At 53.3% G+C, this 437788-nt stretch overlaps 155 protein-coding genes and 1 non-coding gene across 156 annotated transcripts; 76 read left to right on the forward strand and 80 right to left on the reverse strand.

Moving 5' to 3' along the window:
* Positions 1-1934: 1934 nt before the first annotated feature.
* J4E90_006358 (uncharacterized protein) lies at positions 1935-4192 on the forward strand (the record flags this gene model as incomplete). The annotated part of the gene is made up of 2 exons (XM_051435904.1): positions 1935-3053; positions 3101-4192. 2 exons carry the CDS (start codon positions 1935-1937, stop codon positions 4190-4192), a joined length of 2211 nt encoding a protein of 736 aa, XP_051289698.1.
* A 3412-nt stretch (positions 4193-7604) lies between these two features.
* Positions 7605-9681, reverse strand: J4E90_006359 (uncharacterized protein; the record flags this gene model as incomplete). The annotated part of the gene is made up of 5 exons (XM_051435905.1): positions 7605-8442; positions 8496-9006; positions 9072-9384; positions 9442-9570; positions 9625-9681. 5 exons carry the CDS (start codon positions 9679-9681, stop codon positions 7605-7607), a joined length of 1848 nt encoding a protein of 615 aa, XP_051289699.1.
* A 539-nt stretch (positions 9682-10220) lies between these two features.
* On the forward strand, positions 10221-12283 carry J4E90_006360 (uncharacterized protein; the record flags this gene model as incomplete). The annotated part of the gene is made up of 2 exons (XM_051435906.1): positions 10221-11631; positions 11712-12283. 2 exons carry the CDS (start codon positions 10221-10223, stop codon positions 12281-12283), a joined length of 1983 nt encoding a protein of 660 aa, XP_051289700.1.
* A 2581-nt stretch (positions 12284-14864) lies between these two features.
* Positions 14865-15785, reverse strand: J4E90_006361 (uncharacterized protein; the record flags this gene model as incomplete). Its single annotated transcript, XM_051435907.1, has 5 exons — positions 14865-15141; positions 15333-15399; positions 15571-15656; positions 15703-15718; positions 15767-15785. The coding sequence occupies 5 exons, from the start codon at positions 15783-15785 to the stop codon at positions 14865-14867; spliced, it is 465 nt and encodes a 154-aa protein (XP_051289701.1).
* A 1469-nt stretch (positions 15786-17254) lies between these two features.
* Positions 17255-21221, forward strand: J4E90_006362 (uncharacterized protein; the record flags this gene model as incomplete). Its single annotated transcript, XM_051435908.1, has 4 exons — positions 17255-18230; positions 18275-18346; positions 18393-18611; positions 18658-21221. 4 exons carry the CDS (start codon positions 17255-17257, stop codon positions 21219-21221), a joined length of 3831 nt encoding a protein of 1276 aa, XP_051289702.1.
* A 1613-nt stretch (positions 21222-22834) lies between these two features.
* TIF32 (eukaryotic translation initiation factor 3 subunit A) lies at positions 22835-26267 on the reverse strand (the record flags this gene model as incomplete). The annotated part of the gene is made up of 4 exons (XM_051435909.1): positions 22835-23474; positions 23523-25894; positions 25946-26174; positions 26230-26267. 4 exons carry the CDS (start codon positions 26265-26267, stop codon positions 22835-22837), a joined length of 3279 nt encoding a protein of 1092 aa, XP_051289703.1.
* Positions 26268-27016: 749 nt separating this feature from the next.
* Positions 27017-27412, forward strand: GNG1 (Guanine nucleotide-binding protein subunit gamma; the record flags this gene model as incomplete). Its single annotated transcript, XM_051435910.1, has 3 exons — positions 27017-27177; positions 27238-27298; positions 27350-27412. 3 exons carry the CDS (start codon positions 27017-27019, stop codon positions 27410-27412), a joined length of 285 nt encoding a protein of 94 aa, XP_051289704.1.
* Positions 27413-28783: 1371 nt separating this feature from the next.
* On the forward strand, positions 28784-30895 carry J4E90_006365 (uncharacterized protein; the record flags this gene model as incomplete). Its single annotated transcript, XM_051435911.1, has 3 exons — positions 28784-29302; positions 29350-30349; positions 30399-30895. The coding sequence occupies 3 exons, from the start codon at positions 28784-28786 to the stop codon at positions 30893-30895; spliced, it is 2016 nt and encodes a 671-aa protein (XP_051289705.1).
* An 824-nt stretch (positions 30896-31719) lies between these two features.
* Positions 31720-36515, reverse strand: J4E90_006366 (uncharacterized protein; the record flags this gene model as incomplete). The annotated part of the gene is made up of 3 exons (XM_051435912.1): positions 31720-34252; positions 34299-34597; positions 34647-36515. The coding sequence occupies 3 exons, from the start codon at positions 36513-36515 to the stop codon at positions 31720-31722; spliced, it is 4701 nt and encodes a 1566-aa protein (XP_051289706.1).
* Positions 36516-36983: 468 nt separating this feature from the next.
* On the forward strand, positions 36984-38796 carry J4E90_006367 (uncharacterized protein; the record flags this gene model as incomplete). The annotated part of the gene is made up of 9 exons (XM_051435913.1): positions 36984-37002; positions 37100-37182; positions 37234-37250; positions 37309-37320; positions 37368-37465; positions 37516-37532; positions 37969-38161; positions 38217-38294; positions 38435-38796. 9 exons carry the CDS (start codon positions 36984-36986, stop codon positions 38794-38796), a joined length of 879 nt encoding a protein of 292 aa, XP_051289707.1.
* A 383-nt stretch (positions 38797-39179) lies between these two features.
* J4E90_006368 (uncharacterized protein) lies at positions 39180-40213 on the reverse strand (the record flags this gene model as incomplete). Its single annotated transcript, XM_051435914.1, has 3 exons — positions 39180-39753; positions 39819-39950; positions 40074-40213. 3 exons carry the CDS (start codon positions 40211-40213, stop codon positions 39180-39182), a joined length of 846 nt encoding a protein of 281 aa, XP_051289708.1.
* A 725-nt stretch (positions 40214-40938) lies between these two features.
* J4E90_006369 (uncharacterized protein) lies at positions 40939-42139 on the reverse strand (the record flags this gene model as incomplete). The annotated part of the gene is made up of 2 exons (XM_051435915.1): positions 40939-41902; positions 41955-42139. The coding sequence occupies 2 exons, from the start codon at positions 42137-42139 to the stop codon at positions 40939-40941; spliced, it is 1149 nt and encodes a 382-aa protein (XP_051289709.1).
* A 300-nt stretch (positions 42140-42439) lies between these two features.
* Positions 42440-43292, forward strand: J4E90_006370 (uncharacterized protein; the record flags this gene model as incomplete). Its single annotated transcript, XM_051435916.1, has 2 exons — positions 42440-42518; positions 42568-43292. The coding sequence occupies 2 exons, from the start codon at positions 42440-42442 to the stop codon at positions 43290-43292; spliced, it is 804 nt and encodes a 267-aa protein (XP_051289710.1).
* An 875-nt stretch (positions 43293-44167) lies between these two features.
* J4E90_006371 (uncharacterized protein) lies at positions 44168-46237 on the forward strand (the record flags this gene model as incomplete). The annotated part of the gene is made up of 4 exons (XM_051435917.1): positions 44168-44911; positions 44964-45328; positions 45386-45806; positions 45866-46237. The coding sequence occupies 4 exons, from the start codon at positions 44168-44170 to the stop codon at positions 46235-46237; spliced, it is 1902 nt and encodes a 633-aa protein (XP_051289711.1).
* Positions 46238-46416: 179 nt separating this feature from the next.
* On the reverse strand, positions 46417-47047 carry J4E90_006372 (uncharacterized protein; the record flags this gene model as incomplete). Its single annotated transcript, XM_051435918.1, has 3 exons — positions 46417-46464; positions 46515-46683; positions 46845-47047. The coding sequence occupies 3 exons, from the start codon at positions 47045-47047 to the stop codon at positions 46417-46419; spliced, it is 420 nt and encodes a 139-aa protein (XP_051289712.1).
* A 299-nt stretch (positions 47048-47346) lies between these two features.
* J4E90_006373 (uncharacterized protein) lies at positions 47347-49297 on the forward strand (the record flags this gene model as incomplete). Its single annotated transcript, XM_051435919.1, has 2 exons — positions 47347-47563; positions 47619-49297. 2 exons carry the CDS (start codon positions 47347-47349, stop codon positions 49295-49297), a joined length of 1896 nt encoding a protein of 631 aa, XP_051289713.1.
* A 2272-nt stretch (positions 49298-51569) lies between these two features.
* On the reverse strand, positions 51570-52658 carry J4E90_006374 (uncharacterized protein; the record flags this gene model as incomplete). Its single annotated transcript, XM_051435920.1, has 2 exons — positions 51570-52117; positions 52172-52658. 2 exons carry the CDS (start codon positions 52656-52658, stop codon positions 51570-51572), a joined length of 1035 nt encoding a protein of 344 aa, XP_051289714.1.
* Positions 52659-53278: 620 nt separating this feature from the next.
* On the reverse strand, positions 53279-54218 carry J4E90_006375 (uncharacterized protein; the record flags this gene model as incomplete). The annotated part of the gene is made up of 2 exons (XM_051435921.1): positions 53279-53938; positions 54165-54218. The coding sequence occupies 2 exons, from the start codon at positions 54216-54218 to the stop codon at positions 53279-53281; spliced, it is 714 nt and encodes a 237-aa protein (XP_051289715.1).
* A 247-nt stretch (positions 54219-54465) lies between these two features.
* On the forward strand, positions 54466-56691 carry J4E90_006376 (uncharacterized protein; the record flags this gene model as incomplete). Its single annotated transcript, XM_051435922.1, has 5 exons — positions 54466-54717; positions 54774-55383; positions 55431-56174; positions 56223-56532; positions 56580-56691. 5 exons carry the CDS (start codon positions 54466-54468, stop codon positions 56689-56691), a joined length of 2028 nt encoding a protein of 675 aa, XP_051289716.1.
* Positions 56692-57422: 731 nt separating this feature from the next.
* Positions 57423-58553, forward strand: J4E90_006377 (uncharacterized protein; the record flags this gene model as incomplete). Its single annotated transcript, XM_051435923.1, has 3 exons — positions 57423-57648; positions 57707-58006; positions 58069-58553. 3 exons carry the CDS (start codon positions 57423-57425, stop codon positions 58551-58553), a joined length of 1011 nt encoding a protein of 336 aa, XP_051289717.1.
* Positions 58554-59014: 461 nt separating this feature from the next.
* On the forward strand, positions 59015-59226 carry J4E90_006378 (uncharacterized protein; the record flags this gene model as incomplete). Its single annotated transcript, XM_051435924.1, has 2 exons — positions 59015-59154; positions 59202-59226. 2 exons carry the CDS (start codon positions 59015-59017, stop codon positions 59224-59226), a joined length of 165 nt encoding a protein of 54 aa, XP_051289718.1.
* A 1646-nt stretch (positions 59227-60872) lies between these two features.
* On the forward strand, positions 60873-62524 carry J4E90_006379 (uncharacterized protein; the record flags this gene model as incomplete). The annotated part of the gene is made up of 2 exons (XM_051435925.1): positions 60873-61213; positions 61291-62524. 2 exons carry the CDS (start codon positions 60873-60875, stop codon positions 62522-62524), a joined length of 1575 nt encoding a protein of 524 aa, XP_051289719.1.
* Positions 62525-62705: 181 nt separating this feature from the next.
* J4E90_006380 (uncharacterized protein) lies at positions 62706-64377 on the forward strand (the record flags this gene model as incomplete). The annotated part of the gene is made up of 3 exons (XM_051435926.1): positions 62706-62931; positions 62979-63517; positions 63565-64377. 3 exons carry the CDS (start codon positions 62706-62708, stop codon positions 64375-64377), a joined length of 1578 nt encoding a protein of 525 aa, XP_051289720.1.
* A 485-nt stretch (positions 64378-64862) lies between these two features.
* J4E90_006381 (uncharacterized protein) lies at positions 64863-65467 on the reverse strand (the record flags this gene model as incomplete). Its single annotated transcript, XM_051435927.1, has 4 exons — positions 64863-64907; positions 64959-65140; positions 65204-65255; positions 65312-65467. 4 exons carry the CDS (start codon positions 65465-65467, stop codon positions 64863-64865), a joined length of 435 nt encoding a protein of 144 aa, XP_051289721.1.
* A 2481-nt stretch (positions 65468-67948) lies between these two features.
* J4E90_006382 (uncharacterized protein) lies at positions 67949-70929 on the forward strand (the record flags this gene model as incomplete). The annotated part of the gene is made up of 5 exons (XM_051435928.1): positions 67949-67954; positions 68487-69468; positions 69697-69887; positions 69936-70135; positions 70185-70929. 5 exons carry the CDS (start codon positions 67949-67951, stop codon positions 70927-70929), a joined length of 2124 nt encoding a protein of 707 aa, XP_051289722.1.
* Positions 70930-73555: 2626 nt separating this feature from the next.
* J4E90_006383 (uncharacterized protein) lies at positions 73556-74477 on the forward strand (the record flags this gene model as incomplete). Its single annotated transcript, XM_051435929.1, has 2 exons — positions 73556-73635; positions 73688-74477. The coding sequence occupies 2 exons, from the start codon at positions 73556-73558 to the stop codon at positions 74475-74477; spliced, it is 870 nt and encodes a 289-aa protein (XP_051289723.1).
* A 142-nt stretch (positions 74478-74619) lies between these two features.
* On the reverse strand, positions 74620-75588 carry J4E90_006384 (uncharacterized protein; the record flags this gene model as incomplete). The annotated part of the gene is made up of 2 exons (XM_051435930.1): positions 74620-75417; positions 75475-75588. The coding sequence occupies 2 exons, from the start codon at positions 75586-75588 to the stop codon at positions 74620-74622; spliced, it is 912 nt and encodes a 303-aa protein (XP_051289724.1).
* A 5900-nt stretch (positions 75589-81488) lies between these two features.
* On the forward strand, positions 81489-82350 carry J4E90_006385 (uncharacterized protein; the record flags this gene model as incomplete). Its single annotated transcript, XM_051435931.1, has 2 exons — positions 81489-81495; positions 81536-82350. 2 exons carry the CDS (start codon positions 81489-81491, stop codon positions 82348-82350), a joined length of 822 nt encoding a protein of 273 aa, XP_051289725.1.
* Positions 82351-82835: 485 nt separating this feature from the next.
* Positions 82836-84300, reverse strand: J4E90_006386 (uncharacterized protein; the record flags this gene model as incomplete). The annotated part of the gene is made up of 2 exons (XM_051435932.1): positions 82836-84016; positions 84072-84300. 2 exons carry the CDS (start codon positions 84298-84300, stop codon positions 82836-82838), a joined length of 1410 nt encoding a protein of 469 aa, XP_051289726.1.
* A 532-nt stretch (positions 84301-84832) lies between these two features.
* On the forward strand, positions 84833-87880 carry J4E90_006387 (uncharacterized protein; the record flags this gene model as incomplete). Its single annotated transcript, XM_051435933.1, has 1 exon — positions 84833-87880. The coding sequence occupies one exon, from the start codon at positions 84833-84835 to the stop codon at positions 87878-87880; it is 3048 nt and encodes a 1015-aa protein (XP_051289727.1).
* A 172-nt stretch (positions 87881-88052) lies between these two features.
* Positions 88053-89165, reverse strand: J4E90_006388 (uncharacterized protein; the record flags this gene model as incomplete). The annotated part of the gene is made up of 3 exons (XM_051435934.1): positions 88053-88812; positions 88865-88933; positions 88984-89165. The coding sequence occupies 3 exons, from the start codon at positions 89163-89165 to the stop codon at positions 88053-88055; spliced, it is 1011 nt and encodes a 336-aa protein (XP_051289728.1).
* Positions 89166-89703: 538 nt separating this feature from the next.
* On the forward strand, positions 89704-90873 carry J4E90_006389 (uncharacterized protein; the record flags this gene model as incomplete). Its single annotated transcript, XM_051435935.1, has 3 exons — positions 89704-89962; positions 90016-90264; positions 90854-90873. 3 exons carry the CDS (start codon positions 89704-89706, stop codon positions 90871-90873), a joined length of 528 nt encoding a protein of 175 aa, XP_051289729.1.
* A 574-nt stretch (positions 90874-91447) lies between these two features.
* J4E90_006390 lies at positions 91448-91537 on the forward strand. The gene has a single exon. It is a non-coding gene; the product is annotated as a tRNA-Val (tRNA).
* A 1413-nt stretch (positions 91538-92950) lies between these two features.
* On the forward strand, positions 92951-93664 carry J4E90_006391 (uncharacterized protein; the record flags this gene model as incomplete). Its single annotated transcript, XM_051435936.1, has 1 exon — positions 92951-93664. The coding sequence occupies one exon, from the start codon at positions 92951-92953 to the stop codon at positions 93662-93664; it is 714 nt and encodes a 237-aa protein (XP_051289730.1).
* Positions 93665-93886: 222 nt separating this feature from the next.
* On the reverse strand, positions 93887-95530 carry J4E90_006392 (uncharacterized protein; the record flags this gene model as incomplete). The annotated part of the gene is made up of 1 exon (XM_051435937.1): positions 93887-95530. The coding sequence occupies one exon, from the start codon at positions 95528-95530 to the stop codon at positions 93887-93889; it is 1644 nt and encodes a 547-aa protein (XP_051289731.1).
* Positions 95531-98755: 3225 nt separating this feature from the next.
* J4E90_006393 (uncharacterized protein) lies at positions 98756-99782 on the forward strand (the record flags this gene model as incomplete). The annotated part of the gene is made up of 4 exons (XM_051435938.1): positions 98756-98758; positions 98812-99176; positions 99226-99621; positions 99674-99782. The coding sequence occupies 4 exons, from the start codon at positions 98756-98758 to the stop codon at positions 99780-99782; spliced, it is 873 nt and encodes a 290-aa protein (XP_051289732.1).
* An 832-nt stretch (positions 99783-100614) lies between these two features.
* On the reverse strand, positions 100615-102429 carry J4E90_006394 (uncharacterized protein; the record flags this gene model as incomplete). The annotated part of the gene is made up of 2 exons (XM_051435939.1): positions 100615-102143; positions 102207-102429. 2 exons carry the CDS (start codon positions 102427-102429, stop codon positions 100615-100617), a joined length of 1752 nt encoding a protein of 583 aa, XP_051289733.1.
* A 579-nt stretch (positions 102430-103008) lies between these two features.
* Positions 103009-103461, forward strand: J4E90_006395 (uncharacterized protein; the record flags this gene model as incomplete). Its single annotated transcript, XM_051435940.1, has 3 exons — positions 103009-103053; positions 103120-103226; positions 103284-103461. 3 exons carry the CDS (start codon positions 103009-103011, stop codon positions 103459-103461), a joined length of 330 nt encoding a protein of 109 aa, XP_051289734.1.
* A 1392-nt stretch (positions 103462-104853) lies between these two features.
* Positions 104854-105846, reverse strand: J4E90_006396 (uncharacterized protein; the record flags this gene model as incomplete). The annotated part of the gene is made up of 1 exon (XM_051435941.1): positions 104854-105846. The coding sequence occupies one exon, from the start codon at positions 105844-105846 to the stop codon at positions 104854-104856; it is 993 nt and encodes a 330-aa protein (XP_051289735.1).
* A 4099-nt stretch (positions 105847-109945) lies between these two features.
* J4E90_006397 (uncharacterized protein) lies at positions 109946-110734 on the reverse strand (the record flags this gene model as incomplete). Its single annotated transcript, XM_051435942.1, has 1 exon — positions 109946-110734. One exon carries the CDS (start codon positions 110732-110734, stop codon positions 109946-109948), a length of 789 nt encoding a protein of 262 aa, XP_051289736.1.
* Positions 110735-113662: 2928 nt separating this feature from the next.
* On the forward strand, positions 113663-114118 carry J4E90_006398 (uncharacterized protein; the record flags this gene model as incomplete). The annotated part of the gene is made up of 1 exon (XM_051435943.1): positions 113663-114118. The coding sequence occupies one exon, from the start codon at positions 113663-113665 to the stop codon at positions 114116-114118; it is 456 nt and encodes a 151-aa protein (XP_051289737.1).
* A 3663-nt stretch (positions 114119-117781) lies between these two features.
* J4E90_006399 (uncharacterized protein) lies at positions 117782-120141 on the reverse strand (the record flags this gene model as incomplete). Its single annotated transcript, XM_051435944.1, has 2 exons — positions 117782-119692; positions 119743-120141. 2 exons carry the CDS (start codon positions 120139-120141, stop codon positions 117782-117784), a joined length of 2310 nt encoding a protein of 769 aa, XP_051289738.1.
* A 2715-nt stretch (positions 120142-122856) lies between these two features.
* J4E90_006400 (uncharacterized protein) lies at positions 122857-124402 on the forward strand (the record flags this gene model as incomplete). The annotated part of the gene is made up of 2 exons (XM_051435945.1): positions 122857-123047; positions 123619-124402. 2 exons carry the CDS (start codon positions 122857-122859, stop codon positions 124400-124402), a joined length of 975 nt encoding a protein of 324 aa, XP_051289739.1.
* Positions 124403-124901: 499 nt separating this feature from the next.
* On the reverse strand, positions 124902-127376 carry J4E90_006401 (uncharacterized protein; the record flags this gene model as incomplete). The annotated part of the gene is made up of 1 exon (XM_051435946.1): positions 124902-127376. One exon carries the CDS (start codon positions 127374-127376, stop codon positions 124902-124904), a length of 2475 nt encoding a protein of 824 aa, XP_051289740.1.
* Positions 127377-128795: 1419 nt separating this feature from the next.
* J4E90_006402 (uncharacterized protein) lies at positions 128796-135158 on the forward strand (the record flags this gene model as incomplete). Its single annotated transcript, XM_051435947.1, has 12 exons — positions 128796-128872; positions 128934-129012; positions 129068-129261; positions 129312-129808; positions 129855-129994; positions 130043-130353; positions 130400-130487; positions 131759-131824; positions 131880-131938; positions 131994-132235; positions 132288-132304; positions 132363-135158. The coding sequence occupies 12 exons, from the start codon at positions 128796-128798 to the stop codon at positions 135156-135158; spliced, it is 4566 nt and encodes a 1521-aa protein (XP_051289741.1).
* Positions 135159-135936: 778 nt separating this feature from the next.
* On the forward strand, positions 135937-137399 carry J4E90_006403 (uncharacterized protein; the record flags this gene model as incomplete). Its single annotated transcript, XM_051435948.1, has 4 exons — positions 135937-135961; positions 136020-136178; positions 136249-136860; positions 136915-137399. 4 exons carry the CDS (start codon positions 135937-135939, stop codon positions 137397-137399), a joined length of 1281 nt encoding a protein of 426 aa, XP_051289742.1.
* A 462-nt stretch (positions 137400-137861) lies between these two features.
* J4E90_006404 (uncharacterized protein) lies at positions 137862-138887 on the reverse strand (the record flags this gene model as incomplete). The annotated part of the gene is made up of 1 exon (XM_051435949.1): positions 137862-138887. One exon carries the CDS (start codon positions 138885-138887, stop codon positions 137862-137864), a length of 1026 nt encoding a protein of 341 aa, XP_051289743.1.
* A 408-nt stretch (positions 138888-139295) lies between these two features.
* On the forward strand, positions 139296-140691 carry J4E90_006405 (uncharacterized protein; the record flags this gene model as incomplete). The annotated part of the gene is made up of 2 exons (XM_051435950.1): positions 139296-139468; positions 139515-140691. The coding sequence occupies 2 exons, from the start codon at positions 139296-139298 to the stop codon at positions 140689-140691; spliced, it is 1350 nt and encodes a 449-aa protein (XP_051289744.1).
* Positions 140692-141532: 841 nt separating this feature from the next.
* J4E90_006406 (uncharacterized protein) lies at positions 141533-142405 on the forward strand (the record flags this gene model as incomplete). The annotated part of the gene is made up of 1 exon (XM_051435951.1): positions 141533-142405. One exon carries the CDS (start codon positions 141533-141535, stop codon positions 142403-142405), a length of 873 nt encoding a protein of 290 aa, XP_051289745.1.
* Positions 142406-142483: 78 nt separating this feature from the next.
* J4E90_006407 (uncharacterized protein) lies at positions 142484-143397 on the reverse strand (the record flags this gene model as incomplete). The annotated part of the gene is made up of 2 exons (XM_051435952.1): positions 142484-143215; positions 143347-143397. 2 exons carry the CDS (start codon positions 143395-143397, stop codon positions 142484-142486), a joined length of 783 nt encoding a protein of 260 aa, XP_051289746.1.
* A 1246-nt stretch (positions 143398-144643) lies between these two features.
* On the reverse strand, positions 144644-145603 carry J4E90_006408 (uncharacterized protein; the record flags this gene model as incomplete). The annotated part of the gene is made up of 1 exon (XM_051435953.1): positions 144644-145603. The coding sequence occupies one exon, from the start codon at positions 145601-145603 to the stop codon at positions 144644-144646; it is 960 nt and encodes a 319-aa protein (XP_051289747.1).
* A 501-nt stretch (positions 145604-146104) lies between these two features.
* On the reverse strand, positions 146105-147073 carry J4E90_006409 (uncharacterized protein; the record flags this gene model as incomplete). The annotated part of the gene is made up of 1 exon (XM_051435954.1): positions 146105-147073. One exon carries the CDS (start codon positions 147071-147073, stop codon positions 146105-146107), a length of 969 nt encoding a protein of 322 aa, XP_051289748.1.
* A 654-nt stretch (positions 147074-147727) lies between these two features.
* J4E90_006410 (uncharacterized protein) lies at positions 147728-149245 on the forward strand (the record flags this gene model as incomplete). The annotated part of the gene is made up of 1 exon (XM_051435955.1): positions 147728-149245. The coding sequence occupies one exon, from the start codon at positions 147728-147730 to the stop codon at positions 149243-149245; it is 1518 nt and encodes a 505-aa protein (XP_051289749.1).
* Positions 149246-149376: 131 nt separating this feature from the next.
* J4E90_006411 (uncharacterized protein) lies at positions 149377-150416 on the reverse strand (the record flags this gene model as incomplete). The annotated part of the gene is made up of 2 exons (XM_051435956.1): positions 149377-150313; positions 150412-150416. The coding sequence occupies 2 exons, from the start codon at positions 150414-150416 to the stop codon at positions 149377-149379; spliced, it is 942 nt and encodes a 313-aa protein (XP_051289750.1).
* Positions 150417-150736: 320 nt separating this feature from the next.
* SFC1 (Mitochondrial succinate-fumarate transporter) lies at positions 150737-152036 on the reverse strand (the record flags this gene model as incomplete). Its single annotated transcript, XM_051435957.1, has 6 exons — positions 150737-150902; positions 150953-151391; positions 151477-151672; positions 151747-151796; positions 151855-151902; positions 151970-152036. 6 exons carry the CDS (start codon positions 152034-152036, stop codon positions 150737-150739), a joined length of 966 nt encoding a protein of 321 aa, XP_051289751.1.
* A 968-nt stretch (positions 152037-153004) lies between these two features.
* J4E90_006413 (uncharacterized protein) lies at positions 153005-155836 on the reverse strand (the record flags this gene model as incomplete). Its single annotated transcript, XM_051435958.1, has 5 exons — positions 153005-154631; positions 154679-154918; positions 154965-155656; positions 155706-155810; positions 155834-155836. 5 exons carry the CDS (start codon positions 155834-155836, stop codon positions 153005-153007), a joined length of 2667 nt encoding a protein of 888 aa, XP_051289752.1.
* A 321-nt stretch (positions 155837-156157) lies between these two features.
* On the reverse strand, positions 156158-157417 carry J4E90_006414 (uncharacterized protein; the record flags this gene model as incomplete). The annotated part of the gene is made up of 1 exon (XM_051435959.1): positions 156158-157417. One exon carries the CDS (start codon positions 157415-157417, stop codon positions 156158-156160), a length of 1260 nt encoding a protein of 419 aa, XP_051289753.1.
* A 637-nt stretch (positions 157418-158054) lies between these two features.
* On the reverse strand, positions 158055-159605 carry J4E90_006415 (uncharacterized protein; the record flags this gene model as incomplete). The annotated part of the gene is made up of 2 exons (XM_051435960.1): positions 158055-158372; positions 158643-159605. 2 exons carry the CDS (start codon positions 159603-159605, stop codon positions 158055-158057), a joined length of 1281 nt encoding a protein of 426 aa, XP_051289754.1.
* A 959-nt stretch (positions 159606-160564) lies between these two features.
* Positions 160565-161775, reverse strand: J4E90_006416 (uncharacterized protein; the record flags this gene model as incomplete). The annotated part of the gene is made up of 2 exons (XM_051435961.1): positions 160565-161597; positions 161768-161775. The coding sequence occupies 2 exons, from the start codon at positions 161773-161775 to the stop codon at positions 160565-160567; spliced, it is 1041 nt and encodes a 346-aa protein (XP_051289755.1).
* Positions 161776-163809: 2034 nt separating this feature from the next.
* On the reverse strand, positions 163810-165586 carry CCT8 (T-complex protein 1 subunit theta; the record flags this gene model as incomplete). Its single annotated transcript, XM_051435962.1, has 3 exons — positions 163810-165047; positions 165098-165468; positions 165528-165586. The coding sequence occupies 3 exons, from the start codon at positions 165584-165586 to the stop codon at positions 163810-163812; spliced, it is 1668 nt and encodes a 555-aa protein (XP_051289756.1).
* A 670-nt stretch (positions 165587-166256) lies between these two features.
* Positions 166257-167457, forward strand: J4E90_006418 (uncharacterized protein; the record flags this gene model as incomplete). The annotated part of the gene is made up of 2 exons (XM_051435963.1): positions 166257-167108; positions 167161-167457. The coding sequence occupies 2 exons, from the start codon at positions 166257-166259 to the stop codon at positions 167455-167457; spliced, it is 1149 nt and encodes a 382-aa protein (XP_051289757.1).
* A 300-nt stretch (positions 167458-167757) lies between these two features.
* J4E90_006419 (uncharacterized protein) lies at positions 167758-168553 on the reverse strand (the record flags this gene model as incomplete). The annotated part of the gene is made up of 2 exons (XM_051435964.1): positions 167758-168024; positions 168086-168553. The coding sequence occupies 2 exons, from the start codon at positions 168551-168553 to the stop codon at positions 167758-167760; spliced, it is 735 nt and encodes a 244-aa protein (XP_051289758.1).
* Positions 168554-172799: 4246 nt separating this feature from the next.
* On the reverse strand, positions 172800-176409 carry J4E90_006420 (uncharacterized protein; the record flags this gene model as incomplete). Its single annotated transcript, XM_051435965.1, has 4 exons — positions 172800-173330; positions 173406-173510; positions 173562-173743; positions 174372-176409. 4 exons carry the CDS (start codon positions 176407-176409, stop codon positions 172800-172802), a joined length of 2856 nt encoding a protein of 951 aa, XP_051289759.1.
* A 1374-nt stretch (positions 176410-177783) lies between these two features.
* Positions 177784-178900, forward strand: J4E90_006421 (uncharacterized protein; the record flags this gene model as incomplete). Its single annotated transcript, XM_051435966.1, has 3 exons — positions 177784-177907; positions 177962-178303; positions 178365-178900. The coding sequence occupies 3 exons, from the start codon at positions 177784-177786 to the stop codon at positions 178898-178900; spliced, it is 1002 nt and encodes a 333-aa protein (XP_051289760.1).
* Positions 178901-179990: 1090 nt separating this feature from the next.
* J4E90_006422 (uncharacterized protein) lies at positions 179991-181405 on the forward strand (the record flags this gene model as incomplete). The annotated part of the gene is made up of 2 exons (XM_051435967.1): positions 179991-180777; positions 180831-181405. 2 exons carry the CDS (start codon positions 179991-179993, stop codon positions 181403-181405), a joined length of 1362 nt encoding a protein of 453 aa, XP_051289761.1.
* Positions 181406-181638: 233 nt separating this feature from the next.
* On the reverse strand, positions 181639-183230 carry J4E90_006423 (uncharacterized protein; the record flags this gene model as incomplete). The annotated part of the gene is made up of 5 exons (XM_051435968.1): positions 181639-182030; positions 182085-182241; positions 182300-182603; positions 182659-183074; positions 183153-183230. The coding sequence occupies 5 exons, from the start codon at positions 183228-183230 to the stop codon at positions 181639-181641; spliced, it is 1347 nt and encodes a 448-aa protein (XP_051289762.1).
* Positions 183231-184155: 925 nt separating this feature from the next.
* Positions 184156-185238, reverse strand: J4E90_006424 (uncharacterized protein; the record flags this gene model as incomplete). Its single annotated transcript, XM_051435969.1, has 1 exon — positions 184156-185238. The coding sequence occupies one exon, from the start codon at positions 185236-185238 to the stop codon at positions 184156-184158; it is 1083 nt and encodes a 360-aa protein (XP_051289763.1).
* Positions 185239-185602: 364 nt separating this feature from the next.
* On the forward strand, positions 185603-186892 carry J4E90_006425 (uncharacterized protein; the record flags this gene model as incomplete). The annotated part of the gene is made up of 4 exons (XM_051435970.1): positions 185603-185801; positions 185858-185876; positions 185941-186045; positions 186094-186892. The coding sequence occupies 4 exons, from the start codon at positions 185603-185605 to the stop codon at positions 186890-186892; spliced, it is 1122 nt and encodes a 373-aa protein (XP_051289764.1).
* Positions 186893-187502: 610 nt separating this feature from the next.
* On the forward strand, positions 187503-188038 carry J4E90_006426 (uncharacterized protein; the record flags this gene model as incomplete). The annotated part of the gene is made up of 2 exons (XM_051435971.1): positions 187503-187728; positions 187779-188038. 2 exons carry the CDS (start codon positions 187503-187505, stop codon positions 188036-188038), a joined length of 486 nt encoding a protein of 161 aa, XP_051289765.1.
* A 725-nt stretch (positions 188039-188763) lies between these two features.
* J4E90_006427 (uncharacterized protein) lies at positions 188764-190173 on the forward strand (the record flags this gene model as incomplete). The annotated part of the gene is made up of 2 exons (XM_051435972.1): positions 188764-188955; positions 189007-190173. 2 exons carry the CDS (start codon positions 188764-188766, stop codon positions 190171-190173), a joined length of 1359 nt encoding a protein of 452 aa, XP_051289766.1.
* A 1265-nt stretch (positions 190174-191438) lies between these two features.
* J4E90_006428 (uncharacterized protein) lies at positions 191439-194067 on the reverse strand (the record flags this gene model as incomplete). Its single annotated transcript, XM_051435973.1, has 3 exons — positions 191439-193554; positions 193602-193997; positions 194045-194067. The coding sequence occupies 3 exons, from the start codon at positions 194065-194067 to the stop codon at positions 191439-191441; spliced, it is 2535 nt and encodes an 844-aa protein (XP_051289767.1).
* A 236-nt stretch (positions 194068-194303) lies between these two features.
* J4E90_006429 (uncharacterized protein) lies at positions 194304-195569 on the forward strand (the record flags this gene model as incomplete). The annotated part of the gene is made up of 1 exon (XM_051435974.1): positions 194304-195569. The coding sequence occupies one exon, from the start codon at positions 194304-194306 to the stop codon at positions 195567-195569; it is 1266 nt and encodes a 421-aa protein (XP_051289768.1).
* An 865-nt stretch (positions 195570-196434) lies between these two features.
* J4E90_006430 (uncharacterized protein) lies at positions 196435-197667 on the reverse strand (the record flags this gene model as incomplete). Its single annotated transcript, XM_051435975.1, has 1 exon — positions 196435-197667. One exon carries the CDS (start codon positions 197665-197667, stop codon positions 196435-196437), a length of 1233 nt encoding a protein of 410 aa, XP_051289769.1.
* Positions 197668-197880: 213 nt separating this feature from the next.
* On the forward strand, positions 197881-198936 carry J4E90_006431 (uncharacterized protein; the record flags this gene model as incomplete). The annotated part of the gene is made up of 1 exon (XM_051435976.1): positions 197881-198936. The coding sequence occupies one exon, from the start codon at positions 197881-197883 to the stop codon at positions 198934-198936; it is 1056 nt and encodes a 351-aa protein (XP_051289770.1).
* Positions 198937-200000: 1064 nt separating this feature from the next.
* J4E90_006432 (uncharacterized protein) lies at positions 200001-200751 on the forward strand (the record flags this gene model as incomplete). Its single annotated transcript, XM_051435977.1, has 2 exons — positions 200001-200269; positions 200322-200751. 2 exons carry the CDS (start codon positions 200001-200003, stop codon positions 200749-200751), a joined length of 699 nt encoding a protein of 232 aa, XP_051289771.1.
* A 3528-nt stretch (positions 200752-204279) lies between these two features.
* J4E90_006433 (uncharacterized protein) lies at positions 204280-204977 on the reverse strand (the record flags this gene model as incomplete). The annotated part of the gene is made up of 2 exons (XM_051435978.1): positions 204280-204444; positions 204687-204977. The coding sequence occupies 2 exons, from the start codon at positions 204975-204977 to the stop codon at positions 204280-204282; spliced, it is 456 nt and encodes a 151-aa protein (XP_051289772.1).
* A 10473-nt stretch (positions 204978-215450) lies between these two features.
* Positions 215451-217704, forward strand: J4E90_006434 (uncharacterized protein; the record flags this gene model as incomplete). The annotated part of the gene is made up of 2 exons (XM_051435979.1): positions 215451-217292; positions 217360-217704. 2 exons carry the CDS (start codon positions 215451-215453, stop codon positions 217702-217704), a joined length of 2187 nt encoding a protein of 728 aa, XP_051289773.1.
* Positions 217705-218685: 981 nt separating this feature from the next.
* J4E90_006435 (uncharacterized protein) lies at positions 218686-220092 on the forward strand (the record flags this gene model as incomplete). The annotated part of the gene is made up of 3 exons (XM_051435980.1): positions 218686-219292; positions 219466-219535; positions 219951-220092. 3 exons carry the CDS (start codon positions 218686-218688, stop codon positions 220090-220092), a joined length of 819 nt encoding a protein of 272 aa, XP_051289774.1.
* Positions 220093-221096: 1004 nt separating this feature from the next.
* Positions 221097-221803, reverse strand: J4E90_006436 (uncharacterized protein; the record flags this gene model as incomplete). The annotated part of the gene is made up of 2 exons (XM_051435981.1): positions 221097-221622; positions 221679-221803. The coding sequence occupies 2 exons, from the start codon at positions 221801-221803 to the stop codon at positions 221097-221099; spliced, it is 651 nt and encodes a 216-aa protein (XP_051289775.1).
* A 310-nt stretch (positions 221804-222113) lies between these two features.
* J4E90_006437 (uncharacterized protein) lies at positions 222114-223732 on the reverse strand (the record flags this gene model as incomplete). Its single annotated transcript, XM_051435982.1, has 2 exons — positions 222114-223636; positions 223711-223732. The coding sequence occupies 2 exons, from the start codon at positions 223730-223732 to the stop codon at positions 222114-222116; spliced, it is 1545 nt and encodes a 514-aa protein (XP_051289776.1).
* A 434-nt stretch (positions 223733-224166) lies between these two features.
* J4E90_006438 (uncharacterized protein) lies at positions 224167-225629 on the forward strand (the record flags this gene model as incomplete). Its single annotated transcript, XM_051435983.1, has 3 exons — positions 224167-224219; positions 224270-225385; positions 225437-225629. 3 exons carry the CDS (start codon positions 224167-224169, stop codon positions 225627-225629), a joined length of 1362 nt encoding a protein of 453 aa, XP_051289777.1.
* A 935-nt stretch (positions 225630-226564) lies between these two features.
* J4E90_006439 (uncharacterized protein) lies at positions 226565-227035 on the reverse strand (the record flags this gene model as incomplete). The annotated part of the gene is made up of 1 exon (XM_051435984.1): positions 226565-227035. One exon carries the CDS (start codon positions 227033-227035, stop codon positions 226565-226567), a length of 471 nt encoding a protein of 156 aa, XP_051289778.1.
* A 269-nt stretch (positions 227036-227304) lies between these two features.
* Positions 227305-228090, reverse strand: J4E90_006440 (uncharacterized protein; the record flags this gene model as incomplete). The annotated part of the gene is made up of 1 exon (XM_051435985.1): positions 227305-228090. One exon carries the CDS (start codon positions 228088-228090, stop codon positions 227305-227307), a length of 786 nt encoding a protein of 261 aa, XP_051289779.1.
* A 377-nt stretch (positions 228091-228467) lies between these two features.
* On the reverse strand, positions 228468-230474 carry J4E90_006441 (uncharacterized protein; the record flags this gene model as incomplete). Its single annotated transcript, XM_051435986.1, has 2 exons — positions 228468-230386; positions 230432-230474. The coding sequence occupies 2 exons, from the start codon at positions 230472-230474 to the stop codon at positions 228468-228470; spliced, it is 1962 nt and encodes a 653-aa protein (XP_051289780.1).
* Positions 230475-236772: 6298 nt separating this feature from the next.
* On the reverse strand, positions 236773-238912 carry J4E90_006442 (uncharacterized protein; the record flags this gene model as incomplete). The annotated part of the gene is made up of 4 exons (XM_051435987.1): positions 236773-237009; positions 237059-238301; positions 238440-238714; positions 238766-238912. The coding sequence occupies 4 exons, from the start codon at positions 238910-238912 to the stop codon at positions 236773-236775; spliced, it is 1902 nt and encodes a 633-aa protein (XP_051289781.1).
* An 813-nt stretch (positions 238913-239725) lies between these two features.
* J4E90_006443 (uncharacterized protein) lies at positions 239726-241032 on the forward strand (the record flags this gene model as incomplete). Its single annotated transcript, XM_051435988.1, has 4 exons — positions 239726-239949; positions 240008-240296; positions 240354-240608; positions 240658-241032. The coding sequence occupies 4 exons, from the start codon at positions 239726-239728 to the stop codon at positions 241030-241032; spliced, it is 1143 nt and encodes a 380-aa protein (XP_051289782.1).
* Positions 241033-242016: 984 nt separating this feature from the next.
* Positions 242017-243965, reverse strand: J4E90_006444 (uncharacterized protein; the record flags this gene model as incomplete). Its single annotated transcript, XM_051435989.1, has 2 exons — positions 242017-242618; positions 242666-243965. 2 exons carry the CDS (start codon positions 243963-243965, stop codon positions 242017-242019), a joined length of 1902 nt encoding a protein of 633 aa, XP_051289783.1.
* Positions 243966-244540: 575 nt separating this feature from the next.
* Positions 244541-246398, forward strand: J4E90_006445 (uncharacterized protein; the record flags this gene model as incomplete). The annotated part of the gene is made up of 2 exons (XM_051435990.1): positions 244541-244611; positions 244664-246398. 2 exons carry the CDS (start codon positions 244541-244543, stop codon positions 246396-246398), a joined length of 1806 nt encoding a protein of 601 aa, XP_051289784.1.
* Positions 246399-248985: 2587 nt separating this feature from the next.
* On the forward strand, positions 248986-250413 carry J4E90_006446 (uncharacterized protein; the record flags this gene model as incomplete). Its single annotated transcript, XM_051435991.1, has 2 exons — positions 248986-250191; positions 250250-250413. Coding segments are annotated over 2 exons (1370 nt in total), but the record flags the coding sequence as incomplete, so codon positions are not given.
* Positions 250414-253272: 2859 nt separating this feature from the next.
* On the reverse strand, positions 253273-261083 carry J4E90_006447 (uncharacterized protein; the record flags this gene model as incomplete). Its single annotated transcript, XM_051435992.1, has 8 exons — positions 253273-254889; positions 254942-255590; positions 255637-256407; positions 256517-257183; positions 257238-257391; positions 257441-257602; positions 257649-260512; positions 260564-261083. The coding sequence occupies 8 exons, from the start codon at positions 261081-261083 to the stop codon at positions 253273-253275; spliced, it is 7404 nt and encodes a 2467-aa protein (XP_051289786.1).
* Positions 261084-261662: 579 nt separating this feature from the next.
* J4E90_006448 (uncharacterized protein) lies at positions 261663-262582 on the forward strand (the record flags this gene model as incomplete). The annotated part of the gene is made up of 3 exons (XM_051435993.1): positions 261663-261745; positions 261793-261843; positions 261940-262582. 3 exons carry the CDS (start codon positions 261663-261665, stop codon positions 262580-262582), a joined length of 777 nt encoding a protein of 258 aa, XP_051289787.1.
* Positions 262583-262739: 157 nt separating this feature from the next.
* Positions 262740-264372, reverse strand: J4E90_006449 (uncharacterized protein; the record flags this gene model as incomplete). The annotated part of the gene is made up of 2 exons (XM_051435994.1): positions 262740-263464; positions 263517-264372. 2 exons carry the CDS (start codon positions 264370-264372, stop codon positions 262740-262742), a joined length of 1581 nt encoding a protein of 526 aa, XP_051289788.1.
* Positions 264373-265903: 1531 nt separating this feature from the next.
* J4E90_006450 (uncharacterized protein) lies at positions 265904-268170 on the forward strand (the record flags this gene model as incomplete). Its single annotated transcript, XM_051435995.1, has 5 exons — positions 265904-266416; positions 266470-267122; positions 267174-267536; positions 267588-267936; positions 267988-268170. The coding sequence occupies 5 exons, from the start codon at positions 265904-265906 to the stop codon at positions 268168-268170; spliced, it is 2061 nt and encodes a 686-aa protein (XP_051289789.1).
* A 738-nt stretch (positions 268171-268908) lies between these two features.
* Positions 268909-269785, reverse strand: J4E90_006451 (uncharacterized protein; the record flags this gene model as incomplete). The annotated part of the gene is made up of 3 exons (XM_051435996.1): positions 268909-269122; positions 269173-269592; positions 269652-269785. 3 exons carry the CDS (start codon positions 269783-269785, stop codon positions 268909-268911), a joined length of 768 nt encoding a protein of 255 aa, XP_051289790.1.
* A 532-nt stretch (positions 269786-270317) lies between these two features.
* Positions 270318-274322, forward strand: J4E90_006452 (uncharacterized protein; the record flags this gene model as incomplete). Its single annotated transcript, XM_051435997.1, has 5 exons — positions 270318-270374; positions 270445-270892; positions 270954-271643; positions 271743-274120; positions 274170-274322. The coding sequence occupies 5 exons, from the start codon at positions 270318-270320 to the stop codon at positions 274320-274322; spliced, it is 3726 nt and encodes a 1241-aa protein (XP_051289791.1).
* Positions 274323-274456: 134 nt separating this feature from the next.
* On the reverse strand, positions 274457-275584 carry J4E90_006453 (uncharacterized protein; the record flags this gene model as incomplete). The annotated part of the gene is made up of 1 exon (XM_051435998.1): positions 274457-275584. The coding sequence occupies one exon, from the start codon at positions 275582-275584 to the stop codon at positions 274457-274459; it is 1128 nt and encodes a 375-aa protein (XP_051289792.1).
* A 1486-nt stretch (positions 275585-277070) lies between these two features.
* Positions 277071-279055, reverse strand: J4E90_006454 (uncharacterized protein; the record flags this gene model as incomplete). Its single annotated transcript, XM_051435999.1, has 7 exons — positions 277071-277184; positions 277265-277529; positions 277582-277805; positions 277858-278719; positions 278767-278835; positions 278884-278951; positions 279002-279055. 7 exons carry the CDS (start codon positions 279053-279055, stop codon positions 277071-277073), a joined length of 1656 nt encoding a protein of 551 aa, XP_051289793.1.
* Positions 279056-279817: 762 nt separating this feature from the next.
* On the forward strand, positions 279818-281494 carry J4E90_006455 (uncharacterized protein; the record flags this gene model as incomplete). The annotated part of the gene is made up of 1 exon (XM_051436000.1): positions 279818-281494. One exon carries the CDS (start codon positions 279818-279820, stop codon positions 281492-281494), a length of 1677 nt encoding a protein of 558 aa, XP_051289794.1.
* An 810-nt stretch (positions 281495-282304) lies between these two features.
* On the reverse strand, positions 282305-283465 carry J4E90_006456 (uncharacterized protein; the record flags this gene model as incomplete). Its single annotated transcript, XM_051436001.1, has 3 exons — positions 282305-282973; positions 283031-283351; positions 283430-283465. 3 exons carry the CDS (start codon positions 283463-283465, stop codon positions 282305-282307), a joined length of 1026 nt encoding a protein of 341 aa, XP_051289795.1.
* Positions 283466-283997: 532 nt separating this feature from the next.
* J4E90_006457 (uncharacterized protein) lies at positions 283998-285152 on the forward strand (the record flags this gene model as incomplete). The annotated part of the gene is made up of 4 exons (XM_051436002.1): positions 283998-284042; positions 284178-284540; positions 284597-284915; positions 284980-285152. 4 exons carry the CDS (start codon positions 283998-284000, stop codon positions 285150-285152), a joined length of 900 nt encoding a protein of 299 aa, XP_051289796.1.
* Positions 285153-285801: 649 nt separating this feature from the next.
* On the reverse strand, positions 285802-286257 carry J4E90_006458 (uncharacterized protein; the record flags this gene model as incomplete). The annotated part of the gene is made up of 1 exon (XM_051436003.1): positions 285802-286257. One exon carries the CDS (start codon positions 286255-286257, stop codon positions 285802-285804), a length of 456 nt encoding a protein of 151 aa, XP_051289797.1.
* A 3464-nt stretch (positions 286258-289721) lies between these two features.
* On the reverse strand, positions 289722-290224 carry J4E90_006459 (uncharacterized protein; the record flags this gene model as incomplete). The annotated part of the gene is made up of 2 exons (XM_051436004.1): positions 289722-289842; positions 289896-290224. The coding sequence occupies 2 exons, from the start codon at positions 290222-290224 to the stop codon at positions 289722-289724; spliced, it is 450 nt and encodes a 149-aa protein (XP_051289798.1).
* A 352-nt stretch (positions 290225-290576) lies between these two features.
* On the forward strand, positions 290577-292783 carry J4E90_006460 (uncharacterized protein; the record flags this gene model as incomplete). Its single annotated transcript, XM_051436005.1, has 3 exons — positions 290577-290650; positions 290699-291377; positions 291431-292783. 3 exons carry the CDS (start codon positions 290577-290579, stop codon positions 292781-292783), a joined length of 2106 nt encoding a protein of 701 aa, XP_051289799.1.
* Positions 292784-293350: 567 nt separating this feature from the next.
* Positions 293351-293759, forward strand: J4E90_006461 (uncharacterized protein; the record flags this gene model as incomplete). The annotated part of the gene is made up of 2 exons (XM_051436006.1): positions 293351-293357; positions 293434-293759. The coding sequence occupies 2 exons, from the start codon at positions 293351-293353 to the stop codon at positions 293757-293759; spliced, it is 333 nt and encodes a 110-aa protein (XP_051289800.1).
* Positions 293760-294353: 594 nt separating this feature from the next.
* On the reverse strand, positions 294354-295337 carry J4E90_006462 (uncharacterized protein; the record flags this gene model as incomplete). The annotated part of the gene is made up of 1 exon (XM_051436007.1): positions 294354-295337. The coding sequence occupies one exon, from the start codon at positions 295335-295337 to the stop codon at positions 294354-294356; it is 984 nt and encodes a 327-aa protein (XP_051289801.1).
* A 1892-nt stretch (positions 295338-297229) lies between these two features.
* J4E90_006463 (uncharacterized protein) lies at positions 297230-301342 on the reverse strand (the record flags this gene model as incomplete). The annotated part of the gene is made up of 3 exons (XM_051436008.1): positions 297230-297897; positions 297944-300564; positions 300897-301342. The coding sequence occupies 3 exons, from the start codon at positions 301340-301342 to the stop codon at positions 297230-297232; spliced, it is 3735 nt and encodes a 1244-aa protein (XP_051289802.1).
* A 490-nt stretch (positions 301343-301832) lies between these two features.
* J4E90_006464 (uncharacterized protein) lies at positions 301833-303627 on the forward strand (the record flags this gene model as incomplete). Its single annotated transcript, XM_051436009.1, has 2 exons — positions 301833-301982; positions 302029-303627. The coding sequence occupies 2 exons, from the start codon at positions 301833-301835 to the stop codon at positions 303625-303627; spliced, it is 1749 nt and encodes a 582-aa protein (XP_051289803.1).
* Positions 303628-303941: 314 nt separating this feature from the next.
* CPA1 (Multifunctional pyrimidine synthesis protein CAD) lies at positions 303942-305455 on the reverse strand (the record flags this gene model as incomplete). The annotated part of the gene is made up of 2 exons (XM_051436010.1): positions 303942-305219; positions 305270-305455. 2 exons carry the CDS (start codon positions 305453-305455, stop codon positions 303942-303944), a joined length of 1464 nt encoding a protein of 487 aa, XP_051289804.1.
* Positions 305456-306737: 1282 nt separating this feature from the next.
* CEL3A (glycoside hydrolase 3) lies at positions 306738-309524 on the reverse strand (the record flags this gene model as incomplete). The annotated part of the gene is made up of 6 exons (XM_051436011.1): positions 306738-307394; positions 307447-308213; positions 308266-308799; positions 309004-309204; positions 309257-309332; positions 309516-309524. The coding sequence occupies 6 exons, from the start codon at positions 309522-309524 to the stop codon at positions 306738-306740; spliced, it is 2244 nt and encodes a 747-aa protein (XP_051289805.1).
* Positions 309525-310248: 724 nt separating this feature from the next.
* J4E90_006467 (uncharacterized protein) lies at positions 310249-311671 on the reverse strand (the record flags this gene model as incomplete). The annotated part of the gene is made up of 5 exons (XM_051436012.1): positions 310249-310819; positions 310877-311076; positions 311154-311247; positions 311294-311535; positions 311588-311671. The coding sequence occupies 5 exons, from the start codon at positions 311669-311671 to the stop codon at positions 310249-310251; spliced, it is 1191 nt and encodes a 396-aa protein (XP_051289806.1).
* A 1347-nt stretch (positions 311672-313018) lies between these two features.
* Positions 313019-313844, forward strand: CDC42 (Rho GTPase; the record flags this gene model as incomplete). The annotated part of the gene is made up of 4 exons (XM_051436013.1): positions 313019-313038; positions 313108-313227; positions 313332-313710; positions 313761-313844. 4 exons carry the CDS (start codon positions 313019-313021, stop codon positions 313842-313844), a joined length of 603 nt encoding a protein of 200 aa, XP_051289807.1.
* Positions 313845-314528: 684 nt separating this feature from the next.
* On the forward strand, positions 314529-317455 carry J4E90_006469 (uncharacterized protein; the record flags this gene model as incomplete). The annotated part of the gene is made up of 3 exons (XM_051436014.1): positions 314529-314970; positions 315017-316017; positions 316178-317455. The coding sequence occupies 3 exons, from the start codon at positions 314529-314531 to the stop codon at positions 317453-317455; spliced, it is 2721 nt and encodes a 906-aa protein (XP_051289808.1).
* A 1301-nt stretch (positions 317456-318756) lies between these two features.
* RPL37 (60S ribosomal protein L37) lies at positions 318757-319229 on the forward strand (the record flags this gene model as incomplete). Its single annotated transcript, XM_051436015.1, has 4 exons — positions 318757-318760; positions 318820-318882; positions 318960-319031; positions 319084-319229. The coding sequence occupies 4 exons, from the start codon at positions 318757-318759 to the stop codon at positions 319227-319229; spliced, it is 285 nt and encodes a 94-aa protein (XP_051289809.1).
* A 661-nt stretch (positions 319230-319890) lies between these two features.
* J4E90_006471 (uncharacterized protein) lies at positions 319891-322498 on the reverse strand (the record flags this gene model as incomplete). Its single annotated transcript, XM_051436016.1, has 3 exons — positions 319891-322021; positions 322066-322322; positions 322448-322498. 3 exons carry the CDS (start codon positions 322496-322498, stop codon positions 319891-319893), a joined length of 2439 nt encoding a protein of 812 aa, XP_051289810.1.
* Positions 322499-322825: 327 nt separating this feature from the next.
* Positions 322826-323311, reverse strand: J4E90_006472 (uncharacterized protein; the record flags this gene model as incomplete). The annotated part of the gene is made up of 1 exon (XM_051436017.1): positions 322826-323311. The coding sequence occupies one exon, from the start codon at positions 323309-323311 to the stop codon at positions 322826-322828; it is 486 nt and encodes a 161-aa protein (XP_051289811.1).
* A 3910-nt stretch (positions 323312-327221) lies between these two features.
* Positions 327222-329070, forward strand: J4E90_006473 (uncharacterized protein; the record flags this gene model as incomplete). The annotated part of the gene is made up of 3 exons (XM_051436018.1): positions 327222-327486; positions 327537-328320; positions 328374-329070. 3 exons carry the CDS (start codon positions 327222-327224, stop codon positions 329068-329070), a joined length of 1746 nt encoding a protein of 581 aa, XP_051289812.1.
* A 669-nt stretch (positions 329071-329739) lies between these two features.
* Positions 329740-331569, forward strand: J4E90_006474 (uncharacterized protein; the record flags this gene model as incomplete). Its single annotated transcript, XM_051436019.1, has 2 exons — positions 329740-330104; positions 330162-331569. The coding sequence occupies 2 exons, from the start codon at positions 329740-329742 to the stop codon at positions 331567-331569; spliced, it is 1773 nt and encodes a 590-aa protein (XP_051289813.1).
* A 549-nt stretch (positions 331570-332118) lies between these two features.
* J4E90_006475 (uncharacterized protein) lies at positions 332119-335765 on the reverse strand (the record flags this gene model as incomplete). The annotated part of the gene is made up of 2 exons (XM_051436020.1): positions 332119-335499; positions 335562-335765. The coding sequence occupies 2 exons, from the start codon at positions 335763-335765 to the stop codon at positions 332119-332121; spliced, it is 3585 nt and encodes a 1194-aa protein (XP_051289814.1).
* A 593-nt stretch (positions 335766-336358) lies between these two features.
* Positions 336359-343522, forward strand: J4E90_006476 (uncharacterized protein; the record flags this gene model as incomplete). The annotated part of the gene is made up of 1 exon (XM_051436021.1): positions 336359-343522. The coding sequence occupies one exon, from the start codon at positions 336359-336361 to the stop codon at positions 343520-343522; it is 7164 nt and encodes a 2387-aa protein (XP_051289815.1).
* Positions 343523-343682: 160 nt separating this feature from the next.
* On the reverse strand, positions 343683-344651 carry J4E90_006477 (uncharacterized protein; the record flags this gene model as incomplete). Its single annotated transcript, XM_051436022.1, has 1 exon — positions 343683-344651. One exon carries the CDS (start codon positions 344649-344651, stop codon positions 343683-343685), a length of 969 nt encoding a protein of 322 aa, XP_051289816.1.
* Positions 344652-344982: 331 nt separating this feature from the next.
* Positions 344983-345915, reverse strand: J4E90_006478 (uncharacterized protein; the record flags this gene model as incomplete). The annotated part of the gene is made up of 3 exons (XM_051436023.1): positions 344983-345222; positions 345283-345783; positions 345832-345915. The coding sequence occupies 3 exons, from the start codon at positions 345913-345915 to the stop codon at positions 344983-344985; spliced, it is 825 nt and encodes a 274-aa protein (XP_051289817.1).
* A 3218-nt stretch (positions 345916-349133) lies between these two features.
* Positions 349134-350406, reverse strand: J4E90_006479 (uncharacterized protein; the record flags this gene model as incomplete). The annotated part of the gene is made up of 2 exons (XM_051436024.1): positions 349134-349844; positions 349897-350406. 2 exons carry the CDS (start codon positions 350404-350406, stop codon positions 349134-349136), a joined length of 1221 nt encoding a protein of 406 aa, XP_051289818.1.
* Positions 350407-351018: 612 nt separating this feature from the next.
* Positions 351019-352774, reverse strand: J4E90_006480 (uncharacterized protein; the record flags this gene model as incomplete). Its single annotated transcript, XM_051436025.1, has 2 exons — positions 351019-352455; positions 352511-352774. 2 exons carry the CDS (start codon positions 352772-352774, stop codon positions 351019-351021), a joined length of 1701 nt encoding a protein of 566 aa, XP_051289819.1.
* Positions 352775-353958: 1184 nt separating this feature from the next.
* On the forward strand, positions 353959-355016 carry J4E90_006481 (uncharacterized protein; the record flags this gene model as incomplete). Its single annotated transcript, XM_051436026.1, has 4 exons — positions 353959-354100; positions 354148-354239; positions 354289-354653; positions 354701-355016. 4 exons carry the CDS (start codon positions 353959-353961, stop codon positions 355014-355016), a joined length of 915 nt encoding a protein of 304 aa, XP_051289820.1.
* Positions 355017-356292: 1276 nt separating this feature from the next.
* On the forward strand, positions 356293-357175 carry J4E90_006482 (uncharacterized protein; the record flags this gene model as incomplete). Its single annotated transcript, XM_051436027.1, has 2 exons — positions 356293-356297; positions 356827-357175. 2 exons carry the CDS (start codon positions 356293-356295, stop codon positions 357173-357175), a joined length of 354 nt encoding a protein of 117 aa, XP_051289821.1.
* A 1104-nt stretch (positions 357176-358279) lies between these two features.
* On the forward strand, positions 358280-360133 carry J4E90_006483 (uncharacterized protein; the record flags this gene model as incomplete). The annotated part of the gene is made up of 4 exons (XM_051436028.1): positions 358280-358284; positions 358342-358543; positions 358719-359521; positions 359575-360133. The coding sequence occupies 4 exons, from the start codon at positions 358280-358282 to the stop codon at positions 360131-360133; spliced, it is 1569 nt and encodes a 522-aa protein (XP_051289822.1).
* A 411-nt stretch (positions 360134-360544) lies between these two features.
* On the reverse strand, positions 360545-360835 carry J4E90_006484 (uncharacterized protein; the record flags this gene model as incomplete). Its single annotated transcript, XM_051436029.1, has 2 exons — positions 360545-360699; positions 360757-360835. 2 exons carry the CDS (start codon positions 360833-360835, stop codon positions 360545-360547), a joined length of 234 nt encoding a protein of 77 aa, XP_051289823.1.
* A 1526-nt stretch (positions 360836-362361) lies between these two features.
* On the reverse strand, positions 362362-363729 carry J4E90_006485 (uncharacterized protein; the record flags this gene model as incomplete). Its single annotated transcript, XM_051436030.1, has 1 exon — positions 362362-363729. One exon carries the CDS (start codon positions 363727-363729, stop codon positions 362362-362364), a length of 1368 nt encoding a protein of 455 aa, XP_051289824.1.
* Positions 363730-364233: 504 nt separating this feature from the next.
* ERV14 (COPII-coated vesicle protein) lies at positions 364234-364845 on the reverse strand (the record flags this gene model as incomplete). The annotated part of the gene is made up of 4 exons (XM_051436031.1): positions 364234-364326; positions 364377-364443; positions 364499-364654; positions 364745-364845. 4 exons carry the CDS (start codon positions 364843-364845, stop codon positions 364234-364236), a joined length of 417 nt encoding a protein of 138 aa, XP_051289825.1.
* A 650-nt stretch (positions 364846-365495) lies between these two features.
* On the reverse strand, positions 365496-366868 carry J4E90_006487 (uncharacterized protein; the record flags this gene model as incomplete). Its single annotated transcript, XM_051436032.1, has 4 exons — positions 365496-365629; positions 365681-366227; positions 366277-366678; positions 366734-366868. The coding sequence occupies 4 exons, from the start codon at positions 366866-366868 to the stop codon at positions 365496-365498; spliced, it is 1218 nt and encodes a 405-aa protein (XP_051289826.1).
* A 500-nt stretch (positions 366869-367368) lies between these two features.
* On the forward strand, positions 367369-368923 carry BNA4 (kynurenine 3-monooxygenase, mitochondrial precursor; the record flags this gene model as incomplete). The annotated part of the gene is made up of 3 exons (XM_051436033.1): positions 367369-367474; positions 367532-367746; positions 367796-368923. 3 exons carry the CDS (start codon positions 367369-367371, stop codon positions 368921-368923), a joined length of 1449 nt encoding a protein of 482 aa, XP_051289827.1.
* Positions 368924-370177: 1254 nt separating this feature from the next.
* On the forward strand, positions 370178-370987 carry J4E90_006489 (uncharacterized protein; the record flags this gene model as incomplete). The annotated part of the gene is made up of 3 exons (XM_051436034.1): positions 370178-370217; positions 370268-370574; positions 370627-370987. The coding sequence occupies 3 exons, from the start codon at positions 370178-370180 to the stop codon at positions 370985-370987; spliced, it is 708 nt and encodes a 235-aa protein (XP_051289828.1).
* A 549-nt stretch (positions 370988-371536) lies between these two features.
* Positions 371537-372831, reverse strand: J4E90_006490 (uncharacterized protein; the record flags this gene model as incomplete). Its single annotated transcript, XM_051436035.1, has 5 exons — positions 371537-371580; positions 371640-371818; positions 371890-372398; positions 372457-372475; positions 372536-372831. 5 exons carry the CDS (start codon positions 372829-372831, stop codon positions 371537-371539), a joined length of 1047 nt encoding a protein of 348 aa, XP_051289829.1.
* Positions 372832-374833: 2002 nt separating this feature from the next.
* Positions 374834-378485, reverse strand: J4E90_006491 (uncharacterized protein; the record flags this gene model as incomplete). The annotated part of the gene is made up of 8 exons (XM_051436036.1): positions 374834-375134; positions 375186-375514; positions 375566-377001; positions 377064-377146; positions 377227-377497; positions 377549-378088; positions 378142-378225; positions 378290-378485. 8 exons carry the CDS (start codon positions 378483-378485, stop codon positions 374834-374836), a joined length of 3240 nt encoding a protein of 1079 aa, XP_051289830.1.
* Positions 378486-379608: 1123 nt separating this feature from the next.
* On the forward strand, positions 379609-380394 carry J4E90_006492 (uncharacterized protein; the record flags this gene model as incomplete). Its single annotated transcript, XM_051436037.1, has 1 exon — positions 379609-380394. The coding sequence occupies one exon, from the start codon at positions 379609-379611 to the stop codon at positions 380392-380394; it is 786 nt and encodes a 261-aa protein (XP_051289831.1).
* A 289-nt stretch (positions 380395-380683) lies between these two features.
* Positions 380684-381953, reverse strand: J4E90_006493 (uncharacterized protein; the record flags this gene model as incomplete). Its single annotated transcript, XM_051436038.1, has 3 exons — positions 380684-380710; positions 380830-381126; positions 381237-381953. 3 exons carry the CDS (start codon positions 381951-381953, stop codon positions 380684-380686), a joined length of 1041 nt encoding a protein of 346 aa, XP_051289832.1.
* A 1817-nt stretch (positions 381954-383770) lies between these two features.
* On the reverse strand, positions 383771-385609 carry J4E90_006494 (uncharacterized protein; the record flags this gene model as incomplete). The annotated part of the gene is made up of 1 exon (XM_051436039.1): positions 383771-385609. One exon carries the CDS (start codon positions 385607-385609, stop codon positions 383771-383773), a length of 1839 nt encoding a protein of 612 aa, XP_051289833.1.
* A 1327-nt stretch (positions 385610-386936) lies between these two features.
* J4E90_006495 (uncharacterized protein) lies at positions 386937-388850 on the forward strand (the record flags this gene model as incomplete). The annotated part of the gene is made up of 5 exons (XM_051436040.1): positions 386937-387116; positions 387167-387262; positions 387314-387748; positions 387798-387890; positions 388611-388850. The coding sequence occupies 5 exons, from the start codon at positions 386937-386939 to the stop codon at positions 388848-388850; spliced, it is 1044 nt and encodes a 347-aa protein (XP_051289834.1).
* Positions 388851-390724: 1874 nt separating this feature from the next.
* On the forward strand, positions 390725-391568 carry J4E90_006496 (uncharacterized protein; the record flags this gene model as incomplete). The annotated part of the gene is made up of 2 exons (XM_051436041.1): positions 390725-391102; positions 391155-391568. 2 exons carry the CDS (start codon positions 390725-390727, stop codon positions 391566-391568), a joined length of 792 nt encoding a protein of 263 aa, XP_051289835.1.
* A 769-nt stretch (positions 391569-392337) lies between these two features.
* J4E90_006497 (uncharacterized protein) lies at positions 392338-393147 on the forward strand (the record flags this gene model as incomplete). The annotated part of the gene is made up of 1 exon (XM_051436042.1): positions 392338-393147. One exon carries the CDS (start codon positions 392338-392340, stop codon positions 393145-393147), a length of 810 nt encoding a protein of 269 aa, XP_051289836.1.
* Positions 393148-394244: 1097 nt separating this feature from the next.
* On the forward strand, positions 394245-395678 carry J4E90_006498 (uncharacterized protein; the record flags this gene model as incomplete). Its single annotated transcript, XM_051436043.1, has 2 exons — positions 394245-394311; positions 394357-395678. 2 exons carry the CDS (start codon positions 394245-394247, stop codon positions 395676-395678), a joined length of 1389 nt encoding a protein of 462 aa, XP_051289837.1.
* Positions 395679-397577: 1899 nt separating this feature from the next.
* On the forward strand, positions 397578-399404 carry J4E90_006499 (uncharacterized protein; the record flags this gene model as incomplete). Its single annotated transcript, XM_051436044.1, has 1 exon — positions 397578-399404. The coding sequence occupies one exon, from the start codon at positions 397578-397580 to the stop codon at positions 399402-399404; it is 1827 nt and encodes a 608-aa protein (XP_051289838.1).
* A 161-nt stretch (positions 399405-399565) lies between these two features.
* On the reverse strand, positions 399566-400721 carry J4E90_006500 (uncharacterized protein; the record flags this gene model as incomplete). Its single annotated transcript, XM_051436045.1, has 5 exons — positions 399566-399691; positions 399766-399894; positions 399992-400241; positions 400348-400564; positions 400682-400721. The coding sequence occupies 5 exons, from the start codon at positions 400719-400721 to the stop codon at positions 399566-399568; spliced, it is 762 nt and encodes a 253-aa protein (XP_051289839.1).
* Positions 400722-401553: 832 nt separating this feature from the next.
* J4E90_006501 (uncharacterized protein) lies at positions 401554-404919 on the reverse strand (the record flags this gene model as incomplete). Its single annotated transcript, XM_051436046.1, has 2 exons — positions 401554-404641; positions 404726-404919. 2 exons carry the CDS (start codon positions 404917-404919, stop codon positions 401554-401556), a joined length of 3282 nt encoding a protein of 1093 aa, XP_051289840.1.
* A 1179-nt stretch (positions 404920-406098) lies between these two features.
* Positions 406099-406701, forward strand: J4E90_006502 (uncharacterized protein; the record flags this gene model as incomplete). Its single annotated transcript, XM_051436047.1, has 1 exon — positions 406099-406701. One exon carries the CDS (start codon positions 406099-406101, stop codon positions 406699-406701), a length of 603 nt encoding a protein of 200 aa, XP_051289841.1.
* Positions 406702-407140: 439 nt separating this feature from the next.
* J4E90_006503 (uncharacterized protein) lies at positions 407141-408108 on the forward strand (the record flags this gene model as incomplete). Its single annotated transcript, XM_051436048.1, has 3 exons — positions 407141-407217; positions 407276-407576; positions 407758-408108. The coding sequence occupies 3 exons, from the start codon at positions 407141-407143 to the stop codon at positions 408106-408108; spliced, it is 729 nt and encodes a 242-aa protein (XP_051289842.1).
* A 179-nt stretch (positions 408109-408287) lies between these two features.
* Positions 408288-409264, reverse strand: J4E90_006504 (uncharacterized protein; the record flags this gene model as incomplete). The annotated part of the gene is made up of 2 exons (XM_051436049.1): positions 408288-409040; positions 409112-409264. The coding sequence occupies 2 exons, from the start codon at positions 409262-409264 to the stop codon at positions 408288-408290; spliced, it is 906 nt and encodes a 301-aa protein (XP_051289843.1).
* Positions 409265-410156: 892 nt separating this feature from the next.
* J4E90_006505 (uncharacterized protein) lies at positions 410157-412741 on the forward strand (the record flags this gene model as incomplete). Its single annotated transcript, XM_051436050.1, has 5 exons — positions 410157-410211; positions 410257-410334; positions 410641-411123; positions 411174-411185; positions 411456-412741. The coding sequence occupies 5 exons, from the start codon at positions 410157-410159 to the stop codon at positions 412739-412741; spliced, it is 1914 nt and encodes a 637-aa protein (XP_051289844.1).
* A 284-nt stretch (positions 412742-413025) lies between these two features.
* J4E90_006506 (uncharacterized protein) lies at positions 413026-413881 on the reverse strand (the record flags this gene model as incomplete). The annotated part of the gene is made up of 3 exons (XM_051436051.1): positions 413026-413281; positions 413333-413813; positions 413869-413881. The coding sequence occupies 3 exons, from the start codon at positions 413879-413881 to the stop codon at positions 413026-413028; spliced, it is 750 nt and encodes a 249-aa protein (XP_051289845.1).
* A 548-nt stretch (positions 413882-414429) lies between these two features.
* Positions 414430-415444, forward strand: J4E90_006507 (uncharacterized protein; the record flags this gene model as incomplete). The annotated part of the gene is made up of 3 exons (XM_051436052.1): positions 414430-414681; positions 414729-415031; positions 415079-415444. The coding sequence occupies 3 exons, from the start codon at positions 414430-414432 to the stop codon at positions 415442-415444; spliced, it is 921 nt and encodes a 306-aa protein (XP_051289846.1).
* A 257-nt stretch (positions 415445-415701) lies between these two features.
* Positions 415702-417377, forward strand: J4E90_006508 (uncharacterized protein; the record flags this gene model as incomplete). Its single annotated transcript, XM_051436053.1, has 2 exons — positions 415702-415999; positions 416047-417377. 2 exons carry the CDS (start codon positions 415702-415704, stop codon positions 417375-417377), a joined length of 1629 nt encoding a protein of 542 aa, XP_051289847.1.
* A 449-nt stretch (positions 417378-417826) lies between these two features.
* Positions 417827-420593, reverse strand: J4E90_006509 (uncharacterized protein; the record flags this gene model as incomplete). Its single annotated transcript, XM_051436054.1, has 2 exons — positions 417827-420549; positions 420590-420593. The coding sequence occupies 2 exons, from the start codon at positions 420591-420593 to the stop codon at positions 417827-417829; spliced, it is 2727 nt and encodes a 908-aa protein (XP_051289848.1).
* Positions 420594-422793: 2200 nt separating this feature from the next.
* J4E90_006510 (uncharacterized protein) lies at positions 422794-423491 on the forward strand (the record flags this gene model as incomplete). The annotated part of the gene is made up of 2 exons (XM_051436055.1): positions 422794-423085; positions 423136-423491. The coding sequence occupies 2 exons, from the start codon at positions 422794-422796 to the stop codon at positions 423489-423491; spliced, it is 648 nt and encodes a 215-aa protein (XP_051289849.1).
* A 2674-nt stretch (positions 423492-426165) lies between these two features.
* Positions 426166-427628, reverse strand: J4E90_006511 (uncharacterized protein; the record flags this gene model as incomplete). Its single annotated transcript, XM_051436056.1, has 4 exons — positions 426166-426803; positions 426857-427030; positions 427090-427414; positions 427473-427628. The coding sequence occupies 4 exons, from the start codon at positions 427626-427628 to the stop codon at positions 426166-426168; spliced, it is 1293 nt and encodes a 430-aa protein (XP_051289850.1).
* A 995-nt stretch (positions 427629-428623) lies between these two features.
* On the reverse strand, positions 428624-431776 carry J4E90_006512 (uncharacterized protein; the record flags this gene model as incomplete). Its single annotated transcript, XM_051436057.1, has 6 exons — positions 428624-429108; positions 429163-429970; positions 430023-430615; positions 430665-430831; positions 430877-431528; positions 431578-431776. The coding sequence occupies 6 exons, from the start codon at positions 431774-431776 to the stop codon at positions 428624-428626; spliced, it is 2904 nt and encodes a 967-aa protein (XP_051289851.1).
* A 2587-nt stretch (positions 431777-434363) lies between these two features.
* On the reverse strand, positions 434364-435641 carry J4E90_006513 (uncharacterized protein; the record flags this gene model as incomplete). The annotated part of the gene is made up of 1 exon (XM_051436058.1): positions 434364-435641. The coding sequence occupies one exon, from the start codon at positions 435639-435641 to the stop codon at positions 434364-434366; it is 1278 nt and encodes a 425-aa protein (XP_051289852.1).
* Positions 435642-437788: the final 2147 nt, after the last annotated feature.

The raw sequence follows: 437788 nt of genomic DNA on the forward strand, positions 1-437788 counted from the left end.
TTCTTACACTACTCACTATCTCCCAAACTACGTGCATATTGCCCATCCCGAGACCACGGTCACCCATCTACCAAGGCCCGGCGGGGGGGGGGGGGGGGGGGGGGGGGGGGGGGGGGAAATGATTTCCACAATAGAAACAACGGGTGACAGATACGAATGGGGAAAAGGTCAGACTACAGTAGCCCAAGGGTGCGTGACCAGGAGTAAAAAAGTGAAGGTGAAGGGAAAGACGGCGACTACAGGCGATCAATGACGTTCGTCTTCGCCAGCTCAATTCCGTGTGCCTCTATTGAGGCTGCTCTGCTGCCTATTATACATTCGCAAGTCTTGAAAGTAGTTGCTGCACACCACTCATGTACAATGCTAGACCGATCCAGGTTCTCGCCGCTGACGACCTGCCCACTGGTCAAGACGTCAAATTTTCTCAGTTTGAGCAGCGCGGGGGTATTGGTATTTTCTTGGGAGGATCATGGGTCTTCGGTGAGCGCTGGCGAAAGCTTGTGTAGCGATGGGGGAGCTGTCCGTCCGGATGGTGGTGCCAATGGCCATGAAGAAGCTGCACGAAATGTCAGAACATAACAGCGTGAGCAGCTGGAGTAAACTATGCATACCCAAAGGTCGCAGCAGATCCCATCATATATTGGCCTAGTGTGCGCAGCATTCCGTTGGGTCCAGGGCCGAAGCGGACGATGTTGGTGAAGCCTACAAGAGTCAGCGAAGAGCATGCAAAGGCGTGAGACGAGGCGAACCGAAGATGAAGCCAATGATCAAGCCGACGGCTGTCAAGAGGTCAGCGCATGCATTTCCTGGTCTGTATGTTCGCCGTACATCCACCCATCATGCCACCCATCTTCACTATGCGCTGTTAGCTATGGCCAGGCACAGGCAAACTCAGAGCCTTACGCTTGTCTAATGTTGAAGGGCCATGTGCCCCTTGAGGCATTGAACCGACTGGTACTGGCATCTTGTAGCTCTGCAGCGTCGGATGGTGAGAGAAGGCAGGAGGGGAGTTTGAGTGTCCCACTTGAAGCTGCAGTCTCGCCCGCCGCGGCTCATCAACGCCAAGACGAAACCACCGAAATCCGGGGAAAACGCAGCCATGGATGCACGAGGAAGCTACTGCTGGGCATGTCGACACGACGTCAGCAGATGCAGTGGCACGCAAGAGGTACAGCGCGTTCAGCCCCTACATGAGGCTTTGGTGGTTTCCACAGACTCCCTTGACCTGACACGACGGCGCTGCGCACGTGACCTCTGCAACGGCTGCCCAGGTGGCCCCTTCAGTCCAGGGCTGGCGGGAATGAGGCGAAATAGTTTCAACCACGGCTTGACATCTCCACCGCGCGCGTGTTGGACGTAGCCGCAGCATCTGCCTCGTTGCGTCGTGATTCTGCTCGTGCTGCCCCCTACTCGACGTCGCCATTGCGCCTGAGCCGTCGTGTCGCCCAGCTGGCCAGTAAGCGTTGCAGCGTCCCCAAGGCCCGAACAGGACCTCCTGCTCGTCGAAACACGCTCCCCCATCTATACTGCCCACCACAACCATCACGCAGCCCGTCCCGTGGCCTCAGCTGCTACTCACCCATCCCAGAGACGCTGCTGCTGCATCCTCCGCCTGTCTGCAGCGCCTTGCATCGCTGCGACGTCGCACGGGCTCTCCCCGGCCAGCACACGAACGACAGAAGACGACGACGACGACGGCGGCAAACCCCCAAGCCCACCCGCGACGCCCATCCCGGACACCGGCATCGAGCGCGACGCATGCGTGCATAGCCGACGTCGCGAGGCCTCTTTGTTGTTGTCGCTTGCTCTCGGCGTCGTCACGCTGGTGTCGCGCCGCTAAATTCGGACAAGACGGGAATCGTGCAGGAGAGGAAAAGTGACGCCGGACCCCAAACACGCCCACCTCCTTCCCTCCGCCGCACACGACCTCGCCAATGACGGCAGTTGCGCCCCCCGTCAACTACCAGAACATCAATCGGCAGGCATGGAGCGCTGAGGGCGTGTCCAACGGTGGTGGCATGTTCATGCCTCGGAAGAGCGCCCAGCGGTCCAACTCGTCGTCGAGCCTCTCTTCACAGGCCTCGGGCACCTCGACTCTCTCTGCCTCGTCCTCTGCCTCGCAGCCAAACGGCACCCCCCAGCAGCCCGCCGGCACCGACTGGGCGGCCACCCGCAAAGCAAAAGCCCCCAAGGGACTATGGCCCGCGACCAAGACTGAGCCCATCGCCGGAATCACTGCCGCACGCCCCCAGCCCATCGCCTCTGCCGGCCCCGCCTCATCAGCCGCTTCGGCCATGAGTGCCCTGCAAGCCCCTTCCGCCATGGTTCCCTCACAGCACAATGGCCAGGTCCCGGCCCAGCAACAGCCCAACGGCGCCCAACGCGCATCGCCCCAGGAGAGCACCGCCGTACTGCACCTGGTCCCCATGAACGGCACCTTTGAGCGCAAGACCATCACCGTCCCCTTCTTCCCCGACGTCCTCCGCATTGGCCGCCAGACCAACAACAAGACAATTCCCACGCCACTCAATGGATACTTCGACTCCAAAGTTCTCTCGAGACAACACGCCGAGGTATGGGCCGACCGCCAGGGCAAGATCTGGATCCGAGACGTCAAGTCGTCGAACGGCACCTTTGTCAACGGCTCCCGTCTGTCGCAGGAGAACAGAGACTCTGACCCCCACGAGCTACGCGAGCAGGACATGCTGGAACTCGGAATCGACATTGTCAGCGAAGACCAGAAGACCATCGTTCACCACAAAGTCGCCGCGCGCGTTGAACATGCGGGCATTTATGCACGATCCAGTAGCGACATGATCGACCTCAACTTCGGCGAGCTCGAAGGACCCCAGCTCTCTAATATGATGAGCCCCAACGGCCAACAGCAAATGGCGAATATGCGTGGTCGCACGCCCAGCCAAGGCTCTGTCAACGGTCAACGACTCCCGGGCCCGGGCGCCATGGCCAACTACCCAAACGGCATGCAGCAACCCCGACACCCCAATTTCTGGCTACAACCCATCACAATGGAGCAGGTTGTGAAGAAGCTCAATGTAAGTGCGACCTAGCTACTCGTGGTACCCCTCTCTAACAGCCTTAGACCGAAATCAAGGCAGCAAAGCAGCAGTCGCAGGACCTCCAGCAGACTCACCACTACATCAATGCTATCCTCTCCGCAGACACCAAGAAGGAACCCGCGAAGGCCTCGCCAATCAACCAGGCCAGAATATCGCCGATCAAAGACGGCAGCATCAAGGCGAGATTTTCAGATCCGCCTGCGCCCCCACCACAACAGCCTTTACCCGAAAAGCCCGACGTTGCATCGTCCCTTAGGAGGTCCGACACCGAACGTCCAAAGACAGCGTCACCGGTGCGCTCTGACGCACAGCTGTCTACACTCACAGAGGCCTTGACTAGTGCGAAGAAAGAGATCGAAACGCAGGGCATGCGGCTGCGTGACTTGGAGACCTTGTTGAACGAAGAGCGTCGCGCAAGGGAAGACGCAGAAGAGCGAGCAGCCCGCCTCGAGCGGGAGACAACCAAGGACCAAGGAGACACAGAGACTATCCTTGGCGAAGATGAGACGCCCGAAACCGAGGCAGCCGATACACAGCGCGAAGAGCTCACTGATTCAGATAACGGGCCCACATCTCCCGCCAGCGCCGAGGACGCCACTGCTCGCTTACAGCAACGCCTGGAGCTCATGATGTCCGAGATGAATGAGATGAAGCAGCAAATGGAGCGGTACCGGGAAAGAGCCGAGACAGCAGAGGCCGATCGCAAAACCTTGGCAGAGATGATCGAAAACATCAGAGAAGACAATGCAAAGACTGCTGGCAAGGAAGCTCAACGGCGGAGCAGAAGCAACAGTGCATCCGCAAGAGCGAGCAGTAAGACTGGCGTTGAGGGCTCAGACGATGAGGCCGAGCAAGGTGAAATCACCATCATCAAAGAGAAGGACCTCGACGAAGACGGCCCAGAAGTATCACTTCCCAATACGAGGGAACAAAACGGACATTCTGTTGAGCCAAACGGTTCAAAGCAGTCAGGGAAGGCGAATTCCTTGGTTGCCCATCGGCCTGATCGAGCTGCCATGTACTATGGCGGTCCGGTTGGGGCCATGGTAACAGTCGTTGCAATAGGTGTCGCGGTCATGGCCATGCTCAACCAGTATCCCAAGGCCGAACGTTGAAGAGACAAATGCCAAAGTCTTTTATCACTATGCTAGGAAAGACTGGCTTTGTGAGGCGCCACCTCAGCGATCGGGCCCAGGAAGAGCATACTGAGCGTCAACGCTTGAGATGTTCTGCCGCGGAATTCTGGGTTATACGCCGATGCCAGACTACTGTCATTCTCATCAAGGCCATTCGCTGCGTTACACTACGATGCCCACTTATGGATGGCTCGCAGCAACATCATTGTTAGGCTGTTCGCGACGCAATGTTGCACGATGGTAGCACCTCCACGATGTCGTGACTAATCGCAAATGTTCCGCAACAGAACCACCCACACAACTACCCAAACTATCCATGTCACCGCACTTGTCTCAGATGAGACAACTGCGGCTGGAGAAATACCGTTATACCGAATCACCACAGCAGACTTTCTTTCCTTTCGGCGTAGTTAACGGGTAATGCATCTGTATCTTTCGTTCTACTGGCGTTCAGGACTCACAGTGTCAGCCTCTGACCTCCCAGGCGTTTATCTCTTTCGGAAGGGTGGGAAGCATTGAAGGATTCTTTCGAGGCCAAACAGTCATTCACTGCGGTCAGCGAGCCATGAACCTTTTCTTTTGTAAACACGACTATCTTTTCCTTTGCGTCTCCTTTTTTTACTGGCTTGGGACTTGGGGGATCCGTGATGAATAGGTGGGCAGAGAGATTGGGATTAGGAGAGCAATCGGAGAACACATACACTTCAACGACACAAACATGACTCGCGAACTATGTTGTAAATTGCCTGGGTATCTACTTTACACTAATGAACCAAGACTGTCGTGACGCGTGAGAACTACATTACTAAGCCGATAGTAACAGTGACAGAACTCAAAATGCGTATCCTCGTCTCCGGCACATCATCTGCATCCTCCGCTACTTGGCCCATCTCCTCTTCCCTACCCTCGTCTTCTGCCATCCGATCCCCGGCCTCAACATCATCAATCGCACTCACATTCCCCATCTCAATCTTGACCCAACAATCCTCTTCGCCCTGAAAATGCAATCCTATCTCCAACGCCCTCGGTATCGCCCGCCCTGTCGCTTTAACATGGACGTTTTCTCGCTTCCCATCTCGAGTCCCACTTCCACCCACACCATCTGCACAGCCCTTATTCCTACCACGACCGTCACTACCCTCTCTACCCATCGCGCCTGCGATCTCAGCCTCCACATCCCTCGCTTCTAACCGTCCATTTGCTTGCGCATATCGTCCCCCGCCTTTCCCTTCTCCTCCTCTTCCCGCCTTATTCAAGGACGCGGCAGATTGCTTCTCGCGCTTGGTTATCTGCGTGAGTAGTTTCCGGATCCGTTTCAGGGCGGGTACGTACGGTGACGTGGCGGTTATGTATAGGGCTTTTGGGGAAGCGGATGAGGAAAAAGGAGTTGGTAAAGGTGCGTGGAGAAGTGGCCGGGTGCTTATTGTTGTGTCTAGGGATTTTGTTAGATTTGGTCTATCTGTGAAACGGGGTCTACGTACTTTTGGGCAGTCTGGCGAGCTTTTGGTGGGGTTGATGGGTTGCGGAGCGAGGCTTGGAAGGTTGCTTTGCTGGCGCAGACTTTGAGGGAGAGTCCTTTGCGTGAGACGCTCGTTTTGGTGGGTTCGTCTGCTTTTCTGTAGCGGTGGCGGACGAGGTGATGTTGCTGGAGGGTGCTTGCGGCTGTCCACATGGTGGTGTCGCATCTGTCATGGCTACATCCTCCGGCTGTTGAGGCTGGTTATGGGGTTTGACTTGTCCGTTGATTGATCGCTTGATCCCTGCCATGATAGTGCAATGAACAGAGCGGGGACTCGTGGTTGTGCGTAAGATGCAGTCGATGTCCTCGCAGTCGCAAAGTCAAGTCGCGTCGCGTTACAAAACCTTATCGATAAGTCGATACCAAGGTCCCAGACCCCAGACACTCATCTCGGAAGACTTGCGACGACAGTAATGGCAAGCTCTATCCCGCAGAAGCTGCACCATATCCACCTACGAGGCCTTGTTTCCTACGCAACAGCAGCTCGCCTTCAAGAATCTCTCGTATCGCGCTTTCTCGCCTCGAAACCGCCACTCAATGCGTCCCCACCACCACCACCACACATCATAACCACTGAATTCACACCCGTCTACACATGCGGTCGACGAGAAATTGGCAATGTCTCCCCAGACCAACAAACCTATCTGCGCGCCAATAACCGCGCCTCCTTTATCGAAGCCCTGCGCGGCGGCCAAACCACCTTCCACGGCCCCGGTCAACTAGTCGCGTATCCCATCATCGACCTGCGTACCCATAGACTCACACCTAGAAACTACGTCTGCTTATTAGAAAAGAGCCTGATAGCTACCTGTGCGAAATACAGTATCAAAGCCATGACAACAGAGCATACAGGTGTCTGGACGAGTCCAGAGGATAAGATTGCCGCCATTGGTGTGCATATGCGGAGGAATATCACGAGTCATGGGGTGGGGCTGAACGTGAATACGGATTTGTGGTGGTTTGACAGAATTGTGGCGTGTGGGTTAGAGGGGAAGAGGACGACTAGTTTTGAGAGGCAGGGTGTCGAGGGACAGAGCGTTGAGGGGGTTGGGGGGAGCTTCGTGGACGAGGTGGGCGGGAGGTTGATGGGTGTGGAGGGCGTGCGGAGGCTGGGTCAAGAGGAGGTTGAGGCGTTATTGGAGAGTTCAAGAGGCGCATGAGCATGTTCGACAGTCTTGACATCACGCATGTGGGCTTTATGCTACCCGCCGACTGACACTTGTGTATGATGGTGCTCCCTTCGAGGTGAAGGCCTGATTAGTGTAAGTGGACCGAACCTTCAAATGTTGATGTCAGAGTCGCATTGCAGGAAAGAGCAAGTGAGGTGCGTCCTTTGCCAGACCGGAATTACGAGCTACGTCACCGTCACCATCACCATCACCATCACTGTGGTTGCAGCACGTGTCAGCGGCACGGCAGCTATGCGAGCGACTCAAATCGACATTACAACACATTCAGAGTTCTAGATTGAAAGCGCTCCTAAGTAAACATCAAGAGAAGACGCCTCGTAAGAAGAGAAGAGGCGCACCACGAGAAACACTAGGGAAATAAGCACAAAGTGGAATGTGATCTTTTATATCGAATGAAGTCGTGCTAGCCTATCTAGCCTTACTTTGTAACGCGGATGCATACCATTTTGGACGCGAGATCTACAGATACGTTGCTGAGAAGTGGGTTGGTGACCAGAACTCATGTCAATCGTCTGAAGGGTATCTAGTTAGCAAGGAACTGACATGGAAACGGACATGAATTGGAGAAACTATGCGGGTATCGCTCGTTAGGCATATCTGTTCTACAGGTATCCGATGCAGCCCATATCATCGTAATTTTGAAGAGAGAAAAAAAAAGACGAGGTTCTATCCAGCAAGACAATCAAACAGCATGAGGATGAATCTCCTTCTGTCTGTGTCTCCACCACTTCTTTTCCGTGTCCCCCTCCCTCAATCCCCCTTCACTATCCCGGTCCACACTCCTCGCACTCGCACTTCCGCTTCCCCTCGCAAAAACTACCGAATTGTTCCCTAATGCACCTTTCACGTTCACAGTCCCTCTACTCACAACACCACCACGATTTCGCCACTGGCCAGCCTGCAACTCATACACGTCCTCTTTTTCGCCAGCCAGTTCCTCCAGTCTTGCTCTCTTCGACTCTGGAACAAGAAAACTGGTAAGCATACCCAGGAACATGAAGAGCGCGAAAATCTGCATTACACCGTGGATCCAGGGTGTAGGATTGTCATGCGTAGCCCCCCTCTTGATCATGGGTGCAAAGAAAATCTGTGCGAACACGGCGCCTAACTTGCCCATTCCTGCGCTGATTCCATGGCCTGTACATCGTACCCTAGTCGGAAAGATCTCGGCTGGCGCTATAAAAGTCGTGGCATTGGGCCCGAAGTTGAAGAAGAATTGTGCTAAGACGTATAGTACTAGTAAGTGGGTTTTTGTGAGGCCTTGCCAGGCGAAGCCAAGAACACAGAAGATGATGGTCAGGATTCCGAACCCGGCGATTTGAATGGGTTTGCGGCCTATGGTGTCGACGGTGAAGACGGTGAGCCAGTAGCCAGGAAGGGCACCGGCGCAGATGAGCACAATTTGCCCTGTGGCCATGTTACGTAGGTAGAGGTAGAGGTTTGCGCGTTGGTCGAAGCCCATAGTCGACATCAGTGATGCAGAGGAGAAGCCAAGACCATAGAAGGCCATGTCTAAAAATCTGTGTGAATGTCAGCTTGTTCTATAGCTAAAGTAGTAAATTGCTGCACATACAACCAGGACATAGAGGTGCCGAATAGGCGAATAGCTTGGCGCTTCTGTGAGTAAAACCGCAGTACTTCCATCAACGTAGGCCGCGGCGTCTTGTACTTGTTCATCTCGTTACGCGTCTTCGCCTGTGTGACTGGATTGACCACGTTACCCTGCTTACCATAGCGGTATTTTCGCGCATCAACTGAGGCCTTTTCAACATCGTATAGCACATCAAACGTGTATCGTGGCGTTTCCGGTACTGTGAGTCTGTAGTACAGCGCGAACCAGGCGGGAATGCCACCGAAGGCGATGATAATGCGCCACATCTTGTCAACATGCATGGAGCATTGCCCGACGCATTGTCCAACGTTAGCTACCACGATCAAGTGGTCTTTGTAGACTATGACTACGATGAGAGTTACTAAGGCGGCTGCAAGTTGGCCGAGGCCTTGCATGGCGAAAACGGCGGCGATGATGCCTCCCCGGTATCTGGTACTGGCAAATTCTGCCGTAATAACTGCACTAAGCGGGTCTGATGTATGATTAGCGTATCATCGACAAGAGGATATGGAACTGTTGCATGGAACGTGTACGTACAGTCACCACCTACGCCGATTCCCATTACAACTCTGTAAAAGATGAGCACACCCACGATGGAAAGGGTCGCTGATTCACCGCAAAGCGATTGTGCGAGTGTTGTGCAGATAATAATCATCAGCTCTACTCCGTACATCTTCTTCCTTCCTAGAACATCGCCCAAGTACCCAAAGATACATTGGCCGAAGATGGCGCCGGCGGACGTAGCGACTTTGATGGCTGTATCGGCATCATGGGGCATGACGCCTTGGTGTTCCGTATCTTGCCAGTACACAATTCCTAGCAGGATGACAGCTAGGTTTATGGCGAACAGCTGAAGATATCATTAGTCAGCTTTCAGCATTGTCGTTCATGTTACTGTCAGACTCACAGAGTACGCATCGGTGAAGAAACCAATGCCTGTCACGACTGCTAGTCGTATATGATACCAGCCGAAGGGCGCCTTGTCTACCTCGGCGAGGGCCATCCGCCGGCGCTCATTGGGGTCGGCAATATGTGTCTGACAGACTTGTCAGATACAAGAGAAGATGGTAGGGTCCGAGCCACCACGTACATAGACTCCGGGTACATCGCGATACGCCGCATTTCCGACTCGTCCAAACGAAAGCATAGGTGGCAGCGGAGATGGACACTCTGGAGGGGAACGGCCGCCGCGGTCCAACGACGTCCATAAGAGAGGATGCAATGAAAGGATATGTCAGCGAACAGCCGCAGGATGTGCGAAAGGTAAGTAAGGCAACGCCAGGCCCATGCCGAGTTCCCAACATGGGGATGGCGAGAGGCTCGATATCATGCCGCTTGGAGTCAATTGGTAGACACTCGCGATCGGACTCAGCATGACATGCCGTGTGAGGGCGCGAGTTCACGTTGTCGGAGGCTCGCTTGCGATTGGCTGGCTGGCTCGGAAGCCCAAAACGGCCCCATGTCGCTTTGGTGACTGACGGCACGCCTCGAGGTCGAAGTCGGCAGTGGCTTCGCGGGAGGACTTTTTGAGAGTCAGGGAGTCGGTGCCGTGGACCAGTGTGCTGGGATGGGACCGACGCTGGGACGAGAGGCGCTAACGGTAGCGGAGGCGCACGTGCATGGAGGTCCACGGGTGGCATTGCCCGCAGACAGACTACTGGACCTTGGCCGCCGTGACACAACACCATGGAGGACCCAGAGCCATCCTCTCCGGGTCTCGCGTCCTCCAGCCCTGCACTCCCACGGGCGCCTGCCCGCGCCGACACGACGCAGAAGACGCAGGCGACGCCAGACACTGCCCGCCAGACATCGACGCTGACGACGGCGGACCTCGCGCCCGGCACGGCAGCCACGGATCCCTCGCTGCCCAGATATCACGTCCGCGCCCCGTCGACGGCGCTGAAGCTCGACACGGACCTCGCCATCGCCTCGAACCCCAACTCGGCACGCTCCCTCGACCCCGCCAATCTGGAGCCCAGCGGGAGCGACGCGCTGCGGCAGTCGGCCACGGCGCCGATTGCCATCCAGGACAGCGGCTATCTGAGGACCGCCTGGTCGACTGCCAGTCTCGGCTCGCTGTCGCCCTCGTCCGCCATCTCGTCGCCAGCGCTGGCTGCGCTGGGCGACATCACCCCGCTTCCCTCGCCCCTGGTCATGGGCGACTCGCCCGGCCCATGGCAGCGCGCCGACCATCGTCCTCGCTCGCGCGGCATCTCGGCCGCCTCGCGCGACGACGCCTTCGCCATCTTCGCCAAGGGTACCCTGTCGCCCTCGCCCTCGCTCAAGAAGAAGGGCTACTCGGGCCTGAAGGCCGCTGCCATGGAGGCGGCCGCCGCAAACTCGCAGCAGAGGAACGAGGCTGCTCGCGAGCGCAACAGGAGCATCAGCGAGTACACCCCGGACTCAATGCACAACACCCGTCCTCGGCACGTCTCGGTCGTCGACACGGACCCCGCCATGCAGCAGCGCATGAACCGCGAGACATATCTGGCGACGCAGCGAGGCCTCGTCCCCGCCAATGTGCCAGCCGGCCTTCCCACCCCGCCCGCGAGCAACGCAAGCAACCGCAGTGTTACCGACACCGAGGAAGACGACGTGACCGAAGATGACAAGACTCAATATATAGTGGTGCGGTGTGGCCCTCAAAAGACGAAGAAGCTCTGGCGCCCTGTCCGCCAACTGGGGCAGGGCACCTTCAGTAAAGTCTACCTCGCAACCTGTGAGAAGACCAAAGCAAAGGACCCTCTCGATGAGAACGTTTTGGATCCACGGAAACTGGTCGCCATCAAGGTCGTCGAGCATGGCCCTGCCGGGGGTGCCGACGAAGAGCGCGTAGAACTAAGCCTCAAGCGAGAGGTCGAAATGCTCCGATCAGTATCGCACCCCTCTCTTGTCCATCTCCAAGCCTTCGATCACGATGACGCCCAAGCTCTTATTGTCCTTACCTACTGTCCCGGTGGTGATCTGTTTGATGTAGCCAGTGACCATCGCGACAAGCTGACTCTCGACATCGTCCATCGCGTCTTCGCCGAAATGGTCAGCGCTGTGCGTTATTTGCATACCCAACTTATTGTGCATCGCGACATCAAGCTAGAAAGTACTGCTTCCATTCTCTTTACCTTGCCACACTTCATCTGGTACGTTTCTTCGCTTCTACTCTGTACTAATGACATCCAGACGTCCTTCTCAATATTCCTGTGTCTACCGTGCCTCTACTCAAGAACCCACAGTGCCATCCGCATGCCATAGCGACACTCACGGATCTCGGCCTCTCACGACGCATCCCTACTCCTCCCGAGTCGCCTCTTTTGACAACACGATGCGGTAGTGAAGATTATGCTGCTCCGGAGATTCTCCTCGGTCAGCCATATGACGGCCGTTCAACTGATGCCTGGGCGCTCGGCGTCCTACTCTATGCTCTCATGGAAGGACGTTTGCCCTTTGATCCACCGCCAGGCAAGGCCGCGTCTCGTAGTAGAGCCGCTCACCGTATCGCCAGATGCGATTGGTCTTGGGTCAAATTCGGTGACGAAGACGGCGAGTGGGATGCGGAAAAGGGCAACGAGTGGGCTGGCGCTCGCGAGTGCGTCGAGGGTCTGCTGAAGAAGGCCTCACGTGGTCGCAAGAGCCTGGAGGACATTGAGAAGCTGGACTGGGTTCAGCAAGGCATTCAGGTCAAAGGCGGCTTGAGAATGAGACCGGAAGATGAGGTTGCTGAGATCGCTGCAGCTCAGATCTCGTCGAGGTGATCGCTAGTGAAGAGCGGAGATGCATGGGCTGCTGAACTCGAATGATAGGACGTCTACGTTTCGGGATATAGCCGAGCGACTTTTCAGCATCTCGTTTGCTAACTCTGTCCTTCCAAAGATCAATGAGCATAGAAGCTCCGCCAAGAAAGATCCATCATCAAATTTCAGCGTCTCTGTGGCAAGCCTCCATGCGCAGCTCGCCCCGGGGCTATTACCTTTCCTTTCTTACGACTATTCACTCTTACATTCGTTGTTCTACTGATATCCCATACCTGGTTCGCTTCTTCGTCTGGTTACACTTTGCTTCATCGTCGTTCAATCGGCTATTCCCTTTGCCGGCGTGGCTCCGCCTCTGTATGTTATGCCCAAGTTGGGTTGAATCTCTTTTTCCAACTTCTTCCATTAAATGGCATTTGAAAATACAATCCGAAACTGACTTAAGATAGCGCTAGCAAGCATGCCTTTTCTGACTGTTTTGTCGAATATTGGATTGAGCTGGCTTGGATAGAAGATCAATATAGCGGTTCTTCGCCCTTGCCATGTGGTTCTGTCGTGACTAGTGTAGCTGGAAGTATTGGATGACTATACGCGCATCGAATCTCACACTGACATACTTTCTCCATCACGCATAGTTCACTCTCACATTGATGAGTTAATATCGCGACCTACACACAAATACTAACCAATGCATGGGAAAGAGGAGTAACTATATGATGTTGATTGGTATTGAAAATGAAAATGCGACGATCCCGGGGTGAGGGAACAGATTTTGAACGTAGTACTAGCGACGGACTTTAACCTGTCTAGATATTAATTACGTCATCTTCGGCAGCAAATGCGCTTCCCCTTTCAATGCTATTCAAGGGCGCATCTAAACAGCGGATCTCGATTTAGCATTTTGCTAGACTCATTTCAAAATACTTGTGTATGCATCTTGGTTAGCGGTGGTACCCTTTGAGGAGGTGTTCCAAGGTTCGTACGTGGCTACACCTGGCCACCTCACGATAGGACCTTCGGAAATTCAAACAGCGCGTCACAATCGGACAAGGCAAAATGGAAATGGATATTAAGATTAAAGCAGTATGGCGTCCGCTATCCGCCGGTGACATTGCCAGCCTCGTCCAAGTAGCTGATAAGATCCATCCCGACCTCCCTGAAAGCGACGAAGTCTTCGCAGAACGCGCCAGGTTATTCCCGCAAGGCTGCCAAGGTCTCTTTGACGAAAACGGTGAAATTTGCGGATATATCGTCTCGCATCCCATTCGCAAATGCGAGCCCCCAGCTCTCAACCAGCTTCTCGGCGAAATCAGGCCGGATGCGGATCAGTACTACATCCATGACTTGGCTATTCTGCCCGCATTCCGTAGATATGGGCTCGCGCATCAATGTCTTCACGAGATCTTGGAGATTGTTGCTAAGGGATATGCAACTACTGGTCTTGTTTCCGTCTATGGTACAGGAGACTTTTGGGGTCGATATGGTTTCAAGGCACCAGTAATCGATGAGGTATTGGAGGGGAAGGTTCAAGGTTATGGGAATGATGCGGTGTATCTTGAACGCAAGAACGAGTCGTAGACATTCGAGTGAAGAATGCATAGAGCGAGCTGTTTCAATCGGGATAGGAAGCAGCGTCTTTCAAAGCCGACAGAGAAAAATTCACACTATATTGCAACGGAATTCTTCAACTTGTATGCATCACCCTCTCCAGGCGACTAAGTTGCGTGTGCTGGCACGGATTTTGGCAGACGCCAGAACTCCACAACGCCGATACATTATTCTCGTGGATAGGGAATGGCATATCACCACGAAAGTGTTCTTTTCCAGTGGCTTAAATAACTCGATAACCTTATTCCTCGACTTGAAATGCTATCACAGACACTGCAGATCGACAGTGTTCAATCTCGCTCGTCCGTGCCAAGACCAGTTCGTAAAGTCTACCTGCAACTGTGTAATCTACATACGAGGTAATCAATGTGGTCTAATGTGGGGTATATTCTGGGGTATTTGTATTGAGTCAAAACGCGTGTCAGAACCCAGCGTTACTTTGCATGGGGGCACATGGAGGGTCAGTGTAGGTTGCTCCAGTTGTGCCCCCACGGAGGACGCTGAGGAGACTTGCCATAGGTCTGGAAGGGAGGGGAATCGCGAAACAGGCCGGCAAGCCATCAGGGACTGGAATTGTTAAGACGAGGGAGATCAAGAATGTGGCCTTGCCAATGCTCCCAGTCAATGGCCGAGAGCTGTAGGAAGATGGGCCGTGGAAATGAAGGTGGGATGTTTCGAGCCGCGAAACTGGAGAGACTCCAATTGCATGGAGAAATATGCGAGTGCTACGCATCAGGTGGTTGGGACGGGCTTGCTTTATTCATGGACATGGATCTGTAAAATAGCTACTGGAAGTGGTACTGATATGATAACGATGCGATATTCGGTAATGATCATCTCAGATTTTACAAAGCGTCTGCATTGCCTCTTTTGTGCTTTGCGACGTCTCTTTGACCACCTTGATGATGTCTTTGAATCTATTTATTGTTAGCCCACCTAGTCCATAATAGATGACCCTTCGACACTGCAATTCCACTTACTCGGGTGTACTAGCGTCCCCAACGTATTCGTACATGAAGCTCTCACTAGTGGTCACCACGGCACCTTCATGGCGTAGCCTTGCCAAAGCGATCGGCACCTCTTCTTTATTACACGAGCTTACGCCATCAGCAATGACATAGACCTGGTGTCCGGCCCGGAGGAGATCGAGTGTGGTCTGAGTGACACAGATGTGGCTCTCGATGCCGACAATGATGCAGGAGAGTGGGCCAGAGGCGTTGAGCGAGTCTAGTGCTTGCTTGACTTCTGGTGTTCTACCATGAGTCAGCAAGTAGTATTGACGCACAGATCCCTTGTGCTGTGGCTTACACCATCGAAAACAATGTCTTGTCAAGATGACAGACTGTATTGATGCCATCAGGCTGATCCAGCTTCAGCTCCGGACATGTCTCGCCCAATCGCGCTACGGAGGCGGAAGGACTACGTCAGTACATGTCTCACATACGGTTCGTACAGCCGTAACCTACCTTTGTTCTGGGTAGTCGCGAAGACTGGAATGTTCAGTAATTTGCCTGAAAGGGTTGGTCAGCAGTAAGCACGCGGGGCGGAAAGTATAATGAAAGGTTTTGGTGAGCCTGCCTGAGAGCTTCAGGCTGACGCTCAGCGGGTGGCAAGCCTAGAGGGTGGTGTTGGTGTCTTATTGGAGTTGGGACACGGTGTTGGACAAAAAATGTGGAGCATACTCGCTTTCAGCAACTTTTGTGCCGTGGAGACGACTTTGGGAAATTCATAAATGGCTGGACGAAACTTCTCTTGAAGATCGCAGATGCTGTAATGATATTAGAAGGGAATTGTCACGGCTGTGGTCTGCATACAAGAGGGCGGGGTTCGCTATGGTCCATCAGCTATTGTCGCACAAGATGTCGCTAAGCAGCCTACCAATGCGTCGCTGAGCCATGGCTGAAGAAAACGATCGAAGAGAAGGTCCACGAGCGGCGAACAATACAGATGGTCGTGGGCGGAGAAATGCCATAGTCGATGCGCCTCATGCGGAGATGCCTCGGCTGGAGGGAATGATATAGTCGCTTCCCCATCGGTGCAACGCGCCTGCCGTAGCCAAAAGGCCCCTTGCGCTTGCGCCTGCGTACCTAGGTAGCCGTGGACATGATGGGCACGGCCGTCACGTGATGAGCCGAAAGTCGGCATCTGAAACAGAGTCCGCCCGTAGCCAGTTGGGTGCGTATTTTGGAGCCCCAATTTACCGCGTCGAAACAAGTCGACAAACGCGAGAATGCCCGTCTTCTGACATCAAGACTCTGGCGGGTGGCTATACTTGGAACCGGAGGCGCGGGTACCTTGGTCATTACGAAATGCCGCCGTTGGTGCTGTCCCTGCGTCTGCTCCGGCGGTGATATACCGGTCAGATGCAGATGGGACAAGACCAGAAATACACGGTGACACAGGGTTGGTGAACAATGTCCGAGGCAGAGGACATAGCGGGCGGTCTGACTGCGATGCAGCAAGCCCCTACAATCTCACGAGTAGGCGTCATGTCCTATGACACGGGCTGCACGAGACAGGAGACGCCCATGCTGCGGCTTAACAGGAGTTCTACAGGAAGCTGTCATGCAGCGTAGAAGCACGGCGGAGTGGCCCGTTGAACACTACCGTCTCCGCACGGCCAGCCAGCACGGCCAGGGCTGATGACGGCTGACGGTGTGGCGTGGATTGTGCTTTTTCCCTTTTTCCCTTGTCCAGTGCTCTGGGCGCGGGGAAGGCCAGCGCCGCGGTGGTGATGGCGGTGGTGGTGGGAGTGCAAGGTGGTGTAGGCCAGAAAGACATCGGGCAGCCCCCCGCCATGGAGCAGCAGAGGATAGATTACATGGCGTGTTGTATGTGTATGGGCCATGGAGAAGGCGCCCCTGTCGCCGTCACACGTCCCAAAGCGCATTAGAGGCAGCCCTGTGCGTTCATCCCTCGTTAGGACCTAGGTGTGGCCCAAATGCCCATGCACATGCCTATGCCTATGCCCATGCATGCCGCTGCACTGCACACAACCTCACAGACTGTCGACCTCGTCCTCTGCACCGCTCCGCCCGCCGTCTGCAGTGCCTCGATTCCCGTCTGCGTCTGCATCCCGCCATTGTTTAGCGCTGACCGGCGGAACCACAGTCGACGCCGGATCCCTAGCACCTTCGCAGCGACGAGTGCGGACCAGGCTCTCACGGCAGGGGTTCACGCACCACCCTCTCACGACGCCGAATTCCGAGTACGCCCTCACCGCGGGCTCCTTCGCTCCAGCCCTCTGCCTTCACTTGCTCTGGAAGCATCTCTCTCTGCTCCCGCCCACGGCCCTAGCCCCCGAGCCGCCGCAGCCCCTCCGCGAGCACCGCCATTGCCATAGCCAGTGAGCGCCCACTAAAGTTTATGAGCGACCGCCGCCACAACAACCCACAATATCTCTACCTCCAACATCCCCAGCTCATTCATTCCGACCCTCGCCGGACCAAACCCTCCTCGCCCGCCCTCGCTGCCCCCGCCTACTCCCCCCTACCGCTCCCTCGACACCCACTGCACCCGCACATCCACTACGCCCACGTGCCGCCCCAGCTGCTGCTGCACCCCTTCCTGCAGCTCGCGCGTATCGACGAAGTGTATCCATCCGCCTCGCACACGCCCTTCCCCGCCGTAATTGTGTCTCCCCACTCGCTGAGCCCGCCGCCCCAGCGGGACTCAGGCCGCACCCTCTCCAAGAAGCCTCCCGTCAAGACGGCCCAGGCGCACAACAATACCACAGATGGGAATAAGGCTACACAGCGTAGCGTGCCCACCAGCGCGCCCACGATGACATCAAACCGTCTGCCAAATATGTCGAGCAAACGGGAAGAGGCGGGCGCCCAGACGCGCGCCCAGCGCCCGTCCATCGTCTCGCAGCACTCCAACTCCGTCCCCTCGACGCCCCTGCAGGTCGCCCGCAAATACACAACGCGCTCACGCTCCCCGTCGCCAAACGGCGGACTGGGCAGCCATTCGCCACGCTCCGTCTCGTCCGAAGCAAACGGCACCATGCCCACGCTGAGACCCGCGCGCCCATTCAAGTGCAGATTCGAGACCAACGTCGGTATGCTGGGCCGGAGACGCATGCCCTACCAATCAGACGAGATACTCGAAAGAACCAAAGAGGAGCCCAAGAAGAGTCTGGATCCCCACGAGGATGACAAGTTGAGCGGAGACATGCGAGAGCTATACGACCGGTTAGAGCCGAAACAGGAAGACACCCACATCCGAGAACGCTTCATAAAGAAGATGCAGGGCATACTCGAAACCGAGTTCCCAGGCACCAAGATCATGGTCCACGTCTTTGGCTCCTCTGGCAACATGTTGTGGACTTCCGAAAGCGATGGTATGTTCCAACCCGCATCAAAAGGCCCGCACTAACATGGACAGTCGACATTTGCATTCAAACGCCCATGAAAAGGCTCGAAGAAATGCACCCCCTGGCTGAGGCCTTGGACAAACGTACGTTGCCACCATGATTCAGCTTGACTTAGACTAATCTCCCTAGACGGCATGGAACGTGTGGTATGCATACCAGCAGCCAAAGTGCGGATTGTAAAAGTTTGGGACCCTGAGCTGCAAATCTCCTGCGACATCAATGTGAACAACGTCGCCGCAATCGAGAATACGCGCATGATCAAGACATACATCCAGCTGGACGATCGTGTTCGGCCGCTCGCTATGATAATCAAGCACTGGACAAAGCGCCGGATCCTCAACGATGCTGGTCAGTCTGCCGCATACCCGTCTCCTCCTAATCTAACATCGCTCAGGCATTGGTGGCACAATTAGCTCGTATACATGGATATGCTTGATCCTCAATTTCCTCCAGACCCGGGACCCACCGGTCCTCCCTACCCTGCATGACCTTCCCGATCGAGCGTTAGACGAGACAACCGGCCAGCCTTCATTATCGAGTTTCGCCGACGACGTCGACAGATTGAGAGGCTACGGAGATGACAATAAGGAAAGCTTGGGCCAGTTGCTATTCCATTTCTTCCGTCTCTATGGTCACGAAATCGACTATGAGAAAGAAACGATATCAGTACGTCAAGGCAAACGGATACCGAGAGAGGAGAAGGGGTGGCATCCTGGCGGTGGCCAGAAGGAAGGTGTCAATCGCCTCTGTGTAGAGGAGCCTTTCAATACCGATCGAAACCTTGGAAATTCCGCGGACGATTATGCATGGCGGGGCATACACCTGGAGCTCCGCCGCGCTTTCGACCTCCTTGCAGATGGCCAGCAGCTTGACAAAGCTTGCGAGCAATTTGAGTATCCGCCAGAAGAGAAGTCTAACGCGATCTTCAAGAAGCCGCAATCCCAGAAAGCCATCATTACCTCCAGCGTTCCGAACCGGAACGGACGAGGTGGCCCGAATTCGAGAGGAGGTAGAGGCGGCTTCAATCTAAAAGGCCAGCATGGAGGCAGTAGACGATCTTCCGGCAGCTCCAACTACGGTCAGGGCCGACCACCGTTTCTGCATAGTCCACCTATTCCAGCGAGCGCTGGTCCAGAATACTTCAGCTTTCCCCGAGGAATTCATGACCAGCTACATGACCAGCTGTATCAACAGTACCAGATGTTGGAAATGCAATCGAACTCTCTACGTGCTCAGCTTGCTGCTCAGCAACACGCTCAGCAAGCACATCAAGTGCGAGCCGCGCAGATGCACGCTCACGCCGTTGCCCAAGCACAAGCGCAGGGCAGAGCGTCTAACAGCACAAACGGATCGCCGCAGAAGTCGCCCTATGTGAATGGTCGACAAAGTCCTCGTTTGGCTGAGCGTGGGATACCGCCAAGCGCTCTTCCTCAGGGCTTCCTATACCATTATCCTGGCTTTTTTACTGCTCCCCAATCGGATCCCACTGGCTCCCAAGATGGGTCTCGAACCAATCCTTCTTCGCCATCTTTGAGCAACAGCATACCTGGTGCACACCGAGGAGTGCATCGCGCTTCGAATGCGAGCGAAACAAGTTCCCTTCGTTCGCATTCGCAGCCTCCTCGCAGTGCGGGACAACAGCCTATCATCGTGGGATATCCACCCGTACCCCAACTCGTTGATTCTGGAAGCTTTGCTGGCTATCCTATCGCACGATCTTCGCAGGATCTCTTGAGGCCGCAGATGACGTCGGATATTCCCACAAAACCAAATCTATCACAGCCGGAGTCGATTCCATCTTCCGATACCAGTTCGCCTAAGGAATATGTTGGCTATTATGTTGAGCCACAAGTACGCCCGCGACAAGAGTATTCTGTCCCATTGATTCCGTCATTTAGCGAACTGGCTCAGCGTCGCCGACGCGTATCGCCAGAGATCACGCAGCCGCTCCTGAACACTGCGTTACGTCGAGTGACACGGTCTCCTTCTCCGCTCGGACATATGCGAAGCTACTCTACTGGCGTGAGTCAGCCGAATGAGGTGACCACTCCTGAGCCGCGGAAATCACGTATCGACTCCGTCCGTCCACCTGTCGACAACGGTCCAGTCATCGTCAATGGCTCATTTCCAAGCCAGCCTCGTCACAGGAGCGACACGGTCGAAACTGTACCACCGGATATGCCATCTCAAGCTTCACTTGGGCTCTACGCGAATGACCAGGCCATACATCAGATCCAGCAACTCCAAGCACGTCAGCAACTGGTTCTCCAAGAGATGGAGAGACAAAAAGCAGTGCAAAACATGGGGCCTCCCATTGTTAATGGCTCCATGAATGGCAACCCACCGATGGAGACAAATGGCTTGACCCTCCCTGGCGAAGGTCAGCCATCATTTCCCCCGTTTAGTGAAGGCTGGATGAATTATGAGACCACAAATGGCCATCAAAGCGACCGTAGCGATGACATCTCACCAACTCGCACTGTTCCTCATCAGTGGGGTACCCCGACTTACACTAACGGTCTGCCTCCCCTGGAAACTTCAAACGCGCAGCGAGCACACCCTCAAGAGATCAAATCTGCAACCATACCACTGCTGTCTCCCGTATTTGAGACGCGTACGCCTTCCCCTACCGCCAATAGGTCGCCTGAGTCGAGCAAGCTTGTCAATGGTAACAACGGTCACAAGTCGCAGGCGAAGTCAAACAATCAGCAACATCGGCGTGCGTCGCTCACAGGTGCACCAAATGGTAACACCAAGGAGAACCGCAACGGGCAGCAGCAGAAGAGCATTTCAAGCAACGAGAGGATGAACAAGTCGAACGCAGCGGGGAACAGTCCCAACTCTTGGCAACAACAGCAACCCCGTAAGAAGGGAAAGAACAAGAAGCCAAGGGCGTCGGACCAGAAGGCATCGGGGGAGCCACTGCCCGTCAATGCTGCGGATCGCAAGGGTGGCTAGATGTTTGCATTTGCCATTGATGCGGAATTACCCATATTGCTATCCGATGGCTACCCACCATGTGCTTTTGGATAGTTGGAATACATCACAAAATTGTGCTTGAATATCGAGCAACGCAGGATCCGCTTGTAAGCCATATTGTGGGTTGGCAGAGCAGGCCAAGCTTTACGATGCCACCACGAGCATGCAAAAGGCGAGACGCCATAGGAACAAAAAGGAAAAAAAACGCAGGAAAACACCCGTCGGTCGTTTTACTCACCGAAAACATGTCGCTGACTTTCCTGTCATAATCAGCGGCACGAACCACGCGCTCGCGCAAAGCGCTCTGTGCTTCTTCCCATTTGCTCGGCGTTATTGCTCTTGCTACGCGCGACACATGCATGTTATCGCATCACCTTGGAGTTCTGTTTTCTTTGTACCTGTTTTCTTTGTTCCTTCAACGGCGCGGCGGTGTTCTCGGTTCAAACGGAATATCTCGGTACGCCACCAAAGCGTTGTTTTGTTCCCCTCTTTTCGGTCTCCTCTTGGCTCGCCAGTGTGCGGAACTCGAACCATGGGCTGGCTCATTTGCGATGTTTGTTACTGGTTAAGCAAATGGACATTGAAAGGAATTGAGTTATGTATAGATAAAAGATGAGCGGATTTGACCCTATTGGCTTGGCTTGTACAAGGCTGGGGCTCTCTGGGATGAGGTAGCGAAATGATAAGTTTACAAAGTCAATTCTTGATATCATGTGAGTCGTCTTGTGGCGTGTGGGGTTGGAGGAGGGATAATATAGAGGGCAAGATGGCTTCGATGTTGACTTTGCGGCCTATAACGATGGTTGGTGATGGTCTAGTACTACGTTTTCGCCCCACCCCAAACATTACAACTGTCTCTGCGCGTTCGCTGCGAGAGTTATGATGCTCTCAGCCCTCATACAGATGACAGTATACATACACATCCAAATTCGCATCTCGGCGGGCGCTAGCTGTAGGAACAGGCATTGATATTGTTCACCGTTTGTATTCACTTCTGGGTTCCTCAGTCCATGTCGTTACACATCCTCGACGGAATATTCTGCCGCTCCATGGTAGAAGCAAGCACGAATATTGAACACATCAATATCAAATAAAGTTATGTATCCTTGCGCAATCGAGGACATTTTACAGGTCGGGGAAGTGTATATTATGTTCTGTGGATGGCGTGAATATGCTGCATGTCTGTCGTGTGTGTAGGGTCGTTCTTGAGATGGAATTGATCAATGCCAGGTGTAGAGATGATTGCAGATGGACATATGTGGATGAGTAGTGTCGTTGCTGAGGTTGATACGCAGGATCCAAGCCAACGTTTAGAGGGTGGCCTCTCGAATAGGAACATACCTTGCTGATGGCATAACCACTCAACACACATGTCATGAGCAAACAAGACGCGGACCCAAACTCTGGAACAATCGGAAATGCATTTATGAAGAAGACTACATACCGTAGGCGCAGGTTCCTTACCGCCCAGCTCTAAGAAGAAGCACAAACTCCCCTACGCTATCATGTCCTTCCTATACCCGCAGTTGATCATGTCGTCAATCGTAGGAAGCGTAGAGAGGAAACGAACGCCTTGCTTTTAATGTCGTACTCTACTGCCTGTCCCTCAAATGACGAGGGACGTACTTCCCACCAGCCGGTGCTTGCGCAGGAGGCCTAGACTCACGCTCGCCGTCACCCTCACGGGCTGGTGCACTGCTGCGGACACCAGGGGCGACATAGCCACCGGCGTTGGCAGGCGATGCCTTCCTGTCCGAACCCCATCGGTCTCCTCCGCGAGCAGCCTCGAATCGGCCACCAGTAACAGGAGACTCGGTGCGCTCAGGACGCTCGGCACGGGCAGGAGGCGCGCGACCGCTGCCGCTAGCCTCACGCTCGCGCCATCCACCCCCAGGAGCGCTTCCCTGGCGGAGTGCTGGTGGGACGTACCCGCTCCTCTTGGGGGCTTCGGTCTCAGGAGCTGGTGAAGCAGCTGCCGGTGCGGGCGCTGGAGATGAGCTGGCAGGGGGAGGAGTCTGTCCCGCGGCCTTCATGGCCTCACGCTCTCGCCAGCTGGGCTTGCCGCCAGGAAGGGCGATCTTTGGTGGGCCAGAAGCCGAAGAAGACTCCGCAGCTGGCTCGCGAGAGAACGTTCGGTCCGGAACAGCACGGGCGGCACCGGTACCAGCTTTCCGCTTGGCCATGGCCTCTTCCTCGCGCTGAGCTTGAAGACGCGCTTGCTCCATAGCGGCACTGCAAATTGTTAGTGTATGGTTGTGGAGATCCACGGGTACTACTGACGCTCGCTCTTCCTCCCTCTGTGCCTTAATCTCCGCCAATCTCGCACGCTTCTCCTCATCAGCTTTGGCCTTGGCCTCCGCTTCCTCCCGCTCGCGCTCTTCCTCCTCTCGCTGGCGACGTTCGGCCTCCTCGCGTTCCTTCTTCTCCCTAGCGATACGCTCCTTGACCTCCTTGACACGTGCGGCCTTCTTGCTCTCGAGCTCCTTCTGTGCAATCTTCTGTCGCTTCTCAAACTCAGCCTTGCGTTGTTCCTTGACGGTCTTGACGAAGGTCTGGTATGGGGAAACCAGCCTTGACAGACGATGCTTGAGTTCGACGTCTGCCTTGTGCCTCTCTTCTGACTCTTTCAGTTCCTCAGCCTTGGCCTTCTCATATGCTGCGAGATCTTCTTCCTGCTGCTTCTCGTAGTCAGTCTTGAGATGCTTAATCTCTTCCTTGCGGTAGGCTCGCTCCAAATGATCGATACGCTTGCCGGCAATGCGGAGTTGCTCGCCGAGCTGGCTCTTCTCCCTCTCAAGAGCTTGAAGCTTCAAGAAGCGGATTCTCTGGGAATCGAGATCATCAAGATCCTCAGGAAGCTCAATGTCGACCTTGGTAGTCGCCTTGAGCTCTTTGATTTGCTTCTCCATCTCCTCACGTTGGATGCGCTTCTGTTCAGCTTTGATGCGCTGTTCAGCACGTTGCTTCTGCTCTTCGGCCAGGCGTCGAGCTTCCTCATCCTTGATCTGTTGTTGGCGAATGAGCCTCTTGGTCTGCTCTTCATTCTCCTTGGCCTGTTGAGCCTTGAGCGCAGCCTCCTTCTTTTGGGAGATGATGTCGCGGCGGGTGAGTATCTCTTGATGCTCCTTCTCGGCGCCTTCCTTGGCTCGTGCAAGAGCGGCCTCCTTATTGCGCTGCCGTTCCGAGTTGAACGAAGGATCGACGTATTGGCAAGTGACAAAGAGTGATTTAGCGAGACGAGTGAGCTGAGATCGGACAATCTCAGCTGGGGTGCTCTGCAGACGCTGAACAGAGCGAGACTCAGTTTCGGCTGATCCGGCACCTGAACCGGGGTGCATAGCTTTAGCCGAGGAGAAGACGTCAGAATCGAAGGTGAGCACACCAGTGGCATGGTCGGTGCGGATGGCAAGGTCTCCCTTCTTGCATCCGTTCATGATAAACTTCTCAATAGTACCGGCGCTGACGTGGAACGGCTCAGGGAACTGGGCGAGGCCAAGCACAAACTTGATCTCAACAGAATCGTAGACTTGAGACAGTTGCTGGAACAGGCGGGTAAGGATGACCTGCTGGAGCGGGCCAACGTACTTTTCCATCCCCTCATCAGCACCAATCTGAGACAAGATTGGGGAGATCTTCTTGCAAATAGAGAGGGGATGGAAATCGACCTCGAGGATATTGTAAAGATCGCGAATTTCAGGGCGGGCACGCTTGAGCAGACCCTTGCTGAGAGCGTCCTTGAAGAGAATGGCACGGGTGGGGGCCTGGGACATGCCGAGTAAGTTGGTGAGGCGTGAATTCTTGTTCTTCCTTGCCTCGTCAACGTCAACGAGAGCACCGCGGGAGCGGGAAGTGCTGATGACAGGGATGGCGAGAGCAGAGAGGAGTACAAACGAAGCAGCCTTGGTCATGTCGGCTTCCGTGACAGCAGGGTTGTCCTTCTTGGGACTCTGGCCAGATGCAACGGCTGCAGCGGACTGGCGCAGGAGGTTGTAGTATCGACTGTAAGCGGCAGCGTGGAAGAGGTAGTTCTCGCTGACCAAGAAGATGCGGGTGAGCTTCTCGAAGTAGTTGGCCATCATGATGTTCTTGGCTGGGCGCTTGCTCAAGCTGAGCAGTGTGTGGATGTCCTCGACGCTGCGGAAGGCCTCCTGCCACAGCTCAAGCTCAACGGCCACGTTCAGCTGCTGGAAGCGGGTGTCTAGGTGACGCTGTAGGGTGTCTGGATCAGACAGGTTGATGGCGTGCATCTGAGAGGAGAACTTGGCGGCATTCTGCAAATGGTTGCGGAGCAGCTCACAGAGACGACGGAACTCGGTCTTGCGGGCGTACTTGGAGCAGAACTGGAAGGCCTGATGGGCGGTCGACTGGTACATGAGCTCGAGGCGGGCGTTGTTTTTGAAGATGTCCAGGACGGTTCGGTAGGTCTCCCACAGGAACTTGAGCCATGGTGTTACAATGGCACGGTCGGTGCGGTCGCGCGATTGCTCTCCAGAGACGGTGGAGAGGAGGATCGACTCGGGCGTCTCGGTGGCCTCTAGATCGTCGACGTTCTTGTCGTCAGAGGGCTCGAGCGAAGACTGAACCTCGTCTGCCTTGGCCTGGGCCTCGGTGACCTTTTGCTCGGCGAGTTCGATGAAGCGCTTGAAGACAGTCTATGGCGGGTTAGTGCCAGCCGACGAGAACTCCTCGGGCGGGTGTCCTACCTCGATGGTACCAACGTTGGTGTTCTGGGCGGTGTTCTTGTACTGGTAGAGACCGTCCTTGGCCAGCTTGCCCTTGCGTAGGTCGACACAGAGCTCGACAAAGAGGATCATGACAGGCTCGAGCGAGGCGATGGGGCTGTTGCGGGTGCGCTTCGAGGTAACATGTTCGTGGAGTAGCTGGAGGGCAGCCTGCTGCTGCTCGACTCCGATGAGTTCTTGGGCACGTTTCCTGGAGCGTGTCAGTGGTGGTGCGGCCTAGAGGGCTTGTTCGAGGCGGGGCGCACAGTGTGTTCTCCGGCTTGGAGTGCGGTGGAGGCGCCATGCTGGGCAAGTTGAGGTCGCGGATCCAACTGCACGAGTCGGATGGGCTTTATAGCAGGCAGGCGACGCAGCGGAGGGCTTGGGGTTGAGATATGGGTGGGCGGGTCTCACACGGCGACGGAGTCAGGTCTGCAAAATGGTTGTGGTAGGCCTTAGTAAGCGAGCGGGCGAGGTATTCCCAGGCGCCGGCAGGTTCGCGCCCGACTCCCCGCAGATGCACGCGGCTGCAAGACGTCGGAGGCGCGCTGGGGTGTCTGAGTGAATGACGGCTACGGTGCGGTCGCAGGCAGTCACTCTGTCGCATGCAACGCGCACCTCGAGTCACGGGATTCCTCTTGCGTCGACGACACGATGGCGAGAGATTGGCTGTGGCGGCGGGCGAGGACAAAGCGCTCGTTAAACCCAATATGGCGCTATACCGCAAGCGTTGGGGCCCGACGAACAGACCCATCAAGGGGAGGGCCCTCATCTTCCAACCACCTCTCCTGGCTCCCGTGCTTCACCTGTCGCCCATCTCAGCAACTCGTCGTCAACGCCCTCGCAGCAGCCTTGCTCTCGCGCTGATACTCGGCGGCAGGCTCACCCGGCTGGCCGTCCTTCGCTCCTTACTCTCCCTTCACCAGCTCACCCTGTCCGCGCCGCACGCCCGACACGCCCAAGTCACGTCGCACCACGACGCACCCCCCATAATACCATCAACCCCAACGCCCCTCGCACCCCCATAATACTCACACGCGCCCCATGCCCGTCATGATGGCTCAAGCACCCTACGAGATACGGACGGGCGGCGACGGCAAGAGCAAGAAGCAGAGCATGGCCGAGCTCAAGCTGCGACGTCTGACCGAACTCAACCAGCGCCTGCGCGAGGACCTCGAGCGCCGCAGGATACCCGTATCGGAAGCCGCGTTAGAGTACGTTTAGGACCAAGTCGCCGTGCCCCGACGAACAAGACGGCTAACAGGCACCCGCAGTCTCATTGCATTCACGGATAAAGAACCCAAAGATTGGATGGTACCGTCACGATGGGGAACGGTCAGTACTCGCGCGCAAGCTGTTCCGCTCACTCGACTAACGCACGCCCAGATTGACAAGCGCGACGACCCCTACGCGCCACAACAGAGCAACGGCTGCTGCATCGTAATGTAAACGACGAAGAAGATGCAGGTGGTCATGTCCTTTACCGGCGTTCTGCGGGGCCCTTTTACGGCAGAGCCTGTTTTCTTTTACCCTTTAGGAGGAAGTTGATTAATACCCAAGGACCCGGAGTGGCCCAGTCTCGCGCAGTCGTCCTGGGAGCGAGGCCACCAGACGGGCCATGTACTTTTCAGCAATGTGTAAATTACTCGGATGCGGAGCTCGCTGCAGTTGATGTTTGCAGCGCAGCGGGGATTTCTGCATTTTCTTTTGGTCGGTCACGGCGGCTTTTTAGGTTCTACAATCACGAGACAAAAGCACTCTCATAATTCACTGTCGTCGTCTTTGACATTTCCACATGTGACCAGTGCTTGTCATAGCCAGCCTCGACATGTCGCCGTAGAAACGAGGCCATCTGGACAGGCGGGAACTTGCTGGAAGGGGTAGGTGGCTACATGCTAGGGCAAACGAGATTAACAAGGCGCATCGACATGGCGCGCTCCACCGGCAAACAACCGTAGTCAGTCGCGCTACAGCCCAATCAGCCTGCCGTATAACAAACATGGCTTCGCCCAACCAGACGCCTTCACGTGCAGCTGCAGGACGAGGCAGCCCGAATCTGCCGTTCGCTCGACCAGCTGGCTGGCGCAGCCATGTCCAATGTACCATGCACTGGCATGGGACGCAAGTCAACAAGGAACGAATGCAAAGGGCAGCTGTCCTCGCCTACGCCTCCCCCGGTGGAGTGCGGGACCGGCACTATTGGCCGACTAGTCTTGTATGCAATCCATGGCTGCAGCTTCGCAGACCCTGAAGCGCGGCCCAGCAGTCGAATCAAGTGAATGACGAGGGCATTGCGCAGTAGCTGTTCTCTTGTCTATGTATGTGTGTGGTATGCATCCCACGCGCGCGAGTCAAGTCATCTGTGAGCCGCTGGTCAACACCATGCATCCAACTCGACGACCGGGCGAGGGCTGAATGTCATGTGGGCTAGTTGCTGGGTGCTGGCACGGCACCTGATAATAGGCTGAGGACGCGAGGCCAGGTTTTGCAAGCCGCAGTGGGCTATAGCCCGCGCTGCATTCGACGTGCGCGGGCGAACTGCCCCCCAGCCCAGTCTTATCAAATCACCGTGGGGGCCTACCACCCGGCCTCTTCTCGTGCAGTGCCTCGTCCTGACCCCGACGACACTCTCTTCAGTATCCACTGGAGAGAGCGACGCCCGAGTCGCAGCCCGCTGCACCCTCGCCAGACGCGAATCTGAGCCGACGCACATGCGAAGCAGACGCAGCAGCCCGGTCCCAATCCCGCGCAGCCCCACCCGCCCATCTTCGCAACGCCAATTTTCTCTCTCCCCTCCGCCCAGGGTCCCGCGCCGACGATATGAACAGCTCGACTGCGCAGTCGTGGAGTGCTGCCGAGCACTTCCAAATGGACCCGCCCGCTGAAGACTTTGCCGGCGCTGAATTCATCGACTTCGACAATCTTGACCTGCACTTCAGCATCGATGGGTACAATCACGAAGGACCCGCCTCTAATGGGAACCAACTCGCCGATCTGACCGAGTCGCTCAATGTCCACCATCTCCAGGGCCAGTTTCCCCCGCAACTTCCCCAGGACCACCATCATGGCCCCAACGCCAGACAGCACGCCCAGAATCTGCCTGGCCATGGCTTGTCCCAGTCAGCCAACACTTTCTTCGACTATGGCATGGCCCAGTACAGCCAGGCTGGCACCCCGTCTTTCACCCAGGCCCAGGACCAGATTTACCGCCCACACCAGGGTGTTCCGCCCACGCCAAATAGCATAGAAATGCATGGCGACCCCCATCGCTATCTCCAACAATCAGATCACCACCAGTCGCTGTTCGACCAGAGATACCATATGCGCAAGGACGATGCGGTATGTTGGACTCGGACACTACCACAGAATCCCACTGACCCGTATAGACTTTCACCCCACTAGTTTCGCCTGCCGTGACGCCCCACGATGCGCGCTTCCAGATTCCCGACTTCACAATGCCCGGAGCCTACTTCAGCCCTCTTACATCCCCTGCCTTGAATGCCCAGAGCCAACAGCATGTGCACCACCAGTCGCAGCACACAACGTCCGGGAGCTCGACAGGCCACTCGCCCATCGATGTGGATATGGACATGCTAGGGGAACCTGCCCTGGTGCCACAGGAACAAGGACGCAGGAGTCTACGGAGTATCAACAAAAGGAATGTGCCGCGCACAAACGGCAACGGCCGTGTACGACAGTCCCCTATCGTTAAACCTAACAGGCGGAAAGCAACTGTGTCCTCTCTCATTCCACCCAAGGAGGTGACCGAACTCATGCAGGATGCGCGACTGACACGCCCGTCTGCCAACGGTCTGGATGTGCCAAGGACTCGTGAAAGCTCAGAAACCGATTCTATATCTCCTGAGCCTATGCTGTCGGAGATGCGACCGCCGCCGAAGCCTACTTCTTCAACAGCTTCCCCTGCCATGATGGCCCAGCGCAGCAGCCAGAACGGCACTCCGGCCACTCCTGCATCTCTCATGCGGATACAACCTTCGCCCGATGTCAGTGGCTCCCAAGAAGCACCACCAATGCTGGAGGATCTGACCCTACCAGAGGCATCACTAGACAGACCAGGGCTATCAAGAATCGATACAGCTATCCGGAATGGTGATGGTGACGCCTCTCGTATGTCTGCGCGGAAGACACCCAAGTTGAATCCTCTGAGCACGCCAGGCGCCTCCATGTCAGCCAGACCTAGTCCGATGCTGGACGCCATGTCTACCCCAACGAGTCCAGCCTTCTCTATAACTAATGGCAAGAAGGACCCAAAACTGGCGCGCAACCCCAAGAAGAGGAACAGCGTTAGCTCGAGTCTTGTCAGCCCTGCATTGAGGCCCAAGATCTCACCAAGCATAAAGCCTTTACTACCCGACGGCGGAAGTGGTAAGTACCCCTCAGTATCTGACTTGCTGTCTAATCTAATTTGCAACAGGGGTAACTGACAACACCCACGCCCTTCTCCTAGCATCCAAGTCAAACTACCAGAACATACTTGATGGCACCACCGTCCCCGGAGTCGTCTACCCCACATCACTTTCCACTAACCTCACTTCAAAACGCACATCTCACAAGATCGCCGAGCAAGGCCGCCGAAATCGCATAAATATGGCCCTCCAAGAAATGCAGGCTCTTCTCCCTTCACCGCAGCTTGGTGCTATTCCAGACGCCAAAAGCCCCGATACAAACGCCCAAAACTCCAACAACTCCAAAGCGGCGAAGGTTGAAAGCGCCATCGAATACATCAAGCAGCTGAAACAGGAGGTATCGGAGCGGGACGACTTGATCAGCCGAAAGGACCAAGAGATGGATGCACTGAAAAAAGAGCTCGCTGCGCTGAAGGGGAAAGGATCAGAGGTTTTGACTCCCGAGGCAGCAGCCCAGCTCAAGGCTGAGCCCTCTTCCAGCCCCAACACTGAGAACGAGACTTGACGAGGCACAGTGATGATATGAGTTATCCATCTACCTGATATTGCTCGGCTGAGCATTTGGTAACATCTGCACGCTACGTACGCATCCTGCTTTCTGCACTGCATCAGAAACGACGTAGTCGCCACATGGCAACGTCAGTTCGACGTTTCCATACTGTCGTGACCGTGTTCAGCAACACTCGAGACGGGGCCCATGTTCCACCTTACCGTACATGCTACATTAATTTGGTGGTTATCGGATTCGCGTTGAACTCAAGGGAAAACGTCTAGTCTGGACAAGACGACGTTTGTGACTTGTTCACATGTTAATACCCAAGATCCATACCTTGTGTGTGTTACAATGGCATGCAAATGTTTGTCTGGAAGCAGACAGGATTGTTAGCATACCAATTCATGTGAAAGCATCATGTACTGGTACAACCAGATGTATCGAATATTTGAACCCAATCAATATGTGTGGTGCATCTTAGAAAAACAAAAAACATCAATGCTTCAAGTCTTTCCAACCTCAACGCCCTACTGTATGGCTGCCACAGCAATGCAAATGGCCAAAAAAAATACCCTATATAGTCCCTTAACGCTATATGCAGATGAAAACCGTCCCGCAAAAAACTCCGGTGTAATGCAATGTCATGAGCAGATCATAGCAGTAACCCGGGAAAACGCCTCGCTTCATGCTCTAGAACTGAAAGGTGACGGTAGTGTGAAGTCCAACAACATAAGAGACAAAAAGCGAACGTGAGAAAACGACATGAACGAAACGAAGGTGTTCTATCCCACGAGAGAACTTGAACATAGAACAAAAGTGGCATGATACTTGTGTACTTACACCTTCCGCGCACCAAAGAGACTTAAGTTGATTGCAGTCTCATTTCCATTCGGGTTACCAGAAGATTCGGCTAGAATTTCCCACCTAGGCTGTACAAAAGGATAGTGCCGTATCTCCCGGTCTTGCCTCATTTGCAGCTTGCCCGGCGCCTGCGCAATCATCTGGCTCTGGCTACTAGATTGGCCTTGACCCGCTGCAGGAGTAGGACGCTGCGAGTAGACGGGCGATGGTTGCATGGCGCGCTGTTGCATTTGCTGCATCTGTTGCATTTGCGACATTTGCTGCAGTGGAGAGGGTGAGGCCTGGCCTGACGGGGTTCTTTGGAGTTGTGCGGGCAGCATCTTGTTCTGCGGGTGCTGGTGGTACTGCTGCTGCGCACGTATCTGTTGAGCCTGTTGAGCCGCTTGCATTTGCTGTTGTCTTTGTTGTTGCTGTTGGAAATAGCGTTGTTGCGGTGTTGCAGAGCCACTCGCAGGTACCTGCGGGCTCTGGTACGGTGATGGCTGATTCTGAAGGGGCGCTGGTGTCGGTGGTTGAGACGATGCCTGGACCAGAGGGGTGTTGACGGGCTTGGCCAGGACAAGCCAGCCGTCGACGGGAGCCGTTACTCCCAGGATGAAGACACAACGCGCATCGCTTGCAAGCCTTGCTCCTTCCAACCGAGTAACGTGGAACCGAACATCATCCGTTATGTAATCGGCCAAGAACACAGTGACATCAAAGACATGTTCGGTAATCGTAGGATATAGTTCCAAAGACGGATGCATGAGCAAGGCAGCCATGGCACTCATCAAAGCGGTCTGATGTGGATGTGTAGCCTCGGCCAACATGTCCGGTGCATGAAATACTACCAGACGAAGTAGGGCGTTCAACCAAACATAAATCTCTAGAACAGAGAGTCTGTTGTCTTCAAGAGCTTGACTTATGCCTTTGAACCTCTCGACCAAGGCTTGGAGAAGCGCAATCTGTTCCGTAGATGTCGCGCGCTTGTTGGAAGTCAGATCGATGACAGTGAGATATTTTTGTACTACTGCGGGCGAGACCTTCTCTGGTTCCTCTACTTTGACGGTGGATGTCATACACAAAAAGCTAGAGGCATTCAAGATCTCGCGTTCAGCGTGCTGTCGTATTTGGTCGGTGAGAGCAGCGTCCAAGCTCGCAAGTAGCCCTAGTCCTGAAGGTTGATCCTCTTCCACTGCTGTCTTGATGGCACTCAAGAGAGAAGCAGAAAGTACCTCACCGGAGCCTCCCAGCGCGGTTGCACTAGATGAGAACAGCTGCTCGATAGTCGCTTGGCAGATTGGTAAAGACAACTCGCTAGTAAGTGCAAAAACTGCAAGTACCTGCTGTTCAGGGCTCTTGTCGGGCAACCGTAAGTGACCTTTGGGGTCAAGTAGGCTGTCCAACGACGGCTTGAGCAAATGACTCGAGGCATCCCTGTTCAACTTTGACAAGCATCCTGGATCGCCGGCAATGCGATGTTTCAGAACATGCAGCATGGGCTTACTGCGTAGGAACTCTGAGACTTGTCCCTGAGCCTTCTGAGAAGTAATGGTTGAAGCAAGCCCAATCACCTCACTAACACATTGCGTAAAGCACCCTTCGGTTTCCAAGCAGAGCTTTCGTTGCTCCAAGCGGTATCGATATGCATCTTGCGGCGAACAAGACTGAACTAGAGCGTCAGACGGCAGAGTGATCATCATGCCTTTGAGAGCAGTTTGGAGGCCACCTTCAGAAGGATTGGTCTTGAATTTTGCGATGCAAGTTCTGAGTGAATCAAGGAAGGACGCCAAAGGAATACAGCCTGAACCAACAAGTGTAGGCAAGGCTACCCGTAGGGTATCAGTCCTTTGAGCCATCAAGCTCAGAAGCAGCCATTCATTCACGACCATGTCGAAGGTCGGCTCATCGAAGCAGCGCAGCCGATGGAACCATGCATGGTGATTGTTCAAGTGGAAAGAGCCCTTGGCTAGATGTTCCTCTAGGTTGCTGACGATCTTCCTCAGTACTCGGCCCATCATCTGTTGATCCATGCTGGTACCACTCGAAAGTATGCGTTCAATCTCGTCATTGGAAGACGATCCTGTTTGCATGACCTCACCCATGTTGTCGGAGGCTGGTGAACAGGCTACAAGAGAGTTTCTTTGGTTCAGTTGGCTCAAATCATAGTTGAGGAGCTGGGGGAGTTGGCCATCAGCTTGTGCTGTACGAGCTAGACTGGCAAGACTAAGCAGTAATTCGCGATCCGGGAGTCGGACAGTTCGTAGAGCGGCATATCTTGTGGCAATTCTAGCAAACAGTGGGTCAAAGGCACCTATTGCACGAAAGGTTCTGGCGTGGTAGTTGATCGTGTCCGCAGCAGAAGCAAGAACACTGGAGTCCAAGGATGTAGTTGCGACGCCGACAATGTCCGCAAGGATAGCAAGGTCTCCGAATCGCTCAAGGTACGATCTTACAGTGTGAAAGTCCCAGGGCGTTAGAAGAGAGACCGCGGCGGTTTCTTCGACTGAGGAGTCCTTCGTGGGTATGCTGTGTAATGTAAGCGAAGTCACGGTTAATTTACGAGAATACTTACTGCGCGCTAACCTCGGCATACTGAGCGACGTGTTGACGCAACCAAATGCCCAGTTCGAGCTTGATCGTCGAACTGAGCTTGTCTAGCTCGTCGTTGTTGAGCTTATTTGTGGTACTGTAGATGCCAAACAAGGTAGGTAAGGTCTGAGATATCATGTGCTCAGCGTAGCCAAGAGCTCGTTGTTCCAACTCGGCGGAGTGTAAGGTTCCACGAAGGAGTGTGCTCCGCAATGTACGGATTTGGTCCGGTAGCCCACTGAGGGGTATCTCGGTGATCAAACGCAACGGCCAGGACTGCGGCTATCGAATAGTTAGAACCAACAGATGGAACTTGTGGGGCATGACTTACTGAAGACAGATCTGTGTTGTGACCTGTAGATCCCGTAGCAATAAGCCACTGAAGGTAGCGCCCAGTAGCGAAAGTCTTTGAACGGACCAGTTCAGCAACGATTTTGAAGAGTATATTTGAATCGCCGGTAGCAACCCACGTCATGTCGCGGAGGTGTGAAACTATGCCGTCATATACGTCCGCGCCGAGATGGTTCCATCGACGAAGTAATCGCGTCGCCAGATAGATCCTGTGTGCTCCTGCTCGGTGATAAGTACATGCCCACTGGAGGAGAACACCGATCAAGCGTGGAGCGTCGGCGATTATCTCCATGCAGTCACAGGACAAGTCCTCAATACGCACTGGCTTGCTGTAGTCTACCGAGTCCAGTACCCGATAGACGCGGCCAGCCGGTGTCTGTGAGGCCGAAGGAACTTTCTTCGGCGATCGCAGGAGCCTAGCGTTCCTCAGCTCGAGCCTCCGGATCGCTTGCATGACATGTGCATGATTCTTCCTTTCAGCGAGATTCCGCAAGAGGGGACAATATCTGGCCCACGCAGTTGGAAGCAGCAGGCAAGCAGGTCGTGTGGCGAGCAAGCGGACAATGGTGTTTTCAAGGTATTGCAAAACGGCGATATAAGGTCGCAGATCCTCAAGTCGATAGATTTTGTCGAGCTGGGTGAGCAATGACTCGGCGAGACGTTTGCCGCGGCGTCGACAGCAGGTTACAGCGGTCCAGTAGTGTGATATGGAAACGACCAGCAGCCAGATAAATAGGCGTTCCGAGGGACAGGTATCCAAGCCATTGACTATCCAGTCGAGAAAGTGGTCGTCGTCGAGCAGATGCTCTTTGTAGAGATGGGTCGCAAGCTGGAGGGCGTAGGTGATGCGGGGTTTCCAATCACCCTGGCCAATGGTACTGATGACGCCGTCTATGAATTGCTCGACCGAACTGGTCCAGCCTCTGCCCCATGTCACGGTACCGGCCTGGCCCTTTCTTTTATGCGCACGCAGCTCGTTGATACCTACGCATTTGGCCAGCCACAGGGCTCTCGGCAGAGGAATGTGCTTGTTCAGACATTGTTCGAGCAGCACTTTGCCAGTGAGGCCGTGCGGTATGGTGCGGCTGAGACGGCGAAGGCCAATGGTTGGGTTGGCCAAGTCGTGCAGCCACTGCTCGCGGGTCGAGTCTCGCAGGGTCAATCGCGGTGGGGGCTTGAAGGTGTTTGGGGTTTGGAGGCGGCCCGTCTGCTGTCGCTTCTCCAGCACGGCGACGAACAGGGTCGACAGGGTGCTGAGGCCCGACTTGTTCTTGAGGTTGTTGATGAGCGAGGGGCGTGCGGTGTTGGACTCGTTCATGATCTGGGGCTTGTTGCTGACGCCTGCCTTGACTAGCGCCTCGGACAGGTTGTCCTCGGGGTTGTTGCCGGTCCATGGAAACAGATCGGCAGCCTTCCCACCGGGAAAATGGACGGGTGGAACGACGACTTCGGGCCCACCGGGTTTGGGCGCGTCCTTGACTCCGGTGCCGCCGGGCAGTATGCGACGCTGGTGCGAAGCGTCTCTCAGGTGCAGGGAGCCCGGGCGTGGGGGCTGGGGCAGGTTGGCGGCCGGCTGGTAGGGAAAGGAGTGCAGGGGCAGCTCGGTGCCGTGGGTCGGGATGGTGGTGTAGAAGAGCGGCGGGCGTCCTCGCGGGGGCGGCCTCGCGGCATCGTGGAGGGCAGCGTGTGCCGGTGGACGGTCGTCTTCTAGGGCCGGGTCGATGCAGTCCGGCTGAAGGAGGGTGTGGGCGGGCTTCGAGGGCCGGCGCTGCACCTGGGACCGAGGAGGCAGGGCGCTGCCACGAGTCTGTAGAGATTCGTGAATCCCCGGGCCAGGTCGAGAAGTCATCGCACACACAGCGGCTTCATCGTTGTATCAGGCGCATGCAGTGGGTGGGCCAAGGGAGCGAGCGACGAGGGCTGCGAGGTCAGGAGCCGCGTCGATGGGGCGGCGGCATGTGCGAGCCTCACACGCTGGCAGCAAAGGAGGGACGGCGGTGCGGCTCGGATGGGGCTGATGGGCAGAGCGAGGCGTGTCGAGGGAGCGACGGTTGACGTGATGTCTGAGGTTATCTTGGATTGCGAACAGCGGAGTCGATCACCCGGTAATACGATAGAGCGAGCAGGGATCCACACTACGACGCACTACGACGGGGGCCAGCGCCATGCCGGCCCAGCAAGACACACAGCCGCCGCTCACGCCGCCCAGTCCGAGTGCTGCACCCTATCCTCCACCACCCATCTCCACCCGCCCACACACCTGCCTACACCTGCCCGACACCTGCCCGCCAGCTCCACGATGGCCTCCAGAAAAGACATGCGGCGCGCCGACCTGAGTACGTGATGCCGCACCGCGCCCTCATAGGGGTTCCACGGCTCGACCCGTCCATCCCAACGCCATTGATCACGTGTCTAACGCACCTCCTCCTGCAGTCGTGCCCTATGCCGAGCCAGAGAAGGCCAAGGACGACAACGACATGTCGAGCACGCTCTCGAGCACACTGCCCATGGCTGCTGTAAGTGCTGCTCTCCCAATCCCATGTTGCACGGCTGATATCGTGTCCCAGATCTTCACGCGGAACAAGTAGGCAACACCCAGATGCGCGCAAAGCTCCATGACTGACATCACGCGTGCTGCACAGGATGATCGGCTGGTAGGCTTCCCCATCTTGTGCCACGTTCCCTAATTGACTCGACGCAGGGTTGCTGTAGTATTCGCTATCCAGTCGTGGCTTGCTGAGACCCCCGAGCAGAAGAAGACGTCGACTACACCCGCCTACTTCCAGGTTGGCATGTCTGGTATGTGCCGATTCCCGTTGTGCTTGCTCAGACAGCTAACCAGATCACAGCCATGTCGCTCCTCGTTGTAAGTTCGGCCCTGGCTCCGACAGATCTCGTGTTGATGCTGTACCACAGACCTACTCGTCAATATTCCTCCCCCCACCACCTATCAGGCCGGGCCAAGCATCTGGCACGGAGGCGTTTGCTGCTGCGCCGCCGTCGTAGGCCGCCGTAGGAGAGGTTGGTGCGTAGCCGGTACTCAGGTAGCAACGGTACCGTGTAATTGTATAATTCGACGTCCTCGCCGAGCAAGCGACAATACATGTCAGCTCGCTCGTAATACCCATATCACTTGCACGCCCCATGTGTCCCATGCCACCCTCGTCTTGTCTCATTCGCACCTCCAGCCTCGCATCCGGTACCGATCAGCCCTGAACGGCAAGCATCACCCTTTTGGCGCGCACAGACCACGGCGGGGCTCGCCTTCCTCTCCCGCCGCATTCCCCACCTCTTTCTCTCAGCCTGCTCGACGCTACAAACCTTGGAACCCTCACTTGCACCCTCCCGACTTGTCACCACCCCAAAACCACCCCAACTCCACTCCCAGCCCACCCAAGAAATCGCCGCTACCCAAAGCATCCATACCCAACTACCCCCCACCTACACGCGCGCTCACCGACTGTCGTATGTCCATCGAGAACCTCAAGACCTTCGGTAAGTCGTGACCCTCGAGGCGCATACCAGGCAGCTACTGACACGATATTCATAGACCCGTTCGCGGAAGCGGATGAAGATACCGGCCAGGTCAAGCAGACTCAGCAGGACTACATTCATATTCGTATCCAACGTAGGTCCCTCACCGCCCTTGCCCACTGATGCAAAAACCTTACCACGCACCCAACCCATTCACACACCTCGCTCCTGCCCACAACGGCCCGCATCTGCCATACGCTATTCTTTAGCCGCACCAGGCTAACACGACATTAGAGCGCAATGGCCGCAAGACCTTGACGACTGTCCAAGGTCTCCCCAAGAAATTTGACCAGAAGAAGATCCTCAAGGTGATTAAAAAGAAGTTTGCCTGCAATGGCACCATTGTAAGCGACGCCGAGATGGGCGAAGTCGTCCAACTCCAGGGCGATCAGCGCAAAGACGTCCAGGACTTCTTGACCGACAAGAAGGAGGGACTTGGTCTTGATGCGAAGACGATCAAGGTGAGTCACAGCCCGGCACGATTTAGCATCGAGTCACAGTCTAATCAGAAATCAGGTCCACGGTTTCTAGTCGTCCATGACTACTACCTTGTGCCTCCTCGATATGCCAGCTGCCCTCGTCCGTGGCACGGCTAAAGCGGCACAGCTTTTTGTAAGCTTGCGTCATACGCCTCTATACCAGGATGAAGAGAGGGGCGGAGTACGAGGCTGGTTCGAGCATATGCGCGGCAGTGGAATGCTGGGCGCCGAATGAATGCGTGTACCTGGATTATCGTTATTGCTACTGGCAAGAGCTCAAATGATATGACCACCTTCCTCTACACAGTGGACTTTTTTCATGTAGCATGCTCCACGTGATGTCCGGTTCAGAGTGGAGCGCATATCTGCAGCTTCAGAGCTGGGTTTCCAGATCATACATGGCTACATCTGAAGTTTCTAGGGCACAATTACATGCCCTCATGATGTCCATCACATGTACAAATATTGTTACAACGTGTCTATCCCCAGAGCTACCAACACTATACAGCACCACCAGCCTGTACGTTCAGCATCTGCGACCAATACAGCTCTTCTCTCGCAAGCACACTCGGCGTGGACGCCTCGGTGAAGCCCCAGACCTTCCAGTCCTCCTCCGTACCCTTGATGACTCTCTTTTGCAACACCAGATACTCGACTACAGTCTTCTTAACTCCATTATCGATAAACGCCTCGTCGCTCTTGGCGACCGGCTTCTCCGTCTCCCCTTCATCCTCGAATTTTTGCCTCTGTTGACGTGCCTTTTCCGCTCGTTGGCGCGCAGCATCTGGAACCCAGGGTAGCCGAGCAGCAGATATGGGAGACTTGGAAATTTTGGGCGATGTCGGCGTAGACCGTTCGACGGATTGAACGGATACGAGGCGTACAACGACTTGTCTGTACGCTGTGTCTGGTGTCTGCTCGCCCAAGGGCGACGCGCGGTGGCTCATTACGCGCGCGGATTTGAATTCGTGCAGGTTCCATTTCAGGGTCGTCTTGCCGCGGGCGGCGATTCGTTGCTTGAGTTTCTTTACGAGGGGTGGTAGGCATACTTGCTTGAGGGGCGTTACGTTGCCTCTGTTGGTTGGTTTGTGTTAGTGTGTTTGCAAAGTATGTCATATGAATTTTCGGGAGAGACGTACGAGGCGAAGCTTCTGTAGATGTGCTGGTAGTATCTCTTGGCTAGGACTTTGTATTGTGTGTTATGGAAGAGGTCGACGGGTAGATATTTTGTCCAGCCGGACTTCTGGATGCAATCGCGGTAGTAGTATCGTCTAAGGGTTTATGTTAGTCCTATACGCTTTCAACTTTAATCTCGGATGTGTTGTCCTTCTTCTTCTTCTGCTTCTCCCCTCATGTCGCAGGCCCGGTCCCAACCCGAAGAAAGTCCAACTTACGAGTAGAGACCTGTTGCCTTTTGCTTGACAATCTCCCAGTAATATCTCAGGACCCCTCCGAGGCCGGGCGATTCATTGTACACGTCCAAGAATGGCGCCCTCACGATAGTATTTTGCAGCAGACCAATGTCCTCCGCCATGGCATCTGTGTTGGTTTGCGCTTGCTCAAAGTTGACATTTGGTGAGGGCGAAATTTGGGATCGGGCTGCAGCTATGGCTTGCGCTTTATCTTGTCCGAGTTGTCTGTGCTTTGCTGGGTGTGACGGGGTGCTGGAGAAGGCGCGGCGGGAGGATGGGTGGGTTATGGTGGGTTGGGCGGCGTGCAGGAGGGTTTGGTGGCGGAGGAAGAGACATTGTCGTTGCAGCGCCGGTATCCGTATGCTCCGGAGTGGCATTTGTGAGGACATTGCGGGGGGCTGGCTTATGCTCGGGGCGAACGTTGGGCGTTCGCGATGAGGATGCTTAATATGTCAAAGTCGATCAATGTTCGGGCGCGAAGTTCGCGCTAGTGAGGTACATGTACGATTGGTCGCACCGTGCCCTGCTGAACTTGCACATTCACAACCTTGGAAGCTAGTTACAAACTACAAGGACCAATGGAGAGAGTACCGGATGCTTTTCTGGTCAGGAATACTGTTCAAGTGCACTTGGTCAGGTGAAAGCCGATTTCCGTTCTTTATGCGCAAATCTCATGTCGTCATATATTCTTCCACCTTTCTAACATAATACAAGTACATGCTCGGCAGGAGCAGAGTGGTGATACAAGACGCCGTGTATGCGTCGCAAAATCCCAACTTTTCATAACGCCGTTTGTATGCATCCAGTCCTATACATGTTTACACCACCTCTATACCGGCGTTGGTAATCACATGTTACTGCTCTCTCCGAGGAACTTGAGCACACCTTCATATGTTCCAAACATGATGGCGGCACTAGGTACCACACGGAACATGTGAGGAACCAAACCGCCGTAGAGTGCTGCCATACCCTCTTCCTTCCATATTAGTCGAAAACACTGAATGAGGCCAGTGTACTTCTGTCGGCCATCTTCCATTGGTGCTTGCCGCAGACGCGTTCGCACAACCTCATGGGGATATGTGATGAGCGCTGCGACAAATTTGGCAGATCCAGCGGCAGTCAGCTTGCCAGTCCATGCTACAGTCTGGTCCCACACGGTTGGCGGTCTGCCACTAGCAATGACGCGCTCTTCTCTCCGTGCCAATGACAGCTTCATTTGCTCGTAAAGCATCCACTGTAATGTGCTCTCGGTAACGCCCAAGTAGCTTGCAGTCAATCCGCGATATAAGCCACGGACACCCTCCTTCCGTATGGTCTGCATGGTGCAGTCGAATGCGTTCTTGTATTGCCGCCCGCGGCCATCCGAGTGTGTGTTTTTGTCCAGTTGCAGTCGTGTCTTGACCAGCCAGATGGGATTCGTAGCGGTCCCAGTCACGATACCAGCCGCTGCTGCACTACACAGATGTACCCATGCAGCCTCTTGACCATTGTTGAAATGTGTGCTGATCAGACGCTTGCCGTTTCCGTATGCAAAGAAGTTGATTGCGCGTGCGGGGACTACTCCGATGAGATTTGGTCCCAGTCCTTTGAAGAGAGCTCGCCACCCCTCTGCCTTTGGAACCTGCCATAATATCTCTCCAGTTTCCCGTATGTGCAGTAGCGAGCTGCGGCCGAAGGACATGGTCTCGATGGGGGGCAGGCCGCGGGCGGTGCGCATTGCGGCGAGATGCTGCTGGTAGAAGGTGGATTGCAGTCGAGTCTTGAGGACATCGAGCGGGGCTGTCAAGGTTGCTGAGGCCATGCCACCCAGGCTGTGACAGTGTTAGTCCTCAAGGCGTGGTCCAGAGTGAACTGTAGTCTTACCCTCCGGCGACAAAATGCGCCCACGACTTTCCAGACTTGACATCTTGTTTAGCTACCGGTGTCCCATCTGGCTGTTTTGGAGGGGTGACTTCTCCCAGCTCTCGCGACGAAGGGGGCAGTGGTTGCAGCGGCTGGGTTGTGGCGTCTCGGAGGCCTCGAGGTCTGGGTGCTTCTTGCAGTGGCATCGAGGCAGGGGAGGCGCGTGGCGATTGGTGGCGGCGTGGGTTGAGGAAGGCGCACGCAAAGTCAAGGGTCGGAGGTTCGGGGCGTCGGCTGCTGTGGTATCATGAGGGGAAGTCGTCGCGCCGGGCAGTGGAGGGTGGTGGCATGTGTTTGCACATGCAGCGGTCCCCAGATTTTTGGAATGGCCATCCAAAGCGGCTAGCGGCTGGCGAGACTACCGCGGCGTCATTCACACCCCAGTGCCATGGATTGCGCTGTGAGCTCATCGAGGCCCCTGGGAAGAGCACACACCTCACGCAGCCATGCGACCAACATCGGCGTGCCTCGCGCCTGGCTTCGTCAAGCGGAGTCTGGACGAGTTCAAGCGCCTCTCCAACTTCGGTGAGCTCTGCAGCTGCATGTGTGCATGCGCCGCCACTGACACGCGCAGCACTCAAGCTCGAGGGCCTGCGCTCCCCGTCCAAGCCCTTTCCGCTTATGCACTTCGACCACGCTGAGGATCTGGAACGATGCAAGCGCATGAGCGACAAAGACATCGGCGGCTTCTCCACCGTCAACTTCGACCACCATCCTGTCTCCCAGACGGAACCCCCCCACGTCCGCTTCCATGGCACCATATCCACACAACTGCCACACAACCAGCCACACATCCAAAGAACAGGCTATGCCGGATGGAGGACACTTGATCGAGGCTCCACCATCTTTGGCAAGTCCCTGTGGGACGTGAGCATGTACAACTTCCTCGCAATCCAGTTCAAGTCGGACGGCCGCAAGTACTTTGTCAACGTGCAGACCGAGTCGATTGTTCCTACAGACATCCACCAGCACCTGCTGCACTCCAAGACACCGGGCGAGTGGGAAACCATTCTAATCAGGTGGAACGAGTTCGTGCGGACGAACCATGGGCAGGTCGTAGAGCCACAGAGGGAAATGTTGACACAGAAGGTGAGGACGGTGGGCATATCCTTGATAGACCGCATACCGGGGCCCTACGATCTGAGCATTAGCAAGATTTGGGCAACAAATGCGACAAACGAGGACGAATTTCTGAACAGCGCTCCTGTGCCGCGTTTGCAGTCAAGTGCAAACGATCTCAAGAAGGTCGCGAGGAAAGACTCAGGATTTGGCCATGCGTCACGGGAAACAGTTGCATAGATGTAGACGTTCATATCCATATCAAACTATGAAATCTTGTTTACAGTCGTGAAATGAAGTCTGTACCGCCAGATCGCCGGCAAATTGATGGCTTGGTAACCTAGGCACCAATCGCGTAGTGATTGGGGCACCTGGGCAGTTTTTCGGGCGCATGACTTCGCGACAAGTATTGTACGCGCTGCGCGCCGCCTCGGTTGTTCATTCCCTCCCACGACCTCCAGCAAACACCACATCCTGGACGTCGCAGCCTTGCCTGACAATCAGCAATCGCCTTACCTGGATACAATGCACATATTGCGCGAAATCACACGACAAAGGTTTTTCTGTTGGCGATAATCGCCAACGCTGACACCGTCAACGCCCAGCGCTGTGTTCTGCTACAAGCATTAAACCGCCAAACAAACATGGCCACACCGCGCTACCTCACGGCGCAAAAGATCAGCCTTCTTGTCTTGACCCGTCTCTATTGCACTTCAAGTCTTCCTTATTCCGCTACGATACCCGTACTTTCCTTCATCTTGTCAAACAATCTTCCTTCGGCACCGTCCAGCGCTCGGCCACAGCGCTCCAACATCTCCAGTCAACAAGACACGTGTTTCTCAATCGATGCCTTTGAAGATGTACTTCAAGAACACCCCTCCAACATGCCTGGCCGAACTCTTCTCGATCTCTTTCTCAAACACATGTGGGAAATGAACTCTTTCGATGCGCTGCACGCTCTCTTCGACAGTATCCTAGATCTGGTTACACCTCCGCCACACGGTACACAAGATCAAGAATCACCAGATCGGATCCATCTTTCCAAGACATCACCACTTGGAGCATTTGTTCGTAGAGCGCACCTGGAATTCACGAGGCTGCAGTTCGACGATTCAATGAAACTATGGTCTTCATTTATCAGGTACAGAGCCCCAACAGCTCAATGGACAAAGAGATTGGCTGGCTTGGCATCAAGTGGTGTAGACATGGTTGTATCCGAGATGGGTCTGAGAGCTGGCGACGACATGTACGAGATCGCGTACGGGAATCTACAAGAAGATCAAGAGGAAGGAGCGGGCATGAGTTTGAACGATCTGGATCGAATCCTGGACTTCCAACTCGATAGGCTTCAGAGGTTCGGAGACCGTGTTCCTGGCGATATGAAGAGTCAACTTCGCAATATGGTCAAGTCGTCCGGCATTGTACATCGGCAAGCGCATCTCGTACAATTCTTCGATGCCTGGAAAGCCGGAGACTACACATCTGCTTTTGACAATCTACATCGCTACTACGATTACGCTATGCAGACTCGCGAGAAGATCCATTACCAGTATGCTTTACTGCATATGGCTATCCTTCAGGCCGACTTCGGCTGCTTTGGCGAAGCGATAGCTGCTATCAACGAGACAATTGCCACAGCCCGGGAGAACCAGGACATGACTTGTCTGAGCTTCAGTCTCAGCTGGCTGAATCATATGGCGAAAGCCTACCCCAAGCAGATGAGGGGTGCCGGTTACATGAGCATGCTCGGAACTGAGAGGGATGCGTTGGCCTTTTTGAAAGCGAAAGCCAAGGAGACCAAGATGTACAACCTGCTCTGCGCAAGTTTACTCAACGAGGCAAAGCTTTCTCTGGCGACGGCACGTAGTTCATGATCGCGTTGACAGACTACCAGGACTAACTCACATATAGGGCGACTCTATTCCCCGGGCATTAGAACATATTTATCAGTCTTCACATCTCAACATCAAAGAAAACGTCAACAGTTACGGTAGTCAAATGCTTCTCACAGGGACATTCTATCAGCGACTTGGCATCCCACATCTAGCCAACATTCATTACGAGCTTCTCCTCGATTGCTATTCACATTCCTGTCCGATTGAAGAACGTCTCCGTGCGATCGCTCGCAGAGCTTTCGTTACAAGCCAGAGCGGCCGCTACGGCGAGGCTATCATGATGCTAGAAGCTGTGGATTCTTCGGTGTACAAATCGCTCAAGTTTTACCAATTCTTGATACTTTGCATTGGCCTCATCAAGCTCAGGAGAGCTATTCGAAGGTACCATTTTACCCGCACCTGCCTAGATTCAAGTCATTCATGCTGACACCAGTGTAGATCCGACTGGTCAACGTCAACTCATTTGCTCGAAACCCTTAAACCGACAGCCTCGCCCTCTACCCCAACTCTCGATCCGGAACTCTCTTTCCTTCAACACGACACGTACATTGAGTACCTCATCTCCACATCGCAGTTTCCTCTAGCCTATCAATGCATTTCATTACTGGCACAATCTCTCAAAGAAGACAATGCAGACATCCAGCAGCGTGTTTCAGTGCTGCTAATGCAGGCAGAGTTATGGAGAAAAGCAGGTAAACCGGAGAGGGGCTTCAGCGTTGCGCTGCGGGCGGCAAGTGTGAGTTTCAGGGCGCGGCTTGCAAGTTCGCTATGGTCTGCAGTGGGCTGCCTGGGTGCGATACTGAATACTCTGGGGGAATGTCGAGAAGCGAGGAGGTTGGTCGAGACCGTGTTGCCGCAGGTACGTTGCCTTTTTATCCTTACTCGCTACGGAGTTGCATATGCTGATGTCTGGAGCAGGCTCTAGAAGGCGCAGATACCATGCTTACAGGCACTCTGTACTCGCACCTAGCAGACTCGTATATGGGTCTCGCCAATCCCACCGCCTTGACAGTCTCGACGTCGAACGCTGGTTCCCACCCCCCCTCAACACCGAGAGCAGGCGAGCTGACATCAAACCGTTCCCGTGTCGCAAACATCGCCAAAGCGGAATTCTACGTCGACCGGGCGAGGGAATGCTTCCAAAAAGCAGCGTATCTGGATGGAGAGTGCGAGCAGCTGATGAAGAAGGCGATTATAGCGAAATTGAGAGGTGATGAAAAGGTTGCAGAAGAATGGGCTATGAGACATAACAGTGTTTGGGATGAGGGTTATGGATCACAAGATGTGTAAGGCTGCTACCAGAATGTCACATATCACAGGGCAAGGTGCAGACGCAAAGGAAATGTATTGCTGGCTGCCCCAGCTTGCTTTCGCTCGTCGTACTATATACACATTGAACCCCACACTTGACCCAAATACTGGCCCGCATGATTCTTGAATCAATGCTTGGGAGCGTACTGTGCAATAGCTTACTCATCCTTCTTGTGGTAGTTGACTTTATCGTTCCAGAAGAGGGTCTATCGTCAAGTCAGAACACTAGCCCATCACGTTGTCGTCGAAGTCTTACCTTGTCACCATCTCCCCAGAAGTAGTTCTTGGTACGGATGTTCTGGTATGCGTACTCGGGCCTCTCGGAGCGGGGGTTCTCGTGTTCCTCGTGGGCTACGTGCTCCCAATGAGCATCCCACCTGACCTTGGCGTTGACACTGGCGACGATGATGCAGGGGACGGCAACGCTATCATAGCATTAGCAGATTCTCTTGCTTTATCAACAACCCTCTTAATATGATGATCCGATACCACCATCCTCTCGCATGTGCCCTGGCTGCACGCCCTTCCCTCTGCCCCGTTTAACCCCCTCCACCTCCGGAACGGCCCCAAGTATCTAGGTACTTACTAGAGCGACAGCTTGCGCCAGAACTCGCCAGACTCAGCGGCGTGCTGAGCAATGTGGGCACGCTCGCGGTTGAACTCGTTGTCCTCGGTTCCGGCAAATTGCTTGGGGCTCTCGGAGCTGTAGTTGCGGCGGCCGGCGCGGGCAGGGGCGCGGGCGAGTGCCTGACGAGGCGCGGCGCGGGCGAAGGAGCGGGCGGCGAACATGGCGACGTTTGTTCGGCGTGATAGAGTGGAGGGAGGATGCAATTGGCGTTGGCGTGAGACGTGACGACGGGAGCTCGAATTGACGAAGCAGAGGCTTGGCGGATGGGCTGATGCGGAGTTTCCCGCTTGCTCTTAGCGTGGCCGCGCTCGGCTGCCGGTAATGTGACGTCGTGTCTGGCGCGTGAAGTCGCGTGTGACCGTGTCTTACATGTTCCTGTAAAATACAGAACAAATGAGATGACGACGTGATGATGTTCTTGGTTCGCGCTCACTGTCGCTCTATATAACCGATCAACGCCATGGTCCGCATCACCACCTGGAATGTCAACGGCATTCGCAACCCGTTTGGCTACAAGCCATGGAGCAACACGAGGACCTTCAATGCCATGTTCGACATCCTCGAGGCGGACATTGTCATCATGCAAGAGCTGAAGATTCAGCGCAAGGATCTGACGGATGACATGGTCCTTGTACCTGGCTGGGACTGCTACTTCAGTTTACCAAAACACAAGAAAGGCACTTTCCACGTTACACAGTCCTTGTTCAGCGGCCTTGCACTAACACAGTCCAGGCTACTCAGGCGTTGGTATCTACACTCGCCAATCCATATGCGCCCCCATTCGCGCCGAAGAAGGTGTCCTAGGCGCTCTCTGCCCTCCCGGCTCGACCACATCGTACCGCAACCTTCCTGAATCTGCCAGCATTGGCGGTTACCTCAGCGCCGCGCAAATGGCCCATCTCCCCCCCGATCTCGACGCTGACAGCCTCGACTCAGAAGGACGGTGTCTGGTGCTTGAATTCCCAGCCTTTGTCCTCTTCGGCGTCTACAGCCCAGCGAACAGCAATGGCCTACGAGACGGTTTCCGAATCGGCTTTCTCACAGCGCTGGAAACACGAATACGGAACTTGACGAAGATGGGCAAGCATGTGATACTCACGGGTGATCTCAACGTCTCGAGAGATACCATCGACACGGCCAGGGCGGAGGAGAATATGCTGTCGCAAGGCATGACGCATGCCGAGTATCTGAGCACTCCGAACAGGCGAATCTTCAACCAGCTCTTGTTCAATGGAATGGTTCCGGGTCAACGAGACGAGGGGAGAGAAGAGCCGGTCCTATACGATCTGTGTAGGGAGTTCCATCCTGACCGCGAAGGAATGTTCACACACTGGGAGCAGAAAATCAACGCTAGGCCGGGCAACTTTGGATCACGGATCGACTTCATACTGTGCAGCATCGCGATCAAGGACTGGTTCAAGGAGGCCAACATTCAGGAGGGACTGATGGGGTCGGATCATTGTCCAGTGTACGCTGTGACGAAGGATGTGGTGCCCATGTCACAGATATCAGCGACCGGTGAGCACGGTGCTGAAGATCAGGTGCACGTGTTGGACTTGATGAATCCAGCGGGCATGTTCAAAGACGGCATGCGGCAGCGAGAGTATGACATAGTCAAAGATGTCCCAGCACTCAGCGGAAAGCTCCTAGCCGAATTTACGAAGAGGAGGAGTATCCGAGACATGTTCACCAATAAGCCCACCCTACCAAAGTCTGCACCAGCGCCTACGCCACCGATTGCCGACGAAGAAATGCAGACAAAGGTAGATGACATGTCTACTCCCAATACGACCATGGACGACTCCGACAGAGACCTTAAACTGGCCATCGCGGCTTCCATGGCGGAAATGCCTTCAGCAGTTGATAGTCACCTTGCATTCACCCAGAGCCCGCTCAAGTCGGTCGAGAAGCGACGCGCTTCGGCATCAGCATCGCCCAACAAGCCAGTCAAGCGGGGAAAACCTAATACCACAACCACGTCCAAAGCTCCCAAGGGCCAGCAGTCGCTCAAAGGCTTCTTCCAAAGCCGAACCAAACCCGCTGATGCAGAGCCCCTCAAAGATGCAGCACCGCCTGCCTCGCCGTCTACGAACAACGATGCTCCCAGCCATTCCACCATAGACATGCCTCGTCCGCTGTCGCCCATAACCTCCGAATCTTTCGACTCCGATCCGCGCGCCTCCCAGGAAGCGTCAAAAGAAGGCTGGACAAAGCTCTTCTCCAAAAAACCAGTACCGCGGTGCGAACACGGCGAGCCTTGCATCTCGTTCACGACCAAGAAACCAGGCATGAACTGCGGAAGACAATTTTGGATGTGCCCTAGACCGATTGGACCGACGGGGCAGAAGGAAGTGGGCACGCAGTGGCGGTGTGGGACGTTCATCTGGTGTAGTGATTGGAAGGGTAGTTGAGAGAAGGGACATAATATATGGATACTGATAGATGGTTCTGCTAGGCTATGAATACGCTTCCCTGCGGCTCGCATTGGTTCTGCTTACGATGACGATGCTAAAATCCTCAGGGCAGTTGTGGAGACTGAAGCTCGCCGCAGAAATAGCAGGCAGGTCAAAAGTGTCTGCATAGTTACAGTATCACCTATCAGGCTCGGCAATGAGATTAATAGTCACGCCGGGGCGGGTAGAAGGAATTTGAAAGTTACAGGGCCGTCCATGTCAGACCATATCAATATGTCATGTTCAATGGTGCAAATAAGACCACAGTCTCGACAACTAATATACTAAGTGCTCTACAAAACCGTTAACGTCGATCCTAGAAGCTACAACGCTATATGCATATACGTAGTACGTCGTAATGCTACTGTAATATCTCTGCTCGACTTAACACTAAAATAATATGTGTGTGTTAAGATGTTGCATTAGTCGTCTCTATAATAGCACTGCATTCGGCTATAACTCTACTAGTATACATTAGACCTTGAAGACTGCTCTTAATACACTTTCAGTACTTGTTATGAAGCTGTAAAGATCTCAGGGAGTTCTAGTAAGTGTGTTGGGGTCACTATCTTGCTTTTTGTCAGCCCGTAGGCCTGCCTCGCAGACAGGCATATACCTCTATATAGCTGTACTAAAGCACTACCGATAAGTTTAAGAAACATTTGAAATAGTAAAAAGACAATTTAACAGGCGCTCTGTACAGGCTGAAAGGTCTATGGGCTTTTCAGTCATAAAGGGATAGGTATCCCTTTACCCCGGTCGTGACTCCTCGCAGCCAGAGCCCCGTCGTCACCACTCGTACGTCGGTCACGCCCAAAGCTATCAGAGATGCATTGAGTTTTATACAAATATTTCATTCCATGCTTACTAGGATTGATGTAGAAATGCATTGTACATAGATGCTACCTCTTGGACTGGGTTATAATAAGCTATCTGTTGACTTGACAGTACGACCACTGTGTGTAAGGTCACAAAAAATTTGCTTAACTCATCTTTATATATTTAAGAGTCTTTCATGAAGTGCTTGCCAGGCTAGACATGAGCTTGCGTTGGCGATACTCCTGCCAGTCAGCCATCCTCGATTTCAACATCCAACCTTGGAACCCGACACCGAACGAAGATGTCGTACCTATATGTCCCATCCACTTATTAGAGAACCCAGATGTTGATTCAAACCCTATGAGTCACCTCCGCTTACGCCTAGGCACATCAGAGTCCTTCGGCACATGGGCGCGCTCGGGCGAGAGGCGAGACAGTTTCGGCCATTATGACACCTGGGCACCAATACACCAATACACCACCACCCCTCCAAAACCGCAGCGGCAGAGATATTAATACACGACTCATAAGTGGTCTGATAAGTCCGCCAGCTTCACTGGGAATACTATATAACGACCTCAGTGTCGGGACTGACACACCACCATTTTGCAAGCCCGTCACATCCTTCCATGCAGCCACCAACATTACAATCACATACTTGCATACATCTCCTTACATGTCAGCTTGAATTCACGTCGGTCAAGCAAGTCAGCAAGCAGATCACTGCATATTGTTTTCAAATCACGCTGGGGAGAGAGGAGAGTTCTTTTTGTGTGCATTTTTGGTATCTTTTATCTATCTTTTTTTGTGGTTGATATGTTCGTCTGATGCTGCGCATGCGCGTACGACCGATGATGTGTATGCTACACCGTGTAAGACATAGGGTCTGGACGGGGTATCTGAAGTGGTGACCACGAACCATATATCGTTGAAGGCAACTTGGTTGTGATCGAGAGAAAAAACACACGCTTCACCCATGTTCCCATCATCAAGACTCAGAAGTCTCTTTTATGGGATCGTGCATCCTGTATGCACATTGCGTCAGCTATCGTGGGTTGTGGTCGTAATCGTAATCTAATCGTAATCGTAATCGTAATCCGGGAAAAGAGTGGAAGGTGTGCCTGACTGGGCGCTTCATGAGAAGGTGGCAAGCTGGTGACAAGCGAAAGACTTTTGGGGGCTCTAAGAGCAAGGGATGTTGCTAAAGCAAGGGGAATGCCTAATCGAGACGTAGAGACAGGCCGGTTGTATTGCCAAAGGAACGCAAATTGTATGCGGAGCAGATCGACAGAAATCGGGTGACGGTATGTGGGAGTCGCCGGTCTTACAAGAAGCGCGAATCCTTGGTCAGTGACGTGCAGACCTCTGGCACATGTACTTTCCAGATGAGGGTTGGATGCTTGAGGCGTTCCTAGTAGGTGTCATGGGCCAAGGCGGGTAGTATAGCATCATCGTCTGCGCCGTCGCGAAAGGCGAAGAGGTCGTCATCAGCCAGCGCAAAGGTTGCGTCCATGTTGAAGTTGAAGCCGAACTCGTTGTCAAGGCGAGCATGACGAAAAGATTCTGAGTCGTAGGTGATGCTGGCAGACACTGGATCTTGAGGAAACATGTCGAGCATGTCGGCCACATCGAAGAACGGAGCGAAGTCGTTGATAAAGGGATTACCAATATCAGGAGTGATGTCGTTGACGGGAAGCGCATTCTCATAGGTCGAGCTAGGCGATGATATCGCAATGTTGGGGGCGACTTGAAAGTTGACAACCTCAGGAACAGTCGAAATCGCTGATGCGCGCTTAGCCTTGCGTGACTGGCGCTTCTTCTTCTCGCCTGGCTTCCTAGGACTATACTTGTAGTCCGGATGCTGGCGCAAGTGCTCTTCCTTGGCCGACTGTGCGGCAGCCTGCCAGGGCGCCTTGCCAGTTGGTCCGAGGTCCTTCCACATGTCGGAGCAGAATGAAGCTAGGACATTGTAAGCATGTTGTATTAGAGATGGAGAGTGCTGTGTGCACTTACATAACTCTTGAACAGTGAGCTGTGGGAACTCGATCTTCAGATCCTTAGCCATCGCATCTCGGAAGATGATCCAACAATTCATTGGTCGGGGAGCCTTCTTGATGACGTTGACAGAAAGGGCGTCCAAGCCGACAGCAGAATCGCTTGAAGTCTTCACCAACTGATAGTTGGGTTGGGCCTGAGGTGAAGCTGCGGTGTTCTTTGGCATCTTGACGATAGTGTGTGAGGTTTTGGTGGTCTCCATAGGAATGAGATCAATGAGCTTGATCGGCAATCCTGTCTTTTCGGCCAAGGCCTTCTTGAAGAGCTCTGCTACGCCATTTCCGAGCAGAACGGGGAGGTTGTCCGGGATGATTACCATGGTGTCGCCGCGTTCGAAACCCTCGGCGCAAACGCGAAGAGCGTTTTCTAAACGGCTCAGTGCGTCCAGGGCGAGCTGAGACACTTCGCCAATGTCAGCGAGAGTGCGGTGGATCTCAGCGTTCATTGTGGTGAGACGATGATGTATGGGCTGGACAACGTTGTTGTTGCAGAGAAAGTATGGAGCAATTGCGAAATGAAAAAGGGTTTGAGTAGTGGAAGTTGGTGGTATTTCGACGAGATGGTGAGAGCAGAGACTTTGTTTGTGGCCGCGCCAAGGCTGAGCAGGCCAGGCAACGAGTCTGCGCGTTTGCAATGGTCAGTGCATACGTCAACAGCAGTATTTCCTCGCTCACCTGATGAGACAGTCTCAGTCTCCTTCACTTCGCGAACAGTCCCGGATGGTCTCCTCTATAGCGCTGTTAAGAGGGATGTTCTTGCATACTGAGCCTTCTCACAAATGCTATTGGTTGTGACATACACCGTGATGTAACTTGGGGATGAAAACGAGATGAAATTGGAGAAGCCCTCAACTTTTGTCGGCGAAGTGGTATTTTGAGACAAAGGAAATAGCATCAAGCCACGCACGAGGCAGCGCTAAAACACGTGTAGCTGATTTGACGAAAGGTATGTCACTAACCAGATGCTGCGCAAATACGGCAACCCCTTGCATACACGACGCAAGCCGTAGAATTCCGAACATGCCGGTCGTTTCCAAAAAAAAAAAAAAAAGACTCCTGGTGTTTCTCATGACGACATTCCGTTTGGCTTGATTTCTTGTGCGTTTTCTGAAAGGCTCCAATCTCTGACTTGGCCTTTCCAGTCTGCGATGCGCCCGTCACGAACCCTGACTACGACAACTCTGACCTCTGCTCCCTCGACGTAACACTTGGTGCCCCCGTCACCTTCTCTTAGTGATTCATCAGCGTTTTCTCGTGAACCTATGCCCCCACCGCCCCACAGTCCTTCGCCAGCGGGAGGAGCCGAGTGTGTGTCCTCGCCACCAGGACTAAAGGTGTTGTTAGCCAGGTGTTGGGCTTTGTACCATGTCTCTTCCTCGGAGCCAGAAGGCACGAGTTCAGCAACGCCATTGATGGTGGCGCTGATGCGACTCAGGGACGCGGTGTTCATGCCAAGGAGAAGTTCGGCCAAGGATCCCGAACGTGGTGCTGGACCTGACGGCGAAGGCGAGCGACCCGGCTGGCTCAAGGTTGGAGGGCGGTGAGAAATCCAGTCATGCACCAGGAGAGATACTCGAGTGTTGGCCTCGAGATTCTGTGTTTTGCGGGAACTTGAAGGTGTTGTCATGATGATAGTGGGAGTTGGAGAATACGGAGTGTTAGGTAAGTAGGTGTAGTTCATCAACGAGACGTGAGGAATGTTTTCCGAGCATGTTGCAAGATGGAGCTGTTTGAACTTGTTAGCACATAAGCATACGAGAGCTCGGGGGTGTTGGCAATGCACGTGTTTATGAGGCGGGTATGAATCACGACACTTGGTAGGAAGGGTTTGGGGGGAAATGAACTGCTCGAAACAAGCGAGGAGGGGTCATGTAAGCATGCGACGTGTGTTTGAATGTGATCCCGATGGAAGAATGAGATGAGACAAGATAAACGTGTTTGGAGGGACTCACAAAGCGGGCATTCTGGAGGCAGGTCACCACCTCATCCGGTAAGCCGCTAGACATGGCGAGACGGATCAAGAGGGGGGTGAAGACGTGAGTCAAGAGAGGCAGGCTGCGAAAGGTGGACGGTGCTGCCGTGCTTGATCAGGCGCGTGAGGACGGTTGGCAGAACTTGACGGCGGGAAGGATGACGTTGCGTGGAGCTTGTCCGTGCAGCATCTCCGCCTCCGCCGAAGCGCGCGGCATTGCGCATTCCGACGGCGACCCGGCGACGCAGCCATTCCCTCCTGCCACAACAGCCGCGTCTGCGATGGCTGCCCCGAATGCAATCCCGCCTATGGAGGGCACTGACAGCGTCCATGCCGACCCGAACAGCGTATCGTCGCCCACGCATGATGGTGCCCTCGCCTCGCCCATGGATGAAGCGACTCCCACATCGCCTGACCAAGGGAGCGCACCCCCCAACGCGCAGACGCAGCAGCGCGTGCAAGACATGTTGCACTCAGACGTGGGCGTCTCCACCCTGCTGAACCGCCTCAAGGCCAGCATTGCGAGCGCCAGAGTCAGTGGCCACGAAGCCGGGCTCTTGTGCATTCCGACGGCTAACACGCTGGGCAGGACTTTGCCAGCTTCCTCAAACGCCGGGGAGCTCTCGAGGAAGAGCACGCCGGCAGCCTCAAGAAACTAAGCCGTCTGACGCTCGACGGCGTGCGGAAGCCTGACACGCGGCACGAGAGCTACCAGACGCAGTTCGAGCAGGTCCTCCACGCAAACGAGCGCATCGCCGACAATGGCACCCAGTTCGGCCTTGCCCTACACGCCATGCACGAGAACCTGCTACAGCTGGCCAACAAGATGGATACAAGCCGCAAAACTTGGAAGCAGCAGGGGCTCTCCGCAGAGAACAAGGTTCAAGACGCCGAACGGCTGGCCGAGAAGGCCAAGGCCAAGTACGACCAGCTCGCCGAAGACCTTGACCGGGTCAAGACAGGCGACACAGGTGCGGGCAGGAAGTTTGGCTTGAAAGGGCCCAAGTCAGCCGCCCAGCACGAGGAGGACCTCCAGCGCAAGACCCAGGCGGCAGATCAGGACTATGCCAGCAAAGTCCAGACGGCACAGGTCTCCCGCAAAGAGCTCGTCGCGACTCTGCGGCCCCAGGCTGTCTCTGCGCTGCTGGATCTCATCAAGGAAACCGACGCTGCTCTGACTATGGAAATGCAGAAATACGGTAAGTCCACCTGCTGCCCGCGTCAGCTTCGACTGACGCTGTCATAGCCTCGTTCAACGAGAAACTTGTCGTCAACAATGGCCAGGTCGTCAGTCCACAGCCACCCAAGGGCGCGACTACTCAGGCCCCGTCCAGCATCAACCAGCTCATCTACCAGATCAACAATGAGCGCGACTTTGACGAATATATTTTGAGCCATGCCTCTAAAGCACCCATTACCAAATCAGAGCTACAGTACCTGAAGCATCCGACACAGGCGCAGACGCGGTCACATCCAACACCACCTGCTGCTGCGAGTAGTAACCGACGTACCTCCATGCAGCTGCAGAGTCAGCCGCCGCCCTCTTTCCCCATGCCGCAGCCAGATGCCAACCCTCTATCGCCTCAAGGCCCTTCCAGTCTCGAGCCCTCGTTTGGGGGTCCCGCACAGCTGCCACCTTCGTCGTTGCAATCGCAACCACAGCCTTCCCAAGCGCCGCAGTTCAGCAACTCGCCCTACTCACCCGTGGGGCCCACGCCTTACCCACAGTCAGACTATCCTCGTGGACCTGTCGGTCAGGCTACGGCACAGCAGACTAGCGGAATTCTTTACAACAACGCCCAACCCCCGGTCAATCCCGTCTTTGGCGTCACTCTGGAAGACCTGTTCCACCGAGATGGCTCACCCGTACCCATGGTAGTCTATCAGTGTATCCAGGCTGTGGATCTATACGGACTGGAAGTAGAGGGCATCTACCGGATCCCTGGAACCTCGTCGCATATCCAGCAAATGAAAGCTCTCTTTGACAGTGGTAGGTGATTATGAGAATTGGTCAATGCGGGCGACTAACGATATACAGACGCTTCCCAAGTAGATTTTCGCAACCCAGAGTCGTTTCAGCACGACGTCAACAGTGTGGCTGGTTTGCTGAAACAATTCTTCCGCGAGCTTCCGGATCCACTGCTCACCCGCGAATTCTACGGCAAGTATATCGATGCTGCACGCATCGATGACGAGACCATGCGACGTGATTCCATGCACGCGCTAATCAATGCTTTGCCCGATCCGAATTATGCGACACTTCGTGCCCTTGTTTTGCATCTGCATCGTGTGCAGCAATCCTCCGAGGTTAACCGCATGAGCACCGCAAATCTGGGTATCTGTTGGGCGTAAGTCATCACTCGACCGAATCTATGTGTCGACTAACCTCGTATAGGCCGTCCATAATGGGTCCTCATAAAGGCAACAATATGGCCGATGCCGGTCTGCAAGCCCGCGTAATCATTACCATTCTTGACAACGTGCTCCAGATATTTGACGAGGACTGAACACCTATCTTGCCTGGGCAGGGGCTCATGTCTGTCATGTTCCTGCAATCTCAAATCACGTTTCCTATTACACTCTAGGTGTTCAATGTCTAATCCAATGTGGGCTCCGCTTGTGCGGGACGGCTACCGCATTCGTGAACAGTACTTTGTGTATGATTATGGTAGAGTACGAGGAAAGCAGGGACTAAGCTACATCATAAGAAGGCATGGTCGCTGCTCGCTGCTTGCTAAGGGGTATGAATAGCCACACGCAGGGATGGAGCAGTCAGGAACAGCGAAGTTCGAGGTCGAGGTTTGGAAGTGAATTGATCCAAATGGTCTCATTCTAGTCTCGTGGTACATCTTGGGCCTCTACGATCATGTCAACAGATTAGATGCAAAGAATACGACCATGGATCTGGATGTTGGCCTGAAGACGCGATGAAAGTGTTCTGCGCGACATTGAAATGTAAACAGCGTTGCAACGCTTCCAGTAGAGCAATGTAGACGCGTGACGGAGGTTGGTGAGGTTTGCAGTGGGGCGCGCTTACCCCAGTGCCCCGGGCGGATACCTAGGCAGCGGGACGCTAGTGAGCTTGACAGGGAGAGCTGCAGTAGGCTGATTGAGGGGAAGCTGTGCTGTAGCCCGCCCAAACCGACACAAACACCACCACTACTCCACTTCATACACGCTGTCGGCGTTGGTGTGCAACTTGACATTACCCTCCAGCTCCGGTCCTGACAGTACCATCATGCTCACACGCCGTGTTTGTGCCAGTGTGCGCGGCATCCTCTCCCCGCCGTGTGCCACCGCCGTCCGCTCTCAGGCCTTCAGTGCTGGCGCTCCAACACAAAGCCCGGCTAGAGCTCCTACCCTCGCCGACATCACACCCGATAGTGCTGCCAGCTTCAACGAGAAGCAGAAGAGCTTCCGCGACGGTCTGGTAGCTGCTCAGAAGCGAAAGGAACAGGAAGAGAGTCCGTTGCACGTCGCCCAACCTGAATTACCCAAGAGCGCTAACGTGAGTAACTACAGAAGATGCCCGCGCCCGTGAGCAAGAAAACGGCAAGAAGAAGGGCGGTGCGCTATCATCTCTCATCTACGGCACGCCTGAGGGCCGCGAACTCGACAAGGACATTGAGCGCAGCTTTTCTCAGGTCTTAGCTCGCGGCAAATACGTCCACTCCATTGTATTCCACGAGGTACTGCAAGACAAGGTCGAAGAGTACACCGAGTTGGTTGGAAGCTGGTACCCAAAGATGGCGTCCATTCCCGAGAACAAGGTCCATCTTGTAGGTAGCTGGAGGACTGAAGTGGGAGATTGCAACACCTTTGGTAAGTCTGCAACTCGCTCCAACGCTCGCATCTCTCTCAACGATGCTGACTATGCACCAAAGTACATATCTGGGAGTACCAACGCTACGAGGGTTACCACGAATCGCTACACAACATCCAATCCCATCCAGAGTTCCCTGCGTTCGATGCCAAACTCAAGACCTTGATCAAATCCAAGCACAACTCCCTAATGCAAGAGTTCTCCTTCTGGCCTACGACACCCCCACGCCAGCTCGGTGGCTTGTTCGAATTGCGCTCGTACACACTACATCCTGGCAATTTGCTCGAGTGGGAGACACATTGGCGACGTGGCTTGAAGGCCAGGCGGGAAGTCATGGAGGGTGTGGGTGCTTGGTTCGTCCAGATCGGTGATCTGAACACAGTACACCATCTGTGGCAATTCGCCAACCTGGAGGAACGCAAGGTCCGTCGTGAACAGAGCTGGAGTGTGGAAGGCTGGGGCGAGACAGTGCACAAGACCGTGCCGCTCATCCAGACCATGAGGAGCAGGATCTTGATTCCTTGCTCCTGGAGCACTGTTGCATAAGCTTCGATTGCACCGATCAAGCCACTCATCTGGTGTACGACCAAGTAAATGGCACTGTGCGCTGCTTACAGTGAGAGGGTGTCATGTCTGCTGAATCATGTATATGAGCAAGATCGATCACAATGTTCCAGAATGAGGCAAGTATCGCTAGTGGAGTCATCAAGCCTCCAGCGTCTAAGTGGTGCGAAGTTGCGAGGGGCTGCATCAATCTCAGATACACATTCGTAGAATATGATGATTCATCTCATTCGTTGTGCACACCGAGGTAGCGATCGTACCTGACATACCGTTTCCACGCTAAGATGTTGCCAAAACCGGCGGGCGGACGGGTAGCTACGTCATAAGTTTTTGCGCTTGGCACACCACCACATAGCAACAACAAGTGCCGCCGAAATCACTTTCGCTGCCAGAACCCCACAACAACTCGCCAACAGTTGCTAGTACTAAGCGAATAACACACCATGGTGTACATACGACAGGATAAGCTACCAAAGCTTAGGGAGTACAAGTACTCTGGCGTGGATCACAGCTTGCTTTCACAATATGTCCTCAAGCCTTTCTACTCTCATGTGGTCATCAAATGCTTTCCTATGTGGATGGCGTGAGTATTTCCAACATCTCATACAAAGCAATACTAACATGTCTTAGACCCAACCTTGTAAGTTTGGCATAAAAAAAGATTTTATATGTCGAACCCCGCCGCAAGAGCTTCGTCCTTACTTACATGATGCTGTAGATAACACTCTCTGGGTTCGGGTTCATCATAGTCAACTTCCTCACCTTACTCTGGTATACACCGACCCTTGATCAAGATTGTCCGCCTTGGGTGTACGCCAGCTGGGCCATCGGACTGTTCCTCTACCAAACATTTGATGCTGTGGATGGGAGTCAGGCCCGCAGGACTCGCCAGAGCGGTCCTCTAGGCGAGCTGTTCGATCATGGAGTCGATGCGATCAATACGACACTGGAAGTATTGTTGTTCTCTGCGACAATGAATCTTGGCCAAGGCTGGAAGACAATCCTCACGCTCTTTGCATGTAAGCCAGCACCTTGACATTACTTGCTTTGCATCTTATCTTGCTAACTACTGCAGCATCTCTGACATTCTACGTGCAGACCTGGGATGAGTATCATACCCATACACTGACTCTTGGTGTTATCTCTGGGCCAGTCGAGGGTATCATAACCTTGTGCATAGTGTATGCCTCAACGGCCTACCTTGGTGGAGGTAGCTTTTGGCAACGCTCCATGATCCAAAGTCTCGGAGTGAAAGAGCAAGGATTCATTCCAGAAGTGCTGTACAATTTGGCATGGAACGAATGGTATATGGTCTATGGAGGAGTTGTGCTCGTGTTTAACACTGTTTCGAGGTATGAACACATGCCATTATACGAGACAGTAGGCTGACAATGACACAGCGCGCAAAATGTAATGAAGGCGCGTCGTGCTCGTGGTCAAAAGGCGCGAGTCGCTCTCCTGGGTCTTCTTACCTTCGGGGCGGCTTGGGTCCTCATCACGGCGTACTTGTACCTGCAACCTATGATCTTGCATCACCATCTGGTTCCGTTCATCTTCTACGCTGGTCTCATCAACGCGTACTCGGTGGGTCGCATGATCATCTCTCACCTTACGAAATCCCGATTTCCTCGAGGCAACGTACTGATGTACCCTCTCATCTACGGAGTGATCGATTCGCTCGGGCCATGGCTACAGGAGCACATTGGTGTCGGCTGGCCAAGTGCCTTGGGCAACGATGTTTATCAGGTTGCCTTTGTGTTCATGTGTCTAGGTCTTGCTGTCGGTGTGCATGGAAGCTTCATCGTGGATGTTATTTGGACGATCTGCGATTATTTAGACATCTGGTGTCTCACGATCAAGTACCCCTACCAGCCAGTAGAAGAAAACATCGAACGGAAGGGACAATGACGATCAGGCTACTGGGTCTCAACCACAAGGGGAGATGGAAAGGGTTGATGGGATTAATCCCACTATAAATTCCTTTGTTTGGGGATCTTTGCGTACGCCCGCAGGAACTCATCATCATATCTAGATGTTAGAGCTGTTGGCTGAGTAGCTTTACGAGGAGCACGACATCACGTAACTATAGTGCAGTGAAATACACCACACATTATCAACCTCAACTTCAGATACTCAAATATGTACCTTCCGCATTTCAAGATTCCTGAGATTGATTGTGCCGGCCCGCATACATGTGTGGTGCCAGCGTGAGCCACGCTAGACCGATGTAGGTCACCCCCGAGCGCGTCTCCGCAATCACTCATCAACCGGAGCCAGGACTCTACAACCTCCAACGCAAACATGTCAACCGTGGGGGTAAATTTGGCCGTTACTAAAGACGGTGAGAGCTACAACAAACTACAACGGCCCGATGGTTACCTTATGTCGACGCAGCCGCCCTCCATATCCTCGACAGCGTCCCCGACCGCCTACGGCAGCAAAAGAAAGTGCGCACAAGAAGAGGCCGCTGGTATTAAGCGCGCGAGGATCGCGCGCATCACAGCGCACCCAAAAAACCGGCCGCGCGCTGTAGATTCGTACCAGGAGTATGGGACACGGACGGTGCTACCAGGACTCGACGGTGAAGAGCAGTCATCCGACGAGACCACAAGCGAAGCGTTGGCCTACCTTCACGGTGTCCGGTGAGTGCTTACTTCATCTTTTGCACTCCCCTCACATGAGAGCATTATCAAGTGCATCGCTTATACATGAGGCCTAGGTCTGAAGCATCGGCGATTCCCACTCTACTCGTAGCCCCAAACAACGTCAACGCTGGCAAACTCGACTCAGACCATGACGAATCGCAACACAAAAGCCCGATGGATACTCAACGCGTCATATACAGGGAAGGAACCTGGATCGCCGTGGATTGGGAGTACAACGCTACCAAGTGGGAAACAGACTCGTTCGCCCTTGATCCACAGGAAGCTTGCACCAATGCTCTCCTCCAGCGCTTTCGAAACCTTCGCAAGAAACTCGCCGAAATGCGGAGGTATGGACGACTACCAGACACAGCAGCGAGCCGCGCAAAAGTAGAGAAGTTTGGAAAGCAGAAATGGTCGGAAACTATAGAGAAGGACTTACCCATTCTCCAAGAAATCATGCACATTGACGAGTCGACGCTGTATATGGCTCTACAAGGCTGCACGTTAGCCTTGGGTCGATCAGCTAAGATATCCCGGGAGAAGAGCAGCTGGATATGGACCTTGTTGGCCCTAGTTGGAGATTTCGGTACTTTGGATCATGAGCGTGTGAGCAGGATCCGAGACTTGGGGCTCAGCGCAGGCCGGCTAGTGGGCCGACTCTACGCAGACAACAGAACATTGACGTGTGATGCACAAGAGGGCGAGTGCACTAGTCCCGAGGTCCCAGAGACCGATCCTGGAGAACAGACACATGGAGCTCACGACACGAGACATCTTGCGCCGAAAGTCACACAAACTCTGCGCGATGTTTCGAATGAGAAAGACAATGGATTAGACACGACGTCCTTCAGAAATGACGATGCCGTGCTCAGCCAAAACACAGTCATTGAAGAGACGGATGATTCTGACGCAGAGATGATCATGTCTGAGGATGAAGTTGAATCAGAAAGCATTCCGGAAGATGGAGGTCTTGAGGAAGCTCGAGCGCGTCTTCTTGCGCAACTCGGAGACCGCTTGGTACATTCACAAGTGCCTCTGCCTCATATGCCCCCAATGCAAGTCCATCATCACCTTTCAAGGGTCGAGGCTGAGAGGCAGCGACAAGAAATACGCCGAGGAGAGCTGCAGCAAACTGCGAGTGCCACCAAATTGGCGCCAGTTTTCGAGCCGACGCAGGCCAAACCGCAGTCCATTACCCCATTGTCCGAGAGTGACTGGAACACGAAGGCAGCCATCGACATGATTCTGACAGTTGTAGCCGAGTGCTATGGACAAAGAGATCTGCTGAAATTTCGACTGCTCTGGTAGTTGCCCACAGCGCGATGACTAGAAACCCATGCATCAATTTATTCGTTGTAATCCTGTGACTACATTTTGGCTACCGCCCGCTGTGACGTCGGTGTGAAGATGCACGGGCCAAGTCGCGGAGTAGAACGATTCTTTGCACATGCGCGCTTGCTCTTGGGCGATTGAGTCACTTTCCAGGTCCATGCAGCGCATTTCACCCCACTTTGTCTGCCCCGCGCTCTTCCAAGACGCCCTCCGATATACCTTCGCATACCGTAAAGTCAGCCGAACATCTATCCGAACCTACATTCTTGCACCCCGCCGCCGCTTCTCTACGCAAACTTCGCCCTTGGGCTTCGACGACGACATGGGCAAAGAAGACAAGAACAAATCGTTCAACCTGAAGGTGCCAAAGGGCACACGCGACTGTACATTTTGCCCACATTGCGCCCAAACGACTCGCTAACTATGTCAGGGACTGGCGAGGATGCCGCACTTCGCGACAACCTGTTCCAAACAGTAACGGAAGTTTTCAAGCGCCACGGCGCTACGACACTCGACACGCCCGTCTTCGAACTCAAAGAGATCCTCAGCGGTAAATATGGAGAAGACTCAAAGTTGATATACGATCTGCAGGATCAAGGCGGCGAGCTCTGCTCACTGCGCTACGATCTCACCGTCCCACTTGCACGATGGCTCGCCATGAACCCTAGCGTCCAGAGTTTCAAGAGATACCAAATCGCTAAGGTGTACCGCCGCGACCAACCAGCCATGACCAAGGGTCGCATGCGAGAGTTTTACCAATGCGACTTCGATATCGCGGGTTCCTACGACGCCATGATTCCAGATGCCGAGGTACTCAAGATTGCGACCGACGTCTTCGATGCGCTCAAGTGGGACTCGTACACGATCAAGATAAATCACAGGAAGATTCTAGACGGCATGTTCAAGGCTGCTGGCGTCAAGGCAGAACTGATAAGGCCGATCAGCTCTGCTGTGGACAAACTAGACAAGGTGAGCTGAACATCTCCATGTCTCTGCCAATTACTAACATGCTGCAGCTACCATGGTCAGAGGTCAAGCAAGAAATGGAGACCAAGGGACTGCCAGCAGACATCGCGGATAAGATTGGTGAATGGGTGCAGCGCAAAGGCGGCGACGACATCATCGACTATCTCAAGACAAACGAGACCCTTTCTCAATCGGAAGATGTCAGCCAGGGTGTTCGGGAGATGGAACAGCTCTTCTCATACCTCGATGCTTTTGGTGCCCGCAAGAGGATCTCTTTCGACCTCTCACTCGCCAGAGGTCTAGACTACTACACTGGGCTCATCTACGAGGTAATTACAGAAGGCTCAGCACCGCGCGTAAAAGGTCAGCAGCAAGAAATCGGCGTAGGAAGTGTCGCCGCCGGTGGTCGTTACGACGGGCTCGTGGGCATGTTCAGTGGCAAGCCTATTCCCTGCGTTGGCATATCTTTCGGCATCGACCGAATCATTAGCATCATGAAAGCCCGCGGCCAGTCGACACAGCGTGCCAAAGATGTCGATGCCTTCGTCGCAGCCTTTGGTGGTAAAGGCTTCACCGGCCTGTTGACAGAACGTATGCAAGTCGCTCAAGAGCTATGGGCTGCAGGCATCAAGGCTGAGTTCTCGTACAAACTGAAGCCGAAACTTCCTCAGCAATTCAAACAAGCTGAGGTGGCTGGTGTCCCGCTCCTCGTCATCCTTGGTGAGGATGAGCTCAAAGACGGCAAGGTCAAGATTAAGGTCCTGGGAATCAAAGACGACAACGACCCCGAGAAAGACGGTGTACTGGTGAACAGGACTGATATGATTGCCGAGATTCGGAAGCGACTACCAAGCGCAGCTTGATTGCAGTTGGCGGGCGGACTTCCAGACTGACAGTGCACTTATAGATACCCATAGACTACATTCTACAAGCTCCCCTACCCGGGGTTCACAGTGCCATTCGCAAGGACTAAATTTGGAGAGAGGCTAGAAGAACAAAAGCATGTATACCTCGACCTAGGACGGACACGACGTTGATCTTTCCAGTCGGATGAATAGCGGTTTCCCTAGCATTACTTGAGTCGGACGTGTATGTATACAAAAAGTCTACCGGAAATCACCATGGTGCTTGAGGGGTTTCTTATCATTCAAGTCCGCATTGATATTGCTGTCGCGTTGTTAGGCAGACCAGAACTGTGCGGCACCAATCTGTGTGAAGACATTGTAGAGAACTTGTTTGATCTGCGCACTAGGTCTTATGTACAGACGCATAACTGAAGGAAAAATCGCGCACTCTGCTGCCATGAGGTTTTGATTGGAAATTGGGTAGTTGATGTCAGTTTGCGTGTCTAGTAGCCGTCCTTGCCCCACTTGTTGTATGTGTCATGGAGTTCCTACGCTCGTCAATACAGTCTGATTGCTGGTAATCAAGGGCGTCAGCTTACCTTGGGGAGAGTGACGTTGGGAATGACGACCACGTTAAGCGCAGAAGGCGCATCCTTCTTGACGCTGGTGTCACCTCCGGGGTGGTACTGGTATGGGCCTACACCACCATCCTGCTTCCAAGGCTCACTGCCTGCGGCCTTGGCGACGGCTCGTTCCGAAGAGGCACTGGTAGGAGAGCGGGCTTGCAATTGTCAGCATGTGAAGACGGGCGCACGAGGCAGAATCAATGTATCCGGGAACATACAGAAGTGCCATCCTGCCAGACCGAAAACACCGCTCATGATAGCGAACAGAACCTGTAGACGAATCAGCTATGCGCCCTGTATTGTCCAATTGACGTGTCGCAGCGTACATAGAGCTCAGGGTCGCGCTTCGCTCCGGTCTTGAGGGCGTCCTTGCCGGCCTGTCTCTCGCCCTCAGCGGCGGCGCTGGCCCATCGTCGAAGAGCAGGCGTAGGACGGACACGTGGGGCGGCGCGGAAGGCGGAGCGGGCAATGATGGAGGACATGATGGGGGGTGAGTGGCGTGGACGGGATGCGAGCTATGGGATGCGTGCAGCGCGGAGCAGTGGTTCGATGTTGAATCTCGCGGACGCCAAGCTTGGCGGCTGCGTCACAGCGACGGCCATGCCGGAAACAGTCAGGCGGACCTTGCAGTGCGCCGGGCAACGTCGAAGGGTCGAGCATCAACTTTATGCGCCCCTTTCAGCGCAATCACACGTCTTGTCCATCGTTCCATTAGCCTTTCGGCGCCGCAGCCCTTCCATTCACTCACTTCCAGTCGCTCCTTCCCCTGCCGGTCGCCATCCTCGCCCATCCGCGCTCCCCGTATTCGTCGCGACCACGCGCTGCACAAGCCGTGACTTCCCTCCAGCCACACCCTCAGCTCTTTGATGTCATGCTGCGTGCCGAGAGTGTAATCGCGCCCGCAACCACATCACCATGGCCATGACGCCGTCCGAACAGAAGCGCAGCTCGACTGGCAGTCGCGTGTTGGGCATGACGGGCCCAGCAGGCGAGCCCGGCCTGCCACCCTCGCGACCGTCGTCGATTGCGACTGCCAATTCGGGCAGCCAGAACAGATGGTCCCAGGCCAGCCCTGCACGACGAGGAGGCGGCATGAGCGTCGCCGGCAGTCTAGGACACAGCCGCCCAACGACGTCTGCCAGTAGAACCCATGTTCCGCTGGCAGCCCACGGCTTCTTTCGCCCCATGAGCTCGCAGCGTCTTCAACAACAACGCAACCAGCGCCCCAATTCCCTCCTCGGCCACGGCTCGCTCTATTCCGACGCTACACACGAAACGGGCAGCAATCCGTACCGCCAGAGTACAGGCTCTACGCAAACAATTCGGCACGGCGCCCCAACCCTGGGCCTCCATCACGAGCTGGACCCGCAGCCTCCGCCGTCGCGCGGCACCGACATCACCGATAGAGACATGCCCGACCGCACCACAGCCAACACCACGCCCACGGGCGCAGAAACAGTGCGCAGTCGAGGCGAGAGCATCACTCCCCTGCAGCGACCCAGGCCTCAGCACCTGGATCTCTCTAATGTTCATGGCCACGATTCCGGCAAGCTCCCAACGCCCAGCAAATCGCCCCGCTCTTTCGGTTCCAGCTTCATGTTGTCCAGTCGCGACGGACGCTCAGCCCAAATACGACCCCATCAAGGACACGAGAAACTCACCTCTGCCGAGTCGTCACCCAGAATAGCCCGCAAAGAAGCTACTAAGGAGGCAGTCAAGCGGGAGCTCGGCAGGAACTACCAGTACTTCTCTGGCAATACCGCGTTTTGCTGGGGCGGTAGATTGCAAAATACCCGCGACCGTCCAGTCAACGTCGCCACGGCAATCCTCATCATCTTACCTGCTGGCCTTTTTTTCGGCTTCTCGTTCGTGGACTCCCCTCCACTGCTATTGTTCCTCACGCTAACTATTACTATAGGGCCCCTTGGCTATGGACCAACGTTTCTCCATCGATACCCATCCTCTTTGCATATTTGCTTCTCGTCTCCATCTCCTCTTTCCTTCATGCTTCAGCTTCAGATCCGGGCGTATGTCATGCACCTCCTTTGTCATGAACACTACTAACGCCGTATAGATACTTCCCCGAAATCTACATCCATTCCCCCCTCCTAATCCTAATGACGATCCCCTCAGTCTCGGTCCGCCCACCACTGAGTGGACCATGGTGGTCTCCGCAACCGGTACGAATGCAGCTATGGAGGTGCCGACGAAATATTGCAAGAGTTGCAACATCTGGCGACCTCCACGTGCTCACCATTGCCGTGTATGTGACAATTGCATCGAGACGCAAGATCACCATTGCGTCTGGCTCAACAATTGCGTGGGACGCCGCAACTACCGTTACTTCTTTGTCTTCGTGTGCGCCACCACGTTGCTAGGTCTTTTCCTCCTGGGCGCTAGTCTGGCACAAATACTAGTCTGGCGGGCGCAAACTGGAGCATCCTTTGGCGAGGCCATCGATCGATGGCGTGTACCCTTTGCCATGTGTATATACGGACTCCTCGGGTGGTCATATCCCTTCAGTCTTGGCATATACCATCTGTTCCTGGTTGGTAGGGGCGAAACGACGCGTGAATATTTGAACTCACACAAGTTCCTCAAAAAGGATCGGCATAGGCCCTTCACGCAGGGCTCCGCGTTGAAAAACTGGGTTGCTGTATTACAGCGACCACGCCCACCGACCTATCTCCATTTCAAGAGAAAGTACGAGGAGGGCGACCAAAGGTTTGGCTCGCGCAAAGACAAACGGACTGCGCCTCTAGTGCCAGAGCAACAGGGCGGCGGGGTGGAGATGCAGGATGTTAGTGGGTCTGGGGCATTCCAGGGCCCAGCCAGTAGGTCAGGACGTGACGCTGCAGACGCGACTGTGGCATGAGACGCTGTTTCTGATCAGCGTGATCATGTGGTTAGCCCATCTTAAGTAATAGCTTCTTCACAATACACGAGTGCAGGCACGGCACCATATGACCGTTTGCATGCACTGATGAGTGACTTCCTTGATTATGTGTACATTCCATGATAACATTGCAGCGGGCTCGGTTTCGAAGACCCGGCCCGTACGTGCCGGTAATAAGACGGAATGCGAGGAGTGGTGGTGCTGGTAACATTGGATATACAGGGCACGACGGCCTAATCGGCTGACTGACTAGCTGCATGTGTTTACCTCCCCAAATCGTCCATCCGTCCATCTATCTCCCAACCCTGGCTCGATGCGCCTCCCAATGCATGCCCACACACTCTCCTAAACCGGACCGACAATTGTACACGTTTCTTCGCTTGCTCTTTGCCTATCGCGCGCAGACTTTGGCAGTGTTGCTTCGTGAGCGCCGTTGACCCGCCCAAAGCGTCCACCTCCTTCGCGCGTCAGTGCCTCACCCCTCAAGACCACGACCACGACGCGTGCTCCTGCCTTGCCCGTCCGCTGTCATGGCCGAGCGCGATCTATCCCCAACTTCAACATCCTCTACGCTCTCGAACATCACGGTGCGAACTGACAAGCAGGGCGATGCTCGCGCCACGTCCAGCGCGTCGCCTTCCATCTCGACGCCACCTACCAGCCTCGGCGACGAAGCCAGCGTCATGTCCGAGATGACGAAGATCGAACAAGCTGTCGAAGTGTACGAGGAGGCTCCGGGCCTCCAAATGCTCGGCGAGACCTCAGCGTCCGCGCAAACCACCACGCCCGACGCCGTCAACAACGAGGCCCGCCGCCCTGCTAGGAGCTCGCGCAAGTCCGTCACCACGTACAACGTGCAGATTCTCGCCGGAACTGCGATTCATACGCCGACCAAATACCTTGAGAAGCACCACAAGAATGTCGTGCACGGCTCTCTTGAGGAGCTCGCGAGGAAGGAGAAAGCCACACCCATGCGAAAGAAGATGCTGAAGCGGAAGTCTGACATGACTGATGCCAGCGATCAGGTCGAGGATCAGCTGGCTGCCGAAGCCGCCCAGGCAGCACGACGTCGCACCTCCTCTCGCGTGACGGACCTTCGCAAGGAGGTCCTCCGCAAAAGCGGTGTCGGCGATACCGTCGCAAGCATGTACTCAGGGGGAAAGGCTTTCGTTAAAAGCACTTTACGGCGCAGTACTTCGGAGCCATCCTTCAAATCCGGCCAATCAGCTTCCCCCGCGGCTTCTCTCAAGCGGTCTCGCGATGCCCTTGAGGATGGAGACGCAGATAGCCAAGACCAGGAAGGAAAGATCTTCTCGCAGCCCAAGTCGAAAGTCTGGCTTAAGCAAGGTTTGTATGTTGGCCAGGATCGCGACTTTGATCCTCGTCTCTCCGAAAGCCAGAACCGCGCAAAGAAGAGGGCCAAGAAACCATGGCAGGCCACAATCTTGCCCCTCCCGATTTTTGCCTGCGAACGTCTATTGAACGAGGACCCCAAACATGTATTCCGGGATTTCAAATTGCCATTCGATACTTACAGCCCTCTACCCAGAAAGGTTAAGGTCGACGGCTGGGTCAAACTCAACAAAAGTAAGCTTACTATGATCCCACTCAGTCAACAATGCTAACGACTTGCAGACAGGTTCATCGGCGACGCATCTGCGCTGTGGAAACGCGACAAGCAAGACTCCTCCCAATGCTATTGCGATGAAGAAGATGGCTGTGGAGAGTCCTGTCACAATCGGATCATGGCGTATGAATGTGACAAAACCAACTGTCCACTGCCTCCGGAACTATGTAACAATCGGCCATTCGCAGAGCTCAAGAAGCGTGCAAAAGGCAACCGTTATGACTATGGTGTGGAAGTTCTCGATACAAAAGACCGAGGGTTCGGTGTTCGTGCTATGCGAACGTTCGAGCCACACCAGATCATCGTAGAATATGCTGGAGAGATCATTACCCAGTCTGAATGCGAGCGACGCATGAAACAGGTCTACAAGAAAGACAAGGTACGTTGTCAAGGTCTTGCCATACAGATTTCTGCTAATCCTCTGCAGTGCTATTATCTCATGAGCTTCGACAACAAAATGATCATTGATGCGACTCGTGGGACTATTGCTCGATTCGTTAATCACTCGTGTGAACCCAACTGCGAGATGATCAAGTGGACTGTGGGTGGAGAGCCTCGGATGGCGCTGTTCGCCGGTCCCCGCGGCATCATGACTGGCGATGAGCTGACCTACGATTACAATTTTGAGTAAGTCATGTCCCATAACATATATGTTGAACCGTTCTGACTTCGTTAGTCCGTTTTCCCAAAAGAACATTCAGGAATGCCGCTGTGGTACTGAATCATGCCGTGGGGTCCTCGGTCCCAAGCCAAAGAAACCCATTGAAGAGAAGTCAATAGCCTCAGTGCTCATCACAGGCACGAAACGCAAGCTGCAGGATTTGCTCGGTCCTCGAAGGCATGGTTCTGAAAGCACCCAAAGCTCCCCCAAGAAGCGCAGGATGCTTGCAGGCAACTCAGCTAGCGCCAAGGCGAAAAATGCTGTCGCTCGATTGGAGTCTGCTCGTGAGCGAGTCGAGAGGGAAGCAGATGCGCTGTCGCGTCAGAATGCATCCCGCGAAAACCGCGCTTTAAAGCGATCAAGTTCCGGAACTCTTGATAAACGTACGAGATCAGCTAATCTCCGGACGGCAAAGCCATTTACCGTCAAATCTACCCGACACACAACCGTCAGCTTTCAAAGGAAGGTTACTAGGCCTGGTGCACTGAAGAAGGTCAAGAAGCCTACTCGACCACTGTCAAGCAGAAAGGCACTTCGCTCCCAACGACCGAGCACGCCAAATCGAGAAACGAGCACTGAGGTACTGGATTCAGAGGATAATGCTTCACCAAACATAACCCCTGCATCTTTACGCAGCGCTTCTAAGAAATCGCCTTACACCAGCCCTGTCTCACGAGAGCCTCTTGCAAAGGGCGCCACGACTGCAGTGAAAGACCATGTTTCACACAAACCTTCGGTACGGAGCCTACGAGGAAGGTGATGAACGTGTCATTAAACTCTGTTGTATCGTAGCTTTGTTTCAACCCACATCATGCGGCAGATTTTCGCGAAGGGCTATCTGACTTGAACAGGCTTGTTGGGCTGTTTCCCAGTGACTTCAGATGTGTATGTACAGGTAGTCCTCTCCGGTTTTTAACGTGAACAATAGAACGATGGTTCCATGCGAATAGTAACTATTGCGGCGTGATGTGTCAATGCTTTGTTCACATTTTCGCCGCTACCCAGTGGTCGTGTTGTAAAGCTCCTCCTGTTGGTAATATCTAAATCAGTGGAGAGATGTCCATATCTGTGATACACAAACGCCTCTCCATCGCCATGTCGGTGAGATTATATCATACCGTTCGAAAGCAAACACAGCGGTAAAGATCACGCTGACACATTGAGACACGCAGTTGTCGCAAGTGCTTACAGATAGAAGATGTATAAGGCGAACGAGTATGTACATATCATTAAGCTCCCTCTGAACGATCGCTGCCCTCAATACAAAGACCAAAGTCAGAAACCATCCCCCAAGAACTCAACCTGGCGTACGCATTAGATACTAGATACATAATTTATAAGGAAAGAAGATGCCACGCCGTAAGCAGAACAAGACTCCAATCCCATCGCCGCATATGTTGTTGTGGTCGATCGGCCATGTCGGAAGATTCTCGCATGTTTTTTTATCGGCATTATAGCAAGGCTTTGAGGCGAGTTGTATCCGCGTACTTGTCGATTGGCGTAAGTACTTAGACAAATCCTCTTGTTATCGTGTAAAAAGGGATGATCGAAGTGAAAGCGGTGATGAGCTGAAACGGCATCAATCTGTAGTCGTTGGGTGTGATGCAAGTACAGGCAGTGTCTCTCTGTCGAGTCTCTGTCGAGAGAGAGGGAGGAAGAGAGGAGAGTGATCTATTGGACGGTACAGCCGCCACTGACGCCGCCAAGTTGGACGGTGCAGCCGTTGACGCCGCCTTTGGCATTGCGTTGGATGGTGCAGCCGCCTTTGGTGCCGCCTTTGGCAATGCGTTGGACGGTGCAGCCGCCTTTGACGCCACGATGAAGGGCCATGCTGACAGTTGAGTTGGCTTGGGTGGGTTGAGGTAATTGAAGGATATGTAGAGAGCTTGAAATTGTAGGTAGATAGTGTTCTGTTGGCTGGAAGAACAATAAATTTAGGGACCATGAGCACCGTTTTATACAACGGAAAAGAGTATATGGGAAAGGACGAAGCTTCCTTTGTGGCTGTTGTTGTCAAAAGGTCCAGAGCATGGTCCCGACAAGGGTAAGGCCCTCGATGTTAGCTTGCTATTGTTCTCGGACATGGTATGTCATACCACGTGACTTTGCTTACTATTGTTCCAAAGCCATTGCACCTGTAAAGAATGAGAACAAAGGAGATTCAAGCGGCAGAGAAAAGTCTCGACAAGGTTCTGTGCCGAATTCTAAGCAAGGGGTGATCTGAGTCGCCGACTATTGTGTCCAGTAGAGTGGGCCCGATTTACGACCTCAACAGCTAGTCGGTCGATCTAAACATCACATTGGTTGGTATGGCAATGTACATTTTCCTCAGTAGGAAAGTCCCTGCATGTTGCAAGTCATGTCAGTTGGGAAGGAGCAAGTGAGTTTCCACGTGGGAAATATTCACTGCTGAAGGTTCGCCCGTTGCCATGAATGAGCGAACACAGGCATACCGTCAAAAATGTTCTCTCGGTCAAGGAGCTAATGGGTATCTAAGGTCTTCAAAGAGAAGCAGCGTGATGAGGTGGCTAATAAACGTGATTTAGAGACTCAATGAGCTATGCAAAGGTACCGGTGTACGAGCACTCAAGGTCATATGTCTCCGGTGCTTCCGGACGGCAAGCGGAATCCTTACATATGCATGACTTCCGAATCGAGAAGATTGGCGGTAACATTGTCGATCGAGCGAATGGTAGAGTGATGGTTTGCTCCGAGTTGTATACGCTGCCATTCAGTAGACGTCAGCGTGCCTGCGCGCAGAGGAGTCGGCTATGAGGATCGGGCAAGCTGCCACTGAGTTCCGAACCAACTATTTGGTACTTGGTATCCAAATTATAGAATATATGCGAAGCTCAGGGCTCATGTGTAGTATCATGATGGTATTGAGATCGTTGTGACGCAACGGTGGGTAACGCGATGATGACTAATAATTTCCCGACGGGCATGCTGCTGCAGGGTAGGTAACCTTCCAAGACATCACATTATCACGAGCAATCCGCAGTCCACCAATGGCGATGTACGCGAGAAGGCTACTTGCTCGCTGCGCTTACGGCCTGCCTTTACGCCGCGCATTCCAGACGGCCGCTGCTCCCTCGGTCCGTGCCCCGGAGTTTGCTTTCGCTTTCGAGTAAGGCCTGCGCACCATCAGCTTCTCAACACAGCAGCTGACGGCTGTCAGTATCGATGGAGTGCTCCTAAGAAGTTCAGATCCGCTGCCGCGAGCTCAAAAGGCCCTCTCTTACCTGCAGTCACAGGGCATTCCCTTCATACTTCTTACCAATGGCGGCGGCAAACATGAATCCGACCGCGTGGCCGAGTTGAGCAGTAAACTGGACGTGTCTATCGATGCATCCATGTTCGTTCAAAGCCATACCCCCTTCGCCGACATGGACGACCTCAAGGACAAGACGGTCATGGTGGTGGGTGGTGTGGAGGATAATTGCAGGAAGGTCGCTGAGGCATACGGGTATGACGGAACGACATTACATGGGGCTGCAGCATTCTAACAGATTGCATAGTTTCAAGAATGTAGTTATACCTGGCGATATCATGGTTGCTCACCCGGATGTATGGCCATTCTCGCAGCAACTACTGTCCTACTACAAGACCTTTACTCGACCGCTACCCGTCCCTATCGACGTTGACTCGCCATCTAGATCGCTCCGCATCGATGCAGTCTTTGTATACAACGATCCTCGAGACTGGGGGTTGGACGCGCAGATCATCAAGGATGTCTTGTTATCAGAGCATGGCATCGTTGGAACTTTGTCACAGAAGAACGGCAATCCAGCTCTGGAGAATCGTGGCTACCAACAAGATGGACAGCCCCCACTATACTTCTCAAACCCAGACCTGCTATGGGCGGCAAAATATCACCTGCCACGTCTCGGTCAGGGCGGCTTTCGCGAAGCTTTCGAGGGTATCTGGGCTGCGATAACTGGCGGACAGACACAAGGTGTTAAGCTGCAGAAAGTCGTAATGGGCAAACCACACCGACCTACGTACGAGTTCGCTGAGAAGCGTCTGATAGCGCATCGGCATCATTTGATGCAAAACTATGGTAGTCCGCTGGGTCATCTGAAGCGCGTGTACATGGTCGGTGACAATCCCGCCAGTGACATTGCTGGCGGTAACAACTACCAGAGTCCGCATGGTACAGATTGGGCTAGTGTGTTAGTGGAAACAGGTGTCTACAAGAAGGGTACAACACCGTCGCCTGAGCCGCGCAAGGTCGTGAGCGATGTTTGGGACGCTGTAGCGTGGGCTGTCGCGCAGGAAAAGTGGGCATCTTCAGCAGATGCTCCGTGATATTGAATTATGTACATGTATTGTCATTGCAGATACGATGATGCTCTTGGAGTGTCTCATAATAAGACATCATTCCAACCTTCTGGGATACATCATCAGAACCGTGCGCATGAGTCGTCTGTTAATAGACTTCACACATAACCTACTGCTGCTCCAACCACTGCACAAACATCAAACCGCCGGACCCAAGGACCTCAGCCGTAGCCACCGGTTTGCTGTCTTCGATCCTTCCCGTTTCTAGATTTCGGCTATAGACAGCAACGTTCTTGCTAAATTGGTTCGCAATCGCAATCATGGATCCGTCCTTATTCATGTTGAAGTGGCGAGGGTAGTATCCGCCTGATTTGGCGAGTTGGACAAACGACAACCTTCCGTCCGCTGTCGGCTTGAATGTTGCAAGTGAGTCACTTGGAACCTGGGTGCTGTTCTTTGGGTCGGGATTTTCTACTCCGAACACCGTGCCGTTACGATTCGCCGCAACGAGGAACTTGTTGTCGGGTGACAATATCATCTCCGAGGCATATGACACTGGCGGGAGCGTAGTGTTGCCATATGTGCTGACCTCGTCGACCTCGGTGAATTCCAGGCCGCCGCACTCAGGGTAGTCTACTTTGTAGCTGATGATCTTGTTGCTTTTCTCGTGGACGACAAAGAGGTATGTGGTCTTAGAATCGGGGCTTGTCCAGAAAACTGCATGCCGAGGACCGTATTCCGGCTTTGATTTGAGTGGCTCGTGTTCGGTGAGCTGGTGGCTTGCGGGATCGATACAATATACGTGGACTAGATTGGCACCGAGACTAGGGAAGATCATGAATTGGCCTGTGGGGTCGAGGACAGCCTGGTGGATCTGTTCAGGCTTCTCGAAGGTGAAGTTCTGTAGGGATGAGAACTTGTTGCTTCCGTCGATGGTGAAGAGTGAGATTGCTGCCTGGGGGCCATACTATTTGGATTGTTAGTACATGTTCATCAAGGATTAGAAAGAGAGGGTTGTACGTACATGGGCAAGGGCAAGCGCCGTTCCGTTGTTGTAGGATATCGAAGACACCGCTCCTCCCAAAACCGGGCTGCTCGAAATCTTGCTGAGGCTGCCATCAGCACCAACGCTCAACATTGTAAGGTTGGCACCAATTTCTACTTCGTCTAGACACACTATCCTTTCACGACCAAGGGAAGCATCGAGCCATGTGGGTAACTTCCCACACTCATAGCTCTCATGAGTAACCTTCATCGTTTGGCTAGTGTTTTCATTTGTGCTAGGTGGTAGTTCGAGAGTCTGGATAGCGCCAGGAGAAGTGTCATTTCCATATGATGCGACGAGGAGCCGACCCGCGGCTACTTGTCCTATAGTCGCTAACGCGATGAGTAAAGTGTTCATTGCTGCTGATAATGAAGGTATGGAGTTGTGTAGTAATACAGAGGGACCAAGACTTGTGTGGTTGTAAGAAGAAGGAAGGGCGTTGTAACGTAGGGATTATATTTTGTATCAAAGATCTATGAAACTGTGAAATGCAAAGAGAGACAGAGTAAGGAATGTGAAATGGGTCCTTGTGAATAGATGCGGGGAATCACAACCTTTGTTCTCATCGCGTGTGTATATAGTGATGCGTGTCGCATGTTTCACATTAACCGCCATGGGTCCTGTCAATAGGGATTTAGGTTTTAGTAGGACCGACAGATCCTAGGCACCGAGTTCAGCGCTAAGGGGCGGGTGTTTCCGTAAACGCGTGTGTGAGGGTCTTGATTGGTGAGTGCGGGGTTAAGCGTGAGCTGTGTCTCGGTGTTACTCGGTGATAGCCCAAAACACCAGTCGCGCTAGTGCGTCATGTCGCCATCTCTGCGCGCACGCGCTTGTGTGATGACCTCTTCACGAGTCCAAATGCATGTACGCATGCTCACATGCAGCCACACTAATCATGTCTACTTCCTCTTCCAGTTATGCCAACTATCTCCCGAACGAACTGCTGCTTGAGATCTTGGCGTACTTTGCATCGTGGGGCGAGACCGAGAGGCAAACCGCGCTTGCACGCTTTTCCGCTGTCAATAGGTAATGTGTCGCATTGAGGATCCTGGTCACATGAGCTTACGTCAGTAGACAGTGGTATGATGTATGTGAATGCCATGCTACGGGCCATCAAACGTATTGTGACTAATTTGGCTGTTCGATGCATAGATAGCAGTTCAACCACTATACGAATCACCATATCTATCAGGAAGTGCGTACGATCTCTTTGTACGAACGATATGTCCTTCTGTGCTAGCCCGCATCAAGGTAAGGATATTCCGAGTAGTTGGTGATACATGCTAACCTATCACAAGCCCACAGCATTGTCAAGTCTAGTAAAGTCGCTGGACTTATCCCACATCGTACATCAAGGCGCCAAATCGACAACAGCTAGATTGCTAGGCCGAACGAGATTATCTCTTGAAGTCTTCGTAGCACCTCAAGCTAGCTTTGCAATCAACTGCTGGGCTAGCCTGAGCAAATGCACCCGGCTACGCGTTCTCGACCTGAGCCTGTTGGTAAACCCCAGACACACGATCTTTGTTCGAATCGTAAACTGACATGCTCTTCTAAAACCAGGGTATCCGAATGCATCAGTTTCCAAAGCTTGAACCAAACGATACGGCAACTTGGGGATCTACGCGAGCTTTACTTACCTCGCTGTTCATCTAGATATGAACCCTCCGCCACACCCGGTGGTCCCAGTATTCGCTGGCCACCTAACCTGGAACACCTCGCTCTATCTGGATCGGTCTCTGGTCAATTCCTATGGGATATGCTACGACAACCGGCCAACTTCCCTCCGACTTTCTCTTCGCTGAGTATTCACCATAGTCCAGGTCTAGATCAGTACGTCAAGACTCTATTGCAACGAGTTCACCGTACGACTACCACTGGAGGATTGGATGCTAACATAAAGACCACAGGCAAGGTATCAGACCCCTACTTGACAGCTTATCTGCATCGCTTACGGTCGTCGAACTCCGCGATCTACCAGCCGTCAAACAAGGCCGATTGAACAGTGTACTAGACTGGCTACCAAACCTCGTCTCTCTAACCATAGCACTAGACTACATCGACAGTCGATTCGGAAACATGCCACCAGATTTCTCACCAGCCCGATGGCAAGAAGCCAAGCCACTATACAGACTGACTCTCCTCGCTTGTGGACGGACGGGTGATCCCTCACGTAGTTTCACGATGACTGATCTCTTCACCTTAATAGACGAACGGTATCTAGGCCGTTTGCGCTATCTAAACATAGGACATAGCACGGAGTGGCAAATTGAGGATGAAGAGCTGGGCGCACTTGAGTCCAGTGTATATGAGCAGGACAAGGAGAGTTGGTTGGGCCGCAGATGGCACTACGAAGACGTGGATTTCACGGATACGAGGGGTTTGGAATACGAGCAATGGATCACAGACATGGCGATTGGGAGGGAAATGAGACCTCGGTTTCGGCTTTTGAGGAATCGATAGTTGAACTGCTTGATGATACTCAGCACTTGCTCACGTTCTCATTCTAATGTATAGTTCAACGCATTACTCATTGAGCTGATAATTGAATATAAGTTAGCACTCCTAGCCACATGTGCTACTCAGAAAAGAAAACCCCGAAGACAGTGTATCGCGAAGCCTAAAGTATACCCAAACCATCTAAGACTGACAATAATGAAAAGGATGTAACACTCAGAAATACATTTTGGTTCGATCGCCTCCTTGTGTCCCCAGATGCTCTTCCTAGTCGTCACCCAAGATAATCCTTCTTCTCCTCCAGCCACTCAACGGCCTGACGCTCTCCCTCTCCACCTCTCTCCCGCCAACCCTATGATAGCTTCTCCACTTCTCCTGCTCGGTCTCCTTCTCCTTCTCCTCGAAAGGGGAGTCGCCCCAGAAGCTATCTCGTCGTGTACGGGTCCTTTCCCGTGAGGTAGACCGCTCACGAGACTCCCAACGCTCATCCACCCACCACTTCTCACTACGATGGAAAGGATCGTATGAGGGTGAGAGAAGCGAGAAAGTATGGTGATGGTGCGACGAGTGTGGACGGCTGAACTTAGCGTTGATGCTGAGGCGGAAAGCTTGGTCGTCTGGCTCGGAAGAAGCGGCGCGGTCTGAGGAGTATTCGTACGTACGTCGTGTGTCGTAGCTACGGCGTCTGTTCTCGTCTTCCGTATCGTTTTGGGGGCGCCGAGTGTCAGTCCAGACGTTGAAGCGCTCGAGTTGAGAGGGCTGATCCCGTACTGTTAGGGAGCGGGATGACCTGACTGGCTTATGGTTGGACGAGTAGGGGTAGTCGTCATGGCCATCTTCGTCATCGAGATCTGAGAGTGTGATGCTCCGACGGTGTTTGCTGGAGTCGTGATGAACGAGAGGAAGTGAGTAGTAAGGTTCGTACTCTGGAGTGCGCTCGCGGGTGCGAGTACGCGTTAGGTGCAGGTAAGACATGGTCGGCTGCCTGGTGCGGCTGATTAGTCAGACCTTGAGATGATGACTGTGATTTGGTAGGTATAGAATGATTGTAATGACAATGCTCAAGAGAAAGTTATGCGTTTTGCAGTGTCAATGGATTGCAAGCACTTATATTCGTACAGGTGAGGACCGGAGAAGCAAGCCCACTGTCCTCCAGAACCCTCTTATATTATCCGACGAAATGTTTCAACTGCCTAGACGACTTAGAAATCACCTTGTTTGGCTAGCATGAGCTCCATGAATTTCAACGTGCACCGCCTCTTTTTCTGCGGCTCGATTGTGGCTTGTGCAGATCGCTCCAGGATTTGATTGGCTGCGCCCACTGTCGGCGTGCTCCGCGTGAACGATTATTTACCGATGAGTTCCTGACCGCCAGAACATTGAGGCTTGAATGGAGTCTTCAGAGTTGCCTAAGTATATGATACTAGGGGCCCCTGCAGTGTGTATCGTGGAAGGGTCATGGCAGCTGAATGTGCGGTCGCCACTACGAGGCTGTGACAATGTGGAGGTGTGGGGGCCGAAAACACGACGGTGAACGTTGGGTTTGTGTAATCAAGGTGCGAAAACGTAGCGGGTAATCTCCGATGTTGACCTGGATGCCTACAGCAAAACTCCATGTTGTCCCGATGTCTATGCTGATGTCTCTGGTTATTCGCTCTCGTGGGTACCTCGCCGGTTGGAGCTTACGACGCTCAAAGGGTCATGCGCTTTGGATGAATCATTGTTTGGGTCAGGGGCTCCTTTTTCAGCCTTCTCGTTAGTAAGGTTTGGTCAAGAACAGCGAGTATTGGTATGACGATGTCGCAATTGAGAGATGGGCAGTGAAGAGCATGACCAAAATTATGATCCATGTAGGCGATGTCCTTCGTCGCAGTGGCAGTGACTCATCGGTTGCGCACTTGCACGTCGTAGTCATTCGGATATTGATGTCTCCTAATCCAGGAGGCCTGCAATAAAGACTGACCAGGCGGTTGACGCACACTGATTGAAGAGCATGGAGAACCTTCCCCATGTGACCCTGACGACTAAGTGTGCTGCCTGGGAGGTGCCATTGTTGGCCAGCTACACAGATAACGTCACCCAAAACCTTCACCCTGTTTCTCACTGATCTTCGCTGCCTTCTCGTTCGGCATATCGCCTCGTCGACTGCCTACGCAACTCTTGTACCTTTCTCTCTCCAGCTATTCCTGTTGCTTCTCTTAGCGCTCCTCACGAAATAGCCTTGTCTGCAGGTTCAGATTTTAGCGTAGTAGTTAAATTGATTAGATTGATTAAATGTAGACAGTACCGTGGCTCATAAACGTCAGATTAGAAGCCATGCGGTTGGCCTTACATAGGTATACAAGATAAAATCCGAACAGGTCTACAGACTACATAAAGATAGAAACTTGCAAAGCAGGTTACTTAGCGTTAATGTAGGCTCTAGGGTGTTAGACTTTCATTAGGTTAGTGAAGGCATAAACGAACTGACAGCACGATCGGGACGGCTGTTAGTTGCTACGTCTGCGTGTGTAAAGAGACGGAGGCAGCGCTTGAGTATGCATGCGCTATACCAGCCTGGTTACAGGATCACACAGGGCACGAGATACGAAATCAATCGTGATTCATGGGTCGCAATCAACAATTAGATGTCTGTCGTGGAGGTATACAATACGGTACCTAGGTATGTTCGAGAATGTGTGGGTGTGAGCCATTGCGTATGCTTCTAGAGCGTAGTGTATCCGGGCGTGCTGAAAAAAGAATGGACGTCTTCGCGTTCCCTTGAATTCGATCCTTCTCGTTGGTGGTATAATTGCATCTAGACGCTTGTGCATTGGAGAGGCGGAGGGACTCAGATGCCAGTCAGCTGCAACGCGTTCTGTGTACCGCCACTGCCGCGATAGTGCATGCACAACACCTGGAAGCGTCGCCATATAAGGCAGGTATGGGTCCTAGTGCTGATGTGAATCTTGGAGGATCGCTGAACCGTCGCTGTCGTTGGTCGTAAAGTTGCAGCGTGGTGCATGAGACTTCGGAGATTGTGACAACGCCCGGCAGCGCTTGGCGTGCTCGTCGACGTTCGGCTAGCCACGATGAGGCTTGCCCTGCGGCACAGCGCGCGAACTTACTCACTTCGAGAACATGGCGGGACGCAAGGGGCCTGAGTGTCTGAGGGCGCTGGAGGCTCTCGCTGTCTCCTTACCAATGCCAGATTGACGGCATGAGGGAGCGCCGCACCGACATGTACCTTCCGCCAGAGCTCTTGACGCTATTATTTCTAGCGAACGCCGCAGCAGCTGTCCCTCGTGCGCAACCAACATCGTACCAACTTGAGGGCATACACGCTAATTGCAAACAGAGACCTCTTTCTTACCCAACGTCACCGAGATTGCTCCCACCCAACAGTCGACAGTATCGATCGCGGCGCAGATAACAGAACCGTCCGATGCCACTGCTACCGAGAGTTCTGTAGATCGGGTCGACGTGAAGGTCGAAGTGTGTACTCTCGACGCCAGCAGCTGTTGTTCTATCGATCCGGGTAGTTGTGGTGGCTTGCAATGGATTGTTCTTCCGTCTGCCACAGGTTGGGGACTGACGGGTCCAGCTACCGATCGCCTCGTGACACTTACTCCGACCGCCACGACTGTCACGACGACTCGGCCGACCATCCTCAACCTCGAGACCAACGTCCTCGTATGGGGGACCGAACAAGAAAGCGAGGGCAGTGCTGGACAGCCGGGCCTCATCATAGGACCGAGCACAGTTAGGGCTTCGAACACGATGGGAGAAGGACCCGGTGCTACAGGATCGGCGCAACAACAGATAGAGCAGCACAGTCTCCTACTGCAGATAGTCTCTCAGATTGGGCGCGCACCATCGAATGTGCAGCCAGCTCAACCCGCATCTCCTGCGACAGAAAACCCTGGTCAAACTGTAGCGCCCATCGATAACCATAATGGAGGTGATAGTGCGCTTGCCCAGCCAGCAACCACTCCCGACTCTGGCATGGCGAGCAATACGGACATGATATCTCCACCACAAACAGCGCCAGCAGTAGCCATTGGCGAATTTGTATATGGAACACAGACGTTAACGCTTACGGCTGGTCTTAGCACCAACATCGGCAGCAACTTCTTCCCTACCTTTGTAGGATTAACGACTGACGCCGAAGGTAACACTTTGGTCTCGGTCTTTTCGGACGGGACTGCTGTCATTGCCACTGTGCGTGTTGCGCCTACTACAATGGTTGTACCAAGATCTGGCTTCGAAGCAAGTACCACTGATGCTGCAAATCCTGGTGAGCAAACTGGCGGTTTGGCTACTACCTCCAGCAAGGAGGCTGGAGCCGGGAGGAGGCGTAAACTGGAGTGGTGGATGGGTGCCGTTTTGGGCGCACTTAGCTTCGGAGCGATGTTCTAGTAACAGGTAACATGAGCATTCGATTCATGCCGCCTTAACATAATGATGTTCTAATGAACAATAAGTCGCGATCATGCGCGCAATCACCTGTCAAACTGCACACTCATAGATTCCCGAGCCTCCACCTTAGACAAGCAAGAAGCTAAACAGGTCTGCAGCCTACATGAAGATCATGATGTATAAAGTAGGTAACCTTACGTTAACGTAGGCTCTAAGGTGTTTAGTTTTTTTCCTTAGATAAGGTGCCTCTGCCGTGCCCTACTACTTGTTCCACCGAAGCCGGCTCCGCTCTCTGTTGTCTCTTGCTCGCGCTCCTGGCTGAATCCAGCATGTGAGAACCAAGAATCGAGGCTGGAGAAAAGGTGACCAATTCAATTGTGTGTGGAGGCGGGAAGGACGGTAGTTCATGTCAGATACTGGTTGTTTTCAATGCGTCTTTCGATAGTAATATTGTTTATGCACTTTCTGTCAGTAGATACGGATAACTAATGAATCTTGGTCGTGTTCATCGCTTGCACCCATGGTTTCCAGAATTCCTCAATACCGCGCTCGTAATTCCAACCAGTCCAGTTGTAGTTTGTCATACCCCACGTATCTGGGAAACCCTGAACACCCGATCTGATTCTGTACGAACCAGCGATAGACCACATCATCCAGCTGATGTCGTTATCGATGGTGTACTCCTTCAAGCAGTTTTGTAGTGTGTTGTTGAAGAGTGTCTCGTCTTGCGCACTACCGAACTCGCTCAGGATGACTGGTGTCTCGCGCACAGCCTTCGGGCAGTCACCCGTAATGTTGCAGGCGGCTGGCGCATCGATGCCCAGAGCATTGAAGCCGTTGCGGTAGAAGTTTGCCTTGACGATGTCGCAGGTGCCCGTGTCGATGTCCTCACTCATGCTGTAGAGATGGAGTTCCCAGACAAGCTTATCAGCCCAGGGGTGATCGTCGAGATTGAAGTACACTGGCTCCCTCCTCGCGGCGTCGCGAATCGCCGTGCACTTGTAGCATGGAGCGGTGAGAATGTTCTTGCCGCTAGTGAGTGCTGACAGATCTTGCCCGTACTGCATACCTCCCCAGAGGATAAGAAGATCAGGGTTGGCCTCGTGGATTGCGTCAGCGCCAGCGGTCATATTGCCGACGAGGGTGTCCCAGTTGTAATAGAGATCCGTGACGTTCCAAGATTCGCGCAGCTCGTTGCGAAGAGACATACTAACTACGTTTGGGTGATCCTTTGCCCAATTGGCAACATAGGAAAGACCGCGGCGCCAGTGCGTTGCGTTGAACTCAAGGTCGTCGAACCATGCGGTACCGTCGATGTGTGAGCAGCACCACTGCGCTTTGCCTGTGTGCACATCTGGGCTGATGAAAATGCCTTTGGTAGCAGCGATGCGTGCGATGTCGCTCCAGATCTCGAATCGAGTGGTCTGAGCTGTCCAACCGGGGTTCTTCTCGATGATCTCGTTGGCTACTTTGGTGCCGTTCACATAGCCCAGGGCGTTGATGAGGCCAACCTCGAGTGGCACGTCAACGCCGTTTCGATCGTAGACTTGGTCAATCATCTCAATGGCGTAGCCCATGCGGATGTAGTTGAAGCCAACACCTGCAATGTCATCAAGAATCTCTTCCGCTGACGCCCACTCAAGTCCTTCAGGAACCATAGTCTCGCCTACAGAGGATCTCAGTTTGTTGCAGTGGGGCATGAGTCTGAACTTGATACATACCACTCATTGGCCAGTTAACACCAGCCCAAGTCGCCTTTTCGCCATTGCTATCAACAATATCTCGGCCTCTGGTACTGTACGGACCGTTGAAAGATGGAGACGTGCTGTTCGTTGCCTGTCGACGCGCATTGTACCGGAAAGCAGTGTGACTCGAAACTTCGGGCAAGTATCCTGCCGAAACGACAGCGCCAGCAAATGCTGTGCCAAGTAAAACGCGCAGTCCCAGCATGGTCAGTGAATTGAGTGATGCCTTGCGGGGTGTGGCATAGACACTGGGTACATTCGGACCTTTATACTTCTCGGTACAGCCATCGTGAACAGCTAACTGGGAAGAGCCTCAATGCCCGTCGGTAGGCTTGCTCAATGTAAGCCAAAATCCGATGATCATCGTCACTTCTCGCCGGGTTGTCGGATAAAAGCTGTCCGAGTAAGGGTACATCCTCCGCATTTGCGGGGAAACATACGAGAAATTAGTACTTGGCAGACTGACGCTCTCACCACGGAGCTTCCGCCGGCGCAGAGCCCAGCGGAAGTGTTACGCTTTTCGAACTAACAGGTTTAGCTCGGTTTTTGGTCTTAGGCACTCAAGACTCAGTTTGAGCGTTGCTGTGAGCCATGAAGGGTGCCGTTCTTCAGCTATACCTAGGGAGTGGCTTATCTTATCGACACGTGCAGCGTGTTCCTAGCGCGTTTCTGAGTCCCTTCACGCCACACGACTTGAGCCCGCCCTCAATGAGACGTCATCTTTCGCACAAACCGTCATGGACGCATTGTTGGAAGGGCTTAACGACGCGCAGAAGAGCGCGGTGACGAGTCCCGCCAATGTTGTTCAAGTGCTCGCGCCGCCGGGGTCAGGCAAGACCAAAACACTTACAGCACGCGTCGCGTACCACATCAATCACGAGCGACTACAACCATGGAACATCATCATATGCACGTTCACCATCAAGGCCGCACGGGAGATGAAGGAGAGAATCAAGGGTTTTGTTGGAGAGAAACTTGAGGCGAAACTGATTCTGGGTACCTTTCATTCGGTCGCGCGTCGCTTCCTGTCTCGGTACGGTCAAGAGATTGGGATTGATAAGAACTTTGGCATCGCGGATACTAGCGACAGCACAGCAATATTGAAGCGTATCGTTACGCGCCATCAGTACACAGTAGAGCCCGGCCATGCTCGCTCCAGGATCTCCAAGTTGAAAGCCAAGGGCGTCACGGCCGACGACTTTCGCAGGACAGCTAAGAATGTCAACGATAACGAGTTTGCCATGGTATATTCGTCCTACCAAGAACACTTAGCCGCCTCAAATCTCCTCGACTATGACGACCTCCTCGTCCGCTGTGTGGATCTGTTAAGAAAATCACCATCTTGTGTCTCGACGATACAGGCTGTACTCATTGACGAGTATCAGGATACCAACAACATCCAGTATGAGTTGATGAGATTGTTATCTCAGAAAACAAGACGTATTACCATCGTCGGTGATCCGGACCAGAGCATATACAGCTTCCGATCAGCCGAGATCAAGAATTTGCTGCGGATGCGCACTGATTACCCAGAATCAGTTGTGATCAATTTGGAGAACAACTATCGATCTTCGGGATGCATCCTAAGCTCCGCTATGGCTGTCATAGAACAGGATGAGAGTCGGCCACAGAAGTCGCTGATTGCTACCCACGGTGTCGGCGAGCAACCCACTCTTCGCCATCTTATATCGGCGAATGTGGAGGCAAAATGGATCGTTGAAGAGATACATCGGACCAAAACGCTTACAGCCGGGCTGTTGAGCTACAATGACTACGCTATACTTGTGCGATCGTCTCCACTCACACTACAGATTGAGAGAGCGCTCGGACAAGCTGGAATTCCGTATCGCATGGTCGCTGGCACGAAATTCTTCGACCGTGCGGAAATCAAAATCATCTTGGACTACCTCCGTGTGATAAGCCAGCCTGAACACAACGATGCGGTAGCGCGTGTCATCAACGTACCTTCTCGGAAGGTCGGCGATACTACTGTCAAGGCCCTTCTCGAAGAAGCAGAGATCAGGAAAGTGACCTTGTGGAAGTTAGTGCTTGACGTGGCTCAAGGCAGGAGAAAGCCGGAAAGCAAAGTGTCCGCCCAGGCGCAGAAGGGTATTGAGCAGTTCGTCAATGTTATCATCACCTCTCGTGAGAAACTTCTTCCTGCTAAAGGCGAAGACTGCAACCTGCTAGGTCTTATATCGCACGTTACAACCAAGATTTCTTTCCAGTCCTATCTCAAGCAGGCGCACAAGGAGAACTGGCAAGATCGATGGGCCAACGTGGAGGAGCTGGTGAATCAGGCGACACAAATGGCTACAGCAGTCGCCAATGGAGAAGAGATCTCTGACGACGCCTTGCCAGCAGTAGAAGGCATCGAACAGCGGCACGACACTGCAGCTGATATCTTGTCCAAGTTTCTAGCCAATGTCACCCTCTCGAGCGCGGCAGACCAGGAGGGCAGTGAACTAGACCAGGTCACCATCTCCACCATTCACGCAGCAAAGGGTCTTGAATGGCCTGTGGTCTTCATGCCTGCTGTTTACGACGGATCCATACCCCATTCCCGAGCGGACGATCACGACGAAGAACGGCGCTTGCTATATGTTGGCATGACTCGAGCACAAGGCTTACTGTACTTAAGTTGCCCAGTCAAACAGTCGGGCCAGGAGCAGACGACACTTTCGAGATTCATATCGGATCGGAAAATCCAAAAGCTGTTCAGTAATAGAGGGCCAGATCTTGCATTTAAGAGGAGTACCGTACCAGAGTTAGCCCGCATCCTTCGCAGAGAATGCCCATCATCTGAAGATATGAAGACAGCTCTCTGCTTGTTGGAACGTCCAGAGGATGACCAGTACCCAACGACTCGGGAGGAGATTGACGGAGATGACCCAACATGGGCCGCATACGGTGGCAAAAACAACGGTGCTGGGCTAGACCAATCTTTCAAGCGGCGTAAGTTGGAATCGTCAAGCTCTCTGTCTAAAGACTCAGTAGCATCTACGATGAACCGAACGTCTGCTTTCTCGACAGCGACAACCACGATGCAGAGTGTAAAAGCCGGGTTCACTAGCGCACGAGATCTTGGAGACCTACAAGCAATGCAAAGAGAAGCAGAGCGGATTCGTACTCTAGCCAGTGCTCAATACGTCGAGGCTGGTAGAGAAGTCTACAAGGATGCGAAGAAGGCAGAAGCAAAGCCTGCGCGCGCAAAAGTTGTCAAGCCACGTGCAACTGGTCAAGGTTCCATTACGAGTTTCTTCAAGCGATCAAACAGCACGCTGTCTGAGGAAACCGAACCATCGCCATCTTTCGACGCGCCGTCTTTACAACGCTCGCAGTCTTCCTTTGCAACCAATACTCCACTCTACGATATCTCCAACACTCAGTCCGCTGTCTCACGTCCACCACGTCCATTCCAGCCCCTTTCGATACCCAGTCACAAAGTTACAACCCGACCTATCCTCACCAAGCCAAAACGTGCGGAGCCAGAACCTGGGATGGAGAACACGCGATACGTTCTTTTGTCCAGCTCACCGCCTAAACCTGAGGCGGAGAATACATACCAAGCAGAGAAAGAGCTCAGAGAACCGGCAAGTCCAATGAAGCAAGCCTCTTCGTCTTTCACTTCGGCAGCTGGTTTCCGTCCGGCGTCGACGTTTCATACAACATCGATGAGTCAGGTACAAAACCAGTCGGCACAGAGGAAGACACTGGGCGCGAGGAGAAGCATGCAGCCGTGGAGTGTAAAGCACAGTGCTATGCCGAAGCCACGGCCACCTTGATGTACGTTTTGAGGGGGCCTTTTCGGTTTTTGCGATGCGATAGATTTGGTTGCATGGATCGGCGTTACAGCGCTCAGTCACGTTGTTCAGTGGCATCGTAGTCGTTGGTTGTTGTCCGTATTACTATCTTTCACTATGAAAGGCCCATCATACTGTACAAATGAACTGCCCCCTACAGCACTGCGAAAGCGCTGCAGTACGATACACTGCTATGCTGCACACCCTCCACCAGACTGCTCCTGTCATATCGCAGGAACTTGAACGTGCCCTTTCCTTCGCCTAATTCGCGTAGCTCACCTGCCTTCTCTACCGCGGCCATGAACAGGCCGATCGGATGTCTTCCGCACACGGTGTTGCCCGTCTTCTTGAGCTGGTCTAAGAATTGTTTATGTGACCTACTCTCTACAGCGTCGATACTCTCGTGATCGACAGCGGCAATGCTTTCGTGTATGGGGTAGTCGCTCGGCACAGCAGAGCTTGACTTCAGGTGGGTTGCCGCTGAACCGTCGGGCGGCTGGTAGTACGTGTACCGGAATCGGGACCCCCAGTGACAGAAGTCAGATGAGATGACGAAGACATTGTGGGGATCGAAGAGGTAGGGAGCGAGCATAGAACCATAGTACACTTCGAGGGCTGCCTCGGTATTGCCGACCATGATGGGAACCAGAGGAACAGATTTCGAGTCGTTCTGGAAGCTCGTGTTCTTGAGCGACAACATCTTGTAAATGTAGGGCAGGTGCATCTCTAAGCTGTGTTCGTCCTCGTCAGTTCCCTTTGACATGATTTCCAGATCCCAGTCTTGCTGTATCTCCTCCACCAGGTCTCTGTCTATCGTGAGGTCGCCGAGCGGTGTACGGTACTTGTCGCAGCCTGTTGTCGCAGCGCCAGTGAGATAGTAGTGGTGGGAGGGACCGAGGAGGAAAACACGTTTGCTATAAGCCGTCAGTATAGCACTAAACTCTCGCTTCATAGTCGTGCACTCACGCATTCGCCCAGTCAGCGCTCTTGTAGGCCCATGCAGCAGCAGGCCCTGAGTACGAGTATCCGGCATGCCTGCATGTCCATGAGCCTCATGTTCTCTATAGCTTCTTCAGGGAGCCTACGGGGCGATGATAGCTCGCGCATCCGGCGTCGGTATTGAGACTTGGCCCTGCTGTGAGGAAACGGAGCCGATAGGCGTGGTGGTAGCGGGAACGTCTGCGAGCCAGCCGTCGAGTTGCTGCGATAGGAGCTGTTTATTGTCCGTATACCAGGAGCCGGCGTGGGTGGCTTTGCGGGTGACCATGTTGGGTTTCAGGTATTGAGCGACGGAGCGGGATGCGCTGCTAGAGATCTTGGGAGCTGATATCGTGGCGTTGTATCGAGTGGTTGGTGTTGGGAGCGTGAGGGGCAGTGGGGTAAGCTGAGCGCGACCTTCGTACAGCCGACGTAATGCCTTTGCCTGCCATCATCGCCTGCTGGGAATGTGCAAGGGACATCTCTAGACGCCAGATGCACAAGCCCACCAAGCCATGCTCCATGACGCCTGCTGCAACGAGTGCACAGAAGGTCACGTGTGGGTGTTCGGTGATGTTGCCCAGGTGCCCGGTCGGAGGGTAGTGATGCAATTGCGATCCCGACACGCCATCACGCGACGCGCTCGCGCCGACAATTCGCGTCTCCCAGGCCAGCCACTTAGCATCATCACTCCCCGTTTCATCCCATCTCGCTATCCCTTTCGCATATCGCTCTACGAACCCGTAAACATTCACTTGCTGCCTTGCACACACCACGAATAACACCCCATCATTTATCGCAACCCGTCAACACTTCAATCCGCAGCCATGGGCCTCAAGCGCAAGCACTCCTCCGACGACTCGCCGCTCTCCATGTCCAGCTTCGGCGCCGTCTCCACACCGGATGCACAATCGCCCATGTCTTTCATTAAGGGCTATGACAAGATGATGGATACACATGCACATGCGACCTCGAGATCCAATGGCTGGGACTTCATAAGCGCGAGTCGAGTCAAGAGCAACGATTGGGGCAACCGCACACAGAAGCGGGTTCGCGACAACAGACCCGACGAGCAAGCGATACACAGTAAGCCATAATGACTCGGTGATTCGAGCTTCTAGTTGCTAATCATATCCCAGAAAACACGCTGAACATGCTCTTCGCCGCGCAACGTGAACATCCAGAGGCCGCGCCCATCCCGTCCGACGCTCTTCCAACACACCAGCCATCAACTTTGGCCTCGTCGAAACCACAAAAGTCTACGCTGCATTCTTTCTGGAAACAGCTACCCGCGCCGCCTGTTCAACCCATCTTCTCAATGCCTGTACAGCAGGACCAAGCTTCCTCACAAGTGCCCCGATGCGAAGACTGCGATACACCATTACATGGTGAGCGAGACGAGATGGATGTAGACATGGATATGGACATGGGTGGAGCTGTGGCGCATAGTCCTTTTGCATGCAGCGACTGTGGGCGAAATGTATGTGGGACTTGTGCGATTGTGTCATCGACGAGGCATTGCCTGCAGTGCGCGACCAGTGGAAGGAATTTGAGGCGGTGGTGGTAAGAGTGGAGTGTGAAGATAGTTGGATGGTGCATAGCACGGTCATTGTGGGCAGCATAGGTTCCTTAGCATTGTTGTATAGCGAGGCGTACAGGTGTCAGCAATGGGATCACGCGCTGGCCAGATAACGGTAGTATACCCCTTTCATATTCGTCATTAATTCTAGCCAAACATATGATACAAATTCTACACGATCTATCTCTGCACATGTGCAGAAATCTTTCAGACTTGACCGAATTTCAAGTAAAGCATAATACAAGATACACGACAGTTCATCACCGTCTCTATTGTTCTACATAAAGCTTCCCAGGCTCAAGACAATAAGTACCTCCGCGGTCTGGTTTGAGTTTTGTGGAAAGCGGCAATAAGTGCCGCGGCATTAATGCAGGCGGTGTGAGAACAACAAGCTCTAGCTCTAGAGAACGAGAAGTAGTGTGAGTAACACATGTTCACAAAGTGAGAGCGTGGTACCTAGGTAGCATGTACTTGGACATACCTTATACAAGGAAGAAATTGAATAGCTGCTTTACTGTCTACATTGTCTTAGGGGATGTACAAACTTTAACTAAATAGCTACTCTGCTGTTTACATTGCCTTAGGGGATATACAACTCCTAACTAAATAGCTACTCTGCTGTCTACATCACTCTAGAGAGTATGTACACTTTAACTAATTAGATATTCTGCTATCTACATTGCCTTTGGGCATATGTAAACTTTGACTAAATAGATATTCTACTGTCTATATTGCTATAAAGGTTTAAGTTCATATATTCCCTAAGGTAATGTAGAAAGTAGAGTAGCTGTTCAGGTTCTTCCATGTATAAGGATAGTATGACGAATTGCAAAGAAGCGAATTTGACACTGACCCCACCAACCCCGCTGTCGCCATTCCTCAGTCACGCGCATGGGCTGCGTTCGCCTGATGACTCAGTCAGCAGCTTCAGAAATTCAATTTAGTGTATATTTATGTATTGAATTGAAGTTTTTCCATCAATCGCCTCTCAAGCGAGCGTAGTCTAGTGGTTATGATGTCTGCTTTACATTCTAAATGTAAAGTTACGCAGAAGGTCGGGAGTTCGATCCTCCCCGCTCGTATGAGCTATTGCATCATTCTTTTTGTCTTTTTAGAATGCTTCTACAGCTGTCCTAGACGTGTGGTTGTGGACTCCCCTTTTTTGCAAGTTTGCTATCACCAACAAATCGAACAACCCCTCTTGCTTTGGGTCAATTCTGCCCTCGCTTCAATCCGATGATTACGCGCATACACTGCATATTTTGTACTTTGTCTATATCCTATACGTCGTCCCTGGCGTTCTGGACAGTCGTGAGAAGTTTGCCGAAATCGGTGACTTGGACCCATCTTTTTTACTTTTGCGAACATGATGCCCCACCACTTTGTGGGCTTGCTCAAGTCTAGGCGTCATGCTTCTTGACGGGGCAGCTGCTCATTTAGAAATGATACAAATGACAACGTCGGATTCTTCGAGTGCAGCGTGAGTAGCACGGTGATTGCTTTATAAATGATGTAACAGGAAAACTTGTCATATTGCACCATTTGAAGCATCCATAGGTTGTGTAGTGTACGTTGATCCACTATCGTAACATCATGGAGTATGCGCTCATTCGATTCTAGGTAGTGGTTATCACTTCAGATTTTGACTTCACCAATATTCTGATAACCCCGGTTCGGTAAGACATTTCCTCTGCTGTGACCTCGAGACTTGTTCCTAACGTTGAGAAGAACCCGGGCACGACCTTCAATACTTCTTTTTTGCTCATCGTTGGGTCCTTTTGTTTCTTGTATACCCGGGTACAGTGAATATAATTATGGGCAGGCTGTGTCATATATTTTAGAGATGCCAACTGTATTAGGTCTTGTGCTCGTCAAAGCAGAATGCTGTGCATCTAGCTCCAGGATGCGACCTCGGGATACTCCTGCGTACTTGGTAACAACAAGCTCCCTCGTGCTATCATCCTGGGTTTTATCGTAGATTAGTGCCATGTGCGGTCTAGGAACCTGGTCTCTTGGAGGTATTCATAGATATATTGTGTCATGGGAGTGAGAGCATGCTTCGCGGTGCAATTCGCGATGACCATTCCAAGGTTACTGTAGAGGAAGCGACCACACCTGCTATATCTTCTACGTAACATGGGAACCTCTTCTCTACCTAGGTACACCTACTCCAATGCTTTTGGTCTCTACGTGCAGATACTACCTACCTAGGTCTGTAGTTCCATACCACATCGTAGCCATGTAACATCTCTCGGCTTTATAGGGTGTTATTTGTATTTGCAGTCGACGAACGCATTATACTAGACACTAGTAAATCTGATAGTAATGTAAATGTCTGGGTCTTATTATATTGCTAAGCAACCCGAGGTACCTATGGATGGTTAGTAAAAGAATGGTGTTGCGTGGTACCGTCATGTCCGCATGACAGGCTTAACTCCGGTGAACCTCAGGCTCACCACAGCCCCATCTCACCAACCCACCATCCACCACCCACAATGTCGCACACGCTCTTCACCAAAGCTCCTTCGCTGCGCAATGTAGCCCAACGCTCCGTCCCGCGCCAATTTCGCGCCTCATACCACAGACAGTCCTCCCCGAAGATGGCATCCGGCGCCGCGCCCATCCGCACTCTCCTCCGCCAGACGACGCTCCGTGCAAGCGCAATAGCAGCGCAACGGACGTCCTACCCGGCCACGCAACAATTCTCCTACCAAACCTACACACAACAGCGCTCACGGTCGCCGTCCCCACCTCCACCATACCAAGCACGGAACACATCCATCCTAGCAGCGCCAAACCAATGGACGCGCTTCACCACACCCTACAACACCCTCTCCGCCGTCCGCACATTCACTTCAACGCCACGCGCTAAGTTCGCATCCGCCACGTCCTCAGCCCCATCCTCGCTATCTCCAGAAGCTCAACAAGCGGTTGAGCAAGCGATCGAGGAGATACAAGAACTCTACGGCACGGCCAAAGACGAGTTTGAGATCGCGTCTGAGGAGAGCGAGAAGAACACAACGTATGCGCCTGACGACCGGGCTGCAGCGAGGGAAGAGCTAGATAGGTTGCTCGAGTACTACAAAGGGGTTGTTGAAGGTGAGGATAGGCCGGTCGCAGATGAAGTGAAGAGGAGGGTGGGGCAGAGGATTAGGGAGCTAGAGAATGCCGTGCTGGCTATGGAGGAGGCTGCTACCCATGGCGATTAGATTTTCGTTGCACTGTTACCAATCAGAGAGGCAATTGTACCTCACGGTAGAGAACATGGAAGTACACCAAAGGGGCATTGCTCAAGGTTGTTGTTGTAACATATAGTCCCAGTCAACTCTATGAATCGCTAATTCTTTGTGGATATTTCATGATAGGCTAAAAGCTAGCTACTGTCACGCCAAAACGCCTTACTGCCCTGTGTAATACCGACTAAGCGGTCGCTACTCAGACCTAGTCTGACTGGCTAGGTACTCGAATTCTGGGTGCGGATGTTTGGGACGTCTCTCTTCACCTCCATGCAGAATGGCGTCCAACTCATCTCTGAACTCAGTCGGGTTTGGTCGAAGAGTCGCTGCCTTTGACCGACTAGGCAGTTCCCAATCACCCTTGCGGTTCTTCTCATCCATCTCCTCGCGCAGAATCTTGACCTGCTTCTTCATCTCTTGCCACAGCTCTAGCTTGTCAAGATCAGAGTCTGGCTCCGAAGCAGGGTCGTATATGTCGCCAAAGGGCAGTCTCCGTGCGAAATTGGTATGCAGAGTGCCGGTGGTCGATTTCATCGGATCCTGGGGGCCTGCCCACCTCTCTGCATCGCGGTCGGCGTCCTCGACGCTCTTACCACCCCGCGCGGCAATAGCAAGGAGCGACGCAACGAAAGCCTCCTGCATGTAGGCAAAAGAGAACTTGGGCGTAATCTCGGCAATCTTTCCACAGAGCTCGTCGGGGAAGTCGAGATCCTTGTTGTCTTTGAGCTTTCCCTGCCAGAACTTTGCGTATTGCATGCGCTGATCATAGTCAGGGTTTGGGAAGTAGTACTTGCGATCGAAGCGGCTAGGCCTCTTTGCAATTCCTGGGTCCAACCTGTCTAGGTGATTTGTGGAACCGACCATCAATATGCCGTCATTGGACTTTAGACCATCTACCTCATTGAGGAAGTATGATCGTACATGGTCGCTGACGATTGAATCCAAATCTTCAAAGACAAGGTAGCAGGGCGCCTGCTCGCGAGCTTTGCCAAAGATCTGCGCTAAGGAGTACTCAGGTCCACCGAAAGAGGTCAGGGTGCGGACGTAGAGAGTGGGGACGGCGAGTCTGGAGTCGCCTTCCTTGCCGCGCTGGTAAAGGCTGTGCATCATCGCCTTGATGCTGATGGTCTTGCCGTTTCCGGGGGGTCCGTAGTAAATGACACCGCGCTTCCATGGCACCTTCAGGTCTTCGTATGTCTGTCTGCCATCGAAGAAGTTCTCCACATCTGCGATGAGCGCCTTCTTCATGTCCTCGTCGAGGATGACGGAGTCCCATGTACTCTTCTGTACGGAACGGTACAGCTCCGCGCTCTTCTGCCAGTAGCCACCGTCAAAGACCCAGACCTCGTTGTGCAATTCGCTACCCCACTTTGTCGCGTCCTTGATCAACTCATCCACCTTGTGCGACGCGTTGGAGAGGACATAGTGCAGCGTCGGGCTTGGGTAATACGACCCTCCGTCGCGACCTTCGGCAATGTATAGGATAGCCTCCTGGTCTTTCCACTTGTACATGTACTTGCCAAAGATGACACGTTCGACCATGTAGCCAGGACTGGGGTCGAGCCTGTGGCTTGGGGGAGCATAGGAGCGCCACTTGACTCCAGGGCCGTAGACGGGGTCCGTGACCGAGTCTTCGAGGGGCGTGACTTTTGCGAAGCCAGCGGATGCGTATGCGAGGAGGTTCAGTCGTCCCTGGGGCGCGACGGTGAGGTCGAGGTTGGGGTATTGCGATCGGATTGCCTCGATGAGAACGACATCGGTGTTGATGCGCTTGCCCGACGAGTGGTCGAAGTAGGAGAGGGCGGCCATGTCCTCCTGGGACGTCGTGTTGTCGGACATGATGGACAGGACAGACTGTGTGTGGTGTGAATAATTTGGGGTGTTCGGGTTATAACTCCCTCACGCGTTCAAATGAGCGTGTCTGCCTAAACCCCGAGTACACCTGGGCAGGCAGCTTGGAGCTTGGAGCTTCCCCGCGCTACCTATCGATCGCCAACCCATTACGTAGCCAGCTTTCTGCCCGGAGACGCGCCTCACCACCTGGGCACCAAACCAAACATCGCGCACCAGCTTCAAGGCGCGACTTGATGTTGCCGACAACGCGCTCGGTAACTTTGACACCGTATTCGGCCCTCCTTTACTTGCCGGTGTCTGTGTTGGTAGCGAGATGCGCCAAGCAGGTGACAAGCCGGCAGAGAGGGACAAGAAACGCCACCTCTCTGCCCATGTCCTCTTTGTTGCGACGTCCTCTCGCCCTTTCCACCTCAGAGGCCATGCTTCGAGGCGCAAAATTTGCCTCGCAATCACAAGAACGTTATAGGTAAGTTGGCATAGTCCAGACAGCTTGAAGTGTATGACCATGGTCAGCCTTGGAGCCTCCAAGGCTCGCTGCTGCTTTAGCCAAACCTCAGCAACAAGTTGAAACAACGACAAACAACATTGGACTTATGTACCTCCTCACACATACGCTTGTCAAGTTACCTGATGGCTACTGGGAATGGATACTGAGACTCGTCAGTTCTCGGCGAAAAGACACCCGCGACTCCCGGCCGGTGTATGGATAGCAGCGTGCCGGAGGACTGCGGAAACCACTTGGCCCCTCGGTAACTGGCGGGTAACCAGACTGTCTTTCCGCTTTCCCAGACTCTCCTGACCCCTGGCACGCTCTTACGCAGGGTCGAAGTGGAGTCCCCAGATCTTGTCTCTCCACAATCTGGGTGGACCCTTCTTCCTCGTCTCCGAAACCTTCTGGCATTGCGGCGGAGCCGTAGCCGATCACCTCAAGCAAACATAGAGACGACATAACAGCACTCATTAACTTTCTGTCGCGTAGATGCGGCTCTATGGAAAGACCGACCTGTCTCTTGTCTCGTGCAATACACGAGGAGCTTGCTTGTTTCATGCAGGTACCACAACGCGCATCGACGGCGGTATACCTAGATCAATATTGTCGCGAAGCTCGGAACACCCAACATAAATTACAAGCAATAGAACGCACTCTATGTATTAGGCAAAATGATTACTATTCTAGAGAGCTCGTACAACATGTATGTGTGTAATACATGCGGGTTTCGCAATGACAGCAGAGCCTGATCATTACTGGGGCATTTTGTTGACAAAAGCATCCTGAATAACAGACAAACTCTGACACCATTTCCTCAGTACCGCCCACAGCCTCCTGCGCAATCCGCAGAACTTGTCTCGTCTTTGAGCGCCGTGGTAGGCACGAAGCACTCCAAGCAATGCCACCACAAACATTACAGATGCACCTTTACAGTGCTTCATTAGCCTAAAGTGCCACGCAATTGCGCCATCTCACTGTCTCACGCAATTGACATGGATGCCTGGAGTGACCCGTTGTCGTGGAAGGCCTTACACATCGATGTTGGTTGCTTTGTTTCATCCTCTCGCGCGACCTCAGCTATCTTTGACAACGAAGGCACTGCAAGGACAATTCATCTGTACCTTCCCGGAACAGCAAAAGACTCTGAGACGGCATTAACCGCCATGGCTGGCATAGACACCACTCCTGTCGCGGATACAGCAGACACGGAACGGCAGGGTGCAGGTGCAAATGACTTGACATGTGTTCCCGCTGGACCGAGGACGTGCAACAGCCAACCTGCGTCTCAACCGCACCTCTAGGATGGGTGGTGAGCTGCTGCTCCACTAGGGGGCCCCACGCAGCCCCGGACGGCCAGGACATGGCGGCAGCACGCTACGCTAGCACTATCGATCCCACAATTGATGGACAGACTTTTTGTGTTCGTCGTTTCTCCAGAACGCACTTCCAATTCAAATATTCGGCGACTGCGCGAGCCGTTGCGACGGCGCATTTTCGCAGTCTCTGCTAGAGTTTCGTTATGTCATGATATTGGAAGATGCCGGTGGCTTATGCCGAGGCTCTTGGACAAAGCTTAGCCGCCTTACCTCATGCACAAGGCCATCATCCCGTTTCCTCCGCGGCCTTTGACGATCTTGAATTTCAAAGCACGCCCCAGTAAATTGCTTCTACAGCAACAGGACGCCGTGGGCCTGTTTGCAGTGCAATGCCAACTGAGGCATCATCCAACAACCACGCAAAGGCCAAAAGAAGAGCTGCGTTCATATATCGTGTCACCATATCGCACCCGCGATATCCGGCATCCCAGTCCAACGGGCAGAATGCACCTGGGAGGCTCGCGTACATGTCAGAACGCCCGACCTCGCGTTTTAACTACTCCGAGCAAATTGAGCGTTGGCGCACTGACTGGAGCTCCACTCCCACACACGTTTCTCGCAGGGGGCCCTCCTCAAGGGTAAACATGCAGTCAGACCGCTAACATGCAGAGATCGATAGCGGTCTGTGTGCTATACGAAGTTTCGAAATCCCAGGCTCCTTCTGCCGTGTTCGCGATCAAAACACTCGAAGGAAGCTGATGTGTCATGGTCACAAGAGACGATGATGTAATGCTTGGGACTTGGTCGGCGATCTGTACTTGGGAATTCGAGCAGCGCATCTTATTTCTCCGCGTCATCGCGGCAGCTGAGCCCGTCTGAGCAAGACAGAACACTGCTGGATCGGTTGGCGCACCACCTGCCATCCTCATTGTCGGTGTCCATCCGGCCTCGCTAAGGCAGCTTTGGCGCCGATCACACGGCGCATGGTGGCTTGGGGTCGACTGATTGTCGTTCGTCCGTCCACCGTGCCCTCAGTTGATTGATTCGCAGTGGAGACGCATGCTGTCCTTTTACCCGGCATGGAGAGGCGTCTATGGGGAACTGCCATGAGTGGTCCGCTTTAGCACCTGTTTGGAATTCTAATTACCTAGCCTTAGTTGCGGGACTAGCACCAGTATGGGACGACGGCTCATGGCACACGTAGATGGACCATGCTTCCCCTGCGAGGTCTGATCTGTTCTGGACATATATCAGTCTCTCCGCTCCCCCAGAATCGGCTTGACTTCTCCTTCCCCAGACTCTCCCCCCGTTGAACCCGTCTTGAGTTAGTCTGGACCAGAACACGTCAAGCACCTGCCATTCATAGTAGACATCATGGCGACCGCTCGTGAGCACAACGACACCATGGTATGTTTCTCGAATGCGCCAAACATATGTACCAAATCTAACTGTCTTGATAGCGTGGCCCGAGTTTCGAGAAGAACACCAACGGCACCAGCGCGACCGATCACGCGGCAGTCAACGGTGCAGGAATGCCCAAGCAAAGGGTACCATACGACTATGGCGGCAACCCTCTCGCCCACGTTGCTACCAACGACCCAGATCTCCGTCTCGCAGCTTTTGGTGGTGAATTCCAGCCTGGTCTATACAGGCCGCCGAACCGCAAGTTCGCCAACCCAGCCCCTCTGGGTCTGTCGGCTTTCGCCCTCACCACCTTTGTTCTGTCTTTGATCAACGTCAAGACCCGAGGCATTGGTCACCCAAACATTGTCGTGGCTGCTGCGTACGGTTATGGAGGTCTCGTGCAGCTGTTGGCTGGCATGTGGTATGTATTATCAGTCAATTTGTCCATACGCGTCCTAACAGAAGACTAGGGAAATGGCTGTCGGAAACACATTTGGTGCGACCGCGCTTTCATCCTACGGAGGTTTCTGGATCTCCTTCGCCATCATCCTTACACCAGGTGGATTCGCGATTGAGGAGACGCTTCTGGAATCGGGCGATTTCTACAACTCTTTCGGTCTCTTCCTCATGGGCTGGTTCATCTTTACCTTCCTCTTGTTGATCTGCACCCTCCGATCCACCATAGCCTTCTTCTCGCTCTTCTTCACTCTCGACATGGCGTTCCTCCTCCTCGGAATTGGTTACCTCAACGCTGATGCTGCGGGCCCACAAAGTGACTGCATCGTCGCTGGTGGTGCTTTTGGTCTCATGGCTGCTTTCATCGCCTGGTACAACGCCCTGGCTGGTATCGCGGACAGCTCAAACAGGTTAGTACTCAATGCCATTATTATCGTCCCAATCCGTACTAATCTTCTATAGCTTCTTCGTTATTCCCGTTGCTCACTTCCCCTGGTCTGAGAAGGGCCGCGAGCGTCGCAACAAGGTCGACAACTCGGCTGCCCGTGCCGATGCTGGCCACACCGCATAAGGCAGTGCATAGAATGCACTGTCATACCCACGAGTCGATATTTGATGCATGAGGATAACACGGGATACGTTATCATGGATCAGCATTGAATGCGCCGAAGTTGATGACCACCGCATGGGATCAGATACGCGTAAATCACGTGTATCGCCCGTGACGAACATGTATTCTTTTTAATACCATTTCGAATACCCATTCTTGAATAGCTTGAATGCAATGTCGCGATGCGATGCATTGCCGTCTGATTCATACTCGCGTGTCCCCTTTCCCAATCATCCTTCCCCGTACCCCAATTCCCTCCAACATGACAACCTGCACTCTTCGCACAGCCGGAGTCTACCTCACAATCATCTCCCGCATTGCAGATCTTCCAATAAACCTAGTTGCCTTGAGCCATCGGTCGATTCCTCCGCTGCAGGCGCCAACGGCTTGCTACTAGGAGGCATGGCACACGTCACGGCATGGCAGTTGTGGCTTGCCTTGGCGTGGCGTGAGGCCACGATGTACAAGCATCTCCACCCCAAGCCTCCTTTCTGGGCTGAGGTCAGAGGCGCTGTCGGGATCCTTTGACGCTGCGCTCATGCAAGTTACGATGATTGCTTTCCGGTAGGCGGGGAAAGGGTATATGCATACCCGGGGAATGAAGCGTTTACAGTATGACGGGTGTGGCTTTGCAATCTTGGCGTTGTTATGCTCATCTTGCGGAGTATAGTGATCAAGGTGAGGGGTTTCTAAGGCTGTCAAAGTCGTCTAATATATGGAACATGGCCCTTTTCTTGTCGAAACAATATTTGCTGATGATTGGAGATGTTACACTATTACTATCTACACATTACTAGACACTTCCACTGGGTACCTGTATAGCACCATTCTCCTTGGTCCCCTCCAATGCTTCGCCCCAGATTTGCTTGACAAGCTGCTTCTTGTTGATCTTACCCATTGCGTTCCTTGGGATAGTATCCACGACCTTCATCTCTTGAGGGATCTTGTAGTTTGCGAGCATCTCCTTGAGCGCCCTCCTCATGTCCAGCGCAGACCATGCTTTGCCTCCCTTACCTGCTGTCTTCCCCTGTTCGGACAGTACCACTACGGCAGCGACCTTTTGACCCCAGGCTTCTGATGGTAGACCGACAACGGCAACTTCGTCGACTTGAGGGAGGGAAAGCATCTCGCGTTCGATCTCGAGGGCAGAAACCTTCTCGCCACCGGTCTTTATGATATCGGCTGATTTGCGCCCGTGGATGAAGTAGAGAGGTCCCTTGGCCCATGCTTGGTCGCTCTCGCCTGCTCCCTTGACATTCCTTCGAACAGCGACATCGCCTGTCTTGAACCACTTCCCTTGTCCATCCGCGTCTTCTGTAAACTCTTTCGAGGTGGCTTCGGGGTTCTTCCAGTATTCTCTAAAGATTGTAGGACCGCGCAGTTGGATTTCGCCCTGGCGTTCACGTTGTGTCTCGTGATCAATTTCTTTGCCCTCTTCTATGATTTCCCCGGTCTCGATGTCTGCTAAACGCGCCTGTACTGATGGAAGCGGCCAGCCTACCGAGCCATCTACGCGGTCTGCGAAATCCAATCCGCAGGAAAGTGCCATACCCACCTCAGTCATGCCATATCGCTCGAGCAGCACGTTGCCCCCGCTGAGCTCCGTCCACGATGACTTCACCGGTGTAGGAAGGGCAGCGGACCCTGAGATGTTGAGGCGCATATTCGATGGGTGAAGCGCGGTCTTGGTCGCGGCTTGAAGTTCGGACGAGAGGGTAGGATGCGATGCGAGTAGGCGCGTGTATATGGTTGGGACGACGGTAAGGAAGGTAATGGGCTTCTTGGCTGGATCGGGGCTCGGTAGGAAGGGAGCTGCCAGTCGGTCCCATACAGCGGCAGCATTGAAGGGGAACTGGAACTCGATGGTGCTGCCGGCGAAGAGAGGCGTAAGCAATGCGTTGACGGTGCCGTGGATGTGGTGTAAAGGCAGAACGTGTAATAACACATCGTCTTTACTGTAGTTCCACGCCTCCAGCAGCGATCGCGACTGTGCCGTTAGCACGTCTTGAGGCAACAAAACACCCTTGGGTCGGTTTGTAGTGCCCGATGTATACAGCATCATGCCTCCCTTGTCGCTGGTGGGCTCCTCCAGCGTGACGTAGTCGTCCGTCTTGCCCATCATAATCTTGTCCTGTTTGTAGTTGATGGGCTGCGTCTCTATTCCCTCCTTCAGCACATCGTCGGCTTGACTCTGGAACTTCTCCGACGAGAGAAGCATCAGCGACTCGCTCTGGTCGATGATGTATCGCAGCTCGTGTGCCGGGAAGGTCGGCGATAGCGGTACAGCGATTGCATGTGCGGCGAGGATGGACAAGAGGGTCACTGTGCATGCGTGAGATTCAGCTGTTCTTCGCTATTGTAAACGAGGCGTAGAGGAACGCGCACCTACATAGTCGTATCCGTTTTCTACCAGAAAGGATATCCGTTGGCCCTCTGCGCTCTGTCCGCCGCAGTTCCGTTGCAGCTTGTCCTTGGCAGCAGCGACATCGTTTACAAGCTCGCCGTACGTGAAGGACCGCCCGGAAAGAGAGTGGACGACGGCCGTGCTTTGCGCATCGTGCTTCTTGATGGCTTCGAAGACGGGGAGGCGGGGCAGCGTGGATGCCATTCTCACGGTATAGAAGGGAGCGTGTGCGACGGGTGGGCAGCAATGGCTGTTGTATGCCGGCAGAGATATTTTGTGTCGTGTCAGGGTGCGAGCGAAAAGATTACGCGCCCACATGGCGGCAGGGAGATGTCCCGGATCAGCGCAATTGATGCAGGTTTCGAGGCTTCGGAGTACGGCAGATCGGTGCGAGATATGCTGTGTTTAGAGCCGCGTCGCAGTGATCGTGTTTCTGCAGTCTCCAAACAGCAGCGCAAAAGTTGTCATTTAATTGTAAGAGTACGGTAATCAAGACGCTATTCTACATATCATAATCATCTTCCAAAGGGTGCTCTGGCAGGTCCATGGCCTCAATGGCTCGTCTGACTGCGCTTCAAACTTTCGGAACCATGACGCGACGCCTTCCGATTTCGTCTTGGCGCTTGCCTCGGCACGAATTCTAGGGCCGACGCAACCCAATACTTCCACCACTGCGATCCAGTATTCTCATTGGTCCTACTTGACACCCTACCCGACTAGGAAACACTGTTGTGAATGTTCTTTCCAACTGTCGCGCTCGCTGGAAAGCGTTTCATGTCAGCCATGGCTCAGTCCATGACACCAATGGAAGATGCTCTGAGGACCAAGGTATTTATGCACTTTAGTTGACATACCTCAACTGTGTACCCAGGATCGCATCTAAAGTTTCCGTAGATCACAGAAGCCCTAAAGCCGACTTCTCTCGAGATCTTCAACGACTCGAATAAGCATGCCCACCACAAAGCTATGCAAGGAGTCACCAGCAGAGAGACACACTTCCGGTATTCATCGACCTGCAAGCTTCTCAACTATGTGACTTATATTCCTGACACTCACAGTGTTTTCATCACATCGCCAGCCTTCCAAGGCAAGATGCAGCTCGCACGGCATCGCATGATCAACTCCTTGATGAAGGACGAGTTAGCTCAAGAAGGCGGTATACACGCGCTGCAACTCATCACTCGAACGCCTGAAGAGGACGAAGCCCGGAAACAGAAGGAAGCCACCCAGGGATAAGTGCGGATGATTACCGATACCCACGAAGAACGACGATGGAACTGTTTGGCGAGAAGCGGCGGATAAAGCTCTGCTGGTAGATGGTATGCATATGGGGGTCTGTGTCCGGTAGCCATCGCAGACTGAAGCAGGGGTGGATTTAAAATAGTCGTGTAGTATGATTCAACAGTCGCAACGCTTCGAACGCCTCTAGTATAGAGTCACTTTCCTTCCATAGGCGCTTCATAAAGTGATCATAACGTAAAGCTTAGCAATCCAACGCCATGTCTTAGCATCTCGCAGAAACAGGAACTCAGACACGAGATCGCCGACTTGATGGAGCTGGAACCCCCGCTCTAGCCCCCGTCTTTCCACATTAAAGCCACCTCACACACGGAAGAAACTAACCAGGTGTGAGGACTACATCAAGACAAAAACCTGCAAAGTAGGTAACCTAACCTCAACGTAGGCTCTAGGGTTTTCAGTCTTTTCCTAGGTTGGCTTGCAGCCACCAGTCAACACCACTAGCCTTCTATCGTGGAAGACACGGCCGAACACTGTGATAGGAAGATTCCTATAATCTATTACACGTTCGACTAGCCATCGAAGTCAATGCGTTCGATTCAGAACAAGCAAAGGCATTATGAAGCGGTGGTGATGATCGTCAGCACTCAATACGGGCTTCCACATGATTACGAGACCCAACCACCCCTTGAATCTTGGCCCTGTAAGAGTGCAAGCAACGGGCTAGAGCATCTAACAGTCAGCATCTCGGCCTCCTTTACGCTCCTCGCCAACTCAGCAGGCATACCGCCGTCCAAACCCGCCAAGCATATGCACCAAGGGCGATGGCGAGGCAACGAAGCAATGCGTGGCGTACCGCTGGCTTACGGAGTTGAGTATGTTACACAGTAACTATTTGAGCATCTCTAGGTGTAAGCGAAGACTACCTAGATAGAATGGGCAATAAAGCTTAGTAAAGATGGGGTGATGTTAGATACAGCTGAAGTGTTGTCCAGTTATCGGTCAGCGGAACGTCGCTAGAGAAACACCACAAAATCACGGTGCGTTCGTTACATCATCCACCGTTACGTATCGCTGAGAAACCCAGAGGAAGTAGGTGTAACTGAGGCAAATGAAGGTGTATGTTCTTCTCACACATAACAGTGTACGGCAATCAGCACCTTTCTAATCTTCCATTGCGCTTGAGACATGTACTTCTACAGGAGCGTCCACATTTCAGTCTACATAGAACACTATGACAGGGTATAGATAGCAGAGTAACATGAAAACCTTGTGATCCGTCCCTTAAGCCTAATTTCCTTCCAATACGAGACCCAAACAATAGTGCGAAGCTGTTGGCGAATAAACTTTTGTGGGGAGAGTGATTTGTGCTGCGCAATTTGTATTGTATCATCTTTGACCACCTTCTACTCCGATTGAAGTCTCGTCCATCTTCCCACTGGACTCCAGTATCTGCCTTGCTGCTTCCTGGATAGAGAGACTTTCGCGCCGCATAGTTTGCACAGCCGCTTCAAGTCTCTGGGTTCTCGCGCGAAGACGACTGATCTCAGCACGGAGGACGATAATAGTCTCTCTCTGGGAAGAGACCGAAATGTTGGTATTGTGTGTAAAGTCGACGGGCGATGGATCCGGAGTGATGCCAGGTTGTTGTTCCGTGTCTGATATCGACACCGACGTCTCAGTTCCAACCACCATAGCTTCTTCCAGTAAACGTATGCGTTGCTCGAGCTCGGCTTTCTCAGCTTCCCATGCCCTCTTTTCTTCAGTGCTTTGTGCCTGGAGCCGGTTGGCCATGTCCATGATTTGCATATATTGTGCGCCATTAGCGATGAGCTGCTGCCGAGCCTCATCCCTACTCTGCTGTAGCTCTTCCATTTGACCTTCCATTGTCGAAACTTGTGCTGACAGCCTGTCCTTCTCATCCATAAGATGGATGACCTCTGCGTCGTTGATTTCGAGCTTTCTTTCGAGCGTGGCGCATGTCGTCTTTTGTCTTTCGAGGCTCTGGAGCAGAGTACCGTATTCGCGCTGTAGGGTACGCAATTCCGAAGTTTTGAGGCTGATTTGCTGTTGGAGGTCGTGTAAGCTCGGACTTGGTCCTAATGTTTGCGACATCGCTGGTGGTGATATTGAAGGCAGGCTTTGGGAGATGTGGAAGTTGAAGGAAGAAGGCGAAGGTAGGATTATCGAGTGTGGACGTTGTTGAGCCCGTATTGGGGCGTTCATCGAGTCGAAAGCTGGCGTAATGTCCGGTGAAGGGTTACCTGCGAACGATGCGGATTTGGGACGACTGAAGCTGCCAGAAACACCGGGATTTGACTCCTGTCTCTGTGGAGGCGTCCGATCCTCGCCGTCATCGGAGTAGTCTTGAGCTCTTCTCATCTTGGAAGTTTTGAGAAATGGCGACGAGGACCTTGGGCGACGCGACGAGCCTTGCTTCATGTGCCCTTGCAACCAGAAATCATGCTCGTGCAGCGAACGAAGCACCCATTACAATAGCTCTTCACTGCTGGCAATATTGTGTACAGGCGGCTATTTCAGCGTATGAGAGTTGTTCCCAAGCATGGTAAGGCCAGATGCTAATCGAGCGGCAATAGGGGAAGTTAGAGCAACTCACTGTATTGACTAGATCGTGCTTTGTACGCGTCAACCTTCTGTCTCTATTGGTCAAAACTTCCAAGCCCGTGGCAACTTTGCGCATTGATACATGCAAGCTGCAGAATACTTGGCCCTGGCAGCTCGGCAAGCATAAGTAACCATCCCTACTGCGTGCGCCAGCTCAGGCCCATGACCCTGATGGATGACCAAGCTGCTCTGCAGGAGACAAGCCCAGCTAGTACTACGGTAACATATTGGCGGATCTTGTGTAATAGAGTCAGCTATGGTAGCCTTTTTGGAAGGTGCAAATTGGCACACCAATAAGATGAAAGCCTCATGCGCCGGCTACATGTCGGTCAACACGCTCCCGCTAAACGCGCTGGTATACACACACACATGGCCAGGCTTCCACATCTGCACCACACGATAGAGCTACCGCATGATATACACACTGATAGATACAGAAGAGGAACGGGGACTTGAGACTTTGTAGGTACTTAGAGTTATGCCACTGTTTGCAAGCACGGCAGCTGTAGAATTCGAAACTTTGGCCCTACTGAAATGATTTGGAATGAATCAGGGCACAGTAGAAACCTTTGTTGATCCGGGATGTAACCGCCGTGAGTATAGTAGCCGGCTCGTGGCGGGAACGATAATAATGACGCTGATTGATGGAGGCTGTGACAGTCGGGCCGGGGCGCTTGGACCGCACTTCAAAGGTGTTGGTATCTTCCTGTGGTCGTTCCATGTCCGTACGACACTGCACAGGTGGGACTTGAACCTAGAAACCGGACACAGAAGTTGGCCTCCGCCATCAGAACAGGTATAATGCCTTAGGAACAGTGTCGATATAAAATCTTTCGAAATATATGTTCAACTGTAAGATAGTCGATATCATGGCATGCAAGAGCTGGAGTGTAAGAGCGCCATCGGTGCCGCATGTGAGTGCCGTGCAGTCGGAGTCTTGCTTAAAGGTCGGAGCTCGTGTTCGGTGGCATGGCTCCTAATATGGGAACATTCAGACAACCAGGCGTAATGCATCCGGTGGGTCATTCATAGGGGCCGTTACAGAGAGGCCGAAGTTCCGCATTGTAGTATGCAATTACGTGCGTATCGCTCCCTCGGTGGTACCAGAGTCAGTCAGCGCCATTGCTGCACCGAAGCATACCTGCACTCAGTAGCCTGGACAAGTGAGAGCCAAGTCGTAGGCCAAGATGCCCGTGAAAGAGCTATTGCCAACGCCATAGGCACGAGAGGCGCGATTCGATGCACTACTGTGAGGAGACCTCACCGGGGTCGACATGCCGGTTCGCGCGAACAAAGTATCAGGGAATTTCGACGAAGTGCTTGCCGGATGCACCCATAGCCAACGATAGGAGGAGCTTGTGGAAGGATGACGGCTGAGTAAGACGGAAAGATCGTTATCGGTAATGATGAGCGGGAAATCATCCGAAACTAGCGTCGTCAGTCAGCACGGGATCTTTGAAGCTCTCTGTTACGACATCTGCCGAATCTAGACTGAAGACATGACTTGTGGCCTGACCGGCATGCGCTTGCGGTAACACGAAACACCGTATTGAGATGCAAGTAATAGAATTGGGGCAAGGTGATCTCAACCTTCCCGAATGCGGAACTCGTCGCACATGTGCTACAAGCGCCCTGGAAGGAACGCTTCTGTATTACCACGATATTTTCCTAATCTCTTCCCATCCTGTTACCACCAACACCGTACCTCTGAGTCTTTTCATCAGCTTTTACGTTTTCACATGCGCCAAGCTGCACTCTGCCCGTCAGTATCCACAAAGTGTGTCCCGACATCCCGGGCAATCAGTCGAAGACGATCCTCAACCCAGTCTTTCTCGCGTGACACCACTTCAGTCTCAATCTTCTGCATCGTCTGCAACTCATCCAAGATGCCGTGTAGAATGGCTTTACATGCTTCGACGATACATGCAATGCTTGATCCGGGTGTTGGCAAAGCCAGCCTGTCCAGGTCGCGTGCAAATGCTGTTAACTTCCTGATCAACGCAGCATTTTCGGCCTTCCATGAATCCCCAAGGCCTTCAATTGTCCCAAGAGCCGCCTTGGCTCCATGCGGACCTTGGCGGGCGGACCGAATCTCCTGGACCCAGGACGACCAATGCTCAAATTCTTTCACCAGACGCTGTAGTCGACCACCCGATTCGACCAGCGACGGCAGTTCGTGGAGGGGCTCCGAAAGGACCTGGATGTACTCAACCAGGCCCGCAGATGAGCCGCTAGCACTCCACTCCAGCAGGGACTGCAAGTTCTTCTGTTCTTGTGCTGTGCGTTCGCTGTCTAACATGACTTGGTAAAGGCTAGCAACCTCTTCGAACTTCGTGCGCATCTTACGCTTCGCACTGATTTCCCAGCATCTATATGTCTCCGCCGACGATTGATGCAGAAGATGAAGTTGAAGCAGTTCAGATTGCAAACTGATCGCCTCTGGAGAAAGCGATTGCAACACTGTTTGAGGTGCAGGGTTGATAAATGTGGCAGTGGGAGCTTTCCCAACCTTACGTGGTGTGAAGTGCTGTTGAAGCGTGCTGAAAGCTGGTCGATTAGCCTTCTTCGGCTCTTCTGACACGACGTCTTTACGTTTTGACTGAGTGCCAACGGGCTCTTCGGCCCTGCGCACCGTACCAGTGCTCGGCAGGCCGCTGGATGCTTCTGGCCTGGCTTTCGTACTAGCAGAGCGGCTGAGCCCTGCATTCCGTAGCGACGTCCGCGTTGGACCAGATAAGGTATCGCCAGATGTGTTGTTAGTCCTCGAGGTACGCGTTGGTGCCAATAATAGAGACTTTGGCCGCTCGGAGATCGTGTTTGATCTAGCAACATCACGTCTAGGGGCTGATATGGTACTGGTCGACTGGGTCCTGGCATGACCAGGAGGGCCTGATGCCTGAGCTGATTGCGACGTAGCACCCGGTTTCCGTAAAGACTGCGATCGGGCAAGCCCTCGTACTTGCGGCTCTGCAGGCTTGCTGACTGAAGTTGGAGGCAGCATCGTCCTGGGAGCACTTGTCTTTTCAGCACTTTCCGTGCGCTGAGATGATGGGGTGCCCGTCTGATATGTGGATTTTGGTCGAAGTCGCCCTGGTACTGCACCCGGAAGCTGAACGTGTTGCGTTGGTGACGCTGTGCCTGGCTGATCTTGCATCCCGTTCAAGTCATCCCCCGCATCTTCCGATCCAGCGTCTCTGTCAGATACTTCAGGTAATATACTTGACCGGGTATTGTATCTATGCTGGCCGGGCTGGGGACTAGATAGGAGGAAGATTAGTCTTAGCCAGATCCCTCACACGCTCAGGTTCTACCCACAGTAAGCTGCGACGATTCTCCGGATCGCCCTGAACTGACGGCAATCTACTAGAGGCAGGGCGCGCAATGCCACTTGTGCCATGTCTTGCTATTTCCTTGTCGTCACCGGTCGGCGCGACTGGTGCAGCGTTCTGGAACCTGTTAGGCATTGTCTGCTGTAGGACGGGGCATGGCTTACCCGAGCCCGTGGGGGCGCATGGCCGATTCTGCCTATCTGTGAGCGCGGCTTGGAGTTCATCTTCGATACAGGTCGCGGCGCTATCGTGAACGTGTTGATAGCTCGGTCTGATGTTGCCGGGTATGCACAAACACACGAAACATCGGTTGTTGACATCCAATGAGCGCGGGCCACAGCGCTAGCACCACATATGGCTAGAACCCTAGCTATGGCAAGAGCATGTCCAGTAGCAAAGAATGGAATGGGAATATCGTCAGAGTTCGTTATCTATTGTATCTAAGCCGAGTGAGCGACCAATGCATACTTCGTGAAATGGCGCGTACGTCCATCCCTACGAAAGCACAGCTATTCCGTTCCCTGTTCTCACAGGCTACCACGGCGCGCTGGGAAAGAAACACCCTCGATAGCAGCGTAGTCAACAAACCAGCTAACGCGGTCTCCGCCCTTGTGGTTCACCAAACCACAAGGCAGCTGCTGACCCTCGTCCGAATCGAAGATTTGGCGCATGATGTCCTTCTTTCCTCCGCCAGTCGCGACGAAGGCGATCTTGAGTCCATGTTGTGCGACGGGAAGGGAGATGGTGATGCGCTTCGGGGGAGGCTTGGGAGAGTCGGAGATGGAGAGTACCCATGCTTCGGTTTCGCGCAATAGCTCAGAACCGGGGAACAAACTGCAGGTGTGTCCGTCCGGTCCACAGCCAAGCAGAAGCAGGTCGAAGAGTGGCAACTTTACGCTGTCGCGTGCTGCAAACACACTCACGAGCGTCTTCTCGTACTGGTCGGCCAGTTCTTGTACGTCATCGAGGTACTTGACGTCGATGGGGTAGACCTTGGGTGTGCCCAACTCAGACGGTATCTTGTCGAGAAGCTCCTCCTTGACGAGTCGATGGTTGCTGTCTTCGTGATCGAGAGGCACCGCGCGCTCGTCGGCATAGAATATTTCCCACTTGTCGAATTGCACCTTTCCTTCGCCATTGGTCTCCTTGAGAAGCGCTTGCGCAAGCGTCTTGGGCAGGGAGCCGCCAGACACGGCGACGCGGAAAACTTGGTGGCGCTCGAGCGCAGCGTTCTGGGCGTCGAGCACGTAGGTGCGCAGGCTCGGGGCGAGCTCAGCAGCGCTCTGGAAAGCGTATAGGTTCGGAGGCTTGCCCATGGTGTTGATGTGTGTGTTGGGTTGGTGAGTTGAAGTTTGTCGGCGCGCGATGGAGGGGTTCGGACAGGTGGGGCACCTAGCGATGTGCCGTTGTTTCGTTCGACGGCGGCGGGCCGGTGACGATTGCCACGATAGTGACGTGGGCAGCGTTTGGGCAACGGTACGACGATCGTGAAGAAAAGATAGTATAACAAGGCGAAAAAATGGCGGCAACGGCTGCCTATGGTGTCACCCCATGGACGATCGGGCCTCGATACCGACGTGCATTTTGAGCCAATCGTGCAGCTATCATTTCGCTCGGCCTGGGTCGTTTTGCGTCGTGATTGAAAGGCAGACAACAGGACATGGTAACAGGGAATTTGACTAGAAGAAGGAACAATATCCACAAGAGTTATGTATTCTCGCAATCTGCACATGACCGTCGCCGTCGGACTGGCCAATGACGCGCCGTCTGGACCATCAGGAAAACATCACAAGCTAGCCCGCATTGGGCTCTATCACGTGCATGTGTCCCTTGCAGCGCTGGATCAGTTCCAAGATTACCCCACGATGTTGACGATATATCTACCCCCCATCTAAACTAGTTGAGGATGCAAGATCGAATGCTCTAGCATTGGTTATCAGATCCCTCTTTCTTACGCTCTAGACTCACGGCTGGTTCAGGCTGGAAGGACCTATGGATCAGAGACACTGGATTTCTTGACATGTGTCTAGGTACATTCCTGAAGACCTCCACAAGATCTCGTATCAAGATACTAGTGTGTACCCATACGCTTCTTCTTAGGCATGGTGCACACAAAACCGAGCTTGCTTGCATGGAGACTATTTCCCGGTATCAACATGTCCGAAGCCACCACAAGGTGCTGGCGCTGCACCCGATTTCTCGCATGGATATAGTTCGGTATCAAACGTGGGCGATACGTACTGAGCCGATTCAGAGTACTAGGTCCTATTCGAAGTCGCAGCGCAACCACTGATGATGAGCGGAACCACGGCCACATGTAACTTTCTCTGCTCGAACCTGTAGATCGCCCACAGTTTTGTATTCAGAGAAGCTTGATTTGTGCGTCTTCAAGGGGCAATCATCATTTGTCACAGTAGAGCAGAACAAGGCAAGCCGAATTGGGAGTCTAGAAGCTGTCGTGCACCGCCGCGCGAACAGGACTCGAAAGGTCATATTGCTTTGTTTGCCAGGCTTTGTGCATGCCATCTCTTCACTGGAGGTGTTGAACTGCACTCGTTCCAGACGTGGCCCTGCTTGATTTGGTACACGTCGCGAACTCCGTTGGGTTTCGAGCCGTACTATGGTGACTGGAAGCTCCGGAAGGATCCTCAGCTGACTATGTTGACGGTCGAGCTCCGGGTCGTATAACTGGCTGCTGGGGCCATGCAGAGCCACGGTACTGCAGGGCTAGACAAAGCTCAGAGAGACCACGTTGCTTTTGGAGGATCAGGCTTCACCAAGTTTGGCAGTCTCGATCTTGCAGAAGAAACGACTCCATTTGCCCCTCCACCTCTTTGGCCTGCGATCGCAGTGGCGACTATCCAGTCATGGGGTGCAACGAGGCCTAGGCGTCGATTGTTCGGGCGCCGTTCAGCTAGGGCCAGAGGGTCTAGACCGTTGCCCACCAAGACTTTGTCTGCAACAAGGCAATGCAGGGCTGGTACCTCTGTGGAATGTAGTGGAATAATCCGCGCAGCTGTTTTGTCTACCAGGGGCTATTGTTACCTGGGTCGATGATCGTGCCACAAGTGCTGTATGCAGGTGCACATTTGCATTCTGGGGTGGTGGAGATTTCCGAGTGCAACGTAAGCGCTTGTGGACGGAGCCAACGGCGCAGCAGCGTGATTGTAGGGCGTTGAAACAGAGGGCGTATATGTCTGGCGACTATTCATCTGTTGAGCATGTTATTCGTGTGAAGATTGGCAGCTGTGGAGGTTGTGGCAGGGAGGAAGTGGTATAGGCGAGACAGGTATAGTAGAGTTTGCAACAGCAACGTTTCAGTGTCGGCGACGCAGGGCTCTGAAAGCATGTATTAGGTTGCGTGGTTCCCTCAGGCCCAAGGAGGGTTCATGGCCATGATCTAGACCGCCAGCCAACGGTACGGCCCGCTTTGACATCGACGATGGGCAGCAACAGGCTGCGAGGGTTGCGGTCGCAATGTCCGCAGTCAAGAGCTACTTTCGACGGGTTATTGGCGAAACTGCCGCATTGGGGCGGTTGTAGATGAGGAGATGGGGCTGGCGTGGTGATGGTACCTCGATGCTCGATGGGCGGTAGAGGACGGGTAGTTTCGGCGCCCGGAAGCGGACAGCGAACTGCGGACTGCGGAGGAACCGGAGGCTCTGGGAACCACGGACGCGGTGGTATGTGTATGTACAGCTCAGCAGCACAGCCTCAGGTAGGCACCAACACAGTCAGCACCGGCGCGAGGCCGACGCGACGCGTACTCCTACGCAACACGGGTGGTGCGAGTGATCTCATCCAGAGGCAAGTGCGAGCGGGCCAAAAACACCATGTCGCAGCGACGCAGCCGCATCGAGCGATGGGCGTCGTGGGCGATGGAATTGCAGCGTGATCGCGATGCACAAACGTCGCTATGCTGTGGGCGGGCAGGATTGGCCGTGTGCGGGGGGCTTCAGCAGCCACGATCGAGACCGAGTCGGGCGATCGGCGCGGGCGCGTCTCAGCCTGGTGGTGGCCTAGCAAAGACTTCGGACCCAGCGTCTTGGATGGTTGCCAGACGTGTTCCACAGCCCAGCCACGCGCCAATCAGTCGGCCGCACCGCCCGCCCAGCACGCGGCCTGCGACTGGCCGATCTGCCATCGCTCGATGGCTGTACGAGCATATAGGCGACCGCGATCCCACGTACGCTGTGTGATTCACACCCGCCGTCGTCCTACTCCAGACACATACAAGCCAGACCATGACCGCTGATCACCTCACTCCCGACCTGTTCCCCACTGCTCCCTCCTGCTACTTCAGCATCGTGCCTGCCGTCCACTTCTCCCAGGAAACTCCCTCGCACAGCCCCGTCTCCGACTACCAGCCCTACACACCCTCAGACCCGACCAACCCGCTGCTGGCCTTCCGCCCGGCACCACCTCTCTACATGACGAGCCCCTCGGATGCCTCGCGCCTGCTGCAGCTACAAACACAAGCTGCCCACCGCCCGGCCCCTGAGCCCATCCAGCAACAGCGCACCTCAAGCACCTCCTCTAGCAGCTCCAACAGCTCCACGTCGAGCATGGGCATGGGTTCGCCGTCCACACTGTCCTGCTGCCGCTGCCGCCGCGAGTGCCTCGCGAACATGTACCAGATCGGCACCAACCGCTACTACTGCAGCCACTGCGCACGGATGACTGGCTACAGCGCTGGCTGAAACCCACCCGAGCCTTCAACACGCTCTACACCCTACCGCCTAGTCAACATCTCGACTACCGGCTACCATTATCGCCTCATCACTACTGCACCCATACACAGACATCCGCTGTCAACTCACGCCACGTGAGCCGTTTTGCTTTCCAGCCCCGGCCGTGGAGCTCTGCACGAGCGAGGAACAGGCACCGCACATTGGCCTCTGAGCCAGTCGGTAGCGCACTTTGGCCCTCTCCGGATTTGCTCATATCCTGAGGACATTGCGCAGTTGTTGGTGTGGTCAGGCACACCACGAGTTGGAAGTCATGGAGCTGGCCTTCACGTTATTACGCTGCAACAGCTGCAGGAGCATTTGACCATGTGATACCCATTTTGTACAATACACCAGTCGCGCACTGCGCCGACCCACAAATTTGATTTTTTCAACCATGACATTTCCCATATTGCATCGTGATTGTCTATTTGCCGCTTCAATATTGCCCGCCCCTATTCCATTTGCAGTGCAGTGCCATATCGGCCAAAGTCCATCAATACACAGGAAAACGCGATCCGACGATCTTCGGAAAGCACAAAACCCCCGTGTGCACAGAATCCGTTCCCCGCTAGTCCCGCAACTACCATAGCGCGAACTGCCAATCTGAACTTCGCCTGTCGGGCACCAGAAGTGCCCTGTGACTGCTGTCTCGCAAAACCAACATCCGACGCGGATCACGTTAACCACGTCGAACGCACATCTTCGCGCGTGGGAGCATCACCCAAACAACGTCTCAGGTCAAACGTAGCTTGGGGAACGTTTCCCCGGTCACCTCTGTCCTCCGCGGGCACGCTTCCCCCCGCTGTCATCCAGTCGTATGGATTACTTACTCGTGCATGGGATTTTACATTTCCACAGCATGCTCAGAGGATCTGCTGTTCTCCTCTTTTTCCGCGTCAGCGCTATTCTGTTTCAAGTAGGGGAGTCGAAGGGGGCGGGATGACATCGCTCGATGGCGTGCGCCAGGCACGATGCAGGGCACGCTGATCTCGACGGCTTTAATTGTGGGTATCGGCTTGTTGGAAATGCGATGCTTGGTCGATGCCACGCCAGACGCGTGATGCGCGGACAGTTTGCAATCAACCGTGTACAGTGTTTGGCTTTTTCTCAACTGCTCGCCTTGATGGTGTCGTTGCAGATTAATCAGGAAAAGAGAATACATTGGGGGTCACGGAGTCATAGTTTGGGGATCGAAGATGGTGAACGCGCAAGCAAAAGCACCGTTGGAACGCGTGAAACGGATCAAAGGCCGATGTCTACTGTTGGCTGAGATGGCTCTGAAGTTTACTGAACCAACCTGGGAAGGTTGCTGGGCTGTTTGACATGTGCGTGGCTGGGTGATCACTTAGATCCGGTGATAAGGTTCCTTATCCGTATCAGCTTATCGCCAATTGCGAACGCGGAGAGCTTCCATCATCATCCGCGCATTTCCCACGACGCGTATCATCATAGTAAACACATCGTGTGCTCCACAAAACGCCGTTTCGCTTTGCCAATCCCGCTACACTCGCCCAGGGAGTAACTATCTATCCCCAAGGAACAACCATTAGGTCACACTCCCCGTATTTCCGTCTCCAGCGCCACCCCGGCCTTGCTCCTGGTAGCGCCTGTCTTGGCTTGACACAACGCCTCCCACATCGACGATGTCAAGCCCACATCGAAGATCTCCCGTGCGCAATGGGCTTTTGAAGCTTTCTCCCGTACACCGTGCACGCTCCTCCCAGGCCCTTGGTCGTTAAACGTGCGACCCGCGTGCATGATGATGGCCTGTCAGTTTTTCTGTGGAACCGCAATCGGATCGGCATGACATGAGCGATGGTCAACGTAAACATTTGAGTAGATCATATGCGCGGGCAGATTACCCGCATGTCCTTTGCTGGGACATCGACGATGACGTGCAAATCATCATGGTCCGCGGCCCCGCGCGAAAGGGCATCGAACGATGCAAAGGCCAACCGCCAGGATGGACCTACCCGACACATGCCAAAATGCACACGGAGAAAAACTGTCTCCGCTATAACCGTTGCGCGATGAAACCTTGCAGACAACCTGCTTTTTGGCCTAATCGCTCCGTCTAGACCCTTCCTACCCCGGTTGCCGAAAAGACGTAAGCCCCTCCATGCTGCGCTATATAGCAGGCTACTCATGCGTTGTTGCGTGCGATCGGTTTGACACCTGAGGATCACCTTATTTGGCTGACAATACTGACCACGTTGTTACGGAGAGACAGAGTAAACACCGGAGAAACGGCAGAGTGTTCGCATCGGCTCGATGTCGTGCCGCGAGTCGCGATATCGGGAAGCCTATGTGTAATAGGGGAGAAAAGCCCCTACCACACCTCGCCGACACCCAGACCCGGCCCCCGAGAAAAACACACGATGTCACTTTGTGGTGTAGGAGTAGTTGGATCGATCGATGGCGTCAACGTGGCTTGCAATGCCGACATCCAGTACCCCACGCTAACGGTTTTCTCCTTCTGCCGCTTCTCTGTAACACCGGAAGTAAAAGCACACGTGCGTTCCCTCTGCTGCATCGGAGAAAATCGCTGGAGATCGTACTACGCAGAACTTCGGGTGTGCTTTCTTCTCCATCTGTCCCATGCGCTGATAACAGAAGCAACGGCAAAAGCAAGACTAGCAGCGTGACTTGCGCAGGCACCATATTCTAAACATAGCGAAGGGGTAGCCATGACGACCGACGAACTGTAGGGCCATCGTTCCCAAAAGGAGTATGCGCCTATCGACGGCAGCTTAGTTGTTCTTGCGGATGGCTATTTTCCCGACGCATGAGCCTCAACGCTCCGCTTTCGGAGAGGTCAATTATTGGACCCGGCGTTGAGGCACCGCGGAGGCCCTCAGAACTTCTGTATATTCTGCGCCGATGTATCTCTTTGGGGGAATCGATACGTTACTATCCAGAGACAGCTATCGTCTTGGTAGTTGCCCCGTCCAGTTGGAAGGTATCGAACCAGTCCGCATCTCCCTTCACGCTCTTGAGGTCATCTTCAGCGAGGTTGTGGACGGGAATGTGTATTCAGACGACACCACAACTGACTGTCCTCGTGGATCATTAGATAGTCAAACGATTGGTTTCAAAGGTAACCTTCCAAACGATGAAAGTTGGCCTTTATCCAGCTTCGTAGCAACTATTGGACGGTAGGTCAGAATCTATACCAACACTACAACCGTCCTATTCGTAGGACTAGAGGCGTCACTCAATACATCCAACCCAAATCGACCAAGAATGGACTCTTCATGACAAGCGTGTGACGCCGCTGAATGGAACCATCTCTTGTCTGGGTGAAAGTCTGGCGCGCCAGCTTGGAAGCAGGATGTAGTTCCCTGTGCCGTCACCTTTCTGATCGATGCCCGTCCCAGTTCTTTCACCATCGCGAGGTGCCATTCAAATTAGCGTACCCTTGGTAGTTTTAGCACATTCACACTGAAATATTCAAGTGAAACGAGTTCCGCATTCTTCGGCTCAAGCGAGATAATTGATTTCGACGCACAGGTAGCATTGCATGCGCTCTTACAACATGTTGCAGATCCAAGATTTGGTGGATCAAGATCACGATATTCATTTCGCATCTAGATGCATGAATACCCTCATTCTATCATGTCGATAACCCGTAATTTACGGCCACATCATGCCATTGCCATCGAAGTTCATGCCGGTCAGATCAGTCCTGACATCAAGCGGGTAGTCAGCCGCCTTGAGGTCCCTTCTCCAAGACTGCATCCTCTTGCTGTGCGCCCTCTCGGAAACGCTCAGCTCACGCTTCGCCATGCGGGATGCTTTGTAACCACCAAGGTCTCCGGCAATGCAGTGGCTGACACCGCCCCAGGTTGAATCAGCAACAGCCTTCCAGATAGCAGTCACATCAACAGTCATGGCCTTGGTGTACAGAATACGGCAGTCTGAAGGCTCGTAGACGAACTGGAGAGGAGTGTCGGTCTCGTCTCCATCGCGAATACCATCGCGGAAGTTGACGTTAACCGCGTTGTTGGAAGAGCGGATAAAGGGTGTGTCATCGTAGTAGTCACCTAGTTCCGTCTTGTTGAGCTGAGCGCCTTCTTCAGGCGTAGATAGGTTACCGATGGTGAACTGAGCCACAAATTGAATGTAGTCCCACGGATAGTTGTTCGTTCCCTTCACACCGCCCACGGCTTGTGTGATGCCATCACGAGGGCGGCCTCCCAGTGAGATGTACTTGACACCGGCACGCTGACGCATGAGCTCAGAAAAGATGGTGCATGTTGACGCGCAGTATCCATCTGTGACGACGACGATGTCCTCAGCGGCGAAAGGAGCCTGGGTGTAGTTTGAAAGTGGGCCATATCCGTGGATGTAGATACCACCGGAGTTGAGCGGAGTCAGTGTGTCACTGAGGTTCCAGCGGAAGAGGTTGGTGAAGTTGTCCCCCTTTTGCTCGAGGCCAGGGCCAAACTTGTCCTGCCAGCTCTCGAAGTTTTCGCTGTTGACATCAAGATCAGATCGGTAGTTGAAGACGGAGGACACAACATTGCCAACCAGATCCTCCAGTGTTTCGTTCTTGGTTTCAGCCACACGTGGGACACCCGCGGCGGCTTCAGAGAACTTTCGGTTCAAGATCTCAGTGGTTTCGAAGGCGCGGTAGCGGTCGGCAGCCGCGTGGTCAATCTCTTGCGGGAATAGCAGCTTGTACAGATCGTAGCCGAGCAAGATAGTACCTCCGCCGTTGGCTGAAACGTCAATGACGAGCTTCTTCTTTCCGGCGGACTTGGCCTGGGCAAGGAATTTGGCAGCAGTATCTTGGAACGCTTCCTGTGCGTCAATTCCGACGAAGGATGGCACGGAAAGTACAGCGACATCTGAGTAGTCACCCTCGAGGAAGTAGCCACCGATCAAGTTGTGTGCTTCACGAAGGACTGGAGGCGGGTATCCTGGCGCGGGGATGGTGGGAAGAGGCGTAGCGGAGGTAGTGGCTGTGGGTGTAGGTGTAGCCGAGGTGGAGTTGGACGCTTCGGTCTCGCTTCCAGGCTGGTTGCCAGTGAACCAGAGCTTGTAGAGGCTCTCTCCGTCGGTAATACCATCGAAGGGGATCAGCACCTTGGCGAAGTTGTCGTATGTTCGGCTGGTACCGTTTTCAAAAGTAAGCTCGGTAGTAGCACCGGGGTAAATCCAGCGACCGCGGCCCGATCCCGCAAAGGTTCCAATACCAGATCCAACTGGGCCGAGAGACACAGTCGCGAGCTCGTAGAAGACGTTGTTGTACAATGCGTCTCGGTCCTGGAGGGAACCGTACTGAGCCCAGTGCTCCAGGAAGTCCTTGGCGTCCTCGCCATCGATGTGGGTAATGGGCGAAGGCGTGAATGTAGCATTGCCGAAAGACTCGGCCAAGACATCGGCATAGACGTAAGGCCGGGGAAGCTCCTTTCCGTCGCTCGAAACGGAAACCAGTGGTACAGGACGGGCGAAGTTGAAAACCGTGCCGACTACATCGGGGACGTACACAAAGTGACCATCATGGGTGCTTTGCAAGAGGGTGTAGAGCTCGAAACCGAACTGTTCTGAATCAGTTCATACTCTTCATAATGAGCAGAGAGACATCTTACTTCGTACTCGTTCTTGTACTCTCCTCCATTGACCTTTTCCCTGATCTCCTCGAGTCCGCCCCAGATATCAACCGCTGGCTGCACCTTCTCGGCGTATTCAGCTGGAGGGTCTTTCAACCAGACGGTATTACTTTGCCATTTGAAGTATGGGACGACACCGTCTACCAGGGCAAGAGCAGCGCTCTGGTTGAATGGGACGGAGTTGATGCAGTCCCATGCGAGTTCGGCAGGTACAGTTGCGGTACCTGCGGTGACGTTCTTGCCTACAATCGCAGTGCCGACTTGTGCACAGGGACTTGTCGCGTTGTAGTGCCGCGTATGAATGTGAGGTGCAACAGGCGACGATAGCGCAACCGAGGCTAGCGAGAGACCCGCGATGGCATTGAAGAGGGAAGCCATGCTTTCAACCCAGACAACACGACAAGAACTGGAGGCAAAGATCTCAGGTTCGCCGTGCCCTCGCTGCAGTTGCACGAACTCTACCACTTTATAGCTGCACAGCTTGAACCGCGGACCAGGTAGCGAACTTGCGCGTTCCCGAGAAAGAAGACATCATAGCTGCAGGCGCTACCCTGTACTTGTCATTGCTAGACCCATGTAGACCAAGGCAAACGACGGTCGGGCGAATAGGCGAGGCGGATATGATAGGGAACTAGATTAAGAGCATGCATGCACGAATGCTCGAAGAGGAAGGCCGTGGTGTGCTTGGTACTCTGAGCGATTGACGATCGTATCCCGCACGGCATTGGGGGTTCAGGGCAATACAGGTACCCAAGGACCCAGGGTCGCTTTGATGGTAGAGTGCCCACAAATATGGATGCATCTCGGTGCAATGGTAATGAAGCGCTTGTTTCTTACACAACCAGGTAAGAGATTGGACAGTCGGCCGCTGTAACACTGCGCGAAGCTTCGTGGAGTTGTCGAAGCTTCACAAGCCTTGGGCGCTAGCCCGCCTTTCTACGCTAGATTAGGCAGGCGCAAAGTGCGCGGTGCCGATGCGTCCTATCGAGCGTTCGAGCATTCGTCCCCGCTCTTGCGATATCAGCTTCCGAAAGCGCATTGGGTCTACGGGAATCATGACGTACGACGGAGCTGCAGTGCTTTTGTGTGGCTAGTGCTATGCAGTGCCAGTCTTCAGTACGAAGTACATGGGTAGGCACATTTGAGGCTGAATCGGGGGACTGGTAATTACTCCGCAAGATACAACAGGAACACGAGATTGCTGACAGGATCATCCCGCTAAATTTCCGAACACTGACAGCTGTAACATGTAAGACCATACAGCCTTATAGAATGTCTAACTAATCACCATATAGTCCGAAAGCTTACATGCCAGTCGATATAGCTTGCACCGATGCACTTAGCAGACGGCTTGCGCGTTGATTTCGAGATGTGTTGAAGTAGACACGGGCTGAAAAACACCGCAACCCGCCTTTCACACGTTGATGCATGCACGGATGAGTAATCTGATCGAGGCATAATGAAACACGAGATTCCGTCGGACGCGTTCAAGCCATACTCCAACATCCATCTCCTATCGCCAAGGCCAGTTCATGTGATCAAAGGGCAATCACAGACAGAGTATCATGGAACATCAACTCCTGCCAATTCACTGCAGCATTCAAAGCATGCCATGAAAGGACTCAACAGCGAATTGTAGAAAGATGCCAATCTTAAACCAGCATTCTCGCTACTACGAGCATTCTTGGGTCAATGAATGGAGGATGACCAGAGCGATGAACCGAAATGGATCGTAAGATGCCAATCATTAGTTCAAGAAAACCATCCATGGCATTGCCCAACATATCAAGACCTTAAGCTATCTATGGCATTAACAAGGCGGTGCACCAGTTGTTCAACAGGCAAGCTGCTTGACATTCACCCTATGTTTGGTGGAAGACCTTTGTCCAGAACAAAGCCTGAGAAGAGAGTGTGAGGGTAACTTCCTTGGCAGAATCATTACCTGAATGCATATATACTGCTATTGTGTCTCTACCTGAGCATTGGCGCCCAGTAGAAGCCACGAAGAAGACTATACTCGATGACAGACTTTCAATCTTCACTCTCAACGCCCGGTATTGTCTTATATATACCTTCGCATTACCTGCGCCCGAACATGTGAAATAGCGGTTTACGTGGTGAACCACATCCTGGTGAACCACATCCCACACGATGGTGTGAAATACGCGCAGTCACACTGTGTGCGAGCGGTGTCCCTTCGTCCACAAAAGGCCGGAAAATCCGTCAATACATTGGATCATTCCTCGCCATACATCGTTGTACAACGCAGTTGAACAGTACCGCACTGTGAGCCAGACCTCCGTCAATATGAACCACCCTCCAGCACGGTCGCGCGAGCAGTACTTTTTAAGCCACGTCAAGCCGTCGCCCCCTTCAGACGATCCGGCATGTCCCATCTGCAGAGATCCCTGGAGTCCCGATACGTATACCATCATTCGGACGATATGCGGCCATGTCTTCCATCGGTCGTGTCTAGATCGATGGCTAAATGAGGAAGACGGTCGGAACACATGTCCAACCTGTCGTGCAGTTTGTTTTCTCCAGCCCCCAGCACAGGAGACCGTGGTTCAAACCGCAGGCCCTAATGTCGACCACGGATTCGATCCAGGGCTTGGGGTTGACTCAGATTATTTGACCAACACTGTCTTTGGTCTCATGGCTACAACGATCCAAGATATGCTTGGGCCGATTACAAGAACCGAAGATATCCGCAGGCAGTTTGATATTGATCTCGAAGGCCCCAATGATCCCCTGCGGTTTCTTCAAGCCATGAAAAACGTCGTCCATGCAGGTGTACTACAGGGTCGATTTCCGCTAAATCTTCAGGAAGGCTGGATGCCCGAACTAAGGCTCAGACTCGGAGACTGGCAGACTATCAAGTTCCTGATAGCGTCACTTTTCATCTCTGCGCATTGGCGACTGATGACCCCATGGCAGTGGGCCGGCGTACTGGCCGAACGAAATCGGATTGGGCGTGCTGCATCTGACTCGGCGGACTTTGGACCTGACAGGGACTCTTGGATAGAGTACATTAACAACCGTTACAATGCGGAGTATGTGATCTCGATTGACGCCTACTTCCCAGGCGCCGGCATGACACGCTGGAAGGAGACTGATACGACGGGCCAAATAGTCAACGAAGATGAGCTGGACTTGGCCATGATCGACACCACTTTGGCGACCAACATCAACGTTCCGGGTACAGATTTCAGTCCGGGCCCTCTGCTGTACTTCCAGGGTAACTCACTCTGGATTTCGGAACGAGTGATGGGCAACATTGTAGAGTTGAGCATCGACAGGACCTCGCGTACTGTATATATGCGTAGCTCCGCAAATCGCGAGTTCAGGGTAGAGTTCCTTCCCCATGGGATACAGGAAGACGGTTGTTTGCCACCAGCTACCTAGGTACGACAAACATGATAAGGCGCGGTGGAGGGGTTTTCCGTTTCGGGTTCTGTTGACAAACTTGTGGAAACAAGAGGGGCGGATTCAGGATATGTTGTCACGCGTGGTAAGAGAAAGAGCTCCAGGGCTGTTGTCGCCGACGCGCTAAAAGCTGCCCCACCCGCGTGAGAGCTTCCCAGGTTGCGTCGCGTCGCTCATCGCATCTTCACTTCAGGATTTGGCACTCTTGGTTACGCGCAGGGCTATGTGCGCTCTTTCTTGTAGATTTCCTGCCTTTCGCTCATAGAGTCTACACAAACATGCGATAGTCTAAACCCGACGAATCCACCCATTTCTACTTGACGTATAGCGGACCTATCTCTGACACACTGCAACATAGACAAGATGAAATATAGCGGGTAATCCTTCACCTTCCACACACCTGATGTTCGCCCAGAATTAATACTGTAGGCTATATTTCGTCTCCAACCCCTCCACCAACATCGACGCCTCGCTCGCTATCGTCAACACCCTCATCCAAGGCATCGAGACCAGCTTCCCAAACACCACACGACAGCAAACACCATGGTCACTATCATACCGCGCATTTCGCGACACCATACCTCCGGGTTACCAGCCACCTGCGGGTGCAGACGGTAAACAAGAGCCATACGTACATTCATACCAGCACCTCCTCCACCTTTCGAGCCTCTCGCCGAACCGCACATATGTCTTTGCACAACCGCGAGCGCAACAGGAAACTATGACGTCGATACCGCTGCGACAACAAGACGCACATGCCTCAGTATTGCGATACCAATCTTCCGCTCTGTGGACGCCGAGACACATACTCGCGGTGCGAGAGGGGGCATCATATAGCGGGGGCCTCTGTTCGATACAAATCGGCGAACTACGAGCGACTCGCGAAGGTCCGCAGTCAGGCGCTATCTCATCACCCGGCGTCGTGGTCTGCATTAGCACAACGTTGGGCGCTGAGGACACTGATGGCAACCTGGATTCAGGCTATGGCACAATGGAGAATGGTACAGCGATGGAAGTGGACGAAGAGGAAGTCGACATTGAGTATGCGCAGGCTGTGGTGCGCGACTGCTGGAGTAGGATCAAAGATGGTCGCGATCTGGGCCGGTCAGAGATCAGGGAAGTGATGATGGCTTCGACCACAACGAATAAAAAGGGCCAGGAGCAGGAGACGACGGTGCGCATGTGGTGCGATGCTCTGCGCATGCGCGGATGAGCCAGTATTTGCACGACATCATTTATCATCAGATACCCAATATGAGAGCTTAAGATGGACATTTGACAACTGTGACGGTACATGCACTCATATAGCGTAGCACGCAAGTGAATCATGGATAGTTTTACAGTTTGATTGACTATATGCCAGGCCTACCCTGCCTAGACACTCATACGACCGTCTAGTCTCATTGCCTCCTACCGAATCCCTAGGTATCCCTACAGGTATCTAAACTACAACAACGTAAAGGGCAAAGAAGGAAAAAAGAAAGCGAAGGTGGTAAGGTCAAGTATTAAGGCAACATCTTGCGCACATTCAGATTACAACACATAGTTGAAGATCGATCCCCAAAGCTTGATCAGCTCGCGCCATAACCCTAGACCGGACATATGCAAAAGGAAATTTCTTGGAAGGCGAAAGAAGGAAGTAGTAATAACCAGCCAGTAGATGAAGGATAAGTATCGCACAATGAAGAAGATACACGACATCCAGGTAAAGCTTACTGCGCACCAACCTCTTCTTCTGCCCAGCCAGGAAGACCACCGTCACCCTGGATGGCAAGACCGTAACCGCCGTTGCCGCTGCCGAAACCACCGATGCCGGAGCTTAGGCTACCGAAAGAGCCCTGCTGAGGTGCTTGGGTTTGCTGCATGGAGTGGTTGAAGGGGCCCTGAGTGAAAGCGGGCAGGCTCACAGCGCGAGAGTGTTGACCACGCGAGTTGAGGTTCGAAGGTGCGAGGAGGCCACCAACAGTAGTAGCACCTGAGCCACCAGCTGACGTACCGTTAATCAGACTGAAGCTCGATGTGCTTTGATGGGAGCTATGAGAGTGATGTGGCTGAGGAGTGTTCAGGTCGGCACTGTAGAAAGCAGCTTGCGGCGACTGGAAAGATTGCTGCTGATTCTGCTGCTGCTGTTGCTGCTGCTGTTGTTGTTGCATGCTGGCCTCGACCTGTTGCTGTTGTTGCTGCTGTTGCTGAGCTTGTAGGTACATCATGAGGGGGTTGTTGTTGCCGGAGTTCATGATGTTACCTGAAGCAGGTGCTTGAACGGAAGGGAACTGGCCGTTGGTGCTTTGGCCAGAGCCTGGTGCGCCAGAGCCAGTCGGCGAGACTGAAGCACCAGCACGGTTGGGATGCAGTCCGTTAATAGGCGATGGTGACTGGAGACCATCGCTACCGGCTTGTTGAGCCTGGGCCTGCTGGCTGTTCATCTGGCGAGGAGGGTTACCGCATCGGTCCTTTCCGAAGTTGACCTTGAATCGCTTGTATTCGTCACGGCCACGGATCGCTTCAATTGCCTTAATGGCATTGGCAATGTTGGTGAAGTTGACGAATGCACAGCTCTTCTCGCGCAGGGTGTTGACCAGCTCGATCTCGCCGTACTCCGAGAAATCCTGCCTTAAGCGGTCTTCGGTCCAGGACTCATCTAGGTTGCCAATGTAGACGTTACGTGAGGCACCACCACTGACAGCAAGAGCAATCGCAGGCGGGAGAGCACCGGAGTGCTTACCCCATCCGATCTTCAAGCGACGGTTGTGGATCATAAGTCCCTGAAGATTGCTAAGAGCGTAGAAGGACGCAGCCGACGTCGGGTCGATGAAAGTAACGAAGCAAATGTGCTTATCCGGGATATACCTGATGTGGTGAAGAAGACCACCGCGCACAACATTGCAGATCTCCTCGATGGTGGTTTCGGGATGAATGTTACCTAGGTAAACTGTTCGGTTGCCCAAGTTGTTCACACCACCAGCAGAGGTCGCGACCGCCGCGGCAGCGACAGATTGCTGAGCAAGAGCATTGGAGATCATGTCGCGGTCAGCACCGTTCAGAACATGAGCGTAGCCAGGCGCGATACCCAGGTACTGCGCGGCGTTCTGCTGCTGGGTCTTGGAAACGTAAGCGCATCGATCCTTGCCGTAGTATACGCGCCTAGGCGCTTGCCACTTTGGCTCCTGGGGAAGTTGAGACACAGCCTTGATGGCATTTCCAATGGACAAGAAGTGAACAAACCCAATAGCCTTTTCCCGGACGATCTTGACGGTATCAATGGGACCAAATTTGCTGAGGTCTTCGCGGAGTTCGTCCTCAGAAACATCCTCGGACAAGTTACCTAGGTAGACGTTGCGAGAGGCACCCGATTGCTGCACAGCCAAGGCCACAGATGTGGGGACCTGGGACGGCTTTCCCCATCCAATCTTGATGTCCTGACCCCTGATTGACAGCTTCTTCAGAATGGCGTCAGAGTGGAAGTGAGTGGCGGAGCTGCTATCCAGGAAGGAGATGAATGCGCAGTTCTTGTCTGGGAGAAGCCTGACGGACTCGATTTGACCACTGCGTACATGGCCGAGGATCTCCTCTGCAGAAGTCTCAGGGGGGATGTTGCCCAGGTATACAGTCCTGCTAGTTCCAGATACAAGACCGGGAGCAATCGGCATTGAGGAGCCGAGTCCACCGAGACCCTGCGCGCCGTAACCAGGGAAACCTCCAGTAGGTGACTGGGGTCCACCAAAAAAGCCACTAGTGGGAGAAACCATGTTCTGGTACAGCTGCGGTGAAAGAGGCTGTTGCAAGGGGCTTCCCATCTGGTTGTTCTGGTGGTTCTGTTGCTGAGACTGATTCTGGCCAGCGAACTGTGCGAAGTTCTGAAACTGCGGGGAAGCGAAAGCCGAGGGCGAGCCTGGCTGGAAGGGGCTACCGAGGAGCAACTGCGAAGGGAGCAGAGGGGTGAAGTTCATGTCGAAACCAGTTCCTGGAGTCTGCAAATCGTTGCCGTTCTGGTTGCCAGGGTTGAGTCTGCCGGTATTGATGGACATGTTGTTCGCCCTCTCCGGGTGTCGGTCGCCATAGCCGGGCTGGTTAGTAGCGAAGGCGCCGTGCGAGAAGCCGTGGTGACCGCCGTTCATCTGCCTGTGGAAGCTCGACTGGAGACGAGGACCGCTGGGGGCGTTCGGGGCGCCGTCGTGTTGCTGCATACCGAGGAGGTGCGGAGGCAGACTGAAGCTGTCCCGCGCGTTTTGAGATAGAACCGCCGTGGTGAAGGTGTATTACTGCGTCCGGGACTCGTTGGACCGGACGGCGAAATATGTATGGCAGAAGGTGAAGTTGCAACCGGTTGCAGAGAGGTCGCCGGGCTTGCGAAGATGCTGCTGTATTACAAGATGTAGAGCGTTCTAGAGGGCATTAGTTTGAGCGCAGTGGAGACGCATTGGACAAGACGTACTTCCAAAAGCACAATGGCAACGAGTCGTTTGCAGGTCTAACAATACAAGACACGCTCACAACGCAGGCAATCGGGGCCTAAAGGATGCAGGCACAGAGGTCCAGAAGGGTACTGTCGCAGGCTTGCACGGTGGACGCAGTGGAGGCGCAATTAAATGCCGTGGGCCAGAGCTGCCGAAGAACAAACTCGCGTGGCTTGTTTGAGGATGCGTGCACCAAAAGAGCGAACAATAAGAATGAAGTGCAAAGAAGCAAGCTTTGCCGGGAGCCTCGATGCGGGGAGAAGAGGACAGAATGAACGAAGGGGATCGAAGAAGAGGGATGCGACCTGAAGTCGGAGCGGAGGAGAGAAGAAAGAGGTCGGTGAGAAATGCTAACTAGCAGGGCACATTAGGAGGCAGCCGCAAATGAGGCAGCCCAAAGCGGACAACTAGCGCACCGCCCATTTTAAACGCGCAGGCCACGTCTGAATCGTGCAAACCACCGTCGCCACGAACCGCTGCCCTGCAGTTCTCTGGCCCCGTAGACGCCTGTGCTAGGCGGCGTGGTATTTCGTGCAGCGACGCGCCCCCGTGCCTGGCGTAGACGGCCTTGTGCTACCAACGGCGCAGCTCGGTATCCTCCAGCGACGCGGCCAACGGGTAATTGCAGATATGCACACTTTCCGTCCCTGACTAGACGAGCCGCCTGATAGTGCTGCTCTTAAGACGGGTCCCTTTTTTCCTTTGTCACGCGAACACGAAAGGGTCCAGATCGTATTGCGGCGGCTCCAGTTCCAGGCGTAAGGATAGCCCTTAGTGCCAGCCTGCCCATCGCCGCGTCTCAGCAAGCCGTACTGAGCGTTTCCGTCTGGTCTGGCTCCGGGGTATACTACTGCGAGCGTTCGCCAGGTGTGGAACAAACACGGAGCGCTCCGTCTTCGGGGTATCAGATGTCAAACGCCATTATGCGAAACCTCCACGTGTGTCATGCTTACCCCTGGGGGTTTGCTGACTTCTAGAATGACGTTTGCGTATTCTGCTGTTTCCAAGGTTGACGTGTTCTGTACATACGCGACCACGGATGCTGGATGACAGGGATTATCCATAAGCGAGCACGTGACGCCCAACTACGAGCGACTGGTCAATCTGTGCTTTCCGGCGATCGTGCATCAACCCGCTGTCAATTCTCCCATGGCACAGCTGTCTCCGTCCATTGCGCAGTGCGCCGTCGTGGCCACGGCGCTCAAAGTGCTGCTTTTCCCTGCTTAGTATGTCTTGCTGCACAATTCTGAAGTTTAGTTCCTCGTCCTTGCTGACCATCTCCGGCAGTAAGTCGACCGACTTCGAGGTTCATCGTAACTGGCTTGCTCTAACGCATTCCCTACCCATCAAGGAATGGTATTACGAAGTCAGACAACCATGCCGTCAACGCCACGCAATTGTTCCAATCTAACACACTCCAGAAAACGTCTGAATGGACCTTGGACTATCCGCCGTTCTTCGCTTACTTTGAATGGCTAATGTCTCAAGCTGCACCCTATGTTGATCCTGGCCTGCTCAATGTAAAAGATCTTGGATACAACAGCTGGCAGACCGTATACTTCCAGCGTACTACAGTCGTTTTGACCGAGCTCGTCTTGGTCTACGCTTTGCACCTGTACTTACACACCACCCTACTTGATCTGTCCGTTACTAAATGCTCGCCAGCTATGTGAAGACCTCAAAGTCCAAAGTCACTGCTCACGCCGCTGCACTATCTGTCCTATTGTCACCAGGACTGCTGATAATCGATCACATCCATTTCCAGTACAATGGCTTCCTCTATGGCCTCTTGGTCCTCTCCATGGTCTTGGCCCGCAACAATTCGACCCTCCTATTGTCCGGTCTGCTCTTTGCAGCGCTCTTGTGTCTCAAGCACATCTATCTGTACCTCGCGCCTGCGTACTTTGTCTACCTTCTGCGCGCTTACTGCTTGGGGCAGCGGTCGTCGTTCCCGTATTTCACTATACGATTCTTCAATTGCATCAAGTTGGGCGTGGGCATCGTATCTGTCTTCGCAGCCGCTTTTGGTCCCTTCGCAATGTGGGGACAGATAGGGCAGGTGTTCAGTCGCCTGTTCCCGTTCTCGCGAGGTCTGTGTCATGCCTACTGGGCGCCGAACGTCTGGGCGATATACTCGTTCTCTGATCGAGTCTTGATTTACCGTATGCAGCTTCCCACTACCACTTTGTATCAAGCTAACACTGCCAGTGGCCCCGCGCCTTGGGCTCCATGTTGATCAAGAGGCAGTGAATAGCGTCACTCGAGGGCTTGTGGGAGACACGTCTTTCGCAGTACTTCCGGACATAGACCCATTGATATGCTTCCTTCTTACTCTTGGAACACAGATAGTACGTGTATCGATATCCTGGGTGATAGATTGAACTAACGTCATCCAGCCTGTCCTCCTCCGCCTTTTGTACAAACCCACTTGGGAGGCCTTCATTGGTGCTGTAACGCTGTGTGGCTACGCATCTTTCTTGTTCGGCTGGCATGTCCACGAGAAGGCAATCTTGCTCGTGATAATTCCATTCAGCTTGATAGCGCTCCAAGATCGTCGATATTTTGGCGCTTTCCGACCCTTGGCTGTTGCTGGTCATGTGTCCCTCTTTCCTCTCCTCTACACGGCCGCCGAGTTCCCTGTGAAGACAGTCTATACTATCTTCTGGCTCGTACTGTTCCTTATCGCCTTCGATAGGCTAGCTCCTGCGTAGGTAACCTGACCTTTCTTTCGGGTCTCTGCTAACATACAATAGTTCACCCAAACCTAGGATATTTTTACTTGATCGCTTCTCCCTGCTTTACATCGCTCTTTCGATACCTCTGATCGCATACTGCTCACTGGTCCACGGCCTAGTGTTTGGTTCTCGGTATGAATTCCTGCCGCTCATGTTCACGAGTTCGTATTCAGCCGTCGGAGTGGTAGGCAGCTGGGTCGGCTTTCTGGTAGTTTACTTTGATTTGTAGATGCATGAGTGTCCAATAAGTCTACAAGATAGATATTGTTAATTACACGACCTGGGAAGTAAGCTCTTCTGGATGTGGCAAACTTGTCGTCCCGATATCTTCTTGAGCAGCACTCGTCTAAAGCGCAATCGCATGCTGTCCAGTGGTAGCCTTCAAAGAGGAGCTCTTTCTGCTGGGCCACTTTGGAGAGTCTCGCGGATGTTTGGAATACTCTAAGGGTATGGCACGCTTGCTACCAGTGCTGCAAATAGGAGATATGGCAGCAGCAGTGCGAGCATGGTAGTGAACAAACTCTCCTGAGTAAACTTGATACTGTGAAGATATCGGGGATGATGTTTGTTATGATATACAATACCATGCCTTCCAACGGGCGGCTGAATGTTGGGGCAGAGTTGTTCGTGTTGGTGTGATTGAGCAAGTGGGTCAGGCTGCCCCCAAGGGTTTGCTCGGGGTGGCTCGAGGCATGAGCTTTTCATGACCGATTATCACAGAACTTGATAATGCACAAGGTTTGCCGAAGTTGAAATAAATGATGCATGCATATCGCAGCATGATAGAGCTCATTGCTACGATTCGAAAGAGTCCAAATATGTTGATATTTTGATGGTAGTGGGGTGTGTAGCTTTGACGCGTGGGTGGTAGGGTGCGAAGGCAGTCCTTGCCAAATCAAGTATGGTAACTAGTGCCAAGGGACTACGGGCCTCTTCCACTACCCTCCGCTCGCTTTTCTCCCCCATTGACTACTCTCCGACTAATCCTCTCCACCCTACCTCACAACTTCCCGACTATCACGCTCTTACCACTCGCGAACTCACCCACACGTCACCTAGACGCGCTCTCGGAACTGATCGACGCGTCTCGGAACGCTACTCGGACCACCGAAGACTGCGACGACGATTTCGAAACACCTTTCCTGGCGCGTAGAGACGGACAATCGATCAACTGCCTACAGAGGGGCCATTGCCCCCACCTCTCACCGCAAATTACCTCGAGCAGAGGTAATCGGCGCGCTTCGATTGTCGCGACACTTCCGAAGTTTGCGACGCGGCACCGTGGACGTCGAACAGGCTACATGAGCTAGGGATCAGGCCAACATGGTATAGTTTGGGTCGCGTTATAGACAGGAGCGTGTGCTGATTGTTTTCCAGGTTCTCTACAAGCGTAAACCCGTCAAGTTCGAACCACTGCCGAAGAACCTCGACGACAGCACTGAGGTACGCTACATACCCTGTTGGACCATAGAACATATATGCTAAAGTCGCTGGATAGGTGTGGCATATCGAACAGACTGGAGAGGTCTTCACAGACTATGAGCGGTTCCTTGAGAGGTAAGAAAATATATGGAATGACGTCAGGTAGGTACATGTCGCTCATGAGGTGTAGATTCGACTTCTATCAACAGCGGAGCTTCACATGCCAGGCGACTGGTCATTCAGGCTATACCTATTTCGAGGCCCAGGAGAGCGAGGTAGGCTCCACGTCAATACTCGTCAAGGCCGACGAAGAGGTAACATCCGTGCAGACGGAAGCTTCCAAAGAGATCAACAGCATCTTTCCGGATGGCTTAAGGTCTCCTGTCCTTCACTATGTCCAGTTTCAAGACCACCATCGGATGGATGACCTAGGTGAGTCAGTCTTGCTTGCTTAGCCCAGGAGTGCTGCTGACATACTACACAGTGAATGATGTCTACGATGTATGTCCACGAAGCGAAACCAATACCCACAAGGAAGCCCATGCTGACCTGTTCGCAGCATTTCAAGGAACACTTTATGCTGAATGATCGGGTTTCCGTCGAAGGCGACCACTCGCGCCGCTTCGGCAAGATCACCGAGATTACGGACAGCAGTCGACTGCACAGCATGTTCAGTGGTCAGTCCATGGACGACAACATTCGGACATACACCTACGTCATCACTATGGAAGACAGCGGTGAAACCGTCACCAAATACAAAGCCTCAGAACTCCAGCGCGATCGAAAGACCTATTCCAAGCTCATCCTGAAAGCTTTCCTTCGCAATGCCCTGAAGCGTGAGTCATGGATTGGTGCGCCATGGATGGTCAAAGACAGCTTGGCAAAGAGATACGACATACCCACCAAGCTTCCTGACAAGAAGACCCGGGAGGCTATTTTGGCTGCTAAGAGGGCTACCACTGGCGTACCCAACGGTGTGACCGAACCTGTTCAACAACAATACCCACAGCAGATGCCCAACGGTCATGGTCCTCATGTCAATGGTCATAGACCGCTTTTACCACCTGGACAAGCGCAGCCTACCTTTGTTAATTTCTCCGCAAGCGGCCCTCCGCCCTACGCACAACAAGGTGTGATGCCTCCATGGGCAGCTGGAAACCCTCATCGGCCAGCGTATTTTGCCAACGGCCCGCCGATCAACTACTCTGGACCTCCGCAGATAGTGACTGGTCCACCACCCAATTTCCTGGCTCAGGTGCCGCCTGCCCTTGCTGCGCAATTAATGCAGATGCATGCGCCTGGTCATGGCCCGCCCATCAATTTCCCATTCCAAACCAGCTTCAACCACCAGCAAGGTCCCCGGCCATCAAACCTTCCACAGCCTCAACAAGCGCCCCCACCGCCCCGTACTATTGAGTATGTCAAATACCCATGCGAGGACCTAGAGATCAAGCAACCTCGTCTACAGGTCAACCGACCACCATTGAAGTTCCTCTCCGACGACGTTCCTGAAGGAGTCGAGCCGCCGGCTGACGAGAAAAAGACCGGCATCTTGATGAAGAGTATTGGCCCGTTGCTCTGTATCTGGGAGACTCTCAACGTTCACGATACCATCTACATGCTAGACTCTTTCACCTTCGATGACTTTGTCGACGCGATGCGGTTCTCGCATGAGACAGTCGAGTGTGAATTGTTTGTAGAGATGCACTGTGCAATCCTGAAGCAGATTGTCAACGACTCCGGCAAGATCCAGACGTCCCTACCTAACATGGCCGACGGCGAGGATTCATCAGACGAAGATTCGAGCGAAGAGTCAACGCCCACACCTGAGCCGGAGCCGCCTGTTCGAACTACTCGTAGCAGTTTGAGGAAGTCGGGTGCAGCCCAACTTGTTGCTAAACCACGCACACCCACGCCTGAGCCTCCGAAAGAACTCCACAAGGCCGAGGAATTCGATAACGAATTCGACTGGGTCGAGCAGTGCAAGACTCGCAACTTTGCGGACGGTGGATGGCAGGCAGTCATGGTCGCACTCCTCTACCGCCTTTCCTTTGATCCCGCGCGGAAGGAAGCGTGTGACGAAATCCTTGCTGAGCTTGTCCCTCCTGATGAAGAACCTACCATGACCACCATCGCCACCAACTACGCGAAGCTCGATGTCAACCTCCGCATCTCTGCGCTCGAGATGATTCTGAATCTTACTGTTGTCACTGAGAATTTCCGCGATCAGCTGGTCGCTGCCGCCCAGGAAATGACTCGCTTGCGCAAGGAAAAGATTGAGTACCAGCGCAAACGCAAAGAGCTGGCTGATGAACTTTTCAAGCTGGATTTGGAGCGTAAGATCCACCTTCCTGCCAACACGCCGGCGTCGCCTACGGATGCCAAGATGAATGACGACGTGGATGCATCCATGACGAGCGTTAACGATGGGTCTAAGGAACCTGCCGAAGCCGAAGCGGACGGTGGCAACGATGCACCTACTTCCAAGGGCAGGACCCGTCCGGCGAACAAGAACAAGCGCAAGGCGGCTGCTGAAGAAGCTCGTAAGGAGAAGGCGAAGAAGGCCAAGGCAGATGCTGAGAAGACCAAGAAGCAGAAGGAATGGGAGAAACTACTACAAGCAATTGAGAAGAAGAAAGACGAGCTCAAGGAGTGCGAGGACAACATCAACGAGCTTGACGATGATCTGCGCGAAACTCTTGTGCATCGTAGCAAGATTCTTGGCAAGGATCGATTCTTGAACAAGTACTACTGGTTCGAGCACAATGGTATGCCATTCGGCGGTGTCCCCAATAGCTCTACCGCCGAGTACGGGTACGCAAACGGACGAATCTGGGTACAGGGACCGAGCGAGTATGAACTTGGCCCAAACTTGGAGGAACCTGCCCTGTCTCAAGACATGCAGCGCTTTGGCTACACTATCCCGCAGCGTAAAGAGCGAGAAGAAGGCCCGACGCACCTGTCCAACTCGAACCAGTGGGCGTTTTACGACGACCCGGAGGACATTGACAAGCTACTTGCGTGGCTCGATGAGCGCGGCCATCGAGAACGTGTTCTGCGCAAAGAGCTACAAGCGTTCCGTGACCGTATCGCCGAATACATGGTCAAGATGCGGAAGCATCTGGAGGACTCCAACAAGCCCCAAGAAGAGGACGATGATGACAACAAGACAAGAGTGTCGACGCGAAACAAGACCTATGTCGACAAGGACACCCCCAAGGATCGCTGCTTGCTCTGGACCAACAGCATCATGCGTGAGGAGTTTGGCCACAACCACGTCGAAGAATACGAACCGCCAAAGAAGGGCAAGGCGAAGCCTGTCAAGGCATCCAAGGCTAAGGGCCGAGGCCGTTAATGCAGTCTCTTGGTGCCACAAGCCCACGCAAGAGGCGAAGCAAAGTGGAAACGACCACAGGCTTGCTCTAAACCAAGGCCACAAGATGTATATCAGCCTACTGGGCAGCAACGTATTCGAGGATAACGAGCTCCACAGAGCTAGTGAGGACTTTGGCAACACCGCAGTACATTTACGAATGACGACACAGCATACTTTGGCGATCTACGGCGTTTTGATACCATGAGCCTTGGTGCTCAAAGTACATGTTGAGCATTTTAGGGAGTTCGGAAGGATGCAGAGCTGACTGCCATTGCGATGGCCAGTCTTGCCAGCAGACTTGGTTCATGGTTTTAACGGATATCTATCTATGGCGGGTTCTTCGGTGGTGTGCTCAGTCGACATTCTGTCGATCTTGACGTGCATGGCGTTTAGCATTTGTCAAGAGCGCACATTGTCAGTATAGCTAGAAATACCAAAACGAGATTGAATTAGTTTCCGTGTGTCATGTGAAGTATCAGTTCCAGCGCTGCATTCCACGTTCGGCATGAATTCTTGAACTGTTCATGTTCGGTTGGTACCTAACACCTGACTAGCTGGCCATTTCGGGTTAGTACGCGATGCGCGGCTGCTTGACGCGACCGGAGGCCGCCATCAGCAGCGCATGCAACCAGACCTGTCGCCTTCCATCAGCAAGAGACATTTTAACATCGGATACGTCTCCACTACACTTGGAAAGATCCCTCGGAGTGATTAGAGGTCCACCGAAGCACTCCGCAGGCGTCGTAGAGCCGCCAACATGGCTACGAATGGCACACGAAAGGGTGAGCTGAACTCCGCACCCCTCCCCGGCGCCGCTACGATGGAACTAATGTACCGCAGCACCTTCAGCCACAGAATCTGGAGGCAACTCTAGCCTACTGGACACAAGCGCAGTGAAAGACATAGTCAAATCGGAGAAAGCCAGGATCAAGTTGAAGATCAAGAAGCCGGTACCGAAGCCGTCGATATCTGGGAACTGGAAGGAAAGCGACGCGACCAGTACGTCACCCACAGCGCGCTGTATCTGTACATGCACGTGAGTCTACACAGCGGTCTAACATGTTATTAGACGTCGAGACCAAAGCCCCCGCTCCGTCGACCACCTCGCCTGTGATCAATCCTCTGGACGAGAAAACGATTGCCGGCTTCCCCAGCGGCCGACCCCTAGACGATAAAGTGGACACAGTACAATGTAAACACTGTCGCCGACCCGTACTTCGCGCATCGTCTGCGGCGCATATTCGTGAATGCTTGAACAAGAAGCAGGAGAAGCTAAAGAAGAAGAAGGAGGCCAAGGAAGCCAAAGATGCAGCTCTGCGGAAAGAGAAGGGCGAAGATGACGAGGGCGGCAAGTCGCGCAAGTTAGCCATCAAGGGTGCCTCGATAGACGGCGATGGCGCAAAGAAGGGCAAAAAGCGGAAACTCGACGGAGACGCGGAGAAGGCGCCGAACGCCAAAAAGAAGAAGAAGGATGAACCCAAGCAGAAGGGAGCAAAGCCCAAAGGCCCAGTCGATGTTGAGAGGCAGTGCGGTGTCTCTCTACCGAACGGCGGATACTGCGCAAGAAGTCTGACTTGCAAGAGCCATAGCATGGGTCTGAAGAGGGCCGTTCCAGGACGAAGTCTACCATATGACATGTTGCTGGCGCAATATCAGAAGAAGAACCAGGCTAAGATTCAACGTATGTATCCCACAATCACCCAGCTAGAGACATTGTGTACTGACATATTCTTAGGATCTCTCATTGATGCCAACGCGCCCCTCCCCGAAGATCTCGAGCCCTCGGGCGCTGTTGATTCCGACGAAGAGAAAGACTCTATAATGGCTGCCCTCTCTCGACATCGGCCACGGCCCATGGCAACATACACGCATACCTCGCAACGCTCGAAATACCAATACATCCGCATGAAAGGCATGATCCGCTCAGCACTTGGCGCGCCCCCAGGCGGAGGCGGGTCCATGTTCTCGGGTGGTGATAATATGAGCACTGGACGGGGGATGGCACTCGGTATGATGGGCGCGCCACTGAGTGCCACCAATGAGCACTTTCCGCAGAGCGTTGGATTCGGCGCCCCGCTGAGCGCTGGTCTGGATGGTGGAGCAGGGAGCAGGAGGCCAAGTGCTATCGGTACAGGCGGACCCCGACAGATACTCCCTGGACAACTACCCGGACCTGGCCAACAGCGGAAGGGCAGTATAGCGAGTGTTAGCGCCATCTAGGAGGAGGCTCTTCTTCCTAAAAAAGCCATGTTGGAGGAGCCATCCTATGCTACGGGTAAAGACAATGACGAGGAAAAGGTTACGAAGACGAACGTTGACAATCCATGGGAGGGTATGGGAATCGAAGCGTACAGAGATGCAGTGGCGTTCACGGATGGGACATGACTTTCACATGATGGCTTTACATGGGGTGGCACGCTTCGGCAGGGCTATGGAATGTACCCTTGGGTTTGGTTCATGTATTATTTGGGGTCGGGAGTTTGACATGATACCCTCTCAGTTTTTTATGATTACCAGGAGTATTAGACGTTGATATTCAATGGCATTCCTTTGATCTTTGCAGAGGCCTGATCTCTAGTCTAATGCTGACGAGATACTGGGAATGCTTCTAGGGAAAGACGTTCAAAAAATAACATGGCTGATGTGCGGCGAAAGCGGACAGTATCTTAGTAGACGACCATGTTATGACTCCCCTTGCATACCCCAATATCCCACTCTCTGTGCTTTGGGTACCGTCATCTTGAAATGCAGATCATCCTCATCCTCGCCGCTTCCCAATGCATTATCGTCGTCGTCTCCAATATTGTATTCTTCATCGTCACTTCCATGGCGGTATTTGGACTGGTACAAATTCCGATCAAACTCGTCGTCGTCACTCATCTCGTCCTCTGGATAGTCGTTGGCGTAGTAATCCTCTGCATTTTCGTCTTCGTCATCCGTGTCGAACTCTCGGTCGCTGTTCTCGTCATTGTCCCACCAGTCTGCGTCCTCTTCGCTGATAACTAGAAGACCGACCGTGCCTGTTGGAGCGGGGGCGTCTGGTAGAACGGGTTCCCGGACGTAGTGATCGTATACGTATTCGCTGTCAATATCCATGGCGTCGCCATCTGCCATTGTGCCATCTTGGGCTGCGAGGGCTGCAGCCTTGTCCGGGTGCCGTTCTGCAAAGCGTTTCGCTGGCACTCTGGGCTTGTGTTTCGAAGGCGAGGGGAGGGGTATTTCGAGATTGTCTACCTTCTCCACCTCTTTTGACAGGGCTTCCAGGTTGCGCACATCGTTTTCTGAGGGCTCGGTGACGGGTGGTTTCCGGTGTATCGAGGGTTTGGCTGAGTGGTGTAGTGCGCTGCCGGCGCCTGGCCGCTTTCGTGGTCGCGGTGTAGAGTCTGGTGTAGGTTCTGGTATTGGCGCTTGCACTTGCCCGCCTGTTGAGATGTTTTCCTTGGTGACCTCTTGTTCCTCTACGAAATGCCGTTTTGCACCAATCCTGGATACGGGATCGAGGCGAAAACGGCGGGCGAGAGTCGGCGTGGGTGGTGTTGATTCCTGTTGGACATCGTCGCCCGGCTTGGTGAGACGCTTGTATGCAAAGTCGCTGCTTCTTTGTCGCTTGATGTCCTTTTCGGCGTGTTCGATCCTAAGAGAGTCGACAGGCGCATCGGTGCGCTTCCGCTTGATGGAGATTGTATTGGGCGGGAGTTGGTATGACATATTCGTGGCAACGAGAGAAGATGTAGTTCTAGAATACGTCTGGTCTATTCGACGCTCGCAGCTAAGTATTTGGTGGTGAAATGGTGCAGCGAATCGGAGGGGCAGCGCGGGGAGGTGACATCAAAGCATTCCACATGCCGCGCAGGCAGAGCCCCAGTCCACTAGCGCGATCTACACCCGCGTGTCACCCGTCGACTCTCGAGCGCTCCCACGCGATATGATCATGAGTCTTACTAGCGCCGACACGGCTTGAACATGTCCACCTGTATTCATTTATACATTGTTCGTCTTCCTTTTCAAGACGTCTCTTCTCCGTAGAAGTGTATCGGCATCTCCGCAACTCCGCAGTACATCCCCGAGAACACCTCGAACGCCTGGAACGCCTCGAACGCGACGACACTTCCCATCATGGATCGCATCCGGCAGATATTCGATCGCGAGAACACTTCGGCATCGTATGAGCCACTAGAAGGAGGATCTGAGCGGCCAGATGGCGAGCGTATCGAACGCGAGGATCAGGCATTCTCGTGGACGGACTATGCTGTCTTCACCCTGTTGGGTGTCTCCATGCTATGGGCTTGGTAGGTACCTCAGACACCACTGCAGCCATGATACTGACTGTACTAGGAACATGTTCTTAGCAGCAGCCCCGTACTTCCAGCGACGCTTCGAGTCCAGCGATAACCTCCTCCGCAACTTCCAGTCCTCCATCCTCTGTGTCTCCACCGTAGGCAACCTCGGCTCCATGATCGTCTTGACCAAGCTCCAGGCTCGTGCCAACTACCCCAAACGCATCGTCGCATCGCTCGCCCTGAACGCTGTCGTCTTCACCCTTCTCGCCATATCCACAAAGTTCTTCCTGAACATATCCGTCGGTGTCTACTTCGCTTTCCTCATGGTCATGGTGTTAAGCGCCAGCCTTGCCACAGGCCTGTGCCAGAACGGCGTCTTTGCATATGTATCGGGCTTTGGAAGAGAGGAATATACCCAAGGAATCATGTCTGGTCAAGGCATTGCCGGTGTCTTGCCTTCCATCACCCAGATCATATCGGTTCTGTCTGTGCCTAAGAAGCAGCATACCGACGGAGCGCCGCAAGAGTCTAGCACCTCTGCTTTCATCTACTTCTTGACCGCCACGGCTGTCTCCGCTGCAACATTGGTAGCCTTCTTTTACCTCCTCTCCAGGGCTAGCTCGAAGCAGCGCATGTCGCTAGCATCGTACGACCAAGGACCCGAATACGGTCCAACTCACAACGAGCGCAAGAGTGTGCCACTGACAAGGATGCTGAAGAAGCTCTTCTGGCTCGCCGGCGCCGTCTTTATCACCTTCGCAATTACCATGTTCTTCCCTGTCTTCACGCCACAAGTACTAAGCGTACGCGATCCAGCAACGGCTCCTCGCCTTTTCCAACCAGCAACTTTCATCCCTCTAGGCTTCTTTTTCTGGAACCTTGGTGACCTCATGGGTCGAGTGGGACCCGCTCTACCTGCCCTTCGTCTTACGCATCGTCCACGCCTCTTGTTCTTTCTGTCCATCGCGCGTGTACTCTTTATACCCTTGTACTTCCTCTGCAACATTGGTGGGAAAGGCGCCGCCGTCAACTCCGATTTCTTCTATCTCTTCATTGTACAGCTGCTCTTCGGCATAACAAATGGCTACTTGGGTAGCAGTTGCATGATGGGTTTCGCCGGGCGGGTCGAACCAGAAGAACTTGAGGCAGCAGGAAGCTTCATGTCGCTATCTTTAGTTGGCGGCCTTACTACGGGAAGCTTCCTCAGTTTCTTCGCAGCACAGTCCTCGTGATCTGGGTGCTTCTGATAGCATGATCTTTCCACGCGACTAGCATCAGCGGTCTCGTTAGTAGCCAGGGATGTGTATAAAAGAATTCATGATCAATACAGAATCCCTCTATCCATCGCCCCCAAGACAATGGCTACAGAAATTATCTACATAGTTCTCAGATTCCAGTTCCACCTCCGTACTGCTCAGCAGACTAGGGAGGGTGGGAAACGTACGAGACCCCGATTCAGCTGGGCGGAGAAGATCCGGGATAACCAGGATTTCCCCCAGCCTGAAGACCCAGACAACACATACGATGAAGTGGATGTGAAAGCTTCAGACGGTGGACGGTGGAAGACGAAGTTAATCCATAGCAAATCTTGCGAGGAAGACGTGCGAATCTCTGGTCATAACTCCATTGAGGAGGTCGCTCAGCAGGACCTGGTCGATGAAGCGAAGAAGCATATAGACGGGTTCAGGGCAACTGGTATCAAAGTGATAGGAGCTCCAAAGTCACTTTGGGAAGTTTCGAAGCTAAATGATCACATGATGGATAGCGCTTTTTACGTTGTTCATCAGCCGACAACGCTTGATGATGGGACTACGAGTGTCATGACTAGGTACTGGTGGCAAGTTTTTGCTGTTGATTTTGGGAACTAGGATAAACTAGGGACATATATGGATCAAACCTAGGTGGTCGCGGGTAGTAGCAAAAATTGAGGCATGCTTTCACACAACCGTGCTAGTTTGTTAGCAAAAAGGGTCTCTCTACACAAAGCTTGTCCATCGCGAGGCCTAAGTTATATTACGAGTACATTCATCTCCTATTCCCAGCCTTCTTGTAAGAAGTTGCACAATACCCAAGATGTCTGTCAACTCCGTCTACCTGGTCATCCATTCCCACTCACGTTCCGAAGACAAACCCTCATTCCGCGTCGCCTCCGCCGAACTACCCAAGATTCCTTCTCAGTGGACCGGCCACGATCGCATCCAATATGCATACACTAGTATTGGCGTCACCATGTCCCGTACCACGCTCGCAGAAAAATGGTACATCGAACTAGAATACCCCAATAATTCGGAGCAATATCTCGAGATTGTTGCGTGGTTCAATGATTTAGAAGCGGCGGACAAGAAGCTTGCTGATTGTGTGTTGCAAGGCTGTAATCCCAACGCAGACACGGACGAGGAAGATAAGACGGGGAGGAAGAAGGTGAACGCGACATGGACAGATTCCTTGGACGGCAACACAGCGGCATTCTACCGCATCGATTCAAGGCAGGAAAACCTCGACGGGACATTCTCACAAGCCATGCGATCTCACTGGTGGGAAGTAATACGCGTCGATCTCGAACAGCCAGACGTGTACAGCGCGAAATGGAATGAGAAAGACCGGTCATCCTACCTGGAGACTTCGGAAAGGATCAACTCGCTTCTGACTTTGAAAAGGGCTCAGGGGCTGAACGAGCAGGAGTTGGAGGAGTTGGACAGGCTACAGAAAGGATTGGGTTGGGTGGGTGTCAAGAGGGTTAAGTCGCACGATTATATTGGTGGGTATGTCAAGCGGAGCGAGGAGGACAGCGATGGAGTTAAGGAGTATCTCAAAAACGAGAACGTGCAATACAGTAGTGAGGATGAGGAGGATCTGAGGGTGAGGAAGATGGAACCAGGCTACTGGAAGCTGGACGTGGAGGATCGTGAGGTCATGGGGGACAATGTATGGGGCGACAAGTTGTAGTCGCACGAACGCTGCGAGGATCTGTCCGTTTTTGTTGCATTTCAGTCTTTTTGGAATATTCATACATAGGCATGCTCTTTACAAAGCACCCAGTTCCTTCAACTTGCTAATCATGCCATCCACATCGTCAACCTTGACACCACCCTTCCGTGGTGGTGGCTCGGTGACCTTTACTGTCTTCAATCTGATCTCCGTGTCTAGCCCATAGTCGCTCAGACTCTTCTTGTCCAGCTTCTTCTTCTTCGCCTTCATGATGTTGGGTAAACTAGCGTATCGGGGTTCGTTGAGGCGCAGATCCGTGGTGATGACCATGGGAAGTTTGGCTTTGATTGTTTGCACACCACCGTCGACTTCTTGGACTACTTCGACGGTTTGATCGTTGATTGTGACTTTGGAGGCTTGTGTTGCTTGCGGCCAGTTGAGGAGCCCTGCGAGCATTTGTCCTGTTTGGCCGGCGTCGTCGTCGATGGCTTGTTTGCCTAGGATTACAAGATTGCTCTTTTGTTCGTCTACTACTTTCCGTAGAAGCTTCGCGACGCCCAGTGGTTCTAGAGCGTCCTTCTCTTCTACGACTACGTGTATGCCTCGGTCTGCGCCCATGGCCATGGCTGTGCGGAGGATGTCTTGGGATTTGGGGACGCCGGCGGAGAAGGCGACGATCTCTTCTACGTTGGGGGCATTCGCGTGGTGGCCCTTCTTTTCGCGCATGCGGACGGCTTCTTCGATGGAGAGTTCGTCGAAGGGATTCATCGAGTGCTTGACGTTTGCGGTTTCTACGGCGGTTTGGGCGCGGTTCACGCGGGGTTTGACCTGATCGTGGTGTCAGTGCCATTCGCTGTTGAGACAGGCGTCTTGAGTGCCATCATCCTCGGAGCCATTCTTTCAAGCCTCCAAGTCGAACATGCATGCGCCATGTTCATGTATTAGTGTAATGGACGTACCGCATAGTCAATGACCCGCTTGACGGGCACTAATATCCTCAGTCCTGACATTGTGTGTATGTTTCCTCCTCAGCACCGGGCAGCGTAATGTTTCGGGGGTATCACCGGTAATGATGTGAGGAACCAGGGTGGGGGATAGCATCGGAGCTGCTTCTTACGTTCGCGGTGCTTAGCCGAGGCTTTTTCCGATGTCCGCGGCGGCCTTGGCGGGGCGATATCGTCTGATCAGGAAGCGCCACTCCTGCGCACTTGAACTGTGTAATTTAATACATGATTTTTCAGTATACTTCGCAGAGCTGGTGGAACTTACTTTCGTGGACATCTCCCATGTCTTCATATTTGCGGAAGAATAAGCCCATCAGACATGCTGGCAGCTTACTTCCCTGCTTGATTGTTCACGATGCCGGATCATGTGTGGCTTGCCCCTTCGTTTGATGAGCTGAGGATTGCTCAGCGCATCTTTATGTTATTATAAAAAGACTCCGTCTACTGCTCTCGAATTCTTCAGTTCCAGACCCATCCTTTTCGTTCACAGTCAAAACCACATTGGCAAGGGCTTCGCACATCATGCTCAATATTCTTGTTATCACACTAGCAGGAGATCTATCCACGCCTTTCGGTATATCAGATAAGATTGCGCCTCGCCTGATACAACGAGCAGCGGTCCACGAGTCGCGAACGGTAGAAGACGCTATCGAATGCCTCAGTACAGACTGGCCAAATGCCATTATAGTCCAGAGCAATCTCATCCTGGATAACGAAGAACCGAGCACCACGCTACGTAATCGTTTGATCGAACGAACGAGAAACGGCTGTACCACAATATTCACAGGATACTTCCATTGGCCAATGTACAGAGTGGAAGCCTTCGAGGCTCTCTTCAAGGACCGTTTCGGGCTTCAGTGGGAGTTAGTAACAAGTGAGAACGTAATTACTGATCTTGTACAAAACGATCCTGGTTTGCTGCGTACCACGGTCCTCTCCCCAATAATGCAGAATCAAGACCTCTTGCTCCGAGGCGTATCTAGAGAACAGGCCGTATACCGTGCTCGACAACAACCGGAACGTCTCGCTTCAGTGGCCTTTGCAGCAGTAGGCTCAGGAAGGGTGGGTTTTATAGGATGTGGAGGTGACGAAGTGGACAGACTGGTCTTGGCTATGTGTGGATTAGACCGTCCCACAGATGCTCCTGGGAACTCTTTGAAGAGTCACCACGGAGACCATTGACTTTACAGGTGTACTCACCATCCTTTTACGTCGGTTTCTGGATTCGAATGAAGATACATAGATTACATATTCAAGAGTTACCCAAACCCTCGGCAAACTGTTGACAGCTGGCGCAAAACCCGAAGGTTCTAGCAGCGTTATACTCCCAACACTGCTGCGCATAGTCTGGTGTGGTCGTCCCACAGCCATCACCTAACAGAACACAGTCGTACCCATTGCTAAATGCATCAGTCAGGGTTCCACCCACGCACTGGTCGGTATTCACTCCTGTGAAGAACAACGTCCTAATACCCTCTTTATCCAGAAACTCTTTGAGGGGTGTCGTAGCACCCCACATCCCGCTCATCCTGTTCTTATGGATCCAGACGTCAGGCCTACTCTCCAACTTGCTGCCTTCGACATACATGGCATCAAGTGGAGGGTAGAGCGCTGCATTCCAAGAATCGCGCATGAGTAGTTTACCCCCCTCTACGGTTTTCCCGTCTGGAAACTTGAGCATCCCGCAGTCAGCACCGATACCACGGTAGAAAGACTGGTTTTCTTTGCCATGTCGATCCATGCTCACGCTTCCTTCCTGGTGTCCAAAAGCGTCGTCGGATTTAAAATCGGCATCTTCCGGAATGGAGAAGAAACCAAATGCGCGTTTCACAGCTGGCGGCATCTCTTTGGCTTCTTCCTTCGTAAGCCCCCAATTTACCCATACGATTCTGATTCCAGCCTTGCGTGCAGCTGGGATAGCGTACTTGACTAACTGTTCGCAGGCAATGTGACCAGGACCTTTTTGACCGCGGCCGAAAGCTTCGGAGAGAAAGAAGTTTTGCATGTCAATGATGACAAGGGCGGATTTCGAAGGATCGATTGTGATGGCATCAGCTCGTGTCTGGATGGTGTGTGTGGGCCCGGTAGTTGGTGACGAGTGCGTAGAGGGATGAGTGAGGTCAAAGCCATTCTTGGTAGAGTGCGACCAGAAGTTTGAAGGTGATCCTATCAAGGCTTTTCGATGACTGTTGAGAGGGATAATAGACGACATGATTGTGAGAACAGATGTTATGCTAGATTGAAGTGATCAAAGATCGATTTTTGATGGTAGATTGTGCTTAATGTCTTCATGAAGATGCAGGATGGTATGTGTTAAGTAGATAGATGATCATACTGGCGATGAATATAAGTCTTCAAGCAGTCATCGGATGCTGTGGCCACTATCAGAGTGCCAGATAAGGAAGGCCAGTAGCTCACCTGCCGAGGTGGGGTAGGCCGGGGTAGATCCGGAGATAGTCGTTTTGTCGAGGATATGACCAAGATGTCTTTCAACACACATATGTATGTCTAATGCGTAGTACGAGATCGATCTGGAGTGGAGATCGTTTGCGCAGAATCATCGAACAGTTGCGTAATTGTCTGATGGACACTTCAGATGAATGTAGCTTCTGAAACGATACCAGGCTGCGCGTATGAGCGCGGCGAACACGCATGATACACTGGAAAAGAATGGAGTATGCAGGACATGGTCTCCTACTGGTTGTATTGGCTGTTACCGGGTTCCCGCAAGCCGCAACCTCGCAACTTGCACAAGCTGTGGTGCCTCTTCTTTGTAAAGGGCCGCGCTGTCAGAGTCGACTATCAGACGCAAATAGTCCCTGTATTCTTCTTCATGACCAATAGACTTGTGATACTCCGCAAGTTGTAACATGGAAGGTTTGTGTCCAACGACAGACGCCACATGTAACCACTCTCGCGCAAGCTTCGCGGCGCTTCCGCGTCTCCAGGTCAGTAACCAGTTGAGCGCATGTCGTATGCTACCGTTTTCTAAAACAGACGAGTTCGATGCTGCCACTTCTTGATAGAAGCCAGTGAGGTCCAGTATGGCTTGTCTGTGACCGGATGCTGCTGCTTTGCTCGTATACCGCAACCACTTTTCGCTTGTTTTCGGCTCATAGGCTGCGAGTTCGTAGTATGAAAGCGGATCATCACCTTCGAGAGCGCCTTTCTGGAAATATGACTGGGCTTCTGCCTGTACTTTCGGATCTTTGTCTGCCTTGAGTAGATAACCGAGCGCATTCCAGGGTGCTATAAGAGGAAATTGCATCGCATGCGTTAATGGCCTTCCAGTTTGATCATTGAGAGTTGAAGGCTTGATGGCTTCTTGGTATGCTTTTATGGCCTCTTGCTTCTGTCCTGCTTGCTCAAGGAAGAGTCCTCTTAGAGTCAAAACTTCAACTACTAGAGTTGGAGTCTTTTCCAAGGTCTGCAAGTCAATCGTGTCGAGCAGCTGGCGGTATTGGGCGATATCTTTCTGTGGAAAGAGCCTTGCAATCTCTTGAGCGGGCTGGTTGCCCAAACTGCCAAGGTAGACGGCAGTCAGGATGTGTACGATCGCGAGAGGATCCCCAGCGTGCGCACATCCTTGCAGAAGCATACCAGCGACTTCTTTGTGCTGACTAGGAGGCAGTCGAGCTCTTATCTCTGGATTGCTGAGATCGGGTACTTTGAATGTGGCCATCGCAAGAGATGTAATATCAATTAATCGGGCGTTGTATTCTGCTCATGTCAGTGCCACTATAGAGGGGAGTATGGGCCGCGAACCTACTCTCGACTATCCGCAAAACGTTGTCGCTATGGGAAGTTGTTTTCGTTTTCGCAACGAAGTCATTGTAGATGCTCAGAGCCGTACGCGGCTCGATATTGAGTACGCTTTGTTGCTTGCATATGGTGTAGAAGCCCAGTCGAGCGCGAGTATCAACTTCAACACGTGCTTTTGGATCCAATTTTCGGTTGATGGAATAATTCTGGGTTCGCATGCCTGTTGCAAGCCAATGCGAGGCCATCGGATATCTCGTAGCATTGTAGCGGATGGCTAGAGTTGTTTGACGCGATCGGCACGACAAACATGGCTCTAGACGCGCGACTGCGCTTGCTGAGCGTAATACTGCGCGAGGAGTCGACATAGTTACGAGATGACTGCTCGACAGTTGGTGAACGGCGATGCGGTAATCCTTGGAATTCACCAGGCCCGCTAGTCTCGGGGGTCCGCAATGGCCGCGAAATCTTGGCACGCCAGAATCTTTTCCACATCGCGCGATCCACCAACGCAGCAGCGACAAGAACAGCCGCGGTTCGTACACGACGCGTATCAACCCACCGTAACGAAGACGCAATGGTCACTACACGAGGCGGAACAGAGACGCCAGGCGCACCGACACCGACGCCGCGCAGCTCGACAAGGAAAGCCGCAGGAAAGCGAGAACTCGAGTCGCTAGAGACGCCGACACAAACCAAAAGGCAGAGGAAGTCTGCGCCCACGTCGTCCTCCAAGAAGAGATCTGCCAAGCAGACCACCGATTCGGATGCGCCTTCACAAGGACTTTCGCAAGAGTCCGTAGAGGATGTCTCAGACACAATCGCTGTCGCCGACGCGCCTGCGACCGAAGACCCTCAGACGCCGACACAGGATGAATTTCTGCCACTCCGACGCCGATCGAGCCCCCACGTTGTAGTCAGCAGGAAGTCGCCGGATGATTCGACGGCCACGGACAGCTTCGGTGAAGGCAGGGAAGAGGCGCCAGCAACTTCACAAAATCCGTCCTTTTACACACCAGCGCAGCAGCCTGGTTCAGGTTCAGGATCAGTATACGCGACGCCCGCCACGACATTCAAGCAACCTGAGGGATCACCTACACCCAAGGCTAAGACGGGAGATGGCCAGACGCTAGCACCAGGCTCAGCGAAGAGAGGCAGAGGCCGCCCGAAGAAGGTTGTAGAGACGCCGTCCAAGTTCCCTGACGAGATTCCGACGTCCTCGTACGAGAGCAGCACAGCTCCTATACCCTCGCAAGGCGACGCGCCTCCTTCAGCACAAGCTGAAAAGACGCATAGACGCTTTGGTAGCGAGGAGCCTGCCGAGTCGCAAGATTCGCCCGTTGCGATCAAGCAAGGCCACAAGCGATATGAAGCTTCTCAGCCCATCGAGTCACTACCCCCAACGCAAACAAGCCAAGTCGAACAGGACGAAGCAAGCGATTCGGACGACGAGGCCCCCGAGGTAGTCACCACAGCTGCTGCAAGTTCGAAAGCACGAGCTACGCAAGCCGAAGCCGACCGCGCGCAGAAAGCTCAACAAGCAAAGGAACAGGCCAAGCGACAAGCGCGCGAAGAACTCGTTGCCGCCCAACAAGCTGCAAAGCGCGAGCGTGAGGAGAAGATGGCAAAGAAATTGGCAAAGAAAGCTGCCAAGGAAGCAAAGGCTGCCGCCGGTCCCCTCGACAAAGAGCCAGAAGTTGCGTCGCACATGGACATTGACGTATCCAACGGTCTCCTACCCGCTTCCCTCCTCGAGACCATCGACGACCAGCGCCCTCCCACACCACCGCCCCAGCGGCGCGGAAAGACAGAGGCGGAACTTAGGAAGGAGAAGCTCAACCACCACATAAAGTTCCTCGAGAGCGTTGACAAGCCAGCGAAGGATGTGAAGAAGGGCAAGCTCAGCGTAGCGGTATTGGCACAGCAGAACCGGGTGCTGCCGCCCAAAGTCAACAGGAATACGAAGAACGTACGTGAACACTGGTTGAAGGGGCGTGAAATGGACAAGAAGGGAGGAAAACCCGGCGTTAGATTCGGGAAAAAGATGGAGAGGAGGCCGCATGGTAACAGGGGTTTCTTGAGAAACGGAGAGTAGATAATAGCACAGGGCCAGTCGAACTTGTGCAGTATGATTCGAATGATATCCATTGTCATCTTGATATTTATGCTTTTGATGATAGGTTTTGCCGCCCATCGTGTTGTCCACTTTCATACCTGCTATGCCACCTACCGCCGTCCAGGCCTCTTCGGCTTCGCAAATCCCTTGCTCTCCTCCTTCTTCCCCACCTTAAACTCATCCAGGATAACCTGCTCAGTAATCTCATCCGGATCCGTCGCCTCAATCTTCTTGTCCACCTTGAGCCCACCATCGTTCTGCGCCAGACTGACCACATTGCCCCTACTCGCTGCATACAGCATCCTCTCCCTAATCTTCGCTCCGCTCGGACACGTCGAGATGAACACGATACTCGCAGCAGCGTCATCATGACGATAGAACGAGTACCGCGGCTCCTTGGCATCGATAGCCCGTGAGAGAGTCGAAGGCGTCGCTGACGAAGAAGACACAAGCTGAAGCGTCTCGGACGCGCCGTCCATGCGCAGTTGCACGAGGTTATCCGTTCCACCCTGTCCCAACTTCTTCAACGCCCCGCCAATCTCATCATCAGCCCGAATAGCGATTCTGCCTCCTTGGGCCAGACCCTGGCCGCGTGTGCCTCTGCTCTCCAGGGCCTCGGCAGCCTTGATGTCCTGCAGCGACTGTTCCTCCGCTGTCAGCGGATTATCAGACGCTGTATGCGCAATGTGTTTCTCCCAGCCCTCCGGCGTGAGCTCTGATGCTTCGGTCGTGAAGACACTCTCGCTGAAATGCTCTCCGCCTAGTTCACGCACGAGAGTGAGGCGCGTGGATGCGAAGAGCATTTTCTGGCGTACTGGCGCGGCATTGGGTACGTATGTTACGGCTACGAGAGATTTGTCGGGCGAGGAGAGCGAGTCGGCGCGGCGGAGGAGAATGTAGAGTGCGGCATTGGGCTGGATGCGGGACTGGAGATTGGAGAGGTCGGCGAGGAAGGTCGATGCTGACGAGGATATGGTGTCGCTGGGGATGATGGTTTCGTTTTGGATTGTGGCTAAGATTCCACGTTGCGAGCTTGAGGTTATGAGGCTGCCGACGGCGGATTTGAGCTCCTGGGAAGCTATGGGGGTTGTTAGTGGGGTGCGAGGTTGGAACGCGCCGGAAGATCGTTACCGGAGATACCAGACTGCATCTTGGCAAGGTTCTACTGCAGTAACTTCTGTGGTTGTCGGAACACTCAAAGAGAAGGCTGCGATGTTGTTGAATGCACTGATTTCAACGTGTACACTGACGTCGAACCAGCGGTGATGCTGTACTATAGTGGGGCAGGTGGGCTGGACGGCCGATGCACCTTGGCAGCCCTGCTTCTATCATGCAGTCTGGTTCCTGAGGTGGCGTCTAGAATGCATATATTGTGGTATGTCACATAAATTACGTGCTGTAATATGCTTGGAAAATAGCCTATGCTCATCGACAGGCGCTCTCCAACAGACTGGAGAACGCAATGATAGCTCACTCCTCGTATGCCCCACCAGGGAGCATCTCTCTTCCTTTCTCCAACACACCCTTCAGATATTCGTACACGGTAAATGTGACAGCTTGGCCGGGGGCTACCCGCATCACACGCGGCGTGATACCTTTGTAGAAACTGCGGATACCTTCCTGTTTCCACATGTCGCTGTGAATTGTCAGCTAACACTCGAAAGTTGGATGCGCCCGAAGACTTACTTTCCGATATTTACTATCCTCTGGATAGCAGTTTGACCTGCCTCCGCAGGCGTCTTCTGCAACCTCGTCTTGATGGTGTCAATCGGCGCGTTCGTAAACGGACCAACAGCACCACTGATCAGACCAATCAAACTAGTCTCGTAGCCCGGCAAATCTGTTGTGCCATGGTACTTCTGTAACTGTGCCCTGAGTTCCGAATATGCAGTGAAGTTTGCCGCTTGGTTTGTTCCCTGGCGCAAGGCTGTGAGCGACACACCACGCCATAATGCGCCTGCACCTTCTTCCTTGATGACAGTATACATGGCATGCGCGGCGTTTCGGTACTTGGGTATATCGAGCGGATCGGCCATCGAGTGGTGCTGCGCTTGAAGACGGATCTTGACGACCTCCATAGGTGTAACGACGAGAACGGCCTCCGTGACACCAGCGGCAAGACCAGCTGTAAAGTGTTAGTATTCGGTCATTCTTGAGTAGACTCTGTTCCGAAAAGATGCGCCTTGCGATTCCGCGAGCTTCAAACTTACCCATAAACGTAGACTTTGACGCGACATTGCCCTCTTTGTCCGCTAACATCTGCTTATACCACTCATAACTCGTGAAGCGTATGGCCATCTTCGGGACGATGCCTGTGAGAACGGCGCCTAATCCCTTATATAGGCCTAATGCTGTCTCCCTCTTCACGATTTCAGTTCCGGTCGTGATAAATCCGCGCTTCTTTGCCTGCAATGTATACCAATCAGTGACATTCTGGATAGTGTATGCCGACCGCTTCGAAATTATAATTTGGGACGTACTCCTGGAGCGCGAGCTCGTCTTGACAGTTGCATGCGGACTTTGATCGTATCTGATATCCAATTAGACTTAACGCGCAGATAGTGTAGGCTTGGGGAGTTGTAACTCACCGAGAGGATGACACGCGAGTGCCTCCATCATTCCAGCTCCACCACCGGCTTCATGTCGCGTCAGTATCCTGCCAGTGCGGTCGCATACCGTCCAAGTTCAAAACTTGAGGCTTACCGATCAAGTTTGTGGCCGCCGACGCGGGCTTCTTGCCGCCAGGCCCTTGTACTGATTTCGCAGACATGTTGTGTAGAGTTGGAGCGCAAGGGTTCAGGAAGGTGTTTGCTGCGAGGATCTGGGACCAAAGGCCGTCCAAGGCACGAGCACGTGGGGTTACACGAGATTGTGACACTGAAGGAGCGATCCTGAGCTGTAGCCCAACTTTCTGAACGAGAGCTGTAATGCGCTTTGGAAACCTCGGCTTCTAGAGATGACGACAGAGGGGGAGCAAGCAAGCTGATCAATAGCAACAGCCATGCAACGGGTATCAAGGAGGAGACTCGAAATGAGGTTTAGGAAAGCGAGGAAAGGCACGAGCGCAAGGAAACGCATTCAGTCATATTCCATACATTGCTGATCAGAAGCCTGCCTTGACTACCCGCGGGTGTGAGGACAAACACCCATTTGCTCCGCCAGCCTCGGCCCTTGCGTGAGCCCAGACCGCGTGTCTTAGTGTCGACTGGCACGCGTTTGTCTGGCAGCTGGCAAACAATGGGGTACCTTGGCAAACCCCGGATTTCGCCTTGGGTGGGCGAGCGGAAGTTAAGATGCGCTGATGTCGTTCGGCCGGCGATCGGCTCGAGGAATTACGTTGCCGAGCCACAGTTGCCCAGCTGCCCAAGCCATTGGCCGTTCATCATGGCCTGCTTGGGATGATAGCACATGCAATCCTGGTGTTATGCCTGAATTCGAGTCTCGCGTGTTTCCGGGTTCGCGCTTTCACAAGCTCGTGTAGGCGAGCGTCTGATGATGGATGAGGGGTGGAATGATCGACATGTGAAAGTGTGGAAGATGACGTTGGAGGGGCTGTCGGAAACTCTCCGCTGCAGAGCCCATCCCGAAAGCGGCCGACGTGCACGTGCGCGAAGATGCCTCGGAAGATGCCTAGGCAAACTTGACTGTGCTACAATGTGTTCCTCGGGATGTATTGAAGGAGAGATAAAAATGGGTATATTCTTACTACATCAAACGCTTCCCTCGGCAAACCTACGATCAGATGAATCTGACCTCATTGAACAGACTTGACCTGACCTGCATCAACGCAACCAGCTCCAACACAAAGTTCTGCAGTATGACCACGTTTGTAATGATGTGTAGCAAGCTCGCCTCTCGAATATCATCGTCTTCTGCATCCTCAGCACCTGTCGCCGCGTCATCAGAAGGTTCCTTCGGTGGTGGTTGGAACTTCGATAGCATGACCTCTACCTCCTTTGATCCAGCCGGCCGGCGGAAGCGAATACGCCTCTTGCCGAACTGACTCATCCTGATCTGTGATATGCTAGCGTCGACGTCGGACATCAAAGAAGGCTGCTGTACGGCGTATGTTCCTGACATAGGGGACGATGCTCGGGCAGGTGAACCAACGAGTGTCTGGCCTCCATATCTTGATGGTGCGGGTGATGTAGTGGGGGTGTTCCTTGCTTCAGAAAGGGTTTCCTTCCTGCCTCTCGGAGATTGCGCTCTGGAGGGCGTCGTCGGTTGGTTACGTACATGCTGTGGTATTTGCGGCGTCCAAGATCCAGCTGGAGGTTCTGAGGGAGGTCGCGCGGGCTTTGACTGAGGCGTCGACATTTTTGACTCCTCTACGAGATCCTGATGGAAGCGGAAGGCATGCTTGCGGTTCGCAACGTGCTCATCCCAGTCCTTGATATCGCTGCGCAGGGCATCGACTTGCGCCTGGAGACGTTGCAGGCATGCAAAAAGTTGAGGAGTAGCAGAGGATTCCCATTTCGGAAACCTTTCTGCCAGGAACATGGCGCGCAAGTTGTCATTCGTGAACGACTCGACTTCAGGGTTGTCGCTTTCGAAGTGATAGTCGGCAGGATCCACGGATAACCATCCTTCCAGACGCAGTTGTGAGCAGGTGCCGAGCGTAATCAATGCCTCAGTAAGCGCCAGGTTTGTCTCGACATCGTTTGTGAGGAACCTCAGAAGTAGATCCATGAGAGATTGGAAGAGCGGGTCTTCTGGAAGTAACTGATGTGGATCTACCTCCCTAGCTGAAGCTTCAGTCGAGTCGAAGTATCCTGGACTCTTCGAAGACGTCGCGGGTAAAGCGATGGTCTTCAAAGAGCAGGGATGTGACTCCAACAAACTCAGAGTATCTTTTAGATAGTTCTCGTACGCTTCATCAACACCTTCCAAGCCGGCGAGATCGATGGCGAGGTTGAGGTACAGCTCAAGCTCCTTGTTCAGGGATCCAACAGTTCTATTGTGTTCTTTATGATGCAAGTTCATCACCTTGACGAGAGATCCGAGAGCGTATCCATGGCTTTTGCTCAATATCACAGTCGTCAGCTTCAATGATGCAATGACCGTCTGTGGATTGCGCGATGCGGTACTTCCCAAGACCAAGTCGACCAGATTAAACAAGGATGGGTTCAATTTGTCTTCATCCTTATCCGATGCAGTAAGCAGCATAAGTGACTGACGGCGCTTGACAGCTGCGGGAGACCGTGGTGTCGCGGTAGACGCGTAGTCCAGGAGTGCGAGTAGATACTGAAGCATCATGTGCACGAGCTCGGGGTGGTCAAGCGCATCTAGTATATGGCGAAGGTACGTAAGTACTGCGACGGATGAACCGCCATCGGCGTCGGACGACTCAAGTAGTGAAGGGTATCTGCACGGAGTCAGCTATGATACTGAAGACATATGAGAGTAACACACAATAGCTGCTGGAGGAACAAAGCTTGAAAGTGGTCAATCAATGTTACTCTAACATCCAGAGATCTGCAATGCTCGAGCACATCTTGCCAGAAGGCAAGGTAAGACAAGAAGGTGAGAAGATGGCTCTGGAAGTCGGGTGTGAAGAAGTTCTCTGCTTGTGGATTGGGCTGCATCTCGGTATAGTCGGAGAGTAGTAAGACAGGAGGCAGGTCGTGCGCGGGGTGGAGTATCGACAGCTTTCTGGACAATGTTAGCTTCATTGTCTCGGGTTCGGTGCGCTTCATACCTGCTCATCTGGCTGTATAGTGCTCCCAAGCCGGTCGCCATGAGCGTAGGCAGATCACTGTTGACAATCCACTGCTCCAGATCCATGGACCTGGACGCAGACTCGAATATGTACAGCAATCCGGTGCGCGCAAAATCCCCGATACGGCCTTCGTGGTGGACATGGTCGATGAGCTGATAGCACAACGGGAAGTCCTCTTTCTGTGTGACGCCGGCGAAATCGGTTTTGGGATTCAACACTCGTCCCTCGCTGTTTGCGGATGTGGTCGTGAACCAGACATGCAGAATCTCTGGCTGTAGCCTAATCTTGGCTGCGATGCCGAAGAGCAGCTCCACGATGTCGGCCTCGATGTCCTCTCCTATGCCCATGCTGCCAGACCCGACTGTGCGGTCGATGAAGTTCATAAGCGACGCGGCGAAGACGTCGTTCTCGAGGAAGTCCTCTTCCTCGCTGTCGATGAGGGCATTGTAGAAGGCCACGGCGTCCCTAACGGTACCCTCATCGTGTGCCGTCGCCGCGATCTTGGAGACGGCCGTGTATATCTGCTGGGCGGCGGCGAACTGGAGGCACATGTGCGGCGCGGGGGATCGTGACTCGTCGCTGAGGATGGCTGTGAGGGCCTGGAAGCCGCGCCGGATGTTGCCCAGGGCTTCGCGGTCGTGGGCGAGGTTGGTCGACTTCTGCCATGTTTGCTGCCATGTGTCAGACTCGCGGCATTTCGAGTTACTCAGCCAGGCGTACCAGTATCTGATTGTAGCGCTGGCGGAAGCGTGCCAGCCGCTGTTGCGGGTTGTTCGGGGCGGCCTGCTTCTTCTTCTGGGACGAGCCGCCGAGTAGCCTCACCCACTTGCTGTCGTCAGTGCGCGAACCATAGCTGCAGCAGGGCGAAGACGTACGAAATCCATTTGATGTCCTACTCACCCCGCATTTGCGCCGTGTACGTGGGGTCCAAGGGTGGAAAGGAGTGATGTCGACGCGGAGCGCGCCGTCGTGGAGCGAGCTCGAAACCAATCGCGTTGCATCCTTCTCCGCACGCAGTCACCATTCACAACACACAACCTTGGAAAGAGTCTTGGGAAAGCACATTTGACACCAAGTATTATTAACATTACCAAGATTCTACAACTGCAAAGAACACACGGAAACATCGCAAGCTATGAAAATAGGAAAATTCGCTATGCACACAGTCAAACTCAGATCGCAGCCTCCTCCTTCGTCCACTTGACCTCCTTCTTGACCTTGTCCCCATTCAGCGTCGGCAGCCCACTCATACCCAACATGTAATCCCTCCCCTTCAGAATCCACACGAAGAATGAAGGTACCTTCCATCCAAATACGGCACCAACGCCGCCTCCGCTACCGATGGGGACAACCATAGACTCCGTCGTGTTAGCCGTGTACACTCTGTCCTTGCCCTTGGGTTTCGCCTCTGGAAGCATGGGGTTGTAAGAGAACAGGTCGCGCTTGATGTTGGTGACTAGGGTAGGTAGAGCCAGGTTAATATCCCAGTAGTTGTTGCGCGAATATGATGCGATGTCGCCGAAGCCGTAGACGCGGGGGCCTGCGATGTCGACGCGAAGGGTGGAATCGTTCGTTACGAGGTAGCCCTTCTCATTGAGCAATTGATCTGGCAGCCACGACGAGTTTGGTTGAACGCCGTAAGCGGGAACGTAGAGGTCTGCCTCAAGCTTGTCACCGTCCTTGAGGGTCAGCGTCGTGCGACCATCTTTTGTCTGCGTTGAATCGACCACTCGCGTGTTGTAGACGATCTCCACCCCGAGCGCTTTGAGTTTCTGCTCTGCAACTTTGGCGATTGCAGGCCGGAGACCGGGGAGAAGCTGCTTGTCCGATGTGATCAGGGTAACGTCAACTTTTGGCTGCACCTTGCTGAACCATCCTGGCTTGCCGTTGCGATGCTCAGCAACTTCGCCCGCAAATTCTACGCCTGTCGCGCCTCCACCAACGATAACAATCTTCTTCGCCGATGCGATTTGCTCATTTGCCGAGCTAATCGCGTTCAGGGTACTTTGAGCATCGGCGCTCATCGAGAAAGCTTGGAAATAAGTCTTGCTTCCAGTTGCCACGACGAGTGCATGATACGTCAATGATTCGTCTTCTTGTCCCTTGTTGCTGCAAAATAGGAGGCGCCGCGATGATGGCTCTAGACCCGTAGCAGAGGCTTCGATGAAAGTAAAGTCGTCTTTGGAGTATTGCTTGAAGCCCTCATGCAGATCGAAGAGGACCTTGTCGGTCGACATGCGCTCGGTAGAAGCTGCCACTCGTGGAGAGGCAACCCTGAAGTACCACTGTGAAGATGGCGAGATGTTGTAGACATGATACTTGGCGTCATTCTTTGCCTTGAGAGCTGGTAGAATGTGCTTCAGGATGTAATGGGTTGCCTGTATGCCCGCGCCCGATGCGCCAACAATGACAATGTTGCGTTGTTCTGACATCGTGTAATTGGTCGTGCAGGAAGCCAGAAAGTAACCTAGAAGTAAGGATAAAAGATGATGTGTGATATGTTCAATATGTTTGGAAATGGGATGTTGAGATGCAATGTGTTGAATGATCTGAAAGCCGAAGATGTCTTGCTCTACATATACTCACCTCTTCAACCGCGTATGCACCGAGCGCCTGTCATCACCTGAACGACGGACCAATTTTTCGGGAAACTTGTAATCAAGCACTGAATCCCAGTCACATCGATGTAAGATCCTACGGACACTTCCTCGCTGTGTCGGCCGTTAACGCGTCGCGATAGCACACAGGCGAGGTTTGTAATGAGGGAAGGGCAGCCGCCGGTCGGATGCCCACAGATCCGTGAGACCGACAGTTCGTAAGCACATCGCCAAGACATCGGCAGCTCTCATTGGCTCTGATGCTCAAGGACGCTGCATTTCCGCTTGCTGATCCAAGGATTCATCAATCATGACTGTCTTTTCCATCCACAAGCTTTATTTGTTTCGCGTTTATGGAACTTAGTCACATTGAATGAAGAATGCGATATCACACCTGGTCCCTAATGGACCATGAACACCTCCAGATCCCAGCCACAAGGCACACAAGAGGTTTCTCGATCAGAGCATGCGCTCAAATCAAGTCTGCGAAATCGTTTTCATCCTCCCAATCATCACTCCCCGACTCGCTGATTTCGTCATCCGATCCTTCCACCAGCCCATTTCCTCCATGCGCGTCGTTCATGTGCTGGTACACTGCCTCCATTTCATAGAAGACCTTGAGACACACCCAGCATATGTGTCCATGACAACCGTTGCACTCGACGTAGTTGCATCCGTCGACTTTCTCGATAAGTGTGGCGCATTTTAGGCATTCTTTTGTACCAGCGGCCGCTTTGTACTCGTCCAGAAGCTGCTCGTTAAGCTCATTCTTGAGGACACGCGATTCATACTGGGCGCAAGTCCAGCCGACATGGGGCTCTGCATGGCATAGAGTGCATGTCTGGGTCAGACATGTACGGCATGTGAAGATCCCATGAGATCCGCCGCGCCGATACACTGCTTTGCAGTCAGGCGCTCGACAGTTGCGATAGATAGCTGGAGAGGATCGGATATAGTAATTTAACGATGCCTTGAGCAACGCATCGATCATTGTGCCGGTAGCGTGTTTATGTAGGTCTGCGATGGCTATTGGTTGTTTGCAGTCTTCGTGCCAACATACTAGCGGAAAGTGATCGTTGCTTAGGTCGGATGAAGCCACCTGCAGTTGAAGATCGAAGCATTCCTTGCAGGCATAGTGGCCGCAGTTGGAGAGCTTAACGTCGTTTGTCGCATCGCCACAGAGGGGACATGTGTGGTGTGGTAGTGGTAAATTTAGCTCAGATATAACCAGCCAGGCGGTCTGCTGAGTGCAATGAAGGACCAGTGCTTTCTTTAGCACATCAAGGCTGACTTTTGACTCACCCAACTTGACCTGAGCACGGGCAACCTTGTCCGACGTAAGAAGCTCTTGGAAGTCTTTCAAAGTGAGTTGGATAGTGGTCGTTTCTTCCAATGTGCTCTGGATGATGGCTTTCTCTGCAAGGGTGTGCTCAACAAGCCCCATTCGTGCATCATCCTGTTCAGGATCATGAACGCGCAGACGCTGTTGAAACTTATCACTTATGATTATCACACCGTTTTCTTGTGCTAGGTCTTGTAGCCACCCAGCTCCAGATGCAGTTGCGAAGAAGTCGTGCCAGATCTCGTATCGCGCAGCATCGCCATCTAGTCCCGTGGTCGCTATTCTTCCTGAAAGCTTGGCCTCCAGTATCCTCTTCATGTCGACAACCTCGTCTTGATTCTTTCCCGACAAGCGCAATGTGACCATGTCCTCTCGAGGCTTCCCCCAGACTGCGCTCGCTTCTGCGACTTGCAACATGCAGTTGGTGTCTTCAACATTAACCATGACAGCGTCGGAGAGCTCTTTGGGTGTAGTGAAGTACACAGTATACATCAAATGCGCGTCCAATTCTGCGTTGCCGCTGAGATGCTTCAAGGCTGCAAGCGCATGTTCTGGTAGGTAAAAGCCGGCGATATGGCTCGTGGGTAAGCGTCCACGCACGCTAGAGTGGAGTGTGTTGTTGATGTCCACTCTATAGTAGAACTTGAGCGAACCAGCAACCGATTCAAGATCGGCCTTCATGACTGACGACCCAAAGTCACTGCTTGGACGCCATGATATTAGTATCGTGTTCGCATGCGCCCTCATCGAAAGTTTGTTGGTAATTCGAATGCTAGGGCTCAGACTGAACCCCGATAAAACACAGCCCGCAATGAATTCCGCGTTCCCCCCCTGTATGTGCCTGTGGGTACTTGATGTTGTCATGTTTGAGTTGAGAATGTCCTTTACTGAGGATAACGGTGGTAATTGGGTCGCAGTCTCTCGCAGTTCCAACGTGACGATGTTATAGACGAGGAAGGGTTCTAGACATGTCGGGGCAAATTCGATCCAAACGGCTGGAGTCGGTGTTGAGTTCTGCAGTTGCCTGGTGGGTATGTTTGTTGTTATGAATGGCGTGCCATGGCAAACGTGACGTGCAAACACGCAATGAAGGGCCACGATAACAATGCGAGAATGAGTGGGTCGTGGGAGTACGTTCGATCCATCGTTGATCCGTAGAAGAGTATGGAATGAGGATCAGCCCATGATCATGAGTTGGTACCGAAGGCTGGGTGCAATCGGTCCACGCTAGCGACATGAGCAGGCGCGGTGGTGGCGGGCCACTTTCCTCCCTACATGGCCATTGCAACGGCATGAAAACAATGGCCCACTGCAACCGACGTGAAGAAGATACCACCAGTGTCTCACGTCTTAGGTAATCGTTGTTCGGTTTCTTTTGTGTGGTCAGGTGCTTTCGAACAACCAGTCATTAGGGCCCATCAAACACAAGCAGAGATCAACAAACATTACGCATATCACGGTTTACAGGCACCGGAAGCAATTTGCTTGTCATGTTTGCCATTCAGGACGCCCCTTTCGACTCCCGTAACAAGATAGATACAATATGAACCCTCCATGCGCCCGTCCACGTACAAACGCCGATAAACATGTTGACGATGCAAATGATCTCACAAGCATCAGAATCATGCGGAATGCAGTGCCTACAGATCGAAAGAGATACCTTCGTCGATGCTGGGATCGTATTTGTGCTCCAAGTTCTCTATATCGAGATAATCGTTCGCGTTGTCGAGACATGAACTTGGAAGCGATAGGGATGTGTGTACGGGACTGTGCGCTTCGAAGCTGGGGTGGACTGGATATAGCGATTCCGAAGTTTCATGCAAACTAAATCCCGAGTTCAAAACGGGATCTGAAAGGTATGGTGTACGTTGAGCGGGGTTCCTTGTTTCAACACGAGGGTAAGAAGTGGTGTCGTGGTCGCCGAGAGAGTAGCTGTACGTCGGAGACGAACTGGCATTCGCATTCGATGGAGCGTACCCGTGATAAGCGCTACCAGCGTGTGGCTGAAGGATCGGGGCGGGTGGTAGACTAGAGCACGCAACGTCCTCCAGCGACGTGACTCCATCTGTAGAAATAGCCGACAAAGGCTGTGATCTGATGTTCCATTCCTGGTTGTTGTTGGTTGAAAATGGGTCCGCGTTGAAGACTTGTTCGAATGACCAGGGGTCTGCAGCCGCTGGCGCGTACGCATCGAGATTTGTGCTGGTTTTGTTGGCAAGCCTAGGGCTTTGACCGCAGTAGCCCTCGTCATCCGTGGTCGTTTGGAAGGAATTCTCGTGAGACACGGGCGGTGATAGGGGGGTGTGCATGGTCGCGCTCGAAGGGTTCGTCATGAAATCCACTGCCGAATCGACTGAATTCGATCTTGCAGATTGACGTTCGTGTACCCACGTGCGCGCAAAATCGAGGACCCCTTCTTGAAAGGCTTTTTCTTCCATTGCTCGGCGACCCACAACGCTCACAAGCCCGGAGATAAGTCCATCAAACTGGCCACGATATTCATTGGCCGAAGGTAAAGGTATGGAATCTTCGGCCTCTTTGGGAAATAGGCGGCGGTAAACCAATCTCCACTTCTCCTCTAGTGTCCCGAGACTAATGTAGTCTTTTGTCTTGAAGTTGAAATCGGCATTGAGGCGTTCCAGCGACAAACCGTGTGCTTGTTTCGAATGATCTCTGCTGTGTGTTAGAACCCAAGCAGGTGAAGAGTGCTGATTTTGAACGCAGACATACTTCAACTTGGCAAGCTCAAGATAGCCCTTCCCTTTGCACGATGATAACTGGTGCGCCTTCGGATCATGCTTGTGAAATGGGCAACCCACACGGACTTCCCCCTCTATACCTACCTCGCCATGGTCGCTAGCGCCATCGTCCTCTTGCATGGAGAAGTTGAATTTATCGAGAGCACGATCCACCGGGAACCTGGGGTGGGTTCTGGTTGAAGCGGACCTTTTCCCACTCTTTCGAACCCCACTGCCGTTGCGAATGGGGGTGACCGAATTCATTGCCTTCCTTCTAGTCGCCGGAAGTCTGATTGAACCCTTAGGACCAAGGTCCGCATTTTGCTGCGGAAGGGAATATCGCATGGTGATCTCTGTGGATGCGTAAGAGGGAGCTTCTATGGAAAATTAGCTTTAAGCGCATAAAAGATATTAGAGATTGCATACCAGGCAATCTATATCGGTCAGTCGGTTTCTCTATACGCTTGAAGGCGTTCAAGAGTGCTGACTTTGTTTGCCAGAGATGATAGTGTCTCGCTGCCGGTCAACAAGCGAGATACTACCACCTCGTGACGAGCAGATGATAATATTCAAAAAGAATACTATCAAATGATATGTAACATTGATGTGGCGACGACGTGATAACGATGTATCGACGAGGTCATTGAGAGATCTTTGAAAGATCAAATAACATTGAGTGAACGACGAGTTCAGCAGAAGACACGACTGGTACTCCTCATCTCAAGTTCCAATCAATGCATTATGCATGCAGATCGATAAACACAGAGACGACTGGACCCATCGTAGTGGCTGCTGAACGTCCCAGACTGACAGATCGACAAGTATGCCGTTCGCATCGCGATCCTCAAAAGAGGTTCAAGCGGTATAATGTCCAAGTCTAGATAATCTTGAGATTATAGTCGTTCCAATGGAGTAACAATAAGTGACACAAATAATTTTCAACACCAAAGGACCTGCACCGTGAGGCGTAGGGGTTGAGACCGGCTTTGGGGAGATGTGGTGATGTGGAGATGGGGGTATGTGGATATGTGGATATGTGGATATGTGGTGATGGGGGATGGGTGTAGGTAGGGGACTCACAGCGAGATACTGTAGGGCGATGAATGGGATATTGGTGCTCGGTAAGACAGCGTTGATGATGTTCTCGACTATCGAACAGTTAGTCAAAAAGGGCTAACTAGATTTGAAAACCATACCACAGTTTACGACCTGCGCATTGAGCAATGTGCTCAGTAGATGTGTTCGGTATTGACGCGTGTACGTTGATCGAGCGAAGAGCGATATGTGGGAAATCACGAGAAATGTGGCGTACAGGTAGACCAAGGCGAAAGGGTCGGCTTTTTATACTTCGCCAGACGCCAAGCGATTTGGCACTTCCGTGGAAATTATGCTTACAGAGGAATACTTGAAGAACAAAAAGGAAAGCGATCTGTCGCGTTCACCCAACATCCTGCTGCATCATTGTCGCGGATCATGCCTCTGTCGGCCAAAGCGCGAAACACGGACCGCGTGATCTATGGAAGCAGCGGGAGTGGGAGCTGGGTGCCGATGCATCATGCATCTCGGGTAGCAACGTCTGCTGTTCATGCCAACCAGGCCCTGGACAAGTCTGCAGTAAGGGTTGACATAGCTGTAATGCTAGAGCAAGAATCGATAAACTCTGCATGCTCTTGGCCGAAGGATTGCGTTCAGAATCAACGAGGGGTAGATAAGGCCGCTTCCGCGGCGAGGATTGATTGGACTGCTGCTGCAAGTTTCCAGCTAGACCAGGATCAAAGTAAGACCACACAAGGACCGTATGTGAGCTCAGGACTGAGCTGAAGAAGAAAAACAAACCTCATGTTCGTAATCCAATGAAAGCCAACGGACCAACACCCTGGTACGAGCTCTGGGTTTTGGTAGCTTGGGTCGAAGAGACATCATGTTAAGAACAACCCCACGAGTGCCCGAGAAGCCGGACAAATGATCACATCAGCTCCAATGTTGGTCGGGTTCGCTCAGAAGCATTCGGTACTTCCATACCTGATATACGTGACACGTGAACAGCCGAAACCCGGTGAGGTAGAACGAAGATATCATTCGTCTGGTGCTTCAATAGCGTCTAGTCGATGGTCATTATACACTACCCCTCATACCGGCAACGGAGTTTAATCATCTTGGTCCCAGTTGCCCGGCTGCGCCTTTCCAGGCATCTTGGGTCCACCAGCTTGCCTTGCGACAATGATCTGGTCGACACTGAGAACCGTCCTCGCAGCCTCGGTAGCGAGCTTAATGGCCCACATCTTGCTGACCCAGAGATCGAGAATGCCCTCTTCCTTGGCATCGAGTGTACCGGTGTTGTCGTCGTTCTCAATATCGACACCGACAGTCCACTCGTCGTCTTTCCTGCCTTTCTGTGCAGCGTGTGCGACGTACAGCTTGGCGAGAACTTCAGTTGCGTCCAAACCGGCTGACTCTGCGAGAGTTCGTGGAATGACCTCGAAAGCTTCAGCGTACTTGCGGATAGAGTATTGCGCCAGACCGGATGTCTTGTCCGCAATAGCCTTGATCTTCTCAACAAGCTGCATCTCTGTTGCTCCAGCACCTGGGACCAGTCGAGGATCACGGGTGATGGCCTTGACCACGTTGACACCGTCGTCAATCGCCCGCTCAACGTCGTCAAGGTGGTTCTGAGTAGCGCCGCGTAGAACCAGAGTCGCGGTCCGTGTCTGCTCATTCTCCTGTCTGAATACTGTGACGCGGTCACCGCCAATTTCCAGTGTCTCGACGACGTCGATAATACCCATCTCATCTGGCATAGGTGCACCGAGACGAGCGAGCGGCGTAGCACCGACTACCCTGCATAACCGTCGAAGCTCGAATTTGGAGAGAACCTTGATGACGAGGATGTTGTAGCGGTTGAGGTAGTGGAGGGCCAGCTCTCCGATGGTCGAGCCAGCAACAACGACCCTCATACCGGAGTCGTGGAGCTCCTTGATGATCTGCTCCACCTGCTGCTCCTCGCCCTTTGTGAAGTCCATCATCTCCTTTGCGTTGTGCAACAGTACCGTGCCTTTGGTCTCGGTCTGTGAAATGTCGATGGGACATGAGAAGACTCCGACCTTGGCCTTTGTCGCCTTTGTGACGGTACCGTCTGGCTGTCTTGCGAAAACCATGCCCTTGACGACCTTGCTCTGCTCCAGGGCACCGCCCATGATCTTTACTACGCGGACGTTGTCGACATTGAAGTTGACGGGGTTCTTGGGGAGGACGGCGAGAACGGCTTCGGCGACGAGGTCAGCGAGGAAGTCTTCGCTGCCCGACTGTTTGGCTGCGACTACGGTGCGGATGGCTTTGCTGAGTTCTTGCTGCGAGCGGATGTCTTCGACTTTGTCGCATACCAGTTCTGCGATAGGTTAGCCCCGATTTAGCTGCCAGTTTGCGTGAGTGACATACCCTCCAGTGTCTGCAGAGCCGCAAGCTGTGCCTTCTCGTAACCCAAGACTATGTCACTTGTCTTCAGGCCCATCCGTATTAACTCCTCCGCCTTCTTCAGCAGCTCGCCGGCCAGGACGATGACCAGATTTGTCGCATCACCCATCTCTGCCTCTTGCTGCTGGCTGGCCATGACGAGAAGCTTCGCCGCAGGGTGTACAACCTCGAGTTCTCGCAGTATCGTCGCCGCGTCTGAGGTAAGGATCATTTTCTGAAGGTGGTTTATGACGATCTTGTTACGTCCATAGGGCCCGAGAGAGGTCTGAACGGTCTGGGCAATCGTCCGGCAGGCGTCGATGTTGCGAATAACAGCGCCATCTTCGGCGTCGTAGCTGTTGCGGGGTGGTTAGCTGGTTATTTACTGTGATTGCGGGGTCGCAAAGGGCCATACTTCTGGTAACCCTGCTTGAATAAGCCGGCGTTAGGAGCGTTGGGTATCGTGAGAGACATGTTGGCGGCGTGTGAGGGGTATCAGGGTTGTGGTGGTGTGCCTGCGTCTAAGCTCTGCGCGGCGAGAACGCGTCCAGTCCCAAATTTCGATGCCAAGACTTGGAGATCGGGGGAAGGAAACACCGATAATGCACCTTCAACTGTCCCGGGAGTAAGGTATCAGATGTGATATATTGAGATGATGTGTACAACTACACTACGTCACTTGAATCTTTAATCGTGCGCCTTCTCGGGAGTTGGAATGGGGCAAAGGCGCGTGAAGTTATCAGCCGCCAACGTGATTCTAGCGATAAATAGGTACGGTAGACCTAAGGCCAGCTCCGCTTGAAAGCATACATAGTCGCACGCAACTCATGAGCCAGCGGATAAGCTGACTGTAGTGCCATTTTAAACATAACATCATCACATAGATCAGCATGCAAGCGTATAAGGTCCTTGAGCGCGTAAGAATGTGAGCAAAATCTATCTAGCCGTACACCTTAGGATTTGTGAAGGTACCGCTAGCGAAAAAGACTGCTCGACTCCCTCTAGGCACCGTTAAATGACCAGGATCTCATGACAGTGCGAGTATGCTGGGGATAAGGATAGGTGCCGTAGAGAAGAAGAGATGGTGTTCGCGCCGAAGAAAAGTTAACTCGGAATATCTGCTTAGGTAATGCCGCTAGACCCAATGCACCTCCGCTCCCCGAACTTTTCTGAGATCTCGAGATGGCAGCGGCTGCATCGAGATACCGCGGAGGGCACTGGGAGAAATGAACGCCGGACAGCAGACAACGAGACGATTGGCCTCACGAGCCGGTATGGAATGCAATTGGGGCTAGAGGCAACTGGAGCGCTGACGAACGAAGGTCAATCAATATGTCGCTCATGTAGAGACACCGTCGCCCGCACATATGCATCCGCTGCCGCCGCCGCCGTCCAAACCGAGGACCAAGTCGCCCAACACATTCCTCCCGTTGCCCAGATATCGCCGTCAACATCCTACGCCGTCAACGCTGGTGTCGTTCTGTCCCGCCCCCCGCAAATAACACGCGACCTCCACCCTTTCGAAGCTGCCTTTTTCCTATACCAACGACGATTGAACGAACGACTTGCGCTACCCTTTACAAGATACTTCTACGTAAAGAAGCGAACACCTGCAGATCTAGAATGGAAACGGAAAATGAAGCAACGGCTGACCCCCGCCCGCGACATCGGACGATACCAAGGTTACGGAGACGAAGCATGGAATGACGAGCTCCTCGTAGGAGCACAAGAGAGCGACTTTGAACACCAGGTTGGCAAGCTTATCGAGGACGCTGAGCAATCTGGCCTGGAGGACGCATCGGACACCACTGGCGCAAAGAAGATGGAGCGCGAACCCGTAGAGAAACCAATGCCGAGGATAACAGAAGCGGATCAGAAAAACGACACAAAGAGCTTGAACCGCGCGCTTCAGAGAACGCTATATCTGCTTGTTAAGAATAAAGAGGGGCAATGGCAGTTCCCACAGGATCGCTTGAAGGAGGAGAATCTGCACGGCGTACGCAATACCACATCCTACGGATATCTACTGAGATGCTAACAACTACCAGGCAGCGAGCCGTATCATCACACACACCGGTGGCATCAACATGAACACTTGGCTGGTCGGCCACGTGCCAGTTGGTCATCACCAAGTGGACTACCGCGAACCCAAGCCCACAGGCGATCTCAAGGAGTACGGCTCCAAGACCTTCTTCCTGAAGGCGCGCATCATGGCCGGCCAGGTCAACCTCAAGGAGAACAAGCTTGGTCTTCAAGACTTCAAGTGGCTAGCCAAGGACGAATTGCAGAAGGAGGTAGATGGCAGCTACTGGCGGCAGATCAAGAACATGTTGGCAGAGCGATGATTGATATGTACGACCAATGTATTCTAGCGCTGTATACTGAACGCGTGTAACTCATGATATTCCCGGTAACACCATGCGAAGTAATCATGATGGATGCTGCGCCAAGATCGCTGGTCAACGATGAAAACTCACTGTGAGAGTGAACTCCACATTAGCAAGTTTGCAAACAGGAAGGATACTGAAAATACAACTGGTATTCCTTGGACGCATCGATCTTCCATAACGCGAATAACTTTTCCCCTGCGGCCATTGTAAATCTTGCCCCTCTCATCTCCAAGCATAGCTCTCATCCTGTAACCCTTATGTGCACTTCTCCCAATCATAACTGAACCCCTGCTGCGCGCCATAGTACTGGTCACCAAGCGCCTCGCTGTAGGAATGCTCACTATCTACAACACCCTTCTGACCTTCCTTGCCTTGTACCCACATCTCCGTGCGGAAAGTGAACGTACCGCTTCCGCAATTAGGCTGAGGAATGAGCTCGGGTGGGTAACTGATGTTGGAGTAGTGTTCTTGAGCATACGGTCCAGATGAAGCAGGACCAGTCAAGTCGATGGTATCGGCGACCTGTTGGAAGAGTCAGTACATGGTTTGATTGTTGGAGAGTTCAGCATCATGGAAAACGTACCTCCGTTCTTCCGATCCCTTCGCCCACGTAGTAAGCAAAGTCCCAGTAGACTTGCACTCCCTCATCAAGCTCGTACGTCATGATTCCCTTTGTACCGTTCTTGTGCAGCCTCAGCTTATAGTCTTCTGCCTCAGCAGTCTTATCGAAATCCTTGTACTCCTTGTATACCAGCGTCGTCTCGCACCACGTATGGCGGGGGCCGGCCTCGAGGTCGACACGCATCCATGGATATGCGATGTACCAGTAGTAGATCTCGCTGCCATCGACGGTGTTAGAGCCGAAGGTCGGGCGCGTGAGGCGCGAGACGGTGCTGTTTTTGCCGGAGTCTGGACAGCCTGGGCCGCGGATGGAGGATATGGTGAACGACCAGTTGGGCGGGAGGACACGAAGGGGGTCGGCGGAGGGCGAAGGGTGCGCGAAGGTGGTCGCGAGGCTAAGGAGAGTGGCGGCAGTGGTTGTATACCTCATCGTGGATGAAGCAAGCAGAGCTCAGGTAGATGACTAGTTGAGATTGAATCTGTTGTTTCGTGAGGAGATGCTCGTTCTCTCGAGTCCTTCAGGTAGACTTTATATGTGTCAGTATAGTCTTTCGCGTCTGTATAAGGACGTGTAGTCTGGGTAAAGCTATCATCACGGCATACAAAGAACAACTTCGGTAATCACCCGCAGGTCCAATTGGCACGTAACCCCACATCGTCATGGGAATGAATTTAGATTGCTATAGAAGCAGAATCAGCGGTATGCCATGCCAGTATAGCGATCGCAATATCGAGGCGAAGTCTGGTGGTGTTGCTCGACGTTTATGAAGGCTGGAAGAGTATAAGTGAGGGGAGATGAAGTCAGGCGGCAGTCGCCCAAAGTGTAATTGACTGCTCCCTGTTCGCGGCTGCATGCTGCGCTGAGCGGATATCCGGGGTGTACAAGGCCGATGTCCTTTGATCGCGCATATGCAGAGTTAATCGCGTTCATATGAGGTTGTTCCGTCAATATAAGGTTAAACGGAGTCGTGTGGGGAAACCTGGAAAGGGAGGGTATGCAGCCGCTTGTTAAGGTGCTGACGCTGTGCAGCACCGGCCGTGTCCGTCAGCAACATGAAACACAACGAATGAATGGACGTCCATAAGGTGACGGTTCCCATATCCGTAAACTGATACGTCAGTCTTTAGCCTATAGTGATTGTTGTACGTGAGGAAATACGAATGTGTTGAGTGCGTGTCACCATGGCTGATTGCTCCGGAAAGATGTGACAGCATTTCGGAGAGTTGTTGTTATCCGGAATTCGTCCAGAAATCTGATCCTTCTTATGTATGAGCGCCTGGCGAAAGGTGAGAAATTGTGAAGCGAGAGCTTCGACGAAAATGGGTTAAGAGTGCGCTATCGATGACAAGTATTGTTGCTACTAGCGAAAGGATACCAATTACAGAAAGATACTGATCAAATCTTGGGATTGGGTTACTTCTCAGTCACTGAAAAGTCAGGGGCAACCCCGATGCAGTGTTGAGATCCGATAGTGAAGACCCGTGAACCCAATTCCACCATATCTGCATCGCTTGACCTGTTTCTCAAACATCGGGGTGATAGGAGAAGGTCAGCGTTTCGGACGATTAATTGCTATCATGCTCGGCAAGCTCTTGCCAAAGCGATATGGAGACGGGAATGCTGATGTAGCGTTCTCATCGGTTTGCTGCGTGAACCCTAGTGATGATAAGAGGCTTGCGGCCCTTGGCTTGGGAAAATCGCAATACGACCACAGCAAGTGATCCTACCGTTTTGATGTGATGCGGCCTAGAACTCGATTCGAGCCTTTCTGCGTAAGGTGGTGATGGTCACCACCAAAAACGGCCCGAAAAGGCAGTACGATGCGCTAGCGTAGTCGATGCAGGCCAGAGCCAAACCCGATTGGCGCTCGATGCGAGACCATCAGGTCTGCCGACTCTCCATATAGCTTCGTCGGCAAGGCCCCAGAGTTATGCGTCATGTTCCAAAAATCAGAGTGACATCTGAAGCGCGACAAGGGTTCCGCATATGTGCTGCTCTAATTGTAGCTGTGTCTCTCTGGTACAGCATGGGATAAGTCGTCTAGCGAGAAGCCCTCGAACGATTGCATGGATAATCGTTTAGCATTGTGAAGACATCCAACCAGTATCATCAATGTGACTTCCCACCCCAGACATTGACCAATTCATCTAGTATCGAGACCGACGGAAACTTGCTTATGCTCAAGACGGATCTGAGAATCTCCAGTATCTCCGCTTGTCGATCTGGTGTCTCCATACAGAGTGCCGCTGATGTCAAGTCAGTAATCTGTACATATACGAAGAGCTGGTATAAATACCTGCATAGATAGCCTGGAAGCTGACAAAAGCCGAAGGGGAGTTTTGCGATTGCTGCGCCAAAGCAATACCACATATCGTCGACGTGCTTTCGCGAAGGAGCTTGAAGCGAGTTTGATACGTGTTGAGACCTCCTGTCGTTGGCTGATTGAGAATCATGATTATTCGCGCAAAGTGGTAGGTTTGGATAGCAGCAGCATGTGCAGGAGGGTGTATCCAGATCGGCGTCGGCTTCGCTTCGAGGGTCGAACTTGGAGATGATGCGGTGGGTCCAGTCTCCACAGGTATGGGCTCGAAGCTTGATGGAAGGAGACTTTTCCAAGCATCTAGCATTCGTAGCAGTGTTTCTCCTGCTTCAATGTAGCCAGCTATGTCCCCTTGCTTCGGCGCTGCCGCGAACTGGACACATTTTGCGGCGATATATATGATGCGTGTCGCCAGTCCTTCCGACGTGAGTTCCACCATCGGTACCTTGGGCTGATGAATTGTCAGTGCTGGTCGTCCAGTACGAAAAGCTGCCCAGATGTCTTGCCGCAGCCAAGCCCACCAAACTGCACGTTGCAGACTATCGGGAGACTCGCCGCTTGCGCCTGCGTTCTTTTGTATCCAGAAAGCTCCTCTCAGATGACGGTCCCAATTACTGTGATCGGGATTACCAGCCGTACCAAACATTTCTACGAGTTGGTACATGTGATTAGTACCTTTCGCACACGCTATTCACATAGAGACATTGCTTACCATATGTCGAGATCATTGTAGCAGTGACCAATATTTCGCGGGAATTGGTATATGACTGATGCCATATATTCTGCGACAGATACTGCAGTGTCTCATAGTACAGTTGTTCGGCAGCCCTTCGTGGAGTGGACGATGCGCTAGAAGACGAAGCGGGCGTACCGGGTTGAACCTGAGAAGCAGCCTCATTGCTGACATCCTGATCCTGAGATAGGGCCATATGACAAGCACCGACTGCCAACAAGGACTTGAGCAGACCTACGTTATGCAAGGCGAGGTGGGGAACAACATTCGCAAAGTGTTTCGCAGGGTCGAAAAGATCCAAGATCGGTGCTACATCACTGACATAATGTTCAAAGTACGTCAGCTCTTGCCGCTTCAACTCAATCCTTGTTTCCGTATTCCATGGTTGCTCGGCTATTGCGACTGTGTGAACGTTGACGCTACCAAAAGGGTCATCATCGCCTGCCAGAGCGACGGATTGCCGAGGGGACTGTCTTCTTGATAAACTTGCAATATCGAAATTCCAGCGATTGCTATTCGTTTGCCCTTGCATACTGTTGATCGCGTCTTCCGCCAGTAGATCATACCTATCAGGTCTTAGTCAATGTCAATCTCAATAAGCGGGTCGATGTTACCATTCGACAGGTCCAAAATTAGGCGCCAAGCTTTCCCCGAAGGTGAAAAGACTGTCGTCAAGGAAGAAATCATCGTTTGGTAGTATACTTTCAGTGAGCCCCGGCGGTTCTGCGGGGAATGAGGGCCACGACTGTAACGGCTCCACAGGCTCTGAACCTAGCGTTGGAATGCTTACAGACCCAGGCTCGGTCTCATTGTTTGATGGCGCTGAGTCCCCAATAGCTGCGGTCACGTCGACGTCACGCGCGCTTAGTGCTCGCGGGCGTCGGGGTGTTGGGGTCCTCTCAGCATATACACATTCTCGTTGGACTCTTTCGCAGTTTCTGCAACTTGGATGGCTTTCGTCGCATTTGACCTTACGCTTGCGGCATGTCAGGCTGTCCAATTATTAGCATTGCGCTTACGATGCTGTGCATGGAGAGGTTCGAGCTTCTGCTTTCACAGTAATTGATGCATGCTTGATCTGCGTGAACTTACCACCCTGTCGAGGTCCTCAGTCCACGTGATTTAGACGGCATGTTGTGCTGTGCTCAGGCTGAGAGCGAGCGTGCGAAGCGATCGCATCGAGGAACGGAACGCGCTCGATGCGGGCAGGCCGACTCAAATACCAGACACGCGGAAGCTAGCCGCAGTCGCGTGCAGACGTTAGCAGCGACGCTAACTGTCTCACGGGCACCAGAAGGATTTGCTGTGGGGAACCTGGACATATTGGGGATTTACGGGATTGCGAAGTCTGAGGGACGAGAGCCGTAGCTGTAGTGCTGGTGAAGATCGTCCCGAGCTTCATTGGTGTTATGTAAGCGCTACGCCGCCCGTCGGCGACCTAACGCCTTTATAATTCCAAAGCTTCACAACATTGCAAAGGTCTGTAATAAGAAGTAAATTTTCTCAATATTCCTGTTTTAAATTGATATTCAGACACAAATTTGACTATTCCTATTCTTCATACTTGGTGTAGCCTTTCAATCTTTCCTGGACGCCTCCTTCTTTTCAAGTCCACGAGTCTATCAATCTGTTTTGCGATCCTTCTCTTTGCACCTCCAACTGTTCTTCGATCCGTCGTGTAGTGGCTCTGACTGCGTGCCGCCTCGAGTCCTGGGACCAGGAATTTTGCAATCGGACTTGTAGGCTACGCTCTCGTTCCGAAAGTGAATGCCATGGAATAGCCAACGGAAGCCGCGAGCAGCCGCGCAGCAATAATCCCAAGGATTCAATACCTCCACCAAAGCTTCATTGGGTCCACACTCGTACCTTTGTTGAGGGAACTTCGGAAGCCGATCGATCTTGTAGGGCCTCCATGGGAACGCCCAGTAATGCAGGACAGCAAAGACCAAAGTCTCGGTGCATGTAAGCAGACAGGTAATTCCGACATGAAGATCCAGTTCAGCAATGAAGCGCGTAGGTCGCAGTGCTCTGTATTGAATGAGCAGCGAGATGAGCCATGTTTGCCAGTAAGTAAAGAAGACGATGAGCTTGACACAAACCATCTTGAAGACGGGTCTGTTGGGTGCGAGATCTTCTTTGAGCTGCTCGTAGATCTGATGTAGGCAATACATCGCGACAAGAACAGAGAGTGCATCAAAGATGGCCGTCCATAGCGAAGCGTAGCGTACGTTATGACTTCCTTTGCAGAATTGACCGAGGGATGACGTGATGACGGCTACGGTTGTTACGATGGTACGAAGAACGACGTATTGGAATATCCCGATGTAATTGATCTGCGGATGATCAGTAACCTCTCAAAGAATACAGGCTAGGCCATCACTTACATTGAACCAGGTAATGCCGCTCCTCGGCCTCCTCAGCAACCCTTTGTGCTCGCCGCCGGTCAGCTTCTGGAACCAATTCAACGGCCAACCCCAATTCTTCGGTTCGACGTGGCGAAAGTAGTCTTTCTGCTCATGGAGATCAGGTGCAATATAATGACACATGAGCGTGAAGAAGCTCGCGACTGCATAAGCGGAGTAGCATTCGCGGACAAGCTCACAGTAGACAGCCCTTCTGTAGAACACATAAGAGAGCAATGTGGTCCACGCGTAGACCGGAATGACGAAGAGAATACGTATAACGTGTTTTTGTTCGTGTGGGTGTCGGTAGTGCAGTGTGTGTTGCATAATGTGGAAGACGGAAACCCCAATCGCCAATGACGCCAAAGTGCAGCAGACATTTAGAGTCAGCAGGTGGAAGGTAATGTCTTTATGGCCAAAGGGCAAAGCCAGTTCGGCGATGAGGTCGCTCGTGAGCTGATCGCCTGGACACCGGGCGGCCATTGTCGTCACTTGTGCGAATTGAGTGAGGAAATCAGTATGCGAATGCATAGGGAAACCCCCTACCATGCGTAGGAAGGTCGGTGCCGGAGGAGCGATGGAATGAAGAGGCTACAGCAAACCGTAGCCGTCGTTCTTGCCTGCTGCAACCTCGAGCAGCGGCCTGACATAGGGAAGGAGGACCTGGCCAAGAACATTTGTTGCAGAGCACCTGGCACGGTTCTTCGACTTTCGATATTTCTTACACAAAGATCACATCCCTTCGGGTAACTCATCCTCTCCAAACATCTGCCCCTCTCCCTCTATATCCACCCCTCCCCCGCCCTCTGTAGCCACTACCGCCTCTGCCACCTCTGTAGTCAGGGCGCTCTTCACCAACTTCGACAACCCTGTCATCGTCGTCAAAACTGTATTTGTACTTCATCTCTGTCTTGATGCCCCGCCCCTTCCTCGTCTGGCCAGGTGCCCAGTCTCTGCTTGTCTCGGCGTCCAGTTCCTTTAGCCTCAGATCGGAAATAGCATCCGAAACGGGGAGATAGAAGAGTTGGGGCTTCGCTTCTGTGGAGCTGAACAGATCGTGGAGTGTTTTGAATGAAGCTTCAGTATTTTGTCGGGGATCTTTCGATGAGGCTGTTGGGAGCGATGGTGCTGGTGCTTGTTGTATAAATGGCATTCGTGCGTCTGCGCTTGCGCGTGGGCCTCGTGGTGCGTTTGCAGGAGCGCCTGAACCGACTTCCTGGAATACAGCTACAACAGAGCCATCACTGGACTCTGGATATACGACTTCAAACCTTTTGGGGTTGTGTGAGCGTTTGTTTGCACGAGCGTCCTTCTCGGCAGCTGCAGCGTCCTCTTCCTCTTTGATCCAATCCTTCACGTGCTCATCCGGGACGAAGTCGACCCAGAGCTCTTTCCTGTTACCTTCTGGTGGCCAGATGGAGCCGTGTAAAGATGCTCGCACTCGTGATGCAGCAGTCTTAGTGCTAAACAGTACAAGCGCATGCGACTTGAGTACGTCCAGGAAAAGGGTTTCCACAATTGTGGGGTCCGGTGAGGTGGATGGCGGCGAGGCAAGAGAGATTAGGTGTGCTCGTAGTGGCTCCAGACGCAGAGGGCGCATGAAATTGCGGATGTACAATGCAGATGTCACAGGGTGGAGCGCGGGTACCGTGGGTCTGTCATCAGTCAAGGCTTCCTGGGGTGTGTCGTCTGCGTTGGATTTCATGAGGTCTTTGTACCGAGAGGCCTTTTCCTTTTTCTCGCGTCTTGTGTCGGTCTCCACAACTAGCGGATCCTCCCCGGCTGGTATAGAGCGAGTGTCGTTTGTTTCGTTCGGATTGCCATTTGCTAAAGGTGCGGTCTCTTCCTCCGATCTTCTTTGCTCCATAACGGTGTCCTCGTCTTCCTGCAGGTGAACGCCAGGCGCCGGTTCCTGGCTGGGCCTGTGCTTCTTTGCCTTGATTTCCTGGTCCGCCATCTCGGGGGTGTCACTCCTCCTCTTTCTCTTCTTCGAGTCTGTTTCTACTTCTTCCGTGTTGAGCCTCGATGTTTCCGTCGTCGAGGGCTCTGGAACGGTAAGCAATTCCGGCTTCTCAACGGATTGTTGCTCATTGGACACAGGTGAAGCTGTCTTCGCGTCCATGCTCGTGTCTTGCAAATCTTCGGGGAGTCCAGACGTTGGCTGCGCCAACCGCAGAGCTTCAGCAGCCGGTCCTGGAGCATCTGGCAGCTCGCCCTCTGCGACTTCGACTTTCTTTACGTCTCCAACTTCCGCATCTGTAGGCTCCGTCACGGTTGGGCCAACCACATCGTCGGGATCTGCGGGCGGTGCATTGAAGACTCCCGCCGGTTGTATTGAGCCGGGCTCCTCCGCGTTGGTGGTGTTCTCGGCAGGCCGCTCTATTGCTTTAATCTCGTCTGGTGGAGGAATCTCGCTGTCAATGTGCGAAATTGTCTCGGGGAGGGAATCGGTAGTCGCTGCGGGTACGGGTAGAGGCTCTGGCTCGGCTTCGCGTGTAGGCTGCTCTGCTTCTAGACTCGGGTCAGCATCTAGCGGCGGCGATGTACTCATAGTGCGCATACCTCCAGCCTCAGAGAGCGCTGGTCCAGGGACATGCTCTTTGGTGGCAGTGTCGTCGCCAACTTCGGTATTCACCTGCTCTACCGCATCCGGCGGCGCGTCTGCGCTTTCGGTACCCTCATCTGGCGCACTGGGAGTCTCGGCAGCGAGGTCGGCCTCCTGAAGCTTCTCGATAATTTGCGCCTTTCGTGTCAAGCCGGTGCTGGGTATACTCCGGTCCTTCAACACCTGCCGCAGTTGCGCGACTGTCTGTTTGCTGTAATCTGTCATGGCCGGGTGCTGTGCTCAATTGTAATAAAAATAACGGAAATAGAATCGCATAGATTTGCTGAACATATGCGCCTGTACAAGCGGCCAAAAGAATGATAAGTAAGGGAGAATGAGAAGGTGCGACAAGGCTGAGGAACCGCAAACGTCACGCCTCGAGGAGGTTCGCGCGCGTTGGAGGCGTGTGCTAGTGGCTTGGCAGATACACGTCCCGCAAGCCACCTGGGCGCGTGTGGGGAGGGCTGCATTAACCGAGCGATCATGGCATTCTGTCCCTTCCTTCGAACGCTCCGTCTACGTAGACATCGCATTCGAGGTGGTGAGCGCGCTGACTATCTACCCAGGTATCCGAAATGCTGACTGCCAAGTCTTTTCGTGTCATCACCATGAAAGGGTGGTTAACCTTTGAAGAGTTGAATACTGCTTCAGGGAAAATACGATGCGGTAAAGCATGCAAACATGTGCACGGTCAGCTTCGAGGGTCATGAGGCTGATAATTTGGTTTGCGCATGTTCGTCATGAAGCCGTGCAAAATCAAAACACATGATACCAGTTGGAAGACGTTTATCGGAAGATAAAGCTTAGCGCCATCCGCATCACTTCATGTTCTTTCAAGTTTCCTGTTCCTGAATGGGAAAACTCTAAACTGCTTCACATCGTCATCTACCATAGCGTACCATAAGCGCTAGAGTGTACTCATTTGAGTAAGCTCTCACGCATACCTGAAAGTGGCCGCATGGGTTTGTGGTTACATCGTAATAGGGGTATTTCAAATCCGAAAATATCAAGTCTCGAGTGATAGTGATCACACAAGTATCATCCCATTTTATAGCATCATTGTGTACGGTTGTATAACAAAACGCTCAGACAGATGAGTTGAGTCAAGTAGCCCGCATCGCACAGGTTCCGGTATTCGGGAGCTTCGTAGCCGCGCGATGTAAGAGTTCTTCTGGAAGGGATTGGAGCGGACCGGAAGCGCTGGTGCCGACGATCGTTGATGTTCTTGTGCCGAGCGATTACTTGTAGCTAGCCTGATTACAAGTGGGTTCATTAAAAACCGAAACGGGGCGAACGGAAACCTAATTGATGGCTAGCGCAGAGAACAGGAGTGGTGATGTACATCTCACCGAATGAGCATGGGAATGCTAGCAGTCGATCTCAATGTCCAGAGCGCCCAATCGCTCCGGATGCTACGGTCAGGCTCGGAAGCAAGGCGCTGACAGAGCTATGAGTTATTGTTGTGATGCAAAGCACCATGTTAGTCTACCTGGGTATGACGACGATCCCAAACCAAGAGCGCATCTTTGTATATAACGGGCCTATGCCACCGTAAGACCACTCCCTACTCAACCATCCACCTAAACCATCAGCTACACCATGGCACGCTTCTTCTTCCAAATACTGCTTGCTGCCGCGAGCCTCGTCGCTGGCCAAAGCACAACGTGCCCAAATGAGGTTGCCATCTACAACCAGCAAGATCGCACTATGAGTGCGACCAGCAGTAAGTGTGAAGTCTCTGAACAGTAAGGAAATATTGTACTGACACATGCTGCAGACTGGTTCCTTGTTCCGGTGCCCAAGGATGCTGTCATGAAGGCCCTCAAGGAGTCGTTCTCGAGCTTGGTCAACCTAGGCGGACTAAATCTGCTATCTCTTCCCGAAGAGCTGAAATTTCCAGAGGGCATGCACCCGGTCATCGTCAACGCCGGAGCCAACACCGATATCCGCCAGGGCGGCCTCCAGCTTGCTACAGGATTGATGGTCGCCAGCTCTATGATCCCCTATGTCGGCGTCGGTAGCTCCAAGACACCACTCAATGCGCCCCTCGTGTCGTACCTTGCCGGTGTGGACGAAGTAACCCAGGGTTACGTTGCCGGCCTTGTTCCATCTCTAGTTGGTAAGTAACTGACGCAAACTCAGTCCAGCCTGTGGGTTGTAGCTAACGCGCAATCCTTTAGCTACTATAGGCGGTATTCAAACCAGAATCGGCGCATTTCTACCACTCAATGCACCATTCCAATCATACAGGGATGGATCTTTCGGCATCAACTCGAAGTGGGCACAGGCACCCAACCCTGTCAGCGGTCCTGGCCTATACTCCGAGGCGTTCGATCTCAAGTTCGTCAGCGAACCCAACCAAGCAGCACCCAAATACTCCCTCGACATGTGGAAAAGCATGGTCAACCAGCCCTTCTTGCTCGGCAGCGTGGGAAGCCTCCTTTCACCCAAGTGCCAGCGCAACGTCTACTTCTTTAACAACGCCACCGCCCAGCCAACTTACCGCTCGGGCAACGTAACTCTTGGTCCTTCGGCAGGTGCCGATGTCTTCTCTGCTACCTTGCAAAAGGCCAGTCCAGACGGTTCCGGATTCTACCAGGGAGTTTATGGCTTCACTGGCTGTGGGCAGGCTGTTGGATATGGCGCTGTTGTTCCGCTAGGCGAGGACTGCGAGGCTGCTGCTCAGGCCATTAAGAACACCCCTGGAGCTTTGTAAGAATACTTAACGATCTAGTTGGATAGGTAGATGATAACTACGTGTCGAGTAATACCCGTAATGTCAGCAATGTACACAGAATTTCTCAATTCCAGGTTTTATGTTTCTTACGTGCTATAGATGTAATGAAGAGCTGGCGGAAGGACGCTGCACGTCTTTGCTGCAAGTCGTTACGTCATTGTTGTCGCGTCACCGAAAATGGGGCGTTCACGGTGCGCACGCGTCTTTCCTCGACTGTTACACATTGTCTTCGTGCGAGCGATACTTGTTGAAAATCTGTCAGCCGGAGATTTATCCGAACTGAGGTCTGGGAATAACACCTCGAGAAGGCCGAGCAATGAATGTACCCGTGGACTATACCGTTCGAGGTTAGCGCAGCTCATTAGTACGCAAAATCTACGTCATATCGACCGGAGATACCCAGCGATAGTAGATTTTTGTGGCATCTGTCATTGCTTAGTGTTACTGATGTTCTATCAGTTCCTCGCTCTATTGTTGCTGACGGCTTTAGCATCATAAAGGCGTCCGGCACTTGCCACGTTTCCGGCAATCTTTCTCATTCTTCGAGCCACGGAGCTGCACCTAGAATAGGGATCGTAGTTTATATTTAAGCATCCCAGAATAAACCGTTGAGAAAGGCGACAAGATATGAACTACTGGAATCATGGATTCTAAAGACGAACGATCATCAGACACGAATCCCACTTCGACATCAAACACCGACGTAGATCTTGAGAGTGGAAGGCGATCAAGACCAAGACAGCGGAGCGAGTCAACATCCGATTCATCGTCGGAGTATGAGGAAGAGAAGGATGCCGACCATGACGGCCACCGTCCATCCGGAAGAGAACTTCAAGAAAGCATTTCGCGATCACGCAGCAGACGCAGTCTACCAAGAGACAGAAGAGCGACAGCCACGGCAAGTGGTATGAATCAGCCTTTGAGCCGGACAATATCTAGACGCGACACCGCACTTTCACGAATACGTACACGACCGAATGTTGCGCCATTTTCCCATCCTCTGGCGCACCAGCAGACCACTGCAGATGTGCTAGTAGATTTTGAGGGCGACGACGATCCTTATCGCCCGATGAACTGGCCCACAAAGAAGAAGATCACAACGACCATGATGTATGGCCTCACGACTATGAGCGCGACATGGGCTTCTTCTGCATATTCTGCAGGTACGCGACAGATAGCAGCCGAGTTCGACGTAGGAAACCAGGTCGCGGTGTTGGGCACTACGCTCTTCCTGTTCGGATTTGGACTTGGTCCGCTTCTCTGGGCTCCCCTCTCCGAAGTCTACGGGAGACGTTTGGCAGTTTTAACGCCCATGTTCATTGCAATCTGCTTTAGCTTCGGTAGTGCCGTAGCAAAGGACTTCCAGACACTGATGATCACAAGGTTTTTCGGTGCCTTCTTTGCTAGCGCACCAGTCACGAATACCGGTGGTGTGTTGGGCGATCTGTATAGTCCGGCATGGAGGGCCTTAGCCATGGCAGGTTACGCTATGGCGGTCGTTGGCGGCCCTTGTCTAGGGCCAATTGTCTCCGCAGCTTTTGTCGCCAATCCATCACTTGGCTGGCGGTGGACCGAATACTTCACTGGTATACTTCAGGCTACCATCCTGTTCATCGACATAATTTTCATCGACGAATGCTACCCACCGAAACTCCTCGTCTACAAAGCACGTCGCCTGCGACACGAAACCGGCAACTGGGCCCTTCACACCAAGTTCGAGGAGTGGGATGTCAGCATCAAAGAATTGTCTAAGAAGTTCCTGCTCCGGCCGTTGCAGCTTCTGATGACACCTATCTGTTTTCTTGTCGCACTCTACGCTAGCTTCTGCTACGGAATTCTATACATGATGCTGGGAGGTAAGAGATATCGCTATACGAAGTGCATGTGAGACACGTACTGACACGTTCAGGCATTCCCATAATTTTTGGCGAAATGAGGGGATGGCCAGCAGTAAGCGCAACGCTGCCTTTCCTGGGTATCTTGGTTGGCGCAATCATCGGCTGCAGCATTAACGCCTACAACCAACTTCTTTACAACAAAGTCTACCGTGCAGCTGGAAATCGTGCCGTTCCTGAAGCACGTCTGCCACCAATGATGCTCGGCTCTGTACTCTTCTCCGCCGGTCAGTTCATCATGGGCTGGACAGCGGACCCTCAATACCATTGGATTGCTCCCGTCATTGGGCTGGTGTTGCTGGGAACTGGTTTCTTCACGATATTCCAAGCTGCCCTGAACTACCTGGTCGACACATTCACGTTGTATGCTGCGAGTGCAGTCGCAGCAAACACTTTTCTTCGAAGCGCCTTTGCGGGCGCTTTCCCATTGGTGGTGACGCCGCTGTATCACAACGTTGGAGTAGGTCCCGCGAGTAGTATCACTGGTGGATTCGCGGCACTGCTAATTCCAGTGCCTTTCGTGTTCTACATATACGGCAAGAGGATCAGGAGGGCAAGCAAGTGGAGTCGCGGGAGTGTTTTTGATTGAATCACCTTATACAAGAAAAAAATTGAACATGTCTGCAGACTACATTGACCCATAACCTTGCAAAGTAGGTGACCTAACGTCAACGTAGGCTCCAGGCTGTTCGGTTTTTCCCGAGGTTGGCGTGGAATAGTCAATGGATAGTTACAGTAACACCGTTGTGAGTTTTAGCTCATCCCGCAATTGATGAAAGCCGGTTTCCGTGCTTCATGTGTCTGATCGACTCAATACCCGACTCAAGCTGTCATCACGTTTCTGATCTCCGGAAACACATCCGCGAACCGAGCCGAGAAAGACTCGACGTACGCACCCCAAGACTCCTTGCAGCCGTCGCATAGCTTTATTCCACCAAACGAGAAAGAAGTATGTCCACCATGTGTCTCACGGTACTGACAGCCCTTACAAGTATCGTCGTTGCTCGCGTCGAGGAACTCGCGTAGGCCGTCGAACATGAGCTCATCACTTCTCGCCATTAAGTGGTTGTAGCGCTCGACGTCCTTGGCATCGCCATCCTGCATGTCGACGCGGTTCCAGAGCTTGAACTGTTGGCGTGCTTGTGTAATGACGGTGGTAGTCTCAGGCCGGCCGATCATCATTCCATCTTCGATGAACCGGTAGCGACGCATCACTAAAGAACTTTGTTAGTAACGGTACGTTACGGGGAATGGAAATATCAGCCTACTCATGTGTATAGGACCACCGAAAAATCTTAAGAAATTGATTATAACCATGTGTTCTCGCTTGCCCGCCCAAGCAACATCGAGAGCCCAGAGCAACTCACGGGACTGGTGGAAAGCCTTGATACGGATGTTGGTAGGTGCGTATGCGAACGTGGAGTTCTAAAAGTCTCAGGTCAGTCCGTGTCCATCGCATCACGTTTGATCAGATATCACTCACTGTCTCGCCCTCGGACCGGTGTTTGTAGAAGGCTACACTGTCGTAGAGAGTGGCGCCGAGTTCATCCAAAGCCTCGAACTGTTCTTCGGTATAGTGTACGTCATCGAGATCGTTACAGACCAGAGCTGCGCCCATGGTAAAGCGGATCAGAGCATCTGTGTCGCGCATGCGGAACCATTGTCGAGGCGACTTGGCAAGGGCGGTAACGTAACGTCTGAACAACAGGCCTTCACGGCGTTTGCTTGCTTTGTCTGCTGTAATGAGAAGGAAGCAGCGGAACTCGCGAGCCATGGCCGCACTGCATCTAGACAGGATGACATCAGTGTCAGTCTGTGAGATTCGAGAACGGGTCAGCTTACTGTTCAGTTGTGCCCTGAAAGAGTTCGTCGAGAAGAGCAGTGAGGTTGTAGCCCAGAAGATTGTCGCCAAGTGACACCTGTACCAAGTCGCCTTTGCACTCTGCGACGATACCGATGACAATGACACGCATGAAGGCCACATAGCGATTCCAATTGGTGTATTGAGGAATCACGCAGCGTGCGTACTCCCATGCGCATGCATATACTTCTTCCTTGATGCGCCGTGGATGGTCGAAGTCCTTGAGATCGTTGGCGATATCGGCGGGATAGTCTACGGATTGGAGGATGAGTACGCGTCTTGCATACTGGACATGAGGAGGGGAGATCTTACACCAGTTCTCTCGGATCGGCGGTACAGACTGCTCATTCGGCACAGCGAAGGATGGTTTGAAGAACGGCCTAATGAGTTTGAAGCCCTGATAAGATGTGAGTATAGTTGACATTGAATGTCGAGTGTCGAGCGGCGTTGAGTCAACCGTGCGGAAAAAACATACCGACAGAGTTTCGCGGTACTGCTTGCAAAGCCCCTCGAAGTAAGCATACAGCGTACTGAACAACACGATTTTGAACATGCTGTTCGGAACGCAGGGTAGAGAATCGCGTGCGAAGAGATTGATTCCGGCTGTGATTCCGGCTGTCGCAGAGAGTTCAAATACAAAACCCGTGGTGAGCAAGTTTAAAAACTTTCTTAGCGGCGCAAACGAAAGATTCTCCGGAAACCTTTCACTCATTTCACACCCGCACGGCGCGCGTTCAGCTCGTAGGATCCCTCGTTCCTGATAGGGGACAGTCGGCTCATCCTGCACATCGACCCTGACTGTATTGGCAATCACGCTAGAGTGGGGCTTGTGAGTGGGTGATGAGCTCTTTCCCGCATACGGTGAAACGGCGCAAACATACCTACACACCAGCAGCAGCGCATCATTGGCGAGACTGCCTGACAACATATCGATCGCGTTTGAAACAATAATGCCCAGAGTTGGGAGATGCAAGGAAATTACCGATAATGGAGACCCAGCACAGCGGCGTGGCTTTCTCGCCCTTGCACAATTGGGTAATTTCCTACCAGTCTTCCAACTACCTAAGTATACTAAGCCCTGTTCATATAATGGCAGCGAGATGGAAACACGCTGCACTTAGCCAGTGTGTGGACTCCGAATTTCCGTATTGGGTGTGATGAACATGTAACTCTTCGCCCGGGCGATGGCTATCGCGTTCGAGAACGGTGACTGTTGAGTACATGACGCCAGACCGAAATCCAATACGGTTCCGTCTTCCAAGCTCTTACTGCAGACTTTGGTAATCCCGCCGCCGTCTAAAAAAAACTTCGAATAAAATTGTGGAGTGTGTGATCGCCATTGTCCAGCAAGGAGCCTCACAAAGCAGATATATCGGAAGTATATGTACACCGTGAGGTCTACCATTCAAGCACTAGCAGTCTATGCTGGCTGGCCTTTCGTCATCGCGCCCGTAGTTCGGCCGATCAGAAAAGACTTGTTATACTTGAAATGCCACTCCTTCTCTCTTGACCATCGCCTTTCCACCACTTGCAAACCCGGTACCTTCACTCCTTATCTCCACAAGACCAGGCTTGGGCGCCTTTTCTTTCTCGCTGTCCTTTTTCTTCTTCTTGCCTTCCTTGGCGTCTGGAGCTGTCGTAAGATCCGCATCGCATACATAACAATGCACAGTCTCGGGCTCCGGTCCTTGATCATGTGCATCTCGCTGATGGCGATGTTCTGGCCGGAGAAACTTATCAACGCATGGTTTGCATAGGACGTGACCACAAGGTATAGCGAGCATGGCTTTCGTACTGTTTGAGAGCGCTTTTTGACAGCTGGGACACGTGCGAGCCGATTTCCCCGTCTCGGACGACTTTTCTTCGTGGAAGTTGACGCTCGTTAAGCTCTTCAGCGACAGGCTGTGCAGTTGGTCTGGGTGGCTTGACGGGCATACAGGCGTTTGCTTCGCCTTCTCTACGCTTTTGTGGTGTTGGTCGGGTGTCTCGCCGGGAACCCAAAAACTGGGGAGATGACCCTTGGCTGCTTTGCGCTCGGCGTCGAACGTGCGTTTTGCTTTGCTCTGCTCTTCTTGTGCGATGCGCTTGAGTTCCTCTTGGTCAATTTCGAACTTGCGTTTCGTGCCTCTGGCCTGTCCAGCCTTGGCATCCTGCTCTTCTTCGACCATGATCTTGCTGCCTTGCCTTCCAACGACTCGTGCTGATGCACCTGCTTTGACCGAAAGCCCCATCTGAACAGCTTCGAATTCCTCGACTGCCAGCAGCCGCGCTTCCTCCTCTTCTCGCAGCTTTTGGTCCTCGTCCTCCAACTTCTGGCGCTCGTTCAGCTTCTCTAGTCGCTTCATTTCCTTTCGTTGCGCCAGAAGATTGGTCATGGCGCACTCGCGACAGAACAGATCGCCTTGTGAACAGCACACTGGGTCTACTGAAGGAAGGAGACATAGTTGGCAGGAGCCAAAAGGTAGAAATGAGTCACGGGTCAGACGCGTAGCCTGTGAGCCCCATCGATCTTTGAGGGCATTCCGCTCGTATGACGTGAATATGGTCTTTGGAGGCGGCATGTTGCTAGGTTCAGCATTCAAGATTCGCAAATCGGGACGCGACTTTTCGTGATGGACTCAGCAGGTAGGTCAATCCGAGCAACAGTGCCAGGCGCAGCTATGGGATCCCGTGTCCAAGCTCTGAGGATGATGCACAAGACTCGCAAGTCCAAGCTTAGTCTTGTAAAGTGTCGAGCTCTTGCTGTGGTGATGGAAGAAGGCGTGTTGAAGCGGAAGAGCCATCCACTTGGCGCACGTGCAGGCCGCAATCGCGCTAGCAGTGTCGCCAAAATGCCGGTCCCTGGCAGTGACGTTGGTGGGCCGCGGCATCCAGCTATTGAGCGCGAAATCTTCACATGTCGCCCTCAACCCCACGCCTACACCAATGCGACCAGAGGAGCAGCCGGAGGCCCCCAGCGGGCCATGGCGCGCCGCGTCGGCCTTCACCATGGGCGCTGTCGGGCTCTTGTGCAAAGGATTCCTGAATGGACTAAGCAAGGTTGAGACGCATGGAATGGAGGGCTTCCTGAAGCTGTTGGATGAAAGAGAGGATCCAGCGAGTAGGCAACGAGGCCTCATAACTGGTAAGTGCTTGTACTATCAAAAACCCAGGAAATGCTCAGTACTGACGAGCGTGCAGTCTCGAACCACATCTCTGTGTACGTACGTTTGCCATAATCTCCGAATCGTCATGGATGGACTGCGCTTACACAATCTTTACAGAATGGATGATCCCATACTATGGGGCATACTACCACTCGCCTACATATTCACCCCAGACAATCTGCGCTGGGGATTAGGCAGTTATGATCTATGCTTCACCAACAAGTATGTCACCTCTGAAATGCACAGAAAGCTCGGCTGACGCCCAAGCAGAGGACTGTCGACATTCTTTACCTTTGGACAAGTTCTACCCACACATCGTTCGGCGCATTCCCAATTCGGCGGCCTATTCCAACCCACCGTAACGCAAGCGATCCGTCTTCTTTCACACGGCCCGTTCCACGATCAAGAACCACCAGAAAAGCCTACCACATCGCTCAAGAGCCCAGACCTCATCGATCCTTTTACCGACGGCCACCTCACATTCTCTACAAACGGACAGGATACATTTCCTGCGCCCTCGGCATACCTTAATCGGCGGCACGCGTGGGTGCACATCTTCCCTGAAGGCATGATACACCAGACGGAAGACAGGATCATGCGCTACTTCAAGTGGGGAGTGTCACGATTGGTACTTGAGAGTGAGCCGATGCCAGACATTGTTCCAATCTTCATTGAAGGCTTCGACAACATCATGCACGAGACACGCACCTTCCCGCGCTTTATACCACGGCCGTTCCAGAACGTCAGGGTGACATTTGGCGAGAAGCTGGATGCTGAGGAGGTGTTCGGCGACTTGCGCGCACGCTGGAAACAGATGCGTGCAAACGAGGAGAGGAAGGGAGGAAAGCTGCAAGTCGGTGTTCTCAATGATGCGCTGAAATATTCCGACGAGGCCGTCAGCATACGCAAAGAGTGCACGCGGCGGATACGACAGGCGGTTCTGGACGTTAGGCGGCAGCGAGGCTACCCTGAAGACGACCCGAAGAACGGCCTCGCAGAGACATGGCTGAGAGAAGGCCCGGGCAGAGAGGGGCACAAAAGGGATGGCAGCATCACAAAAGACACATGAGGCGTGTGAGGTGTATGGTATGTGTATTGTGTATATGCGACGCCCAGCATCGGCGTGCGAAGCCAGGGGACGCGACAGACCAGCCGAAGCGTGGTCAGGTCAAGACGCCTCGTCAACAAAGAAGCGCGGCAGAGTGTCAGATTAGATCAAGTAATTACACCATCAGCGACTCTGCGCCGGCGCGCCGATCAACCACGGCCTCAGGCGACTGGGGTCGGGTTTCGTCGTTGCGAACCGGAGCAGGCACCACGATGCTGTTTGTACAAGGCGGAGAGGTCTCTGGCGTGCTCGTGTCGTCATCCACTGCTGGCGACGCGCATCCACCGGCCCTGGAACGGAACGATGGACGTGACGAGGCTGGAGAGAGAAGCTTGGAACAGACGTGTGGTTTTGTCGCAGAGGCGCCATGAGCACGGGCCCCACGCCGGCCAATGGACGGCAGGTGGGCTCCACCGTTGCCAGATTTATCTTGCTCGTACTACGCCGAGCAGCCTACAGCGACTCACCCCCAGCATCCAGGACACCGCGGCCCCCTCGACAACGTTGCGCCGCCCTCCCACCGCCCACGACCGATCCGCCGCTGCAGAGCGACCCTGCGCCACCGCCTCGTATGCCTCGCGGCGTCAAGAAGGAGGAGAGCATGCAGGATGCAGACTACTTGCCCGACGCGTCAGTGCCCGCCATGCCAGACGCGAGCAATGGCGTAGGCGGGGCAGACACGCCCAACACGGACAACATCACCATCAAGAACCACTTCCCCGTCGCCCGCATAAAGCGCATCATGCAGGCCGACGACGATGTCGGCAAGGTCGCCCAGGTCACGCCCGTCGTCGTTTGTACGTACTGCCCGCGCGCCACTTTCTCCACCATGGCTGACTCTCCACAGCGAAAGCGCTCGAGCTCTTCATGATCTCCCTCGTCACCAAAGCCGCCGCCGAAGCCAAAGCGCGCAACTCCAAGCGCGTCGGCTCCATCCACCTCAAGCAAGCCATCACCAAGACCGACCGCTTCGACTTCCTCAACGAGATCGTGTCCAAGGTCGCCGACGCGCCCGAGAAGAGTGAGGGCGACATGGACGTGGATGGCAAGAAGAAGAAGACGACAAGCCGGAAAAAGAAGAAGGCAGAGAGCGATGACGACTTCTGAGTCTGAGCGCGCCGGTAGTGACGGACCTCGACGTCTTCTCGATATTAGGGGGAGCTCATGTCGCCAGGTTTCCACCTTCTGGCACCCACCTAGCCATGATCAGATACACGGTTGCCGTCTCACATGGACGGGCGCCACAGTTTTCTTTCTGCAGTCGCACGTCTGGCTGACTCCATTTCACAGCCGGGTACGACATATCAAGACGACCCTTCAGGTTGTCAGGCGTTAACTATCTCCCGGGCATTGCATGGGCGGCGTTACTTTGTTGTTGCATGGACCACGATACCAATGAATACGGATGCATGATTCTTCCCACTCGCTTCTTCTTCCCCCATTCCTGTCGCTAACGGAACAATTGTGCCCGCGGCCCGAATAGCGCGCAGTAACGTCACGATTGCAGTTTACGCGGTTCTGCAGCCGATGGGTAAAAGGCGAAGCAGGAAATGCGCCCACCAACCAGGTTTCCTCCACCCGCGCAATTTACCCGACCATCTCCGCAAATCCCCACATGCTAACGGCACCCCAGATACTCTTTCAGGACAGCCTGTAGATCGGTTCCTGCGCCATACCAGATCTATGTTCGTGTTCCTGCTTAGCCTCTCTTCTTTCCCTACCTCCGTAATTTGGGGCCCGTACACGATGTAGTATTAATCATGCATGAGCCCCAGCGCTTTTCCTCTGCAGGATTGTCATTCTCTGAACCTTCGATTGAGCATTGAACCAGCATGATCTTCACCAGGTTAGCAGTGCTCCTTGTGGGCGTTGCAGTGTCCGTTCAGGGCCATGCCATTGAGGTTGAGAAGAGGGTTTCCGACAAGCACACCACTCGACCTAACCCTTCCAATGGCCACTGGGTCGATGCATGGGCATCAATGCCACAGCTCACCGAGCCTGCGAACCTGCCTCCAGCTCCATTCGTACGTCCACCCATCAAGTCTTCACTGATTCTGTACTAACACATCATATAGAACCAGACAGGCGCAGTCTTCGTGAACTCGACAGTTCGACAGACTCTGTACATGACCACTTCGGCCAAGCAAATCCGTCTCAAATTCTCCAACGTGTTTGGCGGCTCCAATCTTCCCATCACCGCTGTGACAGTCGCGCTTCCGTTGAACCAGACCGCCGGCATCCACCAGATTCAACCCAAGACCGTCCAGAAAGTAACATTCGGAGGCAAGGATGGTATTAGCGTGCCAAATGGCGCACTCGCAGTGTCCGACCCCATCAACTTCGAAATCAAGGCGCAGCAGATCATCACTGTCACTATGTACCTTGCAAACGGACAAACCACCAACAGCATCACCAGTCACCCCGGTTCCAGAACAACCAGTTGGTTCCAGTTTGGCAACGCAGTCTCTTCGGCTAGTCTAGACATTAGCAACTCTACTACACAATCCGTGGCGCATTGGTACTTCCTCTCCTCCATCGAAGCTTGGGTACAGCCACGCGTCGGCTCCCTTCTCATTGTCGGCGACTCGATCACCGACGGCCGTGGATCTACAACCAACCAGAACAACAGATGGCCCGACCTCCTCCTTGCACGTCTCCAGAAGAACCCCTCCACCAAGTACATCTCAGCCGGTAACTTGGCCGCAGGCGGAAACCGCATCCTAGCCGACGGTCTCGGTCCCAACGCTTTCGGTCGCATCGACCGCGACGTCCTCGCCCATCCGGGTGTCAAATACGCCATGATTTTCGAAGGAGTAAACGATATTGGAACCGCAGCGACAACGCCTGGAGCACAAGAACAAGTCTACCAAGGTCTGACTCAAGCATACGAACAAATGGTGACCCTCATCCACGCCCACGGCATCCCCGTCTTCGGCGCCACCATCACACCGTTCAGCGCGCCAGCCAATTTCACCCAGCAACCCTACTCCGATCCCGAGCGCGAGAAGACACGTCAGCGCATCAACACATTCATTCGCACGTCGGGTGTTTTCGACGCCGTTGTGGATTTCGACCAGTTCCTTGCCGACCCCAATATCCCCAGTCAGCTCAACCCGTTGTACGACTCGGGTGATTATCTTCATCCTGGCCCGGCTGGATACCAATACATTGCGGATAAGTTCCCTATTCAGATCTTTGGTATGTGGGCGAATGGTGCGGATGAGTTTAGTTGGGGTATGTAGGGCACTGGGGAAGGCCATGTCGTAGAAGTTGAACCTTTTGGAAATGTATATAATGAAATAGACAGTCCGATATGTCACTCTTGACGCTACTGTTTTGTGAAGACATGATTTCCGGCCATGTGTGTTTTAGTATACAAGAGACAATATGTGCGAGCATAGAAGGGACGGATGATTGCAGGGCTAAACTTTGATACCCATTGTCGGTTGCACGGGATCATGGAGGGGCTCATCGTTTTCAAGCCTTTTCCAATTTCGAACTCTCACAAAAAGTGCGTACATGCTCTGTGAGATGAAATCCGAGTCTTACGAAGCAAGTTCAAGCGTGCAGACATAAGACAGGCCTCGTATTATTTTCGTTCTGAGGATCTCGAACAGACATCGTGCAGTCCGTGGACTCTTTTGAACGATCCCCACGGTGTTTTTGATTTTTGGAGTAACTTGTTGGAAGACAAGCAATGTGGATGAAGAGGTTTTATATCCTGTCACTCCCATCGTTTGTCTCATCTCGCGCACGCACGCGACGTGTTCTATGGTACTTTCAAACCAACAGTACTGCATCTCATGAGCCACACGTTCTTGGCGCATCGGGGCCATTACTGTAAAGAGATGCCATGTTATGATCTTCCAAAACGGGTCTCAATCCCGCCATGTAGTGGTGTACGCCTTGTCGGCTTGCTATGAAGCTTCCTGTTCGACTCTTCGCTTGCCATCTACAAAATCCAATTTCGATGTAAAACCAGGGAAGCTACAAAGATTGCCGGTCTCCTCTCAGATTTCAAAACTCAAAGTGCGCGTGGTTATGCTTGGGAGGCTTTATCGCCATTCAATACCACCCTCATGTTTCGTGTGGCGATTATTTTGCTGGAACGTAGAACGACCTATTGGTTTTCAAGTTATCCTTCCTCGGAAGTTCAGAAAGACATGTAAATGGGAATTTTGACCCTAACAACGACGGGATGACCCAAATGCCCGTCTCACCAATTTGAGACTCGAACGTGAGGCATACTCTTAAGCATAGTTTTAGGAACATCGCCAGATCTGCCGTGAACGAGAGGTTGACTTTATATATACATCAGCAGGATATCTATGTATTTGAGGTATCTTCCCTTGAGCAGACCAAAGTTGCAATCGCAAATCAAACGCCATTTTAAAACCACCCACGCTTGAAAATCGATATCGGCGAGAACACCATCGCATCCATCCCAAATTTGATATCAAGAAGACAAAAGCTATGCATATCGTAGTCCAGCTGTACGGCATCATAATCATACGATGCCTTGCGAGAATCTCTCAACACCGTTCTTGATCTCCCTGACAATCTCCACTGCCTCATTGGTACTCTGAGCTTCAAAGTCATATCGCTTCGTCTCGCGCTCCTTGAAGACGATGACCCGGAACATCTTGGGATGCTTCTTGCTGACCTTGCTACCGACTACACTGCTGAAATGCACAGTGGTCGTTTTGCCCTGGCCTTCAACACCAAAGCCACCTCGTGCTCCTGTCTTGGACTCTCCGGGCATGATATGGATGTACTCATTATCGAGAGCAATGATGCGAGATGTAGAAGAGGCAAAGGACATGGGCTGTTTGCGAAGGACGGCATAGCGGCGGTAATAGTTGGTTGCTGTGAGAGCCAAAGCACCAGAGTCGCCGTTCCTGGCGAGTGGATGGATGAGACCTTGGCCAGAGACAGCGGCGTTGGTTCGGTCGCCCTTCTTTGTCTTCTTTGGCGCACCACCGGTACTGATGATGAGTGGTGCGTTGGGTGATGACGACCCTGGCGACCCCGAAAGCCCGTAGACACCGTCACCCACGAAACGGCGACGCACAAGATCCAGATCCATCCGTGTGTCTAGAGCCTCTACAGTGCGGTCAGGTGGCGCTACCGTAGTGCTGCCGCTGACTTTGAGGATATACAAAGCTTTCTCTAAGCGCAAGTCGTGGCATACTTGATCGAAGATGTCAGCAATGTAAGTGTCAGTGGTGCAGGGTATGTTGAAGTGTTTTGTGTTGAAATTCTCGTCGGTGAAGTGGACATTGACTGTCTTGGGGGCTCCCGTGCGGCTAGCAGCATGTGTTTGTGGGACTTTTGGTACGTCGGCAAGGTTACTGGTATCTTTGCGCGTCGCAGTGGGCGCAAACGAAGGGCCGGTAATGGGATTCCTGAAGCTTTTCGCGCGACTTGGAAGAGGCTTGAGGGGCTTCTTCTCTTCCTTCTCGTCGGGGCCATCGGTTTGCGACGCGACTGCACTTGCTGCCTCTTGACTGTAAATCGGGGTGAGCTTCTCGTTCTCGCCAAACTCTCGTTGAGATGCCTCAACAAGTGCGAACTCGTCCCATGGCTTATCTCGTGCTCGAGGTCGCATACCACGGGCGTTGTTCGAAGCGAAGTCTTTCAATGGCTTATTCCTGGTCAAAGGTGGGAACTCGTCGTCAACCTCGCCGTCATCGTACATGCGCATGACCCAGCGGTTGACATTCATCTGTTCGGGCGATAGCGGCGGTTCCAGCTTCTCTTCCTGATATCGATGTAGTGCATACCCGATTGCTTCCGCGACAGTAGGACCCTCACCTTTGTCACTGAACTTCCGGATCAGCAGCTCGACAGGCTTTGAAGGTTTCGAAGAGAATGGACAGTAAAGTTTGATGTATAAAGGATTCTGCTGAGCTTCACTAGCAGCGTTCCACATGGCAAAGCGCTGTAGCGGATTCGATGGCTTCTGCTCCTTGGCTCGTAGTGCTTGGGTCAACGCGCTCACTGGTAGTACGAAACTGATGGGTCGCGGCGGTGGCAGTGCTTGTAATGTTGGTGCGATTGGCTCCTTCTTCTTCTTCGGTGACATGTTTTGGAAAGGCGTCAAGCCCGGCATGGTGGGAAGGTCGCCACCTGCGGGAGAGGAGTCCAGCGGATCACCTCCTGCACCGATGAGAGACGCGCTATCGTCGGAGCCAGAGAATTCGGATGTGAGGGAGTCATCTGATTCATCTCCTTCGTCCAGAGCTTCCAGGCGTGCGCGTGCGCGTGCGCCGCCAGCCTCCCCAGAGTCTTCTTCGATGCGCTTGGAAAGCATTTGGCTCGCACCTGCGGCCTTGCGCGGGTTGACTCTTCTCTTTCTGAATGACGAATTGTCAAACTCGTTCTCCGAAGACATCTCACTGCTAGTTATGGTGTCCCTTCTTGGCCGGGTTTTGCCCACCTCTACGGTGCCCAATGATCCTCTTCGCAATACGTCGTCCGGCGGCCGTGATGGAGACGTGATCATGAGTGAAGGGCCTTCTCCAGCTTCTGCCAGCTCATTGCGTAGGGCTGATCCAGGCATGGGCGATGATCCTGAGCGCGTCCGTAGCGGCATCTTGGTGAACTTGATCTGGTTGGCTGGTCTAGCAATCCGTCAGTTCAGTCCATGGAGCGCGTGATGATCAGCTACCTCTGCGCATCGTCATCGTCATCGCTCTCGTCGCTCAAGTCACTGCTATCATCTTCTTCCAGCTGTTCCTTCCTCCGCCTCCGTTTCGCATTGAGCGTAGGCCCGACCGTGTCGTTGCTTGCCCCTCCAGTGACCATGCCACCCTCGTCGTCATCTTCGCCAAAGCCCTCTGGCGACTTCAGGCCAGCTGACCGCGGGGCCTGGAAGTATTCCGAAGTGATCGCGGTGGGTATGGGTGGGGAGTAGGTGCGCTTGATGTCGGCGGCATTGGGAACCCAGCCTGCGGCGCGGAATGCGGGGTTGTTCAGGACGCTCGAGTCTACATTGATCAATCGTTCGCCTACGCCGTCTTTGATCGAGGAGAGGTACGCGGTTCGAAGCTGATATAGCACAAAGCTGCCCAAGTTAGCTGCGGCGTGCGCCACGGGGGCAGGTGGGCTTACTCTTCGTTCTGAAGGAGCGACATGGTGGGAAGGTCAAGGTATCATAGTCTCGTAACAGAAGGGTATGCTCAGACCAGCTGAAAGGGTATCATGAAGCCATGCAGCGAGGCCGCAGTGACGCATGTGGGGATGTGAATGCGTGCCCTGGACCCTGGCTTGGCATCGGCCCTTGTCCAGGCGCGCGTGCAGTGAGATCATTGTCAACTTTGCGACTTCTTGCGCCCAACACAAACCTCTTGACGACCGCGACCCAACTACAATGAACCTACTCGCCGGCTATTCCGATTCAGAATCTGATGGTGAAGCGCCCCCCGCGCCGAGAATAGTCGCGAAACCCACTGCGAAACCCGCCTTCCAAAAAGTCGTCGATCGCTCCAACCCAGGACGGATCAAGGTCAACCTCCCAGGCGCGTCGCAGTCGCGATCGGAGAAAGACGATATCCAAGATGATGCGCCACCGTCGAAGAAGCCGCGCCTGGGCGGGGGCTCGTCATTTGGTGGCTTCAACGCAATGCTACCCGCGCCAAAGAAACCAAATGTAAACGCCATCACAGCATCCGAGGGTTCAAAGGCGGGAAGCAGAGGACTGGGGAAAGGACTCGCATCTGGAATAAATCTAAAGACTGGCGCGGAGCCTGCTTTCAAGAGGGAGTCAAAAGTGGAGGCTGAGGAGTATGACGAGACTGGCAACCCGATAAAGAAGGAACCTATGAAGAGGGAAGACTTTCGCGCAATGCTCAACTTGCCAACACCCAAATCCGAGACAAAGACAGAAACCAAGCCTCAGATAACGGAACATGAGATGAAGGTGGAACCTGAGCCACAGCAGGTATTTAAGCCAGCGACACCACGTTTTGTACCTATGTCTGTCGGCAAAGGAAAGAAGAAGAAACCCACAGCACCTCGACCAGCATCCACAACGAACGAGACGAGCACCGCGACGAACACAAGAACATCTACGCCGCAATCGCAACAACCACCTCCTGAAACCAAGCCGCGCAAACCCAAGGTCTCTCTCTTCAGCGTCTCCAATGAAGCAGAAAGCATTCCTAAAGAGACGTCAGATGTGAACTATCAGCCACTACTCTACGGTGTGGAAGAAGGAGGGGAAGTCGCCCCGACAGAGGGCGTCTATGACATGCCCCCAGCAAATCAGTATTCACAATACCCTCCTCCCTCAACAGGTGGACAGGATCCGAATAACCTCACCAATATTGCTTCCGAGTTGAACTTGTCAGAAGCAGAGCGCCGACAACTTTTCGGCAAGAAAGGACGCGGTGGTCCAGACTTCTCTGGTGCCAAAATCCAGGATTTCAACACAGATATGGAGTACGCGCATAATGAGAAGCTACGACAACAGGGCGAATCAGTACAGCATAACCCGCTCAAATCTATATCTGGAACTGGAAAGAATAGTCTTCGCAGCCTGGTCAACGTCGCGACGACTCAGAAAGATGCACTGGAGGACCACTTTGCTGCCGGTGCTCGCAACAAGAGAGAAGCAGGGAATCGATACGGCTGGTAATATTGGGGGGCATATCTATCTTTCTTGAGGAACAAGGCATGAGCATAATATGATTTATTTGGCTTCTCAGAGCCGATGGCGCAGTCATACAGTCCTAGGTACAACATTTTCTTCTGCTACTGTATCTGGTGAGCCGAATGATGAAGTATTCGCACTTCGTCCATGACGTCCTCTATACACCTTCTTTTCGTGCTCATCTCGATCTCGTTACATAACCCCACGCTGTAGTTTTGGAGTATACCATAGTATTAGTGGTCCTCGCCGATCGCCGCAGTCCTACCGTTACTCTCGGTCACATGTGCTAAACGCAAGACTAGACGCGTCAGCGAACAATGGTACCTTGCCTTCATCTTGGAGATTAAGCAAGCGACATCCCCGTTGTGGACGATACCCTCACGGGATTCGCCAACACTTCCTGCATTGAGCATGGCAGCTTCACCGCCATTATGATGGCTCTTCGCATGTTTGAAGCCGTCGAAAGACTGGCACTTTCCTTTTCCATCGACTGCAGGATGGCCGAATGATGTGAAGCTCTAAGCTGGTCGAACCCATCGAACCGTTTTCTGGTGCAATTCGCCGAGAGCCGCGTGCTATCGAACGGACATAGAGGCTCACGGGATGATAGAGGCTTGTGAATTAGAGCCAATGGGATTTGATTTTTTTAGTGCCATAGTGGAGATGCATGAGATGGATGATGGGGTGCGGAGTGATTCAGTGTTGCTTTGGTATTCAATGCATTGTATGGTGCGTTCCCGGCCTCCTTGCTACTGCGTGGTACTGGTGTAGGGTTTCAGGAGGGTGTGATGACTTCAGACCACTTGTTTAGAATCACATAAGAATGTATATTGGGTATCACAACGCTACTTCACTTCCCAGCCGCAGCTTTAGCAGCAGCATCCTTCTCTCTCTTCCTCTGCAGATACCTCTCCTTGGCACTACTGATGTCCTTCTCTGTCTTCTGACTCTTGCGTGTATGCTCCAGTTTCGCTTGTTCCTCAGCTTCTTCATCTGCTTTCCGCTTGTTCGCCGCTTCAATCTGCTCGGCTACCATCTGGGTCTGGCGTTCGCGTTGTGCATTCTTGCCGGGTTTGGGTTTCGTCCATGCTGATTGCGTTTGGTTTGCAGCAGTGGTGGAGGCAGAGGCAGATGAAGCGGGCTTGGGTTTCGCAATGATGTTGAGGCCTGCTGAGAGGAGCTGGCGTTTGTCCGCGATCTGCCCATCCTCGTTGAGAATGACGTTCTTGCCCTGTTTACGTAGCTCTTCGACAATTTCAGCGTCTGTCTTTTCCTTCTCTCCCTCCTCAACAACGGGCTTCACACCATCCTTCAGTGCTTGCGCCGCTGCTTCCATAGCCTCCTGATGCCGTCGTTCCTGTTCCGCGAGCATCTGTTTGTGGAAGCCCTGCATACCAAACTTCTTCTTTTTCTCTTCCTCCGCCTCTTGCCGCTTCTTCTCTTCTTCTTCGGCCTTTCGCGTCTCTTCTTGTTGGGCTTTGTATGCGCCGGTCACAAACTTCTCCTTGTCCGCAAACTCGTCGCCTTCGGCTTCACGTTCGCGCTGGAGTAATTTGTCGCGTGCCCGTAGTTGGTCCTTCTTACGTTGTTCGGCGGATTCGAAGAGCGCATCCATGTACTTGGGTTTCCGTTCCGCGGCGCTGTCGCGTTCAGCAGCTTTTTTGGCGGCGCTGACCGCGTGGAGCGCGTCGTATGCAGCATCATAGTCGTATATGGTGGCGTCGGCTTCTAAAGCTTCCTGTGCGCGTTTCTCGGCTTCTGCAGCGCTGGCGGAGTACGCGATGGCGGTGGGATCGTCTTCTTTCGGCTTAGGTTTCTTGGACGGAGGAGCGGGAGGCTGGCCTTTCTTTGGTTTTGAGGGCGCTGGTTTCGAGGGTTCTGATGAGATAGCGGCCAGAGTGTCTTCGAAGTTCAGCTCGCCGATTTCCTGGGCGCCGTCCGTCGCTTTGGATTTGCCTTTCGCATCTTCCTCCTCTTCGTCGAACAGCGGCTTCTTCTTCTTCCCCAGAGAAGGCTTGGCGGCCGATTTCGCGAGTGGATCCGCGCCCTTGTTCTTCACATTGAGTCCGAATTTGAATGACATGTTGATGTTGAGTTGGGATGGTGTCAGAGTCGCGACCGCGAATTGGGCTGTCGCATGCCAAGGCGCGCGCGACCAGTGAAATCATCGACACCTCCGCGCCTTCTCCGCAATCCACGTCCCTTGGTTCGCAATGACTGCAGACACGTCAAACCGCACACCTTGTACAAATATCACTCATGCATGAATGTCGATTAAACCACCATAGTCCTCATCATGGAGGAGCAGGCTAGCGATCCACCGGCGGAGAGCCTCTACACCACGGCCAAAGCGTCACGATTTCACTTCAAGTCTGGGCCCAAACATCGCTCAAAGCGTCACAAAAGCGAAAGCAAGGACGAAGATACCGATGACCATACTTCCAAGAGATACAGGTCGGATCGGACCAGCGAAGAACGGCGCAGCCACCGCGACTCGAGGCGCAAACACAAGCACAAGCATCGCTCTTCCGACCAAGATCGTCACCCGACATCCACACGAGACGGCGCCTACTACGACCCTGATTACCGTCACCGCGAATCATTATACGACAACTTAGAGGATCTAGGTACAGGCTCTCCAGGCCCAGCTCCCGATGACGCTTTCCGCGAGTCGCTGTTCGATGCGCTTGCCGACGATGAAGGTGCGGCGTACTGGGAAGGTGTATATGGCCAGCCCGTACACATATATCCCGACACAAAATCCGGCCCCGATGGAAAGCTGGAGCGTATGACGGAAGAGGAGTATGCGGACTTTGTGCGTACGAAGATGTGGGAGAAGAGCCACCAGCACATTGTGGAAGAACGCGAGGCAAAAGAGCGGGCGCGTCAAAAACGAAAAGCGCAACGCAGCCAGCTTGATGAGGAACTCGAGCGGGAGGAAGCAGAACGAGAGAGCATGCGACGCCGCATGGAAGAGAGCCTGCGTCGGGGCGAGGAGCGGAAGAAAGCGAAGGAGGCAGAGGCTGCATGGGAAAGTTACACGGCCAGATGGGACAGCCTGAAGAATGCCCAAGGTCTGGATAAGGAGACAGATGCGAAGGTCCGAGAGATGATCCCATGGCCCGTAGTGTCTGGCAGAGCAAATCACGTCTCCAAGGAGGAAATAGAGCGCTTTTTCCGGACTACAAAGACGTGGAAGGAGGACCCTGCGTCACTACTGAAGGCGGAGCGCGTGCGCTGGCATCCCGACAAGATGCAGCAGCGATTTGGACAGCATATTGACTCCGAGACTATGAAGTTGATCACGGCGGTTTTCCAGGTTATCGATCGACTGTGGAACGACCGACGTTGATCTGGATGCGGACCTCAATAGCCGGCATCTTCCTTCGTCATACTTTCTTCATTTCGAGATACCCAAGGGAGCACATTGTGTAGTCCCATCTGTCAACCGGCATACCCATCAATGAATATCGGTCCCGGCACCAGATTAATATCAATCGTACTACATCGTTGCCTCACTTCTTGGCATCATGTCACCGTACTTTCAAAATGTTAATCTCCGGCTTCCAAGAATCTTGGAAAGATCTTGGCGCAATGTATCCATGACGAAGCAACCGGGCTGAGACAGTTAAGCACGACGATCTTCGCTACAAATGCGCTGACAATGCTAAGTGACCGGCTAAATGCTTGGTCCCAGACCAAATGCTTTTGCCAACACCATCGGTGAATATATCACCTATGGTCATCTGAGCATGTCGCATGCCCAGCTGGATAAAATGCAAATAATTTGATGATGCGGAAATAAAGTGGCTTGACTGCATGCATCGTGGGTTGGCGCGGTGCTTGACTGAGCTTAATCAGGATGCAAAAGCTTGTGCAAATCAACATGCACACTTTCAGGTACAGCAATGCGACGATAAGATGGTTTTCGAAGATACGGAGGATCAATCCAGAACGCAGCGGGTCAGCATGTTTCTCGACTGGCCAAGACGTTTTCCGCTCCACTCTTGTCGCACCACAGTACATCGGGCCTATAGCATGACAGGTCCACACAGAACGCATCTCCAGCGGAAATGAATGTTTCGAGTTTCAAAACTACGCCTCTACAGCTGTCCAACCATTACGTTCAGACCCTGAATACCCGGTGGTTCGATCTTGTTTTTAGGACACGGCTCCACACACGGCGACGGGACGTAGACATGCTCCCATGCACTCCACAGTTACTACGGCTGGTATACGCCAGGTGCGCCTGCCCGGCAGGTGCCCTCCAATTTGTAAGGCTCCCTCGATCCGCAGCCGCAGTTCACTGGCGGTCCCTGGTAATGATCAGCACGGTACAACGCATCCACTGGTATATAAGAGTCCCAACTGTCCTCGAAAGAAGGACACCAAGCATCTCCAACTTGAATCAACACAATGGTTGCCTTCTCTTCTATCATTCTCGCTCTCGGTAGCGCCACTGCGGCTCTCGCCTCGCCCCTCGGCCTCATCCTCGATGCTCGTGCTCAGGAAGAGTCTGCCAACTTGACTGCTCGCGCCACCCAGCCAGGCGAAGGCACCAACAACGGCTACTTCTACTCATTCTGGACCGACAACCAAGGCCAGGTCACCTACAACAACGGCGCTGCCGGAAAGTACGATGTCCAGTGGTCCAACGTTGGTAACTTCGTTGCTGGCAAGGGATGGTAAGGCACCCTCAGAACCCACGCTCTCCACTCTACTAACTCTCTTCGTTAGGAACCCCGGCTCGCCTGACAAGGTGGTCAAGTACTCTGGTACCTGGAACGCTGCCAACGTAAACTCCTACGTCTCTCTTTACGGATGGACTCGCAACCCGCTCGTCGAGTACTACATCGTCGAGACCTACGGCTCTTACAACCCCTCTTCTGCTGCTCAGAAGAAGGGTTCCGTCACCTCTGACGGTGGCACATACGACATCCTCCAGACCACCCGCACCAACCAGCCTTCCATTGACGGCACTGCTACTTTCCAGCAGTACTGGTCTGTCAGGACTAGCAAGCGCGTCGGTGGTACCATCACTGTCAAGAACCACTTCGATGCCTGGGCCAAGTACGGACAGAAGCTTGGTACGCACTACTACATGATCCTCGCTACTGAGGGCTACCAGAGCTCTGGATCTGCTAGCATCACCGTTGAGAGCGCTTGAAGGATTGCGCTTGCAAAGTAGGGGGGTCAAAAAGCCTGATGGCTTGAATTCTTGTAGATATATACACACGCTTTATCGTCATTAAAAATGCCATTACATTGCGCAGTACACTTGGATAGCAGCATGAGTCAGTGATTATTACGTCTGGAGGAATGCAGTTGTGATGAGTCGGGGGAATCAGGGGCCAAGTAAGCCCGACGAACCGGTTCGCGGAGCACGCCCAGCGCGCGCTGCCGAACGCGCTAAGAACGTGTCACCACTCCATCTACATCAGCCTTGCAGCATTACAGCCCTGGAGCGCTTTCCGGCGTCGGCTGGCTCATCACGCGATGTCCCTTTGATATTGACACATAAATGGGATTCGGTCAGATCGTTCCCCTGTTATTGCTTGCCCTACTGTCTCCTGCTGCTGCCTAGATTCATCACGGTAAGTTCAAGCAGTTTCCGTGCGGCTCCAGCGATTGACAGATGCCTGGAATATAGGTCGCCCTCCTTGTTCGATTCGAACTCGTCGACATTCAACACTACGATGGCCTACGATCCTTGCTTGATCAAGTTGGAAGGGATGAACGCGAACACGAGGAGAAAATGGGCAATGTTCAAAAGCATTTCTACAAGAAACGCTCCTTTGGTGCTCAAGCCCTATGCTTAAGAGCTGGACCAAACTATTCAAGATATTCAAGAGAAATAGTTCATTGTTGAAAGCTACATCCATAGGTTGATAGGTAGTGAGCCAGTGCTGTGCGCAAAAGGTAGCACTCCCAGGTATTGAGACTTCGTTCTTGTCTAACATATAGTACGTAAATAGGCAGTTTATCTCGATCTAGGCACGATAAGACCAGACTAATAACAATTGGCTAGTTAGAAAAAAGAGCAAAAAAGTCAAAAACATGCATGCGCCGGCCGCCCCACATGCAAAAAAAGATCCCTCAAAACTTCAAAAACATACAACAGCGGGGATTCCCCGGTGGTCACCCACCCGAGTACTAATCCGCCGGTATCTTGCTTAAATATGGCTGAGCGAACGGGAAGCCTTGCTCTCAAGATCCTGTGGTCGTATGTGCAAGATCTTGAAGTTGAAAAGAACATATTGTCAATGTTTCAGCGGATCGTACGCGCGGGGAACACCAGATCAGTACGAACACTACGGCCATTTTTTTACGTCTTACATTACGAATTTATGAGCACTCCTCTGTATTCAATATCGGTTTCTCAATCACTATGTCCTCCATTGATGTGTTGACCGCAATGCCGACTCCACAACCAGACAACCAGGTCTACGCCACATCTGGCCTAGCGTATTGTCCTGGACAGGAACGAGATCCTATACATGGCTCGGCATAAGCGCTAGTCCCTGTATGCACTCCGATTGACGCTCTTGTTGACGTTGATGCGGCGTGGTAGTACATGTGGCGTGGTACCTAGGTAGCTTCACAGCAATCTCTACCGCGCAAAGCTTTCCACTGATGTAGTGTTGTCGTACTTTACTTTAAGACATTGACTTCTTTGCCTTCCTTGCACCACCCTTATTTGCTTCCTATTCCTATTACTGAGCTGGGCAACTGGGTGATATCCCTTGACTTCTAAGGCCCCTCACCGCTACCACGCAAGAATGCCGTTCCCAATGGAACAAGTGTCGACTGATGTCTTCGCATGTATAACGGAACACCTCTGTAGTAGAGACCTGTGTGCAATGGTCCGCGTCTCCAAAGCCTACCACTCTGCTGTACAACCCCTTCTCTGGACCATCATTGAGATGCACCGCCCGGGCTTTCATACGCAAACCGCACATAACGCACTCCGAATCGAAGAAGCTACAAGTCGCGTGACACCACCTTATGATACCGGTCCTCAAATCAAATCACTATACCAGCCAGCTCAGAAGGCGCTCATCCAAGGCGAGAAGTTTCTCAATGTATTCTCGAGTGGTGAAACACCAGGGAAAAGGCTGGTCGAAGAGAGGAAGAAAGAACTAGGCGCGTTGGTGCGGTGGCTCTGTTTGCCGACGCATTTCGCCGCATCCAATAGCATGGCCCGAAGCTTTGCACATTTTGTGAATTTGGAGCATCTAGAGATCTCGTGTTATTGGAAACCAAATTCAGGCTTGGATGAATCCAAGGTACAGCTGCCGGGATTGCAAAATTTGAAGACGCTCAAATTGCGAGGTTATTTCCCCGAGGAATTTGTCAGATGGCTTCTCACGGAACCTGATCGGATCGAGGAACTTCATTTGGCCGTCTTGGACCGTCCAATAGGCTGGTCGGATTCCGAGAATGCTGTACCAGAGGATCAGATATTTGATTATCTAGAAGAGATGACGGAAGAAGGGCGTACGAAAGTCGTAGAGGTGGACTTGGAGGGTCAAGAATACGTTACCGCTCGTGCTCTTGCATGCCTGGTTCCTGAAAGCATATCGAGACTGGCAAGTCTCAAGACACTACATCTTTGCAAGCCTGGAGTTGGTACCGAGTACGAGCAAAGGATGATGTACTATTCTACGCCCTCCGACGAACGAATTCTTAGGGAGTGGAGCGCTCTGTTTAGAGCAACACGAAAGACGCTGCAACACCTTATCCTCGATCAACGACCCGTCGCAGAAGAGAACACGGGGGATAGCAACAGTAACAAGGTCAGTTTGTGACGTATTGACGCATGTGAAACATACACTGATTTCATACATCTACCTCCGCAGTCGTATATGAGAGAATGTGCGAATGGCCCTTCTTACGATCGTTTTATCAAAATAATGCTTCCTGAGTTACTCGACTCTGAGGCTTGCCCGGATTTGAGAACCATCCGGCTGTTTGGATTTGAGAGACATGATGAAGGGGTCGATGCGAGTAATAATCGTGTGAACTACCCCGATCGCAGTGTCGATGTACCAGGCCAACTTAGAGCGAGATTTCCTGACGCTGAGGTGTCAGACTACGCTGGTTGCCGGTTGGTTATGTGCAATTGGTCGGGAGAGATCGAGACTTGTAAGTTCATGGACGGGCGCTACCGCGTACCACTAATCTAGCCAATATTCTGATCTTTGAGCAGATGGAGACGTATTAGAGATCAGCAACAGCTATGATACCGACGACGATGAATAGTTTCCAGGAAAAAGAGGACAGTGCGTATGGTTTTCAGGCTTTCATTGTACTTGGTATCTAGGTTCAATCAGAGTCGAAGGTTATTGGCGCTTTTGTCTGATATCATGACCTACAACAAGAGCTTAGGAGCTACGGCATTTTCCGCTGCCATGTCTGCCTTCGCTGAACCCCTAGCTCGACAAGCTTGGCTACTCCCTCGTTGATTTTAGCTTTTGGTGTTCAAAATCGTAATTGAACGTGCCCTCGGTTCCCAAAGTAGTCGTTTACTTCGGCCTGGATCGCAGCATGCGAAGCAAGGCAGCTGCGATAGACTATCAAGTGACTAACGAGTCACAACCAAGGCGTCCGACACAATGTTCATGAAGCTCTGTCTCATAACTATCAACTATACATTAGTCGTACAGCATATATACAATTCGTATTCGAGCCGCGATCAAGCAGCCTTCGTCCTAAGCTGTACACCATGCCAGCTCTTGATTTCGTCTTTCAGCACTTCATTGACCATCTTGTGTTGCTTGATGACCGTCAAGCCTTTGAACTTGGGGGACTCGATCTGGATGGCATACATGGACCCGCAGCCGCCGCTGATATCTTGTACCTGTGCCCTACATGTCAGCAATCGTTCAAACACTAACTGAAGCACACTCATATTCTGCAGACGTGTTGCTAATGCTTCGACATCTAATGTGCATCCAGACTTGCAATATACCCCGCAATACTGATATGACGTGCATGCTCGCGGTGCAGTAGTCGGTCGTGCGATCGGTGTGGTCAACGCATAGCACTCCTGACTCCGCACATACGCATCTCCAAGCGAGAAAGCGGGGAAGCATTACATACCTCCAGCTTCACGGGCTCCAATTCCGCTTTGATCTTGTTGAAGACGTGTAATTCTGCCTCGTTGAGGTAATCCGGTGCTTCAGGCGCCGCGCTGGCTGACTGCGAATATGATCGCGTGCATAGCGTGGGCAAATGTGACTGTCGTGATAGGCTCGATCGCAAGACTGACGACTGTTGTGTTCTACATAGTGCAGAGGTAGATGTTGTGAGGAGACGCGAAGTCGGTCGTAAGCATGGCGCTGTGGCTGCGGAGGCTATGCGGCGAAGAAGAATAGCCCTGGATGGTGCCATTGTTGCGGTATGAGGGGCTATGAAACGAATGTCAGCTATTGCCTCTGATGTGTCGCATTATTTGTGTGCTACGGGAGTAACATGCTTACAAGATCTTGTGCAATGGTTGACGCGACGACCTGACCGACGTTTGGCAGTTCGTGAAGTTCGGCATCGCGAACTTCGTCATAGGCCCGAGCGTCTGCCGCCAAATCACATGCCTCGATTACTAAGTTGCACTCAGATGCTGATGCTGCTGTGCCCACGATTGCACAACCTTCAATTTCACTGACTGATTTGCAAAACATCCAGTCAGCTTCGTGTTGTCCACCGCTGAATTTTCTCGATCTCAACACCAAGTGGCAATATATGTCATCAGAGGCTAACCCGCGCGTAGCCTGTGTTGCACAAGATGCCCAGGTGTGCTGGGGCAGGCTGGCGTGAGGGATGCCGACCCACCTAGTATCTCGAAGTACCTCAATGTACCTCTTGTATCGCCAATCTTTGGTTCGCACCGATAACAAATTCTATTAGCAAAGCGCAACGTTCAAGGTTTGCAAATTCGCACATCACTCCACCAGGCATATTCACAACATTGAACGGTGGATGTGTCTCCACAGTTCGTCTCCGCTCCATGCTGATGGCGGAGTGCATATCACGGCACCTCAGCACACCAGGCCACACTTCACAAGCTTACATGGGTTTTAGGGAAATAACAATCCAAACGACGGACCTGGACCCCTCATTTCCAAGACACAAGCGGCCGAGACCGTTCGGACCCTGATCAGCGAAGTGCAGCTTGCGACGCATGCTTCCACATGTTGAGGACAGGGTGGGAGCACCAACACTCCATCAGGACGTCCTAAACGGGTCGTCGCACGCCAGGAGGCTGCTTCGAGCCAAGCTTTGCATGAGGTGTACGCCACATACATGGGCTGAGCCTTCCCGCTTGTCAAAGGATTCGTTCAACCGATTCAAGGAACGGCCTCGTCTTTCGTCATATCAAATCCTTGGGCGCTTCTGAGGCATGAGAAGAGATCGTACTGCAGCCACATGACGCGTTATGGATTCTTCGGGTCTTCCCACTACGACGTCAAGTATTGACGATCACCTTGATAAGGCGGCTGCATATCCGTGGAGGTCCTATGGTCGGAATTTCTGGTAGAGGGTGTGCCGTCCAACGTCCATGTTCGGTTTTGGCTGCCACGAATCCTCCAATTTAGGCCATTTATCCCGATGTAAGGGTATATCGAGTTCAGATTAAGACGCATAGAAGGAGCCAATCAGCCGCGCGGCCTTCGGCACTTCACAATCACGGTAAAGTAGCCACACCATGGAATACGCGCTGGTAAATACAGACGCAGATTTTGCTGCTATGTATAACTTCACAGCGTACGCGACTGCAGATTTTGTCGCAAGTTGATGGCAGAAGACTTGATCTGAGCAATAGCATACCACTGCGAAGCGAACCTTGACAATCGCAATCTAAAGAGCATCGTAAAACAATGTGGTTCTGAGAGGCACCGTGGAGCGATGACGGTTACATAGAATGAAGAGGCTCAATGATACAACCAAGACTTCACAGCCTTGCCATTCATCAGTCACTTCTGCAATTGACCAGGACTAGCAACAAGTTACCAGAATGCGCACCTTCGTCTTGCTCAGTGCTCTGGCAGCGCTGGTGCTAGCAGTTCCATATCCTCAAGCTACAGACATATCGATCCCTCCAGGAGCAACTCTCATTTCACTCTCAGCAATCCTACCGACATCCACTATTGCCATGCCGGATTCCACTTCGCTGAACATCCCAGTCACAGCTTTCCCGACGAGTGACCCCAGTTCAGACGACGACGACGATGAAGACCCAGAGTTGAGTTCGTCGAAAAGGCCACCTCATTGGGAGCCAATCCCAATCTTTACGAAGAAATGCCAGTGTCAATTAGCGACAGCTAGGTACCCATGCTGGGCAACTGATGCACTACAGGTAGGTTGACGTACATGAGACGATGGATTCAGCAGATTATGGTTGATCTAACACAAGCCCCAGAGCTGCCATTTCGAAGAGAACTTCTCGTACGGCTGTTACATGCAAGCCGTGGGTGGATGTCCAACACCAACACGCATCGTAAGTGACTCACGTTCTCCCTGAAATGAAGGCGCTATACTAACACCTCGCAGTGCAGCAACCTCTACCAACCTACGCCTCGTCCTGGACCTCATCCATGTGAATTGGGACCCAATCCACCAGTCGTAACAAGCTTTCCTACCCTCACCGGTTCGCCAATTGCCAACTTTACTCTAACAGTCACACCAACTGCGAACGTGACACTGCCTACGGTCTCTTTGTTGAGGAAGGAGAATGAATTTGCGTAGGACGAGGCGGGAAGACCTTACACGCTGGGAGAGAAGCTTTGGCAAGATTGTGCGCTTAGAAATGATACTCTCCCGATACAGAAATACGTACCATCCAAATGCAACATGTTCCGCTTACCTCTAGAGTCTTCTAGGATCCCAACGTGCAAATTGCTCCTCTCCCATGTCCCACTGTTACTCATCGCTAGTATACTGTATTCAACAGCTGCGACACGATCTTCACCACCGTGAAACCTCCCGACCAATATCCACCCGTTGCATCGCGCCCATCGCGCCTCTACAACTATCATCTCCGTCCCGCAAGCATCGGAAGCCTTCCTCACGCAGCCTTAGCTTCCGCCGAGTGACTCCCCATCCATCGTCTCCACAGCGCCCACCTATTTTGCGTCCGACGTCGAACTGAATGAATCATCGGCCATAACTATAGCCGGGGGGTCAATGTGATTTTCCGCGGGGCTGAGCGAGGCGCTTCACTGCGTCGCGCTACACATCCGCCATTTATTGGTGCACAAGCGAGAAGTCGGATCAGGAAATATGGAACACTCAACGCGTGGCTTGTAAGAGAAGAGAGATGGCGGGATAGGGTAAGTAAGGGGTGGACGTGATGGGATGGAAGACCCACTCTCAACAGTTCGAGTTTGCAGCAATTGTGCTAAAGACCTAGTCCACGGCCCAATGCGGGGCTCGCTCACCCACGCAGGAAAATGAGTTTCGTCGGCTTTCTCGCTACAAGTGTGGAGACTGGAGTGCAGAGCCCAACTGTCAACTGAATGTCCTGTGCTCAACGCAGTTGTCGTGTGGAGAGCCACGGTGGAGAATGGAGTAAGTCATACGGTAGTGCGTGTAGTGGGCCAACGATCAAGGGTTTGATGTCATGGCCGGAAACGTCCGATGGACTTCACATGTCTTCGTCTCGGGTATTTGAGTATGCGGGAGGTCGAGTGGGTGAGAAGTTTGCATATGTCAAAGCCTAGGTGTTGATCGGACCCTGGGGTTCCAAGGACGGGGATTGGACCCTTGATTTTTTCGGATAGAGTTGAGCCGCAGGGTCAGTAATGCTGTAATACACGAGGAACCGTGGTACGGACGTATGATGGCGGCCTTCGGACTTTCGAGATGTTTTCGGACCGCGGAGAACGCGAGGCTGGCTTGGAATACGGTCGAGGTTGCTGTTCATCGCCCATCAATTAAGGATCCGCAAGCATCTTACTCCGTGCTCTTGACGATCAACGCCCATAGCCAACGTCGAATGGTCGAAGCCATCGTTGTGTACCATGGATCCTTCACCGCTCGCTCCCCGCAATCGACAATCTCCGCATCTCTTGCCCCAGGCGCACAGATTCTCGCCAGAGCTGCATGTGACGCCCACCGTTCACACCATCCTCCAACCTTTGCTCCACGGAGAATCGATCCCAACCCTCCTCTCCCCACATGAGCTCCTACAGTAGCATCCCAACGGTCCGCAGAATAAGCTCATCCGTCATCTAGCATCGCGTAGCACGCAATCCCTCAACACACCATATCGCTCTTGCCTCGACCCCATTCAGAACGCCACAAGACCCGGAGTATACTCCATAAAACACCTAGACCCTGCTTTCAAGGCGACAGGGTAAAGGGAGGCTCCGTGGACCCTGCCCAGATTACCTACAGCCGCCCATGCTACTGACCAACGTTAATTTTGCTGCTAGACGCTCGTTCTGACCGGATGGTGGCCAACGTGGTGCGTATGCTCATAGATGTGACAACGGTGGTGGGTAGATAAGCGCAGTGGTGTGTCTGTTGGGAATTTGCCGCACCGAAGATGTCGTAGCCAAGACAAGGATGCGACGATGATAGGGCAAGCCACAAGCACACCGTTGCGGCTCAACAACGGTGAGATTCTCATTCGACTGATATCGTACAGATCTGATGTGTCAGCTTTCGTTCTTCTTCCGACGTCGGAGGTGATTGATAATACTGATAGCACTGCAGCATGTGGTTGCAGTGTATCATCGTAGGTTTTGATGATGCCAATTGATGATGGAAAAAGGATTCATGCGAGTTGCTAAGAATATCGCAGCCTTGCGCGCTAGCATCCTTATGCCTTAGCCTCGTCATCTCTTGACTCAAAAACTCTGCCCCTCATGCTCGCTTGGAGACTGACAAGGATGTCGTCAGCCACAGCCAACTTTGCTGATCGCTACGGCGCAGCATTGAACTTTGTTCTCCACACAGCTATACGGCTGGTATGGCAAAGGTCACAACACTATATCGTCCCATTCAGTCTTGGACTGCTTCTGAGGTTGCGAAGATTTCAAGAATGATATCACACATTGCAGGCCTTACGCCACGCTCAGATAAGTCGTAAGCGCCTACGCATTCCTTGTTCGTTGAGCGAATCCTTCCCGCTGCATTCGCCACAGTTCGCAGGCCGCTCGTATCCAGTGGTGTGGCACGAACTGGGTCATAAAAAGTGCTCTAAAATGCCGAGCAGCCTGTATTGACAGGGCTTGCCGATGCGACAGCGTCTAGAATCGTTTATATCATGATAGACATGTGACTTACCTTCCGGATCAAACAGCACTGTGGCTGACCGACTACATGTACACATGATGATTGCGCCTGCACACTCGAGATTGCATGTTCGCGGGAGTTGGACAAAGATGCTCACAGCACTCGACGACCTTCGCTAGAACGGTCAGGGCAGCTCACTCGTCATGTCGGTCCCAAAGTGTACCCACAAGCCGCATTGCTGCGTTATCTAGCACCACAGAGGTCGAATACAGAAAGTGCGACCCCGCATTACGCTCTACCGTTCGGCCTATCGCCGACCATCCTCACACCCTCACACAATACATGAGACAGAAGAGGTGGCCCCGTAGAAGCGCCTCTTTCCCAGCCATTACGCTGTTTGTGTAGTTTTGGTCAGATGAGGCAACCCGCTGTATAGTACACACATGCCTCGAATGTATGGAGGACAGCCGACTGGGGCGGGGTGCTTTTGTTGGGAGTGAGGGGAAGGCATGCATAGATCATGCAGGTGTAACATCTAGGCGCGTTGTGTTCATGCAAGAGGTGACAGGCAACGGGCGAAACTGCCCTACGCCTATGGGTTTGGCCTTGGAAGCGTTATCAGCAATCACATGTCTGCGTACGGCAGGTGAGGAGACGGGGCGGTGGAGATGAGGTCGCGTACAGGAACGTGTCAGGTGAGCTCGGAGACAGGTAGTGGCGCATCTTGTCGGGGGTGTGAATACAGAGGTGGAGGCTGCACTGATAGGATAATCTGTGCAATGTCAGATGAGGACGGCTAGAACAATCTTACATGCTTCGCGTAATGTAACGATGCCGAGATAACCGTTATCGAAAGATGAGGACACCGGCGAGTCCGTTTTCAAGTTTTCGCATCAGCTCGGACGCCCTAATTAGGACAGTTCATGCTTGGGTAGGACCACTTGGGTATCGTTTCAACATGCGTCTAAGGTTTGCCTTATGATCTGAAGCTCTGATGGAGTTGGTTCCATCGCAGAGGTGTCGCGCAATGCGCTGCGGCCTACTTTATCTGCTCGCAAACGCACCTCCCAGATAGATATGGTTACACAGCATAAGCCATCCGGACGTCGGAATGTATGCCTAAGCCGACTTATCCATTGGCGGACTCTCAAGGTCATCGTCCCGAAATTCAGATGATATAATCTGATGTTGTTGTACTATTAGTGGAACGATGATGTGAGCATGCTTAAGATCTTCAAGCTTGTAGTATGAGAGGGGGAGACTACGGTACGTCCTGCACAAATGATGTCGCCTTTTTGCCCTGCGTCTTCGGATCCTGGATCTTTAAAATGGCAACGCGACCGATCGAGACGCTTGCTCTGCAGATACAGCGTGTTAATGATGCGACAATTCTGTGGTGATGTTCGGTACAAGACATAGCTCCCACTACCATAATCGTTCAGGTGCCTAGGTATCCTCCGGCCACGTGCACGACGTTCGCAGCTCTAGCACAAGGCAGTTGACAGCGCACTAGGACCTGAGGCTAGCACTACAGTCATCGGCGAATTTCTCACTTGTCAAACTGTTGAATGCGATCATGCCCTCCATCTCTCGATTTGCTACGCCAGCTTGACTCGGCATCAGCATTAGTATGGAGTCCCTGCGAAGTACGAACAAAGTTGACGATCACGATCATCATCGGGCCTTTGCTGGCAGTTTTGTCGGAGGACAGCTTTGTCTTTCGGCCCGTGAGTTAAGAGATCGTGGGGTGGGGCACGGACGGGGAGACGTCTCCCACTTCCCACTGCACGGATGCGACGGCTCTCTCCCTGGCTCGACTTCAAGTCATCAGACTATGATTGTGTCCGTATCTGGAACAATACCCAGTAATGAGCGGATTTTGAGTGGATGTAAAAGACGAATTGATGAAAATAGAGGGAGAAGTAGCGGTGAAGGTCTTGCAAGAACAAGCGCTGACAAGCATCGGGGTTCTAGGCTGTATCGAAAGGCAGGGTGATCCTGCGCGCAGTATGCGGAAGGAGTGGGAAGCCCATTTTTTCGCTTCACGAGAGTCATCGGAGGGTCGATGTTGACGTCACGCATCGTGATCTTGCTTAAGAGTTAGAAGTGGGAGCAAAATGCCGTCCGAGTGGGGATGCAATTGTTAGTCTTTGCAGTCCGTGACATGCCAGGTGGTACGTGGCATTACTCCTGAATGGCTGCCGTCGTGAGTGACACATTGACAAGTGGGCACTGGAACTCAATCGCATCACTGTATCCGGCTTTGGGTAGCGGTGATGAAAGTTGGCAACATCGCAGTCTGGCGTTACGCGCCCAACGCAGGCAGCCCCGTTTTCGCACAGAGTGTTTGCTAGTGAATCTTCGCGATAGAAGCTCCTCTATCGAGTACGTAGTAAAGTATCGGGGAATTCCACTCGGGTTCTTTGTGGACATCTGTCGCGTACCACGGTTAAGATCCCATCAAGGTGGTCCTGCGATAGATTGACGTCTCGCTTGATATGCCAGCGAAACCGGCCAAACTTGGGACCCGCCTGGGTCAGCGTGACGGTGACAGTGCATTTTCCAGTAGTTGGTAGACCAGTGTGCGGCTTGCGGGACTGCATCCATCCGACGCTGCGCGGGGCAGACTAGACATCATCTTGACGGGCGAGACGAAAGCAAGAGCAACGAGCCGCGTATCCTTTGCTGGGCCGCTCGCGTTTAATACCTTGATACTTGCTGGACATGATACAGGCACAGCCGTGCCCAGCCATGCGATGCTCAAACTCCGTCGCATTGTCGCGATTGCTGTGTCGCGGAGGGCAGCGGAAAGCGGGTTAGTTCGAGGCGGAACTGGTCCAAGCCCCGCTCGATGAGCGTGCGGAGATCGACAAACTGGAGGAAATCGATGATAACATGGCGGGGGCCCTGTCGGGCGGTGACAGAAGGTGGCTCCTCCGCGGGCTTTGAGTGGCAGCGATGACTGCATTCTGCCACATTCTGACATGACTCCATGTGGGTCACTGCAGGCGACCAGTGGGCATGGGGGCTAGCGTGCCCAGTGGGCCTCGGTCTGGCCAGCTTCGCGACGTCGCGACCTCCCGAAAGCAACGTTTCAAGCTGGGCAGGATGGAAATTATCGAAATAAGCTCGCGAGCAGCATCGAAATCCTGATCTCCGACAAAGGGCCTGGCGAAAGCCTGATTTAGTACTACACATGTGCGTGATTGTGCCGCGATCCGTGTTCCGCCTTGCCCACGTCCATTTGCAGCCAAGGTTTAGCCAGTGTTAGCTTTCAATAGACAGCAATCTCCAGCAAGATAAGAACCGTGGTTCAAATTGTAAGAGAGGCCGTGGGGCGAGGCTCAATGGGTCTGCTCATCTGAGGGCTGCAAAAACAAATTAGGCGCTCAGCCACTGGTCTGCAGCGCCGAGTTTGAGACGAGGCCGCCTGTACTCAGCCCATGAGCGCTGTAGAGGTCCAACGGCGACGCGTAGGCGCGCCAGATCAGGGAACCCTTTGCGCGGAACAATGCTCCAGGAGATCAGCTCATCCACGACACGTACATGCTTTTGCGAATGGCTTAGCTGCATACGAGGCTCGTCTGGGCTGGTGGTGATAATGCGGGGAAGCTGTGAAGCCGGTGTTCTCCATGGCCAATGGAATGCGTTTCGAAATGGCGGCCATGCTGGACAGATCTGTCAGCGACACCGCAGCGACGTGGTTTCAGTTTGTCGCGCGACAAGTGCAAGACGTGCGCGCAGGCCCCGCCATTCTCACGTTGACGAACTTGGGGTACAGTAGTCCCGCGGGCTGCAGCAGAGCACGGTCAGACGGCGAAGCAGTAATCACAACAATAACTGCGAAGATGTCGTGAGAGGTCGCCGCGAGCAGCCACTCGCCGCAGGGGCCAGAGAACTGCGACCGGGATGGCCATTAGGCTTCCCCTTCTCCTACGAAATGTGATTGGCATTGGCCCGACCGCCCTTTCTCAAACGGCAAGCGGCACCGGCGATCTCGCTGAGTTGAGCATCGCGGAGGGGAAATTTTCATGGGAGGGCGGGCGGATTGCAAAGCCGTACCCTTATCGCTCCGATCGCTCAGGTACCGCACAACTTCACGCGCCGCAGTTTGGAGCATCGCCATGTTGCGACGTGTAGATGGGGTGGGAAACACGGCCGTTCGCACGCAAACAGTCCATGGGTTCGTTGCGATAGCAATGACATCAGCCCGGCCTCGCTTGAACATGGCACGTGCCCGAGCACGTCGCTGAGAGCCCTGTTCGCGTGGCTTGAGCGTTGCTTGCTTGCTTCTGAGACCAGCAACTGCCTGGCAACGGCTGGCAAATTGCGAACCATCCGAGCCGACGTCGTCTGGCCTCAGATCGAGTGATGGGGGTAGATATGGCAGGTGCTGGATACGACGCGCCCCCCACGGCTGCTTGCTCGGTCTTGTTGGTGTCAGGCCATGTCTGTTGAGCTGGCTGGATAGCAGAGAGCGCGCGGCGTGCGTCTCCGAGCGAACAGCGGCTGTGTGCGATATAGCTGCGACAGACAGTGTGCAATAGAGCCGGCTGCTGGTCCACCGTTTCGACCTGTGGCCGTGCCAGGCAAGGCCGTGTTCGCTTGGTGTCGGTCGGGAGATAACGCAGAGAAAGCATCAGCTAATCCCGCCCAGCGCCACCACGATAGTGTAGCTCTGGGTGGCAGCTTGTAGCCCCAAGTACCTCGTTCGCCTCGCCGCCGTCGGCCACGCAGCAACGGCGTGTCTTCGCCCCTCAGCAGCTCTCAGCGCTGGCCTCCGCTCCCGTTGGCCTCTCGCCGCAGTAGTCAGAACCGGTTGCTGCCGCTTGGCTGCGTGTGAAAATCCTTGGTGGTGCCCCGGTCTGTTGGGGTGGAGCTAAAAGGCCTTGACCCACCTGTGCATTGGTGGTGCAGCTCCCTGTCGCATCCCTGCGGGCGTCCGAGCGCCAGGCCTCGATTTCGCTTGCATCCTGGTTCAACGATTCCCCAATAGTCGCGGCCCTGCACGTCTTCAGCGCTACCGCCCTCAACACTCTTCTCCATCCCTCCTCCTCAGCACTTCCGGGCCCATCGCAGCTACGAGACCCTTTTAATAGGACTGCTGCAGCCAACAGGTGCTTCTTGGTTTGACACACGGCCCTACCGTCTCCTCACTCCACCGCCGCCTCGCCCACGGTCCCTTCCCCAGCGCTGCATCGTACGAGCGCCGCTGCTGCTTATACGGAAGCCCCGGCCTCGCATCATACTGCATCCTTTCGGTCCTTCGAAAGCCTCGCACTTCTCGAGAGCCTCCCCAGATCGAGCATCTCTGCCAATTCGACGTCATTGCAGCTTTTGCTAGCTGTCAACGCCCGCGTCGCACCCTTCCCTACCCGCTTCCGCCCAGAGCGAGCTTTGCAAGCCGTTCTTTCACCTATATCTGTAAGTCGGCCCACTCGACAGCCTCTCGTGGCCCCCATCACCCGGTGCCTCACGAGATCGTCGCTCCGCCTCGTGGCCGTACACTCGCTGACGCCTCCGGTGCAGACTGCCCGCTATATAATTCTTTTAATGCTCCCGACACTGTGAACGGCCCTCCACCACCACCCGTTCGACCCGCCGCCTCAACCCCACGGAGCCGACCGAATGCCTTACACACCTCCCTCCCAGCGGTCGCCGGCCTCATCAAAGACTAACAGTCCCACCTTGAGCCGGAACCACTCCTATGTCGACCAGCCTCCCCGCTCGCCAGCAACATCGCAACGGCCGTCGCTGCCCCGCTCCGTTTCATCCACCTCCTACCTGGCCAAGTCCCGCCGCTCCCCGTCAACGGTAACGGACGACAACACCGCTGCCAATGGCCAACAAGGAAACGGAAGCGTAGACATCAAGTCTGACGCCAGCCGCCAGGGCCCTTCAGCTAACGGTAGCCTCCGCCCGTCTCCTCCTCCTGTGAACGATCTTCTGATTCCCTCAGGTGCGATCACGACTCCTCCTGATTCCTCGGACGATGAAGACCGCGGCCGCAGCATCGGAGACCTCCGCGAACTCCAACAGGCACTGCAACACATCGACCAGAAGCGGATACCTTCGCCTACTCGCGAGACAACCGAGAACGTAAAGCAGCAACGGCCGCAGCCTCCCGTCACCCTGGCGCGCACGCTGTCCGCGGAAGCACGCAAGATTGCCCACTCGCGATCCTCCAGTGAGATCATGTTGTCCCAGCACATGATCCACCCCATCAACACAGACACAATCGTCAGCTCATCAGATGGCAGCGATGCCGAGGACGAGGAGCTGCGGATAAAACCGCCGCTACTTCGCAAGAAGTCTGGCGAGCTGGTCAAGCCTGCCCTTCGCCCCCCGTCCCGTCGTCGCCCCTCGAGCATGCCTGGTACTCCCACTTACTCTAAAGCCGTCCACTTCAACGAGGACATAGAGCAAGTCAGGCACTTCCTTCAGGTCGATCGTCCCATCGCTGTCAGCGCTGGCTCTTCGCCTGTCGAGACCTACGACAGTGAGAGCGAGTACCCCTTCGGAGAGGACTCGCGGTCCAAGACACCGGAGTGGGACATCAAGCTGATGAACTTCCCTTCGCAAGAGACACACGAGAGGCAAACAGCACCTGTTCGCGTGGAGCGAATCTTCCTGGCGTCTGACCACCAAACCTTGGTGGGCAACATCGCCGTGGCTAACCTGTCTTTCCACAAGTTCGTTGTGGCTCGATTCACACTCGACTACTGGAAGACAACGTCTGAAGTGGTTGCAGAGTTCAATCAGGATGTTCGCAAGAAGCAAAAGGAGGATGGCTACGACCGATTCAACTTCAACATCAAGTTGGCTGATCAGGCGAATCTCGAGTCCAAGACTCTGCTGCTGTGTGTTCGGTACCAGGTTAACGGCCAGGAGTACTGGGACAACAACAACTCAATGAACTACCAGGTCGACTTCTCCAAGAAGGTCAAGCAGCGCGAGAGCAAGCGCCCGACTGCCAGTCTAGGCGCTGTGCCTCGCAGCCGTCATTCACCATTGGCACCTCGCCCACGGTCTATGCCTGCTGCCTCCTTCGACGACGACTTTGGCCACGACAACGAGATCAGGTTCCAGTTTGGCAGCGGTCGTGCCATCATTGCCGAATCCCCAAACTCCTCCATCAAGCTCAAGCCCAGGAGCAAGCGTGTCAGCCTGCACACCGCGCAGGCCTCCACCCGGCCGCAAGTTGCCCAGGCTTTCGCATCTCGCTACGACTTCGGTGCCTCATTGACGGCTGCTCTTTCCACCGCCCAAACGGCGCTCGGTGATCGCAGCGGACTCAAGGTGAACACCCAGGGCAAGATGAACAATGGTTACTTCGACCGCCCGGCTCCTACCATCCAGGCGCCTGCCACTACTGCTCCGGTTCCCGGTACTCGACCTGACTCTTTGACACTGGAGAAGCCCGATCTTCAGTCTGCCGAGTACAACGAGTTGATCCAGAAATTCTGCTTTGTACGTTCTCAACCTCCACCTCAGCACCCTGGTAGCATGGCCTAGACGGAAACTGACTCGCATCCAGTTTGGCACTCCCACTGGCAAAACTTCTCCGAATGTCACAACGCCTTCTACGAAGACTGCCCATGGAGACGGAGCTCTGGATTACGTGCTCAACCAAACTACTGGAAGTAATCAGTCTTCGGCAACAAGTAGTCCTCCCTCGCCTGCCATGCCGCTTATGGTCGATGGTGCGAACGACCTTGTCCCTTCTCGAAGATCATCACCCTTCATCTCTCATCAAACCTCGCCCGGTCCCCTTACCGGATACTCACCCGAGGATCAATACACCCCTCAGTATCAGTATGGCTACGGCATGCCAAGTGGTGCCTTCAACGAGCGCAGCCAAACTCCTCAGGCTTGCGTTTAAGGTGCCATTACGCTACCTGAACTTGCGGGGCTTTTGCTTTTCCGCGTAACGAATCTCTTTGGACACGAATCACGCTTACGACCTGATTGATCGGACGAGTGGAGCGGACGTTCCTGGTCCGCCGGTTACTGAGCGCTCACGAATCTTCTTCACTACGGTACGAAACGTTGTTGTGGGCCAGCGATTGGCGTTCCTCACGATATCTTGTTAGAGACGATCGTCGTATTCAGCATAATCCGGACGGCTCCTTTGCAGCATCTTCCTGTCGGCTCTCTTGCATGTCTTTTATACCGGCGCACATTGGGTCTCACTATGGAGTTCCTCGGACATCTTTATCCTTTCCTCATCCTTTCTCATACCATAGATTGGTTGTAATGCTCTATGAGCGTCCCCACTCTGGTTTCGGCGTTTGTTGACGGTCGCTCCTGATCTGTGGGTTCGCAAAAGCTTGTGTTTGTTTTGCATTTTGGAGCGCTTTTTCCAGTATCATTAGGACTCGTTGATCCGATCCTCGTATATAGGCGGTAGGGGAGGCAGAGAATGCGAAAACGTCGTTGTCTAAATTGTGTCGACTGTACCATCACTTGTGCGTTGTAATTCGTTCGTATGCGGCGCTTGGGAATCTGGTCGTTTTTTCTTGGTTGGGAAGTCGCGGGTTGGAGGCTGTCGGAAGCTGTGGGCCAGCCAGCCTATATACCAGTAAATGCAAAAACATGGCATAAAACACTTACCGCGATTTCACGATGTATCCACCTTGATGTACCCCGTGAGCATGGTCCGTACCGCCGAATTGTGAAGCTATTGGTTCTGGATCGTGACTTCCCCAGCCATGTGACCTTGGTCTAAGCTCGCTAGCGTTGCTGGAATCCCGAATTATCTTCCACAACGGCAGCCGAGCGCGTATTCATCCACGACACAACTAAGTTGTGCCCTAACCGAGCCACGTCGTGGTCCCGTGTCCTTCGCCTTTTACGTGGCACAATGTCTTTCTTCGGTAGCAGAAAGGTGCCTCCGCCGCCTCCCGTTGTACCTCCGCCTGTCCCGCGCTCCGGTCCCGAAATCGATGCGACGACGGTGATATCGCTCTTGGCTGTACTCGCTCTCCTCGGTGGCGCTTACGGTGCATCGATAAAAGTCCTACCAAAGACTACCGTCCTCAAAACACGCGTACTTTTCATCTGGCATCTCTTCGATGCTCTGATCCACTTCGTCTTTGAAGGCTCCTTTCTTTACAACTGCTTCTTCGTCACATATTCGTTGCCCACCTCTTTTTCCGCTGCATCACGCAATCACCCTCATATCACTCTCTTTACTCCTCCGGATGTGTATTGGCTGGGCAGGCAGGATCTTCTGTACGGGGCGAACTACGGGACCGGTCCATTCAGTCGACTGTGGCAGGAGTATGCGAAGGCGGATAAGCGATGGGGTGGTACGGATCTAACGGTCGTGGCTCTCGAGATTCTGACTGTGTTCGTGGCTGGGCCTTTGGCATGCTGGATATGCTATCTCCTCACAAAAGACGAGAAGAAGGGTGCGTTGAGGAAGTGGTTTTGGATGATAGTCCTGGCCACAGGGGAGATATACGGAGGTGAGTCACAACACTTTCATTACCACGTTCCTGTGGATACAGAGCATGTGCAAATTGTAAAAGCCATCATAATTGGTGAGGCGAGATGTGGGCCCGGCCCGAGGATTGTTGAGACGAAACAACACTGCGTTGTTGCGAGTATGTGGCTGACACGTGGTTCACCGCTACATTAGGCTGGATGACTTTCGCGCCTGAGTGGCTGACCGGAAGCCCCAATCTCGACACCAGCAACTGGATGTACCTGTAAGTGATGTTTCAGATTCATGTTGCGTTTCTCAGTCTACCCGACTATGTTTTCTTCGACAGTTGGATGAGGCCTGGCTCGCGTGTCTGGTCCGCTACATGGCTGCGAACGTCCACTTCATCTTCCTTGTGTAACCCTTCTGCGACTCTGCACACAAAGTATGGGCTTTCACATGCGTTCACGTCTTGTTCCTGGCGTACGGAGGTGATGTGCTGGTCCTGCATATGCGCTGTCGGGCGGATGCGCCGTCTCCCGCGGACCCACTTCTCATCGCTCGACCACAACGCGATATCCGCACGAACCACGCCACCAGTATGCCTCAACAAGCCGGCTATATTATCTTTCTTCCGTTCATTCAGGTTCTCCCCTACGTTCAGTGTCGAGCAGAACTGAGCCTTGACTAACACGCATCAGCTGGCTTTACCTCGCTTTCTTCAACGGCCTGTGGGTCGTCTTTCCGCTCTGGATCTTATACGAGGCATACAAAGCTATGAGCTCAGCCATGTCGCAGGCCGAAATGGTTGACCTGGTCAACTACCTCAAAAAGGATGATTAAACCTGACTTGCATACCGTAGCAACCCGATATGCATGCATTGAGAGCACATTGACAAGGTCTTACGGCGTGCACATCATGCTTCTAGCGATCGAGCAGTATGCCACGAAATCTACTTGTGGACGTTCTGTTACACATCGTTGTTATTTCATACGATCTAGATCTGTAGAATGGACGTTATCTCTACGGACGAATACTACATCTGCTCTTACCCTCGTGCGCTCCACTCTACCGCTCTGACACTGATCGTCAAACTCTCTTTCGCCCTACCGTCAATTGTATCATCCATCGCCAATCCTTCCAAAGTCAAGATACACATCCACATCGCCAACCTAGGATAGGAAGGAAGAAGTCTTAGGTACAAGTAAGAGGTATGGTTTGGGTTCATCTGAGGAGTACAGCGGTAGTGGGGTTCATACGTACAGGAACTAGGGTCAAAATACAGCAAGGTCGTAATCATGTCTGCTTCACGGTCGCTGACCATCTATGCTACATTTTTTCGGTTACTTGCCTTGCGCATGACCTCACGTCGGAGGTCAGAGAGGCTACCTTTTGCTGTATGCGATGATGGACGTGAAGGAAGTTGAAGAAAGCAGGATAGCGATTTCTAGAAACAGCTTGGAAAAGAATAGACTTTGTGTGGTCTAGCTGGACTACAAAAAACATCTGTCTCTTTGTCAACAAACCCGTTCTTGCTGCTCTTGTGCTGAGATTAGCCATGGGCTAACGAGCTTCCGTGATGTTCTAATTTGACTACTTGAGATAACGGTATGATTCTTGCAATACCATTGGAAAGGCAGTGGCTCTTTGCTGTATTTGCATCATGTCCCCTGTCGCGTTGGTAAAGCATCACGACGATGCTTCAAGTGATGTTGGCAAGCCACCTACGCGACAGTCGCCACGAGACGTGCCAAAAACATACAAAAATGCATTTACATCATTCATTCTGGGTATCATATCATCCTATCTCTCCTCCCCCCTACCCACCGTCTCTTTCCGCCCCCCCTCACTTCTTACCCAACCCCTCAAGCACCCTTCTAGCCCCCTCAACAATCAACCCATGCTCAACCGCATGAATCCTCTCCTCCAACGCATCCAGACTCTCTCCTTCCCTCAACTCCACCTCCTGAGTAACAATCGCATCCCCAGCATCCACCTCGGCAATAACCTCATGTATCATAACGCCCGTCCGCTTTAGCCCTTCCTCTTGACCCGCCTTCCACGCGCGATCAATCGCGTGCGCGCCCGCAAACTCGCCAGGTAAAGCGGGGTGCAGGTTTATTATCTTGATGCCGGCGGCCGCGATGGGCGAGAGGAAGGAGGGCGTGACGATGTGCATCCAGCCGGCGCAGACGATGAGATCGGGACGGGGGTGTTGGCCCTCGAGGATGATTTTCGCTAGTTCCGCATCGTATTCTTGGCGGGCGGTGTCGAGCGCGTTGGGATGCTTGTCTTTGTAGGACTTGAGGTTGTGGTAGGTTGTTGGGATTGAGGCTTTGGCGGCGCGTTCGAGACCGTAGGCTTTTATGCGGCTGGTGTGAATTGTTAGTTTGATTGTACAACAAGGTAGATTTCGAGGCGGAAGTACTTGGATATAACGTGGGTTATGCGCGTGTTGGGCAGAGCGCCGGATGCGCATGCGTCGATGAGGGCTTGAAGGTTTGACCCGTTGCCTGAAATCAGGACGGTGAGGTTGTATTGGCGGTCTGGCATCCTGTATTTGGGCTAATCGAAGACGAAATGTGAAGATCCAATACGAGTATCACTGCGCTGCGTCGAGGCGATTCAGCGCAAGGTTCGCGTTCCAAAATTTGGACGTGGGGTAGCTCTGCCCCGCGCGGAGATTAGGTTGCAATCGCCGGTCTAGTGAGAATGGACGTGCTATTGGGTATACTACCTAAACTATCATCATGACCCAGACCTTTGGACAGGCTTCAGGGCAGCCTACAATGGAGACACGCTAATCGTCCCCGATCTCTCCTGCGCTTACTCAAACACCCTACCACGAAAAGAGCTATCCCCTTTACGACCGCATTCTCTTTGAGCTGGCCACTGATACTTCATCCATGTCTTCCCACTCGTCATCCTCGTCATCATCAACGACAGTCGCCCTCTTCCGCTTGCTTCTCGCGCCGACTGCGGGCATGGACGCTTCATCGGCCACGATACTCTGGCGCTTCTCCAGCTCTTCAAGACGCTCTTCAAACTCCTCCTGCTGTGAGTCGACTGCCGACTCCAGCTTCTCTACACGTTCAGCGACATCTTCCATCTGATCCAGCGCATCCGCGTTCTGGCAGTATATACGGTGCTTCAGCGCCAATCGCCAGAAGTAGTATCTCCGATCGTTTTCGTTGCTAGACTTTGCTTTCCTTGTGATTCGCGCCCGGTTTCGATTGTTTGGTGGAATGGTCGACAACAAGTGGAGCTCGATCATCCTGTAAAATTGTCTGCTCACAATCTTGGTTTCCACCCGAAGTGCTTCAAGGTCTTTACCGTTGCCAAGGATCTGGTCCCGCGGAATTGGTGAGTCCTTCCTTAGGGATTCAGGAGACAGATTGGAAGCAATTGACAGTTCCTGGAAGGCGGGCAATGTACGAAGATAGGTGATGTCGCTGTAATCCCGCATGGCATCGAAAGCTTCGCTCGGATCTTCAACTGGTATCTCGAAGATGAAGGGCTTGCTCGCTAACTCCTGGAAGATGGTGTCGTACAAGCGGCTTCCGAGCGATTGACCTTGGTATGGGGGGATAATGAGAAACTGGGAGATGCGCTCCCTTGATGGCGTCTCGAGGAGGTCCAGCTTATTGGTGAAGAGGAACGTCTTGGGGTCTTGCGTCAAACGAGGTGGCGTATATTTGCCGGCAGTGCCGTCATTGCTGTCGGCTGGTGATGGCAGTTGCTTTGTGGCACGAGCGATCTCGAAAGTAGGAAAGACCCAGGCGCGATATGACGTGGAGAAGCCGGCGAATGTGTAAGGAGAAAGTTGTGAATCTGACAAGGGCGTCACGTCGTATAGAAGGTATAGCGTCCATCGGTCGAGCGTCTCTTCGTCATCCAAACCGTCTATTGTCGCGCCCTCGATGAACAGCAGTGTCAGGATTCTCATATTCAACCAGATGCGCCTAGCATCGGGATCCGTCATGGAGGCCTTCCATATCTCGTACTGTTTGCCGTATAGGCTGAAGGTCTTCATACATTCACCCGGTGGTTTCCAGTCTGAAGACGCAGCACCGGCAGCATCGTCGATCGACTCGGGGAGGAACTCGCGAAACAGCTCTGGTGATAGATCGATCTGATTCAGGTCTGGGGAGATTTTCTTGAGGTCGAGTTCCTGGTCGAATGAGATCTTCAGATTCGGCTTAAGGTCGTTTGCGCGGAAGTCCAGCTCGATGCTGGGGTTCTTGTACCCCGCGATGGTCTCGTTCTCTTCGATGACGGTGTATGTGTAGCTGGGGTGAAAGGAGTCGTCGTAGATGCGTTGGGGGCCGTCGGCGTTGGAGGTGCGGTAGAGGTTGATGTGGAAGCACTCATTTGAGTTGGTGACCCCTACACGATGTTAGCAAAGTTACGCCGACGCTGCTCTTGCTACACCTTCGCGCAGCTCCCATGGCGCAACTTACAATCATCCAGATCGAGCTCCATGACGACGGCGTTTGTGCAATACCGTGTAATATGGAATGTGCGCTTGACTGACGCGGAGTATCTTCGCGACGTGGGTGGGTGGGGCGGTGGCAGTCGCGTGTAGCAATTAGATGATGGACGAGCAGCGCGCAAAGTGAAGGGAGCAGCTAGCGCGACGGGAGACGCGTTTTAGCGCAGCCCTACGTCGTCGCTCCCGCCCCTGCTCCCAAGCCTCAAGAAAGTTGCGCTATACGACCAACTTGTCCACATCAGCCTCACAACGCGCCAGCCCTCACCGCCAACACCACCACCACCCCAACTACCCTGCGACGGCCGACTCCTCGCGGCATGGATAGCGTCGATTGAACGTCTTACCACCCTTTTCCCTTTTCTGTGTACCGGGCGCATCTTTTCTTCGTAAATCCGCTTAGGGGACGACTCTACACGCTGCAATCATGTGGGACGGCCTGTTTATGCTGCTCGCCTTGAGCACGGTTATGGGTATTGCGTGCGTCTCTGGTCTCTACAATGTACAGGAGCGAATTCTAACATGCACAGCTCCTTCCTGGCCGGCATCCTGCCGCTCTCCTTTAACCTCTCCACCCGCCAATTGCGCATCATCACTCTCCTCGGCACTGGAGTGCTAGTAGGCACCTCTCTGATTGTTATCATACCCGAAGGCATCGAGACCATGTACAGCGCTGGAAGCAAGGCGCATGCGCACAGTGCGCGGAGTGTTCAACCTACCATCCCCTCGGTCGTGAGCCTGCAAAAAGAGATACCTCACCCACCCAAGTTCCCGACTTGGAAGAGAGCAGATGATGTCGCCACGAACTCGCTCACTGGAGGAGCGGTCAAGGCGCCGGGCGCCGTCGACATGACTAGCGACAAAGCTGCCATCGATATGCAGTTGAAGAAGATCAAGGACAGCAAGGAGAAGGAGAAGCCTGCGGAGGACGCCCACCCGCAAAAAGGTGGAGACGACGACTCGACAGAAGGCCACAAAGAGGGACACACTCGCGTGCACGCACCGGAAGACGACGAACCAGCCCATGGGCATGCTGAAGCTGGCCACGAAGACGGGCCCAGCCCACATGCATACATCGGCGTTGCACTGATACTAGGTTACATTCTCATGTTCCTGGTCGAACATCTGCCAGAAGCCCTGGCTTCCGCGAAACCAAAGTACCAGCCAATGCACATTTCCTTATCGAACCTGGCACGCGGACCGCACAACTCATCTTCATTGAGTCTCAACGGCATGGGCATGCAGAGCGCTGCAGTGACGCCTCTCGCAACGCCTGGTCTGCCTCCTCCACCCACAAAGAAGACACCAGCAGCCACAATCGGTCTCATCGTGCACGCATGCGCCGACGGAATCGCGCTAGGTGCCTCCTCTACAGCCGAATCCACATCTCTGTCGCTCGTCATCTTCTTCGCGATCATGCTGCACAAGGCCCCTGCAGCATTTGGTCTCACTTCTGTTCTTCTCAAACAAGGACTCTCAAAACGAAAGGCGCGGACACATCTCGCTTTCTTCAGTTTAGCAGCGCCAGCAGGCGCTTTGGCTACTTGGACCATCGTACACATGTTCGGACGCAACCACCTGGGTGGTGATGAAGGCTTAACATGGGCGACTGGCTGGGTATTGTGCTTCTCTGGTGGAACATTTTTGTAAGTCCACAGATCCGCCCTACCGCTTTCCGATTTACTAATCTGACGCAGGTATGTCGCGATGCACTCCATGTCTGAAGCCACAGCCTCTCAACACCCGCACGAAGACCCCACCGCGAACGGTTACATGGACGCATATCCCGGTAACAGCAACATGTCCAAGGGCGACATAAGTATCGTCATGATTGGCATGCTACTCCCGCTTATCACGCAAATAGGACACGCACACTCACACGGCCATTAGAAGGAGAAGGATATGGGTTGCATATTGTGGCGTTCCACACAGGCTGGTTTCGCACCAAGCTATCTTACTTGTTTTAGAGCGATGTTGTCGAATTAGTTTTATGTACCGTTCTGGAATGATACCAAATCTTGATCACACCACATCCTATGCACTTGATAGTCGGGTTCTAGTCTGGCATGCGCTTGATTTAAAATGCTCATGTAGTCTCCATATCACCATCGCCATGCTCCTGCACCCGCTGCCCCGCCTTTGCACCAACCACCCTGTTCTTGACCCTCTCAGGCTCGTCGGCCCCACCCCGCCTCATTCCATACATCCACCTCGCCCTCCTGTAATTCACAAGTGGCCGTCTCGAGACTTTACAAGCAAGTGTTTCTCTTGTTCAATTTAGTCTTGACACACTGCTCCCCTTTTCACCCAGCTTCTGCTATGACGAATCGTTCAGCCGTAGCAAGCAAGTTCGAGAAGGTGCTGTATGAGATGGACGTGGTTACACCAAGGACGCAATCGTTTCGAGGGCGAAGATGTATGCGTTGGATGTAGAAGCGTTGGAAATGCTGTATTTGGCCGTCATCTGTGAGGATCCTGCGCCGCTATAGCGCGATGGGTGAGTTGTGCTAGCGATATTCATGATGCGGGTCAAGGTCTATGGAGGCTCGAAAGGAGCCCGGGACGCAGGATCTATTGTAGCGAGGGCGTCGATACTGATGATGAAGCGAGCTCGTGGTATCCTTGGTAGCGAAATCAGAGACGTAGGAAATCGGAAAGTGTTATTTGGGCGAGAGGTCGGAGTCGTTGTCAGGACCCGGGGCGTTGAGAAACCTCGTGCTTAGGCCTGACAATCCAAGGCCAATGCCCTGCGCTCTCTTTCTTGTCTTTACTTTCGCAAGTCCGTCACAACCCCCTCCCTTCTCGCACAAAGTCAATCATCTTCCTCACCAAGGCATAGCCTCCGCTCCGAAATCCACCCTTTGCGCCGCATATCTCCTATCCTGCCACGTCTCTTCCTCCTCATCCTCCAATTCCTGTCCTACACCCCACCTCTTCTTAACCTTCTTAACAGCAAACCTCCCAATGCCCCAAACCGTCGCCGCGAAAATCGTGCCCGCAATGCCCGTCGGCGCCAACACGAACCCCGCCCCACTAACCACTGTGCCGAAAGCTCCAGCACCTATCGTCGCGACCAGTGACCCGATCGCAACGTATTTCGCATATCGGACGAGTTTCCAGAACGCGAATATGACGCCGGAACGTAGGACGCGGAGGAGTGCGCGCGTGCGGCGTGAGGATACGGCGTTGGGCGCGGTCTTGGGGTCGTACAGGTAGCGTAGATTGCGCCGTGTTGAGGCGAGTGCGGAGCGGGATCGCGCGTCTATTTCTTGTTCGTGGACGTCTGTGGAAGACATCTTGGGGCGGGTTGCGATTGGTGGTGGCAGCTGTTGAGGTACGAGATGGAGTTTGGGAAGGAGGTTTGCAAAGAGCGATGACGTCATTGGGCATTAAGATCGAAGCCATAGATCTTAGGACTTGGTGATTCGGACAACAATGTAATTTTGTAAAACTTATACATGTAGGCTACTTGGCTCTTGCATGAGCATCCTACGGTCTGAGACCACTCGCTCATAGACTTCGATCTCGATACCATCCCATCATGTCTTCCTCTCGCGCCCGTCACCTACTCCCGTTTCTCCATCTTGACTTCCTTCATCTTCGCTTCCATCTTCACTTTCTCAGCTTTGACCCTCGGTTCCGTCTTTATGTGCACCTCCTCTTCCTTCAGCCCCATGTTTACCTCGACCAAGTCCAACCCGCCATGAAGCTCCAGTCTCTCCCTCTTGCCTTCCTCCACACGCCCAAACTCCTCCTCCTCCACGTCTTGTAGCCTCTCTCTCTTCAGCTCCTGTTCTTCCTGCAGAGTGCGCCTACCCACCGGGTAAGCGCTGTGGTTAGACGTATTCAACTCCAGTAAAGACCAAGCGAACCTCCGTCCAGTCACTGGATCTAGGATTGCTGCACGGAAGGCCACACCGGTCATCTCGTGTACCAGGCGCGGCTTTTGGCCGTCTGATTTGTGTATTTCCGTGTCAACAAAGTAGTCGATGTCCTCTTGCACAAGCTTTTCGGCCAGGTGTTTGTGCTCGTCGGCTGCGATGATATTTAGTCGTATATCTGAGTCGGGGTCGTCCCAGCAGCGTACGGTGATCTTTATATGGCGAGTGTAGGGAGCTAGCGCGAAAAGAGCAGAGGCGTAGATCCATTTATGTCTTTGTATTTCGTTGCCGTTTTGGTCAAAGAGCAGTCCGGGCTGGATGTCATCTTCTCGTTCCCACCCTGATGGCTCGTCGGCGTAGGTGATAGCGCATAGATTGATTACAGGCTGATAAGCCGCATCGGTTATAACGCGTATGGCTAGGTAGAGGGGCGTTGGTACGCCAGGAAGGGCTTGAGCGCTGGTTGACATAATAAAGAATGGGCGATGGGTACAGGTGCAGGTGTTGTTACAGCTACCGAAGAACTACACATATCAAGACTGAAATAGTCCATGGGCCCTGATAGCGTCATGTGTTCGGGCCATGAGTCTCTCGTTTCCCTTCACTACTGCTCATGATATCATTTGCCCCCTTCTGTCCCTCCGCACGGTCCGCTGTTCCCAAGCTATTCATTAAAATACCCTTGTTGAACGTCTGCCTTCTTCCTCGCTCTCACATGTGAGGTGTCCTTGTCGCATTGCTGAAGGCCTTTGGACGCTTTCTACGCGTGGTCTCCCCCAGTCAAACGCTACTTTCCTCGTGCTGACATCGAATGGCATAAGATCAGGTGATATTGTTGGAAGCGATCTCAACGTTGCATCCGCTTCAGTCTTTCTTCAGCAGCCCTAGCACGCCGTTCTCTCTCCATCCTAGCTCTTGCTTCTGGCGTTAGCCCCCTCATCTCTTCCTCTCTCAAGTCTGCTCCAGTCTTGACAGGTAGTGCACCCAACGACTTGCCCTTGCCCAACCTCTGCTCCTTTTTCCTGATTTCCTCGGCCTCACTCTCTTTCCGCACACGTTCGGTCTCAGCCTTCCGTCGATCAGCTTCAGCCTTACTCTCAGCAGCCTTCTCGGTCTTCTCTTGAGCGTCTCGCTTGTCGGCCTCGGCTTTGGTGATGGCTGCAGGTATACCGGCCTTCTCCCAGTCCCAGGCAGACTCTCCGAGCTCCGAGCGTGCGACGCGAAATGCGTCACGAGCTGCACGGTCACCAGTCAGCGTGAAAGGAGTTCGCGCTTCATCATTCATCACAGTCGGATCGGCACCGGCCTTCGTTAGGAGCGCGAGGATGATAGGAGCAGAATTTAGGGATGCAGCAAGATGTAGTGGTGTCGGTGTGTGATGGTTGGTCGGGAGGAACTGGAAGTTTGGTGAAACTTCATTCGTCTTGAGGTAGTTGAGAAGCGCAGGAACTTTCGAACGCTTGATTATCGGTATAACCTGGGACGTGTGTAATGTCGCAGCCTCTTCTTCCTTCGTCAACCTCTTGGGCTTGGGTTTCGCTGGAGCGGGTGCGGTGGCCGCAGCTTCCTTCTGAGAATTATTAAGAGCAGCAAGCGCTGCTTCATCAATGGTACTCTGTTTTACTCGAGTAAGCTCAACAAATGCACGCATCAGCTCTTTCTGAGTCGCTCGCCGTGTACTGAAGGGAAAGCCTCGGTTGCGTGGGTCATTGTGACGCAGGACCTGTCCTTCATACGGACCAAACAGAGTCCTTCGGTTCGTCGCGCCGGTCGCGCGGACAAATACCAATTCTGCAGTATCGATCATGCTTTTCCAGCTAGAGAGTAGCTCGCGGACTTCGGCGATGAGTGCGGTCTCGTTATAGCGACGAATGGATGAACCGGCCGAGTGTGCGTTGCCCTTTGCGTTATCGTTCGCTGATTGCGAACCTCCCTGTTTCCGTCGTGTAGTGTATCTGTGGAAGGTCTTATGCGCAATTACAGTTGCCGAACGCTCGTCGAATCCAGTGTGATTCTTCCCTGTCTTCGGTGCCAGCGCCACTATCATTGCAGCGAAATGGCCACCGCCTATCATACAGAGAAAATAATGCGGCCCAATGTCTGTGCCTGGTAGTGGGACACCACCCTCATTCGCCTTGATCTTGAGAGGTTGATTCGGGGATAGCTGCTTTGCGCGTATAGTGTCTAGGATATGTGACTCGTCCTCCTGCTCCGCATTCGAGAAGATCGCGCGATAGACGCCCAGCGACATATTTTCGGGTATTGAGGGTGACGAGAACCATATTAGCGGAGGCTTGCCGGAACCTCTCTGCTTCTTCCTTGAGGCAAATTCCTCGAACTCCGGATCCGAAATCTTGGCCTGCTTCTTCAAGAGTACGCTTAATGTCGAGTCCTTTGTCTTCGCCCCTTCTTCATCTTCATCGTCGTCGGATTCCGATGACTCAGACCCTGATATGCTCTCATCCAGATCTCCGATGAGCTTCTCGAACTCGGCCTCGCTTACAGGCTTTGCACCTTTTATCTTTTGCTTCAGGTTGTACCCATGAAGGTCGGATCGGACGTGGGCGCGCTGGTCTGCAAGGGATGCGAAGCTGAGCCCACAGAGGTTGCACGATGTGGCCTTTGCCGGGCTGCTGCTCTCGTCTTCGGCGGTATCGGGAGAGTCGCTCGCCGCCACAGGTGTTGGAATCTGTATCTCTTCTAATGGCTGCTCAGGCTGGTCCTTGAGAGTGAGTGTGGCCAATAGCTCTTCGGGAAGATCAAACACTGCGAATGTTAGTTCCGTGTGGAATGGGGGAGCAGGTATCTTACCATAGAGAGGGCGCTGCAATAGATAGTCTCCTTTTTGGGCCATTGTAAATTGTCGAGAGTGTTGGTCAAGTGTGGTAGGTGGTATGCGATCGTGAGCAGAAGATTCGGAGGGGCGCGTTGTAGGTTGAACATGACGTACACCGGCCTTACACGCGAGTCATCGGGCGCCCAACACGCTAATCCCTCACCAGCGCGTTCAGCCCTTCACCACCCACCAACCCTGCAAACGGATTTCACGCGTCAATCACCAGAAACCACGACCAGGACATGAAGGTTAAGCTAAAGCGCCTTTGTTTTCGCGGCGTTCCGCACACAAATTAGATTACGCGTACTCCGCATCAGCCACCTGCACAAACACCCACCCTGGCTCTACGTAGTCCAGCAACTGCAGAGGATCCGGCCCCTCAATATGAGCGGGAATTGATACGAAGTCTATGCTGCGCTCGGCAAAGCACTGGTGTAGCTTTGCAAAATCTGGCGGAAAGTGACCCAAGAAAGGTGGCCAGTCTACTACAGCAACTCTCTTCAGAGACAGCTTCGGAGAAGCCATCTCAGCGAGATGGCGCAGCATCTCTGTCGGGCCCTCCCACCCCTTTGAACCCCAGTGTTCTTGCCAGTCAATCTCAAAGCTCACCTCTTCCAGTGATGGTGGAAGATGATGAACTAGTTTCGCAACGAAATCGGAAGTACAATTAATCGGCTCGTCGTCGTGTGTGATCAAGCCCATATCCAACGAGCGAAGATTTGTCATATTCGAAGCCAGGCGTGCTATCTGCAGCACGTGCCCCTGACAAAGCATTTGTTTGTCGCCCCGGATGGAGAGACGCTCAATCGTTGCGCGGTTGTGTATGAACGCTCCCGCAAGCTCGCTAAACTTGGTCAAGAGGCTTGGAGAGTATATGCCGCGTTGATCTGCCAAGGAGAAGATGCGAAGTCAGCGTATGCCTTATATTGAGTTCGTACAGTCCTGTTATTACCATTATTGATGTCTTGTTCGTAGGAGAAACTCTTCAAATTCCTGCAAGCTTCGGTGAAGTACCTCAGCGTCGGCACCTCCACAACGGATCGTTTCAGCGTGATTTCCTGGACTTGAGAAGATGCGGGATCTAGCACAGTCTGAATCGGAATGTCTTGGTCCCAAGCCGGGCGTTTGTTGTTCTGATCGAGGAGCACTAGGTCCGAAGCGGTGAAACCGTGGAGTGAAGGAAGGAGGAAAATGTATGCTATGGCTTCCAAAGACAGCGGACCGTGTATGTTGATGCTCTTCAGGTGTATGAAACGATCTGAATGGTTCGCTATAGTCGTGAACCAGTATTTGTCGTCTGGCCAGAAGGCTTTGTCTGCGACGACAAGTGTATCAACATTCGGGGTGAACATTAGAAGTATCTCGAGAAACTCGTCATCGCGTCGTGTGCCAGTAGCATTAGACATCAATCTGTCCTTTTCTGGTAGCTCCAGAATCCTAATGCATATGAGGAAGACTGCTTGATTCTCCTCAGTATCGTCATGATCGTCGAAATTGTGTTTCCACGTGAGGTTTCGGACTCGATTCCCAAGCTCTGGATTTGCACATAGCGTACGTAACAGTGGCCAAGGACGTCGTACGAAAAGGTTTCTGTACAAATGATCGAGCGAAAGGGTGTACATCCGACGGCTGGTCAGACTAAGGTGACATATGTCCTTAGCGTTCTCATTGGGAATGCGCTCGATGATACTCATAACCAACTCGTTGGGCAGAGCATCGAAGGGACACGAAGATGGTACAGTGATCGACATGGTGGCTCGAAGGTAGCATGCGCAAACGACACTGCCGCAGATGGGTCATACAAGCGGCTTAGACTTGAGATGCATCATGCAAGAGGTATTTCACTCAAATTTAAAAGTAAGGTGGTCTTTAGATATGGTGGCATAGCACACGAGCTTCCCCGCGTTGGGACGCTAATCCTTAGCGGCAGTTAGACCGGTCAAGCACGTGTTGACAATAATGGCGAATCATCTGCTAACATTACACCGATATACAAGCGACTCAAACCCCACAAAGCTCTTAGAAGTATCCTAGCCGCCTGCAGCAGTCGTACAAGAATGCAATTTTGCCCAGCTTCATGCGGTTGTGGGTTGGACTTCCTAAAGGCAATGACCCGCAAAAGCCCCCGTTTTGTGTATCCAGAGCCAACCAGACTCTACGTCTTCTTTGATAGCCAGTGGCTCCTCACCCTCAATATCTTCGTAGACTACATCGAATTGCATTCCTGAACGTTCATATACCCGCTTCAGATGCTTAACCTCGTCCGGGAGGGGAAACCAGCCTGCCAGTGCAGGCCAGGCGATATAGATCTGTTTCAATCTGGACGTCGAAGAAGTAGCGGCTTCGACCAAACGTGATAAGATGCCGATGAGGAATTGTAGCTTGGGTTCTTGGCCTAGCCCATAAGTCCACTGAAGCCGCAGAGATTCAAGAGTGTCTGGAAAGGTCTTGACAATCTTTCTCGCTATAGGATGTAGGTCTTCAAAGCGTGGGGACTCCGATTGATTGAATGTCTCAATATTGCAAGGACCAATATCCAGAGTACGGAGTCTCGGGAGTGTAGGTCCGGTAACATGATGACATAGTGATGACAGCTCCATTTCCGTCACCACCGAGTCTACTCGTAGACGTAGGTTCTCGAGAGAGCTATTTGGACCCCATCCATGATGCCCGACCCATGTGAGAATACCTGGCGACAATCCAGAACGCCATTTCAGATCATGAGAGACGTGTTCGTAGTCAAAAGTCTTGAGTTTGTCGAGCTCTTCGAGAACGATCATTGCCGAATGGATGTGTAGGTCTGATTCTCTTATAACCAAGCGTTCGAGAGATGAGCCGTTAGCCAGCCACCGATCAACGTGGGCATCGCCGTCATCGTCCCAGGGGAAAGTCCTGCCAGGCTCTCGACGCATATCGACGGCCTGAGTAAGCTCCAAGGTTTGTATAGAGGGCAAAGTCAGAAGCGGTACAATACTTTCTAAGCGTAGAGGACCTAGCAGAGTGATTGATCGAATATTTCTGAAGTGAGCTGGATTGGCAGCCAAAGTCTTGAACCAGTAACAGTGGTCATCCCACTGCCATACATCGTGTACGGTGATCTTTTCAACTTTAGGCGTGAAGAACAAAAAGAACTCCAGGTACCACCAATGTACTTCGTGATCAGAAGAGAAGCCTATGAAGCGGGTTGGTAGGTCGGTAGAGATATCCGTGGTGTCCAAGATGGCCCCAGAGCTTCTGAGTTTGTTGGCAACGGCATGCCTGTCGCCTAAAGGCAGACAGCGGCGTCTGCATGGTCGGCTCCAATAATCCTGATACCACACCACCTCTTTGACATAGTTTGTGAGTTCATGACAGTGGGCTGAATGAGACAGCGTTATGGTACGCAGGAATTGCTCCGGGGCGCAACCTGGAAATCTTCGATATAGCCGGTCTAGTGTGAGGCGATGAAATCGCCAACTCGTCGCATTCAGAGCACGTAATGTCAAGTAATCATCTGCATCCAGCTCATCTAGGATGAGAAGGATCAATTCGTCGGGAAGTGCAGGTGCGCCCAAATTCAGGCGCGGTGCTAGTGCAGGAAGGTCCATCGTTGCGATGTTGTGGCAGATCCGTTGGGCGAAGGTCTAGACAGGTTTGCATGTTACCGCCAGCGTAGTATGCATGCGAAATCGCTGCTAAGACGATGGGAGGTACCTAGGTAGATGACAGCGGGATGGTGGCGCTGAGATGGCGCGCACGAGCCGCCTCCTCCGGTTCCGCGGACAGCGGCTCGATCTGCAGGGGCCCCGATGTCACGCTACCTAGGCATTTAAAGCTTCAATGCTCCTTCACAACGCACTGGTAAGCAGCTGGCCGCCTCCTGGCGAGCTCTTCAAAAGCACTGGGAACATACACGCACACGTAGATGGTGGTCAGCTTCGACATCACCAGGGCGACCTCGGGACCCTTCATTTCCCGGAGACGCGCCACATGGCGACTTTACGCATCGATCTCAGTGCCAAGCAAGGCGTACATACGCCCAAGTCGTACAAACTATTACCTTTGCAGCATCTTACCGTACCTAGGTAAGCTCTCAATGCCTGAGCCCGATGCACTTCATTGCCCGGATCTTTGGATGAACAACATTTATCACCCGCCCATACAGACTCTTTCATCGGCAGGATCCTCCAGACGGGCAGAACCTCACGAAATTTTTGCTCTCAAGTACAGCCCGTTTGGCACCATCTTCGTCTCAACGCATTTGTTATACAGTTCCCGCACCTTCCTATAACGTGTGGTCCTTCGCCACCCTCAGATGCATGTATACGCAAGCTGGAAGCCTCTGGCATGCAAACTACTTATCAAATGCTGGTCCGAACAACCCTGATAGAATCTGGATATGCGATATTAATGATGAAAGCCTGTGGCTGCAAGCGTGTTCTACACTAACTATGCGCCCGCATGAACAAGTGCAGTTATGCCGGGCTCGCATGCTTTGGTGTAACCGCATCTCAAGTATAAAGAGTCATGGCATCTCGCAATTGTCGTCTACGAGGCACTGACTTCATCCCAAAAAAGCTTCTGCCTCGCCATGAGGGTTATTTTTGCATTTCTGCTCTTGGTTGGAAGCACCGTAGCACAAGCTCCGAAAACCGATGCGTTAGCCAAACACGGGCTTGATCAACTATGGCTTGATGTGGCCAAACACCCCGATAGCTACACCAGGAACTGTACCTCAAATACAGTCGCTCGGCGCCGTGATTGGTATGTTCATGCAAACCTCAAGGAGGATGCTACTCACACCCCACAGGTCTAAGCTAAAGCGTTCGGAGAAGCTGAACTACATCGAAGCTGTTCACTGTATGGGAAAGACTAAGGCGAGAACTCCAGCTGCAGTTGCCTCTGGAGCGATAAGTCGTTACGATGACTTTGTAGTCACCCATATCCTGCTGACACAGTTCACGCATGGAAACGTATTCTTTATCAACCCGTAATACGCCTTATCAGAATGACTAACATTGACAAGGGCAACTTTTTGTCGTGGCACCGCTACTTTATGTGGGCATGGGAGCAGACTCTGCGTAACGAGTGCGGGTATAAGGGCTATCTTCCATATTACAACTGGGCGTTGTGGGCTGATCACCCCGCCGCATCCCCTCTCCTCGATGGGAGCGACACGAGTATCTCTGGAGATGGGGTGTATATTGCCGGTCGTAATGCTAGCTGTGTACCTAACCCAAACCGATGCTTTGTGGAAGTTCCACCCGGCAATGGAGGTGGTTGTGTTGCCTCTGGGCCCTTCAAAGAGTTAGTAGTCATTCTCAAATGCCTTTATCAGGTCCAGAATATTGACGGCAGTCCAGCTGGAAGATGCACATCGGACCAGTATCCTCTCTCGACACCACCGTACCGCCAAACCCATCCCCCGACGGTCTGGGCTACAACCCCAGATGCATCAGACGCGACATCAATACACGCTCATCATCAGAAACCACCGACGCTGATGTCGCCGAACTAATCACAGCCAGCGCCAACATCTCCGCTTTCCAGGACACGCTCCAAAACCCTTCTCCTGGAAAACTTCGCGTTCACCTTGGTGGCCACCAGACAATCGCTGGTGACGCGGGCTCAGACTTCTACAACTCCCCGTCCGACCCATACTTTTGGCATCATCACGCCCAGATTGACCGAACTTGGTGGATCTGGCAGAACCAGAATTTGGAAGATAGGCGGTTTACTATTGCTGGAACGCTTACGTTTCTGAATACCCCGCCGACGAGGAATGCGACGTTGGATGATGTTATGACATTCGGCGATTATTTGGGGTTTCCGAATATGACGATAAGAGAGGCTTCTAGTACGCTTGCTGGGCCTTTTTGCTATATCTATGAGTAGAGAGGTGATAGAGCCGGAACCGTCAGTTCAGTACATGTATTCATCTAGATAGCTTGCCTAACCTCTTCGACATCCCCGTCAAACCTTCGCATCTCTTTTTCGCCCAGGTCGACCTGTTTTAAATCTGATCGGTGACCGCAATGCCCATAATATCGATGTCTCACCGGCATATAGTACGAATGATGTGTCGTAATCTCGCCACGCAGAATGCTTGTGGCACCGTAAGCGTTCGCCCCGCATAAGCCTACCATGCCTGAAGATGTAATCTGCTGCATCGTCAATCATAAGTCAACTGGCAATGCGTCCAATCGCGCCAGTACGATTAGCGTTTTATTGAAATAAGATCGACACTTGGCATAGTCGAGATACGGGTCGTAGATTGAGTGATAGGCTAAGTGGAGAGCAGGAGATCGAAAATATATGTACAACGCCATTCACATGTCTACCACGTCTCTTGGCGATATCTACCACTCTTTTCCATACTCACGAGATAATTCTCTGCGTCCTCCCTGTCCATATTCCCATGTTCTTGAAAAGCTTCGATGAGCGCTTCGCGCACTGCCTGGGGCATCTTGCCCGATGACCCACAAATGTATAGGATGCCGGATTTATGGAAGAGGTGAGAGAAAACGAGGGAGGATTGCTGCCGAATGACATCTTGGACGTAAACCTTTTGACGCTGTCATATCGTTAGCGTAGACTTGAACAGGGTGGAGCTGGGCACTGACCTGGTCTCGGGAGAACGCCGCGAAAACTTCTAGGGGCACACCAGAGGATTGAAGCTGCGCCCACTCGTCCTTGAAGAAGTAGTCTGATTCAGCGTTACGACAACCGAAAAAGAGAAGATCCTTTACACTTCCGTCATCTTGCTGCGCGTGGCCGTTTTGTAGCTTCTTATGCTCCTCGCGCCATAGTATACGTTGGTATATCAGAGAACGCATGGGAGCTACACCTGTGCCTGGTCCAATCATCACGACCGGTCTATTAAGTTCCTCTCTTCCTACACCCAGTCCGCCTCGCGAAAGAGTGACTGTGATCTCTTGTCCTGGAGTGAGTGAAGCAATATATCGCGTAGCAACACCCTGCCTAATTCTTTTAATGACAGTCTTGTACTTTACAATCGCGATCAAGAGCTCAATCTTTGTCCTATTCTCCGCCTCTGCGTCAGGATTCATTGCGCTTGCGATGCTGAACTGGCGACCACGCAATGCAGGGATGATGCTGCATACGCGCTGCCAGGGTATTTTGACAGACTCAAACTCCTGTAATACCTCTAATATGCTGCGGCGCGGGCGTGTAGTGTAGTCGTAGAGTTCGTCAAGGTACTGGGGGTCGGTAAACTCAAGTAGTCTTGCTTTGTGAAACTCGTCGTTCGTGTAGTGCGCGAGCTGGGCGAAAAATGACCTCCGTGGTATGGCGATGATGTCGAGATGGTTAGTCAGCAGCTGCCGTAGGGTAATTAGACTACCTGGCTCCAGAGTCCGGACCGGCAAGGTGGTGTCAGTGGGCGTTGAAGGCGACGAAGGTACGAAGCGAAGTGGTATATCAGCCTCGGAAGTCCAGCCCATACACTCAATGAACTGCGATACATCCGACGGGAAGTTCTTGGGGTATATTGTGAGTACATCGCCTGGACCGTAGGGATGTGTCTCTGGTATTTCGAACTTGATATGCCGTACATCCTGCCAATGATTTGTTGGAGTGACTCTCTCATTGCTTGTAATCTTCGCAACCAGTCCAACACTTATGTTCAGGAGATCTGGTGGGGGAACATCCGTCGCATCGCCATTCAATGCAGGTACAGCATTGGTGTTCGATGAAGATGTTGTATCATCGACGGCAGGCGCAAGCAACCATTTCGGGTCTAGCAGAACATCGTCCGGTATCGGCTCGACACCATCAGCGAGAGGGTAAGAGTCAAGGAGATGTTGGCGCAGTTTCGTCGACCATGGTAGGAAAGATCCGTCGATACTTTGGAATAGTCAGATATGCGCCGTAATTGCAATGATGGCACAAGTTTTGCTGCATACGCAGTTTGACAGGCAACATGAGACGATGCATCAGGAAATGGAAAGAAAATCTGCAGACGCGATAATCGTGTTGACATACCCCTCTGGATGTTGCTCGTCCGACTCTCCGCGATCGCAGACTGGCTGCGCTCCTAGCTGTACGAGGCGATTGTAGAGCTTGCGATGCGCCCAGTTGTACTTTGGATAGGACGTATCACCAAGACCAAAGGATGCAAATTTCATCTGACTCAAGCACCCTGGTCGCAGCCGAGCACTTCGGATGGCTTTCCAAAACTTCTGGCTATTGGGTGGCAGGTCACCCTGGCCCGTAGTGGAAACGGCGATGAGAACGACATCGTGTTGCAGCAGTTGTCTCTACCGACAGTCAACCATCGCTCCTTGCACGCGACACCGCCACTGACATACAAGAGTGATGGCGTTGAGCTCAGCGACTTCCGTGTGGAATCTCAGTCGCTCAGCAACCCTTCCCATCTCCTCAGCCACATCCTGCGCGTTCCCTGTTTCCGAGCCGTAGACAACCAGTGCGCGGCGCGCTTGCAGTGCACCTGCCATGGCGGTAAATCAGCAATCAGATTGCGGTGAGGCAGGCTAGCCTGGACAGGACTCGAGGAATGGGAAAATTGAATGGCAGGGCCCCCGGATCCAGTGCATGAAGAAGCGGTGCACTAGCGGACACGTCAACGGCAGGCGGGTCTTTTTCATGCTTCTAGCGGCAGTGGGCGGTGGGGCGGAGGTGAAGCTGGAGCGCCATGCAGCCAAGCTCGAGGTCTACTGTGGCGCTAGGGCGAGCTGTGGCGTCGCGCTTAGCTAAGCAGTGGTGGGCGTCGCGTGCAGGCACTGCAGTCGCACCAGAGCATGCACATATGTGCGTGCAATGGGTGAGAGAGAGTGACTGTCCTCGCTGCTTGTGCTGCGGCGAACCCGTCCATGCGCTCAGCGGCCGCCTAGTCGCCGTTTCCCCTATCCATGCACTCCTGGTCGCTGCTCTCAGGCAAGTGGGCCCTCGACTGTGCGCAGGGGCCGCTTCCGTTACCAGATGCGGCCAAGCCCCATGGCTGCGCTCTTCAAAATAATCTGCCTGGTCGAGGCCTGCCCTCTCTCTCCCCCATCAAGTCAACAACAGAGACCAACCACGCACCCCATCAACCCAATCCTCTCTCAACCTTCCCCGGGCTCGTAGCTACCCACTCCACACCCCCCTCGTCAACAGTTCCACCAGCAGGCGGTTCGGCAATCCCATCACCCACCAACCACCACTACTGTTCAAGGTTACCTTTACCGGTCTACTAGGACTCCAAGTTTCGTCAACCTCTTACACGCCCGGTCTATCACTCGTGTTCGTCAACCACCCAAACTTCAGCAATCATGTCCGCACCTGTCGACAGTGTCACCGCCCAGATGGCCACCACCTCCCTCAACGACAACAACGCTCCCACCACCACGGAGAGCACTGGCGCTCAACAGCCCACCGCAGCCGAGGACGAGGCTGTGCGTGCGAGCGCCGCTGAGGGCAGGCGACTTTACATTGGAAACCTCGCGTACGCGACCACCGAGGGGGAGTTGAAGGAATTCTTCAAGGACTACCTGGTGTAGGTGGACCCTGTTTCTCCGCATGACGCAACTCGTCCAAGCTAACACGTGGTGCAGCGAGTCCACGACCATCCCCACCAACCCACGCACCTCGCGCCCCGTCGGCTACGCCTTCGTTGCCCTCTCGACCCCGTCCGAGGCTGAGCGTGCCATCGCCGAGCTCAACGGCAAGGCCATCCTCGACCGCAAGGTCTCCATCCAGCTCGCCCGCACTCCCGAGGCCCACGCTGAGGGCGCCGGCAGCGGAGCCGAGGGCAACACTGGCGAGGCCCGCCGCCGTACTTCCACCCGTGGACGCGGTCGCGGTCGTGGCCGTGGCGGCCGTGCTGGACGCGGCGGACGCGCTGTAAGTACCTCCGCACCCCACCGCCTGTCTTCACAAGCTAATCAAGTTCTGCACCAGGCCGATGCTGAAGGCGCCGAGCAGGTCGAGCTCTCCAACGAGGCTCCTGCCGACTCCACCCCTACAAATGTACCCGGCCAAGTTGCTCCCCTGACCGAAACTACGAACGAAGCGCTTACCGCAAAGAAGGGCGCCGACAAGTCTGCTCCCCAGGGGCCCCGTGAACGCAAGCAGCGCGGTCCTCCCGAGGACGGTGTTCCCTCCAAGACAAAGGTCATGGTTGCGAACCTGCCGTACGACCTGAAGGAGGACAGGGTGAGTTTGCACATCCCCTTCTCACAGCACGTGCTAACTGGTGAATTAGCTTCTTGAGATCTTCAAGGACTACTCCCCCACCCAGGCCAAGATCGCCCTCCGCCCCATCCCCCGTTTCATGGTCAAGAAGCTCCAGGCCCGCGGTGAGCCCCGCAAGGGCCGTGGTTTCGGTTTCGTTACCCTCGGCTCTGAGGAGCTCCAGCAAAAGGCTTGCTCCGAGATGAACGGCAAGGAAATCGAGGGTCGTGAGATCGCAGTTAAGGTCGCGATCGACTCCCCCGGTAAGGAGGACGACGCTCCCGACGCGGCCGCCGATGGCGAGGCTCCCCTCACCGAGACCACTGCCGCCAACGAGACCGACAAGGTCGTTGAGAACCCTCCCGCCACCTCTACCCCCGCTGCCACCTCTACTCCCGCCGCCTAGGTAGCGGCTGCTGCTTAGACGCGCGTCATCCTCGGCAAGTCGCGTCAGACATGGCATTGCGCTGTGGATTTGTGTATCGAAGTTTCTGGCCCATCGACATCTACCATTTACCTTGATAGAAAGATATGGGCAAGCGCCTTCAACATCTTAGTCGTTTTAGGTTATCGGGTTATCCGCAAAAGTGCGAATTCGGAGTCTGTCAGGTGTAATATGGTGGACTATCTCGGGTTCTTTACGGTTACGGAAAACTTATGTTAGCTGGCACGAGAGATGAGATATCACATGAATGAACAAACAAACAAACCTGCCGTCAATACGACGGTTGATGAATGACTTTTCTACTCTGAGAGTCTCGTGTTTCTTCCCCTGTGATTGCGAGCTGCACCCTCGCAAGACACCCAGGGTTGTCCCGAAGGCGATGGCAAGGACAATCGTGATGCGACTTTCCATGTCTTGATTCAATCAACGATGTACTAATGTGCGCCGTGTAACAAGAATTGATGGGCGGTGCATTCGACGTATTACTATTGTATCCTAAGCTCTTAAAGACATAGGAATGAAGTACATTGGGAATTATATAATATCTTGCATACCCATTATATCAGCTTTGAACAATGTTTCGCGATGTATGACAAAGAAAAACGACCTTAGTGGTGGAATACATTCTTAATCTTGTTTCCAGTTTTCTTGACCCAAGAACCGATTTTCGCCCAAAAGGAGTTCCAGCCACGTCGCGTAAGTAACACCTCATCTCTACCTTCGATGCCCATCTTGTCTTCTACTCGAGCCGTTGGCGTAGGCCAATTGAACTCTGAGAGAGTTGCGCCGGATGGGCCTGAGGGTAGGCTGACTGAAGTGATGGAACGGGTAGGAGTCGGCAAAGGCGGTACTGATTCTGTAATTGAAGCAGATACTGAGGTTAATGCTGTGGTATCTGTCGTGGATGATACTACAGATCGACGCCGGCGACGTTCGTATCCTGATTTAACTGCTGAAGCTATAGATGTCGTCAGAGGGAGTCAAAATGTCAACCTGGTCAAGTGACTTACTGGGTGATGGAGTACCAAAAGTAGCTGGTGCATTGATGCTTGAGAGCAAGGAGAACTCCACTGTCAAAGAAGTGGGCACCAGAGACACCTTCGCCGGCTCAGACTTCTTGGAACCGCCAATCAACGTAGCTGTCGCAGACAGTCCACTATACATGGGCGGAACAGTACACTCGCCGTCTGCTCCAACGGGCCCGGCATCGACGGGAACAGGACGACCGTTGTTATCAATATCAGCCATGACAACGCACCAGCCTGTCCCACTGGATATCGCTGATGGGCCCGCTTCTTCTCCTGCTGCTGCGTACGGGTATCCTTGGAAAGTCGGAGGGGAGACGCATTCCCCGCCTGATCCTGCAGGCCCACCTGCGACGGGTATAGGTGTTCCATCTCGGTTTATGTCCGCAACTGTGACGCACCAGTTGACGTCGGCGGATATGTTGTTCAGAGCAGCAATCGCTGTGGTTTTGGCAAAGACAACAGTTGTTGCTGTGGTCTTCACGGTGACGGTGCTGCGGCCTGTTGCTGGCTGGTCTTGTGCTGGGAAAATTTAGCTTTGGTAGGACTTGCGTTGGATTAAGACATACCCAGGAAGCTCACGGCATCATTTTGGGCTGTTGATCGGCTCACGCTTGCTATTGTAGTCATTGAAGGCTGTGCTGTCACTGTGGTGATGCTCGTCAAGGTAACTATTACAGTCACGAGAGATGGCCCACCGGGAGCTACTACCGATGGTGTGATAGGCTGCGGAGTTACAGAAGTCGTGCCGGTCACCGTTACGTGTACTGTGTTTGATGCGATCGCCGAAGACACAGAAGGTGGTGATATAGGCGTGGCACTCGGGATGCTTGGCGACCCAGAGCTGAGCGTATCCGGCGGTATTGTTGCAATAGACTTGGATGATGCTTGTGAGCTAATTGGAGCTTCAGCGGGTGGTTTTGGCTGAGGGTTTCCGCAGCTCATATTCTTGATCCTTGACTTTCGAGAGCTTGGATCAATGACACTCCAATCGGCCTTCTGATCCGATGTAGTGTCTTTGAGTAACTCGAACCAGAAAGTAGTGTACTTCCCAAATACAGTACAGCCAACCTCACTCCAGAACTTCTGTAGTTCGTCTATACCGGCAACTGCAGCGCCGTGTTGCTCGGAATCGGTAAAAGGCCAGCCCATTTCTGCAATCCAAACCGGTCTGTTGCCTGCGCGCTGCTTGACTCCCTCGAGAGAGCCTTGGAAGCTTGTACTTGCTGTTCTGATACTGTCTTTGTTCCAGTACGGGTATGCAGTCATGCCGATGAAGTCCGCATTATCCACCACTGCATATTGCGCGGTATCAACGTGGCCGATTGGTTTGTCCTTCATGTACTGGGCGAACGATGAGGAAGCGATGCTATTCTTCACCTGAGCTATGGTCTGCGCAACGACCGCTGCGGTAACACCAACTTCTTGAGTCGCCTCGGCACGGTATACATCCTCGTTGCCTACAGAGAGTCCAATAATAAGATCGGAAAGAGCTTGGCCGTGCTTCTTAAATCCTTTCTCGAGTGCGGCCATCTCATTTTTGACGTTCTCATCAGGCGAACCGCCCTTCTGCGCTGGCGTTATCCAGAACCCCAGTAGTAGGTTGGTTTTGGAGGCAACAGCGGCATTGAAAGCTTCGGTCGGCTCGTCGAGGGTTTTCGCTGCTCTGCAAGTAAACAGGCGAGCACTGTCGAAGGGTATGTCGGTAGTCAGGTTCTTGGCCAGGTTGAAACCATCGAGGAAGTCTGCTTTCGGTTTGGCATTTTCTTCCTGACCCCAGAAAGCACCGTAGTTGAAGCCTGTATAGACTTGATTCGCGGCCTGCGCAAGGTAAGGAATTGAGAGACAGTAAAGAAGGAAAAGCCTCATTTCGTGATGCAAGTCTTCTCAAAGCGGATTCGGACAGTATATTGCATAGAAACAGAGGAGGAAAGTAACAGAGGAAATCCATCTAGTAAGTACGACTGAGACTTGAATGTCCATGATGTTAGCTTGAGCGATGTGATGGACTGCAGAGTGTGACAATAGGACGTCGTTGAACAATACGTATTCAGCATTATTCACACGGGTGATCGGGCTTCTACACATAGAGACGAGTAAATAGATACCAGAGTTCTGACGAGTGAATGAGTACGCGTAAATAATTTATCGTCGCTGACCTAAGTGCACCTTCGACTGCAAGTTCAGATAGACTAGATCGGGGACGATCGTCTCGCCTTGCAAGGCCAAGAGCTAAGAAGGCTTAAATGGAGTCATTGGTAGAAATCACAATGGCGGGGAAGAAGAGATGGCTGCTGTTGTGGGGATAAGACAGTAACCAATGAGGAGCGAGATGATGCAACGCCCTGGTGTCGGAGAAGCGTCCGTCCCCGCGGCTCCGAGCTCGCATCGATAAATTATCAGGAACAGCCAGCCGCCACGGAAGGAGCAGCCAGCCCGCCACCATGTCTCTCGCACGCTTTGGAGGTGCTCTCGCGCGCGCAAGGTGCTCCCCGCGGCCGCAATGGCACGCAGCGTATGTCCCCAAGTCCACCACACGTCCGACTCGCCCGTCTAATTGCTTGCAGACGTGCGCTTTCCAGCTCCGCCATCCGCACCGCCAAAGCCGACAATGAGCTCAATTCGGTCAGCAAGCACATCACCCAGCCCAAGTCGCAGGGCGCCTCGCAGGCTATGCTCTACGCCACCGGCATGAGCGAGACGGACATGAACAAGGCCCAGGTCGGCATCTCGTCCGTCTGGTACTCGGGCAACCCGTGCAACATGCACCTGATGGACCTGAACCACAAGGTCAAGGAGGGCGTTGAGCGGGCCGGACTGCTGGGCATGCAGTTCAACACCATCGGTGTTAGCGACGGCATCTCCATGGGCACAAAAGGCATGCGCTACTCGCTGCAGTCGCGCGAGATCATCGCAGACTCCATCGAGACAGTCATGGGCGGCCAGTGGTACGATGCGAACATCTCCATCCCCGGCTGCGACAAGAACATGCCCGGTGTCATCATGGCTATGGGGCGTGTGAACAGGCCTTCCCTCATGGTTTACGGCGGTACCATCCAGCCCGGTTGCGCGAAGACCCTCGAGAACCAACAGATCGATATCGTTTCCGCTTTCCAAGCATACGGCCAATTCATCACGGGCGAAATCACCGAAGACCAGCGATTCGACATCATTAGGCACGCTTGCAACGGACAGGGTGCTTGCGGAGGAATGTACACAGCAAACACAATGGCTACGGCAATCGAGACAATGGGCATGTCGCTACCTGGCTCTTCGTCGAACCCGGCGAACTCCAAGGCGAAGATGTTGGAGTGCCTTGCAGCGGGTGGTGCCATCAAGAAATTGCTCAAGGAGGACATCCGCCCGAGCGACATTCTTACTCGCGAAGCATTTGAGAACGCCATGGTCGTCATCAGCATCACCGGTGGCTCAACCAACGCTGTTCTTCACTTGATCGCGATCGCTGACTCTGTTGGTCTCAAGCTTACTATTGACGACTTCCAGAGCGTGAGCGACCGCATTCCATTGTTGGCGGATTTGAAGCCTTCCGGAAAGTACGTCATGGCCGACGTTCACGATATCGGTGGTACTCCATCGCTTCTCAAATTCCTGCTTAAGGAAGGTCTTCTTGATGGTAGCCAATTGACTGTGACTGGTAAGACACTCAAGGAGAACTTGGAGAACGTTAGAGATTTCCCCGCCGAGCAGAAGATCATCCGACCGCTCAGCGAACCTCTGAAGTCCTCTGGTCACTTGCAAATCCTGAGAGGATCCCTTGCCCCCGGAGGCTCCGTAGGCAAGATTACTGGCAAGGAGGGCACCCAGTTTACCGGCAAGGCCAAGTGCTACGATGCTGAGGATGACTTCATCACTGCTCTCGAGCGTGGTGAGATCAAGAAGGGCGAGAAGACCGTCGTTGTCATCCGCTACGAAGGTCCCAAGGGCGGCCCCGGTATGCCTGAAATGCTGAAGCCTAGCTCCGCCATCATGGGCGCTGGTCTCGGCAAGGACGTTGCACTCATCACAGACGGCCGCTTCAGTGGTGGTAGCCACGGCTTCTTGATCGGTCACATTGTGCCTGAGGCACAGGAAGGTGGCCCCATTGGCCTGGTTCAGGATGGCGATGAGATCACCATTGACTCCGAGTCCAACGAGCTGAACATCGGCGTCAGCGAGCAAGAACTAGCAGAGAGGCGGAAGAAGTGGACCGCGCCCGCCTTGAAGTACCAGAAGGGTACGCTTTTCAAGTACGCGCGATTTGTCAAGGACGCTAGCCAAGGCTGCGTTACCGACTCTGAGTAATCTTCACGTTTGAACGTCTCTCATGTTTTCATCTGTATGTATATTCTGATGGCTACAGCTGGGGTAAAAGTCACATCCGGAGTTCGGGCGGGCGATATCTGTATATTCGACACAATGCTGTCGATTTAGCTACTCGATCTTCGGCATCCTCGTCATTCATTCTGCTTCGTCCAAGCTGTCGTCACCATATGTCTCGAGCTTGATTTTGCGTCGGCGGTTCAACCTCTTGATCAGCGCTCTGTCCCCCAAGACCTGACAACACTCTTCCACGCGACTCCTTCATCATGGCCCAGAGCAAGCTCTTCAAATCCCTAATAGCATCCCACGTGGCTTTGTCTAAGCCTGTCCCGAACCCTCTGTAGGAACTCCTCACCCAATGCATCAACACCGGTAACGGGTTCAGTGTCACCATGCTCAGAAAAAGAATCCTCCTCAAACTTCAGCCTACACAACTATGCCGGGTGTTGTAAAAGCAACTGCACTGCAAGGTTCGTCATCTTTAAGATATGTCAACATGGCAATGAGTGCTCGAATGTTCCGAGTAGTAGAGGTCGCTGGCAAGCAGCAACAGGTGCAGCGTCTCCTTGATCAGCTCACAATGCCAGCCCTTACTGACCAAAAGCCCCAGTGAAAGCTGACCGCGGTCGTGGAGAGGCTGGATCTAGGGCGATATCGAAGAGCAATAGACGTGATCTTTCTCTACACGAGCTTGGATGCTATGAGAGGGCAATTGCTGTGCAAAGTGGTGAAAAATGTTGTAATGCGTCAAAACATAGAGAAGATACGGAACAAATTGAGGGAGAAGGGAAGGCCATCTAAAGACAAGGGCTGTATAATGAGCTGTTATCTGAGTTTGACAAGGCTGTTGACATCCTGGTACATTTGGTCCCTGATCAGTGATTAAAAGCAAAAACAGACACGGCATAAAGTTCCGATACGAAAAACAATAGAATTTGCGGGATCCTCTCCCGTAAAGTTGCGGCAACTTTAATCCCTGATCCATTCCTTGCCATGTTGTTCTGTGAAGATTGAGTTTCTCTTCCTCATGCCGGTGAGTGTCAAGAGTTTCGGAGAAAGGTGCGGACAGGTAGGCACGTGAACGCATTGACCGCCCTGCGTCGAGAACCACGCCTGGATCGTTTCATCGCACACTTACACCTGCAGCCTCAGCTTCATCATGGCAAACTCCGCAACTTTAATGATTTGTTAAGGGGTCGCGGTGACCCAAGGAAAGGTCCAAGGAAAGGTAATGCAGGGCGAGCAGTGTGACCTGGTTGCGCAGCTCCCGGGAGCATGGATTCCGCGCAAGATAGCTCATTTCTCCCCTGACCCGGTGTTTTGGAGTGTTTGTTGATGATCAGGTGTTCATGTTGGACAGTCAGGTACCTGCGCTGGCCGAGCTTGGATAGCTGACGATCATCGACGAAGACATGGGAGACCGGCGCAAAGCGGCAAGATTGTGCCAACAACGAGGCGAGACCGCGACTGTTCGTTACCGCTATCTTGGTCTGACATGGAAATGCGCTCGCATCGATGACCGGAAAGCTGCAAAGTGGGATATCGGCGAGCTGTGTTGCCGGCCATCGAGATACCTGCCGTTACAGCTCGAACGACAATCAAGAGTGGAGCTGATCTCCCTCGTTCCGTTAGCCGTGTCGATCATCGCGTCCGCTTTGGGCTGCCCTCGACGCGCTAGACAGAACTTGCCGATGACGCTGAACCATATGTTCCGAAAACGCAAGATCGACGTCTTGGTATGTAAGTCCTCGGAAGTGCAGATCGTCAGGGGAGCCAGCCATACATGCAAGCCTAGGGTCACAGAAGACTCGGTGGGTCAAGACAGATGTATCGTGAGCCTCACCACCTCGCAGATGGCCAGCAAGACGAGGCGAGTCCCTAACGAGACAGCAATCTGAGCACAATCACCGCGGACTTCCGCAGTGTCTGACCGCCTACAGATTCTCGCCCCAATTTCGAGTCCCCCACGAAAACTAAGACGTGTCTTTGACATCTGTTGCGCAACCTAACTTACTCAAGCCCATGAGTAGCGTTCCGGAAGCTTGAAGGCCGGGATCTACCTCGAGATACGCGCTAAGGATGAGGGTCTAGTCTCATTATCCCTTAGCATGCGTGGGCCATACCCCAGAGGATCAAATCTTACTCCTCAGCTAGGCTAACAAGCTTCAGAGCGGTCTACGTGCAAGAGGCTCATCGGCAACGGCAGTATCGGCGATGCTTTCATGAAGATCGCCAATGCGTGCGCCATGACTAGGCAAGCTGTAGCTCTAGTCTTCTCATCATGGTATGGCTTGGTGTAGGATCTCTCCACCCCGGTGACGATTGCGGCTTGTCTTGGGCCTGAGCGTCTAGGAGAGTATCGATTGACTAGACGTGCTGACTCGGTGTATCAGAAAGTACCTGGGTGCTTTGAGGGCATATAAACCATACTGCAGTCCACCTACAATCATCATCCAGCTCACCTACCACACTCTTTCAGTTCTTTGCCAATCGCTCAGTTCGCTTTAGACTAATAATACTTATCCCTCTTAATATCCACCAACCCACCAACAAAACTCCAACCGCCAACATGCGTTCCTCCATCGCCGTTAGCATCATTGCTCTCTCCACCTCGGTCCTCGCAGCCCCTACTCCTCAGGTTGCTGGCGTCTCCAACCTTCTTGGTTCCGTCACCAGCACCCTCGGCTCTGTCACCAACCCCGGTGCCGGCAACGACAACCTCATCCAGGGCAACGGCAACAGCAACGGCCAGAACAACGGCAACGGAAACACTGCTGGCAATGGCAATGGCAACAACAACGAGGCTGGTAACGGCAACTCTGCTGCCAGCGGCAACAGCTTCAACCTCAAGCCCCTCGGCAGCAGCATCCTGAACAACGGAAAGCGTGCTCTTCTTGACAACCTCAATGGCGTCCCGGTTGCTGGAACCATCGTCAGTGGCGTCACTGACGGCAAGGGTGGTCTCCTTAACGGTGTCACTGTTGGCCCTACCACCGATGGCCTGACCAACGGCATTCCTGTTGTCAATGGCCTCGTTGGCCGTGGTGTTACCGACAACCTTGACATCAGCCAGCTGAGCCAGACCCAGCTCATCTCCCTCCTCAGCCAGGTCACTGGCGCCCTCCAGGGTACTGGCAACACTGCCACTGGCACTCTCAAGCCGGTCACCGACGCCACCGCCCCTGTGACCGATGCTGTCAAGCCTGTCGCAGGCGCTACTGGCGATGTCTTGAAGCGTCAGTTGAACCTTGGTGGTGTTACTGGCACTGCCGGCGGCCTTGTTGGCGGCGTCACTGGCGTCACTGGCTCCGCTACTGGTGCTCTCAAGCCCGTTACTGGCCAGCTTCAGCCTGTCACTGGTGCTCTTAAGCCCGTCACCGGTGCCACCGGAGGCCTCACTGGAGATCTTCTCAAGCGTCAGTTGAACCTTGGTGGTGTCACCGGCACTGTTAACGGCCTCGTTGGTGGTGTTACTGGCTCCACTGGCTCTGTCACTGGTACCCTCAAGCCCGTCACTGGCCAGCTTAAGCCCGTCACTGGTGCTCTCAAGCCCGTCACCGGTACCCTCCAGCCTGTCACCGGTACCGTCACTGGCGCTACTGGAGGCCTCACTGGCGATGTCCTCAAGCGCCAGGTCGACCTCAACAGCGTTACTGGCACCGTCAGCGGCCTTGTCGGTGGCATCACCACCACTGCTGGCTCTGTCACCGGCGCCTCTGCAGGCAGCGGAAACTCGCTCCTCAACAACGGCAACAACAACGGCCAAGGCAATGGCGTAAGTCTCCTTCCAACACCCCCCTATCTCGAGTGTCAGCTAACATCACCCTTCACAGAACAACAACCAAGCCGGTAACGGTAACGGCAACGGAAACAGCGCTGGAAACGGCAACCAAGCCGCCAGCGGCAACGACTTCAACGTAAGTCCCGAAACCGAGCTTCCTGAGATCAACGGCCCGCTCGTCGAGCTGCCTGACCTCAACATCGCTCCCACGATCAAGTCAGTCTAGTCTAGATCATTGGGTAGTAGCTAGAGTTTCACAACATGTGCTAACGGTCTCTTACAGCTTTAAGTGAAGGCGACTATGAATTGAGTGCGATATACTCGGGACGATTTTCCTTTCTACAATGACGATGGCATACCCTGGTTTGCTGGATCTCTATACATATTTAGTAGTAGTACCAATGTACTGTTTTGGCCACCGAAAAGCCTGCATTTCTTCTAATCGTTCCATGCGTGATGGCTCAGTAATAGAAGTTCCCAACAGCTTTACACACCTTCAGTCAACAACAGAGGCCACAGTCCTACGATTCGCCATCTTCATGCTTACACCTCCATCCCCATGTCTACTTCCGTGTCGCGTACCTGAAGCTGTCCTGTCTATTCGCTATTAGCAATGTGTTGAATAACTGTTATCACGAGATCTACAAATAATGAAAGCTTTGTTTGGCCAACTTGTATCAGCATTGACAGCAGCAGTAACATCACGCCAGTCGTGCATGGGCACACTTATCGAAAGCAATGTCCTGTATAGCCCTTCACACAGGGTAGGAATTGATGAAGATAATTAACGTCATTAGGTAGTACTTGCTCCTCTCGTGCTCCCAAAACACCGTACGCATAAGAATTATTTTGCGACGTCATTAATGACCACCAGTAGTGGGTAGCTAAAAGGCAATTAGCACAAAGTCGTTGTACGTGTCGAGCTGAACAACTTACGCCGAGGTAGACCTTGAAGGAATCGTAGATGAGCCATTGGAACGCAGTCAAAGTACCAATCATGAATATACGAACAGGCAGTCCGTTCCAAAGGCCGCCAAAACCGATCTTGCCGTATATCCTGCCGATAGCCTGACCAGCGCCCTCGCCAGCCTTTCGGTCGCTGTTGAGCTTTGAGACCATCACGTCTACTATATGTTAGCTCATTTCCGCGATTCGAGAGTTTTTACGCAATGTTCTCAACGTACCTGCGGGATGAGAGACGACTGCACATCCGACACCAGCAATATATCCACCGAGAAAGCTTACACCGGTTTGCTGCAAGGCCCCGTATGACTCCTTTGGCTTACCCAAGAAGCCGTAGATTTGCTTGACTGTCTCTTCGAATGTCGCGAACTTGACCATGGTGTACGGGATTTGACGCGCCCACAGTGGGTACAAGCCCTTGTACAGGCCACCAACACCCTCCTCCTTGATCACCTTCGACCAGCCTTCTCTCAGTGTGTTCGCGAACGGTGGCATGGTAGTCTGCATGCGGACCTTGATTGCTTCCATAGGACATAGCGCGATGTCGGCGAGGAACTCGGCGGAAGCGGAGGCAGCTAGGTATACGACTGTTTGCGGCGCGCCGGGTGCCAGCTTTTCGCCGTAGAGGTATTTGAATACCTCGTAGAATCCGTACTTTCCAGCACCTTGCATGGAGTAGCCGATAAAGGTTGGTGTCCAGCCGAAGAATACGCCCCGTAGACCTTCTTTGGAGTAAATCATTTTCCAGGCTTGTGAGTTGGACTTGTAGAGGTTGGAATCGACTTGACGGCGGCATTTCACCTGGAAAACATTAATTAGCAACCGGAAGCTTAATTGACAGCCTGTCAAGTCCCCAAGCCATCATTCGTTCTCTGCAAAAGTATGCGACTTACCAGATCTAGCGGCGTGACCATAGTGTGTGTAGGTCCACAAGCGATAATACCACCCATCGTACACGCCGCAAAGTACGAGCCTGAGAAGAGCTCGATCTTCCTTTGTGGCTTCATCGCGTCCAATTTGTTGGCCATTGTGAGTGATTACCGAATTCCAATCGCTTCAATCGCGTTTATGGCTTTGATTTCGCGTGCGGTATGGTAGCTATCGTCGTGTCGGCGCCGGTTGACTGGTATAATCGTTGTCGCGTGCTGCTTCCCAGGATGCTGTCGCAAGCGAAGCAGAGATTGAGGATTTGTACAAAGGATAGACGAACGCTGATTAGAAGAGAGAACGGGAGATCGGATTAGACTACAAAAGCCGACCGGGGCGCCTTGTTATGACCGCACAGCTCCAGGGCTTGGATAGTTGGAAAGCTTGTCCGCAGCTTCCGCAATTACCTCGCTATGACGTCGCTGTTGCAGGTGGGACGCGCGACCACCGCGCTGACGAAGCTTAGCGTGATGCTTATCGATACATGAACCCCCGACCCTCCGCGAACTGTCGGATCTCGCTACCAACAGCGCAATGAAAAGTCCCGTTCTGCTATGTTGGATGTCAATTAGCTTTGCGACAAATGCGGGGGGAGAGAAAATATTCCAAATTTCTTCACGTTGACTTCGTACGAAGTAAGGTCCGCGACTTACTCGACTGCTCGGGCAGCTTCACGCTGGAGAAACAAGATGCTATTATATGCGTGATAATCATTATTATTTGCTGTGTCGTGAAGAGGCTGAAGGTCGTCAAGCGTGATCGTCATACCTGGTCTTTAATATACAGACTCCCCCCGTCTAAGTACGCCAAAGCACCACGCTATGCCGCCCAAGCATAAACAATAAAGCAAAGAATGATGAAGAACCGAAGCCAAAACGCCAATGCCAGGGTGCATCACCTGCAGTCCACATGAAGCATCAATCCCTATCAATGACTCCGTCGAAGACCCGGAATCTGCAGGGCTCAAAAACCGTCTGCATATGCTCTCATGCTCTCATGAAACCCATGATTCAATCCCCACCACCCTGAAATCTCGTTGAAATCGTGATTCGCTCATCTGGTAACAATGCGAGCCTCAACTCTTCGCTGAAGGGCCGCTGCTGGCGCCGCCATACCACAAAGAAGCGAAGATAATGAGCGGATGGAGCTGGGTAAAATGCGGGCGAACGGAAGGCCACCCAACAATTACATGTTGTTATCGTGTATGTTGTCAGTCTCTGAATCACTACCAAAGTCGGAATGATCATAGAGATCTTCCGCTGATAGGCCATCGTCCTGTGGCCATGTCTCTAGCCTTGGCTCTATCTCTCCAGTCCAGTGTGCAATTCGAGAGCTGTCGTTGGTGTCGTCTCTGTATGGATCCAATTCGGGATCCTCGCTATGGATCAGATCGTAGAGCTGCTGAACGAAAAATCGGCAAGTTTCGATGAGAGGAGATAGATAAGGTTTGAGCATGCCGTGATCCTTCTCGTACAGAATGCGCTCCATCATCTCGGTGGCCATCTCGCGGAGTACTCTCCACCTCATTTGCACCAGATCTAGAGGCCATCCTTCGTAGCTCTTGTATAGCTCGCAGACCAGCATATGTGCACCTTTTCGCACACTGTCTTGTGCGTGTAGCAGCAAAGGAGTGGCCCATATGCGGCTTTTCGCGATGATCCATGTAAAAAATATGTGTCGGTGCTTTTGTTGAAAGATGGCCGCATTCTTTGTTTGCAGAAGACCGCCAACAAAATCCAGAACCGCCAAGCCTCCTGGTACATGGTCATCGTCCATTCTACTGGCTGACGCGACCGCCTTCGAAACCGTTGTCACGATCTTGTAAACGTTGTCCACCATCGGAGAGCTCTCGCAATACGAGAGTGCCGCTTTCACGTAAGAATCGCAGAAAGGGGCTTCGAGGGAGACACCCTCGTAGATGCTCTTCAAAAGATTAGTCTGGACTTGTGGGTCCTGCCAATTGAGCATCGATTTGACAATATCGCCCGGGTGGAAGTGTTCCAACTTTGTCTCATCGAACATTTCCAAGGCCTTGTCTAGAACCGCGATCGCCTTCAGGTCGCTGTCCCAGTGGTACAGAACTTGTCGTTCATGGAATGTTAGTGGAAACCTCGAGGTCTCCCGATCCAGCGTAGACAGACGATCGTGCTCGTGGCGAAGAGGTTGCAGACTCGTGTTCATGCGTGAGAGCAACGCTGATACGAATCCAATGAATCTGTTGTAGATACCCGACTTCTTGCTTATGATTCTCCAGAGATCGGGTTGGTCGTCCTGGAATCTAGCGTACGAGTGCATGCAGAGTAGCCTCAAGCAGAATACCAGGAAGCCATGGTCCAATAGAAGACCGGTTTCCAGATGGCCCATCTCGGCAAGTTGAGTCAGCGTGAGATAGAAATCATCCCAGCCCCGTACGGCCATGTAAGATTCGTCTGCAATGGCACGTAACCTAGCGGTAATCTCTGAAAGTATACCGTTTGTCGGAGTGGAAGATTCCAGATCCATCTCGTTGTCAGCGCCCTCTAGACCGTACAGAGCGGGCTCTTTCTCTCGCAAGACTTTGAGACAGTCAATGAAAAAGCTGCGCATCTGGGACCGCACTTTAGCATGCATGCAGCGAAGAAGCATGTTGAGAAGGGCAATATCGTCGGTAGCGAGTATCTTGAGAACGATATTGCAGCAGGTTGAGCATGGAAGGACCGACCGCCGCAGCTGCAGTATCGTCTCGGAGAAGATATCGGCATTTGTATGACGCCAGACGATGTGCCCTAGATGCGCAAGTACTATCTGCAAGGAGTGCTTTTCCTGTAGGAAGTTAGCGTCTCGGACTTAGTAGGTTGAAGATAACATGGCGTACCTGCGTGTGGCCTTCGGAGCAAGAACCGTGGTTAAGTGTACGTGACATAGCATGCAGCTGCCGCACGAACCTTGTATGATTGGGGTCGAAGCGGGAATATTCTCGGATAAACAGCTCGTTGGCAGAATCAACTTCCTTCTGGAGAGTTGGCGGCATGGGAACCTTGAGCGTTTTCCCGTCTGCAGAAGTGACCCACTCACGCTGGTCATCATCCACAGCGGTGCGGCGTTGATAGAAGAGCATATATGCCGAGTATTGTTTTGGTATGCGGTTGTATGAATCGTCCGTGAAGCCTCCGAAAGCTTTGTAAGCAATGTCTGCTGGGTCGAAAGACCCAACACTGCTATCATCAAATTCCACCCAGGTTTGTGCCGTGGTTCCTGTGGGACAAGGTCGCTCACGAATGTAAGAATAGTAATGACCGTGCTCGCAGGTGCCCGTGTGTACGAGCACACCAACAAGATCGAACATATCGGCTTCTTTTGGCTTGCTTGGGTCACTGAGATGGTCGACATGGTATGCGCTAATGTCAATGGTCGGTGGGAACTCGAAATAATCGTAGACCTTCCTACGGCTAAAATCGGCCAGGTCGAATTCGAAGCGCTTTAGATGGAAGATGAGGTTGTCGGGCACCTCCTTGAAACAGGTCCTGATTTTGTCAGCTTCTTGCTTTACCAAATATACATGCGACTCACCGTTTGACTGCGTCGACGTATTTGCCATCGCACTTCTCGCACTTGTACTTGTTGTCGCCTTCCATGACATCGCCTCTAACAAAAGCCTGGAGACTCTCCTGTAGCGTTGCTTTGCCCAAAACATCGCATTGTATTGCAAAGAAAGGCTCTGATCGTTCCGAGACATGCTCACATTCCTTGGATTTGATCTGATTCAAGGTTTGCCCTCCGTAGAATGAGCGAAATTGCTGCTTGTGCTCGTCCTTGATGAGCTGTCGTTCCCACTGATCGAAGAGGGAATTGTAGAATTCATCTGCGTCCATCTGAACGCTGATGTCTATTGGCATGAGTTCTGAGTTCCTTACGCAAGCTGCAAAGCTCCGGGGATCCGCGGATTTGCGGAAGGAATGCTGCATGTTCGTGAACAGTCTCTGGGTCTCAAGAAGAAGTTTTTGAGAGCCACTGGCTTCCTGAAGCTCCAAACCGAGAATAAACTTGCGGAAATTGAGGTTCATGAAGAGCTGCGTGAGAAGCGAGTTCGCGTAACAGATGGCACGAGGGTTGTACAAACCCACATAGCCTGTGCTAGAGCGTATTTCCAAGGAGCGATCGACTGCAAGCGTTGGTATTGCTGGCTCATTCTCCTCGGTCTCTACGTCTGCTGCAAGTTTGACCAGGCTATTGTACGTGCTGCTATCCTCAGCTAGTGCAAGCATGAGATCGTACATCTCATGCCTTGTGTGAGACTCCAGTATGGGAGCAGTGGCTGCGCTGACCACTGCAGTAGAGGAGCTGGGCCATGTCAGTATGTCACTTGACTAAAAGAAGAGAGAGTAAGATGCAAAACTGAGGTGAGGTCAATGCGAACAAGCGAAACATGGAAATGATGTGCGTGACTTACCTCTTCGTAAAGATGTACTTCCTGAAGATCTTTTCCATCAAGTCGCCTGCACCAAGAGGCTTCTTAAAAGACTTGAGTGACAGTATGCAGCACAGTATGAGTTTCGTAAGCCCAAAAACGACGCGGTCGATGTCGTCCCGGCCGACAAATTCCTGATGTTGGTGATCCAAGAGCAGGTCGCTCCAAGATGTTAGGTAAAGTCGGAGTGAAGGTTCGTCCCGTTTGTACTCGTCCTTCGCCCGGAAGACTTGCTCGGCAATGCTGAACAGTTGCTGTGATTGAGCGGGAACGCACAATGAGCCCGGAATGAGCTCGGAAATGACTGCCCAGAATTGTGTGGCAATCTCGCCTTTAGTGATCGGACATGTGGATGGAAGGTCGCCGCCGCAGACGGATGTGATCTTCTGAGCGACATGCTCTCGCACAGACTGCCTGGGGTCGCTCAACAGTAGAACCCGGTGGAGTCGCGGAGTTTGAGGATGCTCAACGAACGCTTCCCAGATAACTCGAGAGTGGAGTGAGGCCTCTAGGATAGTGCCGTAGCAATCCTGGATTACGGTAGCATCTTCATTTGTTTCCAGTGCCATGCATAGGATCGTCACAAGGCGGTTTCCGAGCCGTGCGCCATCTGAGAAGTAAGCAGCCGAAGCGGCGGGAGAAGGGCGTTCTGCTTAACATGAGCCATGAACCGTGATATAAGACGCGCCAGTGTGAAACTTACCTCTAAGGAACTCCAACAGAGCATGCACGAGTACCGCTGCAAGCTGCAGCTCTTGGAAGCTCGAGATGTTGTCGCTGATGAGCCGAGGATTGAGAAGAGCCTCGTTCAACTGGCGTATGGCATGGCCCAGGAACTTCTCGTCCAGATTAGACTTCTAGCTCGTTAGTACAACTGTATCAATAAGTATTGTCGGACCAACGTACATGACGGATTTGCTCTGCCAGCCTCGCCTCGAGAGCCAAAGCGGCGTATCTCGCCTGATAGAACTTTCCTGGAGGGAAGAGCTCCTCTGATAACGCCGCACCGGTCACGACGCTCTCTGCAAAAGCATACCGCGCCGGAAAGAAGCTCAAGTAATCGAATAGCTGCTTGTGTTAGTGAAATGCATCTTGATCTCGAACGGGTACCTACCATCTGACTGATGTTGTCATCAGAGTCCATTAAGGAGAACAGTTCGTCGAAATGCTTGAGTACGGTAGATTCGAACACCGAAGACCCCGTACCCTGTCCGGGCATCGGGCGAGTGACTTCCGCGTCTGGTGCCCTTTGTACTAATAGCTGTCCCCCAAAGTCGACGCCATTAAGCTTCTCGTTCGACATCTCAGTGATGTTGAGCCGCCGACCCTTTGCGAAAAGGTTGATTTTGGTGTATCCCGATACGTGACATAATCTTTGGTAGAGGTCCTTTACTGTAAGATCCGCACCCATCATCACGACTTGCCTGTCGTTGCCGCACTGAAACCGGATCGCGATCGCGTCACCGTAAGGTATGTCTGTTTCGTCGACTTTGGAATCTGCTCTCCGACTTCGGTTGAACTCTGGTTTGTGGCGTATCTTCTCCAGCAGTAGTTTCTGAAAGTTAATGATCCTGCGATAACGCTCTTCATTCTCAAGAACCATCTTCTCAGTTGCAGTGACATCCATATTCGATAAGTCTCCATTGGAGGATTGAGCGCGTATGAGCCTGCATGCCGAATGCATCTCCTGCATACATCTTTCCACTAGAACGACATGAGCGGCTTCCACATCTGCTAGCATAACGCCATCGGCTTCGTTGATCTGTACGTAGCGACTGGCAAGAAGACGGGCGGCGCGATCCTCAATAGTGCCTTCCGGTGAGGATAAAACCATGGACCACAGCACGTCTGCACCGGGGATCTGTAACACACCCTTTTCTCCTTGATCAGTCCCCACGAGCTGCCGCTTCATCGGGAAATTATAGTTGGCAACAAATTCGAACATGCCATTCGTGTAAATGCCGGTGTTCATGTGTACCATATGGGAAGAGACAAGTTGTCTGCAGTAGTTGTTGTCCGGGGCGAATTTGAGCGTCTGGGATAATTGCGCCCATGCCAAATCCCTGGTAGTGTTCGATAGCGCACGCGTACCGATTGTGTAGTCCCACAGCTGCTCATACATCTCAACGGGTATGGCTGACCCAGCGCAACAGATCATAAGTGCTAGAAGCTCCAATCTGCAACATAGAGCTGTTTGTTGACGTAGGGATGATTCGGCATTCCTCTCAGTCTCAACAAACCATGCGATCTCATCCAGAATCTTGCGTGTGACATCCTGATTCTTTTGGAAAAAATTCTCGTCTTCAGAAGGGATTGGTGCGGCGAGCGCGTAGATGACTTTTGCGCTTCCAGTCGCTTTCGTCGAATGACTGTAAATGTGATCCGCACAATCTCTGTAGATGGAATGGCGCTCTTCAACAGAGACATTAGGAGCCAGAGCTGACAGGTAATTAGCAGCCTCGTGATGCAGGTCTAACATGTCTTTGTCCGTATCCGCCTGGCACATTGTGTCGCGGATGATGCGGGTGCAAACATTCCATGGCCTAGCAGTATCTTCTCTCGCGGCATAATCTTCCGGTGATGCTTTCTCCAGGATCTTTGGGCCCAGCTCCCGCAGGAATCGAGTAATATCCACGGTGTAGCTCCTGATAGGCAATTCATAAAGTTTCGTACAAAAGTACAAGTGATCTGCAGGCCTCATCATGTGCATGATTGCTCTGAGCATGGCCAGTGTCGCGGTAACGACACGAGGGTCAGGACTATTGGCAACGGTGTTCCAGATAGCATCCGCTTGGTCATCTGTCCAACGTCTAGTTACGACAAGAAAACCAACGATGTTACCGCTGCGCGCGATCAGTTGCGGGTGTGAGTCGACGCTGACAATGTAGTCAACGACGTTCCCATAAAGCAGAAAGTCGGCTAGATATCGCATGACGGGGTGTTCGCCTGTCGAATCGGGGTTGTTGTACTGTCTCCAGATCTCTACCAAGGAAACATCCATCATAGCTATACTCATGACGCGTAGATCCATCTTACCTTTGGTGAGGTATCGGCGCAGAAGCTTGAACTTCCAAGCGTTGGCGACTAAAGCTGGAAAGTACTGAGGCTCATCGCGATACTGGTGTTCGGGTCCAGTACGATCGACTTCAGTCGGAGAAGAAGTAGTCGGCGAATCTACGCTCCTGAAGTCGAGGAACTTGTCCACCAGATCCGATTCGATATCCTTATCCCAGAGACAGAGCTCAAATAATAGCGCGTGAAAGTACTGAATCAAGTCTCGAGCGGAGACAGCATCGGTGGTTCTACTCAAGTCGAAGAGGTCGTCCATGTATTTCTCCAAGAATTGCAATATTCCGCGACAGAACTCGGAGCGATTGGGGTCAGTCGCAGGGCTAGGATCCTGGAACATCGAGCCGCCCAATGAAGTCAGGACCGGGGCGGCAACCAACGCAATCTGGGTTTGCACGTTCAATGGCACGCGGTGGAAGGCCTCGCTGGATAGCCGTAAGATATTTTGGGCACCGTTGGCAGCCATAAAATCCTTTTGTAACAATCCGATCATTTTGCGAACATCGACAGAATATTCTTTGCTCACCATAGCGAATGCAGGTGCCTTGTCCGGGCGAAGAATGGTATACCAGTTTCGCATATGCTTCTGACTAAGAAGAGGCAAAGAATATATCTCACCGGGACGAGGTTGGGAGAGTAGCCATACGTCGGCGAGGAGGAGGAGGGAGCATGCCCTGATGTAGGCACTGAGGAAAGCGTAGAACATGTCGCCCGCACGACGATCATCCAAATGGTGGCTAAACGTGGCCCTGCGTGAGAGCAAATTGTGCACCAGTCGAGCGAGGTCGTCCCAAAACATGGCCTTGCTCGTATAGAAACCGTGTAAGTCTACCTGGGGGCCAGGCTCGGGTAGATCGGTCAGCCATTGCGAAATGCTGGGAAAGAAGTGGGGATCGATGTCGTTGTCAACTGAAACATTTTAGTATCGCAGGCGTTTAGTGGATGTGAGACATGACTTACCTCCTTGAACGTGGTTGGCCAGGTCGCGAACAACCGTAGAGTAACTCCCGTGGTGTGCGTAGGGGAACCGGCGAAAATAATCTTCTGCGTCCACCTGCACGGAGAAGGCGTCTGCTTCATCGTCGTCGTCTATTATCATGATGGGCGGACTCCCGCGCTCGTCCTCGGAACTAGTAATGAGTATTGGAGACTGGCCCGGGGTAGGAGAAGCAGCCTCGAGGAAGTTGTCAGGATTGGTGTAGTCCTCATCTCCACCGTGTACCGGAGAAGAGGGCGGGTGTGAGCGTATTGTCATTTCTACCTGCTTTTCCGAGGGCGACATGGCGGTGTTGACGGGAGTTTGTGGGTCGGTAGGCATAGCGCATAGACTGTTGCTCCCGCTGTGTAGGCGGGGGCGTTTGCGGGTGAAGCTTGCGTCGGCGTCTTCAATTGAGTCGCGGCGCGGCGGCGAGGCAGAGGCGGTGGTTGGCGGCTCGTCTGCAGCGACAGGCTGCACTGTGTCGTTGTCCGGCGCGGTCATGACGGTAGAGGGCAGGCGGTGCTGTTTGCGAAAGGACTAGGCGTGGCCGGCGACTGTTAACACGCGTGCAGGCAGGTGAGGCCAGGCAGAGGCAAGCAGTTCCCCAGTACAGGCAACAGCAGCAGCTCCCAGCCTTAGTGACCGATAGCCCCGCGCGGCGGCAGGGAAAACGCGGGGGGATTGGGTCTCATTAGCGTCAGCGACTGCAACACAGTGAATTGAGGGTATGCGCTCCGAAGGAAACGGTTCCAGTTGGTAGGCAGAGCTTCAGATATTCGGACGCGTAGCTGAGAAACCCCACTATCGTCATCCTGGTTCGTTCCCGCTGTGGAGCTAGCGCGCCGCTAGTGAGGGAGCGCTAAGCTTTATCCGTCCAAGAGCGAGAAATCCTCCTTCTAATGCAAGGCACGCCGGTCTACTCCACCTTACAAGTCTCACTTATCTAGACTGAGTACTGACAAGACTTCGGGCGCACTTCGGTCAGCTTGAAAACTACTTTTGCTGTTTCGACGTTGACGACGTGACCATCACCACGGTCAGTGGTACGAGGAAGAAGGGTCAGAAAGCACACAATTCGTCATGGCCCCTGCGACGAAACAAACCGCGAAGGCCAATGCAAAACCTGTGTTCAAGACATCATCGACATTTTCTGAGACGCAGTGGTGGGTGGTACTATGCCTCAACCCACGAGCTATGCTGATTTGTACAGGCCCGAGATCACACGCGAGGACGAAGAAGTCATATTAGAATTGCTATCCAAGTAGGTACGCAGAGAGGAGCTTCATGAACCCGCGCTCGCCGATTTCTGACAGTTGCATCACAAGTTCTCCCAATTCGGTCATTAACAATTCCATAGTCTTATTACGCCTTTAGGTGACCATCGCAGAACCTATATCCACCCATCCAAAGGCAAGAAGCGCAAACGTAACACCAAGGCAAACGAGGATGGCCCCGAGAACACACCCCCATCACCGGAAATTGGCAATCACTTGCTCGTTGGCATCAACAGTGTCACTCGGCATCTAGAGGCCTTGGCCGCAGAAAACGCTCCGACTACAGCACCTGTTTCGTATCCCGAGTCTGCTCTAGAGGGCACCAAAGAAAAACCCCCGACGACAGACTGTTCCAAAGAATCTCTCAGACCTTTAAGCATGGTCATACTAACACACCCCAAGCCCTCATTATCACCCGCACATGCCCACTTCCCAACGTTGGTCCACTTGTCGGCTCTCTCCCCATCATCTCCTGCTTCGGCCACATCCGAGACAGCTACACGACTCATTCCATTGCAGACAACAGCGGATACCCGGCTCGCGTCTAGCTTACACGTTCCCCGCGTAGGTGCCTTGGGAATTTACACAGGTGCGCCGGGAGCGAAAACATTGGAGCTATACGTCCGCGAGCACATTGGGCTGACAGAGTGCAAGTGGGTCGGCGAGGCTATGAGCGCAGAGTGGAAGGGATTGAATGTCAATAGCGAGATCCCTGGCTCAAAGTAGGTGACAATATAAGGGCAAAAATAATATTGGGTTCTTTGGTATAGATATATTTCGACGCTCGTGAGGGATCAACAAAACGCCTGCAATGCACATTCTTCAAGTTCAATAGCTGCTCCTGGTAGATCAGTGATTGTTCGAAGAAAAAAGAGTACTGCGCTCATCCCAGGAAGTTCTGGACAGCACCTCCGACGTTCTGAAGATCTAGCAAGAACGTGTCATGGCCGAATAAGCTCTTCTCCTCTCCAAGCTCGATGTGCGTGACGTTCTTGTTGCCAGTGCGCTTGAGTGTCGTTGCAATTTCCTTTTGCTGCCAAGCAGGGAAAAGAATATCACTGGCGACACCTAGAACAAGAGTTGGAGTATTCGCGAGTGGCTTCAGACCTGCCACGAGGTCGGCCGGTGGTTCGTTTCCGTCAGTCTGAGCTACAGCATCGATGTCGGCGGGCTGCTCCTTCTCCTCATAGGGCTGATCAGGCAAAGTCAGACTGCAGACGGAGCTGCTGGTGTCGGATGTGATATCATGGCCGTCCAAGTATGCCTGCATTTTACCGCTGTTCGCCTTGCGCACCTCGTTGATGCGGTTACGGTGCTCTTGTCCCAGATCGAATAGATCCATAGCCTTCGAAACGTAGAGCAAGCTGTTTGGATCGTACTCCAGACACCATTTTTCTCCCGCATGATCGAGGTATGTTTCAATGAGGAAGTCGGGGCAGAGAGCAGGTGGCCGCGAAGGATCGGCACGCCGGCGGCCAAATCGCTGCTCCCATTCGGGACCACTCCGATACGTGACTGTAGCGATTTCTCGGGCAAGCTTCATACCGCCGTGTGGAGGAATGCCGTCATAGTAAAAACCGCGAGCCCAGTTGGGGTCCATCATGAGTACTAGTTGCACGTCAACGATTGCGCATGGCTGACCTAGAGTGTTTGTACTGACCTTGCCGCTGAGTGTGTCTCATGGCGATACTGTATGGGTGGCTGCGCGCACATCCGCTGATGCTAACGAGACGGCCCACTCGTTCCGGGAAAAGCGTTCCAGCTGCCAGACTCTGCATGCCACCCATGCTCGATCCTACACTCGCGTACAGCTTCTGTATGCCGAGGTTATCCAGTAGTCGGAACTGCGCGCGTACCATGTCCTCCATTGTAAGAATCGGAAATCGAGTCGCGTAACGCTCGCCGTTCGCAGGGTCGATCGAAGAAGGCCCAGTCGAGCCGTAGCAGCCTCCAATGACATTTGTGCAGATGACGAAATACTTATTGGTGTCTAGAGGCTTCCCAGGCCCAATGAACTTCTCCCACCACCCTGGCTTCGTATTCGTCTCTGTGCTGTGGGCATGACTAGATGCGGATAATCCAGTGTGCAGCAAGATGGCATTGCTCCTGTTGGAGTCCAGCTGCCCCCACGTTTCATATGCGATGTTGAACTCTGGCAGTATGCCGCCCCAGTCGAGCAGAATAGGCTGGGTCGAATGGAAGTTTAGCGTGTGTCCGGAGGTATACGAGGGCTCGGGCCCTGAGGACGCTCGTTTTCTTGAGAGAGACGCAGAGCGAGACTCGTGCGCGTCGAGGCATGGGAAGGATAGGGCGGGGTTTGAAGATTCGACTTCTTGGGCGGCAGCGGCGTGTTGGGCTTTCCGTGGTGTCTGCTGGTGCAGCTGTCTAGTAGCTTGGTTCGACTGCTGCCTCGCGAACAGCAGCGAAGTCTGAGATGGTCTCTTGGCGAAGCATCGAGTAGTGGTTGCGGTTCGTGATGCTCGCGCGCTGGCGAACAAACTACGGGGAACGCTCATGGCTGTAGCAGTTGCCCAGATGAAGCGCGTATCAAGGGCAGATGTATGCGAGGGTGGAGACAGTACAGAGACACCATGATGACGCTATATTCACGATTACAAACGGGCTGGACCGTTGACGGACCCGTCGCGCGGAAACTGATGGGAATGCGACGATGTCGGATCCAATGACGTCGCGGGGAAATTGCGTGCTTCCCTCGCACGATGCCCGTCCTGCCAGCCTTCTTTAGGTAAGCACCCGCCTCTACGAAGACCTCGGGAACATCACGCCAAAAGACACCGTGCGCAACATGACCGAATCGAGAGATATCGAACGGGGAAGCACATGTCGGTCCCCAGCGGAGATGTTCGGCGGCATAGCTTCTTGCGCATCACGCCTCGAGACCGCTCCTTGAACGAACCAAACGATAACTCAGCAGAACGCAAGGTGCAACTTGAGCTCCTACACCCATTCGCATTTTGCTAAGACCTACCTACATTTGAGGCGTTCATCAATGTCTGCAGTGCTTTTGCCGCACAGAACTTGAGGAGCACAAGAAATGTGCTAGCATGCAGTCCAGGACCTAAGATTCGAGAGCACCTGTATGTAGGCTCGCAATCGAGATGTACCATCCAAGTATTGCTTGGATCGCCTACATCACCAGGAACGAGATAACCCGAGCAGTATGCATTGTGGTTTGGTTGATTCGAAGAGTACCAAGGTAGAATGTTCGGGCCTTGGAAACATCATGTCGAACTTAGGGCGATCGATCGAGCTCTTACGACAAGAACCGTGCACGTCTTCTAATGGGAAAAGGAGGTGCAGGGCGTGACCGCCATGACATGTTAGTTATTGAGTTGCAACAAGGGTCGCTTGTGATGGCGAGATACCGTAGCCGGCTCGTGACTCTAAGCGCCGTGCAAATGGGTGCTCAGGTGGTGTTGTACTGTGCCTAAGGCGTACACGGTGCATCTCTGCGTGACAGGTGATGGCGGCTGAAGATACATGGAAGGAAAACTGGACCGCTCCGTGCTACGCAGCACTCGAGGGTGCGGGTCTCAGCCATTGGTTTTGCGCTTGTTGGTGTCGAAGGAACCACGGCGGTTTGGCGTTCGCAAAGACAATACAATGGCATGAAACATGATGGCCTGCGCCAGACCCCTTGGGACGTTTGACGACGAGCGTCTAATTATGGACTGCACGCAAGACCGTGGACGCAGCACAGGAGATTTACCATGCAGACTAGGCTCAGTCGTCTCAAGTGCATATGCAGGGATGGTGATGTGAAGCTTGGAAATGGACGTCTGAGGTTGCCAGGGCTGAGAGATGTCTTGGCTGGCCGCCGGCGTCACTCAGTCGCGCCTGCCCACTCGAAACCTCCGCAGACCTCCTTCCCTTCGTTCCAGCGTGACTGCCGCCATATTTGCGCCCCGTTGGACGACATCGATACCCGTCCGCCGCCCCTGCCGTTCTGCCATTCGCTGCTACACAGAGAGCGCCGTGCCGTCTAGGGAACGCCATACCGCTTCCGAAGTCTGCAAGACCGCCGTCATGGACTCGTCAGACTACTTCACACCCGTCCGGGAAGACCGAGATGCCCCAGGGCCGCCGACTGAAGACTCTGACACCGACATGGCCGCCTCTGCCACCGCTACAGCCTCGTCCTCGCGCTCCACCATGTACACATCACCACACCCGCGCAAGCCCGGCCGCATGTCTCGATCGGGAGCACCACGGCCCATACTCACTCCCAACAGCCCCCTGAGCTCGACGATACCGCACAATCTCCTCCCCTCTGCGCCGGCCTCACCGCCTACGCCTGCGCCGAGTCCGACACCGACCCAGCGGGTGCCCGACTGGAGCACCGCCGCCGAACACGAAGATGGAGACATCAAGAGCATACGGGCGCAGTTTGGCGACATGAACAGAGCCGAGCGGATGCGCCTGCTGGGCGAGCTGCTCAATTTGTGCGACAGCCAGGAGCTCAGCTTTGTTGCCGAATTCGTCAGTCCTAGATTGAAGAAGGACCCCTTCATGGTTCTGCCTACCGAACTCTGCTTAAGAGTGCGTTTTGTATACATTCCCCGTATAGTCTCGATCGCTGACACATCGCACAGATCCTGGAATGTGTAGACGACCCCACTACCCTCGCTCGGGCATCGCAGGTATCCAAGAAGTGGCGCGAACTCGTCAATGACGACAGCGCCTGGCGGTTACTGTGCCAGAAGTACTCCTTCAGGGCTCTGTCGAGAGAAGAAAGAATTGAGGAAGACGACACAACCGACGAGATGGAGGACACCGACTCAAAGTCATGGTGGCAGAACGACGAGCGCGCACCGAGGGTAGAGGACGTCGCTACGAGAGAACACCTTGAGGTCGGCCCGTCCAACGGCGGTGCTGATGGTCTGCGGACGCAGAGCCTGGACCGAGCCGCGAAGAGGAAACCTTCACAACGAAAGCAACAAGCAACCACATACCGGTCGCATTTCAAGCAGCGGTACATGGTTGAGACGGCGTGGCGGAATGGAGGAGTGTGCGATGCGCGGCAGATTACTCCGGATCAGGGCGTAGTAACCAGTCTACACCTGACCAACAAGTACATTGTGGTTGCACTTGACAACGCGAAGATCCACGTCTTCGATACTGTCGGCGACCATCAGAAGACGCTCCAGGGACACGTCATGGGTGTATGGGCTATGGTGCCTTGGGGCGACCTTCTAGTCAGCGGTGGATGCGATCGCGATGTGCGCGTCTGGAATCTTGCAACTGGGTAAGTTGTTCTGCCGTCTTCCCCATGATAGCAACTAACAGAGGTTGTCAGCTTTCCCCAGTTCACTCTGCGCGGTCATACTTCGACTGTGCGATGCTTGAAGATGTCCGATGCGAACACGGCTATATCCGGCTCAAGGGATACCACACTGCGCATCTGGGATCTCAAGAAGGGCCTATGCAAGCATGTACTCATTGGTCACCAGGCTAGCGTCCGATGCCTCGAAATACACGGTGACATCGTTGTGTCCGGCAGCTACGACACCACAGCCAAGATTTGGAGCATATCCGAGGGCAAGTGCCTGCGCACACTCACTGGCCACTTTAGTCAGATATATGCGATCGCCTTTGACGGGAAGAAGATTGCAACAGGCAGTCTGGACACCAGTGTCCGGATATGGGATCCCAATGATGGGTAAGTCCGCTCGCGTGCCACAACATTATCGAAACTAACTCTCTCGTGTAGCAAATGCCTCGCTGTACTACAGGGCCACACCTCGCTTGTCGGGCAGCTTCAGATGCGTGACGACATTCTTGTAACTGGTGGATCAGACGGCTCGGTCCGCGTGTGGAGCCTCGCAACGTACCAGGCTATTCATCGACTAGCTGCCCACGACAACAGCGTTACGAGTCTACAATTCGACAACACCAGGATTGTCAGCGGTGGCAGCGATGGTCGCGTCAAGGTCTGGGATCTAAAGACCGGTGTCCCCGTCCGAGAGCTAAGCAGCCCTGCCGAGGCCGTTTGGAGGGTGGTGTTTGAGGAAGAGAAGGCCGTCATAATGGCCAGCCGGGGCGGTCGGACAATCATGGAGGTAAGCTTGAAGCACGCAATTACTATTACCACAACATACTAATCCGTCTAGGTATGGGACTTCTCGCCCCCTGCCGAAGAGGACTTCGACTCCCGATCCTCTACACCAGCGAGCATGCCCGATCATCTCGCCGAATACAACCGGCCGCGGTCCGCCATACTTCCTGCAACTTCACCGCTCGTGCAGGATACGGGCGCTGGCGACGTTACCATGGGCGACGCAAGCGATTCATAATACAACAATAGACTTGCAGAGCACTAGCAGTGCAGTAAAGGCCGTTAGGCGCTGTCATTCCATCGCCGCCGGAGCTCGCATCCAGGGCCTCGACAATAGCTGGAGGCTTCCACACGGGGAGGTCCGGTAGAAACCGATATGGACAGCACTAGTCGAGTTACAAGGCCTACATCCGAGCATCCACCACCAGCGTGGAGCGGTATCTCCGGACTCACGATGAGCCCATCCGCGTTTACAAACGTGATAACGAACCGACCGATTTGTTGTTCGATTATAGCTCCATGGCCGGTCACGCACACCTGAGACCATATGGTTGGCATCCGTAATGGGCAATTGAAATGTGCGAAAGATCGATGAACAGCTTGCATATGGGGCGTCTTCTTGCATCCACAGCCCATATCTGGTATATAACAGGAAGAGCTTGGATTTGTTTGGACTTTTGTTTCTTCGAAAATGTATGCATGATATAGGAGCGTGGGCTTTTGAATGACTTGGGGCCGGATAAAGGCAGGGGAGTTCAATGTGAATAGAATGTCAATACTCTTCAAATAATCCAATGTGTTCGGAAGGTTGTGTATGTATTAAGCTTCACTGAATGGATCGAAAGGTAACATCTCGATACCTTGTTAGCCAGACAAATACTGTATTCAGCCTCCCGTAATGATGCTTGAACTTGAAATTATAATATCTCCCGTTGATTTTGCAATGAAAGACCGACTATTTACAAACGCGCGATACTCAAGACTGCCCAAAGTGCTTACTGTTAAACTGATCAACAATTTCTCTTGCAGTTTTGACAATCTCCACAGCCCCAGGCGAATCCGAGTGGCAGCACATCGAGACCTCGTGGTCCCCTATAGGAAGTTGCAGCTCCTCGCCGGTAACAGCCGTGACAGTTGCAGTTTCTACCTGACTCTGAATGTGCTTTCTCGCCTCTTCTGGAAGCCAAGGTCTGCACACAGTCAGCATTGCACTCAATGGAAGCATACGCATGCAACATACCTCTTCTTACGGTCGATTACCAAGGTCTTGTCCTTGTTGTACTTGACATCTCCGTAAAGCTCTGCTACGAACGGCAATCCAAGCTCTTTCGCAACCTCTTCGTGCAGAGTTCCCGCAAGACCAAATACTGTTGTTCCTTTGGGCACACCAGCATAAACTGCACGGCACACTTCCCTGTCCCGATACATCATCCCGTACAATACGCCATGGGGCTTGACATGATGTAAGGGCACATCTTCTGCATCCAAAAAAGCTTTCAACGCGCCGACTTGGTAGCGAACAGCGGCTGTCAGTTCTTCCGGCGACATTTTGATCTCGCGTCGGCCGAAGCCTTGAATGTCCGGGAGGCCAGGATGTGCACCGATTTTGATGTTGTGCTTTTTGCAGGCCAATACTGTCTGGTGCATAATCAATGGGTCCCTGATTACTTGTTGTCAGTAGAGTGGAATTGAAGATATTGATACAAGAGTTTCACGTACCCAGCGTGGAAACCACAGGCTATGTTTGCATGGTCAATAAGTGGAATTAACTCATCATCTGGCCCGCATTTGAAGTTTCCGTATCCTTCACCCAGATCCACGTTGATCTTTACAGGATGCTTGATAGCTGGCATTGTAGACCCTTGTACGAAGAAATTCGTTAGCTGGTGAGAGTGAAGCACTACGGTTGGAGTACGAAGTGTCTTGCGTTGGTTCTCGAGTAGGTCATCAGATGCGCGTGTAGTGGTAGCGGAGAGAGTTGGAGTAGTTGGAGTAATCCGCTCGGACCGGAGGTCATGCTTTCATACCATTCCAAAGTCATACTCGGCGTTATCCCGCAATGGTCGAACTTTCCCCACAGCTGTCAAACGCGCTGCACGCGTAGCGTCATCCTCCAATCCATGGATGCTTGTTATCGACCCCGCCTCTCGAACGTCGGCGGTGACGTCTGCATCACCGGAGACACCCCGGGAGAAAGCCTACGCGTTTGGTAAAGCACCAATGACAACGCCTTCGCTCTAACGGGTGGAGGTAAGATATCGGCGCGAAAGGGGAATGGCGGAAAGGTGGGGTCATGCAACCTGCCTCCAACTATGGAACTCATAGAAGGAGCCGGCTCGTGAATGATTTGGATGAGGTGATTGCGTTCGCGAACCATTTGCTCCAATGTCTGAAATGCAAAAACTACGAGTTCTGTTGATTGCGAATAGAGGCGAGATCGCGGTATGTGGCGCTGGAGCCGCGGAATTGCCCCGTTATCGATAACAACCTCCGACTGACATTGCGGGTACAGGTGCGCATCACCAGAACGGCCAAAAGACTCGGCATCAAGACCATCGCCATCTATTCAGAAGCCGATGCCGCGTCGCAGCATGTCCGAGATGCCGACGAAGCAGTTTTGCTACCAGGAAGCAACGCGACTGCATATACTGATGAGGCAGCCGTACTGCGCATAGCTAAGGAAAGGGGCGCGCAAGCAATCATACCTGGATATGGGTTCCTGTCAGAAAACGCCCATTTCGCGCGTCTGGTCGGTGATGCAGGTCTCATCTGGGTCGGGCCATCATCGGACGCCATCGATGCCTTTGGTGTTAAGCACACCGCCCGAGATCTGGCGGAAAAGGCTCATGTTCCCATCGTACCCGGGACGAAAGGCCTAGTCGAGAACGAAGAGGTGGCAGCGAAGGAAGCCGAGCGCATTGGGTTTCCTGTCATGTTGAAAGCGACCGGGGGCGGCGGCGGTACGTCATATTCCATAAACCGCATGTGAGATACATACCAACGTCTAACATCGACATTTAGGAATGGGACTCATCACATGCAATAATGCCGAAGAGGTTCGCGACGGCTTTCGGATGGTGCAATCTAGAGGAGAAACGCTGTTCAAGAACCCCGGAGTTTTCATCGAGGCCTTCTATCCCGCGTCTCATCACATCGAAGTCCAGGTATTCGGCAATGGCCAGGGTCAAGCCATCCACTTCGGCGAACGCGAATGTTCCATCCAAAGACGACATCAGAAGGTCATTGAAGAATGTCCAAGCCCGTTTGTAGAAAGGCATCTCGAGCTGCGAAAGAAGCTTGGTGAGGCTGCGGTACGCCTCGCCGAGTCGATCAAATATGGTTCTGCTGGTACCATCGAATATCTCGTCGATGATAAGTCTGGCGACTTTTTCTTTCTGGAGATGAACACGCGACTTCAGGTTGAGCACGGCATTACGGAGCTTTGCTACAACGTCGACCTGGTAGAACTCATGCTGAAACAAGCAGACGCACAACTAGCAGGCAAAAACGGGCTCGACGGCAAGACGTTGAAAGATATGCAACCATCAGGGCCGAGAGGATCGGCTATCGAAGCTCGTGTTTACGCTGAGAATCCGCTAAGAGACTACGCACCGTCGCCCGGTCTACTGCAGAAGGTAGCCTGGAAAGATGTTCCTGGCAGTCGAGTCGACACGTGGGTCTTCACTGGAGTCCGCATTACTCCAAATTACGGTACGACGCTCTTTCTCTCTCCCTATACAGGACACGCGAATCCTGTATCGAAATTAGAACCCTGATAGAGAATGTCAATTCCTTACTAACAATGACCAGATCCTTTGATAGCGAAAGCCATGGTTCATTCTCCATCCAGAGACGAGGCAATCGCGTCTATGAGTGAGCTTCTCACCCAATCTACCATTTGCGGCCCCCCTACCAATCTCGAATTCCTTGCCAAAATACTGGACGATTCGCGCTTCAGAAACGGCACCACCATGACCAGCTTCCTCACAGACTTCAAGTACTCGCCTCAAGCTATCGACGTGATTTCGGCTGGAGCATACACTTTAATTCAAGACCTTCCCGGGCGGCCAACAGTTGGCAAAGGTGTACCTCATTCTGGACCCATGGACCCGATCGCATTCCAGATCGCGAACATGCTCGTGGGAAACCCGCGATCGAAGGAAGCGCTGGAACTCACGCTGAGTGGACCAGAACTGAGATTTGTTGGCCCTGCTATTGTCGCGCTGTGTGGAGCTCCTATGGAAGCATCCTTGGACGAAGAGACCTTCCCTATGTGGACAAGCGTAAAGATCGAAGCTGGTCAAAAGCTAAAGATTGGCAAGACGACGGGTGGAGGTTGTCGCTCATATCTCGCAGTCTTCGGGGGATTCCCGTCTGTTGCGGAATACTTTGGCTCAAAGTCGACATCGCCGCTCGTAGCGATCGGAGGCTACCAGGGCCGGGCGCTGGCACCAAGCGATCTGTTACAGACAGTGGCGGAGCTTCCAGACACTTTTACTAGCGTTTCGCTCCCAGAAAACCTGCGACCCATCTACAAGTCAAGCTGGGAAATAACAGCAATGGTTGGGCCCCATGACGAAGGCTACTTCGATCCGAAGTTCATCGAGGAGATATACAAGACTGAGTGGAAGGTATCTCACAATGCATCGCGGAGCGGAATTCGTCTGGTGGGACCGGTTCCGAAATGGACCCGTAAAGATGGCGGCGAAGGAGGCGCGCATCCAAGCAATCTCATCGAGTACGGCTATCCACTGGGCACCTTGAACTGGACTGGAGATGATCCGTGTATCTTCCCTGTGGACTGCCCGAACTTCGGAGGATTTACCAGCTCGACTACAGTTGTTAAAGCCGACTGGTGGAAGCTGGGTCAGCTCAAAGCGGGAAATACTGTGAAGTATGTCCGGGCTGGTTTCGATGATGCGCTGAAGAAGAGAAAGAGAAACGACAGCTTCTTGAACTCAGTTGAGCAAGCCATCAGCGGCGAACGCGACTTCGAAGGCATTGAAAGGATGCAAGGTGCACACTGCAACTTCCATGAGGGAGATATCGGAAAGGCTGTCATTTGGGAGAAAGATAAGAACAATAGCACTCCACAAGTCAGGTATCGTCAAGGAGGTGATGACCATATCCTGATCGAATACGGGAATGAGAATTTCGATCTCAATCACCGCTGCCGCGTCACTGCTTTGGAGAACGCATTGCACTCAAACTCCACTCCCGAGCTCATCAAGTCCAACCTGTATAACACCGTGGGGTGCTGCACATCGCTTCTCCTTCACTACAACGGTGCCAAGCTCCCTCGATCAGAGCTCATTGCGCACCTTCAGTCCATCGAATCAAATCTCGGCGACTTGAGAAGCACCAAAGTCCCTACCCGCGTTTTCAAGCTTCCAATCTCATTCGAATCGAAACTCCAAGACGAAGCAACTCAACGCTACATGACTAACCAGCGGCCTCACGCACCGTACCTACCCGATAATCTTGCGTTTGTCGCAAAGAACAACGCTTTCACGCCACAGCAGCTGAAGGATATATACCTCACAGGCCAATTCATGGCAGTAGTCGTCGGCTTCTTCTGCGGCAACACAGTATCGCTGCCCGTAGATCCGCGCCAACGCCTTTCCGCTCCAAAGATGAACCCAAGTCGCGTTTTCACACCCGAAGGCACAGTTGGATGGGCCGGCTCCTGCATGTCGATATACCCCGTTGACTCACCTGGTGGGTATCAGATGACCGGCCGAACGGTACCCTGCTGGGATTACTATTCCTACAAACCCGGGTTCGACACAAAGCCTTGGATTTTCCGTGACTTCGACATCTTGACCTTCTACCAGGTCAGTGAGAAGGAACTCGATGATCTACTAGGCAAATTCCGTGCTGGAAAGTACCAGTGGGAGTATGAAGACGTGGAGTTTGATATGGCGCAGCACAACCAGCTTCTAGAAAAGAAGAGCGATGAAGTCAGGAAGATTAGGGAGAAGCAAGCGGTCGCCCAGGAAGAGATGACGAAAGCCGAGAACGAGAGTCTGGAACGCTGGAGGAAGGAGAAGGCTGAGAGTCAGGTTGACGAAGGGACCGTGGAGAAGCTGTTGGATGATCCGGATATCGTTGGAGTTGAGGCACCGGTCGATGCGAATGTGTGGAAGGTGGAAGTTAGCGAGGGCGATGAGATTGGAGATGAGAGTGTGGTAAGTACATTCATGAGGTTGTTCATCTGGCATTGCTGACATGATATAGATCGTCATTCTTGAAGCGATGAAGCTGGAGATTGCGGTCAAGACGCCAGATACGCTGGCGAAAGCGGGCAAGTTCAAGGTTGAGAAGGTTTTGGTGAAACCAGGAGATACTGTGACAGCTGGAGGACATCTGGCACTGTTACGCAAGAGCTAGCTAGGGAATGTAGTTCATTCATTGTAATCCATGCGTGTGTAAGCTATATCATGCATCAGAATGACATGCGTGTGAACAATACGTAGCCACCTTTCCACATCGCCCAGTATCAAGCTCATGTCGTCTCCAACGAACTAGAACTCCAGTTCCTTCAAGTTGAGACCCGTGCCACAGCTAGTCTTTTCAGTCGGTTTCATATCTGCCCGACCCCAGTCGTAAATTCCGCCACGCTCGACGAACGACTTCTTATCCCAGACGATTTGCTGCATGGCCTTCTCAACTCCAACATCCAATATAGACGCGCTCGTCGTCATCATGCCCTCGCCCTTGTCCATGAAGCGCATGTACTCATCAAGCAAGAGGTAGCTGCTGGCCATTGAATTGTTGTCTTCGGGTACGTAGCATTGAAGATGCTTGTGGCGATCGCAGAAGGTGCGCCATTGTTCGTCAGTGACCAGAAACGTCCTTGCATCGCGCTTCCGTGTTTCGTCGTCGTTCTCGCCTGCAACGATGAGGCATTGGAAGACCTTCCATCGGAATGGCGCTAGCTTCTCGATATTGGCAACCATATCTTCGTTCCAGTTGTGGATATTTACGACGGTGTTTAGCTTGAACTTCACGTTGAAGGCCCGGCACCACTCGGCAATTTGGAACAGTCGAGCGACGTTCTTCCCGTCGTCACCACGGCCAATCTTGACGTTCGTCTGCGCGTCGAATGAGTCGCAGAAGATGGCCAGAATGTCGAGCCACTGAGAGTTCTCTCGCATCCATTTCTCCGTGATCTTGCTACCGTTGCTGACGATGCTGATGCTTTCGACGCTCAAGTCTTCTTTGCAGTAGCGAATCAGGTTTGAGGGAAGCTTGGGGTGTAGGAATGGTTCACCGCCCGCGATATTGAGTTTGCGCATACCCGCATCTCTGAGCAGTCTCAGACCTTCTCGCGCTTTCTCATCGCTTAGATTGTAGGAGCTGGTCTCGGTGTGGAAGCAGAATTTGCATTTGTAGTTGCACTCCCGAGAAGGGAAGTAATTGACTGATACCGGCGCATCTGGTGGCTTCGATGGATCCAAGGGCTCGTGGACAACCGACGTTTCAACGGCTGGCTCTTTGGTAGAGGGCTCTTCAGTGAGTGATACGGGTGTGAGAATTTCGGTGGGCTTGATAGCGGTGGACTTGTAGACAACGTACGCGCAAGTCGCGAGGACAATCCCGACAAAGTACCGAAGAGCGGGTACTTCAGCGACAAGTGAGAGGAGCACCATCGTAAACGGTATTTCCGGAGACGACGTGGATGATAAGCGATAGTCGCTGCAAGAGAACCAAAGTCTTCAGAAACAAGAGGAAGTTGGTGCGGGATGCGTCAACTTCTATCTATACAGGCAGTGATGGTTCGGCCTGATAGAGGAAGTTCCGAGCCTAGGAAATGTGGGTCTTGAACAGCAAGAAATCGCTTTCGATCACAACTTCCTTGATATACTGAGTGGGGGCGCTTGCTACAAACGGCAATCAGGGCTAACAATCAGTGGAACGCCCCGGAAGCACATACCAGGCACCTTCCACAATCTTACTGTGCCCCACCGAGGCACTTCCTACCTCGCATGGGAAGTACAGTTCTTCTAGTCGCATTACCAGCAGCTATCGGTACCATGGCAGCCTCAGATCAGACCAAGGAATCCCCTCGCGGCTTTGCTATCGCGTTCGTACTAGGTATACTGCTCAGCTTCGCTTTTTAAACTTCAAAGTAACCCATGACTAGGTGCACCTGGTGCGGGGAAGGGGACACTGTGTACGCGTCTAGCTCGAGACCACAACCTGGTACACTACTCAGTCGGCGACAGTCTGCGGAGCTGGATGCGTGAAAACGCCAACGCCCCACTCGCAGTGACTATCCAGGACAAACTCGACAATCAAGGGTTTTTAACTTCTGAAGAGTTGAACCCTTTCATTGCGCGCGCGATCAGAGATGCCTTGTCTCAGCAGCCACCCAAGGCCGGCATCTTGGTGGACGGATTCCCACGAAGCACAGAGCAACTAGAATCATGGAACGTGTGGCCATTTCCCGAAGATCTGCCAATCGCAAGCGGGACCAACACCAATGCAAAACCAGACATTGTATTATCGTTACGCGTCAGCAAACAAAATGCGAAAGCCAGATATTCGGCTCGAGCCCGAGATAGCAACGATAGCGATGAGAAATTTGAGCGGCGTTTCTCTGAATATGAGGAAGAGACTTTGCCTGTGGAAGAAGTTTATCGTGAGCGCGGCATTTTGATCGATGTGAGTATGTAATAAATTACGAAAGATCGAACACTAAATTGCATCTAGATCGACGTGAACGGTTCGAAGGAAGAGAACATTATAGAGATGACCAATAGCCTTAATGGAAGTAGTCTCTGGCGGAGAGTTATGGTCGAGAGATGTATGGACACGCATTTTATCCTTACGTAACCATGTACTTCGTAACTCGTTGGCAAAGTAATAGGTCGCATGTAGTTGGACGCCACTAACTTCTGCCAGTCCATGGCATGCCACGGCAACTGACCTTATCCCATGGATCTTGCGAATATTTCCCTTCTCTGTGCATTGTTTCATGATGCGTGTGACAGAGACGTGCCCGTTGTCCTGGTGGACCAAAGCTTCCTTAGTCCCTTCATGGCCCAACATATTCTGCCCCAGCGACGTATGATACGAGCATCGCCGAAAGTTATAATGATTTCATAAGACGAGAGCATCCAGATATCTCTCACATCAGGACTGGGGAGTGAGAGGCAATTCTCGGGACCTGGAATGAACGATTTCGATGTCTCCTTGACCCCGGGCTTGAGTCTGTCGTATATTCTCCGCGGCGGAACTAGAGGACATCTGAGGGGTCTATTAGGATGATGGAAATGAAAGACGGGATTTGCTCGCAGTCGCAACTAGCCAGGAGGTCATATTCTTACGTCGCCTTGTTGAAGTTTGTCGGACCAGTCTGGTCTATACTTCGTTTTCATGTGTTGCATGAGATCGACTAGGGAGGCTGAGAGGGCAGCGGAGCTTGGCCACCTCCAGGAAGAGAGCTCGAGAACGAGGAGCGCGTTGGAGTACAACTGGATAAGGTTCCCACCAAAGATTGCCGGCATGTTCTGTATGAGCACTGTGCCTGCTCGGTATACCCAATGTGGCGTGACGAAGACATGGATGCCGCCGAAACTCACTACAGCCTCTCTGTTTGTGATGGTTAGTATGACACCCTTCAAGGCATGCGGATATTACGTACAGCACATGCCATGCACTCCCCCAACAAGGATTCAGCAACAAGTGTGTTATGTGTAAGGTAATGCGTATGACAGGGAGCAGCTCGTCTCTCTCGTCAAATAGCGGTAACAGCTTCTTGACGTTCTCCTTGGCGATGTGGTCGCCTTTGCGGAAGCGATTTTGCATGCGATACAATGAGCAGAGGTATTCCGCGGGCTTCTCTTTGTCAAAACACATTTCTTCATCCTGCGATAGATGAGCCATGATCTTCAGAAGGCTGCGCAGCTGATAGACTCACCGGCTCCGGAAACAATGCAGGTCTATCCAGTGTAGATGCAATCTGGTTCTCAAGGCAGAATATGGTCATGTGCATGGCTCGCAGTAGTTGGACATCGTCGGGATCCAGCTCTTGTAACGCTCTTTTTGACTCAAGGTCGAATGCAAGACGGCCTGCGAGAGCTATTTGCTGGCCAATGTTGCCAGCTATTGGGTCAAATGAGCTATTGATAGCGAGTAGTAGAACCGATCGGATGGTGTCGATGTTTGGCTCCATCGTTGCTAACTCGAGGTGTTCCATAGCATCTGCAAAGTACTGAGTGGCGAGGGCCCGGTATCTAATGGAATTGGCCTGGTGGTATGTGAGCCTACCCCTAGGGTTCCAGCAAGTATCAGGAGGTTGCTTTTTACGAGTGTTGGGAAGTATGTAGCATGCTATGGAATATATCATATACAACGAGAACTTCTCGGTGTCCGTTAGGTCATCAGGTACGTCAGGTCCGAGATAACGGAGCGATGAATCCAGGATTGGATATATAGGTTGCACAGTTTCGAGATAGAGTTGCACCAGCTCATACTGCTTCTCGGGCGAATCTTTGTTGCTGTAGTGCCAGTCGTCAAGCTCTTCGTCAGTCTGCACGGCACGATTTTCGTGCGCAGTGTGTAGTCTGGGGGATTTGAGAAGGCAGGATTCAGCGCCAAGGTATCGATAGCTGTTTCCCGCTTCGGCGAAGTGATGTTCGTATCGAGGAACTTCAGAAGCGATGAATTCTGTTTTGACGTGTGTAGCAAAGGCGCCATTGTCCGTGAGCCCGCCGGATGTCGCTGGCGACCCATGGCCACTGGACAAATTGCGCACACGATCTACTAGCTCGCTGATGTAGCTGGGCATGTCTTAGTACGAGTTCGAGGACAAGCCTCGTCTGCTCACCTTCGCGGTAGCAGCTGATTGCGCCCGTGGTCGTAGAACATGCATTCCACGCCGGCTTTGGTGCATTGCCTGACAACGTTAGCAGGACGCGCAGGGTGGGACAGAGAAGCCATGTACCTGCACTTGGGCAATAAGGTATCGCATCCGCGGCGACACTCTCGGCATCGCTTGCATGCGGGGAGACTCTGGGGAAGTGTAAGTGCACGATGGCGAATTGCGGAGACGGCGGCGTTACCTGAATCAGCGCATCTAGATCGAGCGTGGGGGGCTTCGAGGTCGCGGCGGCCATCGGAGTGGGCAGTTTGCAAGGAGGCGACAGGTACGGGTCAAGGTCTAGCAGAGCTGTCGTCTGTACTACGATCCATCGCGCGCCGTCGTCATGTCAGCGACAATGGTCGGAGACGCGATGGGAGGCCTGGGCGGAGTGGATGGCGAGCGAGGACGATCTTATCTGGCTAGGGCGTCCCAACACAGAAGCGATCACCCCGGCCGCCTGCATCCCGCGTGCCCACAGTCCGCCCACATGCCAGCATTCCGTCCTTCGTTCGAGAACACCAGCCATCGGGAATCATCACCGCCAGCAAGTCCTTCATCTCCGCCATGACAACGGCGCCATCGTGGTACAGACGCCAGACGCTCGAGGTTGGCCATGCAGAACCGCACCAAAGTCCGTCGTCGCGTGCTGGCCTGTGCTCGCTGTCGGAAGCGTAAACTCTCGGTAGACGCTTTCCTCTGCCCCCGTCATACATGTACTGACTCCATCAAGTGTGATGGCAAGGTTCCCGCCTGCACGCGTTGCGTAGATGCTAGCGTCCAGTGTGTGGGATTCGATTCTTCAACCCAGCAAGAAGCTCCGCGCTCTATTGCCGACTTTCTGGAAGCCCACATCGCTCGGCTCGAGGGCCAAAGCAGCACGCCCTCGACGCTGCCATCTCTAGGACAGTCAAGTGCTACTCTGTCATCTCCAGCAGATTCTCACGCATCTGACTCGAGGCCGGGGAATTGGCGTCCAGAGAAATGTGCCTTCGCCGACAGCCTCGTCAACCAGGTCATGCAAGACATCACGCCTTCTTTCCTTGGTGTGTGCAAAGCTCGGCCCTTCCTACAGTGCGTCATCAGAGGCACGAGGCTGCCTTCGAAAAAGGGACCTGTTCTTTCCAACGATCTGAACGAGAACCACCCCAGATCCATCTTGAACCCTCAGCAGACCAAGGGGCTGTTCTATGACCTCATGCCTGACGAGGTTGGCGCCAACAAACTACTCCAAAACTACTTAGATCGCGTCATCACACAATATCCCATCTACCATCGGAACGACGTGACAACTGCTTTCAACTCCATCTATCACAAGAAAGCAGCAACGCCAAATGAAGACTCATTCCGAAATCGATACATAGTCTGCATCATCATGGCCATCTCGCTAACAACAAGCGCACGGAATAATGTGCAGAAGGCGAACGATCTTGCCTATCAGCTTGTTCGGCACGCCATGCAATGGATTCCAGAGGTTGCAACCAACGATATTGCTGGACTACAAGCTATACTGCTGCTAACCCAATACATCTTCCTGAATCCTAAGATGGCCGATCTATGGCTCATGACAGGTCTCATCAGTCAAGCAGTCATTGACCTAGGACTGCACCAAGAGCTGCCCCATGATGCCAAAGTCTCCGCTTACCAACGCGACATGCGACGACGTATATTTTGGTGTGCATGGGAAATGGAAGTTGGCGTCTGCTGCATATTTCTACGCCCTACAAGTCTTCCGGTTGGGCGCATAGATGTTCATTTTCCCATGGAGATTGACGACACCGCCATTACGCAGTCTAGCATATCACCGACTGGACGACTATCGAAATTCACGCAGCGTATCATCTGTCGCTTTCGCCTTATCGAAGCTGACGTCATATCCGTCTTGTGGCATGAAGACCCTATATCTCAAGAGTGCTCCTCGTTGGAGGAATGGGTACAACACACTATCAATGCCATGTCAGATTGGCAACGCGAGATATATGCAGCTTCAGAGGCCAACAAAGATCGTAGCTTGAATGCACGATGGACTGAGATGCGCCTGTACTCCGACATCGCAACCCCTTACGTCTTGTCCTTGTTGCATCGCACCTCTCGACGACTGCCGAACCCAAGTAAAGAGCAAATGATGATCGCTCTACTCAATGCCGTCAAGGTTGCTGACGGCTACTTTCAGCAATCTGAGGCAGAAGCGGGAAAGATCAAATACGTCTTCCATCCATGCCATCATGTCTTCAATTGTGCGCTCATTTTCTTGCAAGGTTTGCAGCGCTGTCCGAAAGAAGTTGCGGACCAATACTCATGGCAACAAGTTGAAGAATGGATGCACGTCTTTTCGAAATGCTTCTTGTCCATCTCGGAGCGATGGGCAGCAGCGAAAAGGTGTTTCGAAGAGTACGAACGACTACTCCTTCCGGTCAAGAAGGAATACCTCGAATTCCTGAATCAGAGAGCGAGTTATTGTCCGCCAACACTGCACCAAACGGTCTCTGATGCGAGCAATCTCTACGACTACCAAGTGCCGCCCTCTATACTTACAGAAATCGATGAGGCTTACCAGTTCTGGACGGTTTTCAACCCTACCTCAGCGATCGATGCACCAGACCCACTGGGTGCATACTCTTACAATCTCGCGCCTTCTGATTGGAATGCGGAGTTTTCTTTGAATGATAATATGGACATGACACCGGAGTTGTAGTAATCTTTGGCGTTTCTCGATCACCTTTCTTCTCTCACCGGCATTTACGTCTTTCAGCTTGATGACAGCACAGCACTGTACTGATTTACTTAGCTAGCATGTGGAATTGTTGCGCATTTTCGGTTCGGACTAATGAAATACCCTTGGGTTGCGGGCTTACATCTCTTCAGTGGTACTTTGTTGCTCTAGACTTCCGCTGAGTATCAAGCTTGATAACACTTTGACTGGATTTCAACATGTGTGAATATGCGTACACCCAAAGGTCACTGGACACGTTTTGAGCGCACAGTCGATAATAATGAGGTTACATTCGCCAAAGCCTGCCGTGGCTTATTTCCGCGTACACATATGCGGGGCACGCGGCACGGGAGTCGCCCGGTCACGTCCAGCGTCTACCAATGTGTCGGGTGGATTCGACGGCGCCGAGAGTGCTGCACTGCCAACACATAGCGCATTGAGCCCCCACGCTGCGGTGGGGAAGGACGGGCCATTTACCCGCAGAGTATCTGCATATTCGTTCACGAACGAGAACTGCCCTATACACGTACCGGCTACATAGTCACAAGACGTCTTTACTTGAGAGGCAAATTGGAAACGTAGTCAACTACATCAGTGTCGCGTGTGACGACTTTCGATAAGCATATAGATCTCCTGACACGTAGTGCAGTGGCACAGGCAGTTCATGCGAGCGTACGCACATCTAACGTGTCCTGGTTATGGGCTTCTATCCACTTGACTGCCCTCATTCCTGTGGAAGTGTAAGAATTTGGTATCGTGTTCAAATAAAGACGAATATGCAGTACATCTGCCCTATAGCTCTAGACTCAGAGTTTCCTCTGGCTGTGTTGGTATCCCCATCTTCAGCACTGCTTTCTTGCTTTTCAAGTCCATAACAATGTTGAACAGGGTACCACTTCCAGTCTCCTCGGTCTCAAACCTACATATCGCACCCGGCGCATTCTGCTGGTCGGCAAACAATTGAGTCACGTCTTCCCAGCTTGGGTCGTCACCCAGCGCTCCCACGTTCGTGGCCATTGTTTGAACCCTAGTGATGGAGTCTTTGAGCCATACGGTATCGATTTCGCCAGGGTGATCCAGCAGCAGATGATTCGTGTGGATGACCCTTGAGCTAGAGTCTGGTAACACGTGCGCAAAAGTGCTCTTTGTGAATTCTAAGCCCAGGGACGTGTTTGCATCAGCTATGAGAATATGGGCTGAGGATGCCATGCCGAAACTCTCTAGCTTGCGTACTGCTTCGTCGACTGACGTGCTCTCCAGTGCCATTCTCAAGCCAAAGTGAGCGGGCATTCGGGTAGAATCCACGCCGTGAACTTTTATGGCGTTAAACAACGTGCCTACGCCGCTGCTGTTGAAGCCGATCTTTCCAATTATGCCTGCCTCGGTTACTTGGATTATAGTGGGCTTGTTCGCTTGTGTAATCTTGGTAACAATCAGGTTCTCTTGCTGCTCGGTCATCCACTGGGCACCGTCAGCATGCGATCATCGCGTTCGTGTTCTTCTAGAGGTGCTGCATACATCCCAGTTCTGCGCCAACCATGCCCGGTTCTGAGTGTGCCACGCGAGGGCAGTGCAGCCATCGCTGAACAGGCCAAAGTTGATCTCAGTTCGGACGTTTATCGCTACGATGTCTAGCAACTCGCGTCCGGAGCCGTCGGCAATGCCTTGCATCTCTTCGTAGAAGTTTGGCCATTGCGCCTTTGCTCGCTGTTCAAACGTCGACGCGTGTTGGAGGACCTGTGGCCATCTCTTCTTGCAGTTCTTGAGGAAGAGACACGCGTAGAACTCAATGCAACGCGCAATTTGTAGTTTCGCGGCTTTACCGTGTTGGTAGCCAATCTGTGCGAGATCAGCATGATCCTGGTCGCTGTCGCGTTTCGTCGCGGCGGCAGCAATGACGTCACGCGTCAGACTTACCTCGTACGGGGTGCCCTTGCACTCGACAAACAGCATCGTGTACGACAACCCGACAAATATCAGACGAGAAGATGTAGGAAACAGTCTAGATTCCTATTCGAAGGAATGAATTGCTAAAGTCTATCTGTCTGCGGAAGCGCTTTCGGCAAACCCACGCACATGCCCCGCCTTCGACGTGCGCTCAATTCCGTCTCGAGCTACGCCACGCGCTCCTTCGTCTCTCATTCGTTGTAAAGGTGCAGCATGAGTAATTCTCTGCGAACTGCGCTGCATGAGCACGAATGCAGTTCATGGACCACTGCAAGCTAACCCACCGGCGTTGAAACCCTGTTACTACCTGCTTGATTAGTGCTTCGGAGTATATCAGCGACGGGCGGTGAACCACTCCCTTGGTATCGAAACAGCCGCGGACAGAGATGGCAAGTACAACTGTGCCGCGGACTATGTCGTTTGAGAAGGCAGGGAGTTGACGATAAGAGGCGATTGCATCTCGCCTGCATTCTGTTGCTTCCCCGAGGGTTGCTCCATAGCCAACGACTTTCTTGCCTTCAATTTTACCTAAGAAATCATGCCAAAACGCGTGCTGTGTACTTATGGTATTGACATCGACGCGGTGAGTAACACGTTTGCCATCTTCGTTCGGACACTCGCTGATTACCGACACACGCAGGTGAGCGGGTGGCACGTTGGATTCACTTGAAGTGTCTCATGGGCACCAGCTAACAGCACACCAAGGCTAAACACCAAGACTGGAGCCACTGCCAACCCAACCGATGTGTCCCGCGGTGTATTTGGTGCCACTGTAGGCATTGATCGTCTGCTGAGGCTTTGGGACAAATACGATATCAAGACAACATGGTTCATACCAGCACATTCCGCGGAGTCGTTTCCGCATCAGATACGCAAAATCGTCGAAAAAGGACATGAAGTCGGGCTACACGGCTACACACACGAATTTGTCTCCCTTTTGAACGAACAACAGCAACGAGACGTTTTGGAGAAGAGCATACAGGTCTTGACAGACATTTCAGGCAAGAAACCGCGCGGCTGGACTGCACCTGCCTGGAGCACGAGTAGGGAAACGACCAAGCTCCTCGAAGAGTTCGGGATCGTACGATTACCATTGTCTAAAATCAGGCGTAAACGACGAGCTGACATCTACTGTAGGAATACGATCACTCCTTCATGCACCATGACTCTCAGCCCTACTACGTTCCTTCCCCGCACCTCAGCACGTATACAGAAACCGACGTATCAAAGCCAGCTTCCCATTGGATGAAGTCCATGTCAACACTGAAGCCATCTGCAGTCGTGGAAATACCTGCAAATTGGCATCTCGATGACTGGCCACCTTTCCAGCTCTCACTTACACAGCCAAGCACGCATGGCTTCGTCGATACCGCGGTCATCGAGCGCTTGTGGAAGGAACAGTTTGCGTTTCTGTATCGCGAATGTCCGGACGACGGAAGCTTCATCTTCCCAATCAGTCAGTCATATCCTTGGAAGAGCTGTATGTGAGACAAAGACTGACTTCGTACACCCATCTTTAGGCATCCACCCGCAGGTGAGCGGCAAACCACAAGTCATCTTACTGCACGAGAGGCTCATCGAATGGATCAACGGGCACGAAGGAGTGGAATGGGTCACTATGGAGCAAATCGTTGATGAGTTCAAAAGCGGCAATTTGAGCGGCGCGACCGTAGAGGGTGGGGCGGACGTGTAATGTTACACCGAGATGGAGCCGAGATGTTACTCTCGCACGCGAATGACTAACATCCACTTCTCGGTTGGCACAACCCCTGGCAAATCCTTCGACGTCAAACTGAATGAAGAATATCGAAACGAGGTTTTACAGTCTAAGGTACATGTGCCGTGGCATTTCGCGCTCTTCTTGCATAGCCGCTATACACGAGCGCTACGCCTCGTGAACCGTCCTCACGGGCCCGGAGCAAGGCGCATTACACCGAGCGGCGGACGGCGACGATGACGCCCCTCTCTCAAGCGAGGGCCTAGTCAAGACGATGTATTTGACTTTCCGTGCCCCCAGTCCCACAGTCTGCCAACATCTCCAGGGCTCACTTTTGCATGACCAGGTAGTACACCATCGCCATACGTTACTGTTGCTTCTTTGTCGAACTGTGAACTTTCTGTGGAGCTTCGGTGATTACATTGAATCATGCGCAGAAGAAAGAAGGGTGAATCACCTTCTGACCCACTCTACCATGCATCCCTCTTTCCGGTCTAAGTACTATATCAATTCTCTATCTTTTCTAATCTACCTGTCACACGCAACACCTCATCCCAATGTCCCAGCCAAGCTCCACCATACAACTTCAAATCTACTGCCTTCTTGCTCATCCTCATCCCCGCTCTCAACCAAGTTCACACTCGTACACATCCCACCAAGTAGTCTTCAAGTCCCTCGCCATAATATCCACACTCACTTTTCTCGCCTCGTCTTTATACTTCTCCTCCACCTCATCCGCCTGCTCGAACCTCCACACCATCTCAAAAGATTCTCTCTTTAGCCTCCTATCCGAATACTCTGCATCGACTCGGTTGCAAAGTGCTTGCTCGGCCAGCGGCAGTGTCTTCTGTCGACCGGGTACTTCGACGCTGAGAACGTGGGCTTCTTTGAGTACCTCCATCTTAAGAACTGTGCTGCGATTGGTAGCAGGGTGTGTGACGCGAATGTTGATGTAGAAGAATTCCTCGTTGTTTTCGGGGTAGGCGCATGTCTGGGTTTCGGGGGTTGCGGACACGATGTTGTAGAGGGCGCGAGAGAAGGTTGTGGCTTTTGTGACGACGATGAGGTAAATGGGCGCCATATTTTGCGTACGAATAGGCAGTTGACCAGGATCTTGGCAATATTTACATTTGCTGAAGTGGTGACTCGTGCTGATAAGTACCTGGACAGGAGCGTTTGTGTTTCGACACGTGATGAAACTACACGGTGTTGCTTGCTGTCAGGCCTAGAACCCACACATCGCGCGGTCTTCACAGAAGCTACTGGTTAGACATCGGGTGTACTCATTGCAAATCATAAGATAATTTTCAGAGCAGATGAATCTGCTGAAACTACCCATCCATCGAACAATCTACAGTGTTGATAATGCTTTTGACTTCACTTTCGACGTCGCTGGGCATAGAGAGCAGCTCTCCTTCTCTCTTGAGATTTTCGTATAAGCTCAACGCCACGAGGACTTTCGTGATTTCGAGCACCTTCCCAACATAGCTCAGTCGGCGGCGCAAGCTTAAGCTTGATCTTCTCTCCCTCTTTCTCAAGACCTGTCGCTTCAACTGAAGAGAGTTTTTCGACTTCTTCTGTCGAGAAGTCCCATGGCAAGTAAACTGGTATCGATTCTTCGAAGGGCTTGCCATTAAATCTTTTGATGTCCAGAGCCTATCGGTGTTGTCGTGAAGGCTTGATGTTTATTCGAGATTCGATTGAGGACATGATGTTTTTATACGCGTTTCGTTGAGGAATGTGAAGACTTGTGTTCGAGACATGTATGAATGAGCTGAGGCAGGGGAGCATTTGTGTCTTTGGTGCTGCGACCCATCTACAGCTGTGAGCCATGAACTGTTAGACGCTAGCACTCGATTGGCCACGTACAGCATGTTGTGACCAACAGTCAACGGACACAGATCGTAGCAATAGCTGCTATGACGGGTAGGCAAGCGGCAGTCGAGCTTCGGGCTTGGGAATGCCGTCAGTCACAGTCTATTGCAAGTGTCAAGCCGCGGGAATGACATGACGCTAGGTCCACTTCCCCCATCGAACCCATGTTCCGCCCCACCAGAGCGCATGCATGCAAGTGCGACCGCGGAACGCGGAGTATGTCGACGCGCCACCCGCCAAACTTCACGCATTTGTTTGCTCACCACGTCCAAAGCTTCTAGCCTTTTTTGAACTTTACCGTGTGCACTGGAAATTGCAGCTCTCGTATCCATATTCGACATAGAATCAATTCCTCCGCCTCCTCATAATGGGCACTTTGACCGCAGACTGCCCACGCCTGGATACACACTGTCCGCACAAGCTTGCCACAAGCTGCCGATTGACTTCTACCCCGAACTGCTGCGCTTGTGCCGACGAAAGAGTCCACTCGCGGACGTATCGCGTCTACATTGACGGCGTGGGCTTTGTGAACCGCGGCACAAGGTGGCAAGGCTATTGCTGGTTCTGTAAAGGTACAATATTGCTCGATAGGACCTCGAGTTACCAGATCGTAAACTAACTATAGCCTAGAGTTCTGGAGCAATCGTCTTGCCGCTACCGAACCTCCCCTCGAAATTTCTCAGACACGCGTACCCGAGATACCTGATCAGACCGAGTTCCTAGAGCGATGGTGGGAGTTTCACCAGGGCTATCGCATTGCGAAGCTGCCAGATGGGACTGAACAACGCATGCCTGTCATAGGGGAGCCATTCCGGGAAGTCAGTCCTGGCTTTCTTCCGCGAACATTGGATCAGCTGAGGGCCGGCGTAGAAAATGATGCGAGCAGACCAGAGAATCGACTGAGAAGAAGACGGTTAAGCTCTGAAGAGGAGCGGCCAGAGCAGCCACACCAGAGTCTAGAAGACGCGCTGGATGACCTACTGCAAGAGACGGAGGAGATGGAGGTTTCGCACACAGAGCCCACGGCACCAGCAGAACCACGAACTTCTGTCACACCCCAAATACAAGAAGAGCCGTCAGAGCCCCCGCGGCCAATGACACGACGAGAAGCGCAGCAACAAAATCGGCGAGAGCGATTCGCACGCGTATTCGGCTCCCGGGAGGAATTAGAACAGGACGACTACGAGTCGCCGCTGACACAAATGTACACACGAGCATACGCCCGCCAGCGCCAGGCAGACCAACGAAGAGCAGATGGGACTGAAATCGCACCTCCACTCGATGGCCTATCCCCACAAGATCGTCGAGAAATCGAGGAACAGCTGCTATGGGGTGTGATGCGAGAGTCGCAGTCATTTGCAGAGACTCTAGAGCCAGAAAGCCAAGTTTGGAGTTATGCACCCCGGCGCCCAAATCTTGAGAACAACGACGTATCCCGCCCAGACCTGGATCTGGAGACAATATTAGCAATGCCCGGCGGTGGGGATGCAGCAACCAGACCCGCAACTGTAGCGTCGGCGCTCGAAATACTATCCAATGTGCGCGCCTCGGCTCTCCTTGAGCCCGGCATGCGCAGTACACGTCTTCAGCACAGGTTCGCTGAAGCGCGTGCATTTTTGCGCGTCGACCCTCCGCAGCCAGAACTACCGCTCGTATCGCTTGACAGCCAGCCTGATCGGCCAGAGCCAAAGACAGACGCGGAAATGACAAAGGTACTCGCGTGCCAGGTGTGCTATCAGCAGCTTGCTGATGTAGCTGTATTGCCCTGTGGGCACATGGTTATGTGCCAGTGGTGCGCTGATGTCGTTGTTCCGGTGAAGCATGGTCATATACCCGTGCGGCCGACAAAGTGCCCCATGTGCAGAAAACAGGTGAAGCAGAGGTTCAAGATACATACTGGATGAGGTGGCTGGATTGACGTCACGATGTAATGAAAGTAATGATCTACGATGTATATATAATTGGATATAGGTATGATCTAGACAACGAACCAACTCCGGTCTGCTAGGACTGGTGACAATCTAGTGCAATGATACCTATCCACGAGCCTGCTATCTTATCACTGCTTTGCTCTCTAACCTGTCTTCATCGTTGGTCCAGCTGGCATGTTCTCTCTCTTTGTGCCATAGAATGCGTAAAGCCCGGAGCTTTGTGCGGGGAAGATGCGGACCGATCGTATGTAGGTCTTTCTGTATATCAACGTCGCGTCCCTGATCAGCCTGTGGAACATTGTCATCCACACTCGTGGAGACTAGTTCTGCTCGTGTGAGTTGGAGGATACACGTCGTTCTCTCGGTCTTTTGCGTTGTTTATACATCGTGTCACTTCAGCGAAGTGTACTCGTGGTGATGTTCAACTCATGGGTGTGGTGAGGATGTGGAGACGGCATTGATGCCACACCAGCTGGTGAAAATGCTCAAGGTCCGAGAAGTCGACCACAATGAGTCGGCAGTTTCATGAGCGATAAGAGTTGCCTGATCTTCATCGAAACATTTCTGTCACGACATGGTCGACAATGAGATGCCCATGCAGATGCCCTTCCCTCTAATCGGAGCAGCAGGAGAAGACACAAGGACGTGGCTTCGGTTGTTGATGCGCGGGGCGAAAGTATGCGTGGATGCGTTGAGATGCGATGCTAGTAAATCCGGGGCATGTGTTCGCGACAAGGACTCAGAGTCCACCATAGATGGCGAACGAGGACAATATGAGTACCAAGGTGTTGATGACAGCCCAGACAAAGGGTATCCAGGTGGACATTTCGAAGTAGCCCGCCTGATATACGCCTCCAAGTCTGATAGTAGTGAGTATGCGATCCATATGGCTCTTTCCAGAGGCATCACTCACAGTCCGCCAACAATTGCACCCGCAACAAGTGCTTCAACACCTCCCACAATGCTGAACACAGGTAGGGCTATCCATATCAACTTCCAATTACGCCATTGCACTATGCATGCCCATAGCGCAGTGATGAAGTGGATGCCGCCGACCAGCAGCAGTGTCCAGTATACGGTGAAGCGGAAGATGTCATCGGGACGGTATAGGTAGAAGGACTGTGTCGCGCCGGCGGGAAGAGGCCAATAGAGGGAGGGGAAGGGCGGCGTGGTGTAGCCGAGCGGAACCGCCGAGTCGACGCGTTGAATAAAGCTGGGGAATATACGGTTAACTACGTTCATGGCCAAGATGTGGGGAACGTGTTGAGGCGAACGTGAATGTTGGGCCATGCACAGGGGGAAGACTGTGGTGAGCACAAGGGTCCAGTTGGGCTTACCTCATCTATGCGGCATGGCTATGGGGCGCTTCGTGTACTGCTACGCGTAGGACGAGGACCGCGGGATCATACGATATCAGAAGCCGATGTTTTGGAGTTGATGCTTGTGACGTCGATCTCGGAGTGAATGTGAACGGCTAAAGCCCGAGCTTAGCGCAACCTCGGCTGACGCGAGCGATGATCAACACCAGCCATTGCATCTCCAACACCTCCATGCGCATCTTCTGGTAGCCTGTCGCGGGCTTCTCGAGGTCATCATGGTCGTCGATCGCCTCTTATCCACGCTGCTGCGCTCGCTCCAGACATACACAGATCAGCAAGACACGCCGCGGTACGCATCGCGACTCCCTATTCGCAATGCGCATGCTAATGACCACAGGCTACTGGGAACCGCGTCTTCACTCCTCACCACACTCGGCAACCCCCACAATCTCAGCCTCCTTACTTCGCATCTTCTTACCGCGCCCGCGCTATGGGACCGTCCCGATGGCGTTCGGACGCCTCTCCGCATGCTCTCCGTCTTTCACTCGGCCGTCACCACCGTCATCAACCATCACAACGACGTTCGGCACAACAAAGCAGCTAAGCTTGCGCCAGGACAGACGCCAATAGGAGGAGGCCTTTCGCTAGACGAATGGATACGCGCCATAGTCGCCGGAGCCGACGACCGGAGCCGCCGATGGAAGCACTTGGTCGTCCTCGCCGGTCTGCTGATCGGTATCGGCAGCCTCGAAGAGCAAGGCATGGACTTGTACTGGGCGTCAGCTATGCGAAAGAGAGTCGAGGCTGCATTGGTGCGCGCGACAAATCTCGCCTTGGTGGAAGTCAGGGAGCGTTCCGAGGCAGACGGATTGGGAGGCCAGACCATAACACTGACGCTCAACCATGCCTTCGGATGCATCGGAGACGTGGAAAGGACACAGCTTGATTACGATCTGCTGCTTCCAGTCCTCATTGGAACGGCATACTACTCGAACGAAGGCTTCCAGTCTGCCTACTTCCTTGGGAGCCTGGATCTCGACGTACGAACAATGCAATCAGGGAAGCTGGACTGGAGTGTAGGTCTTTTCGGAACCTGATACATGCGTGTACGTATACTGACTATGCATAGCCACACTCTAGCTCTTACAGACAAGTCGAAAGTATCATGAATAGGCCCTTGGTATCATCTATGGGTCCTCTATCACGGCTAATCGCGCATGCTGTCGAGAACGTCAAGAACCCATGGATCATCCAAACAATGATGGACGACCTCGCAAGCTTTTCTCGCGCTCTTACTACACAATGGCGACAGACCAAGTTTTCAGACATCGAGCCGTCCGAGGAGGCAGCAAACCTGGAAGACGACGCGCTTCACAGGACAACTCCGCAGTTGTGGAACCTACTCAAGGCGGCTCTCTTTGCTACTACTATCATTCTGCGAGGCGTATTCACACGAACACTAGCCGACAGAGCGCTCGCCGCAGACGCCATCGCTCCCATGTTAGCATCACAAGCCCTACAAACCCTGCGGCACCTATACTTCATCACATCTCGACTCGGCCCAGCGTCCTTTTCCCAGCATACATTTGTCTATCTTACAGCGATAGACATTCTCTCCGCCTACCCCAACCACGCCGACAAGCTTCTTAAAACTATTGCGCCTCAGCACCTTGGCCAAATACCAAGCCACCCACTTGATCGCATACTGGACCTCTACTTTCTCAATACAGCAGAACACTTCACTCTGATATTGTCGCCAGCCACGAACGAGGACTTGCTTGTCGCTTCGGCGGTACCTTACCTTGCGGCTGGCGAGAACCGTCACATGCTGCCAGTGTTCGAAGCTGCCCATAGTGTCATGCTTGCTGTGCTATCTGCTCCACAATCTGCCGAGATCACAGCAAAACACCTGCCGTTCTACATCGACGCTCTGTTCAGTGTTTTCCCTCACAACCTGTCTCCGCGCCAGTTCCGTCTAGCTTTCAAGACCCTGATGCGTGTCACGGCTCCTCCTTCCACCTTGTCGGCAACGCATCCCGATCTCCCGGCCACGCTCCTAGAGCTCGTATACCATCGCGCTCTCAACGCTCCTTCGCAGCCACTACCACCCGATTCGGTCGCTTTGGCTCTACAAGGCTCAGACGCACCACCCCCTGCCCTCTCGGAACAGGCAGTGCTCGCTTTGACCCTCATAGATGCCCTGCCTTTCCTTCCTATATACCTGCTGGAGGAGTGGCTGCCTCTATGTGCCGAACTACTCAACCAAATCCATGACGATGAAATGCGGGAGAATGTCAAAGCGCGATACTGGGAAGTGTTGGTCAGCGGCGAGATGGATGCAGAGCGTAGTGGTGTTGCTGTGAATTGGTGGACGACAAGGGGAGGTAGAGAGCGAGTCCTCTACGGAAGAGAAGAACAGGTGGACATGATGAGTGGTGCGCTACCTGTTGAAGAGCGACACGTGCGGGAGAGTAAGCTGTAGGAATATGATACCCCCAGTCAAAATGATTAATGTTAAGCCTTCGATAGCCTCTGGAAGTATGCATCAAATGTACGAATAACACATTGATGCAGTAGCTTCGACAATATCACAGGTCAGAATTGTATGCAAACGCCCGTCCGGGTCAGTGCTCTTCTGCACGGCAACAAACAAACGGCTGATACCGCACCCCAAATTGAACCCATCTCACCCTCTTCCAGGTCAAAAACAAACAGCATTTTGACTCTCCAACCAAGAGATATGCAGGCCCGCACGATCGACCGCTACATACCTGATCGCGACAACGCGTACCAACGCAGGTCCGACGCACCACGCTCTTCTTCAACTCTTATCAACCCACCCTTTCAAAGCGCTCCATCACCCCCAAGCTCCCACTATACACGCCGAAATTCAAGCCAACATACCCCATACGACGACACACCCACCAAGCTCGACAAGTCATTACCCAAGAACTTCCCCCAACCTCTAACCTGTTTCTTCTGGCACCAAAACGGACGATGCAACAAACGAGATATCGATTGCGCGTATGCACACTACGACACTGGGTTCATGGCCGGTGCGCCTGTTACTCCACTTGACTGTGCGTTTCCCTTCACTGACCTCCTAGCAACAACCTGCTGACCCGCTCCCAGCATCCAAGCCGCTCGCGGGTAGAAATCTCTCCAATCATAACAAGACCCTCGATTCCTCCTCCGCCCTTGTTATACCAGATATTCGTGACCGCGAGATCGCCGTCGTGAACCGCGAGATGGAGGTGGAAGAGCAACAGCGTGCGATTGAGCGGCGCGAAAGTGTGGTGGAGGGTAGAGAGAGTGATGTGGAGAGGAGGGAGAGGGAGGTAGAGGAGAGGGAGAGGTTGCTTGAGCGGAGGGAGGCGAAGTTGGCGAGGAAGAGGAAGGATGGTAAGGTTTTGGAGAAGAGGGTTAGGAGGATGGAAGAAGGGATGGGGAGACGCTAAGGTGTGTATGTGTTGTTGGTAAGGGGTGAGGTCGGAATCGAGTTGTAGAAAGTGCATCTTTGGGCTTTGACGTCAGAGTTGGTGGTACAGAAGATGGTGCATCTTGTATAATGTCTTTGGGTACATTACTGTGGAATGATTGTAAATCGTCTCTGTATTATTTACAAGTTACAAGCTAAATTGTGATCTTCTATTCCGATAGCCCTGGCATTACTCTTATGCCGATGCAGGTACTCTTATTCGCTCTACGATCGTCCTCTGGATCACGCGCCCGTTTGTGCTGTTTGTCCCGCACTTTGGTCTCTACCATCCAGTTCTTGCGAATTCCCTCTGCTTTCCGTCCGCGAAGAACGACGCGTGTTGATGGAAGAACGCCGATTGACACTGAACCACGTCAGTCGCACGACAGGCGAAAAATCCCGTTAGGAGATTTTGCGCAGCTCCAAATCGTCAGGGTATGCTGCGATACGATGCCCCGATTTCAATAGCGTGAAGGTATTCCTGTGCCAGCTCTATCGCCATGGATGCGTATGTTGATGGCTTTGTGGCGCATTGAGTTGGCCGTCTTCTCGCCACTCCTTATCGTAACCCCCCTCAGAAGTAGATGAAAGTCTCGATGCTCTCCGTCCGTCCATCAGACCTCTTAGTATCCTGTAGCACAATGCCCCCCTCTTCATCGACCATATGCGCATTTCCCGGCTCCCGAATATACCCATCTCTATCCACCCTCGAAGCCATGGTTCCTCTTGACCCCGACGTCCCTGAACTTGCCGACTTCCACCAGGTACCACCACCGCCCTTCTGGATGCTGGCATGCGTCGTGCCTTGGCTAGATCCACTGTACATACTCGTCGCCACTTTGAAGTAATGCGACAGGAAGACTTTGAGGGCAGGCGCACTCGCGCAGATGGCGCCGAGTTGGATTTCCAGCACGCAGAGCAACCATGCAGGCCAGGACTCCCAGGTCGAATCGTATAGGGGGCTGTTGAAGGTGCGCCACACGAAGTAGGAGCGTACGCCTGCGACGATGCAGACGAGGTAACCGAGAGCGAAGATAGCGCCAAGGGCGATCTTTTGGCGACGCGGGATGTGTAGGTTCCAATATAGGATTGTGGGAAGGAACGCGGCGATGGCATCTTGTACGGCGCTTATTATACTCGCTGATAGAAGGTCTGCCGCTTCATCGATCCAGCAATGGTATGCGTATCCTGTGAGCTGCTTGGTGATGTCGAATTGATACCAGAATGCGGTAAACGGTGTGCAGGCTGTGAAGAGGACGATGACGAATGCGATGGAGAAAATGGCGATGGCAACGATGTTTAGCCATGTTGCGATGCGGAAACTCTTCGTTATGGAGCGTGAGTCGAGACGGCGGTAGAAGAGCAGGATGGATATCTTGATCATCCCTCCTGCCACAATGTACAAAGCGTAGAGGGCGAAGGTTACTTGGCGCTCTGGGACGTACTTGTCGGGATGGACGTCCCAGATGTGTCGATTGAAATTGTAGCGTTCAGTCGCTAATGTGATCATTAGTATGAGATGGTAAGGTTTCGCGTGAGTGGCAACGTACCAAGACATGCGGTGACTGTCAGTCCAATTGTTGGGATCTGTAATCAATGTGTTAGTCTTCGCACATACAGTTTCAGTCACTGTGGGAGGCTCATACCATTGCAGCCAACATGATCCAGTCATCAACACCCGAGTTCCTTTGAATGACAGCTCTTGCCCATATTCTTGCTCCCACTACAGCAAGCATGATCGACCCCAAAGTACATGATGTGATGAGAACGGCTTTAGAGCGCGTGACGGGATCTTCGTAATTCGGAAGCGGCCAGGCCGCAAAGACTGAGACGGGAGGAAGGAGACCACTCGATCCTTTTCCATTAGGGCTGTATGCCATGTTGGACGTATGGAGGAAGAAAGCCGCGACTAGAGCGTGATAGAGAAAACAAAGTGGAATCGTAGTCCGAAATTAGATGTCAGCACCGGATATTCCGGATGTTTCGCATACAGTGTGGCCACGCCATATACTGGAAAACGAAGAGATCTCGAGTATCAGAATGAAGGGTCCGACGAAAAAGTAAATAAGACGTAGTTGAAGAACGTTTTTCAGCCATCCCACGCCTGTTACTGGAACTCTATTAGCTCAACCGCGGCAAACCCTTGCTATACTCCACGTCAGCCAGACCCTCCATCGATCTTGCCATGCCACGCCATTCCTCCATACAAAGTTTAGCTATCCCATCGCAAAACCGTCAACAGTAGCAGTGGCGGCGGCGGAGCAAACTAAGGCAGAGTCAGGTACCAAACAGTAGGTCGCTGCATCCTGGGGGGACCGCGGCCGTCCGTTAACGGTGCGGATCCGGAGCATGGCCTAACTCAAAAGGACCCTCAAACCAACTTGTTTAGGAAACTGGTATCCGATAGTCACGTCTTCCCGTACCATTGAGTTTATCCAGAGTTTGCGGACTGTTCGGAGAAGCGACGCTCGGCCGGATCGCGTAGCGCGAATCTGCAACCGGCGGCACCGGTATTGGAACTGTTGACTCCCCAACCTGGGAGATGAGAAGGTCGCACAGTGGCTGCGTCTTCTGTGGGGAACTGAATCGTGGAGACGTGAACGGTGGATAGACAAGAACGGGATGTACGAAGTAGCGCTAGACGCAGCTTCCAAGTATCGCACCAGCACACGTGGTATCAAGGGACGTGCGTCTTCTCGGCCTGCTTACCGTTCAGGGAGGGAGCTGTCAAAGTTAAACCGCAACATTGTAAGTCGTCAGCGACGTGGACGAACTTTAATCGCTCTCGTGTTCGCAGTTCTCGGCACCCGAGGACTGGAGAGATGAAGAAATCCATGATGATCTGGATGATCCATGATCGAATAGATCGTGCAGCGCATCGCCTAGACCGCGCTAATGCAAGTACCGGCGATCACCGCTGCAGGTCACCAAACCTTAACAACGGTTCAAGGCACGCCGTAGATCGCCAGTCTAACGACTGTTCGTCGCGTCAATGGACCCTTTTGGATATAGCATGGGTGGCGAATGCCGAGGGACCATTTGGTTCTGGAAGTTTTCGAGCCAATGTTTATCTGATTGAGAAACGGGTTTTATAACAACAGTTTGCCAGTAGGAAACACTGACAGGATGAATGTAAAGAAATCCTTGTGGAAAGACGAACGGAGTTTACAGATCCACTCCTGACCTTGATACGACAGTGCGAAACACAAACGAAACAATGCGGCTGAACGCCGTGGTATGACAGATGTACGCCATACAAGCCCACCCGGGGCCCAATGCACCAAACGCCAAGCTAATCACAAAGGGAAAGAGTTGACGCCATCGCCATGCAAGTCTTGCGTATGTTTACAGTTCGAGCTTCGCGACTCATGGGCGTGCTGCAAGCCGTGGAGTGCTTTCGCTCGTACGACCCTCTCCGAGGGCGCTTATGATTGTCCGGCGTTTCCGTGCCTACGTTTGTCGTTCTTTTGCACTTTTTGTACGCGACTTGGAGCGTTCCCGAGTCACGGCGTCTTTCAACGCCTTCAATCGTTCCTCGGTCACACGAATCGCTTCGTCCATCTCCCGCGCCTGCATGTCATGCGGTGCTAGAGGCTTCTGCGTGCCGTCCTCCGGTTGAATGTGTGCCCCCCTGACGGAGCTATGCACTCTGTCCAAAGCAACTCTTTCTTCAAGCCAGTTCCAGAGATCTGACTCTTCGTGGCGCCAAATCTCCTCGTACGCAACCTGACGTTGAGCCGTCGACCATTGGTTTGGACCAGTCGCCGTTGATGTACCTCGGAACAGCCAGGTGTACATCAGAAGCGCTCCGAGGATGACGATGATGACTTGCGGAGTGAAGATAGATTCCAGGATATCAGCAAACGGCCCAAGGAGACTGCGCAAAGGCTCCAGTAGCCCCCAGTTGCTCTGCTTTGCCTGACTAGTGGGGACGGGAGCGGTGGCAGGCATGGGCGCTTCATCCAGAAGATTGCCCTTGGATCGCCTCTTGCCCTTTCCGCCTTTTCCGGGTACGCGAGCCGGACCGGCTTTCGCCGCACTCACGGCAGTGCGGAGAGCGGCTGTAAGGGAGGTTGCGTACGACATTTGACCGTCATTCGCGCCCTTCTCGATAGGACCTGGAAATGTTAACATGTTTTCTGCGTCGAGGCGGATACTACCTACCCTTCAGCCAACTCTTTCCACTCCACTCCACCGTGAAGGTCATGATGAGCCGCGTACTGTTCCCCGGGCCCCACATCAGACAATACCTCGTCTTTGTGAGGAATATGCTGCCGTTGGGTACGTCCGGAGTTGCTGTGCTGCAAAGCACGCTTACGGCCTTGTCCAAATCGTACTGTTCCAGGTTCATGGCGATATTACACTTTGTCTGCCGCGGTCCGACGGGTGCGTTGAGCGGCTTGATATAGGAATAATTGAATGTCTTCATGTCTTCACCCAGCCCCTTCTTGTCGTCTTCCATTTGCAAGTCCAGGGACTTTTGGTCCTCCACGAGCCATTTGCGCATGAACACACCAGAAGCTGGACCGAACATCAAGCTATAGACCTTGCCGAGGGGCGCAGGGATTGTCGTGTCGATAAGTAGTTTGTCGTAATGCTGGTCGCTGTCACCACACTCGGTGGGTCCATGAGCTGTTGAGCCAGGAAAGTCCTGTCCAGCAGCGGCAGTGCCATTCGTGGCTACTTTCGCAGCCTCAGCCGTCTCACCACCTCCGCCAAAGGCTTGTGATACCGCGCCGCTCACTTTTCGGGTGGTCTCGCCTGCCACAGAGCCAACTTCGCTACCAGCGATACTACCTTCGCCAGGTTCGGTGAAACTGCCAGTGCCTTCGTCGTCATCCGCGTCTTCATCGTACACCTCATCATCCGAGTCCTGGATAGAGCCGTCTTCACTGCCGATAGATTCCGCTTTCTCGGTTTTGTCACCGGTGCCACCGGAACCGTCAAGCGTTACACCGTTGAGGGACGACTTGAGATTGGGGTGCGAGATTTTCCAGATGCCGATGATTAAATCGTAGGTAGAGTCTCGTGACAAAAATGACGCGAACACGTTGCGAGCGTGAAGTGTCTGTATGACGATGGCGTTTGGAAAGAGGACAGCTGTGGACTTTTTCTCGACAGAGACGACTTCGTCAAAGCTGATGACCAAGTTTGTGACCCATCCGAGGATGTTACTGGAAAAGCAAAGATGCCCTTCGGAAACATACAGACGTCCATGGAGCAGAATCTCTTTCTGGAGGGCCGCACTATAGTCCTCGATGAGATAGTCATCCTCGGGCACGCTTTTGAACAGTGCGTGAAAATCCTTGTTTCGCCTAGGGGGTGCAACTGCGAATCCAGTTCCGTTCAGACGGTGACTGTTCAGTGCTGCGCTCGGCGCCAATGTACTTGTACTTGCACTGATGACACCACCCAGAGTATTACCGGTAGTAGCGGAGCTGCCCCTATGCCGTCTCCGCCTGCCACCGCTTATACGACTGCGTATACTGCCTTGACGTTGAATCGACGCTGGTGAGTCGGTTATCTCAGGTTGCCGTGGGGGAGACTGCGCGCCCGTCCCTGATTGACCAGAGACAGCGGTCAACGATCTTGGGCGTTCACTAGCTATTGATGGAGGCTTCTCTCCTGCGTACGCGGCTGAAACGGCCTGAGCAGCAGCTCGGTCCTCGACCTGGGCCGATGCTTCATCAGCCTTCATGGTGACGCTAGTTGCAGAAGACATTGGGCTGACGTCGTTGCTCTCGGCGATTCCAAGTTGGGCTAAGCTCAAGTTGCCAGATCCCAGTGTTTCAATGGCAGGTCTTCGCTTCTCGGCGCCTTCACTCGCGTTGGTGTCTGCGTTGTCGGGACCGATAACCTCTTCACCACCGTCTGGAGTATCGTCGTCTTCCTTTTGCTGTTGCTGGTTGGGCTTGTTCTTGATGTTTGTGTTGTTTGCAATGGTGTCACCCAAGTTGTTGGCAGCGTTCTGCGCGGCAGAGAAGATGGAAGCGAAGAATCCACCAGGCCCACCAGGAGACGATGGAAGTACAGCAGTCCCTCCAGGGGTCTTTGCTTCCTCGAGGTGAGGAGTCAGAGGTGGTATTGACGAATGTGATAGCTTGCTCGGAGGATTTGTGGCTGATCGCGCGCGTCGGTGCGATATCATGTTCCCCGAAGGGGAGACGACTACGTTGGGATTCGAGTTGGTCTTGTCGTGCTTCACAGTGTTCTTGGAGCTGGTGGATTCGGTCGGGGAAGAAGGCTTCGGATCGGTTGGGGTGGGTGGTGTTATGAAGGTGGTGGGTGCATCAGATAGATTGGGGGGCGTCGCGGGGAGCGAGGTAACGATGCGCTTCGGGGCGACGGACCTCAGCGAAGGCGTAGATTTTGTTTCCTGCCCTGTGTGTATCTGTGGTGGTGAGGCTTGGAGCGGATCATCCAACACCCTCGTCTCGCGCTTCTTTCCTCCAAACAAGGCTCCTAGTCCACCTCCGCTCGTACTCGGTCGTGCGACGTCAGGGCTAGCACCTGGCTTAGGATTCGGGGACGTAGACCTTTTGTTGGGTGTGAAAGCTTCCTTGAGCTTGCCGACAGGAGACACGCCCCGCTTGTTCGCAGCGACGTTGGTGGAGTTGGCGTTCCGGGCAGCGGGCTCTTGGGTAGAGGCTTGTGAGTCTACGAGAGTGACATTGGTGGAAGTGGTCGAGTCAATCGTTTCGGAAGCGATCAGGGGCGATGACAGCGTCAAGAGGCCAGCATGCGACTGGTGTGGTGAAATGCCAGGACGTTTGAGCGGTGGTGGGCTGCAGCGGGTTAGTCGGAAGGAACAGGCCGAGTGGGTACGTATGCGGCGAAGAAATACGAAAGAGGGGCGTAATGAAGAGTGTGGACAAATGGAACAGCGACAGCCAAGGAGTGTACGAGATACGAGGCGATGATGTGGGAGGTGTGATGTGCTAGTGGGGAAGCTGAGGCCAGAACGTATGCCTGTTCGCGGTGGAGTCCATGCGAGCGGCGCCAATGCCACGAGGCAAACCTTGCACGCCGAACTTCAATGGACGCGCAGCAAATGCAAATAATAGTGCACCTGAGACAGGGAGGAGAGTGGAGAGCAAAAGGAACGGCTGCGACTTACGCTTCCGGGTCGGAGTCTTCGGTGAGCAGGCTGCTGGCGACGCTCTTGGCCAGGCCCAGCGAGTCGTCGCTCTGGTATGGCTGGCCCATGCTCGGCCGTCTAATTGTAGGAACGGGCGGGACGTCGTCATGGGGGTCGACTTGCGACACGTCGTCCTGGCTGACGGAGCCTCTGCCCTTGGAGCGGCCTTTGAAGAGCGTCGACATGCGCCGGCGGCGGGACGAGGACGCGTCGCTGCGGGCGTCGTCGGAGTTCTGGCGGCTCCTGAAGCGGTCCATGGCGCCGTCGCTCGACTTGCGCAGCAGGTCGTCGTTGCCGTCGCTGCTCGCAATCGAGACGGTCGACGAGTCCGGGCCCTTTGAGTGCGCGCGGGGTGCAGCCAGCGAGTTGTCCTTGTCCTTCTGGCCGAACATGGAGCCAATGCTCCTGCGCCGCTCGGAGGCCATTGTGGGTTGGAGGGTGTGCTATAGAGCGCAGCGCACTATGAGGGAGTTGAGCGTCTCGTTCTTGTCTCAGACGCGCATATCGATGTTGCGACGCGGGTGAGGGCCGTGTTTGCTAGGTCGGTTGGAGGGTCGATTACGTAGGGAGCGGCTACGGTTCGCGATGCGCTTGGGACGGCACTGGACAGGCTACGGCAGGGTGGCGGCTGCAATGGCAATCATGGTGGGCAGCAGCTTGCAGGGCGTGTTTGGAGGGGAGAAGAAGCAAGCTGGCCAGGCATGCGAGCTGAAACCAGGCGGGCGAGCTGCTCGTGTTCTGGTTCCAACGTCTCCAGTAGCTGCGGGTCTTTAGCCCAGTGATCTACTCCGCAGTGACATGGGGGGCCGCCTTCGCATCCCTGTCGACGTGACCGCGACCCTTCACGCACATGTGATGCTGCCTTTATGCACAGCGACTCCATGAACATGTCCACCCCCTGCCTCTGCCACCACCATGGAGTCTGCACATCTCATCCAGGCCCACGACCACGCCCGCACTGCCGCGACCGCCACCAGCACCAACAGCGTCGCAACCGCGGGGCAGGAGCATGACCTCGCCGCGACCGCCTTCCGCAAGGCCACCCAAGATACCCACGATGCTGAGGTACGTAGTCTGAAGCAGGCTTTCCCACCCGTCTAAAGCGTTGCAGGCCCTCCGCATCCTCAGTCTCCTCGAAGACCACCACCGCAAGCTCGCCGGCCTGATCAAAGAAGCGCCGCGCAAGGATAAGAAGAAGACGGACGCTGCCAAACAGCCCTCTGAGTCGTCCGTCATCTCTCCTTCGCCAAACACATCCTCGTCGCGAGCCTCTGCAGCCAACACATCTTCTCCGACACCCCCGACATCCCGCCGCAGACTGCCCCAGTCCTCGATAGCCACCAATCTCGCCGAGAAGCGCGGCATCCCCAGCGCGAAGAGAACCACCAGTGGCGCGTCAGCAAACATACCCAGCACCACAGTCGGCCGGAATGAGCAGCCTTCCACGCCTGTGCGCGATCTACTGGCGCAGCAGTCGCGCAAAGCAGAGTCGAGTGCCACCAGAGACTCAACCAAGCAGCTGAAAGGCGTCTGTCCACAACCTGCGTCTCCGCCCGCAGAGGACAACTTCAGTCGCTTCTACTCGGCTTTTGGGGGCGTCATATCCGCCATCAGCGCTCCTCTAGCCTTCACCTCCCTTCCCCTCAACCCCTCCGCTCCTACGCCTGTGTCGGAGACGCCTAGGGAAGAGAAATCCTCCAAGACCAAGTCCCGAACGCACTCTCCGGAAGCGTCCAGAACCGTCAAATCCTCAGTACCAGATCTCGCTGCCTTGATCAGCAAGCCGGCACTCCGCGCCCTGAGAGAGGATGGCGCACCCGGGCCCAACGAAAGCTTCTACCTGGTGCCAACATCGAGCGGAGCAGTCACCTACGCCAGCATCCTTCGCGATCCGAATGCGCCAAATGCACCAAACACACAGCTGAATGCCATCGATGAAGGATCGGGCTCGCTGAGAGGCAGTTCACACGAAGAGTTTGTCGACGCGAGAGAGAACGTAGGCCCGCCGTCACCCACCAAAGCACGCCGCCCCCCTTCTCGCGGCAACTCCAGCACATCCGTAACGCCCCAGCGCTCCATACCAGCCGGCCGAGGCTCAGGCCTCAAGACCATGGAGGAGCTAGCCCTGGAAAACGACACGCTGAAATCAGTCATCGACAAACAAGCCAAGCGCATCCAGATGTGGGAACTCAACTCCCAGAACTCCTTCAACGCCCTCGCACAGTCCTTCCGTGCTCGAGGACCCGGACGTGGCTCCAGCGATCCCAATGCACTCGCCCACGCCCTCGCTTCTCAGGGCATCAACACCCTTCCTGCTCTCCCTTCCCCTCCCATACCAGGCCACCCCCAACAACAACCTAGTTCCCCCGGCCAGCCTCCGACATCCGCCCCCGACGCCGAAGCTGCGAAACGCATTGCCGAACTCGAAGCCAGGGTCGCCTCACAAGACGCAAAGTACAATGATTTGTTGAGTGCCAATGAGAAGCTGGCCAAGCAAAACGAAAGGGACAAGCAGGTGTTGAGCAGATATAGAGAACAATGGGAGAAACTAAAGGCGGGCGCGAGGAAGAAGGAGCTGGAAAGACGGGAGAGGAAGGTTCCGGAGGGCAAAATCGAAGAGTCGATGAAAGAAAGTGTGGCTACTGAGACACAAGGGGAGGGAGAAGCGGAAGAGGAGTTGGAGGAGGAGCCTGGGTTTGGAAAGGCTTGAAATCGCGCTCTTGATGTGGTCAAGATGAGAAAGTACATATCAATATACCCCAAGCTAGTACAGCTAGCCGAGATAGAATACAGACACAGACACAGACATCACTTTCATAGACCAATCGCGTTCGCACAGTGTACATTTCCATGAAAATTGCATTACTATAGAAATACCTAAGGCCTGGTCAAGATCCGCCTTTCGACCCGACATATCTTCCTTGTCAATTTATCCCTTTGTTCCCATAACGCCGCTATAGCCATTCCCCCAAGATCCCTAAAACGCAACCAACACATTGCCATCAGACATGGAACCGACCCAGTCTAAGCAGCGGAAGCAACGGGCTTCTGCATAATAGGCTGGTAGGAAGGAGCGACGGGCCCGCCCACCGTAATGTCCTGGTTTTCCATACCCGCTGCGTGACCCTCAAAGTCTGGCGCATCAGGGTGGCAACCAACGCGCTCCTTGCTCAGCAAGTCTACAAGAAGAGCGCTGGGCTTGTTGCTCTTGTCAGAGAACTGGTTGTTCTTGTACTGTGCCACGTTCTCCATGTACTTGTCGAAGAGGTAGGCAGAGTCAAGAGGGCCGCCCTTGGCTTCGGGATGGAACTGGGCACTGAAGATGGGACGCGAGTTGTGGATCAGACCCTCGTTGGACTGGTCGTTGAGGTTGGTGAAGTACTCCCTCCATTCGCTGGACAGGGTGGTTGGGTCGACCGCGTATCCGTGGTTCTGCGAAGTGATGTGGCACTTGCCGGTGGTGAGGTCGAGAGCCGGGATGTTGTGAGCACGGTTACCGTACTTGAGCTTGATGGTCTTTGCACCGGCAGCAAGGGCGATGAGCTGGTGACCCATGCAGATGCCCATGACGGGGATCTGGGAGGTCTCGAACAGTTTGCGCAGGTTGTGGACGGTGGTGGTGCAGTGAGTTGGGTCACCAGGGCCGTTGGAGATGAAGACACCGTCGAAGTGGTGGGCGACCTTGTGGATGGGGTAGTCGAAGGGGAAGCAGGTAACGCTAGCACCGCGAGAGACGAGACTGCGGAGGATGTTCTCCTTGACACCACAGTCGATCAGAGCTACGTGCATGTCGCCCAGGGAAGAGCTGACGTGGAAGGGAGCCTTAGTCGATACACGACGCACGAGGTTGATAGCCTCAGGGTCGATGTATGCCTCATCCTCATCAGCATCGTACTCCTCACCGATCGAGATGCGAGCAAGAGAAGAACCCTGCTCACGGAGGTATGTTACAACCTCACGAGTGTCAACGCCGGAGATGGCGGGGACACCCTCTCGAGCACACCATTGTGCGAGTGACTCTACAGCAGTCCAGTGGCTGTGCTTTAGAGCATAGTCTTGGACGACAATGCCAGAGGCTTGGATGTGTGGTGATTCGAAGTATCGGAGCAAGCCGTGCTCGTCGCGGGCGTTGGAGGGGACGCCGTAGTTGCCGATCAGCGGTTGTGTGAAGACGAGGATCTGGCCACGGTAGGAGGGGTCGGTCATGGACTCGGGGTAGCCGACGAGAGAGGTCGTGAAGACGGCTTCACCGGAAATGTTCGTCTTGGCTCCGAAAGACTTGCCTTCGAAGATGGGGCCGTTCTAGTCAGCTGTTAGCGATGTGCCGAGATCTGCAGTATGACTCAACGCACCTTGATGGTGAAGGTCGCGGGCTCGTTGGAGACAGCTGTAGCCCTGCGCATGCTGGGAGTAGGAATGGCACGTTGTGTGTTTCCTTCCACAGTAGCGAGGCAGCGTGCCTGTACACGGTTCTGTGTCATTCGTCCCAGGAACCCTGCGGACCGCATGGTGGAAGGCTTGATCATTTGCGACAACATGATGAGCGGAGATGTGAGGAGATGTAGTGATTCGTTTGGTGGCAGCTTGGGTAGGCGTTCAGTTTACTGAGGCCTTCCACAGGTGGTCTGCGGATAGAGTCAGTCTGACGCTCACGACGCGTCTAGCTACGGGCGACATCGTACCTGACAGGTAATCCTAAGGTGTTCAATTAGCCACAGTCATGATAGAAGAATCGAAGAAAAAAATCAAGAGACGAATGCATCGATCGTCAAGCCACCAAGAGGCAGAAAGGCCGGCGGTGAATTGACGGTGTGCGATGCAGGTCCCGATAAGGGCTCATCAACCATCGCAGTAGTGACATACCTGGGAAGTGAAGACTGTCGGGGCAGCTTTCATAAGCGCGGTAGTAAAGCCAGTCGAGGTCCAAAGGGGCTGCCTATCTGAGGCGAAGCTTGACGTGCTAGCTTTGAAGGTGTTGAGTTTGCGTGAGGTGAGGATGGAGAGTAATCGGAGGGGCTTTTCTGCCCCAGCACCAAAATCACGCTAAGGCGCAATGACACGCACCTGCGCCAATGACAACCTTTACAATATACTTTCGGTCACGATAACGATAGGTCGCAAAGTTTCTTCAACACAGGATCCATATACTATGACAAACGTCCGGGGAAACTGGAAGATGAATGCCGGCCCCGCTATCAGGTCTCTTTGAGCCTTACCTGGCTGCCGCGTAGCGTACGCTGTCCCCTAGTACTGTCGCGAGAGTCTGGTAAAGGTTGTGTCTTACCGTCCAAAATTGAGGCTACAAAAATACCCACATCAATCTATGTATCGGGGCAAGTAATATCCAGGCTCTAGAATCGCTGTACGAGATGTGTTTGTAGCCGTCTAGCTATTGCGCCTTCGAGTTTGACTACCACGTGGCGTAGGGTATGACGAGCATTTTTCACCTAATGTGGCGTCTTATCTTGTCGATCGCAGCCTGAAAGTGTTCTCCGGAGAGGATTTTATGGTCTCCGCACGCAAATGAGGAGTGACTGTCACAGTTTTGCTTTGTCCCGATATCGGCATCATGACGATCGAAAGCTTCATAATTTGCCGAATGTGTCTCCGCACATCCGCTGAATCCGCATGTCAGCCCCTGAAGAACACACAACTCGGATTCCCTGAGAGTTCCATGTGCTGAACCCAAAGGGGGAAGTTTATGGCAACAACGGTGATCACGACTTTTTTCTTCACGAGCAATCTCTGTATTTCTACTCGACTATTGAGCACGATGGATGATGCACTTATTCCAACCAGCTTGGCCTCTAGATCACATCACTAAACAGTGATCTTACCTGTCAGCCTCACATCCCTGGAACTCGATCCTACAAAGATCTTGTACTCTCCAGTCGCAACGCTCCACTTCCTGGTCTTCTCATCCCAGAAGCTCATATCCCTTCTCCTCAGCTTGAAGGTAGCAGTTCCGCTCGCACCAGCTGCCAGCTTGAGCTTCGCAAATCCTCTCAATTGCTTGGGAGGCGAATTGGTCGACGCAGGGTAGCCGAGATACAATTGCGGAACTTCTGCACCTGCAACACCACCAGAGTTGTTGATTTTGGCTGTGATGGTTGCGACCGTCTCGAAGAGATCGACAGGGCCTCCGGGACCCTTGGCACCGGTTGCGGGACCAGCCGAGGGCTTGCCTGAGACGCTGAGGTCGGAGTAGGTGAAGTTAGTGTAAGAGAGACCGAAGCCAAACTCGAATCTGGGTGTAATGTTTTGCTGGTCAAAACGACGGTAGTCGATGAAGAGGTCCCAGTTCTTGTCGTCGCCCCTGGCAATGGTGGTACCGTAGTCTGATTCCTTCTTCGCAATGGTGTAGGGGAGCTTGCCGCTTGGCGAGGCAGCGCCGTAGAGGATGTCCACGAGGCCGTTTCCGGATTCCTGACCTGGCAGGCCTGCCCATACAACGGCTACTACGTTCGGGTTTTCGATCTACGCACGTCAGTGGATGTCTCACATGCAGTTTGCGGGTTGGATTTCTTACCCATTGTTCCATGATGACGGGACCGACGCTGTGGACCACGACGACGGTCTTCTTGTTGACGGCAGCAACTGCCTTGACCAACTCGTTTCCGTTATGCCACGGGTCCAGGTTAGTTCGGTCGCCAGCGTTGCCCTCAACAGTGATGTAACCCTCGCCACCATCGCTGTTGATGCACACGACAGCTACATCAGCGTTTTGGGCTGCACTGGCTCCCTGTTGCGCATTGTCGTTTGGTGAAGAGGTGATGGTTGTGCCATCTTTTTGAGCTTGCGTCTTCATGGCATCGAGAGGAGCGATGAGGTAGGGGAACTCTACTGATCCAGATCCCCAACCCATAGCTAGCGTGCCGTCGTTGCATCCGCGATCAACGCATGCGTTAGCTCCCTTAGGCGCAACGATGCTGTCGCTCCCGATGACAGCGATGCTCTTGGGCTTCTTGAAGGGCAATGTAACGTTTGTGTTCTTCAACAAGACGATACCATCGCGGGCCGTAGCACGGACGTTCGTCTTGTGGTTGCCACCGACCTGACGAGTGCCGATGTTCCAGGAGCTAAAGGTGGCATTGGGATAGCCCTTGTCCTGACCAAGGAGGTACCAGGAAGAGAGTACGCGCTTGACCATGTCATCGAGGCGAGATTGTTGAACCTGCTTTTTGTCGATGGCGGACTGAAGCTGTGGGCCCCAGAAGACGTTGCCCCCACTGAAGTCGGTGCCGGGCATGGTCATGTCCATTCCACCGTTTGCACTGCCGGTCGTCGTGTGTTGAGCTAAATGAGGTCAGCTTGTGAAACATATTTGAAGAGTGTGCAGATGACCTACCATTCCAGTCACTCATGATGTATCCACGATGGCCAAGTTCGTCTTTCAGGAGCTTGTTCATCACACCATCGCTCTCGCAGGCCCAAGTTCCGTTGACCTTGTTGTAACTGCACATAAAGGCCGCGACGTTGCTGTGGACTGCATCCATGAATGGCCATACATAGAGCTCGCGAAGCACTCGATCCGACACGTCTGAGCTCATAGTCTCTCGGTTGAGCTCTTGTTCGTTGACAATCCAGTGCTTAGCTGTCGCTTGAACACCGGATTCTTGCATACCCTCAATGGTCTCTGCCATCATAATGCCTTGGAGGTAGGGATCGGAACCGAATCCTTCCCAGTTTCGGCCACCGTTGGCAAACTTTCCGAGAGGTCCAGCTGAAGGTCCGAGCTGGACGTGAACGCCCAGCTCCTTTGCTTCAGCACCAAGGAAGGCGCCGCGTTCACGAATGAGATCGAGATCCCAGGTGCTGGCGGCATGGATAGCTGCGCTGAATGCAGTTACACCTTGGATGTAGCGAACGCCGAGGGGTCCATCTTGAGGCTGTTAGTAAGAATCCTGTTTTGAATGTACGCATGCAGTGAGCAGGCGTTGAGAAGTGGGTTCGACGTGACCTGGCCACGCTTCAAGTTCCAAGCACCGAAGTCGCTGAACACAACATATTCGTAGGGTCACAGCATCTTGACTCCGATGCCACAAACCACGGGCCGGCTCGAAAGTAGTGAGACATATTTGCTTACCTTGCAGACAAAGCGACGGATATCCAATCGAGGCAGCCGGTTTGGTGTTGCCAACGCAGTTACCGTTCTGCCAGCCAACACCCGTAACGATGCCGATCTTCTCGCTCTGTGATAGTTTTGCAAGAGCAGCAGTCGCTTTCGCATGGGCATCGTCCCAGTTTCCGACGGCACGCTTCGAAGAAAGTAATTCAGACGGAATGGCTGCATATGTTAGTAGTGAACACGTAGTTGCATGTATCATAGATGTAGGTACCTGAAGCTTGCGACAAAGCAGCCGTAGCGAGCACAGGAAGAAGAAAAGAACGCATCGTGCTCGAGATCTCAACGGTCTAAAAGCTGTACAGGAAACCGTATGGATCGCAAACAATTACTCGGGCATGTCTCCTATTAAATACCCGCGGATCGTCCATGCTGCGCAACGCACAAGCCCGAGACTGTTGTTTTTCGTCAAAATTGGCCCTTGGCGAAATGCCAGCATCCAGCACGGTAACCCCAGACCCCAAGAAACTTACAAGCCGCATGACGTGTGATGTAGAGGGGTGATCGTTGAATTAGATGAGACGGTGAGAGGGAGTAAATGGAGGCGGGCCGTTGACCCAGGGTCTACAGCCGGTGACTAGGGTCAGCCGCGAATCAAACTTCGGAACACTGCATCACAAGCGGACGTTGCCCCGATAAACAATTACTGCACCCTTGACATTCGCAGTGGACGTTGTGGGGAACATGCGGCTCAGTCGTGTGATGGTTAATGAACTGCTTAGGTGAACTAGTCTGATCAAGTGATGGTCTCTGCTATTCGCTAACCCGAGGACCCTAGTAATACAGGACGCTACATCGCGCCCAAGGGCTTAGCACAAACTTACTGCAATAGGAGCGAAGTTTCTTAATTGCAGGCCTTCAAGGGTCAATTGCTTGAACGGCCTTGTACACTTAGCCTTTGCGCATTGTGGTGTGGAGCTTCCGTGCTTCCACCCGCCCTGCCTGTGCTGGCATTGCGGAAAAGTAGCGTATGCCTCAACGTACAACATGCTTTCCAGTCTAAATCTCCTGTCAGCACTGCAAAAGTTGTATGCATGTCTCAGACACCTACATGACTACAAAGTTGGCATCATGTCAAGATATTCGCCTGTTGTAGCACTCTGCCTATCGTCACAAGGCCTGCGCATTTGTGCTAAGCCTGACGTTTGGCGGGTGCTGAGTCATTTGTCGCTTGAGTTGTAAGACTTTTACCAGACATAAAGATCCTCAGGAGTAGTCAGCGTATTCGCAGTCATCGTCCAGTCGTAAGCAGTATGCGCACGATGGCCTTTCTTCTGTACACTTCCGTCGTCTCTGCTTGTAATTAAGACAGCCGTTCTTTGAGCGCTTCTTGTTGTTCAACACTTCATACTGACAGGTCCATAGTCCTCTTCGGCACTGGTTGCACGTCGGTTTCGCCTCGTTGCATTTGATCTTCTTTCCGCGACAGCGGATGCAAGCCTTGCCAGGAGCAGGTAGCGACGGCGGTGATGGTTCACTGACAGGCGCCTTTTCCCTCGATTTGGTGGGTGATGCAGGCGATTTGGCATTCTTGCTCTTCTTGGTGGATGGTTTCCGCACTGTCCTAGGAGAGGCCACGGCACCACTTCCCTTGCGCCTCTTCTTCGTCGATGAACTTGGAGCTTCCGGAGACATTGACATGTCCATATCTGGGTCCCCGAAGTCGTTGTCTGCTTCAACAACATTCTTTTTACTACGTTTTCTTTTGCGCGGTTCCTTTTCTTCCGTAGCAGCGGCAGTGGGAGCAACGCCGTTATCTGTGGCTAAGGCAGGTAGGCTATTAGAAGTTAGTTTGGATGTCGCTCAACCAGTGTCTTTTGCTGCCCCGACGTACCCGGCATCAATCTCGCGGGTGGTATGGATAGGATTATGCTTATACACGACATTTATGGCCTCTCTCTTGAGTGAGAATTTGATGTGTATTGCGCCTCCGCAGTCGTAGGTCGGCAGCACAGCCGGCCCCTGCTTGTTGACTCCAGCCTCGTCGTCGTCGCTATCGTGAGACCTTTCTTTCTTGAGGTTGCTTTTGCGGTTCTGGACGCTGTCTTGGCAAACATACTACTATCGTCAGCCACAACGAGGAACAGGTTATCAATTTGGCAGTGCCTTACCTTGAGCCTGGCACCATCACCGCCTTCTTTACTCTGCGCAGAGCGCTCGGAGTACTTGAAACCATCGGTGTCCTGAATGGCTTCGATGATGGATCTATCGTGCATAAGCGAACATAGTGCAGATATGTAGGCTCAAGTACCTCGCTATTGCTCGCTGCACCTTGAGCCTGTCTTTGCCATCAATATCACGACACAGCGCATACTCGGCAGCAATGCTCTGAAGGTGATCGGCTGGTTGTATGAGCGCGTCAAGGCTCGGCTGCTGCGTCACGGGAATGGTGATGGTTGAGGCTGTCGCAAAAATGAACTCGGTCACCACGTCTGTGGGAATGAAGCTGGCTGCGTTCTTGTCCAGCTCATTGCGCAGAGCTCCCTCCAGTGACTGTTACATGACAGTTTAGCTACATCGATACAGATTGCGAAGATGATATTACTTCGAGCGTAGGACAGCGGTAGTAGACATCGGGACTCAGCCCCTTGTGAAAACGAAGATCCAATTCGTCTTCGAGGTCATCCATGGCAGCACTGGCATAGGATAGATTGAGGCGCGACGGCTAAGTGATGTGCGGCGCCGCTCTCGTGCGTGATGCAACCGTGAGATGAGACGAATGGAGACAGATGGGGAGGGAGCGCCCTAGCTCCCGGGAGACGAGGTTGTTCCGTGCCGAGGCGAGATGCTGATTGGGCGAGCCGGGGTCTGCCAAGGTTGCCCTGCAGCATTCTAAGATTCGACTCAATCGGCAATGGGTCAAGCTGCACCTGGCTCGCATGTCGCGTGAATGAGCTGTCTGTGGGCGAGTACATAGGGGTTGCGCTTATGGCAATATACCAGCTTTGGCCGAAGCCAGCGGAGGTGTGTTGTAAAGAAGGGCTGTCGATCCTGGACGTGTTGTGTGCTACTACGGATGATTCATTACAGGCCGACTTCTTGCGCAAACACCGCCAGGCCATGCTATTAGAGGACGATCAGCCACGTTGTCCATGTGCACGGTTCGTTCCCAAATCTGGGGCTCACTGAGCTTGTCTGGGATCTCGCTGGGCCATAGGTAGCATGCGCGCTGGCATCAGAGGCAGCGTGTATTCACAGCCGTGTCTCGCTGCGTCTATCAAGCCAATGTCGGCCGCTGTTGGCGGTGGGGTCGTGTCTGCGGCGCTGCAGCAATGGGTCTGCCACGCGTTGGGTCAGTCCAAGGCGCCCCAGGTCTGGCCAGCAGAGGCCGCAAAATAGGGCTTGAAATTGTGCAGCCGTACATAATAAGCCGTCTCCGAGCTACGGGCGGGAGCCGATGCAAGGCTATGATAACAGCCCTAGGCCGCTTTCACTGATTGGCGTCTTCCAGCTCAAGGGATTCGGCTGCCGTAGCTAGAGCGCAACCTCACTCACGCCCTCCAAACGTCCCGTCGCCCTCTGTGAACTCGCCTCGTCGCTGGCTGCTGCTGCGCCTGTACTGTCCTTGTCCGGTCGCGAGCCTCGTCGCTAGCACTGCCTCAATCGCTCGCCGCATTGTCCGCCCACCGGCTCACCAGAACCTGGACCAAGTCTAACGGGTGGTGTTTCACGCTCCAACCCACGTAGCACCCGCCGCCGCCGCCGCCGTCTGCACGAGGACTCATAGGTACGCCTGCCCGAGTCTGCCATCACAGCCAGCGCCAGCAATTGTGAGACTGACCCGTCTGCCAGACGCTCCCCGCTCCCTGGAACCCCTCGTTTGAGCCCATAGCTCCCATCTCCGCACGACCACGACCCTGAGCCTGCGTAGCGACAGCTCCGCCCCATCTCCGCACGCCTATCTCGAATTTTGGTAGCCGACGTGCCTCCAAACAAACATCCATAGCCTCGAAACAAATCCCAGCCTGCCTTCACCATGGTGGTCGCGACAATCAAGTACGCGAAACCTAACATGCCCGGCGTGCGACCGCCGTGCTCCAGATGCTAGTGCTTACTACCCTACAGGTGCGTCGTCGTCGGCGACGGTGCGGTCGGAAAGACATGTCTTCTTATCAGTTATACCACGAACAAGTTCCCCTCGGAATATGTCCCTACAGTCTTCGACAACTACGCCGTGACCGTCATGTGAGCTTCCCTCTGCTCTTTGTACAATTTGGAGGAGCGGCAAACCCTCGGTGGATTTAGGTTTGGGACTGTGATTGGTAGAGCAGCTGCTGACTGCTTTGAAGGATCGGTGACGAGCCATACACCCTCGGTCTCTTCGATACTGCCGGACAGGAAGATTACGACCGTCTCCGGCCGCTGTCATACCCCCAAACCGACGTCTTCCTCGTCTGCTTCTCCGTGACTTCACCTGCTTCTTTTGAGAACGTCCGCGAGAAATGGTTCCCCGAAGTACATCACCACTGCCCGGGCGTGCCCTGCCTGATCGTCGGCACACAAGTAGATCTGAGGGAGGACGCTGCAGTAAAAGACAAGCTCTCAAAACAGAGAATGGCGCCTGTAAAGAAGGAGGACGGCGAGCGCATGGCGCGGGAGCTTGGTGCGGTCAAGTACGTCGAGTGTTCGGCGCTGACCCAATACAAGCTCAAGGACGTGTTTGACGAGGTAAGCATATTGTACAAGAATGGCTGATGTAAATGCTGACTTGTCCACAGGCGATCGTAGCAGCACTTGAGCCGCCAGCCGCGAAGAAAGAGGGCGGCGAGAGGAAGAAGGGCAAGAAGTGCATTGTCCTTTGAGATGCTTATGCGGCAACTACGAATAACCGCATGCTAGGGAGCGTTGGTTTGCAGATATTCTTTGATTAGGCGTGAATCTTTTGGATACCTCTCGAATACAGGCGCCATTGTGGGTAGTGTTCTCTTTCAATCTGCTCAGTTTCGTTCTATGCGTTTTACTCCATCCCCCGTCAATTGCACGTTACGTTCGAGATGCAACAAGCAGACATGTCTTGATGCTTGGAAAGGCAGGTAAAATGCGAATTAGGGGCTGTCCACTGCGCGCCTAGTGTAACCACTGCGTTACAGCGGATGCCATCTCTTGCTTGATCTCCTCTTGCAAGTCTGCTTCCCCACGTGGGCTACCCCTCTTTTCAGATGAGGTGAACGAGGAGCGCGTTTGCTGTCGTCACTGTTGTTGATGATGTTGTTGCCTTGCCGTTACGTCTTGCTCAACAACGCGATCTCTGTCGTGGACGAATCTCTACCGCAACACCTCCGCAACGCGATAGCCTCCTCTGTTCTCTTATTCATGTGATTTTTGCTACTTGCAAGACTCGAATACTGACGCTTTGGTCGAGACAGGGAATTCTATCATTTCACGCTATCTGAGCTACGACCACTCCGGTTCGACTCTAAGCCTCTTCACCTGCTCAACTCCTCACACTTGGGACAGATCCCCCACTTGGACGAAATTTTGCACCCATGGCGTACCAGTTCACCGAAGAGAAGAAGCGCCCGCCGCCGATTGCGCTCCCGTTGCCGCCGCCTCCGCGCCCTCTACCGTCCATCGACCAGCAAAGGCAGCAAGGACAGCGCTCTACCGACAACACGCCGCTGACCTCGCCTACTGAGTCACACACTCCAGCCTCGGGTTCGGGTAGAAGCCGCACCGCCATGGCTACGTTCACCAATTTAATCGATCAGGCACGTTCTCCCCGCAAGTCAGAGCATGGATCCTGGATAAGTATCAATGCCGGCTCGACGGCACGTTCGAGGCAGTCAGGACGCAGTCAACATGAAGCTGTAGCTGCACAAGCCCAGATTGAAGCTCTCGACGAGGAGACGGCTAGAGGAAAGGTGGAATCTCGCGCTGAGAAAAACTTGTTCAAGATGACGGGTCAAGTTCCGCCCACTCCAATGATTGGTGAGTCTACGGTACTGCGTATACAATCTTGTGCTAAAACTTGTAGATTCGGCAAACGAGGACGAAATCTACATCAGGACGGAAGACCTGCGACGACAGTGCCGGATCGCCAGTGGAGATCAACAGCCAGAACGCGAGGAGCCGCCCAAAAGCCCGAAGAAAAAGCTTTTCCAGAACCTCCGTAATACCTTTTCCAAGTCTTCTAGTGCTGCAGCTCCACCAGCAATGCCAAACAAAGCAGCGCAGGTTTTGGGCACAGCATCACGTCAGGCTCGCATCATCCCAGTCCGCCCCATAAAGCCAGCGTGCCCTGTCGAATCCACCCCTACAAGGACTTCACGCTCAGACACGGTGAAGTCTCTGCCTGCGAAGGTCGTTAATCCTGACAGCTACGCCCATCGCCATCATAGCGGATCTTCGCGTCGCCATCGCACGAGTGGCCGTGGCTCACCGGGCAGAGGTAGCCTGAAGAAGCAGTCGTACAACGTAGAGAACACACGCCCCGTGCCTGATATCAACGAATCGTCCGATTCAGTCATCCCGCCTTCACCACCAGCAAAGGATACTCCGCCACCAGCTGAGAGGCAGCCCAGCCCACTTCGCAGGGCTGCGCCAACGCGTGGTGATTTACGTGACAGCTATTCGGACTTCAACGACAACATCAGCCGTATTCAGTTCCCTAAGTTTGATCTTTCGCCCGTCCGTTCGTCATATATCCTGCCTGGACATGGTGGATTCAGTCCCGCGAAGTCCCGCCCATATACCGCAGAAGACTACACCAAGCTCATAGAGGATGGATCAGTGCAACGGCCCTACCCCAACTGGGACAGTTCGCCAACCAAGGCAGAAGTCAAACACCATGCTCCTTTGGCAGGTGCGGGCCTTGAGTCATTGCAGCTTCCTCGTCCCGACCGCCTGAGGAAGGAGCGTCCGGATACAGCGTCAGAGACCAGCGCTGACGAGGGTCCCGGTCTGCTGCCGCACTTCTACTCTCCATCCCGCATCACTCCTTTTCCCTTTGCTGAAGGCGAGACACCGTCTAAGAATGTAAGTCCGTTATTGCTTCCAATGCCCTTTCTCTCACCTTCCCGAAAAGTGGGGCCTGTCGTCATCTGTCCCTTCAGCGTTTACTTGCCCAGGTACCTTCACACGCAGTACCCCGCTTCTTCCTCTAATGTGCTGGTACAAACGCTAATAACTCTCTCAGTCTGACGAAACGCGCCTTCTCTACTCACACCCCGCAAGGTCACGGACGGTCCTCCACCCTCGCGAAGAGTCGGCCGACGGCTCAATCAAGATGATCTTCCAAGGAGACCGCCAGGATATCGAGCCAAACTCTCCAACTGCTCGCGAAGTCGACGAAAACGAGCAGCTCACTCATGAACGTGATCAGCGCTCCGATGTTGGCATCACAACCCGCGTCATGCAAGAATTGCGTATTGGAGAGCAGAATGAGAACCCACGACAAAGGAACGGCAATCTCGGTGATCAGTCCTCGTCAAGGCTGACTGATATGCTCAATACTGTCAGCCCAGGCCGCAGTGATTCGCACGGCGATTTCCAGCTTTACTGTCCTAGTGCCGTTCCCAGTCCGCTTCACAAGATTTCTGGTCCTCCGTTCTCAGCACGCGCGAGTGTGCCTTCCGGGTCTTACAGCGCAATTACCCAGCCGCTTGCACCCAAGACCATCGAAGACCACTTCTACATGACCAATGAGCACCTCGATGTAGTGGGTAAGACTACTTGGGACGCACTGGAGACGCTCGCCAAGGACCAGGAACGTACATCAAAGGCGAGGCATGATGATACTTTGGCACTGATCAACAGGCGCTTCAAGCAACTCTCATCTCATCTGGATGCTGTCAAGGAAACTGCCAATCGCGTAGAGACTTCCATCGATCGCGTAAGGGAAGTAGCGGACAATCAACACAACATCTACGCAACCGTGAATACCATCAAGGATAGTATCAAGGAGATCATTCCGGACGCGATGAAGGAGCAGGATAAGAAGATGGCCATCATGGAGGCGGAAATGAAGGAAATGAAGCAGATCATTCAGGCTTTGCAAAAGTCCATGGACCAGAAGGCTGCTGAGCCGCCACACACTCCTCAGCCCCCGTTCCCCTCGCACAACCAGCGCTCTCCACACTCTCTGCCAAGTCACTATGGTAACATCCCTGAGGTCGTCCGCGAACTCCAGCCTGTGATGCAGCACGGCATGTCTTCTCCTCAGGACGGCCATAATGACGCTCGTCTTGGCTATCAGAACGGTCATCAGAACGGCAATCATTGGACTGCGCGTCCTGCCTACGCTGGCCGCAACGGCAAGGAAGAGCGTCCATCATACGCTGCAAAACCCTACCTCTACAATAACGGCGGTCAGTACAGCAGTGGCTATTCTGGCGGAGGCTATCCTCCGTTCGGTTACTCTGCGAACTCTACTGACCAGGACTTCGGTTTCAACAACCAGGGTCAGCCAAAGTAAACTCAGCCGACTGCCAACGATGCATTTGGGATTCAGCGATTATATCCAACGGACATGACTAGGGACTTGGAGGAGCTGCTGTACCTGTGAGGGAACATTAGCGCAACTGGGTGACGATGAGTTTTGGCGGCTCTACATGGGAACATTTTGTATCATATTGACTCGGGAGGTATCTTGTTTGCGGATTGAGCGGTATGTGTGCTATCACGGGATACCTTCTTCATTTGAAGTTCACTTCCGACACTTTGACGCGCGGTATCAGCTCTCATGGCTCTGCCGACATCCGCGGATGAGCCACAGATATGTCACAAATGTCACATACAGTATAGGCTGTCTTATGTAGACTGCATTGTGTATTGCTGGGTGATATATCGTGAGGACTTTCATATGCGGAACTCAGCTGGGAGGTGCAGTCATCAATCGACATGGTGTTAAATGTCGACTGCCATGTCCCGAGCCGCGACCTGCATTATTTTTAACCGTACTGGCTTGTAATGGATCACATGGGCAGAGTAACGTATCGGTGGCGCTTCTGAGTCTGCAACCCTCTTCCTCTGGGGTATGCGACATACGACGAGATATATGACAACTAACTCGTAACCAGCGACCTGAGCACGATCGCATAATCAAGTCGTTATAAGGTGCATATCAGGCATGCCAGGTAGTCATATACCCTAGATGACGCATGATGAGATGTGAGTTTTCTCCGATGTCTTCGATGATAGTTTTTGCGGAATTTGACAGCTGTTCTTCATCCCACCTTAGTGACATGGCTGGTAGAGCAATGAACGTCCAGCCCTTTCAAGCGCGATACTCGAATCGGAAATGGCATTCGTCAGGATACTGATATCAAAAACATTCTACAAGCAATGATCGTGGTCACAAGTCATAAAGCCCGTCGTGGTGTCCGTAGAGATCGCTGATGAGGGCGTCCCGAGTAGATGAGTGGCAGTCAAAGGCGCCTTCGATGTGGATGAGTTGAGGCCTTCCCATTAATCGATGGAAGAACAAATTAAGCGATGGCAGAGCGTTGATCGTTGCTGCTCGCTGTGACGATGTTCCTGCTGGTGTTGATGCCCCTCGTGCCTGCCGGTGGAGCCCCGTCGCGCCATTCCCGAAACGGCTAGCCCCACACACGTTCGAAATTGTGTCTCGCTAAGCTGTTGTCGATTTCGCTCTCGCACGACGAAACCGCGATCACTCCCACCCTCGATACTAACAACAGCGTCACCAGGTATGCTCTCCCGATTTGCTGTGTAGATGACCGGTTACTGACGATTCCTCTTTAGTCCCCAGCCAAAATGAGTACGCCGCACTCCCACCCTCACCCGCAACCACGAGCTTCGAGACTGACTGCGATATAGCGAAGGGTACCTCCAGTTTCGGAAAGCGCCACAACAAGACGCACACGCTCTGCAGGCGTTGCGGTACGTGATACCTCCCTGGAAGCTAGCAATGGGAATGCGAAGGCACGGAAAGAGACAAGGGCTAATTCAATGTCCAGGTCAACGATCCCTCCACATCCAGAAGCACACCTGCGCCTCATGCGGCTACCCTGCTGCTAAGACCCGCAAGTGTACGTGTACCTAAAACGCGCACACCGAACGCGAAGATTAACATTGGAACAGTCAACTGGGGTGAGAAGGCCAAGCGCAGGAAGACCACCGGTACCGGCCGCATGCGATACCTCAAGACCGTCAACCGCAAGTTCAGCAACGGATTCCAAACTGGCACACCCAAGGGTGCCAAGGGCCCCACCGTCAAGTCCTCGTAAACGCATGAAGCTTAAGGTTGGCGACGAGGAGGAGTAGAGGCGCGATGAAGGCCATTCGGACGGGTGCATGATCGGAAAGCGGGTTCTTATAGGCAAATGGTATTGCTCGGCATGGGGCGTTCTGTCATCCCTCTCCCGGTTGCTGTCCATCTCGCATCACCAACGAGGATGGCATCACCGTTTGAGCGCAAAGCTCTGGAGGCATAACTACGGAAAATTCATCATGTTCTGTCACGAAATAAAAGCATGAATCAAGCCACCGACTGTGCCAATCAACCGCAGATGATGCACTGATGAGTTTAGGGAAGCGAAGGCTATCGAGGTCGTTAGACGGATATACACCGAGCGGAACACCGAGACCTCTACACGCTACACCGCTGAACGCAAGAACGTACGCAAATGGCTGGCCGATCCCGCGACCCATCACCCGAGTGCAGACGACCGTATCGATTATACCTGCGGATATGCCGACTCAATTGACAAAACACAAACAGGGACACTGCCAGCTGCTATTACCTGATCTTTTTGCCTATCCAGATAAATAAGTCTCGACTAACACACTAACTGTTATACAAACTCCGCACGTGGCCCAAGTCGCATACCTACATGCACCAGTGCTTTGAACACTAATAACGAGTAAACCACAGTCTAGTTCCATCACTCAAAACCACCTCCTCTGCTCGATCTTCGTCCACCACCGCCCCTTCTCACCTTCCTCTCTAGGCCCTACAAACTCCAACACCTGGTTGCCTCTCCCGATCCTGATATCCAAATCAAACATGTCGCTCGCAGTTCTCCTCTCTTCCTTTACGCCGAGGCAAAAGCTCGCCCGCACACCTACACCACCCTTCCTCTCTTTAGCCACGTCACTCAGGAACGGCCCAATGTCCCGCGCAACACGGTACGCGAGTGCAGAGGGTGTGAACTTGGTCCTGAGCTCAACAGCCCATCGATTGAAGTTCTGAGCCCGTGGCACAACGCGTGGATTACCAAAGTTGGGGAACTGACCTGGGTCGACGGGCTGATCATGGGTTGGCGATGCCGGAGGCGTCACAATGGTGAGTGCTGTCGACGAAGGGGACCGTGTATCGATCCAAGACTGGATGATCTCCGTGTCGCGGTAGGAGTCTTCATACCAAGTCATCAGCCAGAATGAGATGACGAGTTGTTTGAGGTTGTCGAAAGAGCGGAGACCGGTAAGAAGAGGGTTGGTGATGGGTGTTGTGTAAGAGAGAACCGGGCAGCCGTTGTAGCCGCAGATCTTGAGCTCTTCAACTGTAGACGCGTGGTGCAGGGCGACGGTCTGGAGAAGGGGCGCTTGGGGTGGCCAACCGTAGCTCGGTTCGAATGTAAAGTCCATGGGCATGGGGAAGCCGCGGCGGTATGCGGCTAAGATGCCCGAAAGGTCTTCGTCTTCAAGGTTGTAGATGAACTCTGAGCCGGATTGCCCTGGGTCAATGGCGCTGAGTTGCTGTCCGCCAGCGCCCCATGTATTCCCTGCTGGAAAAGAAACGCCAATCATAACTATCTTCTTCAGCGGACACCAGTGTAATGCTCGGAGTAGTTCGCGCTTCTCGTCGCGTGGTATGCCGCCTTCTAGCTTGATCTGCTCGACTTTTCGCATGTGAGGCACGAACTCGTCGATGAACCTTCGCCGCCGGGTACGTTCTTGCATGTCTTCTGCCGTCCTGCATATTGCCGTGAATGGTTCCCCAGGCCCTGCATATTGCGTATCGATGCGAAGATCCGTGAGTGTTGTTGCCAAATGGGCCACCAGAGCTCGAGATCGATTTTGAATATCAAGAGATGGCTTGGTGTGGCTGTACATTTTGTCCATCGGCCACCCAAGGCACTGTATCTTAGGGTGCGCCTCGACGAAGTCCAGAAAAGGTCCTTCCATTAGGTAAACGTCTTTTGGGAGTACTGTGGGGGGTAAAACAGCATTGCGAATCTGGAATGCACGCAAGTGCGGGAACCGCAGCCTGCTTAGTGCAGAGAGAAATAATCCAGAGTCGGTGGTGGAACCAGCGAGTTCTGTATCTCTTCGACGCCAGTGTATCCAATCCAGGTTGAGACTGGTGAGATTGGATGCGGAGCACGCGATTAGCCATTCCATTGGGGGGCTTGAGTCAGGCACGAACTGTCCAAGTGATGTAGGCTCGGAATGCACCGGATTGTCATCGATGTAGTCTCTAATCTCAGGGAGTTCCTGCCACATGATAGCATCGTATGCTCTGGCCTTTTCCGTTAACTCTTCTGTTGAAGACCGCGGCCAGCGTTCTGGCAGACCTTCGTGAGAGAAGTGGATAGTAGTTCCAACAAATCCTCCTGCGCCATTATGCATCTGGTAGTATTGTCCGCCACGGGAAAGCTTGAACTCGGAAAACTGTAGCCCCGGACATTGTGTTTGATCTGACATGTCCTTTCCAAGCCTGCGCAGCCGAATGCTCTCGAGCCCAGTAGCTTTGTTTGGTAGAAGCCGGCATAGCTCAGTCTTGTTGAAGCTGCAGCTCTCAAGCCAGAGTTTACGAAGAGGAACACGTCGTGGTCGACCTTGGTCAAGGAAACCCGTGACGAGTGCGTTCGTCAGCTTGTAGTGCCCGTACACAATCCGCAGTGTATGCACGTTGATCAAATTCCGTATGGCAAGCTTGATGAGTATGTGTAGTCGATCGTCTTGTGAGAGGTTATCGGCGTCGAAGCGCATTCGTGGGAGTTCGCTGAATATGTTCGGAGACGGCAGGTGACATCGATGCGACAGTGTCTGGACCTTGGACGCGATCGTAGGGTTACTGACACGTTAGCATGGTTCTCGTGAAAGACTTGAAATACCTACGTCGCAAGTATAAACAGTTTCTGAATGATGGGTGTGTCGTCGTGCTCATCTGGCTCACCACGACCGCGTTCGCCCCATACCTTGTCTGTGTCTTCGTTCAAGTGCAGCTTCCACTGGTCGACCAAGCAGACATGACGCCACAATAGATCCGTGGCATGTTGATGGAATGTCTGTGAGACTTGAGCGACGTGTTTGAGCGTAGGGGTGTCGAGGTAGGCAACGATGAGTTGGAGCAATTCGCTGGGTAGAGACTGTAGCTTAGAAACGAATCAGCGCATGTTCGCAAATGTAAATAAGGGTAGAAGACGCCGAGTACGCGCGCACTGTGGAGATAGCACGTGTAGAGCGGACCAGGCCTGCCCACGGGTATCATTGTACATACAGAAAGTGGGCGTTCTTCGGCACTGACGCCGGGTGGAGAAGGAGACATCATCTGGTCTGGAAAAGTACACATAGGCATCACAAGTGCTCATAGACGCGCATCGCGCGCGTATGCCGTAGTATTCAACTGCGCACGTGGGAGTGTTGTGAGCTGGATGCGTGAATTCGTAAAGTCTGGGCGGTGATGCGCATCGACGCCATCGGTGGGGTGCCACCCCACAAACCAAACCCCTGCCCAGCTGCCCAGCCATGTGAAAGCCTCGCACTTGACCGGCGCGACCTCCACCATCTTCGGACTGCGTTTTGACTGTGACGGCTTGCCTACTAAAATCGATGGTTGGAATTCAAAGAGGTAGCAGGCCTCGTGACCGCAGGCTTCCTATTCTGGATCCTCCACCATGTCCCGTTGAATCTTCCGTTCCCGAATCATCCTGTACATGCCAATACTAGGCGCCACATCTTTGAAGCCATACATTGGGTAGAGTTTCTGTGCCATCTCTTCAGCTACAAGGCTCACATATGCCGAAGGTGCATGTTCATCCACGTAGTCCACAAGCTTCTGCATGATGCGCTTTCCCAGTCCTTTGCGCTGGTGATCTGGATGCACCGCCACGTCCACCAAGATGAGGAACAGCGACCCGTCGCCGACCAAACGACCCATTGCGATGGCTTCCTGTTCTGGCGCCGGAGTCTTGTCATCAACCATGTGTTTGCGCTCATAGCCGACGATGCAGCAGAAGGAGTTGGCGAGTGACTTGGGTACGGCTTCCATTGGTGGGGGTGTCATGCCAGCGAGCTTTCTGAGATCGTGGTACGTTTGCGGTGTCGGCAGACCTTCGAGGATGACATACTGTGACTCGGTCATTGTATGAAAATATGGGTGAGAGTAACGAGCTTCTCTTTCTGTAGGTGCGAGTGCCTACCTAGGTAATATGCAAAGTTTCGGAGTTAAAATTTCGGAATGAAGTGCGGAGCAACACATGCTGGCACGCCTGACGCCCTTTCGCAGCGTTGTTCGTCGTTCTTTCCTGAGTTTAATTCTAGAAGAAGCTATCAATATTTCTGAATACTTCCGGGCGCGATAGTCTCAAGGTCTAGTGGCCTCGCTCATGAACAGCAGTACCTTCCGCGTGAAGATGAACTGCACTTGCGCCTTCGACACGGGGTAGGAACCATGAGACGACAATACAGATTCGCACATGACCGCACCAAACATCCAGCGGCTTTCTTCCACCTCATCTGCAGAGGGTAGGGAAGACAATTTGATGTCTCTTGAATGGACTTTGTGGAAGACAAGTATTTGGAGCGTGAAACCTGACAGGTTGCTGGAAGTGCTTGTTTTCTTACCAAACACGACTCTTTTACAGCGCTGTTGAACTAGGCCATCTTCTGCGCTGCTAAAAAGAACTTCCATATATCATATAACTTTATGCATGTCTCGGTCTAACACGTGAATGCACAGGCACGGAGTTCCCTATTCTCCCATGGTTCAAAAGCGATGTACCCGGAGATCGCTGGAACGTCAGTGGATTCTAGTACAGCGCTGTGGTATGCGCTATCTTTGCTGTCCCCAAGAGCATCGAAAGGAAGAGTATCCTTGGCGACAGCCAGACATGGAATTGGTGACAGACGACATATTGCACAGACACGTTCGGACATCTGCGACGCACAATGCTGCGGTGCAAGGGAACACCAGGGTGCAATCACTGGTTCATGGTATTCATGCACCAATTTACCACCATGATGACAGCCATTGCTTGAGCTTTGCATATATGTGGGCTCACAGTCTACGTCTGCACGCCTTGCATTAGCCACGAGAATTATGGTCACAAGCATGGCGTAGGAAGATAGCGGCTGTGTCTTTAGGTCGCCAATGATCAATCAGGGGGCCACCGCTTCAGAGAGGGAATTACTACGCTCGGTCACTACCTTACCTATCACTTCTGTAGATGGAGTGACTCTAAGCCCTACGGTTAATATCAGCGGTCTGGAGACAACACGAACGGAGTCAGTGGTCAGCAGAAAAATTCCCGCGAAGAAGAGAAGAGGCAGCCTATGTATTAGCAACACCACGGGCTTCGTTAGAGAGTTCTGATAAAGAGCATAATGCATCATTTCCTGGTGTGGCAGAGATTCATGCTGATAGCGGATGGCAGCTGTAATTGAGCGTGTGCCGCGTGTTCTCGCCGAAGGCTGTGTGGATGATGCTCCCCAACCGCCGTAGAGTCCGAGCTTGCGTATCGCGGTATGTCGTTGGAAGGTGACATTGTCATGGGCCACAGAAAAATCGGGCCGCGCGTTCCACAGCTCCGTGTCGGATGATATCCTAAAGTCGTGTCTTAAGGTAGTGCGACATCAAAGCAAAGCAAAACTTGGTCAAGATGTGTAATACTGCAGATGTAAAGATTACCCTGCATAAACACGAACGTGAGATGAAGCTCAAGCGTTCTCGAAGCTGCACGATTATGCAACTTCGAGATGTTGTAATGCCTGTGGTCGTGCAAATTGTGATAAGCTCAGTGCACATGACGCGGTGTTTCGTTCCAAACTTAGCCTTGGAACTCATCGGAACCTGGTTGTTGGGTACATGACGCGCAGGAATTACTGCAAACTCGAAGATGCTGAGCAGCGGTTCTCTTCAAGTCAGCATTGTGTGACGATATTCGTCATCTCTGCCGCCGCACTATTCACTGGGTTGGCAATTTTCTGGTTGGGGTTCTGGTATATTTTTGCATTTGGGCCCGTAGACCCAATCGACTCGTGTGGCTGACTTCGACCTGGAGCTCGTTGCCTAGGTGCATCTCCATGTTGCCCTGAGAAGGTGGCGATTCGATCGTGGTATCTGCGTCTATGCAGACGAAACATCTGGAGTTTGCGCGTCGAGTGAGAACCAGCCGATCCGGATGAGGTGTGTTCTGCGAGGCCGTTGTGCGCCGCGAACTTGGCACAGAGCTCAAGCCATATCATTCGACGCAAGTGAGCATGTTGGGGTCGTCTTTGATGAGTAAATCGGCATATCGGCAACCGCTATGTGATAGAACGATGTTCGTAGCGGCACCGGCCTAAAGAGTTACGGAGACAGCTGTAGTAAGTCGGTACCTGGCTAGTACGAGTGCACACTAGCCGGGAACTGCTGGTAAAACAGCGGGTGAGCTAGTTGCGCGATCCCTAGTGGAAACACCATCATCACTACAAATAGTACAATGATCTATCGTTTCAAGGAGTGATGTCGCAAACATAATGACTTCATGCTTGTCCTGAGGAGCACGGAGCGAAAGCGATCTTACTTTACTTCGAGACGGGTGTTTCTGTCATACACGCCACCACCGTGAAGATATGCAGACTTCGGCGCGGAGGAGGTCGCGGTCGCCGACGAAGGCTTTGCGCCTCAGCGTGGGTAAGACAATAGGCTCAGGGTCCAATGCAGGGCAATATGACGTGACTGAGCAGGACCGATGAGAAGCCTCCATGCGAAGTTGGAGGGAAGGCAGAGAATCTCAGGCGCGCCGGACTTGCAACGTCGGCTCTCCTCACTTAGATAACATCCAGGGTTGACGCTTTTGGGAAGAGGGCGCGAAGCGAGCAGGGGCTTTAGGCTGATGGTCGCAAATGGGGCGATCCGCACGACTGCCGGACGATCATTGGTTTTTGAGGCCTCTGAAAATAGATTAGCCCCATATGCAACAACACCATCAGCACCGATCATCATCCTGACACACGACAGCCAACTGTCACAATACTCGTGTTTCCAAGACGGCCGCATCCTTCGGATTCATCGCCGAGCTCGTCAGTTCAGCCCACCCAGCCAGCATCAGCTGTACCTCTTGCCATCTCCTAGGGATCCCCGGTGGCAACATTGCATGTGCAATTCTCGTAAAGGGTCACACGTGCAATGCAACCCGTATCTGCTTACTGAGTTCAGGCAGAACATCCTTAGAGTAACAGCTTTCTAGCCTTGACAAATTGTCTTCTTGCGACTATCTCCGGAACGTCTGACGAGTCAGTCACTTACCGGTGACCAGGACAGCAAGTTGCCCAGAACGATGCGGAAAAGAACATCGTCGATGTATAGCCTTCCAATACTGCGGCTATCAGCGATCGCCCTGCAGCTTTCCTCAGGATGTTCCTTATCAGCTTGGTCCTAAGCAAGCTAAACGAAAACGGTCGCGGAGGATTCACATACTATGCCTGCCTTGGCACTGATGCTGCATACTCAGCGCAGCCAGAAAACTCATGGTCCTTGCAGACCAGTGAGCTGGTCAAACAAGCGAGGCTACTTTTTGTAATCACAGGCGTCATGCTTGTTAGAGGACATGATCCACTCTCTCGGCTCTGACATGCAGCGTCCCGTAGCTGCGCACGGAATATCGGTAGTCGAAACTATCCACAGGAGTAGGCTTACATGCTCAGGCAGTGACCCTCCTGCCATGGAACTTACAGGTGCTATATGTAGTGCCTCATGCACCCGCATCTCTTCTTAAGGCTGCACATCTTTCGTAACCCAACTTCTTGGTCCTCGTCACGCTGGGTGTGATTTCTTTTCCTACGGACCGTTTGCCATTATGGGGCTTCCTTCAATATTACTAGCGGTAGCTGTTCTTGGTGCATATGCACTCTACAGGTACTGGGATTCATCTCGTCGTCATAGAATACCGACAGGCCTAAAGCCTCTACCAGGACCCAAAGGTATGGATCTTATTTCTCCGTCACATCGCATAGGCGAAGGTCTACTGCTGGACCTTGATGATCATAGAAGTAACTTGACTAACCAATATATGATAGGCTACCCCATCCTCGGCTCAGTACCTGAGGTGCCTGAGAAGAACGGTTTCATCAAGTTCGCGGATTGGGGCAAGCAATATGGCCCGATATATCAATGCGACCTGGCTGGTCATAACCATGTCTGGATATCTAGCGATCAGATTGCAAAGGACTTGCTTTCGAAGAAAGCGGCCATCTACTCCGATCGACCGCATATTCCCTCTTTGATCGACGACAACCGTTCAAGCGCGCAATATCTTCCGCTTCTCAGTCGAAATGGTAACTCACATTCATAAACGCCTCATAAAACAGTGTCTAACGCTTTCCAGAGGGCCATACTCGTCAACGAAAGTTTGCGAACATCATCATGCGTGAATCGGAAAAGGCTGCGTTCCATCGATACCCTGAAATGGAATCAACACGCATGTTGACCGAGCTACTGGACGCACCTGATCAATACAACAACATCCTTGAGTCGTTCATCTCTCGCGTCACCTGTCGACTGGCCTGGGGCCACAGCGAAGGTAGTGACGAGCTGAAGCAACGCGCACGCGAACTTCTCATTGGTGTCTCGCCCACTGGCTCTCTGAGCAACAAGCTTCCATTCCTCATGTCACTGCCGGACTGGCTCTCTCCACCCAAGGCTTGGGAGAGGCGACGCGCAACCACTGAGCGAACATGGTTCCAGACCATGCAAGAACAAGTCGTGAACGATGTGCAGTCTGGACAAGCAGCCCCATCTTGGATGAAAACCTTCCTGGATGGTCGTAGCAAATGGGGATTCAAATCCGATACCGAAGGCGCATATGCTGTTGGCATGCACGGTATCGCTGGAGCTCTTACTATCGCCGCTCCAATGCAGACGTTTTGTCTGGCTATGACACACTATCCACAGTTCTTGCCGATGTTACATGAGGAACTCGATCGTGTCTGTGGAGACCGGATGCCACGTTCAGAGGATAGACCCAATCTTCCTTTCTTGCGAGCCATCATTCGCGAGTGCATTCGATGGCGCCCACCAGTCCCCACTGGCATTCCCCACTATTTGATTCAGGATGATGAGTACAATGGCTATCACATTCCCAAGGGCAGTACCATTCATCCTTTGGAGTGGTAAGTTCACTTGTATCCTGATTGGTGTAAACTATTCTGACATGCTTCCTTAGGGCCATCTCCCGCGACCCTGATCTATACCCGGATCCAGAAACCTTCAACCCTCTTCGATGGATCAAACCAGAGTACCCCACCTATCAAGAACCTCTTTCTCAGTATCCAACTATAATCAACTCGACACAGTTCGGGTACGGCCGGAGGACTTGCACAGGGCAAGCTGTGGCAGATGAGGATCTACTGATTGGCATCGGCGCTATTGCGTGGTTGTTCGACATCAAGAAGTCATCAGGTGATCCCATCATCATGCCGGCCATGAGTCCCATGAGGGCGGAACATACGATTGGCATGAATGAGAAGGCCGCCACCTCGGATGAGGAGCTCAACACAAGTCTCAACACAACTGAGCCAACCATGACAGAAAAGATCCTTGCGAAGTTCACATACCCTGGATCTAAACCAACGAACGACGCAACACTAGAGAAATCAAAGCCCGCTGAGCTGACCAGTCAGCCTCTGGAATGGGGCGACATCACCAAAAAGCCCGAAGACCCCACGCTCGATTACTCCATCCTGCTCATCGCGAAGCCTATTCCCTTCAAATTTGATCTCAAGCCTCGCGACACGGTGCGAATAGACACGGTCCGCGACCTCTTCAGGGAAGGCGTCGAAAAAGGTGACTATCCCGAAGCGAGGGGATACTGGGGTGCAAACCAGGGACGTGATATGCCTTTGGGCTGGGCCAAAGTTTGAGACACGCTGTTCGTGATTTGCAAGCCCTGCAGATGCAGGCTTATTCACCCTTGTGCGGGGACCCGGTGCTGACCCTGCAGCGCCGATCATGGGTATATAAAGGCGACAATAATGATTCGTTTGGAGGGATTTTGGCCTCCCAGGTGCGGTTGAGCTATAGTTTGCTCCCGCGTGGCTGGGGGGAAGGCGATGCTATCGCTGTCGCTACGTTGTTATGATCTGGACATCCTTTACCAGCTTTCCTTAGTATATACCACATGTCTCCTTTACTTAGAGCTTCAATACCCAATACGAAAAGTAATCTATAATGGCACGGCTTGCATGAGTTGGTCCATGGAGTAAGAAGACCCTCACTTGATAACTGACACATGTTGGCATACATCGGGCGAATGCGTAAAGCACGTTGCAGCTTACTCTAGACCTGGCTCTTTCGTCGCTGACCATCACGGCCTGGATGGCGTTGGGCTGAGTGCGGACACGTTCTGGGTGAGACGCTGCACACGTGATGAGACCAGTCTGCCGCCACACCCTCCAGCCACAGCTCTGACATCACGCATCTTCGGACCGAACGGCCGCAACGCGACATCGCCCTTCCACAAACACCACACGACATCTCAATGCGCCCACGATAGCCCTGCTCAGCTCACCGCGAGCACGAATCGCGCAATCATGTTCGGCCTCCAATTCACCGCCACGCGCACGCAGATCGCATCGTACCTCTTCGGCGTGGCGCTCTTCAGCATAAGCTTCCTCGTCTTCCTCAATAGCTCTATTTCCTTTGTCATCACACAGCGTATCGGCCAGTCGCGCAATGTTGGTGATGCGGTCGGCACGCTGGGGTTCGTGGATGAGCTGGTTGCGCTTGTTGCGTGTCCAGCGTGGGGACTACTGAGCGACCGCGTGGGTGTGAGGAGTGTTGCGGTTATGGGATACAGTATTGTGGGTGTTGCGCTATGGGTCCTTGTACAGGCGCGGAATGTGTATCCGGAGCTGTTGCTTGCGAGGGTGCTGTTCAGTCTGGGTGGAAGTGCGACGTAAGTTTTGAGAAGTTGGGATGTTTGCACAGGCTATTGAGGCTGACATCTGAACAGCGCGACTATGGTGACGGCGATTTTGCCCTCGATGACTCTCGTCAAGGAAGTCAAACCTGATCCGCGATCGCCGACGCGTAGCCGTGGCAGGTCGCATGCGCCAGCCGCTTCGATATCGTCCGAACTCACGATTACGCCCGCGCGTTTCCGCTCCAACTCTCCGGAAGATCATACACAAGACATACCTGCGAAGAAGAGTTCGGGCGCATCTACGTCACAGCTTGCTGGTTTGGTGGGCATGTTCACAGGCTGCGGCGCTCTAGTCGCACTGTTCGTCTTCCTACCTCTGCCAACACAGTTTCAAAATGCCGGCGAGCGTCCCGCGACAGCTGTAGCAGACGCGTTCTATGTCGTAGGGGCCATCGCTTTTCTTGTGGCACTAGGCTGTTTCTTCGGCTTGCGCCAACTACCTGGTGAAGAAGCGAAAGGCTGGAAGCGCCTTACCAGCAGAGGTGACTACAAAGACGTAGACTCTCATCTGACGCGCGACGTCGTACTATCATACCCTGGTCTCTTCCTGGAAAGTGTCCGTCTCGGCTTCACCTCCCCAAACATCGGACTCGGCTACGTCGGAGGATTCGTCGCGCGCGCATCTTCAGTTGCTATATCGCTCTTCATCCCTCTCTTCACGAACCACTACTTTCTACAAACTGGTCGCTGCAAAGTTGATTCCAACATTCCCTCAGACATCAAAGTCGCATGTCCCGAAGCCTACAAACTTGCAGCGATGTTAACAGGCATCAGCCAGCTCATAGCACTCATGTCCGCACCTCTCTTCGGCTACCTTTCCGGTCGATTCCCACGATACAATATCCCCTTGCTAGTAGCAGCTGTATCTGGCATTGCAGGATACTCAGCCTTCGGATCGCTCACGAGCCCAGACTACAAGAGCGACGACGGCACTGGCGCGATCTTCTTCATCGTAGCTTTACTAGGCATCAGTCAGATCGGCGCCATCGTTTGCTCCCTCGCCCTCCTCGGCCGTGGCATCAACAACGACGAACATGGCTCCGCGACAGATCTCCACAACTCGGCTTCCGCATCCATTGGAACAACGTCGCATCCATCTGCAGGCGCCACACCACCACACAGCGCGCCCATCACCCCTCTGGACGAAAACGCTCCTTTGCTTCCAGAACACATACAATCTTCCCGCTCGGCCTCCGCGTCAAGGCGGACATCATCGCATAACCACATCAAAGGCTCGATAGCGGGCACGTACAGTCTGCTGGGTGGCTTTGGTATCTTGCTTCTGACTAAAGCGGGTGGTGCGTTATTCGATAGTACTGGACCTGGTGCGCCGTTCTACATGATGGCTGGGTTCAATGCGCTGCTTCTGGTGGTTACTGTGGGTGTCAGTGGGTTGCAGGGCGTGAGGAGGTGGAGGATGTCGGCGTCGGGAGCTTAGGGCTGGCGTGTGTGTTAGCATATGTATGGTATGTGTACGAAATGGGATGGTAACAAGGCGTTTGATGGGGTTTCACTGGCTGTTAGGTCGGATATGGACGAGGCGGGGAGTATATACCCTCTTGCAATGATATTGGTAATCCAACGATGACATGCATGGTTCTCAGCGATTGTATCACAAAGGAATGCTCCGTATGAATTTGACAGATTGCTCGCAACCTCATGGTCGCTAATTATAATTTCTCAAATTTCGCTAGTAATGCCTCAACGTCCCATGGCACCGTCTTCAGGTCTCTCTCTAACAAAATAAGAAGCCAGGATATCCAAACACACATATCATCCATCTATGTAAGCCATCCCGAACCATTTCCAATCCCCTCACTTCCCACCCCTCCACCCCATCTTCCCCAACACATCCCCCCAATCCAGCACATCAACCTTGCTCCTCGGCGCATCAGCCACACTCGGTCTACCGGCCAGACTCTGCGGCCACGGTTTCTTTGGATCGACCTAAAAGGAAACACACATACCTTAGCCCATTGTTCTTGTGTCACTTCTTAGCCTTGGGCGTGGAACTCACTTCAGTGCTGCCGGTCCATGAGGCGCTGCGTTGCATGGCGAAGACGAAGTCGCGGTATTTGTCGCCGGTGCTTGTGGTGGTGGGGGCTGGGTTGGTTGGATCGGTGGTGTTGGAGGGGGAGTTGTTGGAAGGCCGGTGTGGAGGCCGGGTTGTAGAGGGTACGCGTTTTGTTGGATTCGATGGGCGGGGTTGGGGTCGTGATGAAGATCCGGATGAGGGTGAACTGGGCCGGAGAGGGCTTTGGGCGTGAGGACGCGGGTTTGTGAGAAGGGATTGGCGTGGACGGGAGTGAGCGTTGTTGATGTGGTCATGTGTGGGTTTCTTGGGCTGGTTGAAGGAACCTGGCAATGACTTCCTTACTGGTTTTGGCTTCGGGACAGATTGGACTTCCTGTCTAGACTCGGCTGTTCTTGCAGGTGGACCACCGCTAAGCTCCTCCAGTGCCCTTTCCAGCGTCTTCGTGTTCTTGATAATGCCCTCTTTGTACAAGGTATCGCGGATGTCGTTCTTGTAGAAGCGATGGTATGGCTCCGGATCTTCTCCTTGACCAATACAGTCCATGGCGTACTGTCTGTAGTCTGTCCTGTTACGTATGATGAAGTCGTCCCACTGCCATTTTGGTACCATCTTGTCTTCCTGTTCCAGTTGATACATCTGCGTGCATTGATTTCGAAAGTGCTTCTCATCGCCATCATATTGTGGATAGGCGGATTTGAAGGACTGGAAGACGGTTTGAACATCATCCTGATCTACTTGCTTTGAAGATGCTGGTAGAGGTTGCATAGGTATCGGAACGGGACCACGAGGTCGATTATCACGGGAGCGGCCTTGTGACTGAGTATGTGTTGTGGGCGGCTGGGAAGCTGGGTTTGCAGCGGGCTTTACTTGTCTAGGACTCGGTTCGTCATATAGATCCTGATGCCGAGGGGACATGCTGGGCGATGGCTCCTTTTTCTCCACTTTGACAGCACCGTCAATATCCATTGCGTCTGAATCTTCCGTGGCAAATCTGCTCGTAGTCTCAGGTCGACTGTCAAAGCTGGTGCTAGAATTACGTTGCTCCCGCCATCTGCGTAGAGAATCGTCTCGTTCTTTGAGTAACGCAGCCACTGGGTCGATCGCAGACGGAGCCTCGTCTCCAAACCCGACAATCTTGATTTCGCGTCTCTTAGATTGTCGACGTTTGCTCTTGGTCGGCGAACTAATGAGCTTGCGCTTGGTGGATTGTGAAGCGAGGTGAGGTACTGCCGGTGATGACTGTACGCCACGGTTTTCCGGCGATAGATGCGTAGATTTGGTCGTTGCATGGGAGAAAGATGTGGACTTCGTCCCTTGATCTAGCCTGTGTTGCGATCGCTGTGCAGCAGCCGTCTCGCCATTGAGATCTTGTGCGTCTGGGATATGGTCTAGCATCTCTATGTCTCCAGCGTCATCGCCGTTGGGGCCTTGGGGTACACTGCTAGGCACCACAACTCCCTTGTGCTTGTCGCCTGAACTTTGCATAACCCCAAGCTCGGCAAGATCAGAGAGACTAGGCGTATCGTATGTACTATGGACTATCGATGTAGATGATTGTTGTTTTGGCTCGCCGCTTGAGCTTTGGGCGCCTGGGGCATTCTTGCCTTTTCCATACGGAGTTTCTTTGACCTGAACAACTACAGGCGACCGCAAGGGATCAGACTTTGGAGCCTTTCCGATTGCCGATGTCTCTGTTCTGTGCCGTGTAAGATCTTCGCCCAAGGCTTGTGGAACGGATTCTTCCATGTTCATCTCATCGTCAGAATCTGCGGGTGCAGCTGGAACGGGTGGCGAGGATGATGGACCAGTTGGCTCGTCGTCATCTGAAATCTCGACGAGAGAACGATTTTGTGACTGCTTGCTGGTGGGCATTGGCTGTGACGCAGAATCATGTTCTAAATGAGATGCGGGCTTCTCGATGCTTGAGTCAGGAGGAAGTTCTTGATGGACTCTTGCTGGACGTGGTGGAGGCTCCGGGGACGTGTCCCAGGTCATCTCGCTATCGGCATCACTGTCGTCTTGAGTAGTCACGGGCTCATCATCTTTTGTCCTCGCAGATCTATCGTTTTTGGTAAAGGCAGGTTCATCATCTTGCGTCTTTTGGGGCAGAGACTCGGGCGATGGATCGACAGTCTCTGCAGACGGATCTGGGTCCGATTCATCGTCAGTTTCAGCGCCAGCTCTCTCGTCAGCCATCCGATGACAAGCCATGAGTATTGATTGCGGCATGTTTCCAGCCTGGAAAGGCTGAACCCCCGGTTGAGGTTTTAGCCAACTGGTTTCCCTGCCCAGACAGTGCTGTTGGATTTTCGGTACCTTTAGTGTCTCGCTATTGAAGATCAAATCTGCCATCCAAGAGCACGGAGGCATTGTGTCATTGTTATCCTCGATCAGGCTTTGCTCAGTGGTTTGATCCTCGGTTCGAACGTCTTCGGCAGCTTTTGCAGGTTCGGGCGATACCTCGTGGACCCTTTTGACCCTCTTTCTCCCATGGTTGGACACAGACGATGCGGGACCTTCGTTCCCAGCTTCTGGTACGAACATTGACTGTCGTTGCAATGCATCTGGCGGTGGTTCGAGAGATTCATCTGCAGTTGGCGTATCGTCACTTTGCTGCTTACCGAAAGCTGACTGTACGAAACCGTTCGCAGAGGGCGCCCCGGGTTTGCGGGCGTTTGGATTGGATAATTTGCCGAGAAGACCTAGCAGTGACTGTTGTTTCTCGTAGTCGGTGTTAGCAGCACCTGGCCGTATCTCTTTTCGCTGGGTGTTACCGCCTAGGACTGGCTCGAGCCGGTTCACTCCTATGACCTGTGGCTCCTCGTTGCCTGCATGAGGACGGGATGGGAGAGGCAGTTGTGTTCCAAATGGCAGCTGAGTGCCCATCGTCTGTGATTGGAGCTCGTTGCCATGCGGCATGTTCCCATCTGAGCCCATGTTATCCGCCGTAGCGTCGTTAAGTGCTTCTACGTCCGTTTCCTCAGCACCAGATGCCAAGCATCGGAGGTCCTCTTGCTCGCGGATATGGCGCAGCTGCTCTAGCAAAACACCAGTCTGATCGCAAGCATGCAGTGGCCTCAGAATCTCTCGCGTCAGATTCCGTACCCGTTCGCGGTTATCGCCCAGCCAATCGATCCGATCTAGTATCAAGCGCAGTCTTTCGCTCGGCGGGCCGTACGGGGTGAGGCGGATAGTGAAAGTGCGGACGGCTACTGCGGTGCCGATGGACAGGTGCGATAGCGCGGGGAATGCCTGCAGGAAGTTCCGAGCGCAGTCAGGCGTGAATTGGGAGAGGATCTGGACTTGGCCGTCGGTAAGTGTAAGAGGCGCGACCTGGTAGAAGTGATGTTAGATGTAGCAGCGGCGATGGGCGCAGTATCACCTGCCTTGAGTACCAGCAGTGCGCTGTTGCGGTCAGAGTGGACGTAGTTGATGATATCCAGAGACGAGCCGTTATCGTGGTACACGTCCCACTGCCTGTGCAATTGGGCTTTAACCCCAGACCGCTTCTTCTCAAATGTGTCCTGGAGCCACTGGTTGCCTAGCAGCAGCTGGGACTCGAACGTTTCTTCAAGCCAGGCGCTGAGGCGGAGGGCCATGCAATGGGATGTCGCGGCGCCAGTGGGAGACGCGACGCGTTCTGGTCCCGGCGAGATGTGCGGGGAGGAGGAACAACAAGCCGTGTGGGGACTCGTGAAGAGAACATAATAGAGTCCTGTCCAACTGAGAATAGCAGCTGATGCTTCACTCGTCCAGCCAGGCGCGTTTGATCTTGGACCACCATTCACGGCGGCTGCATCTCGTGGCTGGAGGGCATGAATTCATGCCGAGGGACGTGGGGGCGGAACAGCGAGCGGAATTCCTTGGCGGCTGCGCGTCATGGCCCGCCGCGTTTCCTGCATGCCTAGCTAGCTGTATGCACCTCGTGATGCTCCAGGTGCCAGTACCGTCGTAGCTGACTACTGTCGGCGCCTGGAATCTTCTTCCTCATTCCCATGAATCCGAAGCAACACACGTGTAACGAATCATCCGCCATCCTCGACTCCACCTCGCTGTCCGCCAGACTACCTAGGCATGATCCCACCTGAAGCCTGATGCTGTTCACCACAGGCCACTGTCGGACGCCGATCCGTCTGGACACACTCGATACTTCCTACTGCACCCGCAGACTGCAATTCTTTTGACGGCAGCCATGTCCAGAGACTCGCGGCGGGGCTCGCTGCAGCCGCCTTCGCTCTACCAAATGCATGCCCAGGCATCACGCTCCGACACGCTCACCACCTTCGACGACTTCACCGTGCCACCGGCCCCGAGCTCAGTTGGTGAGCCCAAGGGCATAGACTTGGTACAGGGTGGCTTCAGTGGGCTGTACAGTCGCCTGCGAGCTTCTGTAGGAGGCGTCAGAGAACAGTCACAAGATGGCAGGAGCGGGACTTCGCCGGCCTCCAAGTCAGCGGCTGTCACTCGAAGCCCAGGGGGGACTTCCGTGTCTTCACCCGTTGTCACCTCTAGGCCGTCGTCGCGCATGCAATCTCCAGCAACAGCCAACTTCCCTGACGCCCTGCCTCCCTCCCGCGACTCCAACATATCTAGTACTACGCTCTCCAGTAAGACGTCCATGAATGCGTCCAAGGCTTCCCTCGGTACTGCGCGGTCCCGGAACTCAATGACCCCGAGCGTCGACACAGGGCATACAGCAAAACACGACGAATCCTCGATTCTGAGCCCTATGGGCCCACACTCTAGGAGCCAAAGCACCTCCACCGTCGACTTACCAAGAAGCAACACGCCTAGAGATCCTGCGCTAGGAGCCCAAAGGCTAGATTCCCCGCGCTTCGCTCCAAACCGGGACAACGTTACTAGGAGACAGAAGGGCGACTTTGACCTGGCAGGTCAGGAAAGTGACGATACCGATGACGATGATATGGTGCTCGTGAAAGGCGAAGGTCAAGCGGGTGATAGCGCCACTTTCAAGGCCGGGTCAGACACCCCGCGCGAAAGTCTGAGCAGGGTCAGCTCCCGCGCCGACAGCCAGTATCAACCCACCCGCTCTGCGCCTAACAAGCCAAGGGAACAGCCTGAGAAGTCCCCGGAGAGGATTCAACTCGGTCGCAACAACACCGCTAGCTCCCAAACTACCATACACGCACCGGAGCCGCAGCGTCCCCCCATGCTCCATGTCGGTCCTTCACACCTCCCAGGCTACCGGCCTTCTAGGGCCTCTTCTTCTGACGGGTTGAGTTCTATTATCACAACTTCCACGATACGCACTCCTGCTGTTGCTCCTATCGAAGAGATTCAGCGACAAGCCCAGGCTGCGCCTGCGGTACACAACATGTCAAGAAGCACTTTCACTCAAATGCGAAGAAAGATCCTAGACCGCGAGTTCTGGATGCGAGACGAAAATGCTAAAGCTTGTTTCAGCTGCGGTGATGCTTTCACTACTTTCAGACGTAAGCATCACTGCCGTACATGTGGGCAAATCTTCGATTCCAAGTGCACGTCTATTGTGTCAGGTAAGATATTTGGACAGCAAAGCAACCTGAAGGTATGCAAACCATGTGAGGGTATCATATACGGCCATGACGATGACTCTTCCGACTACACTGATGATGGCGACCAAGCCTCTCTTTGCGACAACGGGGACAGGACTCAGTACTCGGACGACGACGAGGCTGATCATGTTGAGAGTGATCATACAAAGATCGGAACACCGACCATCAGCATCCCCATGTCTCGGAAGGTGGGCAGTGAAAAGAAACGCCGGTCACATGTCATAGAACTTGGTCCTCAAACTTTGACTCGTCCGAGCTCTTCGCGATCTCTGCGGTCTCTGGGCGGGAGACCCCGTTCGTCGAGCCACAAACGACACCCTTCCAAACACCAACACATGCGCAATGTCAAGCATGACGATCGCGCGCCCTTCCATCAATATCACGATAACTCACGCAGTCAACCAAGCCTGTCGGCCTTCCACCATGATAACATAATCGACCCAGATCTTGCTCCCTTCATGTCGGACGAGGGCTCGAGCGAAGAAGATCACGCCAGCATCTTCGCGACTCTGAGAGAAGATCCTGCGGCTGGCGCGAATTTGGATCATGAAAGAGGTGGTTTAGGTGGTCTGTTGGCAGCCATGAGAAAAGGAAAGTCAAGGGCTGGTGATAGGAGTGTCATAGGCGCGGGCCATGCTCGAGATGCAGATAATATTAGCATCACAAGTCGCAACGGAAATCGACCATCTCGACGAAGGAATCTGAGCGTAAGCAGCATAACTCACCGAGCCTCCCCAAGGCGATCGAAAAGCAACACCCTGCTAAGACCTTATACCGGCTACGGCGGTAGCGGACCGGGAACACCACAACTCCAGCCGTCTCCTTCACCAACACCACCCGGAGGGAGAATCACCCGTAGCGCATCAATGCAGGGTATGACACCCAAGGTCGAACTCAACAAGGCCAGTCTAGATCATGCACGAAAGCTCCTGATACAGATGTTAAACGACGCTGGAGTACCGCACGCGTCCAGTTGGGAAAAGGCCTTGATCCCGATCTTACGACAGTGTACAGATGACGTCAATCCTGATGTAGATAGAGGAGATGACATCGACGTGAGGAACTACATCAAGTTGAAAAAGATCCCGGGTGGTAAGCCAAAGGACACCGCATACGTATCGGGAGTGGTCTTTACCAAGAACGTTGCCCTGCGGAGTATGCCGCGCAATATACCCAACCCAAGAATCGCCATCATCACTTTCGCTATTGAGTATGCGCGACACCAAACACACTTCATGAGCCTTGAGCCCGTCATCGCTCAGGAGCGGGAATACCTTCGTAACCTCGTAAGTCGTATCGCAGCTCTCCAACCTCACGTCCTGCTCGTACAACGTAATGTGTCTGGCTTGGCACTCGAATTCCTGGAGAAAGAGGGAATTGCCGTAGTCTACAACGTCAAGCCTACAGTACTGAACGCTGTCGCGCGATGCACAAATTCGAAAATGATCTCATCCGTCGACAAGTTGGCCATAGACCCAACCCATCTTGGGTCTTGCGGCAGGTTTGATGTCAAGACCTACGTGCACAAGAATGCAAGGAAAACCTACATCTTTCTGTCTGGGTGCCAGAAAGAACTAGGCTGCACAATTGTTCTACGAGGTGCCGAGAGTCATAACCTGGTCAGGCTGAAACGCGTTACTGAGTTCATGACGTATGTCGTGTACAATCTTCGGCTCGAGACTTGCCTGATGCGCGACGAATTCATAGATACACCAACAGCATCCATTACTGGTACTCTCGCCTTGGACCGCCAAGATCAAGACGGCTCACGAACTCAAAGCGGTGGAGACGATACCGCTTCTCAGCCTACTAACGCGTTGCATGATGGGAACGACCTGCGATCTAGCGATGCTGCACCCTCTTACTATAGCGACATGGTCGAAAACCACCGAACAAAGATCCTTTCTTCTTCGCCATTCGTCAAATTCATGCAACCTTATCTGCTCGAACAGGCCCGCCAGTACGAAGCAAAGCTTGGCCATCTGAAGAAGCTAAAGAACCAGTACACTGCTGATGAAAGTGACGAAAAGCCCGGTGAAATTGGCCAGAAGTTCGAACTCGTACAGCCCGAGATGGTCCACACCGTGGTGGAGAAGGCTTCAAAGCAAGTTCGGGAATTCTTATCTGCAGTGCATGCATCAGAATACGACAAGGCATTGAATCAGTACCTGACACAGAAGCGACAGTGGGAGCAGTATCTTTCGGGTAACACGGATCTTTACGACCCGTTCAACCACCAGAAGATTGCCGTACTCTACAGTGTTGTCAATACTGTAACCTCAACTCCCTGCATTGGACCAGAAATCATCGCGCTTGGCTTTTACCAAGAACATGATTACGACGATGGCTTCACGCCAGACTGCACATTGGGCCAATACGTGGAGGACTTGTGCACTTCAGCCAGTGTTGCTTGTGAAGTGGGCAATTGCGACCGGAGAATGCTCGATCACTCTCGGCAATACGTGCATGGAGAAGGTCAGATGACGGTCATTGTCCAGAAGCACCCACCGAAGCTGAAAGGCATGTATCAAACCATTCTCATGTGGAGCTGTTGCCGAATATGTGGCCAGGAAACGCAAGCTTTTCCCATGTCGGAGTGGAGTTGGAGATACTCTTTCGCCAAATACCTAGAGTTGACTTTCTGGAGTACTAAACTGCATCCACGAGCGGGTATATGTCCCCATGACATTCACAAGGACCACGTTCGCTACTTCGGCTACAGCAATGTTGCTCTACGTATCCAGTATGACCCCGTACCGATGTACGAGGTCATCGCTCCCAAGCCGAATGTGACCTGGAAAGTGGATAGCGACCTAAGGTTGAAGAATAGCCAATATTCGATGATCGAGGAGAAGTTGGACTGCTTCATGGACTCGCTTCGCGCTCGTATCCAGGGGATACATGTCGAAGATGTCATTCCAGAGAAGGTGGATGTTTGCCGCAAGGAAGTTGAGATACTTCTAAAACGCGCGAACGAGGAACACGAGTGGCTGAAATCCAAACTCCAAGACAAGTACATGAACTCCAAATACTACGAGATCATCCCCATGAATCGCGCCATTCGCGCCATTCAGGAAAAGGCAATCGCCTGGGATGTGACTTTTCTGGAGTTTGAGCAGCAGTTCTTCCCGTCCGAGCGAGATATTAGGAGGTATGCGAACATGCAACTGAAGAGATTCTTGGAGCGGGATGAGTCTACGAGCTCTTTGGCATCTGTGGACGAGGGCGGGGAATCAGGTGCGGACGATTCGTACATCGATGAGAAGGATGAGTCGATTGCGTTATCGCCGAGGCCATCTAATCTGTCACCAGAAATGGCCCGCGACATGTTGAGCTCCGTTGTCAAAGAAGAGAGTTCGACTAGCGATCAGCCTGCGGATGGGGGAGAACAGACGTCTGGACCCACCACGCCCCCTCTGACCAAGCCTAGTTCAGATTTGCCAATCCAGACCCCGCGGGAGGCACTTGAGCGAGAAGACGTCCGTCACCTGGATCTTGCAGTGCCCTCCAACTATCCTGAGACACCTGCAGTCGGCAATGAAGAACTCACCAAGACACCAACTGTTGCTTCTGATCCTAACAAGTACGACGAAGGGTCGCCTACACCTACCAGTCTTCCGAGGGTAAATCCGATTGATAAGTCGCTTGCTGAAGCGATTGAGAACATGCCGAGTAGCCCATCACCATTACCGTCAGCTTCGAACATCACAGCTGAAAGCAAAATTCCGCGGCTGGTCGAGCCCGGTCGACGTGAGACGCCGGCCCGGCCAACAGCACTTGTGAGAACACAATCTCAGCCTGGAAATATTGCTAAACATATCGGCCCTTTCCCAGGCTCATCTGTCTCCAACAATGGGCCCACTAGTCCGAAGCCGAACTCCAACGACTCTACAAAGGCTTTTGAGCGTATGACAGAGCGACTTGGGCTAGGGCTGTCTACCCCAAAGCAATCCAAGTCCTCATCTCGCATACCCCGATCTATACCTTACAAGAGCCAAAACAAGGTATCGAAGATTGCGCAGCATTTCGAACAGCTGTCACGAGAATTTCAGAACCAGCGTATGCGCGAGAGACGTAATGATCGAGCTAGGCAAGTGCGCGCGTTCCCACTTGCCTCCTCTAAACCGGTGGTCGAGGTGTACAAGAATGTTCATGACGCTGTACAAGAGAATGAGGATTCTGATGAAGATCTGCGTACTCCAACTCCTCCTCGGGCGAGTCTAGACAACAGTACACTTGGCGACAGCACCTTTACAGAGCACACAGGTGACACAACAGCATCTCAGTCACCGGTTGAGAGGCGACACCCTCATGATGAAATGGCCCAACTTCCCAGCAGCGATGAGTCACCCAAATCTCCAAGCCACTTTCCATCAGATCCCGAGAACGACATCAGTGATACGGAGACGACGCCAGAAGATATTCCTCTACCGGAGAGCCTCGCGGGCTCTCAACTTCTGAGTCTAAGTGACTCGCAGCTGGAAAACTCTCTTGAGCTCCCCAAACACGAGAAGAACACATTACTCAAGATTCTTACCAGTTTCTGGTCCGAGCGATCAGCAAGTGGATGGACACCGCTTGAGTATCCATTCTCACAGATCGAGCACGTCTGGGAGAACTCGGATATCATCATCCGGGAAGACGAACCCAGTTCCATTATTGCATTGGCGCTGTCGTGTCCAGATTATGTTGCCAAACGACAGACCTTCCGCGATTTTACTTCAAGTGATGGCGTTATGGAAACGTTTGAAGAGTCAGTCGAACGAAATCTGCTGCATGAAGAAAACCACAACATCCGCTACAGTTTCACCAATCGTGGGGTAAAGGCGCACTGCAAGATTTTCTACGCCCAATCTTTCGACGCACTCCGCCGCAAATGCGGTGTGGCAGAACGCTTCGTGGAGTCCCTCTCCCGCTGTTCGAAATGGGATTCCAAGGGCGGGAAGTCCAAGTCAATCTTTTTGAAGACCCTCGACGACCGTTTTGTCCTGAAGTCACTCTCTCCAGTCGAAGTTCAAGCATTCTTCAAGTTCGGCCCCAACTACTTTGCCTTTACGCACCAGAATCTCTTCAAATCGCTACCCAGCGTCATCGCTAAGATGTTTGGCCTTTTCCAAGTCCAGATCAAGACACCCACCGGTCGTGACTTTGACTGGTACATGCTTGTTATGGAGAACCTATTCTACGATCGCGAACCGAATCGCCGCTACGATCTCAAGGGCAGTATGCGCAATCGCAAGATCCAAGCCACTGGCGAACGAGATGAAGTTCTTCTAGACGAGAATCTTGTTGACATCATCTACTCTGAGACACCGATCTTCGTCCGTGAGCACACCAAGAAGTTGCTCAAAGCAAGTGTGTTCAACGATACGCTTTTCCTATCACAGAACAACGTTATGGACTACTCTCTCATGGCAGGCTTTGACGACACACAACGCGAGATCATCGTAGGCATTATCGACTGCATTCGCACCTACACCTGGGACAAGAAGCTAGAGAGTTGGATCAAGGATCGCGGCAAGAACAAGCCTACCATCACGTCGCCGCGTGATTACAGGAACAGATTCAGGATTGCGATGGAAAAGTATATCCTCCAAGCGCCCAATTGCTGGCACCAATTCAGTGGTAGGCTCGTTGGACAGAGCGTCGATGGACGAAGGGCGTTGGTTGAGGGCAGAAGCAGTATGGAGGCTGGGCACAAGAGGGGCGTCAGCGGTAGTAGTGCGGCAGGATCGAGTACGGTAATGGATATGGGACGCACATTGGCGTATGGTGATGGCCGTAATGCTCGCAGGGCATGATTTGTGCTAAATTGATGACCATGATTCTGTTAGGTAGCATAGCGCGGGGGTATGGAATTCCAATCTGAATACGTCTAATGACCAGGCCTAATTTGACCATGCGCGCCCATGCAAAAAGACCGCATGTGCATACCACCAGAACAGCAGACTTTCGCTTCCACTAACTCTTCTTATCCCTCTGATCCCTCAACAACGCTCCAACAACGCCCTCCACACTCCCCATCTCCTCCTTGCTATTCCTCTCCACAACATCAGCCAACCCATTAAATACACCGGCAATCTCCCTAAACACACTCGCCTCACCCGCCGTCCCACCTTCCGTTCGAAAACACTCGCCAATTTGCACCATCTCCTCCACCCACCGATAAGCCTTCCCCGTACACCCCACCACACTCTTTTCCGCCTTCTGTCTCGCACCAGGATTATACACATCAAGATACTCACGCAACGGATCCAGCACGCCCAGCGACTCCGCTGACGAGAAAGATTGCAGCGCCAACGCCGTAAACCCCTTTGACAGCGCTGCGAAACAGCATTTCAGCCCAGACGCTGTCCCGACTTCCCCACCGAGATACCGCGTGTTGAGTACTTCAGCTAGATGGGCACCGGAAACGGGTGCAGAGTCCAGGGGATGAGGTCCCGATAGGGGGATACCGGGTCTTGTCCAAGCACTCTGTTCTGTCTGTGACGGCGGCGGCGCTGGTGGGCCACCGATAATGCCCCCGTCTACAAACACAACATCTTTCTCATTCTGCTCAAACAGTCCCGCTACCCCCCTCACTGTGCCCGGACTAATAGCATTCAGATCCAAATACCACACCGCGCCCTTCCCCTTCTCTCTCCTGTCCCTCTCACATCTCTCCGATTGCAGCGCAGACACCACGCGTTTCGCCGTCGCCACAGCGTCACGTGGCGGCACGATACTCAGTATGTAATCTGCGTCTGCAACAAGCTCCTCGTCTGTGGCGTAGAGGTGTATGCCAGCGGATTCCGCGCGCACTTTTGTGGCGGCGCTGCGGCCGCTGATGTTGGAAGTTATGCGGTAGTTGTGCGAGGTGAGGAGTGCGGCGATGCCGAGGCCCATTTGCCCGATTGAGAGGATGGCTACTGTGGCGAGGGGGGTGGACATGTTGGGTGGGGAGGTGGTGTTGAGATGGGGTGGGGAGGTGTGTCGTGTTACGGTACTGGGATGAGACGATGATGTTGTTGGGGTATCCATGGTGGGGTGGGTGAATGCTGACGGGAGCTCTAACGCGGAGGGGTTAGTGGGGTGTGGGGATGCGAATTTGGTGCCGTTGAGCGCTGACAACGTCGAAGAGCTTGATTATGGAAAGTGCATGTTCATAACACTGGTTTTTTGCTCGAATATGATAACTTCGAATAGGGATAATTGGCATCCTATACCTAGGTATGGTCTCTCTCATAAAATTCTCCACGACTACGCCTTCGCGTTCCAGCACTCAGAACGGCTTCAACGAGTTCAAGCTCTTAGACTCAACTTGATATCCATCAGCCTGGTAACCACTGGTAAAGTAAGATGCCGCCTGTGTGTTTCCCTTCATAGTCCACAGCATCCAGTTAAGGATCGCCTTGCCAAAACGGCCGCCATTAGCATCGCCGAGTGTACCGCCGTGGCCGACGGGAATGTTTCCCTTCCAGGTCGGAACACCAGCAGGCATGTTCTTGTAGTCACGCTCGCCCTAGAATCCTTGTTAGCTCATCTTGCACGCAACAGAATGGAGTAGGTAAGGAGAACTTACGTTTCCGTAAGCGATGTCGCCTGAACCGCCCAATACAAAAAGCACTGGCTTCCTCCAGTTACTGGCCGCAGTGTAATTTGTCAGCAAACCTGAGCTGATGATTCCGATGGTGTCGACACGGCTGTCCCAGATGTTGTCGATGGCTTCGACGCCACCGCATGAGAAGCCTGCGGCCATGATCTTGCTCGCATCAACGTTGGCATAGTTTCCTTTGCCGGCGTTCTGGGTGACCCAGTCAATGGCCTGTCTCATGGTTTGAGCATTGGAGGTACCGCCGCCGTTGGGACCACCCTCAGCGATAGCCAGGAAACCGTAACTGGCAATGTTCTGCAAGAGAGCCGAGTTCGAGCGGCCGTCGGTGCTGCATGCACCGTTGCCCCAGACGAGCACAGGGAGCTTCTCGGAGCCGGTGTTCTTGGTTGGGTAGTAGATTGTGTGGCCTTGGAGAGAGCTTTCGGTCTTGTAAGTGCCCGGAGCGTAAGGGCCTGCGCCGCTGCCTTGCTGAGCAGATGTCAGTAGAGTCTTTGGAGTAGAAGTGGTGTTGGTAACCTGTCTGGCTTCTAGGTTAAGCGGTGTTGCGATACTGCTTTCAACGCACAAAGCCGCAACGGCGAGAGTGAACGAGTACTTCATGGTGGATGGAAGCGAAAGAATCGAGGAAGACGCAGAACGAGCTGATGGCGATGTAGGTAACTGAGTCAAGCCCAAGGCATTTTATATACCAAGAAACGTCCCTATTACACTAAAACGTCCACATTATACCAAGACGTCCCTATCGTGCTGACACGTCCCCATCACACTAAAAAGCCCTTGCATTCGTCCTCCATCACTTCTTGGCTGCTCACCGCACACTCTCGTCTGCAACCATTTTGATTGCAAAGGGATAAAACCATCGCGCCAACCACCAGTAAATGTGGGCTTGATATATTCTATCGGGCCTATTACGTCGGGGATGAGGCTCTAGTTGGGCCGTTTGCTATAGATGAATCCGGGGTGAACAGGTCACACATGCTCTTTCTAGTATGCGATCGTGCGCTAGCTGCCAATGGGTGCTTCAGCTTAATATGTCGTGGGTCGACTTTGTCTTGGCCGGTGGTTAAGCTCGCTAATCAGGTGCCGGATGAGCTCCTCGGGAGTCAAATGCGAGATCGTGCATCGGGGGATAGTATGGCGATTGCGGGGAAGCACATCGCGTATCTTTATTTGCATGCCGGTTGATGCAAATGTGCAAGCATTGTGTTTAGGCGAGGTGACATCGAGTATACGTGAATAAACATATACAGCTTGGCGCGCTGGTGTTTAGCCATTGCGTCATGGTACTAGTGCATGTTAGCGGATGTCCTCGATGCTGATTGACGGTATCAGATGTATCAAAATCTAGGAGCTAAAACTGCGATCGCGAATGCGAAGAGGTGGGCAAGTCGTCAATTTTGGCGGCGATGACATCGCCGTCATCGTCACTCATTACCGCAATGGACTTCCAAGGTTGTATAACTCATCCGTTCTCAACCGCCGCTAAATCGGGGATGTCATGTATATTGTCTTCTGAAACTCGTTCGCCGTGCTGATATATGCTTGTGCGCAGGATACCGCCTGTGCAACGACCCATGAAGATGACGAGAAAAAACATCAGATCTTGGCTCCAAATCTCCGTTAGATCTGACCGAGATCGTGCGTTCTCGGCTCTGCCCTTCAATACTTTCAACCATGTACCCAGTACCATGTCTGTCGAAGGTCTAGTCCATCTCTTTCGATAATTGCTTGGCCGCGACATGGCCTATTGGTCTGGACAAACGACGGCCGCCGCCTGGTTCGCACAATCGTTGCCTCCATGCTGCCAGCATTGACTCTGAACGCCATTAATAGTGAAGAAAGTACTGTAGAAGCACTGTGCCATGTTCTGTGTCGCGTTCTCGCAGCGGTAAAGACAACGTGGGCAGTATCTCGCGTAACTACCGGCTTCTTCCTCACAGATCTCCAAAGGCGTCGTGGGAGTAGGCGTAGGCGTCTGGCTGGTGCTGGTTACAGTCACAAGGGTGCTGGTGGCAGATGATGGTACAGGCTTGCCCAAGTTCCTCTCAATACAGTAAGAGTTATTCGGGACGACTTTGCAGCCATCAGCCAGACTTGGGTTCTGTTTCAGGCGTTAGTATATGCGTAGAGTGTTGTGGCGTTCGTGTCGTACATATTCCGTCAACTGCGCATCTGTGAGTCCCCAGTATGCACCTATACTGGTGCATGTGTCGGTCTCTGCGGCGACATGCCACCATGAGCAGTCTGCGACGGTGTCTGGAGCCGCAGTAGTTGGAGGCTCCTCGAGATACGCTGCGCTGAGCAGTGGTAGCAAGCCAAGACCGATAGTGAGTGGTGATAACATGGTGCAAGTATTTCGCGATGTGATGCAATATCGGCCGTGAAGATGTGAGCAAAAAGAGCGGACGATGGAGTATCTTTATACAATAAGCGCCATGTACCTAGATTTGACGGCGCCGGACCTAGACAGCATGCTGCCTGTGCAGTGCATTAGCCATATACAACATTCCAGGCTTCCATGGGGCCTGATGATCCAGCTCTAGGGCAAACGTCGTGCGAAATCCCGCTTCCCGAGGAATCAAGTAAGAACTTGCCGAACGGGGACGCTGGCAGCCTAGACGGGTGGAGAATTTCGCAGGATCTACGGACCCCTTGGACGCCTGATGACCAGCAACGAATCAGAGACGAGATGGCAGGGCATGTATGTAGCGCAGATTTAGAGCTCGGACTTGCACGGCGACGAGAGTTGTATGTTAGGGTTTACAAGGCGTAAATTCAGTCGGTGTTGATGATGATTCTTACTATACCAGGCCTGGTCTAAGGCGACAGCGCGTTCCGAGGTCCCGTCCGCGGCTTCCTCAAGATTCCAAGCCGCACAACGATGCAGCAACCAAATGTGCAAAGCACGTATTGCAGTCGCAGGTCTCGCAAGAAAAAGCAGCTTGCGAACCATCCATCGCAAAGCTACCATGCACATCATCACACCCTACCCACACCTCCCCGCTTGCCACCACCCCTCCTCCAGACCAACACCCCCGAACTAAAACTTACGAACCAAAACACCGCGCTCAGAAACGCAAACGCCTGAGCCGCATTCCACCTACTGCACATCCCATTCCTAACCATCATCTGATTCCACGCCCAGTTACTACCACAATCCATACCATTCCTATAATAATCCTGCAGCAAGCCAAAGGCAGCGACCCAAGCGCCGCAAAAGATAAGATCGCCGACAAAATTGACGATGTGAGACGTGGTGGGAAAGAGCCAGAGGAGAGATGCGACGACCGATATGCCGGCTATCATGACGCTGTAGATGAGGCGGCCGTGGCAGTCACTGGCGTCCATGTGGCGGATTTGGTGGAGCAGGATGGATGTCAGGACTAGGACTACGGCTGCGCAGACGAATTGCGCGAAGCGGAGGGTGATGGATAGGATGCGGGAGAGGATTATTGTGATGTTGTGTAAATGTAGTGAGTGAGGCTTGCTGACTTGTAGAATGTAGATTGAGGATTGGGATGACGAGTAGATAGTCGGAGTGGTGGAAGTGGAGAAATTTGGCGTCTTGTAGTAGAGATAGATATTTCTTCTTGCTCGCGTCTTGGGGGATATTTGCTTTATATCTTCAAGTATCCATTTGACAAGCAAACGCGCGCGCAGACAATGAAGCTGCTGTACATGGAGGCATTATGAGTTCTTTTTCTAGTGCGGTTGCTTCCCATCACCTGCCTTTAGACCAACGGCCTCTGTTTGCGCGCTTTGCTACGTGACACCGCCAATCAAAGAGGCCTTATGCATCGTACCCATCGAGCTTCTTACTACAACCCATCATAAACCCCCTTCTCGGCCATGAACCATGCCGGGATGACCTTAGGATCTCCATTCGGAAGCACCTGCGAGGCCAGCATACCCGCAACCCCCTTCTCCCTGTCCACCCACCAGAAGCAGTTACACAAGCCCATCCACCACAGCGTATTAGCCCCGCGACCAGACTGACCCGGCTCGATTGTGATGAAACCGCCAAAGCCCCATCCCTGAGGAGGGTTTCCGGGCTGGGGATACATATCTGCTGCTTGGTTGACGAGCAAAGGGTTCGCTGGTGGGACGTTGGCACGTGCAAAGTCGGGCTGGGAGGGGATTTGGTTCTCCCACATGAGGTCGACTGTCTCCTTCTTAAGGATGCGCTTCTGGGTCTGTGGACTCGTTCCGTCGTTCAGTAGAGCAGCGAGGATCTTGACGTATTCGCTTGGTCTTGACCAGAGTCCCGCGCCGCCGGACTGGAGGAATTCTTTTTGACTCTCTTTGGGGCAAGACAGAGGGCCGTTGTAGAGGTGCTCGCGTTCTTTGAGGGTGCCGTCGGTCTCGCGTTGGTGCATGTGTGCCAAATTCTTTTGCGCTTCCTTGGAAGGGAACATGGTTGCGCCTTCTGCGGCAATGCCTACGGGCGTGAAGACGTACTCTTGAAAGTATTCTCCTAGTGTTTGCCCCGTGACGCGTTCGAGAACGATACCGGCCCAGTCCATGTTGACCTGCAATTTTGTCAATACCTGGGACGGGACGAAGGATGTAGATGCAACTTACGCCGTATTCCCACATACTGCCCGGCTGGTTTACCAGCTTCGCGTCGAGAATGTCGCGTTTGTCTCCACTGCTCCCTTCGATGCCATCCGCTACGAGCCTCGGATCCGCGAATCGGTATCCGAATCCTGCGGTATGGCTTAGTAGCATTCGTACCGTGATTCCCTTCTCTTGCTCAACACCATTGACACCATCTGCATAGACCTTCTTCTCTGATAATTCCGGCACGGTTTTCTTGACGAATTCAGCGTCATCCAACGGTACCTTGCCCTGTTCGACAAGCTGCAGCACAGCAATTGCAGTGACCAGTTTTGTGCAAGAAGCAATCCAAAAGGTGGTAGTCTGAGTGTTCATAGGCTCCTTGGAGTCTACACCCAGCATACCTGAAGCATGCTCGACAAGTGTTTTGCCCGATTTGTCGATAGCGTGGAAAGCGAGACCCGGTGAGCCATCTCCAATGAAACCATCTAGTGTGCTCTTGATATCTTCGATAGCTTTAGTGGAAAGAGGCATGGTGAGAACTGTTCTGTGGTTGTATACAGGAGTTTTATCGTCAAACAGATCGGTCTTATAGAAGTTGCGCTATGTACCGAGGGTATCAATGTCCCGCCTCCAGCATCACACATACTACGCCGAATCTAGACATCAGTAGTGGAGGTATGTAACTAGTTGTGGTCGACGTAAGCCACCGCCCGAGCACGTTCAGGGGCCATACGGATAGGGAAGACCAATGAAAGGTACCGGACACGAGATAACCGAGCAGGGCGAACATTTGAGACGTGGGCTTGTTGATATTGAACCTATGAGTCGCATAACCAGTGATGGTAGAGGTTGCTCGCTCCACCCTACGCTACCCCGCAGCGGGGCATCATTCGGGTCATTCGTACAGCAGTGCACATCCGACGAACTAATATAGCGTGCCTTCAACGTGAGCTTACTGTTTTACTACAAAACAGGACTCATGAAGCGACTTCATGTCTCTCTCTGGATGGCATTCTGGTTCCCTCGGAACATACTTCAAAACATGTGACATTCGTCAGCGATTGATTTGACCCGGTGGGATTTGGGTACCAAGATCTGTGGAATCCACAGGGCGTATTAGGAATAAGACAAGCGATGCGGCCTTCAGCCTCGCTTTAGTACCGCTTTCAGCTCCTTCAAAGCAGCCATGATCAGTGGGACGGCAACTGGCCCTAGTAGGGGTAGGTACACAGCGACCTTGTGCTCGTCAGGGAAGTAGACCTGTCCGACCATTGAGCGCTCGAAGAAAGCTTTTTCGGCCTCCACCTCTGCAGCACGGGCATGTTCCAGAGCGCTTGCGAAACGGCCATCTCGAAGGAAGTCGCAGGCTTGCTGTAAATGTGCAATCGTCTCTTGCGTAGACTGGGCAACGTTATCGGGTACTGGGATAGAAGGAAGCTTCTGGTACACTTGAGCTAAGGCTCCCAATGTGGAAGATGCTGAGAAGATAAGGGATGCAGCTCGGACGCGTTCAAGGGTCGAGATGCGAAGTGGCAAAGATGCCGGACTCTGCGGCAGACCGAACAACGAGATGAGCTGATTTGAGAATGTGTGCATCGCTGGTGCGAGCATTTCAGCAGTCAAAGCAGCCGGCGTGTCTGCCTCGCCCTCCAAGTTTAGTATGTGTACACCACCCCATTGCGGAATTAACCAGCTGTTCCCTGCATTCTCCCTGACCACAAGTGGAGACTGCGTGTGATCCGGTACATACAGAATGAAGTTGACGGTCGGCCCCTCGCCAATGCTGGGACTGAGGGGCCACTCAGCCGCGTTCACGAACCCACTAAGGTCTTCCTTGCGGAGAGTCCATGCCTTTGTAGCTTCATCGTATTCCGGCTGGCGGACCGACGGAGCGAATGTTGCGTAGAGCTGTACTTGCGTATCGACGGTGAAGTTGCTGATGGCGGAGAAGGCGTCAAGAAGGGGGCTCATGTACGTCTGGAGAGCAGTCTCGATGTCCCACTGCGAAGGTGCGTAGGAGGGACTGAACAAGGAGAACGTCAGGTGGTATGTTGGAGCATACTTCAGGGCGCGCGTGGACTGGCGCTGAAGCTCTGCGGACATTTCTGGAGAAAGCGCCTTCACTTTGGCAGCATGTGCACCAGAAGTTACCGACAAGACGTGCGCCAACTGCGCCTGCTCTTCCCCAAATATGTTGTGTAGTTCCTGAGCAAGGAATGTAGCGAGACTCGAGCCAGTCGACGACTGCGATGGAATCTGGTTTGGCGAGTAGTACACGTCTAGCGTTGGGGAATATGGCTGCAGCTGCGACCGTGGCGTTGTGCCCGTCTCGACAGGTATCAGTCGGATGACCAGGGCCACGTCCTTGTCATCGCTCTGGATGCTTGTTCCATCGACAATGACTTGTTGCGAGGCGTTTTGCTGCGAGGGAGAATCGGCGAGCATCAGTCGGAGGTGGTGGGCAGAGAAGTCGTTGATATCGTCGAGAGCATGTTGCGTCGTACGGAGGAGATGTTGCGCATCCGTGGAAGGGATCGGGGCCTCTACAGCGATGCGCAGAGGGAAGACTGGCTTACAGACCTGCCGCGGTGTCAGCTATGTTGTTGACAGGGTGCTATACTTTGGAGGGTTCTACCTTGCCCTCAGCCCAGTCCGTCATGTCCTGCAGTGGCAGCTCTGCCCTGTAGATGGCCGTTGTCTTCAGCCATATTGGTAGGCCCAGAAACACCACGACCACCCAAAAGGAGAGGATGGACAGGCGGCGCAGCCATAAGCTCTCTTTCGTCTCGGGCGGAGGCTGCTTAGCCAATGCTGCCGCGGTGGGGGTCGAAGGCGATTGAGCGGACGTCTGCTTCAACTCGGCCGCCAGCGACGCGTCGGAATCATTTGGTGCAGCCATGTTGCGGTTGACTTGTTCCATGCTGTCACTTGGGGCAATGTCGCGCTAACACAAGCGTCCGTGCGTCTGGGTCCACCATTCACGCTCACACGAGACATCTCCAGTACCTCGCAACCACTTCATCTAAGAAAAAGAGTAAGTGCCCTAGAGCTCACGTTGACGTCAGATCCTCTACTTTGCATGTTTTTATGTTAATGTAGGCTAGAGACTTGTTAAGGTTTTCTATGAATGAGGTGCAACCACGCTACTGCGCCATCATTCATCCTCATAGGACAGCAGTGGACTGTGATTCATTCATGTTCTCTGTTCTCCATCATGAGCTCTCTTCTTTTAAAGGAGCTTCGAAACGTGGAAAGCGTCAATGCAGACACAAAGTCCACCCTACTAACCTCGGGAGAGTCGGATCCTTGGCTAGGATCAGATTCAAGGAAACGCGTGCAAGCAAGGCTGACTAGGCTTTTAAGAGCGCGTTATCCTGTCAGCTGAGAAGCTTCGTAGATCTGGCCTCTGCCAAAAGGAAGCAGTACTTAGGTAGTCAAGCGGGCCCGAGCTGCAACGAGCGATTGAGTTTCAGCTTACTTTGTATGCTTTCTAGCGTGCGGTCTCCAGGCATATCCCGAGAGCCAGACAATTTGCGCAGAATGTTTGAGTGTCCTATTTACCATCTTCAATTTCATGTCTCGTGATAGCAACATGTTCTGTGGTCGTGCTTTATTGATGGTCTGCTCGTGAACACATGGTCCGTGCGTGACAATATGAGTGAATTCCAATGAAGCTACATTCAGCCCTCACGCTGGATTTCTTGATCAATCACGAATCACCTAGCTTCCGAGTAGCTTCGCACTATTCATCACTCATCTCATAGCTCATCATGGTTGTTTCAGGGACGCATGCGATCGAGACAGGCCAGCAAGGGTCAGCACGCGGGGAGCTTCGATCGACGTTCTTGCCCCGCCGACTAGACTACTTGCAGCGACAAACGGTCCGTGCTAAGCGGGGTTGCATATCTGGGGAAGGAGAGCTACAGACGTGACGCGGTGCTTGGGCACGAGACTATAGTAGCTACCCCTCTCAGCTGAGACAGCTTCGCTCCTTCCTACTACTCTCTCCTCCAACAACTTCATGCTCACTTCAACAACTTACTCAGTCCATTTCAACTCACATCCTACTCCAAATCATTCACAATGAGTGCAATCGCTGACAGCACCGATGGCCCTGTCGAGCAGGTCAAGGTGCTGTTTGCCCTGTTCCCGGGCTACAACACGCTCGACGTGGCAGGTCCGCTTGAGGTCCTCAGTCGTTCCCTCCAGGACTCCAAGGACAAGTGTAAGCTTAGAAGCTCAGTCAATTGGATGTTTGTTGACACTCCACAGCTAGCAAGGCGTTCAACTGCCAGTTCGTCGGCACTGCTGCTGCCATGACGTCCGTCCAGGGTCTCACCATCAAAGCGGACATGGACTATGATGTAAGCATACCCGCGAGAAGCAAGGAACCTACGCTGACATCCATCTCAGGACGCCAACGACGAGCTTGAGGACTTCGACGTCGTCATTGTTCCCGGTGGTGAGGGTGTCTTTGAGGTCCTCAAGAACAAGTCTGAGCCTCTTGGCCTCCTCACCAAGTACGTCGAGCTCCAGGAGAAGAGTCCCAGCAAAGAGCGCACCATCCTCGCCATCGACGTCGGTGCTCTGCTCCTCGCTCAGCAGGGCATGCTCGAGGGCCTTGCCGCTACAACCCACCCAGACTACTACGTCCGTCTCGAGACCATCTGTCAAGATGCGGCTAGACGCGACATGTCGGAGCGTACAGACGTCATGGAGGAGCGGTACGTTGTCAACAACGCTCGCTTCGACCTAGGCGAGAACCCCGACGACAACCCGTAAGTAGGCCTTGAATTGCGGTGGCATGCAACGCTCACCATTACAGGTACATCATCAAGAAGTCGCGTGAGCCGCCCAGCGCTCCCGAGGGCACCAACATGGGCCATGCTCGTAGGAAGTCGATCGCTCGCAAGGGCAGCAACGCCTGGCGCGACTCTCGCCGCCGCGAGTCGATCGCTCGACGTGCTTCCATGCCCCTGGGCGGTATGCGCGTCATCACCACTGGCGGTGTGACTGCTGGGCTCGATGCCAGTCTATACTTGGTGGGTTCTTTGGCTTCTCACGACTCGGCTCTGGAGGTCGCTCGTGCTATGCAGTATTCTTGGGTCAAGGGCGTTACGGTCGATGCGATCGATGTTTGAGCTACGGCTCCCGCGCGACAAGCGAAGGCGTTTACGAGGAAAGGGTTGAACGGAGATCTGAGAAGATCATCTGGAACATGTCGGGAATCATAGAGATTTACCACGACGAATCATGTGAGGATTCATTCGAGAGTATGTAAAGAATCAAGAAATTCTAAAAGAGCTTTTCGGGAGTTTGAGGTGTCGTTGCGAGAGCGGCCGTGCCAGTGCGAAGCTCAAGCGTCTCCACAAGCTCCACAAGCTCCACAACAGGCGGACAACCGATCTTCCGCTCTTTACCTCACCGTCACCGGTTCCCACAGGATTTGCATCGCAACTTGCGCAGCCGTCAATCTTATTTGCATTGGCTTGGTTACAGCCTTCATCATGACGCGTGTGTCATCTCCAATGAACGATTGCGCGGCGGGACCGGTCCATCTCGGCCAGCTTTCCACAGCCATCGCAGCTCGGGAAATCCCGTTCACACTGCTAATCACAGCGTCCACCACTTCCGTGCATCAAGTGTACACTGACCTCGCGGACCAGAACTATATAAAAGTGTAAGACTTTCAAGGTTGTGAGATCACTAACGCATATGCAGTAATGGTCGTCTCATGCGGAAGCGTGTGAGCCACTGGATGTCTGCATGCATTTTCGTCACAGTAATCGACGGACTTTATCCGCGGGCGTAGTATGTTGAACCTGGTATCTCGAAGCGTTCAAACGAAGCAAGCTCTACTCTCCGCCTCATCGACCTCGACACGGCGCAGTGCAAGCTCGATGTTAGGCCAATCCCTGGAATATGCCGACGACGCTGTCCACATGATCGCTACGGGTCCTTGAACATCATGCTGGCAACTGAAGAACTTCTCCTTCGATTTTACTTCATTACAAATCCCACAGACTATGCCTAGACGTCGTTCTCAAGCTCACTGTGCCCCGTCTGACTGAGTCTTGGAGAGCTGCCACCAAGAACCCGTCGATCATCGCTTGCCCACACGAAGACTTTGACGCTTTGACTGGCTTAGCATTACGGCCGTCGTTTCCAGAGCGAGCTTCTAACTATACTCAGCCAGTGTCTCAGTATGCCTGAGCTCTTTCAGTACGCTTACATGGTCCTGGGCCTATCATCTCCATCGCCTGCCTGCCATCTAGCTGATTCTGGGCGTGATCCTAGGATGATTCAGCAGACGGACACGATATGAACTCTTTCTTAGCGCCAAGAATCGCCGAATGTGTAATGCTACCATCAGATCTTGTTCTCCGTTGGGTGAAGCGACGGATTTCCCGCCCCCGCATGAGGTAAGCAGCAACCGAAGCGCTTCGTCCCGAACCAATCGCGGAACATGTGATGTCAAGACTGATGCATGAAGATGGAGCTGTCTTAGCAGCCAAGTCTTTATAATCCAGGTCACTTCGGGATTTTGTCAACTTTCTGCTGCGATCGTCTAGTTGTTGACTTCGTATCTCACCTAAGAAGTCGCCCTGTAAGGATATGCTGCCTTACTCTGAGCTGTTCATCGCTCTCGTCTGGCGTGACTGACACAAGGCCGCATCGAAACTCCAGCTGGAGCCAGTAGGAGTGACAGGAACACCGTTGCTTACTGGGAGACATTCTGAGTGCCACCCAGGCAGGACGAGCAGAAGGATTACGACTACGTCGCCAAGTAAACAGCTGTTGTTGAACGACCGGGCCTATCACACGTTCAAATACGAAACATACAGGACGCCTATAGACGACAACGACGGGGGTGGTGAACAACGGAGGCTGGAACATGTAGCCAACGGAAAACCATAAATACCCCCTCGACTGTCTCTTCTTTCTTCTCAGAATGACAACACGCAACCTAAACGGCAATTGGATTGACACTCTCCGAAGACAGTACGTCTACGACCTGAAAGACGACTCTCCCCATCCTATCAAATACCTTCTTTACAATCCCCACAAGAAGCAAGACTTGTACTTTGTCATTCCCAACAAGATCGAAGAGCCGCAACTAAGACGCTCCCTTGTCAAGTACCACCTATCTACCAAGGGTACCTCAGTCGTCGAGTGGGAGAACGAGCACATCCAAGTCATCTACCACCCTCGATACGCAAAGGAGCTACGAGAAGCCGCCCAGTCAACCAGCGAAGCAGAAACCCAGAACGAATCACCAACTCCCGAACAGCAAACATGAAGTTCACCCTCGCCACCGCTCTTCTTCTCCTCGCTCCCGCGCTTATCAAAGCCTGGAAGTTTGAGGTCTTCGAAGAAGACTGCATCACCTCTACTGACTTCAACGAAGGGGACGACGATGTAGAGTGTGAAGATACGGCGGAGCCGCACGGGTGTTTCCGCATCTCTGAGATGGGTAGCTGCGAGATATTCTTCCACGCGGATGCTGATGAGTGTGAGGATGGCGAGGTCACTATGTCGTACACGGCTACGGACCAGGATCGCGATATCACGCCTGACTTTGAGTGGAACAACTGGAGCGTTCAGTGCTAGAACTGGAAATGATTGTACGTCGTGTGGGAGTGAAGGGTGAGATGTTTGGTCCGGTGGACTGTCCAATCGCTAGATACTTTACCTAGGTATTCTCTTATTTCTTTGAAGTATCGCTGTGATAGCATGTCAGTCGTTAGATAAATACTACAATCGAATCTGTACAGATCTAGAGCGTTGACGTAGACGTCGCAAAGTCAATGCGGACGTTGAAAACCACAGGAGCGTAGTGTAGACGAAGCCGTCTGATCATTGCCTAGGTGCACCGCAATAGGCGGCAGGCTTTCAGTGCTACTTGAGCTACTCTCACTTTTTTGATGTCGGAGTAGTGAAAAGAATGATCGGTAAACTTCATACAACTTGCAGAGTATCTGTTCACTTCAACGTCACCTAGACTACGACGACGCTCAAGGCCTCCATGGTATCTTCACGAGCGCTGCAATCAACGGACATGAGAACCTGCCTAATTGGGACGTTCCACCTCACGCTAGTGGGCACTGACATGACCAATCACAACCACGAAGTGACAGACCCGCCTAAACTTGCCCTCCCCTGCTCGCGTCTTCCCCAACGCAAACCGCCATGTCTTGGCCACGACGAACCTAGGCAAGCCACAGATGTCGCAACACATGGGCGCAATGATTGGACAATGAGTGTTCATCACGTCTTCTTCGCGACTGAAGCGTCTTGGCTTCTGCGCGTCTGTCTGTGCATGATGCGTGTGCCCAGCTTCAATTCCTCTCGAGGATATAGTCCATCCTTCCATTAGCACAACCATCGCATCACGACAACGCGCATGAGGTAACCATCACTACCAATGCCACTTCAGTCACTCATAAGTTCGCTTCGGCGGCGCAGTCATCGCGCCGCGCCTCCTCCAGCGCACTTGCAGGCAAATACCGAGAAGATCCAATGGCGTCTCGTCGAAGTGTTTACCCGCATGTGGGATCTAGGGTTCACTGCCTTTGGAGGGCCGCCTGTGCATTTCCAGATTCTGCATCGCAGGTTTGTGGAGGGAGTGGGGTTTCAGGGTGGGAGTAAGTGGTTGGATGAACAGACTGTAAGTATGCGTGTGCAGATGCGTAGTAGTAAGCTCTATGGTAGAAGTACCAATGAACTGGGTTTCAAGGAAGAGCTAGGAAATCTTCTTGAGACCGGATGAGAAGATGGAGAGATGAACCACTCCCTCGACTACCTCTACAACAGAATGCCGCGCAACTAACAACACTCCCCAGTATCAAGAACTCTTCGCAATCTGCCAAGCACTCCCCGGCCCCGCGTCTACCAAGATGTGCTTCTGCATTGCCCTCCTCCACGCGGGTATAGTCTCCGCCGTCTTCGCCTTCCTCCTCTGGAGTCTCCCCGGCGCAATCGGCATGTACGGTCTCTCACTCGGCGTGCAAAAGATGCCCGAACGCCTCCCACCCATCGTGTATGCCCTGCTCTCCGGTCTCAACGCCAGTACCGTCGGTATTGTCGCACTAGCTGCTGTTCAACTAGCTGAAAAGGCTATTAAAGACCGTGTAACACGTATCCTGGTGATCTTCGGTGCGTGTGCGGGACTGTGTTATAATGCGCTTTGGTTCTTCCCCGTGTTGATTGTTATCGGTGGACTCACGACGGTGGTATGGGATGTCTGGCTTGGGCGGCGCGTGGGTAAGATGAGAGCTGCGTATCTGGCTAAGAGGAGGAGAGCGAGGAATGAACAAGGTGATGCGGAAGAAGTTTCGGCTACCACGCAGACCATACCTATTGAACTTCAGCGACCGGAAGCTGTGAAGAGGAGGGTTGGGACGGGTAGCTCGACTGATCGTATTGTGCCTGAGCAGGAAGAGGCAGGGAGGAGTCATGCAGGTGAACATCCAGTTGTTGATGATGTGATTGCGACGAATGAGCCTGTAGCTGATGTTAAGACGCATAACATCTCGGTCAAGGTTGGCATGTCGCTTATCGTGGGATTCCTTATCTCATTCATCGTCGTTATGGTCATCCGTGGAACGGTATCCAGCACCCGGTCCTTCGATGTTTTCTCCAACATGTAAGCACCCTGTCTACCCATCCAGCTCTTCCCACTAATCTCACACTGCACAGGTATCTAGCCGGCACCATAATCTTCGGCGGCGGGCCCGTAGTGATCCCCCTCCTCCGCTCCTACGTCGTAGACCCAGGCTGGGTATCGCCCCGAGACTTTCTCCTGGGCCTCGCCATCATCCAAGCCTTCCCCGGCCCCAATTTCAACTTCGCGGTTTACCTTGGCGCTTTGGCCATCGCCTCAGCTCCTGCTTCTACACCGACCATCGTGGGCGCCCTCCTTGGTTTCATTGGCATCTTCTTCCCTGGCATTGTGCTCGCAGTCGGTGTGCAGTCTATCTGGCAGGTTATGCGCACCAAGGCTTGGGTGGCTAGTCTGCTAAGAGGTATCAACGCGACTGCTGTGGGACTGGTGTTCACGGCTGTGTATAGACTTTGGGAGATTGGTTATCTGACGCCGGAGAGCAGTGATGGGAGGAGTTTGGCAGATGAGCCGTGGTGGGTGGTTGTTGCTGCTATGGCATATGCGGAGACGGCTTGGTTTGGTGTGCCGCCTGCCATAGCGATTATCATCGGCGCTGTTCTGGGACTGGGATGGTATGGGGCAGTCGGCCATTAAGAGACTCATTCGCTCGCACTTCACACAGATTTCCGTTGTGCGAGATGATGTAGGACAAGACACAATATGTGTATGTGTTGTTTGGACTATCTGTTGTACAAATACTAGATAAGAATCATACCAAAGGGAATGATTAGGGGAGATGCAACCCGATAAAAGGACCTCGACCCGCCAGCAAAAACATATACTTAAGAAATTTGGGCCCGAATTTGGGCGAAAAGAAGTACCAGCAAGCAAGCCAGTATTATACGCCCTCAGCACCGAAGCCTTGACCATCTTGTAACCAATGAATCCCAGTCCGAACGCCATAACATGCCGGTAAAAAATCCGAAGGAAAGCAGTAGTAGCACAAAAAGACATTGTGATCTCCATCCGGGCATGAGTCACGCCGCTAGACGACCACCGCCTCGTCTAGTTGTAGTATCCCCCATTTGGCGCGGAAGTAGACGTGTTCGGATCGTTGATCTTTCCGCCTCCATTGTGAATGACTGGCGGGTTCTTGTATGATTTGCTGCGTGACGAGCTACCGGAGTTTGTGTACAGGCTCGATGAGGCGGCAGAGTAGGCTGCAACAGTGTTAGAGTCATATCTTTGGGGTGATCTGATAGAATTTGGGAACGTACATGTGGAAGATGTCGAGGGACGGGATGCGTAGGCACCCTTGCTCTGGCCGTAAGAGCCGTAAGATGAGCTGGACGACATGGTTGGTTGGTGTTGAGGGTGTTGGAGGCGTTTGGCTGCCAGTTGTGATTCGAGAAGATCAGATGAGTGATCGGCGTGTGCTGTGTGATAGACGGTAATAGAGTTGTATCGGGTGTATACGAGACGAAAAGGGCGTATCGTGATTGTAATCCAAGGTAGACCGTTGACTGAAGACCAACACGAGGACAACTGTCACTCTTCTCGAAATATGCTTGATATGACTGTAGATAATTGATCGATTGACTGATGAAGAGAAGAAAGATAGCATCCATCCACCTCGACCTACGACTATTTATTCCAGGCAGACAATACCTGAGGCCGCCAACCTAGGAAGACTCACCACTCGCAACGTTGACTGTTCTTTGTCGCCATCGGAGTTCTCCTAACGCTCAATGTAACGCCGTTGCCTGGATAGCTGGGCTAGGCGCGTGGTCGAGGTGAATGACTGCGCGATTGCGATGATTCACACGCGTGGCTATGTTCACCTCGGGACAAGTCCTGAGGCAGGACACGCGTGTGCGCGAATCAGCGATTAGGCTGCACTTTCGGTTCACCATTTGAACTGCCAAGAGGAAGAGTCATCATCGGCGGGTGCGGATTTACCGAAGGAACCAGTTCAATCGGCGTCGACTAAGGTCGGGTCACGGCTAGAAAGGATCGAGGTGGTGACTCGCATGGCGCAAAGGGCGTACGCGTTGCAGCCATCTCCTGCAAGGCACATCAAGCGAATCGAACCTATGAAAAGGCAGCAGGAAATTTGTCAGAGACGCGTTACCCAGTGACGTGCCTGACACCCCAGGCGACAGCGGTGCCCGAAACGGATAATGACAAAGCGGACAGGACTGGTGAATGAGAAAGTCACCGGTTGACCGAAAGAAGATGGGGTGTGGGGGCTGGAGGCAATGTAGGTGCCTGGAGCTATTGCAGGCAGCATTGCAAAGCATTCACCGAGATGCAACGGTAAAGAGCTCATCGGCGGCGTCCGATAATGAAGACAGGGGCATGTAATGGGAAAAAGGGCAGATATGTCAAGGCAAAAGGCGGTGTTGTGGAGTAGGGTAGGAGGCGCAGTGGAAGGGTCCTGGTGCATGGCGGGGTTGTTGCGTACATAGCGGGAGGCCATCAATCCGAGCAAGGCTGTCGCGAGGCTGCACGCGAGTCACGTGGGTGTTCATTCCGCACTGACTCAGAGCAGGTAGTTGTGGCGACTGCGCGGCTCTGGATTGCGCAACTGCGCATATGGTCCAGGTGTTTGCCAGCGCATAGCCGGTGAACTGCTGGAGAAGTCAGGACTGAACTGCTCGCCAACTACGCTGCGCATGCGCAGTAAGGTGGGCCGAGGGACATTGTTAATTTCCAGTATACCAACGCAGAGCCGGTGAACCGTCGGAGGCATAGCATCTTCAACGTGTGACTTGGGCTGCTTATCGAGCGCGGCATACATGGGCAGCCAATGAGTCAAGATCGTCATCAATTGGTATCGAATGCATTGGGTATCGCTATATCCGCTCCCTGAACCTCCACGTCTAATCGTACAATCTCAGAGCACCATTCAGATCACCAGCAACCACCTTGCTCGACTCCCTCGGATGCCACTGTACTGACAGTACAGGCGCATCGCTCGCTGGAATCTTATGGTACATCTTGCACGTCTTCCAGTCCCAGAAGCACAAGAAACCTCCACTGTCACCCGAGCTAATGAACTGCCCGTCTGGACTGATCGCCACGTCTGGTGCATATCCAGCCACATTGTGCCCTCTGTAACTCTTCTTTCGGTTCTGTCGGAAGCGGTCGGTAGAGCTGTATACGGTGATCTGGTTGTCGGACGATTGGAAGGCAACGTATTTGCCTGACGGGTGGGGTGAGGAGCGGACCATGGAGAACATGTAGGGTTCGGCGATGAACTTGATAGGTACGGGAATGCCGTATTCCCACGCGCGTAGGGACTTGTCGTCTGATGTGGTGATGAAGCGGCGGTTCTCGTCGCAGAAGGTGATTGTGTTGACAGGCCCCAGATGGTGGTCGTATTCCTGTACCATCTCTCCGCTCCTTGTGTCGTATTGCATGATCTTCTTGTCGCTCATACCGGCCAAGAACTCGTGTGGTGTACTGGGGTTGATGCGCACCACGTGCGGTGTCTTGCCAGTTGTGAACTTGTTCAGGCACTTTCCTGTCTCTGTGTCCCATAGCTTCATGAAGCGATCGTAACTAGCTGATATGAACTGTGTGCCGCTGGGGTTGAAGTCGATGTCGACAACCGACTTTGTATGCCCAGAGTATGTTCGCAGGAGCTCGCGTTGGTGATAGACGTCCCATAGCGCAATCTTCGAATCGGCGGATGCGGAAAGTAGGAGATGTCCGCTGTCAGGCATGAAGCGAACCTGGGTAATCGACTTGGTGTGGTATTTGTAGGTGTGGATCAGCTTCTTCGGTATGAAGTTCTTGGGCTCGTAATCGCCGGTGAGCTTGATGTCGAGATCTGTGGGCACATGCATGTACGTCCGGCCCTGGTAGTCGTACTGCTGGCTGCCTACAAACTCGCTCGTCTCGCCCTCGGCTTCGGTATCGCGGTAGTCTGTGCCAGCGAGCTTCTTTTGCGCGGGCGCAGCGTTGTCGACAATCTCGTCTTCCTCGTAAACTATTTCCACCTCAACGTCCGACCCGAACTCATCGTCTGAGGCAGCATCTGGCCTCTCTTCCTCATACTTCGCCCATGGTCCCTTGTATGCGCCTGCGCCAGTCACGACACTCGAATCGCCCTTGCCTTCTCGCTTTCTTTTCTTCGACCCTGCGCCGCTCTCGATGGCGCGCTGACCCTGGCGGAAGGTGTGGTCGCTGATGTACGTCTCTGCAGCGAACCCAGTTGGCACCCTGCCCGAGCCTCCGGCGGGCATTCTCGCTGTTATGAGGATTGGTTGTGGGTCGCGTAGTGGGCGGGAACTGGCGACGGTGTCGATATTAGGGTTCGGCAAGGCTAGAAGGTGGATGGCGCAGAGTGTCGGACGCGAAGTTGTAGATGGAAGCTTCCCAGCTCACCAGAAAATGTGGGTGGCTGAGCACGGACCACAACCCGACTATGCATTGCGTAGTTACATGTGAAAACTATGGTGCATTTACACGAGGCTAACATAACGCTATCATACCCCATAACTCGTTTAATCCCTCCTGGGTGAATTCCCAACCCCAAACCTGTCGCTCCAGGTATCCCGCATTATCCTAAACCAACAATCAGTCCTCCCGCTAGCAATATGCGCACGCGTGGCTCGCTTCCCCGAGCCGGATATCAAGTGTATCTATCCGTTAATCTTTAGCCGTCCCTGGACTTGCTCTTCGTAGCCCACCGTAATCAGTACAGCCGCGAATATAGCTACGACCAAGACGATGGGCGCAGTCTCCACCTAGTGAGACTCGTCGCGGATGAGGGCGACGATCATGCTGTAGAGGTAGAAGAAGAACATGAGCAGATGGAAACCCAGCTTGATGAAGGATTCCTGTGTGGCTGTTAGCCTATCGCCATATACTCGGTATCCTCTCATCGTACCTTCTTGTGCACATTGAGCTTCCTGAAGATCTCCGTTGCGTCCAACAAATGCTGGTTCTCAAAGATCCTGGGACTGTCAGCATTGTCCTTATTCCTTGGTATAGTCCGGCCCTGCTACGTACTTCTTTCCGTTCCATGCCAACAGAGGTAGGTTCAGGATCAATGCGATCCAGTATCCGTTGATGAGGAATAGGAAGGTCAGGAAAGCGTGAACGGCGGCCTCGGGGATGATGTAGGTGTTCAGGCGGTTGCAGAGATCGATGGGGTTGATGTAGTCACTGGCGCAAAATTAGCATGTGCCGATCAAGGTACGGGCCGTATCGCGTAGATTGCTACGATATGGCATTGTATGCCTGGGGTCGACTTACCATTCCAGATCGCTGTACATGATAGTAAAGAAGACTTGTAGGAACAGATTGACGGCATTTATCAGCACCGCCAACAGGTACAACCATGCTTCGCCAGTCATTGTGGGAGTGTCGTGTGCTGCGTAGCACGGCTTTGGCGTATAGAAGGTTTAAAATAGACTAGCGATGTCGCCAGTAGACACCTGAATACGAATGGACAGGTGGTCGACAGAGGTTCAGCACTCGGATGCGGTCGTGTGTTTGCAGGCTGCCGAGCTAGAACGCGGGAAGCTAGCTCGTGCGCGGGGCCTGGCTAGAGGTTGTGATGACGTGGGTGAGCGGTGGGGTTACACGACGGTGATGCGACGGTAGAGTCTTGAGTAATAACGTCGATTGCGAGGTCGCTCAAATTCTGGCGGGCGTTGGGCAGAGATGTTTGGATGACGTTGAGGCGGAGACACGAGTTGCTTCCCTGGACGGCGGGCAGGCACCACCACTAGCGTCATTCGCCTCGCTTGCAGGTGTGCGTTGAGCGGGCCAACACCGTCCGACCGAAGCTTGACCGAAGGTTGGTGATCTCACAGACGGCCGGATTGTTTCGTCGAAACGAAACTAGGTGTGCAAGATATGGCTGCCAACAACATGAACATAACTACAAGCCGCCATCACGCGAATGCTGATGAACCTCAAAGGCCTCGTGCTCTCGAACCACGCTATGCGTAGTCTAAGAAAGTATCGTATAGCTATGTTATCCCCAAGTGTTCAATCATCCTCAAGCAGCTGCCTTCGCTTCGCCATTCGTTTCACCGTTTGTGGCTCCCGGCATCGATACCGGACCACCTGGCGAATCTGGCAGTCTTGCAGTCAAGACCTCCACGCCATCCTCTGTTACGAGTAGTGTGTGTTCTGTAGCGTGTTAGTCATGAGTGGACACATTGATGCATCTGCGGGGCTTACCAAATTGCGCTGTCAGAGAGCCATCCTGCGTGACACTCGTCCACTCATCTGGCCATGTCTTGTCCCTATGCGAACCAACACTAATCATAGGCTCGATGGTGAAGCACATGCCGGGCTTTGCCGATCCAACTGCCTTGTTCTTCGCGTAGTGAGGAACATTGGGTGCGCAATGGAAGAGCTGGTTGACGCCGTGCCCGCAGTATGTCCTGATGACGCTGCAGTTCTTGCTCTTTGCGTGCTTCTCGATGACGTTTCCGTATTCACGGAACAGTGTGCCTGGCTTGACGATCTCGATGGCCTTTTGTAAGCACTCTCGCGCTGTCTCGGTGACGCGTACAGCATCGGGGTTTGCCAAAGCCTTGTCTCCAACGTAGAACGTCTCGTTCAGATCCGCGTGAAAACCGCCATGGTAGACGGAGATATCGATGTTCAGAATGTCGCCGTCTTTGAGTACTCGTTGGTCAGGGATGCCGTGGCAAATGACCTCGTTCAGCGACGTGCATACGGACTTGGGGAAGTGGCAGTAGTTGAGGGGCGATGGGTAAGACTATTGCGGTTAACAAGACTTTCTGATTCCCTGACATTGTCGCTCTTACATCACGCTCGACAGTAGCCTTATGTACGAGCTCGTCGATGTAGTCAGTGGTGACACCAGGCACTGCGGCTCTTCCTGCAATGTCCAGAATCTCGCGCCCGTACCGACACACCTTGCGCATCGCATCTTGCTCCTCCTTATTCAGAATCGTGATCTTGTTCCTGTTGACAAACACCTGCTCCGAGCGCGGTATGCCGTCCTTCGCGTAGTCTGGGTGTCTTATGTGCTTCGGGACTTCGCGTCGCGGCGAGAGCGGGTATACGGGTCTGAGGGCGCCGGTGTACGAGTAGGTAGGGAACGGGTTGTAGTGGCCAGTGGCTGGATCCGGGTGAGAAACAACTTTCGGCGTAAAGATACTTTGGAGAATACTACTTTGTGATTTATGCTCCTTCTTGTGCTCAGCCTAGAGGGCCGTTAGATTGTTTTGTCTGCAGTGTAAGAGCAGTCTCACTATGTACCCAGTTGCGCTTGAAACAATCCTGCGAGCAGAAGTAGTTCTCTTTTCCGAGCTTCTGGCAGTTCGGACATTGGAGAGAACTCGCATCGTTCTCGCAGTCTTTGCCTGCGCACTTGCGCGGGGCGTCTGTGGCCATCGCGTGCGGTGGTATAGGGCGTGTAGAGGGTGTGGTCGAGGCGGAGGTGGCCTGGTATTCACGTGCACTCGACTGTACAGCGCGCAAGGAACCTATATGTGCGAGGCAACGGTTTGCGCACGGAGGAAGTGGTGAACTGCGACTTTCGTTCGTCCCACGGCATCGTCAAGTCGGAATTCGTGCAGGGGTCCAGGCCGCCGGCCGCCGATCACCGATTACTAAGTAGCCAACTTGAACCAGAGCTCGCGCTTACCCGTTCCAGTCTTGACGTGCATCATCTGCCCTACTTTGCCATCATATCTGACTCTTTGGATCCCTGGTAATGGTTTGATAATTTTCACCCGTGTCTCGCGTTTCCCTCGTTTGCGGACGATGTATTTCCACCCTTCTTTCTTTCTTCCTCCTCTTGCTCTCCAACTCACACCACGCCGCTTCTGAGCACAGACCAGTGAACCAACCATCTTTTTACTCCAACTTTTCCCCACTACCTCCTTACCACCATGACTCAGAAAGTAGTTGTGGTCGGAGCCGGGCCAGTAGGCTCCTTGGCCGCGCTTTATGCAGCTGTACGCGGGTTTGAAGTGGATGTCTACGAGCTAAGAGCAGGTGAGATAATGATCTGTAAACCATCTCGGTGCTAGCGAGTGACCTAACGCTAGCCAGATCTTCGAGACCCAAACACCACACCGTTAAACTTCTCCAAGTCTATCAATCTTGCTCTGTCAGAGCGAGGTATCCACTCCCTTCGCAAGACCGGACTATCCGATCTGGCAGATGCAGTCCTGGCAGAGACGTTCCCCATGCATGGTCGCATGATCCATATCAGGAAGAATGGCGAGTATGTTCGACAGCCACAGATCTATGATGCGAGAGGGAGAGTAAGTACAGTGTGGTCGCATGCTATTGATCTCATGCTAATTTGGGTAGAGTTTGTTGGCTATGGATCGGACAGGTTTGAACAAGACCTTGCTTGACCATCTAGAGGCCATGCCTAACGTCAAGCTCATGTTCAATCACAAGTTGGTAGGTGCAGACTTCCGGAAGAAGACCGCGTGGTTTGAGCATCGTACCAAGTCTCCCGAAGAACAGGGCGACGAGTTCGAAATCAACTTCGATCTCATGATCGGTGCCGACGGTGCACACTCGGCGGTGCGATATCACTTGATGAAGTTTGTGCCCATGTCGTTTCAGCAAGAGTACATCGACAAACTCTGGTGCCAGTTCAATGTTCCAGCCACACCGGACGGCGAATTCCGAATACCTCCAAACTACCTACACATCTGGCCCCAGGACGAATCTATGTTCATCGCTCTCCCAAACCTAGACAAGACTTTTACATCAACGCTTTTCTTGACCAGGGAAGGCTTTGACCAATTGGACGCGTCTGGAAAAGTAGTCGAGTACTTCAATGAGAAGTTCCCCGGCGTGGTTCCTGAACTCATCACCGAAGACGATCTCCGCAAGCAGTACACATCTAATCAGCACCTGCCCTTGATATCGATCAAGTGTACTCCATATCACTACGGAGATTCTGGCGTTATCTTAGGAGATGCGGCCCATGCCATGGTACCATTCTACGGCCAAGGAATGAATGCTGGACTGGAAGACGTCCGCGTTCTTTTCGATTTCATCGACAGGTATCCCAACGATCGATCAAAGGCACTAGACGAATACACCAAGGAGCGCACTCCTGACGCACACACCATCAACGATCTTGCCGACGGGAACTATCGCGAGATGGCAAGCGACGTCAAGAAGCCTCTATATCTACTGCGGAAGTGGGTGGAGGAGCAACTCTATATCTACGTTCCGAGCATTGGCTGGGCCACACAGTATTCACGAGTCACATTCAGCAACATGCGATACTCCGAGGTTCGGCAAGCGGCACAGAGGCAGGCCAAGATCCTCAACGGCGTGGCCGGTCTGGTGCTGGCTTCTGTTGCTGGTACCGCTTTCTGGTTCGCGCGATCTGGTGGCGCACAACACGCGAAAATGGGCATCATGAGATCGATCTGCGTCGTTGCGCAGAAGATGCAGAAGCTCACGGAAGGTTGAGCAGTACTTACCATGGTAACATCATGAACCAAAATTCATGCACGAGCTGTAACAACACATGTTTCTATTATGCTGTATCCTGTTATCGAGACTAACGATCATCAACACCGTGTATATAACGATATTGCGCAAGCGATACACGTCATCATTCCTCGCAGAACCTCTCCGACGTTTTCAGGATTTTAGCTCACTTCATAGACCCCAATGCCGGCGGGTTCAACACCAGGAAGAAAGATGTCAGGGCGAAGCGTTGATGGACCGACGGCGACTGCTTTGTTCACATCTTTGTATGATACAAAGCGAACATCAATCTCGACAACCCCTCGCCATTTACGAGGGTCTCATAGTATGACGGGCTTGGCCGCGCCACACGCGACTAGCCACGTGAACTCCGCGTGGATGTCTTGCCCCACAAGCGAGATGTGGGGAAGCGATTCGGAGCGAGATGCATACAGTGGCGCTCGCTTGTAGTACCATCCGCCTTCGACATGTTACATCTGGGGTACATCCTGTCAATACGACTCGACATCACGATAATCTCGCTTGCGCATATCCGTGAGCAGTGCTATTGTCTTTCAGCCTTTGCAACGCAATTGATCATCGCTTTCTTCGATTTGCATTTCCGCTCCCTGCTAATCCAGGGACGTAGACATCGCCATAATCGTATCCATGCTTCCGGGGGCGTGGCAACATATCTCCACTTGATCGATACACAAAGCCATCTATCCTCACTATACACACTATGCGGGTAAATACACGAGCCTCTCACAGCCAACACAGCGCCATCCTTCCTCCCTTTGCGACCTTCCACAAACAGCATATCTTCCGTATTCGCATGGTCACAGCCACCAAAGAGAGTTCGAGGCTAGCTTGGAGTAGTAATCGGAGGCATTCCTGTGGATGTTGACCCACATTCCAGAAGCCTTTGAACCTCACATCCGGGTTGTGATGAAGTCAGTCACGCGTGGCAGTAAGGTCTCAACCTGGATAAGACAAGTTCTATTCTAGTCTATCTTGCACGCGTGCTTGTATATCGCCGCTTTGTACTTTACACTGTGGGCCTCGAGTGGATGGATCTCAGGCGCGGCATCTTGGCGAGTGTGTATTGGTTTTATTAAGGTATCTTGTTTCTCCAGGACTTCCTTGTCACACGTAGAGTATTTTTCGTTCCTTTTTTACCTTCAAATTCTGTATGCCTTGCGATAGCGCTGCTAGACAACTACGCGTAGCCTCAAAGATTGACGATTGATCAAGATGCGCTTTGCCTTCAGTCTTGCGGCTCTAGCTAGCCTCGGTGAGTATCGCAATTGAACACGGATGATGCTTTCAACTAACAGTTTCTAGCTCAAGCATGGCCTACGTCAGAAACACAACACCTCGCGCCTCGCGCCGTGAGCTACGTAGACTCAGAAACTGGCTTCACCTTCTCTGAGACCAAAGCGGCCGCGACACTTTCAGCGAACATTATCTACCGCATAGCGCAACCCGCCAATGTGCCAGCGGGCCAACCATACGACATTGTTCTTCAAGTCGTCGCGCCCAACGTCCTCGGCTGGGTTGGTCTCGCCTGGGGCGGTAGCATGATCCGCAACCCTCTCACTGTAGCATACCCTAACGGCCAGAAACCAACCGTATCTTCACGGTGGGCCACGTAAGTCGTACCACCCAAGTGGCAACCGCGAAAATACTAACACCCACCGTAGTGGCCACTCTACACCCCAACAATACACCTCAGCAACCTACACGCCCCTCACAACCGGCAACAAATCCAACAATACGCATTGGCAATTCACCGTAAAATGCACCGGCTGCACAACTTACACCGGTTCCTCCGGTGCCGTGCGCATCGATCCCAACAGCAGCAGCAAGCGCTTTGGTTTCGCGTGCTCGCAGAGCAAAGTGTCGAACCCGTCTTCGACCAGCGCATCGATTCCTGTGCATGATGTGTATAACTACATCACGCATGACTTTACTGCGGGTGCGAATCAGAACTTTGAGGCACTGCTGAGTCGAAACGGGGTTGCGAGTTCGGGTGGCATGGGGAATGCTACGGTGATGGTGTAGAGGCGATGTAGGGAGAAGGTGGTGGCCTTGGGAGAGGGCTTGTAGATAGCGTCGGAGATTTCGTGGAGTACATACTTTAGAACGGTAGAATTTCGTCTCTCCTCGAGAATTGTGGGTGCTGCTGTGTGCATATGTCTAGAGGCTCGCGAAGCGATCAACGAGGTAGTGACACGGCGTACGACCCCAACTCTACACACGAAAAGGCAAGGCCGTGATTTTAGTGTCTTCAGTGCTCGAAGATAAGCTGGCAGTGTCACACCGATCATGATACTTCCTGTCACTTATGACAAAGCGGAAGATAATGGGTAGAGAGTTGCGGCCAGTCTTGATCAACTGGTAGCATCATGAACGGGTTGCATGTCGAAAAGCATGATATTCGCCACGTAACGTGCGCGTGAATTCTCTTCTGCGATCTAAAAGATTATACGACGCAATGCCAAACGAGTGCTAAGCTAAGGGCACCACACCTAACAACTCTGACTAACGAAGGGCCTATCAACAGCCACTGTGCGACACTAGCTATGATAGCCATACGGCGGCAGCCAGCGTCTATGCCTTGATGGCCATGTCACCGAGCGGCATCTCCTTGAGCCCTATTTTTTACATGTTAGTTACATGTCGCACGGTTGTATAGCGAACAAGTGAAACTTACAGCCGTCAACATCCTCGGGAGCTTGCTGCTTCTTCTTGCAAGTATTGTACTGCGCAGGCTGCTGAACGGTAAGGCCGGCCTTGGGGCAGGCGGTGTTGAGGTTGCAGTTGTTGTCCATGGCCTTTTGGAGGGAGTCGCCTTCCCAACCGAAGACGTAGTCACCATGCGCGGCAGAGCCACTGAAGGGAGAAGTCAGCGATGTGTTCGTCTACTGACAAAAAGCTTGTATAGAGTGGGCTGAAGGACTTACCCGATGTTCATGCTGTACACGAATGGGTCGCTGCCGTCGGTGGGCCACAAGCTCTTGTCGGCGAACTTGTTGACATCCCACATGAGCTCGTACATGATCTGAGGGAGCTTGACGGGATGGGTAGAAGGGCAAGCGCCGCCACCATTAGCACCAGCGCCCTGGCCATAAGCGACGTGTGCCTGATGATCTGGGGAGTCGAGGTTCTTGCCGTCCCAGCAGGTGGGGAAGATAATGGTCTGACGGATGAGCTTGCACTTGGGGTCTTTGGGGATGGCGACAGTATCGGAGCCTGAGCAAGGCGCACCGCCAACGAAGGTACTCTCCGAGGGAGAAGTCCAGCAGCGGTGGCAGATGTTAGAGAGTTTGACCTTGCTGGGGTCGGTGTTGGTGGCTGAGCCTGCGAGCATGCGGAAGCCCTTCTTGAAGGCAGTGGTCTTGCCGCTGGGGATGTAGTAGACGTCGAGACCGCCGTCATTGATGAGCTTTCCTTGTGGTCCACCGTTTCCGATCTTGGCTTGGGGTTAGTGACTTTCTCGATTGTGATGCGTTAGCTAAGAGGTTACATACCTGAGGCACGCGAATGTAGCTAGAAGGAGGTCAGCGCATGTTTCACACTCAATGTATACGTAGTGTTATAGGTACTCACGTTCCGTTCTTTGCCTTGAAGAACATGACGGCGGTCCAGTAGTTTGACTTATCCTGGACGAAGCTGCAGGAAGTGCACTTAGACATCTGCGCGATATCGTTTGAAGGGTCCATCGTGATGTTGAAAGCGTCACCCCCGACGATCTGATGAAGATGCGGAGTGTACTTGACGCCCGGGTTGACGAGGGGATCTGTTCGCTCGACGACAAGCTGTGAGCAAGCAAATCGCAGCATGTTCTGCGCAGTGGCATGGCCTGCAAGGGCCGTGGCCGCAGCGAGGAGGGTAGCCCACTGCATCGTGACTAGTGATCGTGATATAGTCTTTGACTCTCGGAAATGTGCGTGATGCTGGAGAAAATGAGTGATGATGAATGTAGAGGCACAAATCTCGAGGCTTCAACCATGTCTCCTAATAACCTCTCTTATAACGAGACCGCCGAAGAATTCGCCTGATTAGTGATGTCCACGAGGACAACTGCCGGACCACGGGGAAATCCTGATCGATCGTTGCTGCAAAATATGGGGTTAATCTAAGGTGGTATAATGATTGGGTTAGAGAGCTTTACTGCTCAAATTGTCTACCCACTTCGTATGACGACCCAAAGAATGGTGAACTCTGGAATGTGCACTGAAAAGGTCATTACAGCTTATCACGGCCGCTGTCGAATCAGGCTGCGGGTCTGACCATGGACAAGCCCGGAGGTGCGGATGCAACCTCTTGGTTTGCCGCCCAAGATATTGTGCCCGTGACATTGGAGGTAAAGCGCCCATATGCTGCATGCTCCAAGACACTTGGCTTCTACCTGTATGATATGTATGCTAGCAGTGTAGTGAGCGCTGAGCCCCTTTCGCTGACTGGAGCTATCAAATTCGGGAAAGTGTGATGCCATCTCTAGGTAAAGTTTGGAGGAGGTCCCAGGAATTCTAGGGCCGTAGAGCGCGCCTAATTGTGAATATCATCGCTGTCAGCTTATCCTCGCTATCGGCGTGAAATCGTGCTTCTCAAACTCAACGCCAGAGTCTCAAGCATTGCAATTAGAGAAGGCTCAGACGTGGGATGATCATCAGCATCATCGCTCAAATAACGAACTCACTCAGCCAGCCGCTGTTTGGCCAGACCGCCTACATGGAAGGCACGCTCTGCAAGCTCCGCAGCTTTAAGCCCTTATGAGGGATTGCCGCTAAGTTCGCGGTGAGGCTGTCCAAAACAGGGAAGGATTTGGAACCCCACGTTGATGAAGCTGGGTCGTGTGGGACGCGCTTTTGGGCCTCATGGCAGCTTTGGTGGGTCATCGATGCCAATGTGGTGAAGAGGCGTAGCGATGGGCTCGAGAGGCTGAGCCTTACCCAGCATGATCTGATGCTCGGGTTGAACATCCTAAATGCCATCAACTCAGAAGCATGCGGCAGGCCACTGATCCCGCTGCTAGCACCTCTGTACTGGACTAGATCGTGTGATCAGAGCATGCATCAATGCGTGACGTAAGAGGTCTTTGAACTGATCTGTATTGAGATGCAAGATGTTTCAGACAGCTTGAATCGCATCGGCGGTCTCAAGTGGCGCGGCATCGCTGGCTTGCGGATGGATGAGGTCGTCGAAGCAAGGTTTGGCGAAGTCTGCGGGGCGCTTTCGCTTGGCGCTTTGCTACGGAGCAGGCACCAACGCTTTCCTCGTCGCGTGGAAAATCATCCGCAGACACCATACTATCCCTCTTCCATCGCTATACTCATCTATCATTTGTCACACACATATCGAAATATGGAACGGCCACCTTTAGCCGCGCTGCATGTGGCCAAGTCTGGATCTGCAGTCTTCCTTTATGAGAAACTTGATATTGCAAGGTGATACGATTGGTGCCAGCTGACTTCTACCCCTTGCTCTCAATAACCGGCATTTCACCGTTGAGCCACGAGATTCCCCGTTGCGCAAGGCGCATTAAAGTCCGTGTGGGGTATCGCATGGGAAATTGCCGATGGCCGGGGTCGTGCATCTACAGATATTGCGGCTGAAGTGGCAAGTGGCACACTGCATTGTGGGACAGTCGAACATGTGGAAAAGAGGTGTGGCTCTGGATCATATTGCTGATGAATAGAAAGAAAACGTTGGGCTCTGTCTGCTTGCAGACTGGATGCGTGTATGCAAATTCATACGACACCCCCATCTAATCGACACCGATATGACAAGCCTTCTCAGCTACGCTACTGTTGCACTTGGGCCAACGGCTTCTGAACTGAATGGCCCCTTTGAACTAAGAAAACAGGCCAAGGAAGTAGTCTCCTCGGATGGAAGGAAAGAGCATCACCAAGCAATCTTGGCGAGCAAGCCGTTGGGCCAAGTGCGCACACAGTACTTCCTTGACTCATCGAGGACGAGCAAGCCCATACCGAAAGCAGCCGGAAGGAACCAGTGCTCAACCGAGACAGTCCTGGTGTCAATCGTGTCTTGGAGGGCTGGAATGTAACAGAAGATGAAGACCACAACGATGGCGAAGATCATTGCAGGGAAGAGCGACCAGTTCTGAGTAGCCTTGTTGAAGATAGGCGGTTGCTGGAAGATGCTGAGTCTACGGGTGCGAGTAGCAAGTAGGTTGAACAATTGCCTGTCGTCAATGTCAGCTAGTTACTCAGTACACTTCCACATCTATACTTACATGATCACTAGTGTGACGAAGTAGATACTCGAAGCTTCGTTGGCGACTTCGGTAACGAATTCCGGGTCGTATTGAGGATCGTAAACACCAAACTTCAACCACATTGCCGTGAACGGAACTCCTCTGCGCTGCATCCACCAGAAGCTCATGGTGAAGGCGAGAAAGCACTGCAGAAGACCGACAACGAAGTAGGCATGGAAGATGAGTCGAGCGTTGACCAGCCTGTCCTTCTTAGGGTTACGAGGAGGGCGAAGCATCACATCGGCCTCTGGCTTCTCGTAGGCAAGCGTGATGGCGGCGGCACAGTCGGTAAGACAACAAATGATGATCTAGAAAAGGTTAGCTGACGGACGCAGTGCATTGAGATCAGATGTGCTTACCATAAGGAAGGACGACAGGATCTGCGGGATACCGAATGCGACGTTCGTGACGACGGGCCACAGCTCACTGAAGCTACCGGCGGGAAGTAGGTATACGATCGTCTTCTTCAAGTTATCGTAGACCAGTCGACCGTACTGAACAGCCTCAATGATGGCGGCGAACGAATCAAGAAGAACCATGTCGGCAGCCTCGATGGCAATGTCGGAGCCACTGCCCATAGCGATTCCAATGTCGGCAGCCTTGAGCGATGGCGCATCGTTGACACCATCACCTGTCATACCGACAATGTTGTCGTGGGCCTGGAATTCCTTGACGATACGAAGCTTCTGCTCAGGCGTCGTCCTAGCGAACACAATTTCCTGGTACTGGCAAAGCTGATCCCATTGCGCCGCGTTCAATGTAATCAGTTCGGGCCCACTCAACACGATTGACTGCTTCGTAGTCCCGATCTTGCCTTCGCGGCCAAGAGCGCTGATATCGTCGACCAAAGCAGAGTTCGAGATGATACCACACTCTTCAGCGATGGCCTGAGCCGTGAGCTTGAAGTCGCCAGTGACCATGAAGATGCGGATAGAAGCTCCCCGAAGAATACGAACGACGTCTGGAATCTCATCGCGGGGTGGGTCCACGATGCCTACGATGCCGACGAACGTAAGGCCTTCCCGGGCTGCAACCAATACTTCCTTCTCATGGTTGGCGGAGAAGGGTACGATAGTCGGCTTGCGAGCGAGCAGTATGACGCGCTTTCCCTGGCGAGACCAGCTGTCTTTGACGGTGTCGATACGAAGGCGTTGTGCGTCGGTAAGCGGTATCTCTTCACCCTTCTCGTTCAGGATGAGATCGCATCGAGGTAGGAGGATGTCGGGAGCTCCCTTGATCATGAGAGTGGCATTATTGCTCGTCGGTGTCTGGTTCGCCGGTGTCATCAAGCGGACCATGAACTTGTTCTTGCTGTTGAAGGCAATTTCGAAGACCTTCTTCCAGTCGCGACGCAACTCAGCCACTGACCCAAGAGACTCGGAAAGTCGAAGTATAGCCTGATCAGTCGCATCGCCATTGATCTTGCGCTCCGCAATGGGGAGATGCATAGTAGCGGCATCGAATTCACCGGAATTACAGAGACCACCGAGCATGCGGACTTGATCCATGATGTTTGTCTTGGCCTTGGAAAGCACAGTGAGATTCTGTTCCGAACGAAAGACTGCCATCATATCACGCGCCGCATCCGTAGTGTACTCTTCACCTGCTGCATAGATGTCCGTGACGACCATTTTGTTCTTGGTCAACGTTCCGGTCTTGTCGGAACAGATCACCGAAACGGAACCAAGTGTCTCAACGGTCTTGAGGGACTTGCAAAGTATCTTGTTCTTGCGCATGATGTTCGCGACGATGGTCAAGCTCGTGGTAAGTGCGATCGGTAAGCCTTCGGGGATGACTAGAGAAAGAAGGAGAAGTTAGCATCTGTACATGAAAAAGACATTGTTTGGTAGCCCATACATGCAACAGCGCACGAGACGCAACTGACGATAAGAAGGGGTACGTCAATCCAAGTAGGATGAGATTTCCTCAGCCATGCAGCCCTGAGATGCGTAAGTACAAATCCTTCAACTCATAGATAGCCAAGCATAAACATGTTGCTCGAGACCAGCCACAAACATACCAAAGAACCACGATGAGGATAACAACGCATGTGATGAAGAGTGAGATGATGAGCACGAAGCGTAGGATCTCCTTCTGAAGAGGAGTCATGCCAGTCTTGGGATCCGAGGTAAGCTTTGCGATACGACCGAAGATAGTGTTGTCGCCAGTTGCAACGCACACGCCGAGACATGCGCCTGAGATGCAATGGGTGCCTTGCAATCCGATGTTGTTGGTCTCGAGATAGTTGTCTTCGGTTGCTTCGATGGTAGCTGCGACGGGCTCGGACTCGCCTGGTATATGTCAGTCCTCGTGCTTAAGTGATGTGTGTTGGTTTTACGTACCAGTAAGAATTGCGCGATCAAACATGGAATCGCTGGATATATCGACGAATCGAACATCGGCGGGTAGCTTGTTGCCCTGCTTGATGACGATAATGTCGCCAGGAACTAAGTCCAAGGCCGAGATACTGACGTGCGACCCGTTGCGCACGACAATGCACTGATCAGGCAGCATCGTTCCAATGGATGCCATCACTCTGCTGGTTGACCAGTCCTGCCATGCGTTGAAGGCAGCCTGGATGAGCCAAACAGCGATCAGTACACAAGCAAGCGCCAGGTTTGCAACCGCTGGCGGTTTACCAAGAGGCTTCCATGCGACGAACACCAGTATGCTAGCAACCACAAGGATGCTACCAAAACCACCAAAGAAGTAGCCTATTATCTTCTTTAGTAGCCCTGATGGGGGAGGTGTCATCTTGTTCTGGCCGTGTTCGCTAATGCGACGCTTGGCCTGATCGTCAGAAAGGCCCTGGTCGATGTCGACGGAGAGGCGGCGACACAGCTCATGAACGGCAAGTGTATGCCATTCGAGGTCTGCCAGGTCTGTAGAGGTGAAGTCAGTGGATGTGGCTGTGATTTACGGCCAAGAAACTCACCAACGGCGGCTTTCTCCTTCGCTCTCTTCACCTCATCCTGCTTCTTGTGTTGATCCTCGTCGATCTCGATGGAAAGAGTACGATCTGAATGTTCGTATCAGGAGTCAGTGGATGTCTCACAAGCAAGTCATAGGAGGCAGCTACTCACAGGTGATGGGGAGTGCAGTCTCTGGCTGTACAGTGCGCGCTCCTCCGGCACTGCGAATGGAAAGGCTGCCCACACTTGATCGTCGTGATAGATTGCGCTCATGGCGACGCTCGTGGGTCGCGTATCCATCTTCTTCGTCGGGAAGGCGCAGCTCTCCGAAACGGACGCGAGGAGCGACCTTTTCTTCCTGGTCCATGTGCGAACCTGTGGAAAGCACAGATTGATACCGCGGGAACTACGTCCGAGAATGTGCAAAAAAGATGCGAATGAGCCGAGAAGTACGAGGAGAGGTAGCACAAGATTGAGCGATGCGTGAAGCGCGACTTATACCCCGAGAAAAGCGAAAGCTATCCGCCGCCTTTACGAGCAGCGTGCCTTCGAAAGCTCTAGCAGCGCGTCAAACACGTGCTTGGGTGGCCTTGGTAGGATTTCCATACCGTAAAAGCTCCATCGTAATCACAGCTACGTAGTATGACACCAAGAGTGTGGTACAAGGTCCTCCTCGTCTTTGTCATAGTCAACTTGAAGCGATTCGACGCACAAATACCTCATACAATCCAACACGGGGCCAGGGTCCTGCAACAGGTAAACCGTAAGCGTCGGAGGTATCCCGTCGGACCTTTTCCCATGCGTTCAAGAATTGCCATTGGCGACTGCGTTTGTCTGAGCTGTTGGCGGTTAGCCATGAGCGATTTTCGAAGAACTACACAGCCACGCTACGGCACGCGAAATCAAGCTTCTGCGAGCTCAGCCTATAGTGATGCGCGATTTTCGACCTCACATCCTACCATGGATCTGGTCATCACGTTCAAAAGAAATGAACATGGCTTGACTGGCGTTGCAACGATGCCTCGGTGTTCAGCAGCTGCCTGTTGAAGCATCCCGGGTTCATAGGCGATCTTGGACCCTGCCGGCACTTTCATTGTCTACGATGGGATCGCACCGCGTCGCATCAGATGTTACTTGCATGAGCATCTGGTGTGTGCTCTGGCAGATGCTGGTAACAGCGTTGGGGAAGAGTGGCTATATGCATGCCATCCACGCGCGTGCCACTGCGAGGTTCGGGCCTGTATCGTGGGGTTTGCGTGCAGAACATCAACTGGACCTGCGGCAGGCGGCGCGTTAAGGTAATGGTCGATAACGAGATGCCCCTCGACACATGTGCAGCATATGAGCTCCGTTGGGGTGGCAAGGTGGTGATGATGGCCGCTCAGCGAAAGGGGCAGCTTCCAAAGTTGTGTCTGTGCGCGATGGAGCTTCCCAAGCCAAGAGATGCCCAGCACACGAAGCTTACCGCGTCGTGTTCCATCCCTTTCGCCATGAACACCCACGATAGCGATGGACTGCCACAGCAGCCTCCAACTACTCCAGCAGCACATGCACCAGAAAATGGAGAAGCAGACTATGCCATCGCCGCCTGGCGCCGATATGCTCACCTATACGCCCCCTTGATTGCTAGCCCTTTTGCTGTTTTCTTGTCACCAGTCATCGCTCAGGCCACTGGCTTTACGACCGGCGGGAACAGTCTGCCACTTGTAGTGTCTTTCGCCCTACCGACGTACCTCGTAGCATCCTCCCTCTACCCGTCGAACCGACCCGAACCTACTCCGAAGCAATCCATCCGATTCACACGCAAGAACGACCTCTACCGCGCAGGCGTTATCGCAACCTACGGGCGGCTATTCGGTACACCACCAAACGTCATACAATACTTAGTAGACATACTCGGCAGCTATGGCGCCGACCAATTGATTGGGGAACGTCCTGTGGGTACAACACAAAGGCGTTCGGAATTTCTGATCGCTCTGACGTGGATACTTGGTAGCTGGTTCGTCCGCTTCTTCGTATCCTTCGATACACCTATGTTGCAACAAGTCGTTCCTCTTGTCGATCGTACCCTCAATCTTACGGCATATGTTGCGTTGGTTGACGATGTGGTCGGTGTGTTGACGCGACCGAATCTTCGCACCCGGAAAGGAAAAGCCACCCTCATCGCGACCCAGGCGTTCACGATATCGGCGTGCGTGTTTCTGTTCATGAGATGGGCAAAGGGGTTAGCTGAAGGGGAAGTCAGTCCCTACACCGTATCAGCAACAGAGCTGTAACAATGGCTGCATCTCTAAGCTTTGTTAGCTTGGGACCTTTGACATAGATGTTACACCCAAAACGTATTGCACGGTGCGCGAGGAGCGCGATCTTGATGAGCACCAATATCACATCTTCTGACCCAATCTAGTGCGAAGTTAGGTAAGAGAAGTCTACTTCGGTACTATTTACAACGGACACCAATATATCATGTATCTTGCTCATACACCGCATCTCGTCTTCTGCTCGACGTACCACCATTAAGCACCTCATCGCTTAGCCCAATGTATATGAACGTCCTCAGGCTTGTTAATCTGCAGCGTCAACACCGGCTGACTGTCTTGTAACAAATGGAGCAAGCGCTGTCTCGCTAAATCTGTACTTTCCCCCTCACGAACAACTGGTAGCGCACTACATCTACGAAACAGCGTCGCAATAACCGCTACAAATTCTACCTGCGACATCTTCTGCCCAGGGCATACACGCGGACCGACAGACCAAGGCATAAAGGTTCCTTGCGCAGGTGTGATGAGCGTGGGCTCTGTTGTGTCGGGTTGTAGCCAGCGAGCGGGGTTGAAGGACAGGGCGTCAGAACCCCATGTTGAGCGTGAAGTATGCAATGCCGCTGTGTTGACGTAGATGGTGGATGGAGCGGCGATCTGGAATGACGTGTCTCCGAAGGCAAGGTTCTGACTCGTGGTTATGGATCGCATAAGGAGAGTTACGGGCGGGTAGAGGCGCAGGGTCTCGAGCTATATTGTGGAATCGTCAGCACCGAGCTCACGGAGTAGAGGCTAGGGAGCTAGCCGTCCTTGAAGAATGCCGTTCAAGGATGGCAGTATGTCGATATTGGGTAGCTTACCATAACAGCTAAACAGCGAACAAGTTTCGGGAATGCACTTGCATAGTCTATTGGCGACATATCAGGTCCTCCAAGCACAGTATCGATCTCGGTCTGGATCCAGGCTTGCCACTCCGGATACACTGCGAGCAGCGCGACGGCATAGGACATTGTGTTTGCGGTTGTGTCAAAGCCAGCAGCTGTGAAGATGAAGAGGTTTCCTGCGATTTCTTCCTCGGTGAGAAACTTCTTGGTAACCTTGTCCAACGAGTCTGGTGTTGAAGCGTCTGTGCGGGTTTTCTCCTGGTCCGAAAGGCGGACAAGTTCTTCCATGATGGTGCCTCGGCTGTTGTTTGGACTTTCGGTCGTCTGTGTAGAATGCGGCGACTTAGAAGCATTATTCTGGCGCTCCTCATTGAGCATATGTTGTGTTAGCCCCGGCAATCGCTTCAGTGCTGTACCTAATCGCTGTGATACCTGCGGCATGAAGGGCAAGCATAGAAAGCTGGCAGGAAGAAATGCAGCGTAGATGAGCTTGTCGGTGACCAAAGAAATAGCATCCACGTATGAAATGTCTGCTGACGGTTTGGTCGACGGTTGAGATAAAGCGAATGGCTTGTCATGCCCATACGCGATACGACCGAGGACGTTCATCGCGATCGTACGAAGACCAAGAACTATCTTGGCAGGTCCCTTGGCAGCATGAGGTGGGGAGACTGAGGGTAATAGGTCTGCCATGGACGATGCTTGTTCTACGCTCACTCTCCACACTTCTGGGCTAATGCGTTCGTTCAGAGCCGGGGCGACGATACGGCGCTGGCGGGACCAGGACTCATCTTTGGCCTTGGACCGATGCGTTAGTCACGATAAACAGCATGAGCGATCTACTTACAGTCACGATGTTTGGACCCAAGAACCCCATAGTCTCGGTGGTAATGTCTGGATGAACAAAGTCTCTCCTTCTAGACATGATGGTATGGGCCATGGACGGGTCCGCACAAACAAGCCGATTGAGTCCTGTAGTAACCACGACAAAGACATGCCCCAGCTTCTCGTGGATTGCTGCTTTTTCCCGGAATTCCCAGCCCCAGATGCTAAGCTCAACGGTAGCAAATATAGATTTGGGGAGGACAGAGCGAAGCATGGGGCGAAGAGGGACGCAGAATATGGACCAGAACGCCTAAATGTATGATCAGTTTCGAATAGCTATATCTGAAGAGACGGACACGGGTGTGCAGATTGCTTCAAGTAAATATTGTGACAGGAGGAGCGGTAACTTACGCTATCGGGGTCATAAGGGCATAAGATGATAGGCAGTCCAGTCGCGCGAGCTGCTCGATAGTTGTTGGTGAAGTACCATAGCTGGGAAGCAATGAATAGCGACGCTATTGTCACCACCCCAGTAATGAGATATGCCATGAGTTTGGAGATGCGTCGGGCGCAGTTTTCGATTTCGACCGTTGTCCTATTATGTTTAAAACATATCTTCCAACTATTTATCTGCGTAGGCTTGATTGTTTCTAGAGATGTTGTACCGGAAGCTTGGTTTCCGGGTCGTACGTTTAACTAGTGCCGGTCTTACTACTTTGTCTACCCACGTCCCCGCGGCCCACCAGAGCGACACAAGATGCTAGCACAGCGCATCGCTGGCATATCTGGTCGAGAAGCATCTCAAGAGCGATGAATCCTAGGTCTCGATAGCATGGCACGAAGCAAGAGTGTGATCCGCAGGTGGGCCGTTCACCAACCCCGACGCACCTTGCTGGGCAACAGTGTCATCTTCGCACAACGATGAGTCCTTTGTGGATTCTGGGCTGGGCATCCGCAACGTATGGCCGAGTAGCAATCTTGCAATCTTGGCGCAAACTTCTTTATCCAGGCCGATGATCTTCGCAAAGTTGTCACTGCCTCTTTCATGTGTGGCCTTGAAACATCGACTTCACGGTCGTCAGACGGCATGCAATACCTAGGTACCTGGGTGATTCGGACAATGTCTCAGTCTCGCCTCTCGCTCGCCAAAGAACAATCAAATTTCGGATATCGCAACGCAGAAAGCTTTGTACGAAGCGAACACGCTGTCCGGCTGATAGCGTGCTTGCGGCATCTGAACGGTGGCTTACGGTGTTTCGAAATGTCCGAATGTCCAGAGACGCACGACCCCACCAGCAGAACACCGGCTCCTTGTGCAACCGCGGTCCCGGGCGTGGGGACCTTCAGCAACATCGACCGCGAACGCCCAGTCAGCGAAACGCACAAGAGTGGCGGCACATTTCGAAGAAGATGGCAGGGGCAACGCGCGCCTGTTGCGCAATTTGGGCGGTCCAGCCGCGACATACATGCACTGAGAGGCTGCACGGCGAGGGTGAGGTTGAATTACAGGGTCCAATACCAGCTAACACCGTTGACTACGAGGCTGTTGCTAGCTTACATTCTCCGATCGATGTACTCAACAATTAGCTTCAGTAGGTGTACATGTCTTTGCCGCTATCTACAGACTTGCCCCTAGAGTTTTTAACCAATCCTAACTTCGTTGCTCGTACTCGCCCCTGGACTCACTATGCCGCGCTGATCACAGCCTCAGCTTCTTCAGTACCGTCGGTTCCATGCTCAGTGCTCTCGTCTTCTCCTTCCATGACCTTGTCATCTTTGAAGGCCTTCCTCCAGCGCTGTTCAGCTTTCTGCAAGCCCTGGGTAATCAGCACTGAAGGACACTCCGCTGTAGACCAATCCTCGGGTATGACGTAAATAATCTTCGCTGGCGCCTCATCGGGCATGTCGATGAGGTTTTGGAGCCACTTCTCCACATTGCGGTTTTCGGGGACGAAGACCTTGAGTCCGGCCGCTGACTTTCCATCTTCTCCGTTCTCAACAGGAATTGCGGATGCTGCCCAAGGTAGCTTGCGCCATCCTGGCCACACTTCTGGGCTGGTGAACGGGTTGATCTTCTCCTTGTTTGGCGAAATATTTCCGAGAACGTCCAACAACCCCATGCGGACGTTGATGACGAGCTTCTGGAGACGGGGGATCATAATCAAGGTGTTGATTATGCGCTCGAAATGCCATGCGTACTGTCCGGGAATCTCGCCGCAACCATTTGGGTAAAGCTCCATATCAACATTGATCTTGCGCATCAACTCCAGCGGGCGGGGACCGTATCGAGGAGTACCATCGTGCGCCTTCGGCCAAATCATGAGCTCAAGGAAGCGATGCGCTAGCTGGGTGCCATTTATGGAACTTCCTTCCTGAAAGTTATGATAGGGAAGACCCAAAATGCCATCCTTGATCTCAAAGTAGTTTTCGCCGTAGAACACGGGTTTGCTAATTTTGTGCATCTCTTTGTTGACTGCCAAAAGTGCTAGCATAATTTCAGGAGGCTCCATTGTCCAGTAGTAATGAGGTCCCGGGACTGCGGCGGCGTTGAAAGGAACCATGGACCTCGGCACCTTTACCTGTGACGAGAACTTGTATGTAGAATATGGCATGATCTCCGACGGGCTCAGATATTGATCCCACTGCTCTTCTGTCCAGTCTTCATTGGTGAAAGTGGTGGCTGCAATCCTGACTTTGGTCGGGAATTTCAGCACCAGTCGAACGACTTTTTCCTTGAGTTCTGCTGAAAGCGCGCTGAAGTAATCGCGTGCGGTGTCTGAAGATCGTGTGTCGAGGTTCGAGTTGGGTTGCTTGAGCTGTGTATTGTGGAAGGACGCAAAGACTTCGTTCTCCATGCCCGGGGGTAGTTTATAGACGCAGTGAGCCGGTCCAGTTCCTGCCTCTAGGCGACTATTCATCTCAATATCGAATTGATCAGCCCAATCAACATCGAATGAGCCATAATCGTAGTTGTAGCGCGTCTCGTCCTTTGGATCCTTCTCCTCTTCTGTCATCTCAGCGCCAACTCCGCGTGCCCAGACTGGCCAGAGGGTTTTGTTGTTTTTCTTGCTGTGGATGCTTGGCTCTGGTCGCAGCTGATCATGGCTCTCGGACGGGAACTTGACTTCGTATCGGGAACGCTCTTCAAGCAAGTACGCATCCATCTCCGTGATGATATCATTGGAGTAAGCCTCCATTGCTATTTGGGTTCGGAAATAACCTCGTTGAAAGTTGAGCAGTTCGGTAGCACGTTGGAATATCTCCGCTTTGGTCGCCTTCCGAGACTTAGACAGCAGGAGTGTAAGAGTGATCATTTCAGTGGCCGTGATTTTCATTCCCTTGCCCCTGTGAGAATGCATGTCGTGGAGAAAGGCACCTAGTCGTGACTCCGGCTTCAACGCTTCTGCATGGAAGTCACCCTCGTGTGGCGCACCCAGGAGGAAATGGTCGAACTTCTCGGCGGTAAAGTGCTGTTGAACCAACAGGTCTTGACGTGACGCCAATCTGGAAGGTTCCTCGGCCATGGTGGCTGCTGCGGGCGTACGTGTTGCAACTGGCTGGGTATTAGTGTCGCATCTCAAATGAGCGAATGTCTGCCGTACGGTGTCTTCTTGTTGATCTCAGGGCTAGCCGCTAGATACCAGAGTATCTCCGACGCAGCTGTTCGTGCGGTACTGATTGTATACCCCGCTAATCGCAGAGCTACGCGGTAAATGCACGAAGTGCTCGCAGACAGGCGTGGTTACCAAATGGGCTATCCTGCGTACGTTCAAAGTCTTGAGGGTAATCGCCGTCGTCTATCCGAGAAGCGAGTCCAATCTTGCGGTGGTCTGCCAAGAATATGAGTCTGAAAAGTCGATGTCGCGTGGCCAGGCAAAATCCACGCACGTCCGCTATCTAGCCACTAAAGTAAGCCCTCGCTCGTCGAGGCACGCAACGTACCCCTGTCCCGAAGATCGGCTTGCTTCCCTGCTATTACAGTGAAGAACGACGTCTATTGGGCATGGAATTTCCCGTTTGGGAGTATAGAGGCGTTCAAGGTCTTGGTGGCCTTAGCAACTTCCCATGACGTGCTGTCACTGGATGATCGCAACGACTTGTACGAACGCAACGCGGTTAGGCATCTCTATGAGCTGCCCGACATCGATCGAAGATGTCGGACCACTCATGAGGCAGCTTTGCAAACTGCATCCTCATCTCGCAGTGGGCTTTGATTTCACTCTTTCGGTAATAGCAACTCCCCTTCTAGACTCTGTAGCAACCATGGATAATGACAGCACTTTTTTCTTTCGTGTGCCAACCTTTTCCATTAGAATTACCCGGATGCGTTGTCTGTGACATGTGAAGGACGACGTGAGATGCGCACTTTGACGTGCGACAGTTCCCAGATCAGACTACCTGTTCACATAGAACGAGGAGTGCAGCAGGTCACAGTACATCTGTACTTTGACATGAGCCTATCGACGGCCGGCTCGGACTTCAGTCTTCTGTGATGTCGGTCCTGGAACGCAGATGGAAGATCATCTACACATAGACAAACATTCGATCGTTCCGGCATCGCTGAACCCAATCTCAGTGAGCCGTGACTCACCAGTCGCATCCCAGGGTCTTCTCTAGGCAGGCGACCTTTTGGCGTTCATGTAACGCGTCACCAAAAAGTGAAAACGCACGTGTATGATACGCTCACGCACTGAAGGTGTTTTCGCCTTGCAACCCCACTCCTCTACCATCCCCCCTTCGCGACACCCATATCTGAAGACATTTCCATCGAACAGACTCAGACTCAGGTAGGTCGACATCAGCCAGCGCTTCTCGTGCGACATTTGACTTACCGACATTTTTCAGTCAACCATGTACGGCCCAGGACGCCTGCCCCTGGGCAAGGCGGCGGTCGGCACACACTTGCTGCTACTGCTGCTGCTCTTCGCTGCAACAAGTCTTCCCCCTATTGGCTACAATCTCCACCCGGTTTCGCAGCGAGGCCCGGCGTCGTTTACGAACGAAGCCGCGATCTTCAACTCTACAGCCACGGTATGCAATCCTCCGCGACGGACGTGAACGTCGCAACTCACAAGTCATAGATTACCGCGATGGCGCCAGTGCCTTTAGGATCCCGTCCAGTAGGTTCTACTGTGATCGCTTCCACAGCTTCCACGTCTCTCACTGAGTCGGTCCAGGTCGGTCAAGCCTTGTAGAATCGGAAGTCCACCAGCTTACAAAAAGCACAGATCCTGACAACAGTCGACCCCTCGTGTGAGCATGAGGCGGTCGCCGACCTCCTGACTCCCCGCGGTGGCAGCTCGACGACCATGTTGCCTAGCTGGACATCAACTGCTGCAACCCCGGTCTCAACGCCTACTCCCGAAGATCTTCCCGACGCACCGCCAGACCTCCCCGCCTTCGCCTGCCCTGAGTTGGGCTCAACCACGGACGACCCCGAGTTTACCTGGGTATCCCCGCTCACGCCATACTCTTTTTCCGACGAGTTCCAGGAACGATACGGAGGGCTACTCGCGGGCTACCGAGGCGACGACCTGTCGGATCCAGAGGATAACGACGTTTGCGACTTGGATGAATCTCAACAGCAAGGTTATACAGAAGATATGCCTTGGGCCCAGTTCTCGGATACGTCTGCCTCAGATCTCCTTGATGAAACTCAAATTGTAAGTCAACAGCATGGTCGGCCTCCTACGTCTTACTGACAACAACTAGCACGAGCAGCCAAGGTTTACCATTAATCCAACGGTGATTGATCCGCGGGTCGGCATGTCTGTGCCGCCGGCGGACATGCACTTTCCGTTGGATGTATGCCCTGCACCTCGACCTCTCACCACTTCCCGCACCACCTATCCACAAATCTCGTCGACGACCGGCAACGCGATTCTGACCCCGATCAACGCACATGCCGGCCATGGCTTCGAACTCGATAGAATACCCAATGAAATAATGGGAGAGATCTTTAGGCATCTTCTGGTATTTCCAGGCCAAGTGGTCCACGTGAGCGACTTGTACCACCCGACTGGAGAACCTGTACTCTATGTCGGGATCTCAGGACAATTTCCGCATCATGGCCTGCGCCTGCCACCCCTGGGAGACCTTCTGGCAGTAGCTGCAACAAATCGACGATGCCGCCACCTCGCTCCAGACCAATTCTTCAGACATAATACCTTTGATCTTACCTGGAGCCATGCCTTTCAATGGACGAGGAGTTTGCCTAGACGATACCGAGAGCAGCTAACGCGTGTCGAGTTGTCTCTCTACTTAGGCCCAGTAATCTGCCCGGAGAAGAAGAGAATTTTTGCCGAAGAGCGGATTACAATCATTGGAGCGAGCCACAGGCTGCGGTCAGTCACAATCAAAGTGCCAGATCCTCCAACCTTCCGACCTCTTTCACTTGCCGGAAAACAACAGATGTTTCTTCAGTTGCCTGAACTCGACCTTCTCAGCCGCCTTCGCGGAGTGGACAACTTCGTGGTAGAAGGCTCGTTCCCACTCCCAGCGGTCGATATCACGCGGCTGCAACAGTGCCTGGCAAAGCCTAAAGGGAGGCGCGGCAGGCACGATCAGCCACATCTCTACCCAGCTCTAGCTCTACGCCCATTGAGCAGCGACATCCTGGTGAGGCTTTGGTCAGAACTAGACTCTGAACTCGAGTCCTACGGTGAAGATCCTGCAGATTTCTCGACCAAGATCTCCAAGGCAAAGAAACTGGAACGTTTGAGGCGGCTCGACTGGAAGAACCCAGATGAACCGGACGAGCCTTGAGCACCCGCTTGGTATCGGGAGCAACTGACCGTGTCGCGCTCTCTCGACGTTCTGATGCAGATAGACGGTATCTTGTAATAGAACCATATGTATGACCTCTTGGCCTTGTGATCTGCCTCAACGTCTTGTCTTTGACTAAGCGTAGATGGCGACTTCTATGCAATCCAATCGTGATGTGACAGTGACTGTTGCTAAACGCTGACCAGCAGAGACTCCAGATCTACGGAGACAGTTGCTGTCTCGTTGTAGATTGTGCATCCTCTCAAGTTGAATGGGATGAGCTTCTTGGAGAATGAAGTAAAATGCCGGGCACTTCAATTTGCCTTGAGCCGAAGATTCTTCTCTCACGTCTTCAAGTGATTGCGTGGCTTTGCAAGCGTTTGAAGCCGGGCTCGATCCGGGCGCTAAAAGTGACCCTTAAATTGGAGCGGCCGTTCGTTGTCGTGAAAGCTGCCTGCGAAAACTTCAGTCGCAGCTTCTCCGCCAACTTCTCCAATCCCTTCAACATCACCCACAATCCCCCTTCTTCTGACGTCTGCTCTTCTACCAAGCACACCATACCATCGTCGAGTCCAGCTGCGGCGCCTGATCGAGTACCTTGACGGAAAGCAATTTCTCCGCACCTCCTCTCCCGATCGCAGTACGTCTTTGACGCACCTCGACTTCCCCGCCCTCGTCTGCATCACAGAAGATGCCGTCCTCCTCCTCGCTCCCTCCTGCCGCTGCGAAGCAGCTCAGCAGTACCAACGTCGTCGTCGCGAGTACCTCCCCGCCGACGGCCGCAGGCCCAAACCAACCTCCTCGCGGGCTTCTGGCTTTGCCCACCGAGATTCTCCTCACAATATTCGAATACGTACTGGTAGAGGAGGGCAGGCTATCGCCAAGTTTAACAAGGTCTCGGAGGGTGGAGCCTATATTGCGGGCACACCCCCGCATCCTCTCAACACGGGCTGCGCCTCCCAAGGCGAGTCCCCTCAAGCCAATGCTCGAGATCTTGGATATAAGCTTGGTCGCAAGGCCGCTGCTTCCAGTCGTGCGAGACGTCTTCTTTGGAAAGAACCGCTTCGACTTGTCCTTCGGCCAGAAGTGGGTAAGCGGCATCCATCCAGGTCTCCAGACCCTCATACACGACGTTGAGATATGCGTCTCGACCTTCGGCACGAGCCAGTTCCCGCGGTCAAGCGTTGACTTCTCCCAACATCAATTGAATATTAGGAGACTACGCATACTAATCTCTCCCCGCGCGTTCGAGTGGCACGTCTACCACCCTAGACAACAAGGAGGGCAGACACCTTGGGAGCATGTTTTTCGCACTGCCCCTGAAGTTCGTGCTCTCAGCAGATTGCGTGGCGTTGGGGAAGTCACGGTCGACTTCAAATATCCTTCTAAGCTGTTTACTCCGCCAGCTCCAGGTTGGTTGTTGGCGCAGGCAATCTGGCTCAAGAATGCCATGGAGCAGAATTAGGGGTGTGAAGACGCCGGTGTAGATTAGAACAATGCATGAGCTGCAGTCAGGCAGTATGTCCTCTTCCTCCATGATAGCCGTACGGCTGCAAAATGATGCCGCTGGATAACCAGAGATGTTCATCGTATTGCCCAGTGATCCAAGATTCCGCAAGTGATCTCCTTTGCCCGAATTGTTACTGGGGAATGTCTGAGTACGACCCTGCTCGCGTCTGGAAGCTTCTGCCGAACGGTAGAGGCTCGGAAACCGGCCCTCTCACCCTCACTTCCTCATTCCTCATCGATCATTGCCTGAGTGACCGTTGGCTGACTACGCTAGCACGCTCAAAGTCTTGGCGCAAGGTCAAAAGGCACAACAACTCTGTCCCTCTTCCCCTCCTTAGCAACGACACTCTCAAATCATCATCACAATGCGTTTTGCTCTCTCCCAGTCAGACGACTTCCTCGCCCGCCACGACCTCGACCGCTCCATGCTCGAGAAGCTCGCCGAGAACGAAGACCGCTTCCTCGCCGACGCCCGTGAGAAAGCGAGAACCGCCCCCCGTATCAACGCGCTTGGTCTCGCCGCGCGCGAAGAGATGGTGGATCGAGAGCTGGCCGAATTCGGCCCTGCCGCGTTCCCCCCTTCCTCCTTCTTCGAGACCACCGGATCTCTGCGTCCTCGCGTGCCGCCGCCCACTGGTCAACAGCCTGCTCCCCCGGCGCCTACGTCGGGTGTGTGGGATTACTATCAGGCTTGCGTGGTCAACGCGACCAATACGTACTGGTCGTACGGTGCCAAGACTGGTGTAAGTACTAACCCCTCTCCATATCACATAGTGACTGACTAACATGTTACAGTGCGTCAAGAACAGCGACGCCCTCAAGGATGCCAAGGAAGACGGCAAACGCGTCTACACGAAGCAGCCGGACGGTCAGTTCCGCTGGGCGGCTTTCCAGCAGTGCAGCCCGAGCACAGTTGCGGGCTTCAAAGGACTACATCAGATTGTGCGAGCTGTCGGCGGCAACCCTGCGAACTTCGGTTCCAGGATTGAGATGGCCAAGTACGTCATCGCTCAGGAGGCACCTCTCAGTGTCGTCCAGGAGGAGGACGAGGGCGAGATCTACTCGGGTACCTTCCCGGTCCACTTGGGCCAGCCAGCGTCCCAGAAGTTCTGGGGTGTTGGACAGTTGGGCAACGGCACGCTGACCATGGCGGCGTCGACCCAGGGTGCGATGGAGAAGTACGGTGCGATGGAAAAGCTGAGTGGATGAAGGGGTTTTGTGTGGTCTCCGGGCTCATGAGCATTTAGCGTCGGCGTTTGTGGTTGCTGGCCCTCGACAGAAGACATCTTGTCGTTGGAGGAGCTGGCCGCTTGGTATCAGATAAACTAAGCAATACGAAGACATGTCCTCCCATTATTCTTCTTTGAGAACGTGCCTGTGAGCCTTTTGTGATACAAGCTACTTCTGCTGTAGGTGTCTTTCTCGACCCTTCAGGTATAGACATTGACGTATCGTGACATCTGCTCGGCGTGCGTCTAGATGCCCGCATCATATCTCATACGAGTCATTGAGAGCACTGAAGTCGTCTGTACCGACAGCATCGTCAGGAGATCGCGCTCGGGCCTTGCAGTTTGGCGTCGCAGTGTTGTTCGTCCAGTGCGTCTATGTCTCACTTTTCTCGACAACCGCATCACGATCTACGCGTCACCCACAACACACGAAACGATCCTCGGTATCCCCCGCTCTTCTTCTCAGATCATAAGAGCGACCGTTGAGCTTGTGGCAAGCAAAGAGTCATCGGCGCTCTGGCAGATCAGCACACCCTGCACTCGACTCCTGTACACGACAACTGCACCACCGCCTTTTCAACAGCCAGTAGACATCTGTGACACAGTGTCCCTCCTGCAGGTTGATCGCCATCTCCACGTCGAGCCCGCCCACAACCCACGAGCCTCCGCCCAGTCCATGACGACCGCACCAGTGCCGCCGGCAGCACCCTGAACGCGCCCAGCACCTCGAGGCTCCCAGATCGAACGCGATGACGCCAGATACCGACGGAGAGGTCGCTTCCGCGTTCCAGTTCTTCTCCTCGAGACTGCCAGAGGAGATATTCTTGCAGATCCTCAAGCACCACCGCGCCAACCACATCCAAGGTGTGCTTGTTTTGGACTACAACGGCTTTCCCATTCCCGAAAATCCCGCCTTCATTTCCCTGACAGCTTGCGAGGTACACTGGACTGAAGACAAAGGAAGCCAGAGCTACACCCCGCCGGTGGTCCGGCCCCTTGGCTTGGAGGTGGTGCGCAAGGTCTTGGGGATTCGCCGTGTCAACAAGCTCTTTGCGCGCTGCATGCTCGAAGTCTTCTACAAGAGCCCCATGGTGTTTCAGCACGGCCAGTCAAGTGACCTTGGCATAAAGCCTATGTGGTTTCTCCCATGCCAGATCGAACCCAAACTCATCGAGCGCGGCGCATCAATCAAAGTTGAATATCGCGACGAGTGGCGGCACACGTATCTGAGACTCGTAGCAACGGACCATGAGGTTGGCATCGAGTGCACGACAACGGGTATAGACTTGGCTTTCAGCAGGGAGAAGCAAATGCCGACCATAAACGATGAAGATGCTGAGCTCTTGGCGATGGACCCCAACAGGATGTTTGTCCAAACACCCAATGGCCTTCTCATTCGGGGTATACAGTTCACTGGAGGTTATGAGGAGACATCGTGGTTTCTCCCCGAAACATGGAGCGAGGTAACGATCCAAACGTTCTTCGTCCTTCTCCAGCACCCAGATTGGAGCTCAACCGATATTCCTCCCGGCTCGTCCTTCATCCTGTCCCTGAAATAGAGAGAGACCATGTCCGAGGAGGAGATACAGGGTACATGTGACGCGATGGCCTTCAGGCTACATAGACTTGGTATCTGGCAAACCTGACGGCAATGCAACAGCTTGGAGGAGGCGTTGGTTACTGGACGCCGCACAGGCATAGATAATGATATGCTGCAGCTCAGTCGGAAGAAGCACTCTTGCGCTAGTTTTATTTCCAGACCAATCGTGCGTGCGTGATGTAGAAGAAGCCAGGGGCCTGGTTGCAGGCCTCGCGCCTAGTATTCGACTGATAATCTGTGTCGCTGGCGTAGTCGCTGTACACAGGCTGCGTTGCCTTGATGATCATGAAACCCCGTCGTCGTCTGAACTTTGCGTGAAGTTCTAGCGTGGCGCTCTCAAGTTCGATGTTTGTCTGCGTCCGTCTCTCACGACGACTTCCGCCTCCGAACTCTTGATAGCTTCACCACACGACAGCCACCCACAACCACGTCCTCCTTTTCAGACACTGCGCCGACAGCTCTCTGCCCTTAGATTGTGACCGGCACAAGTGCGACAAATTCGAGACGTCTGTAAGCACCTCCGCGCTATCGGCCACCTCCGCGGCCTCGTTCGACCATCGCGATCTTAGCCACGACTAAAGACGGCGACAGCCACGACAACAGCTCTTCTCATCGGCTCGCACACCTGCGCCGGACTCGCGAAGATACCGGTAACGACAACGGCGCTGCCTGCAACGTCTGCGACTACCCCTCCTCGCCGACCCAGATCGGGGGCGACTGCGACATCAGTCACACCCTGCCCAGGAAGCACTCCTGACGGCTCCCAAAGCACACTCAGTAACACATCCGACGCCAGGAAGACAACAGCAAAACCTCCTCGTGTCCCGCCGCCAGGTTTCAAAGCCCAGGTCGTCGTGACAGCCGGTTATCGCCATCACAAAGACAGCCACCAGGCAACTCGTACAGCATACGATCGTTTTACGGCAGCAGCTCTGCTACTCCCCGGATCGCCGAAGGGATTGACTGCTGGTATCCCCACGCCACAGACGTCCAACAATCAAGCGCCCGCCGAGAAGATAGCATACATCTACCCACGGAGCCAAGCCCAAAGCAAACATGAGCAGCCTCCAAGATGACAGCACTCATGCGGCTCTCGAGCATACAACTCGACCTGTATCGTGGCGTAAGTACTCTCCTGTCAAGACCGATATGTCGCTAACAAGTTCAGCGTCTCACATCGACCCGAACGAGCCGGACATCGCGACCCCGCACAACCCTCCCCGCCCTGTTACAACAGAAGAGAAACGTCACTGGAGACAGGGTCAGCATGCGATGACCTACAACGCATGGCTAGCGAATGAGAAAGAGTTGGACGATGCCTTCCGCACCTGGCGAGATACAGACGACGGTAAACGCGAGGTCGCAGAAGTGTACAGCCGCTTCCCAGGTTTGCGGCTTACATGCATGGGCGCCGAGGACGTCTCCTGGTTCGTTAGGGAGATGTCGACCCGCGGCACATACTTGCGTACGAGGTGGGATGCCGTTACTAGCGACGGTTACACGGGACTTGAGTTCACAGACCCCCAGATCAAGCTCTTGCTGCTGTTGACGTCTCCGCAACGGTCGCTTTCTGTTCAGAGCATGGCCGACAAGTGCATGGAGCTTCTTCCGCTTTATCGAAAAGCATTTGGGTCGAACAGCGAGTACATCGAGTACATCGAGATCATGTTCGGCGGTGCTCAAGATACCAATGGCTACGACTGCTTTTTCCCCCATTGTGGTTACTTCGAAGGTAACGTTCCGGGCTGGCCTTCGAGATTAGAGTCTGCCGCAAGCGCTGGAAACAGCCTCCATAAAGATGTCTTCACTCTTCCGCCCGGGGAAGAGAGTATACTTACAACCCACCGCTATCAGTATGATCGTCTGTACCGCGATACACCTCCATACATCCCAAGAAGCAGCATACATCGAGGAAAGACAGCAAAGGGGATAGCCGATCTGCCAATAGAGTTGCTGAACAGAATCTTCGAGCATATTGGTTTGTTTGAAGGCCCGATTCTCCTGGCACTGAAAACAAAGCGCGTCACACATCCTGCTCAACGTTTTTACTGCAAATACATGCTTCCGAGCCACCGTGGCAAGATTGGTGGTGAAGTCGGAGCTGACTGGCACAAGGACGTTCGGCCCGACATAGGCATACCTAACGTCCTCAGTCTTCGCAAAGTATGTCGCGCATGGGGCGACATGATCCGAGACGTCTTCTTCCAGAACACCTTCGTTTTCCGGTACGATGACCATATGCTGAAAGGTTCAAGATCTCAAAACGTGTGGGCCATATCCACATCTGTAAGAGAGGACCGATACAGCCTGGTGGACTTCAAGATTCGATGCAAACCTATCTTACAAGATGGGTTGGCACAACCATTCGGAGAGCCGGATGAAATTGGCATCGATTACGAAGAAGAAGTAGTTTACCTCGGAGCCAGCCACAATGCAGACAGGATGATCCTTCGGTACCGACGCTTCTTGCGACCGGACTTTCGTCGTTAAGAAATGGATCAACAGCCAACTGTTCTTAGATGACGGAGGCCACCTGGCTGTGCGAGCCTTCCGTCTGAAGTTCGATCCTGGTACCCATGCAAGGGAGCTTTCCAAGCAATGGCTCTCGGATATCTTCCAACACTTGCACCGGAGGGGCATTGGAGGTAGAGGTACCGGCAGCAACACCTTGCTGCTCGACTGGAACGCTCGCGACCTGTGAACAGTCCGTCCCGGCGCCCACGTTACATGTTGTTTGTTCCGTTGATGCGGCGCAAGTGCTCGAGTTCTCCTGTGGTGACGAGTATGACCGCTGAAGCCGCCGGTGCTTGGAACCCAGCTGCTACTTCTTTGCTTGCCTCCTCCGCGGGGGTAAGACGGCGGACGATGCTCTGCCTATTGTTGGTGGCAGTTGCGGTGCAATGGCGGTCGGGGCAGAAAGCGCGACGTCGATCACGATGGTTCTTCGGAAGAGGGTCGAACGTCGATGCCTGGTAAAGAGAAGGCAAGTGGTATCGTACAGGAACCCTTCGATGCGGCCTGAAGATTGTGTTCAGTCAGCAAGGTCGCCCCTTCATAGGGTGTGAGAGTGCCTACCTGGAGAGTCGTCCGCTTCATGACCAGCTCTATAGTACTGAAGCAGTCGAAGAGAACACCATCGAGCGTGGTTGAAGAGGCAGATCGAGAGGCAATTTGCAAGAGCAGGGTGTTTGGTCCGAGCATTGGGGAATTGGATCGCTCCGCTGGGACGTCACGGCAACGCCCAGGCTCCCATTATAGTGCAGCGCGTACTGCATGACCACTGAAGCAGTTCAAGGAGAGCTTTCTGAGACTGCGGCCCTGTGGTGCGCTGAGATTGCGGAGGTCCAGCGGAGGATAGTCGGCAATGAGGTCAAGTCCGCCTTATTTTCGAAGTCAAGCCCGCGAACAACGCGTCAACGATTCGAGTACCTGGAGAGCATTAAGAGGCGCGACAGCAAGCCCACTACAAGAGTACTCGAGATCCTGTTCTCGTTAGTAGCTGGCGAAGCCGTCTCCGCTCGAGCGTACAGAAGGCGGCCAGCCTATCCTGCCACTCGAGGTATGCAGACAGAGCGGACATAGATACGGCTCTCCAGCTCTAGATGGCCTGGCGAAGTCTGCTCTGTCAGTGTGGAAGGATCCGGAAGGTTGAGTTGAGTTGAACACGAACTGAGTTGCTGTGGGTCGTGACACTGTGAACTTCAGATCGAGCCACGGGCAAAGCTTCAGCCCTTTCCGCACTAACAATCGACCGCCACCGTGACCACCGATTACAATTCAACCACCACAGGCAAACCACCTCGCCCTACATTCCAATGGCATCGACAGCAAGCTCGAACGACGGAAATGAGGGAAATCCCAGCCGCTCGCGTAGGCTCGTCCGCAACGTTCTCCGTTTCTTCTCCTGCAAGTCATCGTACAGGTTGCCAACGCACCTGTATATGCAGAACGGAGCTGGAAGAGGACAGCCTAGTCGTTCAGGACCACCCCAACAAGCCGACTACTGCAGCCTCCCTCGGGGACTACGCCGTCACCCTGCGCGCGCATTGGAGCATCAGCGCGAGGCCGTGAAGCATACGGGGGCCGTATAGATGCTAGCCACTGTGTGCGCCAGTGGAGCCTGGAGTCCGCGGCGTGTCTTTCCGACGCCAGATACTAGAAGAGGATGACGCGGAGACCGTCAGGAGGTATCGAGAGCAAACATGGCAACAAACAAAACTAGTAGATGCAGACGACGGCGGAAGCGTATAACACGAGAAACACGCGTAGGAAGCACAGGAAGAAGTTCAAAAGGAGATGTTGGGCGCGACATGTCGGAGGGGTCGCCATCCGACGCGAGATGAGATGAAGTTGGGAGGTTGGACGCCATCTACCCCACCATAGCTCCCCATGACGCTAGACGCACCCCTGCCTCCGATGCAGGCCGACCGAGCCTCCGATGACTCGCCCAAAAAATACAAAGACACGCTCAACAAGCTGCACTTCTGGCACAACACCACAATGACGACGGTCCCCGACTACTCACGGCCGACGACGCCTGACAATGGCCCCAATGGCCTTGTCTCGCCCCGCACGCCCAAGAACGGCCTCGCCCTGACCGAGTACAGCGCGAACCCGAGTCCGCCCTCAGAATCGACGTCTTCGCGAACCAACGATGTCATACCCGACGCCTTCCTCCTGCCCAACGGCTACCCCGACTACCTCCGCCTCATCCTGACCTCGCGCGTATATGAAGTCGTGGAGGAAACGCCCCTCACCCACGCCACCAATCTCAGCAACAGGCTAGAATGCAATGTTCTACTCAAGCGCGAGGATCTGCAGCCCGTCTTCAGCTTCAAGCTGCGCGGCGCATACAACAAGATGGCACATTTGGATCCCAAGGACAGGTGGAGAGGCGTCGTCGCGTGCAGCGCCGGAAACCATGCGCAAGGTGTGGCCTACTCTGCGCGCAAGCTCAAGATTCCCGCAACTATCGTCATGCCCTCAGGAACGCCTGACATCAAGCACAAGAACGTCTCACGGCTAGGCGGCTCAGTCATCCTACATGGAGCTGACTTTGACGCTGCAAAGGCAGAGGCTGCGCGATTGGAGAAGCTGCATGGGCTTGTGTCTATCCCGCCATTCGACGACCCATATGTCATTGCAGGCCAGGGCACGGTCGGCATGGAATTGCTGCGACAGACAAACTTGCAAGACCTCAAGGCCGTCTTCTGCTGCGTGGGAGGTGGTGGTCTCATCGCAGGCACAGGCGTATACATCAAGCGGATAGCCCCACACGTCAAGATCATAGGAGTCGAGCAGTACGACGCAAATGCAATGGTCGAATCGCTCAAAGCCGGAAAGCGCGTCTTCCTGAAGGACGTCGGACTCTTCGCTGACGGAGCTGCGGTCAAGACAGTGGGAGAGGAGACATTCAGGATATGTCAAGAGGTCGTCGATGAGGTGGTCCAGGTCACAACAGACGAGACGTGTGCAGCCATCAAAGACATGTTCGAAGATACACGCTCCATTGTAGAGCCCGCAGGCGCGCTCGCCCTCGCAGGTCTGAAGAAGTGGGTGAGCCGCAACCCGTCACCAGATCGCAACCGTGGTCTAGTCGCCATCGCCAGCGGCGCAAACATGAACTTCGACCGTCTCCGCTTCGTCGCCGAACGCGCCGCCATCGGTGAAAACAAAGAAGCCATCCTCTCCGTCACTATCCCCGAACAACCTGGTTCATTTGCCAAGCTCGTTTCCGTCATCCACCCCATGGCAGTGACAGAGTTCAGCTACCGCTACTGTGGCCCTGAGTCAGCTCAGATCCTCGTTGGTGTCGAACTGAAGGCGGCGACAAGGGCCCGCGATCTACCTGACCTTATCGAACGTCTCGCCGCTGAAGGCATGACTGCCGAAGACCTCTCTCAAGACGAACTCGTAAAGTCACATATCCGCTACTTGGTCGGAGGGCGCAGCAACGCCGCCGATGAGCATATGTACATGTTCGAATTCCCCGAGCGAGGTGGCGCCCTGTACAAATTCCTGAACACATTGCAACCGGGAATGAACATCAGTCTCTTCCACTACAGAAACTACGGCGGCGACGTCGCGAAGATCTTGGCGGGCATACAGTGCAAGGAGGAGGACAGCAACAAGTTAGCCAGTTTCTTGAAGGACATTGGATACCCATACAAGGAGGTCACCGATAGCTCAAGCTACAAGATGTTCTTGAGGCAATGAGATGGGCAGGATTGATGTAGGCAAAAGGCGACATGTGTAAGGATATGTGGTGGAACGAAGATATGAAGGAACAAATGCAGATACCCCTTTCACTTTCTTACACTACTCACTATCTCCCAAACTACGTGCATATTGCCCATCCCGAGACCACGGTCACCCATCTACCAAGGCCAACCCCCCTCCGCCTTCAAGAACCCCCCACACTCATCATCCCTCTCGCCTTCCAAGATAGCAACCATGGGCTTCGCGCCCTCACTGGTAGGCTTAGCCCCATGCTCCGGTTTGTTCTATCTCACATGTCAGCAAACGTCGTTTAGCCCCACGCGCAACAACAAGTGGAAGTGGGAGTAAGAAAACGTACCCTAGGCCCCAAGTTACTCTCCGTGAACCCCGGACAGAAGCAAAACACCTTCCACCCCTTGGGTCCGTACTCGTAGTCCTGGCATGCAGTAAGCATGTTCAGCGCCGCTTTGGAACTGCGGTATGGCAACTGTCTCTCATATTAGCAAAAGTCTCACCAAATACCAAATCAACCCCACCGGCCCCAATCTCGACAAGACAGCCAATACAGAGAGTGGAGGACATACATTTTTCATGGCCTGATGCGGGTTCGTCCTGTCACTCCTGAGCCCGATACTCCCGGCTCCACTCGACACATTAAGGATCCGCGACGTCTTCCCCATCTCAGCGCTCTTCGCGAGAAGAGGAGCGAACGTTTCTACGATGACGGCTGGACCGGTGGCGTTGGTTAGGAACGCGGATGTCATGCGTGTGGCGAGAGAGGCGGAGGCGGGTGCTTCGCCGGTTATGGCGGCGTTGTTTACGAGGGCGTCGATGCTGGTGGAGAGGTTAGTGGGTGAGGGAGGGTTGAGTTCTGCTTGGAAGGACCGGGGTAGGATTGGAGATGGAGATGGGATAGGAGAAGGGATGGGTGTAAACGTACCGACCATACTTCTCCTCGACCACATCCTTCGCGTTCTGGATACTCTTCTCGTCGCTCACATCAATCTGCAACAACTCCACTTTCCCAGGCAATTCTTTTCCCTGGAGCTGTTTCACAGCGGCTTCGCCTTTCTCAGCGGAGCGACTGCCGAGGAGGACGAGGTATTTGGCGTTTTCGAGGAGTTGGGTGGCGAGGGAGAAACCGATGCCGCCATTTGCTGGGATGATTTGTTAGTCGGGGCTTGAAAGAGGGATTAGGGGAGTGATGGAAAGAGGGTGGGAGGTGGGAGGAAGGTATGGGGTAGGAAGTAGGAAGTTAGGAGGTGTTTGCGTACCGCCGGTGATGAGAACGATGGTTTGGTCGGTGGAAGGCATGTTGATGTTTTTTGTTCGTTTACGGACTGTTTGATGTAGAGCTGATGTTTCTCTTCGTGTTGATGTGAGCTTAATATTATCTTGTTGGCGGCTGTAGCCCTCTCTTTATATATCTCATCCTCTGCCTCCGCCTTCCAAGGTTCTATCTCCACACCCAACCCTAAACTCTACGACTACGCATAGCTTCTTTCATGGGCTCATGCTCCAGCTCCACAGCCACACACTGCCTACAACTAAGCAACCGAAAGTGCAATAAGCCACTTGCACATTTTGCGGTAGTGCGCGTCTGAAGTACCGTAAGCATGCATGCCCCTTGACCGGACAGTAACAACACGTCTACGTAGTGCAAAAGCCACGCATATCAAACGCACATGCATCCAATGAGCGCCTCCGATACTCTGGTGAAAACCTAGTATTTCCCCCGACCATCCGCTGCCGACCATCCAGCACGGTGGAGATAGTCGGCGGACGGGGATAACGGAGTTAAAGACACGATCATGGAGTAAAGACGGCCATATACGAAGCAAGGTTAGACTGTAAGCACATCACTTTGCTTCATCCGTCGCGTGAAATAAAGCGTGGTTGATATTCCTGATCCATCTATTGGCTATCTAAGTTGTGTATTGATGTTGCAAGCCGAGGGCCGCTGTCGGCTGCGTGGTATCCTAATGATGCGAATTCCTCCTGACCCAAAAAGAAGAAACGCCGGCGCCTATTGCTGCGCCTTACCCAAGATGACAACGCCCGATCTGATGCAAATGTGGTAGCGAATGTAGGGGTGGTGTGTGGAAGGACATGTTGAATGGAAGAGAGGTAGAGCGAATGTACACGCTCACACCCTATCCTCTGCGAAATCCAACACCTCGCAATCGTCCTCGAAGAAACCCTCCTCGTCGCCGTCGATACCCTCCTTCTTCACGCGCCGACGTCGTGTGGTGACGACAACCTGCTCTACCTCCTCTTCGCCGTCTCGAAGAACAAGCTTGTTCTCGATCCTGGCGGCAACGCCCGTGATGTCATCCTCTCCAGAGTCATACGCCTGAGTGATTGGCGTGGAGATACGTGTTCCCTCTACGGTCTCACCAAAGAGCCATGGCGAGCTATCTTCGTGATGGAGATCGGAGATAAGTGCCGGTAACGAGGGCTGGTATTCGCTGCTACTCTCTTGAACCTCGGGTGCTTGTCTGGAGTAGACAAAACGCGTGACACGTTTGTCGGTGTAGAAGGGCTGGTAAGGAGGGTTCGTCTCAATCTCGGAGAAGCTGAGTGGTGCGAGAGATGGCACGGTAGGCTTGCGAGAAGGCAAAGCGCGAGGAAGCCAGTCACCGTAGCAGTCAAGTGTTGGCTCAGGATCACCAGGTTGCGGGAACAGTTGCTCCGTGACGGAGGGTGGTAGTGCGGTATCCGAGATGGGAGCAAGTCCGAACTCCACTGTCTTCTTCTTGGTTATGGATGCAGTATGCGATGATTTCCCCTTGCCTGTCGCAGCTCTCATCTGCACCCTCCAGATCTGAAGTACACCACCGGACGCTAGTGCGATCGAACCACGACCTCTACCAGAAAGCCAGCGTACGCTGTAAGGCTTGATACCGCTAGGCGATGACGGAAGTGTCATTTTGTTGTCGCCGGCATGCCGGATGTTGTTGATTGACTTGCCTACATTGGCAGCGACGGCTTTGCCAGATTTTGCGCCAGCGGCAGGGGTTACACCCAAGCCACTGAGACTGAATCGAGTTCCGCCGACGCTGTTCTTAGCGCGAACAGCATCAAACCAAGGCCTAGCGCTATTGACAGCTTGCATTGCTGAGTTCATCACACCAGCGGGACCTGTGGGGGACGCGACATCCTTTGGTGGGGCTGGTGCAGCTGGACGAATGCGCCGAGCTGGTGGCCATTGGAAGGCCGACGCAGGCATCGGGAACATGTGCACTGTTCCCTTGTCCGTGATGACAGCCAGTTTGTCGACTCGAGGGGCAGACCAAACAACATCGATGACGTTCGCAACAGTCATTCTGGTGAAGCGAGCGACTTGTCGTACGTAAGGTCCTGTTGGCTGTTCCCTTAACGTCTTACGTGCTCTTCGGAAGTTCATGCGCTTCAGGTCCCAAACATCTTGATAGTCGCCCTTCTTGCTCACAGTCATGAGCATAAGACCGCTGGGGGCGAATGACATGAAGCTGCAACCGAGAGCCGCGGGTATAGTGGCGACCGGATGAAGTGCGTTCTTATTCCTCGTTTCCTCTGCGTCTGCCAGTCTCTGCAGATCATAGACGGAGATCACAGATGCCTCTTGTCTTGGCTGAGTCTGGTTGTGGCCATGGGTCGGTGGAAAGTAATGCTGCATGGGATCTTGACCATATGACACGTTAGCTCCTTGCTGGCCCTTGTTCATGTAGCTCTTGAAAGCCTGCATTCCCTTCTCAGTGGCCCAACGTGCACCCTTGATTGCAACTTGTGTTCCCTCCCTGGTAAGTCTATCGATCAAGCCTGCTTCGTTGGGCACATCGACAGCGCAGTTGGGAGACGGCTGAGGCGGGATGCTGTGGTGCCCAAGGCCCGGAGCGCGCTCGTAGTAAGGTGAAGTCAGGGCTATACCGTTGACAGGGTAGAGCGCGCTTGACGCTGGTGGGGTGACGGCGAGCCAACGATCGGAGAGCGAAAACACAGGCAAGCCATACTTCTCAGGAGGAATCTCGTCATGGCTGCCGTCAACGGCACTGGAACCGCCTGAATGTATGGCCCGTTCCCGATTCTGAACGGATGTCCACAGTTTACCGATGCAGCGGAATCGCTCTGCATACTCAGAGTGACCTTCGTGGTAAGGCGCGAATACGAAGACTTCTCCACTTGCACCAGACGCCACAACAACAAACTTCCCCCTCGCATCAATGACGAAGTCGCCTACTGGAGGTGGAGGCTGAAACATGGGGCTATCGATTGGGCTCGTGAGAGTTATCAGGGGAGTGCGATACAGGACAGCCATTCTCCGCCTCTCCTTCAGTGAGTAAACTTCGACCGTAGTTTGGTAACCACTGATTTGCCCCTCTTGATTTCCATGTCGTGAGGACGGCCTACTAGGTGACTCAGACGCCGAATCGTCAGCCGCGGAGGATGCACCGCTTCCACTAGAGCTTCTGCTGTCTTTGACGACCGGACCGTGAAGAATGAGTGCAATCAGTGGACGGGAAGCAGCTAAGGGATCGTGCCGCGAGGTCCAAGGCAAGATCTTGGCGCCTATTACAGCGCCCCGAAGTCCTTCCAGTCGACCTACGATGTCCATCTTGCTCTTTTCAACGCGAAAGACGTCGAGCCCACCTTGCGAGCCAACAAGCAGCACGTTCTCTGTAGTTCGAGCCGCCTCGTCTCCGGCCATGGATAGACTATCGAAGCCACAGAAGTAGCCTCCTTCCCCTGGCTGGATGCCATCGGACTGGCCGTTGTTGAGGCCGAAGTCGATGTTCGGCAAGCCATAGTAGTGTGCTTGAGGTTGATGCGGCAGCGGCGGGTTCGGCATGAACTGTTGTGAGGGCGGGCGAACACCTTGCTGCGAGTACACAGATGCTCTACGGTCTCTTCCAGGCGAGTTCTGTACGCGTCCACCAAAGTTGGTGTATTGGTTGGGGTGGCTCAGGGGTCGTGCACCTGGAGGTGAGTTTGACATGGCCTGTGGTGCGTACAGCCCGTCTCGTGCACCAGGCGAGTTATGAAAGGTAGGCGGAGAGCTGGCTATTGCGATGCCACCATTACCCGGGGAGCCGGAGTTTGGAAAGAAGGGAACTGACTTGGTCCACTCGTTGGTGTATTGTGCGGCCGTGTTTCGAGTGGCACCGATCGCCGATAGTAATGGAGACGTAGTGGCATGGTAGTTTGTGGGTGGGGACGTGGATGACAGACGTTTGGCTGACGAAGGTGACTTGGTTCTGGGGCAGTCAGTCGCGTTTGAATACGAACAAGAGTCACCATCGCCCCTTCCATGTAGGGAAGGGTGGTGCTGCTTCACGTACATCTCTCTCGGGTATATGCGCGTAACCTTGCCGGCCGCTTTATTTCTTCTTCCCAACTCATTTCTCGACGTGTTGCGGCCGCGTGCTTGTGGTGTGTCTTGTACCTTGGTGCCCTTGCGCTGCTGCTTGTGCAAGTAGGTGAGGTTGGAGACGGGCGTCGTATGCTCGGCGGCGTTGTCGGGCGATGAGCTCATATAACCTGCGGGAGAGCGTGTGGAAGGGTCTGTTGGAGCGCTAGCTCAGTCGTGAGGAAGTGGTAGGTGTCGTGGGCGCGAGAGAGGTTGTGGGGGTAGCGACGGATGAGGACGGCGGCGGGTGACTTGGGATGAATGCTAGACGGGCGTTGCGTCATGCGCCTCCGTGACCAGGACTCGTGGAGGTGGTGGGCGCGTGCTTGCACAGCAAGACACTTATACACAACAACACTGGTGCCTTGTTCCTGACTCGGCGCGTTATCGGGGCCTATCTCTGGTTGTCACTCGGTATCGTCGGGAGGGTCGTTGTGGCTGTTGTTTGAGCCGCGGGGCTGGAGCTTCACGCGGCACGCTAGATACGGGGCCCCTCAGCGCGTTATGCAGAGAAGTCTGAATGGGCGCGCAGAGGTGAGTCAAGATGGAGCTCTATCTAAGCTTCCAAGTGTTGAGATATGTATGCAGGGCGTCGTAAGTGCAGTTAGTTGTGTCGCTGGCCAGGTCGCGGTGCTGAGGGGCAGCTCATAGCTTATGCAGGTGCATGTCGCGCCCTCAGCCTTCCATTCGCCCACCCCATCACGGCCGCCGGCACCGCCCTTTGCGCTGCTATCTAGCCCCTCTTTGGCCGACTCTAGTCATTCGCAGATTGCGCGCTACTAGTGATGTCAAGTGACTGCAGCGAGCACGGTAGATGCCTGAGCAGGTTGTTGGGCAGCCACATGCGGCGTTCCGCGATGCATTCCGAGAGAATGGAGTGACGTCCTCCGCATGCATATCATGGCCCACATGCCGCGACACGTCCCGCGCCTTGCACGTGCTTCCAAGGTTACATCTCCAACCTCACTGCAATGATAGCCAGTATCCAGCGGTGAGCTTAGTCTCAGCGATGTACAAGGCCCGGGCCTCAAGTACACAGGCAGCGTCCGTTCGACTCCGTCGGGTCCCGTCCCATCCACAATTACAGGCATTAAACTTATTGTTTACATGCCCAGTAATCCGCCCAGGGGAGATTTGTCCCGAAGCTTATGAAGATTACCATTTTTGGAGCCGGCGACATTTATCCTAGGAGACACTCGCATCGTCTCCTAAGCGATGTGGCTAATGTAGCAATAAACCTCGGGTAGCCTCCGGTACAAAACTATGCAACTCCCAGGCTGAAAACCCTCAACCCATCCATCCAATATGTTCAAGTCCAAGTTCCTGAGCTTCGTCTCCTTGACGCTCCTCCCTGTGGCTCTCGCCCAGTCCGAATACACCAACCTCCCAGCCACAGCACCCGGCGTCTTCAACGCGACCGCACGCATAGAAATCAAGAGCACCGTCCCCGCCGCCTGGGACGTACTCACCAACTTCGCCAACTACGCAGCCTGGAACCCGTTTGTGCGTTATGCCCTCACTACTTCAGCCAAGGGCAACATCACCCTGCCTGATCAGCGACCGGTCGAGGGCAACTTCCTCTTCTTCCGAGTGCAGATTCCTCCGCTTCCGCTGCCGGTGAACAAGGACACGCCCGACAATCTCCTGAACACGCAGTTGTCCGCTGAGCGCATAACTCATGTGCAGCCCGAGTTGGGAAGATTGGCATGGGATTACTTGGGGGAACTCGCTATTGCCTCGACGCGCTGGCAGGCGCTCAGCGACATAGGCAATGGCACGGTGTTGTATGAGTCGATAGAAGTGTTTAATGGGTTGTTTGCTGGAGTCTTGAAGGATACGCTTGGAGAGAGTCTGCAGCAGTCTTTCGAGGCACAGGCAGAGGGACTAAAGTTATACCTTGAGTGTTAATAAGGCTGTAAAGTAGGAAAGTACATCACCTCGTCTCTAACAATGCCGAACTCTTTGTAATACAGAATGTATGTATTTCCGATATTATGGCTGAATTGGAAAACCGGCACGATGCGCAGTCGGCATGGTTGACATGAACCCGACGGCGAATGAGCACTTCGGCGTTGCAAGCAGCCATTCCGACCCCTGTCATCCGTTCCGCGGCGGGCATGCGCGCATCTCCTCTGTCGCAATCGCACATGTACAGTACACGCCGCAGCGTCAGGCGCTCACCATGAGTACTTGTCTCAGCAACATGTCTCTGTTTTCTGGCTGTCTATCATAGCACACGTTCTTTTGTCTTCTACTTGCTCCAACTACGCTTCGTCCATCGTTCCACAGTGAGCGCGCAAGCCAGACAATACTTATCGCACATGTGCAGCCCTCGCCTTCCAGCACCATGACGATAACCCCCGAGCTCGAAGCCTTTGCGCGAGCCATATCGCGCGTGCTGGGCTGGGCCTACTTCCTGTCGTGGTCAGTACCACCTTCCATCCCTCTTTCCCTCACCACCAACTAACCCAACCCCACGCAGGTCCCTATCCTTCTACCCCCAACCCATATCGAACTACCTCCGCAAATCCACGCTCGGCCTCGCCATCGACTTCCCCACCCTCAACGTCCTCGGCTTCACCTGCTACACCATCTCCACCGCCTGCTTCCTCTACTCGCCAACCATAAAAGCGCAATATGCGGCTCGTCATCCTGACGCGCCGGAGACGACGGTGCGGTTCAACGATTTCTTATTCGCGGCACATGGCGCGGTCATGTGCGTGATTATATATAGCCAGTTCTTTGAGAGTATTTGGGGCTTTGAGATTGGCAAGAGGCAAAAGGTTAGTCGCGTTATACTGGGGGTTTGGTGGGGGTGTGTGCTTGCTATTGGGGTTGTGGTGGTGTTGGTCAAGATGAATGGGGCTGGGCGGGGATATGATGCTGAAGGGTGGGCGTGGATCGATGCTGTGAGTTATCTTGGGTGTACATCTACCTCACGTCGGCTGTACTAATACGAAGTAGATCTACACGCTCGGCTACGTCAAACTCCTCACCGTCTTCCTCAAGTATATACCCCAGGCCTGGGTCAATTACAAGCGCAAGTCGACATTAGGGTGGAGTATTTACCCCATGCTCTTGGATTTTGCGGGTGGCTGGCTTTCGCTCGCACAGTTGTGCATTGATTCTGCGTTGGAGAACGATTGGAGTGGTGTTACTGGTAACCCAGTCAAGTTTGGACTGGGTAACATTACTATTGTGTTTGATATCATTTTCATGCTGCAGCATTATGTACTGTATCGGCATCCAGGGAAGCACATCGACGATGAGGATGAAGAAGAGCGGGAAGGGCTTGTACAGGGTCGGAGAGACTAGTAAATATACATGCAAGGCTTCGTCGGGTATCCGACTCATCATAGCTCACGAGTTCTGCTCTTCAACTACCTTCCATTGCTGCTATGATATCTTCTGGTGGCACAGACGTGACATCAACACGCCATATGTTGACATCTCGACAACCCTGATGCGAGTCTAACTGCAATTACAGCCACCTCTCACGCACTCTTCCCTGTAAGCTTCTCACAAGCCTCCTTATACTTCGCCGCCGTCTTCTCCACAATATCCTGCGGCACCGCAACCCCCTCCTTCCCCTTCAGCCCCTCACCCGTGAGCCAATCCCTCAAAAACTGCTTGTCGTAACTCGGCTGCGCCTTGCCCAGATTCTTCTCCCACGACTCCTTAGGCCAGAAGCGTGAGCTATCCGGCGTGAGCACCTCATCAACAAGCACCACCTCACCCATCTCATCAACGCCAAACTCAAACTTCGTGTCCGCGAGAACGATACCAACCTCCTCTGCGCGGTCTGCAGCAGCGCTGTAGATAGCAAGTGACAGTTCCTCAACACGCTGCGCAATCTTCGCATCGCCAATCATGTCTCGCGCTTTCTCGGGGCTGATGTTCTCGTCTTTGCCACCTACTTCCGCCTTGGTACTCGGTGTCCAGAGTGGTTCCGGTAGCTTCTGGCCTTCGACAAGTCCGGACGGGAGTTTGATGCCGTTGACGGTGCCCGATTTGGTGTATTCGGACCAGCCTGATCCGGTGATGTAGCCGCGGACTATGGACTCGATGGGGAGGATACGCAGACGTCGGACTTGCATGCTGCGGTCCTTGAGCGAGATTTGGTCCTGGATTGCGGAAGGGAGTTCTGAGGAGAGGAAATGGGTTTTTAGACCGGGGACTTTGGTGGGTAGGTAATTGAACCAGTATATTGACATGGCGGTTAGGAGGGCGCCTTTTCCGGGGATACCCTGGGGGGTTGTTAACTGAGGCTCTTTCTTCCATTTCAAGTGTCATTGAAGTTTGGTGAGGTTGAACTTACATTCTCCATAATCACGTCATACGCTGATATACGGTCGCTCGCAACGAATAGTAGTGTGTCATCGTCAATCGCGTATAGATCGCGCACTTTTCCAGAGGCAATCTTGGGTAACTTGCCCTGGATGTCGATAGTGGTTACCGCTTGAGCCGACATTTTTTTCCCGTGAGTTGATTTCTTGGTGTTGAGTTTGGGGAGTGACTGTGCTTGGTGGGGATTTATGCACGATCCCGCGTCGAGTATTTTGTGCTTCAGCGGGGCCGCTGTGGCTTTCTCGAGGAAAGTGTGGCGGTGCTTGATCTCGGCTGCGATGGTTGCCTTGATACACGAGGCTTAAGTATTCGCGATTAGCACTGTCAGATTGAGCCGTGATCATCGGAAACGCATATAAACAAATTCAAGATTGTTTGGGGTAGTCGTTTACTTCCACTGTTACGTGACTGCTGGTCCGGCCTAATCCGTCACAAGCCCGGGCGTAGATCGATTCACGCCTTACTTCATTCGATCGCCTAGCCGCATCACTACACCTCACCCAACCACCTCTTTATCACTCCACGTCCTTGCAGCTAAACCAGATCATCTCTAATGTCGTCAGTTCAGTTCACAGCTTTGATACGTCTCCCGTTCATCCGGGGTGACTTTGAAGATCCTCCGCAGGTAAAGTAGCATCTGTCCGCGTCTTCGGTGCTCATCTGACCGCGACATAGGCACAATGGGATGCTGAGAGGGATCGCCAACTATGGAAGGTCATTTCTAAGTCTTCCAAGACCAGTGATTTGAACTGTAAGTATTCAGGACCCGTTCCAGAACTATCTCAAAGAAGTACTAATCTATCGTAGGGGTCGAGTTGTATGTACATGCAGGCTACACACTGCATCACCCTAACTGACCATGTGACAGAGCCGACAAGTTCCAGGTTCCACCAACCTTCCTTCTTCAGCAAGCTGCATGGCTATATGAGCGACATCTAGATCACGTTCGTAATCAAATGAAGAAAGTCAGCATCTCGAATGCTGCCCCGTCATCTTCGCCGACTGGTGGTAGCACAATGACTGCTGTTGGTGGCGTTGCGATGCGAAGGGGAGGAAGTGCCGGATCCGGAGGTATGTAAAACATCAGCATCATTTGATCTTGCTGACAAAATGTAGCTGGGAGGACTACATCCGCGTTAGCAGGACGCTCGAAGGACAGTCCGAGTCTGCGTGGCGCAGAGGTAGTGATACCCGGTAAGTCTCTTGACAAGCATTTCAAATGCCGCAGTAGACATGTTTTCTTACATATCTTAGCACCTTCGCTCTCGAGGACACCGTCTACCACCACGATCACTCAATCCCGGGCACTTACTCAGGCCCCAGCTCGAACATTGTCTACACGCTCCACTCAGCGACCTAACTTGACAAGTAGAAGGTCTGAAGACCGGGCGAATGCGCCAATCTCACCACCAAGTTATCGAAATCACGAAGCAGCTTCTCCAGACATTCCCGATTCGTCATCCTCGAGCTCATCATCGCTATCGGATACTGATCATCCAGCGCATCGAAGCCAACTCTTCAAGCGCCCGCCGCGTTTCCAGCAGAAGAAACCGCGAGAGCTTTCGACGTTTGAGGAGGGAGACGGAACGCAAGAGATTGATGATTCAGGCTCACATGAGACAAGTCTACCTTTTGCAACTTCAGTCAGGACTAAACCAAGCATTAACAAGTACGCGCAAGACTCACGCTTCCGAGCCAGTAGCAGCAAGGAGCAAAAGGTTCTGCAACCTGCCCGCGCAAGGAATGCTCCGCCTATCAGACAAACGTCTATGGACGTACAGTCGATTGCGACCACAGAGACGGCGTCGTCGATGACTAGCTCTGGCGGACCTCCTTCAGCCGCAAAGAGCCCCATGAGCCCAGCCTCAGACCATCGCGCTGCGCTAGGCCGACTCGGTAGTCCACGACGCGGAGGACTACGATCCAGAAAGGAAGGTAGTGAAGGCACGCCGAGTATGGGCAGCAGCTTCAGCGACATTGATGGTGAGTCCTGGGATTATCCACCTTTAGATTGATATACTCACATCGGACAGATGCAGGTATCAGTCAGTCGGCTCTAGAGGAAGCGCTGTTGAGCAACATGCAGCATGGAAGGATGAGTACACTTAGTCGCATGTCGAAGTGGTAGGCGTGACGGGAGCGATTTGGTACGGTTCTTCGGACGCGATGGATCTCTTTCACTCTCACTACGACTCTTATTGTGTGCCGCTCAAGTTGAATCTATTGTGCAAGGCAGCAAGTCTTGGCACTACTCTATCAACTTCGATTGCTACTCGCCCTCCACAAACAACACTCTTACCACTAACTAAAGTCAGCTCACATAGGTCTAGTTGCCGACGCGATGGCTTCTCGCTCGTTAAAGCCCGTCGCAATGCCGCCGCCACCCATCATCCTAGTGACAGACCACTCCACAACACCCGCAATAGCCACACGCTACACATTCGGCCGCAACGACATCGACTTTTCCATCGCCTACAGGCGCATCAAATCCCTCCTCATCCACCCGCCATGTCCGCACCACCCCCAATACCTCTGGCCCTGCGACGACTGCGAGTCCGCCTTCACCACAAAATACTGGATATGCGCCGCCACCCTCCTCGACTACTTCGCCGACTTCCACCCCATCGACACCCCACTTATGCAATCCATCTGGTTCTACCTACTGGATATCTGGCAAGAAAGCGCGCACATCCTGCCCTACGAAACCGTGCTTGACGAAACCATCGAACACAGCGCCGCGCTCATCGGCGTGGCGCGCGCCAGAGACTTTGAGAAAGCAGTCCGCGACACCATTACTTTGTTCGAAGTCACGATCTGGGGCCGGAGGACAGAGGCGGATTCATGGGACCAGGTCATCTATGATCCAAGAGGTGAGGCTATGTGTCCTGTGGGAGAGTACGACACAGGTCCCTGGGTTAGTGGAGTGAAGCCTTGGAATCAGTTTTTAGGGGATGGAGGAATGGGTGTTGCGACGCCGTGGTCTGCTGCTGCTTCAATTCCAACGGCACAAGAACCTGGAAACGGAGAGGGAGATGGAGGTATCAATGGGGAAGAAGAGAAAACAACAACACGCTACATGCCCCACCCCGCCATCGCCCTAATAGACGGCCACACCGCACGCTCCCGCCTCCTCGCCAATTCCTTCTACGCAAAACAAAAGCTCACTCCGCCCCAATACAACGCCGCCCTCGCAGACTACGAAGCACACACCGTCGTCCTGCCTTCCAAGCGCGGCGAGCCCCACACGTACACTTCACGCTTCACGGGCCGTGAAACTACATACACGTTATCCAACGGCGCGCCGCCGATCATGCGCTACGAGGGGCTCGGCGACCCGCAGTTGGAACTCGCGGTCCCGGATGGAGATTGGAATTTGATGGATGAGTGTGTGGCTAGTTGTAGGGGGGTTACGGCGTATGTGGGTGTTAGTGGTGGGGATGAAGATGAGGAGGATGAGGATATGGTGAATAGTGAGGATGAGTTGGTGCCGTTTGATTTGTGGACTGTCGTTGAGAAGGGGATTGGAGGAGGGGGACGTGGCGAGGTGTTGGATTTGGGAGGCACTGGGGGCATGTTTGAGACTTGGTGGGAGGGAGAATGAGACTGGATCGGTACGAGTTTCGTAAGCGTATTGTCCGAATACTTGTGTTTATATCGGCCAACTCCAAAGGATGGTCATTTGGAATGTAGTTACGGTAGAAAGTATATTTGCTATATGTGCATATGTACAATACTAGCATTAACTCGCGCGCTATAGCAAGGTATGATGTTCGTTCATTACAAAATCAAATCGTGGATATCGTCGCGTAAAAGATCAGTTTTCCTCCAAATGGTCCTTGTTGTACCTCATCCACTTGGACCACTTCTTCCTCGTTCAAGACCAGTTTATGGGGAGTAATCCCTAGGCTTGCGCTGAGACTCGGTGTCCAGGAAGCTGCCGCGGCTGCGGTTCGACTTGGTAGAGCGGCTTCGGCGCATGCTGGAAGAGCGGTCGCCGCCGAGACGGCCTCCGAGGCAGAACATGACGGTGGCGAGGAAGTAGCAGGCGACGGCGGCCCAGGTGAAACCCATGAGGTATTTGCCGATGCTAGCTTCGAAGCCGGCGGAGCGGAAGGCATCGCGGCCCTTGACTACCCATGCGCTGATGAATGTTAGTCAATGTACTAAGAGATATACGGATAGATAGACTTACGTCATGAGGGCTGCGGCGAGGGTCTGGAAGAAGAGAGCGACAAACGTCATCAGTGAAGAGAGGTATCCTCCAAGACGGCTGCAGAGCGCAAGGAGACCAGAGATGAGGGCGATGGCCGCGAAGAAGAGAGCAATCAGGTAGAAAGCAAACATGAAGCGAGACAGGTAGTAGTACATGTGGGTACCAATGAACTGTTCGGGGATGTTTTCCTGAGTGCCAAAGTTCCTAGGAGGGTCGAATGGCAGCGCCGGTACAGGTGAGCCGCAGTTGGCATTGTTGCCGGAGTCGGGGTCGGCGCCGCAGATGGCGAAGAAGGTCCATCGCGATGGGTTTCGTGCGTTGGGGATGCCGCCGGTGGTGGCTTCGAGGAAGTAGAACTTGGTGAGAGGAGCCTTGTTGACGCCGCCGGTGAGGATGGTCAGGAATTGGAAGAGCAGGCCTCCAGCGACCAGGATCAGCGAGCCGAATGCGAGAAGAGGTCCTGGAAGGTGTGTTAGCAGATGCGCAACCGAATTAGGAAGCGGCAGGCAACGTACTAGCTACAGCCATGGTGTATGGTGCCCAAAAGAGTCGTCGTCGCAAGGGTGTAGGTTATTAAGATTAGGATGCACGATAATGGTGCGATTACAGAGGATGGTTCGACGTGGCTAGCTGCGTCTCAAACGCGCGACGAAAAGAGGCCTGGCAAGCTTGTTTATGAGGTGCGGCCAAGCGGGTGACGTAGTGCACCTGTGAATCGGCTCTTTGTTGGCGTCGTCGACTAGCTCCCTCATCGCACAGGGTTACGGCACTATCGCGCGCGCTTTGCATCATCCCGAGGCTGCTCGACACGCCCAAGCAGCCAGAGGGTCCGCGGCTTGTCTGCAAACACGCTGGCGGATGCGACGGATCGTGACGGAGGGCTTTAATGTGTGTACAAGTGCGTGATGTGTTCGGCACGTGAAGAGATGGGCGGAGAGATGCAGGGATGGCTTCCTTTCTCGGATAGTAGCGAGATCCGCAATGTGAGCGGTGGATCCTGGCCATCGAGGAGCTCGGGCAGCCCGACACCAACAATCTGCCGCATCGTGCCTTGGAACTTGGAAGCCATCACCGCCATGTCGACTGCTGTGTGGCCGCCCATCGATGACGCCCGCCTCGCCCACGAGCAGGCAGAGTCGCAAGCGCGCGAGCTCGAGTGGCTGCTGGTGCAACTCCGCGAGACGCTGCAGTCGCTCAAGGCAGGCCTGGAAGAGTGCGCTGCCCTGCTTGCGCCGTCGGAGAATGGCTCGACACTCGTGCTGACTTCGGTGCGCTCCGAGAGTCTCAAGGGCCTCATTACTCGCGTGGGCACGCGCATCACCAAAGGCGTATGTCCTTCACTCTCCGTCCCCATGCAGCAGCTCACACCGTGCAGAACGTCAAGCTCCGCCTCGCAAGCCTCCCACCACCCAAAGGCTCGCTGACGTACGACCTCGCCATTTCCTCTGCACCGCATGCGCCGACGCTTGTTGTGCCCCAGCTCACTTCCATTCGGACCTCCATCAACAGCTGCCTCGACGTCATCGACGTGGCTACCTGGGGCGGCGATGCTACCAACGCCAACTTCGTATCCGGGCAACTGCAACTGCTGCACGATCACATCCTGGAAGCGCAAGCTGCACTGAAGGGCTACTCGGATGTCCAGCCGTCGTGGTGGGAGAACCCCGTCGACGACAAGGTAGGCTGCACCTGAATATCCAACACGGACATTGCTGACAATCACAGACATTCGACCCTCCGCTGCCAGCGAATGTGTCCTTCCACCTGTTCGTCTTCGATGCCGCCCTCGTTCTCGAAATCCGCACTCTCGAGCCACACAACGCCGGCGACAGCACGTCGCTCACTGGCTTCAGCATCCGCAACACCTTTGCATCAGCACTTGGCGGGGCACGAGCACCTGCGCACGATGAAGCCGACCGCACGTTCAAGTACAAGGACCACGACGTGCGCGTGAAAGAGAAAATCCGAGTGGAGAGCCAAGACCCCGCTCTGATATCCGCATCGGCAAAGCTCAACGCCTTAGGACACAGTGTGATGTTGAGCCGAAAAGCGCTCAACATAGTCATGGGTCGAGACGAGCAGATGGACTAACTCCGCGCAAGTCTGACAGCAGTCAATTGCACCATCGACCATTGGGCGGAACAACCACTCATATTTCGCCTTTTTCCGCGGGAATGCCCTAGTGCGATCGCGCCATATCGGCTCGTCGCTATCGGAACAAATAATGTGCCACGCGCATTATCAACACCGCCGAGGAGTAACCGCATCGACGATTGCCTCTACTCATATTACTGCCCCTCTTTCGTGGAATTCGAATTTGTTCAGATCTATCCTCTGCATACTTCATCATGGCGCCAGCACTTCTTACCGCGGTAGACGCCACATCCCACATCCACCTTATAGTCGGCTCCAATCCACTAGCAGGCGCGCGATGCGCACGATCAATAGAGGTTGGCGCGAAACCGATACTGCTCGCGCCCGAAGACTCCACACTTCACTATGGACTTGTCAAGAGGATTGAGGCGGGCGAAGTAAAGTGGCTAAAGCGGAGTTTCAAAGACGACGACTTGACCACACTTGGACGAGAGGAAGTGGATAGCGTAGTAGATGCTGTATTTGTTACTACGGGCGGAAAACACACATCAGGTAAGTGATATGAGAGAATATCTCGAATTCCCTCTAACTCGCCACAGCAACCCACATCTCGAGTCTTTGCCGGAGACTACGCATACCAGTCAACGTCGCCGATGCACCGAACCTATGCTCGTTCACCCTCCTCTCTACACACTCCGACGGCCCTCTACAGATCGGGATCACAACATCTGGAAAGGGATGCAAGCTCTCTGCAAGGATAAAGAGGGAGATTGCGGCGTCACTTCCACCGCGGCTGGGTGATGCAGTAGAGAGGTTAGGCACACTGCGGCGACGCATATGGGAAGAAGATCATGCGGCAGAATTGTCGCAAGATCTAGAGGCAGAAGAAGAAGACAGCGGGCAGCCAGCAACCTTCAATAAGCTCATCATGGAGGAGAGCAAGGAAGCTGCACGGGGACGTCGCATGCGCTGGCTCTCACAGATATGCGAGTACTGGCCTCTGCGTCGTCTCGCCGGCATCACAGATGCAGACGTCGACATGCTGTTCCGCGAGTTCGCCAGCAGCAGCCCCTCCAAGGTCGGACCCACCGCCACCACAGCGGCACGACGGCCAGGTCGTATCATACTGGCAGGCTCCGGCCCTGGCAACCCCGACCTCCTCACCCGCGCAGCACACAAAGCCATTCTCTCCGCCGACCTCATCCTCGCCGACAAACTCGTCCCCGCACCCATCCTCGACCTTGTACCCCGCCGCGCAACCGTCCACATCGCACGAAAGTTCCCAGGAAATGCCGACAAAGCGCAAGAAGAGCTCTTAGAGTTGGGTCTGGAAGGCCTCAAGGCGGGCAAAGTAGTCGTGCGAATAAAGCAAGGCGACCCATACATCTACGGCCGCGGCGGCGAAGAATACGACTTCTTCCGCGCGCACGGCTTCATACCCAGCGTGCTGCCCGGCATCACCAGCGCCCTAAGCGCCCCCCTCTTCGCCGCCATACCCGCTACACACCGCGGCATTGCCGACCAAGTCCTCATCTGCACCGGCACCGGTCGCAAAGGCGCGCCCCTCGACCCACCCGAATTCGTAGCCTCCCGCACCCTCATCCTCCTCATGTCTCTCCACCGTCTCTCCGCCCTAGTCGAAAGTCTAGTTGGCAAAGCGTATCCCGCCGATCTACCCGTCGCCGTACTAGAACGCGCTTCATGTCCTGATCAGAGAGTCATCAGAACGACGCTGGAACATGTGTGTGCGGCAGTTGAAGAGGAAGGCAGCAGACCGCCTGGTCTCCTGGTCGTGGGTAATGCGTGCAAAGTGCTTATGAAGTACGAGCAGAAATGGGTTGTGGAGGAGGGGTTCCATGGCTTGGATAATCTGGGTGGCGATGGCGAGTTGGAGATTAGCAGACTTACTGAGGCGGCTATTGCTGCGTAGATAGTAGATATGAAGGAAATTCAATCTTAATACCACAGAGAAAAGATCTTGTTGAAATGATGTTTTGATGTATACAATTCTTGTCTTCATCTCTATGCATTCATCGTTCTCATAAATTACTAGGCTCAAATCTTGCCTTTCCGTATACACATCATTGACCTCTTGAGGAGGAAGACTCCGCTTCCTACAACCCCGCGTCTATATCGCTCTCATTATTACCATACTATACATTCCGTGAACTTCGTTCTATCCAAGAAAGGTTCTTTGCGCCGTCGTGCCGAAATGCCGTGATACCCATGAATCCGTCATGTAAATAGAAAAGACCTCCAAACGCCAATGCTAAAAGTCGATTTTGTTGTGTAAAACTCGATGATTCGAGTATAAGTGTGTGATCGTGAAATGCGTTTCGTTCGTCGTGTACGATCGTTGCTGTCAGAAGGGAAAGAACCCTATACCTGACTCGTCCAGCTCTTCCTCTTGTTGTTGTTCTGCTCTTCCCAGATGACCAGTTCACGACCACTCCTCTCTCCACCGCGATGTACGCGGTCGATGCCGAGATGCTCGAGACCATCGCGGCCGACGTGGATACCGAAGCCATAACGAATCTTCTGTGGGTCGGTGTAGGAGTTGTGCTTCTCGTTCTTGCGTTCCTTCCTCGTCTTCTTGTCGCCTAGGGCGGGCTCCGCAGCTGGCTCGCTGCGCAGATTGTTGCGGGAAGGACGGACGAGCGAGAGAGCGGACCGGGCCCACGTGCGTTCCGCGTAGGTGCTTCCCATTAGCCTTGCGACGAGCTCTGGCTTTGTCTGCGGGCGGGAGAAGGCGCGGTCGGCGAGAATGGGGGATTGGTAGACCCAGCTGATGATCTCGGAGAGCGTGTTGCTGCGGTGGGGAAGGGCGGCTCGGCGGCGGCCTGGGATGAGAGCGAGGAGGCTGACGCCGTAGAGGGCGAGGAAGAAGCAGAGGGCGTAGTATCCTGCGAGTTCCGCTGCGACGCGGACGACATCGTCGTTGCCGTAGTATTGCGTCCAGAAGCAGCCTCCAGCGAGGATGGGCAGAGTGCAGGATGTCAACGAGACAAAGGACAGAACGGCTGTTTGCCAGTGTCTGTTCTCGAGTGCCGCCAAAGTGGCGGAGAAAGGTAGGCGGCAGGCATAGTCGACTAGGAGAGAAGCCTCAGCGGTAGCTCCGCCTTTGGAGGAGAGCGCCATGTAGGGCTGGAGCACCCGGAGAGAGTAGTCCAGAGACAATAAAGCCAAGAAGAGGAAGTTGGCGATCAGAGCCGGAATGAAGGAGTAGAGGAAGTTTGACGCGGAGAAGCCGTCTGTGCCAGTGCGAGCGAAGACCTGGGGCAGAAATCCAAGGCGGACGGCGCTGTTGACAAAACTGACAACGAAGAAGGCGACCAGCAATACTGCGGCAATGACGATCCACGCAATGACCGAAGTGTCCTTGAGGTACCATGGAAGGAATCGCAGTCGCACACTGGGGTTGCGGATGTCGGTACGGATGGTGAAGTCGTTGCCCTGGGTCGGGTCCAGGTTGGTACGCTCAGCTCCCTTTTCAGTGATACGTCCCTCTTGGACCGAGAACCTCCGAATTCCAGCACCCTCTTCGCCGATACCGTAGAAGACGTCGCTGGGCCTCGTTGTAGTGGTCCAATATCCAATGCGGTCTGCGCGGTTGCTGACCAGATGCCAGTCGCCCTTCTCAAATGTCTCAGAGTTGTTGTAATCCGTGAGGTTGTTCGAGCGCTCAAGAAGCGAGATGATGTCGGCGAGAGATCGAGGGTCCCATTTCAGGCCAGTCGGGTTGCGGGTCAGGAAGAGCAGCATGTAGACCAATACGGCAATTAACAGGATGTAGAGAACAACAACGGTCCAGACAACGCCCTGAACGGCTACCCATCGCCAGACACTGCGGCCCACGTCATATCGTACGTTGTAGGCGGAAGCAAGAAGGGGTATCGTCCAAGTAAACAGCCATGACACGAAGAAGAAAACACTGACACCGGGGTGTCCGGCGCGGAAATGCTCAAAGTTAGGCCATACGAACTGCATCGGGTACAGTCGGAGGAAGACAGCCTCAGAGCGCATGTGGAAAGAGTCCGAAGCCATGGAGATGAAAGGTATAAGGCGCTGGGTAGCGGTCTGGATTTGAATGAGCCATAGAAGTAGGAGCATTCCTAGGAGAGTTGGGAGGTATTCGAAGACAAAGTAGCGGTTGTCGCCGAACGCGTTGTAATCCCACAGGCCGTTGCCATCATTGCGGTTGGAGTAGACGGCGGAAAGGATCAAGGCTGCAAGCATTAGAATACACAAGAAGATGTAAAGGCCTAGCCAGAATGGGCGAAGGATAGCCGGGAGGAAGTGCAGAGGCGCATGTTGGGTGTGTGCTACGAAGACATCGTTCTGTGTCCGGGACGGAGACGGTGAATGCTGGGGCCTGTACTGTTGGGTTGGGTGATGTGGGTCGTAAGGCTGTGTGGTGGCCATGGGTGCTGGGGCTTTCGCAAGCGGTGTTGACGAATTCCTCAAGGGCTTCCGTGGTATTTGTTGAGACATCCTTTGCTGTGTCCGTTGTTCCTGCGCTATGTATCCCAGGCCATTGTCGTGGACAATCCTGTCAACGGGGTAGTCATCTTCGTCGTCCTCTGGTCGGACCTCTGGGTATATCCTCGATCCGCGGACCTCTTCGTCGCGTGTGAGTTGGTCGATGGCGAATCGAATGTAGGGTGTGGTATCCTGGCCGGGTGTGGTCACCTGGGATTCGGCGTCCATGTTGTATGACTGGGAGCGCCTCGCGTCTCGCGTGTCTGGTCTCGACTCCTCTGCGATGGTAGACACAGCAGGCGATTGAGGGCGTCCGTGTGTGAAGGAAGGCTGAGGCTGCTGTCTTGGGACACCAACACCTCGCAGAGACGTTATCGGGATGTCAGTGTGTGGCACCAACTGCTCATGACTCTGTGCCGGTGTGCGGGAGGAAGGCGGTGTCTGGTAGAGAGGCCTGCGCTCGTCGCTCGAACTGGACGCGTGCTCTGACGCGCTGTAGTAGCCCTCAGAAGCAGCGAGGGAAGCAGCAACGCTCTGCTGCGAGGTTTGATGGGATAGTTGAGGCTGCGAGACTGGCACCTGTGTCAGCACGATGCGTGTCTGGGATGGCTGGTGCAGCTCACCTACCGTTGGTTTGCTTGAGTTGGAATTCAGGCTCCACACTCATATCTTCTTCGGTACACTAATCAAGTGGAGCTGTTCAGGAATGTAGCATTATGAAGATATTTTGGCGGTGGGAGTGGATAAGTTTTCTACTCGAGATGGCGGGTGCGTGCAACTGTCTACCAACCACCCGAATATGCGGAGGCTGGTCTCATCACGGCTGGGATCACACTGGCGCGACGCATGTATCAAGTACTCGTTGGAACCGGGAATGAACAAGTTTCTCGCGTCTACCACATATCATTCGCCGGATCATGTTGCGGTATGCTTGCTGTGTTGTCACTCGAGATAGCTGCCATGCTTCCCCGCGACGATGATGTACTAGCGCCAGCCGCCAGCCTCAGAGGAGACCGGGAGGCTCGTGCGCACGACACGTCCATTTCAACGCGACATCCCCACGGCGAACTCCATCATGGTTCCTGGTACACATCAAGCAACGCTTCTTAGCTACATTCCTTACCATGAAGTATCTTGCAACAACTTTTTGCGACAACTTTCTTCTGTAATGATCCTGCCTACTCTTTTCACCTGCCGTCCCGGTCAATCAAACTTACCTAGGTAGTCTTCAGCCATCACAAACGCTTCACTCGGGGCCGACTCTAGTGATTTTACAAAGCGTGGAGCTGCCTGCTCTTGAACACTCCGATAACACAGCCCGCCTGGACTGTTGTGTCGACCGCGATTCCACGCTTAGCCGCCTAGCCATTTCCGGCAAGCGCAGTGCGCTGTTCACTGCTCAGGTTCCACATGGATATCAGTCTGGACTTAGATGTTCCAACTACGTAATACTGTCTCTACTTGATGCCCGCGCCATCTGGAGTACCGACACAAACTTTTATTGACCTCAGCCGTCGGGAGCGGAACGAATCCGCCAAGCGAACTCTTTACAGCTGGGGTACCCGAGCAGCCGCATCGTCTCCCTAGCTCGGCGAACACACGTCTTGTCGCATCATGTCGCGAGTCCGTATCTGCGGAAACGACTTCTCAGACCCCGATCAAACTCCAGAAACCTCTCGGGGCAACGTTGGCTCCTGCTGACATCCTGTGGGGTCGGCGCGGGCTGTTGTTGAGAAACGGCCCCATGCCCTAGGCGCGGCCTGGTTGTCATTTCGATTAAAGACGCCACCAAAAGGGGATGATTTTGCGATTGCAACTCAGCTCCGCCGCCTTATGTGGGCCTGAAGTTTACTGATGGTCATTTGATCGAGTGTCTCAAGAGATGGAAGACAATGAGCTTATGTTTCGTCATGTCTTGTAGCAGGTGTGGTAAGGCCATCATAGCATCGCGTGTACTTTCCGTCATACACACCGTTCTTCCCGCGATGGGAAAATGCTGTGCTGAGGCTCTGGCGCTCAGCTCGATCCCTGCCACGGGGTACGGGTCGGGCTCTAGGCTCGTCAATCCTTCGCTTACTTCCCTTCAGCTGCTAACGCGAAGTATGCACAAGCTTCTGACATGCCACCAAAATACATCACATATCGCAAGCCACCATAGGGCAGAGGGTCTACCATACCCCATTCGATCACGCGCTGTGTTGGATTGGTGGGTGTTGTATGCGGTGTCTTCCTGCGGTGTCACCGATCAGGTAACGCCTCGTTCAGGCGTTCCTTGTGCGTGCTTGGAGACATGGAGATACATGTTTGTCGGAGTCCGTGTGCTGTTCATCGCTGAAGTAGCTGCTCTTTGCCCCGTTCTTTGCGATCTCCACTGTCTTCTTTCTAGTGTCGGCTGCGTTTACTCTTGCTTGATCTCGTCTTTGCTTTTGCGCCGTTGGGTTCGCAATAATACACTTCCCTTGGACAGACATATCCAAAGGCTTCATTAATATAGGACGTACCCTCAGCATGTCTAACTCATCATTCTACGACTTTCACTGCCCGACCGGAGGCAAGTGGTAAGGAAGATCTCAGACTTCAGAGCGGCGCAGATACTGACAGACTATAGGTATGCTTGCTCTACTGGAAGCAAATTCGTCGGTTGCTGCGGAGCTGATCCTTGTGTCAACGGCTGCCAGCAAGGAAACATCCGTGCCGGTGGCTACAACATCTCACATTATGGCGAATGGCCAGGCGCTTCTTGTGCACAAGGCAGCGCTTTCTACACATGCAACGCAGGAGACTCTTTCTGGGGATGCTGCAAGACAAATCCATGCGCAGCGACCCCACCGGCTACATGCACCTCGGGAGACCTAACACCTGCCTTCATGGGTCTGCCAGAACAATTCAGCTTTTATGCCTCAGATGTCTCGAGCCCAACCCCAAGCGAAACATCAACTGGAAGCCCCTCGAAGAGTAATACTGGTGCCATCGTTGGTGGAGTTGTCGGAGGTGTCGCCGCTCTTGCCATCATCGGACTGATTGCCTTCTTTATCCTCCGCAAAAGACGCAACAAGAAGTCTACCGAAGGCGAAATGGGCGCAGCAGCCATGGTCCCAATGATGAACAACGAGAAGCATGACCACAACAGGCACTCATCACATTTCGACGGCCAATCACGTACGTTCTCGTTATTGATCCATCCCATAGTATGCTAACATCCCCGATAGCACCTCCTACATATACCTCTCCTGTCCAAGATCCTTACCAACAAAACTACCCAACCAAGGGCCAGCAATCATACGTCCAATACGCCAGCCATGCGAGCGAACCCCAAGAGCTCCCGGCAGAGGTCTCTTCGTCCAACCGATACTCCGAACTTCCCGCCGGCGCATCGGATGTTGTAGACACTCGGCGATTCTCCGAACTTCCTGCCGAGGCACGGCCTGGTCCTTCTGAGCTGGAGTCACCACAGATTTCACCTATGCCGGTGCAAGGCGCGTTCTCCAACGACAAGACGAAGCGAGCGAGCCGAGTTCAAGGGTTGGGCGTAATGACCGAGGAATCATCGTCGTCCAGAAACTAGTTGCGAAACGACAGTCACATTTGATTGACGATGATTTACACTCGATCCATGCTGTTGTAACTGGGAGGTTCCATTGTAATCTGTATTCGCATATCATACCCATTCTTATCGACCAAATGCATAATTACCACCTGGGCATCTAACAATAGCGATGTTGGAAACATAGAGAATCGATTTTGGGGTGTATTGAAATTGCACGTCTCCTTTCTTCAAACAAGGCCGCTCCTGGGCTTACTCTTACCTAATCCCACGTGCAGCCAAAACGAGCCGCATTTAGAACACGAAGACCGCCTTCCACTTCGCATCGTCTACGCAGCCTTTTCGCAACTGTTCCAATATTTGTAATCATCTTGCTTCCCCGCGGCACGCAACGTGGTAGTTCGTACTATCGGAGTGTGCAATCCACAATCCCGGTCCTGATGTCACTTGTTCCACGATGGGGCATCTCATCGCGCGCGCACAACCACGCGGCAGCCACTGACTGAGGTAACCCGACGGTCCTTCACGCGACATCACCCCTCCATCACAACCATCAGCCCCAAGATCTGCCCACCTCCAGTCCTGCAAGCACTGCCCCTATAGCACCATCCGTCAGCGTTGCGCGCCGTTGCGGCGGCCATGCATGTAGCACGGCAGTGCTGCGAACATAGGCATGACATCACCCGAGTAATACCGCCCCTATTGAATGACCGCATGCGCATTTTTTCTCGGCATTTTCGCCCTGAAAGATTGCAGAAAAAGATGCAGCGAGTGAGCAGTTCGGCTAAGAGTAGCATCTTACTGCAATGATGGCTGAGCCGCAGGGCGGCGTTTGGGTCGAAGTATGTGCTCTTGGGGTCCGGATCAGACTCCAGTGTTCAGGTGTAATTTCCTGGTGGCCTTTACTCTCTGCCGTTGGGTTCGTAGTTTGAAGGTCATTGATTTTGCTGCTCGTTGGTCGTACTTGCTTTCAAGATTTTCTATACAGGCCCCAGCCTCATTACCCCAAATTATGTCGCCCAGTTTCGCTGAGCGACAGGTCTTCTCACCATCTTGCCCCGCTGGCGGTACGTGGTGGTCGTGCGGCTACGGAACGTAAGTTGAAAAGTTTACTTGTCATGCTTCCAGAAACTAACCCAGTCCCAGTTTCTTCGTTGGCTGTTGCGCAAGAGATCCATGCGAAATCACCTGTGCACAAGGGAACCTGTACCCCGGTGCCTTTGATCCAACATCATATGGAGATTTTCCGGACGCTACGTGTGGCACTGGGAGTAAATTCTACACTTGCGCTGCTGACAGTAAGTCAAAAAGCATCGTTAGGCTTTGGGTCTATCGAAGCTTCTTTAGTCAACTAGCGAACAAATCGTATCTTTTGAACGCCATATTAACATAGTGTAGAAACTTTCTGGGGATGCTGTAAAACGAATGCATGCGCCCAGTCCGGTTGTCCAGATGGTGATCTTGAACCGGCAATACTCAATCGCGACGATTTACTCAGCGCTTACCATGCGACTGGTGGTTTGAAGACAGACTCGAGCCCATCACCAACATCCGCTTCCAACAATTACGCATCAGTCACATTAGCGAACGTAGCCACGACGTCAGCTACATCAACATCGAGCACGATATCCCCGTCGAACACTGCCTCCGTTGCAACCGAAGAGAAACTACCCGTCGCGGCTATAGCAGGTGGTGCAGCAGGAGGCACCTTCGCACTCGCCATAATTGCCGGATTCGTAATCTGGTTCCTATGTTCCAGGAAAAGGAAAGCCAAGACCTGTGAGAAAGAGGATGGAGCAGAGCAAAGTCTAGATATCCTACCCATATGCGTCATGGCAGAGAATCGGCAGCCAGAGTCGACCGATTGTAAGTTCACCGGAATCGATCCCTCCAATGATATCCAAACAAATGTGTCTGTCTAACACAAGGAACAGCACCACCATCCTACACCCCACCCACCCCAGGCGTCAACAATACTATCTACAGTCCCTTGTCCCCTCTCGGTCACCACCCTCCCTCCTCAGTCTACTCACAGGACACAAATTTCGCAGCATACGCACCCCGCGATCCGAACTATGCCATCGAGAACCCCACTCACTACGACCATCACCACCAAACCTACCCACATATATGGCAATCACCACCCCAAGAACTGCCACTCACAACTATCTCAACGTCCTTCCCCACATCAGCGCTAACCAAAGCTCGTAATTCCATGTACGGAGATGTTAGGGGGCCATCTGAACTGCCGGGTGATGACGTAAGGAGCGAGCTAGATAGTGCAGGGCCGGAGTCGCCGGTTTTGGGAGGGATGTGGAAGGGTGGTGGTGAACGTGGGACTCAACGACAGGGTTGGATGGCACCGAGGGACTGGGGGTTGCAGGACATGCACGAGGATAGAAATGTTGTGGAACAAGAGATGTCTGTGGATAGAAAAGGGGAAGGAGAGGGAGATATTGGAGCGCAAAGACTGGGTGTGTTGGATGCGATTGATGAAGAAGTAGACGGGAGGGGTGGGATACATGGGCGAAATTTTGAGATGAGGGACGTTAGAGGGAGAAAAGAGGAGGGCGGGTTTTTCTGAGGAATGTAACTTTCTTTTAACCATGCACGTCCCGTCTGATAATCTCATGATTCGGCTCCTGCTCATAGTCACAGCGAGCGATGCGCAACTTGTGCATCCAAACCCCCAGTCTTAGAAAACCGTCCCATCACTCAAAATGACAACCGGACTACTCTTCGTCTGGGGCCTCTTCTCCTTAGCCACTTCCCTCCCCGCCTTCCACGTGCCCGCTTCGAGCAACTGCGCCATGCTCAGCTCAACCCCCTGCATCCTCTCAAGCACCAACTTATACAGCTTATCCACCAAAACGAGCGTCATAGCCCGCCACTCAACGATAGCATCATCGCCGGCAGCAAAAGACGGAAGTCCACTTCCATCCGACGTAGCTTTGAGTCCTCGCTCCAAAGACGCGGGTTTGAGTGTTAAAACGCCTAGGTCAACAAACAGACCACCATTACGGTATTCGGGGAGGGCGGTCATGGCGGACATGTTCTTCCAAGATAGGGAGAGGATGCGGGTGAAGGGCACGGTGAGAGAGTAGGCCAGCCATTGGGTGAGTTTGTGGAAAGGTTGGATGAAGGTGCTTTCGTCTGCGTTGGCATCTTTGGATTGCGTCTTTAGTGTAGACAAGGGCCATGCGTCGCCAAGGGCTTGTCCGTTTACCACTGTGCGGTCTTGCGGCCAGATAGGGATTAGCAGGTTTTGGAGGACGTCCCAGAAGGTGAGGATGTCGAGGGTTGAAGGGTCAGAGGTGGTGGTCTTCATGTAGTCTGTTTTGGGCCATTAGTGGTTGGTGTGGTAGTTTGGAGGGTGATGAACATACCAACGACGTTTCCAGGACGGCCTTGCTCGCCGAAGATGGCGGGTTGGGAGAGAAGAGATTTTCCTAGACTGCGGAGGAGGTTGGCTCGGGAGTCGACGCCTAGCATGGGGTTGCTGGAGGAGATTTGGAAGCCTTCTGCGAGGGCTTCTGTCTTTAGGTCCTGCAGTCCTTTTCCTGTACGCAGCACCGTCAGCTACCTCGTTCAAAACCCTAGCATGCAAACGGATACTTACCATCAACGATCGGCCCCCCGTCCTTCTTCGCAGCAAATCCCAAACTCTTGAACATGTACAAACTCGCTACTGCAATACCCTCACTCCTCTCATACTCCTTTCCCGCACCAGGTTCCACATATCGCCAATGGTCCCCAGCGCCAGCATCCAGCAATACCGAAACAAAGAAGAGATCGATCAGCCGACGCGTAATTTCAAGTTCGTCGCACCCATGCTTTTTCCATTCATCGAGGAGGTCGGCAATGCGGGGAACGCCGCCAACTTCAAAGTGCTGCCAGCGGCCGTGAGGTGGGATGGTGTGGAATTTGTCGGGACCAAAGTCGCGCTTGTGAGTTTTAGATCAGCGTTTCCATGACACAGTTTTATAGAATTGAAGAACAAACCTTGATGACAGAAGTCACATAATCCGCTGCTTCGCCCAGACGTTCCTCGTGCACATCAAAGTGACTCAGCTTGCCTGCTTCAGCAGCCTCTCCTACGATCTTAGCACGCTCTCGCACCGCGGAAAGGGAAAGTAGGTATTTAACTTTGTCGTCCATGTTTGTGTTGCTCAAGGATGAAGAGAAGTTTGTAGGTCTCTGGTATGTCGAGGAGTAGGTGTTGTCAGGCAAGTGGGGTTTAGCGCCGCACTACACCGCTTGCACTGGCCCGAATTAGGTAGTTATGTGCTACGAGGACCACTTTTACGGAAGCATCTCGTGACTATGATAAGGGCGTCGGCGTTTGCCGACGATTATCTTCTGTGAATAAGACGTGCTGACGACGATGATTTCGTTTGCTTGACGATGCGCGCAAAGATGGTTGTGTACAACAAATGAGTTGAGAATTGAGAATATACATTTCATTATGGGTTTTCGTCATCAGTTCGCTGGGCGGCGCAGCCAAGCTTAGGATAATAGCCGCTGTGTCCATGTCTACGAATCTCGGAGAGGAGTTAGCTATACACTCCCTTCTCCTGCCAACTCTTCAGCTAGTGTTCTTATGCGACAATGTCGTGGTTGCACCGTTCCATACCCTGCCCAATGTCCGACACCGTCTCCTGCTCGTAACAACCACAAAGCCGCGTAAACAAATGCGTCCTTTTGGTCGCGAAAAAGAAACAATAGAATCAGACCTCCCTAACTATAGAGGCCGAACAGCCCGACGAGCAGCTACTGCCATCAATATGCATCAGCGCCCCACCGAGATGAAGGTAGCCGGCAAAGGAAGAGAGAAAATGTAGAGAGGAGCCTGGTATCCCAGATGCAAGCGCGCTGGAGCAAGATACGATCGAAGACTCGCCCAAAGTTACCCGAAGGTGAAATAAGTGAACCTCAAATAATTGGTACACCAACGCTTTCCGATGGCATGCCATGCGCAAGAGGTATCAAATCCAGGAATTGCCAGAGACGAAGGAAACCCAAAAGCAGGTGCCACAGAGACCCAGGACTGCTTTTGAAGTGGTATGTTGAGACTAAAGGAAATACCGTGGTATCGGATGCGGCGTTGGTCATTAATGTAAGATCAATAGAGGCGTAGAAAGGTATTAGTGAAATCAATCGTCGCTGTTGAGTGATCGCCCGGGATCGCTCGTCTGTGGTGTGCGCAGCTGGGAGGAGCTACCAAAGCTAGACAACTGCTTCTCGGGCTCCTTATGGCTGTTGGGCTTTCGTTTGAAGAAGCTCATAATCTTCCCCGTCGTTGTCTTCCTGCCGGGGCTAGAGCATGTAGGCGAGGTAGTCGTCGAGTCGCTGTTCGGAGGAGGCACCAGTGAGTCCGGCATCACTTCCCTCGACGGAGCACGTCCGTCCGCGTCGCCGTTCCTAACATCCCGAGGGCGTCGCTTGGTGCTCACGTGTCGCCACCAGCTCGAGTCGCGCGACACATCTGAGCGTGTGGCGTTACTGTCAGCACTCAATTTGTTGCCGGTGTCCCATTGCTGCAGCTTTGAGCCATCGAAGTTTCCGTTTGTCGCCTGCGAGAGATCGACCTGGGAGTGGCTTTGTGACGATGGCTGTTGCGCGGGGTAAGGGTCGAGAACTTTTCCATAATTAGCTCATATGCCATGACGGGTCTGAAGTGATGTTTACTCACCTTGACTACGCCTGGCCTGGGAAGGAGCTGTGACTGGCCTAACACCAAGAGACTCCCTCTCCTTCTTTGGTGACGAAGACCTCGTCAAAGTGTCCTTGCGATCAGTCTTTGACCGATCGTCAGAACCTGAAGCTTGCCCTTTCTGTTCGGACGAGTTTGGTGTCTGAGTCACCAGGATCGCAGTGAGGCTGGGGTCTCTACTTCCTCGTCTCGACGAAGTGGCATTCTCAGCAGAACTCATGGCTCTTTGGCCAGGAACAGCGGTCGTCGAAGATCGCCTTGAACTTTTGTCAATAATCGAAGAGGATCTTCGTGATTCAGCTGTCGCAGCTTGAATGGAGCGTATGGAGCCTGTCGATCCTCGTCGAGCCGCTTCTTCGGGAGAAATGGTCTTAATGGCACTCAGAGGTATCTTTATAGCGGGCTTGCTAGGCCCTCCAGACAAAGGACTTGGGCTCGGATCGACGGTGAAACCAGATGATAGGTAACCAAGATTCATACTCTTGCTTTTCCTTTTTCTCTGTCGTTCTTCATCGATCTTGCTCTCCCAAACACCCTTATTGATCAGGATCTCGTCGACAGCAAAGCGCATCGCCGGTAAGATGTCCGTGACGGCTTCGAAGAGCGGCCGGGCGAAGATGTTCATGAAACCGATCTGGGATTCGCCAAGTTTGATGACGTCTTCCCGAACAGGTGGGCCACCAAACAGACATGATGGCATAGCCAGCTCCTCTTCCATGAGTCCTTGGTTGCTAAATTCGTCCGTCAGGATGTTGGCCCACCTGGCAGCGGTGTCAAATTTGCGAGCCTAAAGTATGTCAGCTTGCAGTGCGCCAGAAAGACAAGAACTCAAAACATACCACGTTGCAGATATCTGCGCACTTGATGAGCAGTCCACATGTCAGGTCCTTTTGTTCTTCCTGTACTTTGGCACTCCATCCGTCGACCACGCCCTTGTCATGCGCAACCTTCTGCTGCAGGTTACCCAAGTCGCTCATGTACTTGAAATGGAGGCCCATGTCTGTCGCAAGTATATTGTTGATCATGAGCTTGCGCATCGCAGCATCATTGAATGCGCTCGGCCAATAACGGCGTAATATTTGGGAGTAAGCAGCGCAGTGGAAAGATTCTAGGACGGATCGATCGTTGTACAATTGCGCTAGCGGTGCGTTCAATGCGACTAGAAAAGCGTTGTTGACTCCTGGATGGCCAACATCATGTCCAATGGCGGATATCAGAAGGGTAAGCGCGTCAAAGGGCTTGAGGAGCTCAGCGATTGGCGATTTCGGGGTGGATGTGTTGGACGAATCCGAAGGATAAGGAGGCAGGGTGCCAATTCGGACGAGGAAGTGGAAGAGAGCCTGGAGCACGTCGACTACGTGACGGAAGTTGTGGTACTTGACGAACTCGTTGTAGGCAGTACGGCTGGCCAAGAGAAAGACGATCATCTCGTCTACGAATAGGTCAGCAAGTAGCAGGTTTCTGGCATAAGCCGCACTTGCCTTCGGTTATCGCCCATCTTTCTAATTCGGGCATTTGTAGTGCATGCTTGAGCATGACGAAAGCGCCATAGAGAAGCTCGTCATCGGTGTAGTCGTGCGCGGAGAAGGCCCAAGTACCGATGGCAGCTTCAACGACGATTTGGCGATCTACGTCGAGATGGAAGTCCCTACTCAAGTCAGCGGCGGGTCGCATAGTCACCGTTTGTACATACGTAGATTCCAGCGAGTCGCCTACTGTCTCTGGATTACAGATGCCAGTCATGAGATTCGACACCATCGCCTCACGCAGATATGCGTAAGGTTTTGTGTCGTCTACTCCGACCCAAGACAGCTTCCGATTGCGCTTAGTAGTCAGAAAGCTTGCTTCTTCTCGAGAGAACTCCTTCTGTAACCGATAGGCATGGACGGCTAAGCCAAGCATGCGATCCCTTGACATTGGACTCGTCAGGACGTCAACAGCGCCGGCATCCAGGTATCGCGTCAACCGAACAGTATCGCCGAGCGAGAAAGATACTTGTAGGCCTGGCGAGGGCAGCGGACCAGCTGAGGACGGCTCTTCGGTGCCCAGACCCGACAACATGACCACAGGTACGACGAGTTTGGAGAAGTTCCGCGACGAGATCTCGGAGGATATGTGGGTGAGTAGGTGCATGGCGTATATATCGTCGGGTTCGCTCGTATCTAAACGTGTGAGGCGCGAGGATGTGGGCGAGGGCGTGCGCGGCTCGCGAGAAAGGCGCTTCATGCGCTGCTCTTCATCGTATGGGATGTCTATTATGACGAAAGTAGGAATGCTGGCTTTGGTGGACTCGACGAGCTGGGTGATCTTCTGTAAGCATGCTCTGCCGGTGCTGCAGATGTGGACTGCGAAGTGGGTTAGCAGATGTGTGAGCGCAGGAAGAGGACGGACTACCTTCGCTGGAAATGGACAGCATCGCCTCGACATTGTCGTGCACTTCGCGCGGCGACGTCTTGCCGATAGCAAAGTAGCTCTGTCCTACATTGCCAGTCGTGGTTCGCGCGACGAGCGACTTGGACAGCGTCTCCTTCCGCACGTGCTCGTCGTTGGCCCGCCGGTCAATGTAGACAACATTGCACGCGCCATGTTCCATTGTCTCCGCCTATGTGCGGCGACCAGACAGCACTGGTCTCCAGCGCAGAGGGGAGGTTGTTGGGGAGGTGTCGCAAAATGGGGAGGACGGGTGGCCGCAGTGAGACGTCTGAACGGGTCGGACAGCGTCACGGGAGAGTGCGAGGCGGAAGCGTGGTGGATGGGGTGCAGCCGAGGGCCAATTGGCGGTCGTGAGCGCAGTGGCAGTGGACACAGGAGAGCAGCGGACAGAGTCGAGCGTCCAGAAGCGTGGGGGAGCGCAGAGATGGGACGGCGGGAGTGCGCCGGTTGGTCTGAGATGCACTCTGAAACGACGACGTCGGTGGAAGCCCCAGGGAACCCGGCGAGGCGGCGAGCGGCAGCCAGTGCACACGACACTAGAGTGCAGTGTTTATTGTATACGAGGAAAGCGCAACGGGTGGATGCGACGAGGAAGGCGGGAAGCGACGTGGGAGGGCAGGCGCGACGGCGGGCGGGTGCTGGGCGCGGCTGCCTCTTGGTGTCTCTCACTCGGCGCGCGCGCAACGGGACGTGTCGAGACTCGAGCAGCGCAGCGGGCGTCCTCAGGCGATGGCTCGCAGCGTGTTTGGGGAGCGTCTTGAGCGTCTTCAGGGCGCGGGTGAGGGTTGTAGATGCATGCAGGGGCTCTAGCGGTCCTCGGTGTGTCGCATGAGCGGCACTGCTATGGGCTGCACGCTGAGCAGCATCGGGCGCACACGGTCGAGGGCAGTGAGGGCGTGGACGAGACGGGCAGAAGTCGGCTATAGGAATCGAGAGTGGTGTGGTGGAGGAGAGCAGCGGGCCTGGTCTGGCTGATTGGATCTGGGATACTCGACAAAAAGAGGCAGGCGCACTGGTGGATCCAGCCTATCCATCCACGAACCGCCCGGCTCGAAGCCCCCAAGCCTTCTGGAAGCTTTCGCGCCGTCACAGCCAAATGCTATACGAGCGCTCCGCTGCGTCAACGTCAGCCCTGCACCTGCGCTTGGCCTAGGGCGCGCTTTCATTTGCCTCCCAACGTGATCAAAGTGCCAACGTCGCCGCGCCCGCCCACTAGCTATCGGCGTGAAGTGCGAACCCAGAGAGCCAAGCTCACTCTGAAACGCTTCCCCAGGGGCGGCCCAGTTCCCGCCTGCGCTGCACTGATTACATACAGCACGCCCGCCCCAGCCAACTCAACCTGCTACTCGCTGTGCGCTGGCATCGCACGCCCGTCTCAATGGCTGCAGCATGCATCGCACGCACCCCGCTGTTGCCACACAGCGTCGTCATCTGCCCGAGCAACCCCATCACGGCCCCATGCAGAAATATTCTGGAAACCGAAAGTGGCGACTCACTGTCACGCCCTGCTGCTACTTGCCGATGCCTCGGGCACGCTATCCACGTAAGCAGCCTGGTCCGTGACCACCTCGCAGCCTTGCTCGCTCCATACACTGGATTCAGCAAGGAGCTGCCTTGACCCTGCCGAACAAACACACGATAAGGCCGTGAGGCTGCTGATCTAATTCTTGGTCAGCGGAATCCGGGGTCGTCGCCCACACGGCAGTGGCCTGCAAGTACATGACAAGTACTGACAAGCTCTGCCTGCACGACTCAGTCCGATCCCGGCGCAACTCTGATAGGCAGCTAACCTCCACAAATAGGACGGTTCTTTATAGGCTGCGGGCGTGCAGATGACTGCAAGCGGCGCCTTCGTCTGTGTTGGTACATCGCACGATCCTGCAAATACACGGCACGCATAGTACTACAAAGACCGTTCGCCATTGAGATCCACCAACGGCCCTTTAAGCCACAGACTACGGTCGACTATGTTTGAGATAGGAGAACCAACCCATTCAGCTGACATGCCACCAGGCGCCGGTTGCGCGTTGGACATGTTGACGTCCAATCGAACAATTCTGAGTCAGTTACATGTACCAAACACATGGTTCACTATCTCTGCCATGGCGCCGTCTGTCTCGTCTACATCTTACACTGCGCTCGTACAGAAAGGTAAAGCTGTGAATTGCGATCGCCACAGGTGCATCGCGAAGCTCCCAGCTTCCTTCCCACAAAGGCTCACCAAATAGGAATCTACCTGGGCATGGCTTTCGTGGTGACTGCAGGATGCCACGAGTATGTCCGTGTGCTCACTTATCACGCGGGTCAAGACCACATGTCTAGATGGTAATCCTCTCAGTACCGAAAGACGTCTTCAAATCCATGCCAACAGTCGGGCTGATACTCGGCACTCGCGATTCTACTGGCTGAAGGACTCTTCAATGTTGGGCTGCCGAATGTCAAGACACGAAGACATTCTCGATCCTGAACTACCGTCTATCTTCGCAGAGCTATCGACATTCATTGCATTCGGAACGACTCTGGTACCATTGTCACAGATAGGGAGGCGCAGCTATGTTGACCTCTCTGTTCGGGCCGCAGTTCGTCCGGCGTTCATGTGGGGAGCACTGGATTGCCGACATGTTCGGACTCCTGTTTCTTACCTCAGCGGGCACGTTTGGATGCTGGAAGTACTGCAACGTCGGTCGGGTCAGGAAATGAATTCGACTGGCTTCATCTATGATGGATCATATTTCTCATTCCACACATTATATCGTGGCGGCGCTAACAACATACTCATAATCCTTCCTCAGCGGCACGATAACCCCCTGATAGAACCTCTCTCTAAAATCATCATCATCGAGACTAAACACAGAGGCCTCGAAATTGCAATGTATACACCTCTGCGTCGCATCCGCATAGTTCGGCAGTTCCCGCGTACGCAACCCCTCCGCCAACCGAATTGCTATGAGATAGTCGGTGAATGCTGTACGGCTACCTGTTGCGTCGTCGAGATCCTCCTTGGTTGTAAAGGTTTGCAGTGACTTACCGTACGAGATCTCTAGCAATGCGACGCCGAGAGCGAAGATGATGCTGTTCTTTATGATACGCATTCGTTGGCTGTGGGCCGGTGGTACTGCCGCGGCGGGGAAGTCTCGGGATATGTATGGTTGATCGGATAGTACGGATTGGCTCAGGATGCATATGTCGTTCAGGTCCCAAGTTTCTTCTAGCCACGGTGTGTTGTAGAGATGGTAGACAGCGGAGGCGAGTGTAAGAGCTAGAGTACACTTTTCCTTGATCTGGAAGCTCTGACTTTGCTTCTCAAGTAGCTGTTGCAGGCTCACGCGTTTGTCAGTGGTGCTAGCGTATGGTAGTCGGAGAGTGTGGATGTGGTGTCTTGCCAGCTTGCTACTCATGACTCCCATGCAATGTGGGCTTGGGCAGTGTTGCAGTGTTGCGCAAAGATCGACGATATCTGGAGCCTTTTGGAGGCATTTCCAGTGGTCGTGTATTTTTGTGTTCGAGTGGACGACGATGCTGGGAAGCAATGAGGTGTTGCTTGGGGTTGTCGGGTCAATTACATCGATAGCCTCAATTTCTACCGGTATCGGCTTCCAGGAATTGACATAGCTAGCATGCGGTGATGCGAAGGTGAATACAAGCTTGAAGCTGGAAGGGCTGCCTGTTTCATCGTCTCTCTGTATGTCAAGCCGCAAATTTGCCTGGTGTGTACATTGGCATTTACATCTCGATGCCCACCGCGTGTTGAAAGCGTCGTATAGCTTCTCTGCCTGTTGTCGAAACTTCAGAAGATACTCGGTGTTGGCTTTGCGTCTTCTTTGAAGTCGTAGTGGCTCCAGCGCAATTGCTCCTGCAGTGAGGCTGGAGATGCGGCAGATGTCCTCTTCGATAGACGATAACAGTTGCTTATAGTGTTTCGTCTTGAGTCCTCCTTTGATCCGTATCCAAGGGTCGTTGAAGAATTTCTTCTGTGCCGCTGCATCAACATTTCCCGTTGGTGTAGTCCAAGGCGGCTGCGGCATCTTAGCGAGTGCTCCCATCTTTTCAGGATTTGCCCACCTGAAAGTTCTCGCATAGCTGCAACTTCCGCGCGAAGAGGTTGATTTTCTTGTTTAACTGCTTCACTGAAGACCTGAACGGTAGATAGTTGCTTCCTAATCGATTGCGCAGAGCGTCGTTGAGGTCAGGATCCTCCCATGACGAGCTGTCATGGTCTTCGAGTAGCTGACATACTTGAGCATCTGAAAGAGCTAATGGACCCAGAAGCTCTTCACATGAGTTCCTGTATATGCAAGCGTTTGTTACAAAAGAAGCATGAAGACACTCAAATGCTTCCTCGTACTTTTGCATACTTTTGATTGTTGAAAGCTGTAATGCGTTAGCCATGATCTGCTTACTTCTCGCGTCTGATGTCATACTCCTTCAGCATAGTGCTCCAGAGCCACTATCACCAATGGCAGCGATCCCAAAACTACCCCAGCTATTTCGAACCCAGACATAGTTGGGAAGTTGCGATGGCGCTAGTGGGGTGAGCTGGCTGGTCAGGTGGAAAGACGGAAAGATAGTGAATGTTGTGGATCGACACTGGGTAAGGCAACAATGTCATTAAATGGCGGATGCGTCATATCGGTTGATGAAGCTGCGCAGAGAAGGCTGCAATGAAGGGGCGGGCACGACGACCTCAGGATACTCAGCCTTGCGACTAGGCTCGAAGAGCTCTAGTCCCGAGGTCGTCAGCTGAACCACGTGGTGTCACGAACAACCTCGCGATCCTGGCGTCTCAGCCTTCTAATGGTGTCATCAACTTCAATTCTCATTTTGATCGGAGAGATGTCACTATGCGAAGATGCATGAATCTATCGCCCAAATCCACACTCATTGTGTCTCCATCTTCATTGCCTTTATCGGCGCACTCAGCTCTTCTTATCGCTGGGACGATCGAAATGCGACGCAAGATGCATTTGATAAGTACAGGCTTTGGGCTGGAAACGTGGGTGCCATGCACAGCGGTACTAGGTACGAGTCGTCTCTAGACTATAGGCTGAGAGAGTCTTCCTTCTACAAACATCAGGTATCCCGCTTTCATCCCAAGTTTACACATGTAGACTTACACAAGGCTTAGGTAGTGAGGTTGATGCAGGATCTGCGTAGCTGTGTAAGACACTTTGCCCCTTCCCACTGTCACTCGTCATAGTCAATCCTATCATGGACTAGGAACAATGGCTGATCGAACGCTCACGCATTAGCTGAACAAAGGTACCACATTTGCATTGTATGTGAATAAAAGAGATTGCTGATGGAAGCGTTGCTCAGCATCGAAAGTCGCTCGGATCGACAACGTGGCGGCTCACGAACGCATAATCGAGAAATCCGAGCCTTCAGACACGGACGAAGATGAATCCGACTCGTCTGGTTCCCCATGGGAGGTCTCCTCCGACTCCGAAGTGGAGTATCCAAGCAAAGGGAAGCTGCCTCGACAGAAGCCAAATCGACCAGTCCCCGAACCAGTGAAGCCGACGCTAGTGGACCCTATCAGTTTCATCATTGACTGTCTTTGGAGGCTACCCATTCGCAGCCCTGCCCCTATCGATCGCATGAAGAAGAAGTATATGACTGAAACGACTGCCTACTTACCCTTTGATATCATGTATGTTAGGGATAAGTTCCCCGACCTTAACGAGACCGTTACTACTCGTTTAGCGAAGATGATATCGAGAAGAAGGCAACTGATAAAGTACCGCAAAGACCACACTGACTCCTTGAAGGAGAAAGAAGTGATAGTGATTGACACCCCTCATTCTAAGCATGGTCATCTATCCAGACCTACTGAAGGGGATATAGCTAGCGAGTCGGCACCCAGCTCCAAGGGCCCAAGTCAACGTACAGAACTTACAAAAGCGACAACACTGAAGATAAACGCTCCGTTGGTATCAATATCGCCAGCGATCGGACTGTACACACCTTCAGTGTCCGACTTTGTGTCCTCCACTGCATCCGAGCAAACCGCAAATGCGATTACAATCAGACTTCCGAATCGACCCAGGTCCAATGAAGGCCGAATTTTGGACAATTTTATATGTCCATACTGCTCCACTGCTCAGATTATCACGTCAGAGCGCAGATGGAAGTGAGTAAACTCAAGCACTTACCGTCGATTACTTGGCTTACA

The sequence above is a fragment of the Alternaria incomplexa genome (genome assembly GCF_024043165.1).
Source record: "Alternaria incomplexa strain BMP 0042 chromosome Unknown scaffold_9, whole genome shotgun sequence".
NCBI lineage: Eukaryota > Fungi > Ascomycota > Dothideomycetes > Pleosporales > Pleosporaceae > Alternaria > Alternaria incomplexa.